Source organism: Hemitrygon akajei, chromosome 22 (genome assembly GCF_048418815.1).
Source record: "Hemitrygon akajei chromosome 22, sHemAka1.3, whole genome shotgun sequence".
NCBI lineage: Eukaryota > Metazoa > Chordata > Chondrichthyes > Myliobatiformes > Dasyatidae > Hemitrygon > Hemitrygon akajei.
In genome coordinates, this window is record NC_133145.1 from 65,829,532 (window position 1) to 66,406,247 (window position 576,716).

Consider the following 576,716-nt stretch of genomic DNA (forward strand, 5'->3'; position numbering starts at 1 on the left):
TGGTCTCCACACACACACACCAGTCACCCCTCACACCCTGGTCTCCACACACGTCAATCATACCCCACACCCACTCATATCCACACAGACCAGTCATCTCCCATGCACTCTGGTCTACAAACACGTGAGTCACCCCAAACACCTGCCTGGTCTCAAACACACTAGTCACCCCCATTTCCCCTATTCTCTACATACTCCAATAACCCACCACAGCTATTGGTGTCCATACTCACAAGTCACCCCATTCCACAGCTCTTCGCGCACACAAGTCATCCCTACAATCCCTGGCCTCCACACACACCAGCCATCCCCATTCATCTTGATCTCCCACATGCAGCAGACACCCCCACATCTCCTGGACTCCATACACACCTGTCACCCCACCCCAATACCCCTCATCTCCACACACACCATTCACCTCCCACACCCACTGGTCTCCACACTCACTTGTCACCTCCCACACCCCTTGGTCTTCACCCGCACCAGTCACCTCCCACACCCAGTGGTCTCCACACTCACCTGTCACCTCCCACACCCACATCTGTCACCTCCCATACTCCATGGTCTCCACACACACCTGTCACCTCCCACACCCACTGGTCTCCACACACACCTGTCATCTCCCACACCCACTGGTCTCCACACTCACCTGTCACCTCCCACACCCACATCTGTCACCTCCCATACTCCATGGTCTCCACACACACCTGTCACCTCCCACACCCACTGGTCTCCACACACACCTGTCACCTCCCACACCCACTGGTCTCCACACACACCTGTCATCTCCCACACCCACTGGTCCCCACACACACCTGTCACCTCCCACACCCCATGGTCTCCACACTCACCAGTCACCTCCCACACCCACTGGTCTCCACACACACCTGTCACCTCCCACACCCACTGGTTCCCACACACATCTGTCACCTCCCATACCCCATGGTCTCCACACACACCTGTCACCTCCCACACCCCATGGTCTCCACACTCACCAATCACCTCCCACACCCACTGGTCTCCACACACACCTGTCACCTCCCACACCCCATGGTCTCCACACTCACCAGTCACCTCCCACACCCACTGGTCTCCACACTCACCAGTCACCTCCCACACCCACTGGTCTCCACACACACCTGTCACCTCACACACCCACTGGTCTCCACACACACCTGTCACCTCCCACACCCCATGGTCTCCACACTCACCAGTCACCTCCCACACCCACTGGTCTCCATGCTCACCAGTCACCGTCACCCACTTGCTCAGCTTCATTACATGAAACTAGAGTTGGGCAACAAAGAAACAGGCTCTTTTGCCCTTCATGTCCATGCCAACAATTGTACCATCTACACCAATCCTATTTGTCATGTCTTCTCCCTTCCTTTCCAATCCTGAACAATGGTCTCAACCCAAAATATTGACCATTTATTCACTTCCATGGATGCTGCCTGGATCGCTATTCCCCTGCCCAGCGTGGACCCCTTTTCTCCTATCCGGTGTGCATGCTCAGTTAACTTGTTGCCTGGGTTGTGTTGTGTTAACATGTTGTGGGTTGGTGAGAACAGGGAAAACTAAAGGGTTGTACTCCCTGGCAAGCAAGTGGAGATTCAACTTCCTCATAAACTGACTTTAATATTACTTCCCAGATTTTGTAGGGGGTAAGGTATTCAATGGGTACAAACAGTAATTTGGTCTTATTAAACATTGGATAGATATTGGTAGAGAAGTGCAGTGTTGAATGATATTCAGATACACTCAGCTGGTCAATCCACAATGCTTTGCTACTAGTTTCCTGTAATTAGTTTGGCACAGCTTCCCTGGGTTGATCTGTGGAATTTACAAAGGTCATTATCATCTCCAGCCAGGAGTACTGTCAATTATCCTTGCTCAGTGTACAATGTGATCCAGATCATACTTCTCGCAGAATGTGCTGGTGAATGGTACACACGTGAGGTATTCACACCACTGGCAATAAATGGGATACGCATAGAACCAGATCACCAGAGATGCAGAGAGTCCAACGAACATCAACAGGGAGCCAATGATCAATATTCGTTTCCTGTATTTGTCAGCCCGACCAAAGGTAATGTATGGTAAGAAGGCAAACGAAAGCAAGAAACCACTGAGGAACCCAAATATATGGGCAATGTTGTCAATCCAAGGCAATAAGCCAACTGTAAAGAGAACCATCAGGATTCTGAGCTGCTTCATCAATGCTTTCCATGGCTTCTCCAAAATCTGCCAGCTCTGAAACAATTCTACAAAGAGGCAGGCTAGCAAACCAAACTGAGAGCCTGCAGGTCCAACCTATTGTGCAAGGGAAAGACAAGATGATGTTACACACAGTTTGCTGTGATCCTTTCTCTCCTTCCTTGTCATAGTGGCTTTACCCACCCTACATTTAGCAGCTATAACTCCAGCAGCCTGGACATAAAGTTCTGGAACTTGCCCACCAACACCTCCCCCCAACTCTCCCATGCCTCTCCCTGCTCCATAGATCTTGCAGTTCCCAACATTACTCTGGATCACTGTCAAGTTCTGTCTCTAAATGTTCCTAAGATGTTTTATGCGTAAAACATATTTTACTGTTTAAATGCAAGTAACGACACACAAAAGGGCCTGACCAGAGAACAATGGAAGTCAATCGTGGATCAGATATTTCTTCCACAATCATACTCCAAATGTTCCCATTTCTTAATTCTGTTATTTCCTTCTTAAATGTGGTAATTGACACAACTTCAATGGCCATTGAGGTATATTAATTTTGCAAGGGTTTTGATCCTTTCTATCTCTGCTGCCAAGCATTGCCAAAGGTGTCCTCAAACCGGCACAGAAACAATGAGTTGATGGTTTCTATGTGTGTCGTCGCTTTGCATTCAATCTTCACAATGCCCACTCTGTGTTTAACAACCTACTCAGGAAGCAGAGGGAGCCAGGACATACCCAGTGCCCATGGTGGGTTTGGAGAGATGCTTTAGCTGGGAATGAAGGCAAGACTATGAGGTGATGGAGCAGAAGGCAGGAGGTGAAAGTTACCAGTGCACAGTAATCAGCCACCTCAGGTGCAGTCTGCAAGTTCAGCTGTTGCCTGGTTGCCACAGCTGAGTGCAGCAGAGGATCTCCCAGCTTGACTACCCAACATCCCTCTAAACTCTGTTCATGTTGCTCCCTTCCCTTCCCCATACTTTCCCCTTCCTCATCCCTTCTCCAATCACTCACCCCCAACAAACCCCATACCTCTGCTCTGTACGGCAGGAATATCGCACTGGCCAAATTGCCAATAATTCCACTCAGGATATAGATGATTGAAATACGCAGCCACCCAGCCAACATCTCCAGGTCCCGGAGGATAGTCAGATGGAAAATCACAGAGACCACACAATGGATAATCCTACACAATAGGGAATGACAATGATGAGAGAGGATGTGATGCAGAATGTGAAGACGGGAATGTGAGAGAAGAAAGGAAGTGAGGGGGAGAGATTGTGTGAGAGAATGACAAGATACATATGCGAGTTTGTATGTGGGAGTGAGGGAGTGTGAAAGAGAAAGAAAGTCAGGGAATGAGGAAGAGACAGAGCTTAACTTGCAGGTTGAGTCAAAGGTGAGGAAAGCAAATGCAAAATTAGAAGTCATTTTGAGAGGACGAGAACATAAAAGCAAGGATGTAATTGCTGATGTCTTAAAAAGGCATTGGTCAGACCGCACTTGGAGTTCAATTCTGGGTCCCTTATCTAAGAAAATTTCTGCTGCCATTGCAGAGGGTCCAGAAGTCTAGGACCAAAGGCACAGCTTTAGAGCAGAGGGACATCCATTTTGAACAGAGATGAGGAGGAATTTCTTTAGCCAGACAGTAATGAATCGGTGGAATTCATTGCCACAGATGGCTGTGGAGGCAAAAATCACTGGGTATATCTGAAATGGAGGTTGAAAGATTCTTGATTTGTAAGGGGGTCGAAGATTTTGGGGAGAAGGCAGGATAATGAGGTTAATAGTGATAATAAATAATCCATGATGTTTCTGTACTCGCTGGAGATCAAAAGGATAAGGAGGTGGTGGGGGGAGAAATCACATTAAAACCTACCAGGCTAAATCATTGGATACATCCAAGACAGAAATCTATAATTCTTGATTGCTAGGGCATTTAAGGGGAGAAGAGGGGAGAATGTGGTTGAAAAAAAAGCCGTGATTAAATAACACAGCAGACTCAAATAGACCGAATGGCCTAATTCTGCTCCTATGTCTGATAGGCTTATGGAAAGAGAGAGAAAGTAAGAGAAACAAAAGTCATTGTGAAGGTGGACTCATCAGCGGAGAGCAGGGTAAGGGGGAGAGCATCCCAAACGTCCCACACCCTGTCCCCTTCACACCACGCTTCCTACACATTGTCCTCCATGTGCCCCACACCCTCTCCCCCTCGCGCCACGTGCCCCATACGCTGACCCCTCGCACCATGCATCCCACACCCTGTGCCCCTCACACCAGACGTCAAACACCCAGTCCCACTCACATGTCCCACACTCTGTGCCCCTAACCTGCATGTCTCACACCCTGTCCCCCCTCATGCTAAATGTCCCACACCCTATTCCCCTCATGCTACAAATCCGATACCCTGTTCCCCTCACACCAGATGTCAAACACCCAGTCACACTCGCGCCGCATGTCCCACTCCCTGCCACCCTCACGTCAAACCTCCCACACCCTGTCCCCCTCGCTCCACATGTCCTAAGCCCTGTCCCCCTCACACCACACATCCCACGCCCTGTCCCCCCACACCACATGTCCCAGGCCCTCCCCCCACACCGCACATCCCACGCCCTCCCCCCACACCGCACATCCCACGCCCTCCCCCCACACCGCACATCCTATACCCTCCTCCCACACCGCACGTCCCACACCCTATCCTCCCACACCGCACATCCCATGCCCTGTCCCCATACACCACACGTCCCACTCCCTGCCACCCTCACGTCAAACCTCCCACACCCTGTCCCCCTCGCTCCACATGTCCTACGCCCTGTCCCCCTCGCACCACACATCCCACGCCCTGTCCCCCCACACCACACGTCCCACGCACTCCCCCATACCACACATCCCACACCCTGTCCCCCCACACCACATGTCCCACGCACTCCCCCACACCACACATCTCACACCCTGTCCCCCCACACCACACATCCCACACCCTGTCCCCCCAAACCACACATCCCACACCCTATCCTCCCACACCGCACATCCCACGCCCTCCCCCACACCGCACATCCCACGCTCTGTCCCCCTACACCACATGTCCCACTCCCTGCCACCCTCACGTCAAACCTCCCACACCCTGTCCCCCTCGCTCCACATGTCCTACGCGCTGTCCCCCTCGCACCACACATCCCACACCCTGTCCCCCCACACCACATGTCCCACGCACTCCCCCACACCACACATCCCACGCCCTATCCCCCCACACCGCACATCCCACACCCTGTCCCCCCACACTGCACGTCCCACGCACTCCCCCATACCACACATCCCACACCCTGTCCCCCCACACCACATGTCCCACGCACTCCCCCACACCACACATCCCACGCCCTATCCCCCCACACCGCACATCCCACGCCCTGTCCCCCTACACCACACGTCCCACTCCCTGCCACCCTCAGTCAAACCTCCCACACCCTGTCCCCCTCGCTCCACATGTCCTACGCCCTGTCCCCCTCGCACCACACATCCCACACCCTGTCCCCCCACACTGCACGTCCCACGCACTCCCCCACACCACACGTCCCACGCCCTCCCCCACACCGCACATCCCACGCCCTCCCCCCACACCGCACATCCTACGCCCTGTCCCCCTCGCACCACACATCCCACGCCCTGTCCCCCCACACCACACATCCCACGCCCTCCCCCACACCGCACATCCCACGCCCTCCCCCACACCGCACATCCCACGCCCTGTCCCCCTACACCACACGTCCCACACCCTGTCCCCCTCACGTCAAACCTCCCACACCCTGTCCCCCTCACACCACGTCCCACGCCCTCCCCCACACCGCACATCCCACGCCCTGTCCCCCTACACCACACGTCCTACACCCTGTCCCCCTCACGTCAAACCTCCCACACCCTGTCCCCCTCACACCACATGTCCCAGGCCCTCCCCCCACACCGCACGTTCCACATCCTGTCCCTCACTGTGAACAATGGATTTTATTTCTTACCCAGCATGAAGGAATAGGGAAAGCCAGAGCCTGTAGATCTGATCTGGAACATCTGGGTTCAGGAAAGGTAATAGACCACAGACGTCATCCATGCAGTGGACCTGTGGCAGAACCTGTTGTCAATTTGGAGGAGTTTACAAAGGCACAACAGATTCTGCAGATGTTGGAATCCAGAACAACACACACAAAATGCTAGAGGCACTCAGTATGTAAGGAATATAGAGTGGACATTTTTGGTCAAGAAGCTTTATCAGGACTGGAATGTGAGGGCAGAGAAGCTAGAATAAAGATGTGGGAGGGAGAGACAAGGTGTATAAATTGTCAGGTGATAAATTAGACCAGGTGTGGTTGAAGGTGGGTGGGTGGAGTGGGGCGATGAGGTAATCAGCTGGGAGGTGATAGGTAGAAAAGGTAATGGGCTGAAGAAGAAGAATCTGATAGAGGAGAATGGATTATAGGAGAAAGGGAAGGAGCAGAGGACACAGGGGCTGGTGATGAACAGGGTAGAAGAAAAGAAGGGGTAAGAAGTGAGCCAGAATGGACAGTGTGAACATGATTTCTCCCCCTCCCCTTTTCTATTCCCCATTTTGACAGAATGGACACTTCCATAATGTACACTCATATAATTCTACACAACATACACAACAGTTGAAAGCCCAACTGTTAGACATTGGTTAACAATTGGTCTGACCCTGTGGAAAAGAAACAGCAGTCTCTGAATTTAGGTAGAGGAACATATGGGTTTTCCAGGTTGACAACTGGACGGCAGATTCAGTTTAATGTGTATGAATGATCCCAAACACAAAATGACTGATTATTCTCTTAATTGTAATAGACCTGGTGATGGAATGAGGCACCATCCCCGGGTGTCCTGTTCACTAACGTTCAGTGGCAGAGGTCAATGACAAACACACCGAACAACGGTCTTCACTGCAAGAGCATTAGAATTGAGGAACTAAAGTCTTTCCGCAGCTTTACTAGGCCTGAGTGAGGACGTGTGCTGTTTTGGCCTCCTTATCTGAGGAAGGATGTCCTTGCCATTTGGAATGTGATGAAGGTTTACTGGACTAATTTCTAAGATAACAGGATGGATATATAAAGAAAGATTGAGTTGGTACGATGAGTACAGAAGACTGAGATGGCTCTCACAGAAACCTGTAAGATTCTAACACGACAAGGGCAATTGGGTCCAGGTAAGTTCTAGTCCTGAACCCATGTGGAGTTTGCAAATTCTCCTTCAGCATGGCTTCCTCCAGTTTTTCCAGCCGAAGGCATGCAGGTTCGTAGGTTAGTTGATCATGGTAGATTACTCCTAGTATGCAGGTGAGTGGTAGAACTTGGAGGAAGATGCTGTGAATTAGGTGAGATTCAGGCAGGATTTGTATAAATATGGTGAAGGCGGGTGATTTTTGGTCAGCACAGATCCAACGGACCAAAGGGCATTTTCCTGTGCTGCATGTCTCTGCTACTCTCATGTTACCAAAGAGGGAGTGCTGGGTCAGGACCACAGCCTCAGGATACAGGGCATGTTGTTTGGAATTTTCAATCATCTACAGATTGTGAAGCTGCACATTTCTCTGCCAGGCAGCAATGGATTATTAAATATTATTAAATCATTAAATACATTCAAGGAGATCAATATACAGAACACTATAGGTGCAAGGGTTATGGGGAAAAGATAGGGACAGAATACTGACATTTGATCATATTCAACAATGGACCTTTGGGCCTAATAGCCTACTGTGAATGTTTCTGATGTTACCTGTGAACACAAGGTAGCCTCCTCATGAAAGTATCCATTTTTAAACTGACAATACTCTCTGGTAGTAATCTCACACCTGCATGAGAAAGAATAGAATTAAGACAAGAAATCATAGAAGCCCATATCTGCTCAGTCATTCATCAGAACTTTCCTGGACTATTCCTTCGATTCTCAAACAATGAACAAATCTCAGTCTTTAATATCTACTTCATATCCCTTGGCTAGAAATCTCCCCACTCAGATGGACTTGAACATTAACGCAGTCTGGACATACTTACGAGACTAGGACATGCACAGTGGCATAGAGGCAGTGTGGTGCGCAGGTTCAAAGATTCTTGATAGAGAGGGCACAGGTAGGTAATGTGGTGAAGAAGACTTCATTAGTCAGAGCAGTGAAGTTCTGTTCCTACTTTACAACACATAGTCAGACCTCAGCTAGAGTACTGGGTGCATTCTGATCATTATATTACAGAAAGGAAATAATAGTGGCAGACAGAGTGCAGAGGAGATTCACCAAGATATTACCTCACATGGAAAGCTTTAAATATAATAGAGATTGGAGAGTCGGATCCAATAAATTTTTTTTCAAAAATGGATCCCGGAAAATTTGGAAATGGAAGAAGGAACTCAGTTAATTGAAATTGAAAGGGCTCACAGAGCCTTAAGATCAAGACCTCAAGTTGACCAAAACCCACGATCAATCTTGATAAGATGCTTAAGATATCAAGATAAAGAAAAGATCCTGAAGGCGGCTGCCCAACGTGCCAGAAAGAGAAATGGGCCATTGATGATAGAAGGGAAAACAGTTCTTTTCTATCCTGATATAAGTTATGACCTTTTGAAGAGAAAGAATTTAACCCAGCAAAAAAAGCTTTATGGGGAAAAGGTTATAAATTTATAATGCGTCACCCGGCAACCCTGATAATTTTTTTGGATGACGGAAAAAGATTTTTTACTGATTATCGGGATGCGGAAGAGTTTGCACAAAAACTTCCAAGTATTCGCTAACCACAGCCAAAGATTTAAAAGTGAAATGGATTAAAGATGAAGACAGGGACACTGAATGGAATTGATGGACATTTAAGGACAAAAGAATATTTAAACATTCTTAATTATATGATACAGGGGGAGAAAGGTAAAAATTTGAGAAATATTAATTGAGAGTAGTGACATTTTTTTCTTCTTCTCATATATATACTTTTTTATGTTATGGGGGAGTTGGGGGAACTTTGAATCGATTGCTATGGGATTCACGTGTGTAATCATGGCGATTGCCATGACCCGTACAACGGAGGGGGGTAATGTTGTGTTTTTTTTTATCCACAACATTAATAGGGGGGTATTTTGTTACTTTTTTCTTTATAATCTATTTTTCTTCTATCCTTCTTTCTTTGCCTGGATGATTGGGGGGGGGGGGGGGGGGGGAAGACACATAGCAACATGGAGAATTTTAAAAAGATTCCCCAAGGTACTACGAAAGTTGAAAGATTAAGTATTATTATAGATTGGAGTAATCCTATTAAAAATAATGACTAATTTACTGTATTTTCTAAGTTTTAATGTTAATGGGCTTAATGGACCGGTGAAAAGAAAAAAGAATTTTAACATACATTAAGAAAATGAAAATAGATATAGCTTTTTTTTACAAGAAACACACTTAACAGAGATAGATCATCAGAAATTAAAAAGAGATTGTGTCGGAAAGGTTATTACAGCTTCATTTAATTCAAAGGCGAGGGGAGTTGCAATTTTGGTTAATAAAACTTTACCAATTAAAATACAAAATGTATTAATTGATTCAGCGGGGAGATATGTAATTATTCATTGTCAAATTTTTTCAGAACTATGGACTCTTATGAATATTTATGCACCAAATGAAAATGATGTAAAATTTATACAAGAGACCTTTTTGAATTTGGCTGATGCACATGATAAAATATTAATAGGTGGAGATTTTAACTTTTGTCTAGACCCAGTTTTAGATAGATCAACAAAGGTTGTTACAAAATCAAAAGTAGTAAAATTAACTTTATCATTGATGAAAGATTTAAATTTGATTGATATATGGAGAAGAATTAATCCAAAAGAAAGAGATTATTTATTTTATTCAAATAGACACAAAACTTATTCAAGGGTAGATTTATTTCTATTATCAACGAATATTCAAGACAGAGTAAAAACTATGAAATATAAAGCAAGAATATTGTCAGATCATTCCCCCTTGATAATGACAGTGATAATGATGGATAAAGAGGAATCGATTTACAGATGGAGATTTAATTCAATATTATTAAAACGTCAAGATTTTTGTGATTTTATGAAAAAGCAGATTCAGTTTTTTTTAGATACAAATTCACATTCAGTTGATGATAAATTTATATTGTGGAAAGCAATGAAGGCATATTTGAGAGGCCAGATAATAAGTTACACTTCTAAAATTAAGAAGGAATATATGGTAGAAATAGATCAATTGGAAAAAGAGATTACAAAATTAGAAAAAGAATTTCAAAGATATATGACAGAAGAAAAATGAAGACAACTTGTTAACAAGAAGTTACAATATAATACACTTCAGACATATCAAACAGAAATAGCAATTATGAGAACTAAACAGAGATATTATGAACTAGGTGAGAGATCACACAAGATTCTTGCTTGGCAGTTAAAAACAGACCAGACTTCCAAAATGATAAATGCAATTGTGAACAAGTGTAAATAAATTACCTATAAACCTTTAGAAATTAATGAAACTTTTAAGAATTTTTATTCTGAGCTGTATCAATCAGAATCACAAAATGATAATGTCGAGATAGAAAGGTTTTTATCACAAATAACTCTTCCAAAATTGGATTTGGAAGAACAGAAGGGATTAGATTTACTTTTTACATTAAAAGAGGTCGAAGAAGCTCGAGGATCACTTCAGAGTAATAAATCTCCAGGAGAAGATGGTTTTCCGCCCGAATTTTACAAAAAGTTTAAAGATTTACTAATTCCTCCTTTTATGGAGTTAATACACCAAGTGGAAAGAACGCTTAAACTTCCAGAATCTTTTTTGACAGCTATTTTAATAGTATTGCCAAAAAAAGATAGAGATCTTTTAAAGCCCACATCATATAGACCTATTTCTTTGTTAAACACCGATTATAAAATAATAGCAAAAATTTTATCTAGTAGATTATCTAAATACTTATCAAAATTAATACATATGGATCAAACAGGATTTATCAAAAATAGACAATCGGCAGATAATGTAACCTGGTTACTTAGTATAATTCATTTGGCACAAAAGAGGGAGGAAATGAGTGTGGCAGTTGCTTTAGATGCAGAAAAAGCATTTGATAGATTGGAATGGGATTTTTTATTTAAGGTATTAGAAAAATATGGATTAGGAGTATCTTTTATGAAATGGATTAAAACCTTAAATACTAATCTCAAAGCTAAAGTAGTGACAAATGGTCAAATTTCAACATCATTTCAGTTAACAAGGTCAACTAGACAAGGTTGTCCATTATCACCTGCTTTATTTGTGTTGGCGATAGAACCTTTAGCTGAATTAATTAGAACGGACCCAGATATTAAGGGTTTCAGAGTTAATCAGGAGGAATACAAGATTAACTTATTCGCTGACGATGTTCTGCTTTATTTAACAAACCCATTGTATTTGCTATGTAAATTATCTTCTAGATTGGAAGAATATGGGAAAATATCAGGCTACAAAATAAATTGGGATAAAAGTGAAATTCTACCTCTTACTAAAGGAGATTATAGTCAATGTCGATTAATAATTCAATTTAGATGGCCAATAAATGGTATAAAATATTTAGGTATAAGAGTTGATAATGATATAAAGAATTTATATAAATTAAATTATTTACCATTATTGAAAAAAATTCAAGAAGATCTTGATAAATGGATGATGTTACCAATAACATTAGTAGGCAGAGTAAATGCTGTAAAAATGAATATATTCCCTAGATTACAATATTTATTCCAAACACTACCAATACAACTACCCCAGAAGTTTTTTCAAGAGTTAAATAAATGTGTGAGGAAGTTCCTTTGGAAAGGTAAGATGTCAAGAATATCGTTGGAAAAATTGACATGGAAATTTGATCTAGGAGGGTTACAACTTCCAAACTTTAAGAATTACTATAAAGCAAATCAACTTAGATTTATTGCATCTTTTTTTGATGAAGATAAACCAGCATGGATTAGAATAGAACTAGATAAAATAGGAGAAAATATACCAGAAGATTTTATATATAAGTGGGAATCTAAATGGATACGGGAAAAGAAAGAATCTCCTATATTAAAACATTTGATTGATTTATGGAATAAGATAAATGTTGACGATGAGATAAGGAAATCTTTATTAGCAAAGAGACCTTTAAATCAAAATAAACTTATTCCTTTTGCAATGGATAACCAACTTTTATACAATTGGTTTCAAAAAGGGATTAGATATATAGGAGACTGTTTTGAAGGAGGTATATTAATGTCATTTGATCAATTAAAGAATAAATACAAAATATCAAACAACACTCTTTTTGGTTATTTTCAATTAAGGGCTTATTTCAGAGATAAACTGGGTCAAAAGAAACTTTAATTCAAAAAGGAAAAATTAAAAGATTTATTTCTTGTATGTATAGTTTAATTCAAAAACAGGCAATTAAACAAAGAATTTATAAGTCAAGACAAAAATGGGAAACTGACTTGAATATTAAAATTGAAGAAACAAGTTGGTCAAGACTATGCCTTGACAGTATGACAAATACAACAAATGTCTGGCTAAGATTAGTGCAATATAATTTTTTACATCAATTATATATTACACCACAAAAATAAATAAATTAAACCCAAATTTATCTGATCAATGCTTCCGATGTAATCAAGAAATTGGTACTTTTTTACATTCTACTTGGTTTCGTTTTAAAATTCAACCTTTTTGGACAAATTTAAGAGTTTTACTGGAACAAGTTATTGGAACACAGCTTCCACATAACCCAATATTATTTTTACTAGGTGATATTGAAGGGATAAAACTGAAACCCAAATTGAATAAATATCAGAAAGAATTCATAAAAATTGCATTGGCAGTAGCCAAAAAGGCTATTGCAGTTACTTGGAAATCGGATTCATACTTAAGTATAGATTGTTGGAAGAACGAAATCTTTAGCTGTATTCCACTTGAAAAAATTACTTATAATTTAAGAGATAAATATGAAACATTTCTGAAAATTTGGCGCCCTTATTTACAAAAGATAGGACTAAATATATAGGTGCTCCGAAGATAAAATTACTGGTTATTTGGGGAAAGAAAGAAATATATATACTAAAGCTATTATGAACTCCATGGAGCATGTGAGGATCTTCCGATATCCAGGCATTCTTTCTTTCTTTCTATAGGGATATGTTAGGGGGGAGGGGTTAAGGGGAGGGGGGAAGGGCTGATAATTTTTCATTCTTTTCTTCTGTAATCATTGAAAACTCAATAAAAAAATTTTTTTAAAAAAGATTGGAGAGTCTAGGTCTATCCTACATGGAGTGCAGAAAGAAAGTTGAAACATGATTGTAGTACATAAAATTATGTGGGCTATAGCAGACAACAAGATTATTTCCCATATCAGAAATCAATGAAAACTAACAGATATAGATTGAGGGTGAGGAGGTGGAGATTTTGAGGGTATCTGAAAGAGAATTCAAGATACCTGGAATGCACTGTCAGAGTGGGGGAAGCAGAGATGCTGAAGCATTCAAGAGCTAAATGTTTGAATTGTCTAGGCACAGAGGTGTATACACAAATGCTGAAAGATAGATGCTAATGGTTGGCATGGGCAAGATGGGGTGAATGGTCTTTTTCTGGGCTTTGTGACTCTATCATTCTAACTCTGTCCAGAACTGTTCATTATTTTGAGTCAGTGTTCCCCTTGTTCCGGGCACCCAGCCAGATGAAATATCATCCCTACACATTTGTCATCCCTTTACATTTTGTACATTTTCTTCTGTATTCCTCCAACCTTAGGGAAGTCCAAGACTGCTCTGCTAAATCTCTGCTGAAAGGACAAAGCCGTCATCTTTGGAATCAATCTGATGAACCTTCACTCCTATTCCCTTCCAGAGCTCGGAAAGAGTGTGGACATAAATCCTGTACACAATATTCCGATATAATCTCACCAGAGCTTTCTTTACTCTTGTACTCAAATCCACTTGGTGTAAAGACAAATACTGGTTGGTATCCTAATTACTTAGTGTGCCTCCATGTCCACTTTTACTGATTTATATATGCTTTCAAAATGGCACCAGCGACCAACGGCAGCATCCTGCAGATAGTTTACAAAACTGCTACCTTCCTTTAAGTATGCTTCTACTCCTAAACTGCAAGCAATTGTGGCCTGTAATTAATAAGAATATAAAATACCTGAAGTCGACAAGGTTGGGAATGGACAGTGGGACCTAACGGCAGAGCACAGACCCAGAATTGGATCCGTTACTTGCTGTTCTCACCGATTAAAGCAATGAACAAGATTGAAATCAATGAGGCTAAGAGCAGGACACAAGTCAACATTCAGTGTTGTCAGCCTGTGTTTGACCAGTCTCCCTCTCACTCGTTGCTGCTGGAGGAAAGTGCAGGAGCCTTGGGTCTCGAGCAAGGTTTGATTGGTGCAGTTTGTGGATTGGACCCATTCTTCGAGGATTCTGCAGTTCACGTTACATGTGTTTCTGGTTTCCAGTTACTCTTCTTTAATTGCTATTTTGCGAGTTTGGTTCAGGGTGTTTCAGCATGGACTGTCCCTGCAGCCTGCAGTCAATGAATGATACAGCACTAAACTGAACTGAACTGAACTAAACTGAACATTCCTAGACCATTTCAAGGACTCTATGGTTTAATGTTTAATATTCTGTGTGTTATTCATTCGTTCTTTTGCCATTTTTGCTATTTGTTCTTTTCACACGTTGGGTGTTTGATGTCTTCTTTGAATAGTTCCATGGTCTTCCTTTGTTTCTGCTTCTGCTTGGTACTGTGCAAGCACTGCCGGACAGCTGTTATAACGCGCGGTCGGTATGAACGGCGTGAGAGTTAAATTGTAAAGTGAGCTTTTTTGATTAGATCCCCTAAATTGATTTGATCGAGTCTATCTTTAAAAATATTAACGTCAGAAATACTGCACAGGTCTCTTGTTGATCTTGGGTAGAGGGACTACTGGTAGCAAATCTCATTGAATGAAAGGGTTTCCAGTATGTAAGGTCCAATTTGCTGTCGAGTTGAACTGACCCTGTGACGAATTTGGATGTTTGATGAAGTGATGTTGTGAACTTCTTTGAAAATGGAGATTAACTGTAATTTAGTACGTCGGTTTTCAGGTGGTTCCCATTGAAGGTTAGAGAGCATGTTGGTGACACTGGATTTCTTGCTGTAATGTTTAGCACAAAGCCAGCAGCATGGCATTGGATTTTTTCGATGGACTTCTTATTGTTAGCTTGATGGGGATCCCATATGGTCGCGCAATACTCAAGCTTTGGATGGCTGAGTGTCTTGTATGCCATGACCTTGACAGATTTACTACATGAGTGGAGGTTTCTTTGCAGGACACCCAGCATTTTGTTTGCTTTGGCTGTAATCTGATTGATGTGGCATGCCCAGTTAAGATCCTTGCTAATTTCAACACCAAGATATGGGTGGTGGGTGACTGGTTCAAAAATCTTTCCTTTCATGTTATATATCGTGTTGATTGGTTTAACTTTGTGACTGACATGCATAGCATAACATTTAGATGAGTTGAAGGACAGTTGCCATTGAGTCTCCCATTGACATAATGAATCAATACCGTTTTGCAGCAGCTGAGCATCTTGGTCATTTTTTAATCTCACAGTAGATTATGCAGTCATCTGCAAAGAGGCTGACCTTGGACTTGACTATATTTGGCAAGTTGTTGATGTAAATGAGAAAAAGTAAGGGTCCCAACACGGTCCCCTGGGGCACTCCAGATGTCACTAGAGATTCAGGGGACTCTGCCCCCTCGAGAAGCACACATTGCTGTCTATTGGTAAGGAACATGTTTAACCAATGTAGAAGGCTGTTGTTAATGCCCACATGTTCAAGCTTACATAGCAATCACTGGTGGGGGACCGTGTCAAATGCCTTGCTGAAGTTGAGTATGATCAAGACTGCTCGGCTTCTGTTGTCAGGGGTCTTTGCTAAGTCATTGATCAGCCCTGCAAGTTGTGTGTCACAGGATCTGTCCTGTCGGAATCCATGTTGGTGGTGAGTAAGAACATTGTGTCTTTCTAGATGGTCCATAATGTGACGGTGAATAATATGCTCAAGAATTTTACAAGGGATGGAAGTGAGTGAAACCGGTCTGTAATATCCTGGATTTGTGCACTTGCCCTTCTTATAAATTGGAACAACATTCGCTTTCAACCAATCATCCAGTAATGTCCCAGTATCAATAGACTTCTGAAATATCTTTTACAAAACGGGAGCAAGACTGAAGCACAACTCTTCAGAATCATGGCTGGTATTTGATCAGGTCCTGGTGCTTTCTCAGGTCCTGGTGTTTGATCAGGTCCTGGAATTTGATCAGGTCCTGGTGCTTTTTCAGGTCCTGGTATTTGATCAGGTCCTGGAATTTGATCAGGTCCTGGTGCTTTTTCAGGTCCTGGTATTTGATCAGGTCCTGGTGCTTTCTCGGGCTGTAATTCCTCAAGAAGCTTCTTAACCCTGTTACAGTTAGAATGAGATCTGGCAAGTCTGGGATATTGCTGGGGTCTAAAGTGGGGAGTTCATTCACGTTTTCCCTTGTAAACACAGAGCAAAACTGCTGGTTAAGTGCTTGTGCTTTGTTTGCAGCAAGAGATACAACGCGGCCCCTGGATGAGAGAGAAGAAATTCAAAAAACTTCTTGCCTTGTAGATTTAATAAAACTCCAGAAGGGTTTGGTGTTGTCACTCTTTAAGCTCTCACCCATTACCTCATTAATATACTGATAGTGAGCTTTCCTGATGTTTCTATCAATAAGTCAGCACAAGGATTTGAATTTTTGCCAGTCTCCACTATGACTGGATTTCCTAGCTTTATTATAGAGTCTTTGTTTTCTACGTATCACACGTTGGGTGGACTGGTTTACCCATGGCAATAAACAATAGACAGCAGGTGCAGGAGTAGGCCATTTGGCCTTTCGAGTGAGCACCACCATTCACTGTGATCATGGCTGATCATCCACAATCAGTACCCTGCTCCTGCCTTCTCCCCATATCCCTTGACTCCGCTATCTTTAAGAGTTGAATGGGGTAAGTTGAACCTGGAAGAGCTCATTTTAGAGGGGACACACTTGTCAATTGCTGCTTGAAGGACCTCTTGGAAGTTAGACCAAAGAATATTAATACTGACCGATGCTAGATATTCCTTAGCTAGTGACTGGTCGAAATCACTAACAAGTTTTGCAATTCCACTAAAATCTGCTTTCCTGTACAAAAATATTTTCCTTTTGAGGGGTTTAATTAATTTCACAGTGAGCTCTGCATTCCCAACAACATCATGATCGCTAATCCCTGCAGTGACATGATGATTTACAACTAAAACTGGATTTGACACAAAACATAAGTCCAGTATGTTACTTCCTCTAGTAGGATGTCTAACAATTTGTGTCAAATTAAAATAAGCTACAACATCAATCATTAGTTTACTGACTGCTACATAACTGCCCCCTTGGTGGACAATACTACTGTTCCAATCCACACTAGGCAGATTAAAATCTCCAAGAAGCCAAATAGATGCTGATTGAGGGATTTTTGAAAGAGACAAACCCAGTTCCTTTAAATAATCAACATCAGATGATGGAGGGCAATAGAATGCTCCAACATACACCAGTTTTAGGCCTTTAACATGAATACTAATCCACTTTATTTCACAATTTGAATCTAGGGTATTTTCTTCAGTAACTATGTGAGTATTTTTCACTGCAATAAACACTGCACCACGGGAGTTAGATTTCCTGTCTTTCCTAAAAAGCTGGAAATAGGTGGGAAAGATTTCTCCTGAAACAATGTTGTTGTTGAGCCATGACTCAGTACCAACTATTATATCGGGGTTTTCATCATCAATCAAGTCTTGAAAAATAGCTTTCTTTGCTCTCAAGCTCTGACAATTCATGTTTACAATTTTTAAAGTCTTAAACTTCTACCGGTTGCATGTCTTTGTAGATCTGAGACACTTCCCTTTAGTTTTAAAGTTTGGTGTGGCTGCTTTGGTAGGGGATCCAATATCTGGGGGGACATTTAAGTCCAACTCTGACTCTGAGGGATTCGAAGACTGAGATGCGAGCAAATTGAATCTATTATGAGTTTCAATATTATCAACTGTGAAGAGGGAGGAATCAAAGTTGGTGAGACCACAGTTACAACAGGTCCAGGAGTAAGATGGATGCTCTACCTACTAAAATCTTATAAATCTGTCCATTCATTTTAATGCATGCACACACCCTACTGTCATCAAGCTTTATATCATCAGCAAAACTAGATATATTACATTTGATCCCCTCCTCTCCAAATTATTGATATAAATTGTGGACAGCAAGGTCAGCAGCATTCTTCCTGTTGGACATGAGTCACAGACTCCCAAATGAAAAATCTCTTCCTACTCTCTGCCTTTTAATAATCCTCAGTCCATGCCAATATACCACCCAGTTTCATGTTCTAGCTTCATTCAGCAGCCTCAAGTGACACCTGAAAGGCCTTCAAAATGTTTAATCACACCCATTCACCCTCATCTGCCTGGCTTGTTGCAAACTCAAAAATATCTCTAGTAGACTTCTTTTTCATACTTCAATGTTGAATCTGCTCAACTCTTTTTTTAAACTGCACTGTTACCATTACCTTAATAATAAATGCAAATTTTTCCAGCCACTGGTGTCAGGGTTACTGAACTGTTATTCCTTGTTTTCTTTCTTCCTCCTTCCTTCAATTGTGAGATTACATTTGCCACCTTCCAGTCCAGAGAAGCTATTTTCGAATACATGGTATTTAGAATACATGGCATCTCCATAGCCATCTCCTTCTAACCCTTGGAGTGCAGTTCATTGGGATCCAAGACTTTTATTTGTTATTTAACCAATTAATATCTCCAATACTTGGTTTAAATTAGTGCTGATGTCTTCCAGCTCCTTACTTATTCCAGACTTCAGGCCCTCCACAATTTAGGGGAAGATTTCTGTGTTATTTGCTGTGAGGGCAGGTGCAAGATTTGGTTTAATTATTGTCATCGAATCATAGAACATTACAGCACAGAAACTGTCCCTTCAGCCCGTCTGGTCCATGCTGACCCATTAATCTGCCTAGTCCCACCTGGACCATAGCCCTCCAAACCCCTCCTCTCCATGTATTTATTCAAATGTCCTGACCCGGATCTGGGCCGTACCTTCCAAATATCCGGACCTGACTTGCACTACCTTACTTTCCCTTTTCTATTTTCTAATTATGATTTATAATTTAAATTTTTATTATATTTACTTCAATTTGTACTCCAGGGAGCGCGAAGCGCAGAATCAAATATTGCTATGATGATTGTACGCTCTAGTATCAATTGCTTGGTGTCAATAAAGTAAAGTAGTCTCACCAAACCTCAGTGGGAAAAGCCTGCTAGCATTCATCCTATCTATACCCCTCATAATTTTGTATACCTCTAACAAATCTCCCCTCATTCTCCCATGTTCCAGGGAATAAAGTTATAACCTATTCAATCACCCCCTAAGCTCAGGTCCTCAAGTCCTGGCAACATCCTTGTAATATTTTTTGCACTCTTTCAATCTTATTTATATCTTACCTGTGGGTAGGTGAACAAAGCTGCTCATAACACTCCAAATTAGACCTCACCAACATCTTATACAACTTCAACATAACACCCCAACTCCGTACTAAATACTTTGATTCATGAAGGCCAATGTGCCAAATGATTTCTTTATGACCCTGTCTACCTATGACACCACTTTCAATGAATGATGGACCTGTATTCCCAGATCCCTTTTTTCTAACACACTCCTCAGTGCCCTACCGTTCACTGTGGAAGACCTACCCTGGTTAGTCCTACTGAAGTGCAACACCTCACACTTGTCTGCATTAAATTCGATCTGCCATTTTTCAGCTCATTTTTCCAGCTGGTCCAGATCCCTCTGCAGGCCTCGATAGCCTTCCTCACTGTCCACTATACCCCCAATCTTGATGTCATCCACAAATTTGCTGATCTACTTAACGACAATGTCATCTAGATTGTTGATATAGATGACAAACAACAAAGGACACAGCACTGAACCCTGCGGCACAGGACTAGTCCCAGGCCTCCAGTCAGAGAGGCAAGCATCTACTACCACTCTCTGGCTTCTCCCACAAAGCCAATGTCTAATCCAATTTACTACCCCATCTTGAATGCTGAGCAACTGAACCTTCTTGACCAACCTTCCATGTGGGACCTTGTCAAGTGCCCACATAAACAACACCCACTGTCTTGCCTTCATCTACTTTGCTCACAACTTCCTTGACAAACTCTCTATGATTGATTAGACAAGACCCATCACACATGAAGCCATATTGACTTTCCTGAATCTATTGAGATACTCATATATTGGGTCCCTTATAATACCTTCCAGTAACTACCCCACTACTGATGTCAGGCTCACTAGTTTATAATTTCCTGGCTTATTCTTAGAGCCTTTAGAGTCATAGAGAGGTACAACATAAAACAGGCCCTTTGGCCCATCTAGGCCATGTTGAAACCATTTAAACTGTCTATGCCCATCAACTTGCACCGGGACCATAGCCCTCCTGACCCCTACCATCCATGTACCTATCCAGGCTTCTCTTAAATGTTGAAATCGAGCTTGCATGTACAAAATGCTGGCAGCTTGTTCCACACTCTCAGGACCCTCTGAATGAAGTAGTCTCCCTCATGTTCCCCTTAAACTTTTCATGTTTCACCCTTATACCATGACCTTTGGATGTCTGGATTTAGTCCCACACAACCTCAGTGGAAACCAAAAGCTGTGGATGAACCAAGGGGTATGTCTGCTGGAGGTTAGATCTGTGGCATTTAAGTCTGGCAACCCAGGTCTGTACCAGAAAATCAGGTACAATTTGAGGAGGGCTATTTCAAGGGCAAAGAGACAATTTCGAACGAGTTTGGAGGTGGCATCGGATGTACGATAACTCTGGCAGGGTTTTCAAGACATTACTTCCTACGAAGTAAAACCCAATAGCATGAATGGCAGTGATGCTTCACTACCAGATGAACTCAACGTCCTCTATGCCCACTTTGAAGGGGAGAATATAACTACAGCTGTGAAGATCCCTGCTGCACCTGGTAACCCTGTGATCTCTGTCTTGGAGGCTGATGTTAGGCTGTCTTTAAAGAGGGTGAATGCTTGCAAGGTGGAAGGTCCCAATGGAGTACCTGGAAAGGCTCTGAAAGCTTGTGCCACCCAACTGGCAGGAGTATTCAAGGATATTTTCAACCTCTCACTGCTACAGGCAGATGTTCCACTCACTTCAAAAAGGCAACAATTATACCAGTGCCTAAGAAGAATAATGTGAGCTGCCTTAATGATTATCATCCGGTAGCACTCACATCTACAGTAATGAAATGCTTTAAGAGGTTGATCATGACCAGACTGAACTCCTGCCTCAGCAAGGATCTGGACCCATTGCAATTTGCTTATCACCACAATAGGTCAATGGCAGACACAATCTCAATGGCTCTTCACACTGCCTTAGTCCACCTGGAGAATACAAACACTTATGTCAGGATTTTGTTCATTGATTATAACTCAGAATTTAACACCATCTTTCCCACATTCCTGATTGAGAAGTTACAGAACATGGGCCTCTGTATCTCCCTCTGTAAATGGATCCTTGACTTCCTAACCGGAAGACCACAATATGTGTAGATTGGTGATAATATCTCCTCCTCGCTGACGATCAACACTGATGCACCTCAAGGGTGTGTGCTTAGCCCATTGCTCCACTCTCTCTATACCCATGACTGTGTGGCTAGGCATAGCTCAAATAGCATCTATAAATTTTCAATGATACAACCATTGTTGGTAGAATCTCAGATGGAGACAAGAGGGCATACAGGAGTGAGATATGCCAACTAGTGGAGTGGTGTTTCAGCAACAACCTTGCACTCAACATCAGTAAGATGAAAGACCTGATTTGGACTTCAAGAAGGGTAAAACAAAGGAACACACACCAATCCTCACAGAGGGATCAGAAGTGGAGAGAGTGAGCAGTTTCAAGTTCTGGGTGTCAAGATCTCTGTGGACCTAACCTGCTCCCAACATATCGATGCAGTTATAAAGAAGGCAAGATAGCGACTATACTACATTAGGAGTTTGAAAAGATTTGGTATGTCAACAAACACACTCAAAAACTTCTGTAGATGTACCGTGGAGAGCATTCTAACAGGCTGCATCACTGTCTGTTATGGGTGGGGGGTGCTACTGCACAGGACCGAAAGAAGCTGCAGAGGTTTGTAAATTTAGTTAGAACCATAGAACACTACAGCACAGAAAACTGGCCATTTGGCCCTTCTAATCTGTGCCAAACCTTTATTCCACTAGTCCCATTGACCTGCACTCAGTCCATAACCCTCTAGACCTCTCCTACCCATGTATCTATCCAATTTATTCTTAAAACTTAAGAGTGAGCCCGCATTTACCACGTCAGATGGCAGCTCGTTCCACACTCCCACCACTCTCTGAGTGAAGTTCCCCCTAAACTTTTCCCCTTTCACCCTAAAGCCATGTCCTCTCGTATTTACCTCTCCTAATCTAAGTGGAAAGAGCCTACTCACATTTACTCTGTCTATACCCATCATAATTTTGTAAACCTCTATCAAATACCCCCTCATTCTTCTATGCTCCAAGGAATAAAGTCCTAACCTGTTCAATCTTTCCCTGTAACTCAACTCCTGAAGACCTGGCAACATCCTGGTAAATCTTCTCTGCACTCTTTCAATCTTACTGATATCCTTCCTATAGTTAGGTGACCAGAACTGCACACAATACTCCAAATTTGGCCTCATCAATGTCTTAAGCAACCTCATCATAACATCCCAACTCCTATACTCAATACTTTGATGTATGAATGCCAGGATGCCAAACACCTTTTTCACAACCCTGTCTACCTGTGACGCCACTTTCAAGGAATTACGTATCTGAACTCCCAGATCCTTTTGTTCCTCCACACTCCTCAGTGCCCTACCATTTACTGTGTATGTCCTACCTTGATCTGTCCTTCCAAAATGCAACACTATCTTGGGTTGGTTCCATCTTGGGTACGGGCCTACAAAGTACCCAGGACACCTTCAAGGAGCAGTGTCTCAGAAAGGCAGCATCCATTATTAAGGATCTCCAGCACCCAGGGCAAGCCCTTTTCTCGCTGTTACCATCAGGTAGGAGGTACAGAAGCCTGAAGGCACACACTCAGTGATTCAGGAACAGCTTCTTCCCCTCTGTCATCCAATTTCTGAATGGACATTGAACCCTTGGACACTACCTCACTTTTTAATATATTTCTGTTTTTTGCATGATTTTTAATCTATTCAATATACATATACTGTAATTGATTTACTTACTGATCTATTTCATTTTATTTATTTACTTATCTTCTATATTATGTATTGCATCGAACTGCTGTTGCCAAGTTAAAAAAATTTTACAACACATGCCATCCACTTTCCTCCTCTTGACGGTCACCCAGTTATCTATGTCCTGCTCCTTGGGTGTAAATATCTCCCAGTATCATCTGTTGATCAATCCCTCAGCCTCCGAATTGATCCAGAGTTCATCCAGTTTCAGCTCCATTTCCTTATTTTGCCATTTTGCTGTTCCCTTTCACAATGTTTCCTGTCTCAGTCCCACAATGACTCTGGACAATGTTAAAAATATCCATGGAAGATCACTCATCTTTATACTTCTCGTCAATAGTATTGTGTGTTCTCAGTGCTGTGGCTGACTGTTTCTCTGATTGACACTGTCATTGCTTTCTACTTTTGGCTGCAACTCGACCATATTCCTGCTCTAATGTTTCAAAGCGATGTACTTTGCTGTAAACGACATACCAGAAGCAGAATTTGGCCATTCAATCATGGCTGTTTTTTCACCCACCATCTCTCCGTAAGGATGGCATTTTAAAACAACAACACACACAAGATGCTGGTAGAACACAGCAGGCTAGGCAGCATCTATAGGGAGAAGCGATGTTGACATTTCGGGCCGAGACCCTTCATCAGGACTAACCGAAAGGAAAGATAGTAAGAGATTTGAAAGTAGAGGGGGGAGGGGGAAATGCGAAATGATAGGAGTAGACCGGAGGGGATGGGATGAAGCTAAGAGCTGCAAAGGTGATTGGTGAAAGTGATACAGAGCTGGAGAAGGGAAAGGATCATGGGACGGGAGGCCTCAGGAGAAAGAAAGGGGGGGGGGAGCACCAGAGGGAGATGGAGAACAGGCAAACAACTAAATATGTCAGGGATGGGGTAAGAAGGGGAGGAGGGGCATTAACGGAAGTTAGAGAAGTCAATGTTCATGCCATCAGGTTGGAGGCTATCCAGCCGGTATATAAGGTGTTGTTCCTCCAACCTGAGTTTGGATTCATTTTGACAATAGAGGAGGCCATGGATAGACATATCAGAATGGGAATGGGACATGGAATTAAAATGATTAGCACATTGATTCACTGACCCTGTGACAAAACACAGCTGTTGGAAGAACTCAGTTGTCAAGAACATTCAACGTGTTCCGTTCTGGTCACCCTGTTACAGGAAGTATGTTGAGGCTTTGAAGAAGGTGCAGAAGTGTTTTACCAGGATGCTGTCTGCATTAGAGGACACGAGCTGTGATGAGAGGTTGGACAAACTTGGGTTATTTTCTCTGGCTGAGAGGAGATCTGATAGAGGCTTATAAAATTATGCAAAGTATAGATACAAAGAGCCAGTGTGTTTTTTTTCCAGTGTTAAAATGTCTAAAACCAGTAGGCATGCATTGAAGGTGGGATGGGCTAAGTTTAAAGGAGATGCGAGAAGCATATTTTTCCCTTCACCAGAACCTACCTTTGACTGTTTAGTTTAAAGCTCATCTCCAGTCTTACTTATTCAGTATTCTGGCACACTGAACCAAGCCCAGACTTTATTAGGAAGCTTAAGGTAAAGAACCCTAAGGAGGCAGTGATAATAGGATTGAATTCATAATGCAATTTGAGAGGGAGAAGCATAAGTCACATGTATCAGTATTGCAATGTAATAAAGGGAATTACAGAGGCACAAGAGAGGAGCTTGTCCAGGTGGATTGGAAGAGGATACTGGCAGGGGTGTCGGCAGAGCAGAGATGGCTGAAGTTTCTGGAAATAGTTCACATGGCACAGGATAGACATGTCCCATAAAAGAAGTTGTTCTCAAATGGCAGGGCAAGGCAGCCATGGCTGATGATGAAGTCAAGGACTGCATAAAGGCCAAGGAACGGGCATATAAGATAGCCAAAGTAAGTGGGAAGTTGGACAATTAGGAAGCTTTTAAAATCCAACAAAAGGCAACTAAAAAAGCTATAAGAAGGGAAAAGATGAAATATGATAGTAAACTAGCTAATAAAGTACAGCAGAATACTATAAAAGTTTTTTCAGTTACATAAAGAGTAAAAGAGATACGAGAGTTGATATTAGACCACTGGAAAATGATGCTGTTGAGGTAGTGATGGGGAACAGAGAAATGGCAGACAAACTTAAGGGGTACCTTACATCAGTCTTCACTGTGGAAGACGCTAGCCATGTGCCAGAGGTCTGTGCTAGGCAAACAAAAAGGTCTGAAGGTAGGTAAGTCACCTGGGTCAGATGGACTACATCCCAGAGTCCTGAATGAGATTGCTGAAGAGATGCGGATGCATTGGTCATGACCTTTCAAGAATCACTTGATTCTGGTGTGGTCCCTGAGGACTGGAAAATTGTAAATGTCACTCCCTCTTTAAGAAGGGAGGAAAGCAAAAAGAGAGGAAACTATAGGCCAGTTAACCTAAACTCAGTGTTTAGGAAAGTGTTGGGAGTCCATCAGTAAGGATTAATTGTTCAAATTCTTCAAGGAAGTAACAAGAAGGGTGGACAAAGGAGAAGTAGTGGATGTCATTTACTTAGATTTTAAGAAGGCATTTGATAAGGTACCTCACATAAGGCTGCTTAACAAGATAACATCCGATGGCGTTACAGGAAAGATACTGGCATGGATAGCAGAATGGCTGACTGGTAGGAAGCGAATGGGAATAAAAGGGGCTTTTTCTGGTTGGCTGTCAGTAACCAGTGGTGTTCCTCAGGGGTCAGTTTTGGGACTGCTACTTTTCACACTGTTTGTCAAAGATTTAGAAAGTGGAATTGATGGCTGTGTGGCAAAGTTTGTGGATGATATGAAGATAGGTGGAGGGGTAGGTAGCGCTAGGGCAGCAATATGATTGTAGCAAGACTAAAACAAATTGGAAGAATGGGCAAAAAAGTGGCAGATGGAATACAGTGTTAGGAAATGCATGATAATGCATTTTGGTAAAAGGAACAATACTGTAGAGTATTATCTAAATGAGGAGAAAATTCAAATATCAGAGATGCAAAGGGACTTTGGAGTCATCGTGCAAGACTCCCAGAAGGTTAGTTCACAGGTTGAGTCTCTGGTAAAGGCAGCAAATGCAATGTTGGCATTTATTTCAAGGAGAATAGAATATAAAAACAAGGAAAAAATGCTGAACCTTTATAAGACATTCATCAGGCTGCACTTGGAGTATTGTCAGCAGTTTTGCGTCCCTTATCTCAGAAAGGGTGTATTATCATTAGAGCGAGTCCAGAGCAGTTTCACAAGGATGATTCCGGGAATGAAAGGATTAACATAAGAGCAGCGTTTGGCAGCTTTGGCCTGCAGTCACTAGAATTTAGAACAATGCGTGGGAATTTCATTGAAACCTACCAAATGTTGAAAGAACTAGATAGGGTGGATGTGGAGACAATATTCCCTCTGTTAGGGAATCCCCACGAATCCCCTCCAGAACTAGAGGGCACAGCCTCAAAACTTAGGGGCAACTTTTTAGAACAGAAGGAAGGAGGATTTTTTTAAGCCAAAGACTGGTGAATCTGGTTGAATGCTCTGCCACAATCTGTGGTGGAGGCCAAGTCCATGGGGATATTTAAAGTGGAAGTTGATAGATTACTGATTGGTTGGGGCATCAAGAGATATGGTGAGAGGACAGGTGTATGGGGTTGAATGGAATTCAAGATCAGTCATGATGAAATGGCGGAGCAGATTCAATGAGCTGAATGGCTTAATTCTGCTCTGATGTCTTATGGTCTAAGCCTGATGCATGTAGTCAATCCCAATGGAACAACAGGGTCACAAGAGACTGTAGATGCTGGAATCTGGAGAAAAATCAAATGCAGTGGGCCAAGCAGCATCTGAGGGAGAAGGAATTGTCAATGTGTCAGGTTGAGACCTTGCAAGTGGATAGCTTCCTCTCTCCCCACTGTCCCAGGAGTTAAAACACATTTCTGCCACACTGATCTCTGATCTGTACTTTCAACTCTTTGACTTAATTGATCCAATGCAAATTTCTACATGGATCTCTTGGTTAGTTTGACTGCCCCCACTCTTACTATCTTTCCTTTTGGTTAGTCCTGATGAAGGGTCTCGGCCCGAAACATCGACAGCGCTTCTCCCTATAGATGCTGCCTGGCCTGCTGTGTTCCACCAGCATTTTGTGTGTGTTGTTGTTTGAATTTCCAGCATCTGCAGATTTCCTCGTGTTCCCTCCTGTATCATCTTGAATTCATCAGTTCCCACAGGAAGGACACCAAAAATCTTTATCCTCCCACTCCTCTAGCCCAGGATATCCACAGCTTCAGACAACAGTATCTGATCATCCTGACCCTCCACTACTTCTGCACACATTTCCTCAGTGTGCGCTGCCTCTCCCAATACTAGAGTGCTGTTGTCTATTGGTCCCCTGCTCTCAAAATGCCAAGCTGGAAGAGGAAAGAGCCATATACATGTTGGATAAATTTTATACGGAGTGGAACAATTCAAAACGTCCTTCTGGATATCCAAATCTGCTTCATTCAGAATCCTTGAGGGTTTTTGTACCCTCAAGGAACATGTACATGACATAGTTATATATCATGTAAACAGGCCATCGGCCCACCATGCCCATGCTGACCAGTGGACATCCAACCATATGAATCCTTCCCACCAACACTTGCCTACCATACCTGGGCAATTTCAGTGTTTGTATAAACACTTCTTCAATGCTGTCAGTGACTCTGTCCCCCACTGTCCCCAGCAGTGTGTTCCATGTTCTCATCCCTCTCCAAGGGAAGAAGGTACCCTTCATACCCTCACTACACCTCTTACCCCTCATCCTAAATGTTCTGATAAGTTTTCTGCAGTTTACTATATCTATATCCCTGCCTTAATCATGTGCCTCTCTGCTCCAAGGAGAACTTCTCTAGTCTCACTAAATAACTGAATGGCTGTGTCCCAAGGAACATCCTTGTGAAACTCCTCTACTGCCATTTCGGCACTGTCACTACAAACACCTGTTGAAGGTCTGCACCCAAAACATTAACTGTCCATTTCCTTTCACAGATGCTGCCTGACCACTGAGTTTGGATTTGATGTCTTCAAGATGGCGGCGCGACGCTGCGCACAGTGGCCACTCCAGGAATGAATATCTGTTATCTGTAAGTAGGGGCCGTGTACAATCCTGATTTGATGGAGACGGACGTGTGAAGCACGGAGGAACATCTGGTGGAACTTTTGAAATGCCTGTTTCGCTGCTGCTGCTACTGTGCGATCGAAGAAATCTTCGGGAGGAAGGCCCCGAATCCTCGGCTTTTCCTGTTGCTTGGCGGCTGGTGCCGGGGTGGAAGCGTTCGGCAGAGATGGTGCTCGGTGCTCGGTGTCGGAGGGCTGGTTGGAGGCTTGAAGTTTTTGGATGGACTCGGAGTTGGCTGTGGTCGGAGCTCCCAAACTGCTGTCTCGGCAAGCTGCAGCGCTGGAGGTTCATGGCAGGAAGAGTTTTTCTTCCTTCTACTGTCTGCGTCAGACGATAGAACTTCGAGACTTTCTTTTAAACCGTGCATGGACTGCTCTTTATCAGATTACGGTATTGCTTTGCACTTTTGAAACTATGTGTTATAATTATGTGGTCTTTGTCAGTTAGTCTTTTATCAATTATGGTATTGTCTGCACTGTTGAAACTATATGTTAAAAAATTTTATCATTGGTAAACATCCTCTATCTGTGCTAAACATGCTCTAATACAATTTAAGGTTGTACATAGAGCTCACATGTCTAAAGATAAACTTGCTCGATTTTATTCTTATGTTAATCCAACCTGTGATAGATGTCAATCTGATGTTGCTTCATTGACCCATATGTTTTGGTCTTGTCCTTGTTTACAAAACTATTGGAAAGATATTTTTAATATTATTTCAAGAGTTTTAAATATTAATTTCCAACCACATCCTTTTACCGCAATTTTTGGTCTACCAATGATAGATAATAAGCGTTTATCCGCTTCATCCCAATGAATGATTGCATTTGTTACATTAATGGCTAGAAGATCTATTTTACTGAATTGGAAAGAAATTAACCCTCCAACTGTATTTCAGTGGTTTTCTCAAACTATTTCCTGTTTGAGTTTAGAAAAAAATTAGAAGTGTGGTTTTTGATTCTTGAGTTAAATTTGAGGAAACTTGGAGACCATTTATTCAACATTTTCATATGAATTAAATGGTCTGATCCTGAACCTTACTGTTACTATCCTGAATTGTATGGATGGAGGTTCGGAGTCATCGGCACTACTGTATGTATTTAACATTATGCAATAGCCCATGTTGGTTAGTTTTTTTTTATTAGTTTTTTTTTAATTTTCTTAGTTTTTTTGGGGGGGGGTTTCTCCTTTTTCTCTTTTTCTTAATTCCTTTACATTAATACTATGAGTTTGGGAGACTTTATATATTGATTAATACATATCTGATTGTTTAATTAATCTATTAATTGTGTACTCTCAAATGTTTTGTACTCATATTTTACTTATGTTTTTCTTAAAATTAATAAAAAGATTTGAAAAGAAAAAAAAAGAAACTATATGTTAACTATAACTATATGTAACTATGTGGTTTTGTGTATGTCTTGTAGCTTTAGGTTTGTCTGATGGGTTTGTAGTTCCTTTCTGGGGAACGTGCTAAGATGGTAGTGCAATATCGATACGCAGCAGTCTCTCCGGACTCTAGATTGGGGATTACCAAACGTTATGTGGTTTTTCTTGTGTGGTCTGTTTTGTGCTTTTTCGTGATATCATTCCGGAGAACGTTGTCTCATTTTTTAACAGCATTATATTTGTGGTTTATAAATGACGATAAACTGAATCTGAATCTGATTGCAGGCTCCAACATATGCTGTCTCCCATGCGCCCATATCTCTCCTACAGTGTAGTGACCAGAACAAGCACTGTGATACTCCGCTCTCTCTCCTGACTGACTAATCCTGCAGTGTCTAATTGAAGGAGTGTGACTGCTGCTTGGAATCAAGTGACCAGGTAACATTCTTCTTCATGGTGCTTTGTAGTGTTTGACTTTTGCTTAGCTGAATATCCTCTAGCTCCAGAAGCAGTCTGTAGATGATGTCACCACATTGGCCTCCATTAACTACAACAATTGTACTGCAATCACAACATACTACCTGGCTGTCAAACCTACCTCAATTTAATTTATTTAATTTAACTCAATTATTTTTTGAAATATTAAGTGAAGCAATTGTCTTTACCTCATGGAAGTCCTTTACTCACCAAACAACACCTTGTGTGGACAATGTATTCAGTGAGAAACCAGTGGAAACAACTCTCTGGAGGAGAACCACCCACCTTCCCTTTGTGCCGATACAGCAGGGCCTCCCTTTGATGGCACAGTCCATGTGTTTGAGTCCGGTATGGTTCCTCTGTGATTGGAAGGTACAAATCTGCACAAACAGAGTTAATTCATCTCTGGTTCAAATTCATCTCCAAACTGAAACTCACCAACATTTCAGCCTTACAGAATCACAGAACATAGAAACTGTCCCTTTGGCCCATCACCCCAATGCCTACAATTACTCACCCACATGAGCTCTTCCCCAGCATTTGGTCTCAATCCTTCTCTGCCTCGATGCTTCAAGTACTGTCTGAAACACTTCTTAAATGTGAAAGTGTCTGCATCTACCATCCCCTCAAGCAGTGTATTCCAGATTCCAGCCATCCTCTGGGGGAGCCAAGTACCTCCTCAGATGCTTCCTGAAACTCTCACTTATTAAACCTCTGCACTGAAACAGAACTGCTGTAAAAATGTTTCCTACAATCTGTCACAACCTGTTACATCAAGTCATAGTTTTACAAAATGTTACTTAAGCTGCACTCAGATTTCTGTGCGTGGTTTTGGTTAATACACTGCAGGAAACAGAGGCAGAAACAGGGAGGACAGCCAGACACTGTTCCCACATCAGGGAGTCTAAGGCTACAGAGCAGAGGTTTAAGATGAGAGAAAAGAGATTTAAAGGGGATCCAAGGGCGAAAATTTCATGCCGAGTAGTTGGTAAATGGAATACACTGCCAAAGGAGGTGACGGAGGTAACAACAAAGGTGGTGGACATTGCCTATGTGGACTTCAGCAAGCCCTTTGACATAGTCCCACATGGCAGACTGCTCCAGAAGGTTCAGTAGCTAGGCACTGAGGATAGCATAGTAAACTGCATTCAATGTTGGCTTTGCAGAAAAGCCAGAGGGCGGCAGTAGATGGTTGTCAATCTGACAGGAGGTCTGTGACTAGTGCTGTGCCGTAGGGATCCATCTTGTTTATCATCTATAACAAGGTACCCCATGCAAGACTTATTGAGAAAGTAAGGAGACATGGGATCCAAGGGGACATTGTTTTGTGGATCCAGAACTGGCTTGCCCACACAAGGCAAAGTGTGGTTGTAGACGGTTCATATTCTGCATGGAGGTCGGTGACCAGTGGTGTGCCTCAGGGATCTGTTCTGGGACCCTTACTCTTCGTGACTTTTATAAATGACCTGGATGAGGAAGTGGAGGGATGGGTTAGTAAGCTTGCTGATAACACAAAGGTTGGAGGTGTTGTGGATAGTGTGGAGGGCTGTCAGAGGTTACAGCAGGACATTGATAGGATGTAAAACTGGGCTGAGAAGTGTCAGATGGAGTTCAACCCAGATAAGTATGAAGTGGTTCATTTTGGTAAGTCAAATACAATGGCAGAATACAGTATTAATGGTAAATGTCTTGGCGGTGTGGAGGATCAGAGGAATCTTGGGGTCCGAGTCCATAGGACGCTCAAAGCAGCTGCGCAGGTTGACTCTGTGGTTAAGAAGGCTTATGGTGTATTGGCCTTCATCAATTGTGGAATTGAATTTAGGAGCTGAGAGGTAATGTTGCAGCTATATAGGACCCTGGTCAGACCCCACTTGGAGTACTGTGCTCAGTTCTGGTCGCCTCATTACAGGAAGATGTGGAAGCTATAGAAAGGGTGCAGAGGAGATTTACAAGGATGTTGCCTGGATTGGGGAGCATGCCTTATGAGAATAGCTTGAGTGAACTCGACCTTTTCTCCTTGGAGCGACAGAGGATGAGAGGTGACCTGCTAGAGGTGTATAAGATGATGCGAGGCATTGATCTTGAGGATAGTCAGCGGCTTTTTCCCAGGGCTGAAATGGTTGCCACAAGAGGACACAGGTTTAAGGTGCTGGGGAGTAGGTACAGAGGAGATGTCAGGGGTGTTTTTTTACTCAGAGAGTGGTAAGTGCGTGGAATGGGTGCCGGCAATGGTGGTGGAGATGGATATGATAGGGTCTTTTAAGAGACTTTTGGATAGGTACTTGGAGCTTAGAAAAATAGAGGGCTATAGGTAAGCCTAGTAATTTCTAAGGTAGGGACATATTTGGCACAACTTTGTGGACCGAAGGGCCTGTAGTGTGCTGTAGGTTTTCTATGTTTCTATGTTACATTAATCACTTAAATGATAATGTGGCAGGCTGGATCAGCAAATTTACAGATGACACCAAGTTTGAGGGCATTAAGGATAGCAAGGAAGACTATCAAAGTTTGCAGCAGGATCTGATCCAGCTGGAAAAATGGGTTTAAAAAATTAGCAGATCTAATTTACTCTTGACAAGAGCAGGTTGTTCTCTTTTGAGCCAAGGCATCACACTCAGTGACAGACACCCAGTCACTGTGGCTCATCCCTGGTACATTGTCCCCCTCAGCAGTATCCAAAATGGTATACTTATTATTAAGGGAAATGGCCATAGGGGTACTCTGCACTGACAACTATTCCTTCTCACGACAATCACCCTGTAGCCTAGGGATGACTACTTCGCCAAAATTTGATGAGCCAAAACCAAAGCTTCCCCACTCACACAATGGCCACTCCACCTGCACCTGCCTTATTTTTATTTGGCCTTTCTTATGAATTCTGTTCACTGATTGGGCACAGTCCAACTTTGCCACGAAACACTACCTTTTTAAATCTTCAGCTGTGGACCTGTGAGAAGTTGCCTCATCTCCCGCTCCCATTCACTGATCTTGTACTTGGAATAGCCCACCAACCATTCTACCCCTCCCCAACACAACTTCTCATATTGTACATAGGAAGATCCCACCAACCACTTCCCTTACCCTTCCCTAACCCTACCTTCTCATATTGTATATGGGTAGATCCCACTGAGCACTCGACACCATCCCCAGCCTACCTTCTCATATTGTACATAGGAAAATGCCACCGACCACTCCCCTCCCCGGCCTACCTTCTCATATTGTACATAGGAAAATGCCACCGACCACTCCCCTCCCCGGCCTATCTTCTCATATTGTACATAGGAAAATGCCACCGACCACTCCCCTCCCTGGCCTACCTTCTCATATTGTACATAGGAAAATGCCACCGACCACTCCCCTCCCCGGCCTACCTTCTCATATTGTACATAGGAAAATGCCACCGACCACTCCCCTCCCCGGCCTACCTTCTCATATTGTACATAGGAAAATGCCACCGACCACTCCCCTCCCCGGCCTACCTTCTCATATTGTACATAGGAAAATGCCACCGACCACTTCCCTCCCCGGCCTACCTTCTCATATTGTACATAGGAAAATGCCACCGACCACTCCCCTCCCCGGCCTACCTTCTCATATTGTACATAGGAAAATGCCACCGACCACTCCCCTCCCCGGCCTACCTTCTCATATTGTACATAGGAAAATGCCACCGACCACTCCCCTCCCTGGCCTACCTTCTCATATTGTACATGGGAAAATGCCACCGACCACTCCCCTCCCCGGCCTACCTTCTCATATTGTACATAGGAAAATGCCACCGACCACTCCCCTCCCCGGCCTATCTTCTCATATTGTACATAGGAAAATGCCACCGACCACTCCCCTCCCCGGCCTACCTTCTCATATTGTACATAGGAAAATGCCACCGACCACTCCCCTCCCCGGCCTACCTTCTCATATTGTACATAGGAAAATGCCACCGACCACTCCCCTCCCCGGCCTACCTTCTCATATTGTACATAGGAAAATGCCACCGACCACTCCCCTCCCCGGCCTACCTTCTCATATTGTACATAGGAAAATGCCACCTACCACTCCCCTCCCCGGCCTATCTTCTCATATTGTACATAGGGTGTGAACAATTCAACTACTTCCTTGTTGCCTTCTCAAGTGCTGGAAAAATTAATTCCAGTTGGAAAGAGCTCAGAACTGAGGTGTTCAATGATTGGAGTACTGCGCAGACACAACAGGAACGTTCCTGCACAAGTCCAACAAAGAGCTTGAAAAAGCAGCAAGTTTTTCAACAGGAGTTGTTGATTGGAATATTTCTTTTAAAAACCCAGTCTATATAAAAGAGAGGTACCACCTAGTGGAGCCGATTGTGGGACCAGTCGTCTTTTAAGTGGTCTTGAATCAGAGTAGTAAGGCTTTGGCAAGAACAGATGGAGACCAGGTAAGTTTGTTCCTTATTTCTTATTTAACTCTAGAGAAAATAGGGCATATGTCTACAGAGCCAGTATTCCGTTCCAGGTGTCAGATGTGGGAATTTCAGGAGACTCCCAGCCTCCCCGATAGCCACATCTGTGGCAGGCACATCGAGATACAGCTCCTTAGAGACCATGTTGGGGAACTGGAGCTGCAGCTCAATGACCTTTGGCTTGTTAGAGTCAGTGAAGCAGTGACAGACATAAGTTACTGGGAGGTAGTCTCCCCAAGGCTACAGGACACAGATAAATAGGTGACTGTCAGGAGAGGGCAGGGAAAACATCAGATAGTGGAGAGCACCACTGTGGCCAGCCCCTTCAACAATAAGCACTCCATTTTGAGTAGTGTTGGAGGAGACAGCCCATCTGGGGGAAGCAGCAGTGGCCATGCCTCTGGCACTGAGTCTGGCCCTGTAGCTCAGAAGTGTAGGGAACAGAAGAGGATGGCAGCAGTAATATGGGAATCTATAGTCAAGGGGACAGATGGGTGATTCTGTGGACGCAAAAAGGAAACACAGATTGCAGTTTGCCTCCCAGGTGCCAGGGTCTGAGATGCTTCTGGATACATCCACAATATCCTGAAAAGGGCGGGTAAACAGCCAGAAGTCATGGTATATATTGGTACCAAGGACATAGGTAGAAAAATGGAGGAGGCTCTGACAAAAGAATACAGGGAGTTAGGAAGGAAGCTGAGAAGCAGAACCTCAAGGGTAGTAATCTCAGGATTGCTGCCTGTGCCATTCAACAGTGAGGTGACGGATAAATGTGTAATTGAAGAATTGGAGCAGGGGTCAGGGAATTCAGATTTACGGATAATTGGGACCTCTTCCAGGCAGCTGTGACCATCTATGAAAGGGATGGGTTGCACTTGAATCTGAGAGGGACCAATATTCTTGCAGGTAAGTTTACTAGAGCTGTTGGGAGTGGCTTCAGCTAATGTGGCAGTGGGAACCAGGATAAATGTGTGTAGCATTTGGAAGAAAGTAGATGAACTCCTGGCACAATTAGAGATTGGTCTGTATGACGTTGTGGGCATCACTGAGTTGTGGCTGAAAGAAGGCCACAGTTGGAATCTTAACATCAAAGGACAGGCAGGAAAGCATAGTCGGTGGTGTGGCTCTGTTTGTAAGAGATGGAATTACATTTTGGAAAAAGGTGACATAGGGTCAGAAAATGTTGAATCTTTGTGGGTGAAGTTAAGAAATTCCATGTGGGTAAATAAAAACACTTTATGGGAATCATATATAGGCCTCCTAATAGTAGCCAAGATGTGGAGTTGAGATTGCAAACGGAGCTGGAAAAGGTATGTAATAAGGGTAATGACACAATTGTAATAGGGGACTTCAATATGAAAGGGATTGGGAAAGTCAGGTTGGTGTCTGATTGCAAGAGAGGGAGCTTGTCGAATGCCTATAAGATAGCTTTTTAGAGCAGTTTGTGCTTGAGCCTACTCGGGGAAAGGCTATCTTAGATTAGATGTTGTGTAATAACCCAGATCTTACTAGGGAGTTTAATGTAAAGGAACCCTTCAGTGATCATAATATGATTGAATTCATACTGCAATTTGAGAGGGAGAATCATAAGCTACATGTATCAATATTGCAATGGAATAAAGGGAATTATGGAGGCATGAGTGAGGAGCTTGCCCAGGTGGATTAGAGGAGGATATAGGCAGGGATAGTGATAGAGCAGAGATGGCTGAAGTTTCTGATAATAGTTCACAAGGTGCAGGATAGATATGTCCCACAGAGGACAAAGTTCTCAAATGGCAGGGGTAGACAACTGTGACTGACAAAGTTAAGGACTTCTTAAAAGCCAAGGAAAGACCATAGAAGGTAGCAAAAGTGTGTGGAAGCTGGATGATTGGGAAGCTTTTAAAATCTAACAAAAGGCAACTAAAAAAAGCTATCAGAAGAGAAAAGGTGAAATATGATGGCAACCTAGCCAATAATATAAAGTAAAATACTATAAGTTTTTTCAGTTATATAAAGAATAAAAGGGAGGTGAGAGTTGAGGTTGGACCACTGAAAAATGATGCTGGTGAGGTAGTAATGTGGGTCAAAGAAATGCCAGAGGTCCATGAGTATCAGGGAGCAGGACTGAGTGCCATTGCTATTACAAAGGAAAAAGTGCTAGGCAAACTCAAAGGTCTTAGGGTGGATAAGTCACCTGGGCCAGATGGACTACATCCCAGAGTCCTGAGAGAGGTTGCTGAAGAGATAATGGATACATTGGTCATGATCTTTCAAGAATCACTTGATTCTGCCATGGTCCTGGAGGACTGCAAGATTGCAGATGTCACTCCAGTCTTTTAGAAGGGAGGAAAGTAAAAGAACAGAAATTATAGGCCAATTTGCCTAACCTCAGTGGCTGAAAAAAGTGTTGGAGTCTATTAATAGGGATGCAGTTTTGAGGAGACTGATGATAAAATAAGTCAAAGTCAGCAGGGTTTCTGTAAAGGGAAATCTTGCCTGACAAATCTGTTAAGAGTTCTTTGAGGAAGTAATAACCAGAGTGGACAAAGGAGAGGCAGTGGATGTCATTTACATGGATTTTCAGATGGCGTTTGATAAGGTGCCACACATGAGGCTGCTTAATAAGATGAAATCCTATGGCATTACAGGAAAGGTACTGGCATGGATAGCAGAATAGCTGATAGGCAGGAGGCAGCAAGTGGAAATAAAAGGGCCCTTTTCTGGTTGGCTGCTGGTGACGAGTGGTGTTCCCCAGTGTACATTATTGGGACTGCTCTTTTCAATTGTTTGTCAGTGATTTAGATAATCAAGTTGATGACTTTGTGGCAAAGTTTTCAGATGATATGAAGATAGGTGGAGGGGTAGGTAGCGCTAGGGAAGCAAAGTGATTGCAGCAGGACTTAGATAATTTGGAAGAATGGGCAAAAAAAGTGGCATATGGAATACAGTGTTGGGAAATGTATGATAATGCATTTTGATAAAAGCAACAATAGTGTGGACTATTATCTAAAGGGGGAGAAGGTTCAAAAATCAGAGGTGCAGAGGGACTTAGGAGTCCTTGTGCACAACTTCCAGTAGTTTAATTTACAGGTTAAGCCTGTGGTAAAAAAGGCAGATGCAATGTTGGCATATATTTCAAGGGGAGCAGAATATAAATGCAAGGAGATAATGCTACTCTTTATAAGACACTAGTCAGGCCGCACTTGGGGTATTGTTAACAGTTTTGGGCCCCATATCTCAAGAAAGATGTGTTGTCATTGGAGAAGAGTCCAGAGGAGGTTCACGAGGATGATTCTGGGAATGAAGGGGTTAACATATGAGGTGTGTTTGGCAGCTTTGGGTCTGTACTCACTGGAATTTTGAAGAATGTTGGAGGATCTCATTGAAATCTATAGAATGTTGAAAAGACTAGATAGGATGGATGTGGAGAGTATGTTTCCTATGGTGGGGGTATCCAGAAATAGAGGGCACAGCCTCAAATTTGAGGAGCGACCCTTTAGAACCGGGGACTAAGGAGGATTTATTTTTAGCCAGACAGTAATGAGTGCTCAGCTACAGACTGCAGTGCAGGCCATGTCCATGGGTATAGTTAAGGTGGAAGTTGATTGTTTCCTGATTGGTTAGGGTATTGAAGGATAGGGCGAGAAGGCAGGTGTATGGGTTGAATGGGATCCAGGATCAGCCATGATGGAATGGTGGAGCATACTCAATGGGCTGAATGGCCTAATTCTGCTCCGATATCTTATGGTCTTCCAGTCTAACATTATCCATTTACATAACCCATTTGGCCCAGAGTCTGCTCCACCATTTCAACATGGCTGATCCATTTTCCCTCTCAGGCCCAATCTCCTGGCCTCTCCCCATATCCCTTCATGCCCTCACTGATAATATACCCATTGACTTGGCCTCAACAGCAAATTCCCCTCTGGCTATAGAAATTCCTTCTCATCTCTGTTCTAAAAGGACACCTCTCTATCCTAAGCTGTGTCCTCTGATCTTAGACTCTCACACCATAGGAAACATCCTCTTCCCATCCACTCTATCAAGGCCTTTCACCATTCCATAGGTTTCAATGATGTCACCACATTCTTCTGAATTCCAGTGAACAGGGGCCCAGAGCCATCAAATGCTCTTCATATGTCAAGCCATTCAAACCTGGAATCACTTTCGTGAACCTTCTTTGAACCCCCTCCAATGTCAGCACCTCCTTTCTCAGATAAGATCCCCAAAACCACTCACAATACTCCAAGTGAGGCCTCACCAGTGCTTTATAAAGTCTCAATATTATATCCTTGATTTTATATTCTTGTCCTCTTGAAATGAATACTAATATCGCATTTGCCTTTCTCATCACATACTCAACCTGCAAATTAACCATTAAGGAATCCTATACAATAATGCCCAAGTCCTTTTGTACTTCAGTTTTTTTGTATTTTCTCTCCATTTAGAAAATTGTCAACCCTTTTGTTTCTTCTACCAATGTGCATAACCATACATTGCCCAACACTGTATTCCACCTGCTACTTTTTTGCCCATTCTCCAAACCTGTCTAGGTCCTTCTGGAGTCTCTCTATTTCCTGAAAACTACCTGCTCCTCCACCTATCTTCATATCTGCAGCCAACCAGAAAAGGCTCCCCTAATTCCCACTCTTTGCCTCCTGCCAGTCATCCACTGCTTTATCCATGCTAGAATTTTTCCTGTAATAGCAAGGGCTTGTAGATTGTTAGGTAGCCTTATGTGTGGCACCTTGTCAAAGGCCATCTGAAAATCCAAGTACACAACATTGACCAACTCTCCTTTCTCTATCCTGCTTGTTACTTCTGCAGTACCCATTTACATTACCCACTAACGTTAACCATGTACATGACCCATTTCTAAACAGGTATTTTCATAACTGCAGTTCTGTTAAGAACTATTTACATTGTTTTCCTGAGGGACAAGATTGAATCTTGTCCTTATGCTTGGAGGTAGATTCACTTCACTCATGCTTAGAGTTTTCACAGAAATACTCACAGGCCATTGAGTGATGTCATCCTCCCAGATGTGTGGCATGGCTGAGGCAGGTTCCTCACACGTCCTACAAACAGAATATATGCTCAGTCACACAGGCTGCTTTTCATATGTTCAGTGTCAGGGCAGGGCACGGTTGTCTGAGGAGCAAGTGAAAATAGCCAAGGGCTGGCCAAGTCATGGCAGGAGGATTTCCCCTTAATGGGTGTGATGAATGGTCACTTCCACTGAGACTGGCTGATTACTTCTAGGTTTTTAACTGCTCACATTCTTGACAGCCATAACTGCATAGAATGTGGATTATCAACTGATGCTTTAGGATTACTGGTTCAGTAAAAGGATCACAGACCATGGATTCTGATCATGAATCCAAACCATTAACAAAATCACCAACTTATTGTCAATATGACAGGTACAATGTTGTAGGCCACTGAATCATGGCTGAAAGAAGATTATAGCTGTGAGCTTAACGTCCAATGATAGGCATTGTATCAAAAGGGCGGGCAGTAAGACAGAGAGGGTGATATTGTTCTGTTGATAAAAAAATTAAATCCAACCATTAGAAAGAGGTGACATAGGGTCGGAAGGTGTTGAATCACTGTGTGTCGAGCTAAGGAACTGCAAGAGTAAAAATACCCTGATGGGAGTTGTATACAGACCCCAAACAGTAGTAAGGATGTGGCCTGTAAATTACAAAGGGAGTTAGTAAATACATACGATAGTCATGGGGGACTTTAATATGCAGGTAGATTGTGAAAATCAGGTTGGTGCTGAATTCCAGGAGGGGGAATTTCTTGAGTGGTTGAGCCCACTAGAGGATCAACTGTTCTGGATTGGATGTTGTGCAATGAAACAGAATCGATTAGAGCTTAAGGTAAAAGAACCCTTAGAATTCACCCTGAAATTTGAGAAGAAGCTTTAGACCGATGTATTAGTATTACAGTGGAGTAATATGTGCAGTAAAGGGAGTTACAGAGCCATGAGAGAGGAGTTGGCCAGAATTGATTGGAAAAGAACACTGGCAGGGTTGACAGCAGAGCAACAATGGTTATATACATCCTAAAGATAAAATAGTATTCTCAAGGAAAGATGACACAACCATGGCTAACAAGAAAAGTCAACACCAACATAAAAGTCAAAGAGAGGGCATACAAAAGAGCAGAACTTAGAGGGGAGCTAGAAGAGTGGGAAACTTAAATACCAACAGAAGGTAACTAAAAATGTCATTAAGAAGGTCAGGATGGAAAATGAAAGTAAGCTAGCCAATAATGTTAAAGAGGACACCAAAAGTTTCTTCAGATACATAAAATGTTAAAGGCAAGTGTGGCTATCGGACTGCTTGAAAATAATACTGGAGAGATAGTAATAGGGACCATGGAATGGCAGATGAACTGAATAAGTAATTTGCATCATTCTTCACTGTGGAAGACACTAGCAGGGTGGTGGAAGTGCCAGTTACCATGGGGATATGAAGTTACCATAACTAGAGAGAATGTTCTTGGGAAACTGAAGGGACTGGCAGTAGATAAGTCACCTGAACTGATGGTATCCACCCCAAAGTTCTGAAAGAGGTGGCTGAAGAGATTGTGGAGGCATTAGTAATGATCTTTCAAACAGTACTTGATTCTAAAATGGTTCTGGAAGACTGAAAAATTGCAAGTGTCATCCCACTCTTCAAGGAGGGCGAGAAAGGAAACTATAGGCCAGTTAGTCTGACCTCAGTGGTTGGGAAGATATTGGAGTCAATTATTAAGGATGAGCTCTTAGGGTACTTGGAGGCACATGATAAAACAGGCCGCAGTCTGCATGGTTTCCTCAAGGGAAAACCTTGTCTGACAAATCTGTTGGAATTCTTTGAAGAAATAACAAGCGGGATAAACAAAGGAGAATTGATTGACATTGTGTACTTTGATTTACAGAAGGTCTTTGATAAGTTGCCACACATGAGGCTGCTTAACAAGCTATGAGCCCATGGTTTTACAGGAAAGATTCTAGCATGGATAAAGTAGTGGCTGACTGGCAGGAGGCAAAGAGTGGGAATAAAGGAAGCCTTTTCTGGTTGGCTGCCAGTAACTAGTGGTGTTCCATAGGGGTCTGTGCTGGGATCGATTCATGTTATGTCAATGGTTTGGATGATGCATTTGATGGCTTTGTTGCAAAGTTTGCACATGATAGGAAGATAGGTGGAAGGGCAGGTAGCTTTGAGGGAGTAGAAAGGTTCAAGTACGTCTTAGACAGATTAGGAGAATAGGCAAAGAAATGGCAGATGGAATACAGTGTTGGGAAGTGCACGGCCATGCACTTTGGTAGAAGAAATAAAGGGATTGACTATTTTTTAAATGGAGAGAAAATACAAAAAACTGAGGTGCAAAGGGACTTGGGAGTCATTGTGCAAGATCCATAAAAGTTCATTTGCCAGTTAAGTTTGTAGTGAGGAAGCCAAATGCAATGTTTGCATTCATTTCAAGAGGACTGGAATATGAAAGCAAGGATGTAATGTTGATATTTTATAAAGCACTGGTGAGGCCTCACTTGGAGTATTGTGAGCAGGTCTGGGCCCCAAATCTTAGAAAGGATGTGCTAAAACTGGAGAGGGTTCAAAAGAGGTTCACAAAAATGATACCAGGATTGAATGGCTTGTCATATGAGAGTGTTTGATGGCTCTGGGCCTGTATTTGCTAGAATTCAGAAGAATAAACGGTGCCCTCAATGAAATCTATCAAAACGTGAAAGGCCTTGATACAGTGGATGTGGAGAGGATGTTTCCTGTGGTGGGAGAATCTAAGCCCAGAAGACACAGCCTTAGGATAGAGGAGTGTCCTTTAGAATGGAGATGAGGAGGAATTTCTTTAGCCAGAGAGTGATGAACCTGTGGAAATCTTTGCCACAGTCAGCTATGGAGGCCAAGTCTTTATGTATATTTAAGGCAAAGGTTGATGGATTATTGATCAGTCAGGGCATGAAGGGATATGGGGAGAAGGCAGGAGATTGGGGCTGAGAAGAAAATTGGATCAGCCATGATGAAATGGCAGGGTGGACTTGTTGAGCCAAATGGCTTAATTCTGCTCCTATATCTTATGGCCTAATACAAACTAGAGGATAGGACAGTTGAAGAGCTAACTTACCACTAATGGCCTTGTGATTCCTATTTAACAAAAGCTGAAGGAAGAAGTGCTGATCCAGATGTAAATGTCTGGAGATGCAGCTTAATGTATGTGTGTTGGGGAGCCAATAAGGGTAGCATTAAAGAGAGACACAGATGGAGCATCAGGGTGGAGAAGAAGATGGGACAGTTACTGTGGGGTGGTTGAGAGGTGGTGTGGAAGGGGTAACAGTGAAGGGGATAATGAGAGAGTGTGGGATGAGGTTCAGCAAACAAGGCAGGCACTGAGTACTTGTCAGTGGAAGGGTAGTGATGTTTTACTCAGATTTTCAAAATCCCTGATAAAATCATACTTGGAGAGCAATAGTCTCTGGACCCAATGCTCCTGCAAGGGGATGGTTCTGTGAAGAGCAAGTGAGGAAGACTGGATGATTTGCTGGAAGAACGAGTGAAAAGATTTCACTGAGGTGCACATTGATGGGATGGTGCTTGGTGTTTCCTCTTCATGCATCTAGGACTGGGCAAAGCCTCAGGATAACAGTTCAGCGTGAGGACATCTGTAATAAACTGAGGGCTTGTGCATCTTCATAGCTCTCTACCCATAGTGTCAAGGATACTTAGTCAGTGAGGCTTTGAAGATCAGGCAGGATAATGTTCAAGGCACAGACTAGCCATGCCTCACTAAGAAGTTGTACATATATAATAAGCTGCTTGAATGCCTTATGTAGTTGAGTATCAGGCTGGTAGGAGACAGAGGTGGAGGTACTGAACCTGTGGAGAGTTGCTGCTCCCAGTTCCAACATCCTGATACAGGTTTCACTTACCTTGGATCCTGATGGCACACTGCCCCTGATGATCGCTGCTGATTAGTGAAACTCAGGTTTGGAGCTTGGCTGCTTGGCCATTTTATAAAAGTGGCGAGTACTTCCTGTGTTTGAAAATAGAAAAGGTTAGTAACTGTTTATGATTGCACAGTACTACATTGGGGGTGAATAATAAACTCCCCACCAGCAGGGCTGAGTGCCAGACCTTCTCAGCATACTGTGTCAATACTGATCACTGAAGCCTGCATCACTACCAAAGAATTCAGACAGATTTCCAATGGACAAATGAAACTTTTTAATATGTTATCTACTGAATTTGGGTGAGACTAGAACTTGAGGTCATGGATTAAGGGTAAATGGTGAAATCCTCTCCAAGTCTATTCTATTGAAGTCTTTCAGCTAGTAGAGGGGCAGAGCAAAGTGATGATGGCGCTAAACAGTGACTATTTTGTTTGTATCTTCGGAAGCAGCTCTATTTCTATTTTTGATATCTCTTTTTTACCTTTTCAAGGTTCTTTTGAAGATCCTGACCTGAAGTTAGGCTCTGACTTCAGTTCTTTGTGGGAATGGGACCCCCTCTCAGGGCCTCACGACTGACCGCTTTTTGATATCCCAGGGACGTGGCCTGGAAGACTAGCATGCCTTCAGGGTGCCAGATTTTTGTGGCTCTGGAGATGGTGCCCCTGACTGAGGTGTCGTGGGAGAACATGGAACATCGGGAGCAGCTGATTAGCTCTTGTGGGCTGTGTGTCCAGAGACCTGGGCTCTCTGGGTGCAGAGCTCAGAAAAAGTGGTGCAATAGACTTCGAATATCATAAATCAGCAAGTTGTTTGTTATGTCTCCCTCTCAATGTGAAATGGGGACACCTCTTTCTCCCTTATTAGGGAGAGAGCGAGCCTGTGGTATGTTCACCCGGTAATTTGACAACTTGTCTTTGGGGTACTGCAAGTCAATGTCTTTATAGATGCTTTGCTGCACGCTTGAGTGCTCGGTGGGAGGTGCCATTGCTTTTTTGCTGGTGTTGCTGCTTTGCTGCTGCTTGTGCGTGAGAGAGGGAGCTGGGAGGGCTTTGGGGTTCTAACATTGAACTGTCATTCATTCTTTGGGGCATTCGTCTGTTTTAGTGGATGTTTGCAAAGTAAAAGAATTTCAGGATGTATATTGTATACATTTCCCTGGTGTTAAATGTATCTATTGATTATGGCTTGCAGAGGGATCTGGACCAGCTGGAAAAATGATACATGGACAAGTGCGAGGTGTTGCACTTCGGTAGGACCATCCGCGGTGGGTCTTACACAGTGAACGATAGGGCACTGAGGAGTGTTGTAGAACAAAGTGCTCTGGGAATAAAGGTCCATAATTCATCACAGGTAGATAAGGTCGTAAAGAAAGCTTTTGGCACATTGGTCTTCCTAAATCAAAGTATTGAGTACAGGAGATGGGATGTTATGTTGAAGTTGTGTAAGGCCTAATTTGAGAGGCCTAATTTGGAGCTTTGTGTGCAGTTTTGGTCATCTACCTACAGGAAAGATGTTGGAAAAAGTACAGAGAAAATTTACAAAGATATTGCCGTGGCTGGAGGACCTAGTTCATAAGGAAAGATTGAATAGGTTAGGACTTTATTCCAAAGAACATAGAAAATTGAGGAGATTTGACAGAGGTATACAAAATTATGAGAGGTATAGATGGGGAAATTGTAACCAGGCCTTTTCTACTGAGCCACACACAAAATGCTGGTGGAACTAAGCAGACCAGGCAACCTGCTAAGTTCCTCCAGCATTTTGTATATGTCGCTTGGATTTCTGGCATCAGCAGATTTTCTCTTGTTTCCACCCCCCCCCCCCCCAAAAGATTGGGTGGAACTACAACCAGAGGTCATAGTTTAAAGGTGAAAGGTGAAAAGTTTAAGGGGAACATGAGGGGGAAACTTCTTCACACAGAAGATCGTGAGAGAGTGGAATGAGCTGCCAGCGCAACTGGTGCATATGAGCTCGATTTCAATGTTGAAGCGAGGTTTGAAAAAGGGCAGTACACAGATGGTAGGGATATGGAGGACTCTGGTCCTGGTGCAGATTGATGGGAGTAGGCAATTTAAATGGTTTTGGTGCGGACTAGATGGGGTGAAGGGCCTGTTTCTGTGCTGTACTTCTCTGTGGCTCTATAACTTTACAGTGCTTGCATGGGAATTTGGGCCAGGGGCCAGGGGGTGGGAGGATTGAGCTCACATGGGAATTCAGCTTCAGGGAGGAGGATTTAGCTCACGTGGGAAATCAGCACAGTGGGGTGGGGGATAGAACTCACATGGAAGTCAGCCCTGGGGAGGTGTATTTAGCTCACATGGGAATTCAGGACAAAGTGAGGGATGGAGAGAACTCACATTGAAATTCAGCACAAGGTAAGGGGAGAATAGAGCTAATGGAAATTCAGCCGGGGTGGGGGTGGTGAAGGGAAACAGGGCTCACTTCGGAATTCAGCCCAGGGGGGAAGATAGAACATGGGGGGGATTCAGCATGGGAGGAGGGGTAGAGGTCATGGAGGAAAAAACACAATGTGGGGCTTCAGCACAAGGGGGAGGAAGAAAGAGCTCACATGGGAATTCAGGACAAGTGGGGGGGGGGGGTTGTGAAACAGCACCCAGATGGGAATTCAGCCTGGAGGGGGTACAGTGCTCACATGGGGATTCAGCCAGGGGTAGGATAGAACACAATGGGGGATTCAGCCCATCTGTTTTTACTCAGATTTCTGCCCCAAATCCCTCTTCCACCCTTTTTCAACTGGTAGCATTTTCTGCTACTCGCTCTCCCGTGGACTTGTGCAGACTACCAGAAATACTGGTACACTTTTTGCCTGTGAGGGTGAGTCCCAAAATCTCATTGCTCTCTGCACAAGGTTTCTTTCAGTGTCCTCCAGTGTCTTTCCCACCACTGATGTTTGCTACACAAGTTTACATCTGATAATACACTTTGTTTTTCCTTTAATAAGAAAAACATAGAAACCAGATGAAATACTGAAAGTGTAATCAAACCAATAATCAAAGTTCAGCATAAGTTACCCACTTTTTAGTTCAATCCCTCTAATCATAACCCCAAATTCCTGGTTTACTTGTTACTGCCTTGCTAACGTGTGGTGGAACTTCTAGTGCTTTGGGTGCACTGTTCTCCAAGATATCCAAGAAAGGTTAGGGGTGTTGTGGATAGTGTGGAGAGCTGTCAGAGGTTACGGCGGGACATTGATAGGATGCAAGACTGTGCTGAGAAGTGGCAGATGGAGTTCAACCCAGATAAGTGTGAAGTGGTTCATTTTGGTAGGTTAAATATGATGGCAGAATATAGCATTAATGGTAAGACTCTTGGCAGTGTGGAGGATCAGAGGGAACTTGGGGACCGAGTCCATAGGACACTCAAAACTGCCGCACAGGTTGACTCTGTGGTTAAGAAGGCATACGGTGCATTGGCCTTCAGCAACCATTGGGATTGAGTTTAAGAGCTGAGAGGTTATGTTGCAGCTATACAGGATCCTGGTCAGACCCCACTTGGAGTACTGTGCTCAATTCTGGTCGCTTCACTACAGGAAGGACGTGGAAACCATAGAAAGGGTGCAGAGGAGACTTACAAGGATGTTGCCTGGTTTGAGGTTCATGCCTTATGAGAATAGGTTTAGTGAACTCAGGGTCTTTTTTTTGGAGCAACGGAGGATGAGAGGTGACCTGATAGAGGTGTACAAGATGATGAGAGGCATTGATCAGGTGGATAGTCAGAGGATTTTTCCCAGGGCTGAAATGGCTAGCAGGAGAAGACACAGTTTTAAGGTGCTTGGAAGTAGGTAAGAGGAGACGTCAGGGATGAGTTTTTTTTTTACACATAGAGTTGTGAGTGCGTTGAATGAGCTGCCGGCGATGGTGGTGGAGGCAGATATAATAGGATCTTTTAAGAGACTCCTGGATAGGTACATGAAGCTTAGCAAAATAGAGGGCTATGGGTAAGCCTAAGTAATTTCTAAGGTAAGGGCATGTTTGGCACAGCTTTATGGGCTGAATGGCCTGTATCTTGCTGTAGGTTTTCTATGTTCTATCTCTTTGTTCCTCTCTGCCACTAAGACTCAAACTGTCCACATGAAGTGACCTTACTATTCTTAGTAATTATTAAATTCCTCCAGAAATCTGTTGCCATTTCCTCATGATAACTCCTCTCCTTGATCCATCAGTTTAGAAATGTTTTGATTTGATGGAGAGAAAAAGCATTTGTCTTGAAAGTGGGGAAATGAGATACATGTGCTTGCAAGAATCAGATTGGCCTCCAGCAGTTTGGTCCAAGGAGTCAGAATGAAGAGTGAAACACACGAGTGGTGTGAGTGCAGTTGTTCATACTTACCGAACAATCCTCTTTCAATGTCTGCACACATCCAGAATTGTCATTCTGAACACAACAGCCTGACTTCCTCTCCTGATCTCTCGCCTTTTTGATGAGCTTTGAGATCGATTGGTCCTTCCGTAAACAAGGAGAAAACTTTGCTCCAAGGTGGATGAGAGCATCCTGCAAACAGTGAAAGCACTAAGCAACTGCATGTCTGTGCACAAAGTCTCTGCACCTCCACCTGATCTCTGAGCAAAGGACTCACCGAACAAGGCCCAATCCAGAAGTTCTCCTGCTGCACATCCTCCACACTCTCATAGGTCCCTTTCTTCCTCAGCACCTGAGAAACAGGACTCATTCAAAACTCTGAGCACCATTCCTTTTACACCTGTCAAGTTTGTTGATGTCCACTTTACAGGGAAGTGTTATTTTGGAGTGACCTTATGAAGGAAGTCAACAGAAAGTAGGAAAGTACAGGCCAGTCTATAACTCCCTAAAACCATTAAAGTAGCTGTTTCTGCTGTGCCATTCTGTCATGGCTGATTTATTATCCCTCTCAACCCCATTTTGTTGCCTTCTCCTCATAACCTTTGACATCATAACTATTGTCATGGTGGGAGATTTTAATTTCCCAAATATCGATTGGCATGTCCTTATAGCGAGGGGTTTAGATGGGGTGAAGTTTGTTAGGTGTGTTCAGGAAGGTTTCCTTACACAATATGTAGATAAGCCGACAAGAGGAGAGGCTGTACTTGATCTGGTATTGGGAAATTAACCTGGTCAGGTGTCAGATCTCTCAGAGGGAGAGCATTTTGGAGAAAGTGATCACAATTCAAGTCAAGTCAAGTCAAGTCACTTTTTATTGTCATTTTGACCATAACTGCTGGTACAGTACACAGTAAAAACGAGGCAACGTTTTTCAGGACTATGGTGCTACATGAAACAATACACTGAACTATGTAAAACAACACAAAAAACTCCACTGGACTACAGACCTACCCAGGACTGCATAAATTGCACAAAACAGTGCAGGCATTACAATAAATAATAAACAAGACAATAGGCACAGTAGAGGCCAGTAAGTTGGTGTCAGTCCAGACTCTGGGTATTGAGGACTCTGATGGCTTGGGAGAAGAAACTTACATAGTCTGGTCACGGGAGCCCGAACGTTTCGGTGCCTTTTCCCAGATGCAGGAGGGAGAAGAGTTTGTATGAGGGGGTGCGTGGGGTCCTTCATAATGCTGTTTGCTTTGCGGATGCAGCGTGTGGTGTAAATGTCTATAATGGCGGGAAGAGAGACCACGATGATCTTCTCAGCTGACTTCACTATCCGCTGTAGGGTAGTGATTTCCGAACCAGGCAGCGATGCAGCTGCTCAGGATGCTCTCAATACAACCACTGTAGAATGTGATGAGGATGGGGGAGTGGGAGATGAACTTTTCTTGGCCTTTGCAGAAAGTAGAGAGCTGCTGGGCTTTCTTTGCTATGGAGCTGGTGTTGAGGGATCAGGTGTTTCTCTGCCAGGTGAACATCAAGAAATTTGGTGCTGTTAGTGATCTCTACTGAGGAGCCGTCGATGTTCAGTGGAGAGTGGTCACTCCATGCCCTCCTGAAGTCAACAACCATCTCTTTTGTTTTGTTCACATTCAGAGACAGGTTCTATCCCCTTTACCATAGCTTTGGAGAAGGATAGGAAGAGGTAAGTTAGGAAAGTGTTTAATTGGAATAAGGGAAAATATGAACTTGGAAGCATAAAATGGGAACAGATGTTCTGAATTAAATGGGCGTAAGAAATATGGGAAATGTTCAGGGGATAGTGGTTGGTGCATGGAATGCACTGCCTGAGTCAGTGGTGGAAGTAGATACACTAGCAAAATTTAAGAGACTACTAGACAGGTACATGGAGGAATTTAAGGTGGGGAGATATATGGGAGGCAGGGTGTAAGGGTCGACACAACATTGTTGGCTGAAGGGCCTGTACTGTGCTGTACTATTCTATTCTTTCTATGATACTTGCGCGGAGTTCTGCATAGGTACATTCCAATGAGACAGGGAATGGATGGTAGGGTACAAGAACCGTGGTGTACAAAGGCTGTTGTAAATCTAGTCAAGAAGAAGGGTTTACAAAAGGTTCAAAAAACTAGGTAATGATAGAGATCTTGACTCTAGAAGATAATGAGGCTAGCAGGAAGGAGTTTAAGAAGGAAATTAGGAGAGCCAGAAGGGGCCACGAGAAGGCCTTGGTGGACAGGATTAAGGAAAACCCCAAGGCATTCTATAAGTACGTGAAGAGCAAGAGGATAAGACGTGAAAGAATAGGACCAAACACGTGTGACGGTAGAAAAGTGTGTATGGAACTGGAGGAGATAGCAGAGGTACTTAATGAGAACTTCGCTTCAGTATTCACTGTGGAAAAGGATCTTGGCGATTGTAGGGATGACTTATAGCAGACTGAAAAGCTTGAGCATGTAGATATTAAGAAAGAGGATGTGCTGGAGCTTTTGGAAAGCATCAAGTTGGATAAGTCACTTGGATTGGACGAGATGTACCCCAGGCTACTGTGGGAGGTGAGGGAGGAGATTGCTGTGCCTCTGGCAATGATCTTTCCATCATCAATGGGGACGGGAGAGGTTCTGGAGGATTGGAGGGTTGTGGATGTTGTTCCATTATTCAAGAAAGGGAGTAGAGATAGCCCAGGAAATTATAGACCAGTGAGTCTTACTTCAGTGGTTGGTAAGTTGGTGGAGAAGATCCTGATAGGCAGGATTTATGAACATTTGGAGAAGCATAATATAATTAGGAATAGTCCACATGGCTTTGTCAAGGGCAGGTCGTGCCTTACGAGCCTGATTGAATTTTTTTAGGATGTGACAAAACCCACTGATGAAGGCAAAGCAGTAAATTTAGTGTATATGGATTTCAGCAAGGCATTTGATAAGGTACCCCATGCCAGACTTATAGAGAAAGTAAGGAAGCATGGGATCCAAGGGGATATTGCTTTGTGGTTCTAGAACTGGCTTGCCCACAGAAAGTAAAGAGTGATTGTAGACAGGTCATATTCTGCATGGAGGTCGGTCACCAGTGGTGTGCCTCAGGGATATGTTCTGGGACCCCTGCTCTTCGTGATTTTTATAAATGACCTGGATGAAGAAGTGGAAGGATAGGTTAGTAAATTTGCTGATGACACAGAAGTTGGAGGTGTTGTGGATAGTGTGGAGGGCTGTCAAAGGTTACAGTGGGACATTGATAGGATGCAAAACTGGGCTGAGAAGTGGCAGATGGAGTTCAACATAGATAAGTGTGAGGTGGTTCATTTTGATAGGTCACATATGATGACAGTATTTTGTATTAATATAAGACTCGTGGCAGTGTGGAGGATCAGAGGGATCTTGGGGTCTGAGTCCATTGGACACTCAAAGCTGCCACGCAGCTTGACTGTCTGATTAAGAAGGCATACGGTGCATTGGCCTTCATTAACCATGGAATTGAGTTTAGGAGCTGAGAGGTAATGTTGCAGCTATATAGGATCACATTAGCTGAAACGGCTAGCATGGGAAGGCACATTTTTAAGGTGCTTGGAAGTAGGTACAGAGGAGATGTCTGGGATAAGTTTTTTTTAATGTAGAGAGTGGTGAGTGCATGGAATGGGCTGCCGGCGACGGTGGTGGAGGTGGATATGATAGGGTCTTTTAAGAGACTCCTGGACAGGTACATAGAGCTCAGTAAAAGAGGGCTATGGGTAACCCTAGGTAATTTCTAAAGTAAGGACATGTTCAGCACAGCTTTGTGGGCCGAAGGACCTGTATTGTGCTGTAGGTTTTCTATGTTTATGTGACATTCTGATTAATCAAGAAACTATCAAACTCTGCTTTAAATTTACTCAAAGACTTGTCCTCCGAGCCATCTGAGGCAATGAATTCTACAAATTCACTACCCTCTGTCTCAGTATAACCTCCAACATGGGAAAATGTTAGAATTTACTAGAGACAATGTAGAAAGCATTTAGAAAAATCAAGGACATTATGCAAAGTCAATGCAGCTTTTCAAAGCAAAATCGTGCTTGACCAATTTCTTAGAGCTCTTTGGAGAAATAACATGTCATGGATAAAGGAGATCTGCTGGATATTCTGTAGCTAGATTTCAGAAGGGAATTTGATGAGTTACCAATGGCTACTGTAGAAAATACCAGTGTAGGAGAGAACATATCGACACATTTGGAATACCAGCAGGCTAACATGAAATGGAAAGTGGGAAAGATGCAAGTGAGCAGTAAATATCAACAGGAGCAGTCAGTGGTAGTAAAACACCAGCAGAGGCTGCTGGAAGGGGAACAGTAAACACCAGCAGGCGCAGCTGGAGGGGACTGGTGAACACCAGCAGGTGCAGCTGGAGGGGACCGGTGAACACCAGCAGAGACTGCTAGAGAGGAACAGTGAACACCAGCGGAGGCTGCTGGAGGGGAACAGTAAACACTAGCATGAGCATTTGGAGGGATATGATAAACATCAGGAGAAACTGGAGAGGAATGGTAACACCAGCAGAGGCTGCTGGAGGGGAATGGTGAACAATAGGAGCAACTGGAGGGGAACAGTAAACACCAGCAGGTACTGCTGGAGGGGAATAGTGAACACCAGCAAGGGTTGCTGGAGGGGAATGGTGAACACCAGCAGGGATTGCTGGAGAGGAGCAGTGAAAACCAGTAGGAGATGATAGAGGGGAATAGTGAACAACAGAAGCAAATGGAAGGGAACCATAAGACCATCAGACAGGAGCAGAATTAGGCTATTTGGCCCATCAAGTCTGCTCCACCATTCAATCATGACTGATGATTATCCCCCCCACCCCAGCCCTGCTCCCCGGCCCCTTAAATACACCCAAAGTCCTGGCCTCCATAGCTGCCTGTAGTAAAAAAAAAACTTCCACTAATTCACCATCCTCTGCCTGCAAATTTACCTTTAAAGTGTTCTGCACAAGGACTTCCAAGTCCCTTTGTATCTCAGATTTTTGGATTTCTTCCCTGTTTAGAAAATAGTCTGCTCATTTATTTCTGCTACCGAAGTGCATGACCATGCATTTTCCAACATTGTACTTAATTGGCCACTTTCTTGCCTATTCTCCTAATCTGTCCAAGTCCTTCTGCATCCTACCTGTTTCCTGAACACTACCTGCCCCTCCACCAATCTTTGTATCATCTGCAAACTTAGTAACAAAGCCATCTATTCCATCATCTAAATCATTGATATACAGCACAAAAAGAACCAGTCCCAACACCAACCCTCGTGGAACACCACTAGTCACTGGCAGCCAACCAGAAAAGGATCCTTTTATTCCCACTTCCTACCAATCAGCCAATGCTCTAACCATGTTAGTAACTTTCCTGTAATACCGTGGGCTCTTAACTTGGTAAGCAGCCTCATGTGTGGCACTTTGTCAAACGCCTTCTGAAAGTCCAAATATACAACATCCACTGTGTCCCCTTTATCTATCCTACTTGTAACCTCCTCAAAGAATTCTAACAGGTTAGTCAGGCAAGATTTTCCCTTAAGGAAACCATGCAGACTCTGTCCTATCTTGTCCCATGTCACCACATAGTCCATAACTTCATCCTTAACAATTCACTCCAACATCTTCCCATCCACTGAGGTCAGGCTAACTGGTCTATAATTTCCTTTCTGCTGTCTCTCTCCTTTCTTAGAGTGGAGTGACATTTGCAATTTTCCAGTCCTTTGGTACCATTCCAGAATCCAATGATTTTTGAAAGATAATTATTAATGCCTCCACAATCTCTACTGCAACCTCTTTCAGAACCCTAGGGTGCAGTGACTTATGTACCCATAGATCTTTCAGCATACTGAGCATCTTCTCCTTTATAATAGTAACTGCATTCACTTCTCTTCCTTCACACCCTTCAACATCTGGCACACTGCTAGTGACTTACACAGTGAAGACTGATGCAAAATACTCACTTAGTTCATCTGCCATCTCCTCGTTCCCTGTTATTATTTCTCTGGCCTCATTTTCTAGTGATACTGTATCCACTCTTATCTTTCTTAAATATATTTTTACATACTTATATTTTTTACATACTTGAAAATGTTTTTAATATCCACTTTGATATTGTTTGCTAGCTTATCTTCATATTTTATCTTTACCCTCCTAATGATTCCTTCAGTTGCTCTCTGTAGGGTCCCAATCCTCAGTTTTCCCATGAAGTTTTGTGTTGTTGTATGCCCTTTCTTTTGCTTTTACATTAGCTTTGACTTCCCTCGTCAGCAATGGTTGAACTATCTTGTCATTTGAGTATGTCTTTATTTTTGGAATTCATCTATCCTGCACCTTCCTCATTTTTCCCAGAAATGCACACCATTGCTGCTCTGCTGTCATCCCTGCCAGCAGCTCCATCCAATTTACTTTGGCCAACTCCTCTCTCATACCACTGTAATTTTCCTCTCTCCACTGAAATACTGCTTCAACAGACTTCTCCCTATCAAATTTCAAGTTGAACTCAATCATATTGTGATCACTGCCTCCTAAGGGTTCTTTTAACTTAAGTCATCTCCAGTTCATTACATAACACCCAATCCAGTATAGTTGATCCCCTAGAAGGCTCAACGACAAACTGCTCTAGTAGGCATTCAACAAACCCTCTCTCGTGATCCATTTCCAAACTGATTTTCCCAATTGACCTACATGTTGAAATCTCCCATGACTACAATAACATTGCCCTTTTGACACTCCTTTTCTATTCCCTGTTGTAATCTGTGATCAACATCACAGCTACTGTTGGGAGGCCTGCATGTAACTGCCATCAGGGTCCTTTTACCCCTTGCAAGCTCTTAATTCAACCCACAAGGATTCAACATCTTCCAATCTTATGTCATATCTTTCAACTGATTTGACGCCATTCTTTACCAGCAGAGCTATAGCACCTCCTCTGCCTACCTTAATATCCCTCCGATACAACTTTGGCATTCAGCTCCCAACTACAACCATCCTTCAGCCATGATTCACTGATGGCCACAGCATAGCTGACAATTTGTAATAGTTCAACAAGATCATCCACCAGGACCAGACGAGATGTACCCCAGGCTACTGTGAGAAGTGAGGGACAAGATTGCTGAGCCTCTGGTGATAATCTTTTCATCATCAATGGGGATGGGAGACGTTCCAGAGGATTGGAGGGTTGCAGATGTTGTTCCCTTATGCAAGAAAGGGAGTAGAGATAGCCCAGGAAATTATAGACCAGTGAGTCTTACTTCAGTGGTTGGTAAGCTGATGGAGAAGATCCTGACAGGAAGGATTTATGAACATTTGAAGAGGCATATTAAGATTAGGAATAGTCATCTTGGCTTTGTGAAAGGCAGGTTGTGCCTTATGAGCCTGATAGAATTTTTTGAGGATGTGACGAAACACATTGATGAAAGAAGAGCAGTATATGTAATGTATATGGATTTCAGCAAGACATTTGATAAGGTACCCCATGCAAGGCTAATTGAGAAAGTAAAGAGGCACGGGATCCAAGGGGGACATTGCTTTGTGGATACAGAACTGGCTTGCCCACAGAAAGTAAAAAGTGATTGTAGACGGGTCATATTCTGCATGGAGGCTGGTGACCAGTGGAGTGCCTCAGGGATCTGTTCTGGGACCATTTCTCTTCATGATTTTTATAAATGACCTGGATGAGGAAGTGGAGGGATGGGTTAGTAACCTTGCTGATGACACAAAGGTTGAGGGTGTTGTGGAACATGTGGAGGGCTGTCAGAGGTTACAACAGGACATTGGTAGGATGCAAAACTGGGCTGAGAAGTGGAAGATGGAGTTCAACCCAGGTAAGTGTGAGGTGGTTCATTTTGGTAGGTCAAATATAATGGCAGAATATAGTATTAATGGTAAGACTCTTGGGAGTGTGGAGGATCAGAGGGATCTTGGGGTCCGAGTCCATAGGACACTCAAAGCTGCTGCGCAGGTTGACTGTGTGGTAAAGAAGGCATACAGTGCATTGGCCTTTATCAACTGTGGGATTGAGTTTAAGAGCTGGGAGGTAATGTTACAACTGATAAAACCCTGGTCAGACCCCACTTGGAGTACTGTGTTCAATTCTGATCACCTTACTGCAGGAAAGATGTGGAAACTAAAGAAAGGGTGGAGAGAAAATTCATAAGGATGTTGCCTGGATTGGGGTGCATGCCTTATGAGAATAGGTTGTGTGAACTTGGCCTTTTCTCCTTGGAGCAATGGAAAATGAGAGGTGACATGATAGAGGTGTACAAGATGATGAGAAGCATTGATCATGTGGATAGTCAGAGGCTTTTTCCCAGGGCTGAAATGGCTAACACAAGAAGACACAGTTTTAAGGTGCTTGTAAGTGGATACAGAGGAGATGTCAGGTGCAAGTTTTTTTACGCAGAGAGTGGTGAGTGCGTGGAATGGGTTGCCGGCAATAGTGTTGGAGGAAGATACAGTAAGGTCTTTTAAGAGACTCCTGGATAGGTACATGGAGCTTAGAAAAATAGAGGGCTATGGGTAACCCTAGGTAATTTCTAAAGTAAGTACATGCTCAGCACAGCATTGTGGGCTGAAGGACCTATATTGTGCTGTAGGTGAGATATAACACTTTGAGTCCTGTATTTGCTACCCTTTTTGATTCTGCATCTCCAATACACTGATACGCTCCCTGCTAGCTGCAATTATGTCCTATCATCTGCCTGCTCTTCCTGACAGTCTGACTGCACACTATCTTTGCTTTGTTACCATCCGTCCTATCCTGAGACCCTTTATTCCGGTTCCCATCCCCCTACCAAATTAGCTTAATCCTCCCCAACAGCTCTAACAAACCTGCCCGCGAGAATATTGGATGCCCTCAGGTTCAGGTGCCACCGTCACTTTTGAACAGGTCATACCTCCCCCAGAAGAGATCCCAATGATCCAAGAACCTGAAGCTCTGTCCCAGCTTCTCAGCCATGTATTAATTTACCAAATCAGCCTGTTTCTACCCTCACTGATGCATGGCAAAGGCAACAATGCAGAAATTACTACCCGGGAGGTTCTGCTTCTCAGCTTTCTGCCTAGCTCTCTAAATTCTCTTTTCAGGACCTTTTTGCTTTTCTTTCCTCTGTCATAGGTACCAATATGTACCAAGACATCTGGCTGCTCACCCTCCCTCTCCAGAATGTTGTGGACGTTATCCGAGATGTCCCTGACCCTGGTACTTGGGAAACAACATACCATTCAGGTGTCCCATTCATATCCACCGAATCTCCTTGTCTGTTCCTCTGACTATCGAGTCGCCTATCACTACAGCTCCCCTCTTCTCCCTCTTTCTTTTCTGCACCACAGACCCATGCTCAGTGCTAGTAACTTGGTGTCCATGGCATTCCCCTGGGAGGTCATCCCTCACAACAGTATCCAAAACAATATACTTATTATTCAGGGGAATGGCCATGGGGTGCTCTGCACTGACTGCCTGTTCGCATTTCCATTCCTCTTGACAGTCACCCAGCTACACCAGTGGGGTCTGTGCGAGGTTGATGGTGAACACCAGCGGGGGCTACAGGAGATAAAGGGTGAACACCAGCATAACCAACTAGATTGGTACAGTGAACACCAGCAGGTGCTTCTGGAGAGAAGTGGTATGGTGAACACCAGTAGGTGCTGGAGGGAAACAGTAAATACCAGCAGAGGCTGCTGGAGATAACTGGTGTACATCAGCAGGATCTGGTGGGATTTTCTGCTGGAAGTACCAAACATACTTACCAACTGTGTTTTTACACGCTGGGCAAATCCCACTGGTGCGATGCCATAGGTACAGATCGCTAGCACGGTCACCACGATGTGAACAGAGGTGATCCAATAGGTAAAGTATGGCCTGGAAAATAAACACCTGTTAAATGGATAAGGGGCTCCAGTGTCAGGGTTCGGGGGCTACAAACCAGAACAAGGACAGAGGAAAGAAAAGATAGTGAGGCTGAGAGTGGGTGGACCAGAGTGATTGTAGTGCAGGGAACACTTGTGTGGGGGGAGGTGAGGGGAACGTAGTGGAGGGTAAAGGAGGAGAGGGGAGGGATGGAGTGACCGAGAGAGCACTCTACTGTTCATGTGGAGGTGAAGGGTCAGTGAGAAATGATCATTTACATACATTGAGCTTTGACTGGGGCCAAACCGGACCGTAAATTTGGAGAGAAGTGGAGAGGACTTCAATCAGGTCCAGTGTCTAAGGACTGAGCACTGCTTATCAAGCTACGAGCCCATGTATTGCAGTAAAGATTCAAGCATGGATAAAGCTGGTTGGCAGAAGGCAAAGAGTGGTTGGCTGCCGGAGACTAGTGGTGTTCCACAAGGTTCTGTGTTGGGACCTTAAATGTCAATGATTTGGATGATGTAATTGATGGTTTTGCTGCGAAGTTTGGAGACAATATGAAGGTAGCTGGAAAGGGTAGGTAGTTTTGAGGGAGTAGAGAGGCTACAAGAGGACTTAGACAAATTAGGTGAATGGGCAAAGAAATGGCAGATGGAATACAGTGTTGGGAAATGTACGGTAATGCACTTTGGTAAAAGAAATAAAAGGGTAGAGTATTTTCTAAATGGAGAGAAAATACAAAAAAAAAGAAGTGCAAGGGGACTTGGGATCTCTTGTGCAGGATTCCCTGAAAGTTAGTTTGTAGGTTGACACTGTAATGAGGAAGGCAAATGCAATGTTAGCATTCATTTCAAGAGGACTAAAATATAAAAACAAGGATGTAATGTTGAGACTTTATAAAGAACTGGTGAGGCGTCACCCAGAGTGTTGTGAGCAGGTTTGGGCTCCTTATCATAGAAAGGATGTGTTGAAACTGGAGAGGATTCAAAGGAAGTTCATTAAAATGATTCCATGATTGAATGCCTTGTCATATGAAGAGCGTCTGATGGCTCTGGGCCTGTATTCACTAGAATTCAGAAGAATGAGGGGTGACCATTGAAACCTATTGAATGGTGAAAGGCCTTGATAGAGTGGATGTGGAGAGGATGTTTCCTATGGTGGGAGAATCTAAGACTAGAGGGCACAGCCTCAGAATAGAACAGCGCCCTTTTACAACAGAAATGAGGATGAATTTCTTTATCCAGAGAGGGGCGAATCTGTGGAATTCTTTGCTACAGGCAGCTGTGGAGGCCAAGAGTTACATATATTCAAGGCAGTGGTCAATGGAATCCTGTTTGGTCAGGTATGAAGGGATATAGGGAGAAGGCTGAGAGGAAAATTGGATCAGCCACGAGTACGGTACAACATACACACCCGTGCGTGTGAAGGTGACATGTCAGTGAATAGTGGGGTACAATGTACATACCTGTGAGTGTGCAGATGCTGAAGTTTGTCACAGGTGCTGATACTCAGTGAGCGGCGGTACCTCCGGTTGAGCCACCTTCCCACAATCCCCAGTCCGTACTGACGCTTCTTCCTGTCAAACATAGAGCGTCGAACCTGCGGTGTGATGTGTGACCCCCGACCATGGGTCTCAGCACTGGTTATGTTAGGCAACCCCTCAGCATATCTGAGAGCAAATCAACAACAGACCTTGGTGTGAAGACTTGCAGACAGGCGAATATAACATCACCGCACTGCATACCTTGACAACAGCCACACACCTTGACAACATCCACACATGCACACCTGGGCAATACCCGCACACCTCGACCCCAACAGCTGCATGCCCTGACAATACCCACACACCCCAACAACACCTGCACATGCACACCCCAACAACAGCCGCACACTGTGACCATACCTGCACACCCCGACAATACCCGCATAGCCCAACAGCATCCACACTCACACACCCCGCTCCAATCCCTGTGCACACCACTGTTCATAGGCCTGCAGTCTACTACCACTCTCCGACTTCTCCTACAAAGCCAATGTCTAATACAATTTACTACCTCATCTTGAATGCCGAGCCATTAAACCTTCTTGACCAACCTCTCATGCAGGACCTTGTCAAATGCCTTGCTAAAATCCATGTAGGCAACATCCACTGCTTTGCCTTTATCAACTTTCCTCGTATCTTCCTTGAAAAACACTAGAAGATTGGTTAGAAATGACCTTTCATGCATGAAACCATGCTGACTATCCTTAATCAGTCCATGTCTATCCAAATGCTCACATATCCAGTCCTTTAGAATACATTTCAATAAGTTTCCCACTACTGATATCAGGCTCACCAGCCTATAATTTCTTGGTTTATTTTTAGAACCTTTCTTGAACAGCAAAACAACATTGGCTATCCACCAATCCTCTGGCATCTCACCTGTCACAAGAGATGAACTTAAATATCTCTGCTATAACCCCAGAAATTTCTGCACTTGCCTCCTGCAGGGTCTGAGGGAATACCTTGTCAGACCCTGGGGATTTATTCACCCTAATTTGCCTTAAGACAGCAAACATCTCCTCCTCTGTAATCTGTAAAGAGTTCATGACATTGATGAAAGGTCTCAGCCCGAAACATTGGCTGTTTATTCTGTAGATGTTGTCTGGCCTGCTGAGTTCCTCCAGTATTTTGTGTGTATTGCTTGGATTTCCAGCATCTGCAGATTTTCTTGTGCTGGTGGTTCCCTAAGCCCGCTATCTTCACCTTTTATTCTGACAAACACATACAAGCTTTGTACTTGCAAAATTTCACTTTGGAGGCCTCCCACTTTCCAGGTACACCTTTGCCAGAAAACAGCCTGTCTCAATCCACACTTGCCAGATCCTTTATGAAACCATCAAAATTGGCCTTTATCCAACTTAGAATCTCAACCCATGGACTAGAACTATCTTTTTCCATATTTACTTTGAAACTAATGACATTGTGATCACTAAATGCAAAGTGTTCCTCTACAAAAAACGTCTGTCACCTGCCCTGTCTCATTCCCTGACAGCAGATCAAGAATCGCACACTCTCTCATTGAGACTTCTACGCACTGATTAAGAAAACTTTCCTGAACATATTTGACAAACTCTGTCCCATCTGGTTTTTTTTAACAATACGGGAGTCCCAGTCAATATGTGGAAAGTTAAAATCACCTACTATAACAACATTATGTTTCTTTGCAACAGTCTGTGATCTCTGCAAATTTTTTCCTCTAAATATCCTGGACTGTTGAGTGATCTATAATATAGCCCCGTTAACATTGTCATAGTCTTTTTTATATAAAAAATTTATTTTATGATGTATGACCTTTCTTTAAATTTTTGATTACAGAGTGGTATACCTTTATGTGTTATGCTATAACATTTTGATCAATTTTATTACAATATATGAATGTACACAAGTTATGTTGAGATGTATTTATGTGTTGCACTCTGTAAATCTTGTTTTTTTCTTCTGAATAAAAATATTGTAAAAAGAAAGAACATTGTCATATCTTCCTTATTACTTACTCAGTTCCACCCGTAACGACTCACTAAAAAGAGACCTGACGTAGATTGGGAGACTGCTTCGCTGAGCACCTATGTTCCAACCACCAGAAAAAGCGGGATCTCTAAGTGGCCACTCATTTTAATTTCACTTCCCAATCCCATTCAGACATGATAAGTTAATTTCCTCCTCCACTGTCACGATGAGGCTACACTCAGGTTGGAGAGCCAACACATTGTATTCCGTCTGGATAGCTTCCAATCTGATGGCATGAACATCAATTTCTCAAACTTCCAGAATACCCCCCTTCAAAATTCCCCATTCCCATTTCCCTCTCACCTTATCTCCTTACCTGCTCAACACCTCCCTCTGGTGCTCCTTCCCCTTTTCTTTCTTCCACGGCCTTCTGTCCTCTCCTATCCGATCCCACCCCCCCATCCCTATTCCAGACGCAGAGTGAAACTTCCTCTATCCCATCCCTTCACATACTCCTGGGATAAGACACAGAGGAGTTTCCATAGAACCATAGAACATTACAGCACAGAAACAGGCCTTTTGGCCCTTCCTGGCTGTGCCAAACCATTTTTCTGCCTAGTCCCACTGACCTGCACCTGGGCCATATCCCTCCAAACCCCTCTCATCCATATACCTGTCCAAGTTTTTCTTAAATGTCAAAAGTGAGCCCGCATTCACCACTTCATCTGGCAGCTCATTCCACACTCCCACCACTCTCTGCGTGAAGAAGCCCCCCCCCCCCAATGTTCCCTTTAAACATTTTCCCCTTCACCGTTAACCCATGACCTCTGGTTTTTTTCTCCCCTGGCCTCAGTGGAAAAAGCCTGCTTGCATTCACTCTATCTATACCCAACATAATTTTATACACCTCTATCAAATCACCCCTCATTCTCCTACGCTCCAGGGAATAAAGTCCTAACCTATTCAACCTTTCTCTGTAACTCAGTTTCTCAAATCCCGGCAACATCCTTGTAAACCTTCTCTGTACTCTTTCAACCTTATTAATATCCTTCCTGTAATTCGGTGACCAAAACTGCACACAATACTCAAAATTCGGTCTACCAATGTCTTATACAACCTCACCATTACATTCCAACTCTTATACTCAATACTTTGATTTATAAAGGCTAATGTACCAAAAGCTTTCTTTACAACCCTATCTACTTGTGAAGCCACTTTTAGGGAATTATGTATCTGTACTCCCAGATCCCTCTGTTCTACTGCACTCCTCAGTGTCCTACCATTTACCTTGTATGTTCTACCTTGGTTTGACCTTCCGAAGTGCAATACCTCACACTTGTCCACATTAAACTCCATCTGCCATTTTTCAGCCCATTCCTCCAACTGGTCCAAATCCCTCTGCAAGCTTTGAAAACCTTCCTCACTGTCCACTACACCTCCAATCTTTGTATCATCAGCAAATTTGCTGATCCAGTTTGCCACATTATCATCCAGATCATTGATATAGATGACAAATAACAATGGACCCAGCACTGATCCCTGTGGCACACCACTACTCACAGGCCTCCACTCAGAGTAGCAATCCTCCACTACCACTCTCTGGCTTCTTCCATTGAGCCAATGTCTAATCCCATTTACTACCTCTCCATATATACCTAGCGACTGAATCTTCCTAACTAACCTCCCATGCGGGACCTTGTCAAAGGCCTTACTGAAGTCCATGTAGACAACATCAACTGCCTTTCCTTCATCCACTTTCCTGGTAACTTCCTCGAAAAGCTCTAATAGATTGGTTAAACATGACCTACCATGCACAAAGCCATGCTGACTTTTTCTAATGTCCCTGGCTATCCAAATTCTTGTAGATCCTATCTCTTAGTATTCCTTCCAATAATTTACCTACTACCAATGTCAAACTTACCAGCCTATAATTTCCCAGCTTACTTTTTGAGCCTTTTTTAAACAATGGAACTACATGAGCTATCCTCCAATCCTCCGGCACTTGACCCGTGGATATTGACATTTTAAATATATCTGCCAGGGCCGCTGCAATTTCAACACTAGTCTCCTTCAAGGTCCGAGACAATACCCTGTCGGGTCCTGGGGATTTATCTACTCTGATTTGCCCCAAGACATCAAGCACATCCTCCTCTTTAATCCGGATAAGTTCCATGACCTCCCTACTTGTTTGCCTTGTTTCCACAGACTCCATTCCAGCTTCCTTAGTAAATACAGATGCAAAAAACCCATTTAAGATCTCCCCCATTTCTTTTGGTTCCATACTTAGCCGATCACTCTGATCTTCAAGAGGACCAATTTTATCCCTTACTATCCTTTTGCTCTTAACATACCTGTAGAAGCTCTTAGGATTATCCTTCACCCTGACTGTCAAAGCAACCTCATGTCTTCTTTTAGCCCTCCTGATCTCTTTCTTAAGTATTTTCTTACTCTTTTTATACTCCTCAAGCACTTTATTTCCTCCCTGTTGCCTATACATGTTATACACCTTCTTTATCAGAGTTCCAATATCCCTCAAGAACCAAGGTTCCTTATTCTTATTCATTTTGCTTTTAACCCTGACCGGAACATACAAACTCTGCACTCTCAAAATCTCTCCTTTGAAGGCCTCCCACTTACCAACAAAATCCTTGCCAGAGAACAACCTGTCCCAATCTATGCTTTTTAGATCCTTTCTCATTTCTTCAAATTTGGCCTTTTTCCAGTTTAGAATTTCAACCCGAGGACCAGATCTATCTTTATCCATGATCAAGTTGAAACTAATGACATTATGATCACTGGAACCAAAGTGTTCCCCTACACACAATTCCGTCACCTGCCCTAACTCATTTCCTAATAGGAGATCTAATATTGCATCCTCCCTAGTTGGTACATCTATATATTGATTTAGAAACCTTTCCTGAACACATTTCACAAACTCTAACCCATCTAGACCTTTAACAGTATGGGAGTCCCAATCAATGTGTGGAAAATTAAAATCCCCTACAATCAGAACTTTCTGTCTCCTGCAGTTGTCTGTTATCTCTCTGCAGATTTGCTCCTCCAATTCTCGCTTACTATTGGGTGGTCTATAATACAACCCCATTAATGTGGTCAGACCTTTCCTGTTTCTCAGCTCCACCCATATGGCCTCAGTAGACAAGCCCTCTAATCTGTCCTGCCGCAGCACTGCTGTAATATTTTCCCTGACTAGCAAAGCCACACCCCCCCCCCCCCCCACCCTTCATCCCTCTGCCTCTATCACGTCTGAAACATCAGAACCCTGGAACATTAAGCTGCCAGTCCTGCCCCTCCTGTAGCCAAGTTTCAGTAATAGCTATGATGTCATAATTCCAGATGTCAATCCAGGCCCTCAGCTCATCTGCCTTTCCCACAATACTCCTCGCATTGAAATATACACACCTCAGAAGATTATTACCACCAACAACAACCTTACTATTTGAGACTTTGCATGAACTACTAACATTATTTATTTTTACCCCCATTCCACTATCTACTCTAGCACTCTGGTTCCCATCCTCCTGCAATTTTAGTTTAAACCCTCCCCAATGACACTAGCAAACCTCCCCGCAAGTATATTGGTCCCCTTGTAGTTCAGGTGTAACCCGTCTCTCTTGTACAAGTCCCACCTGCCCCAGAAGAGGTCCCAATGATCTAGAAATCTGAAACCCTGCCCCCTACACCAGTTTCTCAGCCACGTGTTCATCTGCCAAAGCATCCTACTCTTACCCTCACTGGCATGTGGCAGAGGCAGCAATCCGGAGATTACTACCCTCGTGGTCCTGTTTTGCAACTTCCTACCAAGCTCTCTGTACTCACTCTTCAGGACCTCCTCACTCTTTCTACCTATGTCATTGGTACTGATGTGTACTACGACATCTGGCTGATCACCCTCCCACTTAAGAATGCTGTGCACGTGATCAGAGACACCCCTGACTCTGGCACCCGAGAGGCAACAAACCATCCGGGAGTCTCTGTCACAACCCCAGAATCTCCTGTCTGTACCCCTGACTATGGAGTCCCCTATCACTACTGCTCTCCTCTTCTTCCTCCCTCCTTTCTGCACTGCAGAACCAGACTCAGTGCCAGAGCTCCGGCTGCCACAGCTTGTCCCAGGTAAGCCATCTCCCCCAACAGTATCCAAATCGGTATACCTGTTTTGGAGGGGAATGGCCACAGAGGAACCCTGCACTACCTGCCCTTTCCTCTTCCCTCACCTGACGGTAACCCAATTACCTGTGCCCTGTTCCTTAGGTGTAACTACCTCCAGGAAGCTACTATCTATAAACTGTTCAGTCTCCCAAATGATCCAGAGGTCATCTAGCTCCTGCTCCAGTTCCCTAACACAGTCTGTTAGGAGCTGCAGCTGGATGCACTTCTTGCAGGTATCGTTGCCAGGGACACCAGAGGTCTCCCTGACTTCCCACATCCTGCAAGAGGAGCATTTCAACATCCTGCCTGGCATATTCTCTAGTCTGAACAAAAAAAAAAGAAGAAAAACAGAAACTCACCAGAACCTACCCTTGCCTCTGCCTGCTTCTCGCCGAAGCCTGATTGAGCCAAAGCCGTCCCACTCTGACGATGGCTGCTGTATATGGCGGACTTTCTTTTAAACCTTGGTGCGCTACATCACGCACCTGCGCAATCTAGCCTCTTTTCCCCGATCAGTTAAAGAAAAGTGAGCTTCCCTCCGTGATGCTTCGGTCTTCCACTCTCACCCTCTTGCATTGATTGAAAAGCAAGAGGCTGTATTCAGTTTCCTGAACACTGTCCCACCACACACACTCCTGAGGTCAGTCACAGTATGAAGCCCCTCCCAACAGCATCCCATTACACATTCTTAGGGTCAGGCACAGGAAAGCACCCTCCACACCATCCAATAACACACTCCTGGGGTCAGATGCAGAGTGAATCTCCCTTCACACCATCCCATCAGAGTTGTGCCTTCAGAAACAGAAGAAATCTCTCTCCACAACATCACATCACACACTCCCGAAATCAGACACAGAGTGATGCTCCCACTACAATGTCCCATCACACACTCACGGTGTTAGACACAGAGGAAAGCTCCTTCCATACTGTCCCATCACATGCTCTTTGGGTCAGACACAGAGGAAAGGTCTCTCGACACTGTCCTATCACACACATCATAGATCAAACACAGAGTGACGCTCCCACTGCAATATCCCATCACACATTCCCAGGGTCAGACACAGAGGAAAGCTCCCTCCACACTGTCTCACCACACACTCCCGGGGTTAGACACAGAGGAAAACTCCCTCCACATGGTCCCATCACACACTCCTGGGATCAGACAGAGACAAATGGACACACACTGGTTGTCTGCCCTTTCTCATTGGGAGACTCAAGACCACAGCAGAGACCCAGTGTTTCCTGTTACCCCAGGAAATGCGACTGTTGGCTCTGCACCTCAGGACTCTGCAGAGATTCCTGTACACCAGGCACCCTCACAGGTGGTACATGTTGGCAACGTACTTTGTCCAAAGTGGCTGCTGTCTTCACGAAGAGATGCGGCTAACACCGGCGAGCGTCAGCAGTGCTGCTTTGCAGAGTCTGCCCAGCTTCTATCAGGACTCTCTGAGAGTCTGGAACATGGTCCTCTGTTCTGGCAGACGGTGGAGTCCTGGGCCAGCCCTGCCCTACCTCAATGGATGTCGGTGCAGCTCAGGTGTGTGGAGCTACTGAACTGGCTCACTTCCACACCACCGGATCTGCTTATTGGACCCAAGCCCCGTAATCTTATCCAAGAGCTGAGCCAACACAATTTGAACTGCCTCTCCTCAACACCCATAATCTCATTCAGGGATGCAAGTGGGAGGTACCTGCATAGGCTGCTGCTCCACACCCTCCACTTCCTAGCCCTTGTCCAACGTCCCAACACGCCATGGCAGCGTGTCTTTCCTCCTGGAGGTAAGGGGGAGTCCCCAATGGAAATGCCTTTACGAGGGAGTTCTTCCCATGCACCTGGGGGATCTGGGGTGGAGGCTGCTGCATAGAGCGGTGCCCTGTAACAGGTTCCTTAGTTTGTATATAGATCTCCCATCTGCATCTCACTTCTGCGGTCTGGAGGAGACCATGTAACACATGTACATGGAGTGTGCGAGGCTGCAGCCCCTTTTTGCGTATCTGCGAGGGATGTTTCTTGCCTTCTGGTTACATTTTAGTCCCACCCTATTTATACAGTCATCCAGTAAGGCGGGGGGGGGGGGGGCTAGAGTGATGAAGATGTCCTTGTCAACTTGCTCCTGGCGCTAGCGAAAACAGCTATCCATGGGTCCTGGAAACAGGTGGTGAAGGGATTTCCCCAGGCAGACTACCTGGCAATGTTTAGGGGGTACGTCCGTGCCCGGCTAATCATTGAGAGTGAACATGCAAAGCCAATGGGGACCACAGAGGCGTCCTGGGACTGTTAATCCTGTGGGGGATTAGCGCCATCATTGACAGAGATGGAAACATTTTAATTTGTCATTTGTCTAGTAGAAGTGTAGTAATTGTTTTAGTCACTGGTTTGTATATATTGTAACACTGAATTTGTAATAAAGATATTTTATAAAAAAAAGGTCAGACAGAGTGATCCTCCCTCCACACCATCCTATCATACAATAATGGCTATCCATGGGTCCGTGGCTGATCCCAAGATTAAATGCAGTATGACACTTGCATAACACACTCTTAGGGTCAGACGCAGAGTGAAGCTCTCTCCATGCCATCCCATCACACAGTCTTGGCATCAGAACAGAGGAAAGCTCCCTCCACACCGTTCCATCACACACCCCTGGAATCAGACACAGTTGAGATCTCTCAACACCGTCCCATCACGCACTCCCATGGTCAGACACAGAGAAAAGCTCCCTCCACAACATCCTGTCACACACCATCAGAGTCAGAGAGTGAAGCTCCCTTCTCACTGTCCCATCACACACTCTCAGGGTCAGACGTGACGTTCCCACTACAATGTCCCATCACACACTTCTGGAGTCCGATACAGAGTGATGCTCCTACTGCAATGTCACATCACAGACTCCCAGAGTCAGACACAAAGTAAAGTTCCCTTTATACCATCCCATCAGACACAGGCAAACTCCCTCCACACTGTCCCATCACATACTCCTATGGTCAGACACAGAGTGAAGCTCCCTCTAGTCTACACCATCCCATCACACACTCCTGGGGTCTGACACAGAGTGACCCTCCCTCCACACTGTCCCATCACACAGTCTTGGAGTCAGAAACAGAGGAAAACTCCCTCCACACCATCCTGTCACACACTCCTGTGGTCAGACAAAGTGACCCTCCCTCCACACCATCCCATCACACAGTTTTGGGACAGAGAACAGATGTGATTCTGAAGACTGTGTCTATTCACTTTGGTGCAGAGCCATCAGACACACACTTCTCATCATGACGACCAATCAGTGCCTTACTTGGTTGATGGGAGTGTTGGTGACTGGAACTCCTTCTCACAGTACGCTGAAGGCAGTGGTGAATCAAACACGTCATCTGGGGTCAACAAAATTTCATCTGGATGCCCCACCTGTGATTAGAAACAGAGACATTGTCATCTCCTGGCTGTCCCATTTCCCTCAGCTCCAGCTCAGAGATGACAGAAATTCTTGCCTTTGTAAAGAAGGAATATTCCAGTGGATCCACGCCACCAACTGTTTCTTCTTCCAAGTAACTGGGGTAAGCAAAGCTTCTTCTGACTCTGCTTCTAGAACTCTCTAGCAAAGGTTGTCCCTGCGATAGAAATGAGCACAAGTGATTAAGACTGAGGTTTATGCTTCTGATACAACTCTTCAGGTGTCCTGAATGCAGATTGTAAGGGGGGATTTGGTGTAAGAGAATGAGAGCTTGAGCACCAGAGTGTCAGAGGGTAAAAGTGAGTGTAGTGGTCACTGTTAGGACAGACAAAGTTCTTGGGAAACTAAAAGATCTGAAGGTAGATAAATCACCTGGACCAGGGTTCTGAAAGAGGTGGCTGAAGAGATTGCGGAGGCATTAGTAATTATCTTCCAAGAATCACTAGATTCTGGAATGGTTCTGGAGCACTGGAAAATTGCAAATATCACTCCACTCTTCAAGAAGGAGTGGAAGGGAGGTTGAAGAAAGGAAACATATACTGTATGCCTATATCTTAGTGGTTGGGAAGATGTTGGAGTCTATAATTAATAGAACCATAGAACATTACAGCACAGAAACAGGCCCTTTTGGCCCTTCTTGGCTGTGCTGAACCATTTTTCTGCCTAGTTCCACTGACCTGCACCTGGACCATAACCCTCCATACACCTCTCATCCATGTACCTGTCCAAGTTTTTCTTAAATGTTAAAAGTGAGCCTGCATTTACCACTTCATCTGGCAGCTCATTCCACACTCCCACCACTCTCTGTGTGAAGAAGCCCCACTAATGTTCCCTTTAAACTTTTCCCCCTTCACCCTTAACCCATGTCCTCTGTTTTTTTTTCTCCCCTAGCCTCAGTGGAAAAAGCCTGCTTGCATTCACTCTATCTATACCGATCATAATTTTATATACCTCTGTCAAATCTCCTCTTATTCTTCCAGGGAATAAAGTCCTAACCTATTCAACCTTTCTCTGTAATTCAGTTTCTCAAGTCCCGGCAACATCCTTATAAACCTTCTCTGCATTCTTTCAACCTTATTAATATCCTTCCTGTAATTCGGTGACCAAAACTGCAAACAGTACTCCAAATTCGGCCTCACCAATACCTTATACAATCTCACCATAACATTCCAACTCTTATACTCAATACTTTGATTTATAAAGGCCAATGTAACAAAAGGTCTCTTTACTGCCCTATCTACCTGTGATGACACTTTTAGGGAATTTTGTATCTGCATTCCCAGATCCCTCTGTTCTATTGCACTCCTCAGTGCCCTACCATTTACCTTGTTTGTTCTACCTTGGTTTTTCCTTCCAAAGTGCAATACCTCACACTTGTCCACATTAAACTCCATCTGCCATTTTTCAACCTATTTTTCCAACTGGTCCAAATCCCTCTGCAAGCTTTGAAAACCTTCCTCACTGTCCACTACACCTCCAATCTTTGTATCATCAGCAAATTTGCTGATCCAAGTTACCACATTATCATCCAGATCATTGATATAGATGACAAATAACAATGGACCCAGCACTGATCCCTATGGCACACCACTAGTCTCAGGCCTCCACTCAGAGAAGCAATCCTCCACTACCACTCTCTGACTTCTCCTATTGAGCCAATGCCTAATCCAGTTTAATACCTCACCATGTATACCTAGTGACTGAATCTTCCTAACTAACCTCCCATGCAGGACCTTGTCAAAGGCCTTACTGAAGTCCATGTAGACAACTTCAACTGCCTTCCCTTCATCCACTTTTCTTGTAAACTCCTTGAAAAACTCCAATAGATTTGTTAAATATGACCTACCACGCACAAAGCCGTGTTGACTCTCCCTAATAAGTCCCTGTCTATCTAAGTACTTGACTTGTAGATCCTATCTCTTAGTACTCCTTCCAATAATTTACCTACTACCGACGTCAAATTTACCAGCCTATAATTTCCCAGATTACTTTTAGAGCCTTTTTTAAACAACGGAACAACATGAGCTATCCTCCAATCCTCCGGCACCTCACCCGTAGATACCAACATTTTAAATATATCTGCCAGGGCTCTGCAATTTCAACACTAGTCTCCTTCAAGGTCTGAGGGAAAACCCTGTCAGGTCCTGGGGATTTATCTACTCTGATTTGCCTCAAGATAGCAAGCACCTCCTCCTTTTCAATCTGTATAGCTTCCATGACCTCACTACTTGTTTGCCTTATTTCCATTGACTCCATGCCAGTTTCCTTAGTAAATACAGATGCAAAAAACCCATTTAAGATCTCCCCCATTTCTTTTGGTTCCATACTTAGCCGACCACTCTGATCTTCAAGAGGACCAATTTTATCCCTTACTATCCCTTTGCTCTGAATATACCTGTAGAAGCTCTTTGGATTATCCTTCACCTTAACTGCCAAAGCTACCTCATGTCTTCTTTTTTCTCTCCTGATTTCTTTCTTAAGTATTTTTTTGCACTTTTTATACTCCTCAAGTACCTTTATCTCCCTGTTGCCTATACATGTTATACATCTCTCTCTTCTTTATCAGAGTTCCAATATCCCTCGAGAACCAAGGTTCCTTATTCTTATTTCACTTTGCCTTTAATCCTGATAGGAACATACAAACTCTGCACTCTCAAAATTTCTCCTTTGAAGGCCTCCCACTTACCAACAAAATCCTTGCCAGAGAACAACCTATCCCAATCCATACTTTTTAGATCCTTTCTCATTTCTTCAAATTTGGCCTTTTTCTAGTTTAGAACCTCAACCTGAGGACCAGATCGATCTTTATCCATGATCAAGTTGAAACTAATGGTGTTATGATCACTGGAACCAAAGTGTTCCCCTACACACACTTCCGTCACCTGGCCTAACTCGTTTCCTAATAGGAGATCTAATATTGCATCCTCTCTAGTCGACCTCTATATAGTGATTTAGAAAACTTTCCTGAACACATTTTACAAACTCTAACCCGTCTAGACCTTTAACAGTATGGGAGTCCTAATCAATATGTGGAAAATTAAAATCCCCTACTATCACAACTTTATGTTTCCTGAAGTTGTCTGCTATCTGTCTGCAGATTTGCTCCTCCAATTCTCGCTGAATATTGTGTGGTCTATAATACAACCTCATTAATGTGGTCATACCTTTCCTGTTTCTCAGCTCCACCCATATGGCCTCTGTAGACAAGCCCTCTAATCTGTCCTGCCTGAACACTGCTGTAACATTTTTCCTGACTAGCAATGCCACTCCCACTCCCCCACCCTTCATCCCTCTGCCTCTATCACATCTGAAACATTGGAACCCTGGAACATTAAGCTGCCAGTCCTGCCTTCCTGTAGCCAAGTTTCACTAATGACTACAATGTCATAATTCCGCGTGTCAATCCACGCCCTCAGCTCATCAGCCTTCCCCACAATACTCCTCGCATTGAAATAGACACACCTCAGAAGATTATTACCACTACATACAAACCTTCTATTTGTGACTTTGCATGAACATTTAACATCATTTATTTTCACCCCAGCTGCACTATCTACTCTGGCACTCTGGTTCCCATCCCCCTGCAAATCTAGTTTAAACTCCCCCCCCCCATAGCACTAACAAACCTCCCTGCAAGGATATTGGTCCCCCTGTCGTTCAAGTGCAACCCGTCTCTCTTGTACAGGTCCCACCTGCCCCAGAAGAGGTCCCAATGATCTAGAAATCTGAAACCCTGCCCCCTACACCAGTTCCTCAGCCACGTGTTCATCCTTCAGAGCATCCAATTCTTACCCTCACTGGCACGTGGCACAGGTAGCAATCCTGAGATTACCACCCTCAAGGTCCTGCTTTTTAACTTCCTACCAAGCTCTCTATACTCACTCTTCAGGACCTCCTCACTCTTTCTTCTTGCGTCTTTGGTACCGATGTGTACCATGACATCTGGCTGCTCACCCTCCCATTTCAGAATGCTGTGCACGCGATCAGAGACATCCCTGACCCTGGCACCCGGGAAGCAACAACCCATCCGGGAGTCTCTGTCACGACCACAGAACCTCCTGTCTGTACCTCTGTCGAGTCCCCTATCAATACCGCTCTCTTCTTCTTCCCCCATCCCTTCTGCACTGCAGAACCAGACTCAATGCCAGAGATCCAGCTACTGCAGCTTGTCCCAGGTAAGTCATCCCCCCCAACAGTTTCCAAATTTGTATACTTTTTGTTGAGGGGAATGGCCACAGGGGAGCACTGCTCTGCCTGACCTTTCTCCTTCCCTTGCCTGACGGTAACCCAATTACCTGTGCGCTGCTCCTTTGGTGTAACTACCTCGCTGAAACTACTATCTATAAACTTCTCATTCTCCCGAATGATCCAGAGGTCATCCAGCTCCTGCTCCAGTTCCCTAACGTGGTTTGTTAGGAGCTGCAGCTGGATGCACTTCTTACAGGTGTCATTGTTCTTAAGTTCTTAAGTATTTTTTTGCACTTTTTATACTCCTCAAGTACCTTATTTGCTCCCTGTTGCCTATATATGTTACTTCCTATACTTCCCACATCCTGCAAGAGGAGCATTCCAACATCCTGCCTGGCATTCACTCTACTCTAAACAATCAAAACAAAACTTACCGGAGCCTACCCTCACCTCTGCCTGTTCACGCCGAAGCCTGTTGAGTCAAAGCCATCCCACTCTGACTTAGTTCACTCCGACGATGGCTACTGTATATGGCGGTCTTTTTTTAAACCTTTGGCATGCTACGTCACGCACCTGTGCAGTCTCGCCTCTTTTCCCCGATCAGTAAAAAAATTAAGGATGAGGTTTTGGGGTAATTGGAGGCAAATGATAACTTTGGCTGTAGTCAGTATGGTTTCCTCAAGGAAAAATCTTACCTGACAAATATATTAGAATTCTTTGAGGAAATAACAGGCAGGATAGACAAAGGAGATCAGTGGATGCTGTTTACTTGGATTTTCAGAAGGCCTTTGACAAGATGCTGCACATGAGACTGCTTAATAGAGCTGATGATATTGTTATCATCAGATCCTGAAAGGGTGTGCTGAACAGCTGGCTGGTGTGTTTACGGACATTTTTAATCTCTCCCTCTCCCAGTGTGTAGTGCCCTCCTGTTTCAAATCATCCATCATTGTCGCTGGACCTAAGAAAACCAAGGTAGCATGCATGAATGATTGGCGCCCTGTCACAGTCACCTCAATTTTAAGCAAGTGCTTTGAGAGTCTGGTTAAAAACTACATCTAAAGCATGCTACCACCCATACTGGATCCCCTACAATTCAGCTACCGATGGAACTGGTCTTCTGATGATACCATAGCCATAGCACTACACACCATCCTCACTCACCTGGAGAAGCGAAATGCATAAATTAGAATGCTGTTCTTGGACTACAGTTCAGCATTCAACACCATAATTCCCTCCAGACTTGACAAGAAGCTCAGAGACCTCGGCCTGCACCCCCTACTACAGCTGGATCCTAGACTTCCTATCAGATCACCAATAGGTGGCAAGGATGGGCTCCCTCACCTCTGCTCCTCTGACCCTCAAAACAGGTGCCCGCCAGGGTTGTGTCTTGAGTCCCCTCCTCTACTTCCTTTACACCCACAACTGTGCTGCCACACACAGCTCCAATCTGCTGATCAAATTTGCAGATGATACAGCTTTGATCGGCCTTATTTCCAGCGGTGACAAGAGAGCCTTCAGAGGAGAGGTTAACACCCTGACACAGTGGTGCTAGGATAACAACTTCTCCCTCAATTTCCAAAAAAACAAAACAGCTGATTGTGAATTACAGGAGGAAAGAGACGGACTTACTCCAATCAACATCAATGGGACTGCAGTTGAGAGGGTGAGCAGTTTCAAGTTCTTTGGTATACATATCACCGAAGATCTCACTTGGACTGTACACACCAGCTTTGTGGCAAAAAAAGAAAGCACAACAGTGTCTCTTCTCCCTCAGGTAACTGAAGAAGTTCAGCATGACCCCTAAATCCTCAAGACCTTCTGCAGGGGCACCGCTGAGAGCATCCTGACTGGCTGTATCACTGCCTGGTAGAAGAACTGCACCAACCTTGATTGCTGGACACTGCAGATAGTGGTACGAATAGCCCAGAGCATCTGTGGATGTGAACTTCCCTCCACTGAAGATATTATAACAGCAGGTGCAGAAAGGAGGCCTGGAATATCATCAGGGACACCAGTCACCCCAACCATGAACTGTTCCAGCTGCTTCCATCTGGCCAATGGTACCGTAGCATTAAAGCCAAGACCAACAAGATGCAGGACATCTTCTTTCTACAAGCCATTAGACTTATAAATTCACATGTTTGTACATTGTGACAGAGTCATAATGCAGCTCTGTTGTGGAATGGACATAAGATAAAAATAAATTCAATTACAGGAAAGATACTAGCAATACTGTGGACTCTTAACTTGGTAAGCAGCGTCATGTGTGGGACCTTGTCAAAGGCCTTCTGAAAATCCAAATATACAACATCCATTGCATTCCCTCTATCTATCCTACTTGTTTTTTTTGTGTGCCATACTCTACCAGAGCCTCAGCGACCACTTATTTTTTCAAGTGGTTGTCTTGGAGGAAAGATTCTATGAGTGGTCCCCCACATCCTTCTCACAGCATAGTGTTGTTTTTTTTTACGAGGCCAAGTTGCGAGCTCGACACTCAACCAGCACGGATGGAAAGCATGTCTGGGAGTGGCTGACTGGATTCTAACTTGGGAATCTTCATTCCAGAGTCCGGCGCTGATTCCAAGAGGTTCGTCAGGCAGGATTTTCCCTGAAGAAAACCATACTGACTTTGTACTATCTTGTCCTGTATCACCAAGTACTCCATCACCTCATCCTTAGCAAGTGACTCTAACATCTTCCCAACCACTGAGGTCAGGCTAACTGGTCTCTTATTTCCTTTCTGCTGCCTTCCTCCTTTCTTAAAGAATGGAGTAACATTTGCAATCTTCCAGTCCTCTGGAACCATGCCAGATTCCAATGATCTTTGAAAAATCATTTTTAATGCCACCACAATCTCAAATGCTACTTCTTTCAGAACCCTAGGGAGCAGTTCCTCTGCTCCGGGTGACTTATGTACCTTTAGGGCTTTCAGCTTTTTGAGCACCTTCTCTCTTGTAACAGTAACTGCACCCACTTGTCCTCCTTCACGTACTACATCATCAGGCATACTGCTAGTTGCTTCCACAGTGAAGACTGACGCATGAACTTAGTTCATCAGCCATCTCCTTGTCCCCTACAGCACAATACAGACACTTCAGCCCACAAAGTTGTGCCGAACACGTCCCTACCTTAGAGGTTACTAGGCTTACCTATAGCCCTCTATTTTTCTAAGCTCCATGTACCTATCCAAAAGTTTCTTAGAAGACCCTATCGTACCCGCCTCCACCACCATTGCTGGCAGCTCATTCCATGCACTCACCACTCTCTGTGTAAAAAAAATTACCCCTGACATCTCCTCTGTACCTACTCCCCAGCACCTTAAACCTGTGTCCATTTGTGGCAACCATGTCAGACCTGGGAAAAAGCCTCTGACTATCCACACGATCAATGCCTCTCATCATCTTGTATACCTCTATCAGGTCACCTCTCATCCTCTGTCGCTCCAAGAAGAAAAGGCCAAGTTCACTCAACCTATTTTCATAAGGCATGCTCCCCAACACAGCCAACATCCTTGTAAATCTCCTCTGCACCCTTTCTATGGCTTCCACATCCTTCATATAGTGAGGCAACCAGAAATGAGCACAGTACTCCAAGTGGGGTCTGACCAGGGTCCTATATAGCTGCAACATTACCTCTCGGCTCCTATATTCAATTCCATAATTGATGAAGGCCAGTACACCGTACACCTTCTTAACCACAGAGTCAACCTGCGCAGCTGCTCTGAGTGACCTATGGACTTGGGCCCCAAGATCCCTCTGATCCTCCACACTGCCAAGGGTTTTGCCATTAGTACTATATTCTGCCATCATATTTGACCTACCAAGATGAACCACTTCATATTTATCTGGGTTGAACTCCATCTGCCACTTCTCAGCACAGTTTTGCATCCTATCATTTCTTCGGCAGTTGAATGGGGCACCACTGCGCAAGCGCGTGAAAGTCGGCCCATGAGGCAGCGGGAGAGTTAAAAAGTGAGCAGATTAACAGAGTGGGTGACGTAGTAGCGGGCGACAGAGTAGAGAGAGACAGAGTAGGAAGGCTTTGGCTCGAGAGGCTGAGGACGAGCTTGCTCCCATTCAGGTAAGGTTGGGTAAGCTCCTTTAATTAATCTAATTAACTTAGGGGTAGGTAATGGAGGCAACAGTTAGGGCAGTCGAGTGCTCCATTTGCAGTATGTGGGAAGTCAGGGCGAGAACAATTGTCCCTGATGACTACACCTGCAAAAGGTGCATCCAGCTGCAGCTCCTGACAAACCGAGTTAGGGAACTGGAGCTGGAGCTGGATGAACTTCGGATCATTCGGGAGGCAGAGGCAGAAATAAACAGGAGTTACAGGGAGATAGTCACCTCTAAGAGTCAGGAGACAGGTAGCTGTGTGACTGTCAGGAGAGGGAAGGGGAATAGACAGAATGAGCAGAGCACACCTGTGGCCGTTCCCACCTATAATAAGTATATCATTTTGGATACTGTTGATGGGGACGACCTACCAGGGACAAATTGCAGTGGTTGCGTTTCTGGCACCGAGACTGGACCCTCAGCTTAGAAAGGAAGGAGGGAAAAGAGGAGAGCAGTAGAGATAGGGGATTCGATAGTTAGGGGGACAGATAGGAGATTTCCGTGGAAGAGATCGAGAATCCTGGATGCCTCCCTGGTGCCAGGGTCCGTGATATCTCGGATCGAGTTCACAGTATTCTCAAGAGGGAGGGTGAGCAGCCGGATGTCGTGGTTCATGTAGGGACTAAAGGACAGGACCTCCAAGATAGCAATCTCAGGATTGTTATCAGAGCCACGTGCAGGCGGGTTTAGAAATAGTAAGATAGCGCAGATCAACATGTGGCTGAAGACATGGTGCAGGAGGGAGGGCTTCAGATTTATTGATAATTGGGCAGTTTTCCAGGGAAGGTGGGACCTATTCCAGTGGGACAGTTTACATCTGAACTGGAGGGGGACAAATATTCTTGCAGGTAGGTTTGCTAGAGAGGCTCCAGTGGATTTAAACTAGATACAAGGGGGGAGGGGAACCAGAGTGTAGGAACAGATGTAGGAAGAAAAAGAAGATAGTAAAGTTGTTTGCACAGTTAGTGATAAACAGAGAGTAAGAGGTGGAAAATTTCTTAAATGCATTTATTTTAATGCTAGGAGCATTGCAAGAAAGGTGGATGAGCTTAGAGCATGGATTGATAACCTGGAAATATGATATTGTAGCTATTAGTGAAACATGGTTGCAGGAGGGGTGTGATTAGCAACTAAATATTCCTGGATTTCGTTGCTTCAGGAGTGATAGAATCGGAGGGACAAGAGGGGGAGGTGTTGGATTGCTTGTCAGAGAAAGTATTACAACGGTGCTCTGGCAGGATAGATTAGAGGGCTCATCTAGGAGGCCACTTGGGTGGAATTGAGGAATGGGAAAAGTGTAGTAACACTTATAGGGGTGTATTATAGACCACCTAATGGGGAGCCAGAATTGGAGGAGCAAATTTGTAAGGAGACAGCAAATATTTGTATTAAGCACAGGGTTGTGATCGTGGGAGATTTAATTTTCCACACATAGACTGGGAAGCCCATACTATAGTCCATAGTGGACAGCTATGTGTGGAGCCAAGAGAGATGGGGGAGATTTTGAACAATTTCTTTTCTTCGGTATTCACTAAGGAGAAGGATATGGAATTGTGTAAGGTAAGGAAAACAAGTAGGGAAGTTATGGAAATTATGATGATTAAAGAAGAGGAAGTACTGACACTTTTAAGGAATATAAAAGTGGATAAGTCTCCAGCTCCTACAGGATGTTCCCTAGGACCTTGAGGAAAGTTAGTGTAGAAATAGCAGGGGCTCTGACAGAAATATTTCAAATGTCATTAGAAACGGGGATGGTGCCAGAGGATTGGTGTATTGCTCATGTGGTTTCATTGCTTAAAAAAGGTCCTAAGAGTAAACCTAGCAATTATAGGCCTGTAAGTTTGACGTCAGTGGTAAATTAATGGAAAGTATTCTTAGAGATGGTGTACAGGTATATAATTATCTGGATAGACAGGGTCTGATTAGGAACAGTCAACATGGATTTGTGCGTGGAAAGTCATGTTTGACCTTATTGAATTTTTTGAAGAGGTTACGAGGAAAGTTGACCAGGCTAAAGCAGTGGATATTGTCTATGTGAACTTCAGTAAGGCCTTTGACAAGGTTCCACACAGAAGGTTAGTTAGGAAGGTTCAATCGTTAGGTATTAATATTGAAGTAGTAAAATGGATTCAACAGTGGCTGGATGGGAGATGCCAGAGAGTAGTGGTGGATAACTGTTTGTCAGGTTGGAGGCCAGTGACTAGTGGTGTGCCTCAGGGATCTGTACTGGGTCCAATGTTGTTTGTCATTTACATTAATGATCTGGATGATGGGGTGGTAAATTGGATTAGTAAGTATGCAGATGATACTAAGATAGGTGGCGTTGTGGATAATGAAGTAGGTTTTCAAAGCTTGCAGAGAGATTTAGTCCAGTTAGAAGAGTGGACTGAAAGATGGCAGATGGAGTTTATTGCTGATAAGTGTGAGGTGCTACATTTTGGTAGGACTAATCAAAATAGGACATACATGGTAAATGGTAGGCTTTTTCCATTGAGAGTAGGAGAGATTCAAACAAGAGGATGTGAGTTGAGAGTTAGGGGGCAAAAGTTTAGGGGTAACACGAGGGGGAATTTCCTTACTCAGAGAGTGGTAGCTGTGTGGAACGAGCTTCCAGTAGAAGTGGTAGAGGCAGGTTCGATATTGTCATTTAAAGTAAAATTGGATAGGTACATGGACAGGAAAGGAATGGAGGGTTATGGGCTGAGTGCAGGTCGGTGGGACTAGGTGAGAGTAAGCATTCAGCACAGACTAGAAGGGCCGAGATGGCCTGTTTCCGTGCTGTAATTGTCCTATGGTTATATCAATGTCTTGCTGTAACCTCTGACAGCTCTCCACTCTATCCACAACACCTCCAACCTTTGTGTCATCAGCAAACTCACTAACCCATTCCTCCACTTCCTCATCCAGGTCATTTATAAAAGTCACAAAGAGTAAGGGTCCCAGAACATATCCCTGAGGCACTTCACTGGTGACTGACCTCTATGCAGAATATGACCCGTCTACAACCACTCTTTGCCTTCTGTATGCAAGCCAGTTCTGGATCCACAAAGCAATGTCCCCTAGGATCCCATGCCTCCTTACTTTCTCAATAAGCCTTGCATGGGGTACCTTATCAAATGCCTTGCTAAAATCCATATACAGTACATCTACTGCTCGTCCTTCATCAATGTGTTTAGTCACATCCTCAGAAAATTCAATCAGGCTCGTAAGGCATGACCTGCCCTTGATAAAGCCATGCTGACTGCTCCTAATCATATTATACCTCTCCAAATGTTCATAAATCCTGCCTCTCAGGATCTTCTCCATCACTTACCAACCACTGAGGTAAGACTCACTTGTCTATAATCTCTACTCCCTTTCTTGAATAAAGGAATAACATCCACAACACTCCAATCCTCCAGAACCTCACCCGTCCCCATTGATGATGCAAAGATCATCGCCAGAGGCTCAGCAATCTCCTCCCTCACCTCCCACAGTAGCCTGGGGTACACTTCATCTGGTCCCGGCGACTTCTCTATCTTGATGCTTTCCAAAAGCTCCAGCACATCCTCTTTCTTAATATCTACATGCTCAAGCTTTTCAGTCTGCTGCAAGTCATCACTACAATCACTGAGATCCATAGTGAATACTGAAGTAAAGTATTGATTAAGTACCTCTGCTATTTCCTACGGTTCCATACACACTTTCCCACTGTCACACTTGATAGGTCTTATTCTTTCACGTCTTATCCTCTTGCTCTTCACATACTTGTAGAATGCCTTGGGGTTTTCCTTAATTCTGCCTGCCAACGCCTTCTCATGGCTCTTTCTGGCTCTCCTAATTTTCTTCTCAAGCTCCTTTCTAGTAGCCTTATAATCTTCTAGATCTCTTACATTACCTAGCTCTCTGAACCTTTTGTAAACTCTTCTTCTTGACTAGATTTACAACAGCCTTTGTACACCACGATTCCTGTACACTACCATAACTTCCCTGTCTCATTGGAATGTACCTATGCAGAACTCTACACAAATATCCCCTAAATATATGCCACATTTCTTCTGTACTTTTCCCTGAGAAGATCTGTTTCCAATTTAAGCCTCCAATTTCCTGCCTGATAGCCTCATAATTACCCTTACTCCAATTAAATGCTTTTCTAACTTATCTGTTCCTATCTCTCTTCAATGCAATTGTAAAGGAGATGGAATTATGATCATTATCTCCAAACTGCTCTCCCACCGAGAGATCTGACACCTGACCAGGTTCATTTCCCAATACCAGATCAAGTACAGCCTCTCCTCTTGTAGGCTTATCTACATATTGTGTCAAGAAATCTTCCTGAACACACCTAACAAACTCCATCCCATCTAAACCCCTTGATCTAGGGAGATGCCAATTGATATTTGGGAAATTGAAATCTCCCATCACGACAACTCTTATTATTACACTTTTCCAGGAGCTGTTTCCCTACCTGCTTCTCGATATTCCTGTTACTATTGGGCAGCCTATAAAAAACACCGAGTTATTGACCCCTTCCTGTTCCTAATCTCCACCCACAGAGACTCCGTAGACAATCCCTCCATGGTGTCCACCTTTTCTGCAGACATGACACTATCTCTGATCAACAGTGCCATGTCCCCACCTCTTTTGCCTCCCTCCCTGACCTTTCTGAAACATCTAAAACCCGGCACTTGAAGTAACCCATCCTGTCGCTGAGACATCCAAGTCTCTGTAATGGCCAACACATCATGTCTCCAAGTACTGATCCATGCACTAAGCTCATCCGCTTTGTTCACAACACTCCTTGCATTAAAATAGACACATCTCAAGTCTTTGGTCTGAGCATGTCCTTTCTCTATCACTCACCTATCCTCCCTCTTGCACTGTCTACAAGAACAAACATAGAACATAAGAGATAGGAGCAGGAGTAGGCCAATCGGCCCCTCAAGCCTGCTCCGCCATTCAACAAGATCATGGCTGATCCAATCCAAGCTTTCTCTATTTAATCTTTCCACTAATTTTTGCTTTGTTGCATGCTCTTTCTTTTGCACTTACAATAGCTTTGACTTCCCTTGTCAGCACGGTTGTACTATTTTACCATTTGAGTATTTCTTCATTTTTGGAATACACATGTCTTGCACCTTCCTCATTTTTCCCAGAAATGTACAACATTGCCGCTCTGCTGTCATCCCTTGCAGGCAGCTCCTTCCAATTTACTTTGGCCAACTCCTCTCTCATAGCACTGTAATTTCCCTTACTCCACTGAAATACTGCTACATCAGACTTCCTCCCTATCAAATTTCAAGTTGAACATAGTCATATTGTGATCACTGATTCCTAAGGGTTCTTTAACCTTAAGATCATTAATCGCCTCTGGTTTATTACATAACAACCAATCCAGTACAGCTGATCCCCTACTAGGCTCAACAACAAACTGCTTTAAAAAGCCATCTCTTAGGCATTCAACAAACTCACTCTCTTGAGATCCATTACCAACCTAATTTTCCCAATCGACCTGCATGTTAAAATCTCCCATGACTGCCATAATATTACCCTTTTGACTCGCCTTTTGTATTTCTTACTGTAACCTGTGGTCCACCTCCCAGCCACTTTTGGGAGGCCCGTATATAACTGCCATCAACATCCCTTTTACCTTTGCAATGTTTTAACTCAACCCACAAGGATTCAACATCTTCCGATCCTATGTCACATTTTTCTACTGATTCGATGCCATTCTTTACCTGTAGAGCCACACCACCCCGTCTGCCTAACCTTCCTTTCCCTCTGATATAGCATGTAATCTTGAACATTCAGTTCCCAACTACAACCATCCTTCAGCCACTATACAGTGATGGCCACAACATCATACTTGGCAATCTGTAATATTGCAACATCATGAAGATCTGATGAGGCTGATCCCGACTCACCTCTGACCTATGGTCAGATCACCCTCAATCTCCTGCACTTTGCCTACCAGGGGTACGTTGGAGTTGACAATGCTGTCATCTGCCTGCTGAACAGACCCATTTAGACAAACAGGGAAGCACTGTGAGGATCATGTTTTTTTTTGATGTCTCAAATGCCTTCAATACCATACAGCCCTCACTGCTGGGGGAAAAGCTCCATTCAATGCAGGCTGGCACAGCCATTGTATCCTGGATAATTGCCTACCTGGCTGGCAGACCACAGTTTGTGTGCCTTCAGAGCTGTGTGTCAGATGTGGCAATAAGCAGCACTGGAGCCCCACAGAGGACTGTATTAGCTCCCTTCCTGTTAACCTGTATACCTCAGACTTTAGATACAACAGTCATGTCAACTGCAGAAATTCTCTGATGAATCAGCAATAGTTGGGTATATAAAGGGAGGATGGAGGATGAATACATGACCCTGGTGAAGGACTGTCAAATGGTGCAGGCTGAATCATCTGCAGCTTAACATCAGTAAGACAAGTAAGATGGTGATGGACCTTAGGAGGACTCAGCCTGCACTGCTCCCTGTTACTATTGACAGTGAGGATGTGGATGTGGTGAGGACCTGCAAATATTTGGGGGTGCACCTGGATGACAGACTTGAGTGGAGCACAAACACAGAGGTTGTGTACAAGCAGGGCCAGAGTCACATCTACTTCCTGAGGAGACTGAGGTCTTCTGGAGTATGCATGCATCACCTTCACATGTTCTATCAGTCTTGTCACCACTACAATCTTGTATACAGTGATGTGCTGGGGCAATGGCATCAACATGGTTAGTGCCAACATACTCAATAAACTAATTAAACAGGCTGGCTCTGTTATAGGAATCAAACTGGACACACTGGAGGCTGTGGTAGAACAAGGGACTCTACAGAAAATCCTGACAATTCTGGACAATATTTCTCACCCTCTTCACGGCACCTTGACTGAACAGAGGAGCCACTTTTAGTAATAGACTAATACAAATGCACTGCTCCAAAAAGCACTATGAGGTCATTCTTACCCTCAGCCATTAGGATCTATAATGAGTCAACCTATAGCCAATGACACTCCCCTCCTGTTAGATTGTTTCAGGTAACTTTTTTTTATTCTTTCTTACTTCTCTTCTGATATTTGTATATCTGTGCACTTGTAATAACACTGTGACACTGCAATTTCCTTTGGGATCAATAAAATATCTATCTTACCAACCAAAGAGGATGAACTGCAAGGCAGAAAGCCCCAACAGAGTGCCTGGTAAGGCTCTGAAAACCTGTGCCTCATTTTCTAGTAGTCCTAAATTCACTCTCATCTTTATTTTATTTTTTACATACTTCAAACAGCTTTTTCTATCCACTTTGATATTGTTTGCTAGATTGCATTCATATTTCATCTTTTCCCTCTTAATCATTATTTTATTTGCTTTCTGAAGGTTTTTGAAAGTCTCTCAATACTCTATCTTCCCACTAATTTTTGCTTTGTTGTATGTTCTGCTTTTACATTAGTTTTAACTTCCCTTGTCAGCCATGGTTGTTCTATTTTGTCATCTGAGTAATCTTTTTTTGGAATACACCTACCCTGCACATTCCTCATTTTCCCCAGAAACTTGTACCATTGCTGATCTGCTGTCATCCCTGCCAGCATCTCCTTCCAATTTACTTCGGCCAGCTCTCCTCTCAAATACTGAAATACTGCTACATCAGACTTTACTTTCTCCCTAACAAATTTCAAGCTGAACTCAATCATATTGTGATCATTGCCTCCTTAGGGTTCTTTTAGCTGAAGCTCCCTAATCACCTCTGGTTCATTACATAACACACAATCCAGTATAGCTGATCTCCTTTTCTATTTCCTGTTGTAATCTGTGGTCCACATCCCAGCCACTGTTGGGAGGCCTCTATATAACTGCCAACTACGTCTTTTACCCTTGCAGTTTCTTAACTCAACCCACAAGGATTCAACATCTTCCCATCCTATGTCGCATCTTTCTACTGATTTAATGCCATTCTTTACCAGCAGAGCCACACCACTCCTTCTGTCTACCTTCCTTCCATCCAATGTAATGCGTAACCCTGGACATTCAGCTCCCAACTACAACCATCCTTCAGCTACAACATCAGACCAAGCAATCTGTAAAATTGCAGCAAGATCATCCACCTTATTTCTCATACTCTGTGCATTGAGATATAACACTTTGAGTACTGCATTTGCCACCCTTTTTGATTTTGCATCCTTAACACACTGATACTCAACCTTTAGGCTGCAATTTTGTCCTATCATCTGCCTGCCATTCCTGACAGTCTGACTGCATGCTATCTTTGCTTTTTACCATCTGTCCTATCTTGAGTCCCTTCACTTGTTTCCATCTCCCTGCTAAATTAGTTTAAACCCTCCCCAACAGCTCTAACAAATCTCCTCGTGTCAGTATTGAACGCCCTCTAGTTCAGGTGCAACACACGCGCAGACACAGATACAGACGCGCACAAGATTCTGCAGATGCTGGAAATTTAGAGCAACACACATGAAATGATGGAGGAACTCAGCAGGCCAGGCAGCATCTATGGTGAAGAATGAACAGTTGACTTTTCAGGCTGAGACCTCTCATCAGTGGCTGAGGCCAAAGTAAGAATGTGGAGGAAGAGGAAGGAGTACAAACAGAAGTGCAAGGTGATAGGTGAGACCAGGTTAAACGTAAGGTAGGTGGGTTGGAGGGTTTGAAATAAGAAGCTGGGACGTGATAGGTGGAAGAGAAATAGGGCTGAAGAAGAAGAAATCTGATAAGAGAGGAGAGTGGACCATAGGAGAAAGAAAACAAGAGATCCAGAGGAAGATCATGGGCAGGTAAGAAGAAGAAAAGGGTTGAGAGAGGTGGGCAGAATGGGAAATGGAAGGAGGAGGAAGGGGGAGGGGAATGGTTATATGAAGTTAGAGAAATTGATATTTATACCATCAGATTGGATGCTACCCAGACAGAATATGAGGAATTCATCCTCATTATGGCAGGAGAGGAGGCCATGGACTGGTAAGTTGGAATGGGAATGGGGATAGTAATTAAAATAATTGGCCATGGATGCCACATGCACATGCACATATGCACAGCCCTCTCACCGTAAGGACAGCAGTTGCTGCTCGAAGACTCATCCGGACAACAGAGTCCCTTTTCCTGGGAGGAAATCGGCAACATTCGCTGTGAACATTTCCAAATGAACCCAGTGCAGTTTGAGGTGTGGGACTTGGGAGCAGGGTGAGACATTGATCTGTGGTGTTGGAATACTGGGAACTTTGGCCCTGGAAGGAAGAATCAGCCACCTGAGAATAAAGAAATATGAGACATCAACAGGGATCTGCTGAACCCCAAAACACAATCCTGACTCCATCCCAGTGTCCAGTTCCAATCTGAGCCCTGCCCCAATCTCCATCCACACACTGACCCCATCCCAGTGTCCAGTCCCAGTATGAGCCCTGCCCAAAACTCCACCCACACACTGACCCCATCCCAGTGTCCAGTCGCAGTCTGAGCCCTGCCCCAATCTCCACCTACACTCTGACCCCATCCCAGAGTCTAGTCCCAGTCTGAGCCTTGCCCCAATCTCCACCCACACTCTGACCTCACCTCACAATGCCTTGTCCCAGTTCTGAGCCCTGACCCGATCTCCATTCACAGCTTAAGCTTTGGAAGAGCAAGACTAAATAGTGTCTCTGGGGGAACGCTTGAGCAGCACAGGTCTAAGCAGACAGGAATTATGTGGAAGGGATACCAGTAATGCCAGACCTGAAGGTGTGGCTGGATCATGGAGATTGGACGTACCGTGGGTGTTCTCAGAGAGGCCAGTGCTGGGATGGAGGCAGAGTCCACACTGGAGAGTCCAGCCTTCCTCTGGAATGGGGCTTTCAGGTTCCCGTACCGCTGCTGACAATGTCTCCAACTCTGTCGCTGCCAATGGTGTAGCAGATCATCGTCTGTTCCCACACCAAACCATTCGGCTGTATCCCTACCATCAATACATCAGCCAATTAGAAACTGTGTTAGACATGCCGCAGCCAGTAGAGAGGGAAGCTCAGGAAAGAAGGGACAAATGGACTGTGGCCAGAGTCCTAGGTGGGAAACAGTGCAGGCCAATATGAATCGTTTATGTTACAACATTCAGTGAACTTTGCCACGTCCTGAGGAGACCCTCTGCTCAACGATATCCAGGAGAAACTTGCCTACCTGCTCAGCAGTGTCAGTGTGAAGAGGATGTGGATCAAATAGAAAATATGTACAAACTGGGAAGCCAGATTAACAAATAGAGGAAATGATGGTGGGATGTGGGGGTGGGGGTAGGAGTGAGAGGGTGAGAGTGTAGGAGGGAGAGGCAGAGAGAGAGACCAGGAGAGATGGAGTGGAGAGGGGTGAGAAAGCAAGAAAGGGACAATGATATGAATGTGGGGACTTTGATAAGTAAGACAGTGAACTGAGAGCATTGATTGGCACTTCACAGATAAGATTATTGCATGACAACACGATACAGAGTCACCAAGTCTCACAGTGTGGGCATGAGGAGCTGAATCTCCTCCAGTTGATGTGTTTTGATGTTCATATGCTTATTTATATTCCAGATCTGTCCTCTGTGTTCATGAATAAATTACCATTACCCTGGACCGTGCCTTTGCTGTGACCTCATCCTGCCCACATGTCCATTAAATATCCGTAGTGCCCAGTGCAAGCTCCTACCTCGTGTGTGGGTGGCCATTTACCTGCGGACTGCCTGTGGGACAGATTCTTTCCGCCTGAATCCTCGCTGCTGTGTCAACAGGCTGCTCTGAGTGGAGAATGTGACCTCTGGCACACTGAAACTTTGGAATAGAGTTGGTCTCCATTTCTGTAAAAGAATCTAACTATTAATTAACAAATGATCATAAGTCTCCTTTATCCTGTGGCACAAGGGGTGATTGATGCCACCACTCCATGCTCTGATCCCAAACAGCCAACCCTTGCTCAACCTCACACCTCACACTCTCAATTAGTCACACACATTCCCCATAGACTGTCCCCAGGAACCTGTGCTCCATCACAGCTTCTGAAACTCAGGGCACACAAGTGTGACCAATGGGAGAGAGAATTGTGATGTGATAAATTGTGAGTTCCTAATCAAGAGGCATCTCAGAGTGTTGTCACAAATCACTGGGAGCAGAGGGCAGGAGGTAACATGGTTCCAGTGGGGCAAGGGGTTACGCGGCCCCTAGGGACAGGAGGCACCATGCCCCAGAGGGCAGGAAAGCTTTAAAAAACAGGTCATTCTTCAACAGGAGTCTTTGATTGGAGCCTGGCGCAGACACAGGAGAAGCATTCCCAATCACTTCTAGTGAAGAGCTTTAAAAACCCAGTCTCCATAAAAGAGGGGCACCATCTAGCGGAGTGGTCATTGTTGGAGTGGCATGAGTCAGAGTGGTAAGCCTTTGGCTCAGCAGGGCTTCAGCAAGAACAGGTGGAAGTAAGGAAAGTAGGTAAGTTCATTCATTGTTTCTTATTTCTTTTTTCTTATTTAACTCTTGAGAGAATAGGGGGCATGACTACAGAGCTGGTGTTCTGTTCTGGGTGTCAGATGTGGGATTTCTGGGAGACTACCAGCCTCCCCGATGACCACATCTCACAAGGTGCATCAAGATGCAGCTCCTTAAAGACTGTGTTAGGAAACTGGAGTTGCAGCTCGATGACTTTCAGCTTGTTAGGGAAAGTGAAGCAGTGATAGACCGAGCTACAGGAAAGTAGTCACCCCAAGGCTACAGGAGACAGATAAATGGGTGACTATCAGGCGAGGGAAGGGAGAACGTCAAATAAAGGCACTTGTGTTCCATCCTCTTCAACAATAAGTACTCCATTTTGAGTACTGTTGGGGAAGGGGAGAGACCTACCTGGGGGGAAGCAACAGCAGCTGTGCTTCTGGCACTGAGCCTGGCCCTGTGTCTTAGAAGGGTAGGGAACTGAAGAGGATGGCAGAGGTAATATGATACTCTTTAGTTAGGGGGACAGATAGACAATACTGTGGATACAAGAAAGAAACACAAATGGTAGTTTGCCTCCCAGGTGCCAGATTCTGCATTGTTTTTGAATTTGTTCACAATATCCAGAAAAGGGAGGTGAACAGCCAGAAGTTGTGGTACGATATGGGTAGAGAAAGGGAGGTGGTCCTGATAAAAGAATACAGGGAGTTAGGAAAGAAGCTCAGAAGCAGGACCTCAAGGGTAGTAATCTTGGGATTGCTGCCTGTGCCACACGACAGTGAGGATAGGAATAGAATGAGGTGGCAGATAAATGCATGGCTGAGGAATTGGAGCAGGGGACAGGGATTCAGATTTCTGAATAATTGGGACCTCTACTGGGGGGTGAGACCAGTACAAAAGATATAGGTTGCATTTGATTCCGAGAAGGGCAAATATTCTTGTGGGCAGGTTTACTAGAGCTGTTGTGAGTGGTTTATACTAATATGGCAGGGGGATGGAAGCCAGTATGATAGAGCTGAGGATCAGCCTACAGGTTAACAAGTAGATGATGGGTATGACATGATGTAAGGAAGAACAAGCTAATGACTGGGTGCAGAACCAAGAATTAAATGCAGACAGAACAAAGAGTTAAATTGTACCACAGAGGCAAAATTCAAAAGGACGAAGAATGCGGGACTGAAGGTGCTGTATTTAAATGCATGTAGCATTCGGAAGAAGGTGGACGAACTTGTGGTGCAATGAGAGACTGGTTGCAATGACGTAGTGGGCATCACTGAGTCATGGCTGAAAGAAGCACATAGTTGAGAGCTTAACATCAAACGATATACTTTGTATTGAATGGACAGGCAGGAAGGCATAGGCAGTGGTGTGGCTCTGTTGGTAAGAACATAGAAAACCTACAGCACACTATAGGCCCTTCAGCCCACAATGCTGTGCTGAACATGTACTTACTTTAGAAACTACCTAGGGGTAGCCATAGCCTTCTATTTTTTGAAGCTCCATGTACCTATCCGGGAGTCTCTTAAAAGACCCTATTGTATTCACGTCCACCACCATCACCAGCGGCCCATTCCACGCACTCACCGCTCTGCATAAAATAGTTACCCCTGACATATCTACTTCCAAGCACCTTAAAACTGTGCCCTCTCATGTTAGCCATTTCAGCCCTGGGAAAAAGCCTCTGACTATCCACACGATCAATGCCTCTCATCATCTTACACACCTCTATCAGGTCACCTCTCATCCTCTGTCACTCCAAGGAGAAATGGCCAAGTTCACTCAACCTATTTTCATACGGCATGCTCCTCAATCCAGGCAACATTCTTGTAAATCTCCTCTGTACCCTATCTATAGTTTCCACATCCTTCCTGTATTGAGGTGACCAGAACTGAGCACAGTAGTCCAACTGGGGTCTGATCAGGGTCCTATATAGCTGTAACGTTATCTCTCAGCTCTTGAACTCAATCCCACGGTTGATGAAGGCCAATACAATATATGCCTTCTTAGCCACACAGTCAACCTGCACAGCAGCTTTGAGTGTCCTATGTTCTCGGATCCCAAGATCCCTTTGATCCTCGACACTGCCAAGAGTCATACCATTAATTCTATATTCTGCCATTATATTTGACCTATCAAAATGAACCACCTCACATTTATCTAGGTTGAACTCCATCTGCCACCCCTCAGCCCAGTTTTGCATCCTACCAATGTCCCGCTGTAGCCTCTCACAGCCCTCCACACTATCCATGACACCCCCAACTATTGTGTCATCAGCAAATTTAGTAACCTGTCCCTCTACTTCCTCATCCAGGTCATTTATAAAAAGCACGAAGAGAAGTGGTCCCAGAACAGATCCCTGAGGAACACCACTGGTGACCGACCTCCATGCAGAATATGACCCGTCTACAACCACTTTCTCTTCTGTGGGCAAGCCAATTCTGGATCCACAAAGCAAGGTCCCCTTGACTCCCATGTCTCCTTACTTTCTCAATAAGCCTTGCATGGGGTACCTTATCAAATGCCTTGCCGAAATCCATATACACTACATTGACTGCTCAACCTTCATCAGTGTGTTTAGTCACATCCTCAAAAAATTCAATCAGGCTCATAAAGCCCAATCTGCCTTTGATAAAGCTATGCTAAATATTCCTAATCATATTGTACCTCTCCAAATGTTAATAAATCCTGTCTCTCAGGATCTTCTCCATCAACTTCAGCATAGCTATGGAAAGGGATAAAGCTTCAGCATAGCTATGGAAAGGGATAAAATCAGACAAAATAGTAAAGTGCTTAACTGGGGAAGGGCTAACTTTGAAGGGATGAGGCAGGAACTAGCGTGAGTAAATTGGAAACAGATGTTCAAAGGGGAAAGCACAGATGTGGGAGAAGTTTAGGGACCACTTGAGCTGGGTTCAGGATAGGTTTGTCCCACTGAGGCAAGGAAAAAATGATAGGAAAAGGGAACCGTGGCTGACGAAACATGTGAGGCAACTGGTCAAGAGGAAAAAGGAAGCATATGTTAGATATAAGAAGCAGGAAGTAGGAGGGGCTTATGAGAAATATAGGGTAGCCAGGAAGGAGTTAAAGAAAGAACTTAGGAGAGCTCAAAGGGGGCATGAGAAGGCCTTGACATGTAGGATTAAGGAGAACCCCCAAGGCGTTCTATGCGTAAGTGAAGAATAGGAGGATGACGAGAACGAAGGTGGGACCGCTAAAGGATAAAGAGGGCAACATGTGCCTGGAGGCGGAGGAGGTTGGGGAGGTCCTAAATGAATACTTTGCTTCAGTACTCACAAGTGAAAAGGATCTTGATCAGGATGAGGTCGAAGTAGAGCGGGCCTGTGTGCTGGACAATGTGGAGATTAAGGAAGAAGTAGTGCTGGATCTTCTTAAAAACATTAAGATTGATAAATCCCCAGGGCTGGATGTGATACACCCCAGGTTGTTGTGGGAATTGAGAGAAGAGATCGCAGGAGCATAGGCCATGATCTTTGAATCTTCTTTGGCTGCAGGGGAGGTACCGGAGGACTGGAGAATGGCAAATGTAGTTCCCTTGTTTGAAAAAGGTAATAGGGAGAAACCTGGGAACATTAGACTGGTGAGTCTTACATCAGTGGTATGCAAACTACTGGAAAGGATTCTTAAGGATAGGATCTATAAGCATTTGGAGAAGTACAGTCTACTCATGGATAGTCAACATGGCTTTGTGAAGGGAAGATCGTGCCTCACGAGCCTGACTGAGTTTTTTGAAGCGGTAACAAAAGAAATTGATGAGGGTAGGGCAGTGGATGTGGTCTTTAGCAAAGCATTTGACAAGGTCCCTCATGAGAGACTCATCCAGAAAGTCATGAGGCATGAGATAAGTGGAACCTTGGCTGTTTGGATAAAAAATTGGCTTAAAGGAAGATAGCAGAGGGTAGTTGTGGAAGGAAAGTATTCTGCCTGGAGGTCGGTGACTAGTGGAGTGCCGCAGGGATCTGTCCTGGGACCCCTGCTATTTGTGATTTTTATAAATGACCTGGATGTAGAGGTGGAAGGATGGATGAGTAAGTTTGCGGATGACATGAAAATTGGAGGAGTTGTGGATGGAGCTATAGGTGGTCGAAGGTTACAAGAGGATATAGACAGGCTGCAGAGTTGGGCAGAAAAATGGCAGATGGAATTCAATCTGGACAAGTGTGAGGTGATGCATTTTGGAAGGACAAAACAGAAGACTGAGTACAAGATTAATGGTCAGTTACTTAAGAGTGTGGATGAACAAAGGGACCTTGGGGTTCAAATCCGTACATCCCTCAAGGTCACTGCACAGGTTGATAGGGTAGTTAAGAAGGCCTATGGGATGCTAGGCTTCATTAACTGGGGGATTGAGTTCAAGAGTAGAGAGGTCATGTTGCAATCTACAAATCTCTGGTGAGATCATACTTAGAGTATTGTGTTCAATTCTGGTCACTTCATTATAGGAAGGATATGGAAGCTATGAACAGGGTGCAGAGGAGATTTACCAGGATGTTGCCTGGATTGGAGAACAAGTCATATGAAGCAAGGTTAGCAGAGCTGGGACTTTTTTCTTTGGAGCATAGAAGAATGAGAGGGGACTTGATAAAGGTCTACAAGATTATGAGAGGCATAGATAGGGTGGATAGTCAGTGCCTGTTTCCCAGGGCACCAATAGCAAACACCAGAGGGCATAGGTACAAAATTAAGGGGGGGAAGTTTAGGGGAGACATCAGGGATAAGTTTTTTTACACAGAGGGTTGTGATTGCCTGGAATGACTTCCCAGGGATGGTGGTGGAGGCTAAAACATTAGGGGTATTTAAGAGCCTCTTGGACAGGCACATGGATGAAAGAAAAATGGAGGGTTATGGGGTAGTGTGGGTTTAGTACTTTTTTTTTAAAGGATTATATGGGTCAACACAACATAGAGAGCTGAAGGGCCTGTACTGTGCTGTAGTGTTCTATGGTTCTAACTTACCAACCACTGAGGTAATACTCACTGGTCTATAATTTCCTAGGCTATCTGTACTCCCTTTCTTGAATAAAGGAACAACATTCGCTACCCTCCAATCCTCCAGAACCTCTCTCGTCCCCATTGATGATGCAAAGATCATTGCCAGAGGCTCAGCAATCTCCATTCTCGCCTCCCACAGTAGCCTGGGGTACATTTCGTCTGGTCCCGGCGACTTATCCAACTTGATGTTTTCCTTAATCCTGTCCGCTAAGGCCTTCTCATAGCCCCTTCTGGCTCTCCTAGTTTCATTCTTAAATTCTTTCCTGCTAGCCCTATAATCTTCTAGATCTCTATCATTACCTAGTGTTTTGAACCTTCTGTAAGCTTTTCTTTTCTTTTTCTGATTAGATTTACAATAGCCTTCGTACACCACGGTTCCTGTACCCCTGCATGCAAATAACCCCTGACCATTTGCCACATTTGTTCTATACATCTGAGAACATCTGTTTCCAATTTATTCTTCTAAATTCTTGTCTGATAGCCTCTTATTTCCCCTTATTCCAATTAAGCGCTTTCCAAACTTGTCTGTTCCTATCCCTCTCCAATGTTATGGTAAAGGAGATAGAATTGTGATCACCATCTCCAAAATGATCTCCCATTGAGACACCTGACCAGGTTCATTTCCCAATACCAGATCAAGTACAGCCATTTGTCTTGTAGGCTTATCTACATATTGCGTCAAGAATCTTCCTGAACACACCTAACACACTCCACACCTTCTAAACCCCTTCTCTAGGGAGATGTCAATCAATATTTGGAAAATTAAAATCTTCCACCACGACAACCCTGTTATTATTACACCTTTCCAGAATCTGTCTCCCTGTCTGCTCCTTGATGTCCCTGTTACTACTGGGAGGACTATAAAAAACAGCCAGTAGAGTTATTGACCCCTTCCTGTTCCTAACTTCCACCCACAGAGACCCTGTAGATAATCCCTCCATGACTTCCTCCTTTTCTGCAGCCGTGACACCATCTCTGATCACTGATCTCTTTTGCCTCCCTCGCTCTCCGTTCTGAAACATCTAAAGCCTGGCACTCAAAGTAACCATTCCTGCTCCTGAGACATCCAAGTCTCTGTAATGGCCACAACATCATAGCTCTAAATATTGATCCACTCTTTAAGCTCATCCGCTTTGCTCATAATACTCCTTGCATTAAAATAGACACAGCTCAAACCATTGGCCTGAGCGTGTCTTTTCTCTGTCACCTGCTTATCCTTCCTCTCGCATTGTCTCTATTTGTGAGCCAACCATCTCTTCCTCTGTCTCTTCAGTTTGGTTCCCACCCCCAGAAGTTCCAGTTTAAACTCTACCCAGTAGCCTTTGCAAACCACCCCGCCAGGATATTGGTCCCCCTCAGATTCAAGTGCAACCCATCCTTTTTGTACAGGTCACACCCGCCCCACAAGAGATCCCAATGATCTGAATCCCTGTTCCTTGCTCCAATTCTCAGCCAAATATTTATCCTCCACCTCATTTTATTCCTATACTCACTGTCACGTGGCACAGGCAGTAATCCCGAGATGACTACCTTTGAGGTCCTGCTTCTCAACTTCCTTCCTAACTTCCTGTAGTCTGTTTTCAGGACTGCCTCTCTTTTCCTACCTATGTTGTTGGCATCATACGTAGGAAGTCCTGGAGACTGCCAGCCTCCTGGACGGCCACATCTGCGCCAGGTGCATCAAGCTGCAGCTCCTTAGGGATCATGTTAGCCCTCCTACTCTGTCTCCCTCTACCCTTTCACCCACTCTATAAAGCTGCCTCCTTTAAACTCTCTTTGCTGTTCTAACTGGCTGACGTCCCTGCGCTTATACAGTCATGCCTCGAACAAACTGCTGAATTAAATACCCTGTGCATTGGAGTTTCCATACCAGACTGTAATGGAACCAGTCAAAATGCTTTCCATTGTATATCAGTCTTTGATGACCTGTCAAATCTCCTTAAACTTCTAAGATAGCAGAGATGCTGGTGCATTTTCTTCATTGTTGCATTGATGTGTCAGGCCCAGAATAGATCTTGAGAGACAATGATACGCAGGCACTTGAAACTGCTCAACCTTCGATAACACTTGGTGGGTGTTCACCTGACTTTCCCGACCCTCACTTGGATTTGAAGTTTCTTTCCACATACATATGTTGGAGATCCTGCGCACACACACACATAGAAGATCCTACACTTGTCTTTAGAGTATCATGTCAATGAGTGAAAGGAACCCAGAACGAGGTTTGTCACACACACACACACACACACACACACACACACACTCATAATTCCATCACCACACACACACACACACACACACACACACACACACACACACACACACACACACACACACACACACACACACACACACACACACACACACACACACACACACACACACTCATAATTCCATCACCAGTTTCTGGTTCCTGAGGAAAAAGAACTTGATTCTACCTGCCTGTTGGAGTCATGAGCGCATTCCCAAAGAGCCTCAGAAATGTATTCTCAAAAAACCCCTCTCTTACCTCATTGTCAGACTGTTTCGATGATCTCGCCTTTGTCTGGACACTCATTATTCTCTGGAACGTGGACAATGCAAGGTGAAGTTAATATTTAGCACACATGGTCCAAACAGGGAAGAGCTGAGAACCTACCCTACAGGAACAAACTGAGCCTGGGTTGGCTTTCGAGTCTTACACAGAGCAGGAAGCTGAAGAACATGCTTCCCCCAGAAGTGACAAGAAAGATAAGGGAATCCGAAGAGGAAGTTTGCCACAGCTGACATGCTTCCGGCAGTGACAGATCACCAGCTGAAAGTAACAGTCAGTCCCCAGGTCCTGCTGCTCTAGAGGTCAGTCCCCAGGTCCTGCTGTGCTAGAAGTCAGTCCCCAGGTCCTGCTGCTCTAGAGGTCAGTCCCCAGGTCCTGCTGCTCTAGAGGTCAGTCCCCAGGTCCTGCTGCGCTAGAGGTCAGTCCCCAGGTCCTGCTGCTCTAGAGGTCAGTCCACCAGAGCTCCCGCTGAACCATATGGACTCCAGACACTCCCACCTCCAGCAGCCACCCTACAACTAAACATTGAGCAACATTGGGACCCATGACAGAGTGCCTACACCTGGGAATTTTAAAAAGATGTTGACTGAACCAAGTTTTCTCCTGACACTCTCCATCCACCAAATTCATTAGCCAGCACTAACATTACACTGAAGTTACTGAAAAGAACTTCTGGCCCAGGGGCAGCTGTACTCAGCCATGGGATATTACAACCCACACTCTGAGGTCGGGCTAGCATTGTCCTCAGGGAAAGCAGAACTCACTGCATCAACTCCAGAGCAAAGAGCCTCAGGAAGGGTCCAAAAGAACACTTCATTCCCGAGCACTCTCCACCCAACACTTCTTACTCAACTCTGCTGTTGCTGTTCACAAAGGAAGTTACAGCATCAGAACTTTCAACAGAATCTACATTGCCCAACACATCCAGTGGCCCACAGTTCATTAACCCTTTGATACCTCTAATCAAGAATAGGGCGATAAGGGTTTTCAAGATTCAAGATTCAAAAATTTTATTGTCATTCTAACCATACATCAGTTCTGCAGGGCAGAATGAGACAGCATTTCCCAGGAGCAGTGCAATCATAACATAACAAATGCAAACACTAAATAATAAACATAACAATAAATAGTAAAATACAACAGCCACATGTCAGTTAAAAACAAGTTATAAGTGTCCAGTGCAAGCTATAAGTGTCCAAAGCAGAGTCAGGTAGAGCAGCTATTTAGCTGTCTGACTGCCTGTGGGAGGAAGCTGTTTAGTAGCCTTGTAGTTTTAGTTTTGATGCTCCTGTAACATTTACCTGATGGCAGAAGAACAAACAGTTTATGGAGAGGGTGTGAGGGGTCTTTAATGACGTACCATGTCTTCAGGAGGCATCGACTCTGAAAGAGGTCTTGGACAGAAGGTAGGGAGACCCCAATAACCTTCTCTGCTCCCCTAACCACCCTCTGCAAGGCTTTTTTTGTCGGCAGCACTGCAGCTGGAGTACCAGGTTGTGATGCAAAAGGTCAGCACACTCTCAACCACTCCCCTGTAGAATGTAGTTAAGATGTTAGTGGGGAGCGATGCTTGTTTAAGCTTCCTCAAAAAGTGCAATCTCTACTGGGCTCATCTCACAATCCCAGTGGTGTTCCTGGACCAGGTGAGATTGTCCGAGATCTGCACCCCAAGGAACTTGATGTTTTCCACTCTCTCCACTGTGGAGCCGCTGATGCTGAGGGGTGTGTGCTCAGGCTGAGACTGTCTGAAATCGACGATCATCTCCTTGGTTTTGGTGACATTAAGCATCAAGTTATTGTCACTGCACCAGCTCTCTAGGTGTCTAACCTCCTCCCTGTACATTGTTTCATCATTTTTGCTGATGAGCCCCACCACTGTGGTATCATCAGCAAATTTAATGATCAGGTTCTCCTTGAATCTGGCTGCACAGTCATGTGTTAGCAGTGTAAACAGCAATGGGCTAAGCACACAGCCTTGTGGGGACCCAGTGCTCAGTGTGATGCAGTCAGAGATGTTCCTGCCAACACGGATTGACTGTGGTCTCTCTATCAAGAAATCCAGAATCCAGCGACACATGGCAGTGTTAAGATCAAGCAGCGACAGTTTCTCCACTAGTCTCTGGGGGATGATGGTATTGAACGCTGAACTGAAATCAATGTACAGGATTCTGGCATAAGTGTCTTTGTTGCCCAAGTGAGAGAGAACTGTGTGCAGTGTGGTGGATATTGCATCCTCCGTAGAGCAATTTGGACGATAAGCAAACTGTAGAGGATCCAGCGATGAGGGGAGGCTGGCTGTGATATGAGGCTTGACAAGATGTTCAAAACATTTCATCACTATGGGGGTCAGGGCAACGGGACGGTAATCATTCAGACAGGCTACAACTGATTTCTTTGCTACAGGGATGATTGTGGAGGTTTTGAAGCATCTGGGGACAATGGCTTGACTAAGGGAGATGTTGAAAATGTCCGTCAGGACATCTGCTAATACATCAGCACATTCCTTGAGCACACGTCCAGGGATGTTGTCGGGACTTCCCACTTTTCGTGTGTTAACCCTGGCAAGGGTCCTCCGTGTTTGCTCTGTATCAATGATTGGAGCCGGCTGGTCAGATGGTAAGAAGGGACTGGCTCTCCCCCTTGCTGTAGTGTTTGATGCTTCGAAGCGTGCAAATAATTTGTTAAGCCTGTTAGGAAGAGAGGTGTCGCTGTCATCAGTTTTCTGCCTGATCTTGTAGTCTGTCAGAGCTTGAATTCCCTGCCACATCCGTCTGGTGTCACCTGGGTCACAGAAGTGTCTATGTATTTTGCCCGCGTAGGCCCTTTTCGGTTTCCTGATCCTTAGTGAAAGCGCAGACCTGGCTGAGCGAAGTGCACTCCTGTCCCCCGATCTGTAGTCTGTGTCACGGGCCTTCAGTAGTGAACGCACCTCTGGTGTCATCCATGGCTTTTTATAACCACGTGCGGTGAGGGTTTTCATCACAGTGACATCCTCCGTGCATTTGGCTATGTAGCTGATTACTGCCTCGGCATACTCCTCAATGTCTATATGGTCATCATAGGAGGCTGCTGTTTTGAATATGTCCCAGTCTGTGTGCAAAAAAGTCTTGTAGTGCTGAGGCTGCTCCTTTTGGCCAGACCCTTATTTGTCTTTTCTCTGCTCTCACACGTTTAAGCAGTGGTTTATATGCTGGTGTTAACATGACAGATATATGGTCAGAGTGGCCAAGATGGGGGCGGGGGGCTGCTTTGTATGCCTGTGGGGTGTTTGTATGAACCAAGTCCAGTGTGTTGTCTCCCCGGTTTTGAAATCCACATATTGCAGGTATTTGGGGAACACAGTCTTTAAGCTGGTGTGGTTAAAGTCCCCAGCAATCACCACAAAGCTGTCAGGATGTGTAGTCAGTAGCTCACTGATGGCTTCATGTAGGCCTCCCAGTGCTTCGTTAGCATTAGCCTCAGCGTTGGCACTGGGAGCTACATAAACAGCTGCCACCAGCATGATGGTGAATTCCCTTGGCAGATAGAACGGCCGGCATTTCACAATGAGAAATTCAGCCAGTGGTGAGCAGAGTTTAGCAGCTACTGTAGCGTTCACACACCAGTCTTTATTTATATAAATACACAGACCTCCTTCTCAGCTTTTGCCGGAGCTAGCTGCCTCTCTGTCCGCACGAAACGATGTCATTCCCTCTAGCTGTATCACCGCGTCTGGTATGTTGTCATGGAGCCAGGATTCCAGTAAGACATACACACAGCAGTCTTTAAATTCCTTGCGTGTTTCTCTCAGCGGACGCAGCTCATCCAGCTTGTTGTCGATGGAGCGGACATTTGAGAGCAGGAGGGACGGTACCGCTGACCTGGTGGGGTTAGCTTTTAGCCTAGCATGGATGCCGGCCCTCTTACCCCTCCTCTGTCTTCTCTCACAGCGCTTTCGCTTCCTCCTCCCTTGGAGTTTGTTGAGCTGTAAGAGACTGTTACTGTACTGTATCTCTAAATAATAGGGCTGTCAGAAGTTACAGCGGGACATTGATAAGATGCAAAACTGGGCTGAGAAGTGACAAATGGAGTTCAACCCAGTTAAGTGTGAGGTGGTTCATTTTGGTAGGTCAAATATGATGGCAGAATATAGTATTAATGGTATGACTCTTGGCAGTGTCGGGGATCAGAAGGATCTTGGGGTCCAAGTCCATAGGACACTCAAAGCTGCTGCACAGGTTGACTAGGTGGTTAAGAAGGCATATGGTACATTGGCCTTCATCAATCGTGGAATTGAGTTTAAGAGCTGAGAGGTAATGTTGCAGCTATATAGGACCCTAGTCAGACTGCACTTGGAGTACTGTGCTCAGTTTTGGTCACCTCACTACAGGAAGGATGTGGAAACCATAGAATGGGTGCAGAGGAGATTTACAAGGATGTTGCCTGTATTGGGGAGCATACCTTATGAGAATAGGTTGAGTAAACTTGGCTTTTTCTCCTTGGAGCAACGGAGGATGAGAGGTGACCTGATAGAGGTATACAAGATGATGACAGGCATTGATCATGTGGATAGTCAGAGGCTTTTTCCCAGGGCTGAGATTGCTAGCACGAGAGGCTACAGCTTTAAGGTGCTTGGAAGCAGGTACAGAGGAAATGTCAGGGGTAAGTTTTTCTTAAGCAGAGAGTGGTGAGTGCATGGGATGGGCTGCTGGTGATGGTGGTGGAGGCAGATATGATAGGGACTTTTAAGAGACTCCTAGATAGGTACATGGAGTTCAGGAAAGTAGAGGGCTATGGGTAACCCTAAGTAATTTCTGAGGTAACGACATGTTCTGCACAGCTTTGTGGGCCAAAGAGCCTGTATTGTGCTGTAGGTTTTCTATGTTTCTAACATTTTAGAAAATAAATAAATGTTCATATGATTCACTGGGTCTACTTGCATTGCAATCCAACCTCAAAGATATTTTCACAACAACGAAACAAGAACCTGAATGATCAATGCAACGGAATGGATGTTCCTTAGATTAATACTGACTATTAGAAAGCTTTGGGAATGGCCAGTCCTCCAACTCATTCTCCATTTCAGAGCTCATTCTCTCCTCATTTTGTTATTCAATATAATCAGATCAATAGTAATCTTGGAATTAAAGTTTTCAATTATTCAGGTGAGGGAGAGCAAGAAGAGGCGAAGGGAGAAAAACAAGTCCAACTGCCTAACTACAAGGAAATTTCCTAATATCAACCTCAAATAAGAGGGCAGCGATTCTGAAAACCTGCTCCCTTCAAACAGAGGAAACACAGGTACTATTCTATACACTCAGATTAAACATACTGTTCCAATATAAGCATTGTTCTCAGCAACAAGCGAAGCTAGGATTTATTTTCCCTCCTTTCTACTACTTGAGAAGGTTCAAAGCTAATTTATTATCATACACAACCCTGATTCATTTTCTTGCAGGCATACTCAATTAAATCCAAGAAACACAATAGAATCAATGAAACCCCAGACCAGACAGCACAATCAATGTGCAAAAGGCAGAAAACAGTGCAAATACAAAAGGATCAATGAAAAAAAATTATAATAATAATAAATATTGAGAACATGAGATGATAAAGAATCCTTGAAAGTGAGTCCATTGGTTGTGGGAACAGTTCAGTAATGGAATGAGTGAAATTGAGTGAAGTTATCCTCTCTGGTTCAAGAGGCAAGTGGTAGAGGAATAATAACTGTTCCTGAATCAAGTAGTTTGGGTCCTGAAGCTCCTGTACTTACTTCCTGATGACAGCAGTGAGACAAGAGCATGTCCTGGCTGGTCCTTGATGAAGGTGGTCAACTTCCTCCTTGATGTGCTAATTTTATCCTAAGCTCCTGATTAAGATGCTCCCATCTGGTCCTTCAGCTTCACTCCTCTGTTAGAACATGGAGCTGTAGAGCACTCAACAGGCACTTTAGACCATAAGACATAGGAGCAGAATTAGGCTATTTGGCCTATATTGAGTCTACACCTCCAATTCATCATGGCTGATTTATCACAAACATGAGAAGAACTGCAGTTTCTGGAGATGCAAAGGAACACACAAAATGCTGGATGAACAGGCAGCATCTATGGAAAAAGAATATAAACCTTTCAGACTGAGATTCTTCATCAAGACCATGGAAGAGTGAGAAAGGGGAGGAGCACCAGAGGGAGGTGATGGGCAGGTAAGGAGATAAGGTAAGAGAGGGAGATGAATGAATGGGGATGGTGGGAAGGGGTGCATTTACTGGAAGTTTGAGAAATCAATGCTCATGCCATCAGGTTGAAAGCTATCCAGACAGAATGCAAGGTGTTGTTCCTTCAACCTGAGTGTGGACTTATTGTGACAGTAGAAGAAGCCATGGACTAACATAAGGTAATGGGAAGTAGAATTGAAATTGATGGCCACTGGGAGATCTCACTTTTTGTAGCAGGTGGAGAGAAGGTGCTAGGTAACTATGAAAATGGACAAGGGAGAGCCAGTGGATGTAGTGTACCTGGACTTCCAGAAAGCTTTTGATAAAGTCCCACATAGGAGATTAGTGGGCAAAATTAGGGCACATGGTATTGGGGGCAGAGTACTGACGTGGATTGAAAATTGGCTGGCTGACAGGAAACAAAGAGTAGCGATTAACGGGTCCCTTTCGGAATGGCAGGCTGTGACCAGTGGGGTACCGCAAGGTTCGGTGCTGAGACCGCAGTTGTTTACAATATACATTAATGATTTAAATGAAGGGATTAAAAGTAACATTAGCAAATTTGCTGATGACACAAAGCTGGGTGGCAGTGTGAAATGTTAGGAAGATGTTATGAGAATGCAGGGTGACTTGGACAGGTTGGGTGAGTGGGCAAATGTACGGCAGATGCAGTTTAATGTGGATAAGTGTGAGGTTATCCACTTTGGTGGCAAGAACAGGAAGGCAGATTACTATCTAAATGGAGTCAAGTTAGGAAAAGGGGAAGTACAACAAGATCTAGGTGTTCTTGTACATCAGTCAATGAAAGCAAACATGCAGGTACAGCAGGCAGTGAAGAAAGCTAATGGCATGCTGGCCTTTATAACAAGAGGAATTGAGTATAGGAGTAAAGAGGTCCTTCTGCAGCTGTACAGGGCCCTGGTGAGACCCCACCTGGAGTATTGTGTGCAGTTTTGGTCTCCAAATTTGAGGAAGGACATTCTTGCTATTGAGGGAGTGCAGCATAGGTTCACAAGGTTAATTCCCGGAATGGCGGGACTGTCATATGTTGAAAGATTGGAGCGACTGAGGTTGTATACACTGGAATTTAGAAGGATGAGAGGGGATCTGATTGAAACATATAAGATTATTAAGGGATTGGACACGCTGGAGGCAGGAAGCATGTTCCCGTTGATGGGTGAGTCCAGAACTAGAGGCCACAGTTTAAGAATAAGGGGTAGGCCATTTAGAACTGAGATGCAGAAAAACTTTTTCACCCAGAGAGTGGTGGATATGTGGAATGCTCTGCCCCAGAAGGCAGTGGAGGCCAAGTCTCTGGATGCATTCAAGAGAGAGTTAGATAGAGCTCTTATAGATAGCGGGGTCAAGGGATATGGGGAGAGGGCAGGAACGGGGTACTGATTGTGTATGATCAGCCATGATCACAGTGAATGGCGGTGCTGGCTAGAAGGGCCAAATGGCCTACTCCTGCACCTATTGTTTATAGTCTAGGCAAAGCATTCTCCCAATCTACGCAAGGTCTCAAAAATATACAGGAGACCACAATGAGTGTAGATGACCCCAACAGGCTCACAAGTGAAATGTTGCCTCACCTGAAAAAGACTGTTTGGGGCCCTAAATGGTAGCGAGGGAGGAAGTGTAAGGGCAGGTGTGGCACTTACTCCACTTGCAAGGACAAGTACTAGGAGGGAGATCAGTGGGGAGGGAAGAGTGGACAAGTGAGTTGCATTGGGAGAAACCCCTGAAGAAAGGGGAAAGTGGGTGAGGAGGGAAAGATGTGCTTGGTGGTGGGACTCTGCTGGAGATCGCCGAAATTACGAAGAATTATGTACTGGACGTGGAGGATAATGGGATGGTAGGTGAAACGAGAAACCCTTTCCTTCGTTTGGCGGCGGAAGGATGGGGTGAGGGCAGATTTGCGCAAAATGGAAGAAATGCGGGTGAGAGCAGTGTTGATGGTGGAGGAGGGGGAACTCCTTAATTTGAAGAAGGAAGATACCTCCTTAGTTCTGGAATGAAAAGCCTCATCCTGAGAACAGAGGTGGCGGAGATGGAGGAACTAAGAGGAAGGGATGGCATTTTTACAAGTGATGAGGTAGGAAGAGATAGCTGTGAGAATCAGTGGGTTTATAAAAGATATTAGCGGATAGACTGTCTCTATTTCTGGAGATAGAAAGATCAAGAAAGGGGAGAGAAGTGTCGGAAATGGACCAAGTAAATTTGAGGGCTGGGTGGAAATTGGAGGCAAAGTGGATGAATTTGACAAGCTCAGCATGGGTGCAGGAAGCAGCACCAATGCAGTTGTTGATGTAGCGTAGGAAGAGTTGGGGAGCAATGCCAGTGTAGGCTTGAAACATGACTGTATCACGCAGCCAGTGGAAAGGTAGGCATAGATGAGACCCATGCGAGTGACCTTTTGTTTGAAGTAGGAGGAGCAAATGGAGAAACTATTGAGAGTGACAGCAAGTTCCACCAGATGGAGGTAAAAGATGGTGATGGGAACTGGTTGGGTCTGGTGTCCAGAAAGAAATGGAAAGCTTTGAAGCCTTCCTGGTGGGGGATGGAGGTGTATAGAGACTGGACATCCATAGTGAAAATGAGATGATTGGGGCCAGGAAACTTAAAGTCATTGAAAAGATCAAGAGCGTGTGAAGTGTCACAGATGTAGGTAGGAAGAGACTGAACCGGGGGGAGTAAAACAGAGTCACGGTCTGCAGACTCAAATTCAGTGGGTCAGGAGCAGGCAGATTTATGAATCTTGGATAGGAGGTAGAAACAAGAGGGTGTGGGTTAAGGGAACTATGGGGTTGGTGGCAGTGGATGGAGAGCCCCAGAGTTAATAAGGTCAGTGATGGTGTGGGAGACAATGGCCTGGTGCTCCTCAGTGGGATCCTATTCAAGGGGCAAGTATGAGGAGGTGTCTGAGAGTTGCCGTCTGGCCTCAGCAAGGTAGAGATCAGTCTGTCAGACTACTACAACACCCCCTCTTATCTGCTGGTTTGTTGGTAAGGCTAGGATTAATGTGGAGAGAGTGGAGAACAGTGCATTCAGGGGGGTGAGCTTAGAATTGGAGAGAGGAGTGGTAAAGTCGAGAAGGTTGAGTCAGTTGGTGATAAAAAGATCCATAGCAGGTAGAAGACCAGAGAGGGTTGCCCAGGAAGAGGAGGTTTGAAGATGGGAGGGGGGGGCCATCAGTGTGGGCTGGAGAGTTCATACCAAAGAAGTAGGCTCAGAGATGGGGTGACAGAAGAACACCTTGGTGTCATGGCAGGTGTGGAACTCACTGAGGTGTGGGCGAAGCGGTGCAGGATTTATTGTTCCTCTCAAACCCATTCTCTTGCCTTCTCCCCTTAACCTTGGATGCCCTGATAAATCAAGAACTTATCAACATCTGCCTTAAACATACCCAATGGCTTGTCCTGTACAGCTGTCTGTGGCAATGGATTCCACATATTTATCACCCTCTGGCTAGAGAAATAATTCTTCATCTCCGTTCTAAGTGGTGTCCCTCAATTCTGAGGCTGTGCTCTCTGGTGCTAGACGCCCCCAATTTAAGAAACATCCACTCTGTCTATATAGGCCTTTCCATTTCGACAGTTTCCCCTCATTCTTCTAAACTCAGCAAGTACAGGCCCAGAGCCATCAAATGCTCCTCACATGTTAAGCCTTTTATTCCTGTGATCATTCTCATGAACTTCCTTTGAACCCTCTCCAATGCCAGCACACCTTTTCTTAGATAAGGGGCGCAAACCTGCTCACAATACTCTAAGTGTAGTATGAAAAATGCCTTGTAAAGCCTCAGTATTATATCCTTGCTTTTGTATTCTAATCCTCTCAAAATGAATGCTAACATTGCATTTGTCTTCTGTACTTGCAAATTAACCTTTAGGGAATACTGCACAAGGACTCCTTTTTGCTCATAATCATCTGGAACCCAGGTGATTTTCCACCTTGTCCTCATTTTCCTACATTATCACCACACAAGGGACTTAGGAGTCCTCGTGCAGGATTCCCTAAAGGTTACTTTGCAAGTTGAGTCGGGTGAGGAAGGCAAATGCAATGTTAGCATTAATTTTGAGAGGACTAGAATATACAAGCAAGGATGTAATGTTGAGGCTTGATAAGGCACTGGTTAGGCACTTAGAATATTGTGAGCAGCTTAGAGCCCCTTATCTAATAAAGGACGTGCTGATGTTGGACAGGGTCCAAAGGAAGTTCACAAAAATGATTCCAGGATTGAAAGGCTTATCATATGAGGAGCGTTTGATGGTTCTGGGCCTGTACTCGCTGGAATTCAGAAGAATGAGGGGCGATCTCATTGAAACCTGTTGAATGGTGAAAGGCTTGGATAGAGCAGATGTGGAGAGGATGTTTCCTATGGTGGGGCAGTCTGGAGCAGAGGACTCAACTTTAGACTAGAGAGATCTCCATTTAAAATGGAGTTGAGGAGGAATTTCTTTAGCCAGGAAGTGGTGAATCCATGGAATTCGTTCCCACAGGCAGCTGTGAAGGCTAAGTCATTGGGCATATTTAATGCAGAGATTGATAAAATTCTTGATTGGTCAGGACATGAAGGGATTTGGGGAGATTGTGGCTGAGAGGGAAATGGATCGGCCATGATGAAATGGCGGCGCATACTAGATGGGACAAATGGCCTAATTCAGCTCCTATGTCTTATAGCCTTATCCCTGATTAAATATTATTACAGGAAGGTTTTGTTCAACTAACAATTGAATTATTTAAGAAGGTGACAAAATAAGTTAATTAGGGCATTTTATTGGGCAAAATCTATAGATGTCAGCATGATCCCACGGGGGGGAGGTGGGGGCAGATCAAAAAGTGAAAGTGCACGGGATCTCACAGAGAGCAGGAAATGGGATCCTAAACTATTCTGTGGGAATACTTGATGGGTGTTTCTGCAACTGGGATCCACAGGGCTTAGCTCCTCCTAGCCTCTCATTTCTTGTGAAAGAGTTTGAGCTGGATGTTGGGAACATAATATGGAAATTTGTTGACCATGCGAAAATTGTCTGACTGGTTGACAGTGAATTGGACTGGATTTACTACAGGGAGGTATTGATGGCTTTGGACAGTTGGGTAAATATGGAATTTGAGCAAGAGACATGTGAGGTTTGGAGAGGTGAAGCAAGGCACAAACAAGAGGCTGTTGAGAAGTATGAAGGGACACAGCATGTCCACAGATCCAGGACAAGCTACCGGGTGACAGAAAGTTACTTGAGATACTTCACTCTAATAATCAAACCACAGAGCACAGGGGCAGGGAGGTTATACAGGAAGTCTACACAACAGTAGGTAAACCACAGATTGAACACCGTGTATAGCTCTGGTCACCTCATTATAGGAGAGATGTGTCTGCACTGGGCAGGATAAAGTTGTAATTTATAGAGAGATATTATTGATGCATATAAAAGAATTAGGGGCCCAAAAAGATATTTTTATTAACAAAGCAATCCAAAACCAGAAGTAATACATTTCAAGTAAACACAAAAAAGTCTGGAAATCTGGAATACCTGGAATGTGCTACTAAAGAAGTGCTTGGAAAGTTATGAGCTGAACATGGCAGGCAAATAGAACTAGCAGGGAAGATGCTGTTGTCAGCATGGACCAGTTGGGCCAAAAGGCCTGCTGCCATGCTGAATTACTCTGTGACCATTGGAGCACTGACCTGTTTTGGTTTCCACATGTAATTTCACATCAGTTGACAGAGGTATTACCGGATGTGGGTGTGTGTTCTGTGTGTCACTGAGTCTTTCTGGTTGTCATTGAGTATCACTGGGTGTCTAAAGGTGTTCCAGACATGATTGATATGACTGGTTATCAGCAAGCGCTATCAGGTGCCTCCAGGGTTGCAGATGTTGCAAGGTGTTGCTGGGTAGTCCCATTTTTCACTCGCCAATGCACTGGAGGCTGCCTTGACTCGCGCTTTTTAAAAAATCGGCCTTTATCCCGGAGCATGTGTTTTGCTTTAAAATTAAATCAATTTAAGAGTTTAATAATTTGAAACATTACACTGGTGTTCATGATGCATTCCAGTCTCTGAATGCTGAGAACAATGTGTTTAGAACATAGAATAGTATAGCACAGGAACAGGCCATTCAGCCCACAATGTTGTACTGAACCAGCTAGAAAGTAAATCAAAAACACCCAAACACTAATCCCTCTACTGACACTATGTCATATCCCTCCATCTTCCTTACATCCATGTGTCTATCCAAATGTCTCTTAAAAGCCTCTAATGTATTTGCCTCTACCACCTTACCAGGCAGCGCATTCCAGACATCCACAACTCTGAGTAAAAAACTTATCCCTCATATCCTCCTTGAACCTACCACCTCTCACCTTCAACGCATGTCCTCTGGTATTAGACATTTCAACCCTGGGAAACGGAAGCTCGCTGTCCAATCTATCTAGGCCTATCATAATCTTGTAAACTGTCAGGACGCTGCAGCAGGGACCCAATCGCAGACCAAGTACTGTGTGCACTGTGATGTTTACTGAGTAGCAAATCCAGAGGGGCAACAAAGTAGGTGTCAAAATTCAGGCAGAGATCAAAAATTCCAGAGAAATCCAAAAACCAGAATCAGGAAACAGGCAGAGTCGATATTCGGATGGACAGATTTCAGATTCGAGTGCTGGAAAGGTAATAATGAGAAACAGGTGAGAGGCAAAGTACTCAGTAATACAGGGGCCGGAGTAGAGCAGGAGCAGGGACAGGAGCACATGGGGCATGAAAACAAACAACAGCACATAGCAATACAAAACCACAGATTGACAGCTAGGGGTAAAACACACAAAAAGACAAAATTCAACTGGAGGTACTGACAGTATCCCCCCCCCCACCCCCATGGATGCCTCCTGGCGTCACAACAGGTAGAGCTGGGTGTTGGCGATGAAAGTCCCTGATAAGAGAGGGGTCCAGGATGTTATGGGTGGGGACCCAGTACCTCTCCTCAGGACTGTAGCCCTCCCAGTCTGCAAAGTACTGGAGGCCACGGCTCTGGCGATGAATGTCCAGCAGTTAACACACCGTGAAGGCCTCTGCCCCATTGATGGGCTGTGGGGGAGGGGGAGGGTTTGAGGACAGGACACGGGGGTGGTTCATGAAAGGCTTGATGCGGGACACATGAAAGGTGAGATAAATGTGGCGGAGAGTGGAGGGGAGCTAGAGATAAACAGCAGCAGGGCTGATAACTTCAGCAATGGGAAAGGGGCCGATGAAGCGGGGGGGGGGGGTGGGCAAGCTTGCAGGAATCTACCTTGAGGGGCAGGTCTCGTGTTGAAAGCCACACATGCTGTCACTGGCAGTCACGTGGAGCCTTGGAATGATGGCGGTCAGCTTGATGCTTGATCCTAGCAGAGGCACGGAGAAGGGCAGAGCGAGTGCACCTCCATGTCCACTGACAACGGCGGATAAATGACTTGGCAGATGGAACCCCAATCTCCTCCTCCTGGGCAGGAAACAGTGGAGGTTGGTAGCCAAGGCAGCACTCAAAGGGGGACAGACCGGTGGATGAGGACATCATGCATGAGGGCTGCACCCATGAGATAGTGAGCAGGGAGGATGACATCAGGGACCTCAAGGGTCTCAGAGGAGGAAAATCTTCGGGAGAGGGTATCAGGTTTTCCATTCTTGGAACTGGGGCAGAAGGACAGAGTAAAACTGAATCTTGAGAAAAACAGGGACCAATGACCTTCACGGGAGTTGAGACGCTTGGCAGCACAGATATATTCCAGATTCTTGTGATCAGTCCAGACTAAGAATGGCACCTTGGCTCCCTCCAGCCAATGCCTCCACTCCTCCAGAGCTAGTTTTACAGCCAGCAGCTCCCGGTTTCCGACATTGTAATTCCGCTCTGTGGGAGCGAGGCGGCAAGAGAAGAAGGTGCAGGAGTGTACCTTCTCATCCTTGGCCGAGCGCCGAGAGAGAACAGTTCCTACGTCAGTGTCAGACACATCCACCTCCACAATGAACTGCCGGTCGGTGTCGAGTTGAATCAGGATGGGGACAGAGGTGAAACATTCCTTTAGGTCAGAGAATGCTTTTACAGCAGGAGGGGACCAGGAGAATCTGACAGCAGATGAGGCGAGAGCGGTGAGTGGTGCAGCCAATGTACTGTAATTTCTGATGAAGGGGCAATAGAAGTTAGTAAAGCCCAAGAAGCATTGCAACTCCCAATGAGTCGAAGGTTGGGGCCATTCGACCACTGCCTTGACCTTCTGTTGGCCTATCTGAATGGAACCAACTGAAATTACAAACCCCAGGAAGGAGACGGTATTGCAATGAAACTCACATTTCTCAACCTTCACAAAGAGCTGGTTCTCCAGAAGGTGCTGGAGAACTCTGCAGATGTGACCTGTGTGTTCAGCAAGGGACTTAGAAAAAAATCAAAATGTTGTTAAGATACACAAAAACAAATTGGTTCAGCATGTCCCTGAGAACATCATTTACCAGGGCTTGGAAGACAGCAGGGGCATTGGTGAGACCGAATGGCATGACCAGATCGTAATGGCCTGAGGTGGTGTTGAAGGTCGTCTTCCACTCATCTCCTTTGCTGATGCGGACAAGATGGTAGGCTTACGGAGATCAAGCTTGGTGAAAACTGAGGCGCCTTGTAGTAGTTCAAATGCTGAGGTCATGAGTGGAAGAGGGTAATGGTTCTTAACAGTAACTTCATTCAGTCCCCGGTAATCAATGCATGGACGTAAGGTGCCATCTTTCTTTTCAACAAAGAACAAACCTGCACCAGCAGGGGAGGAAGACTGCCAGAAGATGCCTGCAATCAGAGACTCTTGAATGTGCTTACCCATGGCTTCTGTTTCAGGTACAGACAGGGAATACAGGCTTGGGGGAGATGTGCCAGGCAAGAGGCTAATGGCACAATCATGTGGACGAGGCGGTAGGGAAATGGCCCGGGACTTGCTGAACACAGCCTTGAGGTCCATGTGTTCAGGAGGGATGGCACTAAGGTCTGAAAATTCCTCGGGGGATCTGGGCTTGGAGACAAGGGGATCTGAGCATGGCAGAGGCAGTGGGAGCGACAGAATGGGCACCAGCCTACAATCTTGCAACTGAGCCAGTCAATGTAGGGGTTGCATTTAACTAACCAGGGATGGCCCAGGACAATGGGAGCTTGAGGAGAGTCAATAACATAAAAGGCTAACTGTTCATGATGGTTGCCGGATAACCTGAGACTCACCAGTCTGTGACATGGGTGATGTTAGCCAGTCTCTGACCGTTCAAGACGTTGGCCTTCAATGGTGACTGGAGAGCAGACGTGGGTATTCCCACTGGGCAGCCAAGCCAGGATTGATAAAACACCCCTCCACATCAGAATCCACCAAAACGGAGACTGCTCACCGTTAGATGCCCCACTCCAGAGAAGCAGGTATGAGAGTCAGTGGCATCGAGGAGGGCTGGACATGGGTCACGCTCACCAGTACTCCTCATCCTAATGGTGAGCGCTTGGCTTTTACTGGCCAGGTGGAGATGAAGTGGTCTAGTTGGCCACAGTACAGGCAGGAATGGGTGCTAATTCTCCTTTGCCTTCTGGTCGGCAGCAGGCGGGTACAGTCAACCTTCAGAGCTTCAGGCTCTGGAATGGGAATTGTGGATGGGGGCAAACGGTAGGGCAACTGACAAGGAGCTTGGAACTTAACCAGTGCCCCCAGGGACCTTTTGGAACCCCTCCCTCTGCGGCACTGCTGAAGGCGAACATCAATACGGATGGCCCAATCCACCAGGGCTTCAAAGGTGGCAGGTAGGTCCTGGGTGACCAGCTCATCTTTGATGTCTTCGGAGAGGCCAATCAGGAAGGTGTCATACTGTGCCTCCAAGTTCCAGCAGCTGGAGGTGGCTAGGGTCCGGAACTCTATGGCGTAATCTGACAGATCTGCGCCCCTGGTGCATGTGCAGCATTTCATGGGCAGCCTCCCCCTCCCCCATGTTTGCAGCGATCAAACACTTTTCTCATCTCCTCAGAAAATAACTGAAAACTGATGCAGAAAGGTGAGCCTGCCTCCCAGATGGCTGTTCCCCATTCTCTCACCCGACCGGACAGTTGAGTGATGATGTAGGACACCTTGGTTTGATCAGTCAGAAAGGTTGTTGGTTGTAATTCAAAAATGAGGGTGCACTGTGAAAGAGAAGAGCGGCAGGTACCAGGCTCACCTGAGTACTTTTCTGGACGAGGCAGACGGGGCTCTTGGACAGGAGGAGTGAGCGAGGACACAGAGGGGCGGCGGAAGATGCAGTCGCAGAATGTTGATGGGCACTCTGGGACAGCTGGAATGACTGAGTCTGGGCCACAAGATCAACTAAATTGGCAGAAAGTGACTCCACTGCCCTGAACAGGGAGTCCAGTTGGTTCTGGTGTCTCCCCAGCATCACTCCCTGCTGTTCCAGGACAGCTCTCAGACGACTGGGGATCTGCTGGATCCATTCTGGCCAGATTGTACTGTCAGGACGCTGAAGCAGGGACCCAATCGCAGACCATGTACTGTGCACACTGGGATATTTACTGAGTAGCAAATCCAGAGAGGCAACAAAGTCGGCGTCAAAGTTCAGGTGGAGATCAAAAATTCCAGAGAAATCCAAAAACCAGTATCAGGAAACAGGCAGAGTCGATATTCAGATGGACAGAGTTCAGATACGAAAGCTTGAAAGGCTCCAGAAAACTCACTGGCATTATCTGGCAACAAACAGGACTAAAATACACTGAATAATAAACAGATAGGCGATGATGTGGAGCACAATGAGACAGATGTGGCAGCAAAACAGGTAATAATGAGAAACAGGTGAGAGGCCAAGTACTCAGTAATACAGGGGCCAGAGTAGAGCAGGAACGGGGACAGGAACACATGAGGCATGAAAACAAACAACAGCACATGGCAATACAAAACCACAGACTGATAGCTAGGGGGAAAATACACAAAAAGAAGAAGTTCAACTGGAGGTACTAACATAAACCTCTATCAGATATCCCCACAGCCTCCAATGCTCCAGGGAAAACAACACAAGTTTATCCATGAAAGCACATGCCCCTTAAACCAGGCAGCATCCTGGTGAACCTCTTCTGCACCTTCTCCAACGCCTAGAGTAGAGCTATCAGAACTGAATGCAATACTCTAGATGTGGCCTAACTAGAGTTTTATAAAGTTGCAACAAAACTTCTTGACTTTTGAACTCAATGCATCAATATTTTTTATTGAAGTATAAATGAAAATCATAAATAGTTATTTTAAACCATGTTCTGCTACATGTCACTGGGCATCACGGGACAGTGTAGGATGTCACAAGGAGTTGTAACTGGGCATCACCTTGAACTCCTGTGCCATGGAACAGCCTGTCTGCAGCATTGAGATTTCTCCCAGTTAGTCAAGCCTCAGCCCACCTGCTGTGGAAAGTCCCACACTGTCCCTTTGGACCTGACTGAAGGAAGAACATCTCTGAAGCTCAGTCACTCACCTCCACCCCTAGCCTGGTGAGCAACTTTCAAACTCCACAGATTGCTTTGAATGCACCCCTGGGCCTTCCACTCTATCTTTGTGGGTCCGTTGCACTCCCTCCCTCATTCTCATGTGCCTTCCCTTCCCACCGACCCCTCACATTGCCCTTCCCCCTTCCCATCATGTGCCCTTCCTCCCCTCCCAACTCCTCACGTACCCTCCTTTCCGGGCCCGTCCCCTCCCTTCCCCATCCCCCCACGTGCCCTCCCTTCCCTCCTGTCCCCCCACCTGCCCTCCTTCCCCCCTCTGTCCCCTCACGTGCCCTCCCTTCCTCACCCCTGGCCCCTCATGTGCCTTCCCTTCCCCACCACCTCCTCACATGTCCTCCCTTCCCCTGTTCCCTCACGTGCCCTCCCTTCCTCACCCCTGGCCCCTCACGTGGTCTCCCTCCCCCGCGTCCCCTCACATGCCCTCCCTTCCTCACTCCCCAGCCCCTCATGTGCCTTCCCTTCCCCACCACCTCCTCACGTGTCCTCCCTTCCCCCGTTCCCTCATGTGCCCTCCCTTCCCCCGTTTGTTCTCCCTTCCCCACTGTCCCCACACTTGCCCTCCCTTCCCCCCATCCCCACACTTGCCCTCTCCCCTCACGTGACCCCTACCCCCTCCCCTCTCTGGCCACTGGTTTCCCTCTACCACCTTGTCTGCCTCTCTTCCCCCCTCCTTCTGTCTCTGGTGTCACTAACTGGATTTGGATCCACTAAGATGTCATTAAGTGCACTTCTGCCTAGAATAGAAAGCATTAGCTTGTAATCCAATGCATCATGACACCAGTTCAGAGGAAATCACACCAGGGTCACCTTCATGGTTCATTCTCTTTATAACAACACTGAACATCATTCAGAACCAGGTGAACAGCAGCTAGAATCTGAGGTTGACAATCCAGGACCCTGCATAAGACTATAAGACATAAGAGCAGAAATAAGCCATTCAGTCCATCAGTCTGCTCCGCTATTCTATTATGGCTGATCCTGGATCCCATTCTGCCGCATACACCTGCTTTCTTGCCGTATCCTTTGCTTTCCTGAATGATCAGGAACCTATGAGTTTCTGCCTTAGATATAACCACGGATTTGGCCTCCACCACAGTCTATGGCAGAGCCTTCCATAGATTCACTGCTCTCTGGCTAAAAAAAATCCTCACTACCTCTGTTCCAAAAGGTCACCCTTAATTCTGAGGCTGTGCCCTCTAGTTCTGGATACTTCCAACATAGGAAACATCCTCTCCACATCCACCCTATCTAGTCCTTTCAACATTTCAATGAGATTCCCCCCCCCCCCCGACATTTTCTAAATTCCTGTAAGTGCAGGCCCAAAACTGCCAAACGCTCCTCATACGTTAAACCTTTTCATTCGCAGAATCACCCTTGTGAACCTCCTCTGGACTCTCTCCAATGAGTACATCGTTTGTAAGTTATGAGGCCCAAAACTGTTGACAATAGTCCAGGTGTAGCTTGACCAATGTCTTATAAAGACACAGCATTATCTTCTTGCTTATATATTCAATTCCCTTCGAAATAAATGCCAACATTGCATTTGCCTTCTTTACCACAGACTCAACTTGTGAATTAACCTTCTGGGAGTCTTGTATGAGGACTCCCAAGTCCCTCTGCACCTCTGAACTTTGAACCTTCTCCCAATTTAGATAATACTATTGTTCCTTTTACCAAAATGCATTATTGTACATTTTCCAACAATGTATTCCATTTGCCACATTTTTGCCCATTCTTTCAATTTTTCTAAGTCCTGTTGCAATCGCATTGCTTCCTCAGCACTACCTACCCCTCCACCTATCTTTGTGTCATCCACAAACTTTGCCACAAAGCTTTCAATTCCATTATCAAAATCATTGACAAACGATGTGAAAAGTAGCAGTCCTGATACTGACCCCTGGGGAACACCACTAGTCAGACAGCCAACCAGAAAAGGCCCCCTTTATTCCCACTCACTACCTCCTGCCTGTCAGCCATTCCCCTATCCATGTATCTTTCTTGCAACGCTATAGGATTTTATCTTGTTGACAGCTTCATGCATGGCACCTTATCAAATTCCTTCTGAAAATTCAAGTAATGACATCCACTGTCTCTCCTTTGTCCACCTTGTCTGTTACTTCCTCGAATAACAGATTTGCCAGGCAAGATTTCTTTTGTCTTCCTCCCTTCTTAAGGAGAAGAGTAACATTTGCAATCTTCCAGTCTTTTGAAACCATGCCAGAATCTCTGGGATATAGTCCATCTGGGCTTAGTGACTTCTTCACATTAAGATGAGTGATCTTTCAGAAATCAATGGACTCTGGCATGATGCCAGAGGACTGGAAAATTACAAATGTCACTCTACTCTTTAAGAAAGGAGGGAAGTAGCAGAAAGGAAATTATAGACCAGTTACCCTGACATAAGTGGTTGGGAAGATGTTGGAGTCAATTATTAAGGATGAGTTTATGGAGTACTTGGTGACACAGGACAAGATAGAACAAAGTTAGCATGGTTTTTTTAAGGGAAAATCTTGCCTGATAAACCTGTTGGAATTCTTTGAGGAGATAAACAGAGTTGTTGTGATGGGAGATTTTAATTTCCAAAATATCGATTGGCATCTCCTTAGAGCAAGGGGTATAGATGGGGTGGAGTTTGTTAGGTGTGTTCAGGAAGGTTTCTTGACACAATATGTAGATAAGCCTACAAGAGGAGAGACTGTACTTGATTTGGTATTGGGAAATGAACCTGGTCAGGTGTCAGATATCTCAGTGGGAGAGCATTTTGGAGATAGTGATCATAATTCTATCTCCTTTACAATAGCATTGGAGAGAGATAGGAACAGACAAGTTAGAAAAGTATTTAATTGGAGTAAGGAGAATTATGAGGCTATCAGGCAGGAAATTGGAAGCTTAAATTGGGAACAGATGTTCTCAGGAAAAAGTATGGAAGAAATGTGGCAAATGTTCAGGGGATATTTGTGTGGAGTTCTGCATAGGTACGTTCCAATGAGACAGGGAAGTTATGGTAGGGTACAGGAACCATGGTGTACAAAGGCTGTAATAAATCTAGTCAAGAAGAAAAGAAAAGCTTACAAAAGGTTCAGAGAGCGAGGTGATGTTAGAGATCTAGAAGATTATATGACTAACAGGAAGGAGCTTAAAAAGGAAATTAGGAGAGTCAGAAGGGGCCATGAAAAGGACTTGGCGGGCAGGATTAAGGAAAACCCTTAGGCATTCTACAAGTATATGAAGAGCAAGAGGATAAGACATGAAAGAATAGGACCTATCAAGTGTGACACTGGGAAAGTGTGTATGGAACCGTAGGAAATAGCAGAGGTACTTAATAAATACTTTACTTCAGTATTCACTATGGAAAAGGATCTTGGTGATTGTAGTGCTGACTTGCAGTGGACTGAAAAGCTTGAGCATATAGATATTAAGAAAGAGAATGTGCTGGAGCTTTTGGAAAGCATGAAGTTGGAGAAGTCGCCGAAACAGGATGAGATGTACTCCAGACTACTGTGGGAGGTGAGGGAGGAGATTGTTGAGCCTCTGGCAATGATCTTTTAATCATAAATGGGGACGGGAGAGGTTCCAGAGGATTGGAAGGTTGTGGACATTGTTCCTTTATTCAAGAAAGGGAGTAGAGATAGCCCAGGAAATTATAGACCAGTGAGTCTTACTTCAGTGGTTGGTAAGTTTATGGAGAAGATCCTGAGAGGCAGGATTTATGAACATTTGGAGAGGTATAATATGATTAGGAATAGTAAGCACAGCTTTATCAAGGGCAGGTTGTGCCTTACAAGCCTGATTGAATTTTTTGAGGATGTCACTAAACACATTGATGAAGGAAGAGCAGTAGATGTAGTGTAAATGGATTTCAGCAAGGATTTTGATAAGGTACCCCATGCAAGGCTTATTGAGAAAGTAAGGAGGCATGGGATCCAAGGGGACATTGCTTTGTGGATCCAGAACTGGCTTGCTCACAGAAGGCAAAGAATGGTTGTAGACGGGTTATATTCTGCATGGAGGTCGATGAGCAGTGGTGTGACTCAGGGATCTGTTCTGGGACCCTTACTCTTCGTGATTTTTATAAATGACCTGGATGAGGAAGTGGAGGGATAGGTTAGTAAGTATGCTGATGACACAAAGGTTGGAAGTGTTGTGGATAGTGTGGAGGGCTGTCAGAGGTTACTGTGGGACACTGATAGGATGCAAAACTGGGCTGAGAAGTGGCAGATGGAGTACAACCCAGAGAAGTGTGAAGTGGTTCATTTTGGTAGGTCAAATATGATGGCAGAATACAGTATTAATGGTAAGACTCTTGGCAGCGTGCAGGATCAGAGGGATCTTGGGGTCCGAGTCCATGGAACGCTCAAAGCAGCTGCGCAGGTTGACTCTGTGGTTAAGAAGGCATACGGTGTACTGGCCTTCATCAATCGTGGAATTGAATTTAGGAGCAGGGAGGTAATGTTGCAGCTATATAGGTCAGACCCCATTTGCAGTACTGTGCTCAATTCTGGTCGCCTCACTACAGGAAGGACATGGAAGCCGTAGAAAAGGTGCAGAGGAGATTTACAAGGATGTTGCCTGGATTGGGGAGCATGCCTTATGAAAACAGGTTGAGTGAACTCGGCCTTTTCTCCTTGGAGTAACGGAGGATGAGAGGTGACCTGATATAGGTGTACAAGATGATGAGAGGCATTGTTTGTGTTGATAGTCGGAGACTTTTTCCCAGGGCTGAAATGGTTGCCACAAGAGGTGCTGGGGAGTAGGTACAGAGGAGATGTCAGGGGTAAGTTTTTTTAATCAGAGAGTGGTGATTGCATGGAATGTGACCACTCCCCACTGAACATCGACGTCTCCTCGGTAGAGATCGTTAAGAGCAACAAATTTCTTGGTGTTCACCTGGCAGAGAATCTCACCTGGTCCCTCAACACCAGCTCCATAGCAAAGAAAGCCCAGCAGTGTCTCTACTTTCTGCGAAGGCGAGGAAAGTCCATCTCCCACCCCCCATCCTCACCACATTCTACAGGGGTTGTATTGAGAGCATCCTGAGCAACTGCATCACTGCCTGGTTCGGAAATTGCACCATCTCGGATCGCAAGACCCTGCAGCGGATAGTGAGGTCAGCTGAGAAGATCATCAGGGTCTCTCTTCCTGCCATCACGGACATTTACACTACACACTGCATCCGCAAAGGAAACAGCATTATGAAGGATCCCATTCACCCCTCATACAATCTCTTCTCCCTCCTGCCGTCTGGGAAAAGGCTCTGAAGCATTTGGGCTCTCACGACCAGACTATGTAACAGTTTCTTCCCCCAAACTATCAGACTTCTCAATACCCAAAGCCTGGACTGACACTTTGCCCTATTGTCCTGTTTATTATTTATTGTAATGCCTGCACTGTTTTTGTGCACTTTATGCAGTCCTGTGTAGGTCTAGTCTAGTGTAGCTTTCTCTGTGTTGTTTTTTTTACGTAGTTCAGTCTAGTTTTTGTACTGTGTCATGTAACACCATGGTCCTGAAAAATGTCTCATTTTTACTATGTACTGTACCAGCAGTTATGGTCGAAATGACAATAAAAATGACTTGACTTGACTTGAATTGAATGGGCTGCTAGCAACGGTGGTGGAGGCAGATACAATAGGGTCTTTTAAGAGACTTTTGGATAGGTACATGGAGCTTAGAAAAATAGAGGGCTATGGGTAAGTCTTGTAATTTCTGAGGTAGGGACATGTTCAGCACAACTTTGTGGGCCGAAGGGCCTGTATTGTGCTGTAGGTTTTCTATGTTTCTATGAGATTATAAGTAGGATAGATAAAGGGGATGCAATGGATGTTGTATATTTGGACTTTCAGAAGGCTGTTGACAAGGTGCCACTCATGAGGCTGCTTATCAAGTTAAGAGCCCATGGTATTACAGGAAAGTTATTAGCATGGTTACAGCACTGGAAGTAAAAGGATCCTTTTCTGGTTGGCTTCCAATGACTAATGGTGTTCGGCAGGGGTCAGTGTTTGGATTGCTTCTTTTTATGTTGTATATCAATGACTTAAGATGATGGAATAGATGGCTTTGTTGCAAGTTTGCAGGTGATACAAAGATTGGTGGAGGGGCAGGTAGTGTTGAGGAAACATGAAGGCTTCAGAAGGATTTATACAGATTAGGAGAATGGGCAAGAAAGTGGCAAATGAAATACTTTGCTGGAAAATGCATGGTCATGCACTTTGGTAGAAGTAGTAATTGTGCAGACAATTTTCTAAATAGGGAGAAAAAACAAACATCTGAGACACTAAGGGACTTGGGAATCCTTGTGCAGAAACCCTGAAGGTTGACTTGCAGGTAGAGCTGGTGGTGAGGAAGGCAAAGGCAATGGTAGCATTCATTTCCAAGAGGTCTAGAATACAAGAGCACAAGAGCAAGGATGTGATGCTGAGGCTTTATAAAGCACTGGTGAAGACTCATCTCCTTGAGTATTGTGAAGAGTTCTAGGCTCCTCATCCAAGAAAAGATGTGCTGTGATTGGACAGGGTTCACAAGGATGATTTTGAGAATGAAAGAGTCATCATTCGAGGAACTTTTAATAGATCTGGGTCTGTACTCACTGGAATATAGAAGGATGAAACATTGAAACCTTTCCAATGTTCAAAGGCCTAGACAGATTAAATGTGGAAAGGCTGTTTCCATGGTGGGGAAGTCTAGAACAAAAGGGCACAACCTCAGGATAGAGGGCTGTCCAATTAAAACAGAGATGTGGAGAAATTTCTTTAGCCAGAGGGTGGTGAATTTGTGAAATTTATTAACACAGGTCATTGGGTGTATTTAAGGCAGAGCTTGAAAGATTCTTGATTGGACATAGCTTCAAAGGTTACAGGGTGAAGGCCAGGGAGTGCAGCTGAGGAGGGAAAAAATAGGATCAGCCATGACTGAATGGTGGAGCAGACTCAATGGGCCAAATGATCTAATTCTACTCCTATGTCTTATGGAGTCACTTTACCATCATAGACAGCAATACTACCACCACAATTATTCTCAACTCTGATGCTCCTCAAGGCTGAATCCCCAGCATCCTACTCTACTGCCTGCATATTCATGATTATGTGTCCAGATTCTAAGACCATAACACAATGGAGCAGATTTAGGCCATTTCGCCCATAGAGTCTGCTCCTCCATTTCATCATAACTGATCAATTACTGTCTCAGACCCAATCTCCTGCCTTCTCCCCGTATCCCTTCATGCTCTCAAGAACCAATCAACCCCTATTTTAAATATGTATCCAATGACTTGGCCTCCGTAGCTGCCTGTGGAAAAGAATTCTACAGATTCACCACTCTGTAGCTAAAGAAATTTCTCATCTCCTTTTCAAATAGACATCACTCTCTTCGAGGCTGCCATCTTGTCCTAGATTCACCCACCACAGGAAACATCCTCTCCACATCCACTCTATCGAGGCCTTTCAACATTTTTCTGGATTCCCGTGAGTAGAAGCTCAGAAACATCAAACTCTCCTCATATGATAAGCCTTTCAATCATGGAATCATTTTTGTGAACCTCCTTTGAACTCTTTCCAATATCAGCACATCCTTTCTTAGGTAAGGTGCCCAAAACTGCTCACAATACTCCAAGTGCAGCCACTCCAGTGTCTTATTAAGCCACAACATTACATTGTTGATTTTATATTCTAGTTCTCTTGAAATGAATGCTAACATTGCATTTGCCTTCCTCACCATCAACTCAACCTGCAAATTAACCTTTAGGGAGTCCTCATGCAGGCTTCCCAAGTCCTTTTGCACCTTAGAGTTTTGAATTATCTCTCCATTTAGAAAATAGTCTATGCTTTTATTTCTCCTACCAAAGTGCATGACCATACACTACCCGACACTATTCCATCTGCCATTTCTTTACCCATTCTCCTAATTTGTCCAAATCCTTCTGTAGCCTCACTTCTTGTAACTCTATCTACAATTTTGCAGAAGATAACTCCATGGTGAATTGCATCCCATATAACAATGAGTCGGAGTACAGAAAGGAGATAGAGAGCTGAGCGAAATGGTGAAATGACAAAAACCTTTCCCTCAAGGTTAGCAAAAGAGTTGCTCATTGACTTCAGGAATGGGGGTTAGTGCACATACTCCTGTTTACATCAATGATGTTAAGGTTCAGAGGGTTGAGAGCTTCAAGTTCTTAGGAATGAACATCACCAATAATCTGTCCTAGTCCAGCACATAGATATGATGGCCAAGCAAGCTCATCAACGCCTCTCCATCCTCAGATGGTTAAAGAAATTTGGCATGTCTCTGTTGACCTTTACCATTTTTTAAAAAACAATGCACCATATCTGCTCTGCTTATGTCCATGAGAAACTGCAGAGAGATATGGGCATAGCTCAGCACATCATGGAATCCAGCCTCCCCTCCATGGACTCTATCTAACTTCTTGCTGCCTCAGAAAAGCCAACAGCAGATTCAAATATTCTAGACATTCTCTTGTCTTCTCTCTTCTATCAGACAAAAGATACTAAAGCCTAAATGTACGTTCCACCAGGATCAAGGACAGCTTCTGTTCCACTGTTATAAGACTATTGAATTGTTCTCTGGTACAATTAGATGGACTCTTGACCTCACAATCTACCTTGTTATGATCTTGCACCTTATTGTTTATAGGAACTACACTTTCTCTGTCACTGTTATACCTTATTCTGCATTGTTATCGTTTTACCTTGTTCTTATTCAACATACTGTGTAATGATCTGATCTGTATGCACAGTATGTAAGACAAGCTTCTCATTCTATCTCAGTACATCTGACAATAATAAAACCAGTTCCAGTCTCCAGCCAGTTTGACTCACTCCACAATAAAGAAACAGTTGAAAGTGCTGTATATAGTAAAGATTATAGAACATGGCAACATACAGCAGTAGTACTGATGACCTGCACTTCAGAGTTAGTTCTGGCTCATGCCAAGACATTCAAGGTCAGTTACAAAACTAGCATCTACCCAGTACTGGGGAAAATTCCCCTGGCATACCCTATCCACCTGCCCAATTATCCCAGTCCCTGGACATCACTGCAGGAATTTCTCAGGGCTGTGACCTGGTCTATCATTTCATCGTAGATCTTCATAAGGACAGAAGCTGGGCTGTTCTGTACAATATTCAATGTAATCTGTGATTCCTCACTAAACAAAGCAGCAAAGCAGCTTTGTGCCACCCAAGTGCCAAGCAATTGCATTCAACGGCATCATCAACATCTGGGAACAAAATCAGACCACAAACCTGAGTGAAGCAGCCACATAAATTCAGACTCACCTATAACAATGAGGAAGAGGCAAGAGAGACAGGTGGCTGAATGTGAAGACAGAAAATACTGGAAATATTCAGCAGGTGAGGCCACAATTTGGGGGAAGTGAAAGAGTTGACGAAGTGTTTTCAGCCTGAAACATTAATTTTGTCTCACTTCCCACCCAGTGTTTACAGCATTTTCTGATTTTATTTTCATTCATGCACCGGAGTTTGTATACATGATGATAGGACCAAGTTGGACAACACGGTTGGGGTGAACATTAAGTGAGGGAATCACCAAGAGTGTACAATTAACGAAAATGTAGAAAACCAGAATGGCTGCCTTTACTTGAAGCACAGAACCAGATATGCAAATTTGTCAACTGCAGAATGCAGGGAAGCAGATGCTGATTGAAAACCTTCTGAAATCCACTCAAGAGAGCTTAAAGGATAAAGAATTATGAAATGCAAGTTAGTAATGGGAGAGATTGATGCACTGCTTCTGACCTCAGAGTTAGCCTGCAGAGGGGAAAAAAGTTGAACCCGTGAAGTTTAAATACATGTGGGACTGATGTGTACCATTAAATTGGATAAGATCTGTGGGGGGGGGGAAATCTCTTTCCCGACAGCACTGATGTGTACCATTGAACTGGGTGAGATCTGTTGGGGGGCGTAGGAGTGAACTCTTCCCCAGTCGCACCAATGGAATTCTGTGTTTCTGATGTACATAATTATAGATTGTTAATCAACTGCTGAGAGCTTCCTCCACAGATATCGTTAATAGACATCTTCGAGTCCAGGTTAATGTGGATCAATGGCATTAAGAGGGTCCAGGGAAAGTGTCGTAGTAACAGCACTGACTGAAACCCAGGCCGTGCACACTCCACCTTCAGGATCACAACCGCACAAAGTCAATGAAGATGTATTAAATGGAGCAAAGCATTTAATTCACAGCATTGTTATTAGACAAGGAGAACATACTAGGTTTTGAGAAATTAATTGTAGAGAAGTTCATTTCCCAGAGCAAGATGTGATAACTTAAGGAACCATCCTGTGTGGAGCTTCAGTCCAGCTCAGTGAGGGCCATGAGGCTCCAGTCCAACTCTATCTCTGATTCCTGATCTTTCCAGTGGCCTTCATGGACTCAGTCAGGTTTCTGGTAGCAATTTGAAAGTTGGTCTGTAACATGAATAATATTCCTAGGATTACCTCATATGCAGCAGAGTCAAGCTTGAAATATAAACCCTTCCTGTTTCCTTTGTCTTTTGCAAGAGATTTATTCAGTGATTCTAGCATCACCTTATTACAAAACATCAGAAGCCCCGTCACTAGGCAGGGTAATGGACTATTACCTGATTCACACTATTTACAACCAAAGCTTCAAACTACAACAGATTTATCTCCATCCAGACTACATTCAACCCTGTGGCACCCAGCAGACCCACAAAGCCTCCAGTGTACCCGCAAGGAAGCCATCCCCCACCAGCACGTATTATACAATTGTAGTATTACATAGTAGAGAAACAAGGCCTTTCAGCCCAGCTGGTCTATCCTGTTCCCAATACCTGTCTACCCTAATTCCATTTTCTTGCTTGAGAACTATCACTGCACACCTTTCCACCTAAGGCTCTTGCCAATGAGCAGCACTGTCATCATCTTTATTCCATCTGCCTTTATCCAGCTGTGTCCACTCTCTGTCCCACCTACTCACACACCCCATTCCACACACACTCACGCCCATGTTCTGTCACAGCCAGCCCCATTTATCTTCAACTGGATCAGAACATTGTAAATCCCAGCAATAACTCTAATGTATTGATAGAACAGAGCTTTGCTCCTCAAACTAACCCAAGGCCTGACTCACGAGTTAACCCCACAAGTCAGTAATTACCATCAGCTGGTGTCAGCTGGCTGTATCAGTGATTTTAAGTGACCAACTGTTCAGATATTAACATCGAGAACTTAGCTCAATATATTCACTCATCTGCTTCACCCTCAAACTTCTGCACAGTCACCTTGAGAGAGGGGGTGGTGGCAAACAACACTTGGCATTAACATACTGTTCAAAATCCATGGGCAACACAGTGGTGTGGCAACACAGCACAGCAACCCAATTCAAAGCTGACCTCAGCGATTGGCTGTGTGGAGTTTCCCCACTTCTCTGTGGCTTGTTGGGTTTCCGAATCCCACACATATTACAGATTGGGAGGTTAATGGCCACTGAAAGAGAGTATAGGAGAGGGATGGAAACTGTGATGTAGCTCATGGGGAATGAGGGAAAAATAAAATAGGCTGGCATTGGATTGGTCAGGGAAAGATAGGGCAGGGTCATATTACACAAAATGCTGGTGGAACGCAGCAGGCCAGGCAGCATCTATAGGGAGAAGCACTGTCGACGTTTCGGGCTGAGACCCTTCGTCAGGACTAACTGAAAGGAAAGATAGTAAGAGATTTGAAACTAGGAGGGGGAGGGGGAAATGGGGAAGAAGGGAAGCCCTTTTGTTTAAAAAAGGAAGACTTCTCCTTCGTCCTGGAATGAAAAGCCTCATCCTGAGAGCAGATGCGGCGGAGACGGAGGAATTGCGAGAAGGGGATAGCATTTTTGCAAGAGACAGGGTGGGAAGAGGAATAGTCTAGGTAGCTGTGAGAGTCTGTAGGCTTATAGTAGCTATCAATAGATAAGCTGTCTCCAGAGATGGTGACAGAAAGATCTAGAAAGGGGAGGGAGGTGTCAGAAATGGAGCAGATAAATTTGAGGGCAGGGTGAAAGTTGGAGGCAAAGTTAATGAAGTCAACGAGCTCAGCATGCGTGCAGGAGGCAGCGCCAATGCAGTTGTCGATGTAGCGAAGGAAAAGAGGGGGACAGATACCAGTATAGGCTTGGAACATGGACTGTTCCACAAAGCCAACAAAAAGGCAGGCATAGCTGGGAGCCACGCAGGTGCCCATGGCTACACCTTTGGTTTGATGGAAGTGGGAGGAGCCAAAGGAGAAATTATTGAGTAAGAACTAATTCCGCTAGACGGAGGAGAGTGGTGGTAGAGGGGAATTGGTTAGGTCTGGAATCCAAAAAGAAGCGGAGAGCTTTGAGACCTTCCTGGTGGGGGATGGAGGTACATAGGGACTGGACGTCCATGGTGAAAATAAGGTGGTGGGGGCCAGGGAACTTAAAATCATTGAAAAGATTCAAAGCATGAGAAGAGTCATGAACATAGGTGGGAAGGGATTGAACAAGGGGGGATAAAACAGTGTCAAGGTATGAAGAAATGAGTTCGGTGTGGCAGGAGCAAGCTGAGACAATGGGTCTACCTGGACAGGCAGGTTTGTGGATCTTGGGTGGGGGGGTAGAAACAGGAAGTGCAGGGTGTGGGAACTATGAGGTTGGTGGCAGTAGATGGGAGATCCCCAGAGCTGATAAGGTTGGTGATGGTATGGGAGACAGTGGTCTGGTGCTCCTTAGTGGGGTCATGGTCAAGGGGCAAATAAGAGGAGGTACCAGAGAGTTGTCGCTGTGCCTCAGCCAGGTAGAGGTCAGTTCAATCCCTTCCCACCTATGTTCGTGACACTTCCCACGCTTTGAATGTTTTCAATGATTTTAAGTTCCCTGGCCCCCACCGCCTTATTTTCACCATGGACGTCCAGTCCCTATATACCTCCATCCCCCACCAGGAAGGTCTCAAAGCTCTCCACTTCTTTTTGGATTCCAGACCTAAGTAATTCCCCTCTACCACCACTCTCCTCCGTCTAGCGGAATTAGTTCTTACTCTCAATAATTTCTCCTTTGGCTCCTCCCACTTCCTCCAAACCAAAGGTGTAGCCATGGGCACCTGCGTGGCTCCCAGCTATGCCTGCCTTTTTGTTGGCTTTGTGGAACAGTCCATGTTCCAAGCCTATACTGGTATCCGTCCCCCTCTTTTCCTTTGCTACATCAACCCTAATGTGAGGGAGAGGGAGGGAATTACCGGAAGTTGGAGAATTTGATGTTCATACCACCAAAATTCAATGTTCATACCATCGAATTTGGTATGAACATCGAATTCTCCAGCTTCCGGTAATTTCCTTCCTCTCCCTTCCCACTTTCACTCTGCCTCCTCTTCTAGCTGCCTATCACCTCTCTCATGATTCTGTCTTCTTCTACTACCCATAGTGCTTTCCCCTCACATTCCTTCTTCACCTCTCCTGCCTATCCCCTCCCTGCTTCCCCTCCCCCAACCCCTTGATCTTTCCTCTGATTGGTTTTTCACCTGGCACATTCCACCCTCCCCCCCACCTTCTTTATAGGGCCCCTGCCCCCTCCTTCTTTAGTCCTGATGGTCTCGGCCCGAAACGTTGACTGCTCCTTTCAACGGATGTTGCCTGACCTGCTGAGTTCATCCAGCTTGTTTGTACATGAGCATTTTGTGTGTGTTGCTTTAATTTCCAGCATCTGCAAATTTCCACGTGTTTGCAGGGTCATATTAGCCAGGATGGATCAGTGTGATAGATTGGCTGCCTGACAGTGGGCTGAAAAGTCTGTTTCTTTGCTATTTGATGCTGCAACTCTATTTTCAACATTAAGTTGTTCAACACCAATTTCATTTTGGATAACTTCTATCAATACTGCCTCGGAGACAGGCTTGACTGGCTGTGATACTGTACTGGAACCTCAAAGGGAAAGGAGCTACTGACCCTGGAAATTGGAGGGTGAGCTCTCAGTTAGCTGAATGGTTGCTTCCATACTGTGTGGGTGTAGGACAGTAAAGCTCACCTTTCATCCTGATCAAAGCATGTTATGGCCCAGCCCGTCCCGACAGATCACAACCACCTCAGTGTCCTCCTGAAAAAAATGCAAGAATGTGAAATATTCCAAGTCATTTGAAAAAGAAAAAAACTAAATTCTTGTCCTCTAGGTGGGTCTTAAAAAGACCATCTCCTTCAATTGAGGCATAAGAGACTGAAAAGCCGTGATAATGAAGAGTAGGCTGCTTGGCATAGAACAGCACTGGGATGGGATGGCACAATAGGATCAGGAAAATCAATTTAAGGGTCATAGGTTAAGCCAGGTGGGTAGTTTCCAAGTGCAAGGAGCACCAGTGACAAGTGTCTCTGAACGTGAGGGCACTGGTGACAAGTTCATTTCAAAAGGTCCAGAACACTAGAGCAGGGATGTGATGCTCAGGCTTTATAAGGCATTGGTGAGGCTTCACCTTGAGTATTGTGAACAGTTTTGGACTCCTTATCTAAGAAAAGATGTGCTGATATTGGAGAGAGTTCAGAGAAGGTTCACAAGGATAGTTCCGGGAATGAAAGGGTTATCATACAAGGAACGTTTGATAGCTCTGGGATCTGTACTCACTGGAATTTAGAAGGATGAGGGGAGATCTCATTGAAACCTTTTGAATGTTGAAAGGCCTGGACAGAGTAGATGTGAAAAGGATGTTTCCCCTGACGGGCGGAATCTAGGACAAGAGGGCACAGCCTCAAAATAGAGGGGCATCTGTTTAAAACATAGATGAGAAAAAAAATTCTTTAGCTTGAGGTGGTGAATTTGTGGAATTTATTACCACAGGCAGCTGTGGAGAGCAGGTCGCCGTGTGTATTTAAGGCAGAGCTTGATAGGTTCTTGATTGGACACAACATCAAATGTTACAGGGAGAAGGCTGAGGAGTAGGGCCGAAGAGGGGAGAAAAGGATCAGCCATGATTGAATGGCAGAGCAGACTCAATCGGTCAAATGGCCTGGTCCTGCTCCCTCGTCTTATGGTCTTAAGTGCCTCCAAGCGCAAGGGACACTGCTGACAAGCGCCTTAAAGTGCAAGGGGCACAGGTGATAAGATGGTGTATTAATGTAGAGATGCATGTGGGAATGATAGAATTGGATTTATGGAGACATAGCTGCAGCTGGGGCCAAGGGAGAGAAAGGAAGATCTGGGAATACTCTGTATTTATATTCTGGAAATATAAGGTGTTGTTCCTCCAACCTAGATGTAGCCTCATCACAATGGAGGCCATGGATAGAAATATCAGAATGTGAATGGGAAGTGGAATTAAAATGGGTGGCTGCTGGGAGCTACCTTATATTTTGCTTGCATTCCACTTGAGTAGCCAACAACCTGATGGCATAACACCGATTTGTCAAACTTCAGGTAATGCCCTCCACCTCCCCATCTCCTTTACCATTTCTCATCCCCTTTTCCCTCTCTCACCTATCTCCTTGCACACCCATCGCCCCCCTCTGGTGCACCTCCCCCATTTTTCTTTTTCATGGCTTTCTGTCTCTTTTACCAATTTATTTCCCTGCTCTTTACTTCATCCCCTCCCCCTTCAGGTTTCACCTATCACTTTGTGTTTTTCTCTCTCCCCTCTTCCCAACTTTTAAATCTACTCCTCAGCTTTTTTTTTGCTCCTGTCCTGCTGAAGTGTTTCAGCCAGAAACATCGACTGTATTCTTTTCCTAGATGCTGCCTGGCCTGCTAAGTTCCTCCAGCATTTTGTATGTGTTGCTCAGATTTTTAGTATCTGCAGATTTTCTCATTTGTCACTAGACTGGGAAGGAACTAATTAGTAAACTTTCTTCCTCACTTTGGAAAGATGCACCCACGTTATAGTTGCTCAGCAGGAGAGAGTAGCATGGTGGAATCTGAGTCTAGAATCCTGAATCTCAGTGAAGGAACATACCATGGAATGAGGCAACAGGTAGCTCAGAGATTAGGAAACATTAAAGTACTTCAGGATTGATGGTGGATCAGCAGTGGCAAACATTTCAGACCATGTATGACCTATTATTGTTGACCTCCATCCAGCACAGCAACTAAACGGGAAGTCTTCTAGTATATTACTTCTAGTATATGCTAGAGATAGTATTAGATCCAGGGAGAAGTCATAGATTAGCTCCAAACCGAATGCAAGAGTGAATATGCAGGGAATATACCATTCATTGTATAAGTTTCTATCAAATCTGAAGAGAGAAAGATTGATGGTGAATGCAGGTCTTCACAGTCAGAAAAGGGGAAGTTAAAGTGACACAAAGAATCCGAGTATTTGTAGTCCGTCTTCACAAAGGAGGAACTAAAATATTTGTTAAAAGGTCTAGTAGCACTCATGCGCAATGGCTTAATGACATTATGGCCTGCTTGGACCTCGAAAAAATTCATTATTCAGTTCTTAATTCGGATCTAAAGTTCCATAAGGTCTGGGGACCTTTTATCGAGTACTTTCATAACCTTCCTCCTGACTAGGTTTTTTTTTCTTTTTTTTCTTCTTTTTGGTCCCTTGCTTTCAGCTCCCTTTTTTTTTCTGGTAGTAGGCATTATTATCCTCTGCTGCTAAGTGTATTCACAGTCTGGGAGTTTGACTGTCCTGACCTATACTCTTTATACTGTGTTGTGGTCGGTCTGGAGTTGTTGTTGTTTTTTATCTTGTGTTTTGGGGCTTGGGGAGGACACTAAGCTTACTTGTCTTTAATTTAGGTGCTTTTTTGTTAAATTCTCTTCCTTTGCAGCATATTGTTATTGTACGCTTAATTTTGCACTGTATTAATGCTCCTCATTGGGATTTGGGGTTTTTAATTTGTAAAATGTTTTGAAAAACTAATAAAAAAATGTTTAAAGAAAAAAAAAAGGTCTAGTAAGAGGCTTGACAAGTTTGTAGATAAGAAATATGATAATAAAGAGGATTCTTTAAGGCTACAGCATATTCCAAATCAGCCGGCTAGAGCAATGGCAAATTGAATTTAATTCTGACAACTGTGAGGCAATGCACTTTAATGGAAACAAAGGTAAATAGTCACAGTAAATGGTAGGGTCTGAAAGAACAGGGAAACCTTGGGATACAAGTCCACAGATCCCAAACAGTAGAGAAGGTAGTGTTGGTGGCATAAGTGTTGCCTGACATCAATGGACATCAAAGAGTAGATAAGATCAGGAATGAGATTGGTTACACCACACTTGGAGTAATGTGGTTCTACACCAATGTCTGGTTGCCTCACTTTCCTAACATGAAACAGCAATGGACAGGGTGCAGAGGGACATACACCAAGACATTGCCTGGATTAGAGCAATTCAGATAGCAGCATATACTGGATAAGATGGCTTTTTTTTTCCTGGAGAAGCAAAGAGCAAGGCATGACCTAGTAGAGGGAAGATGATAGAAATCTTTTGCTCCTTGATGGGGCTGTCTAACATAAGATGAGTCAGGTCTACAGATCTTAATTCCGGGTAACACTGTGGTGAATCTCTTCTGCACTCTCTCTACTGCTAGCACATCACTTCAGTAGTGTGGCAACCATAATAGCAAATAGTTCTTCAAGTATGCCACAACTAATGTTTTCTACAGCTGCAACACAACATCCCTACTCTTATATTTAATGTCTCAGCCTACAAAGGCAAACATAGCAAATGCTCATTTCACTACCTTATCCATCAGAGTCACCATTTTCAGAGAGCTATTACCTTGCATCCCAAACTCTCTCTGTACATCAAAACTTCCAAGGTTCCTCTGGCTTGCTCTACATACCTTACCAGGATTTATTTTCCAGAAATGTATTACCCACAGCTGCCTGTATTAAATTCCATCTGCCATTGCTCATCCCATCTTTCCAGCTGGACATTGTGGATAAAGAACTAGTTAACCTTCCAGAAACAGAGGGTAGCAATAAATGGGTACTTCTTGGGTGGCAAGGATCAGTGCTGTCATCCAGCTATTTACAATGGATATTAGTCATTTCAGGTGAGGGATTTAAATGATGAATCTAGTCAATTTGCATAGATACACCTTTATCAATATCCAATGTTCTATTCTTGTGTTCAGTAACCAAGTACAGTCTAGACCCAACCTGCACATTTATTCAAATTTTGCCATAATTTTCACACCCTGAGCTGAAAGATACCATCTGACCAAAGCACAGACTCATTCATGGGCCCTTTGATGTATTAGCACGGATAGAGGATTGGTTAACTAATAGAAAATAGAGAGTTGGGATACATGGGTGTTACTCTGGTTGGCAATCAGCAGTGAGTGGTGTGCCACAGGAATCGGTGCTGGGCCTGCAACTGTTCACGATATACATTAACGAACTGGAAGAGGGGGCCGAGAATAGTGTATCTTGTTTTGCTGATGATACTAAATTGAGTGGAAAAACAAATTGTGCAGAAGATACGGAGAGTCTGCAGAAAGATATAGATAGATTAAGTGAGTTGGCAAAGGTCTGGTAGATTGGGTACAATGTTGATAAATGCGAGGTCATCCACTTTGGAAGGAAAAATGAAACAGCAGATTATTATTTAAATGGTAAAAAAATTACAGCATGCTGCTGTGCAGAGGGACTTGGGAGTGCTTGTGCATGAATCCCAAAAGGTTGGTTTGCAGGTGCAGCAGGCTGTCAAGAACAAAAATCGAATGTCGTCCTTCATTGCTAGAAGGATTGAATTTAAGAGCAGGGAGGTTATGTTGCAACTGTACAGGGTACTGGTGAGGCTGCACCTGGAGTACTGTGTGCAGTTCTGGTCTCCTTACTTGAGGAAGAATATACTGGCTTTGGAGGCAGTGCAGAGGAGGTTCACCAGGTTGATTGCAGAGATGAAGGAGTGAGACTATGAGGAGAGTGAGTCACCTGGGATTGTACTCGCTGGAATTCAGAAGAATGAGAGATCTTATAGAAACATAAAATTACAAAAGGGATAGATAAGATAGAGGCAGGAAAGTTGTTTCCACTGTTAAGTGAGACTAGAACTTGGTGACATAGCCTTAAGATTTAGGGAGTAGATTCAGTACTGAGATGCTTTTCCCAGAGAGTGGTGAATCTGTGGAATTCTGTCTGATGAAGCTACCTAAGTAAATATAGCTAAGACAAGGTTGGATATATTTTTGCATAGTAAGGGATTAAGAGTTATGGGGAAAAAGAAGATTGGTGGAGATGAGTCCATGGCCAGATCAGCTAGTAGCTTATTGAATGGCGACTCCTGCTCCTATTTATGTCCGTGCCCAACAGACCCACCGGTCCTATCCCGCACCCTACCACATCCACTCAACCTTATCCACACTGCACCCAACCCTACAATCACCCTAAATCAGCCCACCCACTCAGGCTCCAGCCACCACTTACCACCCACCACCCAACCCTCAGCCCAGACACAGAGGGTTACCTGCTCGTTGAAGACCCTGCTGTTGTATTCCCTCCTGTGACTTGGTCGCGGTTCTCTCGACATCATCCGCAAACCTGCAGAGAATCGGCAAACCCCGTCAGGAATGGGCGAGAACCGGTGCGATAGGACCGCAGGGGACGGGGTGCGTTGGGGTTATGGTCAGTGTGCGGAAAGTCGGAGGACCGGGATCGTTGTGACACGCTGTGAATTTGGGATTAGGGGAGAGATGGGGGATGAGAATCTCCTTACGCCGGCTGCACCCGATTAAAGAAGTGCCTCCGCAGCAGGACGGCGAGGGTACCGAGCACCACCACCGTAGTGCACATCCCGCTCTGGCCGGATTAGCAAATCACGGAGGCTCAGGCCCGGGGAGGCGGGACCAAGCGGCAGCCAATCACAGTCCGCTCTGCCGGGGTCCACCGCATTGACATTAATCCCATTGCTCGCCACTTTTCCGGTGGTGAAATGGGGTTTGGGACCTTTAATATAGACTGCACAGTTGAGTTTATTTTCAAGGTTAGTATATCGCGGAACCTACCAAGAAACTGGTTCCTTTAGATCTGGAGACGCAAGGGATTCTGCAGATGCTGGAAATCCAGAGCAACACACACAAAGTGCTGGAGAAACACAGCAGGTCAGGTAGCATCCATGGATGAAGAAGCTTCAATGGATTCCTTCATAGATGCTGCCTGACTCACTGAGTTCCCCCAGGAGAGAAGAGGAAGACTATGCTCTAGAATTTAGAATGAACAATGGCTTCACGGAAACATACAACACTCTCCGAGAGCTTGACAGTGTATGTAGAGATGATTGTTCCAGCCGAGTTGTCAACAACCCTAGGAGTCTCAGAATGTGTTTGATGGGGAGAAGTCAGTCATAATCTTCACAAATAGCAGAATAGTTCAAAGGGCTGATAGGCCTATTCCAATTAAATATTTGCATCAGAACTGGAAAGAGTTAGGCTGCTGGGTGAACAGTTGGATAGAAAACTTTGTAAAACCTTGGTGGCCTCTTTCCTATTCTTTGATAGGTCAGTTTGGTTACAGCACAGAACTCCCTAATTCCAGCTTCTGGCCTGTTCTCTGCAGCCTTGCAATTTTTCTTCACTATATTTATCCAATCCACAGTGGAAATTTTCCTCCTCAACATATGAAGGGAATGCATTCCACATTCCAACTATTCTATGTAAAAAGGTTATTCCTCATGTTTATTGTAAGTTTCGTGCTTGGTCTGAAATCTTGATCTTCAAACGCTTTTCTTCAGACATTCAAACATTGCTTGTACACTGGAGGCAATGTGAATTCCGTAATCTTGAGGAGAGTAGTTGTAACAGATTATGTTTTTGTTGAGAAGAATAGTAAATTATTGACTCAATACACACAGAATGCTGAAGGAGCTCAGCAGGCCAGGCAGCATCCATGGAAAAGAGTAAGCAGTCAATGTTTCAGTCCGAGACCTTCATCAGAACTGGTTGAAATTCTGATGAAGGGTCTCAGCCCAAAACATCGATTATACTCTTTTCCATAGGTGCTGCCTGGCCGGCTGAGTTCCTCTGGCATTTTGTGTGTGTCACTTGGATTTCCAGCATTTGCAGATTTTCTCATTTGTAAATTATTGACTTTTTATTTAGGTAGTGTGGTAGAGATTAGAATAGATCTGGGTGGGATTTATTTTTATTTTTAATTTTTTTTTATTAGTTTTTCAAAACATTTTACAAAATTAAAAACCCCAAATCCCAATGAGGAGCATTAATACAGTGCAAGATTAAGCATACAATAACAATATGCTACAAAGGAAGAGAATTTAACAAAAAAGCACCTAAATTAAAGACAAGTGATCTTAGTGTCCTCCCCAAGCCCCACAACACAAGAAAAAAAACAACTCCAGACCAACCACCACACAGTATCTGGGTGGGATTTATGACAAAAATTCCTGGGAATAAGGGATGACAGTTAAAAAAATACAGGCTGGAAATAATAGATGGAGATTTGATAAATGTGTCTAATACAATGAGGGGTTTTGAACAGAGTGGATATTGATAGCTGTTCCCTTTCGAAAAGTGGTTCCCAACCTTTTTTTATACCATGGACCCCTACCATTAATCAAGGGGTCCTTGGACCCCAAGTTGGGAACTCCTGCTTTAGAGGGTCTAGTATTAGAAGTCATAGGTATATAGAAAAGGGAAGAGAATTAAGAGTAATATAAAGATTCACCCTAATGTGAGTGATTTAAGGTGCAGTGTGTAGTTGTAATCCAAAATACACTGCCTGCAGATGTAGCAAAGACAAGTTCCAATGTGACCCTCACTGATTATATTGTGAAGATAAAAACAGTGGTGTGCCATGGGGATCAGTGGTGAATCCTTTGTTGTACAAACAATTTAAGAAGAACTTAGGTGTCAGGATTGGTAGATCCACAATGATACAAAATTGGTGATAGAATGGACAGTGAAGGAGATTGTCTAAAGTTACAACAGGATTTCTATCAATTGGGAAAATGGTTATGGAATGGTTGACGTAATTAAACTCAGACTCATGCAAGTGAAGTATTTTGGTAAGTTACATATGGCCAGAACACACATAGTGACTGACAGAGTCCTGGAGAGTATTATTGAACTGCGAGACCTTGGGGGGAGAGTCATAGAGTACTACAGCACAGAAACAGGTCCTTCGGCCCATCCAGTCCGTGCCCAACTATTATTCTGCCTAGTTCCATTAGCCTGTATCCGAACCATAGCCATCCATACCCCTCCCATCCACGTAAGTACAGTTTCTTGAAAGTGACGATACAGGTAGAGAGGGTTTGAAGAAGACGGCTTGAAACGTTGAGTATTTAAACTGCTCCACAGATGCTGCCTGATCTGCTGAGTTCATCCAGCATTTTGTATGTGTAATTCCGCACTGCAATCAAAGGTAGCAGATTATTGAATGTTATCATAAATTACAGTTTATTCAGTGGTGTGTGGTTTCCAAAACAGTAATTACATTAGAGTCTTTGTTGCTCCAGATACCTAACATCGGAAACATCTCTCCATTTTTTTAGCCACTGCGGTTCCGGGAATTCGCACCGGAAGCAGACCGGGAGAGGAAGTGCCGTCTTCAGTCTTTCCGTGGCGAGTCCAGATGCTCATTGGTTTTATTTGCTGCCACTCAGGGAAAACTGGCTGCTGGGTCGGGGAGCAACGGACGGAGCGGAGACGGAGGTGGGTCCGGGGTAGAGAGGAGAGTGGGGATATGGGGCTCAGGGTTAGAGAGGGGAAGTGGGGACCCCGAGGGGCGTAAGGGTTAGAGAGCAGGGCGGGATCCCGGGGGGGGGGGGGGTGAGGGGTATAGAGGGGTGGTCGGGATCCCCGGGGAGGGGGGTGAGGGGTAGAGGGGAGGGCGGGATCCCGGGGGCGAGTGGGGGACAGAGGGGAGGTTGGGATCCGGGGGGGAAGTGGGGGACGGAGGGGAAGGATTCCGGGGGGGGGGTGAGGGGTAGAGGGGAGGGCGGGATCCCAGGGGCGAGTGGGGGACAGAGGGGAGGTTGGGATCCGGGGGGGAAGTGAGGGAGTGGGGGACGGAGGGGAAGGATTCCGGGGGGGTGAGGGGTAGAGGGGAGTCGGTATCTCCGGGGAGGGGGGAGGGGTAGAGGGGAGGGCGGGATCCCGGGGGCGAGTGGGGAACAGAGGGGAGGTTGGGATCCGGGGGGGAAGTGGGGGACGGAGGGGAAGGATTCCGGGGGGGGGGGGTGAGGGGTAGAGGGGAGTCGGTATCTCCGGGGAGGGGGGAGGGGTAGAGGGGAGGGCGGGATCCCGGGGGCGAGTGGGGGACAGAGGGGAGGTTGGGATCCGGGGGGGAAGTGGGGGACGGAGGGGAAGGATTCCGGGGGGGGGGGTGAGGGGTAGAGGGGAGGGCGGGATCCCGGGGGCGAGTGGGGAACAGAGGGGAGGTTGAGATCCCGGGGGGGGGGGGGGAGTGGGGGACGGACGGGAAGGATCGGGGGGGGGTGAGGGGTAGAGGGGAGGGCGGGATCCCAGGGGCGAGTGGGGGACAGAGGGGAGGTTGGGATCCGGGGGGGGGGGGAGAGTGGGGGACGGAGGGGAAGGATCCCGGGGGGGTGAGGGGTAGAGGGGAGTCGGTATCTCCGGGGAGGGGGGAGGGGTAGAGGGGAGGGCGGGATCCCGGGGGCGAGTGGGGAACAGAGGGGAGGTTGGGATCCCGGGGGGGGGGGGGGAGTGGGGGACGGACGGGAAGGATCCCGGGGGGGGGGGGGGGTGAGGGGGTAGAGGGAAGGGCGGGATCCCGAGGGTGTGAGAGGGAGGGTGGGATCCTGGGGGGGGGGGTGAAATCAGAGCAGAGAGAATGAATGGGAGGGGAGATCAGGGGTGAGAGAGGAGGGGGATCAGAGTGGAGAGAGGGGAGGTGGAATCTGGGGAGAGGGGGGTGATCCGGAGTCTGGAACCCAAGGGAAGGGAGGGGATAGGAGAGTGAAACCGGGATCCAGAGCCTGGGAGAGGATGGGAAGTACAGGAGTGTGAAAAAGTTTGGGGACCCAGGAGAGGGTACGGGCCCGGAAAGGAAGAGGGAGAGGATCCGGGCTTTGGGACTTGAGGTCCAGGGCCAGGGGGAGAGTTGGGTAGTAGGGGTGTGTTTGTGCTTCAGACCCCGTCGTTTCTCCTCCGACCCCAAACTCCTGCCCATTGATCAGCCCCTCAGCCCAGTTCTTCTCGGCCCACCTGCCCACGTCTGCCCCCTCGGCCCACCTGCCCATTGATCCTTCCCATCAGTCTAAATTCCCCGTCTCAAAATGTCTTACTCTCTTTTATCCCCCAGGATTAAATTTCAAAATGAATGTAGCAAAGGGTGGCTACCGCGTATTCTCAGCAAATTCAAATGCTGCCTGCACAGAGTTAGCCAAACGCATCACTGAGTAAGTGTCCCTGAAGATGTTGGGGTTGAGTTGTCACAAGGTTAATTCGCATTTAGCAGCTTCTGAGCTTTCAACTGGCCGAGATGCTTTTCTGTGTGTTGTGACTGTGTCTTACTTCACAGTCACTAAAGATCAATTGTTGATGTGGTTTAGAAGTTGAAGGGAGTTTAGTTTGAATTTTCCCAAGTGCAATGTTTACTCAGCATAGAGAGTGTTAGTTTATTTTATGTTGAACAGAATGTTCACTATGCTTTATAAAATTCAGGGTTAAGATATGTGCATTTAACAACATAAGGATTTTCAAATAATTGATTTTCCTCCCAAATAATATTTGATGAATTAATTATAGATCTCTGACCTGCAACTTACCTAACCTAATGCCAGTCAAAGTGCCCACACAAAACACAGTGATGTAGTCTTTCCTGACACAACCTGAAGGCATCTCAGAAACTGTCCATGATATAAATACTTTACCGCTGATCAAGAACAAGGTAGTGTTTGGCAACTAATCATAACACATTACTTTCTGAGCAGGCGTGACCTGATTTGGGGAAATGGGACTGAGACTGATCTGGCATAAACTTATTGTGTCTGCAAAACTGCAGTAATTTCCAAGGGGTTTAAAACCTTTGGAATTCTTTACCTTAGGGATCTATGACTGGTGAATCATTCCAGATCTGTAGATTTTTAACCTTAAAAGAATTAAGAGCCATGGGCTCAGACACGCAACAGGGCACCTCAATTTTCTTATGGGAACATTCCCACCTCCTGAAGGATCCATTCAGTTTCATTACATTTGCCTTCCCTGCAGCTTTTTTTAAATATTTTTCTGCTTCAAGGAGTTCTACATTTGTTTTGAAATATCCTGAAGTGAACAGACCCTTCTAGATCATGAATGGCAACAGGCTGAAACTTCCTCTGTACTGAATCATCACAGGGATTGTCCCTCCTCTTGTTTGCTGGGTTAATGTCTTTGGTTAATAAACAATAAGAGATATCTTTATGACACACCTTCCTTTGCTTGTACTCTGACACTGGTGTTTCATGGTACCATTTTACAGCAATAAATTTCCTGTTAAGGCTTTCTATAAGTTTCCACTTCAGTCTGCCAGTTTCTTGATTCTTTGTATTTTTCACAACACCGATGCTGCTATGATTTCATTACCTTCCACTAGGTTTCCTAATTCAGCCCTCTCTAGCTACCTTACCAGAGTGATGATAAGATTCCGGTTGTCCTCAGCTTCCACCCACCAGCCTGCCCATTCAATGGATCACCCCCACTTCATCAACAGGACCTTTAGTATAATGGCACCACCAGGCATCTTCTTGCCCTCTTCCCCTAGCACTGTTAAAACATGAGTGATTTAGTTACACTAGGTGCTTCGTTCTTTCTAACTCTGTAAACTAAAATGTTTGACTCCAAACTTTTCCTTTTTATGACAGGGTCATGACCCTAAAACACTAGTCCAGTTTGTCTGTAGAGTTCAATAATTTTCTGCTTTTAATGTCTGTCATTTCTCTTGTTCATTCCTGAGTTTCAAAATAACAAAAAACTGTAGATGCTAGAGATCTAAAATTAAAACATAACATGTTGAAAAGCACTGCAGATCAGGCAGTATGGATGAAAAGAGAAACAGATGCAAATCTCATCAGGTCTAATATATTTTCAGATTTTACATGCACTGTCTGGCCAGCGGAGTATTTTCAGCACTAATGTTGTATGTTAGTGGCCAAGCAAAGTAAGGCCTTGTGCAAGGGGACTAAATAATGATTTCTAGAGCTCTTCCTTGTCCAGTGTGTAACAGGAAGCTTCCTTTACATTTTTTTGGGTACATACCACTATAGGGCTGTGCCCTTGTTGATTCCACTCTGCAGAGAATTGCAGGCTGTCAATGATCAACTTCAGTTGCTCTGTTAGGTAGATCTCACCCACTGGTGTGTTCATATCTTTAGAGCAATTAAACTGTTCAACAAATATGACTGAACAGTGGAAAATCATTTCTGTTAGCAAGACAACACAGAAACAGGCTGTTAGGCCACCTAGTCCTATTAATCTGCCTAATCCCATTGACCTGCAACCAGAATATAGCCATGCATACCCCTCCTATACACTATTAATTCAGTGCAATTGACTCTGTAAAGGAAAATGTGCAACTTTATCCACTTGTGCACACTCAAAACTTACTGTAGCCATTACCTGGAAATTGATTTGAAAGAGCTGTTTGTTCTTGTATCTGGGATTTTCTGCTTGCCTTTAATCAACTGCTGAGTTACAGTGGATTGCCCATTGAGGTAATTAATGTACATGTGGACACTTTAAAGCAGTATTTTACATTCATTAGCAATCATTCCTCTTTCTTCAGGCGTCTTGGAGTTGAACTTGGTAAAGCTGTGGTTTACCAGGAACCAAACCGTGGTAAGTGACTACATCAGAGTTGTAAATTAGGATGAAGGTCCATGTCTGGAGTATGTGACAGTGGGACAGGTGTTGTGAAAGCCGGGAGGGAGATGCATTTTGGAATAGCGTGCTATTTGTGAGTGCCTGGAGGGAGGGAGATGTGTTTCGGAATAGCATGCTGCTTGTGAGTGCCTAGCTACAAATAATGTGCCATGAATTATCAAAATAACGATTACTAAATTTTTGGATATTGGTGCAAGCAAAGAGACTTCCTCAGCTGGAATTGACTTCCTCTTCCCTCCCCTCCCCTCCCATCACTGATAGTGTTTTCTAGACCTTTAGCTGCGCGCGTGCGTGCACACACATTCTCTCCTCTCCCCTCCCCTCCCCCTCCCCCTCCCCCTCTTCCCCTCCCTCTCTATCCTCTCTCTCTCTTGCATTGAATCTTGATGCAGGGTCTCGATTTAAGGTATTACCCATTCCTTTGACTCCACACATCCTGCCTGACCTGCAGAATTTGTGCTTGGCCCTAGAAGCCTGTTGATACCAGCACTGGAGGCTTGTGACGCTAACAGGAAACATTTGACAATCAGGTGTTGACTATCTGTGACAAAATTCCCCATGAGATGCTTGCAGCAGACTGATCTGGGAACAACTTCCTATCCACTTTGTGCATCCACTCACCAAAGGAAGCCCCAGGTCCCTGGAGATAAATCGAAGAGTTCATTGTGGACACTTCTAAGGGGTAAAGCTTGTTGACTAGCAAAGTTGGCCAAGGAATGGCAGGTGGAATATAATGATCAAAGTTCAAAGTAAATTTTATTATCAAAATACATATATGTCACCATGTATAACTCTGAGATACATTTTCTCGTGGGCATACTCAGCAAATTTAAAGAATCGTAACTGTAAAAGGGTCAATGAAAAATCAACCAGAGTGCAGGAGACAACTAACTGTGCAAATCCAAATATAAATAAACACTAATAGATAATGAGAACATGAGATATGGAGTCCTTGTAAGTAAGTTCATTGGTTGTGGGGACATTTCAATGATGGGGTAAATGAAGTTTAGTGTAGTTATCCCTTTTATTCAGGAGCCTGATGGTTGAAGTAAAGAAACTCCTTAAACCTGCTGGTGCAAGTCCTGAGGCTCTTGTACCTTCTACCTGATGGCAGCAGTGAGGAGAGAGCATGGCCTGGGTGGTGAGAATCTCTGATGATGGATACTGCTTTCCTATTGCAGCATTTCATGGTTGGGAAGGCTTGACCCATGGTGTACTGGCAAATCCACTGCCTTTTATAGGATTTAACTCAGACAAGTGTAAAGTGATACAATTTTGTCAGTTAAACCAGGGCAAGCCTTGCACAGTAAATGATAGGGCCCTGGAGTTGTGTTGTAGAGCAGAGAGACCTAGGGGTACAAGGACATAGTTCCCTGAAAGTGGTGACACTGGAATACAGGATGGTTGAGGAGATATTTGCCATGCCGGCCTTCATCCATCAGGTATTGAGTACAAGATGTGGTACTCACCTTACAGCTAAGGAGACCACATCTGGTGGATTATCTGCAGTTTCGATTGACTCACTTCAAGCAGAATGTTATTCAGCTCAAAAGGGTGCAAAAAAGATGCACAAGATGTTATATGAACTGAAGAGCTTGGTTATAAGAAGAGGCCAGGAGTGTAGGAGGCTGACGGTGACTATTTAGATGTTTATAAAATTGAGGGGTTTAGACTGTGACCATCCACCTTGTTTTGTTTTCCCAAAGTAAAGGAATCTGAAACTCATTGGTTTAAGGTACATGGATAGGAAAAAATTTGAGGAATATAGGTGAAACAGGATAACTTAGATGGAGTATCTTGGTTAAGGTGGACCAGTTGGACCAAAGGGCCTATGGTGAGAAGGGAAAGGTTTAAAGAAGATCGGTTCGGGGAGAGCAAATTTTTCCAGAGTATTTGAGTTTGTAAAATGTGTGCAGGATAGTTTTTTGCAGCAATACATAGAGGTACCAACTAGAGAAGGGGCATTGTTGGATCTCCTGTTAGGGAATGAGATAGGTCAAGTGATGGAGGTATGTGTTGGGGAGCACTTCGGGTCCAGTGATCACAATGCCATTAGTTTCAATATAATTATGGAGAAGGACAGGACTGGACCAAGGGTTGAGATTTTTGATTGGAGAAAGGCTAACGTTGAGGAGATGTGAAAGGGTTTAGAAGGAGTGGATTGGGACAATTTGTTTTATGGGAAGGATGTAATAGAGAAATGATGGTAATTTAAAGGTGAAATTTTGAGGGTACAGAATCTTTATGTTCCTGTTAGGTTGAAAGGAAAGGTTAAAAGTTTGAGAGAGCCATGGTTTTCAAGGGATATTGGAAACTTGGTTAGGAAAAAGAGAGATATCTATAATAAGTATAAACAGCATGGAGTAAATGAGGTGCTCGAGGAATATAAAGAATATAAAAAGAATTTTAAGAAAGAAATTAGAAAAGCTAAAAGAAGATACAAGGTTGCTTTGGCAAATAAGGTGAAAATAAATCCAAAGGGTTTCTACAGTTATATTAATAGCAAAAGGATAGTGAGGGATAAAATTGGTCCCTTAGAGAATCAGAGTGGACGGCTATGTGTGGAGCCAAGAGAGATGGGGGAGATTTTGAACAATTTCTTTTCTTAGGTATTCACTAAGGAGAATGACATTGAATTGTGTAAGGTAAGGGAAACAAGTAGGGAAGTTATGGAAACTATGATGATTAAAGAAGAGGAAGTGCTGGCGCTTTTAAGGAATATAAAAGTGAATAAGTCTCTGGGTCCTGACAGGATATTCCCTAGGACCTTGAGGGAAGTTAGTGTAGAAATAGCAGGGGCTCTGACAGAAATATTTCAAATGTCATTAGAAACGGGGATGGTGCCGGAGAATTGGTGTATTGCTCATGTTGTTCCATTGTTTAAAAAGGGTTCTAAGAGTAAACCTAGCAATTATAGGCCTGTAAGTTTGACGTCAGTGGTAAATTAATGGAAAGTATTCTTAGAGATGGTGTACAGGTATATAATTATCTGGATAGACAGGGTCTGATTAGGAACAGTCAACATGGATTTGTGCGTGGAAGGTCATGTTTGACAAATCTTATTGAATTTTTTGAAGAGGTTACTAGGAAAGTTGATGAGAGTAAAGCAGTGGATGTTGTCTATATGGACGTTAGATATTAATATTGAAGTAGTAAAATGGATTCAACAGTGGCTGGATGGGAGACGCCAGGGAGTAGTGATGGATAACTGTTTGTCAGGTTGGAGGCCGGTGACTAGTGGTATGCCTCAGGGATCTGTACTGGGTCCATTGTTGTTTGTCATTTACATTAATGATCTGGATGATGGGGTGGTAAATTGAATTAGTAAGTATGCAGGTGATACGAAGATAGGTGGCGCTGTGGATAATGAAGTGGATTTTCAAAGCTTGCAGAGAGATTTAGGCCAGTTAGAAGAGTGGACTGAAAGATGGCAGATGGAGTTTAATGCTGATAAGTGTGAGGTGCTACATTTTGGTAGGACTAATCAAAATAGGACATACATGGTAAATGGTAGGGCATTGAAGAATGCAGTAGAACAGAGTGATCTAGGAATAATGGTGCATCGTTCCCTGAAGGTGGAATCTCATGTGGATAGGGTGGTGAAGAAAGCTTTTGGTATGCTGGCCTTTATAAATCAGAGCATTGAGTATAGGAGTTGGGATGTAATGTTAAAATTGAACAAGGCATTGGTAAGGCCAAATTTGATGTATTGTGTACAATTCTGGTCACCAAATTATAGGAAAGATGTCAACAAAATAGAGAGAGTACAGAGGAGATTTACTAGAATGTTACCTGGGTTTCAGCACCTAAGTTACAGAGAAAGGTTGAACAAGTTAGGTCTTTATTCTTTGGACTGTAGAAGGTTGAGAGGGGACTTGATAAAGGTATTTAAAATTATGAGAGGGATAGATAGAGTTGATGTGGATAGGCTTTTCCCATTGAAAGTAGGGGAGATTCAAACAAGAGGACATGAGTTGAGAGTTAGGGGGCAAAAGTTTAGGGGTAACACGAGGGGGAATTTCCTTACTCAGAGAGTGGTAGCTGTGTGGAACGAGCTTCCAGTAGAAGTGGTAGAGGCAGGTTCGATATTGTCATTTAAAGTAAAATTGGATAGGTATATGGACAGGAAAGGAATGGAGGGTTATGGACTGAGTGCAGGTCGGTGGGACTAGGTGAGAGTAAGCATTCAGCACGGACTAGAAGGGCCGAGATGGCCTGTTTCCATGTTGTAATTGTTATATGGTTATATTGTGGGTACATGGAGTGAGCTGCCAGAGGAAGTGGTAGATATAGATACGATTACAACATTGAAAAGACAAGTGTGTGGATGGTAACAGTTTTTAAGGATATGGGTCAAACACAGATAAGTTGGACAAGTTCAGGTGCAATGCTTGGTTCTCATGGATGAGTTGAACTGAAGGGCTGGTTTCTGTTAATGAAAACAATCGCTGTTTGGTGGAATTGTTGGGGGCAGATTGGTGCAGTAGTGGGGGAGATATGGTCATTGTTAGAAGCTCTGAGGGAACGGCAGTGATGGTGGGCACAGGTGGGATTGGAGTGAAGCTCTGTAATGCCTGCACCATTAGGTATTTGGGCATAAGTATGAGGAAGCTCTACATTGTGGGGGGGGGGGGGGGATCTGAGGTGTCAGTGAGGGCCCTGCTTGGGTGGTATGAGTGGTGGAAGAGTGAGTGGCCTCATTTTGGGGAATAGGGCAGAAAAGATCCCAGGGATGTGTTACGGGGGAAGGGGGTTTGGTGTTGGTAGCCAACATGTTGCCTTAAGAAAGTATTTAAATTCTAATCTGCAGGTGTGTACACTCAATTAAAATTAAACTATTGAATTTCTGATCCTCTCCTTGTTCTGCCCGTGCTTTTGAAACACTTGATGAAGTTACCCTGCGTACTGTGTGCACCAGGGTTGATTTTGTTTATTCCCAGATCCTGTTCTCTCCCCTTCTCCTTCCCAATGTGTTTCCCTATCCTGACTCCAGTCTACCTTCGACTTAGAACCCTTCATATTAATTCAGCCAAATATATTGCAGGACATAAACAGTGCAATAAGCCGCCATTCACCTGTCATGGCTCCTGATTGGCACGTGTTCTTGGAGTTGCTTCCTGTTCTGGTACTGATAACCACAGTGAGGATTTACTCAGTACCAATGGCCAGAGAGCAGGGGTGATTGCCCCTGCTCCCCAAAGTAGTGCTGTGGGAGGTGTTCCACTCTCCTGAGGACAGATGAGACACTGGCTTTAATGTTTCATTTGAAATATGTCACCTACTGTGCTCGATGCCAGAGCCTTTAGATTTAAACAAGGCTTACTATGCCAGAGGTGGATCAGCAGGAATACAGCTGTTGTGCTGGATCCGCTGAACGTCTGCAGACTGGTGATCCACATCAGGAAACAAGTACCAACAGTTTGTTACTTCTCACCAAGTTCTCAAAACATCAAATCTGAGGCCCATCCTAGCTTTAACTTTGGTAATATGTGATTTTACTGTAAACATTGTGACTAATTGTTGAAATACTAGTTTTCTTTAAGAGCTGATGAAGTAGATGCCCATTTTGAGCATTACAAGATTCAATGGCTGGGCTGAGGGCTAAGTTGGGAGAAATTGCTGGCAGGGTGGGTATGTTGTTGGAGCACAGGATGGCCTTGAGCTGTTGAGTAGATCCAGGCATTCTCAGTCAACTTACCACCATCCCTGCTGTTTCAATGTTTATCTACAATTATGGATGAATCGATCTTGGCATCTGACTTTGGCCTTGTGTCTCACAGAAACACGAGTGGAAATAAAAGAATCTGTTCGTGGCCAGGATATTTTTATCATTCAGACCATCTCACGGTGAGTGAACACAAAATAGCCAAAATTTCAGAGGTGGAGATGTTTCGTGGTCTCTGGGTGTTTAGTGGGTTGGGGTGGGACTATTTTAGGGTGTTGGTGTGGGACTATTTCAGGGTGTTGGTGTAGCTCTTGTGTGTAGTAGCCAGTGTAAACCTTTTGTATCATTTGGGGTAGATGCCAAGTTACTGAGAAGATTTGCAAACAAAGCTAACGGGCTGAGAGTGTGCAGTATCTCATTTCTTGAATTGTACTGACAGTTGTATTCCTGCCTGCTTCTGGCCTCCATACTTTAAAAATAAATGCGATTCAGTATGTAGCCACAGTACCTAGTTCACAGGATTAGTAACGGCTGTTTTGGTGCCTTGCTTTTTTTATGAAACTGCAAAAATTTATTTACACAAAAATATACAAAGTACAAACTTTAAGTACCGTAGATTCCGGACTACAGAACGCACCTGATTAAAAGCCGCTGGCTCTAATTTTAGAAATAAAATCAATTTTTTAATTGTAAAGGCCGCACCGGATTTTCGGCCGCAGGTGTCCCACGTTGTAATATGAGATATTTACACAGAAAGATATTACACGTGAGGATTTTTTAACTTTTAATTAAATCCATATGGTAACAAAAACAAATACATATTGCAAATGCTTTTTTTCGAACCGTGCCCGTAACGCGGCTACTTTTAAATATACGTTGCGTATACTTCTTTACTGAACAACATTCCAATATCTCCTAACGACTGGTAAAAAAATATATATACTGCAGCCTACCAGGAAAAGTTATTGATCGCCTTTAACTTAAAAGCAGCGTTCGCTCAGATCCAAAGCCGCTCGCGTAATGCGCTCCCTCCCTCCGTCCCGTTTTATCGCAAACGGCATTTTTCCCACAAGACGCGGCGAAACCGGGTGTGACGTCATAGTATCCCGCGATGTAGTACAGAAAACAAATATAGTTAAAACTCTTCTAACTTTAACTAGAAAATGAATTACTAAGCGAAAATATTATAAACTAAGTAACTGCCATAAAGGCAGCACAATGCTTTTCTTCGAGTGTTTTCCATGTTGATGAGGGTGAGTACAAATGACTGATTTACAATAATTTAATTGTGAAAGTGCGCTTGATTTATCGTACAATTTCATTGGACCTCTGTGAACTACTCATCAATTTTATTGGTCTACTGTTATGAGGCAAAATGTTTACAAGGCAGCATGAAAAAAATCATGTATTAGCCGCTCCGTTTTAAAGGCCGCAAAGTTCAAAGCTGTTCAAAATGTGGGAAAAAAGTAGCGGCTTAAAATCTGGAATCTACGGTACTTTGCCCAGGGTACACTTTACAAGCAGCATCTTGGCAGCAGTTCCTATCACATCCGGCATTCTTGCAACAAGCATGTTCATGGGTTTGCAAATGATACGAAGACTGGTGGTATTGTGCACAGTGTAGAAGACTGCCAAAGGGTACAACAGGATATAGATTCGTCATAGATATGGGTGGAGAAATGATAAATGGAGTTTTAACGGCAAAATATGAATTGTTGTATTTTGGGAGATTAAATGTAAAGAGGCGGTACACTGTTAATGGCAAGACCCTTAACAGTATTGAAGAGCAGAGCGATCTTGGGGTCCATGTTTATAGTAACCTGAAAGTGGCTATACATACTATAGCGTGGCGAAGAAGGTGCATGGCATATTTGCCTTTGTTAGTCAAGGGACTGAGTTCTAGAGTTAAAGTTTATGTTGCAGCTTTGTAGTACTTTAGTTTGATTGCATCTGAAGAATTGTTTTTAGTTCTGGTTACTTCTTTATAGGAAGGACGTGGCTGCTTTGCAGAAGGTTTAGAAGTGGTTTAGCAGGATGTTGCGTGGATTAAAGGGCATATACTATAATGAAAGATTGGACAAACTTGGGTTGTTTTCTCTGGAGCAGCCAAGGCTGTAGGGAGACCTGACAGAGCTTTACATGATTATGGGAGACATAGATAGACAGCCGGTATCTTTTTTACAATATTGGAAGGTATTTGTTTAAGATGAGAGTGGCTAAGTTCAAACTGAATGTGTGAGGAAAATTGTTTTACTTAGAGGGTAGTGGGTGCCTGGGGTGGTATTGGTGCAAATAAAATGGAGGTGTTTCAGAGGCTCTTAGCTAGGCATAGGAATGTGCAGAGAATGGAGGGATTTAAACTGTATGTTGGAGCAAGTGATTAGTTAACATGTTTAATCACTAGTTTAATTAGTTCAGCAGAACTTTATGGGCTGAAGGACCTGTTCCTGTGCTGTACTGTTCTATGTTACAAGGATAAATTTTGAGAGAGTGGACTGTTTCCTTTGGGGGGGAGTGCTGAGGAGAAATCTGATATATAGAGTATTAAGGGGATCAAGCCAGAGTGCTAAAAAGAGGTTATTGCCATGGATGGTGAAAACAACTGCTTCCAGTAAGTTGGCGGCATGCTTGTACGCAGCAGCTTCTATGGTGCCAACCAAGGATGTTATTGTCTTTTTTAAATGTATTTGTTATGATTGCAAGATCCTGCTGGACATTAAGAACTTAAAGTACTGCAGGTCTACCCATCAGCAAGTTGCTCACTGGCAGAGAAACTGAAGGAGCTGGACTTGGTGCGGATCGTGCTGCTACCGGCATCAGAGAGGCGTTGGTGTGTGAAAGTGGTTTGCAGTCTAACAGTGAGTGATGGTCCCAGTCACTTTTCTTGTAATCATAAGACTGTTGGAAATTGGTAATGTGGAAAGCTGCAAGTCTAATTCACGGTTTCATTGGCAAAAGGTGGGTACAGATGGTGGGGAAGCTGTACGGCCTCGGTCATAGTGAGGACTAGGCCTCAAATTGCCATGTCATCTGTTTGCAACTGCCAGAAGAGAGATGTCGGAGTCAGTGTTTGCCACAGAGGCAGTGTGGCGCGGTGTCCATGCTGGAATTGGTGCTGCTCTCCAGTGTTTGCTCAGCAGAAGACAAGATGTATTGTGTTTGACCACAGACTGCTGCAATATTCATGGACTCAGGGACTTGGACTATATTTTTTAGTATGACTATGTGCTATGTGTGCTTTGTGTATGACTGTTGTTGCTGTGTTTTCACCTTGGCCCCAGAGTAACACTGATTTGTTTGGCTGTATTCATGGGTATTCATATATGGTTGAATAATAATTAAACTTGGATAGAGAGATTGGGGACCAGTGATCAGAAACTAAAGGGAAGAACAATGTAGAGTGACGAGAGGCCAAAATGTTTTGTGGTGTGTGGTTGGAATCTGCAGAGGTGATGGGCCATGTTCCATTGTGGCTATGGATATATGGTGGGGAATAATTTGCACGGTCACAGAGAAAGGTTTGGTAAAGAGTGAGCATAGACAGAGAGTTGAATCATCTGAAATCCTATATGGTTCCACATGGCCCCTTACACTTTCTCTGCTCTCAAGCAAGTCAATAAGGCTGATCTTTGGCCTCAGTACCACTTCTCTGCACTAACTGCACATCTTTTTATTCCTTTACTATCCAGACTTTGGTTGACCATGTGTCAAACACAACTTCTCTTTAATAGATCAAATGTTATTTTCCGTATGCTTATTTCCTTAGTTATAGACTCTGGCATTTTACTGACCAGTGATCGCATCTGTAGCTCCTCCACTTTCTTTCTCCCTCCTTTCTTAAAAGCTGGGGTTAATTTAGCTACCTTCAGTTCTGAGAACTATTTGAGACTATATGGCATTGTGGAAGATAACACAATGCATCCACCATCTCTGTGGGATATAGTGAGAGAAGGATTGGAAACCATCTGAAACACATGATATAGGAAACTCTCTGCCTCCCAGTGAGCCTCAGTGACTCTCAACTTGAACTGAAATAACTGGGCCCTCGTAGGGCAGAGGTGGTTTCCAGAACCCAGGAGTCCTCAGTGTAGAATAGCAAGTGCAGGTACCAGGCACAAGGTGCTCATCCATGATCAGAATCAGGTTTAATATCACTAGTATACAGTTGCAAGAAAAAGTTTGTGAACCCTTTGCAATTACCTGGTTTTCTGCATTAATTACTCATAAAATGTGGTCTGATCTTCATCTGTCAAAATAGTAGACAGATGCAATCTGCCTAAACTAATAACACGAACAACTGTACTTCTTCTCATCAATACTGAGTACACCTTTTAAACAATTACAGTCTAGGTTCAAAAAAAGTATGTGAATCTCTGGGGTAATGCCTTCTACAAAACCTAGTTGGACTTAAGTGTTCCAACAATGAGTTGCGATTCGACGTGTGGGTTGTAGAGCTGCCCTGCTCTATTTTTTTTTAAAAAAGACACACAAAGTCAGTTTACTGACAGAGCCTGTTCTTCTCAAGAAAGATCTGTTTATGTGCACCATGCCTCAATCAAAACAGCTTTCAGAGGACCTCAGAAGAATTGTAGAGATGCACAAAGCTGGAAAAGGCTACGGAAGCATTTCTAAAGACCTGACTGTTTATCAGTCCACAGTAAGAGCAATTGTCTACAACTGGAAGGAATTCAGTACTGTTGCTACTCTCCCCAGGAGTGGGCATCCTGCAAAGATCACACCAAGAGTTCACATTCAGTACTGAAGGGAGTGAAAAAGAACCCAAGGGTAACCGCAAAAGACTGTAAACCTGATCAGCAGCTACAGGAAACATTTGGTGGAGGTAACTCCTGCTAAAGAACCAGTTACTAAATGCAAGAATTCACATACTTTTTCCAGCCTGGACTGTGAATGATCAATGTGTTCAATAAAGACATAAAAAGTACAATTATTTGTGTTATTAGTTTAGGCAGATTGTATTTGTTTATTATTGTGACTTATATAACCATATAACAATTACAATATGGAAACAGGCCATCTTGGCCCTTCTAGTCCGTGTCGAACACTTAACTCTCACCTAATCCCACTGACCTGCACTCAACCCATAACCCTCCATTCCTTTCCTGTCCATATACCTATCCAATTTTGCTTTAAATGACAATACTGAACCTGCCTCTACCACTTCTACTGGAAGCTCATTCCACACAGCTACTCTCTGAGTAAAGAAATTCCCCCTCGTGTTACCCTTAAACTTTTGCCCCCTAAGTCTCAACTCATGTCCTCTTGTTTGAATCTCCCCTACTCTCGATGGAAAAAGCCTATCCACGTCAACTCTATCTATCCCCCTCATAATTTTAAATACCTCTATCAAGTCCCCCCCTCAACCTTCTATGCTGCAAAGAATAAAGACCTAACTTGTTCAATCTTTCCCTGTAACTTAGGTGCTGAAACCCAGGTAACATTCTAGTACATCTTCTCTGTATTTTCTCTATTTTGTTGACATCTTTCCTATAATTCGGTGACCAGAACTTGGATGAAGATCAGACCACATCTTATGAGTAAAATAATGCAGAAAACCAGGTAACTGCAAGGGTTCACAAACTTTTTCTTGCAATTGTATGCCGTGAAACTTGTTACATTTGCAGCAGCAGTACAATGCAATGCTTGATAAATATAGGAAAAAATGAATTACAGTAATTACATGAAGCACCCCTTAGTTTCCTTCGCTGCGTAAGTCTAGGGAAGACAACCTCCGGCCCCGCCAAACTCGTGAGATTGAGACGTGTTTGATCCCACCAAAAACGCCAGTTTGTGTGAATGCTGTGTCATTTGCTACCCTGTTACAAATTAATGCCATGAAGTAACAGACAGTACACTGCAGGGGAGTCAGCGGGAGACGCTCATGGAGTGAGTACTGTTTTAGATTTGCTCCATAACCTTTACTTTTTTTAACCTTTGATCACCCTTATCCAACTTATTTTTACCTACACCAAAAGATTCTTGCTATTTTTTTGGACTTATCGTTAAGAGTTTATTGTGAATTTTTGAAGATATGCAAACAGAAATGGCTCTTAGATCTAAAGGACGAGAACCTGGGCGCAACCCGAACGGTAATGGAAAGAAGCAAGCTCATCCGCAACGCACTGAATTAATTTATGAACTGTTTATGGAGGTTTTGGATAAAAAATTTGATGAACTACAACAAATTTTTAAACAAGGTATAAAGGCTTTTCAAGATTATATGGTTAAGACGGATTTAGTAATTAACCAGCAGCAAGTTCTTATCGCATCTCTGCAAGAAGATGCTCGGAAACGAGATTTGACAATTGGAAAATTGCAACAGGATTTAATTTCGACACTAAATTGGTGGAAACACTTAAAGCCAAGAGTGTCGACTTTGAGAATCGGTCCAGAAGACAGAACCTACGTATACTTGGTCTCCCAGACGGCATAGAAAAAGACGACCCTTCGAAATATTTTGCTCAACTTTTAAAAGATGCGTTCCCGTCGGTTTTCCCAGATAACCCTCCGTTACTTGATCGAGCACATAGAATTTGGCGTCGATCATCGAGTGCTCCAGCTAAACCTTCGGTTGTAATTGTCCGGTTTCATTATGTACACGACAAAGAACAACTTATTTGTGTGGCTCAGCAGGTTGGAATAGTTAAATTTCAAGATTACTATTTCCGTTTGGTTGAAGATTTTAGTCCTGAAGTTATGAAGAAAAGGCTTTTTAAACCTCTGATGTCTGAATGTTATGAGAAAAATCTAAAACCTGCGCTCTTAAACCCTGCGAAGCTTAGAATCTCTCCGCTGAATGCTCCACGCCAGGTTTTCCTTTCTACATCTGAAGCGAGAAGTTATCTTTTAGAAAGTGGACTCCTGAAGCTGAACAGGCCCTGAGAGACTGCTTCGGTACTACTAACTGGGATGTACTGCAAGGGGGGCTCTGTGGGGGCGTTGAGGAGGTCACTGAATGCACAACGGACTATATTAACTTTTGTGTGGATGCCGTTGTTCCTGTTAGAACTGTTCGCTGCTATCCCAATAATAAGCCCTGGATCACTAGTCACATCAAAAGCCTCCTAAACCAGAAGAAGAGGGCCTTTAAAGATGGTGATCGGTTGGAGCTTAAAAGAGTTCAGAAGGAACTCAGAGTACAGATAAGGGGGGCAAAGGAGCAGTATAGGAGGAAGCTAGAACAAAAGCTGCAGAAAAAAAGCATGAAGGAGGTGTGGGATGGGATGAAGATCATCACCGGATGCGGTGCAAAGCGGGGGGCAAACATAAGTGGAGATGTGGAGAAAGCGAACCAGCTGAACAACTTCTTCAATAGGTTCGACAGCACAATCTCATCCTCACCGCAGAACTCCACACCAGGCTTACTTCCCTCACAGAAAAATAGCCACTCACAGGAGACCTTGCCCACGCCCAGGATTACGGCTGCACAGGTGGAAGGTCAACTGAGGAAGATCTGTACCAGCAAGGCGGCAGGACCGGATGGAGTTTCCCCACGATTACTGAGGGCCTGTGCGACTGAGCTGGGAGAACCACTACAGCGCATCTTCAACATGAGCCTGGAGCAGAGAAGAGTACCCAGACAGTGGAAAACATCCTGTATTGTCCCGGTACCGAAGAAACCACAACCAAAGGAGTTGAATGACTTCAGACCTGTTGCCTTGACGTCGCACGTGATGAAGTCCATGGAGCGGCTGATAATACAGAATCTGAGGCCACAAACCAGGCACGCCCGGGATCCTCTTCAGTTTGCGTATAAGGAGAAGGTGGGAGTGGAGGATGCTATCACGTATTTGCTGCACAAATCCCTCTCTCACCTAGATGGGGTCAGTGGTGCTGTGAGGATTACATTCCTGGACTTCTCTAGTGCCTTTAACACCATCCAGCCCAAGATCTTAAGGCACAAACTAACGGAGATGGGAGTAGACTCTCACATGGTGGATTGGATAGTGGACTACTTGACAGATAGACCTCAGTATGTGCGGTTGGGAGACTGTAGGTCTGACACGGTGGTCAGCAGCACAGGAGCGCCGCAGGGGACCGTGCTCTCTCCGGTCCTGTTCACCCTGTACACCCTGTATATTGGAGGACTTCCAATATAACTCGGAGTCCTGCCATGTGCAGAAGTTCGCTGACGACACGGCCATAGTGGGGTGTGTCAGGAATGGACAGGAGGAGTATAGGAAACTGATACAGGACTTTGTGATATGGTGCAACTCAAACTACCTGTGTCTCAATATCACCAAGACCAAGGAGATGGTGGTGGACTTTAGGAGATCTAGGCCTCATATGGAGCCAGTGATCATTAATGGAGAATGTGTGGAGCAGGTTAAGACCTACAAGTATCTGGGAGTACAGTTAGACGAGAAGCTAGACTGGACTGCCAACACAGATGCCTTGTGCAGGAAGGCACAGAGTCGACTGTACTTCCTAAGAAGGTTGGCGTCATTCAATGTCTGTAGTGAGATGCTGAAGATGTTCTATAGGTCAATTGTAGAGAGCGCCCTCTTCTTTGTGGTGGCGTGTTGGGGAGGCAGCATTAAGAAGAGGGACGCCTCACGTCTTAATAAGCTGGTAAGGAAGGCGGGCTCTGTCGTGGGCAAAGTACTGGAGAGTATAACATCGGTAGCTGAGCGAAGGGCGCTGAGTAGGCTACGGTCAATTATGGAAAACCCTGAACATCCCGTACATAGCACCATCCAGAGACAGAGAAGCAGTTTCAGCGACAGGTTGCTATCGATGCAATGCTCCTCAGACAGGATGAAGAGGTCAATACTCCCCAATGCCATTAGGCTTTACAATTCAACCGCCAGGAGTAAGATATGTTAAAGTGCCGCGGTTGATTGTATTTAATGTATTTAAGTAAACTACTTAAGAACTTTTTAAAAGCTATTATTAATGCTTTTTGAGAGAGTGATTTAGATGCATATCATATTTTTACTGAGTTAAGTATTGTATGTACCGTAGATTCCGGACTACAGAGCGCACCTGATTAAAAGCCGCTGGCTCTAATTTTAGAAATAAAATCAATTTTTTACTTGTACAGGCCGCACCGGATTTTCCGCCGCACCGGATTTTCGGCCGCAGGTGTCCCACGTTGTAATATGAGATATTTACACAGAAAGATATTACACGTGAGGATTTTTTAACTTTTAATTAAATCCATATGGTAACATAAACAAATACATATTGCAAATGCTTTTTTTCGAACCGTGCCTGTAACGCGGCTACTTTTAAATATACGTTGCGTATACTTTTTTACTGAACAACATTCCAATATCTCCTAACGACTGGTAAAAAATATATATACTGCAGCCTACCAGGAAAAGTTATTGATCGCCTTTAACTTAAAAGCAGCGTTTTGGCTCCACCGCTCCCCCCCGCCGTCCCGTTTATCGCAAACCGGTGTTTTCCCACAAGACGCGGCGAAACCGGGTGTGACGTCATAGCATCCCGCGATGTAGTACAGAAAACAAATATAGTTAAAACTCTTCTAACTTTAACTAGAAAATGAATTACTAAGCGAAAATATTATAAACTAAATAACTGCCATAAAGGCAGCACAATGCTTTTCTTCGAGTGTTTTCCATGTTGATGAGGGTGAGTACAAATGACTGATTTACAATAATTTAATTGTGAAAGTGCGCTTGATTTATCGTACAATTTCATTGGACCTCTGTGAACTACTCATCAATTTTATTGGTCTACTGTTACGAGGCAAAATGTTTTTGGCGGCATGAAAAAAATAATGCATTAGCCGCACCGTATTAAAGGCCGCAGAGTTCAAAGCTGTTCAAAATGTGGGAAAAAAGTAGCGGCTTAAAATCCGGAATCTACGGTAATTAGTTTTGCTACAACAAGTGTATGGGACATTGGAAAAAATGTTGAATTTCCCCATGGGGATGAATAAAGTATCTATCTATCTATCTATCTATCTATCTGGAGGAGAACTTCCCTACTGCTGCAGACACTAATCTCTAATAAATGAGTGATTCTGATCGTGTAAGATGGTTTTCGATTCCTCAAACCAGATTTAGTCTCTGGTTATTGGTGTAGGTTTATCCTATACTTTATATTTAAGTTAAAGTGTGTTTTCGTTATATTAATCGCTCTGTTTTATACACTTTAACCATTGTACTATATTTTTGACTTTTTGTTCCTTCGAAGGTGTATTTTTAACCCTTCGAAGGTGAATTCTTTTTTATTAAGATGGTTTTTTGGAAAAATATTCTTGGTTTTGTTTAAGATGGTGTTATTTTTTCTTCTCTCGTCTTCTTCCTATAATGCATCGCTTATCATAGTTTAAATATTTCTTGATTTGTTTGGGTTATAACCCGATTTATAAGCTTTTAGTGATTATATTTTTTTTACAACTAAGTATATTAAGAAGTGTGGTTTTAGTATAGTGATTATAATTTTTAAAGTCGGGGTGGGTTTTTTTAATATATATCCTTTATATATGGAGTGGTCTTCCGCTGATATGGGGGTAGAATTAGTCTCATTTTTTCCTTTTTCTAGCCATATTTTGGCTTTTTTTCTTTTTCTTGTGGGGGTGGGGGATGGTCTGTTTTCTAATTTTATTTTTCTTTTACCAGTTTGTTTTAGTTTTTTCATTTGGGCTGTTTTTGAACTACAAATATGTCTAAGATGTTGTCACTTCCGGGTCCGCTCTTTATTTTTGTTCCTCTTCCGGGTGCATGAGTTTATAATTTGGTTAACCCTTTTTATACCAAAGGGTTGATTTTAGAAGCATGGCTCAGACCATTAATTTTGTGTCTTGGAATACTAATGGTTTAAACCATCCGATTAAACGAAAGAAGATTTTCAAAGTATTCCAAAGACTTAATGCTCATATCATTTTTGTACAAGAAACTCATGTGAGGAAGGAGGACAAATACGCTTTTTTAGGTCTTGGCGGGGTCAACAGTATCATTCGAATTCGAATGCCAAAGTAAAGGGAGTTTCAATTTTTATTGACTCCTCTATTGCATTTGTTCAACACGATATCCTTTCGGATCCAAATGGTAGATTTTTGTTAATTACTGGTTTACTTTGTAATAAAAAGGTTGCTATGGTTAATGTTTATGCTCCAAATGTAGATTGTCCTGATTTTTTTAAGTCCTTATTTACTTCTTTACCTAATCTAAATGAATATAAGTTAATAATGGGTGGTGACTTTAATTGTTGTTTAAATCCTTTGATGGACAAATCTATATCTATTCAGACTTTACCCAATAAGTCGGCCACTTGTATTAACTCCTTTTTGACTGATAATGGAGTTTTTGATATTTGGAGATTTCGGCATCCTAACGACAAAGAGTTTTCTTTTTTCTCACATGTTTATCATTCTTATTCGAGAATTGATTATTTTTTTATTGACTCTTGTTTTATTCCATCGGTAATTGGTTGTAATTATGATATTATAGCTATCTCTGACCATGCTCCATTAAAACTTTCTATTAAATTCACGGATACAGCTTCTAATGTTAGACAATGGCGATTTGACTCTACCTTACTGGAAGATCCGGACTTTATTAAATTTATGAAGGAACAGATCGATTTCTTCTTTTCAACTAATTCCACGGATGATATTTCTTGCGGAACACTTTGGGACACTTTTAAAGCGTATATACGTGGACAGATTATCTCTTACTCTGTTGGTCTGAGAAAACGCATTAAGAAGGTGTTACGTTCCCCAGTAACCGGGTAATTTTCCAGCAAAGATAGATGGGTCCACCGAAGCCTGATGCTACTATTTTCAAACGTTTTTATTTATAAAGGGGCACAAACGTATGGTTAGTACAAAACATTCAGATCATATACGTCGTCACAACTCAATCTAAAGCACAGGTATAGTAATAATCAATCAGAAATAAGCTCTATCGTTGTCTAGGGGTAATGTAGATATATATTGTTTACTGGATATTTAAAAGTCTTTTTGCGGTCACTGCAGTTCCACCCGCTGCCGTTGTCGTGGTGTCGCGTTGGTGCACTTTTGTTAGAAAGAGAGAGAGAGAATGAAACATTTACCCGACAGGTTTTCCAACCTGTAGGAGGTAGTCGGAAGTCTCGTTGGGGAATGGACTCTCATCTGTGGCTTCCCCTGTAGCTAAGCCGTTCTTCCGTGGTGAGGTCGCCAATCCCAGGCAAGGAAAGGACGCACACGAACCCCACCACCGGCTGTCGCTCTCAAAACGCGGTCGCAGGAATTCTCGCGTATCTTCTGGTGCGTCTGGCGCCCCGCCTCGGCAGCCCACCTTTTATCTGGACTGGCAGGGTTGTAGATGTCCATCAGGGTGGGGGGGCGAGGCAATCCTTCCCCCAACACCCACCTCACATTGCCCTGAGATTTTGCAAGTAGGCCAGTTCCTTATCCCACAAAGGTGTCTCCCAAGACAATGGCTATGTCCGAGGTTTTTGTCTTGTTGAGCGACCAGCCCACTTTGCCCGAGGGCTTTACACGTGGTCTTCATGAGACAATAGTCAAAGAGTCGCTTTATTCTGCTTCCCGGGGGAACGTGGTCTTCAGCACGTCTCCCTCTCTCTCTTGGGTCATTTGACCCCCCCCTTGACTAGGGCTCTTGCGAATCTCACAAAGGAGGGGGCTGGGGTCATAACAAAGGAAACTCTTTTATTGGTTGATAAAATTAAAGAGATTGACAAGAAATATTCGATCACTCCTAGTAAGGAGCTTTACAAACAAAGGGTTGAACTTCAAACGGAACATAGTTTATTACTTACATCTCCGATTGAAAATCAATTAATGAAAACCAGATCTGATTTTTATATACATAGTGATAAATCGGGTAAACTGTTAGCTAGTCAGTTGAAGAATGTTTTGGTTAAACGTCAAATCACTAAGATTCGTCAGCAGAATGGGGATTTGACAGTTAACCATGATGAGATAAATAAGTCATTTCAAGACTTTTATACCTCCCTGTATCAATCTGAATTCCCTCAGGATCATAATACCATGCATGATTTTCTTGGGAAATTGAATTTTCCAAAATTATCATCCGATGATCTTTCAATATTAGATACTCCTATTACGGATGCAGAAATTAAAGGGGTTATTTCCTCAATGAATTCTGGGAAAGCACCAGGTCCAGATGGGTATACAGTAGAATTTTTAAAATGTTTTTCTGCTACTCTTTCTCCTTGGTTATGCAGGGTTTTTGAAGAAGCAATTAGATTGGGGAATTTGCCACAATCTTTTTATAGAGCTTCCATTTCTTTAATACTGAAGAAAGATAAAGACCCTACTGACTGTGCATCCTATAGACCAATATCTTTATTGAATGTAGACTCCAAGATCTTTTCCAAGTTACTGGCATCCAGGCTGGAGAAGGTATTACCCCAAATTATTTCGGAAGATCAAACCGGTTTTATTAAAAATTGCTATTTTTTCAATGTTAGGAGATTACTGAATATTGTTTATACTCCTTCACATAGCACTTCAGAATGTGTTATTTCATTAGATGCGGAGAAAGCATTTGATAGAGTTGAATGGCCTTACTTATTTTATGTGTTGGAGAAGTTTAATTTTAGTCCGACATTCATTTCCTGGATTAAACTGATTTATCACACTCCAGTAGCCTCGGTGTTTACTAATAATCAAAGATCTCCCTTTTTTCGTTTATTTTGGGGTACTAGACAAGGCTGTCCTCTTAGTCCATTACTATTTAACATTGCTTTAGAACCTTTGGCAATTGCCATCAGAGAATCACAGGATATTTTGGGTATTAATCGTGGGACAGATATTCATAAGTTATCTTTGTATGCAGATGATTTATTATTATTCATTTCTAACCCTGAGAAATCTATTCCAGCAGTTCTATCATTGTTGGCTCAATTTAGTGAGTTTTCTGGGTATAAGTTAAATCTTAATAAGAGTGAATTGTTCCCTTTGAATAGACAGGTCCCAATTTATGGAAATTTACCTTTTAAATTAGTTAATGACTCTTTTATTTACTTAGGGATTAAAATCACAAAAAAAACCATAAAGAATTATTTAGGTTTAATTTTTTATCCTTAATTGATCAGATTAAATGCTTGTTTACTAAGTGGTCACCATTATCTTTATCTCTGATAGGTAGGATTAATGTTATTAAGATGGTTATTTTACCTAAGTTTTTATATATTTTTCAAGCGGTACCAACTTTTATTCCGAAATCTTTTTTAACTAATGTTGATTCAAAAATTTCTTCATATATATGGCAGAATAAAAATCCCAGGTTAGGTAAAATATACTTACAGAAGACAAAGAAGGAAGGTGGGTTGGCATTACCTAATTTCAGATTTTATTATTGGGCAGTTAATATTAGATATTTGTTATGTTGGTTGAAAGACTGGGATGGATCTTTTGGCCCTCATTGGGTGAGTTTGGAAATTAAATCGGTACCAGGTTATGCTCTGGGTTCTATTTTAGGGACTTCTCTCCCTTTTGCTCTTTCTAAATTGCCGAAACGAATTGACAACCCGATAGTTAAACATACATTACGTATATGGTTTCAATTTTGGAAATTTTTCGGGTTGACTCAATTCGTTTTAAATATTCTTATTGTATCTAATTGCTTTTTCCACCCTTCAATTATAGATCAAGCTTTTTCGGCTTGGAAAACTAAGGGATTACTAAGATTTTCTGATTTATTTTTGGACAATTGTTTTATGTCTTTTGAGCAATTATCTAATAAATATAATTTGCCTAGATTTCATTTTTTTAGATATTTACAGATTAGGCATTTTTTAAGTGTGGTACTTCCTACGTTTCCAAATTTTGTGTCTTCAGATATTTTGGAGAGTTTGTTTGAATTAAACCCTTTTCAAAAAGGGCTTATATCAAAGCTTTATAATATAATTATGAAGATACGTTCAGAGCCCCTTTATAAGACAAAAAATGATTGGGAAAGAGAGCTTAATCTTATTATTCCTATTGAGAATTGGGATAGAATTCTTCAATTAGTTAATACATTATCTATATGTGCCAAACATTCATTAATACAATTTAAGGTCGTACATAGGGCCCATATGTCCAAGGATAAATTAGCTCATTTTTATTCTTATATAAATCCTATTTGTGATAGATGTCAATTTGAAACCGCATCTTTAACTCATATATATTTTGGTCATGTCCGCTTTTGAAAAAATATTGGAAAGATATTTTTGATATTATCTCTGCGGTATTGAACATCGATTTACAACCCCATCCTATTACCGCAATTTTTGGTTTACCAATGATGGACTCACTTCATTTATCTTCTTCCGCCTGTCGAATGATTGCATTTCTCACTCTGATGGCTAGAAGATCTATTTTGTTGAATTGGAAGGAAATTAATCCTCCCACTATTTCATTGGTTTTCTCAAACTATGTTATGTTTAAATTTAGAAAAAATTAGAAGTGGTGTATTCGATACTTCTATTAAATTTGAAAAGATATGGAGACCATTTATTCAATATTTTCATATGATGTAATATATGATGTAATAATAAATTTGCAGACTATATTCTAAATGGGAGAAAATCCAAAAATCTGAGATGCAAAGGGACTTGGAGTCCTTGTGCAGAAGAACCAAAAGAGTAACTTGCAGGCAGAGTTGGTGGAAGGCAATTGCAATGTTAGCATTCATTTCAAGAAGTCTAGAATACAACAGAAGGGAAGGCTTTATAATGCACTGGTGAGACCTCACCTTGAGTATTGTGAACAGTTTTGGGATCCTCATCTAAAAGATGTGCTGGCATTGGAGAGAGTTCAGAGGAGGTTATTAAGGATAATTCTGGGAATGAAAGGGAAATCATATGAGAAACTTTTGATAGCTCTGGGTCTGTACTCACTGGAATTTAGAAGGATGTGAGGGTGATCTCGTTCAAACATTTCGAATGTTGAAAGGCCTAGATGGAGTATATGTGGAAAGGACTTTTCCCATGGTGGGGTAGTCTAGGATGAGTGGGTACAGCCTCAGGACAGAGATATGTCCATTTAAAACAGATGCAGATAAATTTCTTTAACCAGAGGGTTGTGAATTTGTGGAATTTATTACCACAGGCAGTTGTGGAGGCCAGGTCATTGGGAGTATTTAAGGCAGAGTTTGATAGGTTCTTGATTGGACACAGCATCAAATGTTACAGGGAGTGGGGCTGAGAAGGGAAAAAAGGATCAGCCAAGACTGAATGGCGGAACAAACATGATGGATCATATGGCCTAACTCTGCTCCTGTGTCTTAAGGTTTTACCATCAGGAAGTAGGTACAAAAGACTGACGACACACACAGTGATCTAGGAACAGCTTCTTCCCTTCTGCCATCCGATTTCTAAATGGACATTGAACCCATGAACACTACCTCACTACATTCTTTTTTATTTCTGTTCTTGCACTGCTTACTTCAATGTATCTGCTTGGGCTTAAGGTTTTTTTTGTTTGAGAAGAGATGAATAAGTTGAAGGAAGCTGGGATCATTACTGAGTCCAGATGCCCTTACGTGTCTCCAATAGTAGTGGCCAGGAAGAAGATTGGGAAGGTACAGATATGTGTGGACTATCACACTCCAAACAGGAGTACAGGCCCCGACCAGTATAAATTCCTGAGAATTGAGGGTGCGCTGGACTGCTTGAATGGTGCAACACGGTTCAGTGTGCTGGACTTTAGGAGTGGATATTACCAGATATCCATGAGTGAGGCCGATAAAGAGACTTATCTGAAATATGTGCCTGATATGAAATGGGAGCTGAAAATGGCTTATGAATTAGCTGAGGTCTTGGATACCAAGTAGAATAAGGAAATAAGAGGAGGTATGATCAAAAGGTTAGGTTCTCCTAACTCATGCCTGGAGACCGAATCCTCATCAAGAATTTGGGGTTACCTGGGAAGCACAAGCTGGCTAACAGCTGGGTGGCTACACCTGATGTAGTGGAGAGTCAGATGCCAAACGTACCAGTTTTCTGGGTGAAACCAGAGGATAGGAATAGGTCTGTCAAGATTCTCCATCAGAACCACCTTCTACCTCTAGGACAAGAGGTGTGTGTTGCCCCAGAGTCTGACTTGGGCCCTACACCAAGTAACAGGGCTTTGCGGCAATGTGGGGAGACTGAAGGACCAGCAGCAGGAAGGATTAAACTGGCGCCTCCCCTGAATGGGATGTGACACGGAGGATAAGGAAATGGGGAGTGTGGTATATGCTGCCTTTCGCCAACTCCCCAATAATTAAGAGATTCCCAACCTTTCTCACGCTGAGGAAGATGAAATGCAGGGGATTAGCAGTGCTCAGGCAGGCTTGCAGCTGGACCACGAAGAGGGGTTGGGCTTTAAAGTAACTGGGGATGAAGTTGAGTTCAGCCAAGTGGCAGCCAGATCCAAGTTGCAGGAAGGCACGAGTGATAGACCGGGAGCAGAGGCCTCGCTGTATAGACCAGAAGTATCCCAAGCAGTGTCTGAAACTGAAGATGTAGATGATGAGATAAGGAGGTCTCAAAGAGTCAGGAGACCCCAAGATACGCTGGCCTATGTAGCACTGAGAAAATAGAGAGTTGTGACTATTCCCCGAGTGAGATACATCACCACCATTTAAAAATGGATTGGAGATTTTGACATCACAAAATTCCTTTGAAAATGGTGTTATTAATGACGGAATGACAAATTATTTCAGTCATGAGGACATGACTGTTTGTGGTGGTGGACAGTGTAATGCTCTGGTTTGCATCTTCACTGTTATAGAAAATTAGAAACATAGAAAACCTACAGTACAATACAGGCCCGTCAGCCCACAAAGCTATGCCAAACATGTCCTTACCTTAGAAATTACCTAGGGTTACTCACAGCCCTCTATTTTTCTGAGATCCATGTACCTGTCCAGGAGTCTCTTAAAAGACCCTATTATATCCGCCTCTACCACCGTCGCCGGCAGCCCATTCCACGCACTCACCACTCTGCGTAAAAAAAAAAAAACTCACCCCTGACATCTTCTCTGTACCTACTTCCAAGCACCCTAAACCTGTGTCTTCTCTTGCTAGCCATTTCAGCCCTGGGAAAAAGCCTCTGACCATCCACATGATCAATGCCTCTCAACATCTTGTACACCTCTATCAGGTCACCTCTCAACCTCCGTTGCTCCAAGAAGAAAAGGCCAAGTTCACTCAACCTATTTTCATAAGGCATGCTCCCCAATCCAGGCAACATCCTTGTAAATTTCCTCTGCACCCTTTCTATAGTTTCCACATCCTTCCTAGAGTGAGGCGGCCAAAACTGAGCACAGTACTCCAAGTGGGGGCTGACCAGGGTCCTATATAGCTGCAACATTACCTCTTGGCTCCTAAACTCAAACCCATGATTAATGAAGGCCAATGCACCGTATGCTTTCTTAACCACAGAGTCAACCACGCAGCAGCTTTGAGTGTCCTATGGACTCAGACCCCAAGTTCCTTCTGATCCTCCACACTGCCAAGCGTCTTACCATTAATACTGTATTCTGCCATCATATTTGACCTACCAAAATGAACCACCTCACACTTACCTGGGTTGAACTCCATCTGCCACTTCTCAGCCCAGTTTCCCACATTATCAATCTCCCACTATAACCTCGGACAGCCCTCCACACTATCTACAACACCTCCAACCTTTGTGTCATCAGCAAATTTACTAACCCATCCCTCCAATTCCTCATCCAGGTCACTTATAAAAATCACGAAGAGTAGGGGTCCCAGAACAGATCCCTGCAGCACACCACCGGTCACCGACCTCCATGCGGAATATGACCCACCTACAACCACCCTTTGCCTTATGTGAGCAAGCCAGTTCTGGATCCACAAAACAATGTCCCCTTGGATCCCATGCCTCCTTACTTTCTCAATAAGCCTTTCATGGGGTACCTTGTCAAATGTCTTGCTGAATTCCATATACACATCTATTGCTCTACCTTCATCAATGTGTTTAGTCATATCCACAAAAAATTCAATCAGGTTCGTAAGACACGACCTGTTCTTCACAAAGCCATGCTGACTATTCCTAATTGCTTTATGCCTCGCCAAATGTTCATAAATCCTGCCTCTCAGGATCTTCTCCATCAACCTACGAACCACTGAAGTAAGACTCACTGGCCTATAATTTCCTGGGCTATCTCTACTTCCTTTCTTGAATAAGGGAACAACATTTGCAACTCTCGAATCCTCTGGAACTTCTCCCATTCCCATTGATAATGCAAAGATCTTCGCCAGATGCTCAGCAATCTCCTCCCTCACCTCCCACAGTAGCCTGGGATACATCTCATCCAGTCCTGGTGACTTATCCGACTTGATGCTTTCCAAAATCTCCAGCACATCCTTTCTTAATATCTACATGCTCAAGCTTTTCAGTCTGCTGTAAATCCTAGCCAAGATCCTTTTCCGGAGTGAATACTGAAGCAAAGTACTCATTAATTACCTCTGCTATCTCCTCCAGTTCCATACACACTTTTCCACTGTCACACTTGATTGGTCCTATTTTCTCACATCTTATCCTGTCTTATCCTCTTGTTCTTCACATACCTGAAGAATGCCTTGGGGTTTTCCTTAATCCTGTCCGCCAAGGCCTTCTCATGGTCCCCTTCTGGCTCTCCTAATTTCTTTCTTAAGCTCCTTCCTGCTAGCCTTATAATCTTCTAGATCTCTATCATTACTTAATTTTTTTGAACCTTTCGTAAGCTCTTCTTCTAGACTAGACTTACAACAGCCTTTGTACACCATGGTTCCTATACCCTACCATCCATTCCTTCTCTCATTGGAATGTTCCTATGCAGAACACCACGCAAATATCCCATGAACATTTGCCACAATTTTTCCATATATTTCCTTGAGAACATCTGTTCCCAAATTATGCTTCCAAGTTCCTGCCTGAGAGCCTCATATTTCCCCTTTCTGCAATTCTGCTGTAGGTATTTCATTTAGCAGCTCTGTAAGAGTTGCTGTTCTGCTTTCTACCTGTTTGGGTTACTGTTGAAGACAAGGGATGATGTGGAATGTGTACCATCCAATTAGCAGAAGGTTTTCTTGGTGAGAGACAATAAGGTTGGGCATAGATTTTTTTTTGTTCAAGAGGAGGTGAAGAGAGAAGACACTGGGGAGAACCGGATGTAGCATACGATCAGAGGGAGACCCGTTTGTTCAAAATGGATTGCAAGCTACGTTCGGAAGGTGGTGTGTGCTTTCATGTGGACCAAGGGACCAGCCCAAATGTGACAGAGAAGTTCAAGATGAGCTCCAACTTCTGCACATTCAACTGTTTAATTAGAACAGACCCCTTCTTTTGGTTATTCTTTTCTAACCCGTCAGCTGAGATTCATAAATATAATTCCTTTAATTGTATGCAGTGTACTGTCTCTCTTTCAATCTTTTTATTAATATTAATAATATGAACAAAATACAACTGATATATTAATAAAGGGATTACAAACATAAATTCCCATTGCACATGAAAGAATACATAAGCAATGATTACAGTATAAATGAGTTTTCCCAAAACATGAACCATACAGTATATGTATGAACAAGGTAAATCTAGGTATTTCATAATATATGATATAAAAAAAACAGAAAAAAGAAAAAAAATGTTTGCAAAATTAACTAAACTACTGATCTAATAGCTAATAAAGAAGAAAAAAGAAGCAAAAAAAGAAAGAAAAACTAGAAAAAGAAAAAAAAGGGCTGTTTATAATATCTCACAAGAATACATAATCATCAGTGTCGTCAACTCCGATCCTCTCAACATAAATAAGATTAAAGCTGGAAAATCAAATAAGCAGCTCCTTCTGCAGCTTACCTGTTTCCTCAACATTTCCTGCCCCTTCATCAATCTTCATATCATCTGCAAACTTGGCAACAAAGCCATCTATTCCATCATCTAAATCATTGATATACAGCATTAAAAAAAACAATCCCAACACTGACCCTGCAGAACACCAGTAGTCACTGGCTGCTAATCAGAAAAGGATCCTTTTATTCTCACTCGCTGCCTCCTATCAATCAGCCATTACTCTAAACATGTTAGTAACTTTTCTGTAATACCATGGGCTCTTAACTTGGTAAGCAGCCTCACGTGTGGCACTTGTCAAAGGCCTTTTGAAAGTCCAAATATACAACATCCACTGCATCCCTTTTATCTATCCTACTTGTAATCTCTTCAAAGAATTTCAACAGGTTCATCAGGTAAGATTTTCCCTTGAGGAAACAATGCTGACTTTGTCCTGTGTCACCAAGTACTCCATAACCTCATCCTTAATAATTGACTCCAACATCTTCCCAACCACTGAGGTCAGGCTAACTGGCCTAGAATATCCTTTCTGTTGCCTTCCTCCTTTCTTAAAAAGTGGAATAACATTTGCAATTTTCCAGTCCTCTGGCACCATGCAAATGAATTTTGAAAGATCATTAACTAATGCTTCCACAATCTCTACCACTACCTCCTTCAGAATCCTAAGGTGCAGTTCATCTGGCCTGGGTAACTGATGTACCATTAGGTTTTTCAGCTTTTGAGCACCTTCTCCCTTGTAGTAATAACTGCACTCACTTCTCTTCTCTCACACGCTTCAACATCTGGCACACTGCCTCTCTCTCTCTTTACCTCTCTCTCTATCTCTCTTTCTATTTCTATAGACAGTAGATGCAGGAGTAGGCCATTTGGCCCTTCGAGTCAGCACCGCCATTCACTGTGATCATGGCTGATCATCCACAATCAGTACCTCGTTCCTGCCTTCTCCCCATATCCCTTGACTTCACTATCTTTAAGAGCTCTATATAACTCTTTCTTGAAAGCATCCAGAGAATTGGCCTCCACTGCCTTCTGAGGCAGAGCATTCCGTAGATCCATAACTCTGGGTGAAAAAGTTTTTCCTCAACTCCATTCTAAATGGCCTACCCCTTATTCTTAAACTGTGGCCTTTGGTTCTGGACTCACCCAACATCGGGAATATGTTTCCTGTCTCTAATGTGTCCAATCCCTTAATAATCTTATATGTTTCAATCAGATCCCCTCTCATCCTTCTAAATTCCAGTGTATACAACCCCAGTTGCTCCAATCTTTCAACATATGACAGTCCCGCCATCCCAGGAATTAACCCCGTGAACTTACGCTGCACTCCCTCAATAGCAAGAATGCCCTTCCTCAAATTTGGAGTCTAAAACTGCACACAGTACTCCAGGTGTGGGCTCACCAGGGCCCTGTACAACTGCAGAAGGACCTCTTTGCTCCTATACTCAACTTCCCTTGTTATGAAGGCTAACATGCCATTAGCTTTCCTCACTGCCTGCTGTACCTGCATGCTTACTTTCAGTGACTGATGAACAAGGGCACCTAGATCTTGTTGTACTTCCCCTTTTCCTAACTTGACACCATTCAGATAGTAATCTGCCTTCCATTAGGGTCTTTTTGCCCTTACAATTTCTCAGTTCTATCCATACTGACTCTACATCTCCTGATTCTATGTTACCCCTCGCAAGGGACTGAATTCCATTCCTCGCCAACAGAGCCACCCCACCCCTTCTGCCCACCTGTCTGTCCTTTCGATAGGATGTATATCCTTGAATATTCATTGCTCAGCCCTGGTCCTCTTTCAGCCATGTCTCTGTTATTCCTACAACATCATACTTGCCAATTTCCAACTGAGCCTCAAGCTCATCCACTTTATTTCTTATACTTTGTGCATTCATATATAATACTTTTAATCCGTTTCTCCCCTCACCTCTCACACCGATTCCTATTGCACTTGTCCATACTCTCCGATCCCTTCCTGAGGTTTCTGCCTTGTTAATTCTGTTGTCTTTCTTAACTTTTCTTATTCTCTCTTTCCCTTTAATTCCATCCTTATATTTCCAGTTTGTCTCCTCCCTCCCGGCTACTTAGTTTAAACACACCCATGTAGCAGTGGCAAACCTGTCTGCCAGAATGCTGGTCCCCCACCTGTTAAGGTGCAACCCGTCCCTTTTGTACAATTCATCCTTACCCCAAAACAAATCCCAGTGGTCTAAGAATCTAAAACCCTGCTTCCCGCACCAGCTCCTCAGTGACACATTGAGATCCTATATCTCTCTGTTCCTACCCTCACCAGCACGAGGAACTGGAAGCAAACCGGAGATAACCACCCTGGAGGTCCTGCTTTTCAGCCTTCTTCCAAGTTCTTTGAAGTCATGCTGCAGAATTTCTTTCCTGTTCTTCCTGACATCATTTGTGCTGACATGCACTACCACTTCCAGCTGTTCACCTTCACCCTTGAGGATGCCCTGTAATCGGTCTGTGATGTCCTGGATCCTGGCACCAGGGAGGCAACACACTATTAATAAATCCCACCTGTTGCCACAGAAACCCCTTTCTGTACCTCTCACTATGGAGTTCCCTACTACCACAGCTCTGCCTGACGTCTGTCTCCTCGGCTTTGCTTCAGCGCCAATTTTTGACTTGCAGACCTGTCCAGACTGGCAGTGTCTTCTGTCCCGACAGCTTCCAAGAGGGTGAACCTGTTTTCAAGAGGTATATCCCCCAGGGTCTCCTGTACTCCAAGCATCCATCCCTTTCTCATCATCGCCCCCTCCCCTCTCTCTTCCGGTATCTTTGGTGTAACGATATGGCTGTAGGTCCTGTCCAGAAAACTCTCGTTTTCCTGGATGAACCTGAGGTCATCTAGTTGCTTCTCCAGTGCCCAACATGGTCCTTCAGGAGCTGAACCTGGACAAACTTTTCACAGTTGTAGCAGCCAGAGGCACCATCAGTGTCCCTGACCTCCCACATCATGCAAGCATCACACTGAATCAGTTTACCTGTCATTTCTTCACCACTTCTCACCCTCTCCAACTGTGGCATTGTCTCCTCCCTCAGCCTCCTCGCTGAAGACTCTCAAGCCAAAGACTGGCACTTTTCTCACAAGGCACTTCCCTCGACAAAGCCGCTCCCCTAGAGCAAACCTTGCCTATATTGGCTGATAAATTGACTAATTCGTTTCACTTGCCGCTCCTCTGCCGACTTTGAAGGTTTGTGTTGCAGGCTGGGCCCGCCTGGTTTTTAAATCAACAGCTCCTGAAAACAACAGAAGACAGACTCCCAAGAGCTTACCTTCTCAGCCAATCCCCGCACTTACTCCTTCACTTGCCACTCCTCTGCTGACCTTGGTTCTCTCTCTCTATCTCTCTCTCCATCTCTGTCTGTCTATCTCTCTATCTCTATCTCTCTCTCCATCTCGCTCTCTCTATATATATCTAATCTCTCATTTCTCAATGATGATTGGTTTGTATTTCCTTGTTTTACCCTATCTGAAGTTCACAATCGGCTCTTTTGTCTTACTGATATGAGTACAAGGTTGTTGCTGTGACAGCAGTCAATGAGCTGGTATTTCTTGTTCCTGCATGCCCTCTTGTCACTCGGCCAACATTGGTTGTATCGTCAGCATTTGAGCCATGTCTAGCTAGCCACACAGTCATGGTTATAGAGAGACTGGAGCAGTGGGGTAAGCACACTTACCTTAGGTGTGTCAGTGTTGATTGTCAGCAAGATAGGGATGTTACTTCCAATGCACACAGACTGTGGTCTTCTGGTTAAGAAGCTGAGGATCCAGTTGCAGAGGGAGGTACAGAGGCCCGGGTTCTGTAGCTTTTCGATCAGGATTGTAGGAATGATGGTGTTAAATGCTGAGTAATAATCATTGAATAGCATCCTGACATACCTATTTGGATTATCGAGGTGATCCAAGGCAGTATGGAGAGCCATTGAGATCGCCCCCCCACCCTGTAGACATAGTGTGGCGATAGGCAAATTGCAATGGGTCCAGGTCCTTACTGCGGCTGGAGCTGACTCAAGCCATGACCAGCCTCACAAAGCACTTCTTTATCGTAGATGTGAGTGTTACTAGATGATAGCTTCCCTTGGAATCTGGGAAACATTCTGTTTAAACTACTCATCTTGTATACCCTTGGCTGTCACAACTCACCATCCTTGGTTCTCTCTCAGACAACTTGTTTAGTACTAGAATGCCATCTCTTAGCTTACTATACCCCAACTTAGGAAGTTTTAAATTTAGCATTATGTTGTCTTGGGCACTTTGTGACTTTAGTTAAGCACAAAGGAATGGGCAATGTATCTTACACTGATGGTTTTGCTGAAATTGAATGAGAATGCCCTTGATGATATCCTGATCAGGCCAATGTATTTCTGTTTGGCAGAGATGTTAATACAGCGGTGATGGAATTACTGATCATGGCCTACGCCTGCAAGACTTCGTGTGCCCGGAACATTATTGGAGTAATTCCTTACTTCCCCTACAGTAAGCAGTGTAAAATGAGGAAGAGGGGCTCCATCGTTTGCAAACTGCTGGCGTGCATGTTGGCCAAAGCAGGTGAGCAGCTTCTGGAGCTGTGTCTGAGTGAAGTATGGGGTGTCTGTGGTGTCGTGGAAGAAATATGGGGAGTTTGTAGTATCTGGAGTGAAGTATGAGGAGTCTGGAGCCAAGTCTGGGTGAAGTATGGAGTGCCTGAAGCCGGGTCTGGGCAAAGGATGGTGTGTTTGTGGTGTCTGGGATGAAATATGGAGTGTCTGTGGTGTTGCACTGTTGGTAACAAATGAAATCAAATCCTGGGGTGACATTAGGTTGGAAGGTGTTGAATCCTGGATAGAGCCTAGGAACTGCAAGGGTAGAAAGACCCTGATGGGAGTTGTACACAGACCCCCAAACAGTAGTAAGGATGTGGCCTATAAATTACAACGGGAGATAGAAAATATATTCCAAAACGTCAATGTTGACAAAAGTCATGGGGGATTTCAATATGCAGGTAGATTGGGAAAATCAGTTTGGTGCTGGGTTACAGGAGGGGGAGTTTCTAGAGTGCCTAAGAGTTGGTTTTTAGAGCAGCTTGTGGTTGAGCCCACGAGAGGATCAGCTATTCTGGTTTGGGTGTTAAGCGATGAACGAGAATTGATTAGAGAATTTACGGTAACAGAACCCTTAGGGGCAAGTGACCATAGTATGATCAAATTCACCCTGAAATTTGAGGAGAAGTTAAAGTCAGATGTATTGGTATTACAATGGAGTAAAGGAAATTGGCTTGATCATTGAAGGAAAATATCACCTACGTCCCCTCAACCACATTATTTTACTCTCCTTTAGGGTTCATAGACTCATAGGGCACTACAGCACAGAAACAGATCCTTTGGGCCATCTAGTCCATGCCGAACGGTCATTCTTCCTAGTCCCATAGACCTACACCTACTGCCCTCCATTCCACTCCCATCCAAATTCCTTTTAAACATTGAATCAAACCTGCATCCAAAACATCTACTGGTAGTTCGTTCCACATTCTCACCACCCTCTGAGTGAAGTTGTTCCCCCTCAGTTACCCCTTAAACATTTCACCTTTCACCCTTGGCTCATGATCTCTAGTTTTAGTCTCACCCAGCCTTAATGGAAAAAACTTGTATGCTTTTACCTATGTATCTGAGTTCTGTCTGAGGCTTCTGTTGGTCAGAGTTGATGATGGATATTGCATCCTAGCTGTCTAGATACGCAAGATGGAGAGCAAGTTTTTGCCAATGTAGCAAGCTCCCCTTCTCCACACATCTGATGAACCCAAAGGAACAGCAGTGACTGAAACAGTTTGGTACCAGCAGTGTCACAGGAGTTGCCAATGAACTCAATGTAGGACTGCTTTAGGGACTCCAGTTTTGGATTTTTTCCTCAGGGTTTACTCCGGAATTCTTCCCCATGAATGAGTGTAGTTGCAATGCAGTGAAGGTTTGAGATCAGTTTTCCTCCTCCTAGATGAACTGCCAACCATGGTTGATGAGCCCATCTGCCCGAAGTGACTGCTTTTAAGGTGCCAGTAACCCCTGCCTTTGCCCCTTCTGTCAGTAGAAATTGTTCCGCTGGACCTAGTAGCTAAGCCACACGTGAAGGTCAGGAGCTGGACTTGGTTATCATAGGCTATTTGATGTGCATGCCATTGACAGCATCTAATAGGTAGTGGGAGTTTGTCCCCATTACCACCCTCAGCTATGTATAGCCCTCATAATTTTGTATATCTCTATCAAACCTCCCCTCATTTTCCTACACTCCCGGGAATCCTACCTTTTTCGATAACTCAGGTCCTCAAGTCCTGGCAACGGCCTTGTAAATTTTGTCTGCACTCCGTCAATCTTATTTGACCAACTCATGGTTGAGCCTACTAGCTATTTTGGATTGGGTGTTGTACAATGAACCTGAATTGATTAGAGAGCTTAAGGTAACAACCCTTAGGAGAAAGTGATCATAATATGATCAAATTCACCCTGAAATTTGAGAAGGAGAAATTAAAGTCAGATGTATCAATGGAGTAAAGGGAATTACAGAGGCATGAGAAAGGAGTAAGCCAGAATTGATGGAAAAGAACTGGCAAGGATGATGGCAGAGCAGCAATGGCTGGAATTTCTGGAAGCAATTCATGAGGCACAGAATAAATACATCCCAAAGAGGAAGAAGTAATCCAAAGGCAAAAAGACCCAACCATAGCTAACAAGAGAAGTCAAAGCCAACATAAAAGCCAAAGAGAGGGCATATAATAGCAAAAATTAGTGGGAAGTTAGAGGATTGGGAAGGTTTTAAAAAACAACAAAAGGCAACCAGAAGTCATTAAGAAGATAAAGATGGAATACAAAAGTAAGCTAGCCAATGATATTAAAGAAAGTACCAAAAGTCTCTTCTGATACATAAAGTGTAAAAGAGAGGCGAGAGCGGATATCGGACTGCTGGAAAACAACACTGGAGAGGTAGCAATGGAGGACAATGAAAATGCAGATGGAATGAACAAGTATTTTGCATCAATCTTCCCTGTCGAAGACACTAGCAACATGGTGGAAGTTCCAGGTGTCGGGGGCATGAAGCATGTGATGTTACCATAACTAGAGAGAAGGTTCTTTGGAAACTGGGAGGTCTGAAGGTAGATAAGTCATGTGGACCAGATGGTTCTGAAAGAGGTAGCTGAAGAGATTGTGGAAGCATTAATAATGATTTTTCAAGAATCACTATATTCTGGAATGGTTGCAAAAGACTGGAAAATTGCAAAAGTCATTCCACACTTCAAGAAGAGGGAGAGAGGCGGAAGAAAGGAAACTATAGGCCAATTAGTCTAACAGTGGGAAGATGTTGGAGTCGATTATTAAGGATGAGGTACTTGGAGGCACATGACAAAATAGGCAGTAGTAGTCAGCAAGGAGAACTCTTGCCTGACAACTCTGTAGAAATTCTTTGAAGAAGTATGAAGCAGGATAGACAAAGAAAAATTGGTTGATGTTGTGTACTTAGATTTTCAGAAAGACTTTGACAAGGTGCCACATATGAGACTGCTTAACAAGCTAAGAGCCCATGGTATTACAGGAAAGATTCTAGCATGGATAAAGTAGTGGTTGATTGGCAGGAAGCAAAGAGTGGGAATAAAGGGAACCTTTTTTGACTGGTTGCCGGTGACTACTGGTATTCCACAGGGGTCTGTTTTGGGGCCGATTCTTTTAAGTTATATGATTTGGATGATAGAATTGATGGCTTTGTTGCAATATGAATGATATGAAGATAGGTAAAGAGTAATGTAGTGTTGAGGAAGTAGAGAGGCTACAGAAGGTCTTAGATAGATGAGGAGAATGGGCAAAGAAATGGCAAATGGAATACAGTGTTGGGAAGTGTATGCTCATGCATTTTGGTGGAAGAAATTAAAGGGCTGACTATTTTCTAAATGGAGAGAAAATACAAAAATATTGAGACGCAAACAGACTAGGGAGTCCTTGTGCAGGATTCCCAAAAAGTTAATTTGCCTGTTGAGTCTGTGGTGAGGAAGGCAAATGCAATGTTAGCATTCATTTCAAGAGGAGTAGAATATAAAGCAAGGAAATAATGTTGAGACTTTATAAAGCACTGGTGACTGGAGTATTGTGAGCAGTTTTGGGCCCCTTATCTTAGAAAGGATGTGCTGAAACTGGAGAGGGTTCAAAAGAGGTTCACAAAAATGACTTCAGGATTGAATGGCTTGTCATTTTGAAGAGCACTTGATAGTTCTGGGCCTGTATTTGCTGGAAATCAGAAGAATGAGGGGTGATCTCATTGAAACCGATCAAATGGCGGAAGGCCTTGATAGAGTGGATGTGGAGAGGATGTTTCCTATGGTGGGAGAGTCGAAGGCCACAGCCTCAGAATAGAGGGGTGTCCTTTTACAACGGAGATGAGAAGGAATTTCTTTAGCCAGAGAGGGGTAAATCTGGAATATGCAACAGGCAGCTGTGGAGGCCAAGTCTTTTTGTATATTTAAGGTAGAGGTTGATAGATTCTTGATCAGTCAGGGCATGAAGGGATATGGGGAAAAGCCAGGAGATTGGCACTGAGAGGAAAATTGAATCAGCCATGATGAAATGGTGGAGCAGACTTTATTGGCCAAATGGCCTATTTCTGCTCCTATAGCTTATGGTTTTATTGTATGGGGTGCCCGAAGCCATGTCTGGAGAGAAGTATGGGGTGTCTAGAGCAGTGTCTGGGATGAAATATAGCGTGTCTGTGGTGTCTGGAGCCGTGTCTGGGGTGAAGTATGGGGTGTCTGGTGCTATGTCTGGATGAAGTATGCTGGTCCTAGGGTTACAGTGTTTGTATTGCACATAAGAGGTACAATCTAATGCATGACCTTGGTGAACTCAGCAGGTTATGCTGAAGCAGATTTAATCCTGCTATCAGTTGACTCGCCAATGCTTGTTGGTGACTATGTGTTATGTTTCCAGGATTAACCCACATTATCACAATGGACCTTCATCAGAAAGAAATCCAAGGTTTCTTCAACATTCCTGTGGACAACCTCCGAGCATCACCATTTCTACTGCAGTACATTCAGGATGAGGTGAGATTTTGTATTTTGTTCATCGAGTACAGAAACAGTGCAGTTGTCTCTGTCTACAGTTCATCTGGGTACAGAAACAGTGCTGTTGTCTCTGCCTACATTTCGGGTACAGAAACAGTGCTGTTGTCTCTGTTTACATTTCGGGTACAGAAACAGTGCTGTTGTCTCTGTTTACATTTTGGGTGTAGAAATGGTGCTGTTGTCTCTGTTTACAGTTCAGGTACAGAAACAGTACTGTTGTCTTTGTCTACATTTTGAGTATAGAAATGGTGCTGTTGTCTCTGTCTACAGTTCACCTGGGTACAGAAACAGTGCTGTTGTCTCTGTCTGCAGTTCGGGTACAGAAATAGTGCTGTTATCCCTGCCTCAGTTCATCTGAGTATAGAAACAGCACTGTTGTCTCTGTCTATAGTTCGGGTACAGAAACAGTGCCGTTGCCTCTGCTATAGTTCATCTGGGTGCAGAAACAGTGCTGTTGTCTCTGTCTAATGTTCGGGTATAGAAATGGTGCTGTTGTCTCTGTCTACATAAATAGTGCTATTGTCTCTATAGCTCGGGTACAGAATTGGTGCTGTTGTCTCTATTTACAGTTCGGAATCAGAATTGGAATCAGGTTTATTATCACTGGCATGTGTTGTGAAATTTGTTAACTTAGCAGCAGCAGTTCATTGCAATACATGATATCGAAGAAGAGAAGAATAAATAAAAATAATAATGAATAAACAAGTAAATCAATTTTAGTATACATATATTAAAATCATGCAAAAATAGAAATAATATATATTTTAAAAAGTGAGGTAGTGTTCATGGGTTCAATGTCCATTTAGGAATTGGATGGCAGAAGGGAAGAAGCTGTTCTTGAGTCACTGAGTGTGTGCCTTCAGGCTTCTGTACCTCCTACCTGATTGTAACAGTGAGGGAAGGGCATCTCCTGGGTGCTGGGGGTCCTTAATAATGGCCACTGCCTTTCTAGGACACCGCTCCTTGAAGAAGTCCCAACTACTTTGTAGGCTAGTACCCAAGATAGAGCTGACTAAATTTTCAACCCTCTGCAGTTTCTTTCAGTCCTTTGCAGCAGCCACCCTCCCCCCATCCCAGACAGTTACACTGCCTGTTAGAATGCTCTCCACAGTACATCTATAGAAATTTTTGAGTGTTTTTGTTGACATCTCAAATCTCTTCAAACTCATTATGAAGTATAGTGGCTGTCTTGCCTCCTTTATAGCTGCATCGATATGTTGGGACCAGGTTAGGTCCTCAGAGATCTTGACACCCAGGAACTTGAAACTGCTCACTCTCTTCACTTCTGATCCCTCTGTGAGGATTGGTATGTGTTCCTCGTCTTGCCCTTCCTGAACTCCACAATCAACTCTTTTGTCTTACTGACGTTGAGTGCAAGATTGTTGCTGCAACACCACTCCACTAGTTAGTATATCTCACTCCTGTATGCCCTCTCGTCACCATCTGAGATTCTACTAACAATGGTTGTATTGTCAGCAAATTTATATATGGTATTTGAGCTATGCCTAACCACACAGTCATGGGTATATAGAGAGTAGAGCAGTGGGCTAAGTGCACACCCCTGAGGTACACCAGTGTTGACCATCAGCGAGGAGGAGATATTGTTACCAGTCCGCACAGATTGTGGTATTCTGGTTAGGAAGTCGAGGATCCAATTGCAGAGGGAGGTACAGAGGCCCAGATTCGGTAACTTCTCAATCAGGATTGTGGGAATGATGGTGTTAAATGCTGAGCTACAGTCATCTGGGTACAGCAACAGTACTATTGTCTCTGTCTATAGTTCGGGTGCAGAAACGATGTTGTTGGTCTCTGTCTACAACACTATTGTGGATTATTTGCAACTTGGATCATTAGTAGTAGATCACAGAGATAGGCCTTAGGCCTTTCATGCCCATGCTGACATTGTTGCACAGCTGCACTAATTGCATTTGCCCAAATCTTTCTCTGCCTTGCCTATTAAAGTGCCCGTATAAACATCTCTGAAATATAGTCACTCTAACAGCCTCCTCCACAACCTCCTCTGGCAGCAAGTTCCAGATATTAACCATTGTGTTAAAAAAAATCCTCAAATTCCCTATAAACCACCTTCGCCTCATCAAAAACTAATTCTTCTATTTTAACACTCTTAGCATGGGGAAAAAAATTCTAACTATCTGTATATTATGTTTTATAGAATATAGAAAACCTACAGCACAATGCAGGTACCCTTTGGCCCATGATGCTGTGCCAAACATGTACTTACTTTAGAAATTACCTAGGGTTACCCATAACCCTCTATTTTTCTAAGCTCCACGTACCTATCCAGGAGTCTTTTAAAAGACCCTATCGTATCCGCCTTCACCCCAGTCGCTGGCAGCCCATTCCAGACACTCACCACTCTCTGCGTAAAAAAAAACTTAACCCTAACATCCCCTCTGTACCTGCTTCCAAGCACCTTAAAACTGTGCCCTCTCGTGTTAGACATTTCAGCCCTGGGAAAAAGCCTCTGACTATCCACACGATCAGTGCCTCTCATCATCTTATACACCTCTTATCAGGTCACCTCTCATCGTCCGTCACTCCAATGCGAAAAAGCCAAGTTCACTCAACCTGTTCTCATAAGGCATGCTCCCCAAGCCAGGCTACTTCCTTGTAAATCTTCTCTGCACCCTTTCTATGGTTTCCACGTCCTTCCTCTAGTGAGGTGACCAGAACTGAACACAGTACTCCAAGTGGGGTCTGACTAGGGTCCTATACAGCTGTAACATTACCTCTCGGCTCTTGAACTCAGTCCCACGATTGATGAAGGCCAATGCACTATATGCCTTAACCACAGAGTCAAGCTGTGCAGCAGCTTTGAGTGTCCTATGAACTCGGACCCCAAGATCCCTCTGATCCTTCACACTGTAAGAGTCTTACCATTAATATTATATCTTGCCATCATATTTGACCTATCAAAATGAACCATCTCACATTTATCTGGGTTGAACTCTTATCTGCCACTTCTCAAGCCCAGTTTTGGATCCTATCGATATCCCACTGTAACCTCTGACAGCCCTCCACACTATTCACAACACCCTCAACCTTTGTGTCATCAGCAAATTTACTAACCTATCCCTCCACTTCCTCATCTAGGACATTTATAAAAATCACGAAGAGACAGGGTCCCAGAACAGATCCCTGAGGCACACCACTGGTCACTGGCCTTCATGCAGAATATGACCCGTCTACAACCACACTTTGCCTTCGGTGGGCAAGCCAATTCTGGATCCACAAAGCAAGGTCCGCTTGGATCCCATGCCTCCTTACTTTCTCAATAAGGCTTGCATGTGGTACCTTATTAAGTACCTTGTTGGAATCCATATACACTACATCTGCTCTACCTTCATTAACATGTTTAGTCACATCCTCAAAATATTCAATCAGGCTCAGAAGGCCTGACCTGCCTTTGACAAAGCTATGCTGACTATTCCTAATCACATTATGCCTCTCCAAATGTTCATAAATCCTGCCTCTCAGGATCTTCTCCATCAACTTACCAACCACAGAAGTAAGACTCACTGGTCTATAATTTCCTGGACTATCTCTACTCCCCTTCTTGAATAAGGGAAGAATATCTGCAACCCTTCAATCCTCTGAAACCTCTCCTGTCCACATTGATGATGCAAAGATCATCGCCAGAGGCTCAGCAATCTCCTCCTTTGCCTCCAAGAGTAGCTTGAGGTATATCTCGTTTAGTCCTGGTGATGTATCCAACTTGATGCTTTCCAAAAGCTTCAGCACATCCTCTTTCTTAATGTCTACATGCTCAAGCTTTTCAGTCTGCTATAAGTCATCCCTACAATCGCCAAGATCCTTTTCCGTAGTGAATACTGAAGCAAAGTACTCATTAAGTACTTCTGCTATCTCCTTAGGTTCCATACACACTTTTCCACTGCCACACTTGATTGGTCCTATTCTCTAACGTCTTATCCTCTTGTTCTTCACATACTTGTAGAACGCCTTGGGGTTTTCCTTAATCCTGCTCACTAAGGCCTTCTCATGATCCCTTCTGGCTCTCCTAATTCATTCTTAAGCTCCTTCCTGTTGGCCTTACAATCTTCTAGATCTCTATCATTGCCTAGTTTTTTGAACTTTTCATAAGCTTTTCTTTTCTTCTTGACTGGATTTTCAACAGCCTTTGTACACCACAGTTCCTGTACCCTACCATCCTTTCCCTGTCTCATTTGAATATACAGTACCTATGCAGAATGCCACACAAATATCCCCTGAACAGTTGCCATATTTCTGCCATGCATTTCCCTGAGAACATCTGTTCCCAATTTATGCTTCCAAGTTTCTGCCTGATGGCTTCATATTTCCCCTTACTCCAATTAAACGCTTTCCTAACTTGTCTGTTCCTAACCCTCTGAAATGCTATGGTAATGGAGATTTATACACCTCTTTTGGGTCACTCCAAAGTTCAAAGTAATTTTATTATCTAAGTACATGTCACCATATAAAATCCTGAGGTTCATGTTCTTGTAGGCATACTCAATAAATCAAATAACCATAGTAGAATAAAGAACACACCATTAGGATGGGCAGCCAGTGTGGAAATGGTAACAAACTGTGCAAATACCAAAAGCCAGAAAAGGCAAGAGAAAAAATAAATAAATAAACAGATAGATAGATAGATAGATAGATAAATAACTAAATAAGCAAGCAAGCAAGCAGCAAATATCAGGAACATGAGATGAAAGACTCCTTTGAAAAGGGTCCATAGGTTGTGGGAACAGTTCAGTGCATCTCTGGAGCCTTGCTCTTTAGCCTCTGCCTGTATGCAGGTAGCAAAAGGACAGCAGGTTGATCAGATTTCCAGCCCCCTTCACACCAGGAAAATCTAGTCCAGATCATCCAGTCTCTCCCCATAATTACAGACCTCCAACCCAGGCAACATCCTGCTGAATCTCTCTCTATATGCTCTCCCTCAAACATATCCTATCTATAGTGTTAGAACCAGAACTGCACACAGTACTCCAGTTGAGGTCTAACTAGTATTGTGTGACATTGCAAAGTAGTATAACTTTTATTTTCTGTACCCTGATTTATGAAGGCAAACCTGCCGTATGGTTTCCTTGCCACTTGGGAGCCCTCATGCAGTATTCCCTAAAGGGTAACTTACAGGTTGAGTCGGTGGTAAGGAAGACAAATGCAGTGTTAGCATTCTTTCAAGAGGATTAGAATATAAAAGCAAGGATGTAACGCTGCACTAATTGTGAGCAGTTTTGGGACCCTTATCTAAGAAAGGATGTACTAACATTGGAGAGCGTCCAGAGGAAGTTCATGAGAATGATTCCAGAATGAAAGGGTTTACATATGAGGAACATTTGGCTCTGGATCTGTACTCAAATTTAGAAGAATGAGGGGGTGTCTCATTGAAACTTATTGATTATTGAAAGACTTAGATAGAGTGGATCTGGAAGGGATGTTTCCTATAATGGGGTATTCTAGGACCAGAGGGCACAACCTCAGAGTTGCGGGACATTCATTTAGAACAGAGATGAGGAGGAATTTCTTTAGCCAGAGGGTGGTGAATCTGTGGAATTTATTGCCATGGATAGCTGTGGAGGCCAAGTCATTGCCTATGTTTAAAGTGGCTCTTGATAGACCATATGAGCAGAATTAGGCCATTTCACCCATTGATCCTGCTCTGCCATTTCACCATGGCTGATCCATTCTTCCTCTCATCCCTAGTCTCTTGCCTTAGTTGTTGATTAGTCAGGGCATCAAATGATATGGGGAGAAGGGAAGATAATGGGGTTGAGATGAAATGGCGGAGCAGACCTGATGGCCTAATTCTGCTCCTATGTTTGATGGTCTATCTCAGTGCATTGCCATTTTGAGGAATGATGGGCTTGAAGCCCAACACCAACATTCCTACCTGACTATTTACTGTTTGGGCTTCCCCCATTTGACTTCGCAAAATGCATCACCTCTCAGTTGTTGGGATTAAATTTCATTTGTTAACGCTCTGCCCAACTTTTCATCTCATCGACATACATTCTGGACACATTAGAGGCTGTGGTAGAACAAAGGACTCTGGAAAATCCTGGCAATTCTGGACAATGTTTTTCACCCTCTGCACTTTCAGTAATAGACTAATTCAGCTGTGCTGCTCCGAAAAGCTATATGAGATCATTCTTACCCCTCCTGTTCAACTGTTTGAGGTAACTTATTTTTTATTCTTTCTTATATATTTTCTAATATTTGTATATTTGTTTTTCTGTGCACTTATAATGCTACTGTGACACAGTAATTTCCTTTGGAATCAATAAAGTATCTATCCTGCTTATAGTCTTAGATACAGAACATTATTGTACGGTGGGGTTCTTTGGCTCATAATGTTGTGCCAACTACTGTTTCCCCTAAGCTGTGCAGATGCATGGCTGCACATTAACTGGAATGGTCCCGTGCAGATAGCTTTTATTGCTGTGCTGCTGGAATTTTCTTTAATATAATGTTGTGGCAACCCACTTCCTGCACAGGCGAACCAGCTCACAAATAGCCAGCGCGCGGGGAGAGACTTTGGTAATGCACCTCTGACGTCATTTCCACCCAGAGAGGACGGGAGCTAGGGATTAAAAGCCAGTGCCGCGAAGTTTGAATAAACTAGTCTCGAAACGACTTATCGACTGCATGTCGTTGCTTCTAGCTCTGTATGTAGTACATCGCTACATTGGTGACCCCGATGGTCCAAACGGGATTTGGACCAAAGATGACGTCATCTGTTCACGCAGTTTTGCTAAAACTGCCGACTTTCTGGATGCTGCAACCACGCGTGTGGTTTAGCCAAGCAGAAGCCCAGTTCCAGATTCGGCAGAGCTCTTCTGATTCTACGCTTTACTATTACGTGGTGAGCTCCCTTGACCAGGAGACAGCCGCCCAGGTTGTGGATTTCATACAGTTGCCCCTGGAAGAAGGCAAATATGAAGCGTTCAAAGCACTGCTCATTGGGACCTTTGGCCTCTCAGGGCATGAGCGAGGTGCCTGCCTGCTGCACCTGGACGGTTTGGGAGACAGGCCGCCGTCGGCATTAATGAACGAGATGCTGGCCCTGGCTGACGGACACAAGCCCTGCCTCATGTTTGAGCAAGCGTTCCTGGAACAACTGCCCGAGGACATACATCTGCTGCTGGCCGACGCAGATTTCAGTGACTCCTGGAAGGTGGCGGCCTGGGCAGATGTGCTGTGGAAAGCCAAGAGGGATAACGTGGCGTCCGTCGGTCAGATTACCAAGCCATGCGCCCATCAGCAGACCAGACCAGGCCCGGCAGGGGGGCGCACACAGCACAGAGGCAGGAGTGAGGAGGCCAGTGAACAGTGGTGTTTCTACCACCAGCGGTGGGGCACAGAAGCCCGCTGTTGTCGCCCGCCCTGCAAGGGCCAGGGCCAGCTGCCGCTAATGACTATAGCGGCTGGCCACCAGGACAGCCTCTTGTACGTCTGGGACAAACAGTCGGGACGCCGCTTCTTGGTCGACACCGGAGCAGAAATCAGCGTCTTACCCCCGACGGGATACGACACCCGCAACAGGAAGCCAGGACCCACCCTGAGGGCCGCAAACGGCAGCACGATACGGACCTATTGCACCCTCACAGTGCAGCTGTAGTTCGGCGCCAGCCGGTTCATGTGGGACTTCACACTGGCCGCCGTGGCCCAACCACTCCTGGGGGCGGACTTCTTGCGAGCTCACAGCCTGCTGGTCGACTTGCAAGGGAGAAGACTGGTACATGCGGAGACTTTCCAGATGTTCTCCCTGGGTGAAGCCAAGTTGTCAGCCCCACACCTGGACTCCATCACGCTGTCGGACAACAAATTCACCAGAATCCTGGCAGACTTTCCATCGATTCTAGCACCGCAGTTCATGGCAGCCATGCCCAGACACGGAGTACAGCACCACATTCCGACCAAGGGACTGCCTCTCCACGCCCGCGCACGAAAGCTCCCCCCCCCGGAAAAACTCCGCCTAGCGAAGGAGGAATTCAAGAGAATGGAGGAATTGGGGGTCGTATGGAGGTCCGACAGCCCATGAGCCTCCCCCCTGCACATGGTGCCCAAAGCAGCCGGGGGTTGGAGACCATGCGGCGACTACCGCAGACTGAACGAGGCTACAACTCCAGACCGCTACCCCGTGTCGCACATACAGGACTTTGCAGCAAACCTGCACAGGGCAAGAATCCTTTCCACGGTAGACCTCGTCCGGGGATACCATCAAATCCCGGTACACCCTGAAGACCCGTTCGGCCTGTTTGAATTCCTCCGAATGCCGTTCGGCTTGAAGAATGCCACACAGACGTTTCAGCGGCTAATGGATGCGGTGGGACGCAAACTGGACTTCGCGTTCATCTATTTGGACGACATCCTCATAGTCAGCAGTAGTCGTCAGGAGCATCTGTCCCACCTCCGCCAGCTCTACTCCCGCCTGAGTGATTTTGGCCTCACGATCAACCCGGCCAAATGCCAGTTCAGTCTCGACACCATCGACTTCCTGGGCCACAGGATTACCAAAGACGTGGCAACACCTCTCCCGCCAAGGTAGACGCAATCCGCTGCTTTGCCGAGCCCAACACTGTTAAAGGCCTGCAGGAGTTCGTTGGTATGGTGAGCTTCTACCACCGTTTCCTCCCGTCAGCAGCCCGTATCATGTGCCCTTTGTACACCCTGATGTCGGGTAAAGGCAATGACATTACTTGGGACGAAGAGGCCGCGGCCGCTTTTGTTAAAGCCAAGGAAGCCTTGGCATTTGCCGTGATACTGGTGCACCCCAGAACGGACGTTCTGACCGCCCTCACGGTGGATGCATCCGACACAGCAGTTGGTGGGGTGCTGGAGCAGCTCATCGAGGGGCACTGGCAACCCCTGGCGTTCTTCAGCAAGCACCTACGACCACCCGAACTCAAGTACAGTGCTTTTGACCGGGAGCTGTTGGCACTGTATCTGGCATTCCAGCATTTCAGGTACTTCTTAGAAGGCAGGCTGTTCACCGCGTTCACGGACCACAAACCGTTGACCTTTGCGTTCACGAAGGTGTCCGATCCCTGGTCGGCTTGCCAGCAGCGACATCTGTCCTACATCTCCGAGTACTCAACAGACATCCAGCATGTCTTGGGAAAGGACAACGTCGTGGTGGACGCACTCTCAAGACCAGCTATCCAGGCCCTGTCCCTGGGGGTGGACTATGCAGCACTAGCGGAGGCTCAGCAGGCAGACGACGAGATGCCCAGCTACAGGACCGCAGTCTTGGGTTTGCAGCTGCAAGACTTCCTTGTAGGCCCAGGTGAGAGGACCCTCCTGTGCGACGTGGCTACCGGCCAACCTCGCCCCATTGTCCCGGCAGCCTGGCGGCGGCGAGTTTTCAACTCCATAGACGGTTTGGCGCACCCATCTATCAGGACAACCGTCCGGCTGGTCTCCAGCAAGTTCGCGTGGCACGGACTTCGCAAACAGGTCAGCGAATGGGCCAGAACGTGCACGCAGTGCCAAACAACCAAGGTGTAGCGGCACACTAAAGCCCCGCCGCAGCAGTTCGAACCCACCCGCCGGAGGTTCGACCACATTCATGTGGATATTGTGGGGCCCCTACCAGTGTCACGAGGAGTGCGGTACCTCCTAACTATGGTAGACCGGTTCACGAGATGGCCAGAGGCGGTCCTGCTCACTGACACATATGCCGATTCCTGCGCCCGAGTGCTGATTGCAACCTGGGTAGCACGCTTCAGGGTACCGGCCCACGTTACCTCCGACAGAGGTGCCCAGTTCACCTCCAGCCTGTTGGGAATGCAGTTACACCACACAACTGCCTACCACCCACAGTCGAACGGACTAGTGGAACGCTTCCACCGTCACTTGAAGTTGGCTCTCATGGCCCGCCTGAGAGGACCTAACTGGGTGGACGAGCTTCCCTGAGTCCTGCTTGGAATTCGCACATCGCCCAAAGAGGATCTGCACGCCTCATCGGCCGAGTTGGTGTAAGGCACACCCATGGTTGTCCCAGGAGAGTTCATACCAGCCCCAAGGGGGCAAGAGGAAGAACCCGCGGCAGTCCTGGACAGACTACGCGAAGGCTCGGCAACCTGGCCCCCGTACCGACTTCACAGCACGGACAGACCCCGGCTTACGTACCCAAAGACCTGCAGAACTGTAAGTTTGTGTTTGTACGAAGGGGCGCACACCGGGCACCGCTACAGCGGCCGTATGAGGGGCCGTTCAAGGTGATCAACAACAACAGGTCCACGTACTTTCGGGACATTGGGGGGAAAGAGGAGGTTTTCACGGTGGACCGACTCAAACCAGCCCATGTGGACGGCGCATGTGCCCAATGTTCCGGCACCGCGGCACAAAGGTAGACCTCCCAAACAGAGGCTGATCCAGACTGTGGACATTAGGGGGTGTATCGCCGGTTTGGGGGGGGGGGGGGGAGGTTATGTGGTGACCCACTTCCTGCACAGCTGAACTGGCTCACAAATAGCCCGCACGCGGGGAGAGACTTTGGTAATGCACCTCTGATGTCATTTCCACCCGGAGTGTGCGGGCGCTAGGGATTAAAAGCCAGTGCCACGAAGTTTGAATAAACTAGTCTCAAAACGACTTACCGACTGTGTGTCGTTGCTTCTAGCTCTGTATATAGTACATTGCTACAATGTTAATTTAAAGTGCTGCATAGTTTTCAGGCCTTGTAAAAAAATTCCTGCTCAGGGCAATGGTTGGTACACACAATTGTATAGAAAAAATTAGTGCCGACCTATACAAACCTACTCCATGATCAATCTGACTATCCCCTCCCACATGTCCCATAGCTTTTCATTTTTCTTATGTCCATATGCCTCTCTTAAGAGTCTCTTAAATGTCTCTCTTGTTTCAGCTTCTACCACAAACCCTGGTAGTGCTTTCCAGGCACCTACCACTCTTGAGTATGTTTAAAAAAAAAACTACTCAAAGTTCAAAATAACTTTATTATCAAAGTTCATATATGTCACCATATACAATGGTGCTAGAAACTTTGTGAACCCTGTAGAATTTTCTCTATTTCTACATAAATATGACCTAAAATGTGATCAGATCTTCATTTAAGTCCTAAAACTAGATAAAGAGAACCCAATTAAATAAAAAACACAAAATATTATACCTGTTCATTTATTTATTGAGAATATGGTCTAGTATTACATGTATTTGTTGGAAAAAGTATGTGAACCTCTGGGGAAATGCCTTCTACAAAAGTTATTTGGAGTCAATGAGATGATTTTGGTGGTGTGGGTTGTTGAGGTACCCTGCCCTATGAAACTGACACATAAAGTCAGGTGACTGACAAAGCCTGCTCAACCAGAGTGCAAAAGGCAAAAACTGCAAATACAAAAAGAAAGAAACAATAATGATTAATAAATAAGCAATAAATACCATGAACATGAAATGAAGAAACCTTGAAAGTGAATGTACGCAAGTCCTTGAAAGTTGTGGGAACATTTTAATGGTGGGGTGTGAAGTTGAGTGTAGTTATCCCCTTTGGTTCAAGAGCCTGATGGTTGAGGGGTAATAACTGTTCCTGAACCTGGTGGTGAGAGTTATGAGGCTCCTTTGCCTTCCTAATGGCATGCCTTCTTCCTAATGGCAGCAATGAGAAGAAAGCTTGACCTGGCTGTTGGGGGTCCTTGATGATGGATGCTGCTTTTGTGCAACTGCGCTCTGTGTTGATGTGCTCAATGGTTGGTAGGACTTTACCTGTGATATATTGGGTCATATCCGCTAGTTTTTGAAGGATTTTCTATTCAAGGGCATTGGTATTTCCATACCAGGCTGTGATGCAGCTAGTCGATATACTCTCCTTTATACATCTATATAGAAATTCGTCAAAGTTTTGGATGTCATGATGAATCTTTGCAAAATTCTAAGGAAGTAGAGGCTTTCTTTGCTTTTTTTGTGTTTGCACTTATATGCTGGGCCCAGGACAGGTCCTCTAAAATAATAACACCAAGGAAGTTACAGTTGCTGGACCCTCTCCATCTCTGATCATCTGGTGAGGACTGGTTCATGGACCTCCGGTTTCTTCCTTCTGAAGTCAATAATCAGCTCCTTGATTTTGCTGACATTTAATAAGAGGTCACAAACAAGAAAAAATCTGCAGATGCTGGAAATCCAAAAAAAACACCCAAATTGCTGGAGGAAAGCAGGCCAGACAGCATCTGTGGAAAAGAGTAAACAGTTGACGTCTTGGGCCAAGACACTTCATTAGTTCTGTTGAAGGGTCTCGACCCAAAACATCAACTTTTTGCTCTTTTCTATTGCTGCTGCCTGGCCTACTGAGTTCCACCAGTATTTTGTGTGTGTTGTATTGGCTAAGAGGTTGCTCTGGCACCACTCAGCCAGATTTTCAGTCTCTCTTCCATATGCTAATTCATCATGACCTTTGATATGGCCTAGTTTGCGGACGGTAGTGTCATCAGCAAATTTAAATATGGCATAGTCATAAGTATATAGTGAGTAGAGTAGGGGGCTAAGCACACAGCCTTGTGGTGTGCCTGTGCTGATGGAGATTGTGGAGGAGATGCTGTTGCCAATCTGAACTGACTGGGGTCAGCAAGTGAGGAAATCAAGGATCTAATTGCACATTGAGGTATTGAGACAAGGGTCTTTAAGCTTATTGATTAGTTTTGAGAGGCTGGTAATACTGAATGCCGAGATATGGACAATAAGGAGCATCCCGATGTATGGATCTTTGCTGTCCAGATGTTCCAGTGTTGAGTGAAGAGCCAATAAAATGGCATCTGCCGTGAACCTGTTGCTCTGCTAGGCAAATAGGAGCAGATCCAAATTGCTTCTCAGACAGGAGTTGATATATTTCATCACTAATCTCTCAAAACACTTCGTCTCTGTGGACATAAGTGCTACTGGACAATGGTCATTGAGAGAACTTATCACATTCTTCTTGGACACTGGTATAAGTGAAGTCTGCTTGAAGCAGATGGGTACCTCAGACTGCTGAAATGAGAGGTTAAAGATCTCAGTGAACACACCAGCCAGTTGATAAGCATGGGGCTTTAGTATTTGGCTAGGTACCCTATCTGGGCCAGATACTTTCTGTGGTTTCACCCTCCTGAAGGATGCTCACACATCAGCCTCGGATCCTGAAATCATAGGATCATCGAGGGCTGTGGGACTTTGTGATGGCTCCTCCATATTTTGACAGTCAAAATGAGCATAGAAGGCATTGAGCTCATCTGGAAGTGAAGTCCTGTTGTCGCCTATGTCACTTGACTTAACTTTATAAGTGATGATAGTATTCAAGCCCTGCCACAACTGTCGAGCATCCCTCATTGATTCAGGTTCAGTCCGGAATTGCCTCTTTGCCCGTGAGATGACTTTCCAGCGATGGCACATAGAGCTCTTGTAACTTTCTTGCTTGCCAGACTTGAATGCTTCTGATGTGGCCCTCAGCAGGTTGTGGATCTCTCGGTTTATCCAGGGCTTCTGGTTGGGAAGGTTAAATGATTTTGTGGGAACACATTCACCTCCAGCTGTTTTAATAACGTCCATGACAACCATTCGTTCAGAGTCGCAGATGAGTTCTTGAACATGGCTCAGTCCACCAGCTCAAAGCAATCCCATCACCGCTCCTGTGCCTCCAGCAACCACCTTTTTGTTGTCCTAGTTGTTAGAGCTTTGTTCTTTAGCCTCTGCCTGTATACAGGTAGCAGGACAGCCAAGTGAACAGATTTACCAAACTGTGGTTTGGGCATGGAACGACAGGCATTCTTTATCTAAGTATAATAGTGGTCTAGTGTGTTTGGACCTCCTATGTTGGTGGTAATTGGGCAGGGTCTTCTTGGAACAAGCCTGGTTGAAGTTCCAGATTATGATCTGAAATGACATTTCTCTTACATTTCCTTAATCTTTCCTCCACTCACCTTGTGGATGTCCTCTAATATTGGCCTTTGCCATGTTGGGAAAAGGGTGCTGGCTGTCCACTCTGTCTATGCCCTGCACAATCTTATACATCTCTGTCAAGATCTGCCTCTCATCTTTCTTCACTTCAAAGAGAAAAGCCCTATCTCACCAAACTTCCCTCAAAAGAATTATTTTCTAATCCAGGCAGCATCCTGGTAAATCCCTTTTGCATGCTCACTACAGCTTTCCCATCTTACCTATAATGAAGTGACCAGAAAGGAACACAGTACTCCAGGTCTGGCTTAATCAGATTTTTATAGAACTGCAACATGACTTTGCTGCTCTTGAGGTCAATCCTCTGACTAATGAAGGCCAATAAGCCATACCTTACCCAACACCGCCCCCCATCCCATCAACTTGCACAGCAACTTTGGGAGATCTTTGAAGGTGAACCCCACGATAATCATTAACCTTGTACTCTGCCTTCAGGTGTGATATTCCAAAGTGAATATCCGCCACTTCTCAATCCAGCTCTGCATCCTATGAATGTATCGTCATAACCTACAATAGCCTTCGACACAATCCACAACCCCTTCAACTTCGACACAATCCACAACACCTTCAACTTCGACACAATCCACAACCCCTTCAACTTCGACACAATCCACAACACCTTCAACTTCGGCACTATCCACAATACCAGCAAACTTTGACACTATCCACAACACAATCAACCTTTTACACTATCCACAGTATCAGCCTTCGACACTATTCACAACACTATCAACCTTCTGCACTATCCACAACACTATCAAACTTTGACACTATCCACAACACTATCAACCTTCTGCACTATCAAACTTTGACACTATCCACAACACTATCAAACTTTGACACTATCCACAACACTATCAAACTTTGACACTATCCACAACACTATCAACCTTCTACACTATCCACAACACTATCAAACTTTAACACTATCCACAACACTATCAACCTTTTACACTATCCACAGTATCAACCTTCGACACTATGCACAACACTATCAACTTCCGACACTATCCACAACACTCCCAACCTTCGACACTATCCACAACACTCCCAGCCTTAAACACTATCCACAACACTATCAACCTTCTACACTGTTCACAACACTCCCAGCCTTCTGCACTATCCACAACACTATCAAACTTTGACACTATCCACAACACTATCAACCTTCTGCACTATCAAACTTTGACACTATCCACAACACTATCAAACTTTGACACTATCCACAACACTATCAAACTTTGATACTATCCACAACACTATCAACCTTCTACACTATCCACAACACTATCAAACTTTGACACTATCCACAACACTATCAACCTTTTACACTATCCACAGTATCAACCTTCGACACTATCCACAACACCTTCAGCCTTCGACACTATCCACAACACTATCAACTTCCGACACTATCCACAACACTCCCAACCTTCGACACTATCCACAACACTCCCAGCCTTAAACACTATCCACAACACTATCAACCTTCTACACTGTTCACAACACTCCCAGCCTTCGACACTATCCACAACACTATCAAACTTTGACACTATCCACAACACTATCAACCTTTTACACTATCCACAGTATCAACCTTCGACACTATCCACAACACCTTCAGCCTTCGACACTATCCACAACACTATCAACCTTCGACACTATCCACAACACTCCCAGCCTTAAACACTATCCACAACACTATCAACCTTCTACACTGTTCACAACACTCCCAGCCTTCGACACTATCCACAACACTATCAACTTTCTAAACTATCCACTTCACTATCAACATTCTACATTGTTCACACTATCAACCTTTGACACTATCCATTTCATTATCAACCTTCTACGCTGTTCACACTATCAACTTTCTACACTGTTCACAACACTATCAACCTTCAACACTATCCACAACACTCCCAACCTTCGACACGATCCACAACACTCCCAACCTTCGATACTATTCACAACACTCCCAACCTTTGACACGATCCACAACACTCCCAACCTTTGACACTATCCACAACACTCCCAACCTTCGACACGATCCACAACACTCACAACCTTCGACACGATCCACAACACTCCCAACCTTTGACACTATCGACTTTACTATCCAAACCTTCTACACTGTTCACAACACTATCAACCTTCCAAACTATCCACTATCAAACTTCCACACTGTTCATAGAAACATAGAAAATAGGTGCAGCAGTAGGCCATTCGGCCCTTCAAGCCTGCACCGCCATTCAGTATGATCATGGCTGAACATCCAACTCAGAACCCTGTACCTGCTTTCTCTCCATACCCCCTGATCCCTTTAGCCACAAGGGCCATATCTAACTTCCTCTTAAATATAGCCAATGAACCGGCCTCAACTGTTTCCTGTGGCAGAGAATTCCACAGATTCACCACTCTCTGTGTGAAGGAGTTTTTCCTCATCTCAGTCCTAAAAGGCTTCCCCTTTATCCTTAAACTGTGACCCCTCGTTCTAGACTTCCCCAACATCAGAAACAATCTTCCTGCATCTAGCCTGTCCAATCCCTTTAGAATTTTATACGTTTCAATAAGATCCCCCCTCAATCTTCTAAATTCCAAGAGTATAAGCCTAGTCGATCCAGTCTTTCTTCATATGAAAGTCCTGCCATCCCAGGAATCAATCTGGTGAAGCTTCTTTGTACTCCCTCTATGGCAAGAATGTCTTTCCTCAGATTAGGGGACCAAAACTGCACACAATACTCTAGGTGCGGTCTCACCAAGGCCTTGTACAACTGCAGTAGAACCTCCCTGCTCCTGTACTCAAATCCTTTTGCTATGAATGCCAACATACCATTTGCCTTTTTCACTGCCTGCTGTACCTGCATGCCCACCTTCAATGACTAGTGTACAATGATACCCAGGTCTCGTTGCATCTCCCCTTTTCCTAATTGGCCACCATTCAGATAATAATCTGTTTTCCTGTTCTTGCAACCAAAGTGGATAACCTCACATTTATCCACATTAAATTGCATCTGCCATGAATTTGCCCACTCATCTAACCTATCCAAGTCACCCTGCATCCTCTTAGCATCCTCCTCACAGCTAACACCGCCGCCCAGCTTCGTGTCATCTGCAAACTTGGAGATGCTGCATTTAATTCCCTCGTCTAAATCATTAATATATATTGTTATCAACTGGGGTCCCAGCACTGAGCCTTGTGGTACCCCACTAGTTACTGCCTGCCATTCTGAAAAGGTCCCGTTTACCCCCAGTCTTTGCTTCCTGTCTGCCAACCAATTCTCTATCCACATCAATACCACACCCCCAATACTGTGTGCTTTAAGTTTGCACACTAATCTCCTGTGTGAGACCTTGTCAAAAGCCTTTTGAAAATCTATACCACATCCACTGGCTCTCCCCTATCCACTCTACTAGTTACATCTTCAAAAAATTCTATAAGATTCGTCAGACATGATTTTCCTTTCACAAATCTATGCTGACTTTGTCCGATGATTTCACCACTTTCCAAATGTGCTGTTATCACATCTTTGATAATCAACTCTAGCATTTTCCCCACCGCCGATGTCAGACTAACTGGTCTGTAATTCCCCAGTTTTTCTCTTCCTCCTTTTTTAAAAAGTGGGGTTACATTAGCCACCCTCCAATCCTTAGGAACCTATCCAGAATCTAAAGAGTTTTGAAAAATTATCACTAATGCATCCACTATTTCTTGGGCTACTTCCTTAAGCACTCTGGGATGCAGACCATCTGGCCTTGGGGATTTATCTGCCTTTAATCCCTTCAATTTACCTAACACCACTTCCCTACTAACATGTATTTTCCTCAGTTCCTCCATCTCACTAGACCCTCGGTCCCTTACTATTTCCGGAAGATTATTTATGTCCTCCTTAGTGAAGACAGAACCAAAGTAGTTATTCAGTTGGTCTGCCATGTCCTTGGTCCCTATGATCAATTCACCTGTTTCTGACTGTAAGGGACCTACATTTGTCTTGACCAATCTTTTTCTTTTCACATATCTATAAAAGCTTTTACAGTCAGTTTTTATGTTCCCTGCCAGCTTTCTCTCAATCTTTTTTCCCTTTCCTAATTAAGCCCTTTATCCTCCTCTGCTGGACTCTGAATTTCTCCCAGTCCTCAGGTGTGCCGCTTTTTCTGGCTAATTTATATGTATTTTATTTGGACTTGATACTATCCCTAATTTCCCTTGTCAGCCACAGGTGCACTACCTTCCCTGGTTTATTCTTTTGCCAAACTGGGATGAACAATTGTTGTAGTTCATCCATGCGAACTTTAAATGCTTGCCATTGCATATCCACCATCAACCCTTTAAGTATCATTTGCCAGTCTATCTTAGCTAATTCATGTCTCATACCTTCAAAGTTACCCTTCTTTAAGTTCAGAACCTTTGTTTCTGAATTAACTATGTCACTCTCCATCTTAATGAAGAATTCCACCATATTATAGTCACTCTTACCCAAGGGGCCTCGCACGTCAAGATTGCTAACTAATCCTTCCTGATTGCTCAATACCCAATCTAGAATGGCCTGCTCTCTAGTTGGTTCCTCGACATGTTGGTTCAGAAAACCATCCCGCATACATTCCAAGAAATCCTCTTCCTCAGCACCCTTACCAATTTGGTTCACCCAATCTATATGTAGATTAAAGTCACCCATTATAACTACTGTTCCTTTATTGCACACATTCCTAATTTCCTGTTTAATGCCATCCCCAACCTCACTACTACTGTTAGGTGGCCTGTACACAACTCCCACCAGCGTTTTCTGCCCCTTAGTGTTATGCAGCTCAACCCATATCGATTCCACATCCTTCAGGCTAATGTCCTTCCTTTCTATTGCGTTAATCTCCTCTCTAACCAGAGAGGATGCTACCCCACCTCCTTTTCTTTCCTGTCTATCCCTCCTGAATATTGAGTATCCCTGGATGTTGAGCTCCCATCCTTGGTCACCCTGGAGCCATGTCTCTGATCCCAACTATATCATATTTATTAATAACTATCTGCACATTCAATTCATCCACCGTGTTACAAGTGCTCCTCGCATTGACACACAAAGCCTTCAGGCTTGTTTTTACAACACTCTTAGCCCTTTTACAATTATGTTGAAAAGTGGCCCTTTTTGATTTTTGCCCTGGATTTGCCTGCCTGCCACTTTTACTTTTCACCTTACTACTTTTTGCTTCTACCCTCATTTTACACCCCTCTGTCTCTCTGCACTTGTTCCCATCCCCCTGCCACATTAGTTTAAATCCTCCTGAACAGCAGTAGCAAACGCTCCCCCTAGGACATTGGTTCCAGTCCAGTCCAGGTGCAGACCGTCCTGTTTGTACCGGTCCCACCTCCCCCAGAACTGGCTCCAATGCCCCAGAAATTTGAATCCCTCCCCCTTGTACCAGTTTTCAAACCACGTATTCATCTGAAATATCCTTTTTCTACTCTGACTAGCACGTGGCACTGGTAGTAATCCAGAGATTATTACCTTTGTGGCCCTACTTTTTAGTTTATCTCCTAACTCCCTAAATTCACCTTGTAGGACCTCATCCCGTTTTTTACCTATATCGTTGGTACCTACGTGCACCACGACCACCGGCTGTTCACCCTCCCACTCCAGAATGTCCTGCAGCCGCTCAGAGACATCCTTGACCCTTGCACTATCAACCTATCATAGCACTATCAACCTTCTACACTATCCACAACACTCCCAACCTTCGACACTATCCACAACACTAACAACCTTTTACACTATCCACAACATCTTCAACTTCCACACTATCCACAACACCTTCGGTTTTGACACTATCCACAACACCTTCAATCTTTTACACTATCCACACTATCAACCTTCGACACTATCTACGACACTACCAACCTTCTACACTATCCACAACACCTTCAATCTTTTACACTATCCACACTATCAACCTTCGACACTATCTACGACACTACCAACCTTCTACACTATCCACAACACTATCAACCTTCGACACTATCTACGACACTACCAACCTTCTACACTATCCACAACACCTTCAATCTTTTACACTATCCACAACACCTTCAATCTTTTACACTATCCACAACACTATCGACCTTCTACACTATCCACAACACTACCGACCTTCGACACTATCCACAACACTATCGACCTTCGACACTTCACAACACTCCCAACCTTCGACAATATCCACAACACTCCCAATCTTCTACACTATCCACAACACTCCCAACCTTCGACACTATCCACAACACTATCAACCTTCTACACTATCCACAACACTATCAACCTTCTACACTATCCACAACATCTTCAACTTCCACACTATCCACAACACCTTCAGTTTTGACACTATCCACAACACTACCAACCTTTGACACTATCCACAACACTACCAACCTTTGACACTATCCACAACACTATCAACCTTCGACACTATCTACGACACTACCAACCTTCTACACTATCCACAACACCTTCAATCTTTTACACTATCCACAACACTATCGACCTTCTACACTATCCACAACACTACCGACCTTCGACACTTTCCACAACACTATCGACCTTCGACACTTCACAACACTCCCAACCTTCGACAATATCCACAACACTCCCAATCTTCTACACTATCCACAACACTATCAACCTTCGACACTATCCACTTCACTATCCAAATCTTCTACACTGTTTACAACACTATCAACCTTCCGCACTGTTCATAGCACTATCAACCTTCTACACTATCCACAACACTAACAACCTTTTACACTATCCACAACACAATCGACCTTCTATCTACACTATTCACAACACTATCGACCTTCTACACTATCCACAACACTATCAACCTTCGACACTATCTACGACACTACCAACCTTCTACACTATCCACAACACCTTCAATCTTTTACACTATCCACAACACTATCGACCTTCTACACTATCCACAACACTACCGACCTTCGACACTTTCAACACTATCGACCTTCGACACTTCACAACACTAACAACCTTTTACACTATCCACAACACAATCGACCTTCTATCTACACTATTCACAACACTATCGACCTTCTACACTATCCACAACACTATCGACCTTCTACACTATCCACAACACTATCGACCTTCGACACTTCACAACACTCCCAACCTTTGACAATATCCACAACACTCCCAATCTTCTACACTATCCACAACACTATCAACCTTCGACACTATCCACTTCACTATCTACCTTTCACACTGTTCACAATACTGTCAACCTTCGACACTATCCACTTTACTATCCAAATCTTCTACACTGTTCATAACACTATCAACCTTCCACACTGTTCATAGCACTATCAACCTTCTACATTATCCACAACATCTTCAACTTCGACACTATCCACAACCCTAACAACCTTCTACACTATCCACAACACTATTGACCTTCTACACTATCCACACTATCGACCTTCTACACTATCCACAACACTATCGACCTTCTACACTATCCACAACATTATCAACCTTTTACACTATCCACATCTTCAACTTCGAAACTATCCACAACACCTTTAGTTTTGACACTAACCACAACACCACCAACCTTTGACACTATCCACAACACCATTAACCTTTGACACTATCCACGACACTCCCAACCTTCTACACTATCCACAACACCTTCAACCTTTTACACTATCCACAACACTCCCAGCCGACACTATCCACAACACTATCAACCTTCATCACCATCCACTACACTATCAGCCTTCTACACTATCCACTTCACTATCTACCTTCTACACTGTTCACAACACTATCAACCTTCGTTACTATCCACTTCATTATCAACCTTCTACACTCTTCACAGCACTATCAACTTTCTACACTGTTCACAACACTCGCAACCTTCGACACTATCCACAACACTCCCAACCTTCAACACTATCCACTTTACTATCAATCTTCTACACTGTTCACAACACTATCAACCTTCTAAACTATCCACTTCACTATCAAGCTTCTACACTGTTCACAGCACTATCAACCTTCTACACTATCTGAAACACTCTCAACCTTCGACAGTATCCATAACATCCATCAACCTTCGAGACTATCCACTTCACTATCAGCCTTCGACACTATCCACAGCACTATCAACCTTCGACACTGTTCACAGCACTATCAATGTTCGACACTATCCACAACACTCCCAACCTTTGACACTATCCACAACAGTCCCAACCTTCTACACTCTTCACAATACTTACAGCCTTCAACACTATCAACCTTCTACACTATTCACAACACTCCCAGCCTTTTACACTATCCACAACACTACCAACCTTGGTGCCATCCAAGGCAAATCTGACCTCCCAAAGTTCCTGGCCTCATGCTTGATGGGACTAAACTCCATCTGCCGCTGCTCAGCTTAACTTTCTAGTTGATCGAAGTCCCACCCTACTTTTCAACAACTGAAATCGGATTGATTTTTCAATGGAACGTGGATCAGGGGCCAGGCAGGAATTAGCCAGAATACTGTTGAATTGTTAAGCAGCATTGTGGCCATGTGGCTGTATTCTGCTTTCACTTCTTGTGTTATTGTGCAGTCTGCCCATTGCTGCATTTAGAGGTTTTCTACAAGGGTGGTCGACAGCCCCACCCCACTGCCCCCACCCTTGCCCATACATCTGTTGTACTCTCTTCTCTCTCTGGCTGCTCTTTTACAGATCCAGGATTACAGGAATGCAATCATCGTTGCAAAGTCGCCAGCTGCTGCCAAGAGGTAAGGAGATTGTTGGAGTGGTGTGATGGTTCTGATGGGAGGAAAGGCCAGTGTGGATGTCATGCCTTGGTCTCTATTAACTTCTGCTGACCACCCCAGTGTTGTGTATCGCTCAGAACTTAAGATTCTAAGACATAGGAGCAGAATTAGGCCATTCAGCCCATCAAGTGCTCCACCATTCTATCATGGCTGATCCATTTCTCTCTCAATCCCATTCTCTTGCCTTCTTCCTGTTCTTCAAAAATGCCCAATAACTTGATCTTTACAGCTGTCTGTGGAAATGAAGTCCACAGATTCACGAACATCTGGCTCAAGAAATGCCTCCCCATTACTGTGTATAAATGGACAGTACTGAGGTTGTGCCCTCTGGTCCTAGGCTCCCCACAATTGGGAATACTCTCTACACATCTACTCTACCGAGATCTTTCAATGTTCAATAGATTTCAATGGGATCCTCCCTCATTATTCTAAACTCCAGTGAGTACAAGCCCAGAACCATCAAAGGCTCCTCCTATGTTAACCCTGTTATTCCTGAAATAATTCTCATGAACCTCCCCTGGACCCTCAGCAATGTCAGCACATCTGTCTTAGAAAAGGGTCCCAAAACTGCTCAGAATACTCCCAAGTGTGGCTTGACCAATGCCATTTAAGCCTCAACACAATTTTCTTGCCCTATAAGACCATAAGACATAGGAATAGAATTAGGCCATTCAGCCCATCAAGTCTGCTCCACCATTCCATCATGACTGATCCCAGATCCCACTCAACCCCATACACCTGTCTTCTTGCCATATCCTTTGACACTCTGACGGATCAGGATATGTTCGACTTCTGCCTTAAGTATACCCACGGACTTGGCCTCCACCACAGTCTGTGGCAGAGCATTCCACAGACTCGCTACTCTCTCGCTAAAAATTCCTCCTTACCTCTGTTCTAAAATGTCACCCCTCAATTTTGAGGCTGTGCCCTCTAGTTCTGGATACCCCCACCATAGGAAACATACTCTCCACATTCACCCTATCTAGTCCTTTCAACATTCGGTAGGTTTCAATGACACTCCCCGCATTCTTCTAAATTCCAGTGAATATAAGCCCAAAGCTGACATATGCTCCTCATATGTTAACCATTCCCAGAATCGTCCTCGTGAACCTCTTCTGGATTCTCTCCAATGACAACACATCCTTTCTGAGATATGGGGCCCAAAACTATTGACAATACTCCAAGTGTGGCCTGACTAGTGTCTTACAAAGGCTCAGCATTATCTCCTTGCTTTTATATTCTATTCTTGAAATAATTGCCTTCTTTACCACAGAGCCAACCTGTAAATTAACCTTCTGGGAGTCTTGCACGAGGACTCCTAAGTCCCTCTGCACCTCTAATGTTTGAACTTTCTATCCATTTAGATAATAGCCCGCATTATTGTTCCTTTTACCAAAATACGTTATCGTACATTTCCCAACACTGTATTCTATCTGCCATTTTTTTTGCCCATTCTTCCAATTTTTAAAGTCCTGCTGCAATGGCATTGCTTCCTCAGCACTACTTACCCCTCCTCCTATCTTCGTATCATCAGCAAGCTTTGCCACAAAGCCATCTATTCCATTATCCAAATTAGTGACAAACAATGTGAAAAGTAGTTATCCCAATACTGATCCATGAGGAACACCACTAGTCACCGGCAGCCAACCAGAAAAGGCCTCCTTTATTCCAAATTGCTGCCTCCTGCCTGTCAGCCACTCCCCTATCCATGTTAGTATCTTTTCCGTAATGCCATAGGATTTTGACTTAAACCACTTCATGTGAATCACCTTGTCTTTCGAAAATCCAAGTAAGTGATATCCACTGCCTCTCCTTTGTCCACCCTGCTTGTTACTTCCTAATTGAACTCTAACAGATCAGTCAGACAAGAATTCCCTTCACAGAAACCATGCTGAATTTGGTTCATTAGTCTCCAAGTACCTCGAAACCTCATCCTTAATAATAGACACCAACACTTTCCCAACCACTGAGCTTAGGCTAACTGTCCTATAATTTCCTTTCTTTTACTTTTCTTCCTTCTTAAAGAGTGGAGTGACATTTGCAATCTTCCAGTCCTCGAGGACTATGCAAGAATCAAGTGACTTTTGAAAGATCATGACCAATGCATCTGTTATCTCTTCAGCAACCTCTCTGGACTCTCAGATGTAGTCCATCTGGTCCAGGTGGCTTATCCACCTTAAGACTTTTCCTTTGTAATAGCAATGGCACTCACTCCTGCTCTGTAACACTCACCGACCTTTGGGACACTGCTAGTGTCTTCCACAGTGAAGACCGATGCAAAGTACCCATTAAGTTCATCTGCCATTTCTTTGTCCCCCATTACTACTTCACCATCATCATCTTTCAGTGGTCCAATATCAACTCTCATCTCCCTTTTACTCCTTATATAACTGAAGAAACATTTATCCTACTTTATATTATTGGCTAATTTGACCTCATATTTCATCTTTTCCCTTCTTATAGCTTTTTAGTTGTCTTTTGATGGATTATAAAAGCTTCCGGATCATCCAACTTCCCACTCACATTTGCTACTTTGTTTGCCCTTTCGTTGGTGTTTCTGCTGTCCTTAACTTCCCTTGTCAGCCACATTTCCCTACCCCTGCCATTTGAGAACTTCTGTGGGACATATCTAACTTGCGCCTTGTGAACTATTCTCAGAAACTTCAACCACGTCTGCTCTGCTGTCATCCTCGCCAGAGTCCTCCTCCAATCCATCTGGGCAAGCTCCTTTCTCATGCCACTGTAATTCTTATACACTGGTCCTTTCCAAACGAATGCTAACATTGAATTTGCTTTCCTTATCACTGGCTCAACCTGCAAGTTAACCTTTAGGGAATCCTGCACAAGGATTCCCAAGTCAATTTGCACTATGGATTTTTGAATTTTCTCCCTGTTCAGAAAATAGTCTATGCCTTTATTCCTTCTACCAAAGTGCATGATCATACACTTCTTGACACTATATTTCATCTGCCACTTCCTTACCAATTCTCCCAATCTGTCTTGAGTCCTTCTGAAGACTCCTTGCTTACTCAACACTACTTGCCCCTCCACTTATTTTCATATTGTCCACAAACCTGGCCACAAGGCCATCAATTCTATCATCCAAATCATTGACATATAACATGAAAAGAAGCAGTCCCAACACTGACCCCTGTAGCACACCACTAGTCACCAGCAGCCAACCAGTATAGACCCCCTTTTTCCACAGTGACCATCTCACTCCCCCTCCCTCTGTGACTATCTCACTCTCCCCACCATTGGACCCCTCCCTCTGTGACAATCTTACTTTCCACCCCCCCACCATCAGCTCCCTTCTTCTGTGACTACCTCACTCCCCCCACTATTGGCCCGCTTCCTCTGTGACTCTCACTTTCCTCACCTCTGTCAACACTTTGCTGCATGCACACTGTGTCCATTCATTCTTGTCTGCTCAGTCAAACACTGTTAGCACCACCCAGTCACGGTACCATGGCAGGGACTGATTTAGTTTCCCTTAGTTGGCTGAACAAAAGTAACTAAGCATGTTTGGGTAAAGAGAAGCATGACAACTTGCTGATAAGTATCACAAGTTTACAAATGGGGTATCATGACCAAGATGGCACAGGTCTGAGGTGAGGAGGAAAAATTTGAAAGGGATTGGTGTAGGTGGATTAGCAGGTGGATGCAGGCCAAATAGCCTATGTCTGTGCTGTGTAGCTCAGCTGCTGTAAAATCATCTCACTGCCGATTGTGTCTGGTGTTGGACTGATGGGTCAATGACTGAGCATCACTTGTCTGGTGTTGAACCGGTAAGTCTGTGATGTGAGCGTCACGTGTCTAGTGTCGAACCAGTGGGTCAGTGATTGAGCATCACGTCTCTGGTGTTGGACGGATGGGTCAGTGACGTGGGCATCACATACATGGAATTATGATGTAGTGGCCATTACGGAGACTTGGCTGGCACCAGGGCAGAAATGAATTCTCAAGATTCCTGGATTTCAGTGCTTTAAAAGGGATAGAGAGGGGGGAAAAGGGGAGGAGAGGTGGCATTACTGGTCAGGGATACTATTACAGCTACAGAAAGAGTGGGTGATGTAGCAGGATCCTCTTTTGAGTCAGTATGGGTGGAAGTCAGGAACAGGAAGGGAGCAGTTACTCTGCTGGGGGTATTCTATAGGCCCCCTGGTAGCAGCAGAGATACCGAGGAGCAGATTGGGAGGCAGATTTTGGAAAGGTGCAAAAATAACAGGGTTGTTATCATGGGTGACTTTAACTTCCCTAATATTGATTGGCACTTGATTAGTTCCAAGGGCTTAGATGGGGCAGAGTTTGTTAAGTGTGTCCAGGACGGGTTCCTGTCACAGTATGTTGACAGGCCGACTAGGAGTAATGCCATACTAGATCTAGTATTAGGTAATGAACCGGGTCAGGTCACAGATCTGTCAGTGGGTGAGCATCTGGGGGACAGTGATCACTGTTCCCTGGCCTTTAGCATTATCATGGAAAAGAATAGAATCAGAGAGGACAGGAAAATTTTTAATTGGGGAAGGGCAAATTATGAGGCTATAAGGCTAGAACTTGCAGGTGTGAATTGGGATGATGTTTTTGCAGGGAAATGTACTATGGACATGTGGTTGATGTTTAAGGATCTCTTGCAGGATGTTAGGGATAAATTTGTCCCAGTGAGGAAGTTAAAGAATGGTAGGGTGAAGGAACCATGGATGACAAGTGAGTTGGAAAATCTAGTCAGGTGGAAGAAGGCAGCATACATGAGGTTTAGGAAGCAAGGATCAGATGGGTCTATTGAGGAATATAGGGTAGCAAGAAAGAAACTTAAGAAGGGGCTGAAAAGAGCAAGAAGGGGGCATGAGAAGGCCTTGGCAAGTAGGGTAAAGAAAAACCCCAAGGCATTCTTCAATTATGTGAAGAACAAAAGGATGACAGAAGTGAAGGTAGGACTGATTAGAGACAAAAGTGGGAAGATGTGCCTGAAGGCTGTGGAAGTGAGCGAGGTCCTCAATGAATACTTCTCTTCGGTATTCACCAATGAGAGGGAACTTGATGACGGTGAGGACAATATGAGTGAGGTTGAAGTTCTGGAGCATGTTGATATTGAGGGAGAGGGGGTGTTGGAGTTGTTAAAATACATTAGGACGGATAAGTCCCCAGGGCCTGACGGAATATTCCCCAGGCTACTCCACGAGGCGAGGGAAGAGATTGCTGAACCTCTGGCTAGGATCTTTATGTCCTCGTTGTCCATGGGAATGGTACTGGAGAATTGGATGGAGACGAATGTTGTCCCCTTGTTCAAAAAAGGTAGTAGGGATAGTCCAGGTAATTATAGACCAGCGAGCCTTACATCTGTGGTGGGAAAGCTGTTGGAAACGAATCTTAGAGATAGGATCTATGGGCATGGTCTGATCAGGGACAGTCAGCATGGCTTTGTGAAGGGCAGATCGTGTCTAACAAGCCTAATAGAGTTCTTTGAGGAGGTGACCAGGCATATAGATGAGGGTAGTGTAGTGGATGTGATCTACATGGATTTTAGTAAGACATTTGACAAGGTTCCACACGGTAGGCTTATTCAGAAAGTCAGAAGGCATGGGATCCAGGGAAGTTTGGCCAGGTGGATTCAGAATTGGCTTGCCTGCAGAAGGCAGAGGGTCATGGTGGAGGGAGTACATTCAGATTGGAGGGTTGTGACTAGTGGTGTCCCACAAGGATCTGTTCTGGGACCTCTTTTTGTGATTTTTATTAACGACCTGGATGTGGGGGTAGAAGGGTGGGTTGGCAAGTTTGCAGACAACACAAAGGTTGGTGGTGTTGTAGATAGTGTAGAGGATTGTCGAAGATTGCAGAGAGACATTGATAGGATGCAGAAGTGGGCTGAGAAGTGGCAGATGGAGTTCAACCCGAAGAAGTGTGAGGGGGTACACTTTGGAAGGACAAACTCCAAGGCAGATTACAAAGTAAATGGCAGGATACTTGGTAGTGTGGAGGAGCAGAGGGATCTGGGGGTACATGTCCACAGATCCCTGAAAGTTGCCTCACAGGTAGATAGGGTAGTTAAGAAAGCTTATGGGGTGTTAGCTTTCATAAGTCTAGGGATAGAGTGTAAGAGACGCGATGTAATGATGCAGCTCCATAAAACTCTAGTTAGGCCACACTTGGAGTACTGTGTCCAGTTCTGGTTGCCTCAGTATAGGAAGGATGTGGAAGCATTGGAAAGGGTACGGAGGAGATTTACCAGGATGCTGCCTGGTTTAGAGAGTATGGATTATAATTCGACATTAAGGGAGCTAGGGCTTCACTCTTTGGAGAGAAGGAGGATGAGAGGAGACACGATAGAGGTGTACAAGCTATTAAGAGGAATAGACAGAGTGGACAGTCAGAGCCTCTTCCCCAGGCCACCACTGCTCAGTACAAGAGGACATGGCTTTAAGGTAAGGGGAGGGAAGTTCAAGGAGGATATTAGAGGAAGGTTTATCACTCAGAGAGTGGTTGGTGCGTGGAATGCACTGCCTGAGTCAGTGGTGGAGGCAGATACACTAGTGAAGTTTAAGAGACTACTAGACAGGTATATGGAGGAATTTAAGGTGGGGAGTTATATGGGAGGCAGGGTTTGAGGGTTGGCACAACATTGTGGGCCGAAGGGCCTGTGATGTCCTGTACTATTCTATGTTCTATGTTCTATCACGTGTCTGGTGTTGAACCAGTGGGTCAGTGATGTGAGCGTCACATGTCTGGTGTTGAACCAGTGGGTCAGTGACGTGGGCATCACGTGTTCGGTGTTGAACCAGTGGATCGATTGCCTGGACATCATGTATCTGGTGTTGGACCAGTGGGTCAGTGACATCAGCTTCATGTGTCTGGTGTTGGACGGATGGGTCAGTGTTATGGGCATCATGTGTTAGGTTTGAACTGATGTGTCAATGACATGGGCATCAAGTGTATGATGTTGGACCGATGGGTCAGTGACGTGGGCGACGTGCCTGGTGTTGGACCAGTGGGTCAGTGACTGGGCATCATGTGTCTTGTGTTGGACTGATGGGTCAGTGACTGGGCATCATGTGTCTGGTGTTGGACTGATGGGTCAGTGATTGGGCGTCATGAGTCTGATGTTGGACCAGTGGGTCAGTGATGTGGGCATCATGTGTCTGGTGTTGGACTGATGGATCAGTGACTGGACATCATGTGTCTGGTGTTGGACTGATGGGTCAGTGATTGGGCATCATGAGTCTGATGTTGGACCAGTGGGTCAGTGACTGGGCATCATGTGTCTGGTGTTGGACTGATGGGTCAGTGACTTGGGCAAGGCTTCCTTCCCAGTGCTGTGGTTTCTGCTATCACAGCTGGTGCCTGGGCATCCACTCTTAAAGCAGCTGCATACTCTGGATATGGTTCTGTGTGTTGGTTAGAAACAGGGAAGTTTTCAAACTGTATACTGTAACGAAATGTATAACCATGCTAATAATGCCACTGTAACCCTTTCAGAGCACAGTCCTATGCAGAGAGACTGCGACTGGGACTGGCAGTGATACATGGAGAGGCTCAGTATGCAGAGTATGACTTGGTGGATGGGCGTCACTCTCCTCCAGCAGTGAAGAACACGATGATACATTCTGGTCTGGAATTACCATGTAAGAAATATACTGGGCTCGGCTTCTTCAAAGGGAAAAGGCTGGTGTCCAACCTGTGCTGATATCAGTAGTGTGCCACGCTGGCAGGCTGTTCCTCTGTTTGGCTGTTACCATAACTGAATTTCATTTGTTGTCTTTGAAGACTAATGAAGACTTTTACAGTCAGGAGAATTTTATTTTTATACGGCTGACAAATAGTTGCTGCTCTATAAATTATTCAGGCCAAAGGTGCTGTGCTGTCATCTCCTGTTGCCTGAATCTGTGTTGCTATAACGTGTCAATCTGGTTCTGGCTCATTTGTCCTTGAACCCTTTCTGTGTACTGTCCTATGTGCATTTTTCCTCCTCCTCCTCTCATGTGTTTCCAATTACCCTTTCCTGAATGCACTACCAGTACTCGTGCTTTGTTTATCAGGCACCCTGTCACTCAATCACTCTTTTTGGACCATCACTCCACCGTCGTGTACAAATGCCTGGTCTCCAACACTACTGCTTTCCACAGTCTTGTATTGTCCTCCTTTCTCTTCTCCCCTTCCACTGTTGCCAAAGGAATGAGCTCTGAATGTGCCATGTCTCACACCCTCACAACTTCGAGTCTTACCAACTTCCTTAGCCACTTAAATACTGGGAGAATACAATGTAAGCAAGTATCCAGTGACTCCATTTGAGGGTGTGATTGCCCTGAATCTGGAGTAATTTTGCTGGCAACTGACATTGACTGCTGCTGACAATGTACACAGTAATAAGGCTCCTTTGGAGACTGAGGTGACGATCCTGCATTTACAGAGATGTTGCTTCAAACTGCACAGAGCTATGGGGTGTGATGTCACCCTCATCCCTGGTTATGGCAGCAGTCTCTGAGCAACACCCACTGCCTTTAGTCCTCGGGTTGTATTGTTGTCTGCTTTGCTGTCTTATGTTTTATTAATTTATTCTGCCTTTGTACATTTTATGCTTTTAGCTGTACATAGGCTGCAAGTTCCGTTTCCTGGTATTGAGCTTCCAAGTACGAGAGTATAATTTTCCCTTTTACTGGTTCTGGGATACTCAAGGCTGTTTGAGATTGCGGCTTGTTAACTGCATGTGTGAATGGAGGATTACCCCCACAGGGGCTTGAGTGTCAGCCTGGGGGTGAATGAAGCAGAGCCTCTCCCTCTCTCTCTCTTGCACTCTAAATGTATGGAAGGACCATGGTGTGCAGTGTCAATTTCCTAAATATCCTGATGTCCTCAATTGGACAGCAACATTGGCTTTTGTACAATTAGTGTGTAGATGACAGATTATGTTGCTGATGTTGTGTAGAGTGAGGAAAGCTGCCTAAGGCTACAGCTGGTAATAGCTCAGGGAAAGTGGGGAAAACATTGGCAGATGGAAGTTATATACACTGATGCATTTTGTGAAGGCAAATCGGGGCAGGATATACAGAGCTAAGGATAGTGGTGTCTTGGGTTCAAGTGCATAGTTCCTAGAAGTGGCAGCATAGGCAGTGTGGTGAAGAAGACATACAGCATGTTCCTCTTTATAGTTCAGCACAGAGAATTTTACAAAGCACTGGTTATACTGCACTTGGACCATTCTGTGAAGTTCTGGTTGCTGGGTGCAGGAAGAATGGAACAGCACTGGAGATTATGCAGAAGAGTTTCACCAGGATGTTGTCTAGATTGGAGGGCTTTAGTTATGGGAAGAGAATGGACAGACTGGGCATTTTTCCCTGGAATGCAGGAGGCTAAGGGGTGACTTGACATGTACATGTGACTCCTGCCCCACACTCCACCCTAGTTCCTCCTTCCTGATACAGACATGCTCTAGAGTATTGGTGAACCGTAACCCTCCCTTTATAACAGCAGTTTAGGGAATGAGAATCAATTCACAAATCACTATCGAAACATCTGGGAATAGCATAAAAATTCACACAGAGAAATGTTATGGAAGGTGCAGAGGAGTAATTAGATAGAATTATTTCTCAACCCACATTTCTTGACATATGTGTAGATGGAGTAGCTTTGCATTGTGGAAAATCAAGATAGGGAGCACTTGTGGGAACAGAATTTCCACCCCCACCACCCATTGAGAGGGCAGAATTTCCCCCCACCATAGAGAAGACAGAATCCTCCACCCCCCACCATAGAGAGGCCAGAATCTTCCCCCAACACAGAGAGGGCAGAATCCCCCATCCACCCATAGAGAGGGCAGAATCCCCCGTCCACCCATAGAGAGGGCAGAATCCCCCGTCCACCCATAGAGAGGGCAGAATCCCCCGTTCACCCATAGAGAGGGCAGAATCCCCCCTCCATCCATAGAGAGGGCAGAAACCCCCGTCCACCCATAGAGAGGGCAGAATTTCCCCCCCCCCCACACCTATAGAGAGGGCAGAATTCCACTTAGAGAGGGCAGATTACCTTCCCCTACCATAGAAAGGGCAGAATCCCCCCCCCCACCCACAGAGAGGGTGGAATCCCCCCCCACCCACAGAGAGGGCAGAGTCCCCCCCCCCCCCCCACCCATACAGAATGGGTTGCTGTATATCAAGCATAGAGAGGACAGCTGGTCAGAATCTTTTACCCATGGTAGAGGTATCAAAGATGTGGGGCTATGAATTTCAGTGAGGAACAAGGTTTAATGGTCAAGTTTTTTAGAGTTATTAATATTTGGAACTTGCTGCCAAAGCAGGTAGTGCAGTTAGGTAAAGTCACTACATTTAAGAGAATTTTAGATGGGCACTTGATTAGTCAAAGCTTAGGAGGAGATTGACATAAATCAGAATGAGTAGAATTAAATTGGCATAAAGGTCAGCATGAAGTGATGGGCTAAAGGGTTTATTTCTGTGCTGTACCACCATTAATGTATGACTCTAAGCCCTAACTAATTCTGTAATGTTTCGGGTGATGAACACTGTCTAGCAGTGGTAGGGTAGGTACCCAGCTCTGTCTGCAGTTTGAAGGGCCAGCCTGGGTAGGGATACCTGAGAACTCTACAGTAGAGTCAAGAGTTTTCTCTGACCTGTGGTCTTTTGCACACATTTTGCTCTGCTTTCCTGGTGCTGTGATTGGTCATCTATTGCATGTTTCAAACACTGTGCAGGACTAGAGTACTTCACTTCCACGGCTGTTGGCTGTAATTTCACCGCTAGTATCTGAAGCAAATGAAAATTAATCCAAGTGTCTTAAAGTTGTGGACATGGGGTTTCAGCTTTGGAAGGCGGTGGAGAAACAGCAGAGGGATTTGCATTCCAGTGCTGCACAGTTTCTGAACTCATTGTTACAAAGCCAGCCTGTTCCAGAGAGATGTTACCACAAGCAGGTTTCCATCTCCCGGTCTTGCTGGGTTTTGCAGTAATGAAGCTTGACCATGTGTGCTCCACACAGCAAACACTGGAGCAGTCCCCAGAGTGATTGCTGGGTGTCGAATGCTTGGTGGTTTTGAGGTGGTGAGAGCTTTAGGGGAATTGAAACTAGTTTCTTGAATTTGTGCCACGTAAGTAATGAATGCGTTGGCAGGAGAGTAACCAGGAGCAACTTGGCCTCTTGTTGCCAGAGTAGAAGGTGGCCTCCAGTGTTTATTCCTCATCAGTGCATTGGGTGGTGTTGGATGTAGAGTCTTTGGTTGGATCTCGGATAATGCATGCTGTGTGTAGCACTCTGGCGGTGAAAGAAATGCATGTCCTACAACAGGCACTTCTCTGGGACACTACATGTTTATATCCCTCCCCCTCCTTGACTTACAGGCTATTGGGTATAAAGGAAATATAGAACAGCTTAAGGAATTGGAAGGCATAAAAGGGCCGTGAAATATCCCTGGTAAGTAGGATTAAGAAGAATCCGAAGACATAGGAGAAAGGGGGTAGTCCACTCAAGGGTCAAATGAATTATATGCTTGGAGTCAGGAAGTGGGCAAGTACTAAATGAGTATTTCATCTGTGTTCACCAAGAAGGACCTGGATGATGGTGAGATAAGGGAGGGCTATGTTGATATTAAGGAAGAGGTGATGTTGGCTATCTTGAAAAACAAGAGAAGCAAGTTTTCAGAGCCTGATAGAATCTATCACAATATACTACAGGAGACAAGGGATGAGATTGCTGAGGCTTTGACAGAGATCTTTGTATTCTGTTTAGCCACAGCCAAAGTTCCAGAGGACTGCAGAGATGCCAGTATTGTTCCTTCATTTGATAAATGTAACAGGGATATTTCCAGAAATTATCAGCCAGTGACCCTTGCTTCAGGTTAGGGAATTCATTGGAGTAGATCTTGAATAGGATTTATTCACATTTGGAAAAGCATCAATTTGGTCTGTGGGAAGTCCTGTCTCATAAATTTGATATGAGTTTTTGAGGAAGTGACAGATGACTGAGGATAGGAGAGTGAATGTTATCTACACGGATTTTACTGAAGCTTTTGTCTGTGATGTATGTAAACTATTTGGATGAATATGTGGATTGTCTAATTATATGACAGGAAAATTGGTGGTGTGGGTGGTGAGGAATGTTGTCAAAGGATGCAGTCAAATATAGATCAGTTGGAAATTTCAGCAGATAAATAGCAGATGGAGTTTAATCCAGATAAGTGAGGTGTTGCACTTAGGGAGATGAAATGCAATAGGAAAGTTTACAGTAAACAGCAGGACCCTGAGGAGCAACACACACACAATGCTGGACGAACTCAGCAGGCCAAGCAGCATCTAGGGAAGAGAGTACAGTCGACGTTTCAGGCCAAACCCATGAGCTATAAGAAGTGGTTGGAGGAAGTTAGATTGTTTTCTCTGGAGTATCTGAGACTGAAGAGCATCATGATAGAAGAGTGTAAAATTTTGAGAGGCTTAGATAGGGAGGTAGCCAGTATTTTCTATAATGAAAATGTTAAGTACGAGGTAGGGGGTGTAGTTTTAAGGTGAGATAGGGAAAATTAAAAGGAGATGTGTGAGGCACGTTTTACATAGTGCAACAGTTCCCAACCTGGGGTTCATGGACCCCTTGGTTAATGGTAGGGATCCATGGCATAAAAAAGACTGGGAGCCCTTGAACTCCTGACATAATGGTAGACACTGGGAACACACTCCTGGGAAGATTGTCGAATCAGAGACAATAGCAGCATTGAAGAGACAGATAGACACAAAAACAGGTAGGGAATGGCGGGTGTGGGGAGAAGAGGGAGATCATTTGTAAGTGGATGGGATTAGGTGGACTGACAGCATGGACTGCACAGACTAGATGGACCAAGAGGCCTGTTCCTGTGCTGTACTGTTGAGTTCAGTCTGCCAGCTTTCACCCTGAGTGATCAGTCAACTGGATGTTGGGCTTCTCCAGTTGAGCAGCTCAAATTCCTGTTCTTCCCTCCTTTATTAAACAGAGAGGATCAAGAATTGGGCTGATTCTCTGGAGCTGTCTACCCAGGAGAGCTATAAAGACAGTAACTGAGCTCATTCAGGGACTGAGGTAGGAATTAAAGAGAGCGTGATGGCACTGAGGCCCAGATTGTATTGTCCAGTTTTCAATTAATTGACAAGAGTAGGTTCCAGGGTAAGTTTGTGTTAGTGTTCCCATGGAGGAACAGCATGGTCCATCTGAAAAGCTGGCACTGCATCCATGAATTGTGGTCAACCTTCAAGTTGGCAATTTTACCATTGTGATCGTTAACAGCTGAACAGAGTGGAAGGGATCAGACACTTATTCTGGGCCGCTGCCATGTGTGCAGAATTTTGCACTGTCTCAGAAAGCAGCCAGCCTCTTCCTTGAGAGGGAATTCACACCTTCCCTATTCCTCACCAAACACTGAAACTCATCTGGCATGCTTCTTAAGTGATGTCCATATGAAGTGCCTGTGTGCAACGTGCCTTTCGTTTCACTTGAGACACAAACAGTTACTAGTGTTCTTATATCTCAAAATGAGCAAAATACCTGATTTTAAGTAACTGATCTCTTTCCGTTGCACAGTGATGATGCCAAAGGAAAAGCCACCCATCACTGTGGTTGGAGATGTTGGTGGAAGAATAGCCATCATTGTGGTAAGGAGGAGATCATGCACATTTCCCTTCTACAGTTTGAGACACGCTTGCTACTTAATGCCGAGTTATTTAACTAAATTTCTCCAGTCGTCCTCTCAAAATTAATTTGCTGGGAGGTTTTGTGTATAACCTGTGGTGTCTTTTAATTTGAAACCAATCCATCTTGGTCTTAAAGCCTTTTTTCAATAGTTGCTGAGTCATGGTCTGCTTTTCTGTCTCACCACTCACTATCTTGGAGATCCCAATGTACTTAGCAGCAAATGTATTGTTTGTATAATCAGTGGTTGTGATGAGAAGGTTGATGGTGCATAGTTCAACTGTTGGGTGATATTGATTTAGAAATAAATATTTTAATAAAGACAGACACAGGAGAACACAGACCTTGGAATATACAGCAATAAACAAACCCACAAGCACAGGAGATTCTACAGATGCTGAAAATCTGAAACACCAAACACAAAATGCTGCAGCATCAACGAGAGAGAATAAACAAGTTTCAGGCCAAGAACCTTCATCGGGACTGGGAAGGAAAGGGGAAGAAACAAGAATAATAAGGTTGTGAGGAGGAAGGAGTACAAGCTGGCAAGAGGTAGGTGAGATTAGGTGAGGGGAAGTGGATGGGTGGGAGGGGATGAAGTGAGAAACTGGAGGGTGATAGGTGGAAGAGGTAAAGGGCTGAAGATAAAGGATCTTGTAGGAGAGGAGTGTGGACCATGGAAGAAAGGGAAGTAAGGGAACCAGAAGGAGTTGATGGGCAGGTGAGGAGAAAGGCGTAAGAGGGTAACCATAATGAGGAATTGAAAAATGAAGAGTAGGAAGGGAGAGAAATTACTGGAACTTAGAGAAGTTGATGCTTGTGCCATCAAGTTCGAGATTACCCAGGTTCAGCAGCTTCTGTGATAGAGAGTATACAGGATTCTTTGAGGAAATAACAGGCAGGATATAAAAGGAGAATCAGTGGATGGTGTTTACTTGAATTTTCTAAAGGCCTTTGACAAGGTGCCACACATGAGAATGCTTAACAAGTTAAGAGTTCATGGTATGACAGGAAAGATACTAGCAATGATAGAAGATTGGCTGACTAGCAGGAGCCAAAGAGTAGTAATAAAGGGGGCCTTTTCTGGTTGGCTGCTGGTGACTAGTGGTGTGCCGCAGGAGTGAGTGTTGATTTGGATGAAGGAATTGATAGCTTTGTGGACAAGTTTGCAAACGATATAAAGGTCAGTGGAAAGGCAAGTAGTGTTGAGGAAGCACGGTATTTGCAGAAGGACTTAGACAGATTAGGAAAATGGGCAAAGAAATGGCAGATGGAATATAATGCAGAAAATGCATGGCCAGGTACTTTGACAGAAGGAATAAATGCATGGACTGTTTTGTAAATGGGGAATGAATTCATAAATTAGAGGTGGAAAGGGATTTGGGAGTCCTTGTACAGGATTCCCTAAATGTTAATTTGCAGGTTGAGTCGATGGTGAGGAAGGCACGTGCAATAACCATATAACCATATAACAATCACAGCACGGAAACAGGCCATCTCGGCCCTCCTAGTCCGTGCCGAACTCTTAATCTCACCTAGTCCCACCTACCCGCACTCAGCCCATAACCTTCCACTCCTTTCCTGTCCATATACCTATCCAATTTTACCTTAAATGACACAACTGAACTGGCCTCTACTACTACAGGAAGCTCATTCCACACAGCTATCACTCTCTGAGTAAAGAAATACCCCCTCGTGTTTCCCTTAAACTTTTGCCCCCTAACTCTCAAATCATGTCCTCTCGTTTGAATCTCCCCTACTCTCAGTGGAAACAGCCTATTCACGTCAACTCTATCTATCCCTCTCAAAATGTTAAGTACCTCGATCAAATCCCCCCTCAACCTTCTACGCTCCAATGAATAGAGACCTAACTTGTTCAACCTTTCTCTGTAACTTAAGTGCTGAAACCCAGGTAACATCCTAGTAAATCGTCTCTGCACTCTCTCTAATTTATTGATATCTTTCCTATAATTCGGTGACCAGAACTGTACACAATATTCCAAATTTGGCCTTACCAATGCCTTGTACAATTTTAACATTACATCCCAACTTCTGTACTCAATGCTCTGATTTATAAAGGCCAGCATTCCAAAAGCCTTCTTCACCACCCTATCTACATGAGACTCCACCTTCAGGCAATGTTAGCATTTATTTGAGAAGACTAGAATATAAAGACACTGCCCAGAAGAACAAAATGGCAAACAACTTCCGTAGGAAAAAATTGTGAAAAACAATCATGGTCAAAGACCTTGATTGCCCACATCATACAACATGGCAAATAATGATTATGAGTATATAAAAACAAGGATGTAATGTTGAAGTTTTATATGGCGTTAGTCACACCTCTCGGGGTATTGTGAGCAGTCTTGGATCTCTTATTGAATAAAAGATATGCCTGCATTGGAGAGACTCCAGAGGAGATTCACAAGAATGATCCCAGGATTGAAAGGGTTAACAAATGAGCGTTCGTTGGCTCTGGGCCTGTACTTGCTGGAGTTTAGAAGAATGAGGGGGATCTCATTGAAATCTATTGAATATTAATAGACCTAGATTGAGTGGCTGCAGTGAAGATGTTTCCTGTAGTAGGGGAATCTAAGTTAGGAGGAAACAGGCTCAGAATTGAGGGACGTCCATTTAGAATGGAGATGAGGAGGAATTTTGTTAGCCAGAGGGTGGTGAGTCAGTGTAATCCTTTGTCACAGACAGCTGTACAGGACAAGTCATTGGGTATATTTAAAGTGGAAGCTGATAGGTTCTTGATGAATATGGGCATCAAAGGCAGAAGGCAGGAGAATGGAGTTGAGGCAGATAATAGATCAGCCATGATGGAATGGTGGAGCAGACTCAATGGGCTAAATGGCAAAATTCTGCTTTTCGGTCTTATTGATTTTAATGCAGGGTCATAACCTGAAGCATCAATAATTCCTATTCTTCCCCCCATGTTAACAGATGCTGAACTCCTCAATCAATTTGTTTTATAACCTTTAAAAAGACATTGGAACTGGTAGAGTGAAAGGAAAGTACATGAAGGGTGGAACCACTGGTCTCAGCTGTCACCTGTTGTTTATATCCACAGGATGACATTATCGATGATGTCGATAGCTTTGTGGCAGCTGCTGAGATTCTGAAGGAGAGGGGAGCCTACAAGATCTATGTCATGGCCACTCATGGCCTCCTCTCTGCTGATGCCCCGAGTTTGATAGAGGAGTCAGCCATTAATGAGGTATTGACGTTCCCAGCTTTGCTGTTTAAATAAATGGATCCTGCTTTATGTGGGGTTGGTGCACACGTGGTCAAAGCAACCAAAATAGTGAAGTTATACAGTACACCAGGCCAGTGGTCACAAAAATCTACTCTGCTTCATCCCAGTGCCCAGCTTTCTCCTTCACCATGTGGGTCCTTGTCTGTTAAACCCTCATCCACTGGCATCATCAGTATGCCCATAGCTTCTTCCTGTAAAGACTTTCCACACCCGCTGTTCATCTTCTGCCCAGAACTCTGAACCAATATTTCTAATTCCTTTCTTTATCAATCCTTTTTATTGAGTTTCAAATAAATAAACATAACATTGATAGTGATACAAAGAGATCGGGATTACATTAATAATGGTTAACGTATGCAGGTTTCCCCCATGATCCGAAGGTAGAGCGTTCCTATGAAACCATTTGTAAGCCGAAATGTCGTAAAGCGAAGAAGCAATTACCATTAATTTATTTGGGAAAAATTTTTGAGCGTTCCCAGACCCAAAAAATAAACTACCAAATCAAACCAAATAACACATAAAACCTAAAATAACACGAACATATAGTAAGAGCAGGAATGATATGATAAATATACAGCCTATATAAAATAGAAATATTGTAAGTATGGTGTAGTTTCACTTATCAAAATCGGGAGACAACGAGCCAAAATTGATGTGGAGAATAAAAATCGGCACGTACACGCATGCGTACACAACTGCCCACACAAGGCTTCATGGTCATGGTAGTCTTTCTCGGGGTAACACACGTATAATGCGGGTGTCTTTTTCTCGTAAAAGCGAAAATCCTCTGGTTAGCGAAAACAGGTACGAATGTAGGTCTTTCATAACAGCAAGCTGTCATAAAGCGAATGTTCAAAAAACGGGGGCCACCTGGACATAAACAGACTCCGAGTAACATGTGTAATCTAAGCCTCCCAATCTCTTAGTAACTAAACATGAGAAAGATTCAAAGAAAAAAGATTGTTACAAGAGAAAAAAAATCCCTCTAAACTCACAAAAAAACAAAACAAAAACTGAGCTGCCTTGTTTCATTGGTTAAAATTGTTATTTGTCATTAACTTGTGCTTGAGGTTCACCCATAGTGGACAATGAATTTCATCCAGATCTTGTGTCCAAAACGTTAAATATCGAATATTAATTGCCCAAAAATAGAATCTTAAATTCGGCATTACCAAACCGCCCTCCTTTTTTGATTTCTGTAATCATCTCTTACTTAACCTAGGATTTTTATCCTGCCATATATATGAAGAAATTTTAGAATCAATAATATTAAAAAAGAATTTAGAAATGGAAATTGGTACCGCCTGAGATACAGAAATTTAGGTAAAATAATCATCTTAATAGTATTAATTCTACCAATCCAACGAAAAGGACAGTGGGGACCATCTAGTAAGCAGTTGTTTAACATGATCAATTAAGGATAAAAAGTTAACTTTAAATAGATCCGTATGCTTCTTAGTAATTTTAATACCCAAATAAGGAATCAGTAACCAGTCTGAATGGTGATTGTCTATAGATTGGAGCTTGCATATTTAATGGGGAAAGCTCACTCTTATTAAGATTCAATTTATAACCAGAAAAAGCACTAAACTGAGCAAGTAATGATATTATTGCAAGGATGTATTTCTCTGGGTTAGAGACAGGTCATCTGCATATAGTGATACCTTATGTATCCCACTCCCATGAATAATGCCAAATATATTGGGTGAATCACGAAGAGCGATTGCCAAGGGCTTAGTAAGGGACTTAAAGGACAGCCCTGTCTAGTACCTCGGAAAAGGCTGAAAAAGGGGGTTCTCTGATTATTAGTAAGTGCAGAAGCCAAAGGTGTGTGATATATCAATTTAATCCAAGATATAGACTTTGGGCTAAAATTAAATTTCTCAAGCATATTAAATAAATATTCCCATTCAACTCCTATCAAATGCCTTCTCGGCGTCAAACAAAATAACACATTCTGGAGTTTTAGATGAAGGAGTATATACAATATTCATTAACCTCCTAACATTAAAGTACGAATAATGATTTTTAATAAATCCTGTCTGGTCATCAGAAACAGTTTGTGGCAATACATTTTCCAATCTAATTGCCAGTGTTTTGGAAAAGATTTTGGAGTCCACATTCAACAAGTATATAGGTCTATATGATGCACATTCAGTGGGGTCTTTTATCTTTTTTAGGAATTAAAGAAATAGATGCTTCATAAAAGGATTGTGGTAATTTACCTACAAATAAGGCATCTTTAAGAAGGAGAAGCTGAAGTCAGATGTATCAGTATTACAGTGGAGTAAAGGGAATTGCAGAAGTATGAGAGAGGAGTTGGCCAGAATTGATGGAAAAGAACACTGACAGGAATGATGGCAAAGCAGCAGTGGCTGGAATTTCTGGAAGCAATTCAGAAGGCACAGGATATATACATCCCAAAGAGAAAAAACTTATTTTAAATGCAAGGTGACACAACCGTGGCTAACCAGAGAAGTCAAAGCCAAAATAAAAGCCAAAGAGAGTGCATATAATAGCAAAAATTAGTGGGAAATTAGAGGATTCTTAAAAAAAAACAACAGAAGGTAACTATAAGTCATTAAGAAGATAAAGATGGAATATGAAAGTGAGCTACCCAATATTATGAGGATACCAAAAGTCTCTTCAGATACATGAAGTGTAAACAAGAGGTAAGAGTGGATATTGGATCACTGGAAAACAGTGCTGGAGAGGTAGCAATGGGGGACAACAAAATGGTGGATGAACCGAATAAGTATTTTGCATCGATCTTCACTGTGGAAGACACTAGCAGTATGATGGAAGCTCCAGGTGTCAGGGGGCATGAACTGTGTGAAGTTACCATCTGGAGAGAAGGTTCTTGGGAAATGAAAGGTCTGAAGGTGGATAAGTCATTTGGACCAGATGCTGTACACCCCAGAGTTCTGAAAGAGGTGACTGAAGAGATCATGGAGGCATTAGTAATGATCTTTTGCGAATCACTGGATTCTGGAATGGTTCTGGATGACTGGAACGTTGCAAATATCTCTCCACTCTTCAAGAAGGGAGAAAGGCAGAAGAAAGGAAACTATAGGCCAGTTAAAAAAGGGTCTCGTGCTTTCCCTGCATATATGATGAGTAATAGCATAGAATTGACGTGGACTGCAAAAAACTGCAGTGCTGTGGCACTAGCTTTTGGGACTACCTGGTAAAGAAAACTTTTGAAATACAGTAAAACTAGAAGAAAAGAATTTAAATAAAGACCAAGTTTACCCTCGAAGTAAGGACAGGAATTCGATTGTAAATAAGGTGTGAGAGTGAGAATGTAATTGGATGAGGACTAACCAATCAGGAGGGATTGAATACAGAGGTATAAATAGCACCAGACTAGACATGCCTAGGCATCAGCCCTGAAGATGATGGCACAGTTTTTCATAGTTATAATCGATACCTGTACTTGGCATGAAGCCCAAGGAGAGTTTATAGGCCAGTTAGTTTGACCTCAGTGGCTATGAAGATGTTGGAATCAATTAATAAGGATGAGGTCTCAGGGTACTTGGAGACTCATGGTAAAATAGCCCGTAGTCAGTATGGTTTCCTCAAGGAAAATCTTGTCTGACAAATTCTGTTGGAATTCTTTGAAGAAATAACAAGCAGAATAGACAAAGGAGAATGAATTGAATTGAATTGATTTTATTTCTTATGTCCTTCACAAACATGAGGTGAAAAAATTTTTTGCATTACGTCTCTTTCTGAATGTGCAAATTATAGTAATTTGTAATAAATTGTATGTACAGACAGATGTACAACAGAACAGTCAGTATAGCTTAGAGCTACAATTGTGTCAACGTGAATTAATCAGTCTGATGACCTGGTGGAAGAAGTTGTCCCAAAGCCTGTTGGTCCTGGCTTTAATGCCGCAGTACCGTTTTCCGGATGATAGCAGCTGAAGCAGTTTGTGGTTGTAGTGACTCACGACCCCAATGATCCTTTGGGCACTTTTTACGCACCTGTCACTATAAATGTCCTGAATAGTGGGAAGTTCAAATCCACAAATGCGCTAGGCTGTCCACACCACTCTCTGCAGAGCCCTGCGATTGAGGGAAGTACAGTTCCCATACCATAATCCCATAATCAGTTGATGTTGTGTACTTGAATTTCAGAAGGTGCCACACATGAGGCAGCTTAACCAGTTGAGAGTCATAGTTTTACAGGAAAGATTCTAGTATGGATAAAGCATTGGCTGATTGGCAAGAAGCAAAGGGTGGGAATAAATGGAGCATTTTCTAGTTGGCAGCCAGTAACTAGTGGTTTCTGTGTTTGGACAGATTCTTTTTACATTATATGTCAGTGATTTGGATAATGAAATTGATGGCCTTGTTGCAAAGTTTGCTGATGATATGAAGATAAGGTGGAGGGGCAGGTAGTTTTGAGGAAGTAGAGGGGCTATAGAAGGACTTAGAGAATGGGCAAAGAAATGGCAGATGGAATGCAGTGTCAGGAAGGGTATGGTCATGCACTTTGGTAGAAGAAATGAAAGAGTTGACTATTTTTAGAATTGAGGGTTAAGGGGCAAAGGTTTAGGGGTAACACGAAGGGGGGACTTCTGTACTCAGAGAGTGGTAGCTGTGTGGAATGAGCTTCCAGTATAAGTGGTGGAGGCAGGTTCGATATTGTCATTTAAAGTAAAATTGGATAGGTATATGGACAGGAAAGGAATGGAGGATTATGGGCTTAGTGCAAGTCGGTGGGAATAGGTGAGCGTAAGCGTTCAGCATGGACTAGAAGGGCCGAGATGGCCTGTTTCTGTGCTGTAATTGTTATATGGTTATATTTTCTAAATGGAGAGAAAACACAAAAAATGAAGGCACAAATAGACATGGGAGTCTTTGTACAGCATTCCCTGAAGGTTAATTTGCAGGCTGAGTCTGTGGTAGAAACATAGAAAGCCAACAGTGCAGGCCCTTTGGCTGTGCCGAACATGTACTTACCTTAGAAATTACCTAGGGTTACCCATAGACCCATAGCCCTCCATTTTTCCAAGCTCCATGTACCTATCCTGGGGTCTCTTAAAAGACCCTATCACATCTGCCTCCACCACCGTCACTGGCAGCCCATTCCACACACTCAACACACTCTGTGTAAAAAAAAATCAAACAAACAAGCAAACTTACCCCTGACATCTCCTCTTTACCTACTTCCAAGTACCTTAAAACTGTGCCCTCTTGTGTTAGCCATTTCAGCCCTGGGGAAAAAGCCTCTGACTACCCACACGATCAATGCCTCTCATCATCTTACACACCTCTAGTCTTCAGCTGCTCCTAGGAGAAAAGGCCGAGTTCACTCAACCTATTCTCATAAGGCATGCATCCCAATCCAGACAACATCCTTGTAAATCTCCTCTGCACCCTTTTTATAGTTTCCACATCCGTTCTGAAGTGAGGGGACCAGAACTGAGCACATTACTCCAAGTGGGGTCTGACCAGGGTCCTATATAGCTATAACATTACCTCTCAGCTCTTGAACTTAATCCCATGGTTGATGAAGGCTTCTGCACCATATGCCTTCTTAACCACAGAGTCAACCTGCGCAGCAGCTTTGAGTGTCCTGTGGACTTGGACCCCAAGATCCCACTGATCCTCTACACTGCCAAGAGTCGAACGATTAATACTATATTCTGCCGTCATATTTGACCAACCAAAATGAACCGCCTCACTTTGGGTTGAACTCCATCTGTCACCTCTCAGCCCAGTTTTGCATCCTATCAATGTCCCGTTGTAACCTCAGAAAGCCCTCCACACTATCCACAACACCCCCAACCTTTGTGTCATCAGCAAATTTACTAACCCATCCCTCCACTTCCTCACCCGGGTTACTTATAAAAATCACAACGAAAAGGGGTCCCAGAACAGATCCCTGAGCCACACCACTGGCCACTGATCTCCATGCAGAATATGACCCGTCTACAACCACTCTTTGCCTTCTGTGGGCTTGCCAATTCTGGATCCACAAAGCAAGGTCCTATTGGATCCCATGCCTCCTTACTTTCACAATAAACCTTGCGTGGGGTACCTTGTCAAATGCCTTGCTGAAATCCATATACACAAAATCTGTTGCTCTACCTTCATCAATGTGTTTAGTCACATCCTCAAAAAATTCAATCAGGCTCATAAGGCACGAACTGCTCTTGACAAAGCCATGCTGGAGGGATGGGTTAGTAAGTTTGCTGATGACACAAAGGTTGGTGGTGTTGTGGATAGTGTGGAGGGCTGTCAGAGGTTACAGCGTGACATTGATAAGATACAAAACTAGAAGTGGCAGATGGAGTTCAACCCAGATAAGTGTGAAGTGGTTCATTTTGGTAGGTCAAATATGATGGCAGACTATAGTATTAATGGTAAGACTCTTGGCAGTGTGGAGTATCAGAGGGATCTTGGGGTCCAACTCTATAGGACGCTCAAAGCAGCTGCACAGGTTAACTTTGTGGTTAAGAAGGCATGCGGTGTTTTGGCCTTCATTAATCGTGGAATTGAATTTAGGAGCCGAGAGGTAATGTTGCAGTTATATAGGACCCTGGTCAGACCCCACTTGAAGTACTGTGTTCATTTCTGGTTGCCTCACTACTGGAAAGATGTGGAAGCCATGGAAAGGGTGCAGAGGAGATTTACTAGGATGTTGCCTGGATTGGGGAACATGCCTTACAAAAACAGGTTGCATGAACTCAGCCTTTTCTCCTTGGAGCGACAGAGGATGAGAGATGACCTGATAGAGGTGCATAAGATGATGAGAGGCATTGATCATGTGGATAGTCAGAGGCTTTTTCCAAGGGCTGAAGTGGTTGCCACAAGAGGACACAGGTTTAAGGTGCTGGGGAGTAGATACAGAGGAGATGTCAGGGCTAAGTTTTTTACGCAGAGAGTGGTGAGTGCGTGGAATGCGCTGCCGGCAATGGTGGTGGAGGCGGATATGATAGGGTCTTTTAAGAGACTTTTGGATAAGTACATGGAGCTTAGAAAAATAGAGGGCTATGGGCAAGCCTTGTAAATTCTAAGATAGGGACATGTTCGGCACAACTTTGTGGGTCGAAGGTTTTCAATGTTTCTGTGAATCTGTGGAATTCTTTGCCACAAACAGCTGTGGAGACCAAGTCTATGTATATTTAAGGCAGAGGTTGATAGATTCTTGATTAGTCAGGGAATGAAGTGTAATGGGAGAAGGCATCAAGTTGGGGCTGAGAAGAAAATTGGATCAGCCATGAAATGGTGGAGCAGACTCAATGAGTCAAATGGCTAGTTCTGCTCCTATATCTTATAGTCTTATTGATATTGTTCCTGTAGGTAAGTGACCAAAACTGCACACAGTACTCCAAATTAAGCTTCGGTAACTTCTTATACAACTTCAACATAACTTCCCATCTCCTGTACTCAGTACATTGATTTATAAAAACCACTGGGCCAAAAGCTGTCTTTTTTACCCTATCTACCTGTGATGCCACTTTCAAGGAACTATGGATCTGTATTCCAGATACGTCTGTTCTTCTGCATTCCTCAGTGTTCACTGTGTAAGACCTATCCTGCTGTCCTTCCAAAGTGCAACAAACTTGTCACACTTGTCCACGTTAAATTCCATCTGCTATTTTTCTAACTGGTTCAGATTCTGCTGCAAACTTTGATAGTCTTCCTCGTTGTCGACTACAACTTAATCTTGGTGTCACTCGCAAATTTACCAATCTCGTAAACCACATTATCATCCATATCATTGATGTAGATGGCAAACAACAAAGGAACCAGCACTGATCCCTGTGGCACTCCACGAGTCACAAGCCTCCAGTTAGAGAGGCAACCATCTACTATCACTCTTTGGCTTCTCCCACAAAGCCAGTGTCTATCCAATTTACTACCTCTTCTTGAATGTTGAGCAAATGAACCTTCTTGACTAACCTGCTGTACAGGACGTTGTCAAATGCTAAAGTCCATGTAGACAGCATTGACTGCCTTTCCTTCATCAACTTTCCAGGTAACTTCCTTGAAAAACTATAAGGTTGGTTAGACAGACATGACCTACCACATACAAAAGCCATGATAACTATCCCTGTCTATCCAAATACTTATATATACGGTTCCTTAGAATACATTCTAGTAATTTATCCACTACTGACGTCAGGCTCACCTGCCTTTAATTTCCTGGTTTATTCTTAGAGCCTCTTTTATTCAACAGAATAATATTAGCTATCCTCCAATCCTACAGTACTGCGCCTGTTGCTAAGGATGATCTAAATATCTCCGTTAGGGCCCCTGCAATTTCTGCATTTGCTTCCCACAGGGTCCATGAGAACACCTTGTCAGGCCCTGGGAATTTACCCACCCAAAGACAGCAAATACCTTCTTTGTAATCCATATATGGTCCATGCCCTTACTGGTGTTTTGCCTCACTTCTATTGACTTTGTGACTGTCTCCTGAGTGCATACAGATGCAAAGAGTTCATTTAAGAACTCCCCCATTTCCATTTCCAGATTGATTTGGGGTCTGTCTTTGAGTCATTCTCATTGCGTTATCCAGCACAAAACGCCCTTCTGCTGAACTTGTCCATGTTGACCAAGTTGCCCGTTTCAGTTCAAAGTGCAAAGTAAATTCATTATTAAAGTACATATATGTCACCATGTACAATTCTGAGATTTATTTTCTTATTGAAAATCACAATAAATTCAAGAAGCACAATAGAATCAATGAAAGACTGCACCCAACAGAATAGACAACAACAAATTTAGTCCTTCTAAATCTTTCTTATCCATCTACGTATCCAACAGATGAACAGTACAGACCCAGCACCAACCCCTGAGGCATTCCATTAGTCAATGTCTTCCAGTCTGAGCAACCTACTACTACTACACCCCCTGCTTTCTACCATCGTTGCCTTTTGTGTGCCTCTTACTGTGGCAGGTGTTCGAGCAAAGTGATTCTAACACTTTGGTCAGAGATACTTAAGTACAAATGTGTTTAGTCACAACTTGAGATATTTTAGAATTGTAAGCATGTCACTGGATGCATCATATTGCTCTCTTTTGAGCTGATCTTCAGTGATGGCTGGTTTCACCCTTGTTGGTGCCTGTTTTTATGGCTTTTCCATGGATTATGGCCTGTCTTCATGTTGGCTTTTTGCTGGAAACTTCATCTTTCTGTCCCTGGAGCCAAGCCCAATCCTGACTTGGTGTTCATTGTTTTGTAAACTTTTTTGATAGTCTTGTAAGGGTGATATGTAATTGGACTTTTGAGTGATCTTGAAGATTTTGCACCCTTTCTTCCCCTCTCTAGGTGGTTGTAACAAATACTATTCCTCACGAAGTTCAGAAGCTACAGTGTCCCAAGATCAAAACTGTCGATGTCAGCATGATTCTTTCTGAAGCCATTCGACGCATCCACAATGGGGAATCCATGTCATACCTGTTCCGTAACATTACTGTCGATGACTAATGCGAATCTTTGTGAAGTGGTAAAGTGCATAAGCAGAGGTAATGCAGGGCATGGTGTGATGTCAGGAGCAACTGTACTGAGGCACTTTCTGTGCTGTTTCAGTAGTTGCCAATTGTTGCCTTCATTCCTGGTACAGAATCTCTCTCTCAGGAAGAAAGCCCTGCCTTTTAAATGGTTCCTGCAATGTCATTTAATTCTGAAAATAACAACTGCAGTCTTTTGGAAATCACTGCTGAATGGCTGTTTGAAAGCTGTAAATTGTTAACAGTGCAATTAAGTCACACTCTTCCTGTACAGACTGCTGTCAGTAAAGGACTGAATACCAGGGTGGGAATGGAACTCCCACACTGCAGTGAACTTTATTTTTCTGTGAATTGTTAGACAGCATTATCAGTGATGCCAGACGTCTGTGACGGCTTGGTTGTTATGTCACTAATTAAACTACCATGATTACCCAAGAATTGTCTGAAAGTATGGTTGTTTTGACACAGATAAGAGTTGGAAATAATTTGGAAGATGCATTGCTTGGGTGGTTCATGGTTGGCTTGAGTTGTCCTTTCAAGTAAATAGCCAGGATCAGAGAACAACTCAACCCAATAGATAAGAGTTATCTATAGGCATTCTGCAGTAGGTTATAGAATCTGTCATCAGAGACATGGCAACTTTATATATCCATCTGAAGTGACAGTGCAAATCACTAGCTTTTCAACACCCCTGGCTTGGTGCTGCCATTGCTAGCTTCTTCATGGCCTTAGGTCTTTTTTTAAAGAATTGATCATTGTTGTGAGAGTTGTATATCACAACAACAGGTCCTTCAGCCCATTGCTGACTTATTGTCCATGTACTCCTATCCCATTTGCCCACATTGTGTCCATATCCTTTTAGCACAAGTCTAAATGTCTCAGTGATTCCATCACCCCTGGCAGTGAGGTCTGGTTATCAGTCTGACTCTGTATGTAAATGATGTAAGGTTCGCCAACCCTAATGCTACCAGACTTATTCCTGCTGTCCTTCTTAAATAAAGGATCAACATTAAATATCTACCAGTCTTCTGCCTCCTCATATTGGTTAACATGAATCTCTAACAGAATCTGAGTTTCCCAGAGCATCCTGCGATAGATCTTCCATGAGCATTAACCAACTCTTAAATATGCTTTATTTTTTCTTCTTGACTAAATTCACCACCTGTCACAATATACATTAATGATCTAGAAGAGGGTACCAAGTGTAGGGTATCTATGTTTGCTGATGATACTAAATTGAGTGGAAAAGGAAACTGCAGAAGATATGGAGAGTCTGCAGAGAGATATAGATAGGTTAAGTGAGTGGGCAAGGGTCTGGCAGGTGAAATACAATGTTGGCAAATGCGAGGTAATCCAGTTTGGAAGGAAAATGAAAGAGCATATTATTATTGAAATGGTTAAAAAAAATTACAGCATGCTGCTGTGCAGAGGGACTTGGGAGTGTTTGTGCATGAATCACAAAAGGTTGGTTTGCAGGTGCAACAGGCTATCAAGAAGGCAAATGGGATGTTGGCCTTCATTGCTAGAGGGATTGAATTTAAGAGCAGGGAGGTTATGCTGCAACTGTACAGGGTACTGGTGAGGCCGCACCTGGAGTACTGTGTGCAGTTCTGAATCTGAATCAGAATCAGGTTTATTATCACCAGCATGAGACATGAAATTTGTTAACTTAGCAGCAGCAGTTCAATGCAATACATAATATAGAAGAAATGATAATAATAGGTAAATAAATTACAGTATACGTATATTGAATCGATTAAAAGTAGTGTAAAAACAGAAATAATATGTATTTAAAAAGTGAGGTAGTGTTTACGGTTTTAATGTCCATTTAGGAATCAGCAGAAGGAAAGAAGCTGTTCCTGAATTACTGAGTGTGTGCCTTCAGTCTTCTGTACCTCCTACCTGATGGTAACAGTGAGAAAAGGGCATGCCTTAGGTCCTTATTAATGGACACTGCCTTTTTGAGACACCACTCCTTGAAGATGTCCTGGGTACTTTGTAGGCTAATACTCAAGATGGAGCCGACTAAATTTACAACCCTCTGCAGCTTTTTTCAGTCCTGTGCAGTAGACACCCCCCCCCCCCCCCACATACTAGACAGTGATGCAGCCTGTCAGAATACTCTCCATGGTACATCTTATAGAAGTTTTTGAGGGTATTTGTTCTATTTGTTTACCAAATCTCTTCAAACTCCTAATGAAGTATAGTCACTGTCTTGCCTTCTTTATAACTGCATTGATATGTTGGGACCGGGTTAGATCCTCAAAGATCTTGACACCCAGGAACTTGAAACTGCTCACTGCCCCCACTTCTGAACCCTCTGTGAGGATTGGTATATGTTCCTTCATCTTACTCTTCCTGAAGTCAACAATCAACTCTTTCGTGTTACTGATGTTGAATACAAGGCTGTTGCTGTGACACCACTTCACTAGTTGGCATATCTTGCTCCTGGACACCCTCTCATCTCGATCTGAGATTCTACCAAAACTGGTTGTATTAACAGCAAATTTATAGATGGTATTTGAGCTATGCCAAGCCACACAATCATGGGTATAGAGGGAGTACAGTAGTGGGCTAAGCACGTACCCCTGAAGTGCACCAGTGTTGATTGTCAGCAAGGAGGAGATATTATCACCAATCTGCATAGAATGTGGTCTTCCAGTTAGGAAGTCGAGGATCCAATTGCAGAGGGAGGTACGGAGGCCCAAGTTCTGTAACTTCTCAATCAGGATTGTGGGAATGATGGTACTAAATGCTGAGCTAAAGTCGATGAACAGCATCTTGACATAGCTGTTCGTGTTGTCCAGGTGGTCTAAGGCCATGTGAAGTGCCATTGAGATTGCATCTGCTGTTAACCTATTGTGGTGATAGGCAAATTGCAATTTGCAAAATGAGAGGTTGAAAATGTCCTTGAACACTCCAGTCAGTTGGTTGGCACAGGTTTTCGGAGACTCACCAGGTACTCCATTGGGACCTTCCACCTTGTGAGAGTTCATCCTCTTTAAAGACAGTCTAACATTGGCCTCTGAGACAGAGATCACAGGGTCATCAGGTGCAGCAGGGATCTTCACAGCTGTAGTTATATTCTCCTTTTCAAAGCAAGTATAGAAGGGGATGAGTTCATCTGGTAGTGAAGCATTGCTGCCATAGAGTTTTGCTCTGTAGGAAGTAACGTCTTGCAAACCCTGCCAGAGTTGTCGTACATCCATTATTGCCTCCAAATCCATTTGAAATTGTCTCTGCTCTTGAAATAGCCCTCCACAGATCATACTTGGTTTTCTGGTACAGACCTGGGTCGTCAGACTTGAATTCTGATCTCCTTACTTGAGTAAGGGTATAGTGGCTTTGGAGCTGGTGTAGAGAAGGTTTACCAGGTCAATTCCAGAAATGAGGGGATTAGATTATGAAGAGAGATTGAGTCACCTGGGACTGTGTTCGTTGGAATTCAGAAGATTGAGAGTAGATCTAGAAATATATAAAATTATGAAAGGGATAGATAAGATAGGGGCAGGAAAGTTGTTTCCACTGACATAGCCTCAAGATTCCGGGGAGTAGAACTAGGACGGAGATGAGGCGGAACTGCTTTTCCCAGGGAGTGGTGGAATTCTCTGCCCAATGAAGCATTGGAGGCTACCCCAATAAATATATTTAAGACAAGGTTGGATAGATTTTTGCCTAAAAGGGGAATTAAGGGTTATGGGGGAAAGGCAGGTAGGTGGAAATGAGTCCATGGCCAGATCAGCCGTGATCTTATTGAATGGTGGGGCAGACTCAACGGGGCAGATGGCCTACTCCTGCTCCAATTTCCTACGTTCTCTCTCAATCTCCAGGGCTCCCTGATGTTGCTGTACTTGTCTGCTGTTCTCACTGGGACACAGCTGTTCTGGACTTTTATTGTTATATAGCTGTCCTTAACTTTTATAGTCTCATACTGTTCCCCATGAGCCTGTTCTCACATTCCACTTCCCAATTCTTTATTAGCTTTGCAGTCCTTCCGTGCAGTATTTCCCAGCTCTGTGTTACTCTTTGGTAATGTTATATGCAGGCTTTTAAGTTTGGCTTCAGGCAAGAGTAGATGCTAGATGTCTCCTGAGGACAATTACCTTTGCAAGTTTTGCTCTGCATATAACTCAGCACTTACTCATGTGAATGTTCTATTGATGTGAAGAAGGCTTCGGGTACAGGCAGTCCCCGGGTTACGTACGAGTTTCATTCCTGTGTCCGTCTTTTAAGTCGGATTTGTACGTAAGTCGGAGCAAGTACATCCGGTATTATTTAGCGTCAGTTAGTCAAACGTTTGTCTTAGTATATAGTATATATTTTACCTTTCTATGCATATAAAACACTTAAGAAACGTATGTATTCCAATAATTAAACCACTGTGTTGCTTAGTAATAATTGTAGCTTTCATCAGGGCAGGGCCTTTCATATGCTCCATTATTCTCACTTTATCCTTTAAAATTGTTCCAATCGTTGACTGACTGTAGCCTAACGCTTTTCCAATGACCGATGGCGTTTCACCTCTTTCCAAATGCTTTATTATTTCCACTTCATTTTCAATCGTGATCGCTTCCCGTCAATGGAACAGAAACACTGCAGGCAGCAGGTCCCGAGGTCTGCTGGGTCCTAAAAACCACTGCACTCAAATCCCCGGGTCCTAAACTCCACTGCACTGGAGACAGGGTAAATGGGACAAGTGGGGACTGTGCTGGGTTTGGGTATTTGATCCTCCACAAAATTCCACATGGGAATTTAAACTGGAGGTGGCAGTGTGTTTTTTTTATGAGGTCGAGTTGCGAGCTTGACATCAACCCGGCACGGATGATACGGGAGTCACAGGATCAACATCAACCCAGCACGGGAGCAGTCTGTCACTGGATCGAACTCGGAAACCTCCGTCCTCGAGGCCGGCGCTGATCCCACTGCACCACCAGCTGACTGGAACGGGGTCAGGGTGAATCTTACAAAGAAAAATTTAAGCCAAATATAAAGTTAAACACTCAACACAGTGTCAATGGCAATGACTTAAAATGACAAACATCGTCACGATCTGACTTAAAATGGTGGACGGCATTCTCCTTCCTCAGTTCGTAAGTACGAGTTGTCCGTAAGTTGGGCGTTCGTAACTCGGGGACTACCTGTATTTGAAAAAAGTTCAGTGATTTATTCAAAACCATCTAAGTTGGGTTGAATCAACAGGTGAAATTAAAGGCCTCTCACATGACCTCTCTGATGACCCTCTGGTGGTCAGCTGTGAATTCTCTGTTCATATAGTTAACCTCAGCTGCAGGTTGATCAGAAATGCTCTGAGGGGCCTGTTCCTGCACTGTACAGTGCACAGAAATTCTGGCCAACTCCTCTCTCATGCCTCTGTAATTCCCTTTATTCCAGTGTAATACTGATACAACTGACTTTAGCTTCCCCTTCTTAAATTTCAGGGTGAATTCGATCATATTATCAAACACGAGAAAATCTGCAGATGCTGGAAATTCAAACGACAACGCACACAAAATGCTGGTGGAACACAGCAGGCCAGGCAGCATCTATAGGGAGAAGTACTGTCGACGTTTCGGGCTGATGAAGGGTCTCGGCCCGAAACGTCGATAGCGCTTCTCCCTATAGATGCTGCCTGGCCTGCTGTGTTCCACCAGCATTTTGTGTGTGTTGTTGTTCGATCATATTATGATCACTTTCCCTGAAGGGTTCTTTTACCTGAAGCTGTCTTAATTTATTCTGTTTCATTGCACAGCTATCCAGAAAGCTGATCCTCTAGTGGGCTCAACCATGAGCTGCTCTAAAAAGCCATCCCGTAGGCACTCTAGAAATTCTCCCTCTTAGAATCCAGCACCAACCTGATTTTTCCCAGTCTACCTGCATATTGAAATCCTCCATGACTATTGTAACATTGCCCTTTTGGCATATCCTTACTACTGTTACAAGCCACATCCTTACTACTGTTTGGGGGTCTGTATGTAACTCCCATCAGGGTCTTTTTACCCTTGCAGTTCCTTAGTTCTATCCACAATGATTCAAGACCTTCTGACCCTATGTCACCTCTTTCTAATGATTTGATTTAATTTTTTACCACCAGAGCAACACTGGCCCCTCTGCTTTCCTGTCTATCCTTTCTTTTTCAATCTTATTATTATTATTATTAATATCAACATGATAAGATTAATACATAGTGGGATTACAAACTTACAAATTTAAACTGAACATAAAAGGATACACAAGCAATAGTTACAATATAGTTAAGTCTTCCCAAATCATGAATGATACAAATATCATATAAACAAAGCAAAACTAGGTATATCATATATATGTTAAAAAAACAGAAAAGAGAAAAAGAAGAAAAAAAAATTTAACCCTAAGAAAAACTAATCTAACAACCTAATAACTAATAAAGAGAAAAAAAAGAAAAAAATAATAATAATGAATAATGGGCTGTTTATAGTATCTATAAAAAAAATACAAAATCATCAGTGTCGCCAACTCTGATCCTCTCAACATATGTATAATCAAAACCGGAAAAACAAATAGGTTTGGAACAGGGTCAAATTACATCATATGAAAATATTGAATAAATGGTCTCCATGTCTTTTCAAATTTAATAGAACGGTCAAATACAACACTTCTAATTTTCTCCAAATTTAGACATAACATAGTTTGAGAAAGCCAATGAAATACGGTAGGGGGATTAATTTCTTTCCAATTCAACAAAATAGATCTTCTAGCCATTAATGTAAGAAATGCAATCATTCGACAAGCAGACGAAGATAAATGGATTGAGTCCATCATTGGTAAACCAAAAATTGCAGTAATAGGATGAGGTTGTAAATCAATGTTCAATACCGTGGAAATAATATCAAAAATGACTTTCCAATATTTTTTCAAAAGCGGAAATGACCAAAACATAGTTAAAGACGCTATCTCAGAATGACATCTGTCACATATAGGATTTATATAGGAATAAAAACGAGCCAATTTATCCTTGGACATATGAGCCCTGTACACAACTTTAAACTGTATTAATGAATGTTTAGCACATATAGATGATAAATTGACTAATTGAAGAATTTTATCCCAATTCTCAATACGGATAGTAAGGTTAAGTTCTCTTTCCCAATCATTTTTAATCTTATAGAAGGGCTCTGAACGTATTTTCATAATTATATTGTATAGTTTTGATATTACACCTTTCTGAGAAGGATTTAGTTCTAACAAATTCTCCAAAATACCCGAAGACTCAAGATTTGGAAAGGTAAGAAGTACAGTGTTTAAGAAATTCCTAATCTGTAAATATCTAAAAAAATAAAATCTAGGCAAATCATATTTATTAGATAATTGTTCAAAAGACATAAAACAATTATCCAAAAATAAATCGGAAAATCATAGTAATTCTTTAGTCTTCCAAGCTGAATAAGCTTGGTCTATAATAGAAGGATGAAAAAAGAAATTGGATACAATAGGAATAGTTAAAACAAATTGATTCAACCCAAAATATTTCCGAAATTGAAACCATATACGTAAAGTATGTTTAACTATCGGATTGTCAATTCGTTTCTGCAATTTAGAAAGAGCAAAGGGAAGAGAAGACCCTAAAATAGAACCCAATGAAAATCCTTGTACAGATTTAGTTTCCAGGTTTACCCAATGAGGGCTAAAAGATAAATCCCAATCCTTTAACCAACATATCAAATATCAGATATTAATTGCCCAATAATAAAATCTAAAATTAGGCAATGCCAATCCACCTTCCTTCCTTGCCTTCTGTAAATATTTTTTACCTAATCTAGGATTTTTATTCTGCCATATATATGAGGAAATTTTTGAATCAGCATCAGCAAAAAAAGATTTTGGAATAAAAATTGGTACCGCTTGAAATATATATAAAAACTTGGGTAAAATAATCATCTTAATAGCATTAATCCAACCTATCAGAGATAAAGATAATGGTGACCATTTAGTGAACAAACATTTAATCTGATCAATTAAGGGTAAAAAATTAACCTTAAATAACTCCTTATAATTTTTTGTAATTTTAATCCCTAAGTATATAAAAGATTCATTAACTAATTTAAAAGGTAAGTTTCCATAAATTGGAACCTGTCTATTTAAAGGAAACAATTCACTCTTATTAAGATTTAATTTATACCCGGAAAAATTACTAATTTGAGCCAACAATGATATAACTACAGGAATGGATTTCTCAGGATCAGAAATATATAATAATAAATCATCTGCGTATAATGATAATTTATGTATATCTATCCCACGAGTAATGCCAAAAAATGTACGGTGATTCTCTAATAGCAATTGCCAAAGGTTCTAAAGCAATATCAAATAATAATGGACTAAGAGGACAGCCTTGCCTGGTACCCCGAAATAAACGAAAAAAGGGAGATCTTTGATTGTTAGTAAAGACCGAGGCTACTGGAGTATGATATATCAGTTTAATCCAGGATATGAATGTCAGACTAAAATTAAACTTATCAAGCACAGTAAATAAGTATGGCCATTCAACTCTATCAAATGCTTTCTCCGCATCTAATGAAATGACACATTCTGAGGTGCTATGTGAAGGAGTATAAACAATATTCAATAATCTCCTAATATTGAAAAAAGAATAGCGATTTTTAATAAAACCAGTTTGATCTTCCGAGATAATTTGAGGTAATACCTTCTCCAGCCTGGACGCCAGTAACTTGGAAAAGATCTTGGAATCTACATTCAATAAGGATATTGGTCTATAGGATGCACAGTCAGTAGGGTCTTTATCTTTTTTCAATATTAAAGAAATGGAAGCTCTATAAAAATATTGTGGCAGTTTACCCAATCTAATTGCTTCTTCAAAAACCCTGCATAACCAAGGAGAAAGAGTAGAGGAAAACCACTTTAAAAATTTCACTGTATACCCATCTGGACCTGGTGCTTTCCCAGAGTTCATAGAGGAAATAACCCCTTTAATTTCTGCATCTGTAATAGGAGTTTCTAATATTGAAAGATCATCTGATGATAATTCTGGAAAATTCAATTTCCCAAGAAAATCATGCATGGTATTATGATCATGAGGGAATTCAGAATGATACAGGGAGGTATAAAAATCTTGAAAAGATTTGTTTATCTCATCATGGTTAACTGTCAATTCACCATTCTGTTGACGAATCTTAATAATTTGATGTTTAACCAAAGCATTCTTCAATTGATTAGCTAACAGTTTACTCGATTTATCACTATGTATATAAAAATCAGATCTGGTTTTCATTAATTGATTTTCAATCGAAGATGTAAGTAATAAACTGTTCCATTTGAAGTTCAACCCTTTGTTTGTAAAGCTCCTTACTAGGAGCAGTCGAATATTTCTTGTCAATTTCTTTAATTTTATCAACCAATAAAAGAGTTTCCTTCTTAATACATTTTCTCAAACCAACGGAATAGGAGATAATCTGTCCACGTATATATGCTTTAAAAGTGTCCCAAAGTGTTCCGCAAGAAATGTCATCCATGGAATTAGTTGAAAAGAAGAAATCGATCTGTTCCTTCATAAATTTAATGAAATCCGGATCTTGCAGTAAGGTAGAATCAAATCGCCATTGCCTAATACTAGAAGCTGTATCCATTAATTTAATAGAAAGTTTCAATGGAGCATGATTAGAGATGGCTATAATGTCATAATTACAACCAATTACAGATGGAATAAAACGAGAGTCAATGAAAAAATAGTCAATTCTCGAGTAAGAATGATAAACGTGAGAAAAATGAAAACTCTTTGCCCTTATAATGCCGAAATCTCCAAATATCGAAAATTCCATTATCAGTCAAAAAAGAATTAATGTAAGTGGCCAACTTATTAGGTAAAGTCTGAGTCGATATAGATCTGTCCAGCAAAGGATTTAAGCAACAATTAAAGTCACCACCCATTATTAACATATATTCATTTAGATTAGGTAGAGAAGTAAAAAAGAACTTTAAAAAATCGGGATAATCCACATTTGGAGCATAAACATTAACCATAGCAACCTTTTTGTTAAAAAGTAACCCAGTAATTAACAAAAATCTGCCATTGGGATCCGAAATAATATCATTTTGGACAAATGTAATAGAGGAGTCAATAAAAATTGAAACTCCTTTTACTTTGGCATTCGAATTCGAATGGTACTGTTGAATCCTCCAAAACCTAAAAAAACGTTGATTGTCCTCTTTCTTCACATGAGTTTCTTGTACAAAAATAATATGTGCATTCAGTCTTTGGAATACTTTGAAAATCTTTTTCCGTTTAATCGGATGGTTTAAGCCATTAGTATTCCAAGATACAAAATTAATGGTCTGAGCCATATTTCTAAAATCAACCCTTTGGTATATAAAGAGTTAACCAAATTATGAACTCATGCACCCGGAAGAGGAACAAAAATAAGGTGCGGACCCGGAAGCGACGACACCGCGGACATTTTAGTAGTTTAAAACAGCCCAAATGAAAAAAACAAAAAAAACTAGTAAAAAGAGCAATAGAGTTAGAAAGGAATCTCCCTTCCCCACCACCCATGAAAAAAAAGCCCTTCCTGAGCCTGGAGGAGGCCAGGGAAAAAAAGGAATGATACTAAATCTACCCCCCGTATCACCAGAAGGCAACTCCAAATATATAATGGAGGGGAAAAAAGATACACCCAAACTCCAAAAAAGTAATTGACACTATACTAAAACAAACTTCTTAATATAATTGCTAGTAAAAAAACCCAAAAAGAATATAAACACTAGTAACTTATAAATCGGGTTAAAACCCAAACAAAAAAAGTTAAAATGTGATAAGAAATGCATTATAGGAAGAAGATGAGAAAAAAAGTGGCGAAATAAAAAAAAAGCAAGAAATATTTTAGAGAAGAAACCGCCATCTTAGTCACACAAAAAATGAAAAGGATATATATCAAACCGTTAAAAAAAATTTCACCTTCAAAGGATTAATAATAATGACCAAAAATAAAGTACAATGGTTAAAGTAAGTAAATTAAAAAGATTAGTACGTCGAAAAAAAACTTTAATTAGAATATAAAATGTAGAATAAACCTACACCAACAGCCAGAAACAAAATCTGGTTTTGGAAACAAAAACTATCTTGTAACGATCAAAATCACTCATTTATTAGAAACGAGAGTCCAAAGCAGTAGGATAATTCTCATCCAGAAAGCTTCGAGCTTCAGATGTGGAGAGAAAAACACGCCGTGGTGCATTCGGAGGCGAGATTCTAAGTTTCGCAGGGTATAAAAACACTGGTTTTAGATTTTTCTCATAACATTCGGACATCAGAGGTTTAAAAAGGAACCTTGCCTTCATTACTTCTGGGCTAAAATCCTCCACTAATCGGAATTGGAAATCTTAAAATTTAACCATCCCTAAACGCCGAGCCACATGAATAAGTTGCTCTTTGACATGCACATAATGAAATCGAACAATTACAACAGGTGGTTTAGATGAAGAACTTGATGATCGGCGCATAATTCTGTGGGCGCGATCAAGTAACGGAGGACTGTCTGGGAATACAGAAGGGAACGCATCCTTTAAAAGTTGAGCAAAATACTTCGAGGGGTCCCCTTGTTCGATACCTTCCAGGAGACCAAGTATGCGTAAGTTCTGTCTTCTGGACCAATTTTCAAAGTCGACACTCTTGGCTTTAAGCGTTTCCACCTGTTTAATCATCTAAGATAATTTCTGCTCCAGTTTTTCGAATATCAAGTCTCGCTTCCGAGCGTCCTCTTGCAAAGTTGCGATTAGAGTTTGCTGCTGTTTAACTACTAAATCAGTCTTATCCATAGAATCCTGGAAAGCCTTTAGATCTTGTTTGAAAATTTGTCATTGTTCTTCAAATTTTTCATTTAAGAGCTCCAATAACATATCATAAGTCAATTCAGTACGCTTAGGATCGGTCTTTTTTTTTCTTTAGGAAACCATTAGGATCTTTCCCAGGGTCTCGCCCTTTAGATCTTAAAGCCATTTCTGTACTCATTTCTTCAAAATTCACAGTACACTTTTAAAGATAAGTCCAAAAAAGTAGTAAGAATCTTTTGGTGTAGGTAAAAGTAAGTTAAATAAGGGTGATCATAGGTTAAAAAAAGTAAAGGTTATGGAGCGAATCTGAAACAGTACTCACTCCATGAGCGTCTCCTGGTGACTCCCTTTCCTGTCTATCCTTTCGATACAATGTGTATCCTTGGACGTTAAGCTCCTAGCTATAATCTTTCAGCCATGATTCAGTGATGCCTACAACACCACACCTGCTAATCTGCAACAGTGCTGCAAGTTCATCTACCTTATTCTGTGAACTGCGCACATTCAGATAACAAAACCCTCAGTTCTGTATTTACCCTTTTCGATTTTGTCCCACCATGCTCAACCTTTTGATTCCTTACTTTATCTGAGGTCTTAACAACATCTGCCTCCACAACCTCTTCACTATCTGTTCTGGCACTCGGGTTCCTATCAACTCTAGTTTAAACCCCACTGTGCAGCATTAACAAACATTCTCGCTAGGATATTAGTTCCCCTTCAGTTCAAGTGCAAACTGCCCCTTCTGAACAGGTCCCACCTTCCCTGGAAGAGAGCCCAATGATCCAAAAACGTTTTATGCCCTCCCTCCTACACCAACTCCTTAGCCACGTATTAAACTAAATAATCTTCCTAGTTCCCTCCTAGCACATGACACGGGTAGCAATCCTGAGATCAACCCTAGAGGTCCTGCCCTTTAACTTAGCACTTAACTCCCTCAACTCCCTATGCAGAACCTTGTCACTCATAGACCATGACTTCTCGCTGTTCCCCCTCCCACTTAATGCTGAGGACTCAATCTGAGATATTCAGTATCTTGGCACCTGGGAGGCAACTTACCATGTGGGAATCTCTTTTCTTTTTTCTTTTTCAATCTTTTTATTAGTATTAATAATATTATGAACAAAATACAATTGATATATTAATAAAGGGATTATAAACATACAAATTCCCATTGCACGTGAAAGAATACATAAGCAGTGAATACAGTATTAATAAGTTTTCCCGAAACATGAACCATATAGTATATATATATATAAACAAGGTATATCTAGAAATTTCATAATATATAATATAAAAAAGAAAAAAATATATATATGCAAAGTTAACTAACCTACTAATCTAGTGTCAAAAGAGAAAAAAAAGAAGCAAAAAAAGAAAAAAAAAGAAAAACTAAAAAAAAGAGGGAAAAAAAGGGCTGTTTATAATATATCACAAGAATACATAAACATCAATGTCGTCAACTCCGATCCTCTCAATATAAATACGATTAAAGCTGAAAAAACCACTAAGCTTGGAACAGGGTCATATTACATCATATGAAAATATTGAATAAATGGTCTCCATATCCTTTCAAATTTAATAGAAGTATCGAATACACCACTTCTAATTTTTTCTAAATTTAAACATAGCATAGTTTGAGAAAGCCAGTGAAATACAGTGGGAGGATTAATTTCCTTCCAATTCAACAAAATAGATCTTCTAGCCATCAAAGTGAGAAAAGCAATCATTCGACAGGCGGAAGGAGATAAATGAAGTGAGTCCATCATCGGTAAACCAAAAATTGCGGTAATAGGATGGGGTTGTAAATCGATGTTCAGTACCGCAGAGATAATATCAAAAATATCTTTCCAATATTTTTTCAAAAGCGGACATGACCAAAACATATGAGTTAAAGACGCGATTTCCAATTGACATCTGTCACAAATAGGGTTTATATAAGAATAAAAATGAGCTAATTTATCCTTGGACATATGGGCCCTATGTACAACCTTAAATTGTATTAATGAATGTTTGGCACATATAGATGATGTATTAACTAATTGAAGAATTCAATCCCAATTCTCAATAGGAATAACAAGATTGAGCTCTCTTTCCCAATCCTTTTTGGTCTTATCAAGGGGCACTGAACGTATCTTCATAATTATATTATAAAGTTTTGATATAAGCCCTTTTTGAAAAGGGTTTAATTCAAACAAACTCTCCAAAATATCTGAAGACACAAAATTTGGAAACGTAGGAAGTACCGTACTTAAAAAATGCCTAACCTGTAATTATCTAAAAAAATGAAATCTAGGCAAATTATATTTATTAGATAATTGTTCAAAAGACATAAAACAATTGTCCGAAAATAAATCAGAAAATCTTAATAAACCCTTAGTTTTCCAAGCCAAAAAAGCTTGATCTATAATTGAGGGGTGGAATAAACAATTAGATACAATAGGAATATTTAAAACGAATTGAGTCAACCCGAAAAATTTCCGAAATTGAAACCATATACGTAAGGTATATTTAACTATCGGGTTGTCAATTCGTTTTGGCAATTTAGAAAGAGCAAAAGGGAGAGAAGTCCCTAAAATAGAACCCAGAGCATAACCTGGTACCGATTTAATTTCCAAACTCACCCATTGAGGGCCAGAAGGACCATCCCATTCTTTCAACCAACATAACAAATATCTAATATTAACTGCCCAATAATAAAATCTGAAATTGGGTAATGCCAACCCACCTTCCTTCTTTGTCTTCTGTAAGTATGTTTTACCTAACCTGAGATTTTTATTCTGCCATATATATGAGGAAATTTTTGAATCAACATTAGTAAAAAAGGATTTCGGAATAAAAATTGGTACCGCTTGAAAAATATATAAAAACTTAGGTAAAATGTGGGAATCTCATTCTCGCCCACAGAACCTCCTGTCCATTCCCCTGACTAATGAATCCCGTATCACCACAACATGCCTCTTCAATCTCCTTCCCTTCTGAGTCACAGAGGCAGACAGTGCCAGAGACTTGACCACTTTCCTGTTAGGTCATTCCCCTCCCCCTCCAGTATCCAAAGTGATATACGTGTTGTTGAGGGGGATGACTACAGGGGTACTCTGCACTGGCTGCTTAACCCTTTTCTCCTTCCTACCTGTCACCCAGTTCCCTGTGTCCTGGATCCTGGGTGTAACTACCTCTCTATATCTCCTATCTATCACCTCTTCAGCCTCCTGAATGGTACGGAGTTCTAGTTCTAGCTCCAACTCCTTAATGTGGATTGTTATACGCTGCAGCTGGATGTGTTTCTCGCAGCTGTAGTGATCAGGGGCATTAGAGGTCTACCTGCTTTCCCACATCCCGCAAGAGGAGCTTTGCACCATCCTGCCTGTCATCTCAACCTAGCTGAGCAGATATAAAGAAGAGAAGGAAAATACTTGAGCTTTTCATTCTTTTACTTTCTCTGAGGAAAGCCTCGAAGAAGAGGGCATATCCTGGGTCATGGGGGTCCTTAATGATGGGTGCCACCTATTTGAGGCACCATTCCTTGAAGATGTCTTGGATACTTCAGAAGGTAGTGCCTATTATGGAGCTGACTGATTTTCAAACACTCTGTAGGTTACTTCGATCCTCTGCAGTAGCCCCTCCCTTCATACCAGTGATGCAAACTGTCTGAATGCTCTCCATAGTACATCTGTAGAAGTTCCCTTGTGTTTTTGGTGATAAACCAAATTTCCTCAAACTCCTAATGAAATATAGCAGCTGTCTTGCCTTCTTTATAGCTGCATCGATATGTTGGGACCAGGTTAGGTGTTCAGAGATATTGACACCCAGGAACTTGAAATTACTCATCCTCTCCACTTCTGATTCCTCTGTGAGGATTGGTTCCATGTTCCCTCGCCCTACCCTTTCTGAAGTCCACAATCAACTTAACAACCTTGCACTCAACGTCGGTTACTGTGACACCTCTCAACCAACTGATTTATCTCACTCCTGTATGCCCTCTCGTCACCATCTCATGGTTGTATTATCAACAAATTTATAGATGGCATTTGAGCTGTGCTTAGCCACACAATTATGGGTATAGAGAGAGTAGAGCAGTGGGCTAGGATAGATAGTTTATTGATCTCAAAGGAAAGTAGCATTACACATGCACAGATATACAAATATACGAATATTAGAAGAGAAGAAAGAGAAAGTAAGTTACCTCAAACAGTCTAACTGGAAGGGTCAACACTTCCCTGGCTAAAGGCTGACTCAAAGGTCTTAAGATGGATAAGTCATCTGAACCTTTCAAGAATCACTTGATTCTGGCATGGTTCCAGTGGATTGGAAGATTGCAAAGGTCACTCCACTCTTTAAGAGAGGAGGAAAGCAAAATAAAGGAAATATAGGCCATTTAGACTAACCTCAGTGGTTGAGAAAGTGTCGGAGTCTATTATTAAGGATGAATTTTGGGGGCTTGAAGACTAATGATAAAATAAGTCAAAGTCAGCATGGATTCTGCAAAGGGAAATCTAGTGACAAATCTGTTAGAATTCTTCGAGGAAGTAACAAGCAGGGTGGACAAAGGAGAGGCAGTGGGTGTCATTTACTTGGATTTTCAGAAGGTGCTTGATAAGGTGCCACACGAGTCTCCTCAACAAGATAAAATCCTATGACGTTACAGGAAAAATACTGGCTTGGATAGAGGAATGGCTGACAGGCAGGAGGCAATGAGTGGGAATAAAGGGACATTTTCTGGTTGATTGGCTGCCAGTGATAAGTGGTATTCTTCAGAGGTCAGCATTGAGATGTCTATTTTTCACTTTGTCAATGATTTGGGCAATGGAGTTGATGGCTTTGTGGCAAAGTTTGTGGATGATAGAAGGATAGGTGGAGGGGTAGGTAGTGCTGAGGAAGCAATGCGATTGCAGCAGGACCTAGACAAATTGGAAGAATGGGCAAAAAAATGGCAGATGGGTTACAGTGTTGGGAAATGTATGATAATGCATTTTGGTAAAAGGAACAATAGTGCAGACTATTATTTAAATGAGGAGAAGGTTCAAACATCAGAGGTGCAGAGACACTTGGGTGTCCTCGTGCAAAAGTCCCAAAAGGTTAATTTATAGATTGAGTCTGTGGTAAAGAAGGCAAATGCAATGTTGGCATTTATTTCAAGGAGAATAGAATATAAAAGCAAGGAGATAATGCTGAGGCTTTATAAGACAGTAGTCAGGTCACACTTGGGAGTATTGTCAAGAGTTTTGGGCTGCTTATCTCAGAAAGGATGTATTGTCATTGGAGAGAGTCCGGAGGAGGGTCACGACGATGATTCTGGGAATGAAGGGGTTAACATACGAGGAGTGTTTGGCTGCTTTGGGCCTGTACTCACTGGAATTTGGAAGAATGCTGGGGGGGGAGTCTTTTTGAAATGTATCAAATGTTGAAAAGACTAGATAGGGTGGATGTGGAGAGGATGTTTCCTATGATGGGTGTATCCAGAACTAGAGGGCACAGCCTCTAAACAGAGGGGTGCCCTATTAGAACAGAGGTGAGGAGGAATGTTTTTAGCCAGAGTAGTGAATCTACAGAATGCACTGCCACATTCTGTGGTGGAGGCCAAGTCTGTGGGTATATTTAAGGTGGAAGCTGATTGTTTCCTGATTGGCCGGGGTATCAGAAGATATGGCGAGAAGGCAGGTGTATGGGGTTGAGTGGATTCTGAGATTAGTCATGCTGGAATAGCAGAGAAGACTTGATGGGCTGAATGGCCTAATTCTGCTCCTATTTCTTGTGGTCTTATGGACTCATTATGGAGCCTAATGGCCGAGGGTAAGAGTGACATATAGCACTCTTTGGAGCAGTGCAGTTGTCTTAGTCTATTACTAAAAGTGCTCCGCTGTTCAGCCAAGGTGGCATGCAGAGGATGAGAAACATTGTCCAGAATTGCCAGGACTTTCCTTCAGGTCCTTTATTCTACCACATCCTCCAGTGTGTCCAGTTTGACTCCTATAACAGAGCCAGACTTTCAGTTTATTGAGCCTGTTGGCATCACTTGTGCTGATGCCATTGGCCCAGCACACCACCACATAGAAGATTGTACTGGCAACAACAGACTAGTAGAATAAGTGAAGGAGAGGTCTGCATACTCCAAAGGACCTCAGGAAGTAAAGGTGACTCTGGCCGTTCATGTACACAGCCTCCGTGTTGGTACTCCATTCAAGTCTGTCATCCAGGTATACCCCAGGTACTTGTAGATCCTCTCCATATCCATGTACTCATCATCAATAGTAACAGGGAGCAGTGCAGGCTTAGTCTTCCTAAAGTCCATCACCATTTCCTTTGTCTTACTGAAGTGGAGCTGCAGATGATACAGTTTGCACCATTTGACAAAGTCCTCCACCTGGGCCCTGTATTCATCCTCCCATCCTCCCTTAAAAACCCAACTATTGCTGAATCATTAGAACATTTCTGCAGATGACATGACTCAGTGTTGTATCTAAAGCCCATGGTGTGCAGGATGAACAGGAAGGGAGCCAATACAGTCCCCTGTGGGTCCCAGTGCTGCTTAAAGCCATGTCTGACACACAGCTCTGAAGCCACACAAACTGTGGTCTGCCAGTCAGGTAGTCCATCATCCAGGATACAATGGAAGTGCCAACCTGCATTGAAGGGAGCTTTTCCCCAGCAAAGAGGGGTGTATTGAAGGCACTTGAGAAATCAAAAAACACGATCCTCACAGTGCTGCCCTGCTTATCTAAATGGGAGTAGGTTCTGTTCAGTAGATAGATGATGGATTGTCAACTCCAATGTGCCCCTGGTAGGCAAACTGCAGCAGATTGAGGGTTGATCTGACCAGGAATTGGAGGTGAGCCAGAACCAGCCTCTCTAGGGTCTTCATGATGTGTTAGTCAGTGCCATTGGACGGTAGTCATACAAGACTTTTGGTTGGCCCTTGTGCACTGGGTCCATACAGTTGGGACCCCTTCCAAGCTGAGACTCATAGAAAATGTGCTGGAGAATTCCACACAGCTGTTCAGCACACTCCTTCAGGATCTTGGGGTTCATACCATCTGGTTCCCAATGCTTTGCCACATCTGAGTTTCCCCAGAACCCTTTTCATTTGCTCAGTAGTGAAGGCGAGTCCATGACGACTGGGGAGTTGGTGGAAGGTGGAGGCTGGAGAAGGTGAAGATCAGGATGATAGCATTTGCTATGTGGAGGTGAGGGTGGTAGGTGCCGTTCAAGGAGGGGATGTGTACAGTTGTAAGAACAAAAGAATTAGGAGCAGGAGTAGGCCATCCAGCCCATCGATCCTACCCTGCCATTCAATAAGATTATGGCTGATCTGTCCATAAACTCAGCTCCATCTACCTGCCTTTTCCCCATAACCCTTAATTCCCCTATTAAATCTATCTAAATGTTTTTTAAATATATTTAGTGAAGAAGCCTCAACTGCTTCCCTGTGCAAAGAATTCTACAGATTCACCACTCTAGGAAAAACAGTTTCTCCTCATCTCCGTCCTAACTTTTCTTGAGCCAATGTCCCCTAGTTCTAGTTTCACCTACAAATGGAAACAACTTTACTACTTCTATCTTATCTATCCCTTTCAAAATTTTGTATGTTTCTATAAGATCCCCTCTCATTCTTCTGAATTCCAGAGAGTATAGTCCCAGGCGACTCAATCTCTCCTCATAGGTTAACTCCTTTATCCCTGGAATCAACCTGTTGAACTTCCTCTGCACTGCCTCCAAAGCCAGTATATCCTTCCTCAAGTATGGAGACCAGAACTGCACACAGTACTCCAGGTAGAGTCTCACCAGTACCCTGTATAGTTGCAGCATGACCTCCCTACTCTTGAATTCAATCCCTCTAGCAATGAAGGCCAACATTCCATTTGCTTTCTTAATAACCTGTTGCACCTGCAAGCCAACTTTTTACGATTCATGCACAAGCACTCCCAAGTCCTTCTGCATAGCAGTATGCTGCAATCTTTAACTATTTAAATAATAATCTGCTCTTCTATTATTCCTTCCAAAGTGGATGACCTCGCATTTACCGGCGTTATATTCCATCTGCCAGACCTTGGTCCACTCACTTAACCTATCTATATCCCTCTGCAGACTCTCCACATCCTCTGTACAGATTTGTTTTTCCACTCAGTTTAGTGTGATCAGTAAATTTTGCTACACTACACTCAGTCCCCTCTTCCAGATCATCAATGTAAATGGTAAACAGCTGCGAGCCCAGCACCGACCCCTGCGGCACCCCACTCACCACTGACTGCCAACCGGAGAAACACCCATTTCTATCAACTCTCTGCCTTCTATTGGTTAACCAATCCACTATCCATGCCAATACACTTCCTTCGACTCCATGCATCTGTATCTTATTTATAAGTCTCTTGTGCGGCACCTTATCGAATGCCTTCTGGAAATCCAAGTATACAACATCCATCTGTTCCCCTCTATCCGCTGCTCTCATTAAGTCCTCAAAGAACTCCAGTAAGTTTGTCAAACAGGACCTGCCCTTTTAGAATCCATGCTGCGTCTGTCTAATGGAACCACTCCTTTCTAAATGTTTCGCTATTTCTTCCTTAATGACAGCTTCAAGCATTTTCCCAACTACAGATGTTAAGTTAACTGGCCTTTAGTCGCCCATCTTTTACCTACATCCTTTTTTAAAAAGTGGCTTGACATTTGCTGTCTTCCAGTCCGCTGGGATCTGCCCAGAGTTTAAAGAATTTTGGTAAATGATTACCAACATGTCTACTATAACCTCCGCCAATTCCCTCAGCACCCTGGGATGCATCCCATCAGGACCAAGGGACTTATCTACCTTTAGGCCCTCTAGTCTGCTCATCACTATCTCTTTAGTGACAGTGATTTTATCGAGGTCCTCACTTCCCATTTCACCCTTCTTTGGCATATTAGACAGGTCCTCCACTGTGAAGACGGACACAAAATAGTTATTCGATGCTTCAGCCATTTCCTTATAACCCAATATCAATTTCCCCTTTTCGTCTTCCAAGGGACCTACATTGACTTTAGCCACCCTCTTCTGCTTTATATATTTATAAAAGCTTTTGCCATCTGTTTCTATATTTTGTGCTAATTTACTTTCATACTCTATCTTCCCTTTTCTTATTTCTTGTTTTGTTGTTCTTTGTTGCTTTTTAAAGTTTTCCTAATCTTCCAGTCTCCCACTACTCTTTGTGACTTTGTACACATGAGCTTTTAATTTGATATCTTTTATTTCCTTAGTTATCCAAGGCTGGCTCTCCCCACACTTACTGTCCTTACGTTTGACTGGAATATACTTTTGTTGAGCACTGTGAAAAATCTCTTTGAAAGTATTCCACTGTTCCTCAACTGTCCTACCAGTTATAGCCTGTGTAGTTCATCCACATGAAGAATAAGGGGGGAGGAGGGAGGCATTGGTGCTGAGGGAGCATTGGGTGCCTCAGCACCTTGATTGGTGTGCTGAGGGGGGTGTGAATAGGAAGGCAACTGTCAAACCTATTGAAGAATTAGGTTAACACGAGGAAATCTGTAGATGCTGGAAATTCAAGCAACACACACAAAATGCTGGTGGAACGCAGCAGGCCAGGCAGCATCTATAGGGAGAAGCAATGTCGACGTTTCGGGCCGAGACCCTTCGTCAGGACTGACGGAGTCCTGACGAAGGGTCTCGGCCCGAAATGTCAACATTGCTTCTCTCTATAGATGCTGCCTGTGAAGAGTTAGGTTAACTCATTAGCCCATTCATGGCTGCATTCCCAGGCTCTACAGCTAGGTTGATTGAAGCTCTTCATCTCCCAAGAGCTACTCTGCCCAAGCACACATCCCTGAGGTTCTGTAGCTTTTCGATCAGGACTGTAGGAATGATGGTATAAAAATGCTGAGCTATAATCAATAAGCAGCATCCTGACATAGTAATTTGTATTGTTCAGGTAATCCAAGGCCACATGAAGAACTAATGAGATCACATCCACTGTAGACCTATTGTGGTAATAGGCAAATTGCAGTGGGTCCAGGTCCTCGTTGAGGCATGAGTTCATTCTAGCCATGACCAACCTCTCAAAACCCTTCATCATCGTAGATGTGAGTGCCACTGGATGATAGTCATTAAATCAGCTCACATTATTCTTGGGCACTGGTACCATTGTTGCCCTTTGGAATCATGTGGGAACTTCAGAATGTAGCAATGAGAGATTGAAAATGTCTGAACATCTCCGTCATTTGTTGCCACAGATTTTCAGAGCCTTATCAGGTACTACATCAGGGCCTACCAACTTGTGAGGGTTCACCCTCCTGAAAGACAGCCTGACATCAGCCTCCGAGACAGAGATCACTGGGTCACCAGATGCTGCAGGGATCCTCATAGCTGTAGTTTTATTCTCCCTTTCAAAGTGGGCATAAAAAACTTTGAACTTGTATGGGAACACCATTCATGATGTTGGGTTTCGCTTTGTAAGAATCCTGCTAGAGTTTATGTGCATCTGATGTCGTCTCCAACCTCGCCGGGAATTGTTCCATTGCTCTTGAATTAGCTCTTGCAAGTCATACTTGGTTTTCTTGTACAGACCTGGGTCACCAGATTTGAATGCCACAGATCTAGCCCTCAGCAGACTACGAACCTCCTGGTTCATCCGCAGCTTTTGATTTGGGTATGTACAGTAAGTTTTCATTAGCACACACTCATTCACACAGGTTTTAATGATGTCAGTGACAACTGTGGTATATTCATTCAAACTCTAAGATGAATCCCTGAATACAGTCCAGTCCACCAATTCAAAGCAGTCCTGTGAGCGTTCCTGTGCTACCCTTGTACATATCTTCTTCATCCTCACTACTAGTGCAGCAGTTTCAGTCTCTGCCTATACTTGGAGTGAAATACAGCCAAGTAATCAGACTTCCCAAAGTGTGGGCATGGGATAGCACGGTAAGCGCTCTTGGTGGTAGTGTAACAGTGGCCCAGTGGGCTGTTTCCTTAGGTACTCCAAGCAATTTGTTGGTAATAATTACTTAGAGATTTTTTTCAGTGTGGCTAGTTAAAACCCCCCAAAATGACAGGGTGTGCTGTTTCATTCCTGTCGATCACATAGCACAGTTCGTCTAGAACCTGCTTGACATTGGCCTATGGTGCGATGTACACCACTAACAAAATGATCACTGAAATCACCCACAACAGGTAAGATAGACGGCACTTTATCACAAGCTATTCCATGTCAGGTGAACAGGACTGGGACAGAACCGCCATGTTTGTACACCACGTGGAGTTGATCATGAAGCATACTTCACCTCCTCCGGCTTTGAAAGACTCATCTCTCTCTCTGCTGTTGTGCCAGACCAGCCATCAGCCCTGGTTCAGTGAGTGGGAATAGTGAAAAGGTAGACGATTCTAAACAAGGTTCATCCAAGCGAGATTACAGCATTAGACCAGATACGTGTTAACGAGTAGAGATGTCACACAACAGACAGAGCCAGGCTCTGCAGTCCAAGTTGTCAATGGCAGAGGCTGATTAAGAAGCTGACAGAATGTCCCCATCACCTGAGCACAGAAGCAGTAATTACATAGTGGAGCCTTCTCAGCAGGTCTCAGACCAAGTGCCCAGTGGACCTGATGATTTAGCATCACCTGGTTGCCACCCACACACAGATATGCTCCCCACTACACGTGACGTGTGTATCTCTGAGCCCTTCCTCCACGACATGCCTGGTCATGTGTGTTTATCTGGGGCCATGCCCCACTACATGCTTGGTCATGTGTGTTTATCTGGGGCCATGCCCCACTACATGCCTAGACACGGGTGTATGCTACTGCTCACAGATGTACACCAGAGCTCAGCCCCCACTGCATATGTGAACCTGTAATGGCCTGTCCCTTTGTTCACACTGAACACCACAACCCCTGCTCCAAGTCAGGGTCTCACTGCTGGGAGTGTTTGAGAAAAAACTGAGCGGATGACAGCTGTGCTTATTACTACCGGGGTTGTGGTTAATCCATCTGCACATCACGAAATGAAGATGGAACATGTATGGCCTTGTAATGATTACTGACAGGCATGTGACCGAGCAACCAGCTAATTCCCCAAATTTCAAAGCATCTTGTGAATCTCAACCGCTCATCGCTGAGGCTGCGACTTTGGTGGTAGGTGGGATCAGATGACAGGAAACGATTGCAGTGGTCAGAGTGGGAGGATGAGAAGAATGATCAGGAGTCTGTGTCAGAAACAGACAGAGTAATAATTGTTGCTCTATCCCTATGACCCCGCAGATCAGCCACAGACTTCAGTGACCCTCTGTGAACACAATACCTTTAGCTGCCAGCATCTGAAGCTTTAAGTTTAATTTCTGACTCTCTCCACTTGGTTCATGTTTCCTTGACGTCTGCCTTGCCAACTAAGCTTTTGATCCTCTGACCGCACCTAGCACCTCCCCCCCACACACCTCTTCTTCCTCCCAGCACCTCTCCGGCTCCCCGCTCCCAGCACCTCTTCCCCCAACCCCCTGCTCCTAGCACCTCTTCCCCCATCCCACAACCCCTGCTCCTAGCACCTCTTCCCATCCCATTCCCCGCTCCTAGCACCTCTTCCTCCATCCACTCCCCACTCCTAGCACTTCCCCAGAGGCCGCTTCCTGTTTCTGACATTTTCGCGTCCTTTGTTGCGCGGCAACAGACTGCCACTGTTTAATTGGTCGACGGGCTTTGACCGACAGTTAGACTGATCAATGGACGAGCGCGAAACGAGGATACGCGACGCCGATTGGTGGAGCTGCAGTTAACAAAGGTGGGTGGCCATGGTGACGGGATTTGGGTGAAGCCGGCGCGGGTGCGTGGTTCCGGGCTGGTGGGAGCGCGCAGTGATCAGATGGCGGCCACTATCAGCCTGTTCGATTTGGCCAATTTGAGCATCGGGCACCCCGGGCCCGGTGCAGTCAATTTCACAGCCCTGCACTCATTATTGCACGCCGTGTTGCAGCACCTGGGCATCCAGCAGGTGCTGACAGAGCGGCAGCCTGAGTTGCTTGGCCCCGAGCCCAGCATTGGTACCGAGCCCGCGCCCTCACCCTCTCCCTACCGTCGGCTGGAACAGCAACTGCTGCGGATGGAGCAGCAGGTGGAGGAGCTGACACGGCTGCCCAGCGCCCTGGAGCTGCTGCAGCGCAGCCGGCAGGACGGCAAGGCAGTGAGCGACGTTTGGAACCTACTTCAGCTCCGCAAGAACACCGAGCTCAACCGGGAAGGTGTGGACAAGGTAGGGGCGCGGACACAGAAGAGAGTTCGGGGACAGTGGGTTCCTGTCAGAATGAAGGGCGAGCCATGGTATCTGACTGGTCAGGTATACGGAGACTCAGGTTAACAAGAAGAGGAGGCGTGTGTCCAGTACAGGCAGCTGAGAGCATCCAAATTCATTGAGATATGAAGACTGGACAGACTGGGAAGATTTCCCAGGAGGGAAAGAGCTGAAAGGTGTAGTTTATAAACTCCTGGGAGATTAAGGCTGGCCAGAGTCTGTTTTTGAGAGTAGGAGCGTATAAAATAAGAGTGCTTAAGTTGAAGGTGAGAGGGAGGTGGGTTAAGGGGGATTTGAGGAAAATTCCTTCACACTGCCTGTTGGAATGAGCTGCCAGACGAGGTGGTGAAAGCAGGAACAGTTAAAGTTCATAGTACATTTACTATCTAAGTACATATATGTCACCATATACAACCCTGAGATTCATTGGCTTGTGGGCATTGACAGTATATACAATAGAGTCAATGAAACAGAACGGACAAACAACCAATGTGCAAAAGACAAACTGCAAATACAAAGAAAAAATAATAAATATATATCCTAATGTAGACAACTGAGGCTAGTTTGAATGGGACTCATTCCATAAGACATAGGAGCAGAATTATGCCATTCTGCCCACTGAGTCTGCTACATCATTCCATCATGGCTGATCCTGGATCACACTCAACCCCATACACCTGCCTTCTCGCCATCATCTTTGATGCCTTGACCAATCAACTTCCACCTTAAATATACCCGTAGACTAGGCCTCCACTGCAGTCTGTGGCAGAGCATTCCACAGATGTATTACTCTCCGGCTAAAAAATTCCTCCTTCTGTTCTAAAGGGTCACCCCTCAATTTAGAGGTTGTGCCCTCTAGTTCTGAATACCCCCACCATAGGAAACACCCCCTCCACATCCACCCCATCTAGTCCTTCAATATTTAGTTGGGGTCAATGAGATCCCCACACATTCTTCTAATTTCCAGTGAGTACAGGCCCAAAGCTGCCAAACACTCCTCATTTGTTAACCCCTTCATTCCCTCAATCATCCTTGTGAACCTCCTCTGAACTCTGTCCAATGACAACTCATCCTTTATGAGATATGGGGCCCAAACCTGTTGACAATACTCCAAGTGTGGCCTGACTAGTGACTCCTTGTTTTTATATATTATTCTCCTTGAAATAAATGCCAACATTGCATTTGCCTTCTTTACCGCAGACTCAACCTATAAATTAACCTTCTGGGACTTTTGCATGAGAACTCCTAAGTCCCTTTGCACCTCTGATGTTTGAACCTTCTCCTCATTTAGATAATAGTCTGCACTATTGTTCCTTTTACCAAAATTCATTATCATACGTTTCCCAACACTGTATTCCATCTGCCACTTTTTGACATTCTTCCCATTTGTCTAAGTCCTGTTGCAATCACATTGCTTCCTCAGCAGTACCTACTCCTCTACCTATCTTCATATCATCCACAAACCTTGCCACAAAGCCATCAATTCCATTATCCAAATCACTGATAAACAATGTGGAAAAGTAGCGGTCCCGATACTGACCCCTGAGGAACAACACCATTCACTGCCAGCCAACCAGAAAAGGCCCCTTTTATTCCCATTGTCTGCCTTCTGCCTGTCAACCATTCCTCTACTCATGCCAGTATATTTCCTGTAACACCATAGGATTTTATCCTGTTAACAGCCTCATGTGTAGCACCTTATCAAAAATGCCTTCTGAAAATCCAAGTAAATGACATCCACTACCTCTCCTTTGTCCACCCTGCTTGTTACTTCCTCAAAGAACTCTAACAGATTTGTCAGGCGAGATTTCCTTTACAGAAACCATACTGACATTGACTTATTTTATCATTAGTCTCTGAGTACCACAAAACCTCATCCTTAATAATAGACTCCAACACTTCCCCACAACATCAAAGGCTGCAGGACATTCACTGTGCTCTCTGGTCTTCCCCCGAAGGTCCTGTTCCTGCGCTGTAACCCTCCCCCCCCGAAGGCCATGTTCCTGCACTGTAACCCTCCCCCCCTCCCGAAGGCCATGTTCCTGCACTGTAACCCTCCCCCCCCCCAAAGGCCATGTTCCTGCACTGTAACCCTCCCCCCCCCCAAAGGCCATGTTCCTGCACTGTAACCCTCCCCCCCCGAAGGCCATGTTCCTGCACCGTAACCCTCCCCCCCCCGAAGGCCATGTTCCTGCACTGTAACCCTCCCCCCTCCGAAGGCCATGTTCCTGCACTGTACAGTGTTCCCCGAGGGCCCTGTTCCTGTACTGTACAGTGTTCCCTGAGGGTCCAGCTCCTGTACTGTACAGTGTTCCCTGAGGGTCCAGCTCCTGTACTGTACAGTGTTCCCCAAGGGCCCTGTTCCTGCACTGTACGGTGTTTCCCGAGGGCCCTGTTCCTGTACTGTACGGTGTTTCCCGAGGGCCCTGTTCCTGCACTGTACGGTGTTCCCCGAGGGCCCTGTTCCTGTACTGTACGGTGTTCCCCAAGGGCCCTGTTCCTGTACTGTACGGTGTTCCCCGAGGGCCCAGCTCCTGTACTGTACGGTGTTCCCCAAGGGCCCTGTTCCTGCACTGTACGGTGTTCCCCGAGGGCCCTGTTCCTGTACTGTACGGTGTTTCCCGAGGGCCCTGTTCCTGTACTGTACGGTGTTCCCTGAGGGCCCTGTTCCTGTACTGTACGGTGTTTCCCGAGGGCCCTGTTCCTGTACTGTACGGTGTTCCCCGAGGGCCCAGCTCCTGTACTGTACGGTGTTCCCCAAGGGCCCTGTTCCTGCACTGTACGGTGTTCCCCGAGGGCCCTGTTCCTGTACTGTACGGTGTTCCCCGAGGGCCCTGTTCCTGTACTGTACGGTGTTCCCTGAGGGCCCTGTTCCTGTACTGTACGGTGTTTCCCGAGGGCCCTGTTCCTGTACTGTACGGTGTTCCCCGAGGGGACTGTTCCAAATGGCCTAATTCTGTTCTTTTGTCTTATGTTGTGTGGTGCAAGACAGCACAATGGAAATGTAATCAATGTAGATAACAGAACTGTAGGAAACCTGCCTCACAGGGTGACCATTCAAAGCATTCTGTCTGCTGATTGACCAGCACAACCCACTCCTGCTGATGGATATTAAAGTTCCCATGTAGAGTACATTCTATGACCTCTGTACTCTGGGCTTCCATGTGTTGCTCAATGTGGAGGAGCACTGCTTCATAACTTGAGTGAGGGCAGGTGGCTCTGGTCAGTGGGAGGTTTCAGTGCCCATGTTTGACCTAATGCCATATAACTTGTAAGGCTCCCAGGGCTACTTCCTTCTACTATGCCCCACACTGCCAGCCCCTGTGATTTAATCATTCTTTCAGGTTGGCCATAGGGAAGTCTGTGGGTGGCGGGGGTGGGGGGGGTTGTGGTGGTGAGGGTGGCATGTGAGATCCATAAAGCCAAGATAATTTTGTGGAACCACTCCAACCTTTGAGTCAATGCATTAGGTGAAATCAGTTTTAGCTGAGCCTGTTGTCCAGGAGCCTCTGGGGTATCTGGTGGGTGTGACATTGAACCATTGTTTTGTGATCAGTCAAATGGTGCCAACAAAGCCTGTGCCCGAGGAGGGTCTCTGTTTGTATGTCTGCATTCTCTGAGCATGGAACAACAATGTGCAATTGGGAAGCAGCTGTAATGACATTGTTTTTCATACCATTTCTGGTACACAGACAGAGCTGTTCGGACTTGTTTAATGGGCTTCCTGGGCCATCAGGCATGGAAGAGTCTCAGTGAAACACAATGCCTCTTGTACACACCAAGATAATGATCTGATGTCAGAACGTCCTGCTTCACTGCTTGTAAATCAACTTGACCGTGCCCTTTCGTGTCCAGACTCTCTCTGAGAGCAGTGTGTGTTTTGCGAGTTGTTAACAAGACTTGCCTGAGCAGTTGGCTCTTCAGAAAGTTTGAGGGGTAACTCCTTTGCCGTCTGAGACTATGTGTAAATAACAGGAATTGAGTCAAGTGAAATGATCCGTATGGAAACTGAGGAGATGATGGTTAATATTTTGGGTCAGCTGACTTCACTTAACCACATCTCATTGGTTATCCACTTACCTGTGGGATTAAATTCTGCTTGCTTTGTGTTGTAGGTCTGCACAATTAGTATTGTGGGATTCAGAGAATGTAACTGTTAAACTTGCCTCCTGCCAAACAGCCACTGTTTTATCCATGCTTGAATCTTTCCTGTAATACCAAGGGGTCATAGCTTGTTAAGCAGCCTCATGTGTGGCACCTTATCAAAGACGTTCTGAACATCCAAGTACACAACATCAGCTGATTCTCCTTTGTCTATCGAGCTTGTTACTTCTTCCAAGAATTCCAACAGATTTGTCAGGCAATATTTTCCCTTGAGGAAACCATGCTGACTATGGCTTATTTTAGCATTGGCCTCCAAGTACCTTGAGTCCTCATCCTTGATAATCAACTCCAATGTCTTCCCACTGAGGTCAGACTAACTGGCCTATAGTTTCCTTTCTTCTGCCTCTCTCCCTTCTAGTAGAGTGGAGTGACATTTGCAATTTTCCAGTCTTCCAGAATCATTCCAGAATGTAATGATTCTTGAAAGATCATTACTAATGCTTCTTGAAAGATCATTACTAATGCTTCTACAGTATCTTCAGTTACCTCTTTCAGAACTCTGGGATGTACACCATCTGGTCCAGGTGACTGATCTATCTTCATACCTTTCAGTTTCCCAAGAACCTTCTCTCTAGTTATGGTAACTTCACGTACTTCATGCCCCCCTCAGCACCCGCAACTTTCACCAAATTGCTAGTGTTTTCCACAGCGAGGACCAATGCAAAGCATGTTTTCAGTTCGACCACTATTTTGTTGTCCCCCATTACTACCTCTTCAGCATCGTTTTCTGGCAGTCCGATATTCACTCTCATCTTTCTTTTACACTTTATGTATCTAAAGAAACTTTGGGTATCCTCTTTAATATCATTGACTAGCTTACCTTTCTATTCCATCTTTACCTCTTTAGTGATTTCTTAAATTGCCTTCTGTTGCTTTTTAATGCTACCCAATACTTTAACTTCCCACTAATTTTTGTTCTATTGTGTGCCCTCCCTTTGGCTTTTATGTTGGCATTGACTTCTCTTGTTAGCCATGGTTGGGGCATCTTGCCTTAGAATACTTATTTCTCTATATCCAGTGCCTTTCAAATTGCTTCCAGAAATTCCAGCCATTGCTGCCCTGCCATCATCTCTGCCAGTGTTCTTTACCAACTACTTCTGGCTATCTTCCCTCTCATGGCTCTCTAATTCCCTTTACTCCATTGTAACACTAATACATCTGACTTTAACTTCTCCTTCTCAAATTTCAGAGTGAATTTGATCCTATTATGATCACGTGCCCCCAAGGGTTCTTTTACCTTAAGCTCTCTGATCAATTCTGGTTCATTGCACAACACCCAGTCCAGAATAGCTAGTGCCCTAGTGGGCTCAAGCACGGGCTGCTCTAAAAAGCCACCTTGTAGGCACTCTTGAAAATCCCTCTCTTGTAATCCAGCACCAACCTGACTTTCCCAATCTACCTGCATATTGAAATCCTCCATGACTATTGTAACATTACCCTTTCGTCATGCATTTTCTATCTTCATTGTAATTTATAGGCCACATCCTTACTACTGTTTGGGGGTCTGTATACAACTCCCATCAGGGTCTTTTTACTCTTGCAGTTCCTTAGCTCTATCCACGATTCAATGCCTTCTGACCCTATGTCACCTCTTTCTGTTGATTTGATTTCATTTTTTACCAACAGGGCAACACCACCCCCCCCCCCCCCCCCGCTTTCCTGTCTGTTCTTTCGATACATTGTGTATCCTCAAACATTAACCTCCCAGCATTTTGTTTATAATACATTGTTTGCAGCTGAACACAAATATAACTTCAGACTACTTGTATCTTGTAGGAATTTGGAGAAACAAGAAATTAACTTTTATTGAATATAATGATTTAATTTTTGTTTGTACTCTGTGTCTGAGACTTTTTTTGCTTAACTGTCCAACAATAATCAGCTGGCATTGATGGATTCCATTTTCCCGATATGACTTCTTCATGATCCCAAAGTCCTGGTGAACTCTTTCACCATGCTCATCACTGTCAGTGCCAAGATTTGCAGAGAAGAAGTCTAAATGGGAGCACAGAAAATTAATCTTTAGTGGCATGTTGCACTTCAAGGTTTTTGTGTGCTTGAAGCATGTTGTCAATCAGCCTTGCTTAGTTTGTTGCTTAGTAGTTGCCAAAAATATTTTTCAACAACATCTTTGAATGCCTTACATATGATTTTCTCTGGTCCCACTAGAAGTTCTTCGCTTTGCCTGTCATTGATGACCTGTTTGATTTTTGGACCAACAAAAGCGTCTTCCTTAATCTTGGCATCAGAGTGGGAAACATCTGTCTCAAATATCAAAACCCTTCACAGAAATTTTTGTGCCTGGCAACAGCAGATTTCATCCTTGCAGTCTTGAACCCAGTAATTCTGTTTTTGTCTCTGACAAACCCAAGTCTCTGATCAGCTCATTTTATTCAGATCGAGTTATCAGATGTGACTCACTTGACATAATGGGTTCAAAATCTATATCAGTATCAGTTTCGTTTTCCATTCCTGGCTTGTGCATCATGGCATCTTCGTCTGCCTCCTCTAGACTCCATGTCTCTGGTGCCTTCAGTACTGGAAAACTGTTGTCATTCGGCACAGATCTCATGGCTGAAGGGAGATTGGAGTATTCAATGGATTTCTTCTTTTTAGCATAGAAACCAGACACACTGGTCAGACAGGAGTAGCAGTCTGTCACATAGAAACATAGAAAACCTACAGCACAATACAGGCCCTTTGGCCCACAAAGTTGTGCTAAGCATGTCCCTATCTTTGAAATTACTTGGCTTACCCATAGCCCTCTATTTTTCTAAGCTCCATGTACCTATCCAAAAGTCTCTTAAAAGACCCTATCGTATCCGCCTGCACCACTGTTGCCGGCAACCCATTCCACGCGCTTGCCACTCTCTGAGTAAAAACCTTGCCCCTGACATCTCCTCTGTACCTACTCACATGATCCTTCTGCTCTCACCATATCATTGGGGCAGTGAACGGCGTTGACTTCTGAGCCAAGCTCTCAGATTGACAGTGCATGTTGTGCAACAAACGTGAGGAGCCCCGGTTTTATCTTGGCTGCCAATCTTCAATGGCTTTTTTAATGAGGAGTCATGCTCCATCTTTGTTATATTTGTGATATGTATAAGCTTAAATCTCAAAGTATTGCGGCTGTTTCAACATTGGTAAGACATTTTGCTATCACAAATACAATTGCATTATTATTTATAGTAAGTACGCACTATGCTATGTGTGTAGGGCATGCACATCAAAGTGTTTGTAAACAGATATTCACGTAAACACAATGCATAGAATAGTGTGTGCATGATGCTTTTATAGCCTTTCTAAAACCTGTCCTGCCATGCTGTATCCATCCTGCCTAAGCATACCTGGACAAGATAAAAAGCTTTTCAGCTTACATTGTGGGCAACACATTAATAAACTTGAATTATGAATGGAAATAACAAATGTAGACGATTTAAACAAATGGGCATGATAGGGAAATTTCATGGTGATTTTCATCATCAACAGCCCAAAATACGTAAGATACATCCAAAAGTATTCAGGAAGCAAAATCTTTGTTGTCCAGATTATCAGTTCTCCAAATCTTCATCTTTTCAGACTCCAGGTGTTTTCACTTCATTCATGCTTACAGAAACAAACTCTGAACTGTCACATCTCTGGGAAGAGTTGGAAGCCCTTTGATTAAGCTCTTCTCTTCTGCATCTTTCCTTTACTCTGGCAATCCCTTTGCCCATTCTCTCATGTTGTGTTGTGGTTCCCTGCCTTACTAACCCTCTTCAGTTGCTGTTATTATGTGTAGATTAGTTCCAGTTCTGTAACATGTCCTCAGGCCTCTCCTGTTACTACATTGCCTGGACTGATACATTCACGGCCTCACTTATATCCCAGCAACACAGTGATTATACCCACCTTTGCTGCCAACACCTCCAAGGCTCAGGGTAAGGAGGTGTGGGGTTGTATTCTGGCTCTGGAGGTGGTGGGGAGCGGCAGTGGTGGTGAGACTGGGCAAGTGGTAGGAGACAGGTTGGAAGTTCAGCATTATGTGTGGGGGTTTTTAGCCAGCAGGCCTGCCTCAGTAGCGTATTCACAGGGTCCTACATTGAATATTTTTATGCAGTGATCAATCAACAGTATGTAAAAAGAGCCACATTTTCAATTAGGTCTGCAATCAAGATTTAAAAGGCAGAGCTTCATGGCAGTTTCTCTGAGTTGTGCAGTGACTAATCAACAGAGAGGGATTCATTATAAAGGGCCACTGAAAGTAGCACAGGCACAAGTGGAGCGGCCATTCTTTTGACTGTGCCAGTCTTTAGAGTGGCTTTGGCTCATCAGGCTTGGGAGAGGTAAAGTATCTGCACTTCTCTTTTTGTTCTTATTTCTTCATTCCTTGTCTGTTAGGGGATAGTAGTGCAGTGAGAATGGCTCCAGTGCAGTTTTTCGTAATGTGTGGGGCATTTGGGATGTCTGGGAGACTTCCAGTTGCACACAGTAATATTAATTGAGTAACAAATCCCAAGGTGCAAACAAAGTCGGCGTCAAAGTTCAGGCAGAGATCAAAACATCCAGAGAAATCCAAAAACCAGAATCAGGAAACAGGCAGAGTCGATATTCAGACAGAGTACAGATAAAAATGCTGGAAAGGCTCAGGAAAATTTACTGGATCTGATTGTAGAGGGAGGTACAGAGGCCCAGGTTCTATAGCTTGTGGATCAGGATTGTGGGAATGAAGGTGTTAAACACTGAGCTATAGTCAACCAACAGCATTCTGACATTGGTGTTTTTATTGCCCAGGTGATTTAAGGCCGTGTGAGGAGCCATTGAGATTGTGCCTGCCATAGACCTATTCTGGTGATAGGCAAATTATAGTGCGTTTAGGTCCTTGCCGAGGTAGAAGTTCATTCTAGCCATGACCAAACTCTCAAAACATCTCATCACCGTAGATGTGAGTGCTACTGGGTGATACTCATTAAGAGAAGCTCACACTACTCTTAGGCAAAAAACATCATGAACAAAGCGGATGAACTTAGAGTGTGAATCAGTACTTGGAGCTATGATGTTGTACCCATAACAGAGACTTGGATGGCTCAGAGGCAGGAGTGGTTACTTCGAGTGCCAGGTTTTAGATGTTTCAGAAAGGACAGGGAGGGAGACAAAAGAGGTGGGGGCATGGTACTGTTGATCAGAGATAGTGTCATGGCTGCAGAAAAGGAGGAAGTCATGGAGGGATTGTCTACTGAGTCTCTGAGGGTGGAAGTTAGAAACAGGAAAGGGGTCAATACTCTATTGGGTGTTTTTTATAGACTACTCAATAGTAACAGGGACATGAAGGAGCAGATAGGGAGACAGATTCTGGAAAGGTGTAATAATAACAGGGTTGTCGTGGTGGGAGATTTTAATTTCCCAAATATTGATTGGCTTCTTCCTAGAGCAAGGGGTTTAGATGGGGTAAAGTTTGTTAGGTGTGTTCAAGAAGGTTTCCTGACACAAAATGTAGATAAGCCTGCAAGAGGAGAGGCAGTTCTTGATCTGGTATTGGGAAATGAATCTGGTCAGGTGTCAGGTCTCTCAGTGAGATAGCATTTTGGAGATAGTGATCACAATTCTATCTCCTTTACCATAGTATTGGAGAGGGATAAGAACAGACAAGTTAGGAAAGCGTTTAATTGGAGTAAGGGGAAATATGAAGCTATCAGGAAGCATAAATTGGGAACAGAGGTTCTCAGGGAAATGTATGGCAGAAATGTGGCAAATGTTGTGGAGATATTTGTGTGACGTTCTGCATAGGTACGTTCCAATGCGACGGAAAGAATAGTAGGGTAGAAGGGTATTGTCTTTATTCTTTGGAACGTAGAAGGTTGAGGGGGGACTTGATAGAGGTATTTAAAATTATGACGGGGATAGATAGAGTTGTCGTGGATAGGCTTTTTCCATTGAGAGTAGGGGAGATTCAAACAAGAGGACATGAGTTGAGATTTAGGGGGCAAAAGTTTAGGGGTAACACGAGGGGAAATTTCTTTACTCAGAGAGTGGTAGCTGTGTGGAACGAGCTTCCAGTAGAAGTGGTAGAGGTAGGTTTGATATTGTCATTTAAAAAAAATAATTGGATAAGTATATGGACAGGGAAGGAGTGGAGGGTTATGGGCTGAGTGCAGGTCGGTGGGACTAGGTGAGAGTAAGCGTTCGGCATGAACTAGAAGGCCCGAGATGGCCTGTTTCCATGCTGTAATTGTTATATGGTTATATGTTATAAGAACTGTGATGTACAAAGGCTGTTGAAAATCTAGTCAAGAAGAAAATAAAAGGTGGGACCTGTACAAGAAAGACAAATTACACCTGAACTACAGGGGGACCAATATCCTTGCAGGGACGTTTGCTAGTGCTATGGGGGGGGGGGGGGGGTGGTTAAACTAGATTTGCAGGGGGATGGGAACCAGAGTGCTAGAGTAGATAGTGGAACGGGGGTGAAAATAAATGATGTTAAAGGTTCATGCAAAGTCACAAATAGAAGGTTTGTGTGTGGTGGTAATAATCTTCTGAGGTGTGTCTATTTCAATGCAAGGAGAATTGTGGGGAAGGCAGATGAGCTGAGGGCATGGATTGACACATGGAATTACGACATTATAGCCATTAGTGAAACTTAGCTACTGGAGGGGGAGGACTGGCAGCTTAATGTTCCAGGGTTTAAATGTTTCAGACATGGTAGAGGCAGAGGGTTGAAGGGTGGGGGGGTGGCATTGTTAGTCAGGGAAAATATTACAGCAGTGCTCAGGCAGGACAGATTAGAGGGCTTGTCTACTGAAGCCATATGGGTGGGAGCTGAGAAACAGGAAAAGTAAGACCACATTAATGAGGTTGTATTATAGACCACCCAATAGTCAGTGAGAATTGAAGGAGCAAATCTGCAGAGAGATAGCAGACAACTGCAGGAAACATAAAGTTGTGATAGTAGGGGATTTTAATTTTCCACATATTGATTAGGACTCCCATACTGTTAAAAGTCTAGACAGGTTAGAATTTGTAAAATGTGTTCAGGAAAATTTTCTAAATCAATATATTGAGGTACCAACTAGAGATGATGCAATATTAGATCTGTTAGGAAATGAGTTAGGACAGGTGACGGAAGGGTGTGTAGGGGAACACTTCGGTTCCAGTGATCATAACACCATTAGTTTAAACTTGATCATGGATAAAGATAGATTTGGTCCTCGGGTTGAGGTTCTAAGCTGAAAAAAGGCCAAATTTGAAGAAATGAGAAAGGATCTAAAAAGCGTGGATTGGGACAGGTTGTTCTCTGTCAAGGATGTGATTGGTAAGTGGGAGGCCTTCAAAGGAGAAATTTTGAGAGTGCAGAGTTTGTATGTTCCTGTCAGGATTAAAGGCAAAGTGAAATAAGAATAAGGAACCTTGGTTCTCGAGGGATATTGGAACTCTGATAAAGAAGAAAAGAGAGATGTATAACATGTATAGGCAACAGGGAGCAAATAGGTTCTTGAGAAGTATAAAAAGTGCAAAAAAATACTTAAGAAAGAAATCAGGAGGGCTAAAAGAAGACATGAGGTAGATTTGGCAGTCAAGGTGAAGGATAATCCAAAGAGCTTCTACAGGTATATTAAGAGCAAAAGGAAAGTAAGAGATAAAATTGGTCCTCTTGAAGATCAGAGTGGTCTGCTATGTATGGAACCAAAAGAAATGGGAGAGATCTTAAATGGTTTTTTTGCATCTGTATTTACTAAGGAAACTGGCATGGAGTCTTTGGAAATAAGGCAAACACGTAGTCAGGTCATGGAACCTATACAGATTGAAGAGGAGGAGGTGCTTGCTATCTGTGTTTGTTTCTTTTAAATTTAGTTTTTCTTAGTTTAGGATTTTTTTCCTCTGTTTATAAATATCTTTTTCATGGTTAATTATAAAGAGATTGGGAGGCAAAACTCCCATTTGCCCTTTGAAATATGTGTCTTTACATGTTAACCGTTAATAATGTAATCCTGATTTCTATGTACCATTATCAATATTGATATGTTTATTAATTTGAAATTTAAAAAAAAGATTGAAAAAGAGACTAGTGTTGAAATTGCAGGGGCCCTGGCAGATATATTTAAAATGTCGGTATTGTGTGCAGTTTTGGTCACCGAATTACAGGAAGGATATTAATAAGGCTGAACATAGAACATAGAATAGTACAGCACATTACAGGCCCTTCAGCCCACAATGTTGTGCAGACCCTCAAACCCTGCCTCCCATATAACCCCCCACCTTAAATTCCTCCATGGCTAGTAGTCTCTTAAATTTCACTAGTGTATCTGCCTCCACCACTGACTCAGGCAGTGCATTCCACACACCACACTCTCTGATTGAAAAACCTTCCTCTAATATCCCCCTTGAACTTCCCTCCCCTTACCTTAAAGCCATGTCGTCTTGTACTGAGCAGTGGTGCCCTGGGGAAGAGGCACTGGCTGTCCACTCTGTCTATTCCTCTTAATATCTTGTACACCTCTATCATGTCTCCTCTCATCCTCCTTCTCTCCAAAGAGTAAAGCCCTAGCTCCCTTAATCTCTGATCATAATCCATACTCTCTAAACCAGGCAGCATCCTGGTAAATCTCCTCTGTACCCTTTCCAATGCTTCCACATCCTTCCTATACTGAGGCGACCAGAACTGGACACAGTACTCCAAGTGTGGCCTAACTAGAGTTTTATAGAGCTGCATCATTACATCGCATCTCTTAAACTCTATCCCTCGACTTATGAAAGCTAACACCCCATAAGCTTTCTTAACTACCCTATCTACCTGTGAGGCAACTTTCAGGGATCTGTGGACATGTACCCCCAGATCCCTCTGCTCCTCCACACTGCCAAGTATCCTGCCATTTACTTTGTACTCTGCCTTGGAGTTTGTCCTTCAAAAATGTACCACCTCACACTTCTCTGGGTTGAACTCCATCTGTCACTTCTCAGCCCACTTCTGCATCCTGTCAATGTCTCTCTGCAATCTTCGACAATCCTCTACACTATCTACAACACCACCAACCTTTGTGTTGGCTGCAAACTTGCCAACCCACCCTTCTACCCCCACATCCAGGTCATTAATAAAAATCACAAGAAGTAGAGGTCCCAGAACAGATACTTGTGGGACACTACTAGTCACAACCCTCCAATCTGAATGTACTCCCTCCACCACAACCCTCTGCCTTCTGCAGGCAAGCCAATTCTGAATCCACCTGGCCAAACTTCCCTGGATCCCATGCCTTCTGACTTTCTGAATAAGCCTAAGTTGAAAGAGTGCAGAGAATGTTTACAAGGATTTTGCCGGGAATTGAGGAAATGAGTTACAGAGAAAAGTTGAATAGGTTAGGACTTTATTCCCTGGAGTATAGAAGAATGAGGGGAGACTTGATTGAGGTATATAAAATTATGATGAGTATAGATAGAGTGAATGCAAGCGAGCTTTTTCCACTGAGGCTAGAGGAGAAAAAAAACCAGAGGACATGGGTTAAGGGTGAAGGGGGAAAAGTTTAAAGGGAACAATGGGGGGGGCTTCTTCACACAGAGTGGTGGGAGTATGGAATGAGCTGCCAGCTGAAGTGGTAAATGCAGGCTCACTTTTAACATTTAAGAAAAACTTGGACAGGTACATGGATGAGAGGTGTATGGAGGGTTATGGTCCAGGTGCAGGTCAGTGGGACTATGCAGAAAAATGGTTCGGCACAGCCAAGAAGTGCTGAAAGGCCTGTTTCTGTGGTGTAATGTTCTATGGTTCTATCTATGGGTGAGGTGCCAGAGGATTGGAGGATAGCTCATGTCATTCCATTGTTTAAAAAAAGGCTCTAAAAGCAATCTGGGAAATTATAGGCCGGCAAGTTTGATGTCAGTAGTAGGTAAATTATTGGAAGGAGTATGAAGAGATAGGATCTACGAGTATTTGGATAGACAGGGTCTTATTAGGGAGAGTCAACATGGCTTTGTGCGTGGTAGGTCATGTTTAACCAATCTATTAGAGTTTTTCGAGGAGGTTACCAGGAAAGTGGATGAAGGGAAGGCAGTGGATGTTGTCTACATGGACTTTCAGTAAGGCCTTTGACAAGGTCCCGCATGGGAGGTTAGTTAGGAAGATTCAGTCGCTAGGTATACGTGGTGAGGTAATAAATTGGATTAGACATTGGCTCAATGGGAGAAGCCAGAGAGTGGTAGTGGAGGATTGCTTCTCTGAGCGGAGGCCTGTGACTAGTGGTGTGCCACAGGGATCAGTGCTGGGTCCATTGTTATTTGTCATCTATATCAATGATCTGGATGATAATGTGGTAAATTGAATCAGCAAATTTACTGATGATACAAAGATTGGAGGTGTAGTGAACAGTGAGGAAGGTTTTCAAAGCTTGCAGAGGGATTTGGACCAGCAGGAAAAATGGGCTGAAAAATGGCAGATGGAGTTTAATGCAGACAAGTGTGAGGTATTGCACTTTGGAAGGGCAAACGAAGGTAGAACATACAAGGTAAATGGTAGGACACTGAGGAGTGCAGTAGAACAGAGGGATCTGGGAATACAGATACATAATTCTCTAAAAGTGGCGTCACAGGTAGATAAGGTTGTAAAGAGAGCTTTTGGTACATTGGCCTTTATAAATTGAAGTATTGAGTATAGGAGTTGGAATGTTCTGGTGAGGTTGTATAAGACATTGGTGAGGCCAAAATTGGAGTACTGTGTGCAGTTTTGGTCACCAAATTACAGGAAGGATATTAATAAGGTTGAAAGAGTGCAGAGAATGTTTACAAGATGTTGCCAGGACTTGAGGAAATGAGTTACAGAGAAAGGTTGAATAGGTTAGGACTTCATTCCCTGGAGCGTAGAAGAATGAGGGGAGATTTGATAGAGGTATATAAAATTATGATGGGTAGAGATACAGTGAATGTAAGCAGGCTTTTTCCACTGAGGTTAGGGGAGAAAAAAAACCAGAGGACATGGGTTAAGGGTGAAGGGGGAAAGGTTTAAAGGGAACAATGTGGGGGGGACTTCTTCACATAGAGAGTAGTGGGAGTGTGGAATAAGCTGCCAGCTGAAGTGGTAGCTGAAGGCTCATTTTTAACATTTAAGAAAAACTTGGACAGGTACATGGATGAGAGGTGTATGGAGGGATATGGTCCAGGTGCAGATCAGTGGAACTAGGCAGAAATATGGTTTGGCACAGCCAAGAAGGGCTAAAGTGCCTGTTTCTGTGCTGTAGTGTTTTGTGGTTCTAAAAGCTTATGAAAGTTCGAAAAGCTAGGTAATGATAGAGATCTAGAAAATTATAAGGTTAGCAGGAAGGAGCTTAAGAATGAAATTAGGAGAGCCAGAAGGGGCCATGAGAAGGCCTTGGCGAGCACAATTAAAGAAAACCCCAAGGCATCCAACAAGCATGTGAAGAGCAAGAGGATAAGACATGAGAGAATAGGACCAATCAAGTGTGACAATGGAAAAGTGTGTATGGAACCGGAGTATAACTGAGGTACTTTGCTTCAGTATTGACTACGGAAAAGGATCTTGGCGATTGTAGGGATGACTTACAGCAGATTGAAAAGCTTGAACATATAGACATTAAGAAAGCGGATGTGCTAGAGCTTTTGGAAAGCATCAATTTGGATAAGTCTCTGGGACCGGATGAGATGTACTACAGGCTACTATGGGAGGCAAGGGAGGAGATTGCTGAGCATCTGGCAGTGATCTTTGCATCATCAATGGGGACGGGGGAGGTTCCAGAGGATTGGAGGGTTGCAGATGTTGTTCCTTTATTCAAGAAAGGGAGTAGAGTTAGCCCAGGAAATTATAGACCAGTGAGTCTTACTTCAGTGGTTAGTAAGATGATGGAGAAGATCCTGAGAGGCAGGTCTTATGAACACTTGGAGAGCCATAATATGATTAGGAATAGTCAGCATGGCTTTGTCAAAGGCAGGTCGTGTTTTATGAGCCTGGTTGAATTTTTTGAGGAGGTGACTAAACACATTGATGAAGGTAGAGCAGTAGATTTAGTGTTTTTGAATTTCACAAGGCATTTGACAAGGTACCCCATGCAAGGCTTATTGAGAAAGTAAGAAGTCATGAGATCCAAGGGGACCTTGCTTTGTGGATCCAGAACTGGCTTGCCCACCGAAGGCAAAGAGTGGTAATAGACAGGTCATATTCTGTGTGGAGATCGGTGACCAGTGGTGTGCCTCAAGGATCTGTTCTGGGACCCCCTTCTCTTCATGATTTTTATAAATGATCTGGATGAGGAAGTGGAGGGATGGGTTAGTAAATTTGCTGATGACACAAAGGTTGGGGGTGTTGTGGATAGTGTGGAAGGCTGTCAGAGGTTACAGTGGGATATTCAATAGGATGCAAAACTAGGCTGAGAAGTGGCAGATGGAGTTCAACCCAGATAAGTGTGAGGTGGTTCATTTTGGTAGATCAAATATGATGGCAGAATACAGTATTAATGGTAAGAATCTTGGCAGTGTGGAGGTTCAGTGGGAACTTGGGGTCCGTGTCCATAAGATGCTCAAAGCTGTTGCAGATGTTGACACTGTGGTGAAGAAGGCATATGGCGCATTGGTCTTCATCAACAATGGGATTGAGTTTAAGAGCCAAGAGGTAATATTACAGCTATATTGGGCCCTGGTCAGACCCCACTTGGAAGGATGTGGAAACTATCAAAAGGGTGCAGAGGAGATTTACAAGGATGTTGCCTGGATTGGGAGCATGCCTTATGAGAATAGGTTGAGTGAACTTGGCCTTTTCTCCTTGGATCGACGGAGGATGAGAGGTGACCTGATAGAGGAGTATAAGATGATGAGAGGCATTGATTATATGGATAGTCAAAAGCTTTTTCCCAGGGCTGAAATGGCTATCATGAGAGGGCACATATTTAAGATGCTTGGAGATAGGTACAGAGGAGATGTCAGGGGTATGTTTTTTACACAGAGAATGGTGAGTGTGTGGAATCTTCTACCGGCAATGGTGGTGGTGGCGGATACAATAGGGTCTTTTAAGAGACTCCTGGATAGGTACATGGAACTTAGAAAAATAGAGGGCTATGGGTAACCCTAGGTAATTTCTAAATTAAGTACATGTTTGGCACAGCATTGTGGGCCGAAGGGCCTGTATTGTGCTGTAGGTTTCCTATGTTTCTATGCACTGGTAAAATTGTTGCTTTTTTGAGGCAGGTGGGAACTTCCAACTGTAGCAGTGAAAGGTTGAAAATGTTCTTGAATAGTCCTGCCAGTTAGCTGGCATGAGTATTCGGAGCCTTACCAGGTCCTGTCGCCTTGCGAGGGTTCACCCTCTTCAAAGGCAGCCTAACAACAGCCTCCAAGACAGGGATCAGAGTGTCACTGGGTGAAGCATGGATCTTCACAGCTGTAGTTATATTCTCCCTTTCAATGCCAGCATAGTGGGCATTGAACTTGTATGGGAGTGAAGCTTTGCTGCCATTCATGCTATTCTTTTAAGAGACTGTAAGATAGGTATATGGAGCTTAGAAAAATAGAGGGCTATGCAGTAGGGACATTCTAGGCAGCTTCTAGGGTAGGTTACATGGTCGACACAACATTTTGGGCTGAAGGGTCTGTAATGTGTAGATTTTCTATGTTTCTATGTGCCTTCTGGTTCATTCATGGTGGCTTTTGGTTTGCGAATGTACAGCAGTCTTTGTAGCACACACTCATCCACACAGGTTTTAATGAAGTCGGTAACAACTACAGCATACTCATCCAGATTTGTTGGTGAATCCCTGAATACAGTCCAGTTCACCAATTCAAAGCAGTCCTGTAGGCACTCCTGTGCTTTCCTTGTCCATATCCTCTTGGTCTTCACTACTGGTGCTGCAGTCTTCGGTCTCTGCCTATACTCAGAGAGTAGAAGTACTGCCAGGTGATCAGACTTTCCATTGTGAAAGTGTGCAATAGCACAATAAGCACATTTGATCTTAGTGTAAAAGTGGTCCACTGTGTTGCTTCCTTTGGCACTACAAGAGATTTGTTATGGTAGTTATTTAGTGACTTTTTCTGGTTGGCATGGTTAAATCCCCCAAAATGAAGCTGAAGGCATCAGGGTGTACTCTTTTGTGCAGGTTGATCCCATTACTCAGATCATCTCGAGCCTGTTTGACATTGGCCTGAATTGGAATGTACACCACTACCAAAATGATCACAGAAATCTCCTGTGACTGGTAAAATCGATGGCACTTAATTGTGAGATATCCAGGTCTGGTGAGCAGACCACACTGATACACTTGTGCAACAAGAGGAGTTGGTCATAAGGTATACACCTCCATGTCTGCTTTAGAGAGACTCGACAGTTCTGTCCTGACAGTGTATAGTTAACCCATCAATCTGAATCACTGCTTCCGCTACAGAAGGGGTTAATCCAGATTCCATGAAACAAAGGACACATGTGGATTCAATGAATCAAAGGATTTGGTCAGATTAGGAGAATGGGCAAAGAAGTGGCAGATGGAATACAGTGTTGGGAAGTGAATGGTCATGAACTTTGGTAGGAAGAAATAAAGGATAGACTATTTTCTCAATAGAGAGAAAATTCAAAAATCTGAGGTGAAAAGGGGCTTGGGAGTCTTTGTGCAGAATTCCCTAAAGGTTAGTTTGCAGTTTGAGTCTGTCGTGAGGAAGGCAAATGCAATGTTAGCATTCATTTCAAAAAGACAATATAAAATCAATGATGTAATGTTGAGGCTTTATAAAGTACCGGTGAGGCCTCACTTGGAATACTGTGAGCAGTTTAGGGTCCCTTATCTTAGAAAGGATGTGCTAACACTGGAGAGGGTTCAAAGGAGGCTCACAAAAATGATTCCAGGATTGAAAGACTTGTCACATGAAGAGCATTTGATGGCTCTGGGCCTGTATTCATTAGAATTCAGAAGAATGGGAGGTGACCTAACAAATTGAAACTATCAAGTGGTGAAAGGCCTTGATAGAGTGGATGTGGAGCAGATGTTTCCTGTGGTGAGAGATTCTAGGTCCAGAGGACACAGCCTCGCAATAGAAGGGTGTCCTTTTGGAATGGAGATGAGGAATTTCTTTAGGGATGATGGCAGGATGGATGTGGACTATGTAGGGTGAAGCAGGGGCAACGCAATGAGAATTGGCCGTAGGGTGACGCAGAGAGAGTGGTAGAACAAAACAAAGTAACACAAGTAAGTGGAAAACACAGGAGATTCTGTAGATGCTGGAAATCTTGGGCCACACAAAATACTGGAGGAGTTCAACAGGTTAGGCAACATCTATGCAGAGGAATAAACATTCAATGCCTCTGGCTGAGACTTCATCAGGACTAGAAAGGAAACAGGAAGAAAACAGAATAAGAAGATGGGTGGGGGAAGGTCGAGGAAGAGGGCAAACAAGAAGGTGATGGGTGAGACCAGGTGAGGGGGAAGAAGTGGGAGGCTAGAGTAAATGGAATTAGTCTAGGTGGATACATGGATAGCATATACTTGTGGGCTGAAGGGTGGGTTTCTGTGTCTGTGAAATCCTTGCTGTAACAATTTCTAAGGGTATTGCAGGATACATTGGTCTTTTTCATCATTCTCCTGGCTGCTGTGGAGAGTTAGCACTGCCTTGAGTGGCTGTGACTGTCCATATCTCTCAGGGGTGTGTGGTGTGGATGTAGGGACCGGGTATTGGCTGCGGATCCAGGTGTAGGGGGGGGGGGGGGGCTGGTGTTGTTCAGCTGTGGGCTGTGACCCAGGTACTTATTGTGTTGCAGGCAATGTCCATGATGGAAGAAATGATGCAAGAGATGAATTATTTGAAGAAGTTCCAAAGTTCTGTTGAAGATCGTATTAAAGACATAGACAGGAATATCAATTCGGTAAGGCAAGTGTGAAACTCCTTTTGTTCTGATAGAAATTTCCTCTCCAGTTGTTGGGAGTGTGTACACGTGTGTTGGGTCAGGTGGGGGTCATGCATTAACTCTGCCTACCCTTGTGTTTCAGGTGATGAACCAAGTGGGCCAAGTAAACGAGGTTCTGGTGAGACCATTCTTCATGTAACATTACTAGTTTCCTGTTCTGTGCATCACACTGTGAGCATGTGGGGGAGCTATGATCAATCACGAACTGTTCACAGGCTTCTTGTCTTTGGAGAGAACCTCCCCGTTCCCTCACCCCTTGAGCACAGCAAACCTCAGGGTGTCAGGCTGGATTCCACCTGGCAGGAACAGGCTCTTCCACCTAACAATTACATGCCCAAGAGTGCCAGTCTTCACCATGAGCCCAAGAGTTCTGGGAAAGTATGAAAGACTAGAACATTCTGTCACAAGGAGGTTATTCAGGCCCTGCGGAGGCAGGGAGAGGGTGTGCACTCTATGTTTGAAGGAGCGAGTCTGTCAGTCTGGATCACTCCCAACCCTTGATGCCATCTCCTTCCCCATACACTCTGCCCCTGCCCATATCCAGTTAGGCCCCCCTTCCCTACCACCACTGACCCAACCCCTCCTCCTACCTCCAGCATTTCTATATGTGTTGTTGGTTTTGCCGGCCACAGATAAGCTTTATGACTGGGTGATGGAGGGTAGTAGACTTGAATGTTGTCTTTCTGTTTCCTGCTGTTTCTGTCTGACCCGCACATTTCTGGCACTGGGCCCTGAACACAATACCAGGGCCTCAAAAGGTTTTGTCGGAGACAATAAATTGTGAGGGGTTCCCAAGGTTGGATCCAGGCAGATGTGGAGACAATGGAAAGGCTAGGACTGATGAGAACTAGGAATTCACCTGACCCAGAACATCTGTCAGTGTCATATAACCATATAACAATTACAGCATGGAAACAGGCCATCTCAGCCCTTCTAGTCCGTGCCGAACACTTACTCTCACCTAGTCCCACTGGCCCACACTCAGCCCATAACCCTCCATTCCTTTCCTGTCCATATACCTATCCAATTTTACTTTGAATGACAATACCGAACCTGCCTCTACCACTTCTACTGGAAGCTCGTTCCACACAGCTACCACCCTCTGAGTAAAGAAATTCCCCCTCGTGTTACCCTTAAACTTTTGCCCCCTAATTCTCAACTCGTGTCCTCTTGTTTGAATCTCCCCTACTCTCAATGGAAAAAGCCTATCCAGGTCAACTCTATCTATCCCCCTCATAATTTTAAATACCTCTATCAAGTCCCCCCACAACCTTCTATGCTCCAAAGAATAAAGACCTAACTTGTTCAACCTTTCTCTGTAACTTAGGTGCTGAAACTCAGGTAACATTCTAGTAAATCTTCTCTGTACTCTCTCTATTTTGTTGATATCTTTCCTATAGTTCGGTGACCAGAACTGTACACAATACTCCAAATTTGGCCTTAACCAATGCCTTGTACAATTTTAACATTACATCCCAACTCCTCTACTCAATGCTCTGATTTATAAAGGCCAGCATACCAAAAGCTTTCTTCACCACCCTATCCACATGAGATTCCACCTTCAGGGAACTATGCACCATTATTCCTAGATCACTCTGTTCTACTGCATTCTTCAATGCCCTACTATTTACCATGTATGTCCTATTTGGATTATTCCTACCAAAATGTAGCACCTCACACTTATCAGCATTAAACTCCATCTGCCATCGTTCAGCCCACTCTTCTAACTGGCCTAAATCTCTCTGCAAGCTTTGAAAATCTACTTCATTATCCACAACGCCACCTACCTTAGTATCATCTGCATACTTACTAATTCAATTTACCACCCCATCATCCAGATCATTAATGTAAATGACAAACAACATTGGACCCAGTACAGATCCTTGAGGCACACCACTAGTCACCGGCCTCCAACCTGACAAACAGTTATCCACCACTACTCTCTGGCATCTTCCATCCAGCCACTGTTGAATCCATTTTACTACTTCAATATTAATACCTAACGATCGAACCTTCCTAACTAACCTTCCATGCGGAACCTTGTCAAAGGCCTTACTGAAGTCCATATAGACAACATCCACTGCTTTATCCTCATCAACTTTCCTCGTAACCTTTTCAAAAAATTCAATAAGATTTGTCAAACATGACCTTCTACACACAAATCCATGTTGACTGTTCCTAATCAGACTCTGTCTATCCAGATTATTATATATACCATCTCTAAGAATACTTTCCATTAATTTACCCACCACTGACGTCAAACTGACAAGCCTATAATTACTCTTAGAACCCTTTTTAAACAATGGAACCACATAAGCAATACGCCAATCCTCTGGCACCATCCCCGTTTCTAATGACATTTGAAATACTTTTGTCAGAGTCCCTGCTATTTCTACACTAACTTCCCTCAAGGTCCTAGGGAATATCCTGTCAGGACCTGGAGATTTATCCACTTTTATATTCCTTAAAAGCGCCAGTACTTTCTCCTCTTTAATCATCACAGTTTCCATAACTTCCCTACTTGTTTCCCTTACCTTACACAATTCAATATCCTTCTCCTTAGTGAATACCGAAGAAAAGAAATTGTTCAAAATCTCCCCCATCTCTTTCGGCACCACACATAGCTGTCCACTCTGATTCTCTAAGGGACCTATTTTATCCCTCACTATCCTTTTGCTATTAATACAACTGTAGAAACCCTTTGGATTTATTTTCACCTTACTTGCCAAAGCAACTTCGTATCTTCTTTTAGCTTTTCTAATTTCTTTCTTAAGATTCTTCTTACATTCTTTATATTCCTCGAGCATCTCATTTACTCCATGCTGCCTATATTTATTGTAGGTATCTCTCTTTTTCCTAACCAAGTTTCCAATGTCCCTTGAAAACCATGGCTCTCTCAAACTTTTAACCTTTCCTTTTAACCTAACAGGAACATAAAGATTCTGTGCCCTCAAAATTTCACCTTTAAATGACCTCCGTTTCTCTATTACATCCTTCCCATAAAACAAATTGTCCCAATCCACTCCTTCTAAATCCTTTCGCATCTCCTCAAAGTTAGCCTTTCTCCAATCAAAAATCTCAACCCTGGGTCCAGTCCTATCCTTCTCCATAATTATATTGAAACTAATGGTACTGTGATCCCTGGACCCGAAGTGCTCCCCAACACATACCTCCGTCACCTGACCTATTTCACTCCCTAACAGAAGATCAACACTGCCCCTTCTCTAGTCGGTACCTCTATGTACTGCTGCAAAAAACTATCCTGCACACATGTTACAAACTCCAAACCATCCATCCCTTTTACAGTCCCGATGAAGGGTCTCAGCCTGAAACGTCGACAGTGCTTCTCTTTATAGATGCTACCTGGCCTGCTGTGTTCCACCAGCATTTTGTGTGTCATCCCTTTTACAGTATGGGCTTTCCAGTCTATGTGTGGAAAATTAAAATCTCCCACAATCACAACCCTCTGCTTACTACAAGTATCTGCTATCTCCTTGCAAATTTGCTCCTCCAATTCTCGCTCCCCATTAGGTGGTCTATAAAACACCCCTATAAGTGTTACTACACCTTTCCCATTCCTCAGTTCCACCCAAATAGCCTCCCTAGATGAGCCCGCTAATCTATCCTGCCAGAGCACAGCTGTAATATTTTCTCTGACAAGCAACGCAACACTTCCCCTCCTGTCCTTCCGATTCTATCATACCTGAAGCAACGAAATCCAGGAATATTTAGTTGCCAATCACACCCCTCCTGCAACCATGTCATGGCACACCATATAAACACAGTGACTCTGTGTCCCAACCATAGGTTCCCTAATTGTTGCCAATGTCCTTGTCTAATGAGGGAACAGTGGGTGTAACCAGTGGCTCCGTGTACCTCTGACAACACAGGTGTGGTATCACCTTTCAACACAACTTTCTCAGTATCTGTGTAGGGTCAGGATTCAGTAAGTGCGACAGGCTGACACTGCCTTTACTGTCAACACTTACAGTGTAATCCACTGCAATCATCTGTATTGTCAATGCCAACAGCGAGACTCACCTGTCTGTTCCACTGGCTTTCTGATCTTGCAGTAACCAGTGCCCACTGTACAGGGGTCTTTGATGAATTCAGAAGTTTGGTTCTCTACAAAAATAGCATCTACATTGTAGGCTGTTGACTTTATGAATAGTTAACTTTAATTAATTTCAAACCAGATTCTCAAGTTTCAAAGCAGTTAATCTAGTGAAATGGTTGAAGGTAAGACATAGGAAACCTGGTTCTCATTTCACTAGTATTTAATACCGTTGTTATTCTCTGATCTTTCTGACCTCTGGTCAGTTAAGCCAGTGCAGAACATCCCTGTGACTGTTCCCCTCAATAATAAGTATCCCACTTTGTATACTGTTGAGGGGGATGACCTACAAAGGTGGAGCTGTAGCAACCAGGTCTCTGGCAATGAGTCTGGTGTGTGGCTCAGAAGAGAAGAAAGATGAAGAGGACTGCAGTGGTGATAGGAGATTCCATAGTCAGAGGAATGGAGATGAGGTTTTGTGGGTGATGTAGAGACACTTAGATGATATGTTGCCACCCAGGAGCCAGGGTCAGAGATGTCTTGGAATCAGGTCCTCAGCATTCTTAACAGAAAGGGTGTGCAGCCAGAAGTTTTAGTACATATTGGCACCAATAACATAAGTAGACAAGGTGAGGAGGTCCTAAAGAGAGATTTTAGGGAGTTAGGGAGAGAAAGCTGAAAAACAGGACCTTCGGGGTATTAATCTCCGGATTGCTGCCCATGCCACACGCCAGTGAGAGTAAAAGGATGATTTGGCAGATGAATGCATGGCTAAAGAACTAGTACATGGGGCAGGGTTTCAAATTTCTGGATCATTGGGATCTCTTCTGGGAAAGGTATTTAGGCATCCGTTAGTCTTGAGAGACCATGGATTTACACCTTGGAAAGTTTCCAGGGTGCAGGCCTGGGCAGGGTTGTATGGGAGACAGGCAGTTGCCTATGCTGCAATTTTCCCCTCTCCATGCCACCGATGTTGTTCAAGGGAAGGGCAAGGGCCGATACAGCTTGGCACTGGTGTTGTCACAGAGCAATGTGTGGTTAAATGCCTTGTTCAAGGACACAGCACGCTGCCTTAGATGAGGCTCAAACTAGTGACCTTCAGATCACTAGACCAACGTCTTAACTTGGCCACGTGGCAACACTGGGGACCTCTATAAAAGGGATGGGTTACACCTGAACCCGAGGGGGACTAATATAGTTGTGGCAGGTTTGCTAGAGCTGTTCAGGAGGTTTAAACCAATTTGGCAGGGGGATGGGAACCAGGGTGATAGGGCTGAAAATGGGGTAGTTGGTTTACAAACAGAAGGAGTACATATTGAGACTGCAGGCAAGGAGAGGCTGATGATAAGGCAGAATTGCAGTCAATGGGATGAGTTGCAAAGTAAAAGGAGGACAAAATTGAAAAAGGTGAATACAGGACTGAAGGTGTTATATTTGAATGCATGCAGTGTATGGAATAAGGTAGATTAACTTGTAGCACAGTTACAGATTGGCAGGTATGATGTTATGAGGATCAGTGAATCATGGAGAAAAGAAGATTATATCTGGGAGCTTAATGTCCAAGGCTACACATTATCGAAAGGACAGGCAGGAAGGCAGAGGGGGTGAATAGTCTCTGTTGGTAAAAAATGAAATCAAATTATTAGAAAGAGCTGACATTGGATCGGAAGGTGTAGAATCATTTTGAATAATGCTAAGGAAATGCAAGGGTAAAAAGACCCTGATGAAGTTGTATACAGACCCTTCAAACAGTAGTAAGGACTTGCCCTACAAATAACAGCGAGAGATAGGAAATACCTGCTAAAAGGTCAAATTACAATTGTTATGGAGGATTTCAATATGCAGGTAGACTGGGAAAACTAGGTTGGTGGTGGAATTTCTAGAGTGCCTATGAGATGGCAAAGTAGCAATGGCTGGAACTTCTGGGAGCAATTCAGAAGATGGAGGATAGATGAATCCTGAAGAAGAGGTATTTTAAAGGCAGGGCAATGCAACAGTGACTGACAGGAGAAGTCAAAGTCAACATAAAAGCCAAAGAGAAAGCATATGATAGACCAAAATTAGTGGGGAGAGGATTGGGAAGCTTTTAAAAACTAACAGAAGGCAACTAAAAAAGTCATATATAAGGTAAAGAATGAATACAAAGGTAAGCTAGCCAATATTAAAGAGGATACCAAAAGTTTCTTCAGATATATAAAGTGTAAAGGAGAGGCAAGTGTGGATATCAGACTGTTGGAAAGGTAGTAATGGGGGGGACAAGAAAATGGCAGACAAACTGAATAAGTATTTTGCATCAGTCTTCACTGTGGAAGACACTAGCAGTATGGTGGAGGTTCAAGTGTGTCAGGGGGCAGAAGTATGTGAAGGTGCCATTACTAGGAGGAATTGTTTGGGAAACTGAAAGGTCTGAAGCTAAGTAAGTCACCTGGATCAGCTAATGTACACCCCAGGGTTCTGAAATAGGTGGCTGAAAACACAGTGGAGATATTAGTAATGATCTTTCAAGAATCAATGTATGCTGGCACAGTTCTAGAAGACTGGAAAATTGCAAATGTCAGTCTGCTCTTCAAGAAGGAAAGGAGGCAGAAGAAAATAAATAGAAATGTAGAAAGCCTACAGCACAAAACAGGCCCTTCGGCCCACAAACTGTGCCGCACATGTCCTTACCTTAGAATTTACCTAGGGTTATCCATAGTCCTCTATTTTTCCAAGTTCCACATACGCATCCAGAAGTCTCTTAAATTACCCTATCGTATCCGGTAATAATAGGCCTGTTAGTCTAACTGTAGTGATTTTGAAGATGTTGGAGTCGATTATTTAGGATGTGGTTTCCAGGTACATGGAGACACATGATAAAATAGAGCAAAGTCAGCATGGTTTCCTCAAGGGAAAATCTTGCCTGACAAATCTGTTGGAATTCTTTGAAGAAAATACAAGCACAACAGACAAAGGAGAATTGGTGGATGTTGTGTACTTGGATTTTCAGAAGGCCTTTGGCAAGGTGCGACACAAGTTAAGAGCCCATGGTATTACAAAAAGGATACTAGCATCTTTGGCTGAATGGCAGGAGGCAAATAGTGGGAATAAAGGGAGCCTTTTCTGATTGGCTGCCAGTGACTAGTGGTGTTCCACAGGGGTCTGTGTTGGAACTGATTGTTTTTACGTTTTATATCTATGATTTGAATGATGGAATTGTAGGCTTTGTTGCAAAATTTGTAGACGATATAAAGATAGGTGGAGGAGCTGGTAGGAAGCAGAGAGGCTACAGAAGGACTTAGACAGGTTAGCAACAAAGCCATCAATTCCATCATCCAAATCATTGACATAAAACATAAACAGAATCGCTCCCAATCAGACATCTGTGGAACACCACTAGTCACCAGCAGTCAGTGAGAAAAAGCTCCCTTTATTCCTACTCTTTGCCTCCTGCCAATCAGCTACTGGTTTAGCCATGCTAGTATCTTTCTTGTAATACCAGGGCTTGTAGCTTGTTAAGCAGCCTCATGTGTGGCACCTTGTCAAAGGCCTTTTGAAAACCAAAAGAATAATCGTACACAACATCAACCAATTGTTCTTTGTCCTGCAATGTTAGCATTCATTTTGGGAACAGAGAAATATAAAATCAATAATGTAATTTTGAGGTTCTATAAAGCACTGGTGAGGCCTCACTTGGAGTATTGTGAGCAGTTTTGGGCCCTTATCTAAGAAAGGATGTGTTGACTTTGGAGAGGGTTCAAAGCAGGTTCACAAAAATGATTCCAGGATTGAAAGGCTTGTCATATGAAAGCATTTGATGGCTCTTGGCCTGTACTCACTGGAATTCATAAAAACGAGGGGGGACCTCATTGAAACCTATTGAATGTTGAAAGGCCTTGATAGAATAAACTTGGAGAGGATGTTTCCTATGATACGGGAGTCTAAGACCAGAGAGCACAGCCTCAGAATGGAGGGACATCCATTTAAAATGGAGATAAGGAGGTTAATAGATTCTTGATTAGTCAGGGCATGAAGGGATACGGGGAGAGACTAAGAGATTGGGGCTGAGAGGGTAATGGATCTGCCATGATGAAATGGTGGAGCAGACTTAATGGGCCAAATGGCCAATATTTTTTTTAAATGGTTGAAGATAGGATATAGGAAACCTGGTTCTCATTCCACTGCTATTTATTCCATTGTTCTCTATTGTGCTCTTTAGAAGAAAACTGAGGATGGGGAACAGTTTGTCAGCTGGAAGATTCTCCAGAGAACTCTTGTTGATCCACTCCCTGAGCCTGTACGTGACGTGAGGACAAGGTTTGAAAGTCTGTTTTAGACCTTGCTGGTGAACAACAGGCAGTTGTTGAACTTTGTGTTTTGTTGCTCTTGAACAGGTTGCACACTCTCTAACAAACCAAGTTCTTGCACCAGCTGTTGACACAAAGATTGCATCTGCTGATGATACCCAGGCAGCGGAGAACCCTGATGAAATGGCCACTCAAGTATCTTTACCCCAGGAGACAGAAAGCAAAGCACAGGCTGCTCCCATGATAATCCAGCCTTCCAAAGGACATCCAGCCCAGGTACATCACCCCTCTGCTGCACAGAAGGGAGCTGGGTCATCCATGCTCACTGTGAAGGGAGCTGAACATTATCCTGATACTATATTCGCTCTTCAACGCATCCGACATGCATCTGACTATCAACCTTTGTTGGATCAGCGAGTCTCTGCACTTGAGAAAGCCTTCTCAGAATTAGGTGAGTTTTGGGGAAATAGTGGTTCCTGTGCATTTTGGGATTGGATTAGAGTAGTGGGAGGTTCTGTGGGTTCTTTGTCAGTGTGGAATACAGTGAATGTCCACCTCTTCCTCTATCCCCTCCCAGTTCAGCCTTTGTAGCTTTGGGCCAACTCTGGCACATGACGGCACTACAGAAAGTTAGGATGGAGTATTCTTTCCATGTGATCCAGACTTTGATGAACTCAGTAGGATAGAAACAACGGTCAATGTCAGCACTGGGTCTACAAGTGATCACTCAGCTTGTATTCCAATGGATTGGATTCGCAAAGATGACCATTTCTCACTGTCAGTAGTGGTAGGGAAATTACTGGAGAAAATTCTTTATTATACGATCTAATCACATCTGGTAAACCATAGACATTAGGGACAGCCAATATGGCTTTGTGTGGGGGGATTATGTCTAACAAATTATTGAAATTTTGAGGAAGTGGCAAAGATAATTTATGAGGGTAGAGCAATGGTTGTTGCCTACAAGGACTTCAGTAAGTTTTCAACAAGGTCTCTCATAGTAGGCTGATCCAAAAGATTAAGGCAGATGGAACCCATGGAAATCTGGTAGATTGGCTTGGCTATGGAAGACAAAGGGAGTGGTGGAGGCTTGTGGCCTGTGGTGTTCTGCAGTGATCACTGCTGTTTGTGACATATACAATATAAATATTTTGGATGATAATTTGGATCAATTGGTAAGTTTGCAGTTGACAGAAACATTGCCAGAAGTTTGAATAGTGAAGAAGGCAGTTAAAGGATAGAGGTCAGCTGGAAATGTGGACATTGAGTTTAATTGTGGAGCTTAAGTGTGAGGTGCTGCACTTTAGGAGATGAAAGTACACAGTCAAGGGCAGGGTCATTAGGAGCACTGAGGTTCAGAAGATTCCTGGGGTTCAGTCTGCAGCTCTCGAAAGTAGCACCACAGCAGGTAGGGAGGTAAAACAGGCATACACCTCTTCACTATTTGGGGCATTGAGTATAAAGATTTTTTTACCAACAGAGCTTTACTAACAGGGATTTCTCACAGGGTGGTGGCGGTTATTTAAAAAGGGAGCTTCGAGAGTGTTTGTTCATTGTATGTGGCCAATCAGTGGCTATAACTGGAGGACCAATCATGAGTTAAATAGCAGGGAGGGTTTAGGCATAAAAAGGAGACACTGCATAGTGGAGCGGTCATCGATGGAGTGATCTGAGGTAGAGTGGTAGGGGTTTAGCTCATTTAGGCTTCGGCGATAACGGGTCGAGGTGAGATAAGTTACCTGTGAGGAATAGAAACAGGAAGTATGTCTGTGAGGCCGGTTTTCTGTACTGGGTGTCAGATGTGGGAAGTCCGGGAGACTCCCAGCCTCCCGGATGGCCACACCTGTACTAGATGCATCGAGCTGTAACTCCTTAGGGACCAGGTTACAGAACTAGAAATGCAGCTCGATGACCTTCGTCTGGCCAGAGAAAATTAAAAGGTAATAGAGAGGTGCTACAGGCAAGTCGTCACACCAGGGACTCGGGAGACAGATAAGTGGGTAACAGGCAGGATAGGGAAGGGCAAAAGTCAGATACTAGAGAATTCCCCTTGACAATAAGTACTCCTGGTGTAGTCTGTTTTGTCATGTGCTTTTGTGATATCATTCTGGAGGAACGTTGTCTCATTTTTTAACTGCATTGCATTTGTGGTTTCTAAATGACAATAAACTGAATCTGAATCTGATTGAGTACTCTTGTTTGAGTACTCTTGGGGGGAATGGCCTACCTAGGGGAAGCAACAGTGGCTGTGCCTCTGGCACAGAGTCTGGGCCTATGGCTCAGAAGTGTAGGGAAAGGAAGAAGACCGCAGTATTAGGGGACTTTATAGTTAGGGGGTCAGACATGCGATTCTGATGCAGGACGCAGGAAAGAAACGCAGATGGTAGTTTGCCTCCCAAGTGCCAGGGTCCAAGATGTTACTGATTGCGTCCACGATATCCTGAGGTAGGAAGGTGAACAGCCAGAGGTCGTGGTACATATTGGTATCAATGACATAGGTAGGAAAAGGGAGGAGGTCCTGAAAACAGACTAGAAGGAGTTAGAAAGGAAGTTGCGAAGCAGGACCTCAAAGGTAGTAATCTCGGGATTACTGCCTGTGCCATGCGACAGTGAGTATAGCAACAGAGTGAGGTGGAGGATGAATGTGTGGCTGAGGGATTGGAGCAGGGGGCAGGGATTCAGATTTCTGGATCATTGGACCTCTTTTAGGACAGGCGTGGTCTGTACAAAAAGGACAGGTTGCACTTGAATCCAAGGGGGACCAATATCCTAGTGAGGAGGTTTGCTAAGGCTGTTGGGGAAAGTTTGAACTAGAATTGCTGGGAGGTGGGAACTGAACTGAAAAGATGGAGGAAGGGGCAGTTGGCTCACATATAGAGAAAGTTTTGAAACAGTGCGAGAGGGAGGATAGGCAGGTGATAGAGAAGGGATGCACTCAGTCTGATGGTTTGAGATGCGTCTATTTTAATGCAAGAAGCATCATGAACAAAGCGGATGAGCTTGGAGTGTGGATCAACGCTTGGAGCTATGAATTGACTTCGAAGAGCAGATAGGGGCCATTACAGAGACTTGGATGGCTCAGGGGCAGGAATGGTTACTTAGAGTGTCAGTTTTTAGATGTTTCAGAAAGAACAGAGACGGAGGCAAAAGAGGTGGGGGCATGGCACTGCTGATCAGAGTTAGTGTCATGGCTGCAGAAAAGGAGGAAGTCATGGAGGGATTGTCTACTGAGTCTCTGTGGGTGGAAGTTAGAAACAGGAAGAGGTTAGTAACTCTACTGGGTTTTTTTTTATAGACCACCCAATAGTAACGGGGACTTCGAGGAGCAGATAGGGGTCAGATTCTGGAAAGGTGCAATAATAACAGGGTTGTCATTGTGGGAGATTCTAATTTCCCAAATATTGATTGGTATCTCCCTAGAACAAGGGGTTTAGATGGGGTGGAGTTTGTTAAGTGTGTTCAGGAAGGTTTCCTGACACAATATGTAGATAAGCCTACAAGAGGAGAGGCTGTACTTGATTTGGTATTGGGAAATGAACCTGGTCAGGTGTCAGATCTCTCGGTGGAAGAGCATTTTGGAGATAGTGATCACAATTCTATCTCCTTTATTATATCTACAAACTCATTCGTAAGGCCAGTGATGTTGTGAGGGTGGAACTGGACTCTCTGACGGTGGTGTCTGAAAAGAGGATGCTGTCCAAGTTGCATGCCATCTTGGACAATGTCTCCCATCCACTCCTTAATGGACTGTTTAGGCACAGTACATTCAAGCCAGAGACTCATCCCACCAAGATGTAACACTGAGCGTCATAGGAAGTCATTCCTGCCTGTGGCCATCAAACTTTACAACTCCTCCCTCAGAGTGTCAGACACCCTGAGCCAATAGGCTGGTCCTGGACTAATTTCCACTTGGCATTATTTGCTTATTATTATTTAATTATTTATGGTTTTATATTGCTATATTTCTACACTATTCTTGGTTGGTGCGACTGTAACAAAACCCAATTTCCCTCGGGATCAATAAAGTATGTCTGTCTGTCTTTACCATAGCATTGGAGAGGGATAGAAACTGATAAGTTAGGAAAGCGTTTAATTGGAGTAAGGGGAAATATGAAGCCATCAGGCAGGAACTTGGAAACATAAATTGGGAACAGATGTTCTCAGAGAAATGTACGACAGAAATGTGGCAAATGTTGAGGGGATATTTGTGTGGCGTTCTGCATAGGTACTGTATATTCCAATGAGACAGGGAAAGGATGGTAGGGTACAGGAGCTGTACTGTACAAAGGCTGTTGTAAATCTAGTTAAGAAGAAAAGAAAAGCTTACGAAAGGTTCAACGAACTAGGTAATGATAGAGATCTAGAAGATTATAAGGCTAGCAGAAAGCAGCTTAAGAATGAAATTAGGAGAGCCAGAAGGGGCCATGAGAAGGCCTTGGTGAGCAGGATTAAAGAAAACCCCAAGGCATCCAACAAGCATGTGAAGAGCAAGAGGATAAGACGTGAGAGAATAGGACCAATCAAGTGTGACAGTGGAAAAATGTGTATGGAACACGAGGAGATAGCTGAGGTACTTTGCTTCAGTATTCACCACAGAAAAGGAGCTTGGCAATTGTAGGGATGACTTACAGTGGATTGAAAAGATTGAGCACATAGATATTAGAAACAGGATGTGCTGGAGCTTTTGGAAAGCATCAAGTTGGGTAAGTCTTCAGGACCAGGTGAGATGTACTGCGGGCTACTGTGAGAGGCAAGGGAGGAGATTGCTGAGCCTCTGGCAAAGATCTTTGCATCATCAATGGTTATGGGGGAGTTTCCGGAGGATTGAAGGGTTGCAGATGTTGTTCCCTTATTCAAGAAAGGGAGTAGAGATAGTTCAGGAAATTATAGATCAGTGAGTCTTAATTCAGTGGTTAGTAAGTTGATGCAAAAGATCCTGAGAGGCAGGATTTATGAACATTTGGAAAGGCATAATATGATTAGGAGTAGTCAGCATGGCTTTGTCAAAGGCAGGTCATGTCTTACGAGCCTGATTGAATTTTTTGAGGATGTGACTAAACACATTGATGAAAGAAGAACAGTAGATGTAGTATATATGGATTTCAACAAGGCATTTGATAAGGTACCCCATGCAAGACTTATTGAGAAAGTAAAGAGGTGTGGGATCCCAGGAGACCTTGCTTGTGGATCCAGAATTGACTTGCCCACAGAAGGCAAAGAGTGGTTGTAGACAGGTCATATTCTGCATGGAGGTCAGTGGCCAGTGGTGTGCCTCAGGGATCTGATAATATATTTGCTGATGACACAAAGATTAGGGGTGTTGTGGATAGTGTGGAGGATTGTTGGAGGTTACAGCGGGACATCAATAAGTTGCAAAACTGGGCTGAGAGGTGGCAGATGGAGTTCAACCCAGGTAAGTGTGAAGTGGTTCCTTTTGGTAGGTCAAATATTATGGCAGAATATAGTATTAACGGTAAGACTCTTGGCAGTGTGGAGGATCAGAGGGATCTTGGGGTCCGCATCCATAGGACACTCAAAGCTGCTGCATAGGTTGACTGTGTGGTTAAGAAGGCAAACATTGCATTAGCCTTCATGAACTGTGAGATTGAGTTTAAGAGCCGAGAGGTAATGTTGCAGCTATATAGGATCCTGGTCAGACCCCACTTAGTGTACTGTGCTCAATTCTGGTTGCCTCACTGCAGGAAGGATGTGGAAACCATAGAAAGGGTGCAGAGGAGATTTACAATGATGTTGCCTGGATTGGGGAGCATGCCTTACGTGGATAGATTGAGTGAATTTGGCCTTTTCTCCTTGGAGCGACGGAGGATGAAAGATGACCAGATAGAGGTGTATAAGATGATGAGAGGCATTGATCATGTGGATAGTCAGAGGCTTTTTCCCAGAGCTGAAATGGCTATCACAAGAAGGCACAGTTTTAAGCTGCTTGGAAGTAGACACAGAGGAGATGTCAGGGGTGAATTTTTTATGCAGAGAATGGTGAGTGCATGGAATAGGCTGCCAGCAATGGTGGTGGAGGCAGATACGAAGGGGTCTTTTAAGACACTCCTTGATAAGTGCATGGTGCTTAGAAAAATAGAGGGCTATGGGTAACCTAGGTAATTACTAAAATAAGTGCATATTTGGCACAGCATTGTGGGCCGAAGGGCTTGTATTGTGCTGTAGGTTTTCTATGTTTCTATGGAGGCCATGTTGCCACTGTATAAAACTTTAGTCAGGCCACATCTGGAGAACTGTGTGCAGTTCTGGTCATCCCATTACAGGAAAGATGTGGAGGCTTTGAAGAAGGCTCAGCAGGGCGCTGCCTGAATTGGAGAGTATTGGCTATTAGTAGAAGTAGTACAGAAAGGAGATTTTGCTCTGGAGTGTGAGGGATACTGGTCCCTCATGAGAGGCAGGTTAACAAGTTGTCAGAATGCAAGAGGCTATGTGAAAGGAGATTGTGCTGAGTACAAATGAGCAGATGGTGCTGTCGAAAGACAGGCCCCTTACCGTAGATAATCAGTGACACCATCTTGTCAGCCCCTTCACTGTGGCTGTGTGACGGTACTGTGGAAGAGGTGAGGAAATTGGGTGGGGGAGGTGAGAGGGTGGAAATTTAGGATGAGGGGATAGGCCACCATCTATTGCCCAGATGGCAATATTTAATTCTTGTGTTTTAGCCCCTGAAGCCAGCACAGCGATGGACAGTGAGGAGCTGAAAGGACGAGATGAGAGTGAACGACAAGTCCCGGTGAGCGCATTTCTTCCAACACCGAACCAAATTTGTATTCAATTGGTCAGTTAACCTGGATTACCAAGGATTGAACCTTCAGACCAATATACCATGCAGGAGCTTGTCAAAAGGCCACAAAGACAATGTCTACCCCCCTACTGTCATCAATCATTATATGGTCCCACCTTCAAAACATGATTTCCCATGCACAGAGCAATGCTGACTGTTCCTCATTACTCCTTGCCTTCCAAATGCAGGAAGATTCTGTCCCTCAGAATCCATTGCAGTAACTTCCTCACCACTAAATATACCAGCCTGTAGTTCCCAGTCTTGTCCTAGCAGCACCTCTCAAACAAGGCACAACATTTGTGCTCTCCAGCCTTCTGGTGTTAAGGTCCTATAGAGACTCTGTAGCGATATCTTGGAAAGATTGATTCCTGCACCCATAATATCCAGTATTCCCGAGTATAAAAGGTGGGAAACAAATTGCTGGGAAGAGCTGGTTCCACATGCAGACGAATCAGAATCTGTTTGCCATCATTGACATATGAAGTATTGTATCTGGAAGCTGTCCATGCAGCTCCCAAGGTGTGCAGATCCTAGCAGCAACCTCCTCTCCACTGCACCTCCCCTGGGCAGGGACCCCCTCCCACGGCCCTTCCTTGGGCAAGGACCCCCCCCACTGCCATTACCCCTCCCCCTGGGCAACCTCTATGTGATTCTTTGTTTACCTGGGAAACATGAACAGGTCAGGGTCTCATCTGATTCAGATTAGAAAGTGGTGGGTGGCGGGGTTTGATGGTGGAGTTCAGGGTTTCGTGGTGGGTGGGGGGCATTATTGGTGGATCCTGGGCTGTTGATCCTTGAAGGTATTTGTTTGTTCAGTCCCCAGGAGAAGGTGATGGTGATGGTGAGGGGGCGGCTGATGATGTGAGGGCTCAGATATCCAATCTCAGGTGAGGACTGGGGTTTGGGGGGGGGGGGGCGGACAAAGGGGAGGGTTGTGAGGGATGGAAATATCAATGGGGGAGGGGTTTTGTCATGAATGAGGAAGAGCACAGTGGGGTTAAAGGTCATTACTGGCATGGTCAACTTTCTACTGATCCAAACTGACCTCTGCCTGCTTCCAGTCAAAAGTCAGCCTGGTCAGTGAAGGGACAGGATGTGGGGTTGTGGCAGAGTGTGGGGATAGGGAGTTGAGATCAGTATGGTGTTGGAATGAACAGCCTCCCTTTCCCAGGGAAGTGGTGAAGAACATCGACGAAGAGCTAAAGGATCTCCGGAGGGTTCAGCTGAGTGGCACTGAGTCTGGAGCCCCGGTCCAGCAGCAGGTCAGTGCTGGGGTGGGGTGGTTTTAGGGGTTGATGTTTGCAGTGATTCTGGAGATCCCGGGAGTAGATGTGGTCCTGGGGTTAGGGTGAAACTGACACCCAGTCCCAGGGGTGGGGGTGGACCCGGAATTAGGGTGAGACTGACACCCAGTCCCATGGAAGGGTTAGGGTTAAGGTGCCTCCTGTACCCATGGTGGCATTGGTCACATTGAGAAGGCGATTCTGAACTCAGACTCCTGCACCATAGGAAACATCCTCTCCACATCCAATCTAGACGAGATCTTTCAACATTCGATAGGTTTCAATGTGATCACCCCGACCCCATGCTTCTGAATTCCAGTGAGTACAGGCCCAGCATCATCAAATGCTCCTCATATGATAAGCCTTTCAATTCTGGAATAATTTTCATAAACTTCCTTTGAACCCTGTTAGCACGTCATTTTGTGCCCAAAACTATTCACAATACTCCAAGTGAGGCCTCACCAATGCCTTATAAAGCCCCACGAGGACTCCCAAGTCCCTTGTCACCTCAGATTTTTGAATTTTCTCCTCATTTAGAAAATAGTCAACCCTTTTATTTCTTCTACTAATGTGCATGGCCATATACATCCCGACACTGTATTCCATCTGCCATTTCTTTGCCCACTCTCCTAATCTGTCTATAAGTCCTTCAGTAGCCTCTTTGCTTCTTCAACATAACTTGCCTCTCCACCTATCTTCATATCATTCACAAACTTGGTCACAAAGCCATCAATTCCATTATCCAAGTCATTGACATATAATGAAAAAAGAATCTGTCCCAACACAGACCCCTATGGAACACCACTAGTCACTGGCAGCCAGTCAGAAAAGGCTCCCCTTATTCCCATTCTCTGCTTCCTGCCAATTGGCCACTGCTTTATCCATGCTAGAATCTTTCCTGTAATACTATGGGTTCATAGCTTGTTAAGCAGCCTCATGTGTGGCACCTTATCAAAGACGTTCTGAAAATCCATGTACTGATTCTCCTTTGTCTATCCTGCTTGTTATTTCTTCAAAGAATTCCAACAGCTTTGTCAGGCAAGATTTTCCCTTGAGGAAACCATGCTGACTACAACCTATTTTATCATGTGCCTGCAAGTGCCCCAAGATCTCATCTTTAATAATCAACTCCAATATCTTCCCACTGAGGTCAGACTAACTGGCCTATAGTTTCCTTTCTTCTGCCTCTCTCTCTCTTCCTGAAGAGTGGGGTGGCATCTGCAAGTTTTTAGTCTTCTGGAACCATTTCAGAATATAGTGATTCTTTATAGATCAGTACTAATGCCTCCACGATCTCTTCAGTCACCTCTTTCAGGACCCGGGGTGTACACCATCTGGTTCAGTTGATTTCTCTACCTTCACACCTTTCAGTCTCCCAAGCACCTTCTCCCTGTGTTTTGCAGTGACATTGAAAGGTGACATGTATATAGAAAGGGCCAGGAATATCATGGAGTATCCCACCCACACTTCCTTTCCTACTAACAGTACCGCCCTCCTCGCACAGTTTGTACTCCAGATCCCGGTATCTGCAATCTCTGATGTCTCACAGTGATGGAAGGTAGTCCAAATGACTAGTAACATCTTGAAGGATCCCACCCACCCTGCCTATGGATTATTTTTCTCATTTCCATCATAGAGGAGGGTATGCAGCATCCATGCCAGGACCATCAGACTCAAAAACAGTTGCTTTCCCCAAGCAGTAAGGCCAATTAACATTCACTAACTCCACAACTACTTTATTATTTCCTGTCAGTCACCTGATGTACAGCCTAACATCACTTTACAGACAATCGATTTATTTGTAGAAGCTGTCTCATTGTTTTTTTTAAATTATTGTGTTCTTTATCTCATTGCGTTTTTTTTTTGTGCTGCATTGGATCTGGAGTTACAATTATTTTGTTCTCCTTTACACCTGTGTGCTGGAAATAACATCAAACAATCTGGAATCTTGATAGTCTTATCATGAGAATTGGTCTCCACTGCACAGTCTGGCTGTCATCAGGGCCAGTTCAATAATATGGCTCAACACTGCCTACTTGGTCCTCAACAGAATCACCCAGATCCTGGAACCCAGGGTGACACCTGGTGTACTGGGGAACCACCAATCCATACCTGGTGTTGCTGTCAGATTCAGATTTATTTCTCATATGTAAACTGAAACATACAGTGAAATGTGTCATTTGCATTAACAACCACGAAGTGAGGGAGGTCCCCAGTGGAAGACTCTTTACGTGGGAATTCTTCCCATGCACCTGGGGGATCTGAGGTGGAGGCTGCTTCATGGAGCGGTGCCCTGCAATAAATTCTTTAGTTTGTACACAGATCTCCCAGCTGCATGCCACTTCTGCAGGATGGAGGAGACCATGTACCACATGTACATGGAGTGTGTGAAGCTGCAGCCACTTTTTGCGTATCTGCGTGGGCTGCTTCTCACCTTCTGGTTGCATTTTAGCCCCACCCTATTTATATCCGGTCATCCAGTAATGAGGAGGGCATGGAGGGATGAGGATGTCCTTGTCAACTTGCTCCTGGGGCTGGTGAAATCAGCCATCCGTGCGTCTTGGAAACAGGTGGTGGGAGGATCTGCTCAGGTAGACTGCCTAGCAATGTTTAGGGGGTATGTTTGTGCCTGGGTAAATATTGAGAAGGAACATGCACTGTTCACGGCGACTATAGAGGTGTTCCATGACCATTGGGCTCTGCAGGGGGTTATTGCCATCATTGACAGAGATGGAAACATTTTAGTTTAATGTGTATTGTCTATTTGTAGTGAAGTAATTGTGTTAGTCACTGGTTTGTATATATAGCACTGAATTTGTAATAAAGATATTCTGTATATTAAAAAAAGATGTTCTGGGGGCAGCCCGCAAGTGTCACACATTCTGGCGCCAAGGTAACATGTCCACAGTGTCCCTCAGAACAACAACAGTAAATCAAACCTCTTTACCACCCCACCTACTCATCAGTGTGATGTCAGTGCCACAGTTGCAATAACTCCTTTAGCCCAAGACCTGGGGTGGATGCAGACGCTGTGCTGTCTCCGCTGCGGTGCTGGGACTGGACCTTGACATGTCTCCAGACATTCGGTGGAGGCAGACACCGCGTTGTCTCTGGCCTGTGGTGCTCAGTCTGATCAGCCCCTGTCTTCCAACAGCTGGACAAATTGGGTGCCGTTCTAGAGAAAATCATGGGCTCCTCCTGTGCCCTGCTTGGGATGAGTCTGGGCCTGGAGACGGAGGGGACCTGTCCCGTCTGCAGCCTAGACGTCAGTCAGGATGCCAGCAACCTGTGCCAGCGTTTTCAGAAGCTGCAAGAGACAGTGAATATGCTGGTTGATTCATCCGGGGAAGGGACAAAGGTATCGCTGGCGATCTGTGGTGGGCGGGGGTGTGAGGGGTTGGGATGTGTGTGTGACATGGTGAGGGGGTGGGGGAGTGTGTGTCACAGTGAGGGGCTGGTGGAGAGTGTGACACTGTGGAGGGGATGAGTGGAGTGTGTGGGATGGGGGTAGTGTGTGACACAGTGGGGGGAGTAGGGCAAGTGTGTGACATGGAGAGGGGTGAGAGAGTGTGGGACATGGTGGGGGTAGCATGTAACATGAGTGGAGGGAGTGTGAGTCACGATGAGGAGGTGGGGGAGTGTGTGACACGGAGAGGGGGGTAGTGGAAGTGTGTGACTGTTAGGGGGTGGGGGGAGAGTGTGACACGATGAGGGTGGAGATTGTGACACAGTGTCAGGCAGGGGAGTGTTTGACATGGTATGTCGGGTGGGGGGAGTGTGTGATATGGTGGAGTACGCGGGGGAGTGTGTGACACGGTGTCAGGTAGGGAGGTGGGGGAGCAGTGTATAGTAAAAGTTTTTTCAAGTTATGTGTAAAAATAAAAGAGAAATGAGAGTGGACATGGGACCGCCAGAAAATGAGGCCAACGAAATAATAACGGGGAAAAGGAGATGGCTGATGAACTAAATGAGTATTTTGCATCAGCCTTCACTGTAGCAATATGCCTGATGTTGTATTGTGTGAAGGAAGAGAAGTGGGTGCAGTTACTAATACAACTGGAAAACTGCAAATGTCACTCCACTTTTTAGGAAGGGAGGAAGGCAACAGAAAGGAATTATAGACCAGTTAGCCTGATCTCAGTGTTTGGGAAGAATCAATTGTTAAGGATGAGGTAATGGAGTATTTGGTGACACAGGACAAGATGGTTTCCCTCAGGGAAAATCCTGCCTGACGAACCTGTTAAAATTCTTTGAGGAGATTACAAGTAGGATTGATAAAGGGGACACAGTGGATGTTGTTTATTTGGACTTTCAGAAGGCCTTTGACAAGGTGCCACACATGAGGCTGCTTACCAAGTTAAGAGCCCATGATATTACAGAAGAATTACTAACATGGTTAGAGCATTGGCTGATTGGTAGGAGGCAGTAAGTGGGAATAAAAGGATCCCTTTCTGATTGGCTGCCAGTGACTAGTGGTGTTCTGCAAGAGTCGGTGTTGGGACTGCTTTTTATGCTGTATATAAATGACTTAGATGATGGAATAGATGGTTTTGTTGCCAGGTTTGCAGATAATACAAAGATTGGTGGAGGGGCAGGTAGTGTTGAGGAAATAGAAAGGATGCAGAAGGATTTAGACAGATTAGGAGATTGGGCAAGAGAGTGGCAATTGAAATACAATGTTGGAAAATGCATGGTCATGCACTTTGGTAGTAAAAATAAATGTGTAGACTACTTTCTAAATGGGGAGAAAATCCAGAAATCTGAGATGCAGATGGACTTGGGAGTCCTTGTACAGAACTCCCTTAAGTTTAACTTACAAATTGAGTTGGTGGTGAGGAAGGCAAATGCTATGTTCGCATTCATTTCAAGCGGTCTAGAATACAAGAGCAAGGATGTGATGCTGAGGCTTTATAAGGCACTGGTGAGGCCTCACCTTGAGTATTGTGAACAGTTTTGGGCTCCTCATCTTAGAAAAGACGTGCTGGCATTGGAGAGGGTTCAGAGGAGGTTCAGAAGGATGATTCTGGGAGTGAAAGGGTTGTCATATGAGGAATGTTTGATGGCTCTGTCTGTACTTGCTGGAATTCAGAAGGATGTGAGGGGAATCTCATTGAAACCTTTTGAATGTTGAAAGGCCTAGACAGAGTAGATGTGGAAAGGATGTTTCCCATGGTGGGAGAGTCTAGGCCAAGAGGGCACAGCCTCAGGATAGAAGAGCGCCTTTCAAAACAGAGATGCGGAGAAATTTCTTTAGCCAAAGGGTGGTGAATTTGTGGAATTGTTTGCCACATGCAGCTGTGGAGGCCAGGTCGTTGGGCAGAGATTGATAGGTTCTTGATTGGACGTGGCATCAAAGGATACGGGAAGAAGGCTGGGAACTGGGGTTGAGGAGGATCAGCCATGGTCAAATGGTGGAGCAGACTCGATGGGCCAAATGGCCTAATTCTGCTCCTATGTCTTATGTATAATGTAGAGTGTCTGTACTGACCCCCCACCCCCCCACAGGACGGGGGCTTGTGTACAGAGTTACAGAGCAACATCGAGCAGCTCCAGGCCGAGTGTGAGAGGCTGAACCAGACGACCAGTCGGCTGATCCAGGATGATCAGAAACAACAGAGCAACATCCAGGTGGGGTGGGGGGTGTCCATACCTGATACCCCTCCCTGACCTGATCCGTCACCCTTCCCCCATCCCCCCCTGCATCTGGACCCGATGTCACCTCTCCCCACGTACCGACCTATTGACCATTTCCTGACCTGTCGGTTCCCTCCTTCTCTTCTCCGACCCATCACCACTCCCCCTCATGTCTCCCTTGCAATTCTCCGACTCACCTTCACTCCGACCGCTGTCGACTCCCCCCCTCCCCCCCCCCCAGTCGAACAGTAACCTCTACTTCCTGTTTTAGTCTCTGTTTGACTCGCTCGGCCGCCTTGAGACCAAGTGTGGAGAAAGGGTGAGTGAGTGGGGCGGTTATGTGGGTTGAGCAGTGGGGTGTAGGAGGGGTGAGTATGAGTGGGGGACAGTGAGGAGGGGGTGGTAATTGGGAGACAATGAGGGATTCGGAGTGATTGAAGTCAGTAGCAGATTGATCCTCCAGTGACTCTTTATGTTCACAGTTCCCTCCCGTCAACTCTCCAAGTGAGGGTGGTGGGGCTTTAGGTCAAGGGTCAGGTTCAGATTGGTGGGGTTGGAGGGTGCGGATCAGTGGGGTGAGAGTTGAGGTGGAGGTCAGCTGTGACTGATGGATTCTCTGTTTATGCCCACCCCAGCTCCAGATGGATGCAGTGACGGAGCAAGTGAATCGCATGATGGAGTCTCTGCTCAACAAACTCTGTGCCCATGAGAAGGACTGGAACCGCATCTTGCAGCAGCTCAGCGCAGAGATGGAGTGCAAGGTAACCCCATCCCCACTGTCACCCCACCCCTACGATCATCTCCTTCCTCTATGGTCATCTGGTCTCCTCCCCAATCCCACAGTCAAATGCTGTTCCCTCCCCCACCATCATCTCCTGTTCACCTCACCTCATTTATCTTCTTTCCTCTCCCCACATCATCCCCTGTCCCCTCCCCCATGGTCAGCCCCAGTCCCCTGTCCCCACCCCCACAATCAGCCCCAGTCCCCTGTCCCCACTCCCACAGTCAGTCCCAGTCCCCTGTCCCCACACCCACAGTCAGCCCTTGTCCCTGGTTTCCACCCCCATGATCACCACCTGTCCACTCCCACTCCCCAACAGTCATCCCTCTCTCCCACATTCCTTCCTTCCCCTCAAAACCCCTCCCTTCCCACCCATCTCTCCCTCTCTCTCTCTCCAACAGCTGCTCCTACTCTCCCGGTGACTAACGTGCACTATCTCCCACTGATGGACACTCTCTTGCTGATAGATGTTCATTTGTTCTCTCTCTCTCTCTCTCGCTCTCTCTCCTGGTGACTGACACTCTCCATTCCTGTAGCTGGACCGGATTGAACTGGAGCCATTGAAGAAGCAGCTGGAGGAGCGATGGAGGAAATTCCGGAAACTACTACAGACCCCCCAAGGGACAGAGGAGGGAGCTGCTGTGCTCAGGAAGTGAGTGATGTCCCATCTAATAGACCAGCCCACTCCTTCCCTACCCAACCACCCATACTCTCTGACTGTCCCTGCCCAACCATACCCCCTATTTCCCGTCACCCCAGCTCTGCCGTGTTCCACCTCCCAGACACAGTTTTCCCTGCCCCCTCCCAGTTACCCCATTCCTGCTGCGTCTTCCCCACCACGTGCTCTGACCCTCACCCTCTATCCCTCCCTCCCCACAGGCAGCTCATCAGTCATTTCCACTGCCTCTCGTGTGATCGGCCGCTGGACATCAGGATGCCCTGCACTCCGTGAGTATCGAGGCTCCTACTCAGCCCTACAACACTAACAGCTGGGGTTTCCCCTAAGCTCTGCGAAGTAGCCCTGAGTTTGATCACGAGCTCTGGAACTGTCTGTGTGGAGTCTGCATGTTCCCCTGTGACCACAAGGGTGTCTTGTGACCTCTGGGTGCTCCAATTTTCTGCCAAGTCATTTCATCATGGCCGATCCAATTTTCTTCTCAGCCCTGATCTCCTGCCTTCTCCCCGTATCCCTTAATGCTCTGACTAATGAGGAATCTATCAACCACTTCCTTAAATATGCATACTGACTTCACCTCCACAGCTGCTTGTGGCAAAGAATTCCACAGATTCGCCACTCTGGCTATAGAAATTCCTCCTCATCTCCATTCTAAAAGGATGCCCCTCTATTCTGAGACTGTGTACTCTGGTCTTGGATTCCCCTACCATAGGAAACATCCTCTCCACATATCAAGGGCTTTCACCATACGATGGGCTTCAATGAGTTTACTCCTCATTCTTCTGAATTCTAGGGAATACAAGTCCAGAGCCATCAAACACTTCATGGGCATATCCTGCCATTCAAGCCTGGAATCGTTTTTGTGAACCTCCTTTGAACCTTCTCCAGATTCAGAATGTCCTTTCTAAGATAAGGGCCCAAAACTGCTCAAAGTACCCAGAGAGGCTTCACCAGAACTTTATAAAGTTTCAACATTACACCCTTGCTTTTATATTCTAGTCCTCTTGAAATGAATGCCAACATCACATTTGCCTTCTTCACCACAGACTCAACCTACAAGTTAACCTTTAAAGAATCCTGAACAAGGACTCCCAAGTCACTTTGTACCTCCGTTTTTTGTATTTTCTTTCCATTTTGAAAATAGTCTACCCTTTCATTTCTTTACCAAAGTGCATGACATTAAATTTCACTTGCCACTTCTTTGCCCATTCTTCTAATCTGAAATCAAGATTTTCTGTAGCCTATTTACTTCCTGAAAACTACCTGCCCCTCCACCTATCTTCTTATCATTGGCAAGCTTTGCAACAAAACCATCAATTCCATCATCCAAATCATTGACATACAGTGTAAAAACAATCGGTCCTAAAACAAACCCCTGTGGAACATCACTAGTCACCAGCAGCCAACCAGAAAAGGCCTCCTTTATTCCCACTCTTTTCTTCCTGCCAATCAGCCACTGCTGGTATCTTTCCTGTAATACCATGGGCTCATAACTTGTTAAGCAGACTCATGCATGGCACCTTGTCAAAGACTTTCTCAAAAGTGAGGTACACAACATCAACCGATTGTCCCTTGTCTATCCTTCTTCAAAGAATTTCAACAGATTTGTCAAGCAAGATTTTCTTCTGAGGAAACCATACTGACTATGGCCTGTTTTATCATGTGCCTTCAAGTACCCTGAGAATTTATCCTTGATAATCAACTCCAACATCTTCCCAACCACTGAGGTCAACTAACTGGCCTTCTGCCTCTCTCCCTTCTTGAAGAATGGAGTGACATTTGCAATTTTCCAGTCTTCCAGAGCCATTCCAGAACCTAGTGATTCTTGAAAGATCATTACTAATAAAGAAACATAGAAAACCTACAGTACATACAGGCCCTTCAGCCCACAAAGTTGTGCCGAACATGTCCCTACCTTAGAAATTACTATGTTTACCTATAGCCCTCTATTTTTCTAAGCTCCATGTACCTATCCAAAAGTCTTTTAAAAGACCCTATCGTATCCACCTCCACCACCGTTGCCTGCAGCCCATTCCACACACTCGCCACTCTCTGAGTAAAAACCTTATCCCTGACATCTCCTCTGTACCTACTCCCCAGCATCTTAAACCTGTGTCCTCTTGTAGCACCCATTTTAGCCCTGGGAAAAAGCCTCTGACTATCCACACGATCAATGCCTCTCATCATCTTATACACCTCTGTCAGGTCACCTCTCATCCTCCATCGCTCCAAGGAGACAAGGCCGAGTTCACTCAACCTATTCTCATAAGGCATGTTCCCCAATCCAGGCAACATCCTTGTAAATCTCCTCTGCACCCTTTCTATGGATTCCACATCCTTCCTGTAGTGAGGAGACCAGAACTGAGCACAGTACTCCAAGTGGGGTCTGACCAGGGTCTGATACAGCTGCAACATTTCCTCTCGGCTCCTAAATTCAATTCCACGATCCCATGCCTCTTTACTTTCTCAATAAGCCTTGCATGGGGTACCTTATCAAATGCCTTGTTGAAATCCATATCCACTACATCTACTGTTCTTCCTTCATCAATGTGTTTAGTCACATCCTCAAAAAATTCAATCAGGCTTGTAAGGCATGACCTGCCCTTGACAAAGCCATGCTGACTATTCCTAATCATATCTTACCTCTCCAAATTTTCATAAATCCTGCCTCTCAGGATCTTCTCCATCAACTTACCAACAACTGAAGTAAGACTCACTGGTTTATAATTTCCTGGGCTATCTCTACTCCCCTTCTTGAATAAAGGAAAAACATCTGCAACTCTCTGTAGATAATCCCTCCAGGGCGTCCACCTTTTCTGCAACCATGACACTATCTTTGATCAACAGTGCCACAACCCCACCTCTTTTGCCTCCCTCCCTGTCCTTTCTGAAACATCTAAAACCCGCCACTTGAAGTAACCATTCATGTCCCTGAGCCATCCAAATTTCTGTAATGTCCACCACATCATATCTCCAAGTACTGATCCACGCTCTAAGCTCATCCGCTTTGTTCACAACACTCCTTGTGTTAAAATAGACACATCTCAAACCTTTGGTCTGGGCGCGTCCTTTCTCTATCACCTGCCTATCCTCCCTCTCGCACTGTCTACAAGCTTTCTCTATTTGTGAGCCAACCTCCTCTTCCCCAGTCTCTTCAGTTCGGTTTCCACCTCCCAACAATTCTAGTTTAAACTCTCCCTAGTAGCCTTAGCAAACTTCCCCGCCAGGATATTGGTCCCCCTGGGATTCAACTGCAACCTCTTCTTTTTGTACAGGTCACACCTGCCCCAAAAGAAGTCCCAATAATCCAGAAGTCTGAATCCCTGCCCCCTGCTCCAATCCCTCAGCCATGCATTTATCCTCCATCTCATTCTATTCCTATTCTCACTGTCGTGTGGCACAGGCAGTAATCCCGAGATTACTACCTTTGCGGTCCTGCTTCTCAACTTCCTGCATAACTCCCTGTAGTCTTTTTTCAGGACCTCTTCCCTTTTCCTACCTATGTCATTGATACCAATATGTACCATGACCTTTGGCTGTTCTCCCTCCCACTGCAGGATATCTTGGACGTGATCCGAAACATCCTGGATCCTGGCACCTGGGAGGCAAACTACCATCCTGCGTCCTGAGTTTCTTTCCTGCGTCCACAAAATTGCCTGTTTGATCCCCTAACTATAGAGTCCCCTATCACTACTGTCTTCCTCTTCCCTTCCCTACCCTTTTGAGCCACAGGGCCGGACTCTGTGCCAGAGGCACGGCCACTGTTGCTTCCCCCAGGTAGGCTGTCCCCCCCCTCAACGGTACTCAAACAGGAGTACTTATTGTCAAAGGGTACAGCCACTGGGGTACTCTCTAGTACTGACTCTTCCCCTTCCCCCTCCTGACTGTGACCCACCTGTCTGCCTCCCATGGCCCTGGTGTGACCACCTGCCTGTAACTCCTCTCTATCAACTCCTCACTCTTCCTGACCAGACGAAGGTCATCAAGCTGCAGCTCCAGTTCCCTAACATGGTCCCTTAGGAGCTGCAGCTCGGCACACCTGGCGCAAATGTGGACTTCCGGGAGGCTAGGAGACTCCAGGACCTCCCACATCTGACACTGAGAACAACAAGCTGCCCTCACACTCATATTTCCCCGTTTCCTCAAATAACAGGAAAAACTGAAACCTAAACCTACCTTGCCTTGCCCGTTTCCGCCTAAGCCCGTTGAGCCCAAGCGCTTAAGCCTTCACTCTGTTCCCGGCTCACTCCACTGCTCACAAACGCCATTGCCCGCTGTATAAGGCTGTGTCCTTTTTAAATCTTCCCCGCTTCACTGCCCGACGTCACACGCCTGTGCAGTCCCGCCGCTCTTGACTCTGATGAGAAGAAGAAAAAATCAAAATGGCTCCCGCCGCACTCCCGTTCTGATCCTTTGACTTCCTTCTCCAAATGGAACCCGAATCAGGATTTCTGCCCTTTTTAAATCTTCCCCGCTTCACTGCCCGACATCACAATTCCCACATGAGGCTCCTTACCAAGTTAAGAGCCCATGCTATTACAGGGAAAATGCTAACATAGTTAGAGCATTGGCTTATTGGTAGGAAGCAGCAAGTGGGAATAAAAGGATCTTTTTCTGATTGGCTGCCGGTGACTAGTGGTGTTCTGCAGTGGTCATTGTTGGGACCACTTATTTTTATGCTGCATGTCAGTGACTTAGATGATGGAACAGATGGCTTTGTTGCCAATGAAGATTAGTGGAGGAAACAGGTAGGATGCAGAAGGACTTAGACAGATTAAAAGAATGGGCAAGAGGGTGGCAAATGAAATACAATGTTGGAAAATGCATGGTCATGCACTTGGGTAGTAGAAATAAATTTGCAGACTATTTTCTAAATGGGGAGAAAATCCAGAAATCTGAGATGCAAAGGGACTTGGGAGTCCTTGTGCAGAACACCTTGAAGGTACTTGGGTGTCATTGTGCAGAATCTCCTAAAGGTTAACTTGCGGGTTGAGTTGATGTTGAGGAAGGCAAGTTCAATGTTAGCATTTACTTCAAGAGGTCTAGAATACAAGAGCAGGGATGTGATGCTGAGGCTTTATAAGGCACTGGTGAGGCCTCACCTTGAGTATTGTGAACAGTTTTGGGCTGCTCTTCTAAGAAGAGATGTGCTGGCATTGGAGAGGGTCCAGAGGAGGTTCACAAGGATGATTCTGGGAATGAAAGGGTTATCAAATGAGGAACGTTTGATGGCTCTGGGTCTGTACTTGCTGTAATTTAGAAGGATAAGGGGGGAATCTAATTGAAACCTTTCAAATGTTGAAAGGCCTGAATAGAGTAGATGTGGAAAAGACATTTCCCATGTGTGTGATTCTAGGTCAAGAGGGCACAGCCTCAGGATAGAGGGGCATCCATTTAAAACAGATGTGGAGTAATTTCTTTAGCCAGAGAGTGGTGAATTTGTGGAATTTGTTGCCATAGGCAGCGTGGAGGCAAGGTTGTTAGGTGTACAAGGCAGATATTGATAGGCTCTTGATTGGACATGGCATCAAAGATTACTGGGAGAAGGTCGGGGTGTGAGGCTGAGTAGGGGGAAAATGGATCAGCCATGATTGTATGGTGGAGCAGACTCGATGGGCCAAATGACCTAATTCTGTTCCTATGTCTTATGGTATTCTATCTTTACCTTCTTTCCTTCTTAATTACTTTTCTAGTTGCCTTCTTTTGGTTTTTAGATGCTTCCCAATCCTCTAACTTCCCACTAATTTTTGCTGTTATGCTGGCTTTGACTTCTCTAGTTAGCCACAGTTGTGTCATCTTTCCTTTAGAATAATTCTTCCTCTTTGTGATGTATATATCCTGTGCCTTCTGAAATGCATCCAGAAATTCCAGCTGTGCCATCATCCCTGCCAGTGTTCTTTTTCAATTAGTTCTGGCTAATTCCTCTCCCACGCCTCTGCATTTTCCTTTACTCCACTGTAATACTGATCCATCTGACTTTATCTTCTCCTTCTCAAATTTCAGGGTGAATTTGATCATATTATGATCACTTGCCCCTAAGTGTTCTTTTGCCTTAAGGTCTCTTAAGCAATTTCAGTTTATTGCACAACACCCAATCCAGAATAGCTGATCCCCTGGTGGACTCAACCACAAACTGCTCTAAAAAGCCATCTCATAAAAACTCTAGAAATTCCTCTTCCTGGAACCCACACCAGCCTGACTTTCCCAATCTACCTGCAAATTGAAATCCCCTGTGACTATTGAAACATAGCCCTTTTGGCATGCATTTTCTATCTCCTGTTATAATTTGTAGACCAGATCTTTACTACTGTTTGGGGGGGGGGGGGGGCGGTCTTTATACTAATCCCATCAGAATCTTTTTACCCTTGCATTTCCTTTGCTCTATCCACAACGTTTCAATGCCTTCTGATCCTATGTCACCTCTTTCTAATGATTTGATTTCATTTTTTACCAACAGAGCAGCACCGGCTTCTCTGCTTTCCTGCCTATCCTCTCAATACAATGTGTATCCCTGAACATTAAGCTTCCAGCTATAACCTTTCCGCCATGATCCAGTGATGCCTACACCATCATACGTGCCAATTTGCAACTGTGCTGCGAGTTCATCTACCTTATTCCGTGTACTGTGTGCTGTCCATGCCCCTACCACCTCAGAGGCAGCAGGCCATCCGGGTATCTCTATTACACCCACAGAACCTCGTCTCTATTCCTTTCACTAAAGGATCTCTTATCACCACTGCAATCCTCTTCAACTCTCTACTCTTCTGAGCCACAGAACCAGACTCAGTGCCAGAGTCCTGGTAGGTCGTCCCCCTCAATTGTATCTAAAGTTGTATACTTGGTATTAAGGGGAATGGCCACTCACTGTGCATTTTTTCTCCTTCCCTTGACAGTCACCCAGTAAACTGTCTTCTGCAATCTAGGGGTACTATCTTCCTGTAGCTCCTATGTATCAGCTCCTCATTCTCCTGTTTGAGTCAAAAGTAATTGACTGGGAGGTCAACTCGAGGTCTCCCAGACTTCCTACATACAACCCACAGTACAAGACACTGCCCTGGAGCCATCCTCACTGCACTACTATGGCCTAACAGACGAGAAATGAAGAAATCAGAATCAGAATCAGGTTTATTATCACTGGCATGTGACCTGAAATTTGTTAACCTAGCAGCAGCAGTTCACTGCAATACATAATCCAGCAGAGAGAAAAAATAATAATAATAAATAAAATAAAACATTATAAACAAGTAAATCAATTATGTATATTGAATAGATTTTTTAAAATGTGCAAAAACAGAAATACTGTATATTAAAAAAGTGAGGTGGTGTCCAAAGCTTCAGTGTCCATTTAAGAATCGGATGGCAGAGGGGAAGAAGCTGTTCCTGAATCGCTGAGTGTGTGCCTTCAGGCTTCTATACCTCCTACCTGATGGTAACAGTGAGAAAAGGGCATGCCCTGGGTGTTGGAGGTCCTTAATAATTGACACTGCCTTTCCGAGACACTGCTCCCTAAAGCCATCTTAAACACTGGCACACTCAAAAGAATGGCTCCTCTGCTTGTACTTGTCTTTTGCCTCTGTTGTACAGATTGAGTCCATCTCCTGAGTAAGTACAGTTGCAAAAAAAACTCCATTAAGGATCTTCCCCATCTCTTTCAACTCCACGTATTGATGACCATTCTGATCTTCAGAGGACCAATTTTGACCCTTGTTATCCTTTTGTTCTTAGTATATCTGTAGAAGACCTTGGCTTTCTCCTTCATCTTGTCTGCCAGAGAAACCTCATGTACACTTTCAGTCCTCCTAATCTTGGTGTGCCAGTGTGAAGCCAATGATTGGGGAATGTCTGGGGAGGTCAGAAGGTGCCAGGGTGTGGTTGGGTGTTGGGGTATGTTGGGGAGGGATTGGGGGGTGCTGGGTGAGATCTGAGTGTGCTGGGGTGGGGTCAATGGTTGGAGATTGATGGGTTGAGGTCAGAGGATATCAAGATGTGTTGAAGAAGGATTGGGAGTCAGGGATGGCCATGGTAGGGATCGAGTGTGTTGGGGAGGGGTCATGTGTGTCAATCTGGTACTGGGGTCGGAGGCCATGGAGTACTGGGCAGCTGCTCACTGTCTTTCTGTCTCTACAGGAACATGGGTTCCCTGCCGTCACCTAACCATGCGAGCAGCGGGCACCGGTCACAGCGCCCAGATGCTGACCTGGCACGACGCAGGAGCAAGGGGTGTGTGAACTCGCTGACTTTGTGGTGTGAGGGCTGGTGTCCATTTCCCCTCCCCTCTGTACTGGTCACAACCCCCTCCCCCTGGAATGGGCTGGGCAGTGTGGGTACAGCTATTAAACCTGACCGCCTCCCAGCAGTGACAAATAGTAGAGAGCCCTGGGTGTGTCTGCCATTTGTTTTTCTTTTTACAAACATACAAAATGTTATTTAACTACAAAAGACATTCAAAGATTAGGGGTTACAATACCGTGAATTCAGATTTAAATACAGTTATTACCATCTCTAACAAATTCAATTGCCTGGGAGTGGGGGAGTACCATTGTCACACACTGTGTCAAGCCCTGCACTCAGTGTGGTGTTTATACACCCCACACACTCACTCCTGACATATTCACTGCTAACACATTACTCTCACTCACTGTTATACACAGCTCACACACTCACATTCATTCTCACTGGTTATATACCGTTACTGGGCTCAATAACTTTACTGTATGTTTTTTATAGACCGCCCAACAGTAACAGGGATATCGAGGAGCAGATAGGGAAACAGATCCTGGAAAGGTGTAATAATAACAGAGTTGTCATGATGGGAGATTTTAATTTCCTAAATATCGACTGGCATCTCCCTAGAGCAAGGGGTTTAGATGGGGTGTAGTTTGTAATGTGTGTTCAGGAAGGTTTCTTGACACAATATGCCTACAAGAGGAGAGGCAGTACTTGATTTGGTATTGGGAAATGAACCTGGTTGGGTGTCAGATCTCTCAGTGGGAGAGCATTTTGGAGATAGTGATGACAATTCCATCTCCATTATAATAGCATTGGAGAGAGATAGGAACAGACAAGTTAGAAAAGCATTTAATTTGAGTAAGTGGAATTATGAGGCTATCAGGCAGGAAATTGGAAACTTAAACTGGAAACAGATGTTCTCAAGGAGAAGTATGGAAGAAATGTGGCAAACATTCAGGGGATATTTGTATGGAATTCTGCATAGGTACGTTCCAATGAGACAGGGAAGTTATGGTAGGGTACAGGAACCGTGGTGTACAAAGGTTGTTGTAAATCTAGTCAATAAGAAAAGAAAAGCTTACAAAAGGGTTAGAGAGCTCAGTAATGTTAACGATCTAGAAGAATATAAGGCTAACAGGAAAGAGCTTAAGAAGGAAATTAGGAGAGCCAGAAGGGGCCATGAGAAGGCCTTGGTGGGCAGGATTAAGGAAAACCCCAAGGTATTCTATAAGTATGTGAAGAGCAAGAGGATAAGACATGAAAGAATAGGACCTATCAAGTGTAACAATGGGAAAGTGTGTATGGAACTGGAGAAAATAGAAGAGGTACGCAATGAATACTTTACTTCAGTATTTACTACCGAAAAGGATCTTGGTGATAGTAGAGATTACTTGCAGCAGATTGAAAAGCTTGAGCATGTAGACATTAAGAAAGAGGATGTGCTGGAGCGCTTAGAAAAAGCATCAAGTTGGATAAGTCACTGGGACTGGATGAGATGTATTCCAGGCTGCTGTGGGAGGCAAGGGAGGAGATTGCTGTTCCTCTGGCGATGATCTTCACATCATCAATGGGGACGGGAGAGATTCCGGAGGATTGGAGGGTTGCAGATGTTTTTCCATTATTCAAGAAAGGGAGTAGAGAGAGCCCAGGAAATTATAGACCTGTGAGTCTTACCTCAGTGACTGGTAAGTTGATGGAGAAGATCCTGAGAGGCAGGATTTGTGAAAATTTGGAGAGGTAAAATATGATTAGGAATAGTCAGCATGGCTTGGTCAAGGGCAGGTCATGCCTTACAAGCCTGACTGAATTTTTTGAGGATGTGACTAAACACATTGATGAAGGAAGAGCAGTAGATACAGTGTATATGGATTTCAGCAAGGCATTTGATAAGGTTCCCCATGCAAGGCTTATTGAGAAAATAAGGAGGCATGGGATCCAAGAGGACATTGCATTGTGGATCAAGAACTGGCTTGCCCATAGAGGGCAAAGTGTGGTTGTAGACGGGTCATATTCTGCATGGAGGTCGGTCACCAGTGGAGTGCCTCAGGGATCTGTTCTGGGACTCTTACTCATCATGATCTTTATAAATGACTTGGATGAGGAAGTGGAGGGATGAGTTAGTAAGTTTGCTGATGACACAAAGGTTGTTGCTGTTGTGGATAGTGTGGAGGGCTGTCAGAGGTTACAGCATGACATTGATAGGATGCAAAACTGGGCTGAGAAGTGGCAGATGGAGTTCAACCCAGAGAAGTGTGAAGTGGTTCATTTTGGTAGGTCAAATATGATGGCAGAATATAGTATTAATGGTAAGACTCTTGGCAGTGTGGAGGATCAGAGGGATCTTGGGGTCCGAGTCCATAAGGACGCTCAAAGCAGCTGTGCAGGTTGACTCTGTAGTTAAGAAGGCGTGCGGTGTATTGGCCTTCATCAATCGTGGAATTGAATTTAGGAGCTGAGAGGTAATGTTGTAGCTATATAGGACCCTGGTCAGACCCCACTTGAAGTACTGTGCTCAGTTCTAGTCGCCTCACTACAGGAAGGATGTGGAAGCCATAGAAAGGGTGCAGAGGAGATTTACTAGGATGTTGCCTGGATTGGGGAGCATGCTTTATGAGAATAGGTTGAGTGAACTGGGCCTTTTCTCCTTGGCACGACAGAGGATAAGAGGTGACCTGATAAAGATGTGTAAGATGATGAGAGGCATTGACCATGTGGATATTCAGAGGCTTTTTCCCAGGGCTGAAATGGTTGCCACAAGAGGACACAGGTTTAAGGTGCTGGGGAGTAGGTACAGAGGAGATGTCAGGGGTAAGTTTTTTACTCAGAGAGTGGTGAGTGTGTGGAATGGGCTGTCGGCAACAGTGGTGGAGGCGGATGCGAAAGGATCTTTTAAGAGACTTTTGGATAAGTACATGGAGCTCAGAAAAATAGAGGGCTATAGGTAACCCTATTAATTTCTAAGGTAGGAACATGATCGGCACAACTTTGTGGGCCTTTGGGCCTGTACTGTACTGTAGGTTTTCTATGTTTCTATGTTACACACTCACAGTTCATGCTCACTCTCACCCACTGTTTATACACTGTTTACACACAGTTCACACACACTACTCGCTGCTCACACTCATTGGTTATACACTGCTTACTCTCATTCTCACGCTGCTTACAACCTCACACACTCATTAATTACACATTCACTGGTTATACACTGTTTACAACCACTCATACTCATTGATTATGCATTGCTTACACACCACCTCACACTCATTGCTTACACACCACTCACAGTCACTGGTTAGTATACACACGTCACTTACACTCACTAGTTGCACTCTGTTCACTCTCACCACTCACACTCACTGCTTAAACATTCCTCTGGGATGTACTTCTTTACAATCCCCTCTCTGCCTTTGTTCGGCAGTGTGTATAGAATCACATCTTTGCTATTGTTTATAAAATCTGTCAATTGTTTGGGTCTCCCCATCAATGTCTGTACATTAATACAACCCAGAAACAACTCCATCCATTCCCTCTCCAGTTCCATTCAGACGGAAATCACCCATTTCCCCTCCTGCTCTACTTCAGATTGCCAAGATTGGAGGTATGTTCCCAGTGGATCGGTGGGAGCCCTCATGGTGTGGGCTGGTGTGAAGTGTCCAATCCGGAGCTAGGCCCCGTTTCCAGCTCTCTGATCAGGCACTACAGTGCTGTTAATGTCATCTCTCCCATTCACAGCTGTACAGGTGGAAGGATGGCCCGCTCACAGCTGGAGCACAGCGTCACTCACATGCAGCGGCTGCACGCTAGTCTTTGTAGGCAGATAGAGAGAGTGCAGAACCATTTTAAAGGGTCAGTCAAGGCAGTCAGTCCGTTCATGAGACCCCTGCTCCATATCGGCTGCCCAGTAGCTTCGTCACCACCTCTTAAATCGTATGAGAGTATCATCAAATCGTGAGTATGCAGGAGTAGGCAGAGAGCGGAGGGATGAGGGAAATGAGTAACACTGGGTGTTGGTATTAGCCATCAGCCTGGGTCTCCAACCACTCTATAGCAATGGTCCACAAGACCTGATGAACACATGGGAACACCACACAATGCACTGAACTGGTTGACGGTCCAACTACATGTTTACACTGACCATTAGCAAATCAATGTCCACCCATAAACCTACACTGACTGTTGGCCACACAGTGTCCACCTACTCTGACCGCTGACCACACACTGTCCACACACAAATCCGCACTCACCATTGACCATCCATTGTCCACCCACATAACCCCTCTCTGACTGCACTCATCCCCACCTGACCCCGCCACACCCCTCCAGTCCTAGGACTCTGGGACCCTGCACCCTACCCGGTCATTGGCAATATGCTCCTCCAGGTGCCTGGATACCAGCGTCCCCACCCACCTCTCCGGTTCCCTGGTCACCGGCACCAACCCACCTCTCCGGTTCCCTGGTCACCGGCACCCACCCACTTCTCCGGTTCCCTGGTCACCGGCGTCCGCACCCACCTCTCCGGTTCCCTGGTCACCGGCACCCACCCACTTCTCCGGTTCCCTGGTCACCGGCACCCACCCAACTCTCCGGGCCCCTGGTCACCAGCGTCCGCACCCACCTCTCCGGGCCCCTGGTCACCAGCGTCTGCACCCACCTCTCCGGGCCCCTGGTCACCAGCGTCTGCACCCACCTCTCCGGTTCCCTGGTCACTGGCACCCACCCACTTCTCCGGTTCCCTGGTCACCGGCATCCGCACCCACCTCTCCGGTTCCCTGGTCACCGGCACCCACCCACTTCTCCGGTTCCCTGGTCACCGGCACCCACCCACCTCTCCGGGCCCCTGGTCACCAGCGTCCGCACCCACCTCTCCGGGCCCCTGGTCACCAGCGTCTGCACCCACCTCTCCGGTTCCCTGGTCACCGGCACCCACCCACCTCTCCGGGCCCCTGGTCACCAGCGTCCGCACCCACCTCTCCGGTTCCCTGGTCACCGGCACCCACCCACCTCTCCGGGCCCCTGGTCACCGGCACCCACCCAACTCTCCGGGCACCTGGTCACCAGCGTCCGCACCCACCTCTCCGGTTCCCTGGTCACCGGCACCCACCCACTTCTCCGGTTCCCTGGTCACCGGCATCCGCACCCACCTCTCCGGTTCCCTGGTCACCGGCACCCACCCACTTCTCCGGTTCCCTGGTCACCGGCACCCACCCACCTCTCCGGTTCCCTGGTCACCGGCGTCCGCACCCACCTCTCCGGTTCCCTGGTCACCGGCGTCCGCACCCACTTCTCCGGTTCCCTGGTCACCGGCACTCACCCACCTCTCCGGTTCCCTGGTCACCGGCGTCCGCACCCACTTCTCCGGTTCCCTGGTCACCGGCACCCACCCAACTCTCCGGTTCCCTGGTCACCGGCACCCACCCAACTCTCCGGGCCCCTGGTCACCAGCGTCCGCACCCACCTCTCCGGGCCCCTGGTCACCAGCGTCTGCACCCACCTCTCCGGGCCCCTGGTCACCAGCGTCTGCACCCACCTCTCCGGTTCCCTGGTCACCGGCACCCACCCACTTCTCCGGTTCCCTGGTCACCGGCATCCGCACCCACCTACTTCTCCGGTTCCCTGGTCACCGGCACCCACCCACCTCTCCGGGCCCCTGATCACCAGCGTCCGCACCCACCTCTCCGGTTCCCTGGTCACCGGCACCCACCCACCTCTCCGGGCCCCTGGTCTCCGGCACCCACCCAACTCTCCGGGCACCTGGTCACCAGCGTCCGCACCCACCTCTCCGGTTCCCTGGTCACCGGCACCCACCCACTTCTCCGGTTCCCTGGTCACCGGCATCCGCACCCACCTCTCCGGTTCCCTGGTCACCGGCACCCACCCACTTCTCCGGTTCCCTGGTCACCGGCGTCCGCACCCACCTCTCCGGTTCCCTGGTCACCGGCGTCCGCACCCACCTCTCCGGTTCCCTGGTCACCGGCACCCACCCACTTCTCCAGTTCCCTGGTCACCGGCGTCCATACCCACCTCTCCGGTTCCCTGGTCACCGGCACCCACCCACCTCTCCGGTTCCCTGGTCACCGGCGTCCGCACCCACCTCTCCGGTTCCCTGGTCACCGGCACCCACCCACTTCTCCGGTTCCCTGGTCACCGGCACCCACCCACCTCTCCGGTTCCCTGGTCACCGGCGTCCGCACCCACCTCTCCGGTTCCCTGGTCACCGGCGTCCGCACCCACTTCTCCGGTTCCCTGGTCACCGGCACTCACCCACCTCTCCGGTTCCCTGGTCACCGGCGTCCATACCCACCTCTCCGTTTCCCTGGTCACCGGCGTCCGCACCCACCTCTCCGGTTCCCTGGTCACCGGCACCCACCCACCTCTCCAGTTCCCTGGTCACCGGCACCCACCCACTTCTCCGGTTCCCTGGTCACCGGCGTCCGCACCCACCTCTCCGGTTCCCTGGTCACCGGCGTCCGCACCCACCTCTCCGGTTCCCTGGTCACCGGTGTCCGCACCCACTTCTCCGGTTCCCTGGTCACTGGCACCCACCCACGTCTCCAGTTCCCTGGTCACCGGCGTCCGCACCCATCTCTCCGGTTCCCTGGTCACCGGCGTCCGCACCCACCTCTCCGGTTCCCTGGTCACCGGCGTCCGCACCCACCTCTCCGGTTCCCTGGTCACCGGCACCCACCCACCTCTCCGGTTCCCTGGTCACCGGCACCCACCCACCTCTCCGGTTCCCTGGTCACCGGCACCCACCCACCTCTCCGGTTCCCTGGTCACCGGCGTCCGCACCCACCTCTCCGGTTCCCTGGTCACCGGCGTCCGCACCCACCTCTCCGGTTCCCTGGTCACCGGCGTCCGCACCCACCTCTCCAGTTCCCTGGTCACCGGCACCCACCCACTTCTCCGGTTCCCTGGTCACCGGCACCCACCCACTTCTCCGGTTCCCTGGTCACCGGCGTCTGCACCCATCTCTCCGGTTCCCTGGTCACCGGCGTCCGCACCCATCTCTCTGGTTCCCTGGTCACCGGCGTCTGCACCCATCTCTCCGGTTCCCTGGTCACCGGCGTCCGCACCCACCTCTCCGGTTCCCTGGTCACCGGCGTCCGCACCCATCTCTCCGGTTCCCTGGTCACCGGCACCCACCCACTTCTCCGGTTCCCTGGTCACCGGCACCCACCCACCTCTCCGGTTCCCTGGTCACCGGCGTCTGCACCCATCTCTCCGGTTCCCTGGTCACCGGCGTCCGCACCCACCTCTCCGGTTCCCTGGTCACCGGCGTCCGCACCCATCTCTCCGGTTCCCTGGTCACCGGCACCCACCCACTTCTCCGGTTCCCTGGTCACCGGCACCCACCCACCTCTCCGGTTCCCTGGTCACCGGCATCCGCACCCACCTCTCCGGTTCCCTGGTCACCGGCACCCACCCACCTCTCCGGGCCCCTGGTCACCAGCGTCTGCACCCACCTCTCCGGGCCCCTGGTCACCAGCGTCTGCACCCACCTCTCCGGTTCCCTGGTCACCGGCACCCACCCACCTCTCCGGTTCCCTGGTCACCAGCGTCTGCACCCACCTCTCCGGGCCCCTGGTCACCAGCGTCCGCACCCACCTCTCCGGTTCCCTGGTCACCGGCACCCACCCACCTCTCCGGTTCCCTGGTCACCGGCGTCCGCACCCACCTCTCCGGTTCCCTGGTCACCGGCGTCCGCACCCACTTCTCCGGTTCCCTGGTCACCGGCACCCACCCACCTCTCCGGTTCCCTGGTCACCGGCGTCCGCACCCACCTCTCCGGTTCCCTGGTCACCGGCGTCCGCACCCACTTCTCCGGTTCCCTGGTCACCGGCACCCACCCACCTCTCCGGTTCCCTGGTCACCGGCACCCACCCACTTCTCCAGTTCCCTGGTCACCGGCACCCACCCACCTCTCCGGTTCCCTGGTCACCGGCGTCCGCACCCACCTCTCCGGTTCCCTGGTCACCGGCGTCCGCACCCACCTCTCCGGTTCCCTGGTCACCGGCGTCTGCACCCACCTCTCCGGTTCCCTGGTCACCGGCGTCTGCACCCACCTCTCCGGTTCCCTGGTCACCGGCGTCCGCACCCACCTCTCCGGTTCCCTGGTCACCGGCACCCCAACCACCCTGACCACCCCCCTGTCACCAGGTCCTGGGTCACTGTCACTCTCCATTGTGCTGTTTCCAGTTCCAGGTCTCACTCTCAGTGGAGATCGCACCCCCCCCCACCCCTACCCAGAGTTTCCCACCCTTCGTGGCTGAGAAAGCACAAGCCGATCCCACACGGCGCCTGAGTCCGCACCTCCTCTGACTGGTGTGTGTTTGCCCCAGGGAGAGATTCAGCACCTGTTGGGATTGTGCTTATATAGTTCCACAGATGAGTTCACAGGACACAGACAGTGAATGTTCGGCCAGGGGTAGTGTGACGGTTTTCAGTAGTGGGTCAGGAATAAGTGGGTGGGGTTGTGTGGGTCTCTGGGACCACTAATTTCAGGTGATTAGTGGTTAGGGTCTAGTGGTAGACCCTGGTTATTTGGTGAACTTTCTCTGACCCCTCTCTTCCCTCTCTGCAGTGAACGGGTGGTGGACCTGATGGAAACTTTCCCACCCACAGCCAGGAGCTGTGGGGGTAGCCACACCTTGACCTATGCTCAGTACCGGCGATGCCCCAGGCTGTATGAGCCCTACCCCACAAGGCCGCTGGATGATAATCACTCCACTAAGGTTCATGGGAAGCGGGACTGGACTGGCTGCACTGGGAGGGGTGAATACACCTGGGGTGGTGGGGGGGAGCTGCTCCTTTCTGCTGTTCACACAGACTATGCACGGTCCAACTGAGGGAGGATGGGTTTGGGATCAGGGCACAGCAAGCTTGAGGAGCCAAATGTCCTCTGCCGTCTCCTTCCATTGCTAGATTTTCCCTGAAGAGCATGGGGGAAGGTGGGGGGGGGTGAAATTTCAGAGGAAAGAGGGCAGATTGGAGGTTTCGGGGACGAAAGAGGTGGAGGGGTTGGAGTTACTGAGGATGAGGAAGGGCAGTTGCCCTTAATGCTGAGACTGCTACGGGTTATGGCTCTCTGTCCCAACACCACCACCTCCATCCCCACAATCTCTTGTAATTTGCTGCCCTATGACCCACTGACACCCCTGGTTGCTGGGTTATCTGCCCACTGCAGACAGGGCACCTGACTGTGCATGGGGTAGATGTCTGTCTGCAGGCAGGATAGATGTTTGTTGATGTCCCAGAAGTCTGGTCTAACATGTGCTTATCCCTACAGCGAGTAGAGAGCCCAGTAATGACCGATCCACAGAGAGCTCGGGGAAGGTCCAGCTGTAAGCTGCCCTCCATTGCAGGCCGGGATGGTGAGTATGGTGGGACACCATATCCTAGAGTGTCTCTGACCCTAGGACCACTGCTCCGCCACCTCTTCTGTCTGAATATCACCAGGCACAGGGCTGCATCCAAAATATCAACAGAAACTGTGTGAACACTCAGACTCCGTGGAGAAGCACAGTTTGAATGTGAGCAGGAGGCGTTAAATACAGAATGAGACATCAGTGAGGCTGCGTGTGGAGTGCTGCGTGCAGATTTGATAATGCTGTTAGTAATAAGCTGGAACAAGCGTGGAGTTTCACGAGGATGTTGCTGAGGGACTGAGTTAGAGTGAGAAGTTGAGCAGGTTGGAACATTACTCAGTAGTGCGTAGGAGAATGCAGATTGACAATTCAGAGGTGTAGAAACTCATGAGGGGTACAGATAGAGTGAGTGTGCACAGTCTTTTCCTCAGGGTTGGAGAATCGAGAACCAGACAGCACAGGTTTAAGGTGAGGGAGGAGAGATCTAATTGAACCTGAGGGGAAGTTTGTTCACCCAGAGGGTGATCCGCATGTGGAATGAGCTGCCAGAGGAAGTGGTTGAAGCAGGTACTTGAACAAGTATTACATCTGTATGGGCAATGGATAGGAAAGGTTTAGATGGGCCAAATGGCTCATATCCCCATATCCATGAAAATGGGACTGACTTGTTGGGCACCAGGATGGGCATGGACCCTTTGGGCTGAAGTGTCTCTGTGACATGCGACACCATGACTCTAAGACCAAGTTTGAGTTACAGAGTGGAGAGAGAAAGTGCAGGTGTGGGGTAAAGTGGAGAGCACGAGGGTGGCACTGGCTGGGGCAGGTGCTAACAAAGTAGCTCTGAGGATGGTGTAGGTGGGAGGTGCTGAATGAACCTTGAGGTCAGAGGTGGGGAACAAACCAGTGGGGTAGGGGTGGACAGACCAAGATGTTGAGCCCAGTTGAAACTGCAGTGTGAGCATTGCCTCACATGGGGAGTCCCAGGGGGAGGGGTAAGGGGGGGGTTAAAAGGACAAATGTATCTAATACAGATGTTGAAAGGGAGTGAATGTAGAGTCTGTGCCTACCAACTCTCCCCTCCTCATGGGCATTCATAGTAAATCCAAGAACCATAATAAAATCATTGAAAGACCACACCCAATAGAGCAGACAACCAACCAACGTGCAACCGACTTAATACAAAGTAGAGTTCTGTCATGCCTTCTGCATAATTGCATCAAAACATTGGGCCCAGGATAGATGTTTAGAGATGTTGACACCCAGGAACCTGAAGCTCACCCTTTCTACTGCTAATCCCAGTGTGAGGACTGGTGTGTGTTTCCTTGACTTCCCCTTCCTGCAGTTCGCAATCAATTCCTTGGTCTTGCTGATGTTAAGTGCAAGGTTATTATTGTGACACCATTCAACTTACTTGAAGTAACATCATTGGCACATGGCGTCATATAAGCAGTGTTCACACAAGTCTGCTGAGCCAGGAGGATTAAACACTATCCAAAAGAACTTCAGATGCTGGAAATGTGAAATACAAACATTATGCTCCCCACCTCTCCCCCTGCCTTGTACTCCACACACACACACTCTGCACTGTCCCCCACCCTTTGCCTTGTACTCCCCTCTCTCTCTCTCTCTCTCTCTCTCTCTCTCTCTCTCTCTCTTTCTTTCTCTCTCTCTCACACACACACATACACACACACAGTATTGTCCCCTACCCCCTGCCTTGTACTCCTCCCCCCACACACATACACTCTGTACTGTCCCCTTCCCCCTACCTTACACGCCACACACATACACACACACTCTCTCTCTCCCTCTCTCTGTCTCTGTCTCTCTCTCTCTCATCTCCCCCCCCTCTCTCTCTCTCTCTCTCTCTCTCTCTCTCTCTCCAGTCTCCCTCTCCCTCTCTCTCTCTCTCTGTCTCCAGTCTCCCTCTCCCTGCCTTGTACTGTTCTCTCACACACACTGACACTCTGTACTGTCCCCCTCTCCCTGCCTCACTCGATTTCTCTGTTGCAGGGTCCAAGTATAAGGTGTCTTGTTGTCCATCCCAGAGGTCACCCGCCCCCAGAATCTCCTCCAGTCGCTTACCCAGTGCGCACCTCCCCACCGTACTGGGGCCAGGTAAGGACCACCTATGCATGGGTGCTGGGCAACCTAGAGTCATCCTAAGGTGCCAGTCCACAACACATATTCATCCAGCTCTCCAAACGCTCCAGCATATGCCCTATAGAAGGGGTTATCATGCAACTTGGACTACTCCCAGCCAGGGATGCTGCTGCCAAAGGAGTGGGCAGTGTGGAGCAGACAGGCGGGGAGAGGGTTGCACAGGTAGATACAGCCAGCAGTGCGGATCATACACAACTCTGCTCCCCTAATGTATGATCCCTGGATCACACACAATACTGGGATCAAACTGTATGATCCCTGGATCACACACAATACTGGAATCTAACTGTACGATCCCCGGATCACACACAATACTGGGATCTAACTGTACGATCCCTGGATCACACACAATACTGGGATCTAACTGTATATTCCCTGGATCACACACAACACTAGGCTCCAACTGTATGAACCTCTGATCATACACAACTCTGGGCTCCAACTATACGAACCCTGGAATACTGTGTCTACAGTGCCTAGAAAAGCATTCACACCCACCCCCAAATGTTTTCATGTTTTATTGTTTTACAACATTGAATCACAGTGGATTTAATTTGGCTTTTTTTGACATTGATTAACAGAAAATGTGCTTTTGTGTCAAATTGAAACCACATTTCTACAAATTGGTCTAAATTAATAAAAATATAAAACACAAAATAAATGACTGCATAATTACTCACACCTTTCAAGTCAGTATTTAGTAGATGCACCTTTGGCAGCAATTACAGCCTTGAATCTGTGTGGATAGGTCTCTACCAGCTTTGCACATCTGGACACTGCAATTTTCCCCTATTCTTCTTTACAAAACTGCTCAAGCTCTGTCAGATTGCATGGGGATCGTGAATGAACAGCCCTTTTCGAGTCCAGCCACAAATTCTCCATTGGATTGAGATCTGGACTCTGACCTGGCCACTCCAGGACATTAACTTTGTTGTTTTTAAGTCATTCCAGTGTAGCTTTAGCTTTATGCTTAGTGTCAATGTCTTGCTGGAAAATAAATCTTCTCCTAAGCTGCAGTTCTCTTGCAGATTGCATTGGGTTTTCCTCCAGGATTTCCCTGTATTTTGTTGCATTCATTTTACCCTCTACCTTCCAGGGCCTGCTTCAGTGAAGCATCCCCACAGCATGATGTAGCCACCACCATGCTTCACAGTGGGGATGATGGCCAAAAAGCTCAATTTTGCTTTCAACAGACCATTGAACCTTCTTCCAGCTGACTTCAGAGTCTCCCACATGCCTTCTGGCAAACTCTGGCTGAGATTTCATGTAAATTTTTTTCAAGAGTGGCTTTCTCTTTGCCACTCTCCCATAAAGCTGTGACTGGTAAAGCACCCAGGCAACAGTTGTTTTATGTGCAGTCTCTCCCATCTCAGCCACTGAAGCTTGTAGTCTGGATAACTCCTCCAGAGTTATCATGCGTCTCTTGATAGCCTTCCTCACTAGTCCCCTTCTTGCACGATCACTCAGTTTTTGAGGATGGCCTGCTCTAGGCAGATTTACAGCTGTGACATATTCTTTTCATTTTAACTTAACTGTACACCAAGGGATATTCAGTGACTTGGAAATTTTCTTGTGCCCATCTTAGAGTAGAGTATTGTGTTCAGTTCTGGTCACCTCATTATAGGAAGGATGTGGAAGCTATGGAGAGGGTGCAGAGGATATTTACCAGGACGTTGCCTGGATTGGAAAACAAGTCTTATGAGGCAAGGTTAGCAGAGCTGGGACTTTTCTCTTTGGAGTGTAGAAGGATGAGAGGGGACTTGATAGAGGTCTACAAGATTATGAGAGGCATAGATGGGGTGGATAGCCAGTACCTGTTTCTCAGGGCATGAATAGCAAACATCAGAGGGCATATGTACAAAGTTAAGGGAGGGAAGTTTAGGGGAGACATTGGGGTAAGTTTTTTACACAGAGGGTTGTGAGTGCCTGGAATGACTTGCCAGGGATGGTGGTGGAGGCTAAAACATTAGGGATATTTAAGAGCCCCTTGGACAGGCACATGGATGAAAGAAAAATAGAGGGTTACGGGGTAGTGTGGGTTTAGTACTATTTTTTAAAGGAATATATGGGTCAGCACAACATCAAGGGCTGAAGGGCCTGTACTGTGCTGTAGTATTCTAGTGTCTAGTATCTCCTGACATACTTTTCAATAACCTTTTTACAGAGTTGCTTGGAGTGTTCTGAAAAAATAGGAGCAGGAGTAGGCCATCTGGCTGTTGAGCCTGCTCTGTCATTCAACAAGATTATGGCTGATCTAGCTATGGACTCATTTCCACCTACCTGCCTTTTCCCCTACTATGCAAAAGTCTATCCAACGTTGTCTTAAATTTATTTACTTCCATCTCTTGATTGGGCAGAGAATTCCACAGATAGACCACTCTCTGGGAAAAGCAGTTTCTCCTCATCTCCATCCTAAATCTACTCCCCCAAATCTTGAGGCTATGCCCCCTAGTTCTAGTCTCACCTACCAGTGGAAACAACTTTCTTTGCTCTATCTTATCTAACCCTTTCATAATTTTTTATGTTTCTATGCTTCATTTGTCTTCATGGTGTAGTTTTTGTCAGGATATCAGCAGTTAGACCTTCCAGATATAGGTGTAGTTTTACTACAATCAATTGAAACTTCTTGACTGCTCACAGGTCTCGAAAAACAGATCTCTATTTGACTAATAATGTGACTTGTAAAACCAATTGACTGCACCAGTGATGTTCTTGTGTGTCATATTAAAGGGGGTGAATAGTTATGCAATCAATTATTTTATGTTTTATACTTGTAATTAGTTTAGAGCACTTTGTAGAGACTTGTTTTCACTTTGATACAAAAAAGTCTTTTTCTGTCGATCAATGTAAAAAAAAAAAGCCATATTAAATTCACAAACAAGAGAAAATCTGCAAATGCTGGAAATCCAAGCAAGACACAGAAAATGCTGGAGGAACGCAACAGGTCAGGCAGCATCTATGGAAAAAAGTACTGTCGACATTTTGGGTCGAAACCCTTCAGCAGAACTGGAGAGAAAAAGCTGAGGAGTAGATTTTAAAGGTGGGGGAGGGGAGAGAGAACCACCAGGTGATAGGTGAAACTGGGAGGTGGAGGGATGAGTTGGGAAGTTAATTGGTGAGATGAGGTGAGAGAGAGAAAAGGGGATGGGAAATGGAGAAGGGGAGTGTGGCTGGGGGACATTACCAGAAGTTTTGGAAATCAATGTTCATGTCATTAGGTTGGAGGCTACACAAATGGAATATAAGGTGTTGTTCCTCCAGTCTAAGTGTGGCCTCAAAATGACAGTGAAGGAAGGCATGGATGGACATATGGGAATGGGAAGTGGAATTAAAATAGGTGGCCACTAGGAGATCCCTTTTTTCTGGCGGATGGAGCATAGATGCTCGGTGAAGCAGTCTCCCAAACTACGTCCGGTCTCACCGATGTATAGGAGGCCACACCAGGAGCACCAAACACAGTAAATGACCCCAACAGACTGACAGGTGAAGTGCCACCTCACTTGGAAGGACTGTGTAGGGCCCTGGATGGTAGTGAGAGAGGAGGTGTAGGGTCAGGATGTAACACTTGTTTTGCTTGCAAGGATAAGTGCCAGGTGGGATGAATGGACAAGTGAGCAATCTCTGCAGAAAGCAGAAAGTGGATGTGAGGGAAAGATGTGCTTGGTGGTGGGATCCCATTGGAGGTGGCAGAAGTTTTGGAGAATTATGTGCTGGACATGGAGGTTGGTGGGGTGGTAGGTGAGGACAAGAGGAACCTTATCGCTGGTAAGGTGGCACGAGGATGGGGTAGGAGTAGATACGCATGAAAAGGAAGAGATACGCTTGAGGGCAGTGTTGATGGTGGAGGAAGGGAAGCCCCTTTCTTTGAAGGAGAACGTCTCCTTTGTTCTAGAATGAAAAGCCTCATCCTGAGTGCAGATGTGACAGAGATGGAGGAATAGAGAGAAGGGGATGGCAATTTTACAAGTAACAGGGTGGGATGAGGTGTAGTCCAGGTAGCTGTGAGAGTCCGTGGGTTTGTAATAGACATCAGTGGGTAAGCTGTCTCCGGAGATAGAGACAGTGAGATATAGAAAGGAGGGAGGAGGTGTCAGAAATGGACCAGGTGAATTTGGAGGCAAAGTGGATGAAATTGACGAGTTCAGCACGGTTGCAGGAAGCAGCACCAATGCAGTCATCGATGTAGCTTAGGAAAAGTGCAGGACAGTCACCAGTGTAGGCTTGGAACATAGACTGTTCCACGTAGCCTCGAAACAGGCAGGCATAGCTGGGAATTAAATTAAATTCATATTAAATTCACTGTGATTCAATGATGTAAAACAATAAAACATGAAAACTTCCAAAGGGATTGAATACTTTTTATAGGCACTGTATATCCAATTTCCCTTGACCAAACATGGAGTTAGCGTAAATGGTGGTTGACAGGTAAGTACTAACTTGATAGGCTGATGGGTCACTTGTTTTGTATGTCTCTTAGTTCAATATTCTATTACCCATCCCATGGTGCTGTTCAAAAGGGGGTGGGGGGGGTGAGTCACCTTCTTGAACTCCCCAAAGCTGAAGAAGGCATTTGGCACACTGTCCTTTACCAGCCAGAACAGTATCAAAGAGAGGGTATTATGTTGCTGTTGTACAAGGCAGTGAGGCCCCATGGGGAATATTGTGTTCAGCTTTAATATCAGGAAAGACACCATCAAGCTGAAAAGAATGTAGAGGATATTTCTGAGGATGTTGCAAGGACTCCAGGGAGTGATTTTTTGAGAGGTTGAGAGGGTTGGACTTTATTCACTGGAGTGTATTGAGGTGTAGAAAATCAGAGGTAGACACAAGGTGAACACACACGGTCAGGAATCTAGAACCAGATGGCACTGGTTTAAGATGAGAGTGGAAAGAGGAGCAACTTTGTCACCCAGAGGGCAGTTAATACATGGAATGAGCTGCTAGAGGAAATAGTTGTGGCAGGTATATTAATATCAATGAGAGGCATTGATCGTGTGGATAGTCAGAGGCTTTTTCCCAGGCTGAAATGGCTAACACAAGAGGGCACAGTTCTAAGGTGCTTGGAAGTAGGTACAGAGGAGATGTCAGGGTAAGTTTTTTACGCAGAGAGTGGTGAGTGTGTCGAATAGGCTGCCGGTGACAGAGGTGGATGCGATAGGGTCTTTTAAGAGACTCCTAGATAGCTACATGGAGCTTAGAAAAATAGAGGGCTATGGGTAACCCTAGGTAATTCCTAAAGTATATACATGTTCGGCACAGCATTGTAGGCCGAAGGGCCTGTATTGAGCTTAGGCTTTCTATGTTTCCAAGCTTCTATTGAATTTGCAGTGCCTAAAAAAAATTATTCCCCCCCTCCCCCCCGGAAGTTTCCATGTTTTATTGTTTAGCAACATTGAATCACAGTGGATTTAATCTGGCTTTTTTGACACTGATCAACAGAAGGATATTCTTCTGTGCCAAAGTGAAAACAGATCTCTAAAAAGTGATCTAAAGTAATTACAAATGTAAGACATAAAATGATTGATTGCATAAGTAGTCACCCCCTTCAAGTCAGTGTTTAGTAGATGTATTTTTGGCAGCAATTACAGCCTTGAGTCTGTGTGGATAGGTCTCTGACGCTTTGCACAAGTACATGCTTGGCACAGTATTGTGGGCCGAAGGGCCTGTATTGTGCTATATGTTTTCTATGTTTTCTAACATTTAAATGACACGTGGACAGGTACATGGATAGAAATAGTTGAGGGGGGATGGGCCAAATGCGGGCAAATGGGAAGAATTAGCTTAGATGGGAGTTTTTGTCGTTGTGGTCTGGTTGGGCCAAAGGGCCTTTTTCATAACTGAGTGACCTTCTGGTAAAGGGGTTCCAGGAGTGGGAGGGATGGTGAATGAATCCTCAGAATAGAAGGAGAACCATTTAGAACAGAGATGAGGAGTAATTTTATTACCCACAGGGTGGTGAAACTGTGGAATTCATTATCACAGATGGCTATGGAGGCCAAGTCATTGAGTGTATTTAAAGCAGAGGTTGGTTGGTTAGTCAGAATTTCCAAGGCTTTGGCTTGGAAGGGGAATTGGCTCTGGGTAAGTTTCTGTTAAAGTTCCCTTTTTTCTCTCTCCCAGGGAACTACATCTGTATGGTGCATCCAGCTGCAGCTCCTTGAAGACCGTGTTGGGGAGCTAGAGCAGCAGCTGGATGACCTTTGGCTTGTACAGGAGAGTGAGGAGATGATTGATCAGAGATACAGGGAAGTACTCACCCCTAAGTTGCAGAAGGCGAGTAGCTGGGTGACTGTCAGGAGAAATGGAAATGTGATGAGGCAGTTAGTGCAGAGCACCCCTGTGGCCATTCCCCTCAAAAATAACTATACCACTTTGGATACTGTTGTGGGGGATGACCTCCCAGAGGAATACCACTGAGACTGGGTTACAGGCACCGAGCATGAGTCCATGGTGCAGAAGATAAAGACAGAGAAGAAGGGAGCGGTACTGATAGGGGACTCAGTGAGGGAAACAGACAGGAGATACTGTGGGCATGAATGGGACACACAGATGGCATGTTAACTCCCAGGTGCCAAGGTTAGGGATGTCTCAGATAGCATCCACAGCATTTTAGAGAGGGAGGGACAGCAGCCAGATGTCTTGGTACATATTGGTACCAATGACATAGGAGGGAAAAGCATTGAGGTTCTGAAGAGAGAATTTAGGGAGCTAGGCAGAAAGCTGAGGAGCAAGACCCCCAGGATAGTTATTTCTGGATTGCTGCCTGTACCATGTGCTAGTGAAGGTAGAAACAGGATGATTTGGCAGATAAATGTGTGGCTGAGAAGGTGGTGCAGAGAGCAGGGCTTCAGGTTCTTGGATCATTGGGATTCCTTCTGGGGGAATATGACCTGTACAAAAGGGATGGGTTGCACCTGGACCTGGGGGGGACTAATATTCTCGCAGGCAGGTTTCATAGAGCTGTTGGGGAGGAATTAAAATAATTTAGCAGAGGGGTGGGAACTGAAATGAAGGGACTCAGGAAAGGATGGATGGTAAAAAAAAAGGCAAAGATAGTATGCAGCCAGACTGTCAGGAAGGGCAGGCAGATGATAGAACAAAATTGCAGCCAGCGGGGTGATTATCAGTGCATTAGGGTTGCAAAATCAAAAAGGGTAGCAAATACAGTGCTCAAAGTGTTGTACCTCAATGCATAAAGTATAAGAAATAAGGTGGATAATTTTGTTGCACTATTACAGATTGTCAGGTCTGATGTTGTGACCATCACTGAATCAGGGCTGAAGGATGGTTGTAGTTGGGAGCTGAATGTTCAAGGTTGCATGTTGTATTGGAGGGATAGGAAGGTGGGCAGAGGGGGAGGCATGACTCCACTGGTAAAGAATGGCATTGAATCGGTGGAAAGATGTGACATCGGATCAGAATATGTTGAATCCTTGTGGGTTGAGTTAAAAGGGTAAAAGGACCCTGATGACAGTTATATTTAGGCCTCCCAACAGTAACTGGGATGTGGACTACAGATTACATAAGGAAATAGAGAAAGTGTGTCAAAAGGGCAACGTTATGATAGTCCCGGATATCTTAACATGCAGGTTCATTGGAAAAATCAGATTGGTAATGGATCTTAAGGGAGTCAGTTTGTTGAATGCTTACGAGATGGCTTTTTAGAGCAGTTTGTCTTTGAGCCTACCAGGGGATCAGCTATACTGGATTGGGTGTTATGTAATGAACTGGAGGCAATTAGGGAGCTTAAGCTAAAAGAGCCCTTATGAGACAGTGATCACAATATGATTGAGTTCAACTTGAAATTTGATATGGAGAAAGTAAAGTCTGATGCAGCAGTATTTTAGTGGAGTAGGGGAAATTACAGTGGTATGAGACAGGAGTTGGCCAAAGTAAATTGGAAGGAGCTGCCTGCAAGGGATGACAGCAGAGCGGCAATGTTGTACGTTTCTGGGAAAAATGAGGAAGGTGCAGGACCTATGTATTCTAAAAACAAAGAAATGCTCAAATGACAAAATAGTACAACCGTGGCTAACAAAGGAAATCAAAACTAATGTAAAAGCAAAAGAGAGGACATACAATAAAGCAAAAATTAGTGGGAAGATAGAGGATTGGGGAGATTTTAAAAACCTACAGAAAGCAACTAAAAGAAAAGGAGGGAAAAGATGAAATATCTTTGAAATGAAATATGAAAACAAGCTAGCAAACAATATCAAAGTGGATAGTAAAAGCTTTTTTAAGTATGCAAAAAATAAATGAGAGTTGAGAGAGCTAAGAAATGAGGCCGGAGAACTAATGATGGGTACTAGATAACGGCAGATGAACTAAGTGAGTATTTTGCATCAATCTTCACTGTGGAAGACACTAGCAGTGTTCCAGATGTTAAAGACTGTGAGCAAAGAGAAGTGAGGATAGTTACTATTACAAGGGAGAAGGTGCTCAAAAAGCTGAAAGACCTTAAGGGTACATAAGTCACCTTGGCCAGATGAAATGCACACTAAGGTTGTAAAAGGGGTCTCGGTGGAGATGGTGGAGGCATTCGTAATGATCTTTCAAGAATCATTGGATTCTGGCATGGTGCCAGAGGACTGGAAAATTGAAAATGTTACTCCACTCTTTAAGAAAGGAAGAAGGCAGCAGAAAGGAAATTATAGACCAGTTAGCATGACCTCAGTGGTTGGGAAGATGTTGGTTTCAATTATTAAGGATGAGGTGATGGAGTACTTGGTGACACAGGACAAGATAGTACAAAGTCAGCATGGTTTCCTTCAGGGAACATCTTGCCTGATGAACCTGTTGGAATTCTTTGAGGAGATTACAAGTAGGATAGATAAAGGGGATGCAGTGGATGCTGTATATTTGGACCTTCAGAAGGCCTTTGACAATTCCCACATGAGGCTGCTTACTAAGTTAAGAGCCCATGCTATTACAGGAAAAATGCTAACATGGTTAGAGCATTGGCTTATTGATAGGAAACAGCCAGTAGGAATAAAAGGATCCTTTTCTGGTTGGCTGCCAGTGACTAGTGGTGTTCTGCAGGGGTTGGTGTTGGGACCGCTTCTTTTTATGCTGTATATCAATGATTTAGATGATGGAATAGATGGCTTTGGTGCCAAGTTTTCAGGTGCAATGAAGATTGGTGGAGGGGCAGGTAGTGTTGAAGAAACAGGTAGGATGCAGAAGGACGGACAAGAGAGTGGCAAATGAAATACAATGTTGGAAAATGCATGGTCATGCCCTTTGGTTGTAGAAATAGATGTGCAGACTATTTTCTAAATGGGGAGAAAATCCTAAAATCTGAGATGCAAAGGACTTGGGAGTCTTTGTGCAGAACACCCTAAAGGTTAACTTGCAGGCTGAGATGGCGGTGAGGTAGGTAAATGCAATGTTAGCATTCATTTCAAGAGGTCTAGAACATAAGAGAAAGGATGTGATGCTGAGGTTTTATAAGGCACTGGTGAGGCCTCACCTTGAGTTTTATGAACAATTTTGGGCTCCTCATCTAAGAGAAGATGTGCTGGCATTGGAGAGGTTCCAGAGGAGGTTCACAAGGATGGTTCCAAGAATGAAAGGGTTATCATACAAGAAACATTTGATGGCGCTAGGTTTGTACTCGCTGGAATTCAGAAGGATGAAGAGGGATCTTATTGAAACATTTGAAATGTTGAAAGGCCTGGACAGTGTAGATGTGGAAAGGATATTTCCCATGGTGGGAGTGTCTAGGACAAGAGGGCACAGCCTCAGGGTAGAGGGGTGTCCATTTAAAACAGAGATGCGGAGAAATTGCTTTAGCCAGAGGGTTGTAAATTAGTGCAATTTGTTCCACAGGCAGCTGTGGAGGCCAGGTTGTTGGGTGTATTTAAGGCAGAGATTGATAGGTTCTCGATTGGACACAGCATCAAAGGTTATGGGGAGAAGACCAAAGAATGGGGTTGAGGAGGGGTAAAACGATCAGCCATGATTGAACGGTGGAGCAGGCCCAATGGGTCAAGTAGCCTAATTCTGGTCCTATGTCTTATGGTCTCATGGTTATGGGGAGAAGGCAGGAGAATGCAGTTGAGAGGGATAATAAATCAGCAATTATGGAATGGTGGAGCAGACTTGATGGACTGAATGGCTTAATTCTGCTCCTATGTCAGATGGTGAGTGGGAGTGGTAGGGGGCAGTGGTCGGTGGTTTTCCCCCACATCTTGTCCCCAGGGGTTGAGGTAGGAGTTGGGGTCAGGAGGGGCTTTTGAGTCTGGGTGACTGTCTGTGTTCTGCGGCCAATGGGTGAAGGTGGTAGGAGGGAACATTGAAGATAGCGGAATGTAATTAAATGCCCATTAAATGCCATTTGTGCCCTACTCCACAGCTGTGGCTGGAGTTGTTCCAACAGCTGGGACAAAATCCCTCTCATTCTCACCCCATAGGCACTGGGTTCTCACTACTTACATCACAGGTCAATCAGTAGTCAAAGGTTGGCATTCCCCGACACATAGAGGTCCTGTTCAGAAACCCTTTGGTCAAAGGTCCATATCCCTGCAGTCAGAGGTCAGCTATTCTGTGACCCAGGGACCAGTGAAAGGTTGGCTGTTCTGGGGCTGTTCAGAGATCATGTTCTGTGAGCTCACAGTCACAGGTCGATCGGGAATGTGATTGGTTCTCCTGTGTTTAGGGTCAGCGGTGAATGAACGTGGTGCCCAGCAGGAGCGAAACTGCCAGTGTCCGGCTGAGCTGGTGACCAGTCCTTGCATTGACAGTCAAGCAGGGCCAGTCCAGCCTCGGTCCATCTCGTGTCCATCTCCAGAGCCGACAGCAGGAACAACGGGACCTGCCTTTCACCACGAGCCTGAGTTGCCAGCCCCTGCTGAACCCCTCAATGTTTAACAGTTGTAGAAATATATTGGAGATGATCTGTTCAATGGACCATCTGTTCCTCACTGTAGGGAGCATGATGGGGTGCACCAATATGTCACTGAGTGTTGGGGATGGTGGGAGGGTCACATTGTGGGAGGGGATGTTTCGGTGTGTCCAGTTTGGTGAGGGGGCAGTGTGGGAGGTGATGTTGCTCGGCATCGAGGGAGCAATGGGAGGTGGATAGAGGGAGTGGGTTGGTGGGGAGTGAATGGGGACATCTCACTTTGGAGGGGTGACATTGCTCAGTGTGTCTGGGATGGTGGGAGGGGGAGAGAGTGAGAGATGTTCCCTGACTCAACCACTTACAGGTTGGGGTGCAGTTCAGAGCTGTACCACTGTACACTCCCTACACTCCCAGCCCATACCAAAGGGTGAGGAAGCATCAGGGTGACTCCTCCAATAAGAACTTTGTTACTCACCCCTCACTCCTCCCTCCAGGACCTCTGCAGTGGTTCCCCAGCCCCAGTTCTCCCTGTGTCAGCAGCTGTGTGAGAGGCTCTGGTCTGACATATCTAGGTTTGCTGATACCGAATGTGGACTTGGTCACCAGGCTGGATGTCCAATTGTCTAACTGGGCAGAGAGATTAATAGACAATAGACAGTAGGTGCAGGAGTAGGCCATTTGGCCCTTCTAGCCAGCACCGCCACTCACTGTGATCATGGCTGATCATACACAATCAGTACCCCGTTCCTGCCCTCTCCCCATATCCCTTGACCCCGCTATCTATAAGAGCTCTATCTAACTCTCTCTTGAATGCATCCAGAGACTTGGCCTCCACTGCCTTCTGGGGCAGAGCATTCCACATATCCATCACTCTCTGGGTGAAGAAGTTTTTCCGCATCTCAGTTCTAAATAGCCTACCCCTTATTCTTAAACTGTGGCCTCTAGTTCTGGACTCACCCATCAGTGGGAACATGCTTCCTGCCTCCAGCGTGTCCAATCCCTTAATAATCTTATATGTTTCAATCAGATCCCCTCTCATCCTTCTAAATTCCAGTGTATACAAGCCCTGTCGCTCCAATCTTTCAACATATGACAGTCCCGCCATTCCGGGAATTAACCTTGTGAACCTACGCTGCACTCCCTCAATAGCAAGAATGTCCTTCCTCAAATTTGGAGACCAAAACTGCACACAATACTCCAGGTGGGGTCTCACCAGGGCCCTGTACAGCTGCAGAAGGACGTCTTTACTCCTATACTCAGTTCCTCTTGTTATAAAGGCCAGCATGCCATTAGCTTTCTTCACTGCCTGCTGTACCTGATTAAGCAGTGAGAAACTGGACAGTGGTGTGTTCAGAGGGAGAAATGTCCCTGTGTACTGAGCACTGGAAGTAAATGTGTGAGGAAGAAGGGGTGAGCTGGGCACAGCAGACCTGGAGCCGGCAATTCCCACCCCCCTCCCCTGGGCAGGGTCTCAGCGATAAGTCTGAGATGAGAAGTATCTTCACACAGAGATTGGTGGTTCAGCAATTCTCCACCCACAGCAGAAATGGAAGCTCGGTCACTGAGTGACCAATAATGATTGACTGTCCCTACACTACGAGTGCCAACAGTGAATGACTGTCCCCTACTCCGAGTGGTCATCTAGGCATGAGTGACTGATTGTCCCTACATTGTGAGTTCTACTCTCCGCAAATCTTTGACTCTGGCCAAAGGTCCAACATCCCTGGTGAATTTCCCATCACATTTTCTCAATCGAAACTTCAGCCAAATTGATTCTGCACACTATCACTATTTACCACATGGACCTGTATGCACAGCAACAATAAACTCTTTGTAACTGCATCGTGTCTTTGTTGGATTTGTTTAGCTGGGGAATCTGAGCATTCTATCTGATGTCCTCTAATAAGTTGTCATTGTCAACGTTGGTCGGTAACCTGTTTGTGTCCATGTCCATCAGTGGCACGTCCATACCTGTGTCCAGTGAGGGACCTGCTCCAAGCCAAGTCCTCAGGCAATGACGGTGAGGCAGGAAAGTAGACAGAGGGCTTGGCTGCTGACAAACATGGACATTTTAGGAATCTGGCCATTGCAGTCAAGACCAACATTTGTTACCTTTCCCTAACTGCCCCTTTGTGCAGTCTGACTGGAGAAGCTGCTGGCAGTCAGGGAGTTAGAGTCATAGAACACTATAGCACAGAAGCAAGGCCTTCAGCTCATCTTCTCCATGGTAACATGTAATTTTGCCTTATCCCATCAACCTGCAGCTGGACCAGAGCCCTTCAGCCCCCTCCAATCCATTTACTTATCCAAACTTCTCTTGAGTGTTGAAATTGAACCCACATCTATCTTTCGCACTGGCAGCTTGTTCCACACTCTCACCACCCTCTGAGTGAAGAATCTCCCTTCAGGTTTCTCCTAAACATTTCATCTTTCACCCTTAACCCACGACCTCTAATTCTAATACTCACCCAGCCTCCGTAGAAAAAACCCTGCTTGCATTTACTCTATCTATACCCCTCATAATTTTGTATACCTCTCAAATCTCTCCTCATTCTCCTATGCTCCAAGAAATAAACTCCTAACCTATTCAACCATTCCCTCAGGCCCTCCTGGCAACATTCTTCAATTTGCTCCATACTCTTTCAACCTTATTTACATCTTTCATGTAGGTAGGTGACTAAAACTGCACACAATACTCCAAATTAGCCCTTGTTAATGTCTTGTATAACTTTAACATACTATTGCAACTCCTGTACTTGATACTTTGACTTATGAAGATGTTACACTTTATTCTGCACTGTTATTGTTTGACCTTTTTCTACCTCAATTCAGTGTGTACTGAACTGATGGGTACGAGAAGTATGCAAGCCAACTGTATCTTGGTACATGCGACACTAATAAATTAATTCCATTTCTATCCACACCCTATCCATCTATCAATAAACATTGTAATTCTGAATCTCATCAACCCCAAATGCTAACTGTGACTCTCCTCCCAGCCATATAACCATATAACAATTACAACATGGAAACAGGCCATCTCAGCCCTTTTAGTCCGTGCCACTGCCTGACCTACTGACTAATTCTGACACCTCTGCCATATTCCCTTCTATCATCTGTTGGGGAAGGGGTTGGCAGACATTGCCTCTAACTTGGCAGAAGTGGTGGGAGGTAGAATGGGCTGGTATTGCTGGCCCTCCTTCAGGCCAGCCTCTGTGGGTCAGTCAGACACTAGCTGTTGTCAGGGTGGGGTGGTGGCTCTGGCCACATTTCGGGGGAACTTGACCAATGCTTGTTCTCTCTGTGTCAGTAGGTGGGGGAATGTGTTGGTGCATGTGGTCTGCTAGGAGAGGCAGCTGGACACAGTTCCTGCACACGTAGTCACTGGAAACTCCGGCAGCCTCCCAAAGTTTCCCACATTCCTCAGAACAAGCCTGGTGCGGGTCTGAGCTCACTTGTCAGCTCACTGGTAGGAGTAAACTGTTGTTGTCAGTAAATCTCAAATACTAATCTACTCTGCCTGAACCGTTTAAAGTAAGCTAAAATAGTTCCTATCAGGCAAGAGATACAAAAGCCTGAAAGCACGTCCCATCAGGCTTAAGGACAGCTTTTATCCCGCTGTGTTATCCTGATCTTCGCAAGCGCAGAACCAGCCACCATCATCACCGTGTTATCAGACTCTTGTACGATAAGATGGACTGTTGGTCTCACAATCTAACTCTTTATCATTTACCTGGCCTCCACTTTTATTCTACATTCTGTTAGCGTTTATTTTGTTCTACCTCGATCCACCGTGTAACGATCTGATCAATAAGACCAGTATGCACGACAAGCTTTTCACTATATCTCGGCGACAAGAATAAACCCACCACAGAGGAAAGGCTAAGGGTGTTGTTACCTTGTCTAACCTGGTCCTCTCGAGCCAAAGCCTCAGCGACCCACCCCCATAGCGGCACCTGCTGTCCGATAAATAATCACCAGACGCCGTTTTAACATCATCTCGCTCTAGCTCCTGTACAGTGAAAGACATCATCTCGTAGCAGAAATGGCCCTCGCTGTCTCAGGAATGTCCTGGGAACGACTCTCTCTATTTCAGCCGCATTTTATTTTATTGCATGCGTTTCTCTGCATCGCTGCAGTGATGCCGATGCTAAATCTGATTATGCATCACTGCTGCCTTATTACTGCATTTCTGCCGCATGCATTGGACAGCAATGCATCACTGGCTCGGCTACTCACAGCTGCCGGGATCCGACCTTGCGGGGACTCGGTCCGACTCCTCTCGAGCCGGCCGGTCACGTAAATTCGGAGGCGCGCGGCAGCGGCAGCGGCGGGCGCGGGAACGTGCACTGTCCGGCGGAGCGGCGGTCGGGAGGGAGGCGGAAGGCCCGGTCCGGAATGGGGGCTCTGAACAGCCGACGGGACGCGGCGGTGGAGGAGCTGGACATCCCGGCCGGCTCTGTGTACCGGTACCCGCCCAAATCCGGTGAGGAGAGCGGGGAAAGGAGAGGGCGTGGATACCGCTATCCCAGGGGATCTGTAATACCGTAACCCGGGGGTGGGTTAGGGGGGGGGGGGGTCTGTTACACGTAGCCTGGACGATCTGTCACATTGTCACTGATAGCTCCCTAACTGTCTGAGAGATTGGTTCATCCACCGAGCCGCTGAGTGGAACTGAACTCGGGGCTGCATCAGTGACCGTCCCACTGCTGACTGTCTGACGGACGGAAGGTCATTGGTGGGACAGCTGAGGGGACTGGGCCCAGGTCACTGCCCCGACGAGCCCCCACACTGAGGAATCCCAGGTCACTGCCCCGAGAAACTCCCACCATGAGGAACCCCAGGTTACTGCCCTGAGGAACCCCCACACTGACCCCACAACGTGGAACCCCCACACTGAGGAATCCCAGGTCACTGCCCCGAGGAACTCCCACCATGAGGAATCCCAGGTTACTGCCCTGAGGAACCCCCACACTGAGGATCCCAGGTTACTGCCCCGAGGAACTCCCACCATGAGGAATCCCAGGTTACTGCCCTGAGGAACCCCCACACTGAGGATCCCAGGTTACTGCCCTGAGGAGTGAACACATGTTGGTCAACCTGTCCATGTTGTGAGATGGAGTTTCAGAGTCTGTCCCATTAGTTTGGTTGTCCATCCACACAAGAGGGTGAGGGCCATGTCCTCCCTCTGTGGGACTGTGTTGTGGTCATATCCAATGTTGTGGGCACTGAAGTCCTCACCTGGAAGATGTTGAATCCTTGGAACTCCCAGTGTTTCTGCACCATGCTGAACTGTTGTAGGATAGGCTGAGGACCCTGTGGGACCTCCTCCCACCTACACACCATGGTGCCGACCTTCATCAGTGTGTCTGGGACTGGTGGGACTGGTTGTCCCAGGGTGATGATGGAAGAGTCTGTCAGTCCCCCATGACTGGCTCCCACTGTCCAGACGTCTGCAGAGTTGATGGGATGGGGTCAACGTCTGCCTTTGGTCTGGGCTGATAGCACTACCCTGCAGAGGGACTTGGTGTGGAGTGGAGCCGGGAAATGGCATGGAGATAGCTGTTATTCTTGCAGGTCGGCCACGCAGCCCCTTGTCCAGCACTGCTAGCTGTGAGATCATAGAGATAGAAACAGAAACCCTACAGCACAATACAGGCCCTTTGGCACACAAAGCTGTGCCGAACATGTACCTGTACTTACTGTACTTTAGAAGTTACCTAGGGTTACCCATAGCCCTCTATTTTTCTAAGCTCCATGTACTTATCCAGGAGTCTCTTAAAAGACCCTATTGTGCCTCCACCACCATTGCTGGCAGCCCATTCAACACACTCACCACTCCCTGTGTAAAAAATTTTCCCCTGTCATCTCCTCTGTACCTACTTACAAGCACCTTAAAACCATGCCCTCTGTGTTAGCCATTTCATCCGTAGGAAAAAGCCACTGACTATTCACACAATCAATGCCTCTCATCATCTTATACACCTCTATTAGGTCACCTCTCATCCTATGCGACTTCCTCTGGCCCTCCACACTGCCAAGAGTATACTATACAGTAATACTATATTCTGCCATCATATTTGACCTACCAAAAGGAACCACCTCACACTTATCTGGTATGAACTCCCATCTGCCACCTCACAGCCCAGTTTTGCATGCTATCAATGTCCTGCTGTAACCTCTGACAGCCCTCCACACTATCCACAACACCTCCAATCTTTTTGTCATTAGTAAATTTACTAACCCATGCCTCCACTTCCTCATCCAGGTCATTTATAAAAATCACAAAGACAATGGGTCCCAGAACAGATCCCTGAGGCATACCACTGGTGACTGGCCTCCATGCAGAATATGACCCGTCTACAACCACTCTTTGCCTTCTGTGGGCAAGCCAATTCTGGATCAACAAAGCAATGTCCCCTTGGATCCCATGCCTCCTTACTTTCTCAATGTCTTGCACGGGGTACCTTATCAAATGCCTTGCTGAAATCCATATACCCTACATCTACTGCTCTACCTCCATCAATGTGTTTAGTCACATCCTCAAAAAATTCAATCAGACTCGTCAGGCACAGCCTGCCTTTGACAAAGCCATGCTGACTATTCCTAATCATATTATACCTCTCCAAATTTTCATAAATCCTGCTCTCAGGATCTTCTCCATCAACTTACCAACCACTGAAGTAAGACTCACTGGTCTATAATTTCCTGGGCTAACTCTACTCCCTTTCTTGAATAAAGGAACAACATCTACAACCCTCCAATCCTCCGGAACCTCTCCCGTCCCCATTGATGATGCAAAGATCATTGCCAGAAGCTCAGCAATCTTTTGCCTCAGTGCCACTTTTCCTCTCTGAACCCATTTCCTGGAACTCTCCTGGGTGCTTTCACAGAGTGAGGAACCTCCTCCCCACCCCACCCATTCGGTTCCTATATAAACACAGATGGAAAAAAAATCCATTTAAGACCGCTCCCATCTCTTTCAGCTCCATATGTAGATGACCATGCTGAGCTTCCAGAGAGCCAATTTTGGTTCTCTTAATATGTCTATGATTCTCCTGTTTACCTTGTCTGCAAGAACAGCCTCATGTTTTCTTTTAGCTCTCCTGATTTCCCTCTCAAGTGTTCCCTTGCATCTCTTATATTCCTCAATTACCTCATTTATTCTTGCCTACCTATACCTGTTATGCACATCCTTCTTCTTAACCAGGGCCTCAATATCTCTCAAAAACCAAGGTTCCCTAAACCGGTTATCCTTGCATTTTCTTCTGACAGGAACATACAAACACAAAATTTCACTTTTGAAGGCCTCTCACTCATTACAATAGAATTTATGAAAAACTATACATAAACAAAGAGTGACAAATGTGAACATGAGTTGTAAAGGGAACTTGAGAGTGAGTATGTAGGTTGTAGAATCTGGTGACCAAGCTATTTGATACGGACAGGGCAGTGAAATTTGTTTACATGGACTTTAGCAAGGTCTTTGGTTCAGAAGGTTAGATCAGTGGAATCCAGGCCAAGATGGCCAATTGGATACACAACTGGTTTGGTAGAAGGTGCAGGGATTGGGGTGGGATGTTGGTCACACTTCTCCCCTCTCTCTTCTCTCCCTCCACCCATTTCTCTCCCTGTTTCTTACCCACACTCTGATCTGTTCAGTTCTATTGTAACTATTAAGGCAGTTACATTGTTGGCATATCAGGCTGGCTTACAATATCAGGTTCAGGGTCAGTGGGTCTCAGTGCAATCAGGGATCCCAGGCTACAATGTAACTGACCACAGGCTACCAGTCATTCAGACAACATAGTAGAGCAGAATTGGTGACAACACTTAAGCCCATTTGACCTCTGACCCTGACCTGGACCCTCTTCTCTTACTCCGCTAGGGAACTACTTTGCTAGCCACTTCATCATGGGAGGACAGACGTTTGACTCTGCTCAGCCCGAGGGATTCCTGTTTGGGGAGAACTCCGACCTCAACTTCTTGGGAGCTCGGCCGGTCACTGTATGTACTTGACTTCTGACTTCCCTGCGGACTGAGATTGCAGGGTGGCAGCCAGGCAGGAATGTTTCAGGTCCAAGGTTTGGGGGAAAGGCAGCGGACTTCTGTTCATAGTCGTCCTCTCTCTGCTGACCCATCTGTACTCATTCAGCACTTGGTCTGCACTGTTCCTGTCTGCTCCGTATCGTGTGTTCAGTGTCAGTATGTCCTGCACCAGTGTGTTCTCACCCAGTGCACTATGCTACTGTCCACTGGCCAATTCACATGTGTTCAGTGACAGGATGTCCTGCACCAGTGAACTCTGACCCCTTGCACTCTGTGCTAGTGTGCTTGGAGCTAGTGCTTATAGGCAAGGCCCCCCCAGTGTGTGTGAGGGTCACCCTCAGTGTGTTGAGCAGTTGCTCAAGCAGCAGGACCCTTGGGGGGCTGTAACCATGGTAACCATTGCCTACTGTGGGAGGTGTGAAAGGGTTGGTCACTGGGCTACTACAGGTTGCAGTCAGCCTCCTCCTGGCTCTATGTGATGGCTGCATATCTTTGGTGACTGAGAGTCAAGGTCAGCCCACTCATGGGTGCTAGGAGATTGATGACCAGGTTACCCTGGTAACAAAGTCTTGATGGATGGACACTCCAGGAGGACACAGCTGTAGGATAAAAAGCTGGGATCCTTGATGCCCTCTATCCACCCCCTCCCCCCCCGAGGGAAAGATAGCAGCAGTGGGTTAGAGCCTCCCTCTCAGGGAGAAGGAGGTCTCCAATGGGGAGGGGGGGTGAGTGGTTGTTGGAGGACTGAGGGAGGCAGCTCCCCCTTGGGAGGGGGTAGTGATGGTTCCTATTGTGGGGAAGCTGGCAGGAGACACAGGACCCTCCTCCACGCCCTGCCTGAGGAGGCCATTCAGTCCAATGAGACCACGCTGGTGTTGCAAACCAGTAACTGATTGTCTGAGGTCAGTGCCCTCCTGTTATCCGTCTCGGCTGGGATGGATGGTATGAGCGCGAGGGGAAGGACCTGGTGGGGGTGGGTGATGGGGTGAGCACCACACTTCACAGTTACCCATCCCCTGGAGTGATCCTGGCATTCCGTGCTCCACCCACAGTTCCCATACGCTGCTCCTCCACCTCAGGAGCCGGTGAAAACCCTGCGGAGTCTGATCTCCATTCGGAAGGACACGCTGAGACTGGTGAGGTAAGGCTGAATCACTTCCAACTCCCAACAGCAATGTAGGCTGAGGGCATGGGAAGGTGGGAGGGGGCGACGGTCACACAATTGTACATGTTGGGAGCAGGCCATTTGGCCAGACAAGTCCACACTGAACAGTAGGCGGCCACATCATTAATCTCATCATCTCTCCACCCCCAGCACCTGCCTAGGCTGGACATGGCCAGACACATGATCCTGCCCCCAGCAGTGTGTTCCAGCTAATCACCACCCTCTAGTGAGGAAAGTCCCTCTCAGATCCTCTTTCCACTCACCCTAAACCTGTGATCTCTGGCATTAACAACCTCTGACAGTCTGCCCTATTTATACCCTTTCCTAATGTACATACCACCGCAAGGTTCCCCTCACCCCCTAATCATGTCTGGTTCAGGGAAAGCAGACCTAACTACTCCAGTCTCTCCTCATAACTGAAATGATGCATCACAGTCAGGCAACATCCTGGTGAAACTTCTCTGTGTTCTCTCCAGTACTTTCAAATCCTTGCTAGAGCGTAGTTATCAGAACTGCACATAGAACTCCTGCTGAGGTCCGACCAATGTTTTATAAAATTGGCACATAGCTTCCCTGCTCTTATGTTCAATATCCTGATTAACAAAGGCCGTTATCTCATACGCTGCCTTAACCACATTAGCTACTTTGCCAGCTTCAAGGATCTTTGGATTTGCACAGCAGGGCCCCTCTGTTCCTCAGTGCTCTTTGTCTCATGGTATATATCCTAGCCTTTTTATTACTCCCAAAATATATCACCTCACATTTATTAGGATTAAGCTGTCAGTTCCGAGCCCATTTCACCCCGCAATTTATCTGCCATTTCATCAACTTCAGCCCAATAGCTCAGACACCCACCATCAAGAGGCTGGTCATAGCACACATCAACTCCAGCTTTCCATCCAACTTCAACCTGCAATTAACGTACCACAGAAACAGAACACCATCTCCTTGGCTCTGTACTCATCTCTGGAGCATTTGGACAGTAAGGGCACGTATTGTTTATGACTATATTTAATATTATAATTCCAAGCAAACTCATTACCAAACTCCAGACCCTGGGAAGCAACATCTCCCTCTGCAACTGAATACATTTTTTGTAATTTATTTTTTATCCAAGTTGATCATCAAACAAACATTTCCATAAGATGTATTTCAGATATTGTTCATATATATCATATAGTCATATATACCACAAATCTCCACATAATACTTATCTGAGGTATACACTTACAAAAAGAGAGGAAAGAAAGAACAAGCGAAAGGAGTAAACTATGTACAAGTAGGGAGTGATTTTTTTTTTACAACATATTCATTGATTTGTGTGGATAAAATCAGGCCTATAAGGTGCTATGTATTTAAACCATTTTTCCCATTATGAATCAAATTGTTCTAACTGATGATTAACAGATGCTGTTATCTTCTCCATTTTGTAAATGTCAATTGTACTGTCCATCCATGCATTTAAGGTTGGGCTCTCCTGTGATAACCATTTCCTAGTAAGATTCTTTTTACCAGCCACCAGCAGTATATTCATTAAATATTTATCTCTTTTCAACCATTCTTGAGGTATATACCCAAAATATATGGTCTTACTCTCTAAGGGTATTTCACATTTAAAGATGTCTTGTAGGGCATTGTGTATCCCACTCCAATAGTCTTTGATAATGGGGCAATCCCAGAAAATGTGATAATAGTTTGCATTTTGATTTTCACAATTTCTCCAGCAAACGGAGGTTACTATCATAATGGGATTTCTGACAGGGTGTAATAAAATATCTTATCAAGTTTTTCCATTCAAACTCCCTCCATTTCTGTGAACTGGTACACTTCCATTGATACCTCCATATTATTGTCCATTCTTCCTCAGATAAAATTATCTCTCCTTCCTTCTCCCATTTTGTTTTAATGTATGAAGTCGAATGTGTTTTAAGATTTTCTGCAACTGAATACTTGACTTCCTGACCTACACATTACAATTGGTAACTGATCAGCAGCAGCACCTCCACCACAATTATTTTTAACCCTGATGCACCATAAAGTACAAAGTAAATTTATTATCCAAGTACATGAAACCCTGCTGGTTTCCTTGACTGCGTAAGTCTGGGGAAGACACACTCTGGTCCCGCCAAACTCGTGAGATTGAGACGGCTCTCCCACCCCAAACCCTGGTTTGTCTGGATGCTGTGTAATTTGCTACCCTGTTACAACTCAGTACCATGAAATAACACACAGCACACTGCATATGATTAAAGGAATTATATTTATGAATCTTAACTAAATGGTTAGTAAAGAAAAGAAAGAAAAAACAAAAAGGGTCCATTATAATTAAACAGTCAAATGTGCACCAGTTGGAGCTCAATTCACCGATCCTCAGTTGATCTTGGTGCCTGGTTCCATCGAATCACAATCTCCCCACTGGGTTATATCCCATGTTTGATTCTCTCCAGCATCTTCTCTCTCTTCATCTCACACTGAACAAAAGACCCAGCTCATATTTGAAAGCTCCCACTGTCTTTAACCATAACCCAAATACTGCTTCTACAGAAAGACCATTACAATAGCAGTGAAACCTTTCCCAGGGTGTTACACTCTCCCCCCACCAAAATTAGTCATGACCTCATGACATTGAGATAATGTGTCACCCCTTCATACAAAGCACAAAGTCCAACCCAGGTGTAACTGGCAATGACGTAGCTCACCAAAGGTGATAGGTGCCACACTCTGTTCCCTGGGTGCAACATAGGCCAGTCTGTTTGGGGGTCTCCTGACTCTTTGGGACCTCCTTACTCCATCATCTACTTCTTCAGCTTCAGACACTCCCTGGGCTCTTTCCTGTCTATCTGCGGGGGTGGGGGGGGGGCTCCTGCCCGTCCATTACCTGTGCCATTTCCTTAGTTCTTGTTTAGGGCCATCTTGACAGGCCCTTTCCCATTCTCTGGTTTCACCTGGATCTGAATCTCCACTACATAGGGCATAACCGCCCATCAGTCAGCAAACTTGTGCTTCCCAGGTAGCCCCAGATTCCTTATGAGGCCTCGGTCTCCAGGCATTAGTTGGGAGAACCTAACCTTTTGATCATAGCTGCTCTTATTTCCTTGGTTCTGCTTGGTAGTTGAGACCTTAGCTAGTTCATAAGACTTTTTCAGCTCCCTTTTCAGATCAGACACATACTGCAGATAAGTCTTCTGTTGTAGATTTTCCCCACCAGTCCCAAAATAGAGGTCAGCCCCCAAACATCAGATAATAGGCTAGTAACCAGTAGCTTCATTTTGTGTACAGTTGTATTAGTGGACCAGAAGCCCAATATGTTGACTCCACTTGTTCTTTCTAGTGATCTCCAAGGTTCCAAGCATGTCCAGCAAGGTCCGATTGAACCCCTCAGGCTGGGGATCACCCTGCGGGTGATAAGGCGTAGTCCTCGACTTCTTGATTCCAAAGCATTCTCAGTAACTCATGTATGAGCCTACTTTCGAAATCCTGTCCCTAATCACTATGCATCCACCTGGGGAGGCCATAATAAAAGAAATACTTACTGAGGTACTTAATGAATACTTTACTTAAGTATTCACAATGGAAAAGGATCTTGGTGATTGTAGTGATGACTTGCAGCAGACTGAAAAGCCTGAGCATGTAGATATTAAGAAAGAGGATGTGCTGGAGTTTTTGGAAAACATCAAGATGGATAAGTCGCTGGGACCAGATGAGATGTACTCCAAGCTACTGTGGGAAGTGAGGGAGGAGATTGCTGAGCCTCTGGCGATGATCTTTGCATCATCAATGGGGATGGGAGAGGTTCCAGAGGATTGGAGGGTTGCGGAAGTTGTTCCTTTATTCAAGAAAGGGAGTAGAGATAGCCCAGGAAATTATAAACCAGTGAGTCTTACCTCAGTGGTTGGAAAGTTGATGGAGAAGATCCTGAAAGGCAGGATCTATGAACATTTGGAGAGGTATAATATGATTAGGAATAGTCAGCATGGCTTTGTCAAGGGCATTACATGCCTTACGAGCCTGATTGAATTTTTTGAGGATGTGACTAAACACATTGATGAAGGAAGAGCAGTAGATGTAGTGTATATGGATTTCAGCAAGGCATTTGATAAGGTACCCCATGCAAGGCTTATTGAGAAAGTAAGGAGGCATGGGATCCAAGGGGACATTGCTTTGTGGATCAAGAACTGGCTTGCCCACAGAAGGCAAAGAGTGCTTGTAGACGGGTCATATTCTGCATGGAGGTTGGTCACCAGTGGACTGCCTCAGGGATCTGTTTTGGGACCCCATGTCTTTGTGATTTTTATAAATGACCTGGATGAGGAAGTGGAGGGATGGATTAGTAAGTTTGCTGATGACACAAAGGTTGGAGGTGTTATGGATATTGTGGAGGGTTATCAGAGGTTACAACGGGACATTGATAGGATGCAAAACTGGGCTGAGAAGTGGCAGATGGAGTTCAACCCAGAGAAGTGTGAAGTGGTTCATTTTGGTAGGTCAAATATGATGGCAGAATATAGTATTAATGGTAAGACTCTTGGCAGTGTGGAGGATCAGAGGGATCTTGGGGTCCGAGTCCATAAGGACGCTCAAAGCAGCTGTGCAGGTTGACTCTGTGGTTAAGAAGGCGTGCGGTGTATTGGCCTTCATCAATCGTGGAATTGAATTTAGGAGCTGAGAGGTAATGTAGCTATATAGGACCCTGGTCAGACCCCACTTGGAGTACTGTGCTCAGTTCTAGTCACCTCACTACAGGAAGGATGTAGAAGCCATAGAAAGGGTGCAGAGGAGATTTACTAGTAAGTTGCCTGGATTGGGAGCATGCCTAATGAGAATAGGTTGAATGAACTCAGCCTTTTCTCCTTGGAGCGACGGAGGATGAGAGGTGACCTGATAGAGGTGTATAAGATGATGAGAGGCATTGATCGTGTGGATAGTCAGAGGCTTTTTCCCAGGGCTGAAATGGTTGCCACAAGAGGACACAGGTCTAAGGTGCTGGAGAATAGGTACAGAGGAGATGTCAGGGGTAAGTTTTTTACTCAGAGAGTGGTGAGTGCATGGAATGGGCTGCCGGCAACGGTGGTGGAGGCGGATACGATAAGGTCTTTTAAGAGACTTTTGGATAGGTACATGGTGCTTAGAAAAATAGAGGGCTATGGGTAAGCCTAGTAATTTCTAAAGTGGGGACACGTTCGGCACAACTTTGTGGGCTGAAGAGCCTGTATTGTGCTGTAGGTTTTCTATGTTCTGGGTTCTAAATACTTCTCCCATAACACATTGGCTATGGTGGATACCCTCTGATCTTTGGTAGGCAAGGCTTGCACATATCTAGTGTAGTGATCTGTAATAACCAAGACATTCGTCATGTTGCTGGCATTGGGCTCTATTGACAGGAAATCAAAACACACCAGGTCAAGTGGCCCTGCACTCTGCAAGTGGGATAACGGAGTGGCCCTCGTAGGCAGCGTCTTCCTCGGTATACTGTACATCAATTGCATGACTTGCAGTACTCTTCGACCTCTGGCTTTATTTGGGGCCAGTAGAACCGATCTCTGAGCAATCTATAGGTCTTGTCAATGCCCAAATGGCTGAAATCATCATGAAGTGACTTCAACACAGTCCTCTGATACTTTTCAGGCAGAACCGGCTGGGAATGCTGAGGCTTGTCCAGAGGCAACATGACCAGTATAGGATCTGGTTCCTTAACTCCAATCTTGGCCATTCTCTCAGTAGTAGAGACACTGCAGAGTGTTTTCATCTTGTCCGCTTGGGTCATGTCCTGTTTCGCAACTGCTCACCAAACTGTACCAATGTGTAGTTCATCTCGTTGAGTGGCGGCCCCTTCCTCAGGACTCAATTCTGGCAACTGCTTTGTCTTCAGGTTGCAGTAAGCTTGTGGAATGGCACCATCAGAAGCTCCCAAATGATCTACTGCTTGATTCTGCCCTTGCCTTTTCTCTGCCTTCCCCATGATGGAAAGCTGGCACATGGTTTTGACTCCACGGGCAGGAATGCTCTCCCACTCTCCAGACCTGTCCAGACCTTTGTGTGCATGTCAGGACAATGCAAGGGCATCAATGTTTTGACTCCCCGGCTGGTACTTCAGGCTGAAATCAGGAAGATAATGCCATCAACCACTGATGGTCTGTTGCATCTAATTTCACCAAGGTCAGGATATAAGTTAATGGGTTGTTGTCCGTCCTCACCTCAAACTTTGCACTGTATAGATAGTCGCTTAGCTTATCTACCACAGCCCATTTCAATGCCAGGAACTCCAATTTGTGTGAGGGGTAGTTTTGCTCAGAGTGTGACAAACTCTAGTTGACAAATGCAACAGGTCTCAACTCTGTGCCCTGAACCTGATACAGGACACCCCTAAGCCCTCTCTGCTGGCATCTGTGTGCAGTACATACGGCAATCAGGGGTGCTGCAAAAGCCAGCACAGGCACTTTCATCAGCAGCTCCCTTAGCAACTGAAAGGCCTCTTTGCATTCGCATCCCATCTCACTCCAAAAGGCTCCGAAGGGCTAAGATAATCTTTATCATCCTTTCCTTTCATCCTTCATGAACCTCTGATAGTATCCAAAGAACCCAAGGAACAAGCACAAAGTGCTCACAATCTGGGGCCTTGGCCGTGTGATCACTGCCTCTATCTTAGACAGATCTGTAGCTACTCCATCCATGAGACTATGTGTACAACATAGTTGACAGCCACCTTGCAGAACTGGCACATGTCCAGGCAAAATTTTAATCTTTCAGGTGGCCCTGCACCTTCAGTAGCTTCGCTTCATGTTCCTCCAAGGTCGATCTGAACACTATGAGACCATCTAGGTATACCAATACCTCAAGCAAGTTCATATCCCCACCGTTTTCACCATGACATGATGGAAAGTCGCCAGGGCTCCTAATATACCCTGACACATCCTTTCAAACTGGAAGAATCCCAGCGGACATATAAATGCCATCTTCTCTTTGTTTGGCTCACTCATGGGGATCTGATAATACCCACTCCTCAAGTCCAGCACACTGAACCACTTCACACCACTCAGGCCAGTGTGTCCTCAATTCTTGGGACTGTATACTGGTTGGGGACTGTACTGTTACGTACCCTGTAACTGGGTCACTTACCAGCAAAGATAGAGAGGTCCGTTGAAGTCTGATGGTATTATTTTTTACAGTATTTATTGATAAAAATACACAAAAATAATATCAATGCAAACATACAGATAATATATGTCGTCAATACTAAATCTAAAAGCGCGGGTATAATAATAATCAATAAGAAATAGCTCTATCGTTGTCTAGGGGATAATGTATTGTCTGATGGAAATATAAAAGTCACTTTAGTTCATTCAGGCTGCAGCCTTTGGTTGGAGTCAAGAGGGATTTTTAGAACTTGCCAGCTTTTCCTTTTTATGATGTCGATCCTTCCAGAGTTTCGTGGGTGTTGGTTTCTCCTTTTAGCTAAAGCCGTTCTTCTGTGGTAAGGCCCTCAATCCCGGCAAAGGGAAAGGATGCACGCGAGCCTCCCACCGGCTGTCGCTACCAAACGCTGTCACGGGACTTCCAGCGTCTCTCCTGGTGCGTCTGAAGGGGTTGTTCCCCAGACCCTCTTCTATCCTTACTCACGGGGTCTCAGATGTCAATCAGGTTGGGATGATGCAATCCCTCAACCAGCCCACTTTAGTCATTCCCTGAGGGCTTCAATGAATAGTACAGTACTCAATACACAATTCTGTCTCCAAGAGACAATGTCCGGTATCAATGGCTTTGTCTCGCTGAGGGCAGGACACACATTCCAAACCCATGAGGATTCTCTCTCATTTCCTGGGTCCCCAGACCTGAATTAATAGCGATCTTGCGATTCTCAAAAAGGAGGAGGCTACTTTGTACCCTTCGGCCCCTCAGAGTTGTGGCACATTCGTAACACCCCCTTTCTTCAACGCATTTTTACCATCGGTAAAAACGAAGTAATACAGAGTCTTACAGGATTTTAGAATCTAACACAATACAAAAGTTTTTTTTTACTACAGAGCAATACAGTTATACATTCAATTCAGCATCTAAACAGTTACCGATTACATTGTCACTTCCTTTAATATCTTAATATCTTGTACCTTACTAAAGTCTTGTAGCATCAGACTCCAATTTAATAACCACCTATTTTTTTTATTTTCTTTCCTTCAGCAAACAAAAACTAAAGAGTTGTGATCTTAGCTTACGTGTATACTACAAAAGTTCATGCAAATACTAATCTTTATGTTACTTTCAAACTTAACAGTCAAGCTTCCATGGGGGTTGTCTTTATTATTCACATGCTTTGTCGAAATCCCTTAAAACCGGCTTCTGCTTTTTTAAAAATGGCGTCCCATTAACCCTTGCCTCTTTTCCAGTTAATTCCCACGTGGTGAGCTTGTGCACCATGGCGAAATAGGCTTTCGCCCACTCCTTTCATAGGAGTTATTTTATCAACAATGTGTTCCAAACTTAGACCATTTTCTGAATTTCCACACAATTCTTTAATTTTACGCAAGTTGCTAGTTTTCTCTTCAGGACCCTTCAGGCTATTAGTTCTCAATGCCAGCGATCCCTCTTTGTTCAAACAGCATTTCGAATTCTGCGGTTTCACACCACACTCCTGAATAACAATAGCGTGTGGGGTCCCTTTACCTTCCAACTCAACCTGTAATTGATTCACAGGCACCGCGGTACCAAGCCATTGTCTCTTTAGCCTGGTTGCTGCTTCTGACATCAATCCAGACTTTAAATTTTCTTCATTCAATTTGGGAACTACACTTTTCCCTTTTCCTTCAATAATAATATTCACCTCACCACCTTTTATCTCCTCACTAACTGTTAACACACCTTCGAGCAAAAACAACTGGGAACTCTCACTTCCCACTATTACCAAGGTTAACCCTTTCTTCACTGAACCAAGTCCATCTGACCCACAAGGACTGCATTCCTTTTCAACTGAATCAAATACTTCAGACTTTTTCTGAGCTCCATTACTAGGTTCAGTACCACGTGCATCCACATCTTGGACACACTCAAACGGGACATTTGCCTCTTCCAGGCTTTCAATACCCGTACCCTTTTCAAATTCCAAATTCCCTTGATCCTCCCAGCTACTCTCTGGGCAACTCCCTTCCGGAGTAAACTCAACCCCGCAGGCTGAAACAACCTCATCTGCCAACCCAGCAGACTTCTTCAAGGTAATGGCATCCTTTTCATCTAGGACTGCCCTCATTTCATTATCGGGAACACCTTTAGAATTTTCAACTTCTTCAAACAGTTCTGCCAAACCAGACAGATCATCTATGTCCAGCTCTGGACCTTTTAACAGCCTTAGCTGTTTCTCATCTTTATTTCGTGCCTCTATAACTTGAGGTCTACCTCCTCTCCCTTACTCTCTTTCACTTTACTACTCTTCGTTTTACCACCCTCTAAACCCTCGTGGTACAGGGTCGGTAAAAACGTCTCGGCCAAATCGATACTGGCCGGATTTAAACTGCTCTCTGTCTCAGCTGCCTTTCTCGACATGCTGCGAGTGATCACGCATGCGGGATAGATCTTGGAATTTAGGGGCAGGACCTCCACCGGCTGTCTCGTTAGCTTCATTGCTGACCAAACCTTACCACCGGCTAAATCATTACCCAGAAGGACGTCCGCGTCAGTTCTTGGGAATTCTGATCGCACCCCCATTTCAACTGGTCCAGATACCAGCTCACAATTCATAATGATCCTATGCAAGGGCACCGTTTCTGTCCCTTTTCCTATTCCTTTCAAAGCTACCATTCTCGTCTTGCAACCAAAATCCAGTACCTTACTGCTAATCAATGACAGTTCAGCTCCCGTGTCTCTCCAGATCCGCATGGGAACTGGTGGGTCTCCCTCTCTCACAGACACGGTTCCATTTGACATACAAGTCTCAGACCCTTCTCGTACTCTGTCTACCCGGGGCTCTCTTGTCAATTTACTGATCACCACGGCACATCCTATAGGGACTGCTGCTTTCCATTTTCCTGTCTCCGTCCTCAGAGCAAAGCACCTAGATGCAATATGTCCCCCCTTTCCACAATTAAAACAGGTCAAGCCCGGAAATCTCTTGCCGTCTTGCCTCTCCTCCTCAATCTTACCACTAGCTCCCGGCAGGACCTCTGCCTCAGCCGGTGGACTTTCTCTATCGTTCCCACGGTCTCTCTGGTAACTTTTATTCGAGGAAAACTTTGTCTTGTGGGTTAGGACATATTCATCTGCGAACCTAGCAAATTCGGAGATGGACTTATTCGGCTTCTCATTCAAATACACCCGGATATCCTCCGAAACACAACCTTTAAATTCCTCAATCATAATTAACTCCCTGAGATGCCAAAAATCCTCTTCCACTGTTTCTGCTGTACACCAGCGATCCAAGAGCACACCCTTCTCATAGGCAAACTCGGTATACGTCTGATTCCACCCTTTCTTTAAATTTCTGAACTTTTGTCTATACGCTTCAGGTACCAATTCCTAGGTCCGGAGAATGGCCTCCTTTACTTTGTCATAATTCTCCGCCTCTTCCTCCTCCATGGACAACGCCGCATATGCCCGTTGTGCCTTCCCTTTTAACACACATTGTAACAACGCCACCCACTGCTCTTTGGGCCACTTCTGATTCACTGCCACCTTTTCAAAAAGCAAGAAATAACTATCAACATCCGTCTCCTCGAACGGAGGTACTACCCTCAACTCCCAACTGACATTAAACCGCTCCTCTCGGTCTGACCCTTGAGCTCTTCGCTCTTGCCTTAACTTCTCCATATCCAAGTCATGTTGCCTCTGTTTCTCTGCCTCCCTCTCCTTCTCGGCTCTTTCCCTCTCTTTTTCAGCTGCTTTAACTGCACCTCATGCTCCCTTTGTTTCTCAGCTCTGTCCTGCTCCCTTTCCACCTCTAACTCCTTTAGCTGGAGTGCATGCTCCTGTTGCTTTTTGGCTCTTTGCTGCTCTTTTTCCTTTTCAGCTGCTTTAGCTGGAACTCATGCTCCCTCTTCCTCTGTTCCACGTCCAGCCTCAATTTCTCCAACTCTAACTGAGCCGTCCCACTAGCTGGTACCTTTTCAGGGATATTTTCCAATACCTCAGCTGAAAACACATTCTTCCCAATATAATACTGAGTTACGGCCCTCCGCACCTCCCGCTTTTTCATCGACAACCTCACCTCTGCGAGGCTTAGTCCTTTCGCAATATTTATTAATTCTGACTTGGTGGCCGCCTCTAGTGCCCCCAGAGTCGGGTTTTCTATAAATTCATCCACGTCCATCTTTGCTGGTTTCCCGTCTGGCTACCCGCATAACCAGATCCAAGTTTGGACTTACAAGCCCGATTCACTGGCTCCCCAATTTGGTATCAAATCCCGAGACGAGAACCCCAAGTTGTTACGTACCCTGTAACTGGGTCACTTACCAGCAAAGATAGAGAGGTCCGTTGAAGTCTGATGGTACTATTTTTAACAGTATTTATTGATAAAAATACACAAAAAATAATATCAATGCAAACATACAGATAATATATGTCGTCAGTACTAAATCTAAAAGCGCGGGTATAATAATAATCAATAAGAAATAGCTCTATCATTGTCTAGGGGATAATGTATTGTCCGATGGAAATATAAAAGTCACTTTAGTTCATTCAGGCTGCAGCCTTTGGTTGGAGTCAAGAGAGATTTTTAGAACTTGCCAGCTTTTCCTTTTTATGATGTCGATCCTTCCAGAGTTTCGTGGGTGTTGGTTTCTCCTTTTAGCTAAAGCCGTTCTTCCGTGGTAAGGCCCCCAATCCCGACAAAGGGAAAGGACGCACGCGAGCCTCCCACTGGCTGTCACTACCAAACGCTGTCACAGGACTTCCAGCGTCTCTCCTGGTGCGTCTGAAGGGGTTGTTCCCCAGACCCTCTTTTATCCGTACTCACGGGGTCTCAGATGTCAATCAGGTTGGGATGATGCAATCCCTCAACCAGCCCACTTTAGTCATTCCCTGAGGGCTTCAATGAATAGTACAGTACTCAATACACAATTCTGTCTCCAAGAGACAATGTCCGGTATCCGTGGCTTTGTCTCGCTGAGGGCAGGACACACATTCCAAACCCATGAGGATTCTCTCTCATTTCCTGGGTCCCCAGACCTGAATTAATAGCAATCTTGCGATTCTCAAAAAGGAGGGGGCTACTTTGTACCCTTCGGCCCCTCAGAGTTGTGGCACGTTTGTAACAGTACACCTTTACAGAGTCTGATAGTCTACACACATTCATACCATCCCATTCTTCTTCCTGGCCACCACTACTGGAGATACATAAGGGCTTCTAGACTCAGTTCCCTTCAACTTCCACAGTGGCTGCCGAACATCCTCCACCTCTGCAGGCGCCAGTCGCCATGACCTTTATCTGAACAGGGTGTTCTCTGGCACCCAGATGGTGTGATGAGTGCTCATGGAACAACCCACATCAAACTCGTCAGTAGAAAAAACATCTTCCAGCTTCAACATCTTCTTTATCAACCTCCTCTCCCAACCCGCAGGTACCAGGGAGTCCCTAAAGTTGAATGACTCTGCAGTCAACTTTCCCTTTTTTGGGGAGAGTTTCTCCCTGGCTTGTCTCACAGGAACACTAGACATTACCATCACTAGGAAGAGGTGCAAGATTGGTATCCCCTGCCTGAGGGTGACCTCCTGCTCCAAAGTGTTCCTAACACTTACTATCATCCTGTGCACCTGTACAACCGAGGATTCTGCAGGTCGGGCCTCACCAGTATCCCAGCAGGTAAGCATGACTCCTCTGTGTGGTCTTCCAGAGCATCCACCAAGAGAGCCTTGGCATCAGGCATTCCGGGAAATTTGGGTTTCCCGTCACGCTCACTATTTCCCCAGGCCATAACATGACTGGTTTGGACTAGGTACCACACAGTCCATCGTTTATGCTCATCATCCAGCCCAGTGCGGCCACACACTTCCTCAAAAGCAGCTCGGAACACAGGGTAAATGGACAATGTTTTCAGAAAGCATTCTCCAACTTTCTCTTTGTAGGCTCCCACTAGCCTCCTCACAATAGGAGTATTTATCCCCACAAGAACTGAAGCTTCATCCTTCTCGACCGGGTCTGGACAAAGCAACACTAATGTATCAAGAAACTTAGCTACTCCCACATCTGCCTCCGAAAACTCCAGCTTCAATGACAAGTAACCACCATACGGATAGTCATCCGTACTAAGACCCCAGATCTCTAGCGCACTGTGTTACATAAATTGTAAATGTGTCAAATACCAGTGTAAAACAATGGTAGTATGGCTCTAGCATAAATACCCTCAATCTGTAATGGTATATTGGAACTTGGCCCCACTAAGCCTTCAGGAATAGGGTTTTTTGCTCTAGGGTGTTCCTTGAGATATTGCTGGGAATGTGTTCCCTCTGAGGGTGTAGCATACGTTTATGTTACCATATACAGCCTTGAGATTAAATTCCTTGTGGACGTACTCAATAAATCCATAGAATAATAACCATAACAGAATCAATGAAAGACCACACCAAACTGGGTGTTCAGCCAGTATGTAAAAGACAACAAACTGTTCAAGTACAAAAGGAAAGAAATAATAATAGTAAATAAATAAAGCAATAAATAATCGAGAACAAGAGGTGAGAAGGCACCGAAAATGCATCTATAGGTTGTGAGACATTTCAGTGATGGGGCAAGTGATATTCTGTGAAGTTATTCTCTTTGGTTCAAGAGCCTGATGGTTCAGGGGTAATACATGTTCTTGAACTTGGTGGTGTGAGCCCTGAGGCTCCTGCTTCTTCTTCCTGATGGCAGCAATGAGACTAGAGCATGTCCTGAGTGGTGGCGGTCCCTAATGATGGAAGCTACTTTATTGTGATAGCATATCATGCAGATGTGCACTATGGTGCCAAGGATGGACAGGATAGTGCCCTCAGACCCCTACTTTACTCCCAATACACTCAAGACTGCATAGCCAGATTCTAGTTCACACTGTCATTCACTCCACTCAACATGGTGGCCTCTATCAGCCTGCAATAATCTCACCTATGTTACTGTGAACATCTCACCTACATCACTATGATCACCACGCTTGAATCATCACACATACATCACTGAGAACATTTCACTTACATCACTGTTATCACCAACCAGTGATCATCTCACCTACATCACTGTGATCATCTCATCTATGTCACTGTGATCACCAATCTGTGATCAACTCACCATCATCACTGTGATCACCAGCTTGTGATCATCTTCCATACATCACTGTGATCACCAACCTGTGATCCTCTCCACCTATGGATCACACAGCCCTATGTTTTCCATTGCCAAGCCACTATTGGATCCTGTGTATGTGTGTGAGTGTGTGTGTGTGCGTGAGAGAGAGAGGGACAGAGCTAATCCCGTACAGAGAACGAGCGAAAGAGAGAGAAAAGAAACCTGTTGGAATCACTCAGTTGCTGTATCTCTGCAGATAGAAACTGAGGCAAAGTTTCAAGTTGAAAAGCAAGTTTAAAAATTAGTTTAATTCAGAAGGTTCGCCAAAATGGTTCCAGGGTTGATGGACTGGAGATGCTAGATTTGTAGTGAAGTGGTGGGGGTTGAGGGATTTAATATCAGGAGGGTGGGACTCAAGAGTGTAGTGGGATGATGTGATGACAGAATCAGTTCTTCCTGGTGGTGTAAATGTACAACCCTGAGGAGTAACAAGGGGAGTGCAGGTTTTCAGGACCATGGTGCTGGAAGAGACATGATAGATAGAATGACCTGCTGTTGTGACTCCAAGACTTCATGTCCTTTCCCCCATATCCCCCAGATGCCCAGAGGAAGTGCAGAGCCCAGGGGGGGACAGTTCCATATTAAAAGTTCCCTACAACGTGGAGTTCACCTTCGATGCTGACGCACAAGTGGCTATAACCATCTACTACCAGGCCACTGAGGAGTTCCACAATGGCTGTGCCAGGTGAGAGCCCATCTACCCAGTAAAGTACTAGCCTCAATAATGGGGGGGTGGTGAGAAATGGTCCCTGGAATTGGGGGTGGGGGAAGACCCTGTCTCAGGGAGTGGGGAAGTGGAGAACTGGTCCCATTATGGAAGAAACACAGTTCCATGGGTGGGGAGGGTTGAGAGCTGGTCGTGTGCTGGGATGTGGGAAGAGACCCAGTACCACGCTAGGTTAAAGCGAGAGCTGGTCTGGGGATGGGGTGGGGGGAGACATGTTCTCGTGGGTGCTGAGTGGAGGGTTGGTGGGGAGAGAAAATCCCAGGAGTGGTGGGGGAGAGACCCAGTCTGTGGGTGGTATCAGGTTGGAGTGGGGATTCATTCCCGTGGGTTGGGGTTGAGAAAGTCCCGGGAGTGGAGGGGTGGAACAAGGAGACCTGATACTGAGAGCAGTTGGGTAGTTGAGGGGGCACCCTTGGGATCACTATTCACCCAGAGTCACCAGACAGATGTAACCTTACTGAGAGTGGGGGCTTACTGGGGTAGAGCAACACGTGTGTTGTGGGGGGGGGGGGGGCGTGGAGGTACAGCCTTTGCTTGTGACACTATTATCAATGATTTCTGCACAGCTACACCTCGAAGGACTGCTCCCTACAGTCGGAGACTGTCCATTACAGGCGTGGCGTCTGCCAGCAATTCTGTTTGCCGACTCACACCATTGATCCTTCGGACTGGATGGATGAGGAGGTGGGTGGGGCTATCCACGTTTTTACATGTAGTGCAGTGTTTCCATTCGGCCCATCCTCTTGGGTCCCACACTGGATACAAAAAAAAACACAAGGTTCTCTTCTTAGATGTCCCCAGACCATTTTGGTAAACCCTCTGTCCTGCAGCCAACTGCAGGCAGTAATGAGATCTCATCTCGTTCTGAGAGATGGGGGCATTTTGGCTTTTACAATAATAACACTAAATGCTGAGCAGGTCAGGCAGTATCTGTAGAAAGACAAATAGTTACTACAGTCAGATGGGCAGGAGGTATCATGAGGGGTATGAGCTGGGGCTCTCTGGGTGGGGTTGTAGACAGTTATTGTGAAATTGAGAGACAGGACAAAGAATGCCTGAGGGTGGCAGACATAAAGAAGACAATTGATACTTTCCTTCATTAGCTGAGGAGTGACCTGAGTGTCGTTTATAAAGTTGTGAGAAACATAGACAGGGTGGATGGTCACAGTCTAGAACATATTGCCAGAGAAGATGGTGGAAGCGGGTATGATAAAATGTCTAAGAGGCATTTAGACCAACATGAGAACATGCAGGGAATGGAGGGATATAGACCATGTTATATCCATTCATGGCCATGTCATGGTCTATATCAGGGGTTCCCAATCTGGGGTCCACTGACCCTTTGGTTAATGGTAAGGGTCTATGGCATAAAAAAAGGAGGAGCAGAGGGATCTGGGGGTACATGTCCTCAGATCCCTGAAAGTTGCCTCACAGGTAGATAGGGTAGTTAAGAAAGCTTATGGGGTGTTAGCTTTCATAAATCGAGGGATAGAGTGTAAGAGATGCGATGTAATGATGCAGCTCCATAAAACTCTGGTTAGGCCACACTTGGAGTACTGTGTCCAGTTCTGGTCGCCTCAGTATAGGAAGGATGTGGAAGCATTGGAAAGGGTACAGAGGAGATTTACCAGGATGCTGCCTGGTTTAGAGAGTATGGATTATGATCAGAGATTAAGGGAGCTAGGGCTTTACTGTTTGGAGATAAGGAGGATGAGAGGAGACATGATAGAGGTGTACAAGATAGTAAGAAGAATAGATAGAGTGGATAGCCAGCGCCTCTTCCCCAGGGCACCACTGCTCAGTACAAGAGGACATGGCTTTAAGGTAAGGGGAGGGAAGTTCAAGGAGGATATTAAAGGAAGGTTTTTTACTCAGAGAGTGGTTGGTGTGTGGAATGCACTGCCTGAGTCAGTGGTGAAGGCAGATACACTAGTGAAGTTTAAGAGACTACTAGACAGGTATATGGAGGAATTTAAGGTGGGGGGGTTATATTGGAGGCAGGGTTTAAGGGTTGGCACAACATTGTGGGCCGAAGGGCCTGTAATGTGCTGTACTATTCTGTGTTCTATGTTGTAAAAGGTTGGGAACCCCTGGTCTATTTCATAGATCTTGATTGTTAACACAATCATCCCTCAGAGGCTGGTGGGTAAATTATGCTCGTTGGTACTCAACATCCTCTTTGTAACTGGATCTTGGACTTCTTGACAGAAAGACCCCAGTTGGCTACAACATCTCAAGCTCCATCATGCAAAGCCCCCAGGGTTGTGTGCTCAGCCCACTGCTGTTCATACTGCTGACTCAGAACTGTATGGCCAGATCCAGATCAAACCGCATTATCAAGTTCACTGATGATACAATAGCAGTTGGCCTCATCAGCAACAATGATAAGTCAGCATACAGAGAAGAGTTAGACAAGCTTATCAATTGGTGCAAGAACAACATCCTGAGTCAACAAGACAAAGGAAATGACTGTAGACTTTCAGGAAGGCACAGGTCGACCACTCTCCAATTCACATCAATGACTCTGCTATGCAGAGTGTGAAGAGCACGAAGTTCTTTGTAGTGCACATAACGGACGATCTAACCTAGATTCATGGCAGCACCTCACTTGTCAAGAAGGCCCAGCGGCACCTACACTTTTTGAGGAGATTGAGGCATGCAAGGCTCCCCATCCCCATTTTAACAATTTTCTGCAGGAGCACTACCAAGACACCAGGTGTCCTGTCTGGCTGCATCATTCTTGGGTATGGAAGTTGCAAGGTATCGAACCACAAGACCATACAGAAGACATTAAAAACTGCCAAGAGGATCATTAGGGTCTCCCTCCCTCCTATTTGTGAAATTTACCAGAAGTGTTGCAGATGAAGGGCTCAAAGCATTGTTGAGGATCCTACCACTCATCCCACTATCATCAGGAAGGAGGTACAGAAGCATCAAGACTATGATCACCAGACTGGGTAACAGCTTCCTCCCTCAGGCTGTGAAACTAATGAATATCCTGCCACCACCAACATTTGTCACTAGGACAATGAGCTGTTTACTGCTTGCTATTTGTCGTTTACCTGTGTTGCGCTACATGAGTTTTTGATGATACTTTATTAACTTAATTATGTTATTTTGTTTGTGTGCTGTGTGTGATATATGTACAGTCAGATGACAAACTTGAACTTGAAAGTGCAGGCAGATAAGATTGGTGTATGTAATGGTCAACATGTATGTGATGGGCTAAAGGGCCTCTTCCTGTTTTATTCCCACCCTGCTGCAGTTCTTGGTGTCAGATGAGGGGTGAGGGTCAGAGAGTTGGGAGAGGGTCTGGATTACAGAAAGTTTGAGGCACAGAGACATAGTGTAGTGAGTTTGGAGTTTTGGGAGCTGGAGGGCAGGGGGTTGGGCTTGGCACTCCTTTTGGAGAGTGAGGGAAGAAATCAGTTTTGAGATCTGAACCCCAAGTTTTGACCTTCATCTTGTCTCTTCCCAGCTGGTTTGTAATGCTGATGGCACTGTATACCCAATGGTGATCCATGCAGTTGTGGATGAAGGAGAAGGTAAGGAGAGTGGGGTCTATGTCAATAGACAATAGGTGCAGAAGTAGACCTTTCGGCCCTTTGAGCCTGCACCGCCATTTTGAGATCATGGCTGATCATCTACTATCAATACCCGGTTCCTGCCTTGTCCCCATATCCCTTGATTCCCCTATCCATAAGATACCTATCTAGCTCCTTCTTGAAAGCATCCAGAGAACTGGCCTCCACTGCCTTCCGAGGCAGTGCATTCCACACCCCCACAACTCTCTGGGAGAAGACGTTTTTCCTTAACTCTGTCCTAAATGACCTACCCCTTATTCTCAAACCATGCCCTCTGGTACTGGACTCTCCCAGCATCTGGAACATATTTCCTGCCTCGATCTTGTCCAATCCCTTAATAATCTTATATGTTGCAATCAGATCCCCTCACAATCTCCTTAATTCCAGCGTGTACAAGCCCAGTCTCTCTAACCTCTCTGCGTAAGACAGTCCTGACATCCCAGGAATTAACCTTGTGAATCTACGCTGCACTTCCTCTATAGCCAGGATGTCCTTCTTTAACCCTGGAGACCAAAACTGTACACAATACTCCAGGTGTGGTCTCACCAGGGCCCTGTACAAATGCAAGAGGATTTCCTTGCTCTTGTACTCAATTCCCTTTGTAATAAAGGCCAACATTTCATTAGCTTTCTTCACTGCCTGCTGCACTTGCTCATTCACCTTCAGTGACTGATGAACAAGGACTCCGAGATCTCTTTGTATTTCTCCCTTACCTAACTTTACACCGTTCAGATAATAATCTGCCTTCCTGTTCTTACTCCCAAAGTGGATAACCTCACACTTATTCACATTAAACATCATCTGCCAAGTATCTGCCCACTCACCCAGCCTATCCAAGTCACCCTGAATTCTCCTAACATCCTCATCACATGTCACACTGCCACCCAGCTTAGTATCATCAGCAGACTTGCTGATGTTATTTTCAACGCCTTCATCTAAATCGTCCACCTTTGTCATGCGAATAAAACATGAACAACCCAAACCCAATCCCCAATCTTCAACCCAAACCCTCAACACTGAATTTCAACCCAAATCTTCAACCCCCCAACCCCCAACCCAAATCCCCAACAGTAACCCCCAGCCGCAATCCCCTACCCAATACCCTGACCAAACACAACCCCAATCCCCATCACCAAACTTAATCCACAAACACAACCCCAAGCAAAATCCCCAATCTCAAACTCCAAACCCCAACTCTAATCCCCAATCCAATCCCCAAACCTTAAATCCAATCCACAATCTTCAACTCCAGTCCCCAACCCCAAACCCCAAATCCCCAACTTCAGTCCCTAATCCTAATTCCAATCCCAAAACCCCAAATCTATTCCCCAAACCCAATCCCCAAACCCAGCCTCCAACCCAACTCAACCCACAATCCCTGATCCCCAATCCTCAATCTGCAACTCTAACCCAAAAGCAATACCCCAAACCAAATCCTCAAAACCAAAATCCCAATCCCAAATCCTAACCAAAACCCCAATCCTATCCAACTCTCAAACCAAAATCCCCAGTCCCTAATCCTAACCCCAATGCCCAATATTAACCCCCAAATCCCCAATCTATAATCCCAACCACCGATCCCCAAACCCCCACCCCAAATGCTAACTCTCAGCTCCACCCTACAACCCCAATCCCCAATTCCCCAAATCCTTAACCAAAAACCCCAACCCCAGTCCAAAATCCCCTATCACCAGTCTCAATCTCTTTTCCCAACCCCAAACCCCAACCCCTAATCCCCAAACCTTAATCCCAACCCGACCCCAACTGTAAATTGCCATCATCCAATCCCTATCACCAGTCCTCAATGCCGAACACCCAATCCCGAAACGCACCAACCCTCAACCCCAGCCCCCAAACAATCCCCAACCCCTAATCACCCAGCCTTATCCCAGTCAATATCCCTATTCACTTATCTCCAACCTAAACCACCAATCCCCAACCCCATGCTCAATCTCAATCCCCTATCTCCAACCCTAACCTCTAACCCAACCTCAACCCACAATCCCCAATACCAAACCCCAACCCCAAACCTAATCCCCAATTTTCAACCCCCAACCACAAACCTAATATCTAATCCTCAATCTGCAACCCTAACTCAAACCCCCAACACCCAAAACCAACCCCCTATGCCCAATCCCCAGTCTATAATTCCAACCACCAATCCCAAACCCCAATCCTCAAACCCCAGTCCTCAACCCCCAATCCTCAAGTCCAACTTTCAATCCCCAATCCACAACCCCAGCGTCGATCTCCAAGCCTAAACCCAACTCCAACACAAAATCCCTAATCCCAATTGCCAGCTCCAAGCCCCAACCGTCAATCCACAACCCAAAACTGCAACCCAATCCCAAACCTCACTCCCCAGTCCCAAGCCCCAACCCCAACCATCAACCCCCAAGCCCCAATCCATAACATCCAATCCCTATCCCGAACTCTCAACCCCGAACTCAAATCCCCATCCCAACCCTAAACCCAAATTCCAATGCCAAACCCCTACACCCAATCCTCAACCCCAACCCCCAATACCAACCCAAACCCCCAATCCCTAATCAAAACCCCTTTACACCAACCCTAATCCAAAATCCCCAATCCCAACCCCAACACCCAATCCTCAATCCCTAATCCCCTACCCCCAGCTCCAATTGCCAAGTCTCAACCCCAACCTGCAACACCAATCCCCAACCTCCAAGCCACAATCCATAACACCAGTCCCCATCCCCAACCCTTAACCCCCAATCCATAACCCCAACTCCCATTCCCAACCCTAAACCCCAATCTCAACCCCAACCTCTAATTCTCCAAACCCACCCCAATCCAAAATCCCTAATCCCCAAAATCCAATCCCCAATCCTGAATCCCCTACCCCCAGCCTCAATTGCCAAATCCCAACCTCAATCTGCAATCCCAATCCCAGTCCCAACCCCCAAGCCCCAATCCATAACACCCAATCCCCATCCGGAACCCTCAACCCCAAACCCCAATCCCCATTTCTACCCTAAACACAAATCCCAATGCCAAAGCCCCACACTCAATCCCCAACTCCCAATTCCAACCCAAACCCCCAACTGCATCCCAATCCTTAATCAAAACCCCTTAACATCAACTCTAATCCAAAATCCCCAATCCCCAATCCCAACCCCCAACAACCAATCCTAAATCCCTTATCCCCTACCCCCAGCACCAGTTGCCAAATTCCAACACCAACCTGCAACTCCAATCCCAAAACCCACTCCCCAGTCCCAAGCCCCAATCCCAACCAACCTTCATGTCTCAATCCATAACACCCAATCCCCATCCCCAACCCCAATCCACAAACCCAACTCCCAATCCCAAACTCCAATTCCCCAACTCCCTTTCCCACCACTAAAGCCCAATTTGAACCTCAATCCCCAATTCTCCATCCCCCAACCCCAATCCAAAATCCCCAATCCCCAATCCTCAGTCCCTAATCCCTTGCTCCAGCCCCAATCCATAACACTCAATCCCCATCCCAAACCCTCAACCTCAAACCCCAACCCCCAATTCCAACCCAAACTTGCAACCTCAACCCGAAAACCTAATCAAGCCCCTTAACACCAACCCCCAACTCCCAACCTGAACCCCCAATTCATAACCCCAATCCTCAAACCCAACCCCCATCCCAATCTTAATTCAAATCTCAATTTTTAATCCCCCACCCCATCTCAATCCCCCCACCACAGCCCCATCTTTAACACCCAATGCAATCCCCAACTCCAACCCTAATCTGTAGTCATCAGCCTGATCCGATCTCTTAACACCATCCCTGAGCCCAGACCCTAATGCACAACCCCAATCCACAACCCGAATTTCCAACCTGCAACATCAGCCTACAACCCCAGCCCCCAATCTGCAACCCAACCCCAACCCCAAACCCAATTCCCATTCTGCAACCTGCAATCCCCATCCCCAACTCCAATCCCTGATACCCAACCCACAACTCCAACACTATCCCAATCCCCTAACCCCAATCCCCAAACCCAAACCAACCCAATCGCAACCCCAAAACCACAATCTCCCAACTCCATCCTCCAACTGTATCACCCAACCCTATCCCAACCCCTAACATGACCAACCCAAACCAAATTACGTCCATCCCCCAAGCTCAACTCCATCTCCAATCCCATTCTTAATCCCAACACCCAATGAGACCAACCCTGTCCAATTCCCAACCCAAACCCCAATCACAACTCCATCCCCCCAACCTCAACCCCATCCTCAATCCTTAACCTAATCACCCAACCCCTTCCCCAATCCCCAACCCCATCCCCAATCCCCACCCAACACAACCAACCCCAAGTCCAATCCCCAGCCCAAACCCCAGTCACAACTAGATCACCCAAGCTCAACCCCATCCTCAATTCCCTACTGCATCACCCAACACCATCCCCAACCTTATCCCAATCCCCAATCCTAACCCCCAATCCCAATCCCAAATCCAATCCCCAACCAAAACCCCAATTACAGCCCTCAACCCCAACCTCAACTACATCTCCCAACCCTGACCTGCAATCTGCTACCCCCAACCCCAAACCCCAATGCTCACCCCAATCCCAGAACTGCATCCCCCAACCCAAACACCAACCACAACCTCCAACACCAGTCCTCTACCTCAATCCCCATCACACAACTTGCCTCATCCTCAACCCTAACACAACCACAAATCCCAAGTCCCTGTCCAACCCTAACACCCTCTCAATCCCAACCCTAACAAGCTCTCAATCACAACCCTAGTCCCAAAATCAAACCTACCCCCTGCACCTCAATCACTACCGCAAGATGACCAAGATGATGCTAAACTGTGATGTACGTTGAGGCAGCAGCTCAGTTTAGTTGTTTCTTAGTGTTTCTTTTGGCTTGTGGGATTGTTTTGGGGACAGGATGGAGAGTTAGGGGACAGGTTAGTGTGTACAAAGATGTGGAGGAGTTAGAGGACAGGGCAGAGTCTTAGGTCTCTGCTCTGCATTCAAAGGACAATGAAGCAGACCTGTGCCATCTATGGACCAGGCCAGAATGTCCAGCCAAATGATGGGCCAACAGACAAGCATGAACGAAGGCTGGTAGCCCCTGGCCAGGGTCGTTGAGCTGTCTGTGGGTTGGTGAGTTCTGTGCGGGCAGGAGAAATAGGATCTGTTGATAAACCTTGGATCTATGAAACAGTGAAACCAGAATTCAAAACCTGGTGTTCGGGGTCCCATCATTAGAAGCTTTGAGATTGAGACGCAGTGCACAGGGCTTCAACAGGTCCTGTGGTCAATGCCAAGGGTGGAGAACAAAGGGTTGAATTGAAAGTTTGGAAGTTAAGGTCCATTTCCCAGTGCATTCTGGTCTGCAAATATTTGCAAGTCTGCTATGGTAATTGAAGGCCCAATGTCGGTGTCTCAAAATCTCAATACAAGTCCACAAAAGGCTGAAGAAGACAGGTTGCCTTCTTGGGAATGAGGAAAGGACTGCTGGAAAATTATGCTGGGGATGTAGTAATAGGAGACAAAGAAATAGCAGATAAACTTAATAAGTATTTTGTATCAGTCTTCACTGTGGAAGACACAAGCAGGATGCCAGAAGTTCAAAAAATATCAGGGGGTAGAGTGAGTGTAGTTGTTATTACTAGAGAGAAAATGCTTGGGAAACTGAAAGGTCTGAAGGTAGATAAGTCACCTGGACCAGATGGGCTACCCCCCAGAGTTCTGAAAGAGGAGGCTAAAGAGATTGTGGATGCTTTAGTAATGATCTTTCAAGAATCACTAGATTCTGGAATGATTCCAGAGGACAGAAAATTGCAAATGTCACTCCAATTTATAAAAAGGGAGGGAGGCAGAACAAAGGAAATTATAGGCTAGTTAGCCTGACTTCAGTGGTTGGGAAGATGTTGGAGTCTATTATTATGTTCAATATTCAATAGGTTATAATGAGATCCTTCCTCATTTTTCTAAACTTCAGTGAGTACAGTCCCAGAGCCATCAAACACTCCTCATATGCTAACCCTTTCGTTCTGGGGATCATTCTTGTGAACCTCCTCTGGACCTTCTCCAATGCCAGCACATCTTTTCTTAACTGCTCACAACTCTCCAAGTGTGATCTGATCAATACTTTATAAAACCTCAGCATACAAGTCCTCTCGAAATGAATGCTAACATTGTACTTGCCTTCCTTACCACCAACTCAATCTGAATTCAACTTGGATCTTGGATAAGTGGGAAGTGATGCATTTTGGGAAATTAACCTTGGGCAGGTTGTACACGGTGAAACACATGTCTCTGGGGTGTGTTGTAGAACAGAGACCCAGGGACAGGTTCCTAGTTCCCTGAAACTGATAACAAAGGTAAAGGGGGCGGGGGGGTGATGAAGATGGTGTTTGGCACACCTGGGCTAATAGTGAACTGCTTGAGGAACTCAGTGGGCCGACCAGGGAAAGGAAGTGTTGACAGTACTGTTGAGACCTGGCTTCAGGACTGAGTTGCACTGGACTTAATCAGCTGAGTTTGGAGTATTGTGTGCAGTTCTGGTCACTACATTTCAGAGATTAAGCTAGAGAAGGTCCAGAAAAGATTTGGAAGGATTGGTGGGCTTGAGTTGTCAGGAAAGATTGGATAGTGCAGGTCTGTTCTGTTTTACCTAGAAGTGAGGGAGGCTGAGAGGTGACATTACAGAGGTTTATGAAACAGAGAGAGATGCGTTCATTACCCATCATATGAAACTAGAGTGCATAGGTTTAAGCTGGTTGGTGGGAGGTTTCAAAAGGTTTCAAGGGATAGTGGGTATCTGATCTGCCAGAGGAGGTACTGGAGGCAGGAGCAGTAACAACATTTACGAGGCATCTGGTCAGGTACCGGAATGAGCAAGGCTAGGAGGGAGATGGATAAATTCAATCCAGACAAGTGGGATTAGTGCCAGACAGTCGAAGAGTGGTCAGCACAGACACCAATAGTCAAAGAACATATTCCTGTGCTGCACAACTCAGTCATAAAACACTGCAGCATAGAAAGAGGCCCTTTGACCTACTTAGTCCATGCCAGGTGCCACCCAGACCAGACACCACCAGAATCAGACAGCACCTGCCTGACCAGACTCCACCACTCCCAAACCAGAGCCCTCCACAACCCCTCACTTCATCCATTCCTTCTGCAGCAGCTCTTTCCATGCTCTCACCACCATCTGGGTGAAGAATTCCCCTCATCTTCCCCTTAACTATTTCGCCTTTCACCCTTAACCAATGACCTCTGGTTGTAATCCCATCAGGAAAAAGCCTGCATGCATTTACCCTATCTACTGTATAGCTCTATTAAATGTCCCCTCAATCTTCTATGTTCCAAGGAATAAAGTTCTAACCTATTCAGTTTTTCCACATAACTCAGGTCCTCAAGTCCAGGTGACATCCTTGTAAATTTTCTCTGTACTCTGTCACTGTTATTGATATCTTTCCTGTAGGTAGGTGAGCAGACCTGAGCACAATATTCCAAATAGCTGTAGATTCCAATATTCCAAATTTCTCTGAAAAAATTGAATGCTCTTCCTCAGCCTCAGCTCCACTTTCTGGCTGTTCCCCCAAACCTTGCCCCCGCTCTGCAGACCCATTTATTGCCCTCTACCATAGCCACTGAACATTCTAAACATCTACCCCTTGTTACAGAATGCACTGCTAGAAGAAATATCTTTTCAGCTCACATCCCCGTTCAGGTCTGTCTGAAACATTTCTCAATCACTTCACCTCTTGTTCTTCTAAAGTCAATATTGTCCCAATCTCCTGAAACATTCTTCATACATGAACCCTTCACCCCAGGAACCAGCTAGTGAACCTGCTCTGTACCCCCCACTTCCCCATACAGCTCCACCCTTTCTTACCAATGGAGATTGGGACTGCCCACGGCATTCTCACTATAGACTGGGATTAATGCTTTGCACCAGACACTACCTGGCCCAGGCACCGACCCCCTGACCAGACACCACACAAACCAGTCACCATCTGCTCGACCAGGCACAACCCAGACCAAACACCACCTGGACCAGACGCCACCTGCACGACCAGTCTCCACTCAGACGAGTTGCCACCCGGACCGGTCACCACTCAGACCAGACACCATCTGCCCGACCGGACACCACCTGGACCAGTTGTCACCCGGACCAGACACCACCTGCACCAGTTGCCATCTGTTCGACCAGTCACCACCCGGACCAGATGCCATCTGCATGACCAGACGCCACCAGGACCAGTCGACACCCGGACCAGATGCTGCCCAAACCAGTCACCTTCTGCCCGACCAGTTGCCACCTGCCTGACCAGAGGCCACCCGGACTAGATGCCACCTTGACCAGTTCCACCCGGACCAGACGCCACCCAGACCAGTCACCATCTGCCTGACTAGATGCCACCCGGACCAGACACCGCCCAAGCCACTCACCATCAGCACAACCAGTCGCAACCTGGACCAGACGCCGCCCAAACCAGTCACCTTCTGCCCGACCAGTCACCATCCAGACCAGACGCCACCTGCCCGACCAGATGCCAACCCGGACTGGTCTCCACCCGGACCAGTCACGATGACTCCTCAAGGCTCAACCAAACCCTCATCGCGCAAGCCAAGGTGTGGGTCAGGGTCTGGTACAGACACTGGAGGAAGCAGAGCAGAGGCTATTTCTGGCACATCAGCCAGGGAGGGCAGCATGAGGAGAGGGGTACATCAGGGCACACCTCCAGCGGACAGCAATATCCTAGGGTGGAGGGTTGGTGTTCCATGAAAGCGTCCAATCTTTGGGCAACAGGAGTTTATGGGGAAGGGAGTGATGATCTGTGGGAGACGGGCATTCTCCTTGTGTTGGGAGCATTTGGAAAGATGGTGGTGGGGGAGCAGGGAAAGAGCAGGAGTGGGGAATGGAGTCTCTAGGTCAGGAAGTGTCTGTGGGTTCGAGGATGCGGTGGGGAGGGGAGGGGAGGAGAGGGGTGTGCTCTTGGTCTTCCTGCTCATTCACTCCCTCTCTAACCCACAGAACACATGGGCCACTCTCACGTGCTCCTGACCACCTTCGACAAGGTACGTGCCCCAGTTGGTGCAATGCCGGGGGTGACTGTGGGAGGGGCAGTGACGCTTCCTGTATGGAGTGAAGTGGGGCAGGGAGAGCATGCTAGGGGATGGGGGCTTATACTGGGAAACGATGGGTGGGCGGATACCAGATAAAAAATTTGAGGGGAAGGGAAGAGATTGAGGAGGAAAAGAACAGTGGATGGATATCCATGATACTCCCTGGGAATGTACGGAGAGAAGGGACATGGTGCTGCGGTGCAGTCAGAAAGAGATAATCCACTTCTGGAGGCACAGGAAAGCACTGTGAGTTCATTGCAGAAGTTGGCAACAATATGCAGATGAACAACAAGAAGGAGCATGCTCATGAAAGGTCACTGTTCATCGTCCACAATGTGGCACCCCAGTCATAGTGATGGTAGGGAGGAGGGGTAGACTCCCACTCATCAGGCACCATGCCTGAGGTCTGGACAATTAGAAATGCTATTCAATTGTTGGAATTCCAGAGCAACACCCACAAAATGCCGGAGGAACTCAGAAAGTTAGGCAGCGTAAATGGAGAGGAACAAGAAGTCGATGATTAGCATTAGCATTAACTATTTTAATTCCTTTTCCTATTCTCATTCCAACCTGTCGATTTATGGCCTCCCCTTGTGGCACAATGAGGCCACCCTCAGGTTGCTGGAGCAACACCTCATATTCTGTCTGGGGTAGCCTCCAACCTGATGGAGTGAACATCGATTCCTCTAACTCTTTTTCTCAACTGCCGATCACCTTCCCCGGCGACCTGCTCCTTCCTTCTCTCCGATGGTCCACATTCCTATCCCATCAACTTTCTTCCTCTCCAGCCCTTTCCGTTTCCCAGCTTCCTGCTTTCACTCTCACCTTCTAGCTAGCCCCCTTCTCCCTTTCCTCACCCACCACCTTTTAATTCTGGCGTCCTCCCCCTTCCTTTCCAGTACCGAAGAAGGGTCTTGGTGCAAAACGTTGACTGTTTATTCATTTCCATGAATCAGAATGTTCCTGTATTGGTCAAAGCAATGACCAACACTAACCTGGTTGCCAGACACAACCTGCCATCATTGTGGTTACCAGATACAGCCTGACATGGTTCTGGATACTAGACACAGCCTAACATAGTCCCTGTTAGCAGACACAGCCTGACACTCTCCAGGTTACCAGATGCAGCTTGACACTAACCTAGTAACCAGACACAGCCTGACATGGTTCCGGTTACCAGATGCAGACTAACACAGACGCAGTTACCAGACTCAGCCTGACACGGTCTTGGTTACCAGGCACAGCCTGACACCAACCTGGTTACCAGATAAAGCATGACACTTAACTGGCTACCAGACACAGCAAGACACTGACCTGGTTACCAGACACAGCCTGACAATGTTATGACAGTCATGGGAGATTTCAACATACAGGTCGATTGGGAAAATCAAGTTGGAAATGGATCTCAAGAGAGTGAGTTTGTTGAATGTCTACACGATGGCTTTTTGGAGCAGTTTGTTGTTGAGCCGACTAGAGGATCAGCTATACTGTATTAGGTGTTATGTAATGAACCAGAGGTGATTAGGGAGCTGAAAGTAAAAGAACCCTCAGGAAGCAGTGCTCGTGATATAATTGAGTCCAACTTGAAATGATAGGAAAAATGTAAAGTCTGAGGTAGCAATATTCAGTGGAGTAAAGGAAATTACAGTGGTATGAGAAGGAGCTGGCCAAAGTAAATTGGAAGGAGATGCTGGCAGGAATTACAGTAGAGCAGCAATGGTGTGAGTTTCTGGGAAAAATGAGGAAAGTGCAGGATAGATGTATTCCAAAAACAAAGAAATACTCAAATGGCAAAATACTACACCCGTGGCTGACCAAGGAAGTCAAAGCCAATGTAAAAGCAAAAGAGAGGGCATACAACATAGCAAAAATTAGGGGGAAGATAGAGGATTGAAAAGCTTTTAAAAACATAGAGAGCAACTAAAAGAATCATTAGAAGGGAAAAGATGAAATATGAAAGCAAGCTAGCAAATATTGGGCTTGAAATTCTGCCCTGTGTTCGTTTAGGAAGAGAGACAACCAACACCGGAATATTACAAAACTTAGGTTTATTGCAGAATTCGAAACTGGTACAGCGAATCGACGGAGTCGCTGGAGAAGGCGCGTTCCGACTTCCCCTTACAATCTGCTCTTATTTATATCCCTTTTCCCCCCAGCACAACCCCCCGCTACATATTAGGTAATATCGGGCACTTGTGTCCATCTTATTGGCCCGCAGCCATATGCTCACGAGTTACCTGTTTCTTTTGTTTACTGAATCGCGTGACACTGTTAGTTTTGGTGTAGCGGGGTCCCCAGTTTCGCTCCCCCCTCCCTCTCATTACGTGAGCCACTCCTGACCTGTAATGGCAGTCTCGAATTAACCCTAACATTAACCCTAACACAAACAATATCAAAATGGATAGTAAAAGCTTTTTCAAGTAGGTAAAAAAATAAAAGAGAAATGAAATGAATGAGTTTTCAACCCTCGTACTCAATGCTATAAAACAACAAATAAATAAACAATAAATAAAATCAAGTAACCAGCCAGTACAAGCAATGTCCAGCAGTACAAAAGCGCAACTCAGATGCATGACAGCCATAAAACCAGTATTAAAAGTAGCAATATAACAATTCATGGATGATGCTTGATCAATTGGTTCAGAGCAGTTATAGCTCTGGGGAAAAAGCTATTTTTCAGTCTGGTAGTGCGAGCATGGAAAATCTTATAATGTCTGCCAGATGGAAGAAGTTCGAACAGATGATTGCATGGGTGTGTATTGTCCTTACAGATGCTTGTAGCTTTCCTTAGGCAGCGTAAGCTGTAGGTGTCCTCCAGGGCTGGGAGCTGTGTCCCGATGATCTTCTGTGTTCTAGAGATGACCCGCTGAAGTGCTTTCTTATCAGCTGCTGTACAACTGAGATACCACACAGAGATGCAGTTTGTTAAGATGCTCTCTATGGTGCAGCGGTAAAATGTCACCAGCATCGGTTCAGGTAGACCAGCTTTCTTCAGCATCCTGAGGAAAAACAAGCGTTGCTGTGCTTTCTTAACTATTGTTATGGTGTTAGTGGACCAAGTAAGGTCTTCTGAGATGTATATTCCCAGAAACCTGAAACCGGACACTCTCTTCACAGTGTCTCCATTAACGTAGACTGGAGCGTACCCGTCATTCCGTGACTTTCCAAAGTTGATAATTAGCTCCTTAGTCTTTGCTGTATTAAGAGACAGGTTGCTCTCTGAGCACCAGCTCACTAAGTTCTGTACTTCTGCTCTGTACACTGATTCGTCTCTGTTGGAGATCAACCTGATCACTGTTGTGATGAGGGTGAGAGTGGATATAGGACCACTAGAAAATGAAGTAGGAGAAATAATAACAGGGAACAAGAAGGCAGGTGAACTAAATGAATATTTTGCATCGGTCTTCACTGTGGAAGACACTAGCACTGTGCCAGATGTTGAAGGATGTGAGAGAAAAGAAGTGAGTGCAGTTACTATTACTAGGGAGAAGCGTGCTCAAAAAGCTGAAAGACCTAAGGGTACACAAGTCACCAAGACCAGATGAACTGCAACCTAAGGTTCTGAAAGAGGTAGCGGTAAAGATTATGGAGGCATCAGTAATGATCTTTCAAAAATTATTGGACTCTGGCATGGTGCCTGAGAAATGGAACATTGAAAATGTCACTCCACTCTTTAAGAAAGGAGGAAGGCAGCAGTAAGGAAATTATAGACCGGTTAGCTTGACTTCTGTGGTTGGGAAGATGTTGGTGTCGAATTGTTAGAGATGAGGTCATGGAGTACTTGGTGACACAGGACAATACAGGACAAAGTCAGCATGGTTTCCTTAACCGAAATTGGATAGGTATATGGACAGGAAAGGAATGGAGGGTTATGGGCTGAGTGCAGGTCGGTGGGACTAGGTGAGAGTAAGCATTTGGCATGGACTAGAAGGGCCGAGATGGCCTGTTTACGTGCTATAATTGTTATATGGTTATATGGTTAAGGGAAAATCTTGCCTGATGAACCTGCCAGAATTCTTCAAGGAGATTACACATAGGATAGATAAAGGGGATGCAGTGAATGTTGTATATTCGGACTTTAAGAACGCCTTTGACAAGATGTCACACATGAGGCTGCTTACCAAGTTAAGAGCCCATGGTATTACTGGTATGGTTAGAGCACTGGCTGATTGGTAGGATTTAGTGAGTGGAAATAAAAGGATCCTTTCTGGTTAGCTGCTAATGATGAGTGGTGTTCTGCAGGGATCGGTGTTGGAACTGCTTCTTTTTATTTTGTATACCAATGATTTAGATGATGGAATAGATGGCTTTGTTGCCAAGTTTGCAGATGACACGAAGATTGGTGGAGGGACACAGAAACAGATTGGATGCAGAAGGACTTAGAGTAGGAGAGTGGGCAAGAAAGTTACAAATGAAATACAATGTTGGAAAACACATTGTCATGCACTTTGGTAGTAGAAATAAATGTGCAGACTATTTTTTAAGCAGGGATAAAATCCAAAAATCTGAGATGCAAAGGGACCTGGGAGTCCTTGTGCAGAACACTGTAAAGGTTAACTTGCAGATTGAGACAGTGGTGAGAAAGACAGTTGCAATGTTAGCATTTATTTCAAGAGGTCTAGAATACAAGAGCAGGAATGTGATGCTGAGGTTTTATAAGGCACTGGTGAGGCCTCACCTTGAGTATTGTGATCAGTTTTGGACCCTCATCTTAAAAAAAATGTGCTGTCCGGGAATGAAAGGGTTATTGTACGAGGAACATTTGATTGCTCTGGGTCTGTACTCACAGAAGGATGAAGGGGGATCTCATTGAAACCTTTTGAATGTTGAAAGACCTTGACAAAGTAAATGTGGAAAGGATGCTTCCCATGGTGGGGGAGTCTAGGACAAGAGGGTGCAGCCTCAGGATAGAGGGGCATGCATTTAAAACAGAGATGTGGAGAAATTTCTTTAGCCAGAGAGTGGTGAATTTGTGGAATTTATTACCACAGGCAGCTGTGGAGGCCAGATTGCTTGGTGTATTTAAGGCAGAGATTGATAGGTTCTGATTGGATATGGATTCAAAGGTTTCGGGGAGAAGGCTGGAGATTGAGGCTGAGGAGGGGAAAAAAGAATCAGTCGTAATTGAATGGCAGAGCAGACTCGATGGGCTGAATGGCCTAAATCTGCACCTATGTCTTATGGTCTTATAGTTTAATCTCCTGAAACAGTCCTGGTTACCAGACATGGCCTGACCAGGTCCCTGTTATCAGACAAAACCTAAAAACAACCTTGTTACCAGACACAGCCTGCCACTGTTCCGGTTACCAGATGCAGCCTGACAGAGTCCCAGTTACGAGACGCAGCCTTAACAGAGTGCAGGTTAGATACAGACTGACACTTTGCAGGTTACTGATGTTGCCTCACGTTCTCCCAGTTACCAGATAGAGCCTGACACTGACCTGGCTACCAAATTCAGACTGACACTGTTTCTGTTACCAGACACTGACTGACACAGTCCCGGTTACTAAACACTGCCTGACCATGTCCCTGTTACCAGACACAGCCTGACATAGTCCTGGTTACCAGATGTAATCTGACACTGTCCCAGTTACCAGATGCAACCTGACACTGTCCCAATTACCAGACACAGCCTAACACTTTACAGGTTACTGACACTGCCTCACTCTCCCAGTTACCAGACACAGCGTGATGTTCTCCTGGTTACCAGATACCCTGACACTGACCTAGTTAACAAATGCAGACTGACTCTGACCTGGCTACTAGACACAGACTGACAATGTTCTGGTCACAAAACACTTCATGACACAGACTAACACTGTATTGGTTACCAGGCACAGCCTGATAGTCTGGTTTCAGGAATCAGCCTGACAATGTCCCAGTTACCAGACACATCCTGACAATCTCCTGTTTACCAGAGATAGGCTAACATGGATCCATTTACCAGACGCAGCCTGCCACTGTTCTGGTTACCAGATGCAACCTGACACTCCCCGTTACCAACATAGCCAAACAGAGTGCTGGTTACCAGACACTGTCTGACATTCTCTAGGTTACTGACACTGCCTCACATGTATCAGTATCGCAGTGGAGTAAAGGGAATTACAGAGGCATGAGAAAGGAATTTACCCAGGTGGATTGGAGGGGGATACTGGCAGGGATGACGGCAGAGCAGAGATGGCTGATGTTTCTGGGAAGAGTTTACAAGGCGCAGAATAGATATGTCCCATAGTGGAAGAAGTTCTCAAATGGCAGGGGTAGGCAACTGTGGCTCACAAAGGGAGCTAAGGACTGCATAAAAACCAAGGAAAGGGCAAATAAGGTAGCAAAAGTGAGTGGGAAGCTGGATGATTGGGAAGCTTTTAAAATCAAACAAAAGGCAACTAAAAAAGCTATAAGAAGGAAAAAGATGAAATATGAGGGCAAACATGCAATAATATAAAGCCAGATACAATTTTTTTTTCAGTTATATAAAGAGTAAAAGGTAGGTGAGAGTTAGTATTGGACCACTGGAAAATGATGCTAGTGAGGTAGTAATTGGGGACAAAGAAATGGCAGATGAACTTAATGTGTACTTAGCATCACTCTTCCCTGTGGAAGACACTAGCTGTATGCCAGAGGACCATGGGTGTTGGGGAGCAGGAGTGAGTGCCATTGCTATTACAAAGGAAAAAGTGCAAGGCAAACTCAAAGGTCTTAAGGTGGATAAGTCACCTGGACCTGATGAACTACATCCCAGAGTCCAGGGAGAGGTTGCTGAAGAGATAATGGATGCATTGGTCATGATCTTTCAATAATCACTTGATTCTGGAATGGCCCCAGAGTACTGTAAGGTTGCAAATGTCACTCCACTCTTTTAGAAGGGAGGAAGACAAAAGAAAGGACATTGTAGGCCAGTAAGCTTAATCTCAGTGGTTGGGAAAGTGTTGGAGTCCATTATTAAGGATGAGGTTTCGTGGTACTTGGAGACTAATGGTAAAATAAGTCAAAGTCAGCATGGTTTCTGTTAAAGGAAAATCTCGCCTGACAAATCTGTTAGAGTTATTTGAGGAAGTAACAAGCAGGGTAGACAAAGGAGAGGCAGAGGATGTCATTTATTTGTATTTTCAGAAGGCATTAGATAATGTCCCATACATGAGGCTGTTTAACAAGATAAAATCCTTTGGTGTTCAGGAAAGATACTGGCATGGATAGAGGAATGGCTGGCAGGCAGAAGGCAGCGAGTGGGAATAAAGGGGGCCTTTTACGGTTGGCTGCCGGTGACTAGTGTTATTTATCAGGGGTCAATATTGGGACCGCTACTTCTCACATTGTTTGTCAATGATTTGGATAATGGAAGTAATGGCTTTGTGGCAAAGTTTGTGATTGATACAAAGATAGGTGGAGGGGTAGGTACTGCTGAGGAAGCAATGTGATTGCAGCAGGACTTAGACAAATTTATTTCAAGAATTGATAGATTCTGGCATTGTAGTGGATGACTGGAAAATTGCAAATGTTACTCCACTCTTTAAGAAGGATGGGAGGCAGCAGAAAGAAAACTATAGACCTGTTAGCCTGACATCAGTGGTTGGGAAGTTGTTGGAATCAATTGTTAGGGATGAGATTATGAAATACCTGGAGGCACATGACAAGATAGACCAAAGCCAGCATGGTTTCCTGAAAGGAAAATCCTGCCTGACTAACCTGCTGCAATTTTTTGAGGAAATTACAAGCAGGGTAGACAAAGGAGATGCAGTGGATGTGGTGTACTTGGATTTTCAGAAGGACTTTGATGAGGTGCCATACTGGAGGCTGCTTAGCAAGATAAGAACCCATGGAATTACATGGAAGTTACTAGCATGGATGGAGCATTGGCTGGTCGGCAGAAAACAGAGTGGGAATAAATTTGGCTGGCTGCCCATTACCAGTGGAGTCCCACAGGGGTCGCTGTTGGGACCTCTGCTTTTTACAATGTATGTCAATGATTTGAACTATGGGATTAATGGATTTGTGGATAAATTTGCCAATGATACAAAAATAGGTGGAAGAGCGGGTAGTGTTGAGGAAACAGAGAGCTTGCAGAGAGACTTAGATAGTTTAGAGAAATGGTCAAAGAAGTGGCAAATGAAATACAATATTTGAAAGTGTATGGTCATGTACTTTGGCGAAAGAAATAAATGGGCAGACTATTATTTAGATGGGGGGAGAATTCAAAATGCAGAGATGTAAAGGGACTTGGGAGTCCTTGTGCAGGATACCCTAAAGTTTAACCTCCAGGTTGAGTCAGTTGTGAAGAAAGCGAATGCAATGTTGGCATTCATTTCTAGAGGTATAGAATATAAGAGCAAGGATGTGATGTTGAGGCTCTTTAAGGCATTCGTGAGACCACACTTGGAGTACTGTGTGCAGTTTTAGGCTCCTTATTTTAGAAAGGATATACTGACATTGGAGAGGGTTCAGAGAAGGTTCACAAGAATGATTCCAGGAATGAAAGGGTTACTGTTTGAGGAATGTCTGGCAGCTCTTGGGGCTGTATTCCCTGGAGTTCAGGAGAATGAGGGATGATATCATAGAAACGTTCCAAATGTTAAAAGGTCTGAACAGATTAGATATGGCACAGTTATTACCCATGATAGGGAAGTATAGGACAAGAGTGCACAACTTGAGGATTGAAGGACGTCCATTTAGAACTGAGGTGTGGAGAAATTACTTTAGTCAGAGGGTGGTAAATCTGTGGAATTTATTCCCATGAGTGGCTGTGGAAGCCAAGTCATTGGGTGCATTTAAAGCCTGTAGAAAGCAGAGGGTCGTGGTGGAGGGAGTACATTTGGATTGGAGGGTTGTGACTAGTGATGTCCCACAAGGATCAGTTCTGAGACCTCTACTTTTTGTGGTTTTTATTAACGACCTGAATGTGGGGGTAGAAGGGTGGGTTGGCAAGTTTGCAGACGACACAAAGGTTGGTGGTGGTGTAGATAATGTAGAGGATTGTCGAAGATTACAGAGAGACATTGATAGGATGCAGAAGTGGTCTGAGCAATGGCAGGTGGAGTTCAACCCGGAGAAGTGTGAGGTGGTACACTTCGGAAGGACTAACTCCAAGGCAGAGTACAAAGTAAATGGCAGGATACTTGGAAGTGTGGAGGAGCAGAGGGATCTGGGGGTACATGTCCACAGATCCCTGAAAGTTGCCTCACAGGTAGATAGGGTAGTTAAGAAAGCTTATGGGGTGTTAGCTTTCATAAGTCGAGGGATAGAGTTTAAGAGTCACAAGGTAATAATGTAGCTCTCTAAAACTCTGGTTAGGCCATACTTGGAGTATTGTGTCCAGTTCTGGTCACCTCACTATAGGAAGGATGTGGAAGCATTGGAAAGGGTACAGAGAAGATTTACCAGGATGCTGCCTGGTTTAGAGTATGCATTAGATAGATAGATAGATAGATAGATAGATAGATAGATACTTTATTCATCCCCATGGGGAAATTCAACTTTTTTTCCAATGTCCCATACACTTGTTGTAGCAAAACTAATTACATACAATACTTAACTCAGTAAAAAAAATATGATATGCATCTAAATCACCGTCTCAAAAAGCATTAATAATAGCTTTTAAAAAGTTCTTAAGTCCTGGCGGTAGAATTGTAAAGCCTAATGGCATTGGGGAGTATTGACCTCTTCATCCTGTCTGAGGAGCATTGCATCGATAGTAACCTGTCACTGAAACTGCTTCTCTGTCTCTGGATGGTGCTATGTAGAGGATGTTCAGAGTTATCCATAATTGACCGTAGCCTACTCAGCGCCCTTCGCTCAGCTACCGATGTTAAACTCTCCAGTACTTTGCCCACGACAGAGCCTGCCTTCCTTACCAGCTTATTAAGACGCTTATTATTATGATCAGAGATTAAGGGCTTTACATTTTGGAGAGAAGGATGATGAGAGGAGAGATGATAGAGGTATACAAGATATTAAGAGGAATAGATAGAGTGGACAGCCAGCGCATCTTTCCCAGGACACCACTGCTCAATACAAGAGGACATGGCTTTAAGGTAATGGGTGGGAAGTTCAAGGGGGATATTAGAGGAAGGTTTTTTACTCAGAGAGTGGTTGGTGCATGGAATGCACTGCCTGAGTCAGTGGTGGAGGCAGATACACTAGTGAAATTTAAGCGACTACTAGACAGGTATATGGAGGAATTTAAGGTGGGGGATTATATGGGAGGCAGGGTTTAAATGTCGGCACAACATTGTGGGCTGAAGAGCTTGTACTGTGCTGTATTATTCTATGTTCTATAGATAGGTTCTTGATTAGCCAGGGCATTAAAAGGTATGGGGAGAAGGCAGGGGAGTTGGGATGACCTCAAGAATTGGATCAGCCATCAGTAAAAGGCAGAGCAGACTCGATGGGCTGAATGGCCCACTTCTGCTCCTGTATCTTATGGTCTTAAATTGGAAGAATGGGCAAAAAAGTGGCAGATGGAATACAGTGTTGGCAAATGTATGATAATGCATTTTTGTAAAAGGAACAACAATGCAGATTATTATCTAAATGGGGAGAAAATTCAAACATCAGAGGTGCAGAGGGACTTAGGAGTCCTCATGCAAGACTCCCGGAAGGTTAATTTATAGGTTGAGTATGTGGTAAAGAAGACAAATGTTTTGTTGGCATTTATTTCAAATAGGATAGAATATAAAAGCAAGGAGATAATGCTGAGGCTTTGTAAGACAGTAGTCTGGTCACACTTGAGCATTGTCAACAATTTTGGGCCCCTTATCTCAGAAAGGATGTATTGTCATTGGAGAGAGTCCAAAGGAGATACATGAGGATGATTCTGGGAATGAAGGGGTTAACATATGAGGAGTGTTTGGCAGCTTTGGGCCTGTACTCACTGGAAGTTAGAAGAATGTGGGAGGATCATTGAAACCTACTGAATATTGAAAGGACTAGATAGGGTGGATGTGGAGGGGATATTCCCTCTGGTGGGGTATCCAGAACTAGTGGACACAGCCTCAAAATTAAGGGACAACCTTTTAGAGCAGAGGTAAGGAGCAATTTTTTTAGCCAGAGAGTAGTGAAGCTGTGGAATGCTCTGCCACAGAGTGTGGTGGAGGCCAAGACCTTGCGTATAATTGAGGCGGAAGTTGATAGTTTCCTGATCGGTCAGGGCATCAAAGGATATGGTAAGAAAGCAGGTGTGTGGGGTTGAGTGGGATCTGGGATCAGCCATGATGGAATGGTGGAGAGACTTGATGGGCTCAATGGCCTAATTCTGTTCCTAAGTCTTAGGACTTATGAACACTGTCCTGGTTACCAGACACAGCGTGACACTATCCTAGTTACCAGATACAGTCTGATACTGTCCTAGTTACCAGACACAGCCTGACACTGTCCCAGTTACCAGACACAGCCTGACACTGCCCCGGTTACCAGATACAGTCTGATACTGTCCCATTTACCAGATACAGTCTGACTGTCCCAGTTACCAGATACAGTCTGGCACTGTCCCAGTTACCAGACACAGCCTGACACTGCTCCAATTACCAGATACAGTCTGACACTGCCCCAGTAACCAGATACAGTCTGACACTGTCCTAGTTACCAGATACAGTCTGATACTGTCCTAGTTACCAGACACAGCCTGACACTGTCCCATTTACCAGATACAGTCTGACACTGTCCCATTTACCAGATACAGCCTGACAATGTCCCAGTTACCAGATACAATCTGATAATGTCCTGGTTACCAGATACAGTCTGACACTGCCCTAGTTACTGGATACAATCTGACAATGTCCTTGTTACCAGATACAGCCTCACAATGACCTGATTACCATATACAGCCTGATACTGTCCTGGTTACTAGTCACAGCCTGACCACATCGTGGCTACCAGATACAGTCTAACACTGTCCCATTTACGAGATACAGTCTGTCACTGTTCTGGTTAACAGACACATTCTGACACTGAGTTGGTTACCAGCCACAGTATGACACCTTCTCGTATACCAGGCACAGTCTGACACTGTCCCGGTTATCAGGTGCACCCTGACAGTCTATGAGTTACCAGACACAGTGTGACATTCTCCTGGTTACCAGACACAGCTTGACACTGTCCCGGTTACCAGACACATCTTGACAGTGACCTGGTTAAATGAGGAGCATTTGGCATCTTTGGGCCTGTACTCTGTGGAGTTTAGAAGAATGTGGGGAGGATCTCATTGAGCCTACTGAATGTTGAAAGGACTAGGTAGGGTGGATGTGTGAGGATGTTTCCTACGGTGGGGAATCCTGAACTAGAGGGCACAGCTTCAAAAAAGAGGTAAGGATGAATTTTTAGTCATAGAGTAGTGAATCTGTGGAATAGTCTGCCGCAGACTGCAGTATAGGCCAAGGCTGAAGGTATGTTTCAGACAGAAGTTGATCATTTCCTGATCGGTCAGAACATCAAAGGATATGGTGAGAAGGCAGGTGAATGGGGTTGAGTGGGATCTGGGATCAGCCATGATGGAATGACAGAGCAGAGTTGATGGGCTGAATGGCTTAATTCTGCTCTTTTGTCTTATTGTGTTATGGTCTTATCAGACAGTCTGACACTGACATGGTACTAGATAAACCCTGACACTGACCTTGTTACCAAACACAACCTGACACAGTCCTGGTTACCAGACACAGCCTGACACTCTCCTGGTTACTGGTTCCTACTGCCAGACAGGACTGATACTAATCTAGTGTTCCATGTATTAACTCTCAACAATAATGATCAGTTAGGCTCAGAGAGAATCTGTACTTACTGACAAGTACATTCATTGGCTCAGTTCAAAAGCAGGTGAATTTACAAATCTGAGTACCTGTATGCACACCCACTAGACTTCCCTGGACCTCCATGAACAGTCACAGAACAAAAAGGAGTTTCTGCTGGCCAGGCAGCCCTTGTGGTCCCAATTGTTGTCTCCACTTTTCCTGCATGGGGCCATCACTTGTGCAATGGTTGGTTCCGGAGAGTTGTCACTGCCTGTGCTCCCAACATTTTCCTTTCTTGTTCTTTTCCTTGTCAAGTCAATCTATGATCTTTCAATTTTGATGCCTGAGCTGATCTGAGTGACCTTTGTCAGTTTCTCACTGGATGTGGCTTTGTGGCTATCCTCCAGCCGTGTTCCATAAGTAATGTCTTTTGTTTTTGTCTCACTCAGCCAAACACTGGGCCCAGAAGATCAGTTCACCTACCATTGTCTACCATTATACTTATTAACATCTTCTTAGCAAAGAATTGTCTCAGGTTTAGCAGATTATTAGCAAACTCCTTGTGTTCACGTTTAATACTTCTGATTGTTATTCCTGCGCAAGAACCAGTTCGCCAAACTATACACAAAATGGTGTCTGGGACATCAGTCTCACAAAATGGCTGCCTCCATTTCTGACAGCACTTAGCAAAAACAAAGAGTTTTGTATTGTCTTTTTCCAAACCCCTAACCCCCCCCCCCCCACTGCCTCATTTCTGTTTACTGATTTGTAGAATGGAGTTCTTTCAGGCCAACACTGGTTAGCGATTCCTTGACCCAGGATGAAGCATGATACCTGATTACCGGTCCCCAACTTCAAACACAGCAGCCCATCCCCATGCCAGCATATAACAACTGCCCATCTTGACCATTCCAATCTTCATCACTGTTACTTCTAAATTTGGAAATTCTCCAATCCCCACAGAGTCCTGGTGAGGGGAGTGTGCTGTTGTAATTGCCCGATGAGAACACAGTTATTGGAAAACTACCAGGTCCATGCCTGTCATGGAGACTACAGCAACACCAGGACCATTTTCCATGACAGTCCTTGCTGCTTTTTGTTGTTCTAATCATCTTCTTTTCTGTATTTGTGATGTTTAGTTTTCTACCAATCTTCTGTGCCTGTGATGCTGTTGCAAGCATTTCATTGTACCTGTTTACCCTCACCCTGCAATCAACTTACCCCTCCTGTCTCACCCACAGAGCCCAGATGGCAACTGCTCGGTGAAACCACTCAAACAGAAGCAGGTGGTGAGTATCCAAGAGAAACCACTTCGCCCTGCGGGATCCTCCTTCCCCTCCTCTTCTACTTTTTTTTATCCCTTCCCTCCCCTTCCCACAGCTCACTCAACCCTTCCCCTCTCCATCTCCCTCCACCTCCTACCCCTTCCACCCTCCTTCCCCAACCCCTGCCATTCCCCTTCTCCTTCTGCCTCCACCCTCCCCTCCACCTCAACCTGTCTCCCCTTCCCTTTCGTGTCTCACTTGTCATTCCCCTACCTCTCCCAATCCTTTTCTGTATCCCCATCGCCCCCTCCCGCTTCCCTAACTATCTCCCTCACTCTCTCTAACTCTCTGTTGTCTCATTATCTCCCTCACTCTCCTTCCCTCTCTCCCTTACCTACTCTCCATCACTCTCTTCCTCACTCTTACTCACTCTCTCTCAGTCTCTCTCTCACTCCCTTACCCTCTCCCTCACTCTCACTTTCTCTCTTCCTCACTCCTTCTCTCCTGCCCTCTCTTTCTCTCCCGTACTCACTCTCCTTCACTCCCTCTCTTGTTCCCTCACCTTCACTTTCTCTCTCTCTCACTCTCTCTCACTCACTCTCTTCTTTCTCATTCTCTCTCCCTCTAGCTCTCCCTTGCTCTTACTCTCTCTCAATCTTCCTCTTCCTCACTTGCTCCTTCACTCACTCTCCCTCGCTCTCTCTCATCCCCTCACACTCTCTCTATATCACTTTCACACCCTCTCCCTCACAGTCTCTTCCTCCCTCTCACCCTCTCACTCACTCTCCTTTCTCACTCTCTCCCTCACTCACACTTTCACTCTCACTCTCTCTCCCCTCACTGTCCCCTCCCTCCCCTTCACTCTCTCCCCATTACTGTCACTCTCACTGTCTCTCCCTCATTCTCTCTCTCTCACTCTCTCACCTCTCTCTATATCTCTCTCTCCCTCTCATGCACTCTCTCACAATCTCCCTCTCTCTCTGTCCATTCACTCTCTCCCTTACTCGCTCTCTTTCCCATTCTCTCTCACTCTCTCACCTTCTCCCATCCATCTCTCTTTAATCCCCCATCTCTCCTCTCTCCCTCCCTCTCCCTCTCTTGCTGACTTACTCCCTCACTCTCTCCACCTCTTTCCCTGTCTCTCTCTTCCCCACTCTCCTTTCACTCTCACTCTCTCTCCCTCGCTCCCATTGTCTCTCCATCCCTCTCTCCCTCACTCCCATTGTCTCTCCATCCCTCTCTCCCTCACTCTCATTTCCTCTCTCTCACTCCCTCACTCTCTCATATTCTCTCTCCCTCTCTCCTCCATCTCCCCATCTCTAACACCCTCTCCCCCTTTCACCTTCCTCTTTCTCCCTCCCCCTGCTCCCTCCCCCTCTGCATTCCTCTCCCTCCCTCTCCCTCTCCCTCCCTCTCTTTTCCTCTTCCTCCCTCTCTCTTCCTCTCCCTCCCCCACTGTCTCTCGCCTTCTCACTCTCCCCTTTCTCTCACTCTCTCTCACTCTCAATTTCACTCCACTCCTCTCCCTCACAATCTCCCATCTCTCTGTATCCTTCACTCTCTCTCCCTAACTCTTTTCCTTTCTCCCTCACTCTCACCCTCTACCCCTCCACTCCCCTTCTAAACTCCTCTCTCTACTCTCCCCTCTCTTTCACTCTCTCACTCTCTACCTATGTCCCTCCCCCTCCCCGCCCTCTCCCCCCTCATTCTCTCTCTCTCCCCCCTCTCCTGCTCACTCTCTCTGTCATTCTCTCTCACTTGCTCTCTTCCTCACTCTCCCTTACTCTCACACTCTCTTTCACTCCCTTTCTCCTTCTTTCTCCCTCTCTTTCTCTCTCTCCCTCTTTCTCCCTCTCACTGTCTCTCCCTCAATCTCTCCCCATTTCTCTCTCTTTCTCCCTCACTCCCTCTCTCTCTTTCCCTTTCTCTCTCACTCTCCCCTCTATAATCCCCCTCTCTCCAACCTCCTTTCCCTCCTTCATTTCTCCCCGTCCCTCTGTCCCTCCCTCTCCCTCTTGCACTCACTCACCCTCTCTCACTCTCTCCCTCACTCCTCCTCTCCCTCTATTTCTCTCTCCTTCCCTCCATCTCTCCCCTCACCCTCACCCTCTCTACTTCTCCCCATCTCTCCCCCAGCCTGACACTTTATCCCTTTTTCTCTCCAACTCTCACTCTTGCACACTCTCTCACTCCCTCACTCACTTCCCTCTCCCTCCTTACTCTTACCCTTACTCTCTTTCTCCCTCACTCTCATCCCTTTCTTCCTTCTTTACTCTTTCTCTATCTCCCTCTCTCACTCCTCCTCACTACTTATCTCTTATTCTCTCATACTATTCCTCTCTGGTTTGCTCTCTAGCTCCCTCTTTCTCTGACTGTACCTTTCTCACACTCTCCCTCAGTCTCTCTCACTCTCTCCCTTTCTCTCATTCTCTCTTTCCCTCACTCTCCCTCTCTCTTTCTTACTCTCCCCCTCCCTCTTTCTTCCTCACTCACTCTCTTCCTGTCTCTCACTTTCCTCCTCACTGTGTCTGTCATTCTCTCCCTCTCTCTTGCTCTCTCTCACTCTTTCCCATTCTCTCTCTTCCCCACTCACTCTCTCTTGCCCCCTCACTCTCTCCCTTGCCCCCACTCTCTCTCTTGCCCCCTCGTTCTCTCTCCCTTACTCTCCTCTTTTCCCTCTCACTCCCCCACTCTCTCCCACTCCCTTTCTCACTCACTCCCTCCTCTTTTACTCTCTCCACACTCTCACTCACATTCTCCTTCTCTACCATGTTCTTGCACTCTCCCTCATGTTCTCCCACACTCTCTCCCTCACTCCCCCTTCCTCTCCCTGTCACTTACCCCCTCTTCCCCTCCTTCTCCCCCTCTCTCTCCCCCTCACTCTCTCACTCCTTTCTCTCTTCAAAACTCCCCCTCTCACTCTCTCATGGTCTTTTTCCCCGTTTCTCCCTTACTCTCCCTTTCTCTCCCTCACTGCCTCTCTCTCCCCACACCTCGCTCTCGGTCTCTCTATTTCTCACTCTTTCCCTTACTCTTCCTCTCTCATCCTCTCTCTCCCTTACGAGATCCCTCACTCTCCTCTCTTTCTCTGTCTTTCCCTCACTCTCACTCCCCCTTCTCTCTCTCCCCATCACTCTCTAAAACTCTCACACCCTCTCTCCCTTACGCTCTTTTTACTCTCTCACACACTCCATCACCCTATCTCTCTGTCATTCACTCTCTCCCCCTCACACTCTATCCCTCACTCTCTCCCCACCCTCTCTTTCTTCCTTACTCTCTCCAATCTCTCTCTTTCACTCCCTCAGCCCCTCATTCTCCCTCTTAACCCCCTCCCCTTTCCCTCTCCCCACTCTCCTTGCCCCTCACTCTCTGTCTATCCCTCTCTCACACACTCCCCCTCACACTTCCTGTCTTCCTCACTTCTCTTTCTCTCTCTCACACCCTCCCTCCCTCTCGCTCCCTCCCTCCCTCTCCATCTCTCTCTCACTGTCCCTAACTCTCTCTCTCCCTCCCTCCCACTCTCTCTCTCTCCCATTTCTTACTCTATCTCCCCTTCTCTTCCTCTCTCTCATTCTTCACTCACTTGCTCCCCAACTTCCGCTCTCTCTCCCTCACTGTCCCTCATAGCCCCTTTCTCTATCTCTCCCTCCTGTTCTCTCTAACCCCTTCTCTCTCTCTCCTCCCTCTTCCCCCTCCCTCTCCCCCCTCCCACCTCTCTCCCCTCTCTCCCCTCTCCCCCTCTCTCCCCAATCCCCCTCTCCCCCTCTCCCCCCTCTCCCCTCTCTCCCCTCTCTCCCCTCTCTCCCCTCTCTCCCCTCTCTCCCCTCTCTCCCCTCTCTCCCCTCTCTCCCCTCTCTCCCCTCTCTCTCCTCTCTCTCCTCTCTCTCCTCTCTCTCCCCCTCTCTCTCCCCTCTCTCTCCCCCTCTCTCTCCCCCTCTCTCTCCCCCTCTCTCTCCCCCTCTCTCTCCTCCCCTCTCCTCCCCTCTCTCCCCCTCCTCCCCTCTCTCTCCCCTCTCTCTCTCCCCCTCTCTCTCTCCCCCCTCTCTCTCCCCCCCTCTCTCCCCCCCTCTCTCTCCCCCCCTCTCTCTCCCCCCCTCTCTCTCCCCCCCTCTCTCTCCCCCCCTCTCTCTCCCCCTCTCTCTCTCCCCCTCTCTCTCTCCCCCTCTCTCTCTCCCCCCTCTCTCTCCCCTCTCTCCCCTCTCTCTCTCCCCTCTCACTTCCTCTCACTCTCTCTCACTATTCCTCTCTCTCTCTTCTCTCACACTCTCTCTCCGTCACTCACCTTCTCTCTCACTCACTCTTTTCCTCTCAGTCTCTCTCTTTCTCTCATACTCTCGCTCACTCTCTCTCCCTCTTCCTCTCTATCTCACTTACTCTCTCCCTCACTCTGTTTCCCTCTGTCTCATCCTTATTCTCTCACACTCTCTCCCTCACTCTCCTTCACTCTCTCTCCTCTCTCTCCCTCACTTTCTTACTCTCTTATTCACTCTTTTCCTTACTCCCTTACCCTCACTCTCTCCCCCCTCACTCTTTCATTCTCTCTCACTCTCTCTGCCTGCAGGTGGATGGGGTCATTTACCTATTGCAGGAGATCTATGGCATCGAGAACAAGTCCAACAACCAGGAGTTGAAGGTTGGCCGTTGCACATTCTCCTTCCTGTTGACTTTCTGCTTGGTGAGGGGTTGTCATTGACAGACACCAGACCCCTCACCCTTGGCCCACCATAGCCACTCTCACCCTCTGCTTCCTGTGTGCAGGTCCCCGATGACGAACTCAGTGACAACAGTGCCGAGTGTGTGGTGTGTCTCTCTGATGTCCGCGACACCCTCATTCTGCCCTGCCGACACCTGTGTCTCTGTAATGCCTGCGCCGACACCCTGCGTTACCAGGCCAACAACTGTCCCATCTGCCGGTTGCGTAAGGACTCCTTCACCCTCACCCTACATCCTCACCTACATCCCAAACCCTCACCCTCATTCTTCCCCTCACTCTCAAACTCCTCGCCTACCTCCCAAACCCTCACCTTCGCCCTCATCCTTCCCCTCACTCTCAAACCCCTTGCCTACATCCCAAACCCTCATCCTCAAACCCCTCGCCTGCCTCCCAAACGCTCACCCTCAAACCTCACACATCATCCAAACACTCACTTCAACCTCAAACTCCTCGCCTACATCCCAAACCCTCACATTAAACCTCTTGCCTATCCCAAACCCTCTGTAACATCTATGTAGCGCTGGTCTTATCTTGTGTGACTGGTCGCAGCACTCTTTATGAGAAAATCAAATTGCATAGTACTACACTAGGTGCTAGCAGGTCATCAGAAGCTCTAGGTATCGGAAGGAAGTAGTGAATAGAAAACACACACTTCTGGAGGTAAGTTTTGCTTATAAAAATAGCAGTATATACAAAATATTTACATAAGTAAGAACAAATCAAAATTCCAACTTTCTGTTTAGGTTCCAAATCTCAGATATCAACAAAAAACAAATTCTTTTTTAGTTAGAATCAGTGAGATTCATTAGAATAACCTTTATTACTCCAATTTCTCTAATTAGATCTGGTATTATTCCCTATTTAAAAGTTTACAGACTAACCTTTCCTTTTTATTTATTTATTTTTAAATTTTTTTGAATTTATTCATTTATGGGATGTGCATGTCACCAACTAAGCCAGCATTTATTGCCCATCCCTAGTTGCCCATGAGAAGGTGGTGATGAGCTGCCTACTTGATACGCTGCAGTCCCTGAGGTGTAGGTGCAGTCACAGTGCTTTAAGGGAGGGGATTCCATGATTTTGACTCAGCAATAATGAAGAGAAGGTGATATGTTTCCAAGTCAGGATGGTGAGTGACTTGGAGGGGAATTTTCAAGTAGTGATGTCTCTCCAGGGGTTTCACTCTGAGGTTTTCAAGTAAGTAGGGTAGAGATACTCACCACTAATTCCACTTGTAACAGTTTATATCTTTAGTTTCTAATAGTTTGCTGTGTTTTTCTCACTTGTCTACGCCTGTATCAACCACACCTCGTTCTCACATAGCTTTTTTCCATGTTCTCTTTTTTAAAAAAAAATTCAGTGAACCTCTTTTTCATCCCTCCACAGTTGGAGCTTTCTAACATTACATCTTTGGTTTAAATAACCTGGGTTACACCTCGAGGTTTAATAACCTGGGTACATCTCAAGGGCTGAAGGTTTTGTATTTGAATGCGAACAGTCTATGGAATAAAGTAGATAATCTTACAGAACAATTTCAGATTGGCAGCTATGATGTTGTAGATATCACTAAATCATGGCTGAAAGATTATTATACAGTGCCTATAAAAAGTATTCACTACCCCCCTTGGAAATTTTCATGTTTTATTGTTTTACAACATTGAATCACAGTGGATTTAATTTGGCTTTTTCGAACTGATCAACAGAAAAAGATCACTTTCATGTCAAAGTGAAAACAGATCTCTACAAAGTAATATAATCTAATTACAAATATAAAACACAAAATAATTGATTGTATAAGTATTCACCCCCTTTAATTAGACACACCAAATCATCACTGATGCAGCCAATTGGTTTTAGAAGTGAAGGTGTCTTAACTATATATAAACCTGTCTGCAGTCAAGGCGTTTCAATTTATTTAAGTAAAAATACACCTGTACCTGGAAGGTCCAACTGCTGGTGAGTCAGTAAAAACTACACCATGAAGACAAAAAAAACCACTCCAAGCAAGTCCTCAGAAAAGTTATTGAAAAGCTCAACTCAGGAGATGGATACAAGAAAATTTCCAAGTCATTGAATATCCCGGAGTACAGTTAAGTCAATCATCAAGAAATGGAAAGAATATGGCACAGCTGTATATCTGCCTAGAGCAGGCAGTCCTCAAAAGCTGAGTGATGCGTGCAAGAAGGGTCAAGTGAGGGAGGCCACCAAGAGTCCTGAAGGAGTTACAAGCTTCAGTGGCTGAGATGGGAGAGACTGCGCATACAACAACTGTTGACCAGGGGGCTTCACAAGTCGCAGCCTTATAGGAGAGTGGCAAAGAGAAAGTCACTGTTTAAAAAAAAATCTCACATAAAATCTTGGCTAGGGTTTGCCAGAAGGCAGATGGGAGACTCTGAAGTCAGCCTGAAGAATGTTCTATGATCTGATTAAACCAAAATTGCACATTTTGGCCACCAGACTAAATGCTATGTTTGGCATAAGCCAAACACCGCATAGAATCAAAAACACACCATCCCTACCATGAAGCATGGTGGTGGCTGCATCATGCTGTGAGGATGCTTCACTGCAGCAGGTCCTGGAAGGCTTGTGAAGGTAGAGGGTAAAATGAATGCAGCAGGATGCAGGGAAATCCTGGAGGAAAATCTGAGGCAGTTTGCAAGAGAACTGCGACTTGGGAGATTTGTTTTCCAGCAAGACAATGACCCCAAGCATAAATTCAAAGCTACACAGGAATGGCTTAAGAACAACCAAGTTAATGTCCTGGAGTGGCCAAGTCAGAGTCCAGACCTCAATCCAATTGTGCATTTGTGGCTGGACTCAAAAAGGGCTGTTCACTCACGATCCCCATGCAATCTGACAGAGCTTGAGCAGTTTTGTAAAGAAGAATGGGGAAAAATTGCAGTGCCCAGATATGCAAAGCTGATAGATACCTACCCACACAAAGCTGTAATTGCTGCCAAAGGTACATCTACTAAATACTGACTTGAAGGGGTTGAGTAACTATGCAATCAATTATTTTGTGTTTTATATTTGTGATTAACTTAGTTCATTTGTAGAAAGCTGTTTTCACTTTGACACGAGAATTTTTTTCCTGTTAATCAGTGTCAAAGTAAAGCAAAATTAAATCCACTGTGATTCAATGTTGTAAAACAATAAAACAAGAAAATTTCCAAGGGGGTTGAATACTTCTTATTGGCACTATAGCTGGGAGCTTAATGTCCAAAGATATACATTGTATTGAAAGGATAGACAGGAAAGCAGAGGGGGCGGCATTGCATCTGAGGCAAAAAAATGAAATGAAATCATGAGAAAGAAGTGACATGGGGTTGGAAGGTGTTGAATAATTGTGGATAGAACCAAGGAACTGCAAGGGTGAAGAGACTGTGATGGGAGTTGTATACAGACTCCCAAACAATAGTTAGGATGTGGTCTACAAATTACAACAGGAGATAGAAATGCATGCTAAAACGGCAATGTTATAATATTCGTGGGGAACTTCAATATGTAGGTAGATTGGGAAAATCAGGTTGGTGCTGAATTCCAAGAGGGGGAATTTATAGAGTGCCAGCAAAATGGCTTTTTAGAGCAGCTCGTGGTTGAGCCCACTAGAGGATCAGCTATTCTGAATTGGCTGTTGTGCAATGAAGCAGAATTGATTAGAGAGAACCCTTAAGGGAAAGTGATCATAATATGATCAAGTTCACCCTGAAATTTGAGAAAGAGAAACTAAGGTCAGATGTATCAATATTACAGTGGAATAAAAGGAATTGCAGAGACATGAGACAGGGTGATTGGAAAAGAACACTAGCAGGGATGATGGCAGATCAGCAGTGGCTGGAATTTCTGGAAGCAATTCAGAAGGCACAGGATATATGCATCCTAAAGAGGAAGAATTATTCTAAAGAAAAGATGACACAACCGTGGTTAGCAAGAGAAGTCAAAGCCAACATAAACGCCAAAGAGTGGACATATAATAGAGCAAAAATTAGTGGGAAATTAAAGGATTGGGAAGCTTTTAAAAATAAGCAGAAGGCAACTAAAAAGTAATTAAGAAGGAAAAGTTAGAATATGGAAGTAAGCTAGCCAATGATATTAAAGAGGATACCAAAAGTTTCTTCAGTTATGTAAAGTACAAAAGAGAGATGAGAGTGGATATTGGACTGCTGAAAAATGATGCTGGAAAGGTTGTAGTGGGGGACAGCGAAATGGCGGATGATCTGAATAAGTATTTTGCATCAGTCTTCACTCTGGAAGACACTAGCAGTATGTGGAAGTTCCAATGTAAGGGGGTATGAAGTGTGCAAAGTTACCATAACTAGAGAGAAGTTTGTAGGGAAACTGAAAGTTCTGAGGGTAGATAAGTCATTTGGGCCAGATGGTGTACACCCCAGAGTTCTGAAGCAGGTGGCTGAAGAGGTCATGGAGGCATTGGTAATTATCTTTCAAGAATCAATTGATTCTGGAATGGTTCTGAAAGAAACTATGGGCCAGTTAGTCTGACCACAGTGGCTGGGAAGATGTTGGAGCTGATTTAGTCTCAGGGTACGTAGTCAGCATGGTTTCCTCAAGGAAAAATCTTGCCTGACAAATCTGATGGAATTCTTTGAAGAAATAACAAGCACGATAGACAAAGGAGAATTGGCTAAATGTTAAGTACTTGGATTTTCAGAAGACCCTTAACAAGGTACTGCATATGAGGCTGCTTAACAAGCTATGAGCCCATGGTTTTACTAGAAAGATTCTAGCATGGATAAAGCAGTAGCTGATTGGCAGGAGGCAAAGAATGGGAATAAAGGGAGCCTTTCTGGCTGGCTGCCAGTGACTAGTGGTCTTCCACAGGGGTCCTTGTTGGGACTGATTCTTTTTACATTATATGTCAATGATTTGTAAGATGGAATTGGTGGCTTTGTTGCAAAGTTTGCAGACAGTATGAAGATAGATGGTGGTGCAGGTAGTTTTGAAGAAGTAGAGAAGCTATAGAAAGACTTAGACAGATTAGGAGAATGGGCAAAGATATGGCAGATGGGATACAGAGTTGGGAAATGTATAGTCATGCACTTCAGCAGAAGAAATGAAGGGTTGACAATTTTCTAAATGGAGAGAAAATACAAAAAACTGTAATGCAGAGGGACTTGGGAGTCCTTGTGCTGGATTCCTTACAGGTTAATTTGCAGGATGAGTTTGTGGTGAGGAAGGCGAATGCAATGTTAGCATTCATTTCAAGAGAACTAGAATGTAAAAGCAAGGATGGAATGATGAGACTTTATAAGACACCAGTCAGGCCTCACTTGGAGTACTGTGAGCAGTTTTAGACCCCTTAGAAAGGATGTGCTGAAACTGGAGAGGGTTCAAAGGAAATTCACAAAAATGGTTCCAGAATTGAATTTTCACATCACATGCCGGTGATAATAAACCTGATTCTGATTCTGATTCTGAATGGCTTGTCATGTAAAGAGCATTTGATGGCTCTGGGCCTTTATACTCTAGAATTCAGAAGAATGAGGGGTGACCTTATTGAAACCAATTGAATGGTGAAAGGCCTTGATAGAGTGGATGTGGAGAGGATGTTTCTTATGGTGGGGGAGTCTAAGACCAGAAGACACAGCCTCAGAACAAAGAGGCGTCCTTTCAGAACGGAGATGAAGAATTTCTTTTGCCAGAGAGTGGTGAATCTATGGTATTCTTTCCCACAGGCATCTGTGGAGGACGTCTTTATGTATATTTGAGGCAGAGGTTGATAGATTCTTGACTGGTCAGAGCATGAAGGGATACTTGACAGATAGACCTCAGTATGTGCGGTTAGGAGACTGTAGGTCTGACACGGTGGTCAGCAGCACAGGAGCGCCGCAGGGAACCGTACTCTCTCCGGTCCTGTTCACATCAGACTTCCAATATAACTCGGAGTCCTGCCATGTGCAGAAGTTCGCTGATGACACGGCCATAGTGGGGTGTGTCAGGAATGGACAGGAGGAGGAGTATAGGAAACTGATACAGGACTTTGTGATATGGTGCAACTCAAACTACCTGCGTCTCAATATCACCAAGACCAAGGAGATGGTGGTGGACTTTAGGAGATCTAGGCCTCATATGGAGCCAGTGATCATTAATGGAGAATGTGTGGAGCAGGTTAAGACCTACAAGTATCTGGGAGTACAGTTAGACGAGAAGCTAGACTGGACTGCCAACACAGATGCCTTGTGCAGGAAGGCACAGAGTCGACTGTACTTCCTTAGAAGGTTGGCGTCATTCAATGTTTGTAGTGAGATGCTGAAGATGCTCTATAGGTCAGTTGTGGAGAGCGCCCTCTTCTTTGTGGTGGCGTGTTGGGGAGGAAGCATTAAGAAGAGGGACGCCTCACGTCTTAATAAGCTGGTAAGGAAGGCGGGCTCTGTCGTGGGCAAAGTGCTGGAGAGTTTAACATCGGTAGCTGAGCGAAGGGCGCTGAGTACGCTACGGTCAATTATGGAAAACTCTGAACATCCTCTACATAGCACCATCCAGAGACAGAGAAGCAGTTTCAGCGACAGGTTACTATTGATGCAATGCTCCTCAGACAGGATGAAGAGGTCAATACTCCCCAATGCCATTAGGCTGTACAATTCAACCGCCAGGACTTAAGAACTTTTTAAAAGCTATTATTAATGCTTTTTGAGATAGTGATTTAGATGCATATCATATTTTTTTACTGAGTTAAGTATTGTATGTAATTAGTTTTGCTACAACAAGTGTATGGGACATTGGAAAAAAAAGAGTTGAATTTCCCCATGGGGATGAATAAAGTATCTATCTATCTATCTATCATATGGGGAGAAGACATGAGACTGGTACCGAGAAGAAGATTGGATCAGGCATGATGGGATTGTGAAGCAGCCTTGATGGGCCAAATGGCCTAATTCTGCACCTATATCTAAAAAACTCTTTCCCCTCACCCTCCAACCCCTCACCTACCTTCAATACCTTCACCCTCACCCTCAAACCCCCACCCATATCTCAAACCCCTCGCCTACCTTTCAAACCCTCACTTTCACTCTCAAACCCCTCACCACCTACCAATCCCTACCCCTCTCCCATCCACCCTCACCCAACCACTCTTCACCCTCCCCTCATCCCTTATAACCCCTCACCCTCAGCTCCCACCCTCTCTCACACACCCTCCTCCCTCCCCAACTCATTCACATCACAACCCCCTTCCCCCCACACCTCTCCTCACCCACATGTCTCTCTCTCACCCTCATTCTCTCTCTCCGTTTTTCTTTTTCTCCCTTTCTCTCCTTCTCTCTCTCCCTTCATCCACTCTGTCTCTCTCCCCTCATTCTTTCTCTCCCCCTCCCCCTCTCCCTCTCTCAGCCTTCCGCGCTCTCCTACAGATCAGAGCAATGAGAAAGAAGCAGGATCCCTTGTCGCCTGACACTACTGAACTGGTTATCTCCCCCCAACTACCAGATCAAGACGACCAGCTGGTGAGTGAGGTGGAGGTTCTCTGTTGTTGCATGTACTGAACACCCTGCCATCTATGGACACAACCCCTCCAAGAAGTCAGCCTGCTCCGTACCTCCTCTCACCACCACCTTCTCCTGTGTAGATCCATCTTCCCTAACCTATGGAGAATGGGACTGTCAATGGTGTAGTCCCACAAATCTCCCAGCATTGGCAGCATAGTTCCATGGACCATCGGGTACAGAGCAGCAGATCACCCAGTGTGTTCCACCAGTGTTTTAGGCACAGGCCCGCAGACCTCCTCCTGTAGACCTCCAGGGTCCCTGGCACAGGCCTACAGACCTGCCGGAGTGGTCCACCAGTATTCCTGGCACAGGCCCTCAGATCTTCCTGTGTGCCCCACCACTGTCCCTGGCATAATCCACAGATCTCCCTATGTTCCACTGGTATCTCTAGTACAAGCCCACAGATATCCCTGAGTTGTCCATCAGTTGTCCTGGCACAAGCCCGCTGATCTCCCCGTGTGGTCCACCAGCATATCTGGCTCAGGCCTGCAGATCACCCTGTGTAGTCCACCTTTGTTCCTGGCATATGCGTACAGATCACCCTGTGTAGTCTACCAGAATTCCCAATCTGTTCACATGCGGCACCTGGTACAGACCTGCAGATCTTACCATGTGGTCCACCAGTGTTCCTGCCACAGGCCCACAGATCTCTCTGTGGGGTCCACCAGTTTTGTCAGTATAGTCCCATTGAGCACTCAGTACAGACCCTGAGATCATCCCATGTTGTACACCAGTGTCTCTGGCCCAGGCTCACAGATCTCCCCATGTGCTCCCTGAGTGGTCCACCAGTGCTCCGAGCACAACCCCACAGATGACTCTGTCTGTTCTACCAGTGTCCCTGGCACACACCCACAGACCTCCCTATATGGTCCACCAGAGTCCCTGCACAATCCCACAGATATTCCCATGTGGTGCACCTTTGTTCGTGGCACAGGCCCACAGATCACCTAGGGTGGTCCATCAGCATTCCCCATATGGTCCCACGTAGCACTTGGTACAAACCTGCATATCTCCCCATATGGTCCATTAGTGTTCCTGGTACATGCCCACAGATCTCCCTGTAGGTTCTCCAGCATTCCCAATATGGTCCAATGGAACACCTGGTACAAACCTGCAAATCTCTTCGTGTGGTCCACTGCAGTTCCTGGCTCAGGCCACTGATCTCCACATTGGTCCACCAGTGTATCTGTCACAGACCCACTAAACTCACTGTGTGTTTACCAATGTATCTGACACAGACCCGCAGATCTTCCCGTGTGGACATCAGCATTCCAAAAAATAAAGGAGCAGAATTAGGCCATTTAGCCCATAGAGTCTGCTCTGCCTTTTCATCATGGCTTTCCAATATTTTATTAGTTTCTACATAGAAGAATACAGAGTACAAGAAAGTGTATATAAAAGGTCAAAAAAGATTAACAAAACTACCAATTACGTTATATCTGTTCATAATAACAATCTCATTACCCCGTATTCATGTAAGTTAATCAATAGTTATATTGAAATTTACTAATTTATTAGAAAAAATAATCTAACCCCTACCAAGACCAAAGCTGTTTATTAAGGAGAAAAGAAGGTAAAATACCTTCTCATATAATAAAAATTAATAATAGCCAACATCTGAGTTTAAACAACGAATTGAAGGTTTTGAAAATATGTCTGTAATTCAGAAAAGGTCCCCACAATGTTTGAAAGTCTTGATGAGATTCAGAAATTGAATAACAAATCTTCACTAAATCTAAACATGACATAATGTCGCATGACCATTGAGCATGAGTAGGAGGAAAAACATCTTTCCATTTAAACAAAAGTACCCTCCTAGCTATAAGAGAGCTAAAGGGCAAAATATGTAAATCAGATGCCTTCAGCTTAATATCTTGTCCTGCAACAATACCAAATAGGGCCATCAGAGGGTTAGGCTTAAAATTAACTTTAAAAAGTAAGGGAAAAGTTTGAAAAACTTCCTTCCAATATTTTTCAAGATTTGGACAAGTCCAAAACATATGAATTAATGAAGCGTCTCCATTATTACATCTGTCACAGTAGGGAGATACATCCGAATAAAAACAAGATAGCTTATCCTTAGTCATATGAGCTCTATGTACCACCTTAAATTGTATGAGTTAATGACGAGCACATAGTGATGAAGTATTAACCAATTTAAAAATTCCATTCCAAGTTTCCTCAGATATCGATGTCTGTAAATCTTGTTCCCAGAGATTCTTAATTTTGTCTAATGGAACATTCCTCGTCTCCAGTAACATGCCATAAATATTAGATATTGAGCCATTATGAAAAGGTGTCAAACTAAAAGTTACATCTAGTAAACACAGGAAATGTGCATCATTGAGATCTTAAAAAGTCTCTGATTTGTAAATATCTAAGAAAGTGAGTTTTGGGTAAGCTATAGCTTAGCTGACAATTGCTCAAATGAAAAAAGATTTCCTCCAACAAACAGATCCCAAAAACATTTAATACCCAGACTGTCCCATTCTTTAAAAACTAAATCAGTCATGGAGAGTTTAAAAAAAATTAGAATAAATGGGACTTGAAAGGGAAAATCTCAATAAACCAAAGTGTTTTCTAAATTGTATCCAGATCCTCAGAGTATGTTTAACTATTAAATTATCAATTATTTTACTTACAAATAAAGGAAGTGAGAATCTAAGAAGAGAGATAATAGAAAATGTATTAGCAGAGTTAGCTTCTAAAGAGACCCATACCAGACAGTCTACATGATTAATATACAAACGTAGTATAGCCAAAACGTAAGATTTCGTATGTTAATTGCCCAGTAATTAAACCTAAAATTAGGTAAGGCTAAACCTCCAGACTTCTTAGATTTTTGAAGATGAACTTTTTTTAAACGATGACGTTTATTTTTCCATATATAGGAGGATAAAATAGAATTAAGAGAGTCAAAAAAGGATTTAGGAATAAAAACGGATAAAGCTTGAAAAAGATATATAAATTTAGGTAGAATATTCATTTTAATAGAATTAATTCATCCAATCAACGATATGGCAAGGGTTCTAAAGCTAGATCAAAGAGCAAAGGGCTCAACAGACAACCTTGTCTAGTTCCGTGATGAAATTTAAATGGTTTGGAATTTTGAAAATTAGTAAGAACCCGAGCAGAAGGAGATAGATAAAGTAATTTAATCCATTGAATAAAATCTGGTCCAAAATTAAATTTTTCTAAGGTCTTAAATAAATAATTCCATTCAACCCCATTGAAGGCCTTCTCAGCATCTAAGGATATCACACATTCTGGTATCTCCTGGGAGGGAGAGTAAGTAACACTTAATACACGGCGTATATTAAAATGGGAATGTCAGTTTCTAATAAATCCAGTCTGATCATCAGAACTAAAAGAAGGTAGAATATTTTCAATCCTACAAGCCAGAACTTTAGAAAGGATTTAAGTATCAACATTGAGTAATGAAATTGGCCTATATGAAGAGTATTCAGTTGGGTCCTTGTTCTTTAGGGTAAGCGAAATAGAGGCCTCATAGAAAGATTGAAGCAAGCTACCCAATTTGAAAGAATCCAAAAAGACTAAGTGTAACTGCGGTATAATTAATGAAGAAAAAGCCTTATAAAATTCTCCAGGAAATCTATCTGGACCTGGAGCCTTCCCTGTGTGTAATGAACGTATAGCTTTGGCAATTTCCTCATAAGAAATGGGTTGATCCATCAGTTTACAATTATCTGCAGAAAGTGCAGGGATATTTAATTGATCTAGAAAATTATTCATTACAGTATTATCTTTAGGGGAATCAGAACTCTAAAGTTTAGAATAGAATTCTCTAAAGTTATCATTTATTTCAGAGTGATCAGTTGTCCTATCACCATTAGTTTTGCAAATTTCTTTAATTTGTTGTTTAACTACAGAAGTTTGTAATTGGTTGGCTAATAAAGTACTTTGCCTGATTTATCTCTGTGAATGTAAAATTGAGTTTTATCTTTAAAAAGTTGAGTTTCAATTGGATATGTTAACAGAAGATCATATTTAGTTTTAACTTCAACACATCTTTTATATAAAACAGGATCTGGAGCTATAGCATATTTTTGATCTAATTGTTTCAATTGATTGGCTAATTCAATTCTTTCTTAATTAGCTTTATTATTAACACTCACAGCATAAGAAATAATTTGTCCTCTAATATAGGCCTTGAAAGTATCCCATACAATAAGATTAGAAGTCTCTTCCTTTTTATTCTCTTCAAAAAACAAAATAATATGCCTCTCTAGAAATTAAAAAAAATTCCTTATCAGATAACAAAGTTGTATTAAAATGCCAAAATCTGTTTGTTTGAGGAAGGCCAGGGAAATCATTTGACTATCAATTTAAAAAAAATCAATCCTGGAATATGTATGATGAACATGGAAAAAAATGAGTACTCCCTATCTAAAGGATGTAAGAAACACATTAACAATACCACATTTCAATAAAAAAAGATTGAATAAACAAAGCTGATTTATTAAGAGTCTCTGGTTTAGAAGATGATTGGTCTAAAATTGGGACTAGCCAGCAGCTAAAATCTCCTCCCATCACCAAAGAATAAAGACTCAGATCTGGTATAAATGAAAAAAAAAACGCTCAAAGAATCCTTGATCATCTACATTTGGGGATTACACATTGGCAAATACTATTCATTTATTGTCTAGTTTTCCTGAAACTATAACAAAACGTCCATTAGTATCAGACACTACATTGAACAAAGGAAAGTGTATTATCTATAAGAACCGAAATTCCTCTACATTTGGCCTGAAAAGACAAATGAAAACAAAGTCCGTTCCAACAGCTAAAAAACCGTAGATTATCACATTTGCTTATGTGAGTTTCTTATATAAAAATAATAGGAACCTTAAATTTCCTAATATAAGCAAAAATCTTATTACATTTAACAGGGTGATTTAACCCTTTCATGTTAAAACTGAGTAAATTAATAGTTGGGTCCATTTTTAATATTATTTAAAGGAAGTGTTAAAATGTAAGTTAAAGCCAATCCATAAACCTTGAGAAATGGTAACCAAGCAACAAGTTGACTAAAAAAATAAGAAAACAGCTTCTAAGAAAAAAAACCATACCCCTGCCCACCTCCCAAAGAAAGAAGACCGACCAACAGAAAGCCAGCATCTACAACTATGGACAAACCCCCAAAACACCTGGTGATTGCTCCAATTAGTTTCAAGGTTATTTATATTCCAACCTAGACTAAACAATATCCAAAGAAGAAATTCAATTCTCGTATATCAAAAATACAGTATTAAAAGAATACAAAAGGAAATTAGTTATAAAGTTTTACCAAAATTAAAAGATACAATTATTCATACAAAAAGACATTAAACATTTAATCTTATATCTCTGTGAAAAAACAGGCTAAGCAGTTAGCTTTCAAATTTAAAAAATATTTATGCTTCAACATTCAAAAAAAAATTTGAAGGATCCATCTTTAATGAGATTCTCAGTCAAATTGGGTAGCCAAGGGATGGGTTAAAACACTTGTTAAAAAAATTCCAACAAAGCTTGTTTAAACTTAGCATGTTCCTGCATAACCTCAAGCAAATAGTCTTCGAGAATCTTAACATTCCACCCGATAACAAATCATGCCCCTTCGACAGGATTTGCAAATTAAAAGTTTCTCATTTAATCTTGTGTCTTCATGTAAGGACAAACTAAACAGCAAGCCTACGGATTTTAAAAACCTTTGTGCTTCAGCAGTCGAATGAAACCATTCGAAAGATCCATTTTTAAATGTGATTCTGAGTCAAGCTGGGTAGCGAAGGGAAAGCTTGAAACTCTTGTTAAAAAACTCGGACATAACTTATTTGAATTTAACACTTTCCTGCATAATCTCAGGTGAGTAATCTTCAACCATTCTGATCTTGCAACCATGATAGTCAATCATGCCTCATCAATGAGATTCATGTATTAACAATTCCTTTGTTTTAAATTCATGTGTTATGTATCCCGTAACTGGATCACTTACCAGCAAAGATAGAGAGGTCCGCTGAAGTCCGATGGTACCTTTTTTAAATGTTTTTATTTATAAAGGGGCACAAAAGGAAGGTTAATACAAACATTTTGATAACATACGTCGTCAATACTCAATCTAAAGCGCAGGTATAGTAATGATCAATCAGAAATAAGCTCTATCGTTGTCTAGGGGATAATATCTTGTCCATTTGAAAATATAACAGTCATTCAAAGGTCGGCAGGCTTCAGCCTTTTGGGAACCGCTGGGTTTCCCGTGTTGGAGAGAGAGAGAGAGAGATTGGTGAGAAAAGGAACACTTGCCCGGGTCCTTACGAAGCAAAACCGTGAAATCAGGGGAGCCGGCTTTCCTGTTAGTTAAAAGCGATTTTCCGTGATTCCAGCCACAGACTCCCGATTCGGAATCTAACGCACGTGGCTTCCTTCAAAATGGCTTCCCGCTACGACGGGATCGCTAACGTGTCTCCTTGGTGTGTCTGGAGGGGTCGTCCCCCCCAGACCCTCCTTTATACTTCCTCACGGGATCGCAGGTGTCAATCTCTCTCTCAACCAGCCCACTTTGCCCGAGGGCTTTACACGTGGTCTTCATGAGACAATAGTCAGGGTCGCTTTATTCTGCATCCCAGTGGAACGTGGTATTCAGCACGTCTCTCTCTCTCTTGGGTCATTGACCCCCCCCCCCCTTCACTAGGGCTCTTGCGATTCTCGCAAAGGAGAGGGCTGGTATCATAACACCTCCCCTCTTAAACGTTTTTTTACCAGCGGTTAAAAACAGTGGTATAGAGTCTTACAGGATTTTTGAATCTACCACAATACACAAGCTTTTCTTTTCACAGAGTACTACTGTTATACATTCAAGTCAGTATCTAAACAGTTAACGATTACAGTGTCCCTTTCTTTAATATCTTAACATCGCGTACCGTACTGAAAATCTTGTAGCATCAGACTTCAATTAACCGTCGCCTCTTTTTCGGGGAGTCCCCCCGTGGGGAACTTGAGTAATTTGGCGTGGTGAACTCCCACCCGTCTCGTTCATCGGGGTCATCTTATCAACACCACCTAGACCATTTCCACCCAATTCTGTAATTTTACCCAGGCGGCTAGCCCTTTTGTCAGGACCATGCAGGCTGATGGGTTTCAGTTCGAACCTTTCCCTCAGGCGGCATTTAAATTTCTGCTTTTTCACAGCGCTCTCTTGAATAACAACAGCGTGTGGGGCACCTTTACATTCCAAATCAACCTGTAATCGATGCGCAGGTACCGCGTTCCCAAGCCCTCGTTTCTGTAGCTTGGTTGCTTCTTCTGACACCAATCTAAACTTTAACTTTTCTTCATTCGATTTGGGGACTACAAACTTCCCGTTCCCTTCAATAATAATGTTTATTCCCCCTTGGTCGAGTTCCACTTTAAGGTTCACCACCCCTTCGTGTACCAACACCTGGGAACCCCCCCTTCCCCCAATTACCAGGGTTAACCCTGTCTTCACTGAACCCGGTCCATCTGACCCACAGGGACCGCATTCCTTTTCAACTGAATCAAATACCTCAGACTTTTTCTGAGCTCCATTACTAGGTTCAGTACCACGTGCATCCACATCTTGGACACACTCAAACGGGACATCTGCCTCTTCCAGGCTTTCAATACCCGTACCCTTTTCAAATTCTAAATTCCCCTGATCCTCCCAGTTCCTCTCTGGGCAACTCCCTTCCGGAGTAAACTCAACCCCGCGGGCTGAAACAACCTCGTCTGCCAACCCAGCAGACCTCTCCAAGGTAATGGCATCCTTTTCATCTAGGACTGCCTTCATCTCATTATCGGGAACACCTTGATAACTCTCACCTTCTTCAAACAGGGCTGCCACCCCCGACAGATCATCCATGTCCAACTCTGGACCTTTTAACAGCTTTTTCCGTTTCTCATCTTTATTTCCTACCTCTAGGACCTTTCTCTTCGCTAAGGGCAGATCTCGCTCCTCTTCCTTAACCCCTTTCACTTTACTACTCTTCGGTTTACCACCCTCAGAACCCTCGTGGTACAGGGTCGGTAGGACCATCTCGGCCAAATCAATACTGGTCAGATTTAAACTGCTCGCTTTCTCAGCTGCCTTTCTCGACAGGCTGCGAATGCGCGCGCCTGTGGTACAGACTGGAGATGCGAGGGGCGGGGCTGCAATCCTCACATGCTGTTTGAGCCGTGTCCAAACCTGCCCCCCCCCCGGCTAAATCATTTCCGAGGAGGACGTCCGCGTCAGTTCTCGGGAATTCTGGTGGCACCCCTATTTCAACTGGTCCAGATACCAGCTCACAATCCATAATTACCTGATGTAGGGGCACCATTTCTATTCCTGTACCTATCCCCTTCACGGCGACCATTCCCCTTCTCCGACCGAAATCTAGTATCTCACGGCGGATCAACGACAGCTCCGCCCCGGTGTCTCGCCAGATTCGGACGGGAATGGGTGGGTCTCCCCCCTTCACGGACACGGTTCCGAGTGACAGCCAGGTCTCTGACCCTTCTGGTACTCTGTCTACCCGGGGCTCTCTCGTCAATTTACTGATTACCACGGCACACCCGATAGGGACCGCTGCTCTCCCTTTTTCTGGCTTCTTTCTCGGAGCAAAGCACCTAGAGGCAATATGTCCTCCCTTCCCACAATTAAAACAGGTCAAGCCCGGAAATCTCGGGCCGCCTGGCCTTTCCCCCTCAACCTTACCACTAGCTCCCGGCGGGACCTCTGCCTCAGCCGGCAGACTTTCCCTACCATTCCGACGGTCTCTCGGGTAACCTTTTGGCGAGGAAATCTTTATCCTGTGGGTTAGGGCATATTCATCTGTGAACCTAGCAATTTCTGAGATGGACTTATTCGCCTTCTCATTCAAATACATCTGGATCTCCTCCGGAACACACCCTTTTAATTCCTCAATCAGAAATAACTCCCTGATACGCCCATAATCCCCGTCCACCTGTTCCGCGGAGCACCAACGGTCCAAGAGCACACCCTTTTCATAGGCTAGCTCGGTATACGTTTGATTCCACCCTTTCCGTAAATTTGTGAACCTTTGTCTATACGCTTCAGGTACTAGCTCGTAACTCCGGAGAATGGCCTCTTTTACTTTGGCATAATTTTCCGCTTCCCCTTCCTCGACGGCCAAGGCCGCATATGCTCGTTGTGCCTTCCCCTTTAACACACTTTGTAACAACGCCACCCACTGCTTTTTGGGCCACTTTTGATTTACTGCCACCTTTTCAAAAAGCAAGAAATAACTATCAACATCCGACTCTTCGAATGGAGGTACCACCCTCAACTCCCGACTAACATTAAACCTCTCCTCTCGTTCTAACCCTAGATCTCTTCGCTCTTTCTTTAACTTCTCCATCTCCAAGTCATGTTCCCTCTGTTCTCATCTCTCCTCATACTCTCTTTGCTTTTTGGCACATTCTCTCTCGTTCTCGGCTACTTCTAGCTCTTTTAGCTGAATTTCATGCTGTCTTTGCTTTTCAGCTTGGTCCCGCTCTTTTTCCACCTCTAACTCCTTTAGTTGGAGCTCCTGGTCCCTTTCTTTTTCTCTCTCAGCCCGTTCTTTCTCTCTCTCAGCCGCTTCCAGCTGCTTCATTTTAAATTCATGTTCCAACCTTAATTTCTCCAACTCTAGCTGATCCATTCCACTCGCTGGTACTTTTTCAGGGATATTTTCCAAGACCCCAGCTTCGAACACTTTCTTCCCAATGTAATACCGAGTTATGGCTCCTCGCACCTCCCACTTTTTCATGGACGACCTCACTTCTGCAAGGTCCAATCCCTTCACCAAATTTAACAAGTCTGATTTGGTGGCCGCCTCTAGTGCCTCTACAGTTGGGTTTTTCATAAATTCATCCACGTCCATCTTTGCTGGTTTCCCGTCTGGCTACCCGCGTACCAGATCCAAATTTTATTTTATTTTATTTTTTTGACTTACAAACCCAATTCACTGCCCTCCCAATTTTGGTTTCAAATCTCGAGACGAGGTGCCCACGTTGTTACGTATCCCGTAACTGGATCACTTACCAGCAAAGATAGAGAGGTCCGCTGAAGTCTGATGGTACCTTTTTTAAATGTTTTTATTTATAAAGGGGCACAAAAGGAAGGTTAATACAAACATTTTGATAACATACGTTGTCAATACTCAATCTAAAGTGCAGGTATAGTAATGATCAATCAGAAATAAGCTCTGTCGTTGTCTAGGGGATAATATCTTGTCCATTTGAAAATATAACAGTCATTCAAAGGTCGGCAGGCTTCAGCCTTTTGGGAACCGCTGGGTTTCCCGTGTTGGAGAGAGAGAGAGAGAGATTGGTGAGAAAAGGAACACTTGCCCGGGTCCTTACGAAGCAAAACCGTGAAATCAGGGGAGCCGGCTTTCCTGTTGTTAGTTAAAAGCGATTTTCCGTGATTCCAGCCACAGACTCCCGATTCGGAATCTAACGCACGTGGCTTCCTTCAAAATGGCTTCCCGCTATGACGGGATCGCTATCGTGTCTCCTTGGTGCATCTGGAGGGGTCGTACCCCCCAGACCCTCCTTTATACTTCCTCACGGGATCGCAGGTGTCAATCTCTCTCTCAACCAGCCCACTTTGCCCGAGGGCTTTACACGTGGTCTTCATGAGACAATAGTCAGGGTCGCTTTATTCTGCATCCCGGTGGAACGTGGTATTCAGCACGTCTCTCTCTCTCTCTTGGGTCATTGACCCCCCCCCCCTTCACTAGGGCTCTTGTGATTCTCGCAAAGGAGGGGGCTGGTATCATAACACATGAAAACAGATTATTACTGATCTTGGTCTATCTCTGTTAGGAGATCTAAACACGGGAGACCTATGAACTTGATCAATTATAGGGAAAGACGCCAAAATTTCCAGAAATAATCCTTGCGAACGTTTGCAAAGAATTCCATAGGATAATTACCTTCGGTTAATTCTTCGAGACCCAGAACCCGAAGGTTGTTCCTTCTACTTCTATTTTCTATGTTTATAATCTTCTGTCTTAACTTTTCATTGGACTTCGATTGCTTTTCACAAAGCTTTTGAAATTCATCCACTTCTGTTTCCAGACAAAACAAAATTGCTTCATTATTTTTATACGTTTATTGTGTTCATTAAGAGTTTGTTGAATAGACTCCAATTTACCATCTATTTGTTTAAATTCAGAGCTGAATTGTTGAAACTTCTCAGAGGCTTCTCATGTATGACTTTGCAGCAAATCCATAGTAGAATCCAAAGAAGCAGGAGGATCATCCTTTTTAGTACCTCTGCCACCCCTTGTAGCCATAATGGAAAAATATCACACTTAAAAGAGAAGTTTCAAGACAGGTTGGAAATAGTAAGATAATTAGAGTTGGAGCAATGGCAGATTGCTGTTACTCCATCAGCCACCACCAGGAAATCTCCATCATGGCTGAACCAATTTTCCTGTCAGTCCCAATTTCCTGCCTTCTCTGCATATCCCTTCATGTTCGCACCAATCAAGAATTTATCTACATCTGCCTTAAATATATATAAAGACTTGGCCTCCATAGATGCCTGTGGCAAAGAATTCCATTGATTCATCACTCTCTGGCTAAAGAATTCCTCATCATCTCCATTCCAAAAGAACACCCCTTTATTCTGAGGCTGTGTCCTCTGGTCTTGTACTCTCCCACCATAGGGAATATCCTCTCCACATCCACTCAATCAAGGCCTTTCACCATTCGAGTTTCAATGAGGGCACCTCTCATTTTTCTGAATTCAAGTGAATACAGGCCCTGAGCCATCAAATGCTCTTCATATGACAAGCCATTCAATCCTAGAATCATTTTCATGAACCTCCTTTGAACCCTCAATAGTCTTAGCACATCCTTTCTAATGTAAGGGCCTAGAACTGCTCGCAATACTCCAAGTGAGGCCTCACCAGTGCTTTATAAAGTCTTAACTTTACATCCTTGTTTTTTATAGTCTAGTCCTCTTGATATGAATGCTAACAAGAATAGAGCCAGAAGGGGCCATGAGAAGGCCTTGGTGAGCAGGATTAAGAAAACCCCAAGGCATTCTACAAGTACATGGAGAGCAAGAGGATGAACCATGTGAGAATAGGACCAATCAGGTGTGATATTGGAAACATGTGCATGGAGTCAGAGCAGGTAGCAGAGGTACTTAATTAATAATTTGCTTCAGTATTCACCATGGAAAAGGACCTTGGCAATTGTAGAGATGACTTACAGTGGACTGAAATGCTTGAGCATATAGATGATGTGCTGGAGCTTTTGAAAAGCATTAAGTTAGATAAATCTCTGGGACCGAATGAGATATACCCCAGACTACAGTGAGAAGTGAGGGAGGAGATTGCTGAGCCTCTTGGGATGATCTTTGCATCATCAATAGGGACGGGAAAAGTACTAGAGGGTTGTAGGGTTGTAAATGCTATTCCCTTGTTCAAGAAAGGGAGTAGAAATAACCCAGGAAAATATAGACCAGTGAGTCTGACTTCAGTAGTGTGCAGGTTGTTGGAGAGGATCCTGTGAGGCAGGATTTATGAGCATTTGGTGAGACATAATCTGATTAGGGTAGGTAGCATGGCTTTGTCAAGGGCAGATTGTGACTTATGAGTCTGCTGGAATTCCTTGAGGAAGTAACAAAACACATTAATGAAGGTAGAGGAGTGGATGCAGTGTATATGGATTTCAATAAGGCATTTGATAAGGTTCCCCTTGCAAGGTTCCTTCAGAAAGTAATGAGGCATGGGATCCAAGAAGACCTTGATTTGTGGATCCAGAATTGGCTTGCCCACAGAAGGCAAAGGGTGGTTGTAGATGGTTCACCTTCTGGTGGTCAGTGACCAGTGGTGTTCTGCAGAGATCTATTCTGGGACCCCTCCTCTTTGTGATTTTTATAAATGACCTGGATGAAGAAGTAGAAGGGTGAGTTAGTAAGTTTGCTGATGACACAAAGCTTGGTGGTGTTGTGGATAGTCTGGAGGGTTGTTAGAGGTTACAGTGGGACATTGATAGGATGCAGAACTGGGCATAAAGTGGCAGATGGACTTCAACCCAGATAAGTGTGAAGTGGCTCATCTTGGTAGGTCAAATTTGAAGACAGAATATAATATTAATAATAAGACTCTTGGCATTGTGAAGGATCTGAGAGATGTTGGGTCCATTTCAATAGGACACTCTAAGCTGCTGCGTAGGTTGACAGTGTTGTTAAAAAGGTGTATAGTGTGTTGGCATTCATCAACCGTGGGATTAAGTTCAAGAGCCAAGAGGTAATGTTATAGCTATAGAAGACCTTGATCAGACCCCACTTGGAGTACTGTCACCTCACTACAGGAAGGATGTGGATACTATAGAGAGAGTGCAGAGGAGATTTATAAGGATGTTGCCTGGATTGGAGGGTGTACCTTATAAGAATAAGTTGAGTAAACTTGGCCTTTTCTCCTTGGAGCCATGGAGGATTAGAGGTGTATAAGATGATGAGAGGCATTGATCGTGAGGATAGCCAAAGGCTTATTTTCCCAGGGCTGAACTGGCTAACATGAGGGGGAGTAGTTTTAAGGTACTTGGAAATAGGTACCAAATGTATGTCAGGGGTAAGTTTTTCACACAGTGTGGTGGGTGTGTGGAGTGCTCTGCTGGCGGGGGTGGTGGAAGCAGATACAACAGGGTCTTTTAAGAGCCTCTTAAATAGGTACATGGAGCTTAGAAAAATAGAGGGCTACGCAGTAGGGAAATTCTAGGCAGTTTCTAGAGTAGGCTACATGGTCGGCACAACATTATGGGCCGAAGGGCATGTAATGTGCTGTAAATTTCTATGTTCTATGTTCTAATCACTAGATTTTGGAATGGTTCTGGAAGACTGGAAAATTACAAATGTTACTCCACTCTTTAAGAAGGGAGAGAGGCTGAAGAAAGGAAATTTTAGGCCAGTTAGTCTAATTTCAGTGGTTGGGAAGATGTTAGAGTCAATTGTTAAGGGTATGGCTTCAAGGTACTTGGAGGCACATTTTAAAATGGACTGTATCGGCATGGTTTTCTCAAGAGAAAATCTTGCCTGGCAGATCTTTTGGAATTCTTTGAAGAAATACAAGCAGGATAGACAATTAGATGTTGTGTACTTGGATTTTCAGAAGGCCTTTGACAAGGTGCCACATTAGAGGCTGCTTAACAAGTAAGAATCCATGGTATTACAGGAAAGATTCTAGCATGGATGGATAAAGCAGTGTCTGATTAGCAGGAGACAAAAAGTGGGAATAAAAGGAGCCTTTTCTGATTGGCTGCCAGTGACTTGTGATCTACAGGGGTCTGTGTTGGGACAACTTCTTTTTACATTGTATGTCAATGTTTTGGAAGCTGGAAATGATGGCTTTGTGGCCAAGTTTACTGATGATACGAAGATGCAGTAGGTGGAGGGGCAGGTAGTTTTGAGAGAGCAAAGAGGCTGCAGGATTTTGACAGATTAGGAGAATGGGCAAAGAAGTTGCAAATGGAATACAGTGTCAGAAAGTGTATGATCAAGCACGTTGGTAGAATAAATAGAAGCACAGACTATTTTATAAACAGAGAAAATACAAAAATCTGAGGTGTAAAGGGATTTGGGAGTCCTCATGCAGGATTCTCTAAAAGTTAATGCGGTGTTAGCATTCATTTTGAGAGGACTAGAATATAAAAGCAAGGATGTAATATTAAAGCTTTTAAGGCACTGCTGAGGGTTCACTTCGAATGTTGTGAACAGTTTTAGGCCCCTTATCCAAGAAAGGATATGCTGACATTGGAGAGGGTTCAAAAGAGGTTCATGAAAATGATTCTGGGTTTGAAAGGCTCAGTGATATGATGAGTATTTGATGGCTCAGACCTTAATTCAGTGGAACTCAGAAGAATGAGGGGGGATATCACTGAACCCATCGAATGTTGAAAGGCCTCAATATGTTTCCTATGTTGGTGGATTCTAAAACCAGAGGACACAGCCTGAGAGTAGATGGATGTTCTTTTAGAACAGAGACAAGGAAGGAAGTTGTAAATCTGTGGAATTTGTTGGCACAAGCGGCTGTGGAGACCAATTCATAGGGTATATTTAAGGCAGAGGTTGATAGACTCTTGTCTAGTCAGGGCATGAAGGGATTTGGGAAAAGGCATGAAACTGGGGCTGAGAAGGAAATGAATTAGCCATGATGAAATGGTGGAGAAGACTCTATTGGCCAAATGGCCTAATTCATCTCTTTTATCTTATGGTCTTATCTCTCTATTTGCTCCACCAGTGTTTCTAGCACAGGACCACAGATCTCCCCATGTGGTCCACCAGCATTCCCAATATGGTCCCACAAAGCACCTGGTACAGAACCGTAGATCTCCCTGTGTGTTCCACCAGTGTCCCTTGCACAGGCTCACACATCTCCCGGTGCAGCCCTGCAGATCTCCCCATGTGGTCCCATTAGTATTCCCAGTGTGGTTCCCTGGCATTCCTGGTGTGTATTCACAGATCCCCTTATGTGATTTTATCAGTATCTCAAATAGCTGTAGCGGGTGTCACCAACTGCCAACCTTTATGGTGGAGGCCCAATGTGATATGATCAGAACTCCCAGAGCTTCACATCAACTGCAAGTTTGGCCATAGGACTCTTAGCCCTTGTCCCTGGTTGATTGGAAACTGTCAGTGGTTTAATCTGACACTGGTTCCCATGACCCCACTGGTTTCTGACTGCACACGTCCCCCAATGCAGGTTCCCTGGCCTTGTGCACTCTGATCTGCATCTCATCAAGCTTGGAAATAGCATCCATAACGGTAAGATGGTCACAATCCATTAGGTGGCCACTGGTCCCAAAAGCTGCCACCTACCACCTTTCCTGATAGCTCAAGGACCAGAGAGGCAGGGGTTCCTGACCACCCACCATCACTGACAGCGCGGAACAAAGGCTTCTCCAGGCAATGGTGTAAAACCTCTTTCCTTTCCCAGTCGTCAGACCCAATTCCCCATGGATACGAGGTGGTGTCTCTGCTGGAAGCACTGAATGGTCCCCTCACCCCTCCCTCGGCACCACCCCTGCGCCTGGTGAGGAATGGCCACCCTCCCTGCCCAAAGCCCCCCCTGGGGCATGATCAAAGGGCTCTTCCTGTACACACCTTGTCTTCACTGGACCATGGAACTGAGAGCAAAGATGCACTCCATCTGAAGGAGAGTGAGTTCATGTAAGTGACCATTTCACATCTCTCCCAACCCCTGTCACTCTCCCTCTCCCTCTCCCCTCTCCCTCTCCCCTACTCCTCTCCCCACTCCTCTCCCCTTCTCCCTCTCCCTTTCCCCTCCCCTTCTCCCTCTCCCTTTCCCCTCCCCCTCTCCCTATTCCCCTCCCATCCCTCTACCCCTTCCCTCATCCCACTCCCCACTCCCCCTCCCCTTCCCTCTCCCCCTCCTCACACCCCTCCCTCTCCTCTCCCCTCCCTCTCCTCTCCCTCCCCTCCATCTCCTCTTCCCTACCCCACCATCCCTACCCCTCCCTCTTCCTCTCCCCCACCCCTCTCTTCTCTCCCTTTCACCCTCCCTGTCCTCTCCTTCTCCCTTCCTGTCCCCGTCCCTCTCCCCATCTCTCTCCTCTACCCTGTCCCCTCCCTCTTCATCCCTCTCCTCTCCATCCCACTCCTCTCCAACTCTCTCTCTTTTCCACCTCTCCATCTTCTCATCCCGTCTCCCCTTCTCCCCTCCCACTCTCCTCTTCCCTACCCCTCCCTACCTCTCCCTCTTCCTCCCCACCCCTCTTTCTTCCTCTCCCTTTCACCGTCCCTCTCCACTCCTCCTTTTCCTCCTTCCTCTAGCTCCTATCTCCCTCTTCCTTCCTGTCCCTTCCCTCCTCCCTCTCTCACTTCCTGTCCCCTTCCACTTCCTCTCCCTCTCCCCTCACTCTCCCCCTCCCTCTCCCCTCCTCCCCTTAACTCTACTCTTCCCCTTCTCACCCTCTTCACTCCTCTCTCTTTCCCTTACACTGTCCCCTCCCTCCTTTTCCTTTGGCACACTCACAGAATTACCTTCATTGTTTTTCCAAGGTCACTCTCACAGAATTCCCCGGTGCCAGAGGAGGATGAAGAGAAGTTGGGAAGTGACAGGGAGATGCCGACATCACCAGAGACACAACTCCCTCAGGGGGTCGAGGTAATTCCCCTGATATCTCACAGAAATCTCCCCACTCCAACCCTGGGATCACCTGCAACCTCCGATCCTGGGATTATTCTTCAACACCAAAGAGTCTTTTTCTGTTGATCAGTGTCAAAAAAGCCAAATTAAATCCACTGTGATTCAATGCTGTAAAACAATAAAACATGAAAACTTCCGAAGGGGGGCGGTGAATACTTTTTATAGGCACTGTACCATCAGGGAAAGTTGTTGGAAGGTATTCTGAGGGACCAGATGTATGAGTATTTGGATAGACATGGACTGATTAAAGATAGTCAGCATGGCTTTGTGCATGGTCGGTCATGTCTAACCGATCTTACAGAGCTTTATGAGAAAGTTGATGAAGGCAAAGCAGTGGATGTTGTCTGCATGGAATTTAGTAAGGCATTTGACAAGGTCCCACCTGGGAGGTTGGTGAAGGAGGTTCAGTCGCTCAACGTTCAAGATGAGGTAGTAAATTGGATTAGACACTGGCTTTGTGGGAGAAGCCAGAGAGTGGTAGTAGAGGGTTGCCTCTCTGACTGGATGCCTGTGACTAGTGGAGTGCCACAAGGATCAATGCTAGACCTGTTGTTGTTCGTCACCTGTGTCAAGGATCTGGATAATAATGTGGTTAACTGGATCAGCAGATTTGCAGATGACACCAAGATTGGGGGTGTGGTGGACAGCAAGGAAGGCTATCATGGCTTACAGTGGGACCTGGACTGAAATTTGGCAGATGGAATTTAATGCAGGCAAGTACAAAGTGTTACACTTCAGTAGGACCATTCAGGGTAGGCCTTACACAGTAAATGGAGTGTGGAAGAACAAATGGATCTGGGAATGCAGGTCCATAATTCATTGAAAATGGTGTCACCTGTAGGTAGGATCTTAAAAAGAGCTTGTGGCACATTGGCCTTTATAAATCAAAGTATTGAGTAGAGGAGATCGGATGTTATGTTGAAGTTTTGTAAGACATTGTTGAGGCCTAATTTGGAATATTGTATGCAGTTTTGGTCACATACCTACAGGAAAGATGTAAATAAGATTGAAAGAATATAGAGAATATTTATAAGGGTGTTTCCAGTTCTGGAGGACCTGAATTATAAGGAAAGATTGAATAGGTTAGAACTTTATTCCTTGTAATGTAGAAGATTGAGAGGAGATTTGATAGAGGTATACAAAATTATGAGGGGTATAGACAGGGGAAATGCAAGCAGGCTTTTTCCAGTGAGGTTGGGTGGGATACAACCAGAGGTCAGGATTAAGGGTGATACGTGAAAAGTTTAAGAGGAACATGAGGGGAAACTTCTTCACTCAGAGGGTCCATAAGACATAGGAGCAGAACTACACCATTCAGCCCATCGTGTCTGCTCCGCCATTTCACCATGGCTGCTCCCAGATCCCATTCAGCCCCATACACCTGCCCTCTCACCATATCCCTTGATTCCCTGACCAATCAGGAATCTCTCAACTTCTGCTTTAAATATACCCATGGACTTGGCCTCCACCACAGTCTGTGGCAGATCATTCCACAGATTCACCACTCTTTGGCTAATAGAAAAATCCTTCTTACTTCCGCTCTAGAAGGTTGCCCCTCAATTTTGAGACTCTAGTTCTGGATACCACCACCAGAGGAAACATCCTCTCCACGTCCATCCTAACTAATCCTTACAACATTCAGTAAGTTTCACTGATATTCCCTTGCTTTTATATTCTATTCCCCTTGATATAAATGCCAACATTTCATTTGCTGCCTTTACCACAGATACAAACTATAAATTAACCTCATGGGATCTTGCATGAGGACTCCTAAGTACCTCTGCATCTCTGATGTTTGAATTTTTTCCCCTATTTAGATAATAGCCCACACTATTGTTCCTTTTACCAAAATGCATTATCATATATTTCCCAACATTGCATTCCATCTGCCATTTTTATGCCCGTTTTTCCAATCTGTCTAAGTCCTGAGCAATCACATTGCTTCCTCAGCATTACTTACCTCTCCAGCTATCTTCATATCATCCACAAACTTTGCCTCAAAGCCATCAGTTCCACCATCTAAATAATTGACAAACAATGTGAAAGTAGTGGTCCCAGTACTAACCCCTGAGGAACACCACTAGTCACTGGCAGCCAACCAGAAAAGACCCTTTTTATTTCACTCTTTGCATCCTGCCTGTCAGCCATTCCTCTATCCATGCCAGTATATTTCCTGTAACACCATAGGATTTTATCTTCTTAACCAGCCTCTTGTGAGGCACCTTATGAAATGCCTTCTGAAAATCTAAGTAAATGACATCCACGACCTCTCCTTTGTCCACCTTGTTTGTTACTTCCTCAAAGAATTCTAACAAATTTGGTAGACAAGATTTCCTTTTATTGAAACTATGCTGACTTTGACTTACTTTGTTATTAGTCTCCAAGTACCCAGTTACCTCGTCCTTAATAATGGGCTCTAACACTTTCCCAACCACTGAGGTTAGGCTAAGTGGCCTATAATTTCCTGTTTTGTCTTCCTCCCTTCTTAAAGAGTGGAGTGACATTTGCAATTTTCCAGTCCTCCGGGATCATGCCAGAATCAAGTGATTCTTGAAAGATCATGACCAATGCATTCGTTATCTCCTCAGCAACTTCTTCCAGGTCTCTGGGATGTAGTCCATCTGGTTCAGGTCATTTTTTCCTTTGTAGTCGCAATGGCACTCACTCTTGCTCCCTGACAGTCATGGACCTCTGGCATACAGCTAGTGTCTTCCAGAGTAAAGGCTGAAGCAAGGTATTAAGTTCATCTGCTATTTCTTTGTCCCGCATTGTTACCTCACCAGCATCATTTTCCAGTGGTCCAATATCAACTCTCACCTCCCTTTTATTCTTTATATAACTGAAAAAACTTTTAGTATCCTGGTTTACATTATCAGCTAGTTTGCTCTCATATTTCGTCTTTTCCCTTCTTATAGTTTTTTTAGTTGCCTTTTGTTGGATTTTAAAAACTTCCCACTCATTTTTGCTACCTTATATGGGCCTTTCCTTGGCTTTTATGCAATCCTTAACTTCCTTTGTTTCCCATGGTTGCCTGGCACTGCCATTTGAGAACTATTCCCAGAAACTTCAGCCACCTGTGTTCTGCCATCATCCCCACCAGTATCTAACACAACACCCAATCTAAGATAGCCTTTCCCTGAGTAGGCTCAAGCACAGGCTCTCTAAAAAGCATCTCGTAGGCACTCAACAAATACTCCCTCTTGCGATCGGACACCAACCTGATTTTCCTAATCCCCTTGCATATTGAAGTTCCCCATTACAATTGTGTCATTACCCTTATTGCATGCCTTTTCCAGCTCCCTTTGCAAACTCAACCCCACTTCTTAGCTACTGTTTGGAGGCCTATATATGATTCCCATAATGGTTTTTTTTTACCCTTGCCGTTTCTTAACTCCATCCACAAAGATTCAACATTCTCTGACCCTATGACACCTCTTTCTAAAGATGTAATTCCATCTCTTACCATAAGAGCCACATCACCGTCTATGCCTTCCTGCTTGTCCTTTCTATACAAAGTATATTCTTTGATGTTAAACTTCTAACTATGACCTTCTTTCAGCCATGACTCAGTGATATGTGAGTGGTGAGAATATAGAACAAGCTGCCAGTGCATCTGAGCTTGGGTTTCCATGTTTACGAGAAGTTTGGATAAGTACATGGATGATGGGATATGGAGGGCTATGGGCCCAGTGCAGGTCGTTGGAATAGGCAGTTTAAATGGTTCAGTACAGACTAAATGGGCTGAAGGGCCTGTTTCTGTGCTGCACTTTTCTGTGACTCTAATCTCTGACCCCAGGATCACCTGCAACATCCGACCCCAGAGAAGCAAGGGGCTTGGACTGTGATCGCTGTGGGCACTGGGTTGACTTTTGACCTCCCATTCCAGGATTCCGGAGTGACCCCTGAGAGTGAGAATGTGACCCTGTCATCTTCAGAAGTGATGGATGCTTCCTCTCACACACCCACCAATCTCTGCTCCAGCATCAGCTCTCCTGAAGGTAAGAGTCACCTTGGCCATGGGATTGCTCTCTACTCAACTGCACCACACATTTCCCAGGTGTGTATGGTAACCTGCTCCTGCACTGTGAACCCATCCTAACATCCACACGCAACCCTCGCCCCCACACTTTCCCACCAACCCACACCTCATGCTCACACCTAGACACATGAAACCTGCACCATCTGCACTGTGACCCCATGCTAACACCCAATATAGGCACACAAAATCCCCAACCCCAGCACATACCCACTATCCCATTGCCCTCACATCCTGTACACACACACGCACATACAGACCATCCTTCTCTAGTTATTTCACTGCCACTGACCATCTGTAGTTGTGTCACCACCACTGACTGAATGTAGTTGTGTCACTGCCAGTGACGGGCTGTAGTTGTATCAACATACTGGACAGCTGTATTTATGTCCTGACGAAGGGTCTCGACCCAAAACGTTGACTGCTCATTTCAACGGATGCTGCCCGACCTGCTGAGTTCATCCAGCTTTTTCGTACGTCTTAATTTGACCACAGCATCTGCAGTGTACTTTGTGTTATCCTTCTCTCTCTGTCTCTGTCTCAAGACAGAGAGGGGTAAACACAATACTGATGGCTCCAGTTGTGTGACTGTCCTGACAGGCTGTATTAGTGTTACTACACCGACGGGATGTATTAGTGTTACTACACTGACAGGCTGCATTAGTGCCACCATACTGACAGGCTTCAGTTCTGTCACCTTACTGACAGGCTGTATTTGTGTCACTACCAATGACATGCTATAGTTTTTCCACCGCCACTGCCTGTCTACAGTTGTGTCACACCCACTGACGGGCTTTAGTTATTTCACTGCCACTGACCATCTGTAGTTGTGTCACCACCACTGACTGAATGTATTTGTGTCACTGCCACTGATGGGCTGTAGTTGTATCAACATACTGGACAGCTGTATTTATGTCACTGACACTGACCATCTGTAGTTGCATCACTGTACTGGGTGGCAGTAGTTATGTCACCGCAACTGACTATCTGTGAGATGGTCTTTACGGGCTGCAGTTATGTCACTGAACTAATGGCTTGTAGTTGTGTCACTATACTGTTGGACTGACATTGTTTTATTGCCACTGATGGGCTGTCGTGTCACTGTACTGATGGACTGTTACTGTATCACTGCCACTGACATGCTGTAGTTGTATTGCCGTGTTGATGGGCTGTAGTTTTGTCACTGTACTGACAAGCTGTAGTTGTTTCAATGCCACTGAGAGGTAAGTTGTGTTACGGTACTAACAGGCTATAATTGTTTCATTGCCACTCACTGATAGGCTGTAGTTATGTCACTGTCACTGACAGGCTGTAGTGGTGTAAATTTACTGGTAGACTGTAGCTGTGTCACCACCACTGACTGACTGTAGTTGTGTGACCATACTGATGGGCTGTAGTTGTATTACTGTACTGACAGGCTGTAGGTATATCACCATACTGATAGGTTGTAGTTGTGTCACTATAATGACAGGCTGTACTTGTGCTACCCCCACTGATAGGCTGTAGTTGTATCACCATACTGACAGGCTGTAGTTCATCCCTCAGATCCCTAATTTGCACCTAAAACCAGTGCATCCTTATTTATGATATCCAACTCTGGGAATAAGCCTCAGCCTACCTTATCTATGGTGTTCACAGTGCTATTGTCCTCTGTTAGTCTCCTCTCAGACTCTGTTTGCCACATCCGTGACCATAAGATAAAGGAGCAGAATTAGGCCATTTGGCCCATCAAGTCTGCTCCACCATTTCATCTTGTCTGATCCGGTTTTCCTATCAGCCTTAATCTCCTGCCTTCTCTCCATATCCCTTCATTAGGCCAATCAGTGTAGTATAGTCAGTTTCTGGTTTGGATAGACCCTGACCGATTTCTGGAGGACAACATCCTCAATGCACTTCCAGATGAAACTTGTAACCCCTTATATGAACTTGAAAACATCCTCATCATGAAAGATGTTCCAGTTGACGTCATCAAAGCCATCCTATAGCATGGAGACCGATTGCTTGGACCAACAGTGGACAGTTTTAACTATGGCCACCTCTTGTTTCAGCTTCTGCCTGTACCTCGGCAGCAGCAAGATGGAGGAGTGATCCAACTTTCCAAACGGCGGGCAGAGGAGCACGTTGTAAGCATTACAGAAGGGAGAGTAGCAATGGACGAGTATGTTATCTCCTCGTGTGCTCACCTGGATGTGTTGACAAAACTTTGGAGAGACTTTAGACAGTGACACTCTATTAAAGTCACCTGCGACGATGAAGGCAGCCTCTGGGTGTGTAGTGTCCAGGGTGCTGATAGTCTCGTACAGTTCATTGAGAGCCAGGTCAGTATCAGCCTGCAGCAGAATATACACAGTGGTGATAACAGGAAAGAAACTGGCATGGTTAGAGGAATAGCCAATAGGTAGGAGGCAGCAAGTGGGGATAAAAGGGGTCTTTTCTGATTGGCTGCCAGTATTCCTCAGGGTTCAGTATTGGGGTCACTACTTTTCACATTGTTTGTAAATGATTTAGATAGTGGGATTGATGGCTTTGTGGCAGAGTTTGCAGATGATATGAAGATCATAGGTGGAGGGGTAGATATGTTGAAAGGACTAGATAAGATGGATGTGGAGAGGATGTTTCCTGTGGTGGGGGTATCCAAAACTAGAGGGCACAGCTTCATAATTGAGAGGCGACCTTTTAGAACAGAGCTAAGGTGGAATTTTTTTTAGCCAGAGAGTAGTGTATCTATGAAATACTCTGCCACAGAGTGCGGCAGAGGCCAAGTCTGTGGGTATGTTTAAGGTGGAAGTTGATAGTTTCCTGATCAGTCAGGACATCAAAGGATATGATGAGAAGGCAGATGTATGGAGCTGAGTGGGATCCGTGATCACCCATGATGGAATGACGGAGCAGACTCAGTGAGCTGAATGGTGTAGTTCTGCTCCTATGTCTTATGGTCTTATAGACACACCTGTATTCTGAGGCTGCCCTCTGGTCTTAGACTCCACTACAATTGGAAACATCCTCTCCACATCCACTATATCAAGTCAAGTCGTCACTTTTATTGTCATTTCGACCATAACTGCTGGTACAGTACATAGTAAAAATGAGACAACGTTTTTTCAGGACCATGGTGTTACATGACACAGTACAAAAACTAGACTGAACTATGTAAAAAACAACACAGAAAAAAAAGACTACACTAGACTACAAACCTACCCAGGACTGCTTAAAGTGCACAAAACAGTGCAGGCATTACAATAAATAATAAACAGGACAATAGGGCAGTAAGATGTCAGTCCAGGCTCTGGGTATTCAGGAGTCTGATAGCTTGGGGGAAGAAACTGTTACATAGTCTGGTTGTGAGAGCCCGAATGCTTCGGTGCCTTTTCCCAGACAGCAGGAGGGAGAAGAGTTTGTATGAGGGGTGTGTAGGGTCCTTCATAATGCTGTTTGCTTTGCGGATGCAGTGTGTAGTGTAAATGTCCGTAATGGCAGGAGAAGAGACCCCGAAGATCTTCTCAGCTGACCTCACTATCCACTGCAGGGTCTTGCGATCTGAGATGGTGCAATTTCCGAACCAGGTAGTGATGCAGCTGCTCAGGATGCTCTCAATACAACCCCTGTAGAAAGTGATGAGGATGTGGGTGTGGGAGATGGACTTTCCTCAGCCTTTGCAGAAAGTAGAGACGCTGCTGGGCTTTCTTTGCTATGGAGCTAGTGTTGAGGGACCAGGTGAGATTCTGTGCCAGGTGAACACCAAGAACTCTGGTGCTCTTAACGATCTCTACCGAGGAGCTGTCAATGTTCAGTAGGGAGTGGTCGCTCCATGCCCTCCTGAAGTCAACAACCATCTCTTTTGTTTTGTTTACATTCAGAGACAGGTTGTTGGCTCTGCACCAGTCCGTTAGCCGCTGCACCTCCTCTCTGTAAGCTGACTTGTCATTCTTGCTGATGAGACCCACCATGGTTGTGTCATCGGCGAACTTGATGATGTAGTTCGAGCTGTGTGTTGCAGCACAGTCATGGGTCAGCAGAGTGTACAGCAGTGGACTGAGCACACAGCCCTGGGGGGCTCCTGTGCTCAGTGTGATAGTGTTGGAGAAGCCTTTCTGCATTCAATAGCTTTCAAACACGGAGGCTGTGTACAAGAAAGGCCAGAGTCACCTCTACTTCCTGAGGAGACTGAGGTCCTTTAGAGTGTGCAGGGCTTTCCTTCACAAGTTCTACCAGTCTGTTGTCGCCAGTCCAATCTTCTATGTGGTGGTGTGCTGGGGCAATGGCATCAACACGGGTGATGCCAACAGGCTCGATAAACTGACTAGGAAGTCTGGCTCTGTTATAAGAGTCAAACTGGAACACACTGGAGGCTGTGGTAGAACAAAGGACCTGAAGGAAAATCCTGGCCAATGTTTCTCACCCTCTGCATGCCACCTTGGCTGAACAGATGAGCGCTTTTAGTAATAGACTGAGACAACTGTGCTCTCCAAGGAGTGCTATATGAGGTCATTCTTACCCTCGGCCATTAGGCTCTATAATGAGTCAACCTATAGCCAATGACCCCCTCCTGTTAGACTGTTTGAGGGAACTTATTTTTTAATTCTTTCTTACACCTTTTCTAGTATTTGTGTATCTGTGCACTTGTATTGCTATGTGACACTGTAATTTCCTTTGGGATCAATAAGGTATCTATCAATCTACGTACCTAGAGGCCCAGAGCCATTAAATGCTCTTCATATGACAAGCCTTTCAATCGCGGAATAATTTTGTGAACTTCCTTTGAACCCTCTCCAATAGCAGCACGTTCTTTCTCAGATAAGGGACCTAAAACTGCTCAAAGTACTCCCGTGTGATGCCTCACTAATGCTTTATAGAGCCTCAACATAGCATAGAAACATAGAAATCCTACAGCACAATACAGGCCCTTCGGCACACAAAGTTGACATGCCGAAACATGTCCCTACCTTAGAAATTGTTAGGCTTACCTATAGCCCTCTATTTTTCTAAGCTCCATGTACCTATCCAAAAGTCTCTTAAAAGACCCTGTCATGTCCACCTCCACCACCGTTGCCAGCAGCCCATTCCACACACATCCTTGCTTTTAAATTCTAGTCCTCTCGAAATTAAACCTAACAGTAAATTTGCCTTCCTCACCACTGACTCAACCTGTAAATTAACCTTTAGGGAATCCTGCACAAGGATTCCAAAGTCCCTTTGCACTTTAAATTTTTGAATTTTCTCTCCATGTAGAAAATAATCTACCCTTTTATTTCTTCTACCAAAGTGCATTCCTGACACTGTGTTCCATCTGCCACTTCTTTGCCCATTCTCCTAATCTAGCTCAGTCTTTCTGCAGCCTCTTTGCTTCCTCAAAACTACCTGCCCCTCCACCTTAGCATCTTCTGCAAACTTGGCCACAAAGCCATCAATTCCATCATTCAAGTCATTGACATAAAACATAAAAAGTAGTCCCAACACAGACCCCTGTGGAACACCACTAGTCACCAGTAGCCAGCCAGAAAAGGATCCTTTTATTCCCACTCTTTGCCTCCTGCCAATCAGCTAGTGCTTTATTTCTACTCGTATCTTTCCTGTAATACCATGGGCTCTTAACTTGTTAAGCTGCCTCATTTTGTGGCACCTTGTCAAAGACCTTCAGAAAATCCAGTATACAACATTCACTGATTCTCCTTTGTCTTTCCTGCTTGTTATTTCTTCAAAGAATTTGAACAGATTTGTCAAGCAAGATTTTCCCTTGAGGAACCATGCTGACTATTGCCTATTTTGTCATGTGTCTTCAAGTACCTCAAAACCACATCCTTAACAGTTGGCTCCAACATTTTCCCATCTACTGAGGCCAGACTAACTAATATATACTTTCCTTTTTTCTGCCTCTCTCCCTTCTAGAAGAGTGGGGTAATATTTGCAATTTTCCATTCCTCCTGAACCATGCCAAAATCGATTGATTCTTGAAAGATCATTTCTAATGCCCCCTCAGTCTCTTCAGCCTTCTTTTTCAGAAGCCTGGGGTGTAAACCATCTGGTCCAGTTGATTTATCTACCTTCAGACCTTTCTGTTTCCCAAGCACCTTCCCCCTAGTAATGGTAGCTTCACACACATTTGCTCCTGACACTCTCAAACTTCTGGTATACTGCTAGTGCCTTCCACAGTGAAGACTGATGCAAGATACTTATTCAGTTCATCCTCCATTTCCTTGTCCCCCATTACTTCCTCTCCAGCATCATTTTCCAGAAGGTATCTACTCTTGACTTCCTTTTACACTTCATATATATGAAGAAACTTTTAGTATCCTCTTTAACATTATTGGGTAGCTTACCTTTGTATTCCATCTTTTCCTTCTTAACAAGCCCATTTGATCCAACTTCCCCTTACTGAAGTCCTCCAATCGAGGCAACATCCGGGTGAATCTCTCCAGGACAACCACAGCTGTTCTGTAGTGCAGAGACCAGGATTGCACACAGTCTAACCAGTGTTTGTAAAGTTGCCACCTGATGTCCGAGCCCTTTCACTCTCTGCTCTGACCTACAAAGGCAAGCATGCCGCGGTTCACCATCATCCCTTCATTCCCAACCATCTGCTGTGTGAGTTCTCACAGTGCCTCTCCGTACAGATTGTGGTGTTATACTTTTTGCTGGGTCTGGATCACAGGTATGGTACTGTCGGATCGCGACCGGGTCCTTCCCATTCTGCACGTTAGTCACAGTGTGGAAACTGGATCCACCTGACCATCAACAACATGCTAACACTGATCAGATAATCTTCTTATCACACCCTTCCCACTCACACACCACTACGTACATCTGGCATTTGGCAGGATCTCAATCTCTCTCTAGGATATTCCCATCCTTACCTGCTCTCCATCCCAACCCTGCCTCACTTTTTCCAAGAATATCTCTCTCTATCTTTCTCTCTCTATCCATCTAGCTCTCTCCTCCATCTTATCTAACTATGTCACTCTTTCTCTCTCTCTCTCTCTCTCTCTCTCTCTCTCTCTCTCTCTCTCTCTCTCTCTCTCTCTCGCTCTCTCTCTCTCGCTCTCTCTCTCTCGCTCTCTCTCTCTCGCTCTCTCTCGCTCTCTCTCGCTCTCTCGCTCTCTCTCGCTCTCTCTCTCTCTCTCCGCTCTCTCTCTCTCTCTCTCTCTCATATTTTCGCAACCTTGCTGTTGTTCTCCCTCTGTCTCTGGAATACTCACACTCTCCCTGTCCTGGTCTCCCCCCACGACAGACCCTGGCAGCAGCCTGGCACAGAGCGTGATGTCAATGGCCTCCTCCCAGCTCAGCACCGACACAATCTCCTCCATGTCAGGCTCCTACCTGGCCAACGGAGCCAACAGTCTGGCAGACTGCGATCCTGAGGACCGTCTCACCCTGCCTTCAGCAGAGGAAGAGGAGAGGGATGAGAACGAGGAGGAGGAGAAGTATGGAGAGGAACAAGAGGAGGAGGTGAGTCTTGCTGTTATTTCACTGGACAGGGATCCCCACCGCCTGGGCAATTGGTCTAGAAACAGGGGCAGAGACCTCTGACTGAAAGCAGCAAAGAGGATCTCAGCCCCCCTCCCCACCAAACACATCTTCAGCCCTCTGGTCATAGCGAGACCATTCATCCAAGGGAAGGAATGTCCTGCTGTTGTTGTTCAAGACCTTGGTGAAACCACACCAAGAATACTGTGGGCAGTTTTGGTATTCTGATCAGAAGAAAGATGTTCTTGCTGAGTGTTTTCATCCCACTGATCCCTGGAATTGGAACTGGTTTATTATCGTCACATGTACTGAGATACAGAAAAAAGTTTGTCTTGTAAACTCTTCATACAGATTGGATTATTATGCAGTGCAGAGGTAAAACAATAACAGATTGCAGAATGAAGTGTTACGGTAACAGAGAAAGTGCAGTGCAGGCAGACAATAAAATTCAAGATCATAAAGAGATAGATTCTGAGATCAGGAGTCCATTTAATCATTAGAGGGAAACATTCCACAGTCTTAAAACAAGAACATGTGTACTGCCCACTACCCTCCCCCACAACCCCGTGCCCCCGCCTGGAGTCAATAAATAGCTCTTCTGTTTTGCTGACTGAGAGAAAGATGATTGTTGTGACACCAGGACACTAAGCTCTTTCTCTCTCCTTCTTCATTGTAACTCATGGCTATTTGAGATGACTCCTCGCTTACCGTCCACCACCCCATGCTCATGTCCACCGCCCCTTGCTCCCATGCACCTCCCCTTCGCTCCTGTCCATCGCCCCTTTGCTCCTGTCCATCGCCCCTTTGCTCCTGTCCATCGCCCCTTTGCTCCTGTCCATCCCCCTTCGCTCCCGTCCATCCCTCTTCGCTCCCGTCCATCCCTCTTCGCTCCCGTCCATCCCCCTTCGCTCCCGTCCATCCTCCTTCGCTCCTGTCCATCGCCCCTTCGCTCCCGTCCATTGCCCCTTCGTTCCCGTCCATCGCCCCTCGCTCCCGTCCATCTCCCCTTGCTCCTGTGCACTGCTCCTCGCTTACTGTCCACCGCCCCTTTTTTTTTATACAGAATATCTTTATTACTTATTCAGTGCTATATATACAAACCAGTGACTAACAATTACTTCACTATGAATAAACAATACACATTAAACTAAAATGTTTCCATCTCTGTCAATGATGGTAATTGCCTCCCCCCACCCAGAGCCCAATGGCCCCGGAATGCCTCTACGGTCACCATGGCCAGCGTGTGTTCCTTCTCAATATTTACCCGGGCATGAACATTCCCTCTAAACATTGCTAGACAGTCTACTCGGGCAGATCCTCCCACCACCTGTTTCCAAGACTCTCGGATGGCTGATTTCACCAGCCCCAGGAGCAAGTTGACAAGGACATCCTCATCCCTCCATGCCCTCTCCTTTCTAGATGACTGTATATAAATAGGGTGGGGCTAAAATGCAACCAGAAGGCGAGAAGTAGCCCATGCAGATATGCAAAAAGGGACTGCAGCCTCACACACTCCATGTACATGTGGTACATGGTCTCCTCCATCCCACAGAAGTGATATGCAGCTGGGAGATCCATGAACAAACTAATGAACTTATTGCAGGACACTGCTCTATGCAGCTGCCTCCACCAGAAATCCCCCAGGTGCAAGGGAAGAATTCCCATGGAAAGGGATTTCCATTGGGGACCTCCCTCACCTCCAGGTGGAAAGACCGACCGCCATGGCATGTCGGAATGGTGGACAAGGGCTAGGAAGTGGAGAGTGTGGAGCAGTGGCCCATACAGATACCTCCTACTTGTATCCCTGAATGGGATTGTGGGTGTCAAGAAGAGACAGCTCAAGTTGTGTGGACTCAACTCTCGGATAAGCTTGCGGGGCCTGGGCCCGACAAGCAGCTCAGCCTGAGTTGTTCTTCACACCTGAGCCACACCGGCATTCATTGAGGTAGGGCAAGGGTCGGCCAGGACTCTGCCCTCTGCCAGAGGAGGGAATTCCTGGCCTGAGGCAACCATGTTCCAGATTCTCAGTAGGTCCTGATAGAAGCTGAGCAGACTCCACAAAGCAGCACAGCTGATGCCTGCTGGTGGTAGCCACATCTCATTGTGAAGACAGCAGCCCCTCCGGAGAAAGAGTGTCGCCAACATGTGCTACCTGGGAGGGTGCTCAGCATACAGGAATCTCTGCAGGGTCCTGAGGCGGAGAGCCACCAGTCACGTACGTACACATACCAGAGACTGTCGGCCCGCTCCCACTGGGAGACTCAAGACCACTGCAGAGACCCAGTGTTTCCTGTTATCACAGAAGAAGTCCACTAACTTCCTCTGCATTCTTGCAACAAAAGGGGCAGGAGGGGCCAAGGTGGCATCCGTACCACAACATGGAGGCCACCAGCTGGTTTATGACCACCACACTGCCTCGATAGGAAAGCACCCTGAGAAGGCCTGACCAGCACCCCAGCTGGGCCATGACCTTTGTCTCTAGGCCCTGCCAGTTCGCCAGCCAGGTCTCCCCAGAAAGATTCAAGTAGACTCCCAGATAGAGAAGATGTCTGGTACTCCACTCAAAAGCTCTCATCTCCTCCAGTAGGGAGTCCACCTGCCACTGACCCACTAAGAGTCCGGAACATTTTACCCAGTTGATCCTAGCAGAGGACGCCGCTAAGAAAACTTCTTGGCACTTGCGCATCCTCCATAGGTCATTGGGATCTGTCATCATAGGTCATCCACCATAGGTCATTGGGATCTTCCGGAAATAGTAAGGGACCGAGGGTCTAGTGAGATGGAGGAACTGAGGGAAATATATGTTAGTAGGGAAGTGGTGTTAGGTAAATTGAAGGGATTAAAGGCAGATAAAGCCCCAGGGCCAGATGGTCTGCATCCCAGAGTGCTTAAGGAAGTAGCCCAAGAAATAGTGGGTGCATTAGTGATAATTTTTCAAAACTCCTTAGATTCTGGATTAGTTCCTGAGGATTGGAGGGTGGCTAATGTAACCCCACTTTTTAAAAAAGGAGGGAGAGAAAAACCGGGGAATTATAGACTGGTGAGTCTGACATCGGTGGTGGGGAAAATGCTAGAGTCGGTTATCAAAGATGTGATAACAGCACATTTGGAAAGAGGTGAAATCATCGGACAAAGTCAACATGGATTTGTGAAAGGAAAATCATGTCTGACGAATCTTATAGAATTTTTTGAAGATGTACCTAGTAGAGTAGATAGGGGAGAGCCAGTGGATGTGGTATATTTAGATTTTCAAAAGGCTTTTGACAAGGTCCCACACAGGAGATTAGTGTGCAAACTTAAAGCACGCAGTATTGGGGGTATGGTATTGAGGTGGATAGAGAATTGGTTGGCAGACAGGAAGCAAAGAGTGGGAGTAAACGGGACCTTTTCAGAATGGCAGGCAGTGACTAGTGGGGTACCGCAAGGCTCAGTGCTGGGACCCCAGTTGTTTACAATATATATTAATGATTTAGACGAGGGAATTAAATGCAGCATCTCCAAGTTTGCAGATGACATGAAGCTGGGCGGCGGTGTTAGCTGTGAGGAGGATGCTAAGAGGATGCAGGGTGACTTGGATAGGTTAGGTGAGTGGGCAAATTCATGGCAGATGCAATCTAATGTGGATAAATGTGAGGTTATCCACTCTGGTTGCAAGAACAGGAAAACAGATTATTATCTGAATGGTGGCCGATTAAGAAAAGGGGAGGTGCAACGAGACCTGGGTGTCATTGTACACCAGTCATTGAAGGTGGGCATGCAGGTACAGCAGGCGGTGAAAAAGGCAAATGGTATGTTGGCATTCATAGCAAAAGGATTTGAGTACAGGAGCAGGGAGGTTCTACTGCAATTGTACAAGGCCTTGGTGAGACCGCACCTAGAATATTGTGTGCAGTTTTGGTCCCCTAATCTGAGGAAAGACATTCTTGCTATAGAGGGAGTACAGATAAGGTTCACCAGATTGATTCCTGGGATGGCAGGACTTTCATATGAAGAAAGACTGGATCGACTAGGCTTATACTTACTGGAATTTAGAAGATTGAGGGGGGATCTTATTGAAACGTATAAAATTCTAAAGGGATTGGACAGGCTAGATGCAGGAAGATTGTTTCCGATGTTGGGGAAGTCCAGAACGAGGGGTCACAGTTTAAGGATAAAGGGGAAGCCTTTTAGGACCGAGATAAGGAAAAAACTTCTTCACACAGAGAGTGGTGAATCTGTGGAATTCTCTGCCGCAGGAAACAGTTGAGGCCGGTTCATTGGCTATATTTAAGAGGAAGTTAGGTATGGCCCTTGTGGCTAAAGGGATCAGGGGGTATGGAGAGAAAGCAGGTACAGGGTTCTGAGTTGAATGATCAGCCATGAACATACTGAATGGCGGTGCAGGCTAGAAGGGCTGAACGGCCTACTCCTGCACCTATTTTCTATGTTTCTATCATGAGGAGTATGTCGTCGGCGTAGGCTGAGAGGCCAACCTCCATGTCCATACGTACACAACGCTGGAAGAACTCAGCAGGTCAGGCAGCATCCGTGAGAAAAGAGTTGCCAACGTTTCGGGCCGAGACCCTTCATCAGGAATGGGGGGGAAGAGAGGGCCGAAGCCCAGTAATAGAGATAGGGGAGGGGGTAGGGCCTAGAGGCGCCTCTCTTCCCCCCCATTCCTGATGAAGGGTCTCGGCCCGAAACGTTGGCTACTCTTTTCTCACGGATGCTGCCTGACCTGCTGAGTTCTTCCAGCATTGTGTATGTATTCTTTGATCCACAGCATCTGCAGTTGTATTTTTGTGTGCCTCCATGTCCAGTTTGCACAGAATCAGACCCCACCTTTGCCGAAGAAGGTTCAGGAATGGCTCGACACAGATCGCATACAACTGGCCGGACATGGGGCACCCCTGACATACTCCTCTTCTGCAGGGAATGGGCACTGTCAGTGATCAATTGATTTTAACAAGGCACTCTGCAGTAGAGTATAGGAGCCAAACTCAGGCCACAAAGTGCTGTCTGAACCCAAAAACCTGCAGAGTCCACTGCCCCTTGCTCTCGTCTATGTCCTGCCATTTTACACTTACCTGTGCATTGTGTGTTTGTTTTTTAAAATATTTATTGTGTTTATAAAGGCTGCATGGGATCTAGGGTAACATCATTTGGTTCTCCTGTACTGAAGAACGACAATAAACAGACTTGAATCTTGAGTTGAAGTAGAGTTTGGTCATGCAGTTATGAGTGTACTGGATAGGGTGTGTTTTACCCAGCTCTGGTTTTGGACTTAGTTATATCTGCTGCAATTTTAAGAATGAGGGGGATGTGATTGAAACTGGTAAAATCCTAAAGGGACATGAATTCTCATACTAAGAGGACCAGCCGCACCATTTGCTGTTGTACCTGCCAGCTGCATCTGTATGTTTACTCCCAGTGACTGGTGCTCAAGGACACCCAGGTCTTGATACCTCTCCCACTTCCTAAACCTCACCTTTAGGGTAAAATATGCCATCCCACATTTATCCTCATTACCCTGCATCCACCCACTTGGTCAACCTGTCCAAGTCACTGTGACCCACCTGTTCCCGGCTTGGACCTCCCCACCCCTCTCCCAGCCAGCAGGGATCAGTGACCTGCACAAAACCTGGAGCGATTGCACTGAACTCTGAACTCCCTCACCTAAAATCATTCATGTCCACTTGAGTCACTGGTTTCCAGCACTGATCCCTGCACATCACTAGTTACTGCCATCCCAAGAAAGACCCATTTATTGCTACCCTCTCCTTTTCCTATGTGTTAACCAGTTCCTTATCCACAACAATAATTGTTCCCAATCCCATCTGCTTTATTTTTGAAACTAATTGCTTCTGGGGATATTGTCAAAGCTTTCTGAAAGTACATACACAGCACATCTACCGGTTCTCCCACTACCACTCTGAGTCCACAAATGTGAAGGCACTCCTGTACTCCTGGGCTGTCTTCCAACAGGTTCATCACTCTTCCAAATGCCACGTACTGGATCTTTAACAATGAACTCTGTCCAACACCATCCCTGCTTTAATTCTCCAATTTCTCTCTCTTTTATATAGTGGGTTACTTTAGCTAAAGGCTCTCATCAGTAGGAATTAATTTGGACACTAAAGCATTTTGAGGAATGACCATCTATACTTCCCTATTGATGTACAGGTGCTGGAAAAAGGTCTCATCCCAAAATTTCAACTGTTTATTCCTCTCCATAGATGCTGCCCAACCTGCTGAGTTCCTCCACCATTTTGTGTGTGTTGCTCAGGATTTACAGATTCTGAAATAATTTCTTATTTTTAGAGCTTGTGGCGGAATTGAATTGGGGGAAAGGTGGGGAAGAGTGGATGAAATTGGTGGAAGAGTTGGGGAAATAAATGGATGGGTGACGAGGAGAGAGCAGGGGTGGGTGAGGGGTTGTGGGGACAGATTGTTGGGTGGGAGAGGTTTAGTGGGTTTTGGATGGGGAGGGCAGGGAGGGGTGAGGGACTGTGGAGACAGATTGGTGGGTGGGAAGGGTTTACTGGGTTTTGGATGGGGAGAGCAGGGAGGGGTGAGGGGCTGTGGGTCAGTTTGGTGGGTAAGGGCAAAGTGTCTCTGGATGGCAGCAGACAGTGGTTCCCTGATTTTGTTCCCACAGGTTCCTCGGACACCAGGGGCTGATGCTGACATGGGTACCAGCCAACGAGACTCTGAGGTACGGTTGGGTTTCAGGGGACTGCTTAGGACTGGCTGTTGATAGTCCTATAGGGTAATGTTGTTGTCTGTGTTTCCAGGGTAACGCTGTTACCGAGGAGCGGGCGGGAGCTGCTGTCCGTGAGTCGAGTATCCATGGTAACCTGTCTTCCTGTCACTCAGTTTGGGCATTCCCACTATCCACTGCCTGATCTTCATCTTTGGTGATCCATGTCCCTGTAGATGTGTCCTGTGGCTGTATGTCGGGATCTGGTGCCAGAGGTCAGGACCCACAGACAATAATGGGTAGCTGGGTGGCTGGGTGTCACTGCCAGGCACCTATGGGTCCTCATCATATCCACCTCAATGGTCTAGACATGCATATGTGGTGTCCCAATGTCCGTGGATCCATGTCAAAGGCTCTGCGCTTCTCTCCACCTACCTAACGTGCATCGCTGGGGTCTGTGTCAAGGGATCCAAGTGATAGCTAAATGTACACAACAGTCTAAGTGGGAAGATCCATGTTCAGGGAATGATAATTGTGATATGTCTGTCATTGTTGATGTGATCTTCTGTTGCTAGGGTTGTCTCAGAGGTCATTTACTGGTCCGGTATCTATGTCTGGTGTCCATGTCCCAGGTCCAAGGTCACTGTCCATCATCCACATCTGGTATCCATGTCCACCCCCTGATCACAGAGCCCTGGCACACTCAGTGACATGACTGCTGAACATGGGCCCCCATGTGGAGACAGTTTGGTGGGTGACGAGGAGGGTTTGGACCAAGGAGAGAGCAGGGGTGGGTGAAGGGTTGTGGAGATGGTTTGGTAGGTGGGAGGGAAAAGGCCAGTGTGCCAAAAGCATTCTTTATGACCCTATCTACCAGTGATGCCACTTCCAATGAATTATGGAACTATATTCCCACATCCCTTTGTTCTACCACACTCCTCAATGTCCTACCATTCACTGTGTAAGACCTGGCCTGGTTGGCCCTGCCAAAGTGGAACATTTCACACTTGTCTACATTAAATTCTGCCATTTTTCAACTCGTTTTCTCAGCTGGTTCAGATCCCATTGCAAGCTCTGATAGTCTTCCTCACTGTCCAATAAACCTCTAATCTTGGTGTCATTTGCAAATTTAGTGATCCAGTTATCAACATGATCATCCAGATCATTGATATAGATGACAAACAGCAATGGACCCAGCATTAATCCCTGTGGCACTCCACTAGACACAGGCCTCTAATCAGAGAGGCAACCATCTACTACCACTCCCTGGCTTCTCCCACCAAGCCATGCTTAATCCAATTTATTACCATATCTTCCATGCTGAGCGACTGAACTTTGTTACACCTTGTTGGGCCCTGAGGATTAATCCACAGTAATTTGCCTCAAGACAGCAAACACCTCCTTCTCTGTAACTTGTATAGGGTTCGTGAAGTTGATGCTGCTTTGCCTCACTTCAATAGATGCTGTGTCTGTCTCGTAAGTAAATACAGACACAAGAAAATGCATTTAAGATCACCCCCATCTCTTTTGGCTCCACACCTGGTTTACCATTCTGATCTAGAGGACCATTTTTGTCCTTTGCAATCCTTTTGCTTTTAACATATCAGTAGAATCCCTTAGGATTCCCCTTCACCTTGTCTGGGAGGGCAGCTTCATGCCTTCTTTTAGCCCTCCTGATTTTATCTGAAGTGTTCTCTTATACTCCATAAGCACCTCATTTGTTCCTACCTGCTTATATCTGCTAGGCACCTCTTTTTTTTTCTTAACCAGAGCTTCAATGACTCTTGAAAGTCAAAGTTCCCTAAAAATGTTATCTTTACCTTTTATTCCGACAGGCTCATACAAACTTCATACTCTCAACATTTCACTTTTGAAAGCCTCCCACTTACCAAGTACACCTTTGTTGGAAAACAGCCTATCCAAATCCACACTTGCCATATCTTTTCTGATACCATCAAAATTGGTGTATAGCAGGTATAGGCAGATAGGAACAAAGTGGGTGCTTATGGAGTACAAGAAATGCAAGAGAACACTTAAGAAAGAAATCAGGAGGGCTAGAAAAAAGGCATGAGGTTGCCTTAGCAGACAAGGTGAAGGAGAATCCTAAGAGATTCTACGGATATATTAAGAGCAAAAGCATCACAAGGGACAAAGTTGATCCTCTGGACGATCAGAATGGTAATCCATGTCCGGAGCCAAAGGAGATGGGAGAGAGTGTAAGTGAATTTTGTGCATCTGTATTTACTCAGGAGACAGACAGAGTCTATAGAAGTGAGGCAAAGTGGCATCAACTTCGAGGACCCTGTACAGATTACAGAGGAGATGTTTGCTGTCTGAGGCAAAGTAGGGAGGATAAACCACCAGGGCCTGACAAGGTGTTCCTTTGGACTGTGTGCAGACCATGTGCAAGTGCAGAAATTGTCAGGACCCTAGCAGATATTTAAATCGTCCTTAGCGACAGGTGAGTTACCAGATGATTGGAGGATAGCCAGAGTTGTCCTGCTGTTCAAGAAAGGTTCTAAAAATAAGCCAGGAAAATATAGACCAGTGAGCCTGACATCAGTAGCAGGAAAGTTGTTGGAAGGTATTCTGAGGGATCAGATATATAAGTATTGGATAGACATGGACTGATTGAGGGTTGTCAGCGTGGCTTCGTGGGTGGTACGTCATGTCTTATGGAGTCACTTGGCATTTAAGATGAAGTAGTAAATTGTATTAGACATTTGCTTTGTGGGAGAAACCAGATAGTGCTAGTAGAGGGTTGCCTCTCTGACTGGAGGCCTGTGATTAGTGGTGTGCCACAAGGATCAGTGCTAGGTCCGTTGTTGTTTGTCATTTATATCAATGATCTGGATGATAATGCAGTTAACTGCATCAGCAAATTTGCGGATGACACCGAGATTGGGGGTGTAGTGGGATTGGGACAATGAGGAAGGCTATCATGGCTTGTAGTGGGATCTGGACCAGCTGGAAAAGTGGGCTGAAAAATGGCAATTGAAATTTATTGCAGACAAGTGCAAAGTTTTGCGCTTTAGTAGGACCACAGAGTAGGTCTTACACAGTGAATGATCAGGCACGAAAGAGGCTGGTAGCATTGAGGGATCTGAGAATACAGAACAGTAATTCCTTGAAAGTGGTATCACAGGATGATAGAGTCATAAAGAAAGCTTTTGGCACATTGATCTTCATAAACCAATGTACTGAGTACAGGAAATGGGATGTTACGTTGAAGTTGTATAAGACATTGGTGAGGCCCAATCTGGAGCATTGTGTGCAGTTTTGGTCACCGACCTACAGGAACAATGTAAGTAAGATTGAGAAAACTACAGAGAAAATTTACAAAGATGTTGCTGGTTCTGGAAGACCTGAGTTATAAGAGAAGATCAAATAGGTTAGGACTTTGTTCCCTAGAATGTAGAAGGAGAGGAGATTTGATAAAGGTATACAAAATTATGAGGGGTATAGATAGGATAAATGCAGGCAGACTTTGTCCATTGAGATTGGTAGGGACTACAACCAGATGTTAATGGTGAAAGATCAGAAGTTTAAGAGGAACATGTGAGGGGAAATTTCTTCATTCAGAAGGGCGTAAGAGTGTGGAACGAGCTGCCAGCACAAGTGGTGCATGCAAACTCAATTTCAACATTTGAGAGAAGTTTTGATAGGTACATAGATAGTAGGGGTTTGGAGTGTTATGGTCCTGGTGTAGGTCAATGGGAGTTGGCAGTTTAAATAATTCAACATGGACTAAATGGGCCAAAAGGCCTGTTTCTGTGCTGTACTTTTATATCTCTCTATGATTCTAGTATCTTTACAGTAAAGGAGTCCCAGTTAGTATGTGGAAAGTTAAAATCACCCTCTGTAACAGGCTGGTTCCTCTAAATCCCGTGGACTGTGTGTGCTTTGTAATATAACCCCATTAACATGGTCATTCCTCTTATTCCTCATTTCCACCCATAATCGCTCAGTAGATGAGTTCTCTAGTCAGTCCATTCTGTTCTGTCTAAAACAACGGAACGGCAGAATATTGAGCTGTCAGTCCTGCCCCTCCTGCAATCAAGTCTCACTGATGGCTACAATATCATAATTCCATGTGTTGATTCATGCCCTGAACTCACCTGCTTTTCCTACGATGCTTCTTGCATTGAAATATACGCCGCTCAGGGCATTAGTCACACAGTGCTCAACCTTTTGATTCCTGACTTTCTCTAAGGCATTACCAACATCTGCCTCCACAACTTCTCCGCTAACTGTTCTGGCACTCTGGTTCCCACCCTCCTGCAAACTCTAGATTAACCCCCCCCCCCCCCTTGGACATAGTTGGCAAACACTAACCCCCCACACTAGGAAATGGATATTGAACATGGACACCGGAGACTGACCCCAAAGACAACCCTGGGGTTTACTGCAGAGACAGGAATATCCCTTGGACACAGATCCAGACCCCAGCCACAGTCTGAGACATGATATGGTCCCCCATGTATTCCACTGAGACCACAGGAAATGAATGCCTGAATGCAGACCCATGCAGTGGCTACATGTTCCCTCACTGCACATGCCACACTGTGAATTCCAATGACATGCGGGCTGCTGACAACCCATGCCGGCTATTTGTACGCCTGCCACAATCTGCCTGTGTTTCTGTCTCTAGGCTGGTGGGACCAGACTGGCGTCACTCCTGCCTGTGACAACAACAACAAGCTACCTGAGCTAATGGGACTGGACAATGACCCCCGTCCGGAGGGCGCCACACCTGGTGAGTGATCATGTGTGTCTTCCTCCGTGTGACTGAGCTGTAACCAGCAATTTACTGATGCTCATCTCTCCACTGCCCGCCTCACCATTGCCTGTACTCCCCACTGCTCATTTCACCATTGCCTGTACTCCCCACTGCCTGTCTCACCATTGCCTGTACTCCCCAATGCCCGTCTCACCATTTCCTGTACTCCCCACTGCCCGTCTCACCGTTGCCTGTACTCCCCACTGCCCGTCTCACCATTGCCTGTACTCCCCACTGCCTGTCTCACCATTGCCTGTACTCCCCAATGCCCCTCACCATTTCCTGTACTCCCCACTGCCCGTCTCACCATTGCCTGTACTCCCCACTGCCTGTCTCACCATTGCCTGTACTCCCCACTGCCTGTCTCACCATTGCCTGTACTCCCCAATGCCCCTCCGGTCTGTTTGTAATTGCCAGCTGCTACCTGCTGCCTGAGCGCAGTCTCAGTGCCCTTGATCCCTGCACTCCCCACTGCCCGTACAAGCAGTGCTTTCTGTAGATGCTGTGCCTGATGTACTGTACACCAATATGGATGCTGTGTCGGGGGCTCAGGGGAAAAGGGAGTGGTGACAGTGAGAGAGGTAGAGGGTGACGATAGGGGAGGGATTGGAACCACCACATTGAGGAACCCCAGAACACAGCCCTGTGAATCCCCGACACTGACATTGAGGAACCCCCACACTGAGGAACCCCAGAAAACCACCCTGAGGGAACCCCAGAAGACTACCCTTGCAAATGTTACTCCACTCTTTAAGAAAGGAGGAAGGCAGCAGAAAGGAAATTATAGACCAGTTAGCCTGACCTCTTTGGTTGGGAAGATGTTGGAGTCGGTTGTTAAGGATGAGGTGATGAGTACTTGATAACAAAGGTCAAGTTAGAACAAAGTCAGCATGGTTTCCTTAAGTAAAAATCTAATTTGATGGACCTGTTGGAATTCTTTGAGGAGATTACAAGTAGGATAAATAAAGGGGGTGCAGTGGATGTTGTATATTTGCACTTTCAGAAGGCCTTTGACGAGGTACCCCACATGAGGCTGCTTACTAAGTTAAGAGCCCATGGTATTATAGGAAAGTTACTCGTATGGTTAGAGCATTACCTGATTGGTAGGAGGCAGCAAGTGGGAATAAGAGGATCCTTTTCTGATTGGCTGCCAGTGACTAGTTGTGTTCCACAAGGGTCAGTGTTGGGACCACTTCTTTTTATGTTGTATATCAATGATTTAGATGATGGAATAGAAGGCTTTGTTGCCAAGTTTGCAAATGATACAAAGATTGGTGGAGGGGCAGGTAGTGTTGAGGAAATAGAAAGGATGCAGAAGGACTTAGACAGATTAGGAGAATGGGCAAGAGAGTGACAAATGAAATACAATGTTGGAAAATGCATGGTCATGCACTTTGGTAGTAGAAATAAATGTGTGGACTATTTTCTAATTGAGGAGAAAATCCAAAAATTTGAGATGCAAAGGAACTTGGGAGTCGTTGTGCAGAACACCCTAAAGGCTGCCTTGCAGGTTGAGTTAGTGGTGAGGAAGGGAAATGCAATGTTAGCATTTTTTCAAGAGGTCTAGATTACAAGAGCAGGGATGTGATGCTGAGGCTTTATAAGGCACTGGTGTGACCTCAACTTGACTATCGTAAACAGTTTTGGGCTCCTTGCCATATGTGCTGGCATTGGAGAGGGTTCAGAAGAGGTTCACAAGGATAATTCCTTGAATGTAAGGGTTATCGTAGGAGGAATGTTTGATGGCTCTGGTCTATATTTGCAAGAATTCAAGAGAATAAGGAGGGAATCTTATTGAAACCTTTCAAATGTTGAAAGGTCTAGACAGTGTAGATGTGGAAAGGATGTTTCCCATGGTGGGGGAGTCTAGGACAAGAGGGCACAGCCTCAGAATAGAGGGGCAACCATTTAAAACAGAGATGCAGAGAAATTCCTTTAGCCAGAGGGTGGTGAATTTGTGGAATTTGTTTCCTCAGGCAGCTGTAGAGGCTAGGTCGTTGAGTATATTTAAAGCCAAGCTTGATAGGTGCTTGATAGGACACAGCATCAAAGATTAGAGGGAGAACGCCAGGAAGTGGAGCTGAGGAATGGAAGATAGGGATCAGCCACGATTGAATGGCATAGTAGATTCGATGGGCCAAATGGCCTAATTCTGCTCTTATGTCTTATGACCTTGTGGTCTTAAGGAACCCCACACTGATGTCCTGAGATGGGATGACTCCCCTCTGACCCCACCCACCTTCTCTAGTATGAGGGCTGACTCCATCCACTGGGCTATTCCTCCTTTGACCTCATTGCCCAGAGTTACCAGGCCTCCTCAGTGCCTGACTCAGTCAGGTGCTGCCCTAATGTCAGGGACAAGCTCTCATTATCTCCCCACCCCCCCAGCCCTCTCAGTTCACTCGGTCAGATGCTCCCTTAGCGTCAAGGACAGCCCCTCATTGTCCCTCCCCTCAGCCCTCATGGTTCACTCGGTCAGGTGCTGCCTTAGCATCAGGGACAGGCCCTCATTATCCCCACCCCCCTCACAGTTCACTTCTGGGACTCAGCTCTTGGAGCCAGGTGGGGGGCTGGGCAATGGTGAACAGCAGAAATTAGTCCATTAGGGTTGCCCTTTATTTTGTGTAAACAAAGGGTTGGTCACAAACAAGGGGCTGACACACACCAATGATGGGGTGGAGGTCCTTTTCGAAGGTGTTACTTTAGCTGAAGCAGAGGGTAACCTGAATTGGCCTATTGTTTTGCTGACTCTCTCCTCTACGATCTCAGGTACCCCTGTCAGAGAGGGAAGGCCTGGCCAGTGGCCCCCTACCCCTGGAGCCCACGGTCCTGTCTATGGAAGTCTTGCCGTGTGACCGAGGATGTGAACCCAGCCACAGTGCACACCCCTGGAGTAGATGAATGCTTCCTGCTGGAACACCCTCCGAGCAACAATCAGACCCCTATCTTAGCTCACTCCCTCAACTCTTCCTTCCCTCATTCACCCTCCCTGTCTGACACTCCCAGATCCTCCCTCCTTATCCCTCACTCTCTCCTTAACTCTTCCTTCCCAGACATTCTACCCTCACTCCCTATTCCCCTCTCTCTCACTCCCTATTCCCCTTTCTCTCGCTATCTCTTCCTCTCTCCCTCTCTCATTCCTGTCCCTTACTCTCATCCCTGCCCCTCATGCCCTATTCCCCTCTCTCATACTCCCTGCCCCTCACCCCCTCACCCCCTCACTCCCTCTCTATCCCTCACTCCTTGTTTCATGAAAGACTGTGACATTCCTGGCAAGATTCCTCTTCGTGTTACAGTCTGCACATTGCCTGTCACTGTAGATTAAAGGAACAAGAACTGCAGTCTCTACCAGTGTTTATTGTGTCTCAGTGACCCTGGAGCTGAAGCTCCACTCCTTAAATCCTGACCCGGGTAACACTGATAAAAACAATGCCTGGACCAGTATGAGATGATCGTCAGCATAGGCACAGTGGGCTGAATGGCCCAACTGTTCCATGTCAGCCTTTGCCAACCTGAGCCAGTCCAATTCACCTCCATTTGGCCCATATCCCTCTAAACCTTTCCTATCCAAATGTAAACAATTCTTTGCTCGATTCTGGTTGCCTCACTATAGGAAACCATAGAAAGGGTGCAGAGGAGATTTACAAAGATGTTGCTTGGATTGGGGAGCATGCCTTATTGAGTGAACTTGGCCTTTTCTCCTTGAAGCAATGGAGGATGAGAGGTGACTTGATAGAGGTGTACAAGACAATGAGAGCCATTGATCGTGTGGATAGTCAGAGGCTTTTCCCCAGGGCTGAAATGGTTAGCATGCGAGGGCATAGTTTTAAGGGGCTTGGGAGTAGGTACAGAAGAGATGTCAGGGGAAGATTTTTTAACGCAGAGTGTGTTGATTGCATGGAATAGGCTGCCGGCGGTGGTGGCGGAGGCAGAAACGATAGGGTCTTTTAAGAGACTCCTGGATGGCTACATGGAGCTTAGAAGAATAGAGGGCTATGGGTAAAGCCTAGGTAGTTCTAAGGTAGGGACATGTTCGGCATAGCTTTCTGGGCCAAAGGGCCTGTATTGTGCTGTATGTTTTCCATGTTTCTATGTTTAAACAATTCCTATCCACACAGCTGTCCAAATGTAAACCTTTCCTATTTACATATCTGTCCAAATATAAACAATTCCTATCCACACACCTGTCCAAATGTAAACTGTAAGGGCCCCGGCTGTTTATTCCTCATATTCTCCTACTTCCCTTTTCCCTGTGTTCTCCCAGGCCTCCTGATTGCAGCACACCTGACTCTCATCTACCTGCAGCATAAATACCCCGGCTTTGCTTCCACTCATCGTCAAATCGTTGTTTCAGCCAGTGTGGTAGTTCACGTTCCCAGCTGCTTAGAATTGTGTATTCTAAGTTTTGTTTCAGCATTGTTGTTTGCCTGTGTTAACTCATCTCTCCATGTCAAGAGAAGCATTGCCTGCTGCCTACCTTTCCGTTCATCCTCCCATTTGCCGTTCAGCTCCAGCCACGCTCCGTGTCAAGAAAAGCATGGCCTGCCACCTGCCTTTTTGTTCATCTTCCTGTTTTCTGCTCAGCTCCAGCCACGCTCACGCCCTCGTCTGCATCCCAACTCTACCTCCATGCCGGTGTCCTACATTTGGGTTCACCCGTTCTCCGCAACAGCAAACCTTCCTATCCACACACCTGTCCAAATATAAACCTTTCCTATCCACACAGCTGTCCAAATGTAAACCTTTCCTATCTATATATCTGTCCAAAGTTTAACTATCCTATCCATGTACCTGCCCAAAGGTAAACTTTTCCTATCCGTGTACCAGACCAAAGAAGACCATAAGATATAGGGGCAGAATTAGGGCATTTGGCCCATTGAGTCTGTTCTGTCATTTCATCATGGCTGATCCAATTTTGCTCTCAAGCCCCAATCTCCTGACTTCTCTCCATATCTCTTCATGCCATGACCAATAAAGAATCTATCAATCTCTTCCTTAAATATACATAAAGACGGCCTCCACAGCTGCCTGTGGCAAAGAACCTGTGTAGCACCTTGTCAAAGACCTTCTGAAAATCCAAGTGCATGACATCAAAAAATTCTCCATGTATATCCTGCTAGTTATTTATAGAAACATAGAAATCTACAGCACATTACAGGCCCTTCGGTCCACAACATTGTGCTGATTATGTAACCTACTCTAGAAACTACCTAGAATTTCCCTGCCTCATAGCCCTCAGTTCCATTTTCCTATCTAAGAGGCTTTTATAAGACCCTATTGTATCTGCATTCCACGCACCCACCACTCTGTTTTAAAAACTTATCTCTGACATCCCCCTTATACCTACTTCCAAACACCTTAAAACTGTGCACCCTCATGTTAGCCATTTCAGTCTGGGGAAAAGTCTCTGGCTATCCACACAATCAATGTCTCTCATCATTCTTATACACCTCTATCAGGTCACCTCTCATCCTCCATTGCTCCAAGGAGAAAAGACCGAGTTCACTCAACCTATTCTCATAAGGCATGCTCTCCAATCCAGGCAACATCCTTGTAAATCTCCTCTACATTCTCTCTATAGTATCCATATCCTTCCTGTAATGAGGTGACCAGAACTGAACATGGTACTCCAAGTGGGGTCTAACTAAGGTCTTATATAGCTGTAACATTACCTCACAGCTTTTGAACTAATTTCTATGATTGATGAAGGCCAACACACCATATGCCTTCTTAACAATACTGTCAACCTGTGGAGCAACTTTGAGTGTCCTAAGGACATGGACCCCAAGATCTCGCTGATCCTCCACGCTGTCAAGAATTTTACCATTAATGGTATAGTCTGTCTTCAAATTTGACCTACTGAAATGAGCCACTTAACGTCTACCTGGGTTGAACTCCATCTGCTACTTCTTAGCCTAGTTTTGCATCCTATTGATGTCATACTGTAACCTCTGACAACCCTCCAGACTATCCACAACACCCCCAACTTTTGTGTTATCAGCATATTTACTAACCCACCCTTCTACTTCTTCATCCAGATCATTTATAAAAATCACAAAGAGGAGGGGTACCAGAACAGACCCCTGCAAAGCACCACTGGTCACCGACTTCCATGCAGAATACGAACCATCTACAACCACCCTTTGCCTTCTACGGGCAAGCCAATTCTGAATCCACAAAGCAAGGTCTCTTTCTGAATGAGCCTCACATGGGGAACCTTATCAAATGCCTTACTGGAATCCATATACAGTACATCCACTCCTCTACCTTCATCAATGTGTTTTGTTGCATCCTCAGAAAATTCAGTCAGGTTCGTAAGGCATGGCCTGCCCTTGACAAAGCCATGCTGACTACCCCAAACTGGATTATGTCTCTCCAAATGCTCATGATTCCTGCCTCTCAGGACCTTCTCCGATAACTTGCCCACCAAAGAAATAAGACTCAGTGGTCTATAATTTCCTGGGTTATCTCTACTCCCTTTCTTGAACAAGGGAACAACATTTACAACCTTCCAATCCGCTGGTATTTCTCTCGTCCCTATTGATGATGCAAAGATCATCGCCAGAGGCTCAGCAATCTATCTCTCGCTTCCCACAGTAGCCTGGGGTATATCTCATCTGGTCCCTGTGAATGATCTAACTTAATACCTTTCAAAAGCTCTAGCACATCCTTTTTCTTAATGTATATACACTGAAGCATTTCAGTCCACTGTAAATCATTCCCATAATTGTCAAGGTTTTTCTTCAAAGAATTCCAACAGATTTAGTCAGGCAGGATTTTCTCTTGGAAAACTGTGCTATGGCCTATTTTATAATGTGTCTTCAAGTACCCTGAGACCTCATCCTTAGTAATCGATTCCAACACCTTCCCAACCACTGAGGTCAGTCTCAATGGCCTACAATTTCCTTTCTTCTGCCTCACTCCCTTCTTGAAATATGGAGTGCTATTTGCAATTTTCCAGTCTTCCAGAACCATTCCATAATCTAGTGATCCTTGAAAGATCATTACTAATACTGCCACGATCTCTTCAGCCACCTCTTTCAGAACTCTGGGGTGTACACCATCTGATCCTGGTGACTTACCTACCTTCAGACCTTTCAGTTTCACAAGAGACTTCTCTCTGATTATGGTAACTTCACACACTTCATGACCTGTGACACCTGAAACTTCTGCCATTCTGCTTGTGTCTTCCACAGTGAATACCAATGCAAAATACTTACTCAGTTTGTCCTCCATTTACTTATTCTCCCATTACATCTCTCCAGCATCATTTTCCGGAAGACCAATACCCACTCGTGCCTCTCTTTTACACTACATACCTAAAGAAACTTTTGATATCTTGTTTAATATTATTGACTAGAATGTAAACCTTTCATATTCACATACCTGTCCAAATGTAAACTTTTCCTCTCCACATTCCAGTCCAAATGGAAACATTCCAACCCACATACCGGTCCAAATGGAAACGTTTTCGATGCATGTACTAGTCCAGATCTAAACCTTTCCTATCCATGTGCCAGACCAAATAAGACTATAAGATATAGGAGCAGAATTAGGTCATTTGGCCCAAGGCTGCTTCTGCATTTCATCATGGTTGAGCCAGTTTTCCTCTCAGCCCCAATCACCTGCCTTCTCCCTGTATCCCTTCATGCCCTAACTAATCAAGAATATATCAACCACTGCTTTAAATATACATAAAGATTTGGCCTCCCCAGCTACCTGTGGCAAAGAATTCCATAGATTCACCACTCTCTGGACAAAGAAATTCCTCCTCATCTCCATCTAAAAGGACGCCCCTCTATTCCAAGGCTGTGTCCTCTGCCCTTAAGACTCTCCCACCATAGGAAACATCCTTTCCACATCCACTCTATCAAGGCATTTCAGCATTCACAAGAGAAAATCTGCAGATGCTGGAAGTCTGAGCAACACACACAAAATACTAGAGGAACTCAGCAGGCTGGGCAGCATCTATGGAAAAAAGTACAGTTGATGTTTCAGGCCGAAACCCTTCGGTGGGACCAACTTTCACCAGTTGATAGGTTTCAATGAAGTCACCCCTCAGTCTTCTGAATTCTCGTGAATACAGGCCCAGAGCCATCAAATGCTCTTCCTATGACAAGCCATTCAATCCTGGGATCGTTCTCATGAACCTCCTTTGGACCCTTTCCAGTGTAATGCCCTGGTAAAGGTTTTACTTCTAATGTTGAAGGGTGTTTTGTGCAATGGTCTTTCTGTAGAAGCAATGTTTGGGTTACTGTGGGAGATACAGTAATGTTCACACAGAGATTTACAGACTGAATCAAGGCGGCAAAGTCCGGCTTATCCAAGCAGCAGAATTCATTGTTTGGGTGCAGGTTTAAACACCGGGACAGATTGAAAATGTCAGTATGTCGAGGCCCAAGGCAAGGGGTTGAAATCATTGTTTGAAGTGGCAGAACCTAATGTTCGGCCAGAGAGTTAAGTGCCGGGTGAGATTGAAAAGGTCTGTGTGTCAGGGCCCAAGGTGAGGTGGGACCAGTTCAAATCGCTGGTCCACAATGTTTACTCGGCTCTGTGCTGAACTATGGGACTCCCTTGTGGACTTGAGTTCAGAAATGATCATCGCTTAGACTGTAAGACATAGGAGCAGAATTGGCAAGTCTTCTCTGCCATTTCATCATGGCTGATCCCAGATCCCTTTCAACCCCATACACCTGTCCTCTCACTGTATCCTTTGATACCCCGACCGATCAGGAATCTATCAACTCGTACACAGACGTGCCCTCCATTGCAGTCTATGGCAGAGCATTCCATGGATTCACCACTCTTTGGCTAAAAAAATTCCTCCTTACTTCTTCTCTAAAAGGTAACCCCTCAATTTTGAAGCTGTGCCCACTAGTTCTGGATACCTCTACCAGTGGAAATATCCTTTCCACATTCACTTTATCTAGTCCTTTCAATATTCGGTATGTTTCAGTGAGATCCCCCGCCTTCTTCTAAATTCCAGTGAGCACAGGCCCGAAGCTGCCAAATGCTCCTCATATGGTAACCCCTTCATTCCTGGAATCATTCTCACAAACCTTCCCTGGATTCTCTCCAATGACAGTAAATCCTTTCTGAGATAAGAGGCCCCAAACTGTTGACAAAATTCCCAAGTGCAGCCTGTCTAGTGTCTTATGGTTTGCAGCTACTGTTCGCATGATTTTGTTTGTGCATTGGGTCTTATTTTATTTTTATGGGCGTTATGTGATTTTTACCTTCTGCACATTGGGTGTTAGACAGTCAGTCTAATATATATATACTTTGAACTTTGAAATCTGAGGTGCAAAAGGACTTGGGACTCTTCTTGCGGGATTTCCTACTAAAAGTTAATTTGCAGGTTGAGTCTGTGGTGAGGAAAGCAAAAGCAATGTTAGCATTCATTTCAAGAGGAATAGAATACAAAAGCAAGGATGTAATGCCGAGGCTTTATGTGGCACGGGTGAGGCATCACTTGAGTATTGTGAACAGTTTTGGGTTCTTATTTAAGAAAGGAGGTGCCATTGGAGATGGTTCAGAGGAGGTTCTGAAGAATGACTTCAGGATTGAATGGCTTCTCATGTGAGGAATATTTGATGGCTCTGGGCCTTTATTTGCTGCAATTTTGAAGAATGAGGAGTGACCTCATTGAAACCTATTGAATGTTGAAAATCTTGATAGAGTGGATGTGGAGAGAATGTTTCCTATGGTGGGAGAGTCTAAGGCCAGAGGACACAGCCTCAGAGTAGAGGGGTGTCCTGTTAGAACACAGATGAGGATGAATTTCTTTACACAGAATGGTGAATCTGTGCAATTCTTCGCCACAAGTGGCTTTGAAGGCCATTTTTATGTATACTTAAGGTAGTGGTTGATAGATTCTTGATTATTCAGGGCATGAAAGGATACGGAGGAAGACAGGAGATTGGGACAAAGGGAAAATGGATCAGCTATGATTAAATGGCAATGCAGGGTGGTTGGGCTGAATGGCTTGATTCTGCTCTTATGACCCGAGCGTGGCTAACGGGAAAAATGTTGGATATTGAATAATGGCCAGGGCGTCTGCAGGTGGAAAGTGCAATTTGTGCAAAGGATGTGTGGAGAGTCTGTACAGCGATATAAATCGATAACTTACGTAAGTAAACTAAAATCCAGCAGTTAAGGTACAACATTGCTAAAAGCGTGGCGAGGATCGAACACCCTCCCCCTTCAAGTCCCACCGCTAAAGTGTTCCGGAGATCTGGATCACGTACGCGGCGGAGCGATTTCCTGACGGACCGGATGTGGAAGAGGTTACCACGCTGCGATGGCGGAGCGAGTCCAGCGGCAACTGGAGGAGCGGATCCCGGAGCTGGAACAGCTGGAGCGGGCGGGGTTGCTGGAGGAGGCAGAGAGGAGGTGGGACATAGAGCTGAGAGGTGGTGGGGTTTAAGGGGAGAGAAGTTTGGGCGGTGCAGAGGAGAGGGGAGAGAGGTGATGGGAGTATCAGCATTTGCGTTTGTGCACAATGTTGTGAGGGACGATATCTCCAGCGAGAAGGAGGGACAGTTAGAATTTATTGGGGGAGAGAGAAGGCAGGATGGGTGGGACAGTGGACGGGTTGAAGGTAGGGTTCCTGGCGTGGACTGGAATGGTGGGATTAACCTATTCAGCAACATGTTTGTATGCACGGATGTGCCTCTTTCTCTGTGGGCAGCTCTGATTCTTGGTCGTGTCACTGATCTCTCAGTTCAAGTCAAGCAGTGTTTCTCCGAACTAGGGTATAAAGCACATAACGCACGTTATCTTCGGAAAATAAGATAAAATCTACAGATGAATTATGCACGAACAAGCAAACTGAAGTGTGTAAGGAGTGAAGGGACTCGGGGTAGGACGGATGGTAAAAAAAAAGTAAAGATAGCGTACAGTTAAATTGTCAGGAAGGGCAGACAGGTGATGGGACTTAGTTGCAGCCAACAGGCTGAGTATCAAAACATTAGGGACGCAGAATCTGAAAGGACAGCAAATACAGTATCAAGGTGTTGTATCTAAATGTGTGTGGTATAAGAAATAAGGTGGATGATGATGTTGCACTGTTACGGATTGCCAGGTATGATGTGACCCATCACTGAGTCATGACTGAAGGATTGTTGTAGTTGGGAACTGGATGTCCAAGGTTACACGTTATATCGGAGGGACAGGAAGGTAGGCAGAAGAGGTGTTGTGTCTCTACTGGTAAAGAATGGCATCAAATCAGTAGATAGATGTGATATAGGATTGGAAGATGTTTAATCCTTGTGGATTGAGTTAAGAAACTGCAAGGATAAAAGGACATTGAGGGCAGTTATTTACAGGCCTCCAAACAGTGGCTGGCGGGTGGACCACAGATTACAACGGGAAATAGAAAAAGCATGTCAAAAGGGCAATGTTATGGTAATCATGGAAGATTTTAACATGCAGGTCGGTTAGGAAAATCAGGTTGGTAATAGATCCCAAGAAAATGAGTTTGTTGAATGCCTGAGAGATGGGTTAGTGTTTGTTGTTGAGCCTACTAGGGGGATCAGCTATACTGGATTGGGTGTTACATATTGAACTGGAGGCAATTAGGGAGCTTAAGGTAAAAGAACCCTTAGGAGATAGTGATCACAATATGATTGTGTTCAACTTGAAATTTGTTATGGAGAAAATAAAGTCAGATGTAGCAGTGTTTCAGTGGAATAAGGGAAATTACAGTGGTATGAGAGAGGAGTTAGCCCAAGTAAATTGGAAGGATCTGCTGGTAGGGATGTCAGCAGAACAGCAATGGCGTGCATTTCTGGGGAAAATTAGGAAGGTGCAGGACATGTAAATTCTAAAAATGAAGAAGTACTCAATAGTAAAATAGTGCAATCACGGCTGACAAGGGAAGTCAAAGTAATTGTAAAAGCAAAAGGAAGGGCATACAACAAAGCAGAAATTAGTGGGAAGATAGAGGATTGGGAAGTTTTTTTAAAAACCTGCAGAGAGCAACTAAAAAAATTATTAGAAGGCAAAAGATGAAATATGAAAGTAAGCTAGCAAATAATATCAAAGTGGATAGTAAAAGTTTTTTTAAGTATATTACAAGTAAAAGAGAAATGAGAGTGGTTGCAGGACCGCTAGAAAATGATGCAGGAGAAATAATGGGGACAAGGAGATGGCTGATGAACTAAATGAGTATTTTGCATTAGTCTTCATTGTGAAAGACACTAGCAGTATGCCTGATGTTGTAGTGAGTGAAGGAAGAGAAGTGGGTGCAGTTACTATTACAAGAAAGAAGGTGCTCAAAAAGCTGAAAGACCTAAAGTTACATAAGTCACCCTAACTAGATGAACTGCACCCTAGGATTCTGAAAGAAGTAGTGTTAGAGATTGTGGTGGCATTAGAAATGATCTTTCAAAAATCATTGGACTCTGGCATGGTGCCAGAGGATTGGAAAATTACAAATGTCATTCCAGACTTTACAAAAGGAGGAAGGCAGCAGAAAGGAAACTATAGACCAGTTAGCCTGATCACAGTGGTTGGGAAGATGTTGGAGTCAATTGTTAAGGATGAGGTGATGGAGTACTTGGTGACACAGGACAAGATAATACAAAGTCAGTATGGTTTCCTTCAGGAAAATCCTGCCTGTCGAACCTGTTGGAATTCTTTGAGGAGATTACAAGCAGGATAGATAAAGGGATGCAGTGGATGTTGTATATTTGGACTTTAAGAAGGCCTTTAAGGTGCCACACATGAGGCTGCATACCAAGTTAAGAGCCCATGGTATTACAGGGAAGTTACTAACATGGTTAGATTGGTAAGAGGCAGAGAATAGGAATAATATAATCCTTTTCTGGTTGGCTGCCAGTGACTAGTGGTGTTCCGCAGGGGTGGGTGTTGGGAACACTTCTGTTTATGCTGTATATCAATGATTTAAATGATGGAATAGATGGCATTGTTGCCAAGTTTGCAGATGATATGAAGATTGGTGGAGGGACAAGTAGTGTTGAAGCAACAGGTAGGATGCAGAAGGACTTGGACCAAATGAGCAAGAAAGTGTGAAATGAAATACAATGTTGGAAAATGCATGGTCATGCACTTCGGTAGTAGAAATAAATGTGTGGACTATTTTCTAAAGGGGGATAAATTCCAAAAATCTGAGATGCAAAAGGACCTGGGAATCCTTGTGCAGAACAACCTGAAGGTTAACTTGCAGGTTGAGTCGGTGGTGAGGAAGGCAAATGCCACGTAGGCATTCATTTCAAGGGATCTAGAATACAAGAACAAGGGTGTGATGCTGAGGCTTTATTAAGCACTCGTGAGGACTCACCTTGAGTATTGTGAACAGTTTTGGGCTCCTCATCTTAGAAAAGATGTACTGGCACTGGAGAGGGTCCAGTGGAAGTTCACAAGGATGATTCCAGGAATGAAGGGGTTATCATACAAGGAATGTTTGATGGCTCTGGGTCTGTAGTCACTGGGATTCAAAAGGATGAGGGGGGATCTAATTGAAAATCTACAGATGCTACAAATCCGAGCAACACATACAAAATGGTGGAGGAACTCAGCAGGCCAGGCAGCATCTAGGAAAAGAGTCATGCCAAAGGGTTTTGGCCCGAAACGTTGACTGTACTCTTACAGAGTAGATGTGGAAAGGATGTTTCCCATGGTGGAAGAGTCTAGGACCAGAGGGCACAGCCTCAGGATAGAGGGGCACCCTTTCAAAACAGAGATGCGGTGAAATTTCTTAGCCAAAGGGTGGTGAATTTGTGAAACGTGACCACATGCAGCTGTGGAGGCCAGGTCTTCGGGTGTATTTAAGGCAGAGATTAATAGGTTCTTGTTTAGACACAGCATCAAATGTTACAGGGAGAAAGCCGGGAACTGAGGTTGAGGAGGAGAAAAAAAGGATCAGCCCTGGTTGAATGGCGGTGTAGACTTGATGGGCCAGAAGGCCTAATTCTTATGCCTAATGGTCTAAAGTGCATAAATTAAATATTGTAAGGTACAGAACAGATTAACCAATGACACCTTGAATGCGATGCAGCAAGGAGTTCAGAGGCCTTGTGGCCTGAGGGAGGATACAGTTTCCCATTCTAATCAACACAAGCAAGAGAAAATCTGCAGATGTTAGAAATCCGAGCAACACACACAAAATGGTGGAGGAACTTAGCAGGCCAGGCAGCATCTAGGAAAAGAGTCCTGCCAAAGGGTTTTGGCCCGAAACGTTGACTGTACTCTTTTACTAGATGCCTGGCCTGCTGAATTCCTCCAGCATTTAGTGTGGGCTGCCCATCCTGACCATTCTTGTTTTTTTGCATTGGAGTCTCCCACCTGATGGTAGAAAGCCAAAGAGAATGTTGGTTGGAAGGGTGGGATCCTTAATAATACTAAGGGCCTTGCATATGGAGCACCACTGATAAATGTTCCGAATGGATCTAGGGAGATTGCAGCTTGTCAGGACTCTCTCAATGGTGCTCTTGTAAAATTCAGTAAAGTTGGCGGGGTAGGGGTGGGGAACGTTACTTCCTTAGGAAGCTAAGGGCACTGCTGTGCCTTCTTCAGGGACGAGATACTAAGGGACCAGGTGAGGTCATCCGTGATGTGAACTCCCAGGAACTTGGTGTACTTAACTCTCTCTGCAGAGGAGCCATGTATTCGTAGTGGTGGATGGCTCATCTGCACCTGTCTGAAGTCCACAATGATTTCCTTTGTCTTCTCCACATTCAGGTTTAGGTGGTTGTTCTCACACCAATCTACTGGTCCAATTCCTCCCTGTTATCATCAACAACTTATCGTTGTAGATGAGGCCAACTGCTGTTGTGTCATCTGCAAACTTGATGATACGGTTCAAGCTAAATCGTGCAACACAGTCATGCATCAACATTGCGAACAGCAGTGGGCTGAGCACATAGCCCTGGGGAGTGCCAGTGCTCAGTGTAATGGGACGACAGATGTTGCTGCTCACACAGACTGACTGTGGCCTTTATGTTAACAAGTCCAATATCCGGTTACAGAGAAAGGTGTTGAGACCCAGTGAGGACACTTCTCCCCACCAGTTTCTGGGGTATGATGGCGTTAAGTGCCGAACTGAAGTCTATAAACAGCAGTTTGGCATATGAAACCCCATTTTCCAGGTGGGACAGGATAGTGGGGGGCAGAGGCTATTCCATATTCACTGGATGGGTTTGAGTGCAAAGCAAACTGGAAAGGGTCCAATGTAGCCAGGAATAAGGTGCTTATCATCAACCCCCTGCTCACTGACCTTTATTGATTCAAGAGGAGAAACATCTGGAGTTTATCCAATTGCCCCACTTATGAAGTCTCAGTCATGTGTGTTCTAGAGCTCGTCCAACGTCTGTTGCAGGGTCATCACCCAAACTGTCTCTTTGCTTTGTCTCCACAAATGTAATTTTTTAGGCAGCCTTTATGTTTTTTTTCTTTGGATTCCAGCATTAGCAGTCTCATGTCTCCTGTTGTCCACAGATTCTCCCACTTTGCCAGTTCATGCTCCCTGTTCCTCCCTGATTCCTATTGTTCCACCACTGACAGCTGTGCCTTCAGCTATCTGGCCTTGAGCTCAGACATTCTCTCCTTTAGTTCTTCCAGTGATAAAGGTTCTCTTCAAACATTTACTCTCAGGTGCTTGAGGCTCCTTCAGCTAATCTTATTTGCTTTTGCAACTGAAAAGAGCCACTCAATGTTTCATTAGGTAGACTACTGAATCAGTCTTTGAGCCACATTCTTTGTGACTGTTGTTTATTTGTAGAGCGGTGTTAAGAAAGGTTACTGTGCTGGAACACAAAGTGCATCGGAGAGTGCTCAGGAAGGAGAATTTTATCAACTACATCCAGGTGAGTGCTTGATAGTGTAGGACAAGAGTGGGTGGGAGGTGTGAAGGTGTCGGTAGTAAAGGGTTGAGTCGGAGGGTGGTGTGAAGGTGTCAGTGGTACTGGGTTGGGTCGGAGGGTGGTGTGAAGGTGTCAGTGGTACTGGATTGGGTCGGAGGGTGGTGAGAAGGTGTTAGTGGTACTGGATTGGGTCGGAGGGTGGTGTGAAGGTGTCAGTGGTACTGGATTGGGTCGGAGGGTGGTGAGAAGCTGTCAGTGGTACTGGATTGGGTCGGAGGGTGGTGAGAAGGTGTCAGTGGTACTGGATTGGGTCGGAGGGTGGTGTGAAGGTGTCAGTGGTACTGGATTGGGTCGGAGGGTGGTGTGAAGGTGTCAGTGGTACTGGATTGGGTCAGAGGGTGGTGAGAAGGTGTCAGTGGTACTGGATTGGGTCGGAGGGTGGTGAGAAGGTGTTAGTGGTACTGGATTGGGTCGAAGGGTGGTGTGAAGGTGTCGGTAGTACTGGATTGGGTGGTTGGTGTGAAGGTGTCAGTGGTACTGGATTGGGTCGGAGGGTGGTGAGAAGGTGTCAGTGGTACTGGATTGGGTCGGAGGGTGGTGTGAAGGTGTCAGTGGTACTGGATTGGGTCGGAGGGTGGTGAGAAGGTGTCGGTACTGGATTGGGTGGTTGGTGAGAAGGTGTCAGTAGTACTGGATTGGGTGGTTGGTGTGAAGGTGTCAGTGGTACTGGATTGGGTCGGAGGGTGGTGAGAAGGTGTCAGTGGTACTGGATTGGGTCGGAGGGTGGTGTGAAGGTGTCAGTGGTACTGGATTGGGTCGGAGGGTGGTGAGAAGGTGTCGGTACTGGATTGGGTGGTTGGTGTGAAGGTGTCAGTGGTACTGGGTTGGGTCGGAGGGTGGTGAGAAGGTGTCAGTGGTACTGGATTGGGTCGGAGGGTGGTGTGAAGGTCTCAGTGGTACTGGATTGGGTCGGAGGGTGGTGAGAAGGTGTCAGTGGTACTGGATTGGGTCGGAGGGTGGTGTGAAGGTGTCAGTGGTACTGGATTGGGTCGGAGGGTGGTGAGAAGGTGTCAGTGGTACTGGATTGGGTCGGAGGGTGGTGTGAAGGTGTCAGTGGTACTGGATTGGGTCAGAGGGTGGTGTGAAGGTGTCAGTGGTACTGGATTGGGTCGGATGGTGGTGAGAAGGTGTCAGTGGTACTGGATTGGGTCGGAGGGTGGTGTGAAGGTGTTGGTAGTACTGGGTTGGGTCGGAGGTTGGTGAGAAGGTGTCAGTGGTACTGGATTGGGTCGGAGGGTGGTGAGAAGGTGTCAGTAGTACTGGATTGGGTGGTTGGTGTGAAGGTGTCAGTGGTACTGGATTGGGTGGTTGGTGTGAAGGTGTCAGTGGTACTGGGTTGGGTCGGAGGGTGGTGAGAAGGTGTCAGTGGTACTGGATTGGGTCGGAGGGTGGTGTGAAGGTCTCAGTGGTACTGGGTTGGGTCGGAGGGTGGTGAGAAGGTGTCAGTGGTACTGGATTGGGTCGGAGGGTGGTGTGAAGGTCTCAGTGGTACTGGATTGGGTCGGAGGGTGGTGAGAAGGTGTTAGTGGTACTGGATTGGGTCGAAGGGTGGTGTGAAGGTGTCGGTAGTACTGGGTTGGGTGGTTGGTGTGAAGGTGTCAGTGGTACTGGAGTGGGTGGTTGGTGTGAAGGTGTCGGTGGTACTGGAGTGGGTGGTTGGTGTGAAGGTGTCAGCGGTACTGGAGTGGGTGGTTGGTGTGAAGGCATCGGTGGTATTGGAGTGGCGTGGGTGATGTGAAGTGTTGGTGGTCCCAGACTGAAGTGGGTGGATGGGTTTTGTGAAGGTGTCGGTGGTCCTGAAGTAGTGTGGGTGGGAGGTGTGAATGTATCTGTCGTGATTCTTCTAGTGATCCAACTCTTTTCATTTCCAGTATGAAATACACTTTCTCGAATTGCTGAAGAGACGGCGAGCGGTGAGTTGGAAGAAAATTTTACAGTAAATTTGCAAATTTTGTGTAAGTTTTGACAGTTATTTAACATGTTCCCTCCTGATCTCCACCCCCCCCCCCCCCCCAGCGAACTGGCTACCACTTTAAGAAGGAGGAGATTGAATATGCCATTGTGAATAGGGTGCATGGATTGTTCCAGCGAGCTTTGACCAAATGGAAGGTAGGATGAGGAGACGAGCAAGTGACGCTGGATTCATGTATGCCTGTTACACGATGACTGAACTAAATGGCTTCCTGTATTACAGGGGGATGTCCAATTATGGCTTTCTCACGTAGCCTTCTGCAAGAAATGGGTGAGCACAATTTGTTCTCTTTGTCTCCCCAGCTGCCTTACATTGTCACAATTTCACTCTGAGTTCCCTGTATTGTTCATTGTGTTCCCACTGTGTTCCCTCAGACTGTCCCTCAGTGACCCCTCTCCCCTAGCGCCCTGGGTCACTGTGTCCCCACTGATGTTAATCCAACAACTTTGCTCTGTTCTTTTTCAATCTGTTTCCAGAATGCCAAGGTGAAATTAAGCAAGGTGTTTTCTGCAATGTTGGCGATTCATTCTGACAAGCCAGGTGAGATTCCTGCCTGTAGGGAAGCATAGACCCTGGGCCATGTGAAAGTCATTTCAATGCTCTGGGTATTTTGTTCATGTCTGCACATTCTCTCATTGTCTTCTAGCACTGTGGATGATGGCAGCAAAGTGGGAAATGGAGGATCGATTGTCCTCAGAGAATGCAAGGCGTTTGTTTTTGCGTGCTCTCCGGTTTCACCCAGAATCTCAGAAGTTGTATCAGGAGGTGGGTGCTGTCTGGCTCGTGTCCTATGTATTTGTGGGTGGGTGGGTTCTCTCTGTGACACTCCGTCCCACTGAAGTGAAAACAGAAGCTTCTCATGGTGCCAGGATGCAACACTCTGTCCCAGTCACAGAGAAGCTTGAGCATGGTCCTGCTGATGTCATCTGTTTCTTGGGAGTTCAGTGAGTGTTACCCCTCACCGCACCCTTAAACAACCCAAGTGGGCCCAGTGTTTCTCATTTTCCAGTGACATAGGAAGAGGCTACTCTATGCTGGATCTCAGGGCATCTCATTTCCCTCCAGTTTATTCTTTATCATTCTCACCCACACAGCCAATTAACCTGCCAGCCCGTAAGTCTTTGGATTATGTGAGGAAACTGGTATCCCATGCGATCGTGTGTGGTACCACAGTAGCACGGTGCTTAGTGCTATGCTATTACAGTTCAGCATTCATTTCACGTGCTGTCTGTAAGGAATTTGTACCTTTTCCCCATGGTTGTGTGGATCTCCACTGGATGCTCTTTGGTCCTCCCACATTGCAAAGTCATACCAGTTAGTAGGTTAATTGGTCATTGTCTAGGTTTAAATCGGGGTTGCTGGGCAGTGCGGCTTGGTGGGCTGGAAGGGTCTGCTCTGCACTGTAACGCTGAATAAATAAATATCACAGAGAATTTGCAAGCTCTACGTGGATCATACCGATGTGCGGATTAAACCCTAGTCTCGCGAGCTGTGGAACATGTCACACAAATTTATGATCTGTAGGTAAGACCTTCTCTGATTGCCCTGAGAAGCTGGTGCTGAGCTGCTAGGATTCGCTGTAGTGCTCCTGGTGAGGGTGCAGGGGTCAGCGATGAGGAATGCCGTGGTTGTATTCCTGAGGCAGGAATGTGTGTAACAAGGAAATGCTTTCCCTTGTACCCACTGCCTGTGCAGAGGTCATGTGTTTGCGAATGCTCTCACAGGGGTCACTGTAGGATGTCATTATGCGTCTTGTCTCTGACAGTATTTCCGGATGGAACTGATGCATGCCGAGAAAATCCAGAAGGAGAAGGAGGTCCTGGAGACGGCAAAGCTGGAGCTGGTAATGGACGGAGATCAGAGAAAGGAGGGTGATGGTGGGTGGGGCTGGTACAGAGAGCAAGTGTGGAGGGAGAGGGCCATCAGTGTGGGGAGTGGTGGTGTGGATGGGGTGTGTGAAGGTGACAAGGGGTTGGGGTATTGTGGATGGGGGTGTTTGTATAGCTCAGATGTGGTAGTGTGGGTGGGGCAGAGTGATGGAGGGGGGTGGTTCAGTCTCTGGCTCTGATACTGCAGTGTAACCTGGTGTAACTCCAACTTTGTGTGCAGGATGAAACAACGGTTCCTGAGGAGATCATCGGGGGAGAACTGGCACGCATTGTGTACAGGAATGCCATTCAGAAAGTGACCGGTAAGGGGGTGATCTCGTTCTGTCCCAGCTCCCATCAAACCTCACCTGGTATCGATGAGCATAATAGCATGGGCTGAAGGGTCTGTTACCCGATGGTACCTTCCCCGGTATCAACCCTTTTGTGGAACACACAGCGTTCCCTGTCTCCCCAGCTGTAAGCCTTGTTTAACCTCAGTGCTGATGGTGAGATGCAGCGGGGGGGGGGAATGGATAGGGTAGGAAGATGCCACCTGAAATTCCTTCTCATCTCTGTCCTAAATGGATGTCCCTCTATTCTAGGGCTATGCCCTCTAGTCCTAGACTCCCTCACCGTAGGAAACATGCTCTCAATACCCACTCTATCTAGGCTTTCAATATTCAATAGATTTTAATGAAATTCCCACCCCCCCCCGCCCCCCCACCAGCTCTGTCCTTATTCTTGTAAACTCAGGCCCAGAAAAGTGGCTCAGCCCCACTTGCTCATGGGCAAGTGCCCTTGTCAGATGAAGGTAAAAGATAGTGTGGACCATTGGCACAGCTAGTATCACTACTGTGTGGTCCAGAGATTCAGGTTCGAACTTAGCCTCCGCTGTCTGTAAGGAGTTGGTTTTTCTGGGTGCTCGCATAGATGAAATAGTGGGTTTACTTCTAGTCTATTTTTTGAAAAAAGAACCAGAGGTGAACTAATGCAGGGAAAGAATAAGGTTCAGGGTGACAGGGAAGGGAGGGAATAGTGGGAGGGGAGCCTCAATGTGTTGAATGGCCTGGCCTCCTTTATTGGAACCTGACGCCTGCTGTTTGTTCCCAGGGAATGTCGAGTTCCACCTGTCCTTCTGGAATATTGCTGCTCTATTCCACTTCGCCCACGATCTACAGGAGGAAATTCTCACAGAGTGAGTGTGGATAGTTGGGGCGTGTGGGGCTGTGGGGTTATTCTGAGGGAGACAACTGAGTCACGCAATGAAACCCATGATAGGAAGAAGCCTTCCGCAAATCTCGCATTCAGATGCTACTCACCTTGATCAGAGATGCTGTACCTCTTTGGACACAGCTCAACACATCACAGACACAACCATCCCCCCACCCATGCGCTCTATCTACACTTCTAATTAACACCCCAAAACATGGACAAGAACAGAAAACATGTTAAAGGGTGTTGTTATAAGACTATTGGAAAGGCCCTGTGGATAACTCCCATCACTATGTGCCAGACCTACAGACTCACTTTCAAGGTCTCTTTATGACTCGTTCTCAGTATTATTTATTTGTCCAGGTGGTCTTCTTTTTGCATATTGGCTGTTTGGCTAATAATGCGCTGTTTATTCTTTTAAATTCTATTGTATTCCTTTGTTTCCCTATAAATGCCTGTAAGTAAATGAATCTCATGGTAGTATATGATGTCATGTACAAATTTTGATAAATTTATTTTGAACCCTCGTGTAATAAGGTGAACTCTTGACACTTTCTGTCTGGCTGCACTTCACTTTTTCTGTAGATACAATACTTTATTCTGCATTCTGTTATTGTGTAATACTTCTGTACTTATGTGATGAAATAATGTGTGTGGATGGCTTGCAAAAACAAGCTTTTCACTGAACCTCAATACATGTGACAGTAATAAACCAATCAGCCAATGTACCCACAAGAGACCGTAAGTCATAGGAGCAGAATTAGGCCATTCAGCCCATTGAGTACCCTCTGTCATTCCATCATGGCTGATTTATTATACCTCTTAACCCCATTCTTCTGCCTACTCTCCATAACCTTTGTCACTGTTTAATCAAGAACATATCACCTCCACCTTAAATATACCCAATCACTAAGCCTGTACAGCCGTCTGTGGCAATGAATTCCTCAAATTCACCATCCTCCTGCTGACATTGCTGGGCATGAGAAGGTGGGTGCTGATGGAGAGATGTGGTGGGGGGGTGGAGTGGGGGAAGACACCATTAGGGTGGGGAGATGCAACCTAACTGTGTATCCACAGCCTGCAGACTCTGCACCCACAGCAGGCACTGACCTGGGACTTTGTGGCCCGGAGAGAGCTAAGGTTGGGGGCAGCAGAAGCCACAGAAACCCCAGCAGAGCAGAAGCAGAAGCCTGGTAGTGCTCTGGAGATGGCGCGCCAGGAACAGCGCTGCTACGCCGTGTATGATCAGGCCGTGGTGTCTGTACCAACAGGTAGGTACTGTGGTTGGGGAGGGGGGCAGGATGCAGTGTGGGGCCACTTGAAGTAATACATGGGGGGTGGCAGTCAGGAAAGCACTGAGGTGGGTGGCAGACCAGGTTTGGGAAGGGAGCACCTTAGGGTGTGGAGGAAGTCAGGGAAATGGGCGGAGGTTGGTGGTGGACCAGGTTTAAGGGGAGGAAGAGTTGGAACAGTGCTGAACCTCAGCATAACCTGTTGCTGGGGTTTGGTCAGGGGTTCGAGTTTGGTGTGTGGGTTCTGAGATTTGGGGTTCAAGAGGTTTGAGTCTGGGATTTGGGGTTTAGGGGGTTAAGGGGGATTTGGGTCTGGTTGGGGTTCGGGGTGTTTGGGTGTGTGGCTATATTTCGGGGGTTTGGGTCTGTGGGGTTGGGTCTGTGGTTGGGGTTCGGGGTGATTGGGTCTGTGGTTGGGGTTCGGGGTGTTTGGGTCTGTGGCTGTATTTCGGGAGTTTGGGTCTGGTTGGGGTTCGGGGGGTTGGGTCTGGTTGGGGTTCAGGGGGGTTGGGTCTGTGGTTGGGGTTCGGGGTGTTTGGGTCTGTGGTTGGGGTTCGGGGTGTTTGGGTCTGTGGCTGTATTTCGGGGGTTTGGGTCTGTATTTGGGGTTGGGTCTGGTTGGGGTTCGGGGGGGTTGGGTCTGTGGTTGGGGTTCAGGGTGTTTGGGTCTGCGGTTGGGGTTCGGGGTGTTTGGGTCTGCGGTTGGGGTTCGGGGGGATTTGGGTTTGGTTGGGGCTCGGGGGTTTGGGTCTGTGTTTGGGGTTCAGGGGGGTTGGGTCTGTGGTTTGGGTTCGGGGTGGGTTTGGGTCTGTGGTTGGGGATCAGGTGTTGAGGTTCACTCTCCAGGTGTCCCTTTACAGATGACATGTGGAAATGTTACATCACCTTTTGCCTGGAGCGATTCCGACGGAAAACCAACAAGCTATCTCTGCGAGAGAAGGTGAGGAGCAGTCTCCCTCTCCCAGCAACTGTCCTTCACCCTAGATATCACCCCCCCCCACCCATTTTTCCCCCTCCCAGGTCCACCACCATTCCTGTTGTGACTCCCACCCTGTTCACTGGCTCCTATTCACACCCCATGTTCTCTGTTGTGCCTCTCTCCTGTCCACCGCCTGTCTCTCGCCCCAGTTCACCGCTCACCACTTTCTCTCCTTCCCTGCCGAACCTCTCCTGGCTTCTGACCCAGGATACATGTACTCTGTGTACTCCTGTCTCTCTCTCAGTCGCGTGTGTTTCTCTTACAGAGACTGCAGCAGCTGCTGTCCGTGTTTGACAGAGCAAAGGAGGCGTCTCTGCTACCCAGGGACCTCTACAAACAATGGGTGAGCTGGTGTTTCCATCCTGATGTATCTAACGGTGTGGTCATCTGGATGTGGGTGAAGTGTCTGCACACTCTTCAATCACTGACGACTGTGGTGGTCATTAGCGTGGCTGGGCTATGTGTGTTTACATATATTTGGATTGGTGGTGTGCTGTGCTCTGTACTACTCATGCAATGCTGGAGAGTATTAGCAGCGCCGAGCTCGGGATTGAGAGAATAGCCTGTAATTGGATTGGTGCTATACTAGGCTCTGTGGTAAGCCAAGCCCCGGACTGAGAGAACTCTGTCTGAGGTTCAAAGTTCACAGAAAATTTATTATCAAAATACAAATGTCACCATGCACAACCTTGAGATTCATTTTCTTGTGGGTATACTGCATAAATCCAAAATAGAATGTTAACCATTATAAAATCAATGAAAGACCACACCAACCTGGACATTAAACCAGTGTACAAAAAATAGCAAACTGTAAACTTAGCAAATACAGAAAGAAATAATAATATTAAATAAATAAGCAATAAATATTAAGACTATGAGATGAAGAATCCTTCAAAGTGAGTCCATAGGTTGAGGGAACATACCAATGATGAGACAAGTGAAGTTGAGTAAAATTATCCCTTCTGGTTCATGAGTCTGTTGGTTGAGAGGTAGTAAGACCATAAGATATAAGAGCAAAATTAGGCCATTTGGCCCATTGAGTCTGCTCTGCTGTTTCATCATGGCTGATCCATTTCCCCTCTCAGCCCCATCCTCCTTTCTCCCCATAGCCCTTCATGTCCTGACCAATCAAGAATCTATCAACTTCTGCCATAAATATATATAAAGACAACCTCCACAGCTGCCTATGGCAAAGAATTCCACAGATTCATCACTCTTTGGCTAAAGAATTTCTTCCTCATCTCCATTCTAAAAGGACAGCCCTCATTCTGAGGCTGTGTCCTTAGTCTGAGACTCTCCCACCATAGGAAACATCCTCTCCACATCCACTCTATTAGACCTTTCACCATTTGATTGGTTTCAATTAGGTCACCCTTCATTGTTCTAAATTCCAGTGAATACAGGCCCAGAACCATCAAATGTTCTTAAGACAAACCGTTCAAATCTGGAGTTATTTTGTGAACCTCCTTTAAACCCTCTTCAATTTCAGAACATCTTTCCTAAGATAGGGGCCCAGAATTCCTCACAGTACTCCAAATGAGGTCTCACTAGTGTTTTCTAAAGTCTCAACATTACATCCTTGTTTTTATATTCTAGTCCTCATGAAATGAATGCAAACCTTGCATTTACCTTCCTCACTACAGACTCAAACTGCAAATTAACCTTCAGGGAATCTTGCACAAAGACTCCCACGTCCGTTTGCACCTCACTTTTTTTGTGTTTTCTCTCCTTGTAGAAAATACTTTTTTCTACAACCTTTTAATTTCTTCTACCAAAGTGCATGACCATACATTTCCTGACACTGTAGTCTACCTGCTATTTCTTTTGTTATTCTAATCTAAGTCCTTCTGTAACCTTTCTACTTCCTCAAAACTACCTGCCCATCCACCTATCTTCATATTGTTTGCAAACTTTGCAGGAACCCACAATTCCATCATCCAAATTATTGACATATAATGGAAAAAGAATCTGTCTCAACACAGTCCACTGTTGAACACCGATCGTCACTGGCAGCCAGCCAGAAAAGATCCACAAATCTGCTTGTTCAGGTAGTGCCATTGTTTCTGTTTGTTCCTGCCCCACAAACTTAATATCTGCATTCCTTGACTCCATTTTATTCCCCCTGGTTCAGTCCCTTCCTATCTTCATCTGTGACACTTCTCCTCACACTCCTGATATTTTCAATGATTTCAAGATCCCTGGCCTTGATCATCTTACGTTCTCTATGGATGTCCAATGCCTGTGCACCTCCATCCCCCCATCAGGAAGGCCTCAAAGCTCTCCGTCGTACCATCTCAACCTTTTGATTCCTAACTTTGAAGTCTTACCAACATCTGCCTCCACAAACTCTCCATTAACAATTCTGGCACTCTGGTTCTCATCCCACTGCACTCTCATTTAAATACAACCGTGCAGCATTAGAAAATCTTCCCACTAGGATATTAGTCTCCCCCCAGTTCAGGTGCAAACCGTCCCTTCTGTACAGCACCCACCTCTCCTGGAAGGGAGCCTGTACAATCTTCCTAGTTCTAGCCTCACTAGCTTGTGGCATGGGTAGCAATCTTGAGATCACAACCCTGGAAGTCCTGCTCTTTAATTTGGCACCTAACTCTATGAACTCCCAATGCAGACCCTCATCCTACTCATGTCATTGGTTCCTATGTGGATCACAACTTCTAGCTGTTCACCCTCCCACTTGATCTGAGATATCTCAGACCCTGGCACCCAGGAGGCAACATACCATCTAGAAATCTTGTTTTCGCCCACAGAACCTCCTGTCCGTTCCCCTAACTAACAAATTCTCTATCACCACAACGTGCCTCTTCTCCCCCCACTTCCCTTCTGAGTCACAGAGACAGACTTAATGCCAGAGACCCAATCACTGTGACTTTCCTCTTTTAGGTCATCCATCCTCCCCCACCCAACAGTATTCAAAGTGATATACCTGTTGTTAGGGAGGATGGCCACAAGGGTACTATGCACTGGCTCCTTAACCCCTTTCCCCTTCCTGACTGTCACGCAGTTTCCTGTGTCCTGTACCTTGGGTGTAACTATCTCTCTGTATGCCTTATCATCCCTTCAGCCTTCCAAAGATCTGGAGTTCATCCAGTTCCAGCTAAATCTCCTTAATGGGGTTTGTTAGAAGCTGCAGCTGGATGCACTTCTCGCAGTTGTAGTTGTCAGGGACACTGGAGGTTTCCCTGTTCTCTCACATCCTACAAGAAGAGCATTTCACAATCTTGCCCTGCATCTCTGCTGTCCTAGCTGAGTAAATATAAAAAAAATATAGAAAACCTACAACATAATATAGGCTCCTCGGCTCACAATGCTGTGCTGAACAAGTACTTACTTTAGAAATTACCTAGGTTTACCCATAGCCCTCTATTTTTCTAATCTCCATGTACCTATCCAAGAGTCTTTTAAAAGACCCTATTGTATCTGCCTCCACCACAGTTGCCGGCAGCCCATTCCACACACTCACCACTCTCTGCGTAAAAAAAATAAATAAATAAAAAATACTTGCCCCTGACATCCCCTCTGTACCTACTTCCAAGCACCTTAAAACTGTGCCTTCTCATGTTAGCCATTTCAGCCTTGGGAAAAGACTCTGACTATCAACATGATCAATGCCTCTCATCATCGTATACACCTCCATCAGGTCACCTCTCATCCTCCGTCGCTCCAAAAAGAGAAGGCCGTGTTCGTTCATAAGGCATGCTCCCCAATCCAGGCAACATCCTTGTAAATCTCCTATGCCTCCTTTCTAATTGTTTCCACACCCTTCCTGTAGTGAGGTAACCTGAACTGAGCACAGTATTCCAAGTGGGGTCTGACCAGGGTGCTATATAGTTGCAACTTTACCTCTCGGCTCTTAAACTCAATCCCATGATGAAGGTCAATGTATCGAATGCCTTCTTAACCACAGAGTCAACCTGTGTAGCAGCTTTAGTATCCTATGGGCTCAGACCCCAAGTCCCTCTGAACCTCCACCCTGCCAAGAGTCTTAACATTAATGCTATATATTCTGCCATCATATTTGACCTAGCGAAATTAACCACTTCACACTTACCTGGGTTGAACTCCATCTGCCACTTCTCAGCCCAGTTTTGCATCCTATCAATGTCCCGCTGTATCCTCTGACAGCCCTCCACATTATCCACAACACCCCCAACCTTTGTGTCATTAGCAAAGTTACTAACTCATCCCTCCACTTCCTCATCCAGGTTATTTATAAAAATCATGAAGAGACGGGGTCCCAGAACTAGATCCCTGAGGCACACTACTGGTCACCGGCCTCCCATGTAGCATATGACCTGTTTACAGCCACTCTTTGCCTTCTGTGGGCAAGCCAATTCTGGATCCACAAAGCAAGGTCCCCTCAGATCCTATGCCTTCTTACTTTCTTAATAAGCCTTATCAAATGCCTTGCTGAAATCCATATACACTAAAATTCAATCAGGCTCATAAGGCATGACCTACCTTTGACAAAGCCATGCTGACTATTCCTAATCATATTATGCTTCTCCAAATGTTCATAAATCCTGCTTCTCAGGATCTTTTCCATCAACTTCCATCCCCGAAGTTGTAGGGGAGAAGAAAGAAAAGGATAATAAATTTGAATGCATTGCTAGGGATGAAAAGAGAGGAGGAGGTGGAGAGTATCTTAAATGTATCTATTTTAATGCTAGGAGCATTGTAAGAAAGGTGGATGAGCTTAAAGTGTGGATTGATACCTGGAATTATGATGTTGTAGCTATTAGTGAAACATGGTTGCAGGAAGGGTGTGATTGGCAACTAAATATTCCTGGATTTAGTTGCTTCAGGTGTGATAGAGTAGGAGGGGCCAGAGGAGGAGGTGTTGCATTGCTTGTCCGAGAAAATCTTATGGCGGTGCTTTGGAAGGATAGATTACAGAGCTCCTCTAGGGAGGCTATTTGGGTGGAATTGAGGAATGGGAAAGGTGTAGTAACACTGATAGGAGTGTATTATAGGCCACCTAATGGGGAGCGTGAGTTGGAAGAGCAAATGTGTAAGGAGATAGCAGATATTTGTAGTAAACACAAGGTGGTGATTGTGGGAGATTTTAATTTTCCACACATAGATTGGGAAGCTCATTCTGTAAAAGGGCTGGATGGTTTAGAGTTTGTGAAATGTGTGCAGGATAGCTTTTTGCAACAATACATAGAAGTACCGACTAGAGATGGGGCAGTGTTGGATCTCCTGTTAGGGAATGCGATAGGTCAGCTGACAGATGTATGTGTTGGGGAGCACTTCGGGTCCAGTGATCACAATAGCATTAGCTTCAATATAATTATGGAGAAGGACAGGACTGGACCTAGAGTTGAGATTTTTGATTGGAGAAAGGCTAACTTTGAGGAGATGCGCAGGGATTTAGAGAGAGTGGAATGGGTCAAGTTGTTTTATGGGAAGGATGTAATAGAGAAATGGAGGTCATTTAAGGGTGAAATTATGAGGGTACAGAATCTTTATGTTCCTGTTCGGTTGAAAGGAAAGGTTAAAGGTTTGAAAGCGCCATGGTTTTCAAGGGATATTAGAAACTTGGTTCGAAAAAAGAGGGATGTCTACAATAGATATAGGCAGCATGGAGTAAAGGAATTGCTCGAGGAATATAAAGAATGTAAAAGGAAACTTAAGAAAGAGATTAGAAAAGCTAAAAGAAGTTACGAGTTTGGTTTGGCAAATAAGGTGGAAGTAAATCCGAAAGGCTTCTACAGTTATATTAAAAGCAAGAGGATAGTGAGGGATAAAATTGGTCCCTTAGAGAATCAGGGTGGTCAGCTATGTGTGGAGCCGAGGGAGATGGGAGAGATTTTGAACGATTTCTTCTCTTCGGTATTCACTAAGGAGAAGGATATTGAATGGTGTAAGGTGTGGGAAACAAGTAAGGAAGTTATGGAACCTATGACAATTAAAGAGGTGGAAGTACTGGCGCTTTTAAGAAATTTAAAAGTGGATAAATCTCCGGGTCCTGACCGGATATTCCCCAGGACCTTGAGGGAAGTTTGTGTAGAGATAGCAGGAGCTCTGACGGAGATCTTTCAGATGTCATTAGAAACAGGGATTGTGCCGGAGGATTGGCGTATTGCTCATGTGGTTCCATTGTTTAAAAAGGGTTCTAGAAGTAAGCCTGGCAATTATAGACCTGTCAGTTTGACATCAGTGGTGGGTAAATTAATGGAAAGTATTCTTAGAGATAGTATTTATAATTATCTGGATAGACAGGATCTGATTAGGAGTAGCCAGCATGGATTTGTGCGTGGAAGGTCATGTTTGACAAACCTTATTGAATTTTTTGAAGTAGTTACGAGGAATGTTGACGAGGGTAAGGCAGTGGATGTAGTCTATATGGACTTCAGCAAGGCCTTTGACAAAGTTCCACATGGAAGGTTAGTTAAGAAGGTTCAGTCGTTAGGTATTAATGCTGGAGTAATAAAATGGATTCAACAGTGGCTAGATGGGAGATGCCAGAGAGTAGTGGTGGATAATTGTTTATCGGGATGGAGGCCGGTGACTAGCGGGGTGCCTCAGGGATCTGTTTTGGGCCCAATGTTGTTTGTAATATACATAAATGATCTGGATGATGGGGTGGTAAATTGGATTAGTAAGTATGCTGATGATACTAAGGTAGGAGGTGTTGTGGATAATGAGGTGGGTTTTCAAAGCTTGCAGGGAGATTTATGCCGGTTAGAAGAATGGGCTGAACGTTGGCAGATGGAGTTTAATGCTGAGAAGTGTGAGGTTCTACATTTTGGCAGGAATAATCCAAATAGAACATACAGGGTAAATGGTAGGGCATTGAGGAATGCAGTGGAACAGAGAGATCTAGGAATAACAGTGCATAGTTCCCTGAAGGTGGAGTCTCATGTAGATAGGGTGGTGAAGAAGGCTTTTGGAACGCTGGCCTTTATAAATCAGAGCATTGAGTACAGAAGTTGGGATGTAATGTTAAAATTGTACAAGGCATTGGTAAGGCCAAATTTGGAATATTGGGTACAGTTCTGGTCACCGAATTATAGGAAAGATATCAATAAATTAGAGAGAGTGCAGAGACGATTTACTAGGATGTTACCTGGGTTTCAGCACTTAAGTTACAGAGAAAGGTTGAACAAGTTAGGTCTCTATTCATTGGAGCGTAGAAGGTTGAGGGGGGATTTGATCGAGGTATTTAAAATGTTGAGAGGGATAGATAGAGTTGACGTGAATAGGCTGTTTCCATTGAGAGTAGGGGAGATTCAAACGAGAGGACATGATTTGAGAGTTAGGGGGCAAAAGTTTAAGGGAAACACGAGGGGGTATTTCTTTACTCAGAGAGTGATAGCTGTGTGGAATGAGCTTCCTGTAGAAGTAGTAGAGGCCAGTTCAGTTGTGTCATTTAAGGTAAAATTGGATAGGTATATGGATAGGAAAGGAGTGGAGGGTTATGGGCTGAGTGCGGGTAGGTGGGACTAGGTGAGATTAAGAGTTCGGCACGGACTAGGAGGGCCGGAATGGCCTGTTTCCGTGCTGTGATTGTTATATGGTTATATGGTTATAACTTACCAACCACTGAAGTAAGACTCACTGGTCTATAATTTCCTGGGCTATCTCTAAGGATAGGTATCACAAAGATATGATCACGAAGGAGCTAGATAGGTATCTTATGGATAGGGGAATCAAGGGATATGGGGACAAGGCAGGAACTGGGTATTGATAGTAGTTGATCAGCCATGATCTCAAAATGGCGGTGCAGGCTCGAAGGGCCGAATGGTCTACTTCTGCACCTGTTGTCTATAGTCTATTGTCTATTCTTGAATAAGGGAAAAAACATCAGCAACCCTCCAATCCTCTGGAGCCTCCCCCGTCCCCATTGATGATGCAAAAATCATTGTCAAAGTTTCAGCAATCTCCTCCCTCAGCTCCCACAGCAGCCTGAGATGCATTTCATCTGGTCCTGGTGACTTACCCAACTTGATGCTTTCCAAAAGCTCAAGCACATCCTCTTTCTTATTGTCTATGTGCTCAAGCTTTTCAGTCTGCTGTAAGTCATCCCTACAATTGCCAAGGTCCTTTTCCGTATTGAATACTGAGCACAGTTTTCATTAAGTACCTTCGCTATCTCCTCTGGTTCCATACACACTTTTCCACTGTCACACTTGATTGGTCCTATTCTCTCACATCTTATCCTCTTGCTCTTCACGAACTTGTAGAATGCCTTAAGTGGTTTCCTTAATCCTGCTCACCAAGGCCTTTTCATGGCCCCTTCTGGCTCTCCTAATTTCATTCTTAAGCTCTTTCCTGCTAGCCTTATAATCTTCTAGATCTCTGTCATTACCTATTCTGTCATTGGAGCAACACCTGATATACTGTCTGGGTAGTGGAGCAACACCTCATTTACTGTCTGGGTAGTCTCCAGCCCCTTGGTATGAACATCGAATTCTCCAACTTCCGGTAATTCTCTTCCCCCATCCCACTTTCACTCTGCCTCCTCTTCCAGCTGCCTATCACCTCTCTCATGATTCTGCCTTCTACTACTACCCATAGTGCTGACCCCTTACATTCCTCCTTCACCTTTCGTGCCTATCCCTTCCCCGCTTCCCCTCCCCCACCCCTTGATCTTTCCTCTGATTGGTTTTTCACCTGGCACCTACCAGCCTTCTTCCCACCCTCTCCCCACCTTCTTTATGAGGCCCCTGCCCCCTCCTTCAGTCCTGATGAAGGGTCTTGGCCCGAAACGTTGACTACTCGTTTCCACGGATGCTGCCTGACCTGCTGCGTTCCTCCAGCTTGTTTGTACGTGTTGATCTGTCATTACCTAGTTTTTTGAACCTTTCATAAGCTTTTCTTCTTGACGAGATTTACAACAGCTTTTGTACACCACGGTTCCTGTGCCCTACCATCCTTTCCCTGTCTCATTGGAACATACCTGTGCAGAACACCACGCAAGTATCCCCTGAACATTTGCCACATTTCTTCTGTACATTTCCCTGAGAACATATTTCCAATTTATGCTTCCTGCCTGATAGCTTCATATTTCCCTTACTCCAATTAAACGTTTTCCTAGCTTGTCTGCTCTTATCCCTCTCCAATGCTATGGTAAAGGAGATAGAATTGTGATCACCATCTCCAAATGTTCTCCCACTGACAGACCTGACACCTGATCAGATTCATTGCCCAATACCAGATCAAGTACAGCCTCTCCTCTTGTAGGCTTATCTACATATTGTGTCAGGAAACCTTCCTGAACACACCGAACAAACTCCACCCCATCTAAACCCCTTGCTCTTGGGAGATGCCAATCAATACTGGGGAAATTAAAATCTCCCATCACGACAACCCTATTATTATTGCACCCTTCCAGAATCTGTCTCCCTATCTGGTCCTCGAGGTCCCTGTTACTATTGGGTGGTCTGTAAAAAAAAACAAACAAACAAACACCTAGTAGAGTTATTGACTCCTTCCTGTTTCTAACTTCCATCCATAGAGACTCGATAGACAATCTCTCCATGGCTTCTTCCTTTTCTGCAGCTGTGACACTATCTCTGATCAGCAGTGCCACGCCCCCACCTCTTTTGCCCCCCTCTCTGTCCTTTCTGAAACGTTTAAAGCCTGGCACTCTTAAGTAACCATTCCTGCCCCTGAGCCATACAATTCTCTGTAATGGCCACAACATCATAGCTCCAAGTACTGATCCACGCTCTTAGCTCATCTGCTTTGTTCATTATACTCCTTGAATTTAAATAGACAATCTTAAACCATCAGTCTGAGCACATCCTTTTTCTATCACCTGCCTATCCTTCCTCTCACACTGCCTACAAGCTTTCTCTATTTGTGAGCCAACCGCTGCTTCCTCCGTCTCTTCAGTTTGGTTCCTACCTCCCAGCAATTCTAGTTTAAACTCTCCCCAATAGCCTTAGCGAATCTCCCTGCCAGGATATTGGTCCCCCTCAGATTCAAGTGCAATGTGTCCTTATTGTGCAGGTCATACCTGCCCCAAAAGAGGTCCCAATGATCTGTAAATCTGAATCCCTGCCCCCTGCTCCAATCTCTCAGCCACGCACTTATCCTCCACCTCACTCTCAAAAGGTTCAAAGGTCCAATTTAACATCAGAGAAATGTATATAATATATACATCCTGAAATGCTTTTTTTTCACAAACATCCACAAAAACAGAAGTGCCCCAACGAATGAATGACAATTAAACATGAGGTCTCCAAAGTCCCCCACCCCTGCACGTAAGCGGCAGCAAGCAATGATCCCCCTCCACCCCCCCCCAGCAAAAAAAGCACACCTGCTACTGAGCACAAGCATGAGCTAGGCAATAGCAAAGACACAGATCTTGTAGTTACCCCAAAGACTATTGCATTTCATCAGGCATTCAACAAACCACGGGTTCTCTCTCTCCCTAGTAAGGGAAAGGGAGGTGTCCCCCATTTTCATAGCGAGCGGGAGACATAACATGATGCTGGTTTACGATGTTTAAAAAGTCAGTTCCTTCGCTTTTTATGAGCTCTGTGCCTGAAGATCACAAAGATCTTGGGTCTTCGGGCCCACAGCAAAAGATTTTCTGGCCTCCCCGACGGCACACGAGTCTCCTGTCAGGACAGCAACTCTCGATCCGCCAGTCTCCAGAGCCCTGAAATCTTAGACTTTCAAATTCGAGCCGGACTCTCAGGCCAGACCCTTGGCATGCCAAACAACAATGGCTGGCCCTGAAACCCTGAGAACAGGTCCCATTCCCACAAAGTACTGAAATCCACATGTAACTCCAGGTCAGGGTCTTCAAAATGTTACGAACCCCGTAACTGGGTGTCTTACCAGCAAAGATAGAAGTGTCCGTTGGAGTCTGGTGATACTATTTTCAACAGTATTAGTAAAAATACACAAAAATACTATCAATGCAAATATACAGATAATATACGTCATCAATACTAAACCTAAAAGTGCGGGTGTAATAATAATAAGAAATAAGCTCTATCGTTGTCTAGGGGATAATGAATTGTCAGATGGAAATATAAAGTTCAGTTCAGTTCATGCAGGCTGCGGTAGTTGTTGGTCGCTGTGTTGCAATTGTTGGAGAGAGAGAGAGAACGTGCGAACAGTAATAGCTATTATCTTGCCAACCTTCCTTTACGATTTTGATCCGTCGATGCGTTGTTGTTGTGGCCATTCACGTATGACCCCTCCGTCCTTTAGCTAGACCGTTCTTCCGTGGTGGACTCGTCACCCAGGCAAGGGTGGACACACACACAAGCCCCCACCGGTCTCGCTACAAAACATTGAGAGTTAAAATTTACCGACACTTTGTTTGGTCTCCAATCTCCCACCCTGTCTCGTGGGGGTTCTGATGCTCACTAGCGTTTCTCCTGGTGCGTCTGAGGGGTGTTACCCCAGACCCCACTTTTATCCCCACTCACGGGGTCTCAGGTGTCAATCAGGTTAAGGTGATGTAACCCATCAAACCAGCCCACTCTAGTTGCCCCCTGAGGGGTTTCAATGAATAGAACAGTACCAAGTACACAATTCTTCTCCAAAAGACAATAGCCGTAATCAATGGTTCCGCTCTCTTTTGTTAGTAGGAGACATTCCACTTTGTGTATCTCTGAGCTGTCTCTCTCTCATTAACTTTCGTGAGCTGTTATCAATAACAACTGCCCTGGCAGAGTCCCTTTTGTCTCTCTTATTTCCTTGTTAACAGCGTCGAAATAGTAGCGATTTGCGATTCTCTAAAGGGGCATTGGCAATTTTGTACCCTTCTGCCCATCAGAGTTGTTCATCATTCGTAACAAAAAGAACCCTGAAAGGGAAAAATAAAGATATTAAAGATGGAAATAGAGCTGTTTCCAAAGATGCAAGCAAAGGAGTCGTTGTTTAGTGCCATCTTAACTCCACCTCCAGACTTCTATTCCTATACTCACTGTTGCGTGGCACAGGCAGTAATCAGAGATTACTACCCTTGTGGTCCTGCTTCTCAGCTTCTTTCCTAACTCCCTGTAGTCTGTGTTCAGGACCTCCTCCCTTTTCCTACCTATGTTGTTGGTACTAATATGTACCACGAAGAGAAGGGAAAAAAACTTAAGCTTTTCTTTCCTTTGCTTTCTCTGAGTGAAATCTGTCTTTGTTGAAGCCTTAAGATCACTACTGTATGTCCATTCAAATGACAACCCCAGTGCTTTCCCCTGCCTTCCTTAAATTTTGTTTTTACTAATCAATCTCGCGTGCCAATTGCTTGCTGGTCAAAGCTCTATTACACTGCCGTGGCTTGTTCTTGCCTTTTATCTTCAGGTAGTGGACCTGATTGAAGTCCCCTCCTCTCCTCTCAGAGAAATTTACTATTGCCATTTTGACTTAAACAAAGACCCAGACTTCGGTATTCGGTTGAATTACTTTATTACGTGATCACAGAGAGCCCACTAAGAGACTCTGGTAAAGCAAGCACAGGTGTAGTCTTTTATACCTTAAAGTACATGCAGTTCAACAGTTTTCAGGGGTTAAGAGTTTCTGCTTAGACTTTATCGACATACCTTATGCAACATTAAACACGGGGTCCTCACGTACACAATCAGCTCCCCATTAATTAGAAGAAAACAAGCTGTTAGTCCTGTAGCCTTGAAGGCTGAAGGAACCTCCCCATTAATTGTAAGAAACCAAACCATTAGTCATGTCGTCCTGAGGGCTAAGGGTTCCTCCTTACGCACAACATTCATGCATTATCTGTTCTTCATTACCAACAGGACTTACTACATCTGTGTGTTATCAGTTCATTTCTAACAGGACTTATTGCTAATTAGTAGGAGTAGACAGACCCCATCTACACATTTGGCATAATTTTGTGGGCCGAAGGGCCTTTATTGTGCTGTAGGTTTTCTATTTTTCCATGCTTCTCGCCCTGCTACTTGCACGATTTTGTTAACCTTTAATTCTCAGAATTAATTTTTTTCTACATCTCCAAACTTCTGGTGTCCAGATTGGCTGCTGGTCAAAGTTCTATTACACTGCTGCGACCCAGTCTTGCCTTTTATCCTCAGGCAGTGGACCTGATTGAAGTAACTGTTCCTGAACCTGGTGGTATGAGTCCTGAGGCTCCTGTACCAGCTTCCTGGTGGCAGCAGCAAGAAGAGAGCATGACCTGGGTGGTGGGGGGTCCCCGATGATGGATGCTGCTTTCCTGCGACAGTATTTCATGTAGATGTGCTCAATGGTGGGAAGGGCTGTACCCATGATAGAGTGGGCTTTATCCACCACTTTTTAAGGCTACCCTTAGAGTAGATAACTTTGAAGGGGGCCAAGCCTAAGTTGTAGGGGAAAGGCTGGAATGTGACACTGATTCAGTAGATCACAACCAGGATGGGTATGTCAGTCCGAATGGCTGGGTTACATGGTAAGCAGGGGACATGTTATCCACAGTTGCAAGATAAAGTTTGTGAACCCTTTGCAATTACTTGCTTTTCTGCAGTAATTACACGTTAAATGTTGTCTGATCTTCATTTCAGTCACAGTAATAGACAAACACAATCTGCTTAAATTAATAACACACAAGCAATTGTACTTTCCTTGTCTTTATTGAATACATTGTTCAATCATTCACAGTCCAGGCTGGAAAAAGTATGTGAACCCTTGTATTTAATAACTGGTAGAACCTCTTTTAGCAACAATAACCTATAGCAAATATTTCCTGTAGCTGTGGATCAGACTTGCACAAAGGTGAGGAGGAATTTTAGACCATTTCTCCACACAAAAATCTCTCAGTTCAGCAATACTTCTGAGATACCTTGCATGTGGAGCCCTCTTCAGGTCAGGTAATAGCATCTCAATTGGATTCAGGTCTGGACTCTGACTTGGCCATTCCAAAATACAAATTTTCGTCTTTCAAATTATTCTGTTGTCAATTTACTCCTGTGTTTTGGATCATTGTCTTGTTGCATCATCCAATTTCTATTAAGCTGCAGGTGACAAACCGCTACCCTGACATTCTCCTGTAAAAAAAAATCTTGATACAAATTAATTCATTGTTTCCTCAACAACTCTGCAAGCTGTCCAGGCCCTGAGGCAACAAAGCAGCCCCAAACAATGATGCTCCTTCTACCATGCTTCACAGTTGGATGAGGTTTTGGTGTTGGTGTGCAGTGCCCTTTTTCCTCCAAACATTTCTGCCAGCAATTTCAACTTCTGTCTCATCTGTCTACAGAACACTGTCCCCAAAGCATTATGAAACATCCAGTTGGTCTTTTGCAAACTTGAGACAGGCAGCAGTGGTTTTTTTTTTTGGAGAGCAGTGGTTTCTTCTGTGATGTCCTTCCATGAACACCATTCTTGTTCAGTGTCTTTCTTATAGTGGACACATGAACAAAGACTTCAGCATTTTCTAAAGATTTCTGCAGGCCTTTGCTGTTACCCTTGAGTTTTCTTTTTCTCCTCCTTCTGAATTGCACGTTGTGCTTTGGATGTGATCTTTGCAGGATGCCCACCCCTAGGGAGAGTAACAACAGTACTGAGTTTCCTTTATTTGTCGACAATTCCTCTTACTGTGGACTGATGAACACTCTGGTCTTTTGTATTGCTTTGGTAGCCTTTTCCAGCTTGATGCATCTCTATAATTCTTCGGTCCTCTGAAAGTTGTTTTGATCAAGGCATGGTGCACATAAGCAGATCTTTTTTTTTGAGAAGAGCAGGGTCTCATAGGGCACCCCTCCAATCTTAAACAGTCGGCCCTCCTTATCCGCGGGGGATTGGTTCCGAGACCCCGCGCGGATACCAAAAATCGCGGATGCTCAAGTCCCTTATTTAACCTGAATCAGTGCGATTGTCTTTAGGACCCAGCAGAACCCCGGACTTCATTTAACATGTTCAGTGTGGTGGACATTAGGACCCGGCGTAGCTCTGAATCTGCGGTGTTTCTGTTCATGAAAATAATCACGATCGCGATTGAAAATAAGGTGGAAGTAATAAAGCAATCGGAAAGAGGTGAAACGCCGTCGGTCATTGGAAAAGTGTTCGGCTACAGTCGGTCAACGATCGGAACAATTTTAATGGAGCATTTGAAAGGCTCTGCCCCGATGAAAGCTACAATTATTACTAAGCAACGCAGTGGTTTAATTATTGAAATACGTATGTTTCTTAAGTGTTTTATATGCATAGAAAGTGAAAATATGTACTATATACTAAGAAAAACGTTTGACTAACTGACGCTGAATAATACCGGATGTACCTGATCCAACTTCAAATCCGACTTAAAGACAGACTCAGGAACAGAACTCATTCATAACCCGGGAACTGCCTGTACTTTTAAGTCATTTCTAGATTGCTTATAATACCTAATACAATGTAAATGCTATGTAAATAGTTGTTATACTGTATTGTTTAGGGAATAATGACAAGAAAAAAGTCTGTACATGTTCAAACAACGAGTGCTGGAGAGAGAACTTCCTGGTTTTCCCGATCGCGATTGGTTGAATCCGCGGATAAGGAGGGCGGACTGTATCATTAATTGGAACACCTGACTCCAAGTAGCTTTTGTAGAAGGCATTACCCCAGAGGTTCACATACTTCTTTGAACCTAGACTGTGATTGTTTAAAAGGTGTACTCAGTATTGATAAGAAGTATAATTGTTTATGTGTTATTAGTTTAGGTAGATAGTGTTTGTCTATATTTGTGACTTGGCTGAAGATCAGACCACATTTTTGAGTAATTTAAAGGGTGCACAAACTTTTACTTGCAAATGTATGTTCTGTGACTAGGTGTTAGGAGTGGGGATATAACATAAAAATGTTGTGCCTACCTTTTAACCTACTCAAAGATCAATCTAGCCCTTCCCTCCTACAGAACCTCGTCATTTTCTATCATCATGGGCATATCGAAGAGTTTCTTAAATGTCCCTAATTTGTCTATCACCACCACTGGCAGGGCATCCTACACACCCACCAGTCTGTGTTTTTCTTTAAAAAAAAGAACCTCTGTTTGACACTCTTCTGATACTTTCCTTCCATTATGCTAAACGGATTAGCCATTTCCACACTAAGAAAAGGACGCTGGATATCCACTCAACCTCTGCCTCCTATCATCTTGTACACCTCTATCAACTTGCCTCTCATCTTCCATGCCAAAAAGAAATAGCCTAGCTTGCTCAACCTCTACTTATAAGGCATGCTCTCTAATCTAGGAGGTAACATCCTGGTAAATCCCCTCTGCAACTTCTCTGTAATAGGGCTTGGGGATGGATATGTTTGCTATTCTGGGTGTTGCTAATTGTGTGGGGTTGGGGTATGAGTTCTCGAGCTGGGTGTTGGTGGGGTAGGGTTGGGGATTATCTTGTGAGAGCTCGATGTTATTGGTTGAGGTGGGATTGGGGATTTCCTCAGATGTGAGGTCTGGGATGAGGTGGGATTGGTGGTTACCTTGGGTGTGAGCTCTGGGTGTTGTTGATTGAGGTGGGATTGGTGGTTACCTTGGGTGTGAGCTCTGGGTGTTGTTGATTGAGGTGGGATTGGGGATTTCCTTGGGTGTGAGTTCTGGGTCCAAGTGTTGTTGGTTGGGGTTTGTACTTTCCTCAGGTGTGAGATCTAGGTCTAGGTGTTGTTGGTTGATGTGGGATTGGGGATTACCTCGGGTGTGAGTTCTGGGTGTTGTTGGTTGATGTGGGATTGGGGATTACCTCGGGTGTGAGGTCTGGGATGAGGTGGGATTGGTGGTTACCTTGGGTGTGAGCTCTGGGTGTTGTTGATTGAGGTGGGATTGGGGATTTCCTTGGGTGTGAGGTCTGGGATGAGGTGGGATTGGTGGTTACCTTGGGTGTGAGCTCTGGGTGTTGTTGATTGAGGTGGGATTGGGGATTTCCTTGGGTGTGAGTTCTGGGTCCAAGTGTTGTTGGTTGGGGTTTGTACTTTCCTCAGGTGTGAGATCTAGGTCTAGGTGTTGTTGGTTGATGTGGGATTGGGGATTACCTCGGGTGTGAGTTCTGGGTGTTGTTGGTTGATGTGGGATTGGGGATTACCTCGGGTGTGAGTTCTGGGTGCTGTTGGTTGATGTGGGATTGGGGATTTCCTCGGGTGTGAGTTCTGGGTGTTGTTGGTTGATGTGGGATTGGGGATTACCTAAGGTGTGAGTTCTGGGTGTTGTTGGTTGATGTGGGATTGGGGATTTCCTCGGGTGTGAGTTCTGGGTGTTGTTGGTTGATGTGGGATTGGGGATTACCTAAGGTGTGAGTTCTGGGTGTTGTTGGTTGATGTGGGATTGGGGATTACCTCAGGTGTGAGTTCTGGGTGTTGTTGGTTGATGTGGGATTGGGGATTTCCTCGGGTGTGAGTTCTGGGTGTTGTTGGTTGATGTGGGATTGGGGATTACCTAAGGTGTGAGTTCTGGGTGTTGTTGGTTGATGTGGGATTGGGGATTTCTTCGGGTGTGAGTTCTGGGTGTTGTTGGTTGATGTAGGATTGGGGATTACCTAAGGTGTGAGTTCTGGGTGTTGTTGGTTGATGTGGGATTGGGGATTACCTCAGGTGTGAGTTCTGGGTGTTGTTGGTTGGTGTGGGATTGGGGATTACCTCAGGTGTGAGTTCTGGGTGTTGTTGGTTGATGTGGGATTGGGGATTACCTCAGCTGTGAGTTCTGGGTGTTGTTGGTTGAGGTTTGATTGGGGATTACCTCGGGTGTGAGTTCTGGGTGTTGTTGGTTGAGGTTTGATTGGGGATTACCTCGGGTGTGAGTTCTGGGTGTTGTTGGTTGAGGTTTGATTGGGGATTACCTCGGGTGTGAGTTCTGGGTGTTGTTGGTTGATGTGGGATTGGGGATTACCTCGGGTGTGAGTTCTGGGTGTTGTTTGTTGAGGTTTGATTGGGAATTACCTCGGGTGTGAGTTCTGGGTGTTGGTTGACGTGGGATTGGGGATTACCTAAAGTGTGAGTTCTGGGTGTTGTTGGTTGAGGTGGGATTGGGGATTACTTCGGGTGTGAGTTCTGGGTGTTGTTTGTTGAGGATTGATTGGGGATTACCTCGGGTGTGAGTTCTGGGTGTTGTTGGTTGAGGTTTGATTGGGAATTACCTAAGGTGTGAGTTCTGGGTGTTGTTGGTTGATGTGGGATTGGGGATTTCCTCGGGTGTGAGTTCTGGGTGTTGTTGGTTGAGGTTTGATTGGGGATTACCTCAGAAGTGACCATTCTGCTCTCTCTGTAGCTTCGGTTGCTGGTGGACTCCGGGCATGGGGAGAAGGCTGTGCAACTGGTTGATTCTGCATGCAGAGGATTTGGGAACTCCCTGGAAATGTGGCAGAGCAGCCTGGAGGTTCTTCTGCAGCTACGGAGTCCTGGTGTCGGGCACCTCTTCCAGGAGGCTTTCCGGGAAGTGCCCTCCTCAGTGAGTTTCTGTAACCTCACCTTGGCATTGGTACTAAGACACAGATTACACAGATGCGTGGTCACTTCCTACTCTGCCACCTGGTCCGGCCTGTGATTGTCCCCACAGGTGCTTCAGTTTGTTCATGTCTCTGCCCGTGTCCCTGACATTGACCTGCTGTTAGTCGCTTTGTGGCTACACTGGGACAAGGAATGCCCACTCCCTTTCTCACTTTCTATGTGGTTCCTAGAACACTGAAGTAACAGCCACACTCCTGTGCTGCGGGGAGCTGTGGAACGTGCAGCTCAGAACCAGATATTCAGGACAAACAAATCATGGGATTCATGGAGAAGGATGAGGTGCTTTGATCCAGTGATCAGCCTGAGGTTGTATCTACCATTGTGTCTCGGTACTGGGTGCTGGAGTGAGGGAGTCATCCAATGACACAGCATGTGTCTGGTGAGGGTGTATGACACTGGGGGTGTGTGCCACATAGAATACAGTGTCTGCTAGGCCAGTGGTCCATTTCATTCCTGATGTGCAATGGATTCTGATGCTGCTGGAAATCTGGAATATCGCACACAATGCTGGAGGAACTCAGCAGGTCAGGAGGCAACAATGGAGAGAATAAACAGTTGATGTTTCAGGCTGATACTGTTCATCAGGACTGGAAATGAGATGGGCAGAAGTGGGGGAGGGCATGGAGTACAACCTGGCAAGAGATGGGTGAGACCAGATGGGGGGGGGGGGGGGGGGGGGGATGATATGATGAGAGAGGAAATTGGTGGGAGGTGAAGGGTTGAAGAAGGAGGAAACCCCTTTCAATACCCCCTCTGTGTCCTGCTGGCTGTCTGGTTTCTCTGAACTTGGTTCCTTCACTGTTGGTTGTTGGATCTGCAGACTGTGCTCATTGTTTGGTCGTGGGCTCTGCTGTCAGTGGGCTGCAACACAGATACTGCATTGCACCAGACCAATTACACACACAGCTTTCCACTTTGCCCAGTTATCAGTTCTGGTATTTCTATATTTTGTCTCCTCTCATACCCATTTGGCCCAAAGTAAATTAGAAACGGTCTCATTTTGTCTCCTCTCCAACCCACTTGTTGCCCTTTCTCCCCATCTCCAGTTGGTTCTGCTGCTTGATCATTGAGATGATCTGTGCTTCAGGACTTCTCTTTGAGCAGGTGACAGTGTGAGCACACCTGTCCATGGTGAGGCTTTTTCCCAATTTCTGCCTTTCTATTCCCTGTAGCTGTACAATCCTGAGTTGCTGCCCAGTGCTCTGCTTACTTCCAAAAGCCTCACACTGCTGTCTCTGGCCCACACACCATCTTGGTGGTCAACAGCCTTGGTTTGAGTTTTAGTCTCCTCTTTTCTTTTCAAGGACAGTTTACCACTCTGGCTTCTGTACCTGAGGTGGAGCGAGTCTACAAGCAGTATCAACGAGACAGAAGCTCTCTATCAGGTAGGTACCTGTCTCACTGAACTCTGTGCTGCTCTATGCCACACTTGTTCTTAATTTAATGGTGATTGTTCTCTCAGCAAGCCCTGCGGACATCTATCCCAGCCATCTCTGTAAGCGTGAAGGAGAATTACCTAGACTGGGCCTTCAGGATGGGCGGCCACAGGAAGGCACGGAAGGTGTTTGCCAGGTAGTATCCCGGTGCTCTCAGCTCAGTTAATGATTGGGGTGAAGGTGAGCAGGGTGCAGAGTCCATATCTTTGGGATGACACAATAGTGTAGCAATTACTGTAAGCTGTTACAGCATTAACAATCTGGGTTCAATCCCTACCGATATCTGTAAGGAGTTTGTATATTCTCCCCATGACCACATGGGTTTCCTCTGGGTGCTCCAGTTTCCTCCATCAGTCCAAAAAGTGCATATAAGGGTTAGTGAGTAGTGTTAGGGCTGGAAACATGGGGAAACTTGGAGGCTGCCTCAGAATATCTGTGCTGACTTGATTTGACGCAAATAACACATTTCTCTATAAGCCTACAGACTCTCACAGCTACCTGGACTATTCCTCTTTCCACCCTGTCTCTTGCAAAAAGGCTATCCCCTTCTCACAATTCCTCCGTCTCTGCCGCATCTCTCAGGATGAGGCTTTTCTTTCCAGGACGAAGGAGATGTCTTCCTTTATTAAACAAAGGGGCTTCCCTTCGTCCACCATCAACTCTGCTCTCAAACGCATCTCTCCCATTTCCCGCACATCTGCCCTCACCCCATCCACTCGCCACCCCACTCGGGATAGGGTTCCCCTTGTCCTTACCTACCACCCCACCAGCCTCCAGGTCCAACATATAATTCTCCGTAACTTCCGCCACCTCCAACGGGATCCCACTACCAAACACATTTTTCCCTCCCCCCCCCCCCTTCTGCTTTTCGCAGGGATCGCTCCCTACGCGACTCCCTTGTCCACTCGTCCCCCCCATCCCTTCCCACCAATCTCCCTCCTGGCACTTATCCTTGTAAACGGAACAAGTGCTACACCTGCCCTTACACTTCCTCCCTCACCACCATTCAGGGCCCCAGACAGTCCTTCCAGGTGAGGCGACACTTCACCTGTGAGTCCGCTGGTGTGGTATACTGCGTCCGGTGCTCCCGGTGTGGCCTTTTATATATTGGTGAGACCCGACGCGGACTGGGAGACAGTTTCGCAGAACTCCTACGCTCGGTCCGCCAGAAAAAGCAGGATTTCCCAGTGGCCACACATTTTAATTCCACGTCCCATTCCCATTCTGATATGTCTATCCATGGCCTCCTCTATTGTCAAAATGAATCCAAACTCAGGTTGGAGGAACAACACCATATATACCGGCTGGGTAGCCTCCAACCTGATGGCATGAACATTGACTTCTCTAACTTCCGTTAATGCCCCTCCTCCCCTTCTTACCCCATCCCTGACATATTTAGTTGTTTGCCTGTTCTCCATCTCCCTCTGGTGCTCCCTTCCCCCTTTCTTTCTCCTGAGGCCTCCCGTCCCAATCTTTCGCCAATCACCTTTCCAGCTCTTAGCTTCATCCCACCTCCGGTCTTAGGCTCCTATCATTTCGCATTTCCCCCTCCCCCCACTACTTTCAAATCTCTTACTATCTTTCCTTTCAGTTAGTCCTGACGAAGGGCCTCGGCCTGAAACGTCAACAGCGCTTCTCCCTATAGATGCTGCCTAGCCTGCTGTGTCCTACCAGCATTTTGTGTGCGTTGTTTGAATTTCCAGCATCTGCAGATTTCCTCGTGTTAACACATTTCTCTGTTTGTTTCCGAGTACAAATTACCTCAGATGTAACTACAACCCTCCATTCTAGGCAACAACCTACTGAATCTCCTATGTAGATTCATAGTCTCACAGCCTTGTACCTCCATGCCAGTTCTAAACTAATTTCAACTGCCTCTATTTGTTCTGTATCGCATCCCTTTTCTATCAACCTACCTATCCAGATGTCCCCATCTCTGCCACTTCCTGTATTAGTTAATTCCATATACCCACGCCTGCGTATACTCTCCATGCCATCCTGTAGTGTGGCAACCAGAGCTTGGTCTGTTTTTCCTAGAGGGAGTGATGCTGACAGAGGTAGACAAAGTTATTGGGGGTAGTATTGGATTCTGATGTGTAAATCTTTTAGAAGTCAGGAACAAACGCATAAGCTTGTGGTTTCACAATTGTTTTATTCAAAGTTGATAGAACAAAGTGGATAGGGGTCACTGCTACATGAAGAAGATAGAAACTAAAAATGGCGTCTTAGATAGAACATCTACTTTTATACCGAAGAAAAGAAAAAATCCATTCAAATCCATAGATAACAATAAACCAATTAGAAAATACTTAGTCAAAACTGCAGTAAAAATTAACCAATGAGAAAACACTTCACTTAAAGAAGCTCAGCATTATACTTTGTACAGCCACTGGAGGCATATTAAACTTGTGCAGATGAAAGGCTACTTAAATACAAGCAGATAATTAATTGTAATTGTTAAACTACAAAGAAAATTACAATTAACCAGAAATTAAACAACCATTTGCCACAGTAGGGGTGTCTGAAACTAAAGAGAGGGGTTAAGGAGTTTAAGGGGATCTGAGGGATAGAGTGAATGGTCTCTGCTGGTCTGTGCTTCTGGTTTGGTTTCCTTATGCCTGATAACCAAAGACAGTAACCTTGATGAGAAAATCTGCTGTCCAACCACACCTCCCCAATCGCAGCAAGTGTTCAGACTGGGCTGTCATTTCTCTCACTTCTGTTCCAGTCTCCACGAGAACAGGCCCTTCTCCCTGGAGTTCTTCAGGAAAATGATTGCGATTGAGAAGGACCAGGTGAGCTTGGGGATGGGAGAGGTGAGGAACACAGGGTAGAGTGTGGGCTGGGCTGGAGGAGGCCTGGTGGGATAAACATGGGACTGTCACAGAAACTGTTACCAGTTCTGCCTGTTTGTTAGGGTACGATCTGTAACCATGGTCCCAAATGCAGCCTGTGTGCAGCCAGGCTACAGAACATGGCATTTCTGGACAGTGGAGATGATACCAATAAACACTCAAACCGGCTCATTATGTGGTACATTTCTGCTGCTGCTAATTTGCGGGGTGTGAAATGTGCGGTGTTTCTGGGTAGGGGAGAATATACCAGTAAATACTCAGCCAGCTCATTGGGTGGTATGTTATTGCTGCTGTCGATGGTAATTTCCATAGTGTGATTTGTCCCACAGGATTGCAGCAGCATGCAGCGACTAAGAGAATACTATGAACGAGCTCTTCGAGAGTTTGGATCCACAGACGCAGGTAACAATGGCAGAGACTGAGCCTGTTGGCAGCATCACTGCACTATCTCTGCCCTGCCATTTGTGCACAGGTCACAGGTCAGCTGCTGCTTCCAGGACCTTCGAATGCCATCACTTCCTTCTCAACATAAACCAAGGCTGGGGGTGGGGGAGTAAGGTAGCGGACTGGAACTGGAACATCCAGTATGCCCCTTACGAGGGTATCTCACTGCCCAGTTCAAAACAGGCAAACTGGATCAAACACAGAATGAAGCTCCCTCCAACCATCCATCGCACTCTGGGGTCAAATAGAGAGTGAAGCTCTTTCCATACTGTCCCATCACAAACTCCCATGGTCAGACACAGTGAAGCTCCTTCTACACCATGCCATCCCATCACACATTCCTGGGCACAGACACAGAGGGACCTTCCCTCCACACTGTTCCAATACACACTTAGGGTCAGACATAGTGACCTTCCCTCTACGCCGTTCCAACACATATTCCTAGGGTCAGGGATAGTAAGCCCTCTCCACTTCATCCCATCTCATATCTCCAGGGTCAGATTCAGAGTGAAGTTCCCTCCACACTGTCTCAGGAACAGACACAGCAAAGCTCCCTTCTTTCTTGTGATGCAGGATATTTTTATTGAGAACAGACGATCCCATCACACACTCCAAGGGTGAGAAACTAAGTGTGGTCAGACACAGAGTGAAGCTCTTCTCACACCTGTGATGCAGAATTTATTTTTTTTTAAATACAGATTAGATAATCAAATTTGAAATCACTTCCCAGAGCCTGTTTTATTTACCAATAACTTGTCACAGATTGAACAATCAATACTGGTATCCCGGCTGCCTCACTCGGTGATTCTCTGTTGCTTCACAGGCTTCCTAAGAACTCTGCATCATCTATTGTGGCATTAATGCCATGGGATGGGGGTTGTGGGTAGGGTGTGAATGGGGGTGTGGGAGAGGGGTAGGGTTAGGGTGTGGGAGATGGGAGGGGAGTGCTGTAGTGGGTCCTGGCCATGAGAGTTTATGGACACATTTCCCATGCTATTGTGACAGATCTGTGGCTGGATTACATCCAGGAGGAGCAGAGCCACCCCCATGGGAAAGCCGGGCTGACAGGACAGATTCACTGGAGAGCCATGAAGGTCCTGCAGGGAGTGGAGATGGAGAGATTTGTGTCCCAATACACACTGCTGCAGACAGGCCACCTATAGATCATGGCTGCCCCCTCCACTGCTCTTCTGCCTTTAGGGGAGGGATGGGAAGCACTCCTTCGCTCACCAGTGCCTGTGATTCCAGCATCAGATTAGGATTCTCCGGAGTCTCCCAGTCTGGATTCCTACTGGAAGTTTGACCTGTGTGGCGAACTCAGTGCCAGTTGACGGGGATTGAGACATGCTGTGTGTCGGACTAGAGATGTTGAATGTGTACTCTGAATAAAGTTCTGGTTGTCATATCTTCCATACGTCTCGTCTCCATTCAGCCTGGTTGGGGGGGGGGGGGGTGCATTGTGGTTCCAGGATAGTCGATTTGGGTTGGAGGGGAGCTCCAGGATTTTCATTGCGAGATAGTGAAGAACTAGTATCTGATTCAAGATAGTGTGGAGAGAACATGCACACATTGTGGAGATGGACATCACTTGGCACTTTAATGCTGTGAATTTTACTTGCTGGGCCTGAATGTTGTCCACACCTCAATGGCCGTGGCCATGGGCTGCTGCTTTACCTGCGTTGAGGTTAGAGCAGAACTGAACACAGGACATTTTTGGTGATGAGGGTCACTAATGGAGCAGCTAAAGGTGACTGGATTCAGGACTGCCCAGAGGAACCCCCACACTGAGGAACCTCTGGTCACTGCCCCAAAACAATGCCCCCCACACTGAGGATCCCTCTCATTGACCCACCCCCAACATTGAGGAACCCCACAGGACACTGCACTTAAGACCATTATTACAGAAAAGATACTAGCTTGGATAGAGATTGGCTGATGGGCACGAGGCAAAGAGTAGGAATAAAAGGGGTCTTTTCTAGGTGATTGCCGGTGACTAGTGTTGTTCCACAGGTTGGTATTGGCATTGCTTCTATTATGTTATATATCAATGATTTGTGAACCACAACGATAGGTGCAAGGGTAGGTAGTGTTGAGGAACTGGGGTGTCTTCAGAAGGACTTGGATGGAATATAGTGTTGAGATGTGTTTAGTTGTAGTGTGATAAACAGTACAACACAAAAATAGGCCCTTTGGCCCATCTAGTCTGTGCCAAACCATTAGTCTGCCTCGTCCCATCAAGCTGAACCAAGACCATTAACCTTCCATATCCCATATCCATGTATCTATCCAAGCTCTTATACATTGAAATCAATCTTGCCTGCACCACTTGTGCTGGTAGCTCATTCCAGACTCAACCCTCTGAGTGAAGAAGTTTCCCCTGATGTTCCCGTTAAATTTCTCACTTTTCACCCTTAACCCATAATCTCTGGTTGTAGTCCCACCCAACCTCAGTGAAAAAAGCCAGCTTGAATTTATCCTTATAATTATTACTACGTCAATCAAATGTCATCTCAATCTTCTACGTTCCACGGAATAAAGCTTAACCTATTCAAATTTTCCTTATAACTTAGGTCCTCTAGACCTGGCAAACATCCTTGTAAATTTTCTGTGTATGCTTCCAAACTTGTTTACATCTTTCCTGTCAGTAGGTGACCAAAACTGTACACAATTCTCTAAATTAGGTCTCACAACATCTTGTACAACACAATATCCTATCTCCTGTACTCAGTACTTTGATTTAAAAGTGTTAAAAGTTTTCTTTACGACCCTATCTACCTGTGACAACACTTTCTCTTTCAATATTTTTATTAGTTTCTGCATGGAGGAATACAGAGTACAAGAAGATATATATTATAAGTCAAAAGAAAAAAAAGTACCGAATACATTGTATTAAAAATACAGTTACAATCACAAAACCCTGTACTGTATTCATAAGAATTAAATTAAATCATAATGTTGAAATATAATAATTTTGTTATACAGAAAAAAGAAACTAAACCCACTACTAAAGTCAGAGCTGTTAGGAAAAGCAGGAACTCTCTTGGTGGCGCAAGACGGAGTAGGTCACATTTTTGGCTCTGCTTCAGTCATTTTTCAATTTCCTAATCACCCTTTTATTATACATATCAAAGGGCCTTTAACATATTTATATGTTTGAATTCTGAAGTTTGATCAACGGAAATGACTTACAGAACAAGAAAGGCATTAGCCAAAGGCAAAGAAACCGGTAATGGAAACGGGAAGAAAGAATATCAGCCTACACAGCCTCAACTTACTTTACAACATATTTTGAATTTATTGGATGACAAACTTGACAAAAGATTCACTGGATTGGAAGTATTGTTGAAGGAAATCAAAGGTAATGTTAAAATTGTACAAGGCATTGGTAAGGCTGAATTTGGAGTATTGTGTACAGTTCTGGTCATCGAATTATAGTGTTATGAATGTGAAGCAACTCTGAGGGGCCAAAGGGTACAAAGTTACCCCCTCCTTTTTGAGAATCGCAAGATCGCTATTAATTTGGGTCTGGGACCCAGGAAATGAGAAAGCGAGACGTCCAGAATACACAAAGTTTGGAATGTGTCCTGACCTCAGCGAAACAGAACCACTGATAACGGCCATTGTCTCTTGGAGACGGAATTGTGTATTGAGTACTGTACTATTCATTGAAACCCCTCAGGACAACCAGAGTGGGCTGGTTGAGGGATTGCATCATCCCAACCTGATTGACATCTGAGACCCCGTGAGTAAGGATAAAAAAGGGGTCTGGGGAACAACCCCTTCAGATGCACCAGGAGAAACGCTAGAAATCCCGTGACAGCGTTTAATAGTGACAGCCGGTGGGGGCTCATGTGCATCCTCCCTTGCCAGGGTGGCGAGCTCCTCACGGAATAACGGTTAGCTAAAGGAGAGGCCACAAGTGAAAGGCCACGACAACGAGACTCCTGACGGATCGAAATCATAAAAGGAAAGCCGGCAAGTTTTTCTCCAAATCTCTCTCTCTCTCCAACCATTGCAACACAGCGGTCCCGAATGGCTGCAGCCTGCATGAACTGAGTGAACTTTATATTTCCATCGGACAATACATTATCCCTTAGACAACGATAGAGCTTATTTCTTATTGATTATTATTATACCCGCACTTTTAGATTTAGTATTAACGACGTACATTATCTGTATATTTGCATTGATATTATTTTTGTGTATTTTTACTAATAAATACTGTTAAAAATAGTATCATCAGACTTCAACGGACGTCTCCATCTTTGCTGGTAAGTGACCCAGTTACAGGGTTCGTAACAATAGGAAAGATGTCAACAAAATAGAGTACAGAAAAGATTTACTAGAATGTTACCTGGGTTTCAGCACCTAAGTTACAGGGAAAGGTTGAACAAGTTTAGGTATTTATTCTTTGGAGCGTAGAAGGTTGAGGGGGGACTTGATAGAGGTATTTAAGATCATGAGGGGGATAGATAGAGTTGACGTGGATAGGCTTTTTCCATTGAGAGTAGGGGAGATTCAAACAAGAGGACATGAGTTGAGAGTTAGGGGGCAAAAGTTTAAGGGTAACACGGGGAATTTCTTTACTCAGAGTGGTAGCTGTGTGGAATGAGATTCCAGTAGAAGTGGTAGAGGCAGGTTCGGTATTGTCTTTTAAAGTAAAATTGGATAGGTATATGGACAGGAAAGGAATGGAGGGTTATGGGCAGAGTGCGGGTCAGTGGGACTAGGTGAGAGTAAGCATTTGGCACGGACTAGAAGGGCCGAGATGGCCTGTTTCCGTGCTGTAATTATTATATGGTAAAATGAAAACACTTGAAAAAGAACGAAAAGCAACAACGGCAAATTTCCGAGCTTATTGAAGCTGGGAAACAGAGAGATTCCAGATTGAATTCTTTTGAAAAGAAATTAAATTCGACGACTCGTACTTTGGAGCAGTATAAAGCCAAGATTATCGATTTGGAGAGTCGCAGACAGAATTTGCAAATAATAGGACTCAGTGAAGACATCGAGAGGGGGAACCTTACTGGATTTTTCTCTGAATTCTTAATGGAACTTTTTGGTTTTGAGGTCCTTATCTCCCCTCTGGTACTCGATCGCGCGCATAGGTCGTTAAAAGGCAAAACCACCGAAAGAGTTAAAACTGCGTCACGTAATTCTTCGATTTCACTATGTGAGTACTAAGGAGCACTTAATTTGATTTGCTCGTCATAAAGGAACTACTGAACATCAAAATCTTGTTGAAGATTATTGTCCCGAGGTAATGCAAGAAAGATTGTGTTTAAAGCGGTCATGTTGGAATTTTATCAAAGGAATCTTCAACCGGCTTTGCTGTTCCCAGCCCACTTAGCCGCACTTAGTCTTACCCGATAAATCGTTTAAATGGTTTAAATCAATCGAAGACGCAAAACAATTTCTTGAACAATGGTTGAGCTCGGATGTTTAATTAATTTTCCATTTCTTTATGTCTCTATTATACCGGGTTCATCAGCTTATAGATTCGGACATTTTAAGTTTGTGGAGTCTTGTCCTTGGGCTGATGTTTTGGATACTTTGTTTTGGCTCATGTCTGTTTTATATTAAAGTTTTCTTCCTTTTCCTTTATTATTTTACTTTTTTTATTTTTAACTGTTTTAGAAAATTATTAAGATTTTGACTTGGTGATTAATTACTATGAGGATGGTACTCTGTTTTATTTTTTAAGACCTTGTTTTTTTAAAATGGTCTACAAAAGGTTGCTTTTTCACTTGGCTTGTGTTTGGCTATGGATGATTTTTTCCCCTTAAAATTTGGAGACTTGCCATCAAGAGAGATGGGGGTTGGGCAGTTCTTAGATAGTTTCCTGGCTGCCTATTGGCCAGATTTCATAGCTTTGGGGGAGAGGGGGAATATTTTTTTATAGTCCAGTATTTTTCATTTGGGCTGCCTTGAAAATACAAAAATGTCTGTATTGTGGTAACTTCCGGTTCCTCTTTAAACTTCTTTTCCTCTTCCTGGTTCGTGAGTTTTCTATGCAACTTGGTTAACCCTTTAACCTTACAACCATATAACAATTACATCACGGAAATAGGCCATCTCGGCCCTTCTAGTCCATGTCGAACGCTTACTCTCACCTAGTCCCACGGACCTGCACTCAGTCCATAACCCTCCATTCCTTTCCTGTCCATATAGCTATCGGATTTTACTTTATTTTAAAATCTTTTTTATTAATTATTATTGAAGATTGACAAAAAAGATACATTAAGTCAATATATCATTATATGCAATAAGGAATTAAATTAGCAAATAACTGATGAACAAAGCTAAGCAATACATCAATAATAATTTAAAAAGTAATGTGTTAAGAATTTTTTTTAAAGAAAAAAAAGCAAAAAAAACATTGGGAGCACAACCCCGCAGCTATACATCATACAAGCTATCAATCTGCCAACTCAAATCCACTTAAAGAAAAATCAGAAGGAAACCATATTAATTAACTCAAATCAGATGATTGTAGCAGGGGAATGAACCCCACCTTTTCTCAAAATCGAATGGAGAATCAAAAGTTCGACTTCTGATTTTCTCCAAACTAAGACATAACATCACTTTGGAAAACCACTGTATCAAAGTAGGAGCAGAAGTATCTTTCCATTTCAACAAAATAGCCCTTCTGGCCAATAATGTAAAGAATGCAATTACATGTTGGTCTGATGAGGAAATACCATGAATATATTGCGGGATTATACCAAATAAAACTGTCAATTTATTAGGTTGTAAATTAATTTTTAAAGCTTTAGAAATTGTAGAGAAAATAGACTTCCAAAAATGTTTCAATACAGAACACGACCAAAACATATGTGTCAATGTGGCTGTCTCGGTTTTACATCTATCACACTGACTATCAACATTAGGAAACATTTTAGACAGTCTCTCCTTTGTCAAATAGTAACAATGTACAATTTTAAATTGAATTAAAGAGTGATTGGCACAAATTGAAGAAGAATTGACCAACTTCAAAATCTGCAACCAATCCTCTGTTATCAAAGTCATGTTAAGCGCTCTCTCCCAATCTTGCTTAATCTTAAGTGAAGGGTAATTGTGCTGCTGTAACAATAAATTATAAATTTTCCCAATAAAACCCTTCACTAAAGGATTCATTTTTAAAATAATATCTTAACAGGTCAGAATCTTGTATATATGGAAAATTACTTAAGTATTTTTGTAAGAAGTGTCTGACCTGAAGATATTGCAGGAAATGTGAATATGAGAGAGAGTATTTAGTTACTAACTTCTCAAAAGACATCAGTCGGCCATCTTGGAACAAATCTGTGAAGGAATGAACCCCTTTATTCCTCCAAAGAAGAAAAGTAGGATCACTTAATGAAAGTTTAAATGAATAATTTTGATAAATTAAACTAAAAAGTTTAAATTTTTTAAGATTAAAAAAATTATGAAACTGGAACCAAATTTGTAATGACTGCTTAATCACAGGATATAAATTTAAATTAGTAATTTTGGCCAGTTGTAAAGGCAGAGAAGCTCCTAATGATGAGGTTAAATGAAACTGTTTCACAGCATTCAATTCCAAATCAGCTCAAGGTGGTCATTCATCTCTATCAGCCCAATATAACCTAAAACAGATATAACGTATATTAACAGCCCAATGATACATTCTTAAATTAGGCAAAGCAAGACCTCTATTTTTTTTTTAATTTTATAAATGATATTTAGCAATTCTTGGTCTTTTATTATTCCAACCAAAAGATGAAATAATGGAGTCAACCTGATTGAAGAACTTCTTAGTTAAAAAAAAGGGATATTTTGAAATGCTTATAAATATTTTGGTAAACTCATCATTTTAACTGCATGAATTTGACCGACTAACAAAAGTGTAAGTGGATTCCATCTACAAAATAATTGCTTCATAAAATCCACTAAAGGAACCAAATTAGCTTTAGATAGATAGATACTTTGTTCTATAGGTCAGTTGTGGAGAGCGCCCTCTTCTTTGTGGTGGCGTGTTGGGGAGGAAGCATTAAGAAGAGGGACGCCCCTTCGCTCAGCTACCGATGTTAAACTCTCCAGTACTTTGCCCACGACAGAGCCCGCCTTCTTTACCAGCTTATTAAGACGTGAGGCGTCCCTCTTCTTAATGCTTCCTCCCCAACACGCCACCACAAAGAAGAGGGCGCTCTCCACAACTGACCTATAGAACATCTTCAGCATCTCATTACAGACATTGAATGACGCCAACCTTCTTAGGAAGTACAGTCGACTCTGTGCCTTCCTGCACAAGGCATCTGTGTTGGCAGTCCAGTCTAGCTTATCGTCTAACTGTACTCCCAGATACTTGTAGGTCTTAACCTGCTCCACACATTCTCCATTAATGATCACTGGCTCCATATGAGGCCTAGATCTCCTAAAGTCCACCACCATCTCCTTGGTCTTTCTAATCCACTTATTAAAATTAATACCAAAGCCAAATTTCTCTAAAACATTAAATAAGCATTTCCATTCAACTCTATCAAATGCCTTTTCAGCATCAAGAGAGACGACACATTGGGGAGCCTTAGAAAAGGATGCATATATAACATTTAACAGTCTCCGAACATTAGAAAAGGAATAACGGCCCTTTACAAAACCTGTTTGATCTTGAGGAATAATTTTAGCTAAAATATTCTCCAGCCAATTAGCCATTATTTTTCAGAGAATGTTAGTATCCACATTTAATAATGAAATAGGTCTATATGAAGCATAGTCAGTAGAATCTTTATCTTTCTTAAGAATTGAAGAAATAGAAGCTTCATAAAATGTGGGAGGTAACTCTCCTATCAAAAAAGAATCTTTGAGTGTTTCCAACTTATATGAAGAGAGCAATTTTTCAAATTTTTTATAAAATCCTACAGAATAACCATCCAGTCCAGGAGCTTTACCAGATTGCATTGAAAAAATAGCTTTCTGAATTTCGCTTTCAGTAATAGGAGCATCAAGAGTTTGTTGATCTTCAGCAGAAATTTGAAGAAAATCAATCTTTTGTAAAAAGGCATTCATTTTGGAAGAATCAACTGGAAACTCAGATTTATAAAGTTCAATATCAAAGTCTTGAAAATTTTTATTAATATCTTCATAATTGCATGCTAAACTACCATCTTCCTTGCAAATTTTTAAAATATGTTGTTACGTACCCCGTAACTGGGTGTCTAACCAGCAGAGAAAGAAGAATTCGTTGGAGTCTGGTGGTACTATACTAAAGGTGTTTATTAATAAAAATAAGCAAAACCATATCAATAATGCAAAGATACATATAAAACCAGTTAGCAGTAATAAACCTAAAAGTATAGGAATAATAATAATCAATAATAAACAAGCTCTATCGATGTCTAGGGGTAAATAAATTGTCATAGAAAAGTATAAAGTTCAGTTCAGTTAATGAGTGCTGATGTAGTTATAGTTGTTGTATTGTAATCGTTGGAGAGAGAGAGAGAGCGAGAGCGAGCGAGCGAGATGTAACAGCTACAGTCAGGCAAACCTTCCTTTGCTTTCTTAATCTGTCGTATCGGTGTGGTCATTCAGTTATGATTTCTCCGTCCTTCTGCTAGACTGTTCTTCTGTGGTGGACTCGTCACTCTGGCATGAGTGGACACACACACAAGTCCCCACCGGCCCTGCTTTAACACTGATAGTCTTAATGACTGACCTCCTGGTTTGGTCTTCGAAGCCCCCACCTTTCTTGTGAGTTCCAACACTCAATCAGTGTCCACTGGCGTGTCTGGAGGGTGTCTCTCTAGACCTGTCTTTTATCCCTACTCACGGGGACTCAGTTATCCATCACTCCTGAATGACTGTGTCCATCAAATAAGGCCACTCCTTCAGTCCACTGAGGAATGTTTATGAGCAAACTATTGTCCTTGCAGCGAAACAGTAAATAATTCAAAAAGGAGTCACAATACGGTTAATCCGCAATTTCCCCCTCTCTCTTATCTGTCGCCGATGTTCTTGCTTGTTTTCCCGTCTCTCTTTCTCATGGTCAGCATAGCAACAGTAATAGTTCGTGGTTCTCAGGAGGGGAATGGTTAACTCTGTACCCCATTGTCCATCAGGTCTGTTCATCACTCATAACAATGTCTTTTAGCTCTAGCTGCTTTTCATTGAGATGCTAATAGCTTATTATTTTTATCTCCAAACACATAAAATTGACTTTTCAATTTAAGTAAATTTCTTTCAATAGGATAAGTTAATAATAAATTATATTGTGATTGGAGTTCAACTCTTTGTTTAAATAAATCAATATTAGGAGAGACTGCATAAATATTATCCAAGTCTTTAATTTGTTTGGAAATTTTATCTAACTCTGTTTTTGTCTGTTTCTTAAGCTTAGCTGAATAGGAAATTATCTGACCACACAAATATGCTTTAAATGTATCCCATATAATCAATTTTGATAATCTCCCGTATTGTTAAAAAGAAAAAAATCTTTTATCTGAGTCTCAATAAATTTGACAAAGTCCGGATTTTGTAATAAATTTTCTGGAAAATGCCAAGGCAAATTTGCAATAGCAACATCACTCAATTCAAAAGCTAAACTTAAAGGTGCATGATCCAAAAGAACTATAGCATCATATTCACATTTCTGGACTTTGGACAGAAATCGGGGATCAACTATAAAGTAATTGATTCTCGAATATTTTGTGTGAACTTGTGAAAAAAAGAATAATCTCTATCATTAGGATGTAAATGTCTCCAAACTTCAACCAGGCCAAAATCAATTAGAAAAGAGTTATTAAGTGATGCAGAACAACTCGGAAGCTGCTGATTAGTTGAACTCTTGTCAATCAAAGGGTTTAAACAACAGTTAAAATCACCACCCATTAACAACATATATTCATTTGTCCGGCAATAAAGCAAATACATTTTTAAAAAAGGATTATCTACATTAGGTCCATATAGGTTAACCAGAACAATTTTTCTATTACAAATTGTTTCTTTAACAATTAAAAATCTACCATTAATATCTGACACAGTATCTTCTTGGATAAATAAAATATTAGATTTAATAAAAATAGATACTCCCTTTGTTTTATTTTGACATGTAGCGTGAAATTGAAGGCTCTTCCACATTTTAAAATATCTATTTTGATTGCCTGTTTTGATATGTGTTTCTTGAACAAAAATTATATAGGGTTGGAATTGATTAATGATTTTCAAAGTCTTCTTTCACTTAATAGGATGATTCCAACCACATACATTCCAACTTATAACATTTATCTGCTTAATTGCCATAATTTTTTTTATTTTATTTAACACATAAATGGATGCATGCCAGCACAGGCTAATCAAAACTGACGGTGATAAGTACAACCATACACAAAATATGCATGCTCTGGAACTCTGTAATGGGGAAAAAATACCAAAAAGAAAATTAAAATTAATATTACAATTAATTCTGTAAATCAAAACTAACCCCAATCCTCCCACCACCGCAAAAAGCCCGAAATTCAGCAAAAAAAAGCTGAAATACCTCCCCACAGAGAAAAAAAGAGACTCAGCGAGCTGCCCATTTTATAATAGTGGTTTTAAAAAGCTTTCCTTAATTCCTCCCCCCAGTTACAAAAAAAGACAAGATACAGCCCTAAAATAGAAAAGCCCTGCAAAGGAAAAAAATATTTTGCTAAATATAAAAAGCCTAACACTACAAAACAACACAACACCATATCAAATCATGTTAACTGGTTCTTCTGCCCACTTACAGGCCTTAGTTCTGATATATATGCAATTTAAATATCAATTTGCTTTAATGCCTTCCACTACTTTACAGAGTATTATTGTGCTGGAACAATGGACACTGGTAAGGCTAGATAGTCTCATTAAAACATGGAACAGATTCCCAACTGAAATGGTTAATAGAAGAGGACACAATTTTACAGTGATCAGAAGAAAGTGTAGGGATCTCAGAGATGTTTTTTTCCTAGACCAGTGGGTACATGGAAAGATCTACCATGGATAGTCATAGAGGCAGACTATCACAAGGACACTCAAAAAACTCCTAAATAGGCTCATGGTGAAAGACAAATAGAATTCTCTACAGGACAGAAGCATTAAATTAATCATGAAGTAAATTGAAAGGTAAGCAGAACAATATGGGCCAAAAGGCCAGCACTGTTCAGTTTTTCTCTACAACCTCTAGCTCCCCATATCCAGCATAAAAGTTCAGAGAAAAAAATGTTTATACTTAATCCTTAAAAACACATTGGGGAATGCAAATCAATCTCCAAGGATGCCAAAACTATAAAATTAAACAAAGATAGAAATACCTATGTAATCTCTAGTGAAGAAAAATCAGCACCATTTTCCAGTTAACTGACACGCCCAATGAAAAACTTTTTTTTAGAAAAAACTAATTATCTATCGACTAAGCACTCCCATATATATATATAGAAAAAACTTTAAGAACTATGGAAACTATCACTTAATTAATGAAAAAAGGAGAATAAAACAAATAATAAAACAGATAATCAAACAGTCTATCTGTTGTCTTAATTCACTCAGTAGACCAAACAGATTTTGGAAAAGTCATTCATCATTTACATCGAAAGGTTGACCTCTTCTTTAAATGGTTGATCAATCAAAGGACATCTTAAGCAAATCAAAAATATTCAAAGCTTATCTTCTTTCCGAAAGAACAATTATTCAGCAGATCTAAAACCATTCAAACCTCGGCTACAACCGGAATAGAGTTAACATAGTCCAACACCTCTTTGGGGTCCAGAAAAGTATGTGGAGTCGAATCTTTGGGAAATAATTTTAATTGAGCTGGATATTGAAGTGATGGGAATAATCCTTTATCATAGGCTATCTTAATGTTTGGAACGAATTTAGACTACAGAGCCATAACCTCCCGTGGATAACCTTCATAAAAACGAAGCTCAGAACCTTTAAATTTAAAAACTTTTTGTCTCCTTGCATATTTTATGATTCGGTCTTTAACTTTAAAATGAAAAAAGGAGACCAAAACTGACCATGATCTATCTTGGCAAGATGTCGCAGTAAAAATTCTATGTGCTCTTTTGATGTCGGGAGGTTGAGATAAAATATCCGAAAACAGAGATAGAAACAGGTTAGCAAAATAGTCTAATAAATCTCCAGTCTCAGATCCTTCCTTCAATCCAAAAATTTGAATATTATTCCGACGAGATCTTGCTTCCAAATCAACAATCTTCTGTTGTGACTTCTCCAAATGTTGTATCCAGAGATACCGGCCACGTGACAGACGCTCTGCCACCTGGCTGGTCGGAGGACACACCACATGCCAATCAACATTTGGTCCCTCCCAACTAATCAATGCACACCTAAATTATTGGTCACCTTAATTGGATTATCTCATCCAGCCCCATGCTATAAAAGGTGAGACATGTGCCTGGCTCCGTCTCTCTTACAGACCACCTCATTGAAGGTAAGTGCATTGATTTATGTTTGGGAAGGTTTATCGTTTGTCCTGGTAAGGGAGCCGCAGCTATCCAAGGTCAAGGGGGATAGCTGTCGTAGTGCTTTTCCCTTGTTCTTTGTATGTGTAACTGTACCCTGTTCCCACACCACTTTCTGTGTATTGTAGTTGCTTGTGTTGACCCGACTTCCCCTTGTAAATAAATTCCTTATTATTAAAACTGTGTGTGTCCAGGCCTCTACTGTTGAGACTCAAAGAACCAGTTATTTCCATCACAACAAACATGCAGATATTTCCGCAATTTACCACTTTGTCTCTTTAAGTTCAGGATTCAGAGAAATAATGATTTCCTGCACAAATTGAAAACTCTCTTGTAAAGACTTCATCTCAGAAGAGGTAGCATCAAGTTTTACCGTGTTGTTGTCTATCTTCTTATCAAGACCCATCAGCGAATTTTCTAAATGTTCAACCCAGGCTGGTGTTTCCTCAGACTTTTTCCCCTTTCCATTGCTGGATTTCCACTTCTTAAAGATTGTGACATAGTAAAAACTATTCACCTCTAAGATCTGACAAATAAAAGTTAAAAATTCAAAGTTTAAACTGGGGAAAAGTAAGAATTAATTGCAGCCACGCAGATCTGTGTGTCACTCCATTAGAAAGTAGGCGGAGTCTCTCCAATTTTATGTTAAATGACAATATTGAACCTGTCTCTACCACTTCTACTGGAAGTTCGTTCCACATAGCTACCGCTCTCTGAGTAAAGAAGTTCCTCCTCGTGTTACCCCTAAACTTTTGCCCCCTAACTCTCAACTCATGTCCTCTTGTTTGAATCTCCCTTACTCTCAATGGCAAAAGCCTATCCATGTCAACTCTATCTATCCTCCTCATAATTTTAAATACCTCTATCAAGCCCCCCCCCCCAACCTTCTACGCTCCAAAGAATAAAGACCTAACTTGTTCAACCTTTCTCTGTAACGTAGGTGCTGAAACCCAGGTAACATTCTAGTAAATCTTCTCTGTACTCTCTCTATTTTGTTGACCTTTACATACCATATGGTTTATTTAAGGAAAATGGATAATATTATTAACTTTGTTTCATGGAACATGAATGGCTTGAATCACCCAATTAAACGAAAGAAGATTTTTAAAGTTTTTCATAGATTGAATGCTCAGATTATTTTTGTGCAGGAGACTCGTGAGGAAGGAGGATAATTAGCACTTTTTTAGGTTTTGAAAAGGTCAACAGTTTCATTCAAATGCATCGACCGAAGTGAAAGGTGTCTTCATTTTTATAGACCCTTCGATTTCATTCAGTCATTATGATACAATTTCAGATCTATATGGTAGATTTCTATTAATTACTGGTTTACTTTATAACCAAAAAGTAGTTTTGGTTAATGTTTATGCACCCAATACTGACTATCCTGAATTCTTTAAGCAGTTATTTATATCTCTTCCTAATTTAATAATGGGTGGAGATTTTAATTGTTGTTTGAATCCTATGATGGATAGGTCTGCATCCAATCAGGTACTTCCAAACAAATCTGCTACTTTTATTCATTCTTTTTTAGTTGACTCGGGAATTTTAGAAATTTGGAGGTTTTCACATCATAACGATAAAGAGTTCTCTTTCTTTTCTCATGTTTATCATAATTACTCTAGAATTGATTACTTCTTTATTGATTCTCGATTAGTTTTGTCTGTAATTACCTGTGAGTATGATGCAATTGCCATTTCTGATCACACGCCTTTAAAATTATCAATTAAAACTCAATGATATAGTAAGAGCTCGCCAACGTCAATCAGAAAATAGCAGAGATACGAACTAAAAAGGTGGAAGATCCCAAAAGAGCAGAGGGGTTGTCGATGATGGAGTTTGCAGAAAAGTAGCTGCGGGAAGTGATGGAGATTCCCCTGACTATGGAGATTGAAATTCAGAGAGCACATTGTGCGCTCATCCCGAGGCCTTCCAGAGACAGCAAAAGTAAGCTGCGCTCAATAGTACTTAGATTCCTTTGATTCAAAAGCAAGGCAGAGATTCTACGAAGAGCCTGGGGAAAGAAAGGGTTTTCTGGAAAGGGAAGTTAATATTTTTCCTTTTTTTTGGTGAGCAAATGTACATTTTATTTGAATGAAGTGTTTTAGTACAAGGCTAAAATAAACACAATTCCATTATACCTCATGAAAAAGTTAAAGGCCAAGCACTGCCACAGATCACTGAAAATTGATGGTTTAGGCTCCAACCTGGGTAAAAGCCTCAGGTAACTTGGAAATGTACAATGTTAATATATTTCACTCAAGATTACCCCCTGGCGGTCCTACAGAAACAGAAGGAATATTCTGAAGCGAAACAAATATTAAAGCAAGAAAAGATTAAATTTCAAACCCCTTACCCTGCTAAACTGAGGGTGTTTTACGAAGAAGGCATACAGCTATATCAGACAGTGGAAGAGGCGACCGCAGATATGAACAACAGAGGATTGCCCATTAGCATGGTTAAACCAAGGGAAGTCTGGCTGGACAGTTATCCCGATCTGCTTGTGAAATAGTAAGAGAACTGAGAAAGCAGGGGATGGGAGGAAGAAGAGAGAAGGATATTAGGAAGAGACTGTGAGTTCTCTGATGACAGCCCTCACCTCCTTCAGAAGAGCCATGAAGTTTGGCTAACTTTAAAAGCGCTGATAAACTAAATGGAAGCAAAAATAGTCTGTGATATACCTATTTCGAGAAATATGTATTATAATGTGGATTTTATATTACTAATTTATTTTTTTATTTGTTCATTCACTCTTTTTTCCCACCTAAATGAGAATACATACATGGGAGGAACACACAGGGAAATAATTTCTGTGTAATGGACATAAATTTTGTTACTTACTTTTATAGGTACTGCAGCGGGGGCCCTCAACTCACAGGTAGGAGGGGCTATCCCCCACTGCTAGGTGTTTCTTCTAGCTCAACCCAGGGTCATCTAGAGACCCCAGCCTTAGAATCACACCTTCGTTACCTTTTTTTAAATTATTCATGTTTCTTGGTTCTTATTTGTTCAGTGAGTAGATTGATTAAGTTATATTCTACAAATTTACATCTTTAAATGTGAAATACCCTTAGAGAGTAAGACCATATGTTTTAGGTATATACCTCAAGAATGATTGAAAAGAGATAAATTTTTAATGAATATACTGCTGGTGGCTGGTAAAAAGACTCTTACTAGGAAATGGTTATCACAGGAGAGCCCAACTTTAAATGTATGGATGGACATTACAATGGACATTTACAAAATGGAGAAGATAAAAGCATCTGTTGTTAATCATAAGTTAGAACAATTTGATTCATATTGGGAAAAATGGTTTAACTACATAACATCTCATAGGCCTGATTTTGTTCTCACAAGTCAATGAATATGTTGCAAAAAAATCACTCCCTACTTTGTACATAGTTTTCTTATTTCGATTGTTCTTTCTCTCCTCTACTTTCTATAAGTGTACACCTCAGATTATGTGGAGATTTGTGACAAATATGATTATATGATATTTATGTACAGTATCTGAAATAAACCTTATGGAAATGTTTGTTTGATAATAAACTTCAATTAAAAAAATTACAAAAAAATAAATTATCAATTAAATTTAGTGATGTAACTTTTAGTACTAGACATTGGCGGTTCAATTCTATTTTACTTCAGGATTTAAATATTGTTAATTTCATTAAAGAACGGATTGCTTTTTTTCTTTTCATCTAATTCAACGGAAGAAATTTCCAGTCGGATATTATGGGATACCTTTAAAGCATATATCGGTAGACAATTTATTTCCTACTCTGCTGGATTGAGGAAACGAATTAATAGTGAGATACATACATTGGTTGGTAAGATTAAAGAAATCAATAAAAAAAATTCTATTGCACCCAATTTGGAGCTTTATAAAGAGAGAGTTGAACTTCAGATGCAACAAAGTTTGTTATTAACATCCCCAATTGAAAATCAATTACTTAAAGCTAGGAGTCATTTTTATATACATGGTGATAAATCAGGTAAATTGTTGGCTAACCGATTGAAATCTGCTTTGGTGAAATGTCAGATTAATAAAGTTCGTAGACAGGATGGTATTTTGATGGTTGGGCCTGGACACCTCCCTCTGCAACTGGATCCTAGACTTCCTGACTGGGAGACCTCAGTCAGTCCGGATCAGGAGCAGCATCTCCAACACCATCACACTGAGCATGGGGGCTCCCCAGGGCTGCATGCTCAGTTCACTGCTGTTCACTCTGCTGACCCATGACTGTACTGCAACACACAGCTCGAACCATATCATCAAGTTCGCCGATGACACGACCGTGGTGGGTCTCATCAGTAAGAATGACAAGTCAGCATACAGAGAGGAGGTGCAGCGGCTAACAGACTGGTGCAGAGCCAACAACCTGTCTCTTAATGTGAACAAAACAAAAGAGATGGTTGTTGACTTCAGGAGGGCATAGAGTGACCATTCCCTGCTGAACATCAACGGCTCCTTGGTAGAGATCGTAAAGAGCACCAAGTTTCTTGGTGTTCACCTGACGGAGAATCTCAACACCAGCTACATAGCAAAGAAAGCCCAGCAGCGTCTCTACTTTCTGCAAAGGCTGAGGAAAGTCTATCTCCCACCCCCACCCCCATCCTCATCACATTCTACAGGGGTTGTGTCGAGAGCATCCTGAGCAGCTGCATCACTGCCTGGTTCAAAAATTGCACCATCTCGGATCGCAAGACCCTGCAGCTGATAGTGAGGTCAGCTGAGAAGATCATCGGGGTCTCTCTTCCTGCCATCACGGACATTTACACTACATGCTGCATCCGCAAAGGAAACAGCATTATGAAGGACCCCATGCACCCCTCATACAATCTTCTCTTCTTCCTCCTGCCATCTGGGAAAAGGCTCCGAAGCATTCGGGCTCTCACGACCAGACTATGTTTCTTCCCCCAAGCTATCAGACTCCTCAATACCGAAGCCTGGACTGACACTTTGCCCTATTGTCCTGTTTATTATTTATTGTAATGCCTGCACTGTTTTTGTGCACTTTATGCAGTCCTGTGTAGGTCTAGTCTAGTCTAGCTTTCTCTGTGTTTTTTTTAATGTAGTTCAGTCTAGTTTTTGTACTGTGTCATGTAACACCATGGTCCTGAAAAATGTCTCATTTTTACTATGTACTGTACCAGCAGTTATGGTCGAAATGACAATAAAAGTGACTTGACTTAACTTGACTTGTTAACCATGATGAAATTAATAAATCTTTTCAAGAATTTTATACTAATTTATATCAATCAGAATTTCCTGATGATCCTACCATAATGCATGAATTTTTAAGGAAACTAAGTATTCCAAAATTACCAGCTGATGAACATTTAGCGTTAGATGCACCCATTATTGAAGAGGAAATAAGGCAATTTTTTCAATAAACTCTGGTAAAGCACCTGGCACAGATGGATATACAGCTGAATTTTTAAAATCTTTTTCAGATTTACTTTCTCCCTGATTATGTGGAATTTTTAAAGATGCTATATTAGTAGGTAAATTACCACAATCCTTTTATGAAGCATCTATTTCTTTAATTCCTAAAAAAGATAAAGATCCCACTGAATGTGCTTCATACAGACCTATATCTTTGTTGAATGTGGATTCTAAAATCTTCTCCAAAATATTAGCAATTAGATTAGAGAATGTATTGCTTCAAATTATTTCTGAGGATCAGACAGGATTTATTAAAAATCGTTACTCACATTTTAATGTTAGGAGGTTAATGAACATTGTATACACGACTTCATCTAATACTCCAGAATGTGTTATTTCACTCGATGCTGAGAAAGCGTTTGACAGACTTAAATGGGAATATTTGTTTAATATACTTGAGAAATTTAATTTTAGCTCAAAATTTATATCTTGGATTCAATTGTTATACACCATTGGCTGCTGTATTTACCAATAATCAGTGATCCCCCTTTTTTAGGCTTTTTCGAGGTACTAGACAGGGCTGTCCTTTAAGCCCTCTATTATTTAATATTGCCCTGGAGCCCTCGGCAATTGCTATTCATGATTCACCTAATATATTTGGCATTATCCGTGGGGGTGAGACACATAAAATATCACTATATGCAGATGACCTGTTAGTATATGTTTCTAACCCAGAGAAATCCATTCCTGCAGTAGTAACACTACTTGCTCAGTTTAGTAGTTTTTCTGGTTAAAAATTGAATCTTGATAGGAGTGTGCTTTTGCCATTAAATATGCAAGTTCCAATTTATATGCAATCACCACTTAAATTGGTTACTGATTATTTTACTTATTTGGGGGTTAAAATTACTAAGAAGTTTAAGGATCTATTTAAAGTTAATTTTTTACCTTTAATTGATCATGTTAAACAACTTTTTACTAAATAGTCCCCACTGTCCTTATCTTTGATTGGTAGAATTAATGCTATTAAGATGTTTATTTTACCTAAATTTCTGTATTTATTTCAGGTGGTATCAATTTTTATTCCTAAATCTGTTTTTGATATCATTGAGTCTAAAATTTCTACATATATATGGCAGTATAGAAATCCCAGGTTAAGTAAGAAATATTTACAGAAATCAAACAAAGAAGGCGGTTTGGCTTTGCTAAATCTTCGATTTTATTATTGGGCAATTAATATTCGATATTTTTTTTTGACACAAGAATTGGATGAAAATCTCCATGATGGATGAACCTCGAATGGGAGTCTGCACAGGGGTTTTCACTGGCTTCTATCTCAGGAGCTGCACTTCCTTTTGCATTTATTAAATTGAATACAGAAATTATAAATCCAATAGTTAAACATACGATATGAATACGGTTTAAATTTCATAATTTTTTTGGATTGAATAAATTTATTCTTTCAAGTCCTATTATATCTGTTAGGGGTCACCGTAGGTTGGAAAAGGAGTCCAGAAGAGACCCTATGAACTGTGCTGCTATTAAGAGAGAGAGAGGGAGGCGTCCAGCACAATAAGAGAGAGAGAGAGACAGAAACTGCTTGAAAGAATGATGTTATGGTTCCTCTGCTGATTGTTTACCTATCTCCGAGGTCACTTGATTGCTGTATAGAGTCTGCAGAAACCGGTGGGCGGAGCAGGTTGATGGACAGCAGATGTCAATAGACAATAGACAGTAGGTGCAGGAGTAGGCCATTCGGCCCTTCTAGCCAGCACCGCCATTCACTGTGATCATGGCTGATCATACACAATCAGTACCCCGTTTTTGCCCTCTCCCCTTATCCCTTGACCCCGCTATCTATAAGAGCTCTATCTAACTCTCTCGAAAGAATCCAGAGACTTGGCCTCCACTGCCTTCTGGGGCAGAGCATTCCACATATCCACCACTCTCTGGGTGAAAAAGTTTTTCCGCATCTCTGTTCTAAATAGCCTACCCCTTATTCTTAAACTGTGGCCTCTAGTTCTGGACTCACCCATCAGTGGGAACATGCTTCCTGCCTCCAGCGTGTCCAATCCCTTAATAATCTTATATGTTTCAATCAGATCCCCTCTCATCCTTCTAAATTCCAGTGTATACAAGCCCAGTCGCTCCAATCTTTCAACATATGACAGTCCCGCCATTCCGGGAATTAACCTTGTGAACCTATGCTGCACTCCCTCAATAGCAAGAATGTCCTTCCTCAAATTTGGAGACCAAAACTGCACACAATACTCTAGGTGGGGTCTCACCAGGGCCCTGTACAGCTGCAGAAGGACCTCTTTACTCCTATACTCAATTCCTCTTGTTATAAAGGCCAGCATGCCATTAGCTTTCTTCACTGCCTGCTGTACCTGCATGCTTGCTTTCATTGACTGATGTACAAGAACACCTAGATCTCGTTGTACTTCCCCTTTTCCTAACTTGACTCCATTTAGATAGTAATCTGCCTTCCTGTTCTTGCCACCAGAGTGGATAACCTCACATTTATCCACATTAAACTACATCTGCCATACATTTGGCCACTCACCCAACCCGTCCAAGTCACCCTGCATTCTCATAACATCCTCCTGACATTTCACACTGCCACCCAGCTTTGTGTCATCAGCAAATTTGCTAATGTTACTTTTAATCCCTTCATCTAAATCATTAATGTATATTGTAAACAGCTGTGGTCCCAGAACCGAACTTTGCGGTACCTCACTGGTCACAGCCTGCCATTCCGAAAGGGACCCATTAATCGCTACTCTTTGTTTCCTGTCAGCCAGCCAATTTTCAATCCACTTCAGTACTGTGCCCCCAATACCATGTGCCCTAATTTTGCCCACTAATCTCCTATGTGGGACTTTATCAAAAGCTTTCTGGTCCAACATGTGGAGATAGAAAGCTGATCCGCTGGGCCACAGACAGGCACACCGAGACACACCACGAGACACACAAAGTGTTGGACACTGAACGAGCTTTGTGCACCCATGTGAAGGTGGGGTTTTGGAAAATCGATTCAGGGAAATTGATCAGTGGCTCACAGTGTGAAAAGGTGTGACCGGTGGGGAATTATTTGTGTGTCCACCCTTGCCTGGGTGGTAATTCCACCACTGAAGAATGGTCGTACATGCAATGGTCATAGTCGGTGACTACAACAGGATTTCGGAAGACAACGGGAAGAACGACGGCAACAGCTCACCTCTCACCTCACTGGTATTATAGTAATACCAGACTCCAAAGTGTTTTCCATTTCTGCTGGTTCTTTAACCCGGTCAAGGGGTATGTGACATATCTAACGTTTTTTTCCAACCATCTAGAATTGATCATGCCTTTTCTTTATGGAAAACAAAAGGAATAACGTGCTTTCTTGATTTATTTTTGGATACAAATACAAATACAAATACTTTATTGTCACCAAACAATTGATACTAGAGCGTACAATCATTACAGTGATATTTGTTTCTGCGCTTCACACTCCCTGAAGTTCAAATCAAAGTAAATATAATAAAAATTTAAATTATAAATCATAATTAGAAAATAGAAAAGGGAAAGTATGGTAGTGCAAGTCAGGTCCAGATATTTGGAAGCTACGGCCCAGATCCGGGTCATGATCTGTTCAACAGTCTTATCACAGTTGGAAAGAAGCTGTTCCCAAATCTGGCCGTATGTATCTTCATGCTCCTGAACCTTCTCCTGGAGGGAAGTTGGACAAAAATTGTGTTGACTGGGTGGGACTTATCCTTGATTATCCTGGCAGCACTGCTCCGACAGCGTGTAGTGTAAAGTGAGTCCAAGGATGGAAGATTGGTTTGTGTGATGTGCTGGGCTAGGTTCACGATCTTCTGCAGCTTCTTCCGGTCTTGGACAGGACAACTTCCATACCAGGTTGTGATGCACCCTAGAAGAATGCTTTCTATGGTGCACCTATAAAAATTGGAGAGGGTTTTGGGGGACAGGCCAAATTTCTTCAGCTTTCTCAGGAAGTAAAGGTGATGATTGTTTTATGTCTTTTGAACAGTTGTCTAATAAATATAATTTGCCTAGATCACACTTTTTCAGATATTTACAGATTAGAAACTTTCTGAATGCTACTTTACCTACCTTTCCGATATTATATCAAATCAAAGTTACAGAATTTTTTTTAGGTTTAAACCCCTATCAGAAGAGTTTAATAGCAATTATTTATGATTTGATTACGAAAATACATCAAGCTACATCTGATAAAATTAAGAATGAGTGGGAAAGAGAACTTCAAATACCTTTATCTACAGAGAAATGGGAGAAAATTCTTAAACTAGTTAATACTTCATCAATGTGTGCCAGACACACTTTGATACAATTTAATCATAGAGCTTATATGTCCAAGGATAAGTTAGCTCATTTTTACCGTCATGTAAATCCTGTTTGTGATAGATGTAATTCTGAAGTAGCTTCCTTGACACATATGTTCTGGTCTTGTCATCATCTAGGAAAATATTGGAAAGATATTTTTGATATTATTTCAGTAGTTCCGTGTGTTGATTTACAACCTCATCCTATCACAACAATTTTTGGACTACTAGTGATAGACTCCAGTTACTTATCCCCATCAGCTTGTCGTTTAATTGCATTTGTAACATTAATAGCCAGAAGATCCATTTTACTTAAATGGAAAGATTCCAACCTCCCTACCACATTTCAATGGTTTTCCCAAACGATAACATGTCTAAATTTGGAAAAAATTAGGAGCTGCACTATGGGCCCTTCGGTTAACTTTGAAGAAACTTGGAGGCCATTTATTCAATATTTTCATATGATGAAAGTCGACCCTTTCTGAATCCTTTTTTATTAATTGTTTTGTTCACATATAGAGGAGTGGAGTTAATGACAAATTATGATTTTAACCAATGAAACCGATGAGCCCATTCTTTGTTTTTTTTAGTTTAGTTTTCTTCAGTTTAGGGTTTTTTTTTTCTCTCTTTTCATAATATCTTTTTCATGGTCAATTACTAAGAGATTGAGAGGCTACACTCCATTTGCTATTTGAAATGTGTTTTTACATGTTAAGCATTATTAATGTAATCCTGATCTCTATGTACCATTATCAATACTGACATGTTTATTAATTTGGAATTTAATAAAAAGATTGAAAAAGAAAGAAAGGAAAAGCAAGAAAAAAGGGAAAAACCCTTATCATATAATAATATATTATTAGCCACCATCTGTACTTTTACAAAAAATCAAAGGTTTTGAAAATAACTCAAAAATGGTCCCCACAACGTATAGAAGTCTTGGCTAGATTCAAAAACTGAACATTTGATCTTCTCTAAATTTAAGCCTGATATAACATCCCATAATCATTGAGCATGAGTAGGTGGAACAACATCCTTCCATTTAAGCAAGAGTGCCCACCAAAATAAAGTAAATTAAGTAAATTAAGTAAAAACCAAATTAAGTAAAAACCAAAATATATAAATCAGGGGTCTCCAAAATAAAGTCTTTTCCTCCAACAATACCAAATAATGCAGTCAAAGGGTTAGGTTTAAAATTTACCTTGATAAGTACCAAGAAAGTTCAGAATACTTCCTTCCAGTATCTTTCAAGGGTCGGACATGTTCAAAGCATGTGAATTAATGAAGCTTCTCCATTATTACATCTATCACAGAAAGGAGATATATCCAAATAAAAATGAGATAGCTTAACTTCAGACATGTGAGCCCTACGAACCACTTTAAATTGTAAGAGGAAATGGCGGGCACATAATGATGAAGTATTAACCAATTTAAAAGTTTCATTCCAAATTTCCTCAGAAATTGAAGTCTGTAAATCTTGTTCCCAAAGATTTTTAATTTTGTCTATAGGAACATTCCTCATTCCTAGCAACATACCATAAATATTGGATATTGAACCATTATTAAAAGGTTTCAAACTCAAAATTACATCTAATAAGTCCTTATCGGAACTTATAGGGAATGTATATAGTTGAGAACGCAGGAAGTCTGTAATTTGTAAATAACAAAAAAAATGAGTTTTGGGTGAACTATATTTAGCTGATATTTGCTCAAACGAAAGAAGACTTACTCCATCCAACAAACAAATCCTGGAAGCATTTAATACCCAATCTATCCCATTCTTTAAAAACTGAGTCGGTCATCGAAGGTTTAAAAAAATAGTTAAAGCAAATAAGACTAGACAAAGAAAATCTCAATAGACCAAAGAATTTCCTAAATTGGAAGTATGTTTAACTACCAAATTTTCAGTTAGTTACTAAAAGATGAAGGGAGTGAGGATCTGAGAAGAGAAATAATAGAAAATTTATTAACAGAGTTAGCTTCTAAAGAAACCCACATCCAACAGTCCTCACGGTTAATATAATATGTCCAAAATGTAATTTCGTATATTGACTGCCTAATAATAAAACCTAAAATTTGGTAAAGCTAAAGCTCCATTCTTAGATTTTTGAAGATGAACTTTATTTAGTCAAGAATGTTTTTCCGTATATAAGAAGATATAATAGAATTGAGAGAATCAAAAAAAGATTTAGGAATAAAAACAGGTAATGCCTGAAAAAGGTATATAAATTTAGTTAAAATAATGAAAAAGATGACCAGTTTGATAGTGTCCTCTTTACAAAAATCAGTAAGGTAAGAAAATTTTCACTAAATAGGTATTTATAATTCTTGGTAATTGTTACACCCAAATAGGTAAATTGATTTCTTACCATTTTAAAAGGAAGGTTAGCATTAATTAATAACAAATTATTCAGAGGAAAAAGTTCACTCTTATGTAAATTCAATTTGTATCCTGAAAACTGGCTAAAACAAGAAAGTAGAGAAATCACAGAAGGTAGTGAAGTCTCAGCATTAGAAATAAAAAGCAATACTTCATTAGCATAAAGTGAAACTTTGTGAACAGTCTCTCAGAATACCAGTAATATCATTAGATTCTCAAAAAGCAATGGCTGAGAGCCAACTCAAAGAGCAACGGGCTCAGTGGACAACCTTGTCTAGTTCCACGTTGAAGTTTAAAAGGTTTGGAATACTGAAAATTAGTAAGGACCCTAGCAGAAGGAGATAGATACAGTAATTTACTGAATAAAATAGGGTCCAAAATTAAATTTTTCTAAAGTTTTAAATAAATAATTCCATTCAACTGATCAAAAACCTTCTCAGCATCCAAAGAAATCACACATTCCGATATCTCCTTAGAAGAGGAATAAATAACATATAATAAATGACAAATATTAAAGTAGGAATATCTATTTTTAATAAAACCTGCCTGATCATCAGAAATGATAGATAGTAAAATATTTTCAATTCTATGGGCCAGAACTTTAGATAGGATTTTAGTATCAACATTAAGTAAAGAAATTGGTCTGTATGAAGAGCATTCGGTTGGGTTCTTATTCTTTTTAAGTATAAGTGAAATAGAAGCTTCATAAAAAGAGTGTAGCAACCTACCCAACTTAAAGGAGTCTGAAAAAACTGCACATAAATGAGGTATAAACAGTGAAGAGAAAGCCTTATAAAATTCTGCAGAAAATCCATCAAGAACCGAAGACTTCCCTGAGTGCAATTTCCTCATACGAAATAGCTTGATCCGACTGTTTTCATTTATCAATAGAAAGTGTAGGAATGATGAATTGATCTAAAAAATTATTCATTACAGTGTTATCTTTGGGAGGGTCAGAACTATAAAGTTTAGAATAAAATTCTTTAAAAATATCATTTATTTCTAAATGGTCAGTTGTCCTATCACCATTGGCTTTACTAATTTCTTTAATTTGCTGTTTAGCTATAAAGGTTTTTAATTGGTTAGCCAATAATTTACCTGTTTTGTCTCCATCGATATAAAATTGACTTTTATCTTTTAAAAGTTGAGTTTGAATTGGATATGTTAAAAGAAGATCATATTTAGTTTGAATTTCAAAACGCCTTTTATATAAAGCGGGATCTAGAGCGAAGGCATATTTTTGGTCTAATTGTTTTAACTGATCAACTAACTCAATTCTCTCTTTATTAGCTTCTTTCTTGACACTTGCAGAATAGGAAATAATTTGACCTCTAATAAAAGCCTTAAAGGCATCCCATCTAATAAGACTATAAGTCTCTTCCAAGGAATTCTCTTCAAAAAAAAACATTTGTCTCTCCAGAAATTTTAAGAACTCTTCATCAGATAACAAAGTTAAATTAAAATGGCAAGATCTGTTTATTTGAGGAAGACCAGGAAGATTTAAAGATAAAAACACCAGAGCATGATCTGAAACAGCAATTTCTTTGTATTCACAGGATCGAACTAAAGGAATCATTTGACTATCAATAAAAAAGTAATCAATCCTGGAATATGTATGATGGACATGAAAAAAAAGAATACTCCCTATCTAGTGGATCAAGAGACACCATACATCAACAATATTGCATTTCATTAAAAACAATTGAATAAACAAAGCTGATTTATTAAGTGTCACTGTTTTAAAGGATGACCTATCTAAAACTGGATCTAGCCAACAATTAAAATCTCCTCCCATCACCAATGAGTAAAGGCTCAAATCTAGCAGAAACGAGAAAAAAAACGCTAAAAAAATCCTGGATCATCTGTATTCGGAGCATACAGACTGGCAAATACATTAATTTATTATCTAATTTTCCTGACACTATGACAAAATGCCCATTGGTATCAGACACTACTTTATGTTGGACAAAGGGAACTGTATTATCCATAAAAATCGAAACTCCTCTAGATTTAGCCTGGAAAGAGGTGTAAAATGTAATCCTTTCCATCTACTAAAAAGATGTAAGTTGTCACAATTATGTACATGTGTTTCTTATAAAAAAAATAATTGGGACCTTAAGTTTTTTAATATAGGCAAAAATCTTATTCTACTTCACAGAGTGATTTAATCCTTTCACGTTAAGACTGAATAAGTTAATAGTATGACCCATTATTAATACTATTTAATAGAGAACTTAAAGTAATAACCAGTAAAATGCACATTAAAACCAAACAATAAGCCTTAAAATAGGGTAACCAAGCAACCGATTTGGCTAACATCCCAAGACAGCTCCCAGGAAAAGACACCCCCCACCCCCCCCGCAAGTCAGAAGGTCAGCAAATAGAAGGCTGGCAGCTACAGCTAATGACAGCAACCGCCCAAAACAACCTGCTGATTTGACTCCTAATTAATTTCAAGCTCATCTGTATTCCAGGCTAGACTAAATAGGCTCATCTGTATTCCAGGCTAGGCTAGGCCAAAAAGGCTTAGCCCTCATAACAAGGACACAAATAGATTAATTATTAGTTTCAAAACAATAGAATGAAAAATACCCAACCTAAGCTATATTGATAAAAAAAAACCTTGAGAAAAGTGTATGAAATAATAAAAAACTTACCAAAATTCATAACATATAATCAAACTTGGTATTAACTCATTAAAATCTTATTCTCTGAGTAAAGCATTTAAATCACAAGGAAGTTTAGCTGCAAAGGTTCACGAAAAGTAAGAGAAGCAATTATACATATAGCAAGATATTAAACAGTCAATCCATTGTTTTTTAAAAATACCAGGCTTCTCCACGTGAGTGAAACCATTCTTTAGAACCATCTTGCAGAGTGATTCTAAGACGAGCAGGATAACGAAGAGACAGCTTTAAACCTTTATAAAAAGTTCTGACATAACCTCTTTGAATCTAGCACGCTCATTCATGACCTCGAGTGAAAAATCCTCAACAATCCTAATCTTCTGACCCTTGCAATCAATCATTCCTCTTCAATGAGATTCACGAATTAAACATTCCTTTGTTTGAAATTCATGAAAACAAATTATAACTGATCTGGGCTTGGCTCCCAGATGTGGTCTGGGGACGAGTGATCTATGAGCTCAATCGATCATAGGTGCAGATGGTAAGATTTTAGGAAATAATTGTACCAAAAAGCTTGCGAAGAATTCAGTAGGCTGATAACTTTCCATTAACTCTTCAAGACCCAGAATTCATAGGTTATTTCTTCTGCTTCTGTTTTCTAAATCAATAATCTTCTGTCTTAATTTCTCATTAGATTTAGATTGGTTTTCATAGAGCTTTTGCAGGTCTTGCATCCAAAATCATCAGAGTTTCTTCATTGTCTTCTATTCATTTATCATACTCAGTTAAGGTTTTTTGAATAGAATCCAATTTTGCATCCATTAGTTTAAATTCAGATCTAAGGTGTTGGAACTCATCAGAAGATCCTTTTCTGTGTTTTCAAAGCAAATCCATTATAGAATGCAAGGATGCAGGAGCATCTTCTTCTTTTTTGGTACCTTTGGCACTCCTCATACTCATAGTAAAAAAATACCACGTTTAAAAGTGATGTTTCAAAACAGATTGGAAACAGTAAAGTAAGTGAGATAGGAGTGACTGCAAGAAGCTGTTACTCCATTCACAACCAGCAGGAGAATTGTGACAACACTTTCAAGGAATTATGGATCTGTATTCCCAGATCCTGCTGTTCTACCACACTCCACTTTTCCACCCTATTTTTCCATCTGGTCCAGATCCCACTGCTAGCTCTGATAATCTTCCTTGTATCAACTACACCCTCAAATTTGGTATCATCTCCAAATTTTCTGATCCAGTTAACCACATTATCACACAGATTGTTGATATAGTTGAAAAACAACATCAGACCCAGCACCAATCCCTGTGGCACTCCACTAGTCTCAAGCCTCCAGTCAGAGAGGCAACCATATACAACCACTCTGACTTCTTCTGCAAAGCCAATACTTAATACAATTATAGAACCATAGAACTCTACATGACAGGACAGCCCCTTCAGCCCTCCATGCTGTGCTGACCCATATAATCCTTTTAAAAAGTACTAAACCCACACTACCCCATAACCCTCCATTTTTCTTTCATCCATGTGCCTGTCCAAGAGGCTCTTAAATACCCCTAATGTTTTAGACTCCACCACCATCCCTGGCAAGTCATTCCAGGCACTCACAACCCTCTGTGTAAAAAACTTATCCTTGATGTCTCCCCTAAACTCCCCCCCCCATTAATTTTGTACATATGCCCTCTGGTGTTTGCTATTGGTGCCCTGGGAAACAGGTACTGACTATCCACCCTATCTATGCCTCTCATAATCTTGTAGACCTCTATCAAGTCCCCTCTCATTCTTCTACACCCCAAAGAGAAAAGTCCCAGCTCTGCTAACCTTGCTTCATATGACTTGTTCTCCAAACCAGGCAACATCCTGGTAAATCTCCTCTGCATCCTCTCCATAGCTTCCACATCTTTCCTATAATGAGGTGACCAGAATTGAACACAATACTCTAAGTGCGGTCTCACCAGAGATTTGTAGAGTTGCAACATGACCTGTCTACTCTTGAACTCAATCCCCCAGTTAATGAAGCCTAGCATCCCATAGGCCTTCTTAACCACCCTATCAACCTGTGCAGCGACCTTGAGGGATGTATGGATTTGAACCCCAAGGTCCCTTTGTTCATTCACACTCTTAAGTAACTGACCATTAATCCTGTACTCAGTCTTCTGGTTTGTCCTTCCAAAATGCATCACCTCACACTTGTCTGGATTGAACTCCATCTGCCATTTTTCTGCCTAACTCTGCAGCCTGTCTATATCCTCTTGTAACCTTCGACCAGCTACAGCTCCATCCACAACTCCTCCAATCTTCGTGTCATCTGCAAACTTACTCACCCATCCTTCCACCTCTAGATACAGGTCATTTATAAAAATCACAAATAGCAGGAGTCCCGGGACAGATCCCTGCAGCACTCCACTAGTCACCGACATCCAGGCAGAATACTTTCCTTGCATAACTACCCTTTGCTTTCTTTCTTTAAGCCAATTTTTTATCCAAGCAGCTAAGGCTTCACTTATCCCACGCCTCATGACTTTCTGGATGAGTCTCTCATGAGGGACCTTGTCAAATGGTTCGCTAAAGACCACATCCACTGCCCTACCCTCATCAATTTCTTTTCTTACCTCTTCAAAAAACGATGAGTAGACTGATGGGGCAGAAGGCTAACAAATCCCTAGGTCCAGATGGTCTGCATCCTAGGGTACTAAAGGAGGTGGCTCTGGAAATTGCGGATGCATTGGTAATCATTTTCCAATGTTCCTTAGATTCAGGATCAGTTCCTGAGGATTGGAGAATGGCTAATGTTATCCCACTTTTTAAGAAAGGAAGGAGGGAGAAAACAGAGAACTGTCAGCCTAACATCAGTAGTGGGGAAGATGCTAGAGTCCATTATTAAAGATGAAATAGTGGCATATCTAGATAGCAGTGATAGGATTGGGCTGAGCCAGCATGGATTTACCAAGGGCAAATTGTGCTTGACTAATCTATTGGAGTTTTTCGAGGATGTAACCAGGAAGTTAGACAAGGGAGATCCAGTGGATGTAGTGTACCTCGATTTTCAGAAGGCATTTGATAAGGTCCCACATAGGAGATTGGTGGGTAAAATCAGAGCTCATGGCATTGGGGGGAAGATATTGACATGGATAGAAAACTGGTTGGCAGATAGAAAGCAAAGGGTAGCGGTGAATGGGTGTTTCTCGGAATGGCAGGTGGTGACTAGTGGGGTGCCACAGGGCTCGGTATTGGGACCACAGCTGTTTACGATTTACATCAATGATTTAGCTGAAGGAATTGAGAATAACATCAGCAAGTTTGCTGATGATACTAAGCTGGGTGGCAGTGTCACATGTGACGAAGATGTTAGGAGAATTCAGGGTGACTTGGATAGGCTGGGTGAGTGGGCAGATACTTGGCAGATGACGTTAAATGTGAATAAGTGTGAGGTTATCCACTTTGGGAGTAAGAACAGGAAGGCAGATTATTATCTGAACGGTGTAGAGTTAGGTAAGGGAGAAATACAAAGAGATCTAGGAGTCCTTGTTCATCAGTCACTGAAGGTGAATGAGCAAGTGCAGCAGGCAGTGAAGAGGGCTAATGGAATGCTGGCCTTTATTACAAAGGGAATTGAGTACAAGAGCAAGGAAATCCTTTTGCATTTGTACAGGGCCCTGGTGAGACCACACCTGGAGTATTGTGTACAGTTTTGGTCTCCAGGGTTAAGGAAGGACATCCTGGCTGTAGAGGAAGTGCAGCGTAGATTCACGAGGTTAATTCCTGGGATGTCCGGACTGTCTTACGCAGAGAGGTTAGAGAGGCTGGGTTTGTACACGCTGGAATTAAGGGGATTGAGAGGGGATCTGATTGCAACATATAAGATTATTAAGGGATTGGACAAGATAGAGGCAGGAAATATGTTCCAGATGCTGGGAGAGTCCAGTGCCAGAGGGCATGGTTTAAGAATAAGGGGGAGGTCATTTAGGACAGAGTTAAGGAAAAACTTCTTCTTCCAGAGAGTTGTGGGGGCATGGAATGCACTGCCTCAGAAGGCAGTGGAGGCCAATTCTCTGGATGCTTTCAAGAAGGAGCTAGATAGGTATCTTATGGATAGGGGAACCAAGGGATATGGGGACAAGGCAGGAACCGGGTATTGATAGTAGATGATCAGCCATGATCTCAGAATGGCGGTGCAGGCTTGAAGGGCCGAATAGTCTACTTCTGCACCTATTGTGTAAAAACTCAATCAGGCTCATGAGGCACAATCTTCCCTGCACAAAGCCATGTTGACTATCCATGAGTAGACTGTACTTCTCCAAATGCTCGTAGATCCTATCCTTAAGAATCCTTTCCAGTAGTTTGCATACCACCGACGTAAGACTCACCGGTCTATAGTTCCCAGGTTTCTCCCTATTACCTTTTTTTAAACAAAGGAACTACATTTGCCATTCTCCAGTCCTCTGGCACTTACCCTGCAGCCAAAGAGGATTCGAAGATCATAGCTAATGCTCCTGCGATCTCTTCTCTCAATTCCCACAACAACCTGGGGTGTATCATATCCAGCACTGTGGATTTATCAATCTTAATGTTTTTAAGAAGATCCAGCACTTCTTCTTCCTTAATCTCCACATTGTCCAGCACACAGGCCCGCTCTACTTCGACCTCATCCTGATCAAGATCCTTTTCACTTGTGAATACTGAAGCAAAGTATTCATTTAGGACCTACCCAACCACCTCTGCCTCCAGGCACATGTTGCCCTCTTTATCCTTTAGCGGTCCGACCTTCGTTCTCGTCATCCTCCTATTCTTCACATATGCATAGAATGCCTTGTGGTTCTCCTTAATCCTATACGCCAATGGCCTTTTCATGCCCCCTTTGAGCTCTCCTAAGTCCTTAATCTTCTGAGGTGTGTCTATTTCAATGCAAGGAGAATTGTGGGGAAAGCAGACGAGCTGAGGGCGTGGATTGACACATGGAATTACGACATTATAGCCATTAGTGAAACTTGGCAACAGGAGGGACAGGACTGGCAGCTTAATGTTCCAGAGTTTAGATGTTTCAGACGTGGTAGAGGCAGAGGGATGCAGGGTTGGGGGTGGGGGGGGGGGGTGGCATTGCTAGTCAGGGAAAATGTTACAGCAGCGCTCTGGTAGGGCAGATTAGAGGGCTTGTCTACCAAGGCCATATGGGTGTAGCTGAGAAACAGGAAAGGTATGACCACATTAATGGGGTTGTATTATAGACCACCCAATTGTCAACGAGAATTGGAGGAGCAAATCTGCAGACAGATAGCAGACAACTGCAGGAAACATAAGGTTGTGATAGTAGAGGATTTTAATTTTCCACATATTGATTTGGACTCCCATACTGTTAAAGGTCTAGATGGGTTAGAGTTTATAAAATGGGGAACACTTTGGTTCCGGTGATCATAACACCATTAGTTTCAACTTGATCATGGATAAAGATAGATTTGTTCCTTGAGTTGAGGTTCTAAACTGGAAAAAGGCCAAAAGATCTAAAAAGCGTGGATTGGGACAGGTTGTTCTCTGGCAAGGATGTCGTTGGTAAGTGGAAGGCCTTCAAAGGAGAAATTTTGAGAGTGCAGGGTTTGTATGTTCCTGTCAGGATTAAAGGCAAAGTGAATAAGAATAAGTAACCTTGGTTCTCGAGGGATATTGGAACTCTGGTAAAGAAGAGGAGAGAGATATATGACATGTATAGGAAACAGGGAGCAAATAAGGTACTTGAAGAGTATAAAAAGTGCAAAAAAGTACTTAAGAAAGAAATCAGGACAGCTTAAAGAAGACATGAGGTAACTTTGGCAGTCAAGGTGAAGGATAATCCAAAGAGCTTCTACAGGTATATTCAGAGCAAAAGGATAGTAAGGGATAAAATTGGTCCTCTTGAAGATCAGAGTGGTCGGCTATGTATGAAACCATAAGAAATGGGACAGATCTTAAATGGGTTTTTTGCATCTGTATTTACTAAGGAAACTGGCATGGAGTCTATGGAAATAAGGCAAACAAGTAGTGAGGTCATGGAAGCTATACAGATTGAAGAGGAGGAGGTGCTTACTATCTTGAGGCAAATCAGAGTAGATAAATCCCCAGGACCTGACAGGGTATGCCCTCGGACCTTGAAGGAGACTGGTGTTGAAATTGCAGGGGCCCTGGCAGATATATTTAAAATGTCGGTATCTATGGGTGAGGTGCCGGAGGATTGGAGGATAGCTCATGCTGTTCCATTGTTTAAAAAAGGCTCTAAAAGTAATCTGGGAAATTATATGCCGGTAAATTTGACATTGGTAATAGGTAAATTACTGGAAGGAGTACTAAGAGACAGGATCTACAAGTATTTAGATAGACAGGGACTTATTAGGGAGAGTCAACACAGCTTTGTGTGTGGTAGGTCATGTTTAACAAATCTATTAGAATTTTTCAAGGAGGTTACAAGGAAAGTGGATGAAGGGAAGGCAGTGGATGTTGTCTACATGGACTTCACTAAGGCCTTTGACAAGGTCCCGCATGGAAGGTTAGTTAGGAAGATTCAGTCACTAGTGTTACGAATGTGCCACAACTCTGAGGGGCCGAAGGGTACAAAGTAGCCCCCTCCTTCTTGAGAATCGCAAGATCGCTATTAATTCAGGTCTGGGGACCCAGGAAATGAGAGAGAATCCTCAAGGGTTTGGATACCGGCCATTGTTTCTTGGAGACGGAATTGTGTATTGAGTACTGTACTATTCATTGAAGCCCTCAGGGAATGACCAGAGTGGGCTGGTTGAGGGATTGCATCATCCCAACCTGATTGACATCTGAGACCCCGTGAGTAAAGATAAAAGAGGGTCTGGGGAACAACCCCTTCAGGTGCACCAGGAGAAACGCTAGAAATCCCGTGACAGCATTTAATAGCGACAGCCAGTGGGGGCCCACGTGCGTCCTTTTCCATTTGCCAAGGAATTGGTGGGACCAACCACGGAAGAACGGCTTAGCTAAAAAGAAGAGGTCACCAACGAAATTTCGAAGGATCGACATCATAAAAAAAGGAAAATCTGGCAAGTTCCAAAATCTCTCTCTCTCTCTCCAACAATTGAAAACCCAGCGGTCCCCAAAGGCAGAAGCCTGCCTGAACTGAATGACTTTTATATTTCCATCGGACAATACATTATCCCCTAGACAATGATAGAGCTATTTCTTATTGATTATTATTATACCCGCGCTTTTAGATTTAGTATTGACGACGTATATTATCTGTATGTTTGCATTGATATTATTTTTGTGTATTTTTACCAATAAATACTGTTAAAAATAGTACCATCAGACTTCAACGGACCTCTCTATCTTTGCTGGTAAGTGACCCAGTTACGGGGTACGTAACACTAGGTATACATGGTGAGGTAGTAAATTGGATTAGACATTGGCTCAATGGGAGAAGTCAGAGAGTGGTAGTGGAGGATTGCTTCTCTGAGTGGAGGCCTGTGACTAGTGGTGTGCCACAGGGATCAGTGCTGGGTCCATTGTTATTTGTCATCTATATCAAAGATCTGGATGATAACGTGGTAAATTGGATCAGCTAATTTGCTGATGATACAAAGACTGGAGGTGTACTGGACAGTGAGGAAGGTTTTCAAAGCTTGCAGAGGGATTTGGACCTGCTGGAAAAATGGGCAGAAAAATGGCAGATGGAGTTTAACACAGACAAGTGTGAGGTATTGCACTTTGGAAGGAAAAACCAAGGTAGAACATACAAGGTAAATGGTAGGGCACTGAGGAGTGCAGTAGAACAGAGGGATCTGGGAATACAGATACAAAGTTCCCTAAAAGTGGCATCACAGGTAGATAGGGTAGTAAAGAGAGCTTTTGTTACATTGGCCTTTATAAATCAAAGTATTGAGTATAAGAGTTGGAATGTTATGGTGAGGTTGTACAAGGCATTGGTGAGGCTAAATTTGGAGTATTGTGTGCAGTTTTGGTCACCAAATTCCAGGAAGGATATTAATAAGGTTGAAAGAGTGCAGAGAAGGTTTACAAGGATGTTGCTGGGACTTGAGAAACTGAGTTACAGACAAAGGTTGAATAGGTTAGGACTTTATTCCCTTGAGCGTAGAAGAATGAGGGGAGATTTGATAGAGGTATATAAAATTATGATGGGTATAGATAGTGCAAGCAGGCTTTTTCTGCTGAGGTTAGGGGAGAAAAAAATCAGAGGACATGGGTTAAGGATGAAGGGGGAAAAGTTTAAAAGGAACATTAGGGGGAGCTTCTTCACAAAGAGAGTGGTGGGAGCATGGAATGAGCTGCCAGATGAAGTGGTAAATGCAAGCTCACTTTTAACATTTAAGAAAAACTTGGACAGGTACATGGATTAGAGGTGTATGGAGGGATATGAGTCAGGTGCAGGTCAGTGGGACTAGGCAGGAAAATGGTTCGGCACAGCAAGAAGGGCCAAAAGGCCTGTTTCTGTGCTGTAATGTTCTATGGTTCTATTAACCCTCAATAATAATGATCAGTTAGGCTCAGAGAGAATCTGTACTTACTGACAAGTACATTCATTGGCTCAGTTCAAAAGCAAGTGAATTTACAAATCTCAGTACCTGTGTGCACACCCACTATAGTTCCCTGGGCGTCCATGAACAGTCACAGAACAGAAAGGAATTTCTGCTGGCCAGGTAGTCCTCATGGTCCCAATTGTCATCTCCACTTTTCCCCATATCTCGGAAAACACATGTTGTCATTCGAGAGAGTCCAGAGGAGGTTCATAATGATGATCCTGGGAATGAAGAGGTTAACCTGAGATGCATTTCGCAGATTTGGGCCTGTACTTACTGGAATTTAGAAGAATGTATAGAGGTAAGTCACCTGGGCCGATGAACTGCACCCTAGGGTTCCGAAAGAGATGGCAGTAGAGATTATAGAGGCATTAGTAATGATCTTTCAAAAATTATTAGACTCTGACATAGTGCCAGAGGACTGGAAAATTCCAAATGTCACTCCACTCTTTAAGAAAGGAGGAAGGCAACAGAAAGGAAATTATAGACCAGTTACCCTGACCTCAGTGGTTGGGAAGATGTTTGAGTCATTTGTTAAGGATGAGGTTATGGAGTACTTGGTGACACAGGACAAGATAGGACAAAGTCAATATGGTTTCCTTATGGGAAAATTTATCCTGATGAACCTGTTGTAATTTTTTGAGGAGATTACAAGTAGGATAGATAAAGGGAATGCAATGGATGTTATATATATTTGGACTTTCAGAAGGCCTTTGACAAGGTGCCACAAATGAGGCTGCTTACCAAGTTAAGAGCCCTTGGCATTACAGGAAAGTTACTGGCATGGTTACAGCATTAACTGATCGGGAAGAGGCAGCGAGTGGAAATAAAAGGATCTTTGTCTGGTTGGCTGCCAGTAACTAGTGGTGCTCTGCAAGGATAGGGGTTGGGACTGCTTCTTTTTATGCTGTATATACAGTGGTTTTCAAAAGTTTGAGCACCCCTGGTCAAAATTTCTGTTACTGTGAATAGCTAAGCGAGTAAAAGATGATCTGATTTCCAAAATGTATAACATTAAAGATGACACATTCCTTTAATTTTTTAAGCAAGATTACTTTTTTTTATTTCCATCTTTTACAGTTTCAAAATAACAAAAAAGGAAAAGGGCCCAAAGCAAAAGTTTGGGCACCCTGCATAGTAACACCCCCTTTGGCAAGTATCACGGCTTGTAAATACTTTCTGTAGCCAGCTAAGTGTCTTTCAATTCTTGTTTGGGGGATTTTCACCCATTCTTCCTTGCCAAAGGCTTCTAGTTCTGTGAGATTCTTGGGCCGTTGATGCACCATCAATAACTCTCCGAGATGTGAGGCGAGATATAGGCTTTTATTGGCTGGAAGAAAGAACAAGCAGCAATTGACCACCATACTACATCCTGGAGACTGAGACCAGGGCTCAGGCCCCAATCACCTTTATACCGGGGTCCGTGGGAGGAGCCACAGGAGCAGTCAGCAGGGGGGACGTGTCCAGACAGGTAAATGTAGTTCACCACAGCCGTCTTGCATGCACTGCTCTTTTGAGGTCTATCCACAGATTTTTGATGATGTTTAGGTTGGGGGACTGTGAGGGCCAAGGCAACACCTTCAGCTTGCACCTCTTGAGGTAGTCCGTTATGGATTTTGAGATGTGTTTAGGATCATTGTCCTGTTTTACAAGCCATCCTCTTTTCATCTTCAGCTTTTTTACAGACGGTGTGATGCTTGCTTCCAGAATTTGCAGGTATCTAATTGAATTCATTCTTCCTTCTACTAGTGAAATGTTCCCCATGCCATTACCTGAAACACAAGCCCAAAGCATGATCGATCCACCCCCGTGCTTAACAGTTGGAGAGGTGTTCTTTTCATGAAATTCTGCACCCTTTTTTCTCCAAACATACCTTTGCTCATTGCAGCCAAAATGTTCTATTTTAACTACATCAGTCCGCAAGACTTGTTTTCAAAATGCATCAGGCTTGTTTAGACGTTCCTTTGCAACCTTCTGATGCTGAATTTTGGGGTGAGGATGCAGGAAAGGTTTTCTTCTGATGGCTCTTCCATGAAGGTCATATTTGTGCAGGTGTCACTTCACAGTAAAACAGTGCACCACCAATCCAGAGTCTGCTAAATCTTCCTGAAGGTCTTTTGCATTCAAACAGGGGTTTTGATTTGTCTTTCTAGCAATCCTACAAGCAGTTCTCTTGGAAAGTTTTCTTGGTCTTCCAGACCTCAACTTGACCTCCACCATTCCTGTTAACTGCCATTTCTTAATTACATTATGAACTGAGGAAATTGCTACCTGAAAATGCTTTGCTATCTTATAGCCTTCTCCTGCTTTATGGGCATCATTTATTTTAATTTTCAGAGTGCTAGGCAGCTGCTTAGAGGAGCCCATGGCTGCTGATTGTTGGGACAAAGTTTGAGGAGTCAGGGTATTTATAAAGCTTTGAAATTTGCATCATTTGGCCTTTCCTAATGATGACTGTGAACAAGCCATAACCCTAACAAGCTAGTTAAGGTCTGGGACCTTGGTAAAAGGTATCTGAGAGCTCAAATCTCTTAGGGTGCCCAAACTTCTGCATGGTTCTCCTTTGTATGCCACTGTAAATGATTTAGATGATGGAATAGAAAGCTTTGTTGCCAAGTTTGCAAATGATACAAAGATTGGTGGAGGGGCAGGTGGTGTTGAGGAAACAGGTAGGCTGCAGAAGGATTTAGACAGATTAGGAGAATTGGCAAGAGAGTGGCAAATGAAGTACAATGTTGGAAAATGCATTGTTGGCCAGAAAGAATGACAATCTTCAAATCAGTGAATTCAAATTAATCAAGGACAGTGGAAGCGGTCTTTATTCTTGCCGTGTGCTTGGGGAATGGAGGCTGCCATTTTGTGAAGACACTCTATTCTCCATTTTGTGAGCTTGACATGCTGGACTTAATTAGTGTTTTAAAGAAGGCACAAAGACTCTTCAGGTAATCTGCTGGACTGGAGGTCATTTCCAAATAAGGAGTTATTTGTGAGGTGTTCTTTGGTTGGCTATAACATGCAGGATTGTGAATGCCTGAGGCGATTCGAGCTCATTGCTGACTGAGAACAAAGAGCCATGAGTCAGCAACTGTCCCTTGATGGGAAGAGGACAATAGATGGATGCTGCTTTGGACTAGAGCCAATGACCAGGTGTTAAAGGCCAGACACATGACCTGTGGCCAATGACACGGGAATGCGACATTTGAATTGATAAGAAATGGATATAAAAGTGGATGCTTTGTGGGTGCTGGTGGCAGTAACTTCGAAGAATAACCATCGCAGGCAGATACAAGCGAGAAGAACCCTGCGTGAAGCACGTGGAGAGTGAGTCGGGACAACGAGGAACAAGGAGCGCTTGGCCAGCGTAAATTCCTCCGCCCAGGTAATACCTTTGCTATTCTTTGACTATCCAGGAGAGTCAGGGATACTTAGCAGGTGTGCGCACAAGGTATTTAGTGTATGAATTCACGTACTTGTTAGTTTGAACAATAAAGGTACCGTAGATTCCGGACTACAGAGCGCACCTGATTAAAAGCCGCTGGCTCTAATTTTAGAAATAAAATCAATTTTTTAATTGTACAGGCCGCACCGGATTTTAGGCCGCACCGGATTTTCGGCCGCAGGTGTCCCACGTTGTAATATGAGATATTTACACAGAAAGATATTACACGTGAGGATTTTTAAACTTTTAATTAAATCCATATGGTAACAAAAACAAATACATATTGCAAATGCTTTTTTTCGAACCGTGCCCGTAACGCGGCTACTTTTAAATATACGTTGCGTATACTTCTTTACTGAACAACATTCCAATATCTCCTAACGACTGGTAAAAAATATATATACTGCAGCCTACCAGGAAAAGTTATTGATCGCCTTTAACTTAAAAGCAGCGTTCGCTCAGATCCAAAGCCGCTCGCGTAATGCGCTCCCTCCCTCCGTCCCGTTTTATCGCAAACTGGCATTTTTCCCACAAGACGCGGCGAAACCGGGTGTGACGTCATAGCATCCCGCGATGTAGTACAGAAAACAAATATAGTTAAAACACTTCTAACTTTAACTAGAAAATGAATTACTAAGCGAAAATATTATAAACTAAATAACTGCCATAAAGGCAGCACAATGCTTTTCTTCGAGTGTTTTCCATGTTGATGAGGGTGAGTACAAATGACTGATTTACAATAATTTAATTGTGAAAGTGCGCTTGATTTATCGTACAATTTCATTGGACCTCTGTGAACTACTCATCAATTTTATTGGTCTACTGTTATGAGGCAAAATGTTTACGAGGCGGCATGAAAAAAATCATGTATTAGCCGCTCCGTTTTAAAGGCCGCAAAGTTCAAAGCTGTTCAAAATGTGGGAAAAAAGTAGCGGCTTAAAATCCGGAATCTACGGTAATTGTCAGTAAATACAGATCTCTCTGTGCCTCACTCAGAATCGTTGGAAGAGGTAGAAGCGGTATCTCTCTCTCTCTCTCTCTTTTTCCAACAGCATAGTCATGCACTGGAGGTAGAAATAAATGTACAAACTATTTTCTAAATGGGGAGGAAATCCAAAAATCTGAGATACAAAGGGACTTGGGAGTCGTTGTGCAGAACACCCTAAAGGCTGCCTTGCAGGTTGAGTTGGTGGCGAGGAAGGCAAATGCAATGTTAGCATTCCTCTCCTCCCCTCCCCCAACCAAGAGATATAGGTTACAAAAGCAGGGATGTGATGCTGAGCTTTATAAGACACTAGTGCGGCCTCACTTTGAATATTGTTGACAGTTTTGGGCTCGTCATCTAAGAAAAGATGTGCTGGCATTGGAGAGGGTCCTGAGGAGATTCACAAGGATGATTCCAGGAATGAAATGGTTATCATACAAGGAACATATGATAGCTCTGGGTCTGTACTCACTGGAACTTAGAAGGATGAGGGGGAATCTCAATGAAACCTTTCAAATGTTGAAAGGCCTAGACAGAGTAGAGGTGGAAAGGATGTTTCCCATGGTGCCATTGCTGTCACAAAGGAAAAAGTGCTAGGCAAAATGAAAGGTCTTAAGTTGGATAAGTCACCTGGACCAGATGGACTACATCCCAGAGTCCTGAGAGAGATGGCTGAAGAGATAATGGATGCATTTATCATGATCTTTCAAAAATCTCTTGAATCTGGCATGGTCCTGGAGGACTGGAAGATTGGAAATGACACTTCACTCTAAGAAGGGAGGAAGGGAAAAGAAAGGAAATTATAGGTCAGTTAACCTAACCTCAGTGGATGGGAAAATGTTGGAGTCTATTATTAAGGATGAGGTTTCAACGTACTTGGAGACTAGCGATAAAATAAGTTGGTCAACATGGTTTCTGTGAAGGGAAATTTTGCCTGACAAATCTGTTAAGAGTTCAAGGAATTAACATGCAGGGTGGACAAAGGAGAGGCAGTGGATGTAATTTAATTGGATTTGTGAAGACATTTTATAAGGTGCCACACATGAAGCTGCTTGAGATAAAATCCTATGGTATTACAGGAAAGATACTGACATGGATAGTGGAATGCTTGACAAGGAATTAAAGGAGCCTTTTCTGGTTGGCTGACGGTGACTAGTGTTTCTCAGTCAGTATTTGGACCACTACTTCTACATTTTTGAAAAGTGATTTAGATAATGGAATTGATGATTTTGTGGCAGAGTTTTCAGCTGATACAAAGATAGGTGGAGGGGTATGTAGTGTTGAGGAAGCAATGCGATGCAACAGGACTTAGACAAATTGGAAGAATGGGCAAAAAAATTGGCAGATGGAATAATGTTGGGAAATGTATAATGCATTTTGGTAAAAGGAACAATAGTGTGGACTATTATCTAAATTTGGAGAAGATTCAAACATCAGAGGTGCAGAGGGACATGCGAGTCCTTGTGCAAGACTCCCAGAAGGTTCATGTACAAGTTGAGCCTGTGTAAGGGGAATAGAAAAAAAGCAAGGAGATAATGCTGAGGCTTTTAAGACACTAATCAGTCCACATAGAGTATTGTCAACAATTTTGGGCCCCATATCTCTGAAAGAATATGTTTTCATTGGAGAGAGTCCAGAGGGAGTTCACAGGATGATTCTGGGAATGAAGGGGTTAACATGAGGAGTGCTTGGCAGCTTTGGGTCTGTACTCACTGGAATTTAGAAGAATACAGGGGGGGAGCTCACTGAACCTACCGAATGTTGAAAGGTCTAGATATGGAGAAGATGTTTTCTATGATGGGGTATCCAGAACTAGAGGGCACAGCTTCCAAATTGAGGGACAACCCTTTAGAACAGAGCTGAGGCATTTTTTTAGCCAGTGTGTAGTAGATCTGTGGAATGCCACAGACTGTGGTGGAGGACAAGTTTGTGAGTATATTTAAAGCAGAAGTTGATTCCAGATCAGTCAGGGCATCAAAGAATACGGCAAGAAGGCAGGAGTATGGGGTTGAGTGGGATCTGGGATCAGCCATGATAGCTAGCAGAGCATACTTGATGGGCTGAATGGCTCCTTTGTCTTATGGCATGGTGGCATCACTTCTGCAATGGTTAGTTTCCAGAGTGTTTTCACTGCCTGTACTCCCAATATCCTCCTTTCCTATTCTTTTCCTTGTAAAATCAATCTATGATGTTTCAATTTTGTTGCCTGAGCTCATCTGACTGACCTATAAGTTTCTCATTGGATGTGGCCCAGGGCTACAAGCAATGTGGCTTTATTGCTTTTCTTCCAGCCTTGCGCTGTAAGTAATGTCTTTTGTTCTTGTGCAACTCAGACCCAGTCAAACAGATCACCAGCAAACCTGCCGTTTTACATAATAAGTGGCTTCTTATCTGAGAATGGTCTCAGGTTTAGGAGATTATTCAGTGAAACTTCCTTATGTCCATGTTCAACTGCTCTGAGTAAGTTATCCCAAAACAAGAATCAATTCACCAAACAGTTCCCAAAATGGCAGCTGCAAGGACAGTCTCACAAAATGGCTGCCATTTCTGCCACCACATGGCAAGAACAAAGACTTTGGCATTGTCTGTTTCCACTGCCCACTTCTCATTCTTATTTACTGCTTTGTAGATTGTAGTTATTTCTGGCCAACAATGTGAGTGTTTGATGGCTCTTCACCTGTACTTGTTGGAGTTTAGAAGAATGAGAAGGGATCTCATTGAAACTTATCAAATATTGTTACATGCTCACAGTTTGATCATGGGTCAGTGGGATGATGTAATGGTCTTGTGAGTGGGATGCTGTAATTGTCTCATGACCATGGGGTGATGTTATGTCACGTGATGGCATGTTCCATTTTTCATTTTTAGAATCTTTTTATTGGTACATAATCTTCTACAGCTATAAAATGATACAAAACTTCAACAAATTAATATGTATATGTGGTGAACTAGATATACCTGTCTGACTGCTCCTGTGGCTCCTCCCACAGACCCTGCTGACTGCTCCTGTGGCTCCTCCCACAGACCCCTGTATAAAGGCGACTGTGGTCTGCTGCTCTCCCTCATTTTCCCAGGATGTAGTGTTGTTCTTCAGTCAATAAAAGCCGATATCTCACTTCCTAAGTCTCAGCGTGAGTTATTGATGGTGCATCAGTATACAATTAATAAAGATGAAGAAAAAAGCTGATCATAATATATAAAAATGAAATAAAAATTATATATAAGGAAAAGAAGGAGAAAAAAGAACCCCATCTAACTAAGAAAAAAAACCCACTGACTACAAAAAAAGGGAAGAAAAAAACCCATTAGGAATCAACCCCCAGAGCTATACATCTTACCAGCATCTATATATATGTGTGTGTGTGTGTGTGTGTGTGTGTGTGTGTGTGTGTGTGTGTGTGTGTGTGTGTGTGTGTGTGTGTGTGTTTGTGTGTAAAGAAAAAGAATCATCAACCGCCAGTTCATATTTATATAGAATAAGATTGGAAGGAAACCATATAAAATAAATCAAATTAAATGATAATATTTGGCAAAAGAGACCCATTGTCTCTCAAAATTGAATCAGGGATCTAAAGTTCTACTTCTAATTTTTTTCCAACCTGAGACATAACATTACTTGAGAAAACCATTCAATTAATGTAGGGGCTGAGGTATCTTTCCATTTTAATAAAATAGCCCTTCTTGCCAATAATGTAACAAATGCAATTACATATTGATCTGAAGATGAAATACCCTAAATATGATGCGGAACTATTCCAAATAGAACAGTCAATCTATTAGGTTGTAAATGAATTTTCAGAGCTTTAGAAATTGTAGAAAATAAAGATTTCCAAAATGATTTTAATGAAGAACATTACCGGAACATATGTGACAAAGTAGCTACTTCAGTTTTATACCTATCGCAGTAGTTGCCTATACTAGGAAATATTTTAGATAGTCTCTCCTTTGTTAAATAATAACGGTGAACAATTTTAAACTGAATTAAACAGTGATTGGCACATATAGAAGAAGAATTTACGTTTTTCAAAACTCGCAACCAATCTTCATTAACAAAGGTCATATTAAGTTCTCTCTCCCAATCTTGCTTTATTGAGAGGTTCTCTTTTTGTAACAAAAATAAATTATAAATTCTGCTAATGGAACCTCTCACTAAAGGATTCAACTTCAAAATGGTATCCAACAAATCAGATTCTTGCAAATACGGAAACTTAGATAAATATTGTTGTAAAAAATATCTAACCTGAAGGTATTGCAGAAAATGTGCATGAGCAAGAGAATATTTGTTAATTAACTCTTCAAAAGTCATCAATCGACCATCACAAAATAAATCTGTAAAAGAACGGATCCCTTTATTTCTCCATAGGAGAAAAATGGGATCAGTTATTGAAGGTTTAAATAAAAAGTTTCGATATAAAAAACTAGACAACTTAAGTTGTTTAAAATTTTAAAAATTGTGAAACGGAAACTAAATCCATAAGGACTGTTTAATAACAGGGTAAAGGTTTAAATTTAGAATTTTAGAGAGCTGTAAAGGTAATAGAGCTCCTAATATTGAAGTTAAATGAAATTGTTTAACAGCTTTTAATTCCAAATCAACCCATAGTGGATTTTGGCTCTTGTGGAGCCAATATAGCCAAAAACATGATTGTCTGATATTAACAGCCCAATAATACAGTCTTAAATTAGGAAGTGCAAGTCCACCATCTTTTTTAGATTTTTGTATATGATACTTATTAATTCTTGGTCTCTTATTGTTCCAAATAAAGGAAGAAATAAGAGAGTCAGTTTGATTAAAAAAAATAGTTAAAAGATAGGTATATTTTGGAAAATATATAAAAATCTAGTTAAAATCACCATTTTCACAGCATGGATATGATCTATTAAAGAGAGAGTAGTGGATTCCATCTAGAAAATAGTTGTTTCATAGAGTCCATTGAAGGAACTATATTAGCTTTATAAAGATCTTTATATGTTTTAGTAATTATAATACCTAAATATTTAAAACTATTAACAATTCTAAAAGGAATATCATTATATATAAAAACAGGGGGATTTAATGGAAACAATTCACTTTTATTCAAGTTAAGTTTATATCCTGAAAATTTACCAAAATCTTTTAGTGTTTCCAAAAGATTAGGAATTGATTCCTCAGGATTCGAAACAAAAACCAAAAGATCATCTGCATAAAGAGAAATCTTACGTATGGTTCCATTCATAGAGATACCATGAATATTTTTAGCTTCACGTAGTGTTATGGCCAAAGGCTCCAACACAAAATTAAATAATAAAGGGCTTAATGGACATCCCTGTCTAGTACCCCAAGAAAGTGAAAAAAAGAGGACCTGAAATTATTAGTAATGTTACGGATTCAGCAACAATAAATATATGAGTGAGGCAGGGGTTTTCATAACAAATAACAGATTTATTAAACACTGAAAAACAAACCCCCAAAAGTAAACAAACCACTCACGTAACCAGAAATCAGCTACTGTGCAGCAGCTTAAACAGTTCTTAAAGCAATGAAGCTTAAACAGTTCTTAAAGCGATGTTGCAAAAACAGTTCTTCAAAGTAGTATTGCAAAAGTTCAAAATGCTTACAGTCCATCTAAGGGAGAGACTTTTTAAGACGATTTAAATTCTCTTTCACATTGTCTTGTTGCGGTTCCCAGTTGAACTATACTTTTCCCACGAAGAATTTACGAACATGGAAAATGAAACTTAAAGGCACTGACCTTTCCTTTACAAAACTGTACTCAATCCTTTCTGCTATTCACAGGAATTAACACGAGCACAGTCAACGAATTCCTTCTGAATGAGGATCGAACAAGGTCGAACCTGTTTCACCGTCGAAATCAATTTTCCTCGATCTTTTAGCTCCCGAACTCTGATCTTCACTCTCCACTGATTCTCAACTGGCAGTATTAATAAGAAACTGCTGGCAATGACCTTTTAAACTTTAGGCATTAAATAAAACTCCACCTTTCAACTAAACTGCATCATAATATTAAATCACGCAGTGGCATGAAGTCATCATGGCAAATCCAGCCATGAACAGCCCCTCCTCACAGGGAGGGGTCCTCCTTTTATACCCTGAAAAAAAGCCTGTCACATGACCTCTACTGGTGGGAAAATGACGTCACTCCACCATCACAAGACTATTACCTCAAGTCCAGTATAGCTTCAACACCTGTCACGTGACAAGCACACCACTGTCACGTGTCACGGGTACGTAACACCTCCCTCCAAAAAAAAAATTTTGGTCTGTCAAGAACAAAAATTTTAACAATTATTTACAAGAAAAACAAATGTATAAATTTTATAACATACACAATATACAATACAGTATCATCATATAACATCTTACAACTCACAATACAGTAGGAGTGTTACAATTGTAAAAAAACCACTCCATAAAAAAAATTACATTGTACATTCAACATCGAGATAGACAATCAGCAACCACATTATCTTTACCTTTAATATGAGTTATCACAATATTGTACTCTTGTAACATCAAACTCCAATTCAATAATCTTCTGTTTTTGTTTTTCATCTTACTCAGAAAAGCTAACGGATTATGATCAATGTAAACAATAAGTGGTTTTTGAGTTGTACCGACATATACCTCAAAATATTCTAAAGCTAAAACAAGAGATAACAATTCCTTCTCTATTGTCGAATAGTTTATTTGATGCTTATTAAATTTCTTAGAAAAGTAAGCTACTGGATGATCAACCTCATCACCCTCATTCCTTTGCATTAATACTGCTCCTGCAGCCTCATCACTAGCATCTACAGCTAATGAAAAAGGTTTTTCAAAGTCAGGTGCCTTGAGCACAGGTTGTTGACATATCATTGTTTTCAATTTTTCAAATGCTTCTTGACAAGGCACTGTCCAAACAAACTTCACATTCTTCTGCAAAAGGTTAGTTAATGGAAGGGCAACATTAGCAAAATTCTTACAAAATTTTTGATAATATCCTACCATTCCCAAGAATCTTCTGAGAGTTTTCTTCCCCGTTGGAGTGGGAATCTCTAAAATTGCCTGAACTTTTGCCTGAACAGGAGCTACCTTACCTTGACCCACAACATAACCAAGGTAAGTCACAGTGGCATGTCCAAACTCACTCTTAGCTAAATTAATAGTTAAGTTAGCTTTTGAAAGCCTTTCAAACAATTTCTCCACCACAATAATGTGTGCTTCCCAAGTATCATTTCCTGTCACTAAATTATCAATATAAGCATCAGTATCTTTCAATCCCTGAATCACAGAGTTAATCATCCTCTGGAAAGTACCTGGGGCATTCTTCATCCCAAATGGAAGAACATTATATTCATATAGCCCAGATGGAGTTACAAATGCAGAAATCTCTCTACCACTGTCCGTTAGTAGAACACACCAATACCCTTTCAATAAATCAATCTTTGTAAGGAACTTTGCTTTTCCAACTTTATCTACACAATCATCTACTCTAGGAATTGGATATGCATCTGTTTTTATTACAGCATTCACTTTCCTATAGTCCGTACAAAACCTAATACTACCATCTGGTTTTGGCACCATAACACAGGGTGAACACCAATTCGAGTTAGAAGGTCTAATAATATTATTCTCTAACATATATTTAATTTCTTTCTCAGCAAGTTCACATTTTTCCATGTTCATCCTATATGGGTGTTGTTTAATAGGTTTGGCATCTCCAACATCTACATCATGTGAAGCTATAGTAGTCCTTCTCGGAACATCTGGAAACAAATCCTTATATTTAAAAATTAATTTCTTCATCTGTTGTTTCTGCTCTAGCTGTAAATCTGCTAGTTTCTCATCAATATTTTCCAGAATGGTTGAATTTGGTAACCTAACAGAAACAATGTTGGATTTAGAATGAAATTCAGATGAATTATCTATTATGTTCCTAGTTAAATCAAACTCATTATCATTAACCACAACAGTCACAGAATCAGATTGTTTCTCAAAATATGGTTTTATCAAAGTTGTGTTGACCTTCTACGATCTGGAGTTTTTATCATGTAATCCACATCATTGATTTTAGACACAATTTCATAAGGACCATGAAATCTAGCTCGTAAAGGATTCGTTTGCACTGGGAAAAGAACCAACACCTTATCTCCAGGCTTAAACATCCTCATCCTAGCTTCTTTATCATACCAAATTTTCATTTTCTCCTGAGCCAATTTTAAATTTTCCTTGGCTAAACTACAAGCTTTATGTAACTGTTATGAATGTACCACAGCTCTGAGGGGCCGAAGGGTGCAGGACCAGCCCCCTCCTTCCGGAGAATCGCAAGATCGCTATTAATTCGGGTCTTGGACCCAAGAAATGAGAGACAATGCAACAGATTTGACCATTGTTCTTAGAGGCACCTGAGTGAATTGCAACTCTATAGTACGTGCCAGCTATCAGGGACATGGACACCCTCGGGCAATGTGGGGTGGGGATTGTATCACCCTACATTGATTGACATTTACAAATCTGCCAGCCATGATAAAACGGAGACTGCAGGAGGCGGTACTCCAGCGACGCACCAGACGGAGACACCATCGCTCATCACTCCCGTAAAGACGGGAAGCTGTTCGGGAGCCACGTGTGATTTGGATCCCCTAGCTAGGGAATTGAGTGGCTAATAACCCCAAAAAGGATTCCGAACTGACAACGGGGAACTCACTTTCCTGATTCCACAATTTGAGTCCACCAGGCTGGCAAGTTTATTTTCTCTCTCCAACCCGTGAACACCCAGCAGTCCCTCAAATGGCTAAAAGCCTTCATGAACTGGCGAGACTTTTTATATTTCCATCGGACAATAGTTTTACCCCTAGACTATACCCGTGCTTTAGATTGAGTATTGACGACGTATTGTACTTTTGTGCCCCTTTATAAATAAAAACGTTTAAAAATGGTACCATCAGACTTCAGCGGACCTCTCTATCTTTGCTGGTAAGTGACCCAGTTTTGGGGTTCATAACAGTAACCTTTCCTTAAATTTCAAAACATAGTCCAACAAATTAGTGTGTATTTCCTTACTAATCCACTGTTCTTTTAATAAAGCTAAAGGTCCTCTAACTCTATGCCCAAATACAAGTTCAAATGGACTGAAACCTAAAGATTCTTGTACCGATTCCCTTACTGCAAATAAAAGTAAGTTTATACCCTCATCCCAATCACTTTCATTTTCCACACAATATGTCCTAATCATATTCTTGAGGGTAGAATGAAACCTCTCCAAGGCACCTTGCGATTCTGGAAGGTATGCAGATGAAGTGATTTGCTTAGCTCCCAATTTATAAACTATCTGTTGAAACAATCCAGACATAAAATTACTGCCTTGATCAGTTTGTATTTCCTTAGGTAATCCAAAATAAGTAAAGAATTTTATAAGGGCCTTTGTCACAGTTTTAGCTGTTATATTCCTAAGTGGTACTGCCTCTGGAAACCTAGACGAAGTACACATAATAGTCAACAAGTATCGATAACCAGTTTTTGTCTTTGGTAATGGACCAACACAATCTATAATAACTTTAGAAAACGGCTCACCAAATGCTGGAATAGGTTGTAATGGAGCCACTGGTGTAACTTGATTTGGTTTACCCACAATTTGACAAGTATGGCACGTTTTACAAAACATCGCCACATCTTTTCTTAGACCAGACCAGTAAAAATGTTTTAAAATCTTGTCCACAGTTTTCCTTACCCCTTGATGTCCACCTAAAGGCACACTATGAGCTAAAGTCAAAATCTCATTTCGATAAACTTTAGGGACAACTACCTGGTAAACAATATTCCATTCCTCACTTGCAGGAATTGTAGGTGATCTCCACTTTCTCATCAACACTCCTTTTTCAAAGTAATATCCTACTGGCACCTTCTCAATTTCACTATCTAGTAGAGCTTGTTCTCTTAATTTTATAATCTCAGGGTCTCTATTCTGCTCTGCTATCATCTCCTTCTGAGACAGAGATAAATCTTCATAGTCAGACTTACTCCAAGAATCTTGTTCAAACAACGAAGGTAAGAAAGTCTCTGACACATCCTCAAAACTCAAATTCTGAGTTGAACAGTCATGAGTAACAACCTCATTCTATGCATCAATCTTTTTAGCCATAGCTCTAGTCACAACACAGGAAGAATCTGTGTTAGAATTCATCTCTGGTTCCTCTGACTCCATTGTCAAATGCACTTCAGGAAAAACTTGTCCACCTGCCAAGTCATTACCTAACAATAAAGAAATATCCTTCACAGGTAAGCTAGGCTGTAATCCTACTTTAACAAATCCTGTAACTAACCCTGAATTTAAATTTACTTTATAAAATCACTCCCAACACCTCTTATATAATTTACCTCACCAGTATCAGACTCTTCATTAAACTTCAATACACTGTCTAACATCAGTGATTGAGAAGCTCCAGTATCCCTAAGGATTTTTATTGGCACCAGAGTAGATCCTTCTTTCAAGGATACAAACCCTTCAGTTATAAAATGATCATATCCCTTTTTAACTTGGTCAGACTCTAACAAAACCTCATTTGTGTTTATCGAACCCTGTAATTTTACAGGTGCTTCAGTATGTTGCACACAAGCATCTGGAACTGCTTCCTTCTCTTTCTTTTTCAATCTGAAACAGTTAGCTATTACATGGCCAGGTTTCTTACAATAATTACAAATAAGACCAAACTGTCTTTCCTTCACAGGCTTTCCTTCCTCCTTACCTTTCTCATTAACTTCTGATTTAATTTCTGATTTACCTTGAGTCTCTGTGTTATTTTTCCTCTTAAAAATTCTACCCTGAGGAAATTTATTCTTATGGATTAAAACATACTCATCAGCTAATCTAGCAGAGTCCTGCAATGCATCAGTATCCCTCTCATTTAAGTAGGTCCTTACTTCAACAGGGATGCTTCTTTTAAATTCCTCCATTAAAATCAGCTCTTTCAATGTATTATAGTCCCCATTTACATTTTTAGAAGAAACCCATCTCTCAAAACACACAGCTTTATCATAGGCAAATTCCACATAAGTTTTTTCCACAGACTTCTTCAAACTTCTGAATCTTTCTCTATACGCTTCTGGGACCAATTCGTATGCTTTCAAAATATGCTTTTTCACAATATCATAATCAAGTGCTTGCGCAGCAGTTAAAGCTGTATAAACTTGTTGTGCTTTGTCTTTAATTACACTCTGTAACAACACTGACCATTTATCTTTCGGCCACTCTGAAATCTGAGCAATCGTTTCAAAATGTTGGAAATATCTTTCCACTTCTGTTTCACTAAATGGAGGGACCAATTTAATTTCTTCACTAGCAACAAGCGGTTTTCTAGAACCAGAAGACTGATTCCCAGACCTTAATTCCGTCAACGCATATTCAAATTCCCTTTTTTTATTATCAGCTTCTAACCTACAATGCTCCAATTCTGCTTTATTTTGTTCCAACTTCATTTGTTTGATTTGCAACTGCATCTCTATATTACTTATTGGAAATGACTCTAAAATGGATTCATCAAAATCACCTGAATCCACATAGTGTGACGCGATCTTTCTCTGTATTAGAGCCTTTGATGTAGACTTCAAAATACCTTTAAGTTGCAATCTACTAGCTATCTCAGACACCTCAGATTTTTTCACCTTCGCTAACAACTCCGCGTCTGGCGAAGTCAGAAATTCATCAATATTCATTGTTGCCGAATACCACTCACGCCAATCAAACAAAAGAATCGAGTATTCCCCTTTTCCAAAACACCGATTCAAAATTTAACAAGCATTTAAACTCAAATGATTCATCCCGGATGCAGCCCCCATATTTATGTTACAGATTCAGCAACAATAAATATATGAGTGAGGCAGGGGTTTTCATAACAAATAACAGATTTATTAAACACTGAAAAACAAACCCCCAAAAGTAAACAAACCACTCACGTAACCAGAAATCAGCTACTGTGCAGCAGCTTAAACAGTTCTTAAAGCAATGAAGCTTAAACAGTTCTTAAAGCGATGTTGCAAAAACAGTTCTTCAAAGTAGTATTGCAAAAGTTCAAAATGCTTACAGTCCATCTAAGGGAGAGACTTTTTAAGATGATTTAAATTCTCTTTCACGTCGTCTTGCTACGGTTCCCAGTTGAACTATACTTTTCCCACGAAGAATTTACGAAGATGGAAAATGAAACAGCTTAAAGACACTGACCTTTCCTTTACAAAACTGTACTCAATCCTTTCTGCTATTCACAGGAATTAACACGAGCACAGTCAACGAATTCCTTCTGAATGAGGATCTAACAAGGTCGAACCTGTTTCACCGTCGAAATTGATTTTCCTCGATCTTTTAGCTCCCGAACTCCGATCTTCACTCTCCACTGATTCTCAACTGGCAGTATTAATAAGAAACTGCTGGCAATGACCTTTTAAACTTTAGGCATTAAATAAAACTCCACCTTTCAACTAAACTGCGTCATAACATTAAATCACACAGTGGCATGAAGTCAACATGGCAAATCCAGCCATGAACTGCCCCTCCTCACAGGGAGGGGTCCTCCTTTTATACCCTGAAAAAAAACCTGTCACATGACCTCTAATGGCGGGAAAATGATGTCACTCCACCATCACAAGACCATTACCTCAAGTCCAGTATAGCTTCAACACCTGTCACGTGACAAATACACCACTGTCACGTGTCACGGGTACGTAACAGTAATAACTGTGGCAATAGGATTCTTATAAATCATTTAAATCCACCTATTGAAATTATTACCAAAATCAAATTTTTCTAATACTTTAAACAAATATGGCCACTCAACTCTATCAAATGCCTTTTCTGCGTCGAGAGATAACACATTGAGGTTACTTAAATAATGGTGAGTATATAATGTTCATCAATCTCCAAACATTAGAGAAAGAGTAACGGCCTTTAATATATCCCATTTGATCCATAGAGATGATTTTAGTTAAAATATTTTCCAAGCGGTTAGCCATTATTTTAGAGAGAATTTTTGCATCCACATTTAATAGTGAAATAGGTCTATATGATGAACATTCAGTAGGATCTTTATCTTTCTTAAAGATTAAGGAAATAGATGCTTCATTAAAAGAAGAAGTTAAACTACCCTTCTCAAAGGATTCATGAAATACTTCCAAAAGATACAGAGAAAGTAATCTTTCAAATTTTTTGTAAAATCCTACCAAATAACCATCAAGTCCAGGAGCTTTACCTGATTGCAGTAATAAAATTGCTTTCTGAATTTCATGCTCGGTAATTGAAGCATCAAGCATCTGTTGATCTTCAACGGAAATTTGAGGAAATTTAATCTTATGTAAAAAAGCCTTCATTTTGGAGGAATCTGCAGGAAATTGAGATCTACAAAGATCAAAATAAAAATCTTGAAAAATATTATTAATGTTTTCATGGTTACTTGCTATATCTCCATTATTTTTATGAATGGCTGGATTTGCCTACATAATTAAACAATTATGCCAGCTGCTAAGCTACTGTGCTGGTCTTAAGCTACTGGATGGTCCTGTGGTACATTGCAATTGTACCCACCTTTCCCATCTCTGGCTGCTTTTTCCATATACACACCACCTTGTGTGTGGGAAATACTTGCCTCTCAGGTCCTCTTTAAATAAAGTTATGCCCTTTAGTTTTGAGAGTTCTCTGCCTTTCCTGAGGCAAGATGCTGAATACCCCATTTATAATAAAAACTTCTACAAGGTTACTGAATTATCCATTCTGCACTTTAATTACATACATCGCTCCATACAGATACCTTCTGCACTGTGACTGTTGCATCCATATGCTGTCTGCAGGGTGTGAATTGGATTTGGACGCAGTGTTCCACGTGTCCTCTAACCAATGTTCTGCAATATGACATACTCAAATCCTTAGCCTCTGAAGGCAGGCAAGCTAAACACCCTACCCACCTGTGTTCCTATCTTTAGGGATGGATGAACTTGCAGCCCAAGACCTCTTCCCCCCACCCCACAACCACCCATTGCATCAACATTTCTGAAGTCCCTGCCATTGGCTGTCTGTCTGGCCAATATTACACCACGCAAATGCACCACCTTTCATTAGTCCTGATTCAATCTATTACTGCTTCAGTTGCTCTATCACAGAGCACAGAACAGTACAGGCCCTTCAGGCCACAATGTTTTGCTAATCTGTCTCTACTACCACTCTTGTCAGGGTGTTCCACATGCCCACCACACTCTGTAAAAAACCCACGTCTGACATTCCTCCTTTCAATCACCTTAAAATTATGTCTTGTTTTAGCCATTTCCAACCTGGTAGAAAAAAATACTGGCTGTTCACTCAATCTACGCCTTTTTTTACACCTGTACATTTAACCATTTCCACCCTAGTAAAAAAAATTACTGGCTGTTCACTCAATCTATGCCTTTTTTACACCTGTACTTCTCTACCTAATCTCTTTTCCTCCTTTGCCCCCAAAGTGAAAACCCTAGTTTGCTTCGCCTTTCTTCAAAAGACATGCTGTCCAATCCAGGCAACACCCTGGTAAATCAGCACCCTCTCTAAAGCTTCCACATCCTTTCTATAATGGGACGGCCAGAACTGAACACAACACTCCAAGTCTGCTCTAATCAGGGCTTTATAGAGCTACAAGATTCTCTGTCTGCTCTTGAACCCAATCCCCTGACTAATAAAGGCCAAAATACCAAAAGCTGCCTCAACCAGCCTATCAACACATGAAGTAACTTTGAAGGATCTATGGACATGGACACCAAGTTCACTCTTTCACCCACACTGCTATAATCTTGCCTTAAAGTTTGACATTTCACAGTGAAATCACTTCACATTTTTCCACACCGTAGTTGTGTCATGGTTGCTGTGACACTATTACTGTTTGAGGCCTTGGATTTCAAGTCTGACGTCATCTGTAAGGAGTTTATACATCTTCCACATGGAGGTATGGGTTTTCCCTGAGAGCTCTGGTTTCCTTCCATAGTCCAAAGATGTACCAGTTGGTAGGTTAATCGGTCATTTTAAATTGTCCTGGGTTAAATTGGGTTTGCTGAGTGGCACTGCTGGAAAGTGCTGGAAGGGTCTGTTTTATGCCGTAGTTCAATAAATAAAACTCCATTTGCCTCTTCTCAGTCTAGCTCTGCATCCTATTAGTGTCCTGTTACAACTATAAACAACTTTCTACACTACCCAGGATACCACTGTGTCATTTGCAAACTCACTAACACAACCTCAAAAATCACAAAGAGCAGAGGTCCCAGAACGTATCAAGTTCAAGTTTAATTGCCTTTCAATGGTACATGAATACAGCCAAACAAAACTGTGTTATTCTGGGACCAAGGTGCAAAACACAGTACAAACAGTCACAGACAGCACAAGGCACATACAATGTCTACAGAATCAGAATCAGGTTTAATATCACTAGCAGATGTTGTGAAGTATGCAGTAACCCTAATGCAGTACTTCACAACATCTGCAGGTGATACTAAACCTTATGTGTTCTCTTGCAGCAGCAGTACAATGCAATACATTAAAATATAGAGAAAAAAGTAATTAAGTAAATTACAGTAAGTATATATAAGTATATTAAATAGTTAACTTAAAATGAGTGCAAAAACAGATATAGTATTAAAAAAATGAGGTAGTGTTCATGGGTTCATAGGAATTGAATGGGAGAGAAGATGAAGTTGTTCCTGAATTTCTGAGTGTGTGCCTTCAAGCCTCTGTACCTCCGTACAGAGGATAACAATGAGAAGAAGGCAAGTCCTGGGTGATGAGTGTTCTTAATAATGGATGCTGCCTTTCTGAGGCACTGCTCCTGGAAGGTGTCTTTGATACTACGGAGGCTATTACCCAAGATGGAGCTGGCTAATTTAACAACTTTCTGCAGCTTCTTTCAACCCTGTGCAGAAGCAATACCCTCCTCCCCACCATACCAGGCAGTGATACAGCCTGTCAGAATGCTCTCCACGGCACATCTAAAGAAGCTTTTGAGTGTTTTAGGTGACAAACCAAATCTTGTCAAACTCCATTTGAAATATAGACACTGTTTTGTCTTCTTTATAACTGCATCAATATGTTGGGACCAGGTTAGATCCTCAGAGATCTTGATACCCAGGAACTTGAAATTGCTCCCTCTCTCCATTTCTGCTCCCTCTATGAGGATTAGTATGTGTTCCTTCATCTTACCCTTCCTGAAGTCCACAATCAACTCCTTGGTCTTACTTACTTAAACATTGAGTGTAAGGTTGTTGCTGCGATGCCTCTCAACTAGCTGGTATACTTTACTCCTGTACGCCCTCCTGTTACCATCTGGGATTCTACCAACAATGTTTGAATCACCAGCAAAGTTATAGATGGCATTTGAGCCATACAAGGGCATACTGCTATGGGTATAGAGTCCTGATGAAGGGTCTCAGCCCAAAGTGTCGACTGTTTTCTCTTTTCCATAGATGCTGCCTGGCCTGCTGAGTTCCTCCAGCTTGTGTGTGTGTTGATTAAGTTGTTATAGTAGGTGATTTTAACTTTCCACATACTGTCTGGGAATCATATTCTATGAAAGGACTAGATGCAATATACTTTGTCAAGTGTGTTCAGAAAAGTTTCCTTCATTAGTATGTGGAATTCCCAACGAGAAAGAGTGCAATACTGGATCTGCTATTAGAGAATAAGACAGGGCAGGTGACAGAAGTTTGTGTAGGGAAACACTTTGCATTTAGTGACTACAATGGCATTAATTTCAAAGTAAGAATGCAAAAAGATAGGTCTGGTCCACAGGTTGAGATTCTAAATTGGAGAAAGGCCAATTTTGATGTTATCAGAAAGGATATGGCAAGTGTAGATTGGAACAGACTGTTTTCTGGCAAATGTATGCTTGGAAAGTGGGAAGCCTTCGAAGTGAAATTTTGAGAGTAAAGGGTAAATTTTTCAGAATAAAAGGTAAAGATAAAGATATGGCTATCACGAGAGGGCACAAATTTAAGGAGCTTGGAAGTAGGTACAGAGGAGATGTCAGGGGTGAGTTTTTTATGCAGAGAGTGGTGAGTGTGTGGAACGGGCTGCCGGCGACTGTGGTGGAGGCGAATACGATGGGGTCTTTTAAGAGGCTCCTGGATAGGTACATGGAGCTTAGAAAAATAGAGGGCTATGGGTAACCCTAGGTAATTTCTAAAGTAAGTACATGTTTGGCACAGCATTGTGGGCCAAAGGGCCTGTATTGTGCTGTAGGTTTTCTATGTTTCTATTCAAGGGTAGAAAACTTTGTTTTTCAAGAGATATTGAGGCCCTGGTTAAGAGATGCATAACAGCAAATAGGAACAAATGAGGTGCTTAAGGAGTACTGTATAAGAAATGCAAGAGAACACTTAAGAAAAAAATCAGCAAAGTTAAAAGAAGGCATGAGGTTGCCCTAGCAGACAAGGTGAAAGAGAAGCCTCAGGGATTCTACTGATATGCTAAGAGCAGAAAGATTGCAAGGGACAAAACTGGACCTCTGGAAGATCAGCATGGTAATCCAGGTGTGGAGCCAAAAGAGATGGGGAGATCTTAAATGCATTTTTTGCACTTGTATTACTCAGGAGGCGGACAGAGTCTATAGAAGTGAGGTGAAGTGGCACCAACTTTATGGACCCTGTACAGATTACAGAGGAGGAGATGTTTGCTGTCCTGAGGCAAATCAGGGTGGATAAATGCCCCAGGGTCTGACAAGGTGTTCCCTTGGACCCTACAGGAAGAAAGTGCCGATATTACTGGGACCCAAGCAGAGATATTCAAATCATTGAGGTGTGCCAATGTTGTTCCACTGTTTAAAAAAGGTTCTAAAAATAAATTTATAGGCCGGTGAGTCTGACATCAGTTGTGGAAAGGTTATTGGCAGATTTTCCAAGAGACTGGATATATAAGTGTTTTGGTTAGAAATGGACTGATTAAGGATAGTCATCGTGGCTTTGTGCATGGTAGGTCATATCTAACCAATCTTACAGAGTTTTTCAAGGAAGTTACCAGGAAAGTAGATGAAGGCAAAGCAGTGAATGTTGTCTACATGGACTTTTAATGAGGCATTTGACAAGGTCCCATGGGGAGGTTGGTCAGAAAGGTTCAGTCACTTGGCATTCAGGATGAGGTAGTAAATTGGTTTTGTGGGAGAAGCCAGAGAGTGGTAGTAGATTGTTGTCCCTCTGACTGGAGGACTGTGACTAGTCGGAGCTGGATCTGTTGTTGTTTGTCATCTATATCAATGATCTGGATGAAAATGTCATTAACTAGATCAGCAAATTTCCAGATGACACCAAGATTAGGGGTGTAATGGACAGTGAGGAAGGCTATCATGGCTTGCAGAGGGATCAGCTGGGAAAATGGGCTGAAAAATAGGTAGACAGAACTTAATACAGGCAAGTGTGAGATTTTGCACTTCGGTAGGACAAACCAGGGTAGGTCTTAGACAGAGGATGGTAGGGCACTGAAGAGTGCAATAGAACAAAGGGATCTGGGAATACGGGTCCATAATTCATTGAAAGTGGTGTGTTACGTATCCCATAACTGGATCACTTACCAGCAAAGATAGAGAGGTCCGCTGAAGTCTGATGGTACCATTTTCAAACGTTTTTATTTATAAAGGGGCACAAAAGTAAGGTTAATACAAACATTCAGATAACATAAGTCATCAATACTCAAACTAAAGCGCAGGTATAGTAATAATCAATAAGAAATAAACTCTATCGTTGTCTAGGGGTAATGTATATATTGTCCGCTGTATATCTGAAAGTCTCTTGCAGTCACTGCAGTTCCACCAGCTGCCGTCTTTTGTGGTGTCGCGTTGGTGCACTTTGTTAAAGAGAGAGAGATAGAGATTAAATGAAACAGTTACCTGGCAGGTTTTTCCAACCTTTAGGAGTTCGATTCGTCGGAGTCTTGTTGGGGAATGGACGCTCACTTGTGGCCTCCCCTGTAGCTAAGCCGTTCTTTCGTGGTGAGGTCACCAATCCCAGGCAAGGAAAAGACGCACACGAACCCCACCACCGGCTGTCGCTATTAAAATGCTGTCACAGGAATTCTAGCGTGTCTTCTGGTGCATCTGCGGGGCCGTCTTTACAACCCCTCTTTTATCTGAACTCACGGGGTCTCAGATGTCAATCAGGTTGGGATAATGCAATCTCTCTCCATCTCTTCACCCACGTTGCCCTGAGGGTATACACGTAGTACAGTTCCCAATTCACAAAGGTGTCTCCACGAGACAATGACCACAGTCGCCAGCTTTGCCTCACCGTGAAACGAGGGACACTGCACGTATCTCTCTCTTCCCTTGGGTCATTGACCCCCCCTTCACTAGGGCTCTGGCGATTCTCACAAAGGAGGGGGCTGGGATCATAACACCTCCGCTCTTAAAAACGTTTTTACCAGCGGTTAAAATGGAGTGGTACAGAGTCTTACAGAGTTTTAGGGTTTAACATAGTACAAAAGCTTTTCTTTTAACTACAGAGCTGTACCGTCATACATTTTTCAGCGTCTAAACAGTTAACGATTACAGTGGCACTTCCTTTAATATGGTAACATCTTGTCCCTGACTAAAGGCTGGTAGCATCAGATTTCAACAGGCAGGGTTCCAAGGGGGTTGTCTTTGTTATTCACATGCTTTGTCAAAATCCCGTACAGCCGGTTTTTCTATTTAAAAATGGCGCCCCCATTAGCCGTCACCTCTTTTCCGGTGAGTTCCTACGTGGGGGACCTGGGTAATTTGGCGAGGTACTCTCCCGCTTTTCCATTCCATAAGGGTTATTCTCTCAACACCGTGTCCCAAACTTAAATCGTCGTGGGAATTACCACCCAAATCTTCAATGTTACACAGGTAGCTAACCCTTTCGTCAAGACCATGCAGGCTGATGGGTTTCAGTTCGAACCTTTCCCTCAGGCCGCATTTAAATTTCGGCCTTTTCACAGCGCTCTCTTGAATAACAACAGCGTGTGGGGCACCTTTACATTCCAAATCAACCTGTAATCGATGCGCAGGCACCGCGTTACCAAGCCCTCATTTCTGTCGCTTGGTTGCTTCTTCTGACACCAATCTAAACTTTAAATTTTCTTCATTCGATTTGGGAACTACAAACTTCCCGTTCCCTTCAATAATAATGTTTATCCCCCCATGGTCGAGTTCCACTTTAAGGTTCACCACCCCTTCGTGTACCAACACCTGGGAACCCTCCCTTCCCCCAATTACCAGGGTTAACCCTGTCTTCACTGAACCCGGTCCATCTGACCCACAGGGACTGCATTCCTTTTCAACTGAATCAAATACCTCAGACTTTTTCTGAGCTCCATTACTAGGTTCAGTACCACGTGCATCCACATCTTGGACACACTCAAACGGGACATCTGCCTCTTCCAGGCTTTCAATACCCGTACCCTTTTCAAATTCTAACTTCCCCTGATCCTCCCAGTTCCTCTCTGGGCAACTCCCTTCTAGAGTAAACTCAACCCCGCGGGCTGAAACAACCTCGTCTGCCAACCCAGCAGACCTCTCCAAGGTAATGGCATCCTTTTCATCTAGGACTGCCTTCATCTCATTCTCGGGAACACCTTGATAACTCTCAACTTCTTCAAACAGGGCTGCCACCCCCGACAGATCATCCATGTCCAACTCTGGACCTTTTAACAGCTGTTTCCGTTTCTCCTCTTTATTTCCTACCTCTAGGACCTTTCTCTTCGCTAAGGGCAGATCTCGCTCCTCTCCCTTAACCCCTTTCACTTTACTACTCTTCGGTTTACCACCCTCAGAACCCTCGTGGTACAGGGTCGGTAGGACCGTCTCGGCCAAATCAATACTGGCCAGATTTAAACTGCTCGCTTTCTCAGCTGCCTTTCTTGACAGGCTGCGAATGCGCGCGCCTGTGGTACAGACTGGAGATGCGAGGGGTGGGGCTGCAATCCTCACAGGCTGTTTGAGCCGTGTCCAAACCTGCCCCCCGGCTAAATCATTTCCGAGGAGGACGTCCGCGTCAGTTCTCGGGAATTCTGATGGCACCCCTATTTCTTTTTTTTTTACAAATTTTTTTATTAGTTTTTCAAAACATTTTACAAAATTAAAAACCCCAAATCCCAATGAGGAGCATTAATACAGAGCAAGGTTAAGCATACAATAACAATATGCTACAGAGGAAGAGAATTTAACAAAAAAGCACCTAAATTAAAGACAAGTGAGCTTAGTGTCCTCCCCAAACCCCACAACACAAGAAAAAAAAAACAACAATTCCAGACCAACCACCACACAATATAGAGAGTATAAGTCCGGACAGTCAAACTCCCAGACTGTGAATACACTTAGCAACAGAGGATAATAATGCCTACTACCAGAAAAAAAAAGGGAGCTGAAAACAAGGGACCGAAAAGAAAAAAAAAACCCTAGTCAAGAGGAAGGTTATGAAAGTACTCGATAAAAGGCCCCCAGATCTTATGGAACTTTAAATCCGAATTGAGAACTGAATAATGAATTTTTTCGAGGTCCAAGCAGGCCATAATGTTGTTAAGCCATTGCGCATGAGTGGGCGGGGCAACATCTCTCCATCTAAGGAGGATCAAGCGTCTCGCCAGGAGAGAGGCAAAGGATAGTATTCGGCATTTGGTCGGACCCAGACATAAGTCTGTCTCGCCCCAAAAACCGAACAGAGCAATTAAGGGATTAGGTTCTAGGTGCTGATTCAGAATACCCGATAGTGTAGTGAAGACATCTTTCCAGAATTTCTCCAAGCTAGGACAGAGCCAGTACATATGGATGAGAGAGGCCACGCCCCTCTTGCATTTATCACAGAGCGGACTAGTGCCAGGGTAGAATCGAGATAGTTTAGATTTAGACATATGGGCTCTATGAACAATCTTAAACTGTAAGAGACAATGGCGAGCACAAAGAGAGGTTGAGTTAACCGATTTGAGAACTGAGTCCCAGCTCTCCTCGGATAAGGAGATATTTAAATCCTGCTCCCAGGCCATTTTAATTTTATCCACAGGGGCTCGTCGTAAGGCTGCTAGTTTATCTTGGATAATTGAAATTAAACCTTTACCTAGTGGATTAATGGAGAGAAATAGGTCCATAGCATTTTTCGCAGGCATTTCAGGAAAGTTAGGAATTAAAGGAGCAGTAAAGTGTCGGATTTGGAGATATCTGAAAAAGTGAGCGTTAGGCAGGTTGAACTTAACAGAGAGCTGTTGAAAAGAAGCGAAGCGGTTATCAATGAAGAGATCTTCAAAATGTCTAATGCCCTTCCTGTACCAAACATGGAATGCTGAATCGAACGTGGTAGGTAAAAAAAGGTGATTATGTGCAACAGGGCTAGAAATGGAAAACCCCTGGAAACCATAGCATTTCCTGAACTGAGCCCATATACGCAAAGTGTGTCTAACCAGAGGATTAGCTATTGATCTGGGCAGACTGCTAGGGAGTGCAGAGCCAAGAAGTGCAGATATAGATAATTCTTTAGTGGAGCTCAACTCCATTGCCACCCAGTTAGGGCACACAGGTTGACCGTGGAAGAAAGACCAGAAGGCAGCACAACGTATATTAGCTGCCCGGTAATATAAGCGAAAGTTAGGTAAAGCCATGCCACCCTGGCACCCCTATTTCGACTGGTCCAGATACCAGCTCACAATCCATAATTACCTGATGTAGGGGCACCATTTCTATTCTTGTACCTATCCCCTTCACGGCGACCATTCCCCTTCTCCGACCGAAATCTAGTATCTCACGGCGGATCAACGACAGCTCCGCCCTGGTGTCTCACCAGATTCGGACGGGAATGGGTGGGTCTCCCCCCTTCACAGACACGGTTCCGGGTGACAGCCAAGTCTCTGACCCTTCTCATACTCTGTCTACCCGGGGCTCTCTCGTCGATTTACTAATTACCACGGCACACCCGATAGGGACCGCTGCTCTCCCTTTTTCTGGCTCCTTTCTCGGAGCAAAGCACCTAGAGGCAATATGTCCTCCCTTCCCACAATTAAAACAGGTCAAGCCCGGAAATCTCGGGCCGCCTGGCCTTTCCCCCTCAACCTTACCACTAGCTCCCGGCGGCACCTCTGCCTCAGCCGGCGGACTTTCCCTACCGTTCCGACGGTCTCTCGGGTAACCTTTTGGTGAGGAAATCTTTATCCTGTGGGTTAGGGCATATTCATCTGCGAACCTAGCAATTTCTGAGATGGACTTATTCGCCTTCTCATTCAAATACATCTGGATCTCCTCCGGAACACACCCTCAATCAGAAATAACTCCCTGATACGCCCATAATCCCCGTCCACCTGTTCCGCGGAGCACCAACGGTCCAAGAGCACACCCTTTTCATAGGCTAGCTCCGTATACGTTTGATTCCACCCTTTCCGTAAATTTCTGAACCTTTGACTATACGCTTCAGGTACTAGCTCGTAACTCCGGAGAATGGCCTCTTTTACTTTGGCATAATTCTCCACTTCCCCTTCCTCGACGGCCAAGGCCGCATATGCTCATTGTGCCTTCCCCTTTAACACACTTTGTAACAACACCACCCACTGCTCTTTGGGCCACTTTTGATTTACTGCCACCTTTTCAAAAAGCAAGAAATAACTATCAACATCCGACTCTTCGAATGGAGGTACCACCCTCAACTCCTGACTAACATTAAACCTCTCCTCTCGTTCTAACCCTAGATCTCTTCGCTCTTTCTTTAACTTCTCCATCTCCAAGTCATGTTCCCTCTGTTCTCGTCTCTCCTCATACTCTCTTTGCTTTTTGGCTCGTTCCCTCTTGTTCTCAGCTACTTCTAGCTCTTTTAGCTGAATTTCATGCTGTCTTTGCTTTTCAGCTTGGTCCCGCTCTTTTTCCACCTCTAACTCCTTTAGTTGGAGCTCCTGGTCCCTTTCTTTCTCTCTCTCAGCCGCTTCCAGCTGCTTCATTTTAAATTCATGTTCCAACCTTAATTTCTCCAACTCTAGCTGATCCATTCCACTCGCTGGTACTTTTTCAGGGATATTTTCCAAGACCTCAGCTTCGAACACTTTCTTCCCAATGTAATACCGAGTTATGGCCCCTCGCACCTCCCGCTTTTTCATGGACGACCTCACTTCTGTGAGGTCCAATCCCTTCGCCAAATTTAACAAGTCTGATTTGGTGGCCGTCTCTAGCGCCTCTACAGTCGGGTTTTTCATAAATTCATCCACGTCCATCTTTGCTGGTTTCCCGTCTGGCTACCCGCGTACCAGATCCAAATTTATTTATTTATTTATTTATTTGACTTACAAACCCAATTCACTGCCCTCCCAATTTTGGTTTCAAATCTCGAGACGAGGCCCCACGTTGTTACGTATCCCGTAACTGGATCACTTACCAGCAAAGATAGAGAGGTCCGCTGAAGTCTGATGGTACCATTTTCAAACGTTTTTATTTATAAAGGGGCACAAAAGTAAGGTTAATACAAACATTCAGATAACATAAGTCGTCAATACTCAATCTAAAGCGCAGGTATAGTAATAATCAATAAGAAATAAACTCTATCGTTGTCTAGGGGTAATGTATATATTGTCCGCTGTATATCTGAAAGTCTCTTGCGGTCACTGCAGTTCCACCAGCTGCCGTCTTTTGTGGTGTCGCGTTGGTGCACTTCGTTAAAGAGAGAGAGATAGAGATTAAATGAAACAGTTACCTGGCGGGTTTTTCCAACCTTTAGGAGTTCGATTCGTCGGAGTCTCGTTGGGGAATGGACGCTCACTTGTGGCCTCCCCTGTAGCTAAGCCGTTCTTTCGTGGTGAGGTCGCCAATCCCAGGCAAGGAAAAGACGCACACGAACCCACCACCGGCTGTCGCTATTAAAACGCTGTCGCAGGATTTCTAGCGTGTCTTCTGGTGCGTCTGGGGAGCCGTCTTTACAACCCCTCTTTTATCTGAACTCACGGGGTCTCAGATGTCAATCAGGTTGGGATGATGCAATCTCTCTCCATCTCTTCACCCACGTTGCCCTGAGGGTATACACGTAGTACAGTTCCCAATTCACAAAGGTGTCTCCACGAGACAATGACCACAGTCGCCAGCTTTGCCTCGCCGTGAAACGAGGGACACCGCACGTATCTCTCTCTTCTCTTGGGTCATTGACCCCCCCTTCACTAGGGCTCTGGCGATTTTCACAAAGGAGGGGGCTGGGATCATAACAGGTGTCACAGGTAGATAGGGTCATAATGAAAGCTTTTAGCACATTGGCCTTCATAAATCTATGTATTGAGTACAGGAGATGGGACGATATAGATAAGGTTAATACAAGCAGGGTTTTCCTGCAAAAGGTTGGGTAGGGTTACAATCAGAAGTCAAAGGTTAAGGGTGAAAAGTGGAAGTTTTAAGGGGAACATGGTGGGAAACTTTATTCAGAGGGTCATGGAATGAGCTGCCAGCACAAGTGGTCCATGAGAGCTCAATTTCAATGTGAAAGAGAAGTTCGGATAGGTACATGGATAGTAGTTGTTTGAAGGGTTATGGTACTAGTGCAGGTTGATGGGAGGAGGCAGTTTAAATAGTTTCAGCATGAACTAGATGGGCTGAAGGGCCTGTTTCTTTGTTGTACTTCTGTACTGTTAGATGCAGACCATTTTATTTACCACGGGAATTCACCACTGTCCTTATAGTCAGTGTCTACATTCCCCCCCAGCACTAATGCTAAGGAAGCACTTTGTATGGAGCTATTAGCAAACTGTAGAATGCACACCCTGATAGACTGTTTATTGTCGCCGGAGATTTTAACCACACGAACCTTAAGTCAGTGCTCCCCAAATTCCATCAGCTGTGGACTTTGCAACAAGGGGGGAGAACGCATTGGACCTTGTTTATACAAACGTCTCTGACGGGGTTCAGTGACGTCATCGTCAAGAATGGCAGCTTAAATCACTAGCTCCTCCGGAAAAATGCGTATTAAGCCTCATTAACCCATCAAATATAGTATTTTTTGAAAAATATTTGAACTGAAAAGAGGGGCAAGAATGGGAAAAAGAATGGAAATTTAAAAAGCGACACTGCGGAGCCTGCAGCCGAGAGGAGTGCAGCAAGCGGCTCTCCTACCCGACCGCGTGCTAGCGAGGCGGATGCTGGACCTCATTCAGGCGAAGCGGCGAATATGATCGAAATTCTGAAAGAGATAAGGGAGTTCCAGAAAGATATAAAGCAGCAGCTACATGATATTAAGTCAGAGCTCGCCAACGTCAATCAAAAAATAGCGGTGGCAGAGACTTGAATTGAGAAGGTGGAAGATCATTGTCAAAACGTGGAACAGATACTGAGTAAGACAATAAAAATATTAAATCACCAAGAAGATAAACTGCTTAACCTGGAGGGAAGATCACGGCAGAAAAATATCAGAATATACAACGTTCCCGAAGGAGTGGAGGGTTTGTCTATGATGGAGTTTGTTGGAAAGTTGCTGCGGGACATGCTGGAGCTTCCCACAACTATGGAGCTGGAAATTGAGAGAGTGCATCGCGTGCTCGTCCCGAAGCCTACCCAAGATAGAGCAGATAAGCCACGCTCAATAATAATTAAATTCCTTCAGTACAGTACCAAGGCGGAGATTCTATGAAGGGCCTGGGGTAAGAAGAGGGTGTTTTTAGACGATAAATTAATATATTTCGACCAAGATTACCCCCTCCCCCACAGTCCTGCAGAAACGTGAAGAATACTCTGAGGTAAAGCAAATATTAAAGCAAGGAAAGATCATAGTTCAAACTCTGTACCCTGCTAAACTTCGAGTGTTTTATGAAGACAGAACGAGGTTGTACCAGACAGTGGAAGAGGCAACTACAGACATGAAGGCCAGAGGGTTGCCCATCAGTGTGATCAAACCGAGGGAAAGCCTGGCAGAGGAATTATCCCACTCCGCTTGGGAAATAGTGCGAGAATTGAGATGGCAGGAGACGGGAGGAGGCTGAAAGAAGTATATCAGGAAGAGACCAGGAGTTTTCCAAAGACAGCCCTCATCCCCTCTAGAAGAGCCATTAGGTTTGGGCTAACTTTAAAAATGTTGAGAAGCTAAACAGAAGCAAAAGTAGATGGTGATATACCTATCTTGAGAAATACTTATTATAATGTTATCCCCAACAGCTAGACATTTCCTCTAGCTCAATGCAGGGTGATCTACTAGAGACCTCAGCCTTGGAATCACATGTTCATTGCCATTTTTGTTATTATTTGCGTTTCTTGGTTCTTATTTGTTCAGGGAGTAGATCGATTAAGTTTTATTCTGCTAATTTCAATGATACATTGACGGATAAATACAGATGGCTAAGGACAAAGTAAAATTCATTTCTTTTAATGTCAATATTAAATCCAATCAAATGTAATAGAATTTTATCCAAAATGAGAAAAGAACAAGCCTATGTAGTATATTTACAGGAAACTCATTTAAGTGATAATGAGAATAGAAAACTAAAGAGAATGGGCTTCACTAATTTGTTTTTCTCCTCATATAAATCAGGACGTAGGAGAGGAGTTGCTATTCTTATCTCAAGTAAGCTAAATTTTGAAAAAGTATTCAAAATGGGAGATAAAGAGGGAAGATATATTCTGGTAAGGGTGAATATAGATGGAAATTCAGTTACTCTGTTGACTATATACACACCCCCGGGAAGTGATATTGGTTTCTTTCAGAAAATTACTGATATTATGGTAGCGGAAACAGAAGGTCTCCTGATATGTGGGGAGACTTAAATTTACAATTACAACCAAACTTAGACTCTTCCAATAGAAAAACCTATGAAACAAAATCCTTACGTAAGAAAGTTAATACACTTTTTGAGGATGTTGGTTTAATTGATATATGGAGGGACCTTTTCCCCGACAGAAGGGATTACACTCATTATTCTGCTCCCCATTCTGTATATACAAGAATAGACTATTTCATAACATTTGGAAAAGACAAAGACAAAATAAACACCTTTGGAATTGGGACAATAGATGTAAGAGACCATGGACCTATATATTTATCTGTTGATTTTGACCTACAACCAAAGAATACTATTTGGAAACTAAATTCAAGTCTACTCAATGATCCGTACTTTAAGGAGCAAATTAAAAAAGAAATTGGTCTCTACTTAGAATTTAATGATAATGGAGAGGTTTCACCTCCCATTTTATGGGATGCTCTGAAGGCTGTCTTAAAAAGAAAATTATAGCAATATCTTTATATAAGAAAAAAATAAGGAATAAAACATTAGAGGAATTACAAAATAGGCTGAAGGAACAAGAGAAAAAACACAAATTGAATTTGGCACAGGATATATTAGGGGAAATTTAAAAAATTAGGAATGAAATTAATAGTTTGGCTATGCAAGAAATCAGGAAAAATTTAATGTTTCTGAAACAGAGACATTATGAAAGTGGATCAAAATCTATGAAAATATTGGCGTGGAAACTGAAAAAAAAAGATAGCAGAAAATACAATTCATAGAATTAGGGACCCTAGAACGAAAATGATAAAAAATAAGATAAGTGAAATTCAAGAAGCTTTTGAAGTGTTTTACAAAACTCTATATTCCAAAGTTCCAGGGGGAAGCATAACCCAAATTGACACCTTCTTGAATTCTCTAGAGTTACCCAGTTTAAGCGAAGAACAAAATAGAACAATGACAGAAGTTGAAATAAAAGCTGCAATTATTAGGCTTAAATTAAGCAAGTGACCAGGATCAGATGGGTATATGGCAGAGTGGTACAAAGACTTTAAAAATGAGTTAATTCCTGTTTTACTCCCCACACTGAACTGGGCTCTAAAAAAGGCAAAAATGCCACCCAGTTGGAAGGAAGTGATAATCTCAGCTATACCGAAAGAAGGCAAGGATAAAATGGAATGCAGGTCATTTAGACCAATATCCGTTCTTAATGTAGATTATAGATTAATTACCTCCACCATGGCCAAACGATTAGAGGAGTTTCTACCCATACTGATACGTAACGATCAGACAGGTTTTATATGACAACGCCAAACACAAGACAATAAATGAAGGACACTTCACATTATGGATCATATACAAAAAAATAAAATCGAAGCAATAGTGATAAGCATGGATGCTGAAAAGGCATTTGATTCGGTTAATTGGAATTTTCTTTACAAAGTTTTACATAGATTTGGTTTCCAAGACACAATTATTAAAACTATACAGACACTATATGACAACCCTACTGCTAGGATTAAAATCAATGGATATTTATCAAATAGTCTTACCCTAGAAAGGGGCATGAGACAGGGTTGTGCATGGTCACCGCTACTCTTTGCATTATACCTGGAACCATTAGCTCAATACATCAGACAAAATTAAGATATCAGGGGAATTACTATTAAAGGGACAGGGCATAAATTGGCTTATTACGCGGATGACATTTTGATCTATCTAGGGCAACCAACATACTCTTTACCTAAATTGATGCAATCTTTTGAACAATACTGGCAATTATCAGGATACAAGATCAACATAGATAAAACCCAACTATTTTCATATTACTATAGCCCACCAAAAGAAATTGAAAGTAGATATCCCTGGGCATGGCACACAGAGTCTTTCAAATATTTGGGCATCATTATGCCAAAAGATTTGTCAAAATTATCAGAATATAATTATCAGCCTTTATATAAAAAAATTAAGGAAGATATGGCAAAATGGAACCTGATTCCTTTTTTTCAGTCTCAGTTCAAGGATTGAGTCTATTAAAATGAATATACTGCCCAGACTGTTATATCTCTTTCAGACCCTACCAATAGAGATTAATCAAAATCAATTCAATGAATGGAACAAGATGCTATCAAGGTATATTTGGCAGGGTAAAAGGCCTAGAGTTCATCTCAAAACTTTGCAATTAGCAAAGGAAAAGGGGGGATGGGGCCTACCTTCTCTTAGAGATTATTATTTTGCAGCACAGTTGAGAGCTGTGATATGTTGGTGCAACCCATCATATGACGCGCAATGGAAAAACATCGAGGAGCGGGTACTTCCCATCCCCATACAAGCAATCTTGGCTGATAACAACTTGCAAAGGTACATAAATACTATTGATAACCCATGGGTGAAATTGACTCTTAAAATATGGAAAACTACTATAAAAGAATATAATCTAGAGGGAGATATTGCAATTCTTAAACGGTGTGCATATGACTCGGGTTTTACACCGAATAAACCGGATGCTAGATTTAAGGACTGGACAGCTAAAGGAATAACAGTTCTTTGCAACATAATGAAAGAAGGAACACTGTTCAGTTTTGAAATGCTTAAAGAGAAACACTTATTAGAAAAACAAGATTTTTATCGGTATTTACAGATGCGACAATATGTTAATAAGACGCTTAAAAATGTAACCAAGGCAAGTACATGCTTGATAGAGCTATTTAGAAAAGCATTTAATTCAGATAACGGTAGTAGAATCATTTCAAGCATGTATAAGGGGTTGTCAAATCTTGAAACACATTCGACTTCATACATTAAAACAAAGTAGGAGAAGGAAGGGGGGATAATTAAATCTGAGGAAGAATGGACAATAATATGTCGGTATCAATGGAAGTGTACCAGTTCACAGAAATGGAGGGAATTGAGATGGAAAAACTTGATAAGATATTTTATTACACCCTCTCAGAAATCCCATTATGATAGTAACCTCCCTGCTTGCTGGAGAAATTGTGGAAATCAAAATGCAAATCATTATCATATTTTTTGGGAATGCCCTGTTATCAAAAACTATTGGAGGGGGATACACAATGCCCTACAAGACATCTTTAAATGTGAAATACCCTTAGAGAGTAAGACCATATATTTTGGATATATAACTCAAAAATGGTTGAAAGGAGATAAATATTTAATGAATATACTGTTGGTGGCTGGTAAAAAGACTCTTACTAGGAAATGGTTATCACAGGAGAGCCCAAATTTAAATGCATGAATGGAAATTACAATGGACATTGACAAAATGGACAAGATAACAGCATCTGTTAATCATAAGCTGGAACAATTTGATTCATACTGGGGAAAACGGTTTAACTACATAATGCCTCATAGGCCTGATTTTATTCTCACAAATCAATGAATATGTTGTAAAAAAAGATCACTCCCTACTTGTACATAGTTTTTTCCTTTTGATTGTTTTCCCTTTCCGCTCTTTTCTATAAGTGTATACCTCAGATAAATACTTTATGGAGATTTGTAATATATATGATTATATGATATATATGTACTATGTCTGAAATACATCTTATGGAAATATTTGTTTGATGATGAACTTCAATAAAAAAAATAAATTACAAAAAACACGTCTCCGATGCATACCAGGCAGAGCCCCGCCCCCACCTCGGTTACTCAGACCACATCTCTGTTACGCTAATCCCAGCATACAGACCGCTCGTCAGGCGCTCCAGACCGGTTCAGAAGCAGGTGAAAACCTGGCCAGCAGGAGCCATCTCTGCTCTTCAAGACTGTTTTGAGCACACTGACTGGCACATGTTCAGGGAGGCTGCAACCGATGGCGACTCTACCAACTTAGAGGAGTACGCAGCATCAGTGACTAGCTACATCAGCAAGTGCATTGATGACGTCACTGTGTCTAAGACCATCACTACACGCGCTAACCAGAAGCCATGGATGACTGCGGAGGTGCGTGCGCTGCTGAGGACTCGTGACTCCGCCTTCAGAGCAGGCGACAGGGCAGTCCTAAAAATAGTGAGGGCCAGACTGTCCCGAGCCATCAGAGGGGCAAAGCGTGCACATGCCCAGCAAATCCACAGTTACTTCCAGGACAGCGGCGACACGCGGCGCATGTGGAAGGGCATCCAGTTCATTACCAACTACAGGACAACATCACCTGACTGTGCAGGTGATGCCTCCCTCCCAGATGTGCTGAAACACTTCTACGCTCATTTTGAAGCGGAAAATGTCATGGCAGCGAAAAATCCACCCCTCCTCCAAATGACCAGGTGTTGTGTCTCACTGTGGCTTATCTGAGGAGAACCCTGTGCAGGGTCAACCCATGGAAGGCTGCTGGACCAGAAAATATTCCTGACAGAGTGCTTAGAGGATGTGCAGACCAGCTAGCAGATGTTCTCACTAACATCTTCAACATCTCCCTGAGCAGCACCATTGTTCCAATGTACTTCAAGGCCGCCACCATCGTCCCTGTGCCGAAGAAGTCTTCAGTGTCCTGCCTCAATGACTACCGTCCCGTTGCACTCATTTCCATCATCATGAAGTGTTTCGAGAGGCTCGTCATGAGGCACATCAAGACCCTGCTGCCCCCCTCACTGGACCCTCTGCAGTTCACATACCGTCCCAACCGTTCAACAGACGACGCCATTGCCATCACTCTCCACCTGGCCCTAACCCACCTGGACAAAAAAGACACATACGTTCAAATGCCATTCATAGACTTCAGTTCAGCATTCAACACAATCATCCCTCAGAAACTGATTGGAAAGCTGAGTCTACTGGGCCTGAACACCTCCCTCTGCAACTGGATCCTAGACTTCCTGACTGGGAGATCTCAGTCAGTCCAGATTGGAGGCAGCATCTCCAACACCATCACACTGAGCATGGGGGCCCCCCAGGGCTGTGTGCTCAGTCCACTGCTGTTCACTCTGCTGACCCACGACTGTGCTGCAACATACAGCTCAAACCACATCATCAAGTTTGCTGACGACACAACCGTGGTGGGTCTTATCAGCAAGAACGACAAGTCAGCTTACAGAGAGGAGGTGCAACGGCTAACAGACTGGTGCAAATCCAACAACCGGTCTCTGAATGTGACCAAAACAAAAGAGATGGTTGTTGACTTCAGGAGGGCACAGAGCAAACAATCTCCACTGAACATCGACGACTCCTTGGTAGAGATCATTAAGAGCACCAAATTTCTTGGTGTTCACCTGGCGGAGAATCTCACCTGGTCCCTCAACACCAGTTCTATAGCAAAGAAAGCCCAGCAGCATCTCTACTTTCTGCAAAGGCTGAGAAAAGTCCATCTCCCACCCCCATCCTCATCACATTCTACAGAGGTTGTATTGAGAGCATCCTGAGCAGCTGCATCACTGCTTGGTTTGGAAATTGCACCATCTCGGATGCAAGACCCTGCAGCGGATAGTGAGGTCAGCTGAGAAGATCATCAGGGTCTTTCTTCCCACCATTACAGACATTTACGCTACACGCTGCATCCGCAAAGCAAACAGCATTATGAAGGACCCCACGCACCCCTCATACAAACTCTTCTCCCTCCTGCCATCTGGGAAAAGGCACCGAAGCATTCAGGCTCCCACGACCAGACTATGTAACAGTTTCTTCCCCCAAGCCATCAGACTCCTCAATACCTGGAGTTTGGACTGACACCAACCTAGTGCCCTCTACTGTGTCTATTGTCTTGTTTATTGTTTATTGTCATGCCTGCACTGTTTTGTGCACTTTATACAGTCCCGGGTAGGGCTGTAGTCTAGTATAGTTTTTTCTGTGTTGTTTTTACGTCGTTCGGTGTAGTTTTTGTATTGTTTCATGCAGCACCATAGTCCTGAAAAACGTTGCCTCGTTTTTACTGTGTACTGTACCTGCAGTTATGGTTGAAATGACAATAAAAAGTGACGACTTGACTTGAACATTCAGACCTGGACCTCTCGTTGGGGGGTGGCACAGTAGTGTAGGGCTTTACAGCACCAGCCACCCAGGTTGAATTCCCGCTGCTGCTGTAAGGAGTTTGTACTGTCATGGTCTAGTCCGTAAAATCTGCATTCCGGTTCCTGGTCCGGTCCATCATTCCTTATTCCAGGTTTACCAGTTTGCCCTTGTTCTGTTGGGTGCTCTAATTGAGGTACCTGATTCTCATTTTGGGCTGGCTACATAAATAACTCCTGGGTTCAACTTCATTTGCTGTGCTGTTCCCTTCCCCTCCCACTGAAGCCTTGCCTGTGTCTGTATTGCTGTCAAGTTCTACTGCCAGAGCAAGACTGGAGCCTTGCTGTGTCTAGATAAGTAACTTTCTATTGTTGTTTAGAACTGTCTGTATCCATGCCTCTGCTAGGTAGGTCTGGCTGTTTACTGCTACCTTGTGTTGGGAACTGTCTCTCTGTGTACTGTGTATGAATCATGGCCCTATGTCCTGCTCTCTATGAGGGGTCCTGACTTTGTGTAGATCCCTAGCCCCAAGTCATGTTCCTAAGGAGGGGTCCTGGCTCTGTGTTTGCATCTCTCTCAAGACCAAGGTGCTGTGTTCAGGTGTCCCAAGCCTTGCCTAGTCTGGCAGCCAAGCCTTGAAGAACCCAAGCCATGTCATGTCCTTGACTAGTTCTGGGGTCTGAGCCTGAGTCAAGACCCAGGTTCTGGGTCCTTGTCCAGTCTCTGGCTTGGAGTCCACACCCAGGCTCCTAGTTCCCAGTTCCTTGTCCTGGTCCCACTTTCCAAGCCAAAGTCCTAGCCCAAGTCTGTGTTCCTGTCCCAGCTCCTAGCCTGTGTCCTGTCCCTAACTCTTGTCCAGTCCAGTTCCCAGTACTTCAGTCTGTGTCTTACATTTGGGTCTGCTCCCAGTGCTCACCTTATGACATGTACATTCTCCCTGTGATCATGTGTCTTTTCTCCCACAGTCCAAAGATATACAGGTTAGTAGGTAATTGGTCACATGGGTGGGCTCATTGGGTTGGAAAGGCCTATTACTGTGTTGTATCTCTGAATAAATAAATTATCTCACCTTTAAAAGCCTCCTACTCTCTTGTGGTCCTTTTGTCTGCAAACACCTTATTTCACTCAATGTTAAAAGCTGCTGCCTCACACTGCCATACTTCACCTTACCCTAGTTTAGAACTTGAAACCGTGGACCAGTTCTGTCCATTTTTTTAGAACTACTTTTTTAAAAAATAGAGCGATGGTCACTGGTCCTAAATGCTCCCCTCACAGAGACGTCATTCACTTACCTTGCAGTAAAAGCCAAGAGCAGGTAGAGTGCTGCCTTCTCCATGGTAAGACCATCTATATGTTGGCCAAAGAAACTTTCCTGGCCTACTTCACAAACTCCATCCCATCTAAGCCCTTACCAGAATGACAATCCCAGTCTTTTGGGAAAGTTAAAATACCAACTCTGACAGCCCTTTTACTCTTGCACAATCTCCCTATGTATTTGTTCCTCCAATTCCCAAAGACCATTAGGGAACTCAGCAATGTGGTCATCCTCATCTCCACCCATAAATTCTGGCTGGATGATCAAACAGGCCCTTCAGCCCACAATGTTGTGCTGGCCTTTTAACCTACTGTAAGATCAATCTAACCCTTCCCTCCCACGTAGACTTCTATTTTTTTCTATCATCCATGTGCCCAAAATTATCCTAATGTTCCTAATGTTTTTGCCTCAACCACCATCCTTGGCAGGGAATTGGACACTCCCACTGCACTCTGTAAAAAGCAGTCATCTCTGACATCCAGTTCGATGGACCGAAAGGCCTGTTTCAGTGCTGCACTTTTCTATGGCTCTATCCCTCCTATACTTTCCTCCAATTGCCTTAAAATTATGCATCCTTGAATAGCCATTTCTGCCCTGGGAAAGTCTCTGATGATCCACTCTATCTATGCCTCTTATCATTTTGTACAGTTCAATCAAGTCACCTCTCATTCTCCTTTGCTCGAAAGAAAAAAGCCCTCGCTTGCTCAACTTGTCCTCATCAGACATAAGACATGAAAATCCTTCAGTAATTCCATTTCGGACTACTGATGTGGCGTTCACATTAAACATCGCAAGATTGATTAAATCTTTTCCTATTTCCTTAGAACCGCTGTTTCTCCGCTCTTTCTGCCCATGTTGTAGGTACAATATTGCCTCCAAACTCCTCACCTCCAGCCGTGCTTTTCCAACACCTCCAGTCAGTTAAAACACCGTCTTCCTGGGACTTGCCGCTGAGCAACCAGCAAACAAGTTGGGCATTGTTGTTTTTCTGGCGAGTTTAGTTTCAGTAAGATCATATTGTTCGGCTGGTGGCATAGTGGCATCGGCGCTGGGCCCTCGGTTGGTGATCTCTTTTTTAAAAAAAACTCAGCCAGCAGAAGGCAAAGGCTGTTACGAATGTGCCACAACTCTGAGGGGCCGAAGGGTACAAAGTAGCCCCCTCCTTTTTGAGAATCGCCAGATCACTCTTAATTCAGGTCTGGGGACCCAGGAGATGAGAGAGAATCCTCATGGGCTTGGAATGTGTGTCCTGCCCTCAGCGAGACAAAGCCACGGATAATGGCCATTGTCTCTTGGAGACGGACTTGTGTATTGAGTACTGTACTATTTAGTGAAGCCCTCAGGGAATGACCAAAGGGGGCTGGTTGAGGGATGGCCTCATCCCAACCTGATTGACATCTGAGACCCCGTGAGTAAGGATAAAAGAGGGTATGGGGAACAACCCCTTCAGACGCACCAGGAGAAACGCTAGAAATCCCGTGACAGCGTAATAGCGACAGCCGGTGGAGAGCCCACGTGCGTCCTTTCCCGTTGCCAGGATTGGGGCCTTACCATGGAAGGACGGCTTTAGATAAAAGTAGAAACCACCCCCAACGAAATTTCGAAGGATCGACATCATAAAAAGGAAAAGCTGGTAAGTTCTAAAAATCCGTCTTTCTCCAACCAAAGGCTGCAGCCTGCATGAACTTGAGTGACTTTTATATTTCCATCGGACAATACATTATCCCCTAGACAACGATAGCTATTTCTTATTGATTATTATTATACCCACACTTTTAGATTTAGTATTGACGACGTATATTATCTGTATGTTTGCATTGATATTATTTTTGTGTATTTTTATCAATAAATACTGTTAAAAATAGTACCATCAGACTTCAACGGACCTCTCTATCTTTGCTGGTAAGTGACCCAGTTACGGAGTATGTAACAAGGCAAACTGTTTACCAATGTTACAGTATATATGTCAGTGGCATGAAGGGAAATCATCTGCCAAATGGAAATTCCAGATGCAACCTACTGACAAAGTTCGTATTACCGGAAGTGTTTTTGTAACTTCTCTTTACATAACTTTTGAACTGTTTAGACTTACGTGGTTCTCAAGCTTATTTTTAAAGAAATATCAGGCTGAGGGTTGCCAGACTGGGTAGCAGCAGCTTCCCTCAAACTGCAAGACGAAGGAAAACCTTGCGTCTATGGGGCCAGCCAAAGGTGTTATTGTCTTTTTAAACAAGAACCTGACAAGACTCTGCTGGACATTAAGAACTTAAAGTACTGCAGGTCTATCCCATCAGCAAGTTGCTCACTGGTGGTGAAATTGAAAGAGCTGAACTTAGTTTGGATCGTGCGGCCATCAGAGCAGAGCAGAGGCTGAGGACGAGCTTGTTCCCATTCAGGTAAGGTCGGGTAAGCTCCTTTAATTAATCTAATTAGCTTAGGGGTAGGTAATGGAGGCAGCAGTTAGGGCAGTTGAGTGCTCCATTTGCAGTATGTGGGAAGTCAGGGCGAGCACAATTGTCCCTGATGACTACACCTGCAAAAGGTGCATCCAGCTGCAGCTCCTGACAAACGGAGTTAGGGAACTGGAGATGGATGAACTTCAGATCATTCATGAGGCAGAGGCAGAAATAAACAAGAGTTACAGGGAGAAAGTCACCCCTAACAGTCAGGAGACAGGTAGCTGGGTGACTGTCAGGAGAGGGAAGGGGAATAGACAGAATGAGCAGAGCACCCCTGTGGCCATTCCCACCTATAATAAGTATATCATTTTGGATACTGTTGATGGGGACGACCTACCAGGGACAAGTTGCAGTGGTTGCGTCTCTGGCACCGAGACTGGACCCTCAGCTCAGAAGGGAAGGAGGGAAAAGAGGAGAGCAGTAGTGATAGGGGATTCAATAGTTAGGGGGACAGATAAGAGGTTCTGTGGAAGAGATTGAGAATCTCGGATGGTCTGTTGCCTCCCTGGTATCAAGGTCCGTAATATTTCAGATTGAGTTCAGTATTCTCAAGAGGGAGGGTGAGCAGCCAGATGTCGTGGTCCATGTAGGGACCAATGATGTGGGTAGGAAGAGTGAGGAGTTCCTGAAAGGTGAGTTTAGGAAGTTAGGCGCCAAGTTAAAGGACAGGACCTCCAGGATAGCAATCTCAGGATTGCTACCAGTGCCACGTGCAGGTGGGTTTAGAAATAGTAAGATAGCACAGATCAACACGTGGCTGAAGACATAGTGCAGGAGGGCGGGTTTCAGGTTTATAGATAATTGGGCAGTTTTGCAGGGAAGTTGGGACCTCTTCCGGCAGGACAGTTTACATCTGAACTGGAGGGGGACAAATATTCTTGCAGGTAGGTTTGCTAGAGAGGCTCCAGTGGATTTAAACTAGATAACTGGCCTAAACCTCTCCGCAAGCTTTGAAAACCTACTTCATTATCCACAACGCCACCTATCTTAGTATCATCTACATACTTACTAATCCAATTTACCACCCCATCATCCAGATCATTAATGTATATGACAAACAACATTGGACCCAGTACAGATCCCTGAGGCACACCACTAGTCACCGGCCACCAACCTGACAAACAGTTATCCACCACTACTCTCTGGCATCTCCCATCCAGCCACTGTTGAATCTATTTTACTACTTCATTATTAATCCCTAACGATTGAACCTTCCTAACTAACCTTCCATGTGGAACCTTGTCAAAGGCCTTACTGAAGTCTACATAGACAACATCCACTGCTTTACCCTCGTCAACTTTCCTAGTAACCTCTTCAAAAAATTCAATAAGATTTGTCAAACATGACTTTCCATGCACAAATCCACGTTGACTGTTAATAATCAGACCCTGTCTATCCAGATAATTATATATACCATCTCCAAGAATAACTTCCATTAATTTACCCACCACTGATGTCAAACTTACAGGCCGATAATTGCTAGGTTTACTCTTAGAACCCTTTTTAAACAATGGAACAACATGAGCAATATGCCAATCTTCCAGCACCAACCCCATTTCTAATGACATTTGAAATATTTCTGTCAGAGCCCCTGCTATTTCTACACTAACTTCCCTCAAGGTCCTAGGGAATATCCTGTCAGGACCCAGAGACTTATCCACTTTTATATTCCTTAAAAGCGCCAGTACTTCCACTTCTTTAATCATCATAGTTTCCATAACTTCCCTACTTGTTTCCCTTACCTTACACAATTCAATAGCCTTCTGCTTAGTGAATACCAAAGAAAAGAAATTGTTCAAAATTCCCCCCCCCCCAATCTCTTCTGACTCCACACATAGCTGTCCACTCTGATTCTCTAAGGGACCTATTTTATCCCTCACTATGCTTTTGCTATTAATATAACTGTAGAAACCCTTTGGATTTATTTTCACCTTACTTGCCAAAGCAACTTCGTATCTTCTTTTAGCTTTCCTGATTTCTTTCTTAAGATTCTTTTTACATTCTTTATATTCCTCGAGCACCTCGTTTACTCCATGCTGCCTATATTTATTGTAGATATCTCTCTTTTTCCTTACCAATTTTTCCAATATCCCTTGAAAACCATGGCTCTATCAAACTTTTAACCTTTCCTTTCAACCTAACAGGAACATAAAGATTCCGTACCCTCAAAATTTCACCTTTAAATGACTTCCATTTCTCTATTACATCCTTGCCATAAAACAAACTGTCCCAATCCACTCCTTCTAAACCCTGTCACATCTCCTCAAAGTTAGCCTTTCTCCAATCAAAAATCTCAACCCTGGGTCCAGTCCTATCCTTCTCCATAATTATATTATATCCATATAGAAACTAATGGCATTGTGATCACTGGATCTGAAGTGCTCCCCAACACATACCTCTGTCACCTGACCTATCTCATTCCCTAACAGGAGATCCAACACTGCCCCTTCTCTAGCTGGTATCTCTATGTATTGCTGTAAAAAACTATCCTGCACACATTTTACAAACTCCAAACCATCCAGCCCTTTTACAGAATGGGCTTCCCAGTCTATTGTGGAAAATTAATATCTCCCACAATCACAACCCTGTGCTTACTACAAATATCTGCTATCTCCTTATAAATTTGCTCCTCCAATTCTCACTCCCCATTATAGATAGATAGAGTCAACGTGGATAGGCTTTTTCCATTGAGAGTAGGGGAGATTCAAACAAGAGGACACGAGTTGAGACTTAGGGGGCAAAAGTTCAAGGGTAACATGAGGGGGAATTTCTTTACTCAGAGAGTGGTAGCTGTGTGGGATGAGCTTCCAGTAGAAGTGGTAGAGGCAGGTTCGGTATTGTTATTTAAAGCAAAATTGGATAGGTATATAGACAGGAAAGGAATGGAGGGTTATGGGCTGAGTGCGGGTCAGTGGGACTAGGTGAGAGTAAGCGTTGGGCACGGACTAGGAGTGCCGAGATGGCCTGTTTCCGTGCTGTAATTTTTATATGGTTATTAGGTAGTCTATAATATACCCCTATAGTGTTACTACACCTTTCCCATTCCTCAATTCCACCCAAATAGTCTCCCTAGACGAGCCCTCTAATCTATTCTGCCAGAGCACCGCTGTAATATTTTCTCTGACAAGCAATGCAACACCTCCCCCTCTTGTCCCTCCGATTCTATCACACCTGAAGCAATGAAATCCAGGAATATTTAGTTGCCAATCACACCCCTCCTGTAATCATGTTTCCCCAATAGCTACAACATCATATTTCCAGGTATCAATCTATGCTCTAAGCTCATGTCCTGGCATCCTGAGAGCATGATGAGGCTTTTCATTCCAGGACAAAGGAGATGTCTTCCTTTTTTAAACAAAGGGGCTTCCCTTCTTCCACCATCAACTCTGCTCTCAAATGCATCTCTCTCATTTCCCTCACATCTGCCCTCACCCCATCCGCCCACCAGCCCACTCGGGATAGGGTTCTCCTTGTCCTCACCTACCACCCCACCAGCCTCCGGATCCAACGTATAATTCTCTGTAACATCCACCACCTCCAACGGGATCCCACTACCAAGCACATCTTTCCCTCACCCCTTCTTTCTGCTTTCCGCAGGGATCGCTCTCTACGTGACTCCCTTGTCCATTCATTCCCCCCCCCCCCCAACCCTTCCTACCGGTCTCCCTCCTGGCACTTATCCTTGCAAGCAGAACAAGTGCTACACCTGCCCTTACACTTCCTCCCTCACCACCATTCAGGGCCTCAGACAGTCCTTCCAGGTGAGGCGATACTTCATCTGTGAGTCGACTGGTGTGGTATACTGCATCTGGTGCTCCCGGTGTGGCTTTTTATATATTGGTGAGACCCGATGCAGACTGGGAGACTGTTTCGCTGAACACCTATGCTCTGTCCACCAGAGAAAGCAGGATCTCCCAGTGGCCACACATTTTAATTTCATGTCCCATTCCCATTCTGATATGTCTCTCCATGGCCTCCTCTACTGTCAAGATGAAGCCACACTCAGGCTGGAAGAACAACAACTTATATACCGGCTGGGTAGCCTCCAACTTGATGGCATGAACATTGACTTCTCTAACTCCTGTTAATGCCCTTCCCCTTCTTACCCCATCCCTGATGAGTTTTTTTTCTCTCTCTGCCCATCACTCTGCCTGTTCTCCATCTCCCTCTGGTGCTCCCCTCCCCCTTTCTTTCTCCCTAGGCCTCCCGTCCCATGATCCTTTCCCTTCTCTAGCTCTGTATCCCTTTTGCCAATCACCTGTCTGGCTCTCAGCTTCACCCCACTCTCTCTGGTCTTCTCCTATCATTTTACATTTTCCCCTCCCCCTCCTTTCAAATCTCTTACTATCTTTCCTTTCAGTTTGTCCTGACGAAGGGTCTCGGCCCAAAACGTCAACAGCACTTCTCCCTATAGATTCTGCCTGCATTCCACCAGCATTTTGTGGGTGTAGGGAGAAAGTAAAGTCTTGCTTAGCAGTATTTCAGTGGAGTAAATTACAATGGCACGAGAGAGGAGTTGGCCAAAGTAAGTTGTAAGGAGCTGCTGTCAGGGATGACAGCAGAGCAGCAATGGTGTGTGTTTCTGGGAAAATAAGGAAGGTGCATGAAAGATGTATTCCAAAAACAAAAAAATACTCAAAGGGGCTGACAAGGGAAGTCAAAGTTAATGTAAAAGCAAAAGAGAGGGCATACAACAAAGCAAAAATTGGCAGGAAATTTGAGGATTGGGAAGCTTTTAAAAACCTACAGAGAGCAACTAAAAGAATCATTAGGAGGGAAAAGATTAAATATGAAAGCAAGCTAGCAAACAGTATCAAAGTGGATAGTAAAAGCTTTATCAAGTAGGTAAAAAAATAAAAGAGAGATGAGAGTGGATATAGGACTGCTAGAAAATGAGGCCAGTGAAATAATAACAAGGGGACAAGGAGATGGCAGATGAACTAAATGAGTATTTTGCATCAGTCTTCACTGTGGGAAACACCAGCAGTGTGTCAGATGTTGAAGGGTGTGAGGGAGGAGAAGTGAGTGCAGTTACTATTACAAGGGAGAAGGTGCTCAAAAAGCTGAAGGATCTAAGGGTACACAAGTCACCTGGACCAGAAGAACTGCACCCTAGGGTTCTGAAAGAGGTAGCAGTAGAGATTGTGGAGGTATTAGTAATGATTCTTCAAAAATCATTGGAATCTGGCATGGTGCCAGAGGACTGGAAAATTGCAAATGTCACTCCGCTCTTTAAGAAAGGAGGAAGGCTGCAGAAAGGAAATAAGAGACCAGTTAGCCTGACCTCAGTGGTTGGGAAGATGTTGGAGTCAATTGTTAAGGATGAAGTGATGGAGTACTTGGTGAAATCGGACAAGATAGGACAAAGTCAGCATGGTTTCCTTCAGGGAAAATCCTGGCTGACAAACCTGTTGGAATTCTTTGAGGAGATTACAAGTAGGATAGATAAAGGGGATGCAGTGGATGTTGTATATTTGGACTCCCAGAAGGCCTTTGACAAGGTGCCACACATGATGCTGCTTACCAAGTTAAGAGCCCATTGTATTTACAGTAAAGTTACTAACATGGTTAGTGCATTGGCTGATTGGTAGGAGGCAGCAAGCGGGAATAAAAGGTTGGCTGCCAGTGACTTGTGGTGTTCGACAGGGGTTGGTGTTGGGACCGTTTCTTTTTGTGCTGTATATCAATGATTTAGATGATGAAATAGATGGCTTTGTTGCCAAGTTTTCAGGTGATACAAAGATTGGTGGAGGGGCAAGTAGTGTTGAGTAAACATGTAGGCTGCAGAAGTATTTAGACAGATTAGGAGAATAGGCAAGAGTGGAAAATGAAATACAATGTTGGAAACTTGCAGCTAGAGTTAGTGGTGAGAAAGGCAACTGCAATGTTAGCATACACTTCCAGTGGCCTAGAATATAAGAGCAGGGATATGATTCTGAGGTTTTATAAGGCACTGGTGAGACCTCACCTTGAGCGTTGTGTGAATAGTTCTGGGCTCCTCATCTAAGGAAAGATGTGCTGACATTGGAGAGGGTTTCTGAGGAAGTTCACAAGGATGATTCTGAGAATGAAAGGGTTATCATACAAGGAATGTTTGATGGCTCTGGGTCTGTACTCGCTAGAATTCAGAAGGATGAGGGGGGATCTCATTGAAACCTTTCGAATGTTGAAATGCCTAGACAGAGTAAATGTGGAAAGTGTTTCCCATGGTGGTGGAATCTAGGACAAGAGGGCACAGCCTCAGGATAGAGGAGCATCCATTTTAAACAGAGATGAGGAGTAATTTCTTTAGCCAGAGGGTGGTGAATGTGTGAAATTTATTACCACAGATAGCTGTGAAGGCCAGGTCATTGGGTGTATTTAAAGCCCAGCTTGATAGGTACTTGACTGGACATTGATTTCTCAAACTTCCAGTAATGCCTCCCCCCAACTTCCCATCCCCTTTTTCCTCTCTCACCTTACCTCCTTTCCTGCCCATCACCTCCCTCTGGTGTTCCTCCCCCTTTTCTCTCTTCCATGGCCTTCCGTCCTCTCCTATCACTCTCCCCCTTCTCTAGTCCTGTATCTCTTTCACCATCAACTTCCCAGCTCTTTACCTCATCCCTCCCCGTCTCAGTTTCACCTATCACTTTATTTCTCCCTACCCTCTCTCTACCTTTTAAATCTACTCCTCATCTTTGTTTTTCCAGTCCTGTTAAAGGGTCTCACCCAAAACATTAACTGTATTCTTTTTCAAAGATGCTGCCTGGCCTGAGTTCCTCCAGCATTTTGTGTGTGTATTGTCTTTTTGCTTTTCCTATCTCCAGCTGTAACTTGTAGACCCTTGCCCTTGTAGTTTCTTAACTCTACTCACAAGAATTCTACACCATCTGATCCTATGTCATCTTTTTTCTAAAGAGGTGATGTAAATTTTTACCAGCAAATCTACTCCCCTCTTCTGCTTACCTCCCTGTCCTTTCGATAGATTACGTATCCTTGGATATTAAGCTCTAAACTACAGTCATCTTTCAGCCATGACTCAGTGATACACACAAAATGCTGCCTGGCCTGCTGTGTTCCTTCAGCATTTTGTGTGTGTCATTTGGATTTCCAGCATCTGCAGATTTTCTCTAATTTGTGACTGGATGACTCAGTGATGCCTACATCAATCTGTAACTCTGCTACAAGATCATCGACCTTATTCTGTATACTGCGTGCATTCAAATATAACAATTTCAGTCCTGTATTCACCCTCTTCAATTTTGATTCTCTGTTACACTGCAGCTCACCCCACTGACTGTAATTTTGCCCTACATCTGCCTGTCCTTCTTGACAGTCTCACTATAGACTACCTCTACTTGTAAACTAATATCCCCATCCTCAGTCCTATCACTCCAGTTCCTATCCTCCAGCCAATTGAGTTTAAACCTTCCCCAACACCATAGGAAGAAAGTTGAGAAGCAGGACCGCAAAGGTAGTAATCTCAGGATTACTGCCTGTGCCACGCGACAGTGAGAATAGGAATAGAATGATGTGAAGGATAAATGCATGGCTGACGGATTGGAGCAGGAGGCAGGGATTCAGATTTCTGGATCATTGGGACCTCTTTTGGGGCAGGTGTGACCTGTACAAAAAGGACGGGTTGCACTTGAAACCCAAGGGGACCAATATCCTGGTGGGGAGGTTTGCTATGGCTACTGGGGAGTGTTTAAACTAGAATTGTTGGGGGGTGGGAACCGAACTGAAGATACTGGGGAAGAGGAGGTTAGCTCACAAGTAGAGAAAGCTTGTAGATAGTGCGAGAGGGAAAATAGGCAGGTGATAGAGAAGGGACACGCTCAGACCAAAGACTTGAGATGTGCCTATTTTAATGCCAGGAGTGTTCTGAACAAAGTGGATGAGCTTAGAGCGTGGATCAGTACTTGGAGATATGATGTGGTGGCCATTACAGAGACTTGGATGGCTCAGGGACAGGATTGGTTACTTCAAGTGCCGGGTTTTAGATGTTTCAGAAAGGACAGGGAGGGAGGCAAAAGAGGTGGGGGCGTGGAACTGTTGATCAGAGATAGTGTCACAGCTGCAGAAATGGTGGACGCCATGGAGGGATTGTCTATGGAGTCTCTGTGGGTGGAGGTTAGGAACAGGAATGGGTCAATAACTTTACTGGGTGTTTTTATAGCCATCTAATAGTAACAGGGATATTGAGGAGCAGGTAGGGAAACAGATCCTGGAAAGGTGTAATAATAACAGATTTGCCGTGATGGGAGATTTTAATTTCCCAAATATTGATTGGCATCTCCCTAGAGCAAGGGGTTTAGATGGGGTGAAGTTTGTTAGGTATGTTCAGGAAGGTTTCTTGAAACAGTATGTAGATAAGCCTACAAGAGGAGAGGCTGTACTTGAATTAGTATTGGGAAATGAACCTGGTCAGGTGTCAAATCTCTCAGAGGGAGAGCATTTTGGAGATAGTGATCATAATTCTATCTCCTTTACAATTGCATTGGAGAGAGATAGGAAAAGACAAGTTTGAAAAGCGTTTAATTGGAGTAAGCGTATTGAGGCTATCAGGCAGGAAATTGGAGGCTTAAATTGGAAACAGATGTTCTCAGGGAAAAGTACAGAAGAAATGTGCCAAATATTCAGGGGATATTTGTCTGGAGTTCTGTATAGGTACGCTCCAATGAGACAGGGAAGTTATAGTAGGGTTCAGGAACCGTAGTGTACAAAGGCTGTAATAAATCTAATCAAGAAGAAAAGCTTACAAAAGGTTCAGAGAGCTGGGTGATGTTAGAGATCTAGAAGATTATAAGGCTACTAGGAAAGAGCTTAAGAAGGAAATTAGGAGAGCCAGAAGGGGCCATGAGAAGGCCTTGGCATTATTCAAGAGCAAGAGGATAGGACAGTGGGAAAGTGTGCATGGAACCGGAGGAAACAGCAGAGGTACTTAATGAATACTTCCGTATTCGATATGGAAAAGGTTCTTAGTGATTGTAGTGATGACTTGCAGCAAACTGAAAAACCTGAGCATGTAGATATTAAGAAAGAGGATATACTGGAGCTTTTGAAAAGCATCAAGTTGGATAAGTCACCGGGACCAGACGAAATGTACCCCAGGCTACAGTGGGAGGTGAGGAAGGAGATTGCTGAGCCTCTGGCGATGATCTTTGCATCAATGGGGACAGGAGAGGTTCCAGAGTATTGGAGGGTTGCAGATGTTCCTTTATTCAAGAAAGGGAGTAGAGATAGCCCAGGAAATTATAGACCAGTGAGTCTTACCTCAGTGTTTGGTAATTGATGGAAAAGGTCCTGAGAGGCAGGATTTATGAACATTTGGAGAGGCATAATATGATTAGGAATAGTTAGCAAGGCTTTGTCAAGGGCAAGTCATGCCTTACGAGCCTGATTGAAATTTTTGAGGATGTGATTAAACACATTGATGAAGGAAAAGCAGTAGATGTAGTGTATATGAATTTCAGCAAGGCATTTGATAAGGTACCCTGTTCAAGGCTTACTGAGAAAGTAAGGAGGCATGGGATTCAAGGGGACATTGCTTTGTGGATCAAGAACTGGCTTGCCCACAGAAGGCAAAGAGTGGTTGTAGACTTGTCATATTCCGCATGGAGGTCCAGTGGAGTGCCTCAGGGATCTGTTCTGGGACCCTTAGTCTTCATGATTTTAATAAATGACCTAGATGAGGAAGTGGAGGGATAAGTTAGTAAGTTTGCTGAAGGCACAAAGGTTGGAGGTTTTGTGGATAGTGTGGAGGGCTGTCAGAGGTTACAGTGGGTCATTGTACAACTGGGCTGAAAAGTGGCAGATGGAGTTCAACCCACATAAGTGTGAAGTAGTTTATTTTGGTAGGTCAAATATGATGGCAGAATTTAGTATTAATGGTAAAACTCTTGGCAGTGTAGAGGATCAGAAGGATCTTGGGGTCCGAGTCCATAGGTCGCTCAAAGCAGCTGCGCAGGTTGACTCTGTGGTTAAGAAGGTGTACAGTATATTGGCCTTCATCAATTGTGGAATTGAATTTAGGAGCCGGGAGGTAATGTTGCAGCTATATAGGACCCTGGTCAGACCCCACTTGGAGTACTGTGCTCAGTTCTGGTTGCCTCACTACAGGAAGGATGTGGAAGCCATAGAAAGGGAGCAGAGGAGATTTACAAGGATGTTGCCTGGATTGAGGAGCATGCCGTATGAGAATAGGTTGAGTGAAGGAGGATGAGAGGTGACCTGATAGAGGTGTACAAGATGATGAGAGGTGTTGATCGTGTGGATAGTCAGAGGCTTTTTCCCAAGGCTGAAGTGCTTGCCACAAGTGGGCACTGGCTTAAGGTGCTGGGGAGTAGGTACAGAGGAGATGTCAGGGTTAAGTATTTTACTCAGAGTATTGAGTGTGTTGAATGGGCTGCCGGCAATGGTGGTGGAGGCGGATATGATAGGGCCTTTTTAAGAGGCTTTTAGGTAGGTACATGGAGCTTAGAAAAATAGAGGGCTATAGGTAAGCCTAGTAATTTCTAATAAAGAGACATGTTTGGCACAACTTGGTGGGCTGAAGGGCCTGTATTGCGCTGTAGGTTTTCTATGTTTCTAACACCTCTAGCAAACCTGCCCACAAGGATATTAGTTCCCCGCGCGTTCAGGTGTTGCCTGACCATTTAGTACAGGTCATACCTTCCCCAGAAGAGATCCTAATGATCCAGAGATCTGAAACCCTTCCCCCATACCAGGTTCTCAGCCACACATTCATCTGCCAAATCATCCTGTTGTTACTCTTACTGGTACATGGTGCAGGCACCAATTAAGAGATTGTTACCCTGGAGGTCCTGCTTTTCAGCTTTCTCTCTAACTCCCTAAATTCTCTCTTTAGGACCTCCTCTCTTTCCTTCCTAATCACTGGTGCCAATATGTACCTAGACACCCTTCCCCTTTAGAATGTTGTCGATGCAATTTGAGACATCTCTGACCCTTGCACCTGGGATACAACATACTATGTGTCTCTCGATCACGTCCATAGACTCCTATCTACTTCTCTAACTACAGAATCTCCTATCACCACTGCACTCCTATCCTGCCCCCTTCACTCTGAGCCATAGTGCCAGACCAAGTGAAAGAGGCTCCTCCTCTAGTAGGTCGTTCCTCCTCCCAACAGTATCCAAAATGGTATACTTGCATTTGAGGAGAGTCGCCACAGGGGTACTCTGTACCAGCTGCCTATTTACCTTCCCTTTCTTGACAGTCACTCATTCACCAGCCTCCTGCAACATAGGAGTGACTACCTTCATGTAGCTCCTACCTATCATCTCCTCAGTTTCCCGTATGAGTCGAAGCTCATCGAGCTGCATCTCCAGTTCCTTAACATGCTCTCTGAGGAGATGCAGCTCGGTGCACCTGTTTCAGATGTGGTTATCCAGGAGGCTGGAGGTTTCCCAGACCCTGGAGTCATTCTTACTGCCCTAACTATACACCTAGTGAAGGATAAGCAAGAAAAAGTCTACTAGATGCTTATGTCAGCTGTGCCTGTTATCGCCCAAGCCTGTTGAGCTGAAGCCAAAAGTCTCCCCACTCAAATCACATCCCACTCCAACAATGGTGCTCCATTTGCCCTTACCTTATTTTTATTTGACCTTGCTAATGAATCTTGAAACTCCAATTGGCTGCTGTTCAAGCCCCAAAAACAAAAATGGCTACAAAGCACTGATTTTTAAATCTTTCCTCAACCTTGGTGGAAATACCTTTACTTTTCACCTCTGGACTCTGGTCACTGTTCAATCAACTTTAAATTCCTCGGTGTTAATATTTTGGAGGACCTCTCCTGGGCCCAGCACATATGCAATTACAAAAAAAGTACAGCAGTGCTCATCAAACTTGGGTGAGATCAGGCTTGTGTGAAGTAAACTGTCTTGTAAGTTTTCTTTCTTTCTCTCCCCCCCCTCTCCTTGTTTGTTTATTCCTCCTATTAGGGCAGAGTGGTTTAGTGAGAATGGCTCCAGAGACACCCCTTCATTGCCTGACCAATCAAGAATCTATCAACCTCTGCATTAAATATACATGAAGACTTGGCCTCTACAGGCAAAGAATTCAGATTCACCACTCTCTGGCTAAAGAAATTCCTCCTCATCTCCATTCTAAAAGAACACCCCTCCATTCTAAAGCAGTTTCTCTGGTCTTAGACTCTCCCATCATAGGAAACATCTTCTCCACATCGACTCTATCAAGGCCTTTCACCATTTGATAATTTCAGCTAGGTCACCCCTCATTATTCTGAATTCCAGCAAATACAGGTCAAAAGCCATTAAATGCTCTTCACATGTCAAGCCATTCAATTCTGAAATCATTTTTGTAGACCTCTTTTGAAACCTCTCCAATGTCAGCACATATACTTGTTGATATAAGGGCCCAAAACTATTCACAATACTCCAAGTGAAGCCTCACCAATGCTTTATTTTGCCTCAATAGAAACACAGAAAACCTACAGCACAATACAGGCCCTTTGGCCCACAATGCTGTGCTGAACATGTACGTACTTTAGAAATTACCTAGGGTTACCCATGGCCCTCTATTTTTCTGAGCTCCATGTACCTATCCAGGAGTCTCTTAAAAGACCCGATCGTATCCACCTCCACCACCGTCACTGGCAGCCCATTCCACACACAATGTCACATCCTTGCTTTTATATTCCAATCCTCTTGAAATGAATGCTAACATTGCATTTGCCTTCCTCACTACAGATTCAACCTGCAAATTAACCTTTAGGGAATTCTGCTCAGAGATCCCCAAGTCCCTTTGCACTTCAGTTTTTTTTTGTATTTTCTCTCCATTTAGAAGATAGTCAACCCTTTCATTTCTTCCACCAAATTGTATGACCATACACTTCCCAACACTATTCCATCTGTCATTTCTCTGCCCATGCTCTTAATTGGTCAAAGTCCTTCTGTAGCCTCTCTACTTCTTCAAAACTACCTGCCCTTCCACCTATCTTCATACCGTCTGCAAACTTTGCAACAAAGCCACCAATTCCATCATCCAAATCACTGATATATAACATATAAATAATTGGTCCCAACACAGACCCCTGTGGACCAGCAGCCAGCCAGAAATGCTCCCTTTATCCCATTCTTTGCCTCCTGCCAATCAGCCACTGTTTTATCCATGCTAGAATATTTTCTGTAATTCCACTGGCTCATAGCTTGTTAAGCAGCCTCATGTGTGGCAACTTGTCAAAGACCTTCTGAAAATCCAAGTACACAACATCAGTCAAATCTCCTCTGTCTGTCCAGCTTGTTGTTTCTTCAAAGAATTCCAACAGATTTTTCTGGTAAGATTTTCCCTTGAGGAAACCATGCTGACTGCGGCCTATTCTTTCATGTGCCTCCAAGTACTGGGAGACCTCATCTTCAAATATGGGCTCCAACAATTTTCCAGCCACTGAGGTCAGACTAACTGGCCTATAGTTTTCTTTCTTCTGCTGCTGTCCCTTCTTGAAGAGTGGAGTGACCTTTGCGATTTTTCAGTCTTCTGGAACCATTCCAGAATCTAGGAAAGATTGTTACTAATGCTTCCACAAAGGTAGAAGTCTTCAGTGACTTCTTTCAGAACTCTGGGCTGTACACCATCTGATCCAGATGATTTATCTACCTTCAGACCTTTCTGTTTGCTCAAGAACCTTCTTTCAAGTTATGGTCAAACACTTCATGGTCAAACAGCTGGAACTTCCACCGTACTGTTAGTGTCTTCCACTGCGAAGAATGATGCAAAATACTTATTCAGTTCATCCACCACTTCGTTGTCCCCCATTATCTCCAGTATCATTTTCCAGCAGTCTGACATCCACCCTCGCCTCTGCTTTACCCTTTCCATAGCTGAAGAAACTTTTTGTATCCTCTTTAATATGACTGGTTAGCTTACTTTCATATTCCATTTTTACCTTCTTAATGACTTCTTTAGTTGCCTTCTGTTGGTTTTTAAAAACTCCCAGTCCTCTAACTTCCCACTAATTTTTGCTCCATTATGTGCCCTCTCTTTGGCTTTTATGGTGGCTTTGACTTCTCCTGTTAACCACGACGGTGACTTCAGGAAGAGTAAAATGAAGGAATACATACCAATCCTCGTAGAGGGATCAGAAGTGAAGAGAGTGAGCAGTTTCAAGTTCCTGGGTGCCAAGATCTCTGAGGATCTAACCTCGTCCCAACATATCAAATTAGTTATAAAGAAGGCAAGATAGCAGCTAAACTTTATTAGGAGCTTGAAGAGATTTGGCATATCAACAAATGCACTCAAAAACTTGTATAGTTGTACCATGGAGAACATTCTGACAGGCTGCATCATTGTCTGGTATGGAGGGGCTACTGCACAGAACCGAAAGAAGCTGCAGAAGGTTGTAAATCTAGTCAGCTCCATCTTGGGTACTAGCCTACAAAGTACCCAGGACATCTTGAGGAAGCAGTGTCTCAGAAAGGCAGCATCCATTATTAAGGACCTCCAGCACTTAGGGTATGCTCCTTTCTCACTGTTACTATCAGATAGGAGGTACAAAAGCCTGAAGGCACATACTCAGCAATTTAGAAACAGCTTCTTCCCCTCTGCCATCTGATTCCTAAATGGATATTGAATCTTTGGCCACTACCTCACTTTTCTTTAACATACAGTATTTCTATTTTTGCACATTTTTAAGATCTATTCAATATACATATACTGTAATTGATTTACTTGTTTATTATTTTTTTTTCTCTCTGCTGCTGCTAAGTTAACAAATTTCACAGCACATGCCAGTGATAATAAACCTGATCCTGATTCTGATTTTTCATTTAGAATACTTCTTTCTCTTTTGGATGTCTATATCCTGTGCCCCCAAAATTGCTTCCAGAAATTCCAGCCATTAATGCTCTGCCTTTATCCCTGCCAGTGTTTTTTTTTCCCAGTCAATTCTGACTAACTCCTCTCTCATGCCCCTGTAATTCACTTTGCTCCACTGTAATACTGATACATTTGACTTTAGCTTCTCCTTCTCAAATTTCAGGGTGAATTCAATCATATCACGATCACTTTCCCCTGATGGTTCTTTCACCTCAAGCTATCTAATCAATTCTGATTCATTGTGCAACACCCAATCCAGAATAGCTGACCCTTTAGTGGGCTCAAGCACAAGCTGCTCTAAAAGCGATCTTGTAGGCAATCTAAAAATTCCCTCTCTTGGAATCCAGCACCAACCTGATTTTTCCAATCTACCTGCATATTGAAATCCCCCAAGACTATTGCAACATTGCCCTTTTGGCATGCATTTTCTATCTCCCATTGTAATTTGTAAGCCACATCCTTACTACTGTCTGGGTGTGTGTATACAACTCCCATCAGGGTCTTTTTACCCTTGTAGTTCCATATTGATTCAACACCTTCTAACCCTATGACATCTCTTTCTAATGATTTGATTTCATTTGTTACCAACAGAGCAATGCCACCCTCTGCCTTCCTGCCTGTCCTTTCAATACAATGTGTATTGTTGGACATTAAGCTCCCAACTGTAATCTTTCAGTGATGGCTGCTACATCATACCTACCAATCTGCAGCTGTGCTGTGTTCATCTGCCTTAATTCAAATACTGTGCACATTCGATACAACACCTTCAGCCCATGTGGTGAACTACATATACCTGTCTGGACTGCTCCTGTGGCTCCTCCCACAGACCCCTGCTGACTGCTCCTGTGGCTCCTCCCACAGACCCCTGTATAAAGGCGATTAAGGCCTGATGCCCGGCCTCATTCTCCAGGATGTTGTGTTGTTCATTCTTCCAGTCAATAAAAGCCGATATCTCGCTTCTTACGTCTCAGAGTGAGTTATTGATGGTGCATCAGTCCAGTATTCACTCTTTTTGATTTTGTCTGCCTTTTACATTGCCACTTATTCTGTTGACTACAATTTTGCCCTATCAACAGGTTCTCCTCACTACACATTGCCTGTTTGTAAACCAGCTACTCATCCTCAGCTCTATTATCTGCTTTTCCTATGATACTTCTTGCTTTGAAGTATACACAGCTCTGAACTCGTCGCACAATGCTCAAACTATTGATTCCTGACTTTGTCTGAGGTTTTACCAACATCTGCCTCCACAACCTCTCCACTAACTGTTCTGGCACTCTGGTTCCCATCCTCAGGCAGCTCTAGTTTAAACCCCACTGTGCTGCAGTAACAAAACTTCCTGCAAAGATATTAGTCCCCCTCCAGTTCAGGTACAAACTGTCCCTTCTGTCCAGGTCCCACCTTCCCTGGAAGAGAACCCAATGAACCAAAAATGCCCTCTCTCCTACACCAACTCCTTAGCCACATATTAGACTGTATAATCTTCCTAGTTCTGGCCTCACCAGCACATGGCCCATCCTGCAATCCTGAGATCACAACCCTGGAGGTTCTGCCCTTTAACTTATCACCTAACTCCCTGAAACCCCTGTGCAGAACCTTGTCACTTGCACTACCGATGTCATTGGTACCCACACGGACCATGACTTCTGGCTGTTCACTCCCCCACTTAAGAATGCTGAGGACTCAATCTGAGCTATCCTGGACCCTGGCACCTGGGAGGCAACATACCATCTGGGAATCTCATTCCCACCCACCGAACCTCCTGTCCATTCCCCTAATGAATCCCCTATCGCCACAGCATGCCTCTTCTCCCCACCACCCCTTCCCTTCTGAGTCACAGAGACAGACTCAGAGCCAGAGAACTGACTGTTGTGACTTTCCTCTGTACAGTTATTTCAACCCCCGACAGTATCCAAAGTGATATACTTGATGAGGGGGATGGCCACAATGGTACTCTGCACTGGCTCCTTAACCACTTTCCCCTTCCTGTCACCCGGTTTCCTGTGTCCTTCACCTCGGATGTAATGTAACCTCTCTATATGTCCTATCATCCCCTCAGCCTCCTGAATGATCCGGAGTTCACCCAGTTCCAACTCCAACTCCTTAACGTGGTTTGTTAGAAATTACAGCTGGATGCACTTCTCACAGTTGTAGTTGTCAGGGACAATGCAGGTCTCCCCACTTTCCCACATCCCACAAAAGGAACATTTCACTATCCTGCCTGTAATCCCAATGTCCTAGCTGAGCAGCTATAAAGAAGAGAATGAAAAAAAACACCTTTTCTCTCTCTGGGTGAAGCCTCAAAGAGCTAAAGCCTGAAGATCACCACTCTGACTCTGTCCACTCAGATGACAGCCACTGTGATGATGGCTGCTGCACTTGCCCCTGCCTTCCTTCAATTTGCTCTTATTAATCAATCCCAGGCACCAATTATTCACTTGTCTAAGCTCTATGACACTGGCATGACCCTATCCTGCCTTTTTATCCCTGGACAGTGGACTTCATTGAAGTCCCCTCCTCTCCAAATTTCTGATGTCCGTACTGGCCACTGGTCAAAGCTCTTACACAATTATTATTGTGTTCATTCTTTTTTCCTTTTTGTATTTGCACTTCATTGTCTTTTTGCACCTTGATTTTGTTGTCCATCTTTGTGTGTAGTTTTTCACTGATTCTATTGTTTTTTTTGTATTTACTGTGAATGCCCACAAGAAAATGAATGCAGGGCGCTTAATGGTGACACGTAAGTAGTGTGAAACTAAATTTACTTCTAATTTTGAATTTGTTGAGACTGTTTCACCTTCTCTGTGCTGAGGCAGATCAGTCTCCACGTCGCCCACAGCAATGGGAGGAGGTTACCTTTGCCATCAATGCAGGGCATCCAGAGAAGCATTATTGTTGTCTTGTCTCCTGTTTGCAATCAAATACACTTAGTGGCCACTTTATTAGGTTCCCCTGTACACCTGCTTGTTAATACAAACATCTAACCAATCATGTGGCAGCAGCTCAATGCATGGTCGAGAGGTTCAGTTGTTCAGACCAAGCATCAGAATGGGGCAGAAACATGACCTTGGTGACTCTGACAGTGGAATGATTGTTGGTGCCAGACAGGGTGATTTGAGTGTCTCAGAAACTGCTGATCTTTTGGGATTTTCATGCATTACAGTTTTTGGAGTTTACAGAGAATGGTACAAAAAAACAACCCACAAAAACATCAAGTGAGCAGCAGTTTTGTGGGTGAAAACACCTTGTAAATGAGAGACAAACAAGAGAACATCTGCAGATGCTGGAAATCCAGAGCAACACATGGTGCTGGAGGAACTCAGCAGGCCAGGCAGCACCTATGGAAAAGTGCAGAATCAATGTTTCAGGCCGAGACTCTTCAACAAGACTTGCTGAGGCTTCCTGCTGAGGAGTCTCAGCCCAAAATGTCGACTCTACTTTTTTCCAGAGGTGCCGCCTGGCCTGCAGAGTTCCTCCAGCATTTTGTGTGTTGTCAATGAGAGAGGTCAGGAGAATGGCCAGACTTGTTCAAGTTGACAGGAAGGCCCAAATAACCATGCGTTATAACAACGTTGTGCAGAAGAGCATGTCTAAATGCACAAAACGTTAGAACTTGAAGTGGATGGGCTACAGCAGCAGAAGACCATGAACATAAACTCAGTGGCTGCTTTGAGGTATTGGCCACTGAATATTGGAAAATTAGGCTGATCGACTGAGCTGAGAATATGTGGGGCTGGGGCAGGTAACTTAAAGATGAAGTAAGCTGGAGGCTCAGTTGACTTGGAATATGGCCGTTGAGTAAAGTCAGGCTATTTTAAGCACAGGTTATGGAACTGTGGGAGGAGGAGGAGCAGAGAAGGCATGAGGAGCAGCTGTGAGTTTCCAGGAGTGAAACAGCGGAGACTCTGTGTACAGCCACTTGTGGGGGTTGCTGTTGTCAAGTTCCTGACTGATCACACAAAGATTGGTGTTGGCAACACTGAAGATTATTTGGGATGCTGAGAGCTTCTATTGAAAAAGTTTAACTGAGGTAGTCATACCTAAGATGTAGCCTGTATGTAGGTAGTTGGGTGACCAACAGGAAAGATTAAGCAGGTATTCAGAGAGTGCTGGATTTCCCTGTGGCCATTACCCTTGAAAACAAGTCCACTGCTTTGAGAGAGAGGAAAGATGCTTGGTTTAAGCTGCACCTATTTCAATGCAAGAGGCCTGTCAAGTAGGGCAGACATGAATAGCTAAATAGGGCTCGGCTATTATGGCCATAATAGAAATGTGGCCAAGGGTGGGGCAGGAATGGCAGATACTGTAAATGTTGCAGGGTACAGGTGCAATAGGTGAGATCAAGGCTGTCCTATGATCATCCCTTATCTCCCACTATCTCCCACCATCTCCCTCCTCCCTACATCCTAAACTAACAGCAAGGGGTGGACCAGACATTCAAAGACACAGTGTCAGTGTGAACTTGTGGGATGGTGAGGTGTTATCAAGGACTGCCACGGTGGGGGTGCAGTATATTGTACACACAGGCAACAGAGACAGACTTGTAGCCGTGATCCACATTATATTCCATTAACACACTGAGAAATTTCTAGCCCCAAAAATCACTAAAGAGCAGAATTAAAATTAAAAGTGTAACAATAGTAAAATATTTAAGTCTGAGACAAAATCAGAGGGGTGAAGCAGACCCTCCTCTCACACGTGTCCTGCACCTGTTTACCACTGCCCAGTCCCCCTCACCCCCCATGACCTGTGCCTACTCACCATTACCCAGTCACCCCTCACCCCCATGACCTGTGCCTGCTCACCACTGCCCAGGCCCTCCTCACCCTCCACAACCTGTACTTGCTCACTACTGCACAGGCCCTCTTCCCCTGCATCCTGTATTGCTCACCACTGCCCAGTCTCTCCTCACCCCCCCCCCATATCCTGTACCTGCTCACTACGGCACAGGCCCTCCTCACCCCCTGTATCCTGTACCTGCTCACAACTGCCCAGTCCCCCCTCACCCCATGTCCTCTACCTGTTCACCACTACCTAGTCCTCCTCACCTCCCCATGACCTGTGCCTGCTCACCACTGCCCAGTCCCCCCTCACCCCCATATCCTCTACCTGTTCACCACTACCTAGTCCTCCTCACCCCCTGTATCCTGTACCTGCTCACCACTGCCCAGTCCCCCCTCACCCCCATATCCTCTACCTGTTCACCACTACCTAGTCCTCCTCACCTCCCCATGACCTGTGCCTGCTCACCACTGCCCAGTCCCCCCTCACCCCCATATCCTCTACCTGTTCACCACTACCTAGTCCTCCTCACCCCCTGTATCCTGTACCTGCTCACCACTGCCCAGTGCCCCCTCACCCCCATATCCTCTACCTGTTCACCACTACCTAGTCCTCCTCACCTCCCCATGACCTGTGCCTGCTCACCACTGCCCAGTCCCCCTCACCCCCATATCCTCTACCTGTTCACCACTACCTAGTCCTCCTCACCCCCTGTATCCTGTACCTGCTCACCACTGCCCAGTCCCCCCTCACCCCATGTCCTCTACCTGTTCACCACTACCTAGTCCTGCTCACCCCCTGTATCCTGTACCTGCTCACCACTGCCCAGTCCCCCCTCACCCCCATATCCTCTACCTGTTCACCACTACCTAGTCCTCCTCACCTCCCCATGACCTGTGCCTGCTCACCACTGCCCAGTCCCCCCTCACCCCCATGTCCTCTACCTGTTCACCACTACCTAGTCCTCCTCACCTCCCCATGACCTGTGCCTGCTCACCACTGCCCAGTCCCCTCTCACCCCCATATCCTCTACCTGTTCACCACTACCTAGTCCTCCTCACCTCCCCATGACCTGTGCCTGCTCACCACTGCCCAGTCCCCCCTCACCCCCATATCCTCTACCTGTTCACCACTACCTAGTCCTCCTCACCCCCTGTATCCTGTACCTGCTCACCACTGCCCAGTCCCCCCTCACCCCCATGTCCTCTACCTGTTCACCACTACCTAGTCCTCCTCACCTCCCCATGACCTGTGCCTGCTCACCACTGCCCAGTCCCCCCTCACCCCCATGTCCTCTACCTGTTCACCACTACCTAGTCCTCCTCACCTCCCCATGACCTGTGCCTGCTCACCACTGCCCAGTCCCCTCTCACCCCCATATCCTCTACCTGTTCACCACTACCTAGTCCTCCTCACCTCCCCATGACCTGTGCCTGCTCACCACTGCCCAGTCCCCCCTCACCCCCATATCCTCTACCTGTTCACCACTACCTAGTCCTCCTCACCCCCTGTATCCTGTACCTGCTCACCACTGCCCAGTCCCCCCTCACCCCCATGTCCTCTACCTGTTCACCACTACCTAGTCCTCCTCACCTCCCCATGACCTGTGCCTGCTCACCACTGCCCAGTCCCCCCTCACTCCCATGTCCTCTACCTGTTCACCACTACCTAGTCCTCCTCACCTCCCCATGACCTGTGCCTGCTCACCACTGCCCAGGCCCTCCTCACAACCCTGTCCTGTACCTGTTCACCACTGCGCAGGCCCTCTTCACACCCCTATGTCTTGTACCTACTCACCACTGCCCAATCCCCCCTCACCCTCATGTCCTCTGCTTGTTCACCACTACCCAGTCACCCCTCACCTCCCATGACCCATGCCTGTTCACCATTGCCCATTCCCTCCTGGACCCCAAGTCCTGTAATTGCTCACCACTGCCCAGTCTCTCCTCACCAACATGTACTTGCTCACCACTGCACAGGCCCTATTCACTCCCCCCATACCCTGTACCTGCTCACCACTGCCCAGGCCCTATTCACCCCCAGTATCCTGTACCTACTCACCATTGCCCAGGCCCTATTCACCCCCTGTATCCTGTACCTACTCACTGCTGTGCACATCTTCCTCAACCCCACCTCCTATACTTCCTCATCACTGCACAGTCCTTATGCACCCGTGTCCTGTACTGGCTCATGCCAGTCCAGTCCCTCCTCAACCCCACATCCCAATCAGGTCGTGCCTTACAAGCCTGATTGAATTTTTTGAGGATGTGACTAAACATATTGATGAAAGTAGAGCAGTCAATGTAGTGTATATGGATTTCAGCAAGGCATTTGATAAGGTACCCCATGCAAGAACTATTGAGAAAGTAAGGAGGCATGGGATCCAAGGGGGAATTGCTTTGTGGATCAAGAACTGGCTTGCCCACAGAAGGCAAAGAGTGGTTGTAGATGGGTCATATTCTGCATGGAGGTCGGTGACCAGTGGTGTGCCTCAGGGATCTGTTCTGGGACCCTTACTCTTTGTGATTTTTATAAATGACCTGGATGAGGAAGTGGAGGAATGGGTTAATAGTTTGCTGATGACATGAAGGTTGGAGGTGTTGTGGATAGTGTGGAGGGCTGTCAGAGGTTACAGCGGGACATTGATAGGATGCAAAACTGGGCTGAGAAGTGGCAGATGAAGTTCAACCCAGATGAGTGTGAGGTGGCTCATTTTGATAGGTCAAATATGATGGCAGAATATAGTATTAATGGTAAGACTCTTGGCAGTGTGGAGGATCAGAGGGATCTTGGGGTCTGAGTCCATAGGACACTCAAAGCAGCTGCGCAGGTTGACTCTGTGGTTAAGAAGGCATACGGTGTATTCGCCTTCATCAATCTTGGTATTGGATTTAGGAGTCGAGAGGTAATGTTACAGCTATATAGGGCCCTGGTCAGACACCACTTGGAGTACTGTGCTCAGTTCTGGTCACCTCCCTACAGGAAGGATGTGGAAACCATAGAAAGGGTGCAGAGGAGATTTACAAGGATGTTGCCTGGATTGGGGAGCATGCCTTATGAGAATAGGTTGAGTGAACTCGGCCTTTTCTCCTTGGAGCAAAGGAGGATGAGAGGTGACCTGACAGAGGTGTACAAGATAATGAGAGGCATTGATCATGTGGATAGTCAGAGGCTTTTTCCCAGGGCTAAAATGACTACCATGAGAGGGCATAGTTTTAAGGTGCTTGGAAGTAGGTACAGAGGGGATGTCAGGGGTAAGTTTTTTACTCAGAGTGGTGAGTGCATGAAATGGGCTGCCGATGACGGTGGTGGAGGCGGATATGATAGGGTCTTTTAAGAGACTCCTGGACAGGTACATGGAGCTTAGAAAAATAGAGGGCTATGGGTAACCCTAGGTAATTTCTAAAGTAAGGACATATTCGGCACGGCATTGTGGGCCGAAGAGTCTGTATTGTGCTGCTGGTTTTCTATGTTTCCATGTCTTGTACCTGCTCACCACTACCCACACCCGCTTCACCCTTCTAGGTCTTGTATCTGCTCACCAATGTCCAGTGCCTTCTCACCACCCCTATACCCTGTACCTGCCCACCACTGCCCCATCCATCCTCACTCCCTCATCCTGTATTTACTCACCAATGCCCACTCCCTTCTCACGCCCCCGTACCCTATAACAGCTCACCACTGTCCACTCCCTTCTCACACCCCATACCCTATACCAGCTCACCACTGCCCACTCCCTTCTCACGCCCCCATACCCTATACCAGCTCACCACTGCCCACTCCCTTCTCACACCCCATACTCTATACCAGCTCACCACTGCCCACTCCCTTCTCACACCCCATACCCTATACCAGCTCACCACTGCCCACTCCCTTCTCACACCCCATACTCTATACCAGCTCACCACTGCCCACTCCTTTCTCACGCCCCATACTCTATACCAGCTCACCACTGCCCACTCCCTTCTCACACCCCATACCCTATACCA

The 576,716-nt window shown here is 44.3% G+C and overlaps 5 protein-coding genes and 1 long non-coding RNA gene across 18 annotated transcripts; 4 read left to right on the top strand and 2 right to left on the bottom strand.

Moving 5' to 3' along the window:
* Positions 1–1,116: 1,116 nt before the first annotated feature.
* Positions 1,117–96,715, bottom strand: LOC140714904 (inactive rhomboid protein 2-like). Of its 5 annotated transcripts, none has more exons than XM_073026573.1 (17): positions 96,543–96,715; positions 88,278–88,402; positions 87,349–87,532; positions 86,649–86,849; positions 69,346–69,465; positions 69,153–69,262; positions 59,665–59,868; positions 58,097–58,208; positions 48,609–48,683; positions 48,362–48,523; positions 43,991–44,094; positions 40,067–40,130; positions 30,918–31,012; positions 7,984–8,059; positions 6,222–6,322; positions 3,244–3,397; positions 1,117–2,313 (listed from the first exon to the last, which is right to left on the bottom strand). In XM_073026573.1, the coding sequence occupies exons 1-17, from the start codon at positions 96,588–96,590 to the stop codon at positions 1,894–1,896; spliced, it is 2,355 nt and encodes a 784-aa protein (XP_072882674.1). In that variant the 5' UTR covers positions 96,591–96,715; the 3' UTR covers positions 1,117–1,893. The 5 variants fall into 5 exon arrangements, with proteins under 5 accessions (XP_072882674.1, XP_072882673.1, XP_072882675.1 ...); XM_073026572.1 differs by having other exon boundaries at positions 30,843–31,012; XM_073026574.1 differs by lacking the exons at positions 30,918–31,012; positions 40,067–40,130.
* A 27,743-nt stretch (positions 96,716–124,458) lies between these two features.
* LOC140714905 (uncharacterized) lies at positions 124,459–128,353 on the bottom strand. The gene is made up of 2 exons (XR_012096029.1): positions 128,285–128,353; positions 124,459–124,716 (listed from the first exon to the last, which is right to left on the bottom strand). It is a non-coding gene; the product is annotated as an uncharacterized lncRNA (long non-coding RNA).
* An 8,395-nt stretch (positions 128,354–136,748) lies between these two features.
* On the top strand, positions 136,749–226,768 carry LOC140714842 (phosphoribosyl pyrophosphate synthase-associated protein 1). Of its 4 annotated transcripts, XM_073026498.1 has the most exons (12): positions 136,749–136,859; positions 138,472–138,568; positions 140,932–140,984; positions 146,810–146,876; positions 171,877–172,049; positions 176,441–176,556; positions 199,268–199,323; positions 206,836–206,981; positions 207,942–207,986; positions 212,908–212,978; positions 216,092–216,238; positions 225,569–226,768. In XM_073026498.1, exons 2-12 carry the CDS (start codon positions 138,486–138,488, stop codon positions 225,725–225,727), a joined length of 1,116 nt encoding a protein of 371 aa, XP_072882599.1. In that variant the 5' UTR covers positions 136,749–136,859; positions 138,472–138,485; the 3' UTR covers positions 225,728–226,768. The 4 variants fall into 4 exon arrangements, with proteins under 4 accessions (XP_072882599.1, XP_072882601.1, XP_072882600.1 ...); XM_073026500.1 differs by lacking the exon at positions 207,942–207,986; XM_073026499.1 differs by lacking the exon at positions 138,472–138,568 and having other exon boundaries at positions 136,773–136,859.
* A 23,620-nt stretch (positions 226,769–250,388) lies between these two features.
* LOC140714843 (uncharacterized) lies at positions 250,389–326,807 on the top strand. 3 transcript variants are annotated; one of them, XM_073026502.1, is made up of 19 exons: positions 250,389–250,790; positions 270,706–270,810; positions 270,935–270,970; positions 279,102–279,179; positions 279,277–279,640; positions 285,870–285,940; positions 286,808–286,878; positions 287,163–287,253; positions 290,429–290,632; positions 292,780–292,902; positions 293,180–293,227; positions 293,544–293,669; positions 294,226–294,341; positions 294,569–294,637; positions 302,493–302,585; positions 311,176–311,326; positions 311,881–311,965; positions 313,973–314,077; positions 324,780–326,807. In XM_073026502.1, exons 1-19 carry the CDS (start codon positions 250,404–250,406, stop codon positions 324,989–324,991), a joined length of 2,535 nt encoding a protein of 844 aa, XP_072882603.1. In that variant the 5' UTR covers positions 250,389–250,403; the 3' UTR covers positions 324,992–326,807. The 3 variants fall into 3 exon arrangements, with proteins under 3 accessions (XP_072882603.1, XP_072882604.1, XP_072882605.1); XM_073026503.1 differs by lacking the exon at positions 293,180–293,227; XM_073026504.1 differs by lacking the exon at positions 290,429–290,632.
* A 2,185-nt stretch (positions 326,808–328,992) lies between these two features.
* On the top strand, positions 328,993–431,563 carry rnf157 (ring finger protein 157). 4 transcript variants are annotated; one of them, XM_073026508.1, is made up of 19 exons: positions 328,995–329,451; positions 332,854–332,972; positions 334,067–334,155; positions 349,011–349,157; positions 349,766–349,883; positions 352,678–352,744; positions 361,787–361,830; positions 375,836–375,883; positions 380,421–380,492; positions 380,618–380,777; positions 387,921–388,033; positions 404,029–404,261; positions 405,114–405,219; positions 409,148–409,259; positions 416,523–416,740; positions 423,396–423,452; positions 423,532–423,571; positions 428,089–428,193; positions 430,987–431,563. In XM_073026508.1, exons 1-19 carry the CDS (start codon positions 329,364–329,366, stop codon positions 431,070–431,072), a joined length of 2,022 nt encoding a protein of 673 aa, XP_072882609.1. In that variant the 5' UTR covers positions 328,995–329,363; the 3' UTR covers positions 431,073–431,563. The 4 variants fall into 4 exon arrangements, with proteins under 4 accessions (XP_072882607.1, XP_072882609.1, XP_072882610.1 ...); XM_073026505.1 differs by having other exon boundaries at positions 328,997–329,451; positions 423,532–423,589; XM_073026509.1 differs by lacking the exon at positions 423,532–423,571.
* Positions 431,564–438,451: 6,888 nt separating this feature from the next.
* Positions 438,452–475,974, top strand: utp6 (UTP6 small subunit processome component). Its single transcript, XM_073026510.1, has 19 exons — positions 438,452–438,609; positions 443,960–444,044; positions 445,973–446,014; positions 446,118–446,210; positions 446,296–446,343; positions 446,550–446,613; positions 446,720–446,838; positions 447,839–447,916; positions 448,183–448,264; positions 449,052–449,136; positions 450,231–450,424; positions 451,306–451,385; positions 451,690–451,767; positions 469,591–469,770; positions 471,134–471,214; positions 471,292–471,401; positions 473,994–474,060; positions 474,450–474,522; positions 475,570–475,974. The coding sequence occupies exons 1-19, from the start codon at positions 438,518–438,520 to the stop codon at positions 475,725–475,727; spliced, it is 1,809 nt and encodes a 602-aa protein (XP_072882611.1). The 5' UTR covers positions 438,452–438,517; the 3' UTR covers positions 475,728–475,974.
* Positions 475,975–576,716: the final 100,742 nt, after the last annotated feature.

Bases quoted from the DNA above. Each gene is read 5' to 3' on its own strand.
- LOC140714904 (XM_073026572.1), bottom strand. From the start codon at position 96,590: ATGAGTGTCCAGACAAAGGCGAGATCATCGAAACAGTCTGACAATGAG. The intron at 3,398-6,221 runs GTAAGAAATAAA...CCTATTGTGTAG, and splicing joins TCCCTATTCCTTCATGCTGG to GATTATCCATTGTGTGGTCT. The intron at 2,314-3,243 runs GTATGGGGTTTG...CTTGCACAATAG, and splicing joins TCCTGCCGTACAGAGCAGAG to GTTGGACCTGCAGGCTCTCA.
- rnf157 (XM_073026505.1), top strand. From the start codon at position 329,364: ATGGGGGCTCTGAACAGCCGACGGGACGCGGCGGTGGAGGAGCTGGAC. The intron at 349,884-352,677 runs GTGGGTGGGGCT...GTCTCTTCCCAG, and splicing joins CGGACTGGATGGATGAGGAG to CTGGTTTGTAATGCTGATGG. The intron at 405,220-409,147 runs GTAATTCCCCTG...CTCCCATTCCAG, and splicing joins AACTCCCTCAGGGGGTCGAG to GATTCCGGAGTGACCCCTGA.
- utp6 (XM_073026510.1), top strand. From the start codon at position 438,518: ATGGCGGAGCGAGTCCAGCGGCAACTGGAGGAGCGGATCCCGGAGCTG. The intron at 451,768-469,590 runs GTGAGCTGGTGT...CTCTCTCTGTAG, and splicing joins GGGACCTCTACAAACAATGG to CTTCGGTTGCTGGTGGACTC. The intron at 469,771-471,133 runs GTGAGTTTCTGT...TTTCTTTTCAAG, and splicing joins TCCGGGAAGTGCCCTCCTCA to GACAGTTTACCACTCTGGCT.
- LOC140714842 (XM_073026498.1), top strand. From the start codon at position 138,486: ATGAATGTAGCAAAGGGTGGCTACCGCGTATTCTCAGCAAATTCAAAT. The intron at 206,982-207,941 runs GTAAGAAATATA...TTATGCTTTTAG, and splicing joins TTCTGGTCTGGAATTACCAT to CTGTACATAGGCTGCAAGTT. The intron at 207,987-212,907 runs GTACGAGAGTAT...TCCGTTGCACAG, and splicing joins TCCTGGTATTGAGCTTCCAA to TGATGATGCCAAAGGAAAAG.
- LOC140714843 (XM_073026502.1), top strand. From the start codon at position 250,404: ATGGCGGCCACTATCAGCCTGTTCGATTTGGCCAATTTGAGCATCGGG. The intron at 293,228-293,543 runs GTGAGTGAGTGG...TGCCCACCCCAG, and splicing joins AGACCAAGTGTGGAGAAAGG to CTCCAGATGGATGCAGTGAC. The intron at 294,638-302,492 runs GTGAGTATCGAG...CTGTCTCTACAG, and splicing joins ATCAGGATGCCCTGCACTCC to GAACATGGGTTCCCTGCCGT.